Below are 576,716 nucleotides of genomic sequence, written 5' to 3'. Positions count from 1 at the left end.
ACTAGCACCTGTTTGTGTATAGTGCTTACCTATGTCCTAATCGCACATACATTACCTGAAGTCAAGGCAATAAAGATGCTACCTACAGCAATGCATAAATGTTGACGTGGTGGCGTCATTACTTACATCAAAAATATTTGTGCGTGATCTCAGCACGTCTTTGTCTGCCCTCTGCTGCACTGCTTCGCTTCTGTCTGCTGGCTGAAGGGGTGGCAAGGGGTTGTCATCCTCAACTGAGTCAGGCTCTGTGGGTTCTACTGGTATGCCCCTCGTTGTTGCGATGTTGTGCAACATAGCACATGTAGCCACGATTTTGCATGTGTTTTCGGGGCTGTATTTCAGTGCACCACCACTCTTGTGCAGGCATCTGAAACGGCTCTTCAGCAGGCTGAAGGTCCTCTCTACAACATTGCGTGTCGTCCTGGATGCTGCATTATACCTCCTTTTGCTGGGCGAGGCAGGGTTCAGATAGGGTGTAAGTATGAACGAGCGCACTGCATATGCACTGTCTTCTAGAAAGACAGGAAAGTAAAATGAGTAATTGTTATCCGTGACATCACATATACATCAAGGCAACATTGTCAACTATTAGATTACCAAGTAAGAATTTGTCGCCAAACTCCCCAGCAAGTAGTCTTGTGTGTATTCCACTGTGCCTGAAGAGGTAGGAGTCATGTGTACTACCTTGGTATCTGGCCACAAGAACCGTAATAATGTTGGAGGCATTGCTTATGACTTGTATGTTCATGGAATGTGTACTCTTTCTGTTCCAATAAACATACTCTGTGGCCGATGGTGGACAGATAGCTACATGTGTCCCATCGATGCAGCTAATGGCATGTGGGAATTGGGCAACCTGGTAGAAGTTGTATTTGGTTTGTAGCAATTGCTGTGGGGTGTTGGGGAATCTTATGTGCTGATGGATTTTGTTCAGCATGGCATTGAGGAATGCGCTGAAGAAGCATGAAAGCGCACCCTGTGAGACACCTCCAACTGCTGCTATGATCCTTGATAGCTCCCTGAGGCTAATAGGTGCAGGGAGCCTAATACCTGCACATGGGTGGGTATGCTATTGGTCGTGTGTGTGTTTCGCTGCAGTAAGGGTTGCAGATCACCTATCAGGTCAAGTATAATGGTTGTGTTTAACCTGTAATTATCATAAATCTCCTCCTTTGTCTGGTCACTCTAAAATGCGCTCCTGTCTCCTCCTCCCTCTCCTCAAGCCTGCCAGGATCCGCATCCTCCTTACCATGACATAGAGTACAGCCAATGTGGAAAATAGGCTGAGTCATTCTGGGCCTCTTTATATAGGTTGCACCTGTTTAACACCTGATTTCAATTTGTGGTAAATTGCACGTGCAAAAAAACATTCTGCAAATATTTGCGATTTGTTGATGCATTGCATTGCGATACGGAATCTGCGATTCGCATTCTGCGATTCTCATATTCACGTCGCTATTTGCGAATCACAGAATGCAAATCGCAAATTCATGTCGCTATTTGCAAATCGCAGGATGCGAACCGCAAATTCACGTTGCAGTTGCAAGGAATCGCAATTTTTGCGATTCCCTTAAATTTTACCTGCGAATGCCTTTCATACATCGTGAAAGGCGATTTTGCATTCGCAAATGGTGGACTTCACCGATTCGCACCGTTTGCGAATGCAAAATCCTTTGATAGATCTGGCCCACTGTCCCTTCCATTCAGAATCTCAGTCATATCTCATTCTTATCAAAATCTCCTGGACAGGTCCAACACCGAAAAATCAAAAACATACAATCTTAAGCTAAAACAGCAGAGCTCAACATTGCACAGGCGTGCACATCCCTGCTACAGCTCGGGTTACAGTGACTTGTCAAAGGTTCAACCAGTCAAACAGTCAATGGTGGCAGATAACAATAGTGATCAGCACTGAAATAGTCACTTTAAGTACATACATTTTTGCTAATGCAATAATTTTGTCAACCAATATCAGCTTTTCAGTTCAGGAAAATGCACACTTTTAGCTACCAAACATAAGCTTTCAATTTTGTAAAAAATAAACTAATTTTCCCAAACTAATGGTTTCCCCTTTTTCATGAAAAACGAAAATTTGTCCTGCAATATAGATGTTTCATTTTTAGTAAGCGTATTTGTTAAACTAAATATCAATTTGCACTAATACAATCTGCCTTACACGCCCTTGTATTACAGTCTGATGCCATGAATGACCCCAATATGCCATGATGTCAAGGTAGGCAGGTTACCAGGAGTGGGCATTATCGTGCCGTTGATGTCCACAATATGCCGAGGTGCCTCTTATTTAAAGGCCTGTTCAATACTAGGGATGGGCACCATCATGCCATGGATGACTAAAACAATCCACAAATGACCAACTTTGTGCCAAAGCGAGCTATATATCCGGGAAAGGAATCCTGTGCCACAGATGCAAACAATATACCAACAATTGTCGCCAATATTCTAGGACCGGCTCTATTCCAGAGCTAGCTGCTTTTTCTGTGAGATGTAGATGTTCCAGCAAAAAGGTGTTTTAGAAAAGATTGCAAAGTCTCAAATTAAGTAGAAAACACTGTTTTTTTGATTTCATGAACAGCAGCATTATTCATTTCATCCAAATAAACCAGTTGAATTTTCAGTTCACATACCTGCTACCTAAGGCACTGTCTTCCACTCTCTGCCCTAGTCACATCTGATGCACTCCCAGCTCGCTGTGATCATGTTGTGAATGCCACTGGTTATCCTGCCTTTCAATACTCTTACAAAATATTATTTTGTACTTAATTAGAATTTTCTAATTTTTCGTCACTAGCACATGCAGAAAGTACCTTGAGAGCCTGGGCTCGTGGTCCTTGGGTTTTGTAAGGAAATGATAAACAATCAACAGGAAACTTAGACAAGACCATATTTTTGATGAAATAGGTGGGCCTTCAACTGCTTGCAAAATCTTCTCTAGTTTGTCTTAAGGTGAAGAGGTAGGAAGAGTGACTTCCAAAGGGAAGAGGTTTAAGAGAATGAGGACCTTCCCCCAAACCGTTGGTGGTTGGGTGGGACTAGTGAAAGGTGCTTCCTGGAGGAAGCCATATGCAACTTGTAGGCCTAGCTGGACTAAGGAACCAAAGGAAGCCGTGGCAAAATGTAGTAAAGGCATTATGCATGGTAAAGTCATGCGTTGTAATGTTAACAACTTGGTACATGGTCTCAGGAGCAGCAATGTTCAGGAGCCTAATGGAAAAATGAAGAGATCCTAATTTGACTCTTTGTTAACTAGCACAAAGTGAAGCATCATGAGTATATAAAGAAAACATAGGACAACGGCGGACACGTCAAACAGCACTTCCCACACAGCTCCGAAAGTAAGCTTTTGGTGCACTCCTTCCTCAGCACCAGATGTTGAATGAAACGCATTGGCTGGGGCTGTTGTTGTATGTTTTTATGGAGTAAAGGAATTAATCATATAAAGTACAAGCCCAATACACTCGGGATCCTGGCCTTATTAATAAATGAAGCAGTATGAGTGCATATGTCAATCAATCAATCATTTGTTAAGTGTGCTACTCACTCGATAGGGTCTCAAGGCGCTGGGGGGTGGGGGGATGGTGTGCTACTGCTCGAATAGCCAGGTCTTGAGACATTTCCTGAAGGTCAGTAGGTCCTGGGTCAGACGTAGGTTGACGGGGAGGAAGTTCCAGGTTTTGGCGGCGAGGTGGGAGAAGGATCTGCCGCCGGTTGTGGTACGGTGGATGCGGGGGACGGTGGCGAGGGCGAGGTTGGCGGAGCAGAGCTGGCAGGTGGGAACGTGGAAGCTGAGACACTCGTTGAGGTAGGTAGGGCCTGCATTGTGGAAAGCCTTGTGAACGTGGATCAGGAGTTTGAAGATGATCCTCTTGTTGATGGGGAGCCAGTGAAGCTTTCTGAGGTGGGCTGAGATGTGTTCGTGGTGAGGGAGGTTAAGGATGAGGTGTGTGGAGGCGTTCTGAATGCGCTGACGTTTCCTCTGGAGCTTGGCCGTTGTTCCCACGTAGAGTGCATTGCCGTAGTCTAGTCTACTGCTAACGAGGGCGGGGGCGACCGTTCTTCTGGATTTGATGGGGATCCATCTGAAGGTCTTGCGAAGCATGCAGAGGGTGTTGAAACATGAGGATGAGATGGCGTTGACTTGCTGGGTCATGGTGAGAGATGAGTCCAGTATGAATCCAAGGTTGCGTGCGTGGTTGGTGGGAGTTGGAGTGGTTCCTAGTGTGGCAGGCCAGCAGGAGTCATCCCATGCTGATCTGTTGGAGCTGAGGATGAGGATCTCAGTCTTATCCAAGTTCAATTTGAGGCGGTTTACCTCCATCCAATTGGCGATGGCATGAAGTCCGTTGTGGAGATTGGTCTTGGCGGTGGCGGTGTCCATCGTGAGTGAGAGGATCAGTTGTGTGTCGTCCGCGTAGGAGACAATGTTAAGGCCATGGGATTGGACGATGTTGGCGAGCGGTGCCATGTGGACGTTGAAAAGGGTGGGACTGAGAGAGGATCCTTGGGTTACTTCGCAGATGGTCTTGGTGGCTTTCGACAGGAACGGAGGGAGGCGGACTCTCTGAGTTCTGCCAGAGAGGAAGGATGTGATCCCGTCCAGGGCCTTGTGGCGGATTCTGGCGTCGTGGAGGCGTGTGCAAAGTGTGTGGTGACAGACGGTATCGAAGGCTGCTGAGAGGTCCAGGAGGATGAGGGCCACGGTTTCACCTTTGTCGAGCATGATCCTGATGTCGTCAGTAGCGGCGATGAGAGCGGTCTCGGTGCTGTGGTTCTTGCGGAAGCCAGATTGGGAGATGTCGAGCAGGTTGTTGTCCTCCAGGAAGCGTGATAGTTGGCTGTTGGTGACCTTCGCTGGGAAGGGGAGGAGGGAGATGGGCCGGTAATTCTTAAGGTCTTCGGGGTCAGCCTTGGGTTTTTTGAGCAGGGCGTGCACTTCGGTGTGTTTCCAACTCTTCGGGAATGTGGTGGTCTCGAAGGAGCTGTTGATGATGGTACAGAGTTGGGGAGCGATGATTTGCCTGCCGTTATTGAAGACATGCTAAGGGCAGGGGTCGGTGGGTGATCCGGAGTGGATGGTGCTCATGGTCTTGGTGGTGTCCTCGTCGTTGGTGTGGGTCCAGGCGCTCAGGAGTTTGGTGTGGTTTGGTGCATTGGGGTTGGTGTTGGCAGCGGTGGTCGTGGGGATCTGGGAGGCAAAACTGCCGTGGATGTCCGTGATCTTGCGGTGAAAAAAGGTGGCAAGGGAGTCGCAGAGGTCTTGCGAGCGGGGGGGTCGACGGAGCAGGACTTGGGGTTGGCGAGTTATTTGATGATGCAGAAGAGCTCTTTTCTGTTGTGTGCATTGTTGTCGATTCGCTCTTTGTAGAATGATCTTTTGGTGGTCCGGATGAGCTGGTGATACTTGCGGATGGCAGTCTTGAGGGCGGCGTGGTTGCTCTCTGTTTGTTCTTCGTGCCATATCTTCTTGGTTTTCCGGCACTCCTGCTTGGAGGCCTGAAGGTCGGCGGTGAACCAGGTTGCTTTCTTGCTGGTGCAGGTGTTGGTTAATAACTAAGTGGAGCTAGGGTGTTGGCGCAGTCATCTAGCCATTGTTTGAGGTTGAGGGCGGCGGTGTTGGGGTCGCTGGTGGTGGGTGGTGGGGCGAGGGTGGAGATCAGTTGGTCCTTCGAGATCTTGTTCCAGCCAAGGCGAGGGGTCCGTTGGTGCTGGTGGTGAGTGGTGGGTTTCTGGAAAGAGAAGTGGACACAGCTGTGGTCGGTCCAGTGGAGTTCGGTGGTATGGGTGAAGGTGATGTGGCTGCTGGTGGAGAAGATGGGGTCGAGTGTGTGGCTGGCTGAGTGGGTGGGCGTTAAGACAAGTTGTTTGAGACCGAGGTTGGCGAGGTTGTCTATCAAGGCTGAGGAGTTGCTGTCGTTGGTGTTCTCTAGGTGAAAATTCAGGTTGCGGAGGAACATGTAGTCCGTAGAGGCGAGGGCGTGGGTGCTGATTGTGTCAGCAATGGCGTTGCAGAACTGAGTTTGGGGGCCTGGGGGTCTGTAGACAAGGGTTCCTCTGAGGGTGGTGTTGGCGTTGACGTGATTCTGGAAGTGTAGGTGTTCGGCGGCTTCGATGGTGTGGAGGGTGTTGGTTGAGATCCTGATGGTGCTCCTGTGGACTATGGCGATTCCTCCTCCCAGTTTGTTGGTGTGGTCTCTGCGGATAATCTTATAGCCTTCCGGGATGGCTATGGCGATGTCGGGATCCGAGGAGGGGGTCATCCATGTTTCGGTGAGGAAGGCGATGTCTGGGGAGGTTGAGGTGAGAAAGTCCCAAAGTTCGACGGCGTGCTTGTGGACGGAGCGGGTGTTGAGGAGGATGTAGCTGATGTGGTTGTCGTGGGTGGAGCTGTTGCAGTGCTTGGTGGCTTGAGTAGAGGTGAAGTTGCACATCTGGCTGGAGAAGGGTCCATGGGTGTGCTTTAGGGTGGCTAGGACTCAGGCGGTGGAGCGGCCAGGGTTGAGGGCGTGGAGTTCGTGGGCCGTGTAGCAGCATCTGGAGATGCCGGGGCACAAGGGGCAGGGGAAATGGCACTGGATGCGGTCCAGGTGAGGACGGGTGCAGACGGGCTTGCCTCTGGAGCGCCACAGGCGCCAGTGGCACGTGGCCACTGCGCGGCCGTGCAGCGGCCGCCATTCAGAAGGGGAGGTGGGAGGGAGGAGCAGCTGGGAGGCGGGAGGTGAGGGCGAATGGGGGCACAAGGGGGCGGGGCCACAGGGACGCAGTGGCGGGAAACGGACGGCTCAGAGGAGCTGAAAACGGGCAGGAGGGGGAGCGCAAAGCAGCACGGCGGAAAGAAGGCTAAAAGCACACAAAATTTGGAACAAGCACAGAAATGGCAATAAAACAAAAAGAATACGAACGGTAACAAGAACACACTCACATTACATACGGACCCCACTAGACACCAGGGATGAGGCGCAGGCAGGTGCCTGCGGGTGGTGGAGGGCCTCGAACTTACGTCAGCAGCGAGGGCAGGGTGGGAGGCACAGGCACAAACTGGAGGAGCTGCGGGGTGTGAAGGGTGAGCCCAGACCTTAAAAGCAGGTCAGGGGGTCACATGCAGAACATGAAAATAAATTTACTCCTGGAACCCTTAGATTAGGAATATGGGCATGGAAGCAGAAAGAGAGTGGTGTCATGAAGGCCAGTGTCATCAGGGGAGGAGTCCAGGAAAGTCAACCTGTGGTTTATTTTCTGCAAACAGAGCACCAAAGAAATTAGTAAGAAAGAAAAACGGAATAATGAAGAGATTCTGAATTACTTAATTGGTCATAAAGAGTCTGTATTTTAAGATTATGGCGGGGGCTAAGGCACCTGTTGCAAAGACCTATTGCTTGTGTATCAAGAAGGCTTCAGGGTCTAATATTGGTAGAATAAATCTGGTGGCTAATGCATTTATTGGAGATATCAGTGCACACACTCTGTTCACAGATTTGAGTCACCATATAATAATAAAGCAGGTTAATGTCCCTCATGCAGAGTTTAATGTGTAGGGGTAGTGTACAGAAACATAGGGGCATATTTATACTCTGTTTGCGCCGGATTTGCGTCGTTTTTTTTACGCAAATCCGACGCAAAACGAACTCCATATTTATACTTTGGCGTTAGACCCGTCTAGCGCCAAAGATCTTGGAGTTTGTGTCATTTTTTAGCGTGGACACCTTCCTTGCGTTAATGATATGCAAGGTAGGCGTTCCCTTCTAAAAAATGACTCCGAGGCATGTGCGCCGTATTTATACTCCTGGGCAAAAATGACGCCCGGGAGTGGGCGGGTCAAAAAAAATGACGTCCAGCCGCTTTTGCGTCATTTCTTAACGCCTGGTCAGGCGTTAAGGGACCTGTGGGCTCGGAAGGAGCCCCGAGGTGCCCTCCCATGCCCCCAGGGACACCCCCTGCCACCCTTGCCCACCCCAGGAGGACGCCCAAGGATGGAGGGACCCATCCCAGGGATCTTAAGGTAAGTTCAGGTAAGTATTTTTTTTTTTTTTTTGTGGCATAGGGGGGCCTGATTTGTGCCCCCCCTACATGCCACTATGCCCAATGACCATGCCCAGGGGACAGAAGTCCCCTGGGCATGGCCATTGGGCAAGGGGGCATGACTCCTGTCTTTGCTAAGACAGGAGTCATGTCAATGGAGGGTGGGTGGGAGTAAAAAAAAATGGCGCTAATCGGGTTGAGGCAGATTTTTTGCCTCAGACCGACTTGCCCTATTCTTTGACGCCCAAGCTCCATTTTCCCCTACGCCGGCGCTGCCTGGTGTGGGTCATTTTCTTTGACGAACACCAGTCAGCTCCGCCGGCTAACGTCATTCCATAAATAAGGCGCCCGCATGGCGCTTTGGAATGGCATTAGCCGGCGTTACATTTTTTGACGCACAACTGCGTTGGCACAGTTGTGCGCCAAAAAGTATAAATACGGCCCATAGTTTATACAATATAGAAGGTCAGTGGGTCATGTTTTATGTTTTTTGCAAATACGCTCTTAAATCTCCCTTTATCTCTTGATGGCTTGAGAAGTGGCAGGCCCACCTGGTGTACCTGTCTCTCCTGTGATCTCTGAAGGGCTGCCGCATGCGCCAGTGAGTTGTGACTGCAATTCCAGGTACGCTCCTTCATGACCACCAAGTGCTCTTGCAACTTCAACACTGGGACTTAAAAGGAATTAGACTGCACAGAAAGTGAGCCTGCAAGCAGCCCACTGGAAAGGAAACTAACAGCTCTCTGCAATTCGCTGCTGCAAAGCAGCACACTGAGGCCCATATTTATACTTTTTATAGCGCCGCATTTGCGTCGTTTTTTGACGCAAATCGGTGCAAACTTACAAAATACAATTGTATTTTGTAAGTTTGCACCGATTTGCATCAAAAAACAACTGCGCAGCTGGGGTTGGCTGCAGGGTCTCGCCTGCAGCCAACCCTCTATAACCTTTGACTCTGCATGACTGGTGTTGGCCGCAGAGCCTGTGTCTCTGGGTGTGAGAGTATGTGTGAGAGGTTGTCTCTGGGTGTGAGAGTGGGTGTGAGTGTTTGCCTGGGTTTGAGAGTGGGTCTGAGAGAGTCTACATGGGTGTGAGAGTGCCTGTCTGGGTGTGAGGATAGGTGTGAAAAGGGATTCTTTGGGTGTGACCTTGGGTGTGACAGTGTCTCTGTGAGCGCCTATGTGACTGTCTGAGTGGGTCTGTGAGTGGATGCATGAGTGTCTGATTGGGTCTGTGAGTGGATGCATGAGTCTCTGAGTGGGTCTGTAAGTGGGTGTGTGGGTCTGTGAGTGGGTTCGTGAGTCTCTAAGTAGGTCTGTGAGTGTGTGTCTGGGTGGGTCTGTGAATGGGTGCATAAGTGTCTGAATAGGTCTATGAGTGGGTACATGAGTCTCTGAGTGAATCTGTGAGTGAGTGCATGCGTTTCTGAGTGGGTCTGTGAGTGTATGCATGAGTCTCTGAGTGGATCTGTGAGTAAGTGCATAAGTCTCTGAGTGGGTCTGTGAGCGGGAGCGGGCCTGAGTGAGTCTGTGGGTGTATGTGTGGGTGTGTCAGTAGCTGCTTGACGTGCTCGTTTATCAAACCAGAGTCCACAGCTTTGCACAAAATGTCTACCCAACTGAAGTACTTTCTACTGAGTAGTTAGTAAGTGCTACCTTGTTGGGTAAACGTCCAGTGTGTATTCTACAGCTGCATAATGGACCATGAGGACATTTCTCCAGGCGACCTTGTGTGCATTTAGCAATGCGATTGTTCCTTGTGCGTCTTTCTCCAGAATTCTGTAATAATATGAATCCCGCTATAGAGAGGCCAAGAAGACTACAAAGGTATAAATCTCCACCAAAGCAGGGTCCTTCTTCACAACTATTTGCCGTAAGCGCTTCTTTGTTTTGTGGAAAAGTTCTCATATTCCTCAGCGTCAAGAACGCACCACCAAATTTGGAGGAAATGCACTGGGGGGCATCTTGGTAAGCTGTACATAATCCTGGTAAAAGGCAGGAAGACCTTAGGATACTACTAATGTGGACAGTGCAGGGCCAAGCAGGTGGAGCTTTCAGGTGATTTACACATTTGCATACTTGTAGCAATTTGAAGGGGGCCCATTGACTCTAGGGGAGGGGAGACCACTTTTGGCCCCAGGGACACCATCCCCCTGTGCCTGGTCTGCATTTAATAGGGAAGGGTACTCACTCCGCCAATTTTTCCCCTTGGGACCCCATCCCTCAGGGTCCAGCCATAAAGAAATGGTTGAAGGGGGCCCTACTGCACCCTCCCCAGGCCAAACCCAGGGACCCCATCCCCATCCCCCTCTCTTCTCTTCCTCCATGGACGATTTTGGCTCTGGGACCCGATCCCCTTAGGCCCAGTCATGTCTCCTGGGTGCCCCCAAGACACCCAGTGTGCACTGGGAATACAGGGGAAGCCTGTAGGCTTTGATCTTGACATAAAATTACAATCAAGCTTTCTTAAATTGTTTCCACAAGATAGAAAAAAATTAATCAACTCAAAGAAAAAAAATCTTTACAATAAAGACTCCATAGAGAAAATACTGTATTAAGGTAATATACCCATTAACAACTTAAAGTACATAAACCATAGACATCAGAGTCATATAGCAGTTTGTCTCTTAAAAGCTCTTATTCTGTCAGCTGTCTGTTTGTAAAAACATTTGGTGCAAACTACGTATGTGTAATGTTTATTTTTGTGTGATAAAATTGGTTTATGAAAATTGCAGGTTGATAAAATTAAAAACGTATTAGGAGATAATTTGCGAGGGCGGCACTGAAATTTTAACTGCCTAGGTGCCTCCACAGGGTTTAATCCGGCACTGCATTCGAGCTGTAGTCGTGTTCAAAATGAATGGAGAAAATGTGTTTTGGGGCCTCCCTTTTTCTCAGCTCCCACTTGATGGATCACCCCGAAATTTTTAAGACAGCAGCTGAACCCACTGAAGTATAAGTTTTGAAAATGTCATGAAGATTCAGAAAGAGGTGACAAAGTTATTAGGTTCTTACTATACCTTCTGGTGATCACCATTAGGCACGGATCCATCTATAAAAATATATACTTCAATTTATTGCATAGTCCTCAATAACGCGTTTCGGCCTCAAACATGCCTTCGATCACAAACAAACTTAAAGTGCCCTTCACTATAATCCCTTATCATAGACATGGAAAGCAGTGAACACACTCTAATTTATAATGATTTGAAAAAAATTACATGCTAAAACAGTAATTCTATACTTTCTTTAAATATATTAAACAATTCATTCAATCTATATATAGCCTCATTTCACTCTGTTATTTCAAAAATTATATAAGTTCATTTTTATTGATTAATTGGTGAAAATCTTCTGAGCCACTGTTCTGTCACACTTTTATTATATTTAGTTCATTTTTTTAAATACTGTCATATTATACGCCGAGTAGGTCTTATTTTATATAACCACATCTCATTTTTGCTACTAATAATTCCCAAGTGGGTAGGTAACTTGACCCCATAGGACACATGGAGGTGTCCCTTAGGGACCCCTCATGAGCAACAAATTGCCCAATTTTGTTTGGCTGATCTGCAGGTTCACCGCATGCTCAGCATGGCCCCCAGTGTAAACCCTTGAAGGATCCTCGGATCCATAAAAAATGGAAAAAAATTCACCCACTGCATCCAACCCTGTGCTTTGCACGGCCGAAAGCTGTGCGCAGCATGTGTTTGGATGCATGCTGGATGGTTGGCCACAGGCCCTGGTTGTGGGCCAGGCACTGGGGCAAACCCCCACCAACCACTGCCGAAGTCCGTGCGTGGTGGTGGTTGTAATAATGCGTGCATTTAAAAAAAAACATAGTACTTCACTAAAAATACAAAGGTTACAGTAACGTTATAGTCAGGTTGACGTTTTACCCGTACAAAACTGTAGAAATTCAGCAGTTATAGTTAAACTTATAGTTATACTTATCTCAAGAAACTATAACTTGTACCACAAAGTGACTTCAGGCAGCAAGTTATAGTTTCTTAAAATAAGTATAACTATAACTTCTGAACTTCTGTGGTTTATGGGTGAACCGTTAACCAAACTACAACATCCTTGTAACCTTTGGTTTTTACAGTGAATACATATATATGTGTTTGTGAGTGTGTGTGTATATATATATATATATACATATATATATATATATATACACATTATATGTACACAAATACACACACACACAGGCATATATATTATATATATTTTCACTGAATAAAAACACAGTTAAAGTTTAGTTGTACTTCAGCAAACACAATCCTCAAAATGCACTGAAATTCACCAGTGATTCTCACAATACACGCAATAACTAATACCACCGGCCACGTTTTGCCGGTTATTTTTCTTGTGCCAATAAAAGTGGTGCATTGAGCTTCTTGGGTGGTGTGAGTTATGGCATGCATTCTGTGTTGTATACCATCATTGGTGAATTCCAGTGCTTTTTTTTAGATTGTGCTTGCCGAACCAAAACTAACCTTACTGTGAATTTCAGTGGGTTTTATGATATATTGTCTTTACCTGGCATGCTTCCATTGTGTGCAGTGCATAGAATTTGGATGTGGGGAAGAGTTGACCCCAACTCACCGGCAATGTCCAACACCCAATGTGAAAAGCTTTTGCAGGTAACAGTTATTGGCCTTTTGCCAGGCCTTCCACCCAACCCACCATGGAAAACTAATTCCCACTGCATATCCTTTCGCTTTCTGTAGCAATGTTTGAACGCAAGGACTAAACTTTGGGAACAGCTGGAGCATGTGCCTGGGGCTTCTCTTGAAATTTTAATGCAAAACACACTTTTGTTTAAAAATGGGGCTTTTTAAAAAACAAAATACGAAATTGCAGCTGTGTCATCTTCATTTAAATGGGTTAACTTTTTTTAATATCTTGACCAGTCTTGTGATGGTTCTCACGCACGTCGGTGGTCTGTCTATGGACCAAATTGAAAAAAATAGGGGCATCTTTTTAGAGTTTTTTTTTTCCAGTTATCTTTTTTGAGAAGCATGGATCTAAAATCTAATCTGCAGATGCGAACACTGTGATTGGCTAACGTCGTGAGAAAATGTTCTCATGTACGCACCATTTCAGGATTGGCGTGGTCCCCATAGCTTTAAAATGTTTCAAAGGCCACATAAAAGTACAGGGTGACCACACCTTGACCTCCACATCTACCTTGGAGTACCTGAAAGTGCCAGGGACCGCAACAGTCTCAGACACACTACCTCCAAGGTCCATAGCAAGTGGCCTTTGCACTGAGGCCATGGACTATGGTCCTCATATTGAAAGTTCAGAGTCTGCTGTCTACGTTAGGCGGTCACAGGCAAAACATACCAAAAATAGTACATGTAATTTGTTGCCTATTTGTTGCCATCAGGAACTTTGAGCACCATCTTGGAAGTCTTGGAAGTACCAACCGATGTTCTAGTTGTTGAGGCCATGGACTATGGGTGCCATCTTTGATGTATCGAGTCCATGGCCAGTTGTTGAGGCCACAGACGATCGAGCCATTTTGGATATATGGATTATAAATGGAGTCTGTTGACCTTAAATATTAGATTGCAGACTTCTGACACATTTGGGAGCTATCTAAAGATAAAAAAATACTTTTTCTACATAAAAATGTTCACCTGAGTGTGCCAAAGTATCAATTTTTAGGGGCCTGTTAATAATAAACACAACTTTTTTTTTTTATAATTCAGACAGTGTAAGCCCATACAATCCCTGGAACTAACCAGTTATACTAGGCAACACACAAAATACACACCATAACCTACATTGTCTGCTATGCTCAAAACACCCATTTCAAACAGCACAGAAAAAAGGAAGTAAAGCCTGGGAGGTGATGTATTTTATGGTGTGTATTTTGTACATTGCTTAACATAATAGGAAAAGTTGGTTGTAAGGTCTTGCATTCACTGAACAATAACTAACCTTTAACTGTGTTTTTTCTCTCCATAATATATATATATATATATATATATATATATATATATATATATATATATATATATATATATATATATATATATATATATATATATATAAAAACCTTAAAACTACTGCCAGTCTCTAGTAGGTAGTTATATTTGGGACCTAGTTTCCATTAAAAAAAATTTTTTTGACTTGCTGATATCTTTGGCGCCATCTGACGAATCTTCACAAAATTTTCCAAAAAAGTGGGCTCAAGAATCTTGTTGTGCATAGAACGTTTCGGGGTGATCCGTCAAGCGGGGGCCAAGAAAAGAGGGGGTAAAAAAAAATGTGTGTTTCCCATGTTACTTCCCATAGGCTCTTTCGGCACGCCTGCAGCCTGAACCGCAGAACAAAATTACACTAAATTTGGCAGAGAGGTAGCTCTTGGTCCAAGGATGATCCTTTGTTTATTTGGTGAAAATGTGTTCAGTAGTTTAGGAGAAATTAAAGGCAATCCAAATTTGTATATAAAGGGTTGCCACGAATTTGCAAATACTGCAGAGATCTGATTGGCTGCTGACACTTCAACTAGGAAATTTTGGCAGCCATTTGAGACTCGCCTTCAGTCGAGTCTCAAAAATAAACATAAAAAATAGAAAAGGGGCAGGGTATCTCTACCAAATATTTTTACATATAAATTATGTGGGAGCTGCACACGCCCTCCGGGCCACAGAGACCACCACCTACCCTGGGCAAAGTTATAAATAAATAGAAGGGGGAGTCCTACGAACCCCTCCAGGGACACCACATCCTGGGGCAAGAAATAGATAATGAATGGGGGGCACAGACCCCCCCAGGACCAAGGGACACCGCCTCCCAGGGGCAACAATTGTTTTCAGACTGGGAGGCTCCCCCACATCCCCGGGGATCACCACCTCCCTGGAAATAAACATAATGTATAGGGGGGCCTCACCCCCCCCCCCTGCATCCCCAGAGACAGCCACCTCTCCGGGGCTCAAACACATTAATTTAGTGGATCCGTCACAGACCCCTGGCCCCAGGGACCACCACCTCCCGGGGCTATATGAAATGATGGAGGGGGGGCTGTGCGACCCCCTCATGGAGCCCTAGATGGCCCTGGGGACCACCAAACCCAAGGGCCGGCACCTGCTCCCTCCTGAGGTGCCCACCCTCAGGCGGTAGCTTTTTGCTTTTGCTTGGTAGGATCGATCTTCGCTTTCAGCAACCAGGAGCTGTCAAACAGCTTGTGTCTGATGAAGCCGAGTCTCTTTCCCTCCACATAAATATGCGTGCAGAGAAAGAGATGAAGATATTGCTCCCACAAGCAGGGAGCTGCTATTTAAAGCACCTCCCTGCTTGCAGGAGCATTGTCAGCTCCCGCAGGATACAGGAGCCGGCTGGCACTGTGGGGACAATGAGGCTCCTCCGCCGTCCCCCAAAATTAAAAAAAAGTTATAGTTAGTATTATCTCAAGTAATTATAACTCATGCCCTAAGGTAACTATAACGCACGCCCTCGCCATTCTCTGTTAATTACCCCATAAAGTATTGCACTCATGACATCTTTGATAACATCAATGATAATATCAATGTAATATTTGCAGTAACATTTTGGATGAAAAAAACATGCATGGCAGGGGTACAAGTTATAGTTACCTTAGGGCATGAGTTATAGTTACATGAGATAACTCTAACCATAACAGATACATTCCTATGGTTTTGTACGTTTAAAATGTGAGCCTAACTATAACATATCTGTAACTTTAGTTTTTTTAAGTGAACATATATATGTATATATTACCTAGTGGTGGTCATTACTAAGTAGTGATAGTTAGCCTGGCTTCTACATAGAAAGCATTTCTTTACTTGGCTTTATCTGTGGTGCGGCTTGACGAATCTTTATGAAACTTAAAAAAAAGAAATTGGCTGCTGCCTGGAAAGTTTCAGGGTGATCAGTCCAGGGGGGGGTTGGAGAAAAAGGGGGTGGTCCCAAAACACATTTTCTCCATTCATTTTTCCATAGGGATTTTGAACAGCGATAGCACCAAAACTACAGGACGGAATTACACCAAATTTGGCTGAAAGGTAAGGCCTGTCCCAGAAGGAAATCCTTTTTTGTTTTGGTGTAAATCAATTCAGTAGTTTTAGAGAAATTAAGGGGAAAACAAATTTGTATATCTAGGGAAGCAAAGGATTTGCAATCCCTCCCAATATTGTGCTGAAGTGTTGTCAGTCATGTTTGGATTCGGCTTCAGCCAAGTCCCAGAAAAAAGGTACAAAATAAAGAAAAGGGACTAGGGTACGAACACCCTGACCCCTTAGCTCTGGTGGTGTGGTCACAAAGGGACCCCTGCAGGGCTAAAAAGCATTTTTTTTATTTCATAGCTGGAGCCAGGCTGGACCTACGGATCCATTGTAAAATAAAAAAGAAAAATGAAGCTGCCCCTCCTGCCTGCCCCCTGTGATCAGCTTGCTGCCCCTGCCCCTCTGCCTGCCCTCCGTTGCCTGTGTGCTGCACCTGCCTTTCCCTATGTCATGACCACACAAACTTGCCAAATCAAATCAAAGAAATGCTTGAGAAAAGCAAAGAGATATCCTCAGTGGAGACAGCAAAGCCCAAACTGGAAGAAGGTTTGCAGAGTAATCTTGCGCTTATTTCAAAGGAAGAATCAAGAAGAGAAGATTCAAGATGGCCGTCGTGAGTCCTGAAGGTTAGTTACAATTCTAGTCTTGCAATCGGTTGGTTGCTAGGTTACGAGCTCCCCAGCTGGAAGCTTGGCACTTCAACTGAGGTCTGACAGGAATCAGCTGTGTGGAGAGAGAGCGCGCTTCAGAGCAGAAACTCCTGTGAGGTAAAATTACATTTGAAGACTATTTTACAGAAAAGTGATAAATATTGTCAAGGTTTATTTGAGGAGTTTGATAGTAGACCATTCCAGTGGAGGTTTGGCAAGGCTACAGAGTTTAATGTATGAATAAACCTTATGTTTACAAGGTTCCTGTTTAAGATACCAAAGTCAAAAGAAAAACGAACTTTAACAAGCAAGTATTTACAAATACCAAGGTTATAAACGAAGGCCGAGTTTAACAGAGAAATGAATGTTAACAAGTAAGCATTTACAAATGCAACGGTAATAAACCAAAGTAGAGTTTAAAAGAGAAACGAACTTTAATAAACAAGCATTTACAAATACAAGTCATTGACAGATGTCGAAGTAAGAAAGAAGAAACTAACTTTATTAAACAAGCATTTACAAATACAAGTTATCAACACATGTCGAAGTAAGAAAGAAGAAGCGAACTTTAATAAACAAGCATTTACAAATACAAGTATTGACAGAAGTCAAAATAAGACAGGAGAAACAAACTTTCACAAGCAAGAATTACCAATGCAATAAACGTAATTGAACTCTCTAATGTAAAGTAGAAACCAACTAACATCAGCTGATTTGGAGAACGCCTTATCACCAACTATATATATATATATATATATAGCAACATAAAACCAATCTCTAACAAAGGTTAAGAAGTTCTTCCCGAATCAGTAATAAGCATTTTTAAGAAGAGCATATCATTCATAGAGTGAAGAAAGGCTACAGAGAACTCAGGGTGAGTGAAGAAATAATAGAATTAAAGAGAATTAAGGGCCAGATGTAGCAAAGGTTTTTACCCATTCTGTGTCTATGGGAAAAAGTGTTTGTACATATGGCCCTAAGTGTTAAGAGTAGAAAGTGTAAAACTGATGTTGTATGTCCCTAGTAATTGCGACTGTGACTCTTGCAGGTGCTGCATCCAATCTTAGACGTGAAGAGGTAGACTGAGTACTGACATTCATCATCTCTGTGGCAGTCTCTCTACAATCCCATTCCCCTTTCCCCCTCCGGGGTACTCAGCACGAAGGATTAAAATTTGTTGTGAGTAGCTCGGGTCGGGACTGAGGAGTTATCTTCTGCTTCTGAGGAAATCGAATTGAAGTATCCTGACAGATTGAAGTGCCATCACCCTAATTTTAGGAAAAAAACAGATTTCCTCCTGAGCAGAATGGCAGAAGGAATTGATATAAACGCATTAGCCACCGTTTTGGAAGGGTTACAGAAACAATTAAATAACACCATAGAAGAAACAGTCCAAATAAAACAGCGAATAAATGAGTTAGGGAACACCGCTAAATCAAATGAATCTGTGTTTTTACAAATCCCTAGCCCTTCACAGTCTGCAGGTATATCCACTCAAGTAATTCATGCGGTTTCCCCTATTATTCCTTTGGCTCAACCCGAGCGCTTCGGTGGGGATCCAAATAAGGCGCAGATTTTTCTGACCCAATGCTCATTGCATTTTTTATGAAGACCGGTCATTTTTTCTGAAGACCAGTCCAAAGTGGCATTTATATTGTCTTATCTGACAGGTGATGCGGCCGCATGGTCCATGCCAATAATTTCCAGAAATGATCCTGTTTTATATAATTTCCAAAATTTCAAGGAAGAGTTCTTAAGAATATTTGATCGGCAAACTGCAGCTCAAGCCACTGACAATGAACTATTGGAAATCAGGCAAGGTAATAAAGATATAGTAGCCTATCTGGCTCATTTCAATAAACTCATTGTAGAGACTGCCTGGCCGGAGTCAAAAAGAGCTGCCATATTTTATTGTGGACTTAGAGATGAATTGAAAGATGCCTTACCACAAGTTCCAAATAGACCCACCAAAATTTTGGAGTTAATTGATCTTGTGTTACAGATTGACCACCGGTTAACCAAACGAAGAGCAGAAAAGAGAAGAGAATATCGACCATTTCCCCTGAGAATTGATCGTGTAAGAAATGATCATACGAGAGCCGGAGAAGGGATAACGATAGAAGAACCAATGCAAATTGGTTCCATCCGAGGTCCTTTATCTAAGGAAGAAAAAGAGAAAAGAAGAGTGAATCAACTATGTTTATATTGTGGTGCATCTGGGCATTTTGTTAAAAACTGTCCCAAGAAACCCAAAGCTCTTCAGTCGGGAAAAGGCCAGCTTCATCCGTAGAGGGAGTTGCCCTGATGAAAGCAGAACCCAAGACAACTCCTTTAGATCAACGAGTGGCAAATACCTTACAAACGGCAGCGCCACATTTGGTACAAACAGTATCAGTTAAGACCCTTGAGAAGGAAATTCAAGGGATCTCAGTTATGATAGACTCTGGAGCTACGGGCAACTTCTGTGAAATCAAATACGCTTGTAAAATGGGTATTCGATTTATCAAGAAATCTACTTTGGAAGTAGTAAGAGCTGTGGATGGAACCAATCTTTCTTCAGGACCCATTTCCCATGAGACCGAACCAATTCAGATGCAAGGTTTTGGTGGGCATCAGGAGCAGATAATCTTTAATTTGATAGATGCTCCACAATTTAAACTCATTTTGGGTCTGCCCTGGCTTACAGAACATAATCCACAAATTGATTGGAGCAAGAGAACGATCAAGATGAATTCCTCTTACTGCAAAGAGAATTGCTTTCATGATGGAGTGGAAGTGTCCACCAAGTCCCAAGCGGCCTGTTATCATCACACTCTTCAATGATCTGTGCACTAAAAACAACAGAAATCCCAAAAGAATATGAGGATTTAGTCGGCGTTTTTGATGAAAAGGAGGCTGAGAAATTACCGCCACATCGACCCTACGACTGCAAAATTGAACTGGAGCCAGGTGCGATATTGCCATGTAGCAGAATATACGCATTGACCGAAGCAGAGAACCAACATTTAAAGGAGTATTTGGATCAATATCTTGCTAATGGTTTTATTCGTCCTTCTGAATCCCCAGTGTCATCCCCACTATTTTTCATACCAAAGAAGGATGGGGGTCTTTGAACTTGCATTGATTATCGAGCCCTCAATCAGGTTACCATCAAGAATCGATACCCACTGCCTTTAGTGTCAGTTTTATTAGATCAAGTAAAGAACGCTCGAATCTACACCAAATTGGACCTGCGAGGAGCATATCATTTGATACGAGTGGCTTCAGGGGATGAATGGAAAACCGCTTTTCGGACTCGATACGGATTATTTGAATATCAAGTGATGCCTTATGGGTTATGCAATGCTCCCGCTGCTTTCCAGCATTTCGTTAATTATATATTACGAGAATTCCTCGACCGGATTGCCGTGGTTTATATACATGACATTTTAATCTTTTCCGACAACCTACAGGAGCACATTTCCCATGTTCGATCCATCCTCACAAGGTTGCAAGAAAACCGTCTCTATATAAAATTGGAGAAGTGTGCATTTCATGTGGAACGAATTGAGTTCTTAGGATTCATTTTGTCACCAGAAGGAGTTAGTATGGATCCTACCAAGATAAAGACAGTGCCACATTGGCCTTCTCCTCGCAATGTCAAAGAGATCCAGAGTTTCTTGGGGTTCCCTAATTTTTATCGAAGATTCATATCCAATTGTTCTCAAAGAGTTACACCCATTACTCGATTGTTGAAGAAAGGAGTGAAGTTTGAGTGGACAAAAGAAGCTGAAAATGCTTTTAATTTTTTGAAGAATTCCTTCGTCTCCGCTCCAATCTTGATCCACCCCAATCCGAATGAGCCATATTATGTGGAGGCAGATGCTTCAGATGTTGCCATAGGAGGTATCCTTTCCCAGCATCATAAAGATACAGGTCAATTACATCCAGTGGCCTATTTCTCTCGAAAATTAACACCACCAGAGATAAATTATTCAATTGCGGATAAGGAGCTATTGGCAGTCAAAGAATCTTTTTGTGAGTGGAGGCATTACATTTTGGGAGCTAAGCATAAAGTGACCATTTACACGGACCACCGAAATTTACAGTTTTAAAAATCAGCTCAAACTCTAACAGCTAGGCAACTGCGTTGGTCCCTATATTTTGCAGACTTTGATTATGTTATCACTTTCAGACCAGGAAAAGTAAATGGGAAGGCAGATGCTCTATCTCGAATTGATACCGGTGCAGTTAAAGAGCCTCCAGAAAAAGAATTGATTATTCCACAAGAGACGTTCATATCTGCCATATTGTATGAAGATTTAACCAAAGAAATTCAAGAAAACTTAACATTCGAAGGAATGCTGAAGTGGTCCAAAGAAGGCCAAGGAAGAGAAATCAAAAATGGTTTGCCATACTTTAAAGGTGCACTGTATGTTCCGACTGTGGAGTTGCAAGAAACAATTCTTCGGGCTTATCATGATGATCAATTGGCTGGACACAAAGGAATTTTAAAAACTCAAAATCTGATACAATGAGAATTTTGGTGGCCAAAAATGAAAACTCAGATAAGACAATATGTGTCAACTTGTGACAAATGTCAAAGAGGGAAATCAAATAGAACAGCTTCACAAGGTCTGTTAAGACCTTTGCCCACTGCACCCCATGCTTGGCATACTGTTACTATGGATCTTATAGTGGACCTCCCTAGTAGCCAAGGTTTTAACACTATCCTAGTTTTTGTAGACACTTTCACTAAAATGGCGCATTTCATTCCTTTGAAAGAAATCCCTCGAGCCCCACAGGTTGCACAGTTGTTTACACAACACATAGTACGTGCCCATGGTATCCCAAAAATTCTAGTTTCAGACAGAGAGTCCCAATTTGTTTCTCGCTTTTGGAAGGCCTTTAGTAAAAGATTAGGAATTGATTCTCGTTACTCTACCAGTTACCATCCTGAAACCGATGGGCAAACAGAGAGAGTGAATCAAGAGTTAGAACAGTATTTAAGACTCAATTTATTTGATCAAGAGAAGGAATGGCCCGAGTTGATGTGGGCAGCTAAATTTGCTTACAATAATGTTGTTCATTCCACCACTGGATTCACCCCCTTTTATCTGAACCATGGTAGACATCCTAATGTAATGTTGGGTAAAGAAGATGATTCAGTGCCTGCAGTAGAAGAGATGGTGAGGGATTTGCAGACCACGCTAGTTAGGGCTAGAAAAAACATAATTCAAGCAAAAGATTCATATAAGACTCAGGCTGATAGAAAAAGAAGAGAGAGACCCATTTATTTGAAAGGAGACAAAGTTTGGTTATCCACTCGTCATTTACGTCTCAAAGGAAATCGCAAATTTCAGCCACGATTTATAGGCCCATTTAAAGTTGACAAGATGATCAATCCAGTGGCAGTTAAATTGCAGTTGCCAGCTCATCTAAAGATACATCCTGTTTTCCATGTCTCCTTGTTAAAGAACAGTCCTCCAAATTTACGTCAAAACTCCCCTCCAAGTCCTATCCAGATTAGCTCTGCAGAAGAGTATGAGGTCAATCAAATCTTAGATTCCAAAATCCGTAATGGCAAGCTTTATTATCTAATTGAATGGAAAGGTTATGGTCCAGAGGAACGATCCTGGGAGCCACACAAGTATGTACATGCTTCAAGATTGGTGAGAAACTTTCATAGAACCTACCCAAGCAAACCTAAATTGGAGAACTGTTCCTTGAGGGGGAGTACTGTCATGACCACACAAACTTGCCAAATCAAATCAAAGAAATGCTTGAGAAAAGCAAAGAGATATCCTCAGTGGAGACAGCAAAGCCCAAACTGGAAGAAGGTTTGAAGTGTTATCTTGCGCTTATTTCAAAGGAAGAATCAAGAAGAGAAGATTCAAGATGGCCGTTGTGAGTCCTGAAGGTTAGTTACAGTTCTAGTCTTGCAATCGGTTGATTGCTAGGTTACGAGCTCACCAGCTGGAAGCTTGGCACTTCAACTGAGGTCTGACAGGAATCAGCTGTGTGGAGAGAGAGCGCGCTTCAGAGCAGAAACTCCTGTGAGGTAAAATTACATTTGAAGGCTATTTTACAGAAAAAGTGATAAATATTGTCAAGGTTTATTTGAGGAGTTTGATAGTAGACCGTTCCAGTGGAGGTTTGGCAAGGCTACAGAGTTTAATGTATGAATAAACCTTATGTTTACAAGGTTCCTGTTTAAGATACCAAAGTCAAAAGAAAAACAAACTTTAACAAGCAAGTATTTACAAATCCCAAGGTTATAAACGAAGGCCGAGTTTGACGGAGAAATGAATGTTAACAAGTAAGCATTTACAAATGCAACGGTAATAAACCAAAGTAGAGTTTAAAAGAGAAACGAACTTTAATAAACAAGCATTTACAAATACAAGTTATCGACAGATGTCGAAGTAAGAAAGGAGAAACTAACTTTAATAAACAAGCATTTACAAATACAAGTTATCAACACATGTCGAAGTAAGAAAGAAGAAGCAAACTTTAATAAACAAGCATTTACAAATACAAGTATAGACAGAAGTCAAAATAAGACAGGAGAAACAAACTTTCACAAGCAAGAATTACCAAAGCAATAAACGTAATTGAACTCTATAATGTAAAGTAGAAACCAACTAACATCAGCTGATTTGGAGAACACATTATCACCAACCATATATATATATAGCAACATAAAACCAATCTCTAACAAAGGTTGAGAAGTTCTTCCAGAATCAGTAATAAGCATTTTTAAGAAGAGCTTATCATTCATAGAGAGAAGCAAGGCTACAGAGAACTCAGGGTGAGTGAAGAAATAATAGAATTAAAGAGAATTAAGTGTTAAGAGTAGAAAGTGTAAAACTGATGTTGTATGTCCCTAGTAATTGCGACTGTGACTCTTGCAGGTGCTGCATCCAATCTTAGACGTGAAGAGGCAGACTGAGTACTGACGTTCATCATCTCTGTGGCAGTCTCTCTACAATCCCATTACCCTTTCCCCCTCCGGGGTACTCAGCACGAAGGATTAAAATTTGTTGTGAGTAGCTCGGGTCGGGACTGAGGAGTTATCTTCTGCTTCTGAGGAAATCGAATTGAAGTATCCTGACACCCTTCACCCTGTTTCTAGTGTGCTGCCTCCTGCCTGTCCCCTATGGTCAGCTTGCTGCCCCTCCTGCATGCCCTCAGTTGTCCATGTGTTGCCTCTACCACCTGTCCTCCATTGTCAGTGTGCTGCCCTTGCCCCTCCCGCTTGCCCTCTGTGGTCTATATGATGCTCCTGTCCCAAATGGCTGTCCTCTGTTATCAGCCAGCCACACTGCCTCTCAACATGACCTCTATAATGAGATAGCTGCCCTTGCCCCTTCTACCTCCCTCCATTATCCTTATACTGCCCCTGTCCTTCCTGCCCGTCCTCCGTGGTCAGCTTGCTGCCCCTGCCACTTTTGCGGCTCGTCTTTGGTCGACTTGCTGTGCCAGTCCCTCCTGTCTGCCATCCATTGTCTGTGTGTTCCCCCAGCCCCTGCATTCTGTGTCAGCTTGCTGCCCTGTCTCTTCCTGCCTCCCTTCCATGGTTTTTTTGCTTCTTCTGCACCCCCTGCTTGCCCCCAATGGCCTGTGTGCTGCCTCTGATCCTCTTGCTTGCATTCTGTTTTAGGCTTTCTGCCACTATTCCTTCCACCTGCCTTTAGTTACACAAGTGCTGGCCCTGCCCCTTCCCCTCCTGCCTGCCATCTTTTGTTTGTGTGCTTCTATCGCCCCTCTCCCCATATGTGGTCAGCTGTCTGCCTCTGCCTTCTAGCCTGCCCTGCATTGTCCGTGTGCTGGTACTGCCCCTCTCGCCTTCCCTCAATGTGCAGACCTTGTCCCTCTGCCTGCCCTTGCCCCTCTCACCCACCCTCCATGTGCAGACCTTGTCCCTCTGCCTGCCTTCTTGGTCAGCTTGCAGCCCCTGCCACTCCTGACTGCCATCCTTTGTTTGTGTGCTTCTATTGCCCCTCTCCCCCTATGTAGTCAGCTTTCTGCCTGCCCCCTAGCCTGCCCTGCATTGTCCATGTGCTGTCCCCTCATGCCTGCCCTTCATTGTCAGGTTGTTTCCTCAGCCCCTCATTCCTATCCTTTATTGTCCGAGTGCTGCCCCCCCCCCAGGTCTGTGTGCTACCCCGCCTTCCCACCTGCTTTCTGTTGTTCATGTGCTACCCATGCCCCTCCTGCCTGCCCTCCGTTGTCAACTTGCTACCTCTGCCCTCCTGCCTGCCTTCCATTGTCAATGTGCTAACCCTGCCCCTCCTGCCTCTCCTCCGTTGTCAATGTGCTGCCCCTGCATCTCGAGCATAACCTTTGTGGTCAGTTTTCTACCCCTGCTCTTCCCATCTTCATTCCAGTGTCTGTGTACTGCCCCTTTCTCCTACCCTCTATTGCCCATGTGCTGCCCCAGACTCCGTCGTTCTGTGCTCCCCTAGCGACACTCTCCCACCCCCCATTGAGTGGTTTCCGCAGGACCAGGTAAGTTTATTTTAAAAAAAAAATGTTGGTACAGCCCCAGTTCCACAGTAACACGTGTGGTCACTTTAGGTACTGCAGTAACAGCTGTTCGGGAAATAGCTGTCTAAAATATTATGGCCCATATTTACACTTTTTTAGCACCGCGTTGACATCATTTTTTTTACGCAAAAGCAGCGCAAACTTACAAAATACAACTGTATTTTGTAAGTTTGCGCCGCTTTTGTATCAAAAAGCGGTGCAAATGTGGCGCTAAAAAAGTATAAATATGGGCCTATGTTTTTGAGAGAATTGGACTCCCCACATAGCCATGTGTATCAGGGTATACCCACCTGCCCTCGCCGGACTTTTGAAAAAAAATTCAGGCGTCAGGGACCCAGTCCCAAGTCCTATAATGGCAGCCACAGTGTTTTGTTTGTTGTTATGGCCAGCCAATCAGATTACTGGATACCGGGGGACTCGTCCTGGCCCACCGGTACTGAAAATGCACATTGGAGGAAAAACTCCCTGGTCCAATTACAAGGCAACGTTTTTTAAAATCACACTCCCCTGGACTCCCACACGACCATCCGTCCATGTATATACTGATATTTTTTATCCTTTCATGCCCACCAGAAGCACCTTTTTAAAAGCAGTTTTCTTGAAAATGGCCACACAGCAGTCAAATCACAGAAAGTAAGCTTCTGAGTAAAAGTCTAGCTTTTTGCCAAATTTGGGACCAGGCACCCTTTTTCTTGCCCCTGTGTGACGTATCCACCTTAAAGTTTCAGGAACGAGCTAAAGTGAATGGCTTTGTTTTGGAAAGTTTTGTGAAAAGGCACCAAAGTTATTAACAGGAAAATATGCTCTTCCTGTTGAAACTGTTGCCTCTGTTTAATATATATATAAATATGCTTGAAATCGGTCGGAGTTTGTGTTTTACTTAAGTAAGTGCAGCCCTAGCCCAAACGACTACATTATATTTACATCAACGATTAACATGTTTTTATCCACTAATTATCCTTCACTTTCTGCCTGCATTTTGCTGGTAGAAACTATTTGAAATAATTCTGTGAGCCACTCGTAAAGCCTGTCTCAAATCTGTGAAAATGGCAGAAATGTACAGAAATGCAATTAACACGCGTTTGTCCCTCTTTCTAACCGCTCTAAATGAGTATGCAACTGTTACGCTTCAAATAAAACCTGAATATTTAAAAAGGATGCGCTCCTCCAGAGCCAGTACTATCAAGATTCATAGATTACTCTTTACGTACTTGCGCCGGTGCCAGGTGCAGGGTGCTCCTCTCATATCATCCCTGAGCACCTTGCTACCACAATGTCTCTCTCTGTCCTCCAGTTCCTCTCTCTAAGTGTCTCTCCTCCTGCGCCTCTTCCTCGCAGTACTTGTCCAGTGTCTATGGACACCACAACCACTGACTTTCTCGCCCAGTCTCACTCCGCACACATACCAGGTTGGCTCTCACAAGGTAGCTCTCCCCTTGCCTTAATTGTCTTTCTCCTACAAAATCCCCCTTATGCTCCAGGGACCTTTTCGCCATAATTTCCCTCTTCAGTTTCTTGCCCTTTATCCCTCAACGGGTCCAGGGCCGGTCTGGGGAAACAAAAGGAGACCTGAGCACAAATACTCAAATCAAGCTCCACTCTCTTCCTCCCTTGGTGCAGTCCCTTTTTCCATCCATTCATTCTCTCTTCTTCCTTCTCTCTCATCTCCATCTCTGATCACTTTCTCTCTACCTTCCCCGTCCCTCTCCTTCGTTCTCTCTTTTAGCCCCCTGTGCCCACTACAGCTAAACTCAGGGACCTGTGAAAGAGACAGAGGCACCAGGAGCGGCCTTGGGCTTTGAATACTGGCCTCCAGGGGGCACCAGCCCACTGGGGATAGGCTGGAGGAGTAAAAAAGGCCTGTCCGGCCCTGAGCTCCGCCCGTGTCTTTCTCTCCCTAGTTACTCCCTCCTACAGTGACCCTCTCCGATGCCTAGAGCTTTTCTTCTTCAGGAACTTTGTCCTGGAGTACCCTCTTCCCCCAGTGAATCTCCACATTGCCTTTCCACACTTCCTTTGGCCTTTGCTCCAGTATGTTTCGTGTCCAGTGACTTTCCTTCACATTACCTTACTCTGGCTCGCCCCTGTTTCGTTCTCAATAAACTCTCCTCACCTTACCCAGTCACTATCCATCTATCCTCCATTGACTCGGCCTGGGAGCTCTCCCTCCAGCCTCATCTGAAACAGCTCTGGCGCTCAACTTCCGTCCTCCATGGTCTTCAGTGGTGTCTCTAGAAGTGAATTTTATAGGGTGTGGGGGTGGCAAACACTGGGCCACTGATAAAACTGATGGAGGCACCTACTAACAGGAATTGTAAGGTGTGTGGATTAATACAGATATCTACTGACAAAATCAAATTTAAATATTTGAAGCAAAGGTAAGATCATGCACTGCCTCAAACAATCGACGCTTCACAGTGAAGAGTAATTGGACAAATTAATGAGAAGACAAACTGCACTTCTTGTTTTTTGCTCCATCGCCTCCCATCACGTTCAACGGCTGAGCCAAGGATAGCCAAGAGAAAAGGAGCTGAGGCACGGGCCCCATCTGTCCCCATAGAGATGCCAGTGATTGACTCATCCTCGTGCTCACCGCCCACCACTCACTGTGCCTGGCGTCTAAGTCTCCATCCACCAGTGACTCTACCCCTGCGCTCATCCTCCATCCTCCTGTGACTCTGCCTCTGGGTTCACCTCCCATTTGTCAGTGAATGTGCCTCCGGCTCACCCTACATCCTCCAGTGACTGCCTCTGGGTTCACCTCCCATTCTTTAATGAATGTGCCCCCGGCTCACCCTCTATCCCAAAGTGACTCTGCCTCAGGCTCACCCTCTATCCTCCTGTGACTCTGCCTCGGGGCTCACCGTACAACCTCCAGTGACTCTGCCTCACCCTCTACCCTCCAGTGACTCTGCCTCGGGGCTCACCGTACAACCTCCAGTGACTCTGCCTCTACGTTCACCTCCCATTCTTTAGTGAATGTGCCTCAGGCTCACCCTCTATCCCACAGTGACTCTGCCTCAGGCTCACCCTCTATCCCCCAGTGACTCTGCCTCAGGCTCACCTTCTATCGCCCAGTGACTGCCTCAGGCTCACCCTCCATCCCACAGTGACTCTGCCTCAGGCTAACCCTCTAACCTCCAGTGACTCTGCCTCAGGCTCACCCTCTAACCTCCAGTGACTCTGCCTCAGGCTCACCCTCCATCCCACAGTGACTCTGCCTCAGGCTAACCCTCTAACCCCCAGTAACTCTGCTTCAAGCTCACCCTCCATCCCACAGTGACTCTGCCTCAGGCTAACCCTCCATCCTGCAGTGACTCTGCCTCTGGGTTCACCTCCCATTTGTCAGTGAATGTGCCTCCGGCTCACCCTATATCCTACAGTGTCTCTGCCTTGGGGGGCTCATTGTACATCCTCCAGTGACTCTGCCTCTGGGTTCACCTCCCATTCTTTAGTGAATGTGCCTCAGGCTCACCCTCTATCCTCCAGTGACTCTGCCTCAGGCTCACCCTCTAACCTCCAGTGACTCTGCCACATGCTCACCCTCCATCCTCCAGTGACTCTGCCTCTGGGTTCACCTCCCATTCTTTAGTGATTGTGCCTCAGGCTCACCCTCTATCCTCCAGTGACTCTGCTCAGGCTCACCCTCTAACCTCCAGTGACTCTGCCACAGGCTCACCCTCCATCCTCCTGTGACTCTGCCTCAGGCTCACCCTCAATCCTCGAGTGACTCTACCTCGGGTCTTACCCTACATTCTCGAGTGACTCTGCCCGGGGGTTCGCCCTTAATTCTCCAGTGTCTTTGCTTTGGGGCTCACTCTCCATCCCCCATTTAATTCTCCTGCTATTCTCCAGTGATCGTCCCAATGATTTTGTACCACAGTAAATTCTCCCATAGTACCTCTCCGCTATCCTCGAGCGCCTTTATCCCCGGTGACATCCCTTAGAGCCTCTTCCCATTTCTCCAGTGCCTCCCTACAATGCCCTTCCTTCGAGTGGCTTTCTATCTCCGCTCGCACTATTTTTCTTTCCTATTCTCTTCCCTACCTGTGCCATACCCTTTTGTGAGTCTCCCCAGTGAAATTCTTCCACAGTATATCCTGTATGTTCCAGTTCACTTCTTGCACGGTGACATCTTCTACAGTACCTCTCCCCCATCCTGCAGTGACTCTCCTCGGTCCCTTTCTTCTGAGAACGTATTCTTCAGAGTCTCTCCCAGACTTTTTCTACCATAGGCATCGAGTCACTCTCCTCCCTGCTCCCCTGGTTCTCCATCTCACCCACCGGCCTCTTAGTTTTCCTTTGACAAGCTCAGCTCTTGAATCCGCCCTCTCCATCCTCATGGTGTTCAAAAGAAAGTTAATGTCATATTGATTCGATCGAACGGTGACAGTATACATCCAAAGTAAATAATGAGAATCTGCAGAAAGAGAAAAAGGGTCACTGATTCTGTCTTTCTCAGGATAGGTGTCACAGTAAATGACACAAATATTGTGTGACATTAATATTGTGTCAAAACTATTGTGAGTGCAAAAATATCCTGTAGTAGAATGCTGTATGCAAGTATATGGTTTATTTGCATATAATATCCCATATATATTTCTATTTAATATTGTTTACTTTAATACAGTGATTATATATATTTATATATATATACATATATATATAAATATATATATATATATTGATTCTCATATATCTAAAGGTGCCACCAACACCCTTGTATGTGGCACATCCCACTCAAGCTCTCAGGAGGAGTTTAAATCCCAGATGTCACTCGCCTCCAACACAGCTGATACTCTTATAGTGCCCAGATTCTCATATGATAGGAACAGGATGTAATAACTGGACCGTGTTAGCGGTTTCTGTCCCACATAACCAATTCTCAAAGGTTTCCCATACCTCATGAGACTGACTCTTACAGCCTTTTCGAAGGGAGCCAGGGCAGGGCAATTCGAGAAAATATGCATATCTTTGGCTTCCTGCAGTCCATAACTTTTATACCTCGGTATTCCTGCATCTTCAATGGGGTCCTGTAACATCTATATAGAGTAAAGAAGTGGTTCTTTTTAAGAGTAGCAGATTTAACTGTGGTATATAGTAAGTTTAAGGACAATTGCCATAATTTCTCAATCTATATAACTTTGATATTGGTCTATAAGACTTGCACATATAAGGGGGTTTATTTGGTTTCAGGATTAAGGCAATAATAGCTTCCTTCAATGAGGCTGGAATTTGGGAGGCACCTACCAAACTTTTATTGAACAGCACCATCAACACTGGGGTATTTATTTCCAGCAGTTTAACATAAAGCTCTATAGGAATTCCATCCGGCCTCAGAGATTTCTCTTTCTTTATCTTTTTTTATTACCTTCACAATCTCAATTCACTTATTTCATAACTGAGTGGCCCTTGTCGCTCCAGACCTAATGTATTTAAATGGTTTATACCTCACAAAGGTTTTAATTTAGCAACATTCAGGGTCAATTCATCCCTATAAAAATTCTCCAAAAACCTATGAAAGGCTTATCCTATCTCCTGAGTGTGGTTAAAGTGAGTATTTATACTATCTATTACTTCCTTTATATGGTTTCTTTTCCACTCAGTTCTCACTTTCCAAGCAGCAACCTTACGAGCCTCCCATTTTATCTTAATCTGACCATCCTCATGGTTTTTAAAGGCCTCTTGACCTATATGGACATCCTGCAGAAATTGTGATCTTTCCTTTTCAACCAAATGGACTGCATTCAAATTATTTTGTATAGTTATGATTTCTCTTTCCATTCTCCGAACATCCTCCTTCCTCTATTTGTTGAGATTGGAGACTGCCCCCATGACCTGTCCTCTTAAAAAAGCTTTCTAAGCATCCCATACTGTATGGATGCACTCAGTTTCTAGATTTAAACTCAATAAATACCCAATATCCTTCCTTAATTTTTGAAATACATCTTCCAAGAAGACCCTTCTATCTACGGTCCATCACGAACCACCCCTTGCTCTTGTTCACTATTGAGGGCCTAATTACAACCTTGGCAGAGGGGATTACTCCATCCCAAATGTGACGGATATCCCGCCTGCCGTGTTACAAGTTCCATAGGATATAATGGAACTTGTAATATTGTGGGTGGGATATCCATCACGCTTGGGACAGAGTAATCCCCTCCGCCAAGGTCGTAATCACGCCCTCAGTTCCATATAAACCACAGCATGATGTGGTATATGTATTGGGTGATATTCAATTCGAGTCACATCACCTAGTTCATTGTTATCTATCAAATACTAGTCTAAATGGGAGCAATTGGCCGTAATTTGCAGAGTAAAAGGTGTACTCTTACTGTCCCAGCTTTTGACATCCATCTATCAGTAAGTCCCAATTCTTTTCTAAAAAAGGACAGATATGCAGATGTTTTGGGGTGCCACACTTGTCTCTACCCAGAGGATCCATCCTTTCTGTTGTCTACCAGAATGTTAAAAGTAACCCCCCACCCCAATTACTTGGAAGTTTAGAGTCCAGAAGACCCACAAAATTACCTTCAGAGGGCCGGAATCACATATGTTAAGGCCATTCTATGCAACACAAATAAAAACCTTGGAATGTGCCATAATTTTCACTATAACCCACCTCCCCGTCATCAGCTCTTGACTCCAAAACTTCCAAACTCTACTTATACCTTACCAATACTGCCACCCCCCTTGTGCAACATGACTTCCTTGTGCAAACTAGTTCCATAAGCCACCTCAGATTATTGAAAAGTGCTATACACTCAGATGCTGAAAGATGAGTTTCCTGCAAAATCATTACCAAAGCATTCTGGTCTTTTAAACACTGGGTAACCTAACATTGCTTCCTAATCTTTCTGAGACCATTCAAATTCCATGATAAAACTGATAAGGACAGAGCCCCCCCCTCCCACCCTTTTAATACAATAACCTCCCACTTGCCATTCACAAATGTAGTTCAAATTTGATAAATCCCAAAGTGCTAAAACAAAATAAAACCTGAGGACCTATTTTTTCCCCCAGATGCTCTCCATCTCATGCGCCCCATCCCTAGGGAACCCTCCCCACTACTTTGTTTGACATTCTCTAAATGTCATGTTTTGAGGTTGTCTGCAGAGACTCAGCCACATGCCTGCTAGTGCAGGTGTTTTAATAAGAGTTATTAATGAGTGTTTATGTATTTTGAATAATGAGTTTATGCAGAAAATGAAATAACGTAGCAAAATAATGCACGCATTTGAAAATGTGACCTCGAAGAATGGCCACCAATGTTAACGAAATGTACTAAATGATGATTAATACTTATGAAATATTAAATATGTGTTAGACTAATGCAGTAATATGTCTTAGAAAGGGTTATGAAGTATGCTTTAGCTTATTAATTGTAGGCCCTAACCTAGCGAGTGTCTTGGCCTATTTTGCCAGGCCTCATGTAAATGCTGTATTTCTTAGTGTTTAATAAAAATGCTGACTGAGTGAATTAAACTGTGAAATGTCTATTGTACTGTTAAATGTGCTTAACAGAAGCTTTTCGTGAGAAACGACTGCTAGGAGATGATGTTACTGCTAATGTAACATTTTATGTGTAATATGTGTGAGACGGACTTTCTCAGGACAAGAACAATGAAGATACAGTCTAGAGTGGCAGCTGCAACAATATTGTGACCTGACAAGCCGGATGATGAGAACATCGTAAGACGGACCAATCAACTGTATGTGAATGGTGAAATATTAGAATTCATAGATTTGACATAGAAATATTATTGGACAAAGAGTGAACATACGATTAACTGACCAATAGGGAATTAGGGGATAGTTTTGGTGACTTTAATATAACAACGCTCATTCTGGGAGGGCAGCAGTCTTTTGCTCCTATTGTCTCTGACCGAAAGGTTGTTATCTTCTTATGCGTCTTTACTAGAGACATGCTTATCTTTAATGCTAAATGATTTTGCCTATACTTTCCTGACGCAGAGCTGATACTTTGCTTATCGACAGATGACCTGAGGACGAAGACTGATTCTGCTTGCTGACCCATACCGAGGATAGGTATAAATGACCAACTGTGACTGTTATGCATATTTGCTTTTTTTCTAGGTACCAACTGCGCTGTTTTGTCTGTGACTCTACCAGAGTTAGATGTTTTCCAATTGATGTTAGTAAATTGTTTTGCATGAAGCCCAACATGCTGATGCTAATCTGGTGTTAGTTGAGGGTTCCGACGTATGACGAAAGAGACTAATGACTGATGGATTTCTCTGCTTAACTACATGTATATCATTTCATTAACACAGCTGACTCTGCTATTGATTTGCACTGTACCTCTAGAATGTGTCATGGTCCAACCTCTGATTAGATTGCGTTTCTTCTACCGCTTTGGACAACCAGTGTTGTTTTTGTATGTGTTTCATTTGATTTTGAGATTAATCTACATGACCTTAACATTGTTAATACAGAGAAATAAACATTCTAAATTTTACTAAAGGTGTGGGTATTCATGACTGAAAGGTCATGGTGCATGGTAATTACTCACTCCATTGATTATTGATTTTATTGATAACTAATGATTATTGATTATTGTGCATTGATTATTGATTATGTACTGGAGCTATAGTAAGAACTTCTTAATTGCGAGTCAAAAGGTTCATCAACCTATTTGCGTCTCCTTGTAAGTCTACTTATTAAGGTCTGATGCGCTAACAGTTATGGTAGCAGAGGATGGTTAGTCTCCTTAAGAGCTTTCCACAGACTTCGAAGGGAATTCGGTACAGTGACAGGTGTTCCCAGAGATGGTAGCAGTTTGATGAGTTGGTCTTTTGAGAATTCGTTATTATTGAGATTCGGATTTTGTTTTTCAATGATGATAATTGGAGAGAAAATGATGTTCCATTAAGCCCAGAAATGACTTTCCCAGATCCTGGATCCTGCCAATGGTTGTTTGGTGATGTTCTAAAAATTATAGTGATAGAGTGAGTGAGATAGGTCACGCTTGCACAGCTTATGTAAATCGCAGGTGAATTATGAGGTTTGTGAGTATTAAGGGAGTTTGTGTACTCTAAATCAAGTGGTAGTAGGAGTGTGCGTACTCCGCAGTGTGGGAGTAGGGAAGTCATCGAACTTCATATGTGTGTGGCGCTTTGTGCTCAACAATTGTTCTCGTGGTTGTTGATGTACGGACCCTGCGTAGTCTAAGACTCCGGAGTATATTGAAAAGTGTATGAGACACTTGGTTATATGTTATAATTTGGCCGGTTTGGTAGGTTGATCAGGTGTGGTCAACAAGTCAGTGTGTGAGTTAAAGTGGGCGAGAGGAAATTTCGACTAAGATTTGGCGAGTCCTATGTGCACCAGGGCAGACCCATTGATCAGTTGAGACAAAAATTTGAGGGTCAAATTCTGCTTGTGAATATGGGAGACCGAGAAAGAGGAATAGCTGTAAGTGCGGAAAGAGCCATCAGTGAAAATCTGTAAGGTTTCTGAAGCGATTGTGTTACCTTTCCTGTAGTAAACCAGCAGATTTGTTTTAGATTTTTGGGTTTTGATTAGTGCTCCCAATATTTTGTCAGCCGCAGTAAGTGTGAGTGTGACGTCATTGGAGCCGCGCTGGGATAGGCTGGTTAGTGAGAAGGGTCGCGCACTGATTGGCAGCCATCAGTGAGAGGCAATTGGTTGAGAACACAGGGGAAAGGAATCTTGGGATTAAAAATCATTTCCTGGTTTGATTTTGAATAAACAAAAAGTGGAAAAGATTACGTTTTTCAAAGTGTTGAGAAGTGCCTTTAGGGGAGATACATATATTACAGCGAGCGTAGGTGAGGCTACACTGCCGGAAGGTATACCGGCTTACATTGCAATGGAAGAGAGAGGTGTTGCGCCATGCCTGTGGTTAAAGCAATGGTGCAAATTGACAGAAAAAGATAGGAGCTTAGCGTTCCCTACAAATGGGACATTCAATTTGAGGGTTTTGGAGCATTTACGGATGGCACTATATGAATCAAAGCCCCTTCCGAGACCAGCACAGTTTGAGGCCTTAGCGATTTGGGAGCTGGTAGCCAGACAGCAACAGCACTTGAAATTTGAGAGAAGAATGAGAAAGGCAGAAAAGACTCTAGCAGAGGCAAGATGAGATTGTGTTCAGAAGGTATGGAGAACAGAGACTTTGTACCAAATTAAGTTGTTTCCGGCAATTACACAGGAAAATGAGAAGGAAGGAAAGAAAGCGACTAGGAAGTCGGATAAAAGTCCATCCGAAAGTAAGGGAGCTAGAAAGTCTTCAATAGTAGAGGAGGAATCGGACAATGATGAGTTCCTTACACAATTATAGAGAGATCGACCACCACCATATAAGGTACATGAGAGTTGTCCGAGTACTAGTGCTGATCTGACAGCCCCGACACAGGTTAATAGGACAGCGAGTCCAGTGCAGGTTAATGCTAACCTGACACAGAATGCAGTGCAAAGTGGTCTTAATGTGCCAACTACTCCTGTAGCGCAGACTCAGATGCAGCCGCCACAGGTGCAGAGAATTTATCCTGATGTGCCCATTATGGAAACGACAAAGAATTTAGTGGTGCCCACGGAACAGGTGATTCCGAGGCCAATACTGGTTCAGACTGAGCCGACTCCGATTTTGTTGCCCCAAGTGCAGCCGCAGGTAATGCAGAAATGTATGCCAGTGACAGGGACACAGTCAGAATTGACTCTGGTGATGAATCAGAATATGGGAGATACTCTCCCACAGAGTGTAGGTGCCAGAGCAGCCTCGGATGCTATATCGCTACCTATTACTGTTGGTCCAGCTGTACCATTATTTGCACAAAAGAAAATGACTGTAAGTGAACAGGGAGCAATGACCCAGAGTTTAATGAGGGGGGATCTAATGAACAGGTTCAGGTAGTCTCTTCTGTGGGACAGACTTTTGGTGGATCAAGATCATTATTAGACCTTAGTCCACTTGTAACACTTCCAGACACAGTGACAGGACAAAATGTTAGCCAGAGTTTGAAATTGTTAACACCGCAGACTCCAATTACAGTTGCACAGCAGGTGCCTCTGGTCCAAGCAAGTAACATTATGTTAACAGGGACTGACAGCTCAACAATTGACTGAATGGTTAGAAAAACTGAATACCCCGCAGAGTGCCCCTAAAGGAGAGGAGTATTTGAATTCTGCTAGGCTAAGAATGGAAGCAGGTGAGCTCATTGAAGGAGCGATGGGGGTTAATAGGTTAGAATCCTACACAGAGGCAGAGTTGAGATATTTGTGCCCAAAGATTATGAGAGAAGTGGGCAAGGTGCATCAGAGATTAGCAGACCTGGCAGAGAAGTCTGGCATAAAAATTGAGAAAACAAAGCATTTGAAGAGGTATTACAGATTAGATTTCGAGGTGAAAGATTTTGAACACGTGAGGTCGGCCGGAATGAAAGCACACCTTAAAGAATTACTGCAGGGTGCTCAGACCTGGAGAGCATTAGACAAAGGGGAAGGCAGATGGGTAAAGAAAAGAGACAAGAGAAAAGGGGATTCTTTGGAGTTGACGGAGAATGTACAGCAGGATAAAGATCCGGTAAAGATTTTACCAATGAGGGAGATTCCAGGGGAAAATTTTGTTCACGTCCCTTGGAGCAGAAGTGACATTTTATCATTTACAAATGATTATCGTAAATTGAGAGAAAAGCCAGTAGAGTGGTATCAGCAGACAGACAGGTTTGTGAAACTTGTGAAGTGTTTGTAGGAAGACTTTAACATATTACTAGAGATAGTGGTTCCAGCTGATCTGTGGCTCGCGTGTAAGAGGAGTGTAGACTGGCCAACAAGTGGACCGGAGAGAGATAAGAATACAGGTGCACTGTCTCCTGAAGTGATGAAATATTACTATAAGGTGATTGAGTTCCTGAAATCGAGATTTTCACCTAAGAATATTGATTGGCAGAGGATTAACAGGACAGCTCAGGAAGCAAAGGAGTCGATACATGCGTACTATGAGAGATTGTTGCAGGCATTCAAGCATTACAGTGGTACAGAAACAATTGAGGCGAAAGACATGCTACATTTTGTGTTCAGATTTGTGGAAGGATTGAGACCTGAAATTAGCCAGATGATTAAGAGTCCTTTGATTTGCTGGCAAGCGATGCCGATTGATGAAGTGTTGCAGTATGCGAAGTACTGTAGTGATGAGACTGAGTTAAAGCAGAAAAAGTTGAAAGAGAAAGCGATGGTGATGCAGATTAAAGCAGCTCAAACAGGAGTGCAAGGGAATTTTTCACAGCAGTTGCCACAGCAGCAGCATTGAAATATGATGTTTCAGTCCCAGATGAGAGGAAGTGGAGGTGGAGGTAATATGAATTGTGGTCCAGACTTGAATTCTGTAGTGGTTCAGAATGATGTGCAGGGAATGAAAAAGCTATTGCTGTGTCACATATTTTCAGAGCCATGGGAAATTGGAAACAGGAGTGTCCGATGATGGTGCAGGAAGGTGTTGTTCAGCAGAGTAATGACATCAATTCATTTCAGAATGTGAGAGGACTGAGACTAAGGAGTCCTAATCCAAATATTCAGAATAATGTGAATCAAGTGCAAACTTTTCAGCCTATGCAGCAGGTGCAAATGCCCCATGCACAAGTGTCACAGTTGCAGCCGATGCATCAGAAGGTTCCCATGGTCCCTAGACAACAAATGCAAATACCTCAAGCCCTGATGAAGCAGCAACGGATGATGCTTTCTCAACAGGTCACAGGACATAGGCAAAATAGAAGTAACAACACAGTGCACCAATTCCCGTTACACAATAAGGATGGAATAAATGGTGAATGGACGAGTGATAGTTCAGATGAGGAGCCATGTGTGCTTGCTACTTCCTTAGAAGTAGATCAGAGAGACCCTATGTGAAGGGAAAGGTTATGGGTCACAGAGTTTCATTCTTGGTTGACACAGGAGATACGTGCTCTACAGTGAGAAGTGCAGAAGTTCCGAATTTGGCCCTTCCAAGTAGAACAGTTTAGGTGGTGGGGGTAGCAAACCAGTATTTGACAAACCCGATTACAGATCCAGTTCAAGTTAGATTGGCCATTTCCAGGGATTGCATAAATTTATGGTCTGCGATTCAAGTCCGGTATCCCTATTGGGAAGAGACTTGCTGTGTAAGACGAAATGTTCAATTACTTGCTCAAATGATGGAATTGAGATGCAGATGAATAGTGATAATGAAGAAGATCAAGCCCCAGAGATAGAGTGTGAAACCACAAATGAGGAGTACCCTTTGATTTAGTTTTTCCCCATGGTTACCGTGAAAGAGCTCCATCCTGATTTACAGGGAACGGTACAAGAGAAGGTGTGGGATTTGACAGGAAAAGAAGTAGGTTTGATTAAGGGAGTGGAGCCAGTCAAAGGTACCATAAAACTGAATGCAGCGTTTCCCCAATTTCTGCAGTACCACATGCCACAAGATGTTCTGATGAAAGTGGCTCAGATAATTGCAGATTTTGTAAAGCAAGGGGTTCTGAAGGAAGTGTTGAGCAGTCCATGTAACTCACCGATAATGGGTTTGAAGAAGCCCTATGGAAAGGTTCGGATTGCTCAGGATTTGAGAAAAATAAATTAGATTGTAGTTAAATGTTGTCCCGTGGTACCCAATCCAGCTGTGATAATGTTCCAGATTCCATGTGATGCCGAATGGTTCACTGTTATCGATTTGTCACAAGCATTCTTTTTTGTGCCTCTTCATGAGGATAGCCAATTTCTCTTTTGTTTCAAGTTCCTGGATCGAGTTTTATTGATGGTGCAGTATTCCTCAAGGGTATTCCGAGTCACCTTCCATATTCAATCAGATCTTGAAAAAGAATTTGGAGTCGTTAGAATTGCCTTTCCAATCGACTTTGGTGCAGTACATAGAAGACTAACTGATTGCGTCCAAGACAAGGGACGAGTGCAAATATGATACGATTGCCCTGTTGAACCATTTGGGAAAGAATGGCCATAAAGTGTATCCACTGAAGTCGCAGTACTGTCAGAAAGTAGTGAAATATTTGGGCCACCAGATTGAGAAAGGTTCGAGAAAGCTATCCAGAGAAAGGATTACAACGATATTGAAGATAAGTCCCCCAACCACACAGAGAGATGTAAGGATGTTTTTGGGAATGGTGGGCTATTGTCGCCAATGGATCCCTAATTTTTCAGTTATTTCAAGACCATTGCAGAAGCTGACTCATAAGGAAGTCACTGATCCCAAAGTGTTAGACCAGGATGAGATGAAAGCATTCACTGAGTTGAGAGAGAGTTTGTGCAGGGCTCCAGCGTTGGGTATGCCTGACTACACAAAGCCTTTCACATTGTTTTGCAGTTGGTCAAAGTCTTTCACAGTGTGAAGGCATGGTGTTGGGATATACCCTGACTATAATGGTCCCTCACCCTATTGAGATTTTACTGACAAGGACAAAAACCCAATACTTTACTGGCGCGAGGTTGACTAGATATGAAATGAGTATTTTGAGGTCGCCAAATGTGACATTGAAAAGGTGTACAGTGTTGAACCTGGCAACCTTACTTCCAAGTGAAAATGCTGAAATTGAAAAAGAGGAAGTTGTTGAACATGACTGTCTCGAAGTAACTGATTTGTGCACAAAACCGAGACCTGACATTAGAGCTACCCGATTGGAAGAAAATGACCAAAGATGGTTCTTGTCTGAGAGACAATACAGGAACACTGAGGGCAGGGTATGCTGTGTGCACAATTACAGGTACCTTGGAAGCTTCCTGGCTTCGAAGAGTGTATTCTGCCCAAGTAGCGGAACTGGTAGCCCTTACCAGAGCGTGCCAAGTTTCTGCTCAACTGAGAGTTACAATCTATACAGATAGCCAGTATGGATTTGGAATAGTTCATGATTTTGGTCAATTGTGGTCACAGAGAGGTTTCCTGACCTCTTCTGGTTCACCAGTGAGAAATGGCGAGAGAATCAAAGAATTGTTACATGCTATTTAAATGCCTGAAAAGATTGCCGTGGTGAAATGCAGTGCACAACTGAAGTCCCAGGACTACGTGTCATTGGGAAATGGATATGCAGATCAAGTCACAAGGTTTTGCGCATTGAACTGTACATCGTTCGAAGACAAGTGGGAACTGTTACCTGAAGAAGAAAAAACTTGTACAAGTTATGCGTTGAAAATAATTGACACTTTGGATGAATTCAAATCTTTTCAGAATAATGTTGACAGGGAGGAAAAACGTTCATGGAGCAAACTGAAATGTGTACAAAGACAAGATGAATTGTGGGTTTCTGAGGAGGGTCAATTGGTTTTGCCAAATACCCTGTTGTCTCAAATGGCAAGGTATTATCATGGTCAAGCAAATATTGAGAGAGATGCCATGGTTCGTCTGTTCAAAAATGATTGGTTCAACCCAAAGTGTAGACAAGTTGCTGAAGCAGTTTGCCATCGTTGTGTCATTTGCCAACAATTAAACGCAGGGAAAGGGACAGTGGTTAATTTGAGCCACATTGGGAGAGCAGGAGGTCCATTCATCAGAATACAAATGGATTTTATTGAGATGCTTATGTGTGGAGGTTTTAGATATGTGTTGGTGATTGTATGCATCTTTAGTCATTGGATTGAAGCGTACCCTACACGAAGAAATGATAGTCTCACAGTAGCAAAATTACTGCTTAGGTTACTGATACCGCGTTTTCGGTTTCCAATCTCTTTAGAATCAGATAGGGGAAGTCACTTTAATAACAAAGTAAATAAATTACTGTGTGCAGCACTGAACATTGAGCAGAAGTTGCATTGTAGTTACCACCCTGAAGCATCAGGACAAGTGGAACAGATGAATGGTACCTTGAAGTCAAGAATTGCAAAGATGTGTGCAGCTGCGAATTTAAAGTGGCCTGACCCATTGCCTTTAGTGTTGATGTCAATGAGAAACACATCTGACAGGAAGACAGGATTGTCGCCCCATGAGATCCTCATGGGTAGAGCAATGAGGTTTCCAGCAGTGCCAGCAAATGCACTTGTCAACATTACTAATGATATGGTGTTGGATTACTGCAAGGGTCTGGCTGATGCAGTCCGCTCTTTTTCTCAGCAGGTGGAGGCCACCACACTGCAACCGATCTATCACCCAGGCACAACCTGAGAGCTGGGGACTGGGTTGTCATCCGAAAGCACGTGAGAAAGACGTATTTGGAGCCTCGTTGGAAGGGACCATACCAAGTGGTCCTGAAAACTACTACAGCTGTGAAGTGTGCTAGAATTCCACTGGATCATGAAGAAGCGTTGTTTAGAGTACCAACAACAGAGAGACAAATCTCAGGGCCGGAAGGAAAACAACGAGGAACTGAGACCAGATATGAGCTAGTTGAGGGCGGTTCAGTCACTCCTGTGAGGGACGAGGGACGAGACCTCCAGGAGGGTGACGGAGAGCCTACCTCAACTGAAGCAGGAGAGCCCAGTCAGAGGAGGGCTTTCCCAGGAGCAGATGATCTTGAGAGACAAACAGAGCAATTGCCATACCCAGAAGAGGAAGGAGTTGAGGTGGATCAAAGTCAAAGTGATCTGACTACTCCTGAACCAGTTGCAGATCCATAAAGAGAAAACACCACAGAACAAGGAAAAAGTTCAGGTTCAATCTTGAAGAGAATACTGACAAAAGGTCCACTGAAAGGAGATAAGTGGCCAGAATCGCAAGTGGAGGAAGGGAAAGAGGTGGTTGTCGAACCAACCATAGATTAAGAAATAGATACCACAAGGAAGAAGATCTAAGTGAAGGAGAGCTGAATGGTGATTGAACATTGAAGAGAAAGAGAATAGTAAGTCGAAGATACGCAGGTCCTAAATGGGCGTATGCAACTACCAACGAATGGCAGCAAGAGTTTTTGTCTTTTTGTTTTGATAGAGAAGTTCCGGGTCAGTATTTTGAGGTGACGTGAAGGAAGCTAATAAGCTGAACCGTTGAAACAATATGAGAGACATTTTTTTTTTGAGAAAAGAGTCTGTTGAAAGTAACTGGAAGAAACATTGATAACCCGATTTGACTTTTTGAAACCTGATTTTGACAAAGCTGCTGATCGATCTTGACAAGGGTTCCTGGAAGTGAAACTGAACTGCTGAAAGAAGAGTTGTATATTTTTGATTTCTGCTGCAAGTTTTCCTAAATCTTCTTCTGCTTTCTGATTCTTTACAGATCATGAGTAACATTAGTCAACAAGGCAGCGGTGCTAGGCACTGTAAATATATGAGCATTGGTTTGGCTATTATGTGTGGGATATTGTTTGTGGTGGTGATTGTGGGTATGTCTCTTCTTGATACGAAAGGAGCCAACCATACTTCTGCTTTTGGGATGACTACTGTGCTAACGGCATTGGAGAAGTTTAAGTTAGATAAGAAATATTTGCATGTCTATACTTATGCGCAGGGAGAGCTCTCTTCTAACATTTTCTATCGTTTATTGAGCGAGTATGTTGAGACAATGGATGCGAAGAATTGTTTTGTGTGTACGCAGATTCCTTCATCAGTCGAGGAAGGAGTCACATATCACAGCTTACCTTTAACATAGGGATAGATTGTAGTCTGTTACTAACAAGGTTTTATAACCAGGAGTACATTCAGTATTTCAATCATGATGTTGTGTTTTCGTTTGTTCCTATAATTAGGTATTTGAGTAAAGTAGCTAAGGATAATGACATAGTATTAGTTAGAGGGTGCTTTGAACCTACGTTGACGTTTGGCACAGCTTATGCGTATCACAACAATCTGACATGCTTGCTTACACCTTTAGAGAAGAGCTTTTTAGATCACACAGATGATAGGAGAAAAGTGTTAAAAGGAGAAATTAGAAAAAGGCTTAGAGAAAAGGACTTACAAGAATGATTATGCTCATAGTGCAATTAAAACGCAAGGGAAATTAGCTTTAGATGCACAACACGTAGGGAAGCTTTGTATATACAGGCCTAAATTGTGCACTGACACTTTATTTGTGGGTACGAGTGAATGTAGACATGTGTTTTTGTTTCAGAGTAAATGGACTTTTAAATTGAATGGGCAGGACCCTGCAATTCCAGGGATTTACTATATTTGTGGACTTAATGCTTATTACCGTCATCCAAGAGGATGGTATAGGACATGGTATTTGGGGATAGTTTAACCAAAGATTTATCAAATGGAGGATTTGAAAAAGTTTCCGAAAGTGACTGAATTACATCATGAGAGACAGAGGAGGGAGTCCTCTTCTGCTATAGTGGGAGATATATTTGGAGCGGTGATTCCTTCAGTGGGAGTCATTCTGAATTCGATTAAGATTAGAAAGTTGTCCACTATTGTGGATAACATGCTGACAAATTTTTCAGGGGCCATACTCCTGATAGATACGGAATTAGCTGCTGATAGAGCTATGACTCTTCAAAATCGTCTTGCTTTAGACATTCTTTTAGCGCAGGATGGTGGAGTCTGTAGAATGATTAATTCTAGGCGTTGTTGTTCGTAGATTCCAGATAACAGTAAAGAGATAAGAGACTTAGGGCCAGATGTATCAAAGGGTTTTATCCATTCTGTATCTATGGGAAAATGTGTTCGTACATATGGCCCTTACTTACTAATCTGACTAATGCAAGTGCTGATTTGAAAAAATGAAAGAACCAGGTGTTTGAGCAAAAATTGGCAAAGGTTTGCTTCAGTGGGAAATTGGCTCAGCAATATTTGGAATGGGGTTTTATTAAAAATATTACAAGGGACATTAATTGTTGTGGTTTGTCTGTTGGGAATATGGGGATTATGCAAATTATGTAAAAAGATCAAATTGAAAAAGTCAAAGAATAATCAGAGGAGGGAAGAAAAGAAAAGGGAAACAATTTACAGAGAAAATTTTGAGGGGAAAACGAAATTATGAAGAAATTTCATTGTAAAGGTTTTAGCTAATGCAGAATTTTGTGGGTAATAGTTAGTGTGATGACACATTTAGTCAACAGAGGAGGGATTGCTAGCACAGGTGTTTTAATAAGTGTTATTAATGAGTGTTTATGTATTTTGAATAATGAGTTTATGTAGAAAATGAAATAACGTAGAAAAATAGTGCACACATTTGAAAATGTGACCGTGAAGAATGGCCTCAATGTTAATGAAATGTACTAATTGATGATTAATACTTGTGAAGTATTAAATATGTGTTAGACTAATACAGTAATATGTCATATAAAGGGTTATGAAATATGCTTTAGCTTATTAATTGTAGGCCGTAACTTGCGAGTGTCTTGGCCTATTTTGCCAGGCCTCATGTAAAAGCTGTATTTCTTAGCGTTCAATTAAAATGCTGACCGAGTGAATTAAACTGTGAAATGTCTATTGCATTGTTAAATGTGCTTAACAGAAGCTTTTCGTGAGAACCGACAGCTAGGAGATGATGTTCCTGCTAATGTAACATTTTTTGTGTAATATGTGTGAGACTGACTTTCCCAGGACAAGAACAATGAAGATACTGACTAGAATGGAAGCTGCAACAATATATATATATATATATTTTTTTGTCCTCATTCACTTGTCCAACCTCTCGATGAGGGAGATCAGTTCAAATAACAAACAATCTCCCCCTAGAGACTCCTGTCCAGGACAGCCCGCATCTCTGATTAGCAAAGCCTTACCGGCCCGCCTTCAAAGCTGCCGGAAACCCGCCTTGGTGTAATCACAGGACAAAGTCTCATTCTTGCGATTCCAACCATCTTTTCAATGGGTCCCAAAATTTTTACTTTTTATTTGCTTCTTTATCCCTTACATCTAAAGTTAAATAATATATAAGTGAATCCTTCCACTCTAGCGCCGTCGGGGGAGAAGCACTTATCCATTTCTTACACATCTCCCGCCTTGCTAACAGCATCATATAGAAAAGCAATTTGGCATTATCTTTTGTTAAATTCCTGGAATCCAATTGACAACCAAAAATAACTAAGGAGGGGCTTACCTGGTACTTTAAGGGTATAATTCTGTTCACTATCTCACCAAGCTCTTTCCAAAACAAACTGAGCTGGGGACACTCCCAAAACATGTGAATGTCGCCTGCTAGATCCATGCCACACTTTGTACAGCTAACCGAGGTGCCTTTCATCAATTTAGACAGTTTCCCTGGGGACCAGAAGGCCCTGTGAATGGAAAACAAATGATTTCGTCTTAGACAAGCAGGTTTGACTGTAGAATACAATAATGTAATAGATACTTGCCATAGTTCTCTTATCTGTACTCCCGGCAAGCTTTCTCCCCAGATTTCTTCAGGCAAGCGAAATTCTCCATCCACCGTTTCAATCAATGACCAATACCATCTTGCAAGCTGCAACAATATTGTTACCTGACAAGCCGGATGATGAGAACATCGTAAGACGGACCAATCAACTGTATGTGAATGGTGAAATATTAGAATTCATAGATTTGACATAGAAATATTATTGGACAAAGTGTGAACATACGATTAACTGACCAATAGGGAATTAGGGGATAGTTTCGGTGACTTTAATATAACAACGCTCATTCTGGGAGGGCAGCAGTCGTTTGCCCCTATTCTCTCTGACCGAAAGGTTGTTATCTTCTTATGCGTCTTTACTAGAGACATGCTTATCTTTAATGTTAAATAATTTTGCCTGTACTTTCCTGTTCGAGAGCTGATGCTTTGCTGATCGACAGATGACCTGAAGACGAAGACTGATTCTGCTTGCTGACCCATACCGAGGATAGGTATAAATGACCAACTGTGACTGTTATGCATATTTGCTTTTCTTTCTAGGTACCAACTGCACTGTTTTGTCTGTGACTCTACCAGAGTTAGATGTTTTCCGATTGATGTTAGTAAATTGTTTAGCATGAAGCCCAACATGCTGATGCTAATCTGGTGTTAGTTGAGGGTTCCAACGCATGACGAAAGAGACTGACTGATGGATTTCTCTGCTTAACTACATGTATATAATTTCTTTAACGCAGTTGACTCTGCTATTGATTTGCACTGTAACTCTAGAATGTGTCATGGTCCAAGCGCTGATTAGATTGCGTTTCTTCTACCGCTTTGGACAACCAGTGTTGCTTTTGTATGGGTTTCATTTGATTTTGAGATTAATCTACATGACCCTAGCATTGTTAATATAGGGAAATAAGCATTCTAAACTTTACTAAAGTTGTGGTTATTCATGACTGAAAGGTCATGGTGCATGATAATTACTGACTCCATTGATTATTGAAAACTAATGATTATCGATTATTGTGCATTGATTATTGATTATGTACTGGAACTATGGTAAGAACTTCTTAGTTGCGAGTCAAAAGGTTCATCGACCCATTCGCGTCCCCTTGTAAGTATACTTATTAAGGTCTGATGCTCTAACATGCCCACCAAGATAATGGCTATTCTGTTCCATGTCACTTCTTTTCCCTTGCTCCGAGTTGCTGGATGAACTGGTCTACATCCTTTAGGTCCCTGAAATTTTGCATCTCATTATTATACATAACTTTAAGCACAGCAGGAAGTTTTACTTCAGCTTTAGCCCCCACCTCATTCAGCTCATCTACACCCTTACCTAACTGCCATTGCATATCTATGGTTGTCCTCTATAGACCAGACCATATAGAATAGGAAATTCTACACTCTGCACTCTGCTTTAAAGCAGCCCCTAGGGTCTTCTCTTTTACCACAAATGATAGAAAATGTATGAGAATCTTCCTGGGCTTGTTTTGTCCCGGGCAATCTTAAATGGGTCTTGATGAATTCTTGGAATTATTTCCTGATTCAGATTCACCGTTGATAACACTGTCTCTATTAGGGGACACACTACCCTTAAGGTCATTACCTTCTGCACTTTCCGTAACTTTCAAAACTCATACCTTATTCTTTCTTGCATTGTTCTCTATCCTTTCCATCTTATAGAAGGCTTCTTTACTCTTTTGCTTCAGCAGCTGTATTTCCACCTTATCGGCTGCTGCCTCCATGCTCAGTTTCTCAACCTTCTTTTCTAGCATTTCGTGACATGCAGCTAAACTATCAATTTTTTTTTCTCAAAACCTGCACGTGTACTCTAAATTTCTTTCTGATTTATTTCTAAGATCTCAAAGCCCCCTTTCGATTCTTCTGAAAGACTTGAAAGCACTATCCAAATATTCTCTTCTTCACTGGACCCCACATTCCCCCAAGACCTCAAAGTCTCCATGATTCTGCAGGGCACCATTTCTGCTATCTGGAGGTATGATTCTGCCTCTCTACATGACACACTTCCCTCCGAATTCCAGAGTGTGTATCTGTTATCGATTTTAACACCCATGCTCCACATCTCGCACCCTCCTAAACTGAGTATACCTGGGGCTACCTCCGTAGGTTTTAAATTCAGGTTTTCCACAGCCTGACCCTTCACAATATCTTTCTCCATCATATGCCTAGTTTTTGCTTTAAAGACGACCGAAGTGAGGGGGTTACCTTAAGGGTGGACTTCTCCCTTTGCACCTGTCTACCCCCCAGACCAGTACTGACCTTTTTATGTGCTTTAGATTTTATATTGGCTTTATTCCTGAGCTCAGGTCTTTTCCTGTTACCCCCTCCGGCTCTCCACACTGGCTGCACCCTGAAAGATTAACGCAGTTTTCATCCTTTCTCAGCACCAACCCTCCCTAATTCACGGCCTTTCCCAGACCTCAAACTGTACCTCTTAAGCTAGCCAGCCCCGGTCCCAGTATAGATTCTCTCTCTTCACTAGCAGAACAGCATCTCTTTCCTGGGATTATACGTTCAAAAGTCGCTTGATCCTTCTCAAGCTTCAGTACGAAACCACTGCAGTGCATCTGGCAACATTTGGAGAGATACATGAGAGATATTCAGTAGAATTGATATTTTCTCTACATCCTTTCCTCATGCTTTAAATTAAGTTAAATCTCTGTTTTTCACTGCTGTATTACTGCTTACACAATTTGTTTCTCGCTCTGTAGACACGCTCCCGCCCTTGCTAACTCAGTCAGACACCATGGCCCGTATTTATACTTTTTTTGTGCCGTATTTGCGTCATTTTTTGATGCAAAAGTGGCGCCAACTTACAAAATATAATTGTATTTTGTAAGTTTGTATCTCTTTTGCTTCAAAAAATGACACAAATGTGGCGCTAAAAAAGTATAAATATGGGCCCATGTTCCCCCAATACAGTGGTAATGAATTATATTTTGGGTAATTAGTTTTGTTAATGTAATTTAAATATAATTTTAGTTCCCTAATAATTATGTAAATGCATTAATTTATTAATTGTTATGCTAATAATTTGAGAATAAATTGTGATTTTAAATGTGTATTTGATAATTTAGATTTTAGTAGCAGGTTGTTAGGCTTGTAGTGGAATAGGATGTGAAGTTATTTAATTTAGGATTTTAATTAAAGTTTAAATTCATAAAATATTAAAATGATCATTAATTATACTGGTTTTGAATTATTTTTATGGTTATTGCTTTTTAAATTAAATTAATAATTGATTGATATGTGTATTTAATAAGTATTTTTCTAAAATGTATTTAATGTTTACTATTGTGTTAAGTTGTATTTGTTTTATTTATATAGTGCTTTATGTTGTTATTGCTTTATTTATATGTCATTTTTATGTTACATTTTATTACGATATTTTTGATTATTAGGGAAGGATGTTAATTGTATTTAATCCATTCGCTGCCAGGCCTTTTCCCCCTCAGGTGCAAGGCCTTTTTTTGGTTATTTGGGGCAGTTTGCGCTTAGACCCTCATAACTTTTTGTCCATATAAACTACCTACGCCAAATTTGCGTCCTTTTTTTCCAACATCCTCGGTATTCTAGAGGTACTGAGAGTTTGTGGGTTCCCCTGGAGGAGACCAAGAAATTAGGCAAAATACAGTTACAATTTTTTTTATTTTTTTTAAATGGGAAAAAAGGGCTGCAGAAGAAGGCTTGTGGTTTTAGCCATGAAAATGACATCAACAAAAATCACCATCTTCCCAGCTCTCAGGAACAGGCAGACTTGAATCAGAAAAACACATTTTTCAACAGAATCTTGGCATTTTACTGGGACATACCTCATTTTTACAATGTTTGTGCTTTTAGCTTCCTTCCAGTTAGTGACAGAAATGGGTGTGAAACCAATGCTAGATCCAGTAAAGCTAAACATTTCTGAAAAGTAGACAGCATTTTGAATTCAGCAAGGGGTCATTTGTGTAGATCCTACAAGGTTTATCTACAGAAAATAACACCTAAAATATAAAAAATGAAATTGAGGTGAAAAAAACCGCCATTTCTCTCCACATTTTACCCTGTAACTTTTTCCTGCGATGTCAGATGTTTTAAAGCTATATACTGTTAGGTCTGCTGGACTCTTCTGGTTGAGGGGATATATAGGGCTTGTGGGTTTATCAAGAACCCTAGGTACCCAGAGCCAATAAACGAGCTGCACCTCGCAATGGGTTTTCATTCTACTCCGGGTAAACAGCAATTCATTTGCTGAAATATAAAGAGTGAAAAATAGGTATCAAGGAAACCTTTGTATTTTCAAAATGGGCACAAGATAAGGTGTTGAGTAGCAGTGGTTATTTGCACATCTCTGAATTCTGGGGTCTCCATACTAGCATGTGAATTACAGTTCATTTCTCAAATAGACATCTTTTTTACACACTAACATTTGGAAGGTAAAAATGTAGAGAAACAAAAGGGGTAATAACACTTATTCTTTTATTCTGTGTTCACCCAAGTGTCCCGATAAAAATGGTACCTCACTTGCATGGGTAGGCCTAATGCCGCGTCAGGAAACGCAACATCAACACATCACAATTTTAAATTGAAATCTGACATGTTTTTTGCAAAGTGCCTAGCTGTGGATTCTGGCCTCTAGCTCAGCCGGCACTTAGAGAAACCTACCAAACCTCTGCATTTTTTTTAACTAGACACCTGGGGGATTCTAGGATGGGGTGACTTTTGGGGCTCTCACCAGGTTCTGTTACCCAGAATCCTTTGCAAACCTCATAATTTGGCCCAAAAAACTATTTTTCCTCACATTCCGGTGACAGAAAGTTCTGGAATCTCAGAGGAGCCACAATTTTCCTTCTACCCAGCGTTCTCCCAAGTCTCCCGATAAAAATAGTACCTCACTTGTGTGGGTAGCCCTAGTGCCCGCGACAGGAAATACCCCAAAACACAAATTGGACACATCACATTTTCCCAAACAAAACAGAGCTGTTTTGTGCAAAGTTCCTATCTGACGATTTTGGCCTCTAGCTTAGCCGGCACCTAGGGAAACCTACCAATCCTGTGCATTTTTGAAAACTAGACACCTAGGGGAATCCAGGATGGGGTGACTTGTAGGGTTTTCACCAGGCTCTGTTACCCAGAATCCTTTGCAAACCTCATAATTTGGCCCAAAAAACTATTTTTCCTCACATTCCGGTGACAGAAAGTTCTGGAATCTGGGAGGAGCCACACATTTCCTTCCATCCAGCATTCCCCCAAGTCTCCCAATAAAAATGGTACCTCAGTTGTGTGGGTAGGCATAGTGCCTGTGACAGGAAGTGTCCCAAAACACAATGTGGACACTTCACATTTTCCCACAGAAAACAGAGCTGTTTCTTGCAAAGTGCCTAGCTGTGGATTTTGGCCACTAGCTCAGCCAGCACCTAGGGAAACCTACCAAACCTGTGCATTTTTTAAAACTAGACACCTAGTGGAATCCAGGATAGGGTGACTTGCGGGGCTCTCACCAGGTCTGTTACTCAGAATCCTTTGCAAATCTCAAAATGTGGCCAAAAAACACTTTTCACTCACATTTTGATGACAGAAAGTTCTGGAATTTGAGGGGAGCCACAAATTTCCTTCCACCTAGCATTCCCCCAAGTCTTCTGATACAAATGGTACCTCACATGTGAGGGTAGGTCTAGCCCCCGCAAAAGGAAATGCCCCAAAACACTATGTGGACACATCAAAATCATCAAATACCAAACTACCTGTTTTGTGGGGGAGGCACCTGTGTTTTTGGTCCTGGGCTCAGCAGCCATATAGGGAAACCTAACAAACTCAAACATTTCTGAAACTAGACACCTGAGGGAGTCCAGGGAGGTGTGACTTGCATGGATCCCCCGGTGTTTTCTTACCCAGAATCCTCAGCAAACCTCAAATTTAGCTACAAAAATCTCATTTTTCCCACATTTCTGTGTGGGATCACCGCACCAGGACAAATTTCCTACCACCCAATGTTCCCCTCAGGCTCCCGGGAAAAATTACACCTCACTTGTTTAGGTGGGCCAAGTGCCTGTGACAGGGAAGAGCCAAAAACATGTCGAAATTGAGGGGGAACCAAAGCGCTTTCAAAAGGGCAGTTTGAAAAAAATAAAATGTTGGTGCAAGTGGTGCAGAGTTTTTATCGGTATAGATGAGACAATGCTGAGCGGTAGAAATTTTGTGGATTCCTGCAGATTCCGGAAAGTTCCATCACAAAAATGTGGGAAAAATGTGTGATTTCCAGCAAAGTTGGAGTTAGATTTCTTTGCGCCATTATTTCGGCCCCCCTAGCACCGAAACACTCCCCTTGCATACATTATGCCTGGCATAATGTGGCACAAAGGGTTACAAAGTGGCGCAATGCAAGCATTGCTCCACTTTGTAGATATGGCGTGGCATTTTTGTCCTTCCAATGTCACATTAACGTAAAAAATTGTGCTAATGTGGTGCTGGAATGGTGCTAGGCCTTCTTAAATCTGGGCATTCACCAGGCTTATGCAAGGTACACCATCTGAAAACTATACGGTCAGTGTTCTTCCCAGCACTCTACAGCACCACAAGAAGCAAAGCTAGTGAAGGATTCACTGATGTAGCAGTTTTACAAACTTCCAGCTGGTGAAAAAGATGGGCAAAAGGTTATGGGCACTTTGTGCCAGTAAGTGCGATATAGAGAGAAGGAAGAGTGGAAACTATTCAATAGGACGCACTGGAAGGTGGAAGTACCTGTAGGCTATGCACCCAGACAACATAGTGTATGCAGAGATGCTGAAGAAGCGAGCAGTACACAGAGAACCAGCTGCTCCAGAACAAGTGCCAGGACAAGAAAAGAAAGTAAATTAATAAAACATGCAACATTTCAGTATATCTTGCAGATATTGCCATAAAGTCATGGCCTGTGACGAAGTGAATAAAATAATCTATAAAAGAGACGTGGAAAAGTGTCTGCAAACAGAATAGAAAGATGTGTAAAAAATAATAGCTGTAATAAATATGTAAAAGAAAATTTAAATAATAGCAAAACAATTTCCAAAAGTGGTTGAAAACTGCAAAAGGGTGAAAAATAACACAAATAACACACACAAAAAATAGTATTTACTCTCTTCTGCACTTGGGATTGGGTGTCTCTGGAGCGTTGGATACAGGGCCTCTGTCCAGGCCCCACTATCAACAATCCCCTGATAATGTGTTTTCTCATCCTTCACAGGAATCAAACACTTTACCGAGGTCGACGGACCTTTAGACCCAGTAAAGAGTGTGGTCAACCATACACAATCATTTCAAACTTACCTCAACAAATTTAAACACAATAACCAATGTGGCCACAGAAGGAAAACTCCAATCAGTAAATTTTTTGAGGCTTTATTTCACATCCACAAAGCTAAAGTTATGTAGATTGTGCGCAGAATCAAATTGAAAAAATAAGTCACTACCATTGGTTGCCCAAAACGGCGAAACACATTTAATCTACTTAACATTAATACCATTAAGCATTCAAGAAGAATAATACATATCACTAAAGTTATAATTTGTGCAATAGAAACATAGCTCAAATCAGACTGTGTTGACATTTGACAAATCAAATTAAACAGAGGTGTAATAATCAAGGTTGGACATTAGATATCCCTACAACTAGCTAAATTTGGACATGCATGTGTGGGTACAACTAACACATGTGGACAAAATACAAAAGAAGACAAAAATAGTTTGGAAAATAATCTATCTCGGGCTAAAAGAAACTAACTGGAAAAATAAAATAATCAGGTGATGGCGTTCTAACTTCTATTAGAAAAAGGGCATGTCAAGAAAAATAGCATTAACAGGGAGATATACCTCTCCTATGGTCAGAGTTCAAGATATATCTTCGTCAGCAAAGCATATGGATCATCAGCAAAGTCCATTAGAAGCACCATCAGGATAAGTTCAGAACATGAGCTGCAAAGGGAACAGTTCTCAGGGACAGCCAGAAAACAACCAAAGGACAACCTGGGAACAACTAACTGAAATTTGCAAAGTCCATCCCTATAGCAAAGTAAACAAACATCTCTGATTCAACAGTTTAGTTGCTCCACATCACACAAAAGGGGCAATATCCACTCGGAATCTAAACACAAATCAAATTTGCAACATTGCTAAGTTTTCTCAGGTTTGGTCTGAAGTCATCTCCTACCGTGTGAATCCAACAGTCAATTATAATTTTTTCTATCAAGTTTGCAACATGATGAATTCTTCCCAGGGTATATAATAGACTCGTCTTCTTCCCATGTGAAAGTATATGTCCAAAGGAACATTAGTCCACATGCCTAAATTTTCCGGAACCCAGGTCATTTAGAAACAGTCTTGCAAAATTAAACAAAGAGACCCTTTGCTAGTCATAAAAACAACCTAATGGAAACATTCATGTTAAAGAAAAGAATGATTCATTACTTTTACATGATTACAAATACAAAGTCTGCAGGCCTAGGTATGCTAACACAAGAAATATAATGCATTAATATTGTAGTTAATAAAATACATAGGTCCTCATTACGAGTCTGGCGGTCCTGGAACCGCCAGACTCGCAGTGAAGGTCGGACCGCCACCAAAGCAGCAGTCCGGCCTCCATATTACAACTGTAACAGAGGCGCCACTGTCCGACAGCTGGCACCGCCAGGTTGCCACCAGTTGACAGCCTGGCAGTGCCGTCGGTCCTAATCTGCCAGGGAAGTGCTGGGATTTCGAGTCCCCTCTCTGCTGTCTTTTGCATGGCGGTCCCACTGCTATGGAAAGGCTGGCAAAGACAGGGTGCAGGGGGCCCCATGGGGGCCCCTGCACTGCCCATGCACTTGGCTTGGGTAGTGCAGTGGCCCCCATGGACAGCCCCGTCACGTTTTTCACTGGCCGAATTACGGGCAGTGAAAAGAGCAATGGGTGCGGCTGTGCCCAATGCACCACAACATTGCCGCCGGCTCGTAATGTTGTGGTGAGTATTCCGCCGGCCCAGAGGAAAACTCATAATTGGGCCGGTGGATGGAAAACCAGAGAGGTGGTTTTCTGTCCAAAATAGTTTGGCTCGAAATGAGGCCCATAATATGCAAACTTATAATTTCAGCATTAATAATATATATCTTGAGAAAGAATAAAACATTTCATTACGAATTGCAATCTGTGTTAAAGCATCACATTAGGTTCAACAGAGAAGTGCATTTATTTTTATGCAAACATAACTTTATACTTATAGCCCACTCATTCAACTTTGTTTGACTACTAGCAGTTACTCTAATGTTCAAAATATACCCCATCATTATTTAAATCTTGTTAGCACATTGTCAATCGTGGTACCCACAATAGTGTCCATCACAAAATAAAACATCTAGGTCTGGGTCACTAAAAAGCATTACTAAAATTTTACACTCCATCAGTCCCTCCTCTGACGGCAATCTATGACATCACAAAAAGGACACTCTCATTTCAATGAGACAACTCAAAGCCCTGTACGGTGATAACGTTTTGGTCTAATGTAACTCTCAAGTCTATCCAAGTTTTTGTAACAAACTCTCCTCATCGTCTCCATTTCAATCTCTTTCCTCCTTTTGCTCTTAGCTGTTTTCTCTTTTCATATTTTGCATAGCTTGTAAAATCCAAGTGCAATCAGGGCACACAAGCCACAGTCGACACAGGTTTTAAGATTATTCCTACTACTCCCTTTCCAAAGTTTACAGGGCACTTTCCAATAGTTGAAAAACCATTACCTATTGCTTCCCATACACCCGTGCCTGTCAGTCCTTTCAGATCATTTGTCAAATGTGTGATATTAGAGATGAACTTCCTTATCTCCTTACTACTGTCAGGTATGTATGTGTAGCAATTTATACATGCAAAACTTTACAGACTCTGCCCTCTTTTGCTAATAATGGGGCATATTTATACTCCGTTTGCGCCGAAATTGCGTCGTTTTTTTTGACGCAATTTCAACGCAAATCTAACTCCATATTTATACTTTGGCGTTAGACGCGTCTAGCGCCAAAGTCCATGGAGTTAGCGTCATTTTTTTGCGTGGACACCTACTTTGCGTTAATTATATGCAAGGTAGGCGTTCCCGTCTAAAAAATCGACTCCGAGGCATGTGCGTGGGATTTATACTCCCGGGCAAAAATCACGCCCGGGAGTGGGCGGGTCAAAAAAAATTACGTACGGCCGATTTTGCGCAGTTTTTTAGCACCTGCAAAAGGCAGGCGTTAAGGGACCTGTGGGCTCTGAAGGAGCCCAGAGGTGCCCCCCATGCCCCCAGGGACACCCCCTGTCACCCATGCCCACCCCAGGAGGACACCCAAGGCTGGAGGGACCCATCCCAGGGACATTAAGGTAAGTTCAGGTAAGTGTTTTTTTAATATTTTTTTTGTGGCATAGGGGGGCCTGATTTGTGCCCTCCTACATGCCACTATGCCCAATGACCATGGGCATGGCCATTGGGCAAGGGGGCATGACTCCTGTCTTTGCTAAGACAGGAGTCATTTCTATGGGGGTTGGGAGTGAAAAAAAATGGGGCAAATCGTGTTGAGGCGAAAAAATTGCCTCAACCTGACTTGCCCCATTTCTTGACGCCCAAGCTCCATATCCCCCTACGCCGGCGCTGCCTGGTGTATGTCGTTTTTTTTAACACACACCAGACGGCGCCGGCGGCTAACGCCGGCTAACGTCATTCAATAAATACGGCGCCCGCATGGCGCTTCAGAATGGCGTTAGCCGGCGCTAATTTTTTTGACGCAAAACTGCGTTGGCGCAGTTTTGCACGAAAAGTATAAATATGGGCCTGTATGTCTAACGCAAGACGATTTTCCTAAAACATTGATCTCACAGAAACCATCTCCATATCCATTAACAGTATTGCTCCAGCATAATCAGTAGACATTTTATCTACCATGGTTGACAACTTTGTTATCTTGATATCATTCAAGATCACACCAACTGATGAAATGATGGCACCAAATGTATCACCAGTAATCTCTGTCTCATTAGTTCCTCTCTTAACTCTGGAATTCAGTTTCTCTTTCCAGACCGGATTGTCCATATATAGATTTTTGGAAAAACTACCCCTAGATAACATGTACTATACCACCCTTTTGGAAGCTTGTAATAGGCATTCTTTCCACAAATAAAATAAACACCAGGGATTGCAGGGTCCGGTCCATTCAGCATAAATGTCCAAACACTTTTAAACAAATACATGTCTACATTCACTAGTACCTACAAAATGTGTGCCCATCTTTGACTGAGGTCTATATATACATCATTTCCCAATGTGTTGCCAGTCTAAAGCTAGGTGTTGTTGTGTATCACTGCCTGAAGCATGTACTGAGTCTTTTTGCCAGTCTTGCAAAACAACTCCTTTTTCTATCTTTGCTTTCATTGCTTTCCTCCTGTCATCTACTTAACCAATGAACTCCTTCTCTACTGGTGTGAGAATACATTAAAAAATGTTCTTGTTTGCAAATGCAGTTCCCAAAGTCAGGGTTGGTTCAAAGAAACCTTCCACAATGTCAAGTTTCTCACTTAAGTAATACTACTCAGATGCTGATTTATAGGCACAAAAGAAAACACTTAATCAAAGCTCGAATAGAAATATTGTATATACTCTTGGTTATACAATTGAGTAAGTAACAGACTGCAAGATATTCCATGTTAGTGGCAAGCTGTGATATGTGTTTCCTTCCTGTACTGATGAAGGGATCTGTGTGCAAACATAACAATCTTTCACCTCCATAGTCTCAATGTGTTCATTCAGTAACCTGAAGTATACATTTGAAGACAAATCTCTCTTTGAGTCATCAAGGTCAAATAATCTCTCATCCTTATACATACAGGGGATCTTGTTCTATATGTGATCCTCCCAGCACTGGTGTAATTGTGCTCTCAACCTTGTCTTTGACAGGCAGGCTCAATCCAACTATCAATACAATACTCACAATCACACACACTTCTGCTAATCCTACACACACATACTTATATTTTCTCAATTTACCTTGATCTGAACTCACGGCATGTCTAGAATAAGACCAAGATGTCAAATTCAAAAATAAAAATTGAAAATTCAAATTCAGAGATGTAAAGCGGCTTTCAATTATTCACTGTGTCTTTTTCTTTTCTTTAAGTGAGCAAGGCAGAACAAAATCAAAAATATCTTCTCAAAGTCTTTTTGCACTTATTACTAAGTTCTTGATCTTCTAAAAAGTTAATCAAGATTTTTCTCTACTTGTAAATGTTCAAAATGTCTCTAGTAATAAACCATCTGGTCATCACTGATTAGCACTTTCAGCAAATAATGTCTCTGTTCATCAAGCGGCAATGAGATTTTAAAGTTCAGATCCAAAGCAATTTCAAGTTATCAAATATTCAGTTGAATCCGTATTGTCAGCACAAAAGGATCTCCCATTCATTAACTCTGTAATAAGTCCATTCAAGAGTTGGATCTTTTTGACTTGGCACTCTTTTTCGTTTTGACATCCTTGTAGCCGATCTTCACTGTCACTTTGATCAGACTCTCCAGTCACTTCAGCTATAGTTGGTGGCACATTTACTTCTGGGTCTGGACTTTTTGTGGACCACTGGTCTCCAATCACAATTCTCGCTTCAGGCACAACTGGAGTTTAAACGTTCACTGAGCTAGCAGGAGTCTGCTGACTCTGGCTTGACCCTCCTGTGCCTTCTACTGCTTTTGAGATGCTCAGATTTTCACCAGTCTGTGCATGGTCTGCGACAGCTGCTAGTCCAGTCCTCACAGTTTGGCTAACCTGGACCCCTTCCCTCACCATATCCAACCCTAGAGGAACAGGGACTGTAACTTTAAGAGGACTTGCTTCTCCACCAGAACCCAGTTTCCTGGACTCAAGTCGGGGCACTGTTGAGCAGTTGCTTCTTCAACCTGGGAAGACGAAGAGTGAACCACATCAGCTATTCCTTTGCAATAATCCAGCACCAAGTAATCTGTAATGTTCACAAGTGCATTTGCAGGCACAGCTGGCAACCTCGTAGCTCGCCCCATAATGATTTCATAAGGGGACAGTTCTGTCTTTCTGTCTGGTGTGCTGTGCATGCTCATCAGAACAAGAAGCAATGCATCTAGTCATTTCAACGTTGTGGATGCACACTGTAGTATTGGGTTTATTTCTAGAACTATATTGTAGGTAGTATTTTGTTGTAGTATTTTTATGTTTTAGGGGTATCTGTATTGTGTGTGATTTATTTGGTATATTCCAGCTTCACCTGTGGCATTTAGTATCTCCCTCAGCTGCTGAGCATTCCGTGCTGGACAGTTGAGGGTGCTGGAGGTTTTATGGAAGGCTGGAGTTCCTGTTATCTTACTTGAGAAACTTGTACTGAATAAAAGGCCGTTATCAACATCATCTGTGTGGACCTGTTCCCATCACTACACCAACTACCACATTTTGGGGACGAGTTGACGAACCTCAGTTCTGAAACAGGAACTCTGGTCTATTTTGGCTCTGGTATTGTAGATCACCTTATTTTACTTTATATGCTATTCTCTATTTTATTTCTCTATTGCCTTTTAATTTCCATTCCCGTTTATCTTTTAATTGCTTTCCTCTTAATTTTGTTTACTTTTATCCACGCTGCTCGACCGCCGTTTACGCGGTTACCGGGCAACGAGGAAAGCGTTGTTCTCTCTCTGCTTTTATTACGTGCGCGCGGCTCTCAGTCAGCGAGGAAAGCCTTTTTCTTTCGCGTGCTGAGAGAAAACCTCTTGTTGTTTGGCCGCGCGTGCGGTTACCGGGCAACGAGGAACGCTTACATTTAATTTTAGTTTGCGGCTTGTTTTGCCGCTAGAGTTACTATTTATATGCGCATACTAGAGTTACTATATAAACGCGCAGACTTTCTTTCTCGCGTTTTGTGTGTATACACCTGTTTTCTAGTTGTGTGCGCATCGTTGCCTATGTTGTCAGTGTTTCATTTGTAGTACTCATCTTTTGGCACATTGGTATTCTTCCTCCTGCACTTTTGTTTCTATTGTTTTGCAAATTGTATATTTTGCATATTAACATACAAGCATTACCATAATATTAACATATTAGCATACAATTAACCTGCTTACATCGGTTATTTCTCCTGTTCTCTGCTTTCTTTTCTTTGAATTTCTCTCTTTCTTCAGTTTTGTTATTCCTACTCTTACTTTCTTTCATCTTTATTCTTCTGATTTTGTATAATGCAGAACAGTTCTCCTCCTCCTTTTTTCTTATCTTCTCCTGGTGATCTGACAATTCCTTGGCCAAAATGGAAAAAAGTTTTTTTAACATACCTAAAGGTTTGTGGAACCAGTCTATCTATTGAAAAGAAGACATCTCTTCTACAACATTGCTTAGGTGCGGAAGAGCAAGAAATATTAGATACTTTACCTGCAGTGTCAAATTTGGACGGAGCAGTTGGTGATGCTCCTTTAAATGATTTCGATGAAACTCTTCTCCTCCTTGACAGACATTTTTTGCCTAAAGTATCGATTCTCCTACAAAGGTTTTATTTTGGCAAAAGTAAACAGATGGGTGAAGAATCTATAGAAGACTATATAACGAAACTTCGTAAACTAGCTTCTCTTTGCAATTTTGGTACTACTATTGAAGAACGCATTAGAGATCAATTTATGTTAGAATGCAAGTGTGATAAAATTAGAGAAGCTCTATGGTCCAAGAGTGATCCTTCTCTTGATGAGGTGTTGAAAGTTGCCAAACAAATTGAACATTCTCAAGCGTGTATTGAAACATTAAAGAATTCCAAAGCTTCTTCTTCTTTAAACAAAATTGATGTAAAGCCTAAAAACTCCATTAACTTAAAGAACAAAACTAAAACATGTTGCTTTAGATGTGGGTCACCTTCTCATCTAGCGAACTTCAAAGACTGTCCAGCTATTCATGTTGTCTGCAACAAATGTAACAAAAAAGGTCATTTCGCTAAGTGCTGTAAATCCTCTAATAAAGTCAACGTAAAAATCAATGAAGTATCAGATGACAATGATAATCAACCTTTCATCTTACAAATAGTTAACGATGTTAACTGCATTTCCACTGTTCGTTGTGAGTATCCAAAGGACCTTGCTATGATAAATGAAATTCCTATCACAATGATGATGGATTCTGGTGCCAAACTATCTCTGATGTCAGTGGAAGATTATAAGACATCCTTTGAAGGTAAAGTTGATCTGCTGTTGCCTGATGTTTTGCCCTTTTCGTATGGTGGCAAACCTACTGAATTGAAAGGGTACTTTAATGCAAAGATTAATTTCAAAGGAAATGAAATAACAGGGAAAACTTACGTTCCTATGGTTGGAGATACCATTTTAAATTGGCCTCAGAAGGAATTGGGAATTGTTTTGAACCCTAATGCAGTGCCACAGGTTACGGTGCAACAGTTGTCGGATCTTGAACGGCAATTATGGAATGAATATCCTGATGTATTTAGTGCCAAAGTAGGTTGCATAAAGGGCTACAAACATAGGATTGTTTTGAGGAAAGATGCACAACCCATAGTTTCAAAGGTACGGAACATTCCTATAAGTTTAAAAGGAAAGGTGAAGGAGGAACTTGAAAGGCTTAAAGACAGTGGAATTATCCAGGAAGTGGAAGCAGCACAATGGATAGCTCCCATAGTGGTTGCGACCAAACATTCTGGAGACATTAGACTGTGTATTGATCTTCGCAACCTGAACAAGCAAGTGGTTGAAGACAGATTTCCATTACCGAACATCAATGAAATGATAAGTTCATTAGGAGATGCAAAAGTTTTTTCTACCCTTGACCTAACTTCTGAGTATCACCAAGTGCAACTGACTGAAGATTCTAAACTTCTCACTTCTTTTATTACTCCCTTTGGTGTTTTCAAATTTAATCGTATGCCATTTGGTTTATGTTCAGCAGCAGCTGTGTTTCAGAGACTAATGCAAGATGTTTTAGGTGGGTTGGGGGGTGTGTGTTTTTTCAAGGACGATGTTCTTGTGTTCACCAACACTCATGAAGAACATATCAAGAAATTGAGAAGTGTTCTTTCGCTGTTCAGAGCCAAGGGTATCACACTGAAAAAAGAAAAGTGTAAATTTGGTCAGTCTCAAATAACGTATTTAGGTCATGTTATTTCAGGTGATGGTGTTAAGCCGAAAGATGATTTAGTACGTACTATTGCAGATTTGTCTACTCCGAGTTGTAAGAAAGATATTCAGATCTTTTTAGGCACAGCAGAATTCTATGCTAGGTACATTCCCAATTTTGCTAAAAGATCAAACTCCATTAGATTTTTACTCAAGAAGGGGAGTGAATTTGTTTGGTCAAAGGATTGTGAGATGGAGTTTCAGGATCTTAAAGAAGCACTCTCTTCTGCCCAATCTCTCAGTAGCTTCCAACCTGGTCTTCCATGTCACCTTATCACTGATGCATCTGATAAGGAGTTGGGGTGTGTATTGAAGCAACTGAGAGAGGGATTTGAAACCACGGTTGCGTTTGCTTCTCGCACTTTACGTGGTGCAGAATTTAATTATTCTACTATAGAGAAAGAAGCTCTCGCAATTTATTGGGCCGTTAACAAATTTAAACAGTTTCTTTGGGGAATTTCTTTTGAAGTACTATCCGATCATAAACCATTGCAACAAATATTTGGTAAGAAGGGTTTGGATAATGTTTCTTCTCGCATTTGTAAGTGGATAGTTGGGCTCCAAGATTATAATTTTACAGTGAAATATGTTCCAGGATGTGACAACAAGACGGCGGATTGCTTGTCTAGGTTAGTGTCTGATGATGTTATTGATGAGTGTGATAGCATGTCATGGTGGACGGATGAAAAGGTACGAGTTTGTACTATAACAGATGGATGTGTTTTAGAAGGTGAATGGCGTGAAGAATTAAGTAAAGATGAAGATCTTTCTAATGTGATAAATCTACTGGAGACAGGGAAACTGAAGGATTATCGTGGCACCTCGATTTTACCATACAAGAAAGTGTGGAATGAGTTGTGGTTACATGAAGGTTTGTTGCTAAGGGGTAACAAACTTGTTCCTCCGTTATCTTTACGTGACCGCCTTCTTGCCCTGTCACATTCTGGTCATCCCGACATAAGCAAAACTAAGGAAAGAATGAGAACATCATATTGGTGGCCAGGAATGGATATTGCTTTAGAAAGGAAAGTACGTGATTGCGTTGAATGCTGTTTGGCAGACAAGACACTTAAGGTGAGAACTCAACCATTAGTACTTAAAGAAAATCCAAATGAGGTGTGGGACGAAGTTGCTATTGACATTATGGGACCTGTGTCTTCTAGGTCTTGTTCGAAGTATATAATTGTATTAATGGATATGCTTTCTCGTTGGCCAGAAGTGTGCATTGTTTCTGAGATCACTTCAAAGGTTGTTGTGGATTTCCTTTCCAGAGTTTTCAGCAGGGAGGGGAATCCTGGTGCGATTCTGTCAGATAATGGTGTTCAATTCACCTCGAAATTTATGAGAGATTTCCTGGTATCTAGGGGTATTGTTCACAGAAAATGTGCACTTTATCATCCTGAAACCAATGGTATGGTGGAGCGTTTCAATAGAACTTTGAAAGAAACCATCCAATTAGCTAAAATAAATGGAGTTGGTTGGGAGAGTTGGGTGGAGAATAAAGTGGAAGAGTACAGGTTCACTCCACATTCCAGCACTGCTCAGACTCCTTTCTTATTGTTTAAGAAGCGTGTGCCACATACAAAAATCAATCCTCCCTGGCTTAGGAAACATCTCTCTTGTGGTGTGGAAAAAGAATCTATTGTAAGCAGTGCTAAAGAAAAAGATGAATATCAACGATTAAGAAGAAAGGAAATCTATGATGTTCGTAAATCTGTGAAAAAAAATGTTGTATGTATTGGTGACAAAGTTAAGGTTAAATTACCAAGAACGGACAGTTCTAGTTCATCTAAGTTCAGTCCTGTAGTCGGGCGATCCCGGCTACAAGCGAGCCGAATGACGTATCGGCCGAGGCCGATACGTCATTTCCGCGTCTTCCCGTTGCCGGGGAGATGCGGTCCGAGAGCGGCAGGCGGGACGGCGTTGCCCGGGAAACGACGTCAGTTTCCCGGGCTGGGCTGCCTAAGGAGGGAGACGCGCTGGGAAGGGGAGACAGAGGAGGAGCGGAGAGGACCACGGAGACAGCGAGGCACGAAAAGACCGAGGAAGAACAGAAGACCAGGAGAGAAGCTGATGAGGAGCTGGAGGAGAGAGGGAGAGAAGAAGAGCCCCAGAGCCTGGAACCAGGAGACCAGCAGGAGGAACACTACCAATCCAGCCACGACCCTGGAGGGTCGTGGCTAAACAAGGTACGGTCCATTTGGACTAAAAGAAGGGAAATTGGAGGGAAAGGGACTGGGGAGGGGTCATAGAGGAGGGTTGGAAAGGGAGGTAGAGGGAAGGGCACTATAAATAGCTCACCAGTGTCACTTATTCCTACACTAGAAAAATAGTTGTGGTCACACTATTTCCCTAAAACACTCCTCACCAGCACCAACCCCCTCCTTTCGTGTGTACCACCTCCCAGTCAGAGATAAGAGAAAAGGGAAGAGTCCCAAGTAAAAATCCATACTTACCTTAGCATTTTCCCTTCTATTTTCGGCATCCACCCGGACTCCGACGAGCGAGCGAGGCAGACTGGTCACCCGTAAAACAAGAAGCAAGAACATATAATCACAAACCTGGGAAAAGATATGGAAGAAGAACAAAGCGACTAAGAAAGACTATAATACTTGTGGTTTGGTTGCACATACCCTACTTTCCGCCTAACTAAAACCAAAAATAATAAACCACTTACCCCTAACTAAACAACGCTTCAGTGGTCTTTATACTGTTCGACCTGCGACAGTGGTGTCAGAAGTGGGATCTAGACCTGTGTGGCCTCCCCGCAGTAATCGAACAGTATAACAATGAGTGACCAACCCTCGTTGGAGGATATGATAAAGCAATTGGCCGAGGGCCAACGTCATCTCCAGCTGGTGTGGGAGGCTCACCAGCGAGAAGCCAAAGAGGACAGGGAAGCGTTACAGTCCGCTTTGAAAAGTCAGGCGACCATCCTTGCGAATAATCAACTGGTCCATGAGACGGCTATGAAAAAATTGACTGAGACTATTGCTAGTAGTAAAGTACACCCCAATGTTCCAAGTTCCGTGTTACAGAAATATCAAGACGGAGAAGACCCCGAAGCCTTTTTCACTAATTTTGAGAGAGTGGCATCATCCGCTCAATGGCCTGAGGATAGATGGGGTCAGTACGTCGCCCCCTTACTTACAGGGCTATTACAAGCAGCATATCAAGCAGCAAACCCGGGGTGAACCACACCATACCAAGAGATAAAGACTAGTATCTTAGAACGCGTGGGACATGACACGGAATACTATAGGGTAAAATTTAGAAAAATCAAATGGGGACCGAATGAAGATCCCCGAACCTTTTATTATCGGGTAAAGGATTTGGCCTTAAAATGGTTGGGTTCTTCCGGAAATAGTAGGGAGGAAGTGATCCAAACAATTGTCCTTGAACAATATCTAGAGTCCTTGCCTACCACCACTAAGCACTGGATCCGTCAGCATCCAAAAGTGACTACTGAGATGGCAATTGATCTAGCGTGTGCTTATCATCGCTCCACTGATGTAAGAAATATATCCCCCCGACCCAGCCTAAAGCCAGGAACTTCCTCTCCTAAAATTACGCCACGGACCTTTTCAGAGGAGCCAGTACCTCACCGATTTCCTAACCCTCCACTGGTAGCAGGACCCCAATGTTACAACTGTGGGGAATGGGGCCACATTGCCCGAATGTGCCCCAGAAAACAGGATAGTAGTGAGCCAATGGAAATCGGAGTTACTAGGCGACGGGTACTGTGTACCGGAAAAGGTAACCAGAAGTTTAAACAGCTTCTGAAAGTCAACGGAAAAACAATATGGGCCCTTATTGACTCAGGGTGTAGCCAGTCTGTGGTGAGAAAAGACATAATTCCCATCGTTGATAAAGGAACCGAGCAATGGGTGAATATATGTTGCATACACGGAGATAAGGAACAATACCCTTTATGTAACGTCACAGTAGAATGGGGAAAACACCGGGATGTCTTACCGATGGGTCTAATGTCCAATCTGATTGAAGAGTGTATTATTGGAACTGATTATGAACATTTCCAAGAAATACTAGATTATGTTCGACAACCCAAACTGACACAGGATTGGTGGAAAGACGCTCCTTTTTCTGATAGCAGTATAGAAAGCCCCACAATCAGGAGGAAGTTATCCCGTAGAGAGAAACGAATAGAGAAATTGAATTACTTGGAAAAAGAGAGATCAGGATCGAACACCGGCATTATTGCAGAAACCCATGAAGTCCCTGTTAGTTTTCCCCAACAGCAAAGAATAGATCCTTCTCTCGCCCATGCCTGGAAGTCGGCCAGAGAAGAAGAAACCGAAGAGGTGGGTCCCTATTTCCTCATTAAGAAAAACCTCTTATATCGGATAACCACTACTGGTACCGGAGAACGTAAACAACAATTAGTGGTACCCGATCATTATAGAAATCAGGTCCTAACGATGGCCCATTGTCAACCCGGGGGAGGTCATTATGGGAGGGAAAAAACAGAAGAATATCTTCTGAGACGGTTCTATTGGCCGGGAGTGTTTGCTCACATACGTAAATATTGTTCCCAGTGTCCCAGATGCCAACTTACTGAACCCGGCAGACCTAGGAGGGCACCGTTGATGCCCCTACCCATAATAGACATCCCCTTCAGTAGGATAGAATGGACCTGATTGGACCTGTAGTACCATCCACAAAGGGACACACATATATCCTAGTCATGGTTGACTATGCCACCCGATACCCCGAGGCCGTTCCTTTAAAAAGTATGACAACTAAGACAGTGGCCCAGGCAATGATAAATCTTTTTTCCCGAGTTGGGTTCCCGCATGAAATACTTACCGACCAGGGGACTCCTTTTATGTCCACTCTTATGAAGCAAGTATGTAAGACCTTGGGTATTTCTCAAATCCGTACCTCGGTATATCATCCACAGACGGATGGACTAGTGGAACGATATAACCGAACAATAAAAACCTTACTAAAAAAATTGATGGAAGAGTCAGGGAGAGACTGGGATCAAAAATTACCCTTAGTATTATACGCCATCCGAACACATGAACAGTCCTCTACAGGCCATAGCCCATTTGAGCTGGTGTTCGGAAGACAGCCGAGATCTATTCTTGACATGGCCATCGAAACTTGGGAGGAAGAGGCAGAAGAAGGGGGAAGGCCCCTTCTAGAATATGCTCACAATTTGAGATCACAGTTACAAAGTCTATGGGACTCAGTCAAAGTAAATATGGAACAAGCTCAAACCATTCAAAAACAATATTATGACCGAGGGAGCAAGTTACGGGTGTTACAACCAGGAGATCAGGTTTTGATAATGCGTCCAACCTCAGAACAAAAACTAATCGCCAAATGGCAGGGCCCCTATAAGATAACAAGAGCAGTATCTCCGGTTACCTACCTGGTTGAATTATCGCACACTCCCCAAAAATCACAGATTTATCACATAAATCTCCTTAAAAAATGGGAAGAACCAGACCCTTCAAAGACTACCAGCGTATTGGCAGGATTCCTATGTCCCAATAACAAGTCAAGTATTGAGTTCTGTCCCACCGAACACAGTAACGGGGAAGAACTACCCACAGTAAATGAAACCTTAACAAAAGCCGAAAAAGAACAGGTATACAGCTTACTAGAACACTTCCGAGATCTTTTTTCAGCATTACCAGGCAAAACCACCTTGATAACCCATAAAATAAGAACCATACCAGGGAAAATTGTGCGGTTACGGGCGTATCGTATACCTGAGGCAAGAAAGCAGATTATGGAGGCTGAAATACAGAAAATGTTAGAACAAGGGGTGATTGAACCGTCCACTAGTCCCTGGTGCTCCCCGATTGTTTTGGTACCAAAACCCGATGGCACTGTTAGATTCTGTATTGATTTCAGGAAGCTTAACGAAAACTCCATGTTTGACACATATCCGATACCCAGAGTTGATGACGTTTTAGAGAAATTAGGAAAAGCCAAATATATGACTACCTTAGATTTGACAAAAGGGTATTGGCAGATTCCCTTAGCCACTGAAGATAAAGAGAAAACAGCGTTTGCCACCCAGTCTGGTCTTTATCAGTTTACGGTGCTTCCCTTTGGTCTCCATGGAGCACCAGCTACATTCCAGAGGTTAATGGATAAACTCTTAAATCCCTTCCAGTCTTTTGCAGCAGCCTACCTAGACGATGTAGTGATTTTTAGTGAAACCTGGAATGATCATCTAAAACATTTATACCAGATTTTCCACACACTTATCACCGCTGGATTAACTGCCAATCCTAAAAAGTGCATCATAGGAACACCCGACTTATCATACTTGGGCTACAAAATTAGTCAAGGGAATCTAAATCCTCAAACAAAAAAAGTAGAGGCCATACTTCATGCACCTAAACCGACAACAAAGAAAGAGTTACGATCCTTCCTAGGGTTAGTAGGCTACTATAGAAGATTCATACCGGATTATTCTACACTAGCCGCCCCTCTCACGGACCTACTGTCTAAGTCACATCCTAATAGGCTAGCGCCCTTTTCGGATCAACAGAACACCAGTTTTAAACAACTAAAATCCTTCCTAACCAAAGATCCCATTCTCCGATGCCCGGATTTTTCAAAACCTTTCCATCTCTATACTGATGCCTCAGATGTGGGTTTAGGGGGAGTGTTGGCCCAACCCGATGGGGACGGTAGGGATCATCCGGTAGTATACGTCAGTAGGAAATTGTTTCCCCGGGAACAACACTATCCGACCATTGAAAAAGAATGTCTGGCCATAAAATGGGCCGTGGATACATTACAATATTACCTTCTAGGACGTCCCTTCATACTTTTTACCGATCATGCTCCCCTCACGTGGTTATCTGCCCATAAGGATACCAATTCCCGGATTTTAAGATGGTTCCTTGAACTGCAACCATATTCCTTTCAGGTCCGTCACATCCCAGGTCACCAACAGGCCCCAGCTGACTATTTATCTCGTTATCCAGACACTACTACGGTCCTCGAGCAGGACCTTTCATGGGGAGAGGTATGTAGTCGGGCGATCCCGGCTACAAGCGAGCCGAATGACGTATCGGCCGAGGCCGATACGTCATTTCCGCGTCTTCCCGTTGCCGGGTAGACGCGGTCCGAGAGCGGCAGGCGGGACGGCGTTGCCTGGGAAACGACGTCAGTTTCCCGGGCTGGGCTGCCTAAAGAGGAAGACGCGCTGGGAAGGAGAGACAGAGGAGGAGCGGAGAGGACCACGGAGACAGCGAGGCACGAAAAGCCCGAGGAAGAACAGAAGACCAGGAGAGAAGCTGATGAGGAGCTGGAGGAGAGAGGGAGAGAAGAAGAGCCCCAGAGCCTGGAACCAGGAGACCAGCAGGAGGAACACTACCAATCCAGCCACGACCCTGGAGGGTCGTGGCTAAACAAGGTACGGTCCATTTGGACTAAAAGAAGGGAAATTGGAGGGAAAGGGACTGGGGAGGGGTCATAGAGGAGGGTTGGAAAGGGAGGTAGAGGGAAGGGCACTATAAATAGCTCACCAGTGTCACTTATTCCTACACTAGAAAAATAGTTGTGGTCACACTATTTCCCTAAAACACTCCTCACCAGCACCAACCCCCTCCTTTCGTGTGTACCACCTCCCAGTCCAGAGATAAGAGAAAAGGGAAGAGTCCCAAGTAAAAATCCATACTTACCTTAGCATTTTCCCTTCTATTTTCGGCATCCACCCGGACTCCGACGAGCGAGCGAGGCAGACTGGTCACCCGTAAAACAAGAAGCAAGAACATATAATCACAAACCTGGGAAAAGATATGGAAGAAGAACAAAGCGACTAAGAAAGACTATAATACTTGTGGTTTGGTTGCACATACCCTACTTTCCGCCTAACTAAAACCAAAAATAATAAACCACTTACCCCTAACTAAACAACGCTTCAGTGGTCTTTATACTGTTCGACCTCCGACAAGTCCTATACATGAGGTTGTTAAAGTGTTTAAAGGGGCTGTCAAACTTGATGATGGACGGATCTGGAATTTAAATAGAATTGTTGTGATTTAATTCATTTGGGGAGGGGGTGGTGTAGTATTGGGTTTATTTCTAGAACTATATTGTAGGTAGTATTTTGTTGTAGTATTTTTATGTTTTAGGGGTATCTGTATTGTGTGTGATTTATTTGGTATATTCCAGCTTCACCTGTGGCATTTAGTATCTCCCTCAGCTGCCGAGCATTCCGTGCTGGACAGTTGAGGGTGCTGGAGGTTTTATGGAAGGCTGGAGTTCCTGTTATCTTACTTGAGAAACTTGTACTGAATAAAAGGCTGTTATCAACATCATCTGTGTGGACCTGTTCCCATCACTACACCAACTACCACACACACACTTTAGCCAGTCAAGGCTTTAAAGTTCCATTCATTTGCTCGACTAATCCAGAGGCTTCTGGTCTGTAACTGCAGTGCAATATTGCAATTTGTAATACCACACATAATCATTTTATGATCTCATTATTGAAATGAGATCCTCAGTCTGATTCCAAAGAAGTCCAAAACCTTAACCAAGGAACCAACTCGCTCAAAAGCAGCTTTCAACTCTAAGGCTATCTTTTCTGCAAGTTGGGTAAGCCTCAACCCTATATGAGAATATACACACCACCACTCAATCCATTTCACACAGGTACTTCAATGAAATCAAGTTGCATTCTGTTGAAAGGACCTCCTAATCTGCCTATGTGGCTCTGATTAACCGCAGTTTGTTTCCCTATATTCAAGTTACACATCTGTGACACACAGCATCTGCAACCAATCCAAATCTGGGTTTGTATCATATTTGTCTGAAAGTTCTAATCTTGGCATCTCCGCCAATGAGTGCCTGTCCATGGTAATACCTAGCCATTAAAGGTAACAAACTATTTGGCAACAGTGCTTTTCTTTCACTGGAACCCCAAATATTGTTCTCACCTCTTTGACCACAATCTACTCTACTCCAACCTCTATGTTCCTCTTCTGTCACTTCTTCTTACAATCCCAACTTCTTCCCAAGTATCAAGTGCTGTCATAAAGAAACTTTGGTTTGTCTCATTGGTGCTACTTCCATTGCTCCATTCCTCATTAAAATATGTCCCCTGGAGTGCACAGTATCAGGTCACTTGGCCAGCATAGGCATTACCTAACGGGATGTAATCATATGACTTTTGATGCACTGCAAATTAAACAACTGCAATTTTCACCCGTAACTTTTATGCTTTCAATAGTTGATAAACTCTGTCACCATTTCGGATAGGTGATCCAGAAGAGGTCATAAGCCTCTCTGGGACCATAACTGTCCGAAGTCATGAACAACACCAAAACCATACTGATTATCACTGAAACCAGTCACTTTAAGCTGATCAGAAGCACAGCATGCTCTAGTAAGAGCAACTAATTTGGCTACTTGGGCAGAAAAGACTCCTTGAAGCCATGAAGCTTCTATCACTCCTGAGACTGCATAATCAGTTCTCAGAGTTTCATCAGTATCTCTTAAACAGGAGTGACCAACAAACATGACATAGTAATTTTTGTCTAGTGGGGTATCTTGAATATTAGGTCTTGGTTTGGTGCGCAGTTTAGTCACATCAAGACAGTCATGCTCCACTTCATTTTCACAATCATTTACATTTTCAACAGTAATGGGTAACAGCAGTGTTTGGCACCGCCTTATATTCACGTTTGGAGATCCCAAAATGGCTTGTTCATAATGGGTCAAACGAGCATTAGCTAAATACTGGGTCTTGGTTCGGGTCAAAAGGACTTCAACAGAATGGGGCACAAAAATGTTCAGTGGATGGCCCATGATAATACTTCTGCATTGGCCAATACTGACACCTGTGGTGACAACAGATTTTAAACAGCTGAGCAATGCAGCAGCTACAGGATCAAGTGTGGCAGAATAATATGCCACAGGTATGCTGAGAGTTCCATGTAACTGCATCAAAACAGAAAGTGCACAATCATCTCTTTCACAACGTTACAAAGAAAAACATTTGTTGTAATCAGGCATTGCCAGAGCTGTAGCTCGGCATAGGCTTCCTTTCACCTCAGAGAGGCCTTTCATGCATGTTTCATCACATGGTAATAGATCAGAAACCTCCTTGTGGGTCACTTTCAATAATGGCTTGGACAAAAGTGAAAAATTCAGACTCCACTGGTGGCAGTAGCCAACCATTCCCAAAAACATCCTGGCATCCCTCTGTGTCACTGGTAGGTTCATTTGCATGATTACTAAAATTCTCACTTTGCACACCTTCCTTGCACCTTCTCTATGTGGTGACCTACATTTTTCACCTCTTTTTGAAAATACAGCAGTTTTGCGGGGTAAGCTTAATGACCATTTTCGCCTAAGTGGTTTAACAGGGCAATTGTATCTCTTCTACAGGCTTCACTTGTGTTTGATGAAACCATCAAAGCATTGATGTACTGCACCAAAACTGAATGAAAAGGCATTTTAAGGGACTCCAAATTCCGATTAAAAATGGATGGTGATTCGGTATACCATTGAAGCATAGGACACCATGAAAAAACATGGCTTCCAAATTTAACTGCAAACAAAAATTGGCTTTCTTCATGGAGATGAATAAAGAAAAATGCCTGACAAGAGCCAATGACAGAAAACGACTTCACCTCATAGGAATCTGGAACAAAATCACTGCAGGATTCGGTACCACTGGACAACATGGAACAACAATCTTGTTCACTTTTCTCAAGTCCTAAACTATGTGGTGTTTTCCATTAGGCTTCCGCAGCCCAAAAATAGGGGAATTGCGTGGACTTCCGAAGATCTCTTTCAGAACACCCTGTTCAGTGAAATTTTCAGTTACAGAATGTTATTCCAGCATTTACTTCTGAAGTCATGTTATAGGGTGGTGACCTTGGATACACTGCATTTGGTTTCACTGTGATTTTAACTGGCTCAACTCTTCTTAAGAGTCCAAAATATTTTCCTGAAAAAACCCAAACCTTTACCATAACTGCCACTTGCAACTCCTCAGGTTAATCATTAACTGTCATCAGTGGGAACAATGAAATGAGAGGGTACATTTCTTCACTTTAAAGGCATTTCATTGTCACTATTCCCTTGTGGGTGCAGCTAATGCAACAATTTAGCTTACACAATAGGTCACATCCTAAGAAGTTCACAGGATTTGAAACCACAAATTGGTGCCGGTCCTCAAATGACCCTATTTTGGCTGGGATATGTTTTGTAATTGGGTTAGTTAACTGCTGATTTTCTACACCTATCACCTGAATTATTTTTCCTGACAAGTGCACATTTGGCAATTCTGCGGTTCTGACATTGGAACGCGATGCTCCAGTGTCAACCAGGAATGAAACATCATGTCCCATAACATTGGCATTTACATAGGTACCACGTTGATCTACCTCTAAGGATGCAACTAACATGCATTCCTCATGATCAAAACTGTCACTGTTATATGTTTCTGAAAACTCTTCATCACTCAAATCAATTAAGGGAAATTGTATTACCAACTGCCACTTCCAGTGTCTGAAGTTGCCGTATGCATGACATGGCTGCATTTTCTTCCTTGACTGCACATCAATCACATTACCACTCTGATCTATCCGAACACTGTGTACTCTACCTCTAAACTGAGGCACACTGTTAACCTGCTGTTTCACACCTTGCATTCCACTAGTTTTTACCATCATCTGCGGGCTGTGAATTCCTGTCTGAGCAGCTTTCAATTGCATCACTATCGATTTCTCCCTCAACTTTTTCTGTTTCAATTCAATCTCATAACTACAGTACCTTGCATACTACAAAACTTCATCATTCTGTTTATTCTGTCAACAAATCAAATGCTGCTGAATCATTTTGCTAATCTAAGGTTTCAAACTTTGCACAAATCTAAACACAAAGGGGGCCATTATGACCCCGGCGGACGGCGTTAATATGGAGGAAAGTACTGCCAACAGACTGGCGGTACTTTTCTCCATATGAAGACATTGGCGATTTGGCTAAGGCCAAACTGCCAATGTACCTCACAGACCGCCATGACGGTAATGACCGGCGGCCGGCGGCCGGCACTTGCCCATCTGCAGAATTATGACCCCGCCTACTGCCATGGATTTTCGTGGCAACCTTGTCGCCACGAAAACCATGGCAGAAGGCACTATCAATGACAGGGAATGCCTTCCCTGTCACTTATAAGGGTCTTCCCCGCCCCTCCCCCTCCTCAGATTCCCTCCCCACCCTCTCTCCTCTCCAGACCCCCCACTACATACACACACCTTCATTCACACACAAATACACACATGCACACACTCATTCCCACATTCATCCATGCATGCATACATCCATTCACAAATACATCCACACACACTGACATACATACAAGCACACATGCATTCACACAACACAACATACACGCAGTGACACATCCATACATGCACACACATACAACACGCAACACACACCCGCATACACGCATGCACAGACATACACACACACCTAACATTCCCCCACCCCCTCCCCTGTCAGAGCACCCGACTTACCTGTTGTCAGGGGGTCCTCCGCAGGAGACGGGACGAGGCGCTGCTGCCAGCAACAGCATCCACCAGCAGAACACCGCCAGGCCATTTCATGGGTCATGGGTCATGGGTCATGCGCCACCTTACCGCCATCCGCTGGCATGGCCACAGCTGGATTTCCGCCATCCTTCTGGCGGAAATCCGGCTGTAGTCATAATAGGGCGGACGGCTGGTAGCCGCGGCGACCGGTAGGCGGTTTTTACCGCCGGGGTCGTAATGTGCCCCAAAATGACAGCTCAATAGTTTCTGAACCACAATATGTTTTAAAGCTTAAAGCAATCTTCCATAATAGGCGTGAATCCACTCCTTTGTTTCCTTTGCTGTCCTGTCAAACTTTTGCCAATCAATATCTTTTGATGAAACTTTGGTCTTCAGAAATTCAATAACTTTATAACACCCTTTCACCACCTCTTCAGACGGCACACCTGTAACTGGCAGTTCATAAGTTGGCCAATCCACACTCTGCTTGCACTCACCCCATAAATAGGCTGGAACCACATTGTCAAATAAAGTGTTCAAATCTTCCCACAGGCATCTTGAAAGTTTCACAAATCTCTCTGTTTGAAGAAGATACTTACCTTTGAAATGATACTTCTATCTACCTGTAGACTCCATACCTTTTGGTTATCCCTCCAAGTGTAAACCGGTCGAGAAAAACCGCTTCCCATAGCTCTCTGATGAAGGTAGGGGGTACTTGCTTTGTAACAGTCTATTATGGATTGTCCTTGGTTTAGTCTGGTACAAGATGGAGCTTGGTAGGCAATATAAATTATAACACGCCTACCAAATGAAATTGGAAGACAGAGAGTTTTTTTAAAAGAATAGTTCAAATGTGAAATTGAAGCATATTTCCATGCAACATGAAGAATTATAGGGAGCATCCAGAAATTCCCACACAAAAACTGATGCTCATTCTTGCCTTCATTTTTTCACATTTTCATATCTAGCTGTTAATGAGTCCAATATCCTGTATGATCCAAACAGTCAGCCCTGTCTTTTTAGCCTAAAGCACTTTGCATACTGGCATTTTGTACATGTACAATATGAAAAACAAAACTACAAGTCCCAAAATGCAACATGCTATTGGCTATAATGCCACAACTGGCTCATGATGTTTCACAACACACAGGGCTACTTGGCAACAACAAACATAATGAACATTTCTTACATTCCAGTTAGAAATCCCAGTTATTCCTTTTAAAAACACACTGAAATACATGATTGCCAAAAGACTATTTCCAAACCAGTCATCCTAAAAATGACCATTTATCAGAATCACACTCGAATTATTTGGACACCCAGTTTGGCACCTACACCTCGCCCGGATATGACAGACTAAAGACATTACTGATGGCCCATTACAGACTAGCTCACAGTCACTCTGTTTTAATTCACTAGGGGCCAGATGTAACTAGAAAGGATTTTGCGAATCAGAAATTGCGAGTCGGTGCGACTCGCAATTTCCGATTCGCAACTTCTGCGAATCGTAAGGGGGTCGGAAAGACCCACCTCATTAATATTAATGAGGTGGGTCGCAATTTGCGACCCCCTTGCGATTCCCTGCACTCACAGGTATGGTGGCCTGCTGGAGACAGAAGACCTCCATGTCTGTGACTGCTTTTTCAATAAAGCAGTTTTTTTTTTTGTATTGCAGCCCGTTTTCTTTAAAGGAAAACGAGTTGCAATACAAAAAATAAATGAAACCATTTGGTTTTGTTTTTTCAGAGTAGGCAGCCTGCTCTGAAAAAAACATTTTTTGCGACATTCCATTTTGCGAATGAGTTAGCACCCACTTCACATGGGTGCTAACTGCGAATTGCTTTGCGACCGCTTTCGCGGTCACAAAGCAATTCTGCATTGCAGTGCGAGTCGCAAATAGGAAGGGAACACCCCTTCCTATTTACGAGTCGCATTCCCATTTTAAAATGGGAATGTGCATCGCGATGCCCGTTTTGCATGGCGCAAACTGCAAAAATCGCAGTTTGCGCCATGCAAAATGGTTTGTACATCTGGCCCTAAGTCACAACAGCGTTTTTCAGAGTGAAATTTGTCTTGGGAGGTTTTTTTTTCCCCAGGGACAGGCTCCTCTTGGCCAGAGCCTTGCAATTGACATCCCTTCAAGCCCCCCTTCCCCAGGACAGAAGGTCACCCTATAGTTTGAAGGGCCACTGTTCTTTTATATACAGACTGTGCTAATGTCTGACCTATTTTCAGTTGTTCTCAGATTCTGCTCTTTGACCTACCTCCACAGGAGGTCCTCCCTGTCTCACTAAGGATCCTCATGATGAATGGCAAAATTTCACCCAGAGAGGGACAAACCAGGTGAAATTCGACCACCTATATACTCCAAGGCCCATATTTATGGGCTTTTGGTGCAGGGCAGCACAGTAAGTAATCTTGCTGCGTTGTCCTGCATCAAAAGGGAAGGGCAAAAATGCACCATATCTATAGCATATGGTGCATTCCTGTCCTTTCCTGCTGTGCTGGTGCACAATGGGCTGCCTAGCGCCGACACAGGCACCCTTGCACCATGGTGTAAGGGTGTCTACGTTGCATGCAAGATTGTTTTTGGGCAGGAAGATGCATCTTCCAGCACAGAAACAATCCTGGGAGTTTTTTTCCCTCTTTCTATGTGTGCATCAGAATGCAACACACATAGAAAGAGGGGAAAAAAGAGGAGAAATAAAGATATTCCTCCTTGTTACGCCTCCCTTGGGGCGGCCTAAGGTTTTGGCGCATCCCCAGGTCCTTGTCAATTTGGGGATGTGTCAAAATCCATGGGTGTTGCGTGGGAACACCCACCACAACACCCATGGAACGCCTCCTTTCTGCAGAGTAAGGCAACTCAGCAATTTGTGCTGCCTTCCCTTACTCCATATCTAGGAGGCGATTCAAAACCATGCAAAGTGGCTTTGGATATGCCACCATTGCTTCACAAAAAAGAATGCAACGGTGGCACAAGGGTCTCATAACTATGCCCCCAAGTGCCTCCGGACGCAGAATTATCAGGTCCACAAACTCTGAACTCGAAATTCCCAGGTCAAGGAACAGGGCCGGCTTTTGGGTGGTGCAAGCGGTGCGGCCACACCAGGTGCTGACCTGGATTGGGGGGTGTTGACCTCAGGGGGGCACTGTGTTTCGCAATAACTTAGAAACTCACCATTTAAAAGCATCAGCTGAAAATTTCATTGTGCCTCCAGCCTCCAGGAAGCAAATAAAATGTCAAGATACCTCTAGTGATTAATGTTCCTCCTAGGGAGAGAGATGGGAGTTTTGTCCAGCAGCAGCTTTGACTTGCCATAAAGTAGGGTAGAGGGTTAATATATACCTGCTGCAAAGAACATAACTATATTTTACGTGGATAGCTGAGTGGATTAGTAAAGCCAGCCTCTACAAGCACTTTAAAACAAATGAATATATGTGAAAGGGGGCTATGGAGAGATGAGGGGCACATTTGCCGGGTGGTAGTGAGGGAATCCGAGGAGGTGGTCATGGGGTGGGGGGTGCCAAAAATGACTGTTGCACAGGGCGCTACCAGCGCTAAAGCCGGACCTGTCAAGGAGGATCGACTCTTTTCCAGGCTGCTGGGGCTGAAGGAAGCAGTACAGTCTCACTCGGTTTGACTCGTGGTGCACTATGGGGAGCCGACAATGATTGCCCTGGACAGGATGGAGCCTGCCCTGGCCCCCAGCATCCCCACCATAGCCATTGCACCCACCGTTAGCCCTTGTCCTGACATTTTCCATCTACACAGAGCGGGCGGCAAATGTCTGCAGGTTTGTCACCATAACTTGAGAAAGCCACACATGCAATATCTTCAGATCCATGTGGTTAGTCCCCATTCATGGCAGAACATTTTTGATCCGTGGATAAGACTGCCATATGGAATCTGGAAATCTGGCCCTTGGGCATCCCCGCACCGAAGGCCTAAGTGACTGTAGAACGAAACGAGAGAGCCCCCCAGTGGACGTAAGAGTGTAGCGCACACGAGACCCGAGTTCATGGGAGACGGAAAGAATGGCGCAGTGTCCTCCGTGTTTCAGCATATATATGAGAAGTCTGCTTTGTCGACACCACTTTAAGACTGACTCAGGTCAAGATGGTAGTAGCTCTGTGGGGCAAGGTCCTGTCAGGGTTGTGTGCACGTACTTCTAAAGTGACTCTAATTCACTGTCGGATGCGCGCATGTGTGCGCACAGCAGTGACTGAGTGATGGGTGTCTGCCTAGTGCTGCTGGATCGGCTCTTTCCTCTGTTGCACGAGTACTGTAAGACTTAAAAATACTGGAGCCTTTAGAAAAGTGAATGGTTTCTTTTAAAAGCATTAACAACATGTCTATAGGATGACGTCCTATGTATGTAAGAAATCAGTTTGATAAAGTGAGTTAATGGTTGTGTTTACTAGTAGGGTGACCACCCGTCCATAATTTTCACGGCTCCCCTCCCGTCCATTGTCCGTGATGAAAGGCTTAAGGGACAACATTTGTCGGTAATTTTAGTTTTCATATAAAGGACAAAATGTAATTAGGACAGATGAGTTTCCCCAGCTGGAGTGTAAGTAAGGGAGGGAGTCTCCTGTGCTTTGAGGGAGGGAGGGGCAGACAGATAAGAAAAGGCCTTCTTGCCAGAGTGTCTCCTTCCCTAAAGAAATGCAAATGTGGGCAAGTGGTAAATCTGCAAATGTAAAAGGGCTTGGAAACCTGCATTGACTTTAATCAAATGAGTCACTTGAAGTTTTCTGATTAAAACACATTTTCTTTTAGATAGGTACTAAAAGGGTGTTCCAAGGTGAGCTGTGGAGTGTGTGGTTTTATTGAACTGTTATAAAAAATGTTAATACTAGATATAAACTGTATATTATTCAAATCTAGATTTTAGAAGGACTTTTTTTCATTTAACCAAAATGTATTTCCACATTTTGTAGCAGCCTATATTATGATGTGTGTAATGCATGTTTAAAATAAGGACTTACACATTCACATTTCTTTCAGGGACCTTAGTACCTCATAGTACTAACAAACATTGGCAAAGCCAATAGGTCTCGTCAACGCAACAGTTATTGGCTTTGCCAATGTGTTTTACCATGTTATAAACCAGAGTGGCTGCTGTTCAACATGGCTAAACGTTAGTGGCATAGTGGTGTAGAGTGGAGTAGAGTGGCATAGGAGCAGTGGCATAGAGCACAGTGGTGAAGAGTAGAATGGAGCTGGGGTACAGTGCAGTTGTTTAGTGTGCATTGGTGTAGAGTGCCGTGGTTTAGAGTGTAGTAGCATGGAGTGGGATGGGGCAGAGTAGAGTGGCATGGACTGAGGTGCAGTAGAGTGACATACAATAGAGTGCAGTAGTGTAGAGTGGTGCAGTGCCATTGAGTTCAGAGTAGGCTCGCATGCCATAGAGTGCAGTGGTGTAGAGCGGTGCAGAATAGTGTAGAGTGGTGCAGGGTAGAGTATAGTGCTGTAGAGTGCAGTGGCGTGGAGTGATGCAGAGTGCAGTGGCATAGAGTGCGGTGTCATAGAGTGCAGTGGCATAGAATGCAGTAGTACATACTAGAGTGGTGTAGAGTACAGTGACGGAGAGTGCAGTGTTGCAGAGTAGAGTGAAGGGCATTGGGGCACAGTGCAGTTTAGAGTGCATTGACATAGAGTACAGTGACATAGAGTGGCAGGGGGCAGATTAGAGTGGCTTAGAGTACAGTGGAGTAGAGTGGCATACAATAGAGTGACAGAGAATGCAGTAGTACAGAGTAGAGTGGTGCAGAGTACAGCGGCAGAGAGTGCAATGTTGCAGAGAGGAGTGTCAGTGCAGTGATGTAAAGTGGCATAGAGTGGTACAGAGACAAGTGGCATAGAGTACAGTGGATGCAGAGCAACGGGCAGTGGCGTACTGTGCAGTTGTTTAGAGTGCATTAGCATAGAGTGCAGTGGCATAGAGTGGCATGGGGCGGAGTAGAGTGGCATAGAGTGCAATGGAGTAGAGTGGCATACAATAGAGTGGCAGAGAGTGCTGTAGTGTAGAGTGGTGCAGTAGCATAGAGTTCAGAGTAGACTCAAGTGGCATAGAGTGCAGTGCCATAGAGTGGTGCAGAGTGGAGTAGTTTAGCGTGGTGCAGTGCAGAGCAGAGTATAGTGCTGTAATTTGCAGTGACAGAGAGTGGAGTTATGGGCGGTAGAGTGGTATAGAGTGCAGTGGAACAGAGTTTATTGGTCCAGAATGCAGTAATACAGAGTAGAGTGGTATAGAGTATAGTGGCAGCAAGTGCAGTGTTGCAGAGTAGAGTGTCAGTGTGCAGTGGCATATAGTGCAGTTGTATACAGTGTCTTGGTGTAGAGTGAATTGAAGTACAGTGCAGTGGTTTAGAGTCTGGTGGGGCAGCATTGTGTGGAGTGCAGTGGCATAGAATAGATTGTTTCAGAGTAGAGTGCAGTGGCATAGAGTGGAGAGGTGTAGGGTGGAATGCAGTGGCATAGAATGCAATGGTGTAGAGTGCAGTGGTGTAAAGTAGATTGTTTCACAGTAGAGTGAAGTGGCGTAGAGTGGAGAGGTACAGGGCAAAGTGGAGTTGCATAGAGTGGCATAGAGTGTAATGGCATAGAATAAAGTGGTGTAGAGTGCCATGGCATAGAGTAGATTAGAGTGACATCCAGTGTATTGATGTAGAGTGTAGGGGCACAGAGTTGAGTAAAGTGGCGTAGAGTGGAGAGGTGCAGAGTAAAGTGCACTAGCATAGAGTGTATTAGCATAGAGTGCAGTGGCGTACAGTGCAGTATTGGAGAGTGACATAGAGTGGAGCTGTGCGGACTAAGGGGCATATTTATAATGCCCTAGCGCCACCTTGCACCACATTAACAGCATTATTTTTTACGTTAATGTGGCCCAACAAGGCCGAAATCCCCTCGCCTTATTTACAGGGTGGCGCAGTGCATGCATTGTGCCACTCTGTAACCCTTTGCACTACATTATGCCTGCGCCAGGCATAATGTATGCAAAGGGGGCGTTACCCCCATTAGGGGAGCCAGAACAATGGCGTAAGGAAATCTATGAGATTTCCTAGCTCCATTTTTCACGGCACTTTTAACGCCAGCTTAAGAGCAGGCGTCAAAATAGGGCTTTCATTCTTTAGAATGGGGCCCTAGGTACTCTGCAGGAGTAACGCCAATATTTTTGCGCTACTCCTGCAGACTACATCAATAGTGTCATCAGAAATGATGCTTTTGCCCCTACCCTGCACCATGGTGTGCTGTACTCTAAATACGGCGCGTACATTGTGGTAGAAGGGGGCCGCTAAGGGTCGCAGGGAAAGTGGTGGTGCACTGAGAGCAGCGCCACTTTCCATAAATCTGTCCCTAAATTGGTGCTGCCTAGACTGGAGTGGTAATGCACGCAGAGAGCAGTGTTGTAGAGAGATGTAAAGTGCATTGGCATAGAGTAGAGTGGTACAGAGTAGAGTGGAGAGGCGTAGTGTTAAGTAGCATAGAGTGGAGTGGTTCAGAGTGGAGAAGAGTGCAGTGTCCCACAGTGCAGTGGCATGGAGTGGTGTAAAGTGGAGTGATGCAGAATATGGTGCAGTGGTGTGAAGTGGTGCAGAGCAGAGTGGAGTATGCATGGTGTGGTAGCACACTGTAATTACAGACAACACGTTTTTGGTTGAAATGACCATTACATTGCACAGACATACAGTTTTTCAAATAAAACGATACAGTGCACAGACGATGATGTGTGGAAATTGCATCACCTAATGCAATGATTTGTTTTAATCCTATAAAGGTATTTGTTTCCAGCACAGTTCAGAATTAACAAAAATGTGCTTCATTTGTACTCCTAATTCTGATATGTTGTGAAGCTTATTTAAATGTTGTCATGTGATAGAAAAAACATTTCCTAACCCTAGTATCCAGCAAGTTTGTCGCACAAATCCACTGAATTTGAAGTCAGAGAAAAAAAAACCCACTAAGGCCCTCATTACAACCCTGGCAGTAAATCCCGCTTTCTGCCGTGCTGAAGGCCGCCAACATACCGTTGCGGCAGCGGAATTCCGCTACAGGTATTACGACCCACATCTCGGAATCTGCCACAATACAGACACCCACACAAGTCCGCCACACCAAAGGCCAGTGATAAACTGACGATACCAAAACCTACACCGTCACGCCAACAAGAATACACCCACACTATCACGACCCAAGACTCAACGTGGCAGTCTTACAACCGCGGTAATCCATTGGCGGTACACACCGCCGCGCGCAAAATACACACACATTTACAAAACACAACCACATTGGACAATTCCAAATACACACACCTGATACACATCCACACACCACACCCACACACTCACAACACTATAAAACACACGCCCACATTACCCACAAACCCTTACAACCACATTTCTTTTTAAAAGCTGAGAGAGAGAATAGCAAACACAACACTAGCATCCATAGGCACACAACACCATCACTCACACAACATCCACTCACCTCAAACAACACACACCAACACATCACACAGCACAATAAACAGCACCTCACACATCACCCACACAACATCATGGCACCTCAAAGACACCCCAGGTTTTCAGAGGAGGAGCTCAGGGTCATGGTGGAGGAAATCATCCAGGGAGAGCCACAGCTTTTCGGATCACAGGTGCAGCACACCTCCATTGCTAGAAAGATGGAGCTATGGCGGAGAATCGTCGACAGGGTCAACGCAGTGGGACAGCATCCAAGAACACGGGATGACATCAGGAAGAGGTGGAACGACCTGCGGGGGAAGGTGCGTTCAGTGGTATCCAGACACCAGATTGCTGTACAGAGGACTGGCGGTGGACCCCCACCTCCTCCCCCACAACTAACAACATGGGAGGAGCAAGTCTTGGCAATACTGCATCCTGAGGGCCTCGCAGGAGGAGCAGGAGGACTGGACTCTGGTAAGTCATATCTTATTTACCAAATCCCCCCACCCCACCTTCATGCCATCACATACCCCCACCCTCACCCTCACCCCATCACTCCAAAACCTCACATATGCCCCACTATCACAACCCACACATCCCAATGCCAAGGCCCTGCATGCAACACCTATGCATGGACCCCCATCACCAAAGCATGTCCAGTACAGATACCCACACAGACCCCAAACCAACTATCACAAAAGGGCAAACACAATAATGCAAGCACAGGAGTAGAGGGCACCTCACCCAATGCACAAGATGACACACACAGATATTAAAACTATGCATTTGCACCCCAACAGGACCCATACTCATCGACACCGGACAGGAGGTGCCAGACATATCCAGTCCCCCCACAGAAGAGGCCCACAGTGATGACACCAGCTCTGCACGCCTGGATCAAGATGACCAGCCCGGCCCATCAGGGACCTCTGGACAGTCAATTCCCCTGCCACTGTCACAAGCCACGGACCCTCCCCCCCACAGGAAACATCACCACAGCACCCACCCAGCGGGCCCATGCACCTGTCCCCAGGACACGTCAATCAGCAGTGCGTCCACCACTACAGGGACCCCAGCCAACCCCACTAACCCAAGACAATCAGGGACCTGGGGTCAGTGGGCACACAGTTCAGGGGACAGAGGCACAGGATACCAGGGAAGCTGGGAGGACTGCTGTGCGACAGGGGGAGGACAGGCCCAGGGAACCGACACTCTACGAGGCACTCTCCAACATCATGGGAGCCTACCACCATTCCCAGGAGATCATGGGCACGGTACTGGCCACGTTTCAGGAGACTCAACAGCTGCAGGAGGAACACTACCTTGGGATCAGGGAGGACTTGAAGTCCATTAACACCACCCTGGTCACCATTGCAGGGGTGCTAGCAGACCTTGTCAACACTATGAGGGACACAGTGGCACACAAACGGGCCCCTGACACTAGCCTGGACGATGAACAGACCTCCCCCTCCGCCGGCGCTAGTGGACAGGAGGCACTGCCACAGGAACAACAGGCCACCAGCACCCCACCCCCTGCAGAAGGAGAACCACCCCACAAACGGTCCCTGAGATCCAGGAACAAGACATAGAACATTGCCAAGATCCCCACCAGGAAATAAGACCCTCCTGAATGTCACCCTTCTGTCCCACTTTGTCATCCTGTCCACCTTAAACTGCCATTGCTCCCCTTCCTATGCCCCATTGGACAATGCACCTGTGAGACCAAGAGACTGGACTCTACCATGGACATTCCTCCACCATCTCCCAAGCCCATTTCACACACCCCTCCACTTATTAGCACAGAAATAAACACCCTTGAATCACAAATCAATCTGGAGTCAGTCTGTGCTTTCACAAATGTGTAATTGCAACCTCTCTGAAATATAGCAATGTCAATGTACTTGTTCACATACCAATGTTACACAATTGCTGGCCAGCAGTAAACATAGCAGAGGGCCCAAAGTGGGACCCAGATCTGTGAAATGGAAAGCCAAAGTGACAAGTCAGGGTCCATACACAGAGGTAAAAAGGCAGATTAATGCTAGGTCCTACAATAGTATGAGATGTGGGAAGCAGTGCCATCCTCTTACCTGTGTCTACATTGTATGATGATGTTGTTACAGTTGTCTAAATCTTCTTCTTCTGCCTCCTCTTCTTCACTGTCCACAGGCTCCACAGCTGCCACAAGACCAACATCAGGCCCATTCTCCTGCAGAAAAGGCACCTGGCGTCGCAAAGCCAGGTTGTGCAATATACAGCAGGCCACGATGATCTGGCACACCTTCTTCGGTGCGTAGTATAGGGATCCACCTGTCAGATGGAGGCACCAGAATCTGGCCTTCAGGAGGCCGAAGGTGCGCTCTATTATCTTCCTAGTTCGCCCATGTGCCTCATTGTAGCGTTCCTCTGCCCTTGTCCTGAGATTCCTCACTGGGGTCAGTAGCCATGACAGGTTGGGGTAACCAGAGTCACCTGCAAATATCGAGGGACAACTATTACACATCCTCCAAACATTAGGGAATCTCCCATACCCAGACAGAAAATTAATCAGTGTGGGGACCTTGGGCTCACCTATTAGCCACACACGGTGCCTCTGGAGTTGCCTCATCACATAAGGGATGCTGCTATTCCTCAAAATGTAAGCGTCATGCACAGAGCCTGGATACTTGGCATTCACATGGGAGATGTACTGGTCTGACAAACACACCATCTGCACATTCATTGAATGGTAGCTTTTCCAGTTTCAGTACACCTGTTCATTCCTGTGGGGGGGAACAAATGCCACATGTGTACTATCAATGGCACCAATAATGTTGGGGATATGTCCCAGGGCATAAAAGTCACCTTTCACTGTGGGCAGATCCTCCACCTGAGGGAAAACGATGCAGCTGCGCATGTTTTTTCAGCAGAGCAGATAACACTCTGGACAACACATCAGAGAACACTGGCTGTGACATCCCTGATGCCATGGCTACTGTTGTCTGAAAAGACCCACTTGCCAGGAAATGGAGCACTGACAGGACCTGCACTAGAGGGGGGATTCCTGTGGGATGGCGGATATCTGACATCAGGTCTGGCTCCAACTGGGCACACAGTTCCTGGACTGTTGCACATTCAAGTCTGTAAGTGAGAATGATGTGCCTGTCTTCCATTGTCGACAGGTCCACCAGGGGTCTGTACACCGGAGGATGCCGCCATCTCATCACCTGCCCCAGCAGACGTGCCCTATGGAGGAGAACAGTGAGCAGAGGGTCATACACCACATAGCTTTCACAAGGCTGTTTAGCACAATTGTTAAATTTTCTCTATGTGCCTTTGTCTGTCCGTGTTCTTGGCCTAAATAGGTGTGATGCAGTTAGTTGGCCTGCCATATGGCCCCTTGAAATGGCAGCTGCCTGACCTGTAAGGTGGGACAATGGAAAATGAGGTCACTGCGCTGGCGTTGTGCAGCGTCGCGGTAGGCGGTTGAAGACCGCTTCGCAATTCAGCATTGGATATCATTGGGCCCTTTGGGTTCCAGGAGCCAATGACGATGTACGCCGGCGGTGACGGTATGCACCGCCGCAGATGTGACCACCATTTTCTATCTGTTCCCTCACTTGATACCTGACCTTCAACAGGAGAGGACCTACACTGCAAGTGCTGCTGTGACCTGCATCTGGAAGCGACAATGGCTACAGTGTCTGGGGAAAGGGCCCCTGCCTTCACTGCGGAGGAGTTGGAGAAACTGGTGGATGGGGTCCTCCACCAGTACACGCAACTCTACGGTCCTCCAGACAAGCAGGTGAGTAAACTGTGTGCATGATGGATGGCACATGATTGCATGGAGTGTCATGAATGGAAGAGATGGGGGAGGGACAGGCCAGCATGTGAGGATGGTGTGTGTATGTTTCTCTGGGCCAGGGTGGGAGGTTTGTGGCCAATGTGTGAGAAGAAATGTACGGGGGAGTAACATACATTTTCACCTCACTATTCCTCTAGATCAGCGCCCACCAGAAGTAGGCTATTTAGCGTGCCATCGCCAAGGAAGTGCGGACCCTGGGGGTCTACCATAGACAGAGCACCCACTGCCGGAAAAGATGTGAGGACCTGCGCCGCTGGAGCAAGAAGACGGCGGAGGCCCAGCTGGGGATGGCCTCCCAACGTGGAAGGGGTGCCCGTCGCACCATACCCCCCCTGATGTACCGGATCCTGGCGGTGGCATATCCTGAGTTGGATGGGCGCTTGAGGGTATCACAGCAGCCACAAGGGGGTGAGTACACTCTCATTCAGCTTACTCTGCGCGCTTGACGAGTTGTCTGGGTGGGGGAGGTGGGCTGTGGGTTCCCCTAGGCCGGGGCAGACGCGCAAAGGTAGATCCATTGATTTGCAGCCTCATTCCCAGTCCAACCCCAAAAGTGGTATTTTCCCTCTACATCTAGTCAGGCTCCTATGGGTTCCAGCTGTGCATGAAATGGGTCTAGACAGAGTCCCCCATGGGCATGTGCTTTTCCCCAGCCCTGTTAGTGCATGGCTTAGTGCATAGTGCTGCTCCCTTTGTGTTGTGTCCGCCAACGGTAGTGGTGTTGCAGGGATTGACCATGTGTCTCCTCTGTCTTTCCATCACTTTTTGTTTTGTCACCCTGTCCTTATGTGCATTAGCATCCTCTGGCGGAGGAGCAGTGGCACCAGAGCAGGAGGGAGCTGCATCCCACATGACCCTTGAGGGTGAAGTAACGGAGTCCGAAGGCACCAGTGGGACGGAGGGACAGGAGGAGCTCCACGACGGGGACAGGAGGAGACACCAGCGACAGCGACTCCTCCTCTGGTGGGAGCTCCCTTGCGGTGGCGGGCACCTCTGTGCCCACTGCATCAACAGGTACAGCTGCCACCCCCCTACCAGCACCGCCATCCCAGCAGCCCCTCAACAAGTTTCCTGTGCTTGCTCACCCAGGAGGGTGGGCATCTCCTTCGCCCCAGGCACCTCAGACCCAGCCCAGGTCAGCCCTGCTGCCTTCAGTAAGGAGGCAATTGACCTCCTGAGATCCCTCACTGTTGGGCAATCAACCATTTTGAATGCCATCCAGGGTGTTGAGAGGCATTTGCAGCAAACAAATGCATACCTGGAGGGCATTGATTCTGGCGTGGCGGCCCAACAGAGAGCATTTCAGGCTCTGGTCTCGGCATTGATGGCAGCCATTGTCCCTGTGTCCAGCCTCCCCCCTCCAATTTCCTCTAACCAGACCCAATCCCCCGTACCTCAGCCTATCCCAAGCACACCATCAGACCAGCATGCACACTCATCAACACACAAGAGTGGACATGGCAAACATAAGCACCACACATCCCACAGGCACTCACACAAGCACCATACCCATGCAGACACACCAACATCCACTGCCTCCACTTTGTCCCCCTCCTCTACGTCCTCCACCTCCCTCCCTGTCTAGTCTCCACTCACACCTGCATGCACTACATCCTCAGCCACCTCCATCACCAGCACGCCCATCACCACACACCACTCACGTGCACTCACCACCCCCACTACCATGCACACATCCCCTGTGTCCTCTCCCAGTGTGTCCGTGAGCCCTCCTCCCAAAGTACACAAACTCAGGCACACACCCACCCAACAGCCATCCACCTCACAACAGCCTCGGGCCCATGCACCTTTACCCAAATTCATCAGATGTACACCTCCTACAACCACTACTTCTTCCTCCACTTCCAAACCCCCTCTATCTTCCCATCCCAGTGTGTCTAAGAATCTCTTCCTGGCTAACATTGACCTCTTCCCTACACCTCCCCCCCGCCTTGCCCATAGGGCCAGGATGTCCAGGTCCCAGCCCAGAACCTCAGCCTCCAAATCATCCAGCACAGTGGTCTCAGCAAGTCCAGTCACATCGCGGCTGGCACCCATCAGGGCTGACAGTGTGCCACCTATCGAGGCCAAGGAGCAGCCCATTCCGCCACCTGCCAAGGTGAAGAAGGTGCCCACATGCCGGAGGGAGAAGCCGCACAAACCACCAAGCAAGGGCTCCTCCAAGCCAAAAGGGGACAGTGCCAAGGGACCAGCAGCGACATCAAAGGTGGGGAAGGGACACAAGGCGAAGAGCAGGTCAGGACAGGGCACGGAGGCTCCGGCTGAGGGACCAGAGTCACCCCTTCTAGCAACCAGAACATCAACCTGTACAGGGGTGGACACCGCCACCTGCACCGCCACCTGCACGTCTGCTGCCTCACCACCAGTCCCCATCATCAGCCCCAGTGGGCAGCCATCCTAGGCTGCAGGAGACATCCTGCTGTGTCGCTCCACAGGTGCAGACACATGCACCACCGCCAGCACCTTTGCCACAGACACCGCCGCAACCACTGCCACCAGCCCCGCGACGTGCTCAGACAGTGCCACCACAGCTGACGTGGCTCCCCAGTGGGCAGCCGTCTGATGCTGCAGGAGACGTCATGGACCCTGCACAGCTTACATGAGGCACGACACCCAGCATTGTTTGTACCTGCATGTGGCAGGCGAAGTCGCAGCAGGGTGGAGTGTGTCTCTGCCTCCATGGAGTATCATGCTACCTGTTCTCATGCAATCTCGTGGCACACACACACACCCAGGTGAGGGAATGGGACCTGCCACACTGCATGTGAAGCGCTCTAGGCACAATGCCCCCTCCAGAACCAGTGGGGAATCACATCCACTACCTCAGTCCTTGGCAGGATGAAGCACTGGGGCACAATGCCCCCTCCAGAACCAGTGGAGAATCACATCCACTTGAGAGACTGTGGCTTTGCACTCCCCAGGATAAAGCAGTGGGCAAACCACCCACTGGAGAGACTTGAGAGACTGTGGCTTTGCACTCCCCAGGATAAAGCAGTGGGCAACCCACCCACTTGAGAGACTTGAGAGACTGTGGCTTTGCTTCCCCAGGACCAATCAGTGGGCATGGAGCCCCCTCATGGAGCAGTGGCGTCGTCCATTCATCTGGCTGAGGTGCCCCCTCTCCCGCTGAGGTGCCTGTATATTTTCCATCTGATGCCCCTGCAGTGTTCTCTCCATTTTGAGTCAGGTATCTTGTGTGGGCTTCGCCCATGCATTTTGGGACACTGATCCACGGACAATGATTTCATTCATATCCGGACTTGTGTAGTTGGTGTACATATTTGTATATACTGATATTTTAATTTGGCCTATCTGATTTTTAGATGATTACACTCGTTACAATCATTTCCTTTTGTCCTTGCGTTCTTCCAGGGGGTGACGGGGTGTACAGTATATGTAATGTTGCTGCATGTATTTGTGTGTATGTTGTTGTGGGTGAGGGTGGGGGTGGGGGTGTTGCGTGTTGGGTGTGTGTGTGTCACTCTCTTTTCCCTCCCCCCTCCCCTGTGTGCTAGGTGCAGTACGTGGTCGTCGCCGGCATCTTTGCTGCTCCTGATACAAGAGGAGGTAAAGCAACATGGGCAGGACCTGCAACTCGGGCTCCATGGAGTCCTGGTTCTTCCTTGAGTGTTGAGAGGTGAGTCATTTCTCTTCAGAACACTGTTTCTGCCGTGCTTTTGATGTCATTGGTACCGCCCCGGAAAAGGTGGCGGATAGGCCTGTTGTAATACAGTGGGCGGGACCTTGTCTTCCGCCTGTCTGTTGGCGGTTACCGCTGCGGTGTTTGTTTCTACCGCCGTGGCGGTTGGAGTGTTAAAGTGGCTGTCTATGTTGGCGGTTTCTGCCTAGGTCGTGATTCAATTTTTTTACCACCGGCCTGTTGGCGGTATTACCGCCGCTTTAACACCGACAGCCAGGGTTGTAATGAGGGCCTTAGTTCCCACTGAAGACAGAGCCTGACATTTGACCTTGTTCTTTGAATGCACAGCAAATGTGACGAGATAAGAACGAGATTTACAGGCCTGTTTACAGAAAGGGAGCACTTGAAAGGATACTGTAAGTAAGGTTTGGGCAAGGAAAGGGGTGAACTCAGGCTGCATAGCCTAAAACAAATAAACCAGCAAATTGAAAGCAAAGAAATGTGAGTGACAAACCACAAAGCCAATGGCAAGCAATGGGCAGAATGCATTCCCAAAGAAGCTCTATGAATGTACTTAAAGTGACAGCCGTGGGATACTTTGTGGGGAAAGTACAATATTTTAGTACAGTCTGCATCTTGCAGAAGTTTGGCCACATCAATCGTCCAGGTAGTATGACGAGAAGACCTGGAGTGGTCGTAATGTTTCAGGAGAGGCCAGTACATCCATTCTATTAGTTTGCCACCAGTTCCTTTGGTGTAAAGCTTCTGGCACACCACATGTAGGGTTAGTGCTAGGTGGCAGACATGAAATGGGGCATTTAATGATTGTTTAAGGTGGTTGTAAGTAATCAGTTGACCAGAGTGAAGATGGTAGTCTGCCACAAGGGTTTGGAAATTTAGTAGCTCGTCATCCAGAAACAAATACCCCAATTTTAAGACACCTGCAGCATGCCACTGATGGAGCTGCTCTGAGCACAGCTGTCCTGTGTGAGTGGGAAGTCTTAGCAAAGGTAGTTCAGGAGCACAGGGTTTCTTAATGTCAGTGAGCTTACAGGTTCTAGCAAGGCAAGAGAAAGCTGTGCATGATAACCCTGGATGGTGATCCGAAGAATGGTCAGTAGGAAACGATGAGCAGTGCAGTAAGCCCTCCTTCAAATTCTTTACAGATAAAGCCATCTCATGCAGGGGAGCGGGCAGAAAGCCAGCGAGCCACCCATTGGATCTGTGCAGCTGAATAATAGTGTTCTAAGTCCAGAAGACCTAATCGACCCACAGTCACTGGTAGCTTTAGAGTGGAAAATGCTACCCGACAGTGTCCCCGCGACCAAATCAGATGTGTGGCATGTCTGAAAAAGGAAAGAAGGACGAGCAGGAGAAGGTTTGCAAAATAATACTATCATCAGGGTAGCACACCATCTTCACTAGTGCCACGTGGCCCACTACAGAAAGCAGAAGAGAAGACCAAAAAGCAAACTGGGCTCAAAGGGACCGTGACGCTCTGCCAAGATTTCCATCCTGCAAATCAGTAGGAGAATGGTAGATATTAATCACTAGGTATCGAAAGGTAACTGGTTCCCAGTTCAATCTGAGGTCTAATTGTATATAAAGTGGAAAACAGTGCCATATGTTAAAGAAACACTAATTACATTTTAAAATGTTGAAATTTTTTTGTGCAATAAACCCCAAATATTTTGAAGATTGTATGTGTACTTGATAGTTAGGGATAACCCAGATCACTAGTTTTGCTTTTGCTCAATTTCAAAACCATTTTGAGACATGGACAGAGTGGGCAATTGCCTTCCACAACCTTGCATGGGGTCTGGCCCCTGCTCACCTATCACAACAACGAACAGCAGACCATTGCACCAGAAGAGTTTGCCAAGGTGGGTGGGTGCTGCTTGTTCAACCACTTGAAAGTGCCTCTTCTGTTTCTCTCCTGTCTGCAGAGACAAGTCCCAGGTACCCAATACCTTCTGATAGTCCTTGTGGACCCATCTTGTCTGATTTTAGGAATCGTCCCACCTTGTTCTTCTCTTCCTTATTTGTCCGGTTCTTAGCAACAACCTCCCATTTGCTCTCAATTTCATCCTGATATTTTATTATTTTTGATTGGTAGTCCGGGCTCCCAGTTCTGAGATAAATGTAGAATCCCAGATATACCCGCTAGTGCTGTGAGACTACAGACAAGTTGTGGGTACCTCACATCCTGACATTAGGTGTGAGACTGTCGCCCACACCATCTGCCTCATTAACTTTTTTTAGGTTGAAAGTCCATGGGCGGTTCGAGTGAGCCAGATGTTCTTGTTCAATTTGTTTAAACTAGCATAAGGTTAATTACCTTAGGGGGTCATTCTGAGACCGCCGGGGCCAGGGTCGGCGGGAGCACCGCCGACAGACCGGCGGTGCCCCGCAGGGCATTCTGACCGCGGCGGTTCGGCCGCGGTCAGATGCGGGAAACCGGCGGTCTCCCGCCGGTTTCCCGCTGCCCTGCAGAATCCCCCATGGCAGCGGAGCGCGCTCCGCCGCCATGGGGATTCTGACACCCCCTACCGCCATCCTGTTCCTGGCGGGTCTCCCGCCAGGAACAGGATGGCGGTAGGGGGTGCCGCGGGGCCCCTGGGGGCCCCTGCAGTGCCCATGCCAATGGCATGGGCACTGCAGGGGCCCCCGTAAGAGGGCCCCAAAAAGAATTTCAGTGTCTGCCTAGCAGACACTGAAATTCGCGACGGGTGCTACTGCACCCGTCGCACTCCAGCAACTCCGGAGTCGGAGTTCATCGTTGCTGGGTCTTTCCCGCTGTGCTGGCGGGCGGCCTTTTGGCGGTCGCCCGCCAGCACAGCGGGAAAGCCAGAATGGCCGCCGTGGTCTTGTGACCGCGGTGCGGTCATTTGGCGGTAACCGCATGGCGGGCGGTGACTGCCGCCCGCCGCGGTTATAATCAGGCCCTTAATGTTTCCCAAACTGTTTGCCAGGGGTTTTAAAATGTTCAGAAACATAATCAAAATCTTGTTGTTACTTTCTCTTTAAGAAAGATTGGGTCGATTTGGGTAGGGGTGATGGCCTTGACACAGTGCTGAAGGACATTAATTTACTACTGAACAAGGACGTAATGTGACATCTGAATGTAGCATACCAGAAAGCAATTACAAAAAGACCACAGTGAATAAATAGTGCTATGTTAAAAAAAGAGTAAATAAATGCACTGATAACATAGTGATGCATGGTCTCTCTTGGGTCTGTCTGTAAAACTGACATTTGTTCTTGAATTTTTGTCCTGAATTTTGACCCCTCATCCTGAATTTTTGTCCTGAGTTTTAACCCTTTGTCCTGAATTTTTTACAGTCATGTCCAGAATTTGCCTCAATGCCATTTACTAGTGACATACTGTGTCAAACTGGGACAGAAGATGAGTCCAGGCACCAAAACAAAACACTGCATAATTGTTTTAAATGTATGGGAGATTGCATGCATTTGTGCTTGCTGGAGGCAGTGTTTGTGGTAATGTCATGGAAATGAACAGCAAAATCCAGACCAGCGGGCCCTAATACAAGCCCACAAACAAGCAAAAACTGGCCCAGGCATTGATCAGTGAGACCAGACCCTTCGACACTGCCAGATTGCTCTATAGGCCAGTCTGACTCTGGAGACTAACTGTGGGTGGTGAGAGGGTTGAGATGTCTTTTGATTTAGTGGCAGTTCTTTATTCTACATGGTAACTGCCTGGCTTGTGGGTGGTGTACGTGGATCTATGGGATGATGCTGTAAAGAATGGGTACTCGCATTTTCCCAGTGGCCAGGTCTGTGGTGTGCCAGAGAGCTGCACTGATGCCAGCAGGGTGGGAGTGGGGCTTTGAAAGGGGTGTGAATTGAACGTAGGTGAAGCGAAGCTTGTACATGGTGGGACCATGGAGTTATGAAGTTATCTTGAGAGTTTTAATCCGTACTGCCTTCTAAAATAAGACCCTGCTCTCTAGAAGAGTAATAGATTTGATGATACCTCGTTATGCTGTAACTGAATCACCATACTTCACTTTGGGGTACGCCTTCACTGCTTGCTATTACTAAGTGGCCTCCTTTTTAGACTTGACTCTCCCAAGGTAGCAATAACAAGCAGAGAATACTGAATTGGAATGAAACAGAATTTCACAATGTGAAAGCAGAAGACCTGGGATCAATACCCACTTGACCAAATTGTGTGAACCTAGTCAATCGGTTTCTTTCATTTAGCTCCTCTTTATTCATTATCACATTTCAGAGCACCGTCAATACATTAATTCAGGATGTGCACTGTTCTAAGCCTTCTCTATATGATTTAATAATTTATAATGTTGTTCATAAATAACTGCCCAGGTCACCCAGAGGGTTCAGTCTGACAAGTGACTTGCCTCTTAGTACACTACTGAGATTGTTGTCAGGATGGGAGGAGAAATTAACGTTTCTAGTTCATTTTTTAAAATCTATAATTTTTAAAAGAAATGCTTCTCAATGTCCTGATATCATCTGACGTTCCAGAGTAAAACACTTTTGCATGTTAATGAAATACACTTTTTAAATTTTTGAAGATACTTTATCATATTTGTACATGTTTGCTGTAGGATGTTTGTTCGAATTTGGGTTACTGGTTGAAGGGATTACACCCTACACAAGCAGCACCCAATTTTTGTTAGGGTGAAGTCACAAACAAGCCTCATATTAACCTATGCTTAAACTATTGTTAGCTTGGCACAAGCATGCCAGGTTTAACTTAAAGGCAATGTGTATTTACACAGCACTTCAAAGAGAAATGAAGTAAAAACACATTATTAAAAAAAAATCCACAACAACTTAGAAAAATAGAGTCAAATGTAATACATTATTTGAGACCAAACCAACAAAACTCCAATCAGTAGAAACAAAGATTTAAGTAAAAATAGTGCCTAACAGCACAATGTGCCAACTGTGGTTATCTGCTCATGCCAGACTGGGACAACGTCACAGGTTCAGGCTGACTGCAATTTAGCACGGCTGGATTCAGGGACCAAGTTACACCCACTGAACAAAGTACCTTAATTCCTGGTTTGCAGAGCTTTGCAGCATCCTGCATAGAGGAGCTTCAGGGCTCTGATGCGAAAACTTGCATCGAGAAGCATTAAGCAGTGGCAGTTCTGGCGAGCTGAGGGCTGCAATGCAAAGACTTGCGTTGAGAAGCATCACGCAGTGGCAGTTCCGAGGCGCTGCAAAGGGCCTGCATCACGGGTGCATTGTGCAGAGGTTCCGATGAGGGCCTGCGAGGCGTTGTGTCATGGTGCATCAGTTCTGCTCGGACTACTGCAGGGCTGGTAAAGCACATTCAGGCTCACTCCTCAGGGTCCACAACTTGGGTGGCACCTCAGTGGGGGCAAGACTCAGCAGACAGAGTCCAGGTGCAGAGTTCAAGGTGTGTAGAGCCTTTTCTGTCCCTGGGGCTCTGATCAGAAGGCCATCCAACTAGCACTTTGAATTACTCTGTTGGTCATGGAATCAAGATGCAGGTCCAGTCCTTTTCACTCAGGCAGCAGAGCAGGAGGACAGAAGGGCAGAAGGGCAACATAATAGAAGTCTTTCTTGAGGAGCAACACAGCAGTCCCTTCTGAGTCTTCCACATGTCTGGATATGTACAGAAGAGTTGGCTCTGAGGGTCCAATATTTATACCTGGTGCCCACTTTGAAGTAGGAGAGGGTTCTGAAAGTTTCCACCCCCATATGTGCTTGAAATGTCCTGCGTCCCTGTGATCCAACTTGTCTGGACCACAAAAAACTAGTTTCAAGACCCTTTGTGAGTGTACTGAGCAGAGCCTTTGTGATGTGCAAGTGCTGTAGGTTCAACTCCCCCCTCCCCTTATCAAGTCAGAGATGGCCCATCCTGCCATCACCTATTCCTTTCTTCGCTCACTGTCTGGGAGCAATACACTTAGACCAACTGCCAGCTACATCTGGTAATGTGACCCGGGAACAGGCAGCAGGCACCAAATGGTTAGGACAAGAAAATGCCAACTTCTAAAAGTGGCATTTTCAGAACTGTGACTTACACTCCAACTTTATCTTTAAAGAAAGTTTTAAATTACAATTCTTTAGACACCAAACTCAACATTTATACTTGCGTCTATTTGAAAGTTATAATTTATTAAATGTAACAAGGAAACCCAGTGTTATCCTATGGGAGAGGTAGGCTTTGCCGTAGTGAAAATATGAATTTAAGAATCTTTCACTACCAGGGCATGTAAAACTTAAAAGTACATGTCTAGATTTTTAATACACTGGGCTGTTCAGGGCCTTCCCTAAGGGGGGCTTATATGTATTAAACGGAAGGTTTAGGCCTGGCAGAAGATTTATGTGGCCAGGTCGAAATGATAGTTTAAAACTGTACAGGCATGCCTCAATGACAGGTGTGGAACATGTTTAAAAAGCTACTTAAGTGGATAGCAGGCCCACTAGTAGCATTTAATTTACAGGCACCAGGGTTGTACCACTTTACTAGAGACTTGCAAGTAAATTAAATGTCCCAGTTGGGTGTAAGCCAATGCTGCCATGATTAAAGGAGAGAGAGCAAGCACTTTACCACTGGTTAGTGGTGCTAAAGCATGTTGAGTCCTAAAGCTATCAAAAAATAAATCAGCAAACACAGAAAGATGGACGGCAAATGTTGAGGGAAAACCACAACTAGGATGCCAGGCCCAACACTGTCTTTAAAAATGAATGTGTTTCTAGAGTTAACTAGTGCAGGACACCTTATATGATTTTCTTCTTTACTTCAGTTAGTATGTAACTAAGGGCTAGATGTAGCAACGGTTTTACGCGTCGCATGGCGTTGTGTCATGGTGCATCAGTTCTGCTCGGACTACTGCAGGGCTGGTAGAGCACATTCAGGCTCACTCCCCAGGGTCCACAACTTGGGTGGCACCTCATTGGGGGCAAGACTCAGCAGACAGAGTCCAGGTGCGGAGTTCAAGGTGGGTAAAGCCTTTTCTGTCCCTGGGGCTCTGATCAGAAGGCCATCCAACTAGCACTTTGAATTACTCTGTTGGTCATGGAGTCAAGATGCAGGTTCAGTCCTTTTCACTCAGGCAGCAGAGCAGGAGGACAGAAGGGCAGAAGGGCAACAGAATAGAAGTCTTTCCTGAGGAGCAGCACAGCAGTCCTTTCTGAGTCTTCCACATGTCTGGAAATGTACAGAAGAGTTGGCTCTGAGGGTCCAATATTTATACCTGGTGCCGACTTTGAAGTAGGAGAGGGTTCTGAAAGTTTCCACCCCCATATGTGCTTGAGATGTCCTGCGTCCCTGTGACCCAACTTGTCTGGACCACAAAAAACTAGTTTCAAGACCCTTTGTGAGTGTACTGAGCAGAGCCTTTGTGATGTGCGATTTTCGCTGTTTGCGACGCGCAAAACCCACATCGCGATGCCCTATTCCCATTTTGCGAGTCGGTAACTTGGTTACGGACTCGCAAAACGGGACTGCGAGTCGCAAATAGGAAGGGGTGTTCCCCTTCCTATTTGCGAGTCGCAGTGCGATGCAGGATTGCTTTGTGACCGCGAACGCGGTCGCAAAGCAATCGCAGTTACCACCAGTGTCACACTGGTGGTAACCCATTTGCAAAAGGGAAGGGGTCCCCATGGGACCCCTTCCCCTTTGTGAATGCCCTGGAAAACATTTTTTCAGAGCAGGCAGTGGTCCTATGGACCACTGCCTGCTCTGAAAAAATGAAACTGACACGTTTCATTTTTTCATTTTGAAATGCATCTCGTTTTCCTTTAAGAAAAAAAAAACTGCTTTATTTAAAAGCAGTCACAGACATGGTGGTCTGCTGTCTCCAGCAGGCCACCATCCCTGTGAGTGCTGCGAGTCGCAAGGAGGTCGCAAATTGCGACCCACCTCATTAATATTAATGAGGTGGGCCTTTGCGACCCCCTTGCGTGTCGCAGATGGTGTCAGGGACACCATCCTGCATCCTGAATTGCAACTCGCAAATTGCGAGTCGCTCAGACTCGCAATTTGCGAGTCGCAATTCAGGACTTTCCTACATCTGGCCCTCAATGCTTATCCCTGTATTTAAAACCTTTCTGAATGTTAGCGCCCTGTCAAGTAAACAGCAGCCTAGTGCTGCTGCTCACCAAGGGGAAATGTATAACGGTTATGAGGGCTGCAATTGGCCGAGGGCTGCAGTTTGAGGATCACTGTTCTAAAGTGTGTGTTCTTGGTTCTGTAAGTTGAGTCCCTGGCTCTGTGGGTGGTGTTCTTGGTTCTGTGGGTGGACACTTTGTAGGTTGTGTTCTTGGTTCTGTAGAGTGAATCCCTGGCTTCGCAGGTTTAGTCCCTGTCTAGTGTTTGAATCTCTGGCTCTGTACTTTGTGTTCTTGGTTCCGTAAAGTGAGTTCCTAGCTCTGTGGGTAGTGTTTATGGTTTTCTAGGTGGAAGCTCTGGAAGGTGTGTTCTTGGTTCTTTAGATTGAATCCCTGGCTCTACAAGTTTAGTCTCTGGTCTGTAAGTTGACTCCCTGGCTCTATACTGTGTATTCTTGGTCCTAGAAGGTGAGACCCTGGCTCTGTGGGTGGTGTTCATGGTTCTTTGGTTGGACGTTCTGTAGGGTGTATTCTTGGTTCTGTACAATGAATCTCTCCCTGGCTCTGCAACTTTAGCCCCTGGTCAGTAAGGTGAATCTCTGGCTCTATACTGTGTGTTCTTGGTTCAGGAAGGTGATTACCTGGCTCTGTGGACGATGTTTGCGGTTTTCTTGGTGAGCACTCTGTAGGGTGTGTTGTTGGTTGTGTAATATTAGTTCCTGGCTCTGCAAATTTAGGGCCAGATGTAGCAAAGCTTTAGCGACTCGCAAACGGCGAAAATCGCTGTTTGCGAGTCGCTAAAGCCACTTTCAGATGTAGAAATGCATTTTGCGAGTCGGAACCGACTCGCAAAATGCATTTCCGAGTCGCAAATAGGAAGGGGTGTTCCCTTCCTATTTGCGAGTCGCACTGGTATGCATTTTCATTTGCGACCGCGATTGCGGTCGCAAATGAAAGCGCAGTTACCATCCACTTGAAGTGGATGGTAACCCAGGCGCAAACTGGAAGGGGTCCCCAAGGGACCCCTTCCCCTTTGTGTCTGGCACAAAAATTAATTTTTCAGAGCAGGCAGTGGTCCAATGGACCACTACCTGCCCTGAAAAATACCGAAACAAAAGGTTTCGGCTTTTTTTTCAAAGTGCAGCTCGTTTTCCTTTAAGGAAAACGGGTTGCACTTAGAAAAAAAAAAACTGCTTTATTTAAAAGCAGTCACGGACATGGTGGTCTGCTGTTCCCAGCAGGCCACCATCCCTGTGAGTGCCCTGAATCGCTATGGGGTCGCAAATTGCGACCCACCTCATTAATATTAATGAGGTGGGTCTTTGCGACCCCATAGCGACTCGCAGAAGGTGTCTGAGACACCTTTCTGCATCCCAAATTGCGAGTTGCAATTTGCGAGTCGCTGGGACTCGCAAATTGCAAATCGCAGTTTTGGACTTTGCTACATCTGGCCCTTAGTCCCTGATCTGTACTTTGAATCCCTGGCTCTATACTGTGTGTTCTTGGTTCTGTAAAGTGAATCCCTGTCTCTGTGGTTGGTGTTCGTGGTTTTCTGGGTGGATCTCTGTTGGGTGTGTTCCTGATTTGCTAGGGTGAGTGTCAGGCTCTGCAAGTTTTGTCCCTGTTGTGTACTTTGAATCCCTGTCTCTATACTGTGTGTTCTTGGTTCTGGAAGGTGAGTCCCTAGCTCTGTGGGTGGTGTTTGTGGTTCTCTGAGTGGACGCTCTGTAGGATGTGTTCTTGGTGGTGTAGAGTGAATCCCTGGCTCAGCATGTTCAGTCCCTGGTATGTAATCCTTGGCTCCATAGGGTGTGTTCTTGACTCTGTAAGGTTATTCACTTGCTCTGTAGGGCTCTATGGGTGGGTTCTTGGGTCTCTTGGATAACACTCTCTAGGGTGTGTTCTTGGTTCTGTAGGGTGAATCTCTTGTGTTGTATGGTGGGGTTTGATTCTTATGGATGAGACTTTGGCTGTGTAGGGCAGGTGTTTGGCTCTCTGTGATAATCCTGGGGCTTTGTAGAGTGAGTTATTGGTTTTATATGAAGAGCCCTGGTGCTGTACAGTGCGTTCTTGCTTCTTGACGTGAGTCACAGGATTTGCAGATTTAGGCCACAGCTCTGTAATGTGAATTCTTGTCTACCTCTTTTGTGACAGTTCCTGCATATGTGGGTTCTTGGTTCTCTTAAGTAAAGCTGGATCTCTGTACGGTGTGTGCTTGGTTTTGCAGGCAGAGTTCCAAGTGTGGTGGGCTGTGTTCTTCATTTTGTATACTGAGCCCCTCACTATGTGATGTGTGTCCTGACTGTCTCTCTATGGTGGGTTCTTGCATCTCTCATCTGAAACTGTGGCTCTGTAGGTTCAGTTATTCGTTCTGTGGGGTGAGTTGCTGGATTCAAAACTAAATAATGTGTTTTTAGAAGTTGAATCATTCACAGTGTAGGGCAAATTATTGGTTCTGCGGGGAGAGTTCCTGGTTCACAGGGGTGAGTTCTTGGTCCTGTAGATAGAATCCCTGATTCTGTTGGAAGAATTGTTGACTCTGACGGACAAGGTCCTGGCTCACAAGGGCGAGTTCTTTGTCCTGTTGATGGACTCCCTGGTTCTGTAGGGAGAAGTACTGACTCTAAATGCAAGTTCCTGGCTCATAAGGGCGATCTCTTGGTCCTGTAGTCATAGGGCCTGCCTCTGCTGCGAGGTGTTCTTTATTGAAAAGGAACAGTCCTTAGCTTTACTGGCACAGAATAGTAAGGCCAGGTCTGCACTATATCTTCTCATGTCGAGTGAGCTCTGGGCTTTGCAGGGTGACATTCTGGCTCTGCAGAGAAAGTTCCAGGTTCTGTAAAGCGTGCCTTGCTCTGAAGGGTCACTTCCTAGCTCTGCTGAATGTGTTCTTAGCGCTGTATGGTTAATTGCTGATATTGTAGGGTAATTACCAAGCATCTAAGGACGTGATCCTTGCCCTTTGGATGAGCTCATGGCTCACTCTGGTAAACTGCTAGTTATTTAGGTGTTGTCCCAGGCTTCATGGTCTCTGCTTTGTTGGGTCAGCTTATGCTAAAGGGTCTCATCTGTACTGTGAGATCCTTGCTCTCTAGGGGGCTGCAATGCAGGTTATTGGTTATGTGGAGTTAGTTGCTGCCTCTTCGGGGTGTGTATGTGGCTCTGAATGACGGCTTCTTGAATTATGTGGGGATTCTTTGTACTGCAAGGTGAGTAATTCTGTATGGTGAGTTTTTAGTATTCTGTGTGTGTTCCTGGCTCTGTGGGGTGAATCTTTCTTTCTGCAAAAGCGGGTTCTTTGTTACAAAGGTGGAGTTTTTTATGGTGTGGGACCAGTCCTTGGCTTTGTGGTCTAACCTCTGAATCGTCCGTCCACGTAGCATAGATTTTCATCTTTGTAGAGAGGCACTGGAGGGTTATTTTTGGCTGTGAATGGTACGTTCTGGATTCCTTAGAGTGCCTAGCTTTGTGGGGTTAGTTCATTACTCTGTACGGTGAGTTCGAGAATCTGTATGGTATTTGGCACGTAGAATGAGTTGCTGACTCTGAAAGATGAGTCCCTAGCTTTATATTCTGAGTTCTAGGTTCTGTAGGGTTGGTTTTAAACCCCGTACTGGGAGATCCTGGCTTCAACTGCAGTTCTTGACTGAGCTGTGTGAGTTCTTGGATCTGTAGTTTGTTTTTATTGAGGGTCAGCCCTGGGTTAATGTCTCCAGACCGAGTTTTGTCTTAGCCTTTGCTTTGTGATCTCGCCTTTGCAGGTTGACTCCACAGTTTGTGAGTTCTCGTTTTCCTAGAGTTGCTGCCCTTGACATGTGTTATTGGTTCTGAAGGGTTAGTTCTAGATTTACTACATGAGGACTAATGCTCTGTAGTCTGAGGTCCAGGCTGTGAAGGGCAAGTTTATGGCTCTGTAAATTAAGTCACGGCTCAGTAAAAGGTCTGTTTGGGTCAGACGGGTTAGTTTTAGATTCCGTAGGGTAAGTTGTTGGAGGTGTAGCAAAAGTTATTGGCTCTACTGAATGGATTCCTGGATCTGTAGGATGAGCTGTAAGTTATGTTGGATAAGTGTTAGGCTCTCTAGTGTGAGGGCCTCCCTCTGCAGGAAAAGTTCTCAGTTGAGTAGTGTGAGTTCTCGATTCTGCAGTTTGTTTTCTATTGTGAAGGCACAGTCTTCGGTTAGTGTCTCCAGATTGGGCTTTGTTTTAACACACATGCTTTACGGTCTAACCTCTGTAGGGGGCAGTTCCTAGAGCACAAATTCTTGTCTTTGTAGGGTGTAGGGTTTTGAAGAGTTCTTAGCTCTCAATGGTGGGTTCTTGGTCCTGTAGGGTGAATTCTTGGTTACATAGTGTGAGTTCCTGCTCTGCAAGAGGTGTTCTTGTTTCTGTGGTGAGTTCTTGGTTCTAAACTGTGAGTGCTATGTTGTGTATGGTGTTTGGTTATGTAGTAAGAGGTCTAGGCTATGAAGGGCAAGTTTATGGTTCTGTAAATTAAGGACCTTAATTAGAGTTTGGCGGAGGGGGTTACTCTGTCTCAAATGTGATGGATATCCCATTCACTGTATTAGGATCCCATAATAGCCTATGGAGACCGTAATACCGCCAAAGGGACATCTGTCACGTTTATGATGGAGTAACCCATCCGCCAAACTCTTAATCAGTCCCTAAGTCTTTAGTGTGAGCTCCTGGCTCTATAAAATGTTTGTTTGGGCCGGAAGGGTGAGTTTTAGATTTTGTAGGGTAAGTTGTTGGGTGTGTAGCAAATGTTCTTGGCTCTACTGAAGGGATTCTTGAGTCTATAGGATGAGCTGTAATTGATGTTGGGTAAGTGTGTGGCTCCGTAGTGTGAGGTTCTTGCTCAGCACTAAAGTTCTCAGTTGAGTAGTGTGAGTTCTTGACGTGGTGGGGTCCTGGCTCTGCTGGAGTTTTTGAGTTGGTACTGTATGTTCTTGGTTCAGTAGTGTACATTCTTGGTTCAGTGGGGTAGGTTTTCGGCTTACTGTGAGTTCTTGGTACAGCTTTGTAAGTTTTTGGTTCTGTATGTAAGTTCTTGGTTGAGTACTGTGAGTTCATAGCTCACATACGAGAGTTCTTCTTATGTTGTGTGAGTTCATGGTTATGTGGTAAGTATTTGTAATGTACTGTGGTGTCCTGGCTCTGCTGGAGTTCTTGACTTGGTAGTGTGAGCTCTTGGCTCAGTAGTGTAAGTTTTTAGTTCAGTAGTGTGAGTTCTTGGTTCAGTAGTGTAGGTCCTTGGTTCAGTATTTTGAGTTGTCTGTTCAGTGTTGTGGGTTCTTGGTTCAGTACTGTAAATTCTTGGTTCAATGGTGTAAGTTCTTGGTTCAGTAGTTTAAGTTATTGGTTCAGTAGTGTAAGTTCTTAGTTTCTTATTGTATGTTCTTGGTTCAGTTGTGTGAGTTCTTCATTCAGAAGCGTGAGTTCCTAGTTCAGTAAGGGGTGCTGTTGTTTTGTTGTGTGAGTTCATGGATCTGTGGTAAGTCTGTTATTGTGGTGGGTGTCCTGGCTCCGCAGGAGTTCGTGACTAGGATGATTGACTTTTTAGTTGAGTATTATGAGTTCTTGGTTCAGGAATGTAAGTTCTTAGTTCAGAAGTGTGATTTCCTGATTCAGTATGGTAATTTGTAAGTTCAGTAGTGTGAGTTATTGGCTCTTGATTCAGTAGTGTGAGTTCCAAGCTCAGGTACAAGAGTTCTTCTTTTGTTGTGTGAGTTCATGAGTCTGTGGTATGTCATTGTTATTTTAGTGTTATGTCCATGCTTTGTGGGAGCTCCTGACTTGGTAGTGTGAGCTTTTGGTTCAGTACTGTAAGTTCTTGTTTCAGTAGCCTGAGGTCTTGTTCAGTAGTATAGGTTCTTGTTTCAGTATTGTAAGTTCTTGTTTCAGTGTTGCGAGTTCTTGGTTCAGTATTATGAGTTCTTGGTTCAGTAGTGTGAGTTCTTGGTTCAGAGGTGTGAGTTCCTGGTTCAGTAGGGTAAGTTCTTAGTTCAGTAGTGTATGTTCTTGGCTCTTGTTTCAGTAGTGTGAGGTCTTGTTCAGTGGTATAGGTTCTTATTACAATATTGTGAGTTCTTGGTTCAGTAGTGTGAGTTCTTGGTTCAGTGGTGTGAGTTCCTACCTTGGTTACTAGTGTTATTGTTTTGTTGTGTGGATTCATATTTCTGTGGTAAGTCTTTGTTATTGTAGTGTGGTGTTCTGGCTCTGTGGGATTTCTTGACTTGGTGATGTGAGTTATTGGTTCAGCATTGTAAGTTATTGGTGTAATAGTTTGTGGTTGAGTGGTGTGAGTTCTTAGTTCAGTAGTGTAAGTTCTTGGTTCAGTAGAATAAGTTCTTGGCTCAGTAGTGTGAGTTATTGGTTCAGTGGTGTAAGTTATTTGTTTAGTCGTGTAAGTTCTTCATTCAGTAATGTGCATTCCTAGCTCGCTTCCGAGCATTGTTGTTTTGTTCTGTGAGTTCATGGTTCTGTGGTAAGTCTTTGTTATTGTAGTGTGGTGTCCTGAATATACTGGAGTTCTTGACTTGGCAGTGTGAGTTCTTGGTTCTGTAGTGTAAGTTCTTGGGTCAGTGGTGTAAGTTCTTGGTTCAGTGGTGTAAGTTCTTTATTCAGTAGTGTAAGTTCTTTGTTCAGTCGTGTAAATTCCTCATTCAGTAATGTGACTTCCTAGCTCGCTTGCGAGCGTTGTCGTTTTGTTCTGTGAGTTCATGGTTCTGCGGTAAGTCTTTGTTAGTGTAGTGTGGTGTCCTGAATCTGACGGAGTTTTCGAATTTGCATCATGAGTTCCTGGTTCAGTAGGGTAAGTTCTTGGTTCAGTATTGTGAGTTCTGTGTTCAATAGTGTAAGGTCTTCGTTTAATAATTTAAGTTCTTAGTTCAGTAATGTGACTTCCTAGCTCAGGTAGGAGCGTTGTTTTGTTGTGTGGGTTCATAGTTCTGTGGTAAGTCTCTGTTCTGTTAGTGTGGTGTTTTGACTTTGCGGGAGTTTTTGACTTGGTAGTGCGAGTTCTTGGTTCTGTAGTTTGTTTGGTTAATGTCTCCTCACGTGAGTTACAGCCTCAGCTCCTTATGGTCGCTGGCGGGGTTTCTCCAGGGTCCCTGGTTGGTGTATGGTTGTGCTTATGTGGTGTTGGGGAACTCGGAGAAGGAAGTGATTTCGTGGCGTCTTCGCGCCATTCCCAGGAACGCTCCGTGTTTGGAAGAATCTTCCGCTGTGCGCCCTAGCGCTATCAGCGAACGGAATCACGGGGATAGCGGGAGCTGGGGGGCGGGCTCGTGACACATTCCTTACCGGTGCCTCACGGAGGGGGACAGGAGCTCCACTTATCTCAGCCCGGGACAGGAATGTGTGCAGATAACACGCGGATAAACCTGGGAGCGCACCCGACAGGGTATAAAAGACCAAAGCCGGAGGGAGACGACACAGAAGAGGGAGACCGAAGAAAGGTCGGAGGACCAGAGCTAGAGATCAGGGGAGAGAAAAAGAACCGTAGAGAACCAGGGAGAACAGAGCATAAATACAGAAGGCACCTGGAGACGAGTGCTAGAGATATTGGGAGACACAAGACAGATCAGGAGACTGAACAGAGAGCAGAGTCCCAAGAGCTCCAGAGGCCGAAGCGCGAGACCAGCCAGGCACAAGGAATCCACAGGACCAGAGCACCCTCACTCCAGCCTCCGGCATGGACCCCAGGGCGCCACTCCTCTCCGGGCTCTTCCTGCTCCTCCTGCTGCAGCTGCAGGGTGCCTGGACAAGTCCCATTTATGACCTGAGCCCGGCCCGAGAGCTGGACAGCCTGAAGGTGAGACACCCGGGGCAGGGAAGAGCTCAAGAGATATAAGATCGTATAAGAACAGAGGGGTGATGTGGAGAGGGGTGGAGCAGGGAGGGTGGGTCCTAGGAAGATACCTACTGAAGAGATGGGCCCTGGAAGAAAAGTAGAGAGGGTGGGACGGGGGTTCTTTGGAAAGAGAGGTGTCCTATTGGAAACGAGAGCAAGGAAATGTGATCCTATCAAAAAGGGATGCTGCAGGGAGAGGAACTTATTGGACTAATCGTGTTAGGAAGAGGAATCCTTTAGGAAGAGAAGTTCCCTTAGGAAGTGGAGTGTTAAAGGGAGAGGGGTGATGCAGGGAGATAGAGTCAGACGAAAAAGGATGCCGCAGGGTGATGGGTTCATAAGGAGAGAGATGCTCAGGGTGGGGAGATGGCATCTCAGGAACAGGGATGCTTCAGGCAGAGAAGGTCCTATATGAAGTGGAGTGTTTGCAGGGAGTGGATTGATGCAGGGAGATGGAGTCATAAGGAGAGAGGTGCTGCAGGGTGATGGGATCCTAGGAAGAGCAAAGGGATGTTGCAGGGGATGGGATCATAGGTAGAGGGATTCTGCAGGGGGATGGGATCATAGGGAGATGGATGCAGTAGGGAGACGGGGTCTTAGGGGGAGGGAGGATGCAGGGTGGTGAGATAGTAGGGAAAGAAGTTGCTGGGTGATCGGATCCTAGAAAGAAGGGCGCCCCAGAGAGATGGTACTTTAGGAAGTGGGCTGCTGCGGGGAGCTAGGACTATAGGAAGAGGGTTTCTGCAAGGGAGTGGGTTCCCAGAAAGAAGGGTGATCCGGGGATATGGGATACTTGGAAGCGGAATGCTGCAGGAAGATGGGTCACCAGGAAGAGGGATGCTTCAAGGCAATGGGACCGTCAGACCGGGGATGTTGCAGCGAGATAGGATACTAGGAAAAGTGATACTACACGAAGATGAGACAATGAGAAGAGGAATGCTTCAAGGAGAAAGGACGCTCGGATCAGGGGTGCAACAGGGAGAAGGGATCCTGGGAGTAGGGGTCCTGTAGGGAAATGGGTCCCTAGGGCGAGAGATGCTGCAGTGAGAGATGGGGTCAATAAAAGGAATTCTGCATGTAAATGGAACCCCAGAAAGCAAGATATTGCAGGAAGATGGGACTTCAGGAAGAGAGGCGCTGCAGGGGGTTGGGACCCCAGGGAAAGCGATGCTGCAAGAAGATGTGGCAGTACGAAAAGGTATAGTTCAAGGACACGGGATCCACGGACCAGGGCTGCTGCACCTCGATGGGGCCCTTTGATGAGGGGTGATGCAGGGAGCCTGGGCACTAGGAAGAGGGACTTTTCAATGAGATGGGGCCCTCGGACCAAGGCTGTTTCAGGGAGATGGAAAAGGCTGATAGTATCCTAGGTAGAGAGGTCCTGCAAGGAGTTAGCGTCTATGATGAGGGCTGCTGCATGGAGATGTGGCCACAGAAAGAGGGATGCTGCAGGGATGGGGGACTTCAGGGAGATGGTGCTGCAGGGAGATCGAACCATCAGACCAGGGCTGCTGCAGGGAGACGGTATCCTAGAAGAGGGGTGCTGCAGGCATAGAGTACTCTAGGAGGAGAGTGGGAGAGGATATGGCCAGAGCTGCCAACTGGAGAATTAGGTTCGAGTCTCGGCGTCGGCTCAACAGTCTGTGATTCTGGACAAATCAGTTAATCTCCCCGCAGCTAAAAAAAACTGAATGTCTCCTTGTGTAATGCAACTGGTGCTGGTGTAACGCTGTAAAATTCCTTCGGGTCTAGTTCGCGTTAATAGAAGCTTCATAAAAAAAAGTGAGAGAAGTCCTGCTGGAAGATGGGGCGCTATGAAAAGGGTTTGTGCGGTGAGATGGAACCTTCGGACAAGGGGTGCTCATGGAGATGCGGTCCTAGGAAGAGAGATGTTTTAGGCAGATAGTAGTCTAGGAAGAGGAGTGCTACAGGGATATGACGAGGGATGCTGCGGGGACAGAGGATCCTAAGAAGAGGGATAGTGTAGGGACACGGCACCCCAGGAAGACGGATGCTGCAGAGATATGGGACCTTCTGACAAGGGGTGCTCATGGAGATGGGGTCCTAGGAAGAGGGATGCTGCAGGCAGGTTGTACTCTAGGAAGAGGAGTCCTGCAGGGAGATGATGAGGGACACTGGAGGGAGGGGGGTCCTAAGAAGAGGGATAAAGCAGGGACATGGGACTCCAGGAAGACGGATGCTACACGGAGATGGTACCCTCGGATGGATCCTAGGAAGAGAGGCGCTGCAGGGTGATGTGGCTCTAGCAACAAGGGTGCTGCAGGGAGAAGGGATCCTAGAGCGAGAGATGCTACAGGAGAGAGGGCTCTAGGAGGAGGGGTGTTTCAGGGCGACGGGTTCTTAAAGGAAAGCAAGTTTGGTGCTGCAGGAAGAGAGTGTGCCGGAAGGAGAGCGGTATGGTCCTGCGGAGAGAAGGGTCCTGGGAAGAAAGATTTTTTTTTTCTTGGGTGGGGGGGCGGGGGGCGTTCCGAGCTGCCACGAAAAGAAAGGACTTCGGCAGGAAGATTCAGGGCAGTGATCCCACGAGAGAAGGGATGGTCTCCCTGCGGGTACAAGGGGTCCCCCTTACCACTCAGGGCTTGGGAAGATCAGAAGCGGGATAACAGTTAATGTATTGGACGCTGCAGGGGTCTGTGCTTGGGATGAGTGCGTGGGTCCCAAACTTCACTCACCTATTCCACGGAGGGGGAATTGATCGGACCGACCTAGAGGGAGACCAGTAGTAAATGCGGGAGTGTTCAAGAGCGGGGGCAGGAACGAGAAAAATGTTTTAAACGTGTAAGGGACCACTTAACTGTTCCTAAGGGTTCTTTGTAGAAATTACTCGTACTAGACAATTAGAATCTATAAAGTTTAACGGCCATACGTTTAGATCACAGCCCTCTAGCCTTTTAAACAGAAATATTATTATCCAGAATATAGGTGGGAGGATGTGCCGTTAGGCGGCCAAATTTACCGATTTAGGAAACGGGAAACTAGATTCGAGTCTCGGCGTCGGCTCAAAATCGTGTGATTCTGGACAAATCATTTAATTTCCGTGCATAAAAAATATGAACGTGACCTTGTGCATTGTAACTAGTGCCCTTGCAAAGCGCCCCGAAAGATTTGGGTCAAGTTGCAACATATAAAACTGCAAAATATATATACATTTTTATATACCAGTGAAAGGGTTGGTGCCTTTAAGCAGCTGTCCAGACCGGCGCAGAAGGTGGCATTACAGGTTTAACTTAACAGGAAGGAAGCACAAAAATCTGTACTATTCAAATAATTTGTCCAGTAACAATATATAATAGGGTTAAATGTGGAGACGCCGAGATGCTGGTTTGAATCAAACATGCCTGTAAGGATCTATCCGAAGACGTGGGGACTTATTTAGAGTTTAGCACACAGAGGCCCATATTTATACTTTTTTTTGTGCCCCATGTGCGTCATTTTTTGATACAAAAGTGGCGCAAACTTTGAAAAGATAATTGTATTTTCTACGTTTGCGTCAGAAAATGACGCAAATGCGGCGCAAATTAAGTATAAATAGGGACCAGGGTACTTCCTCGCAAATAGGATGGAGTACCCTGTCCACCAAACTCTTGGCCAGCCTGCCTCATTTAGAGAAGGGGGACTGTAAGCTTTCCGTAGATGCAGCTCCCTCGCTCCGTCGATGGGACGCTTACCCCAGTATCCTGAGAGCGTAGGGGGCATCAGAGTAAAGCCACCATCATAGCTCCAACTCAGTTTGGAGCAAACAGTCTGCTTGTTTTCTGTCTGTCACCACCAGGAAAATCCTGGCAGCGGGGGACAGAAAAATGTCAAAATGTGACAACTGATTATTGTTTCAGAATATGATCGCAGGAAAGAAAGTGAAAGGCAATTTTATCCTTAAGTAATAATAATATTCATAATATTCACAATGCTCCTACCACTAGTACTAATAATCGTATAAAGAGTAACATAAATAGCAGCAATAATGCTGACCCAGACTGTGATGTCATGGTGTGATAAATTATGTAGCGCTCACTACCCCTCATGGGGTAATTGAGCTCTTGGCCAAGGGGTAGCATGCTCTTGTTCTAGACCCCTGTGTTAATTGGTTATTCATGCATATCAGTTATAGTTTACCATTCTTTTTTTCAGTCAGTACCATATATTTGCAGTATTCATTTTGTGCATTTTCTTGTGGAATTCTCAGAACATTGCCAATTATTCTGATAAATATGTCTGTCTCAATCTATTGTAAAGAGCTCATTGAACAGCCAACTTTTTGAAAGTAAGGAGAAAATACTGAACCATGTAGTTATTACGTTTATATTTCCTGAGAAAATGCAAGATAATGATACCAATGGTAATGTTATTCCTATTTTGTCAAAATAATAATGCCTTTAGTAAACTGGGGGATCTTGAGCTAAAACAGGAGCGGCAATGGCACACCACTCACTACGGCTCACACGTCTCTTTCAGACCATCCTAGAGAGGTTGGAGGAGAAGTTCTCTCTCATGGAGACCCTGGAGTCTAACCAAGATCTGCAGGAGCCAGAGGTTCAAGGTGGGCTTCAAGTAGACCCCTCTGAAGATACTGAGAGTCAGCAGCCCGAGCCAAGGGTGGCCACCGCAGGGGCTTACTCTCTCAAGGACTCCTTGCTGAAGGGGCTCCGTGCTATCCAGAACCCAAGGATGATGCGCGATTCAGGGTGCTTCGGAAGGCGCATCGACAGGATTGGGTCCATGAGTGGCATGGGCTGCAATGGTGAGTCTAGGCTTAACCACTTGAAACTGGATTTAGGGTCCAAACACTATGGAAGGTTGAGTGAACAACTGAAAACAAGTTGAGCAGAGTTTTGAGTAGATGTGATAGAATTGGGACAGGCGGCACACAACTGGGAGAAGACTGCTCACAATCAGTAAAAAGTAGAACAGCACTATCAATAGGTGATACACAACTGGGAGCAAGTATGGCACATGGGGAAGAGGTAATGCACAACTAGAAACATGCATGTTTCATGGAGAAGAAAGGGACATCCAACTGAGAACAGGTCTGATGCATGTCGGGGAGTGCATGTGCACCTGAGGCGACTTACACTTGTGAACAGGTATGACACATACAGGGAAAGGTCATATACAACTGGGTACAGGTATGATGAAGGAGGTGGGAGGAGATAAATGGGAACAGGTATGATGCATGTGGAGGGAGGTTATATCCAACTTGGACGAATTATTACACATGTGGGGGAGAAGAGATACACAAATGTGAATAGCTTTCACATTTGGGTTAGAGGTGATGCACAACTAGGAACATGCATGTTTCATGGAGAAGAGAGGGACATCCAACTGAGAACAGGTCTGATGCATGTCGGGGAGTGCATGTACACCTGAGGCGACTTACACTTGTGAACAGGTATGACACATACAGGGAAAGGTCATATACAACTGGGAACAGGCATGAGGTGGGAGGAGATAATTGGGAACAGGTATGATGCATGTGGAGGGAGGTTATATCCAACTTGGACGAATTATTACACATGTGGGGGAGAAGAGATATACAAATGTGAATAGCTTTAACATTTGGGTTAGAGGTGATGCACAATTAGGAACATGTTATGGCACATGTGCGTGAGAGGTGATGTGCAACTAGAAACAATTATGACATATGAGAGTGATGTGGTAACCTAATTGGGAACAAGTATGCTGCAAGTGGGGGCGAGGAGCTATTTAACACAGATGGCATAGAGGAGAGGTGAAGTAATATTGGAAGTAGGTGGAATGCATCTTGGGAAACATATACATATTTAAAGAAGTAAGTAGGACAACATACAGCACAACTAGATAAACAGAGGGGTAATATGCGGAAGAAACGTGGGACAAAACTGGATTATTGTGTAAGCCAGAAAAGTGACAATGGGGTACATTAGAGAACATTTGGGAGCAAAAATAATATGTTCACGGAAAGGTTACAGTTTCAATAGTAATGATCTTCGACTTGGAGGATTTGCTGCAATGTTTCAAGTTAAGTTAGTACAGCCGTAGTTCATACAAACTGTGAAGTAGTTTTTAATGCCATGCCACGTTATGTTAATTAATTGTAGGAGTGCATGTTCACTATAAGGTTTCTTGCTGCTAGTGTCGGAGATTAGCTTCCTAAACCATTATTCGGTCTCCATTTGTGAGCACCGTGGGCCAGACTTACAAGAAAGTGGCACATCGGTCCCGATGCACCACTTTTCTTGCAACACCCTTGTCCCACCAAAAAACACCATGCTTGCACTGTATTTACAATACGGTGCACAATGGCAGTCGTTTCCACAATAGCATCATAATTCATAATGCTATTGTGGTGCTTTGCTTCATTAACGCCATAAATTCTGGCGTTAGTGCAGCAAAGCACCTGGGAGGACCATAAGTTACTATGGGCCCCTTACTTTAATGCCTGCTCTGAGCAGGCATTAAAAATGATGGAAAACATGTCGCTGTGAAAACTTGTAGATTTCACTGTGCCATTTTTGGAACCTCACTGCGTGGGAACGCCCCCTTGCATACATTATGCCTGGCACAGGCCTAACGTGGCACAAGGGGTTACAAAGTGGTATGACATGGGGAAATTGCCTCCTTAACATCACATTCGTGTAAAAAACGCTAGTCTGGCGCAAGGAGGAGCAGAGGCCTTGTAAATCTGGACCTAAATTCCCAGCATCTAGAGATGACTCACCTGTGTGTGCACTATGTAAAACATGTACTCTGCAGCTCTGTGTAGTGAACAATGAAGGACACCACTAGTTAGAGGTAGACCTGTAAGAAAACAAGTATAAACAATGAAGAGGTAAAGCATCCAACATACACAGGCCTTTTAGTATGAAAGAGTAACTTCTCCCTTCCTGTGGCAGACACTAAGATAATGCAGTCTGGCTATGGTTGGAGGGCAATTGAAAGAAAACAGAAGAGACAGAAATTGGACTGGCTGCTAAAGAAGACAAATACATAAAAACATGTTTGTAACATCAATATTATTTGAAATAACAGTACATTTGGACCAGAACTGCTGCATGATAGTTAACAGCAAACAGTATATAAACACACAGGACACACACATTGAGCTGGTGGTGGAGAAAGGAGACTGGAAGAGGGGAATAAAACAGACTCAAACAAACAAAATTGCATGCATATCTATGAACCAGAACCAAGAGTTTGGTTAGATAAGGCTGTTGGTATGTTCCCCACAACACCCATAGAGCTACTGGCACGAACTTGTGGAGGCATTTCTGGGGCTAGAAACTGAACCCTAAGAACCTTTTGTAAATGTTACCTGAGAAAGAAGTTTGCCCAGCCCAAAAGGATAGCATTCAAATGTAGTGGGTCAGTGGGGTGGAAAATATTGCCTATAAAGGCATGTCGGCAGCTCCAAGTGCCTGGTAACAGAGAGAACAATGTGAGCTGGATGCTAAACGCTAAAGTTGCTCATCAGGTAATGACCATCAACTGTCATTAAGACCAGTTTAAGGAATTTAAAAAGGACCTTATTTGACGTGGACAGCAGGCTGTCAGAACAGCATGCACTTGGTGGAATAGAGATACTTACCCAGAGTACATGCTGGGGAAGATCAAGGAGGTAATTGTTGCATTGGTCCAGTCTGTCTAGGACAAGGGAGTTGATGAGGGTTTTTGGCTCATCGGACGAAATTGTGCTGCCAGAGACTTCACTTGTTGAGATGTTGAAGCAGGTGGTGGTCGCCGTAGAGATAATGAAGATTGACAGTATCTATGGGAGCCAAACTGCATAACAAGTTTTCTGACTGCAGGGGATAATGTAGGAAGGGCGAGGATATTAAGATAGGGAAATGCAATAATAAATACAATTTGAATCAGAAAAAATCAAAACTTGCAATGAGTATTTTCTGCTTGATTCATAAAGAGTGATACGTGTAAATCAGGTGTCTCCAACGATTAGCTCATGAGCTACTCATAAGTAGCTCTCCTGTGTGCAGCCCAGCCTGCAAAAACTGAAAAGTGTTTTCACTTAAAACAAACATGTAAACTTGTTTGATGTGGTCATTATTAAATTCTAATAATATTCGTTACTCTGAATGATTTTCATTGAACATAAGTAGCTTTTACTACAGAAAAGGTTGGAGACCCCTGGGAAATGCATGTAATGTTCAAGCTAATTGTAATCTCAGGTTTCCACTCCACTGGTGGTTGTTCCCTGAGGTGTGCCAGGGAATAGTCATGGAAAACCCATACAAATGTGGCAAACACTCACTCATTCTGAACTTAGTAATCAATCACAAAAATGTGTAAGGAAGTTTTCCACACTTTTTCAGAATATGCCAGTTCCAAAAAATCCCATGTGAAAAAGCTTCTGAAAGGGGAACAGTTAGCCCACTTTTCAAAAGGGTGCATAAAGGCGAGAGTTTGGGGAAAAAATGCTAAAAGACATTTAAAAAATCCCTAAATCTAGACATGAATTATTTACTCACATAGGTTACAAGAGATAGGTGTAAACCAGCCTTTTCATGAATACCATTATCATCTGTTCTTATACAGTTGTAAATATGGAGATAAGTCAGAAAATTATGGGAATTCAAAGTAAATTAAAACCATGATTAGGTGTATTTATTCCTATTGCGATTTTGGTTTCATGAAGTGGCCCCAGGATATTTAAGCTTAAATTGCAGATTTTCTCTATCACCTGAGCAGTTTTATTCCGGATGATTTGTGGGCAGAGGGTACATTTTGAGTTGTGTTTGGTCTTGATCAGGTTTATTAAATTAGTTGTTTGTTTCTTTACACATTCTATAACCCCTTATGTTGGTTTCCCTCAGGGCCTAGGAAGAACTGAGGTACACCAAGACCTGGCTGCAGGAATGAGACTCGGCACCGCATGGCTGCAGGAGTGAAGCTTGTGACCACCCGGCTGCAGAGAGATCCTGCTCAGCACTATCTCCAACACTCTATACAGTTCCCAGGATGCTTCCAGTCTACTTTTTAACCGTTTTGTGGAAGGCTGTCCATATTTATTTATTTATTTATTTTTTATTTATTCGAGTTTTGTTTTGTAAAAAGACATTTCTTACTTCATAGCACTGCAAATATAAAATTTCAAATAAAAGAGGCACATTACGCTTGCGGGATGTCTCCTTGCTTCTGAGCCATTAACTGCCTGCTGCCACAAAGTTCAATTTGTATTTTTGGGCACATTAAATAAAATAATACTACCACATTCATTTAACGTTGTGGTATAGTAAATAACGATGGCTGCAACCTAACCTAATTGCACTAACTTTGATCAGATTATGAAGACTGGCAAGTGGAGCGGGGTATGTCCTGCTAAAGTTAAAACCGGTGACGCAAAGGTTATATACAGATTGTATCAGCAGGTGGATCAACTCATTGAGCTACCCTGTCTGTTAGAAAAACGTACAAATACAAAATGCAACCAATATATTGAAATCAGTGCAATAAAATCAGCCTGACACGAGTTTAGACTTCGATAGGCTTCAGAAATTAATTTCAGTACCATTTTGATGCTGTTTTTCCAATTAACAAATTAGACAGAACAATGCACATACATCCAGCACTTCTCAGAGTCACTATAAAGTTGGACATCACCAAGGTAGGAATACTCTAGAAAACCAATAACACAACACCCAGCCACCCTGGCACTGTTAGTCCTGTTTAAAGAATGAAATAACTAACTGCCAATGACCTCAGACACATATTTCAAGCTGTGAAATACACATACAACCCTCCCAGATGGCACATTCAAGATATGGTAAAGATCCCTGGATACACACATGAGACACCATTAACCACTTCAACATACATGACCAAGCTGAGGATAGCACCATATAAATCACTCCTACTCTATTGATGATCAAACTCAAGCAATCAAAAATGAATCTTCCACTCCTGCTCTATTGATGATCAAACTCAAGCAATCAGAAATTAATCTTTCACTCCTGCTCTATTGATGATCAAACTCAAGCAATCAGAAATTAATCTTCAGGCTTGAAGTTATCTCCTAGGCAGGGCTGGAATGTACTCCTACTCCAATAGCTCTGCGAACCCATCCTAATGGCAATGCAGCGCTACACCAATGTCCGCACTAAAAAAAACACCTTTAAAGCAGTGTATTTACAGCAATGTAAGAAGAGGTATTTTTGAACGGGGTTTGGTGGGGAGCATAACAGGGGGAATGTGTAACACTGGGATAAGTCATCAATACTGAAATAACCTACAAGCAGCCACAAAGGTCCTGCAACTGCATCATTATTGACACTGGGGCTGGTGAGAAACATATAATTTTCCTCTAACCTGACTTTTTGGTCCAAGCATTAGGTCAGGCTATATAAACAGGGAAGGGGACAATAACCAATGTAATCAACCGGATTCAATGTCCCTAAAACCAATAGAACTTGAAAGTGCCAGCACCGTCATCCCCTTCCATAGCCTGTCAGTGGCTGGTGTAACAGAGTTTCATACGAGGTTTACTAAAGGATTAACCGACCCAATTCCTGTTGACCTAACTGGCTATGTTCTTTCAATATTCCAACAACTGTTTCTTAAACTATCAAATTCCCAGAAAATGTGAGCGTCTCTCCAATTGCTTTTACGAGAGGGAAATACCTGCCCTCCCGTGCATGCAGCATACCTAAATTACACACAATTCTACCATCTGTACTTCTATAGAGGTTTTCTCCAAAGCACTTTAATACAGCTTTATTGCCTGCTGGCTTTTTTGAAGTTGACACATATCTCTAATTGTTGGCCCTCACACTGACTATGCTCTTAACCCCTCATCTATCAACGAAGGAGCATAAGGGAGGCAAAAGCCAAGAACGAGCGTTCTTCACTAGGTGCAAGGTCGACACTGATGTTAGCACATGGTCAACGCATTTTGTCAGTTCTCCATGTTCAATGGAAGTGCTGTGAAAGAGCTTTATATCATGAGGAAGAATTCCTGGACCGGAAGTTAAGGGCTGTATTCTGTGATTCAGATTGGCTTTTTCCAGTCTTAAGCTCTAGATGTAAGCCACGCATTTAAAAAGACTTATTATCACCCAGTTACAATTGGTCTTTATTCAATGTACGTCAATATCAACGAAAATGACCACCATCAAATGGACCTTAAGCAAACATAAAATATCCAACCTTTGTACACAGCCAAAAAACTGTAATAAAGCAGACGATTTTTAAGCTAAACCTGCCATGGGCGCCTCCCTCGTTCCCATAGAAGGATTTAAAAAAAAATCAGGATTTTCCATACCCTTCGGCCAAAAGATTATGATTCACACCTTGCCATGCCTCATGAAATAACTGTCATCTGTCTAGAATTTAACCTACATGCACAAATAGTAAGAGTAAGAATCCACGAAAATACAATTTCAACTTTCACGCATAGTGAACTCCCTGCGCATGACCAAATTCCTCTCTTTGGCTCATTCATTGCCCCCTGTTCTCAGAGGATTTCACCAAATTGATAGTGGCAAGTAAAAGCTCAGCCTTGGATGAGATTTTGCCCCTGCATGTCACTGAAGAGCTCGCTGTCCAGCCTGAAGGGCTCAACATCTGTGCTAAATCAACAGCCAATCCCTGGTGACTAGCCTGGTAAACCCTGTATTTAAACACACCTTGATCTAACTCCAACCAAAGAAGCCCCTCCCTGGCTCAGATACAACTTGCAAAATTTAGGCCCATCTCAAGCCTTCTGTACAAAGCTCAAGTTTGGAGCTAGTGATCATTTTGACTTGGGGAGAACAACACTACCCTAGACTAACATCTGGCAAGACTATGACCCAGTAGGGGTGAAACACCAATAATATTAAAAGTTAGTTTGGAGGATAACGAGGCTGTAATTTCTTCTCTTGTATGATGCAATCTTGTTAGCAGAGTGCGATATTGGCTACCTGCTGTCCTCAAATGCTCAATAAAAAAATTGGTATCCATATCTGAATAAATATTCCGGGTTTATTAACAATATGTTTTCTTATTTGGGCCAGTCGAGAAAATATATTAATTGATTACATTTAGAAACTCAATGAGGTCCACGTTATAATGTATTTTACAGAAACCAATAATATGGAATAACCTCTTGTGTATAAAGATTCGTTGGTGCTGCTGGGCACCACCATAAATAAAAAGTGCTGAAAAAAATTGTGTAATGCAACTGGACATTTAAGAGTTTTCCCATGATCTGACTCGTAACGAAAGTGGATGCAGATTCGACAATGTGGTAGAATCGGAAAGAGGCTTCTTTTTTAGATATTTGACAATGGCCAGCTTCCATTCTGCTGGCAAATTGGTAGTGGCTAAAGAAGTATTCATAATCTTGTTCAACAGGGGGTTGACACGGTCTACCACCTTATGAAGGACCCGACGTAGACAAGGATCAATGGACGATCCAGACCTACAGCTCAGAAACGCCTGGCAGGATTGGGCTAAAGAAATGTCTTGAAATACCTGTAATGCTTCAGTTTCACTAATAGAGCATTCTTCATTTTTTTAAACTGTCGGTAATGGAGTGTGGGGGTTAAAAGTATGTTGAATAAACTTAATCTTCTCCTCAAAAAAGAGGAGATTTGATTACAGAGCACTTGGGAAGGAGGGATCTGGCCCTGGCCTGAGGTTTTAGAAAATATTTGGCGATCTTGAAGATCAGTTTTTTATCCTCATGGGAATCAGCTACTTGGGTGGAAATTACAGTTTTTTTGCCATTTTGATTTGCTTGTGGTAAGTATTAAGGGCAGTTTTAAAATGATACAAATCGTCAGGATTATAGGCTTTGCACCATTTCTTTTTTTATTTGACTACAAAGTAAATGTAGATGTACTAAATCCTGAGTGAACCAGGGAGAAGAGGGTGAGGATTTGGGGGGCTCCCTTTGGGATCTCCCTAAATCTACTGACTTAACCGAATGCAAAATCCACTTATTAAAAGTTTCCACATCCTTAGCAGTGTGTCATTGCAGGGTAAAGGTGGACTTGGATAGAATTCTGGGAGTCTGGGATCCTTTAGGAGCTTACCCCATAAAGGTGGAGGAGAGGAGTTTGAAATTGCGCTCCGACAAGAAGGACAACAAGGCCCCAAAGAGATTTTGAAAGGTAATAGCATGTGATCCGACCAACTAAGTGGTATAGGAGCCTCTGATAGTAAATTGGGGTTATCGGTACAAATACATTCCAATGTGTGGCCTTCTGTGTGGGTAGGTCCTGTAACTAGTCGCTGCAGACCTATAATGCTTAAGCGCTCAGTAAGTTTGCAAATTTCAGTATCCTCAAAGCTTTCAAGGTAAAAATTAAAGTCTTCCATGATTGTAAAATTGGGATAACTGAGCCCCAAATCGACAGAACTTCCCCCAAAGATGCCAGAAAATTACCTCCATAGTCAGGCAGTCGATAAAATAGCTGAGAAGGGCCAAATTAAAAATAGAAACCTAGGCTTTCAGCTCCCTCCTGAGGCCCAAGATCAAATGTATCACACTGGAGTTATTTCCTAAAGATGATCCCTAGACCTCCGCTCCTTTGGCCATGGCGATATTCAATGGCGTCCGGCAGTTTTAGGAGGGATGGGGGCGGGCTGGAAGCACGCTCACACTTATTCTTTCACACACACATGCACACACGCACATCCATTAACACCACTCATCAACATTCAAATATGCATGCACGCACCAAACATTCATTTAAAAAGATCACACACTCTCTCTCTCTTTCTCTCTCAGCCTCGGAGGTCCCAGGAGGGTTGGGACTGCTGCCTTCCCTCATTGGCTGACCTGAGGTCAGCCAATGAGTGAAGGTATCAGTCCCAACTTCGTCACAGAGTGGGATGGGGTCAGTGAGACTGCTGACCCCACCCCACTCTGTGACGAGTTGTCATTGATTGACACTCACCCAGGGTGCTTCAGGGCTTAAACCTGAAGCACCCGGGTCGAAGTCAATGGGTGACGCTTCCCTCATCACCCGGGGAGGGCCTCGAGGCACCTTTGCTGAGCCGAGGAGGTCACGCCCATTGGAGCTGTGACCTCTTCAGCCCAGCAAAGTTCAGCTCAGACAGCCAGGAGTCTTCACAAATCGCGCATGGCTCACCCCTGGCTGCCTGACCTGAACATAAAGAGTGTCTGTCAAGCTGACCTTTGTTCAGCCTGACCGGCACTCTTCATGAGGCGCAAAAGGTGGGGAGGCGTGGCCCCTCTGCCCTAAAGGACGGGCCGCACCTGGCGATATTTCCTCTTAATTAAAAAGCCTGAGGTTTTTAATAAGCTGCAATATCAGGGTTGCTTCAATCTTTTAGCCATGATTCAGTGATAAACAAGATGTCCAACTAGTGATCTGATAGCAGCTCATGGACTTGTTGAGCATGTTTACTAAGTGAGCGCACAGTGATCAAGCCACCCCGAATGGCCTTGTCTTTGAGACCCAACCTCCCCTTCAGGGCGGCATGATCAGTGTCCCCAAAACGTATTTTGCATTTAATACAAGAAAAAGGCCCGCTATATTTTGGGGAAGATACTTAATATCACGTTGCTGTACCTTTGTAGCAAGTTTTTTAAAATTCCAAAGACATGGTTTTACCTGGTGTCAGAAAGGCAGAGTCTTCTTCCTGTCTAGCTTTTCTATGACTGACACTGCCACTAGTGAAGAGAACTAGACTAAAAGATCAGGGTTGGAGAGTACCAGGAAAATAAACAATAGCATGTAACTTCTGGCGCAAGGGGAATAGAAAGTTGTATAATACAAACATAGGGCCATATCTATCATTATTTCAAATAGCTATTACCTAACTGCGATTCTCTGTGTATCGCAATTCGCTAATTGCTATTTGAATGTATGAAACTCCATGAGTTTCATTTAGCATTTCCTAATGGGTCGCAAATTGATATTTCCTTAGTGGAAAATGGGATGCATGTAAAAAAAAAAAATGAAAAGTTTTCTTTTCATTTTTTAAAGAGTAGGCAGTGGTCCCTGGGACCACTGCCTGGTCTTAAAAAACGTTTTGGCATGCATTCCCTTGGGGACCTCTTCCCCCTTGACAATGGGTTACAAGCTACTTGAAGTAGGTGGTAAAATGCGAATGTTTTGCAACGTCATTTCGGTCACAAAACATTCTTACATACCACTGCAATTCGGTATTGGGAAGGGATGCCCTGAACATGCCCCTTTCTAATACCGATTCGATATGTATTTGCAGCTCCAAGTTGCCGTTCGGTAACATGTTGCTGAATCACAATTTGGTATTCATACATAACAAAATACATTTTTGCGGTAGCAAACAGACCAATTCTCTTAATCGGATTGTTTGCAACTGCATAAATGCTTGATATATCTGGTCCAATAAGCCTTAAATAATCTTCTTTTGGTTACACGATCTTGGATCTTTGAATTAATTGTCTATTCAGCCCCAGTATCAGAGAAGGCACAGCATATTGGACCATCTGTAGCCTTTGAAGCGAGTACTGGGGCAGGCCCAAAAGCACAAAATTACAGTAGTCCCGTCTGACTGTTATTAGGGCTGGTACTATGCATTTCCTGGAAAAGGGTGGAAAAAAGCCAGGATCTTTCTGATTATACCCAAGAAATGAAAGCAGATAGAGGGCAAAGAGTGTATATGCTTTTGAAAGGAGAGCTGAAGGTCAAACATGACCCCCAGATTTCCTGCACATTGGGGGTTAAAAGAGGCGCAAGAGTGGCAGGCAGCTAATTAGTCCAGTCCAGATAGAAGGTTGCCAAAAATAAGAGAAGAGAGACTTCTACATTTTTATTGTATCTGAAAGCCTCAGTGTTGGACTCCTGGGTTCTCAAAGTAGTAATGTCCAGTTACCAGATCCCATTCCAGGACACTTCAGAGGATAGGATTTTTTTCTGCCAACTACTGCTTTACAGTGTCACCTTTGGCATCAAGGTGTTTAACAAGCTACCCAAAACCTGATCTACAAGGCAACAGTGACTCCAGTTACTGAAGAAGAGAGGGAGCTGGGATGTTACGCAAAAATGTTTCTTGTCCAGAAGCCTTCAGGGGAAGATTTAACCAATCTTCGACATAAAGAGACTGTCTTTTTGCCTCATAAACCCTTCAAAATAGTTACCCTTAAGTTTATTCTGTTGGTCATTTCTTCAGTGCATTTCTTAGCCTCTTTAGATCTGTTGCACACTTAGTTGCATATTGTGGTCAATCCAAACTCCTACAGGTATTTAAATGCATGATGGGATTACACTTCCAACCCTGACATTTTATGCTGTTCTGCTCCGAGGATGTTCAACAAGATGCGAGCTCAATGGAAGGGAATTTTCACGCTAAGAGGTTACTGATATTGCCATATCCTTATGACTGGTTAATGTGTGCATCTTTTTTAAAGAGTGTAGAAGCTGTTGGTCAGGTGTGCAAAGTTTTGAATAAAGCCAAATCACATCTGGTCCCTGTTTCGAATCTACAGTACAGGGGTGCACTGTTCAGAACGAGTCTATGAAGGGTGTTTCTTCCTCCTCAGTGACACTCCTAGTTCATCGTGTATCTGGCTGCATTGATGCTGCTTCCTGAGGCTTCCGCAAGGCATTGGCTGACGGTTTAGAGGGCATGGCAGCTGCATTGTTTTTGGATCATTAGTCTCACTTGCACCTTCATCCCTTAGTAATACACTTTGCAACTCTTTGGGACACATGATTAGAAACTGCAATTTGATTGTTCCAGTCACTCCTTTAATTTTTCAGGATCCTTATTGTTTGCTAGTTCCATCTCATCCGTCAAAGGGGTTGCCCTACCCTCTTTACAACCTGCAGTTACAACAATGGGTTCCAGCAGCATAGGGTGGAAAGCCGCTCTAGGAGATCAGGCTGCTCAGGGCCTTTGGACAAAGAAAGAATCAAGGACACCTTTGAATTGAAAGGTGTAGGCAGCAGTCTACAAAGGTCCAAAATCATTTGCTCCTCAGGTTCATGGTGAGACAGGTCAGGCCAGAGTGACAATCAGGCGACTCATGCTTACTTCAATGACTTGGGGGTGGCGATCAAATGTTACAAGACATGTGGTAGGCATTGCAGGCTCTTGGGCCAAGTCCAATTTTATGTAGATGTCTCAAAGTTATGTTTTTCGGATGGAGAATGGTTGTGCAGACTGGCTGAGCTAGATTTTCCTCTTACTAGTCAGTCTTTGCTTATGAACGTGCCTGTTTCAGGCCGTTCAGGACAGGTTTGGATCCCTAAGTTTACATCTGTTTGCGTCCGTGGAACTATGTCCTTCTCAGTTTTTGCTCCCCTCTTCCTTCTTTGTAATTCTGGCGACTGAATGCAATGACGGTTCAGTGAACCAAAGGTCTTTTACATGCATTTTCCCCTTTTCCCTCAGAAGATCAAAGATATTCAATAGTAAATTCATTGATTGCCTCTGCTTAGAGTCAGAGACCCAGCTTCTTCTCTTCCAGCAACTAGCAGTTCGGCGTCCATAGATTTTTGTGGCCGCCTATTCCGTCTCAACGTGCCTCTGAAGTCGAACACATTGGTTTGGCATCCTGGCTTGCATATTGAAAATTGAAAGCTTAATGAAAATGTCAGAGGCAGCTCTTTCCATCCAGCAATCTAGAAGGCAAAATACTCTCAAAGTCTATGTCAGACCTCAGAACGATTTTCATTCTTGGTCTTTAGCCACAGGAACTTAGGTTCCCTTGTGAGGAAACTAAACATTCTTTATTTTCTGAGGTTTGTTATTATCATTATTAAAGATATTATTAGGTTTCTTGAAATATACACTAAAGATAGCCCAACAAATGTGTATAGTTTACTTAAGGCACAAAGAGCAGTACAGCTGGCTCATTGCATATTTCATACTTCATATTTCATTATGTCAAATGTAAGTTTTCAGGTTTTAAAGTGACCAAAAATAAATAATTTGGAAATAAAATTTTAGTCACTTGTATAAAATTCTCATAACATCTCGAGAATTTGTCAAACTTATTTAAAACACTAATACGCTTCGCATAGATTCTTCCCAGGTCAGACACTTTTCTATTTTTGCACCCTTACTTAAAAATACAGAGGTTCTTTAGGTTTCCAATGTGTAGTTATCACTGTTCTTTTGATTACTACTACTAAAAACCCACAAAGATGTGCAACTTTTGGTGAAATACCCAGATGTCCAGGGCAGCTCAATAGTACAGAAATAGCATCTGTTATTATTTTTTTTTCCAGAAATCTTATAGCAAAGGGCAAAACCAACCATATGTAATCAGTTGCCATGGTCTTGACATCTGGTGCAGTATTCCTTTATGTTCTGTTTACTTTTGTAGAGATATGCAGGTGTGTTATAGACCATTCACTGCACCCTTACTGAATTCTTGTGAAACATGCTTCCTTTCAGATAGAAAATGTAATCGTCAATCCTGTCTCTTTTTCCACTTCTTTTTTTACCAGCTCAACAGACAGGTTTAAAGCATTTTTAACTTTCTGAAATATTGGACCCCATGACCAACCCCAAATTGAATAGTAAGCTTTTTAAGCAGCTAGGCAATGACAGGTCTAGAATTTTCAGTATCTTGGAGTGTCCATTTCAGGATCATATTATGATTTTGACAATAAGAACATTGAAATTGCCTCATGTCTGAGTTTATTCGGTTTCTTACATACCCCATGTAAAGATTGTCTCATTAATGGGTCTGTCCCCGATTTTGCAGAGGCTACATATCTCCAGGCATTGTATCTGAATTAGAGCAAGCTCCATGCAATCACCCTTAACAATGCTGAAGCATGTACATTTGAAATTTGTCAAAATCAAAATAGCTGTTGTTGTCTTATGTTAAATAAATTAACAGTGTGATATTGTACTAGCTTAAGGTTTTGGCATAGATAGATAGATAGATAGATAGATAGATAGATAGATAGATAGATAGATAGATAGATAGATAGATAGATACTTTCCACCTTAAAACATCTTTTCTGCGTAATTTATGCAGCACTCTAAGCCTGAAAGGGCATTGTTTTGACTTATACTGGTTGCTACCTTGTGTCTGGACAAAGTAATACCTCTCTGACACATTATAATAAGAGTGAATAATGTGCCAGTGTTTGCTTTATTCATTCCAGGTTGGGATGAATGGCATTTTATCAATCCAACTCTGTAATACTGTACCAAGAATGATAAAAGGCTTTTGTAATTTTTCAGGTCAGCCGGGATAGCACTTGCTAATCCAATGCTTAAAGATTTTGCTGTAAAAATAGTGAAATGCTTTGTCACTTTCTAGCTGGTGAGTATGGCATTGTGCTAATCCTATGCTTAAAAACTCTGCTAGAAAAACAGATGTTTGAGGTGAAGAGATCTGGTGTGTTGTAGTGTTGTAGATTGTTCCATATAAAGGAGCTTCTGTCCGCCTATAATTTGGATAATTTATGCAGCACTATAAACCTGAAAGAACATTGTTATATATATAAAAAGTGTGTTTCCCATTTTAATTCCCATAGGGATTTTGAACGTGGCTACAGCCCGAACAATTGGACGGAATTACACCCAAATTGGCAGAAAGGTAGCTCTTGGTCCTAAAGGCATGCCTTCTGTTTTTTTGTGTAAATCATTTCAGTCGTTTTTGAGATATTTAAGTGAAAATATAGATGTCTAGAGCTGCGGATCCCAGAGATCTTGTGCTGAGATCTGATTGGCTACCAATACTTTAACCAGGAAGGGTTGGCAGCCATTTTGGGACTAAGCTTCAGGCAAGCAGGAGGCACACACGCAATAGGACTGAGAGCACGCTGAAAGCAGTGAGAAGGAGGGACAGGCAGGTAACAAGCATGCACACAAAGGGGCTGAGAGCCTGCAGATAGAAGTGAGAAAGAGAGACAGGCAGGCAGTAGGCACGCAATCAATGGGGATGAGAGCCCGTGGAAAGCAATAAGAAGGAGGGGCAGGCATGCACACAATGGGGCTTAGGGCCAGGGGAAAGCAGTGAGAAGGAGGGACAGGCAGGCAGCAGGCACACACAATGGGGCTGAGAGCCTGTGAAAAACAGTGAGAAAGAAGGAGAGGTAGGTAGCAGGCATGCACATAACAGGGCTTAGAGCCCACAGAAAGCAGTGAGAAGGAGGGACAAGCAGGCACCCACACTATGGGGCTGAGAGGTCAGAGAAAGCAGTGAGAAGGAGGGACAGGCAGTCAACAGTTATGCACACAATGGGGCTTATAGCCTGGGGAAAACAGTGAGAAGGAGGGCCAGGCAGGCAGACAGCAAAGTCGAGGAGTAGGCATGCACAAAATCAGGGTGGGGGAAGCAAGGAGAAAGCAATGAAAACGAGAGAAAGGCGAGCAACAGGCAGCACAAAACAGGGCTGAGAGCAAGGAAAAAGCATTGAGAAGGAGGGAACGTCAAGGAGCAGGAACACACAAAACAGGGCTGAAAACAAGGAGAAAACACTGAGATGAGGGAAAGGCATGCAGCAGGCATGCACAAAACGGGACTGAGAGCCAATGGAAAGCAGTGAGAGCAAGGAAAAGGCAAGCAGCAGGGAAGCGCGAAATGGGTCTGAAAGCAAGGAGAAAGCAATGAGAATGAAGGGAAGGCAAGCACAAAATGGGGCTGAGAGAAAGAGAAACCAGTGAGAACAAGGGAAAAGCAAGAAGCAGGCATGCACACAATGGGACTGAGGGCCTGCGGAAAGCACTATGAAGGAGGGACAGGCAGGCAGTAGGCCACAAAAAGCAGTGAGAAGGGGGAACAGACAGGCAGCAGGGAGACACACAATGTGGCAGAGAGTCTAGGGAAAGCATCGAGTAGGAGGGACAGGCAGGCAGCAGACATGCACACAACAGGGCAGTGAGCCTGTGGAAAGCAGTGAGAAGGAAGTATGGCCAGCTGCAGGCATGTACATAACAGAGCTGAAAGCACACAGAAAGCAGTGAGGAGGAGGGACAGGCAGACAGTAGGCATGCACACAATGGGGCAGACTGCCCAGGGAAAACAGTGAGAAGGAGGGACAGGTAGGTAGCAAAGTCAAGGAGCAGGCACACAAAAAAACAAGTAGAGGAGGCAAGGGGACAGCAGTGAGAATGGGAGAAAGGCAAGTAACAGGCGGCACAAAATGGGGCTGAAATCAAGAGGAAAGCAGTGAGAAGGAGGGTAAGTCAAGAAGCAGGCACACACAAAATGGGGCTGAGAGCAAGGAGAAAGCAGTGGAAATGAGGGGAAAGCAAGCAGCAGGCACAACCAAAACCAGGCTGAGAGCAAGGAGAAAGCAGTTAGAACAAGGGAAAGGCAAGCAGAAGGCACACATAAAACGGAACTGAGAGCAAGAAGAAAGCAGTGATAATGAGGAAAAGGTGAGCGCAGGCACGCATAAAACAGGCTGAGAGCAAGTAGAAAACAGTGAGAATGAGGGAAAGGCAAGAAGCAGGCACACATAAAATGGGGCTGAGAGAAAGAGAAAGCAGTGCGAAGGAGGGAAAAAGCAAGCCACAGGCATGCACAAAACGGGGCTGAGAGCAAGGAGTCTGTGCCTGGAGTGTGGTTGGATGCATGCACAGGTGTTGGATGCACGCGGTAGGATGGTCAAAGGCCAGGCTCTGCTCTCAACCCCCTCAGTTCATTAAAAAAACATAAAAATTCACTGAAAAAAAACAAAGTTACAGAGGGGCTCATAATTAGAGAATAGAATTTAAAAAATACTTAGAAATTCACTAAAAAAACAAAGGGTACAGGGAGGTTATAGTTAGGAAATACAGTTAGGAAATAAATTAAAAAGATCTTAGAAATTTAATGAAAAAACAAACGTTACAGGGACATTAAAGTTAGAAATAGAATGAAAAAACCTTAGAAATTCACTAAAAAGCCAAAAGTTATAAGGAAGTTGTAGTTAGGAAATAACATTTAAAAAAACTAGAAATTCATTAAAAAAAAAAAGGTTACAGGGACGTTAGAGTTCAGAAATAGAATAAAGAAAACCTTAGAAATTCACTAAAAAAACAAAGGTTACAAGAACGTTACAGTTAGGAAATAGAATTTAAAAAATCCTCAAAAGTTCACTGATAAAAAACAAAGGTTACAGGGACATTATAGTTAGGTGCTGAATTTACTCGCGAAAAACCATAGAAATTCAGCAGTTATAGTTACCAGCCGTAACTATAACTTATACTACTGCAATGCACTGCTTATCACCTCACATATTACATAACTCATGACATGGTCAGTGACACCACTGATGACATCACTGATGACATCTCAAGTGACATCACTGATGACATCATCCACCTAAAGACTCTCACACCCCACTCACTAACACCCTCACACAACTACTCATATACCCATTCACACATCCATATAACTACACATAAACACACTCACTCATCATAAAATGCACTCACACATTCATATACTCATATAGCCAGTCACACAACCACTCACTTTTCTATGCAATTATTCACACACCAACTTACATACCCATAAAGCCATTCACACAGCCACACAGTCACCTACACAGCTAATAAAATATTCCCTTATTCTTGTATGCAGCCACTGACTGAGCCACTCATCCACTCATACACCCACCTACTCAGCAATACAGCCACACAGACTCCCAGTCATACAAACATACAGTCATGCATACGAGTCACTCACCCATACAACTACTTGTACACCCACTCACTCACCCATCAATAAAATAACACACCCACTCACTTAGTCATATAAATACTAATACACCATGGGCCATATTTATACTTTTTGACGCACAACTGCGCCAACGCAGTTGTGCGTCAAAAATTTTAACGCCATTCCAAAGCGCCATGCGGGCGCCTTATTTATTGAATGACGTTAGCCGGCGCAGCTGACTGGTGTGCGTCAAAAAAAATGACTCACACCAGGCAGTGCCGGCGTAGGGGAAAATGGAGCTTGGGCGTCAAAAAATGGGGCAAGTCAGGTCTGAGGCAAAATATTGGCCTTAACCCGATTTGCGCCATTTTTTTTTACTCCCAACCCCCATTGAAATGACTCCTGTCTTAGCACAGACAGGAGTCATGCCCCCTTGCCCAATGGCCATGCCCAGGGGACTTATGTCCCCTGGGCATGGTCATTGGGCATAGTGGCATGTAGGGGGGCACAAATCAGGCCCCCCATGCCACAAAAATAAAAATAAAAAATACTTACCTGAACTTACCTTAAGTTCCCTGGGATGGGTCCCTCCATCCTTGGGCGTCCTCCTGGGGTGGGCAAGGGTGGCATGGGGTGTCCCTGGGGGCAGGGGAGGGCACCTCTGGGCTCCTTCCGAGCCCACAGGTCCCTTAACGCCTGCCCTGACCAGGCGTTAAAAAATGACGCAAAAGCGGCTGGACGTCATTTTTTAAGGCCCGCCCACTCCCGTGCGTCAGTTTTGCACAGGAGATTAAATAAGGCGCACATGCCTTAGAGTCATTTTTTAGAAGGGAACGCCTACCTTGCATATCATTAACGCAAGGTAGGTGTCCACGCTAAAAAGTGACGCAAACTCCAAGATCTTTGGCGCTAGACGGGTCTAACGCCAAAGTATAAATATGGAGTTAGCTTTGCGTCGGATTTGCGTCAAAAAAACGACGCAAATCCGGCGCAAACAGAGTATAAATATGCCCCCATGTTTTCATAGGAAAAGGTTTTTTTGGCTTGCTTATAACTTCGGTGTTGTTTGACAAATCTTCAGAAAACTTTCCAAAAAAAGTCTCAACCGCCTCAGCTCCTTCCTGGAAAGTTTGAGAGTGATCCGACAAGCTGGGGTCGAGAAAATCAGGGGGCCCAAAACTCATTTTCACCATTCATTTGTCCTTGGGAAAAGTAGACACAGCTACAGCAAAAATGGCTGAACAATATTAAACCAAAGTTGGCAGAAAGTAAGATATAGGCCCAGAAATATTTGTATGTCTGGAAGGTTAGCCTAGGGGACATTTTTTCCCTTGGGCTTGCAGGAGTGAACGCTTAGGTCGGCTGGCTGCAATATGAGAAAAAAAGTTGTAAGCAGCCATTACAGGGCTTCGTCCCATTAGACTTGGCCAAAGTAAAAAAACTGCTTTTTTTATGCTGTGATTCTGTGGGAGTCCTGCAGGACTTCCCCAAGATCACGGCATTGAAAAAAAAAGAAAAACACCAGCCAGCATTCATTCTACATTACATTATTAGATCCACTCCCCTCCCTCCCATGGTGGGCCAGGAGGTCATGTCGTAAAATATTTGGGGAGGGGTATGTGACTGGGCTCCCCTCCCAGAGCCTCTCTTTGGCCCCAGGGGACTGCATCCACCAAGCAAAATGCTAAACACGGGGAGGGGGTGCATGACCCTAGTACTGAATCTATTAAGGCCCCTGGGACTCTATGCTCCAGGCCAATATATGAAAAAGGAGGAGGGGCATGCAGCCTCCCTCCCCATACTTGTTAAAGCCCCGGGGACCAACCCCCTGGGAAAAATATTTGAATAAAAGGACAGGGTGGCCGGCCCGCTCTCTGAGTCATTTCAGCCCCAGGGACCCCATACCCAAGGGCAAGGAAAATTATTTAAAGAGGAGGGGTGACATGCGCCCCCCCCTTGCTTAGCCTGTTAAGGCCCCAGGAACCTCATCTCCTGGGGCTGGTTCAATGACTGTGTTTAGGAAGCCCACCTCAGGACAAAGTAGATTCCCTGCTCACAGAAGCATGGGAGGGAAGGCATGTCTGCTGCCAACTGACGAACCTTAAAAATGCTTTCACCGGGTGGGAGCAGACATGTATTTCCCATCTCAGATTGCTCCTACCCAACAGCAAGCAAAAACAGCTGCTCCTGATAGACGGGGGCAATGTCAGCTCCAGCTGCACCCTGAATGGGAGCATTTATGGAGCCGGCGGAGTCGCAGAGGCCCTGGCACTGCCCCCAATGGTGTGTGCTGTGTGTGCCCCAGTTTGGCACGGGGACACCCACATAAGGCCTGAGGGATGGGATCCGCAAAGCAGGAAAGGCTCGGGAAGGGGGCCATATGCCCCCTCCCCTTATAAAAAAAGGCCACGGGGATGGGGTCGCTGACACACCAAGAGGCTTGGGGAGAATAGATGTGTGACACCCTGCCCTTAAAAAAATCAGAAAGACCCCAGGGGATGATGTCCCTGGGGTCATAAAGGCTTGGATTGTGGGGGGCACACGGCCCCTCCCAATAATAAAAAACAGAAAGGCCCCACAGAATGGGGTCCCTGAGGTCAGAAAGGCCTGGGCAGAGGGACTACACACACTTTCTCTAATTAATATTAAAAGAAACTCTCTTCTTGTTTCTACAGCCAATCCTTCTGTTGCTTTTAATTAACGCAGCAGAGAAAGGTGCAGACAAGAGGACTATTTTTCACTCTACATCAGTGTGGATTAGGCTTGTCTCTATGTCACCAGGACACCCAATGGCATAGCAGTCATTACACAAGAGCTCTACCAGCTCACTTCTCGTGTCCACAGTGAGTGTCACCTGGGGTAGGACTGACCTATAGGGCAATCAGGCAGGGCGCGAAGGGCTGTCCAGTATGTGGACCAGCCTTTTGCCTGCTTAAGGGCCTGTTTTATGGTCTGCTCGGCCGATTTTTACTGTTGCTTTCCCTGATATTAAAATAAGCATTGCCCACAGCAGGCGCAAATCCATGCAGGCTTCTGTAGCCTGCAAAGCACTTCGGTGCCAGGGTCTATTTTCTGTCCCAGTTTGATCAGTGCGAATTGGAATCAGTTTTCAGTACTGTGGGCCTACAAAGCGGATGCTTGGGGTTAGATTTCCATTCTGAGACAGTTTCACAAGAGTTCCACAGTAATGCGGGTATTTGAATACTATGTCCAAGATTGCCGGTTCTTTGCCCGTAAACTACATGCATGTTCTCACTGTGGAATGCATCCTCCTCTCCCGGACCACAGCTCTCCAGCTCAGTCCCACCTCGGATCCTCCATCGCCCCACCGGGTCCTTGAGCAGCCCATGTCGGTGTCACGAGGCAGTCTCTGGGCCAGGGAGAGTATCCAAGGAGGTGCCCACCCTGGTGCTGCCCTCAGGTTCCAGAGATATTTGTTGATGCTGAAATGCTGCAGGTAGTATGTGAAACATGCGGCATATCCTCTGCCTTCCAATTCCACCTTCAGCCAAAAAGAAGCCTGCATTGTCACCTTGTGAGCCAAAGAAGGGGCGTAGCTTGGTCAGTAAGATTGTGGTATGTAGGGGAGTGAGCTTCAGATTTCCCAACAATCACTCTGGGACATCATTTAAAAATACTCTATACGACAAGCAAGGCTCATAAGAAGGGCTGAAGGGCAGATTTACAAGAAAGTGGTGCATCTGTCCAATACGCCACTCTTCTTTTGGCCATCTACCGCCACCTAACAACACCATGGTTGCACTGTATTTATAATACGCACATCATGGCGGTCGTTAGCACAATAGCGTCAACATTTTTGATGCTATTGCTGTGCTTTGCTGGATTAGCATCAGAAATGTTGACGCTAGTGCAGCAAAGCACAGGGAGACCCAGAGGTTACTATGGGTTCATTTTAATGCTTGCTCTGGGCAGGCGTTAAAAATGATGGAAAAAATGGTGCAGTGAAATGTTATACATTTCACTGCGCAATTTGTTTGGGCCTCCTTGCACTGAACGCCCCCTTGCATACATTATGCCAGATACAGGCATAATGTGGCGCAAGGGTTTACAAAGTGGCGCAATGCATGCATTGCGTCACTTTGTAAATATGGCGCAGGAGAAAGGTCTCCTTAACGCCTCCTTAGCGTGAAAAGATGATGCTAGGACGGTGCTAGGTGGCGCACGGGTCTTGTGAATATGCCCCTAAGTGAGGGTAAACACAGGGCCATATTTATACTTTTTGACGCAAAACTGCGCTAACGCAGTTTTGCGTCAAAAAAATTCGCGCCGGCTAACGCCATTCTGAAGCGCCATGCGGGCGCCGTATTTAATCAATGACGTTAGCCGGCGTTAGCCGCCGGCGCTGCCTGGTGTGCGTGAAAAAAAACGACGTACACCAGGCAGCGCCGGCGTAGGGGGATATGGAGCTTGGGTGCCAAAAAATGGGGCAAGTCAGGCTGAGTCAAATTTTTCGCCTCAACCCGATTTGCGCCATTTTTTTCGACTCCCAACCCCCATAGAAATTACTCCTGTCTTAGCAAAGACAGGAGTCATGCCCCCTTGCCCAATGGCCATGCCCAGGGGACTTCTGTCCCCTGGGCATGGTCATTGGGCATAGTGGCATGTAGGGGGGCACAAATCAGGCCCCCCTATGCCACAAAAAAATAAATAAATAATACTTACCGGAACTTACCTTAATGTCCCTGGGATGGGTCCCTCCAGCCTTGGGTGTCCTCCTGGGGTGGGCAAGGGTGACAGGGGGTGTCCCTGGGGGCATGGGAGGGCACCTCTGGGCTCCTTCCGAGCCTACAGGTCCCTTAACGCCTGCCTTGTCCAGGCGCTAAAAAACAGCGCAAAAGCGGCCGTACGTCATTTTTTTTGACCCGCCCACTCCCGGGCGTGAATTTTGCCCGGGAGTGTAAATACGGCGCACATGCCTCGGAGTCAATTTTTTAGACGGGAACGCCTACCTTGCATATCATTAACGCAAAGTAGGTGTCCACGCTAAAAAATGACGCAAACTCCATGGACTTTGGCGCTAGACGCGTCTAATGCCAAAGTATAAATATGGAGTTAGTTTTGCGTCGGAATTGCGTAAAAAAAAAGACGCAATTCCGGCGCAAACAGAGTATAAATATGCCCCACAGTATTTTGTGAACTTACCAGCATTTTTGAAGACTTTCATAACAGAGAAAAGGAGAAAGTGGGTGCGTCTTTTTCTGTTTTGGTTGCTGAAAGAGGACAGACACCTCACCATACCTCACTGAAAACACCTGTTTCCAACTATTTACCAGAAAATAAATTTATTAGAGGGGGTGTAACAACCCAAATACCCCCCAAAGCTATGCCTCTGTCTTTAAGTCCTATAAACTACCAAACAGCAACACATTGCAATGACTCAAAACAGCTAAAGCATTTGAAACAACGCACAGCCGCTGTCTTGCAGCTCACACACTTCTTGTCTAAAATCTTTGAGCTGGTAAGAGATTTAAGTGAAGGAACCAAAATGCTCGGATTACTAAGAAGTAATCTTCATTACTCCAAGTCTTAATTTTCCTTGTTGTGGTCCTTCCTTCGTGAGCCTCATCTCGTTCCTGTACAGATTTCACCCGATCTATCAAACTAATACAAATATATTCTGCAAGAACTTGAAGTTACTACAAAAAAAGGACTTTGCTCCCACCCCAACCATTCTTGGTTTCCAAGCTGTACAGAAAGCTTAGAGGTCAAATTTTACTTTTCTTTTCTAAGCCTTAAAGACTCCCCCAGGTGGCAGAGTAGGGAAATGAGGACTGTGGTGAGAAAGACTAGAACACAGAGTAATGAAGATTGCCGGTAAGTAATCCACCCAGAGGTTATGCCCAAGCCAATGAGAAAGTTGAAAGACAAAAAAATACTCCAATAACAATAAAATGACATGGACACCAATATGTAGCAATCCGTGTACTGTTTATTACACATTTAATATAATCATTGCACAGCACCTAAAAGAGCCACATGATGTTGAAACCACATCTCCCATGTATAATCTGTAGCGTGAAATAAAGTTAAGAAGCAGTGCTTGATTTCTAAAATAAACGCCAGGCCCAAGGTTTTTCTGAGGAGGTCACTGCTGCTTGTGGCACTTCAAGTCCCTGCCAGCAATGCCGTACTACCAACACAGACTTTATATCACAGACCTACAAATGCTACAATTCGGATCATAGTAAGTGACACAAAACTGTAAGAATAGACTAAGCAGCTTGGCATTATTATGTGCAGTCATATATTTGTTAAGCACTACTCATACGCTTTATCTTCAAGAAAAATAGTCTGAAAGCGCCACCTTATGGTATACTGTATTAAATATGTCCCCGTGTTACGAAACAAGTGCAGGGCACCTGGAAAACATCAGCACAAAATAAGCACTTCTGTGAAGAGAAACCCAAGTGACTGGTCCACACATGCCCTTGATGCACCTTTAAAAGCTGTCGAAGAAGAATAAATGCTTCTAGTAGATGGTCCAGGATAATATTGATGATGGGGGAGCAACTACCTTCTGATAAAGCAAAGATATATCCCATTTAGCGCACAGGCTGAGGGTCATTGCGACTGACTGATAGCTATTGAAGACCAAACCAAATGTCACAAAAAGGCTATCCACCTTGCGCAAACTAGATGTTCTGTCTAGATAAATAGATAACTCCCTGAAAAGATCCGAATTTTGCCAAAATGCTTCATCCTGAGAAAAAGAAGAGGGGAAAATCGAAGACAAGATCTGTGGAAAGATGGGAAGAAAAAAAGAACTAAATTACAAAACGAACAGTCCGTTTTGGAGATCCTTTACCTTGGATAAATCTAATGAGGAGATCACAATAGAATGAAGCCCTGATACCCCCAGTCTGCACCTGGAAGGATTGGCCAACAGCAAGAAAACTTGGTAATGGGGATGCTCTACTGGGCGCCTTGGATAGAAACTCCTCAATACATGAGAGGCTAAAAGAGACTAAAGCATCAAAGGGAATAGGAATAGAAACTCTGGTAACCCTTTATGCATCCCACTGAATGCGTAAAGCAGGAACAGCCAATGCCAAAACGAAATCATCACTCAGAAAATTAAGCCCAGTGCAAAAAACCCTATAAAGAGTTTGGGTGTCTGTCTTGACTACACCCTCTCTGTGGAATGCCAAGCTACGAATCTTGCAGCGACCTGTTTTGACATTGTCAGAATGCCGAGGAAAGTGTTTAATGTTCTACCCTTTCCTGCAAGAAGAATTATTGTCCTGTCTTTGGTAATTTCGTGCTTGTACTATGGGAACCCTTATATCTTGGCTTTCGTCGTTGTGTAATGAAAAGATTGCAAGCCATCCAAAATGCAGTAGCAATTTTCTTATGAACATTCCTAGGCACCAATAGGCTACAAATGCCTTGGGGGATCTTCACTGACTTCTGGTGGTGCAATGGGTGCAATTTAAAGCTTTATGTATTGCACACAGAACATTTCATAAGAAGGCCCCCCAACTTTTGCAATATTTGGTTACACCTAACACTCCTGGCAGGGTTCTAAAGTCAGCCATCGCCCAAACTTTTCAGGGCAAGATGGTGAGGCCAGTCATTCGATCATTTGGCCCTCAAGTATTGGAATTCCCTGCCGAACAGGGTGTGTCAAATTAAACTTAGAATCCACCTTTAGAAAGGCACTGGAAACCTGCCTGTTTGTAGTCTAGCCCGTTCCCTGGCTGGAGTCAGCTTTAATGGTAGAAGGTTGGTTATAGCGCTGGGAAGCCTATGGATATCCATGAGCTTTATATAACCGACAGAATCGAACACAGTGCTTAACTTGAGCTGGTGGTTGCCTGTGCGGGGCACTGGCACTCATTTTTGAGGGCCGGCACTTAGTTTTGTGCATCCGGCATTTACTGCGAGTAAAAGACCCATATGGGAAAGGTGAGGAAGAGAAAAACGAAAAAGTGTCACAAAGGGAAAAAGCATAAAGCTGCAAGAGTGAGCTGAAGGGGCAGGATGTGGCTCTAAATGGATTAAAGAGGCCCAAGATTGCTCGCACATTAAAATACAGCAGCTCTCGTGTTTCAAAAAAAGCTTTGGAAAAGGGAACTTTTTTATTTACAAAGTAAGCAATGACAGAATATGAGAACTGCTTTGGACTAGCGACACGTGCAGACATGGCCACGTCACACTTGTATCATGGCCGCCTGAGGCGCCAGAGAACTCACGGACGTACTTGATGCCAGAACTTTGGATCATCGCGTCATGTAGCAGTGCAAACCTTTGAAAACCAAAAAGGACTTTATGATTCAAACAAAAATAAACATATTGAAAGATTGAATTAAGGATCAATTTAGAAGCAGTTATTTGACTGGCTGAGACTTCATATCCTGCAAGGCCCCCCTTGGGATCAGCCATCCGGGTTCAACACATCATTCCTCTGTTCTCAATCATTGCCTTTACTTTTAAAGTTCTCAACCCCTGCAGTGAGGATTTTAAATACATAACTTCTAACATGAGGCCCTTTCATAGTTCTAAGTGAAATCATTGTTGTAAATAGGGCAGCAGGAGATTTGACAACAGCAAAAAAAGACCACTGGAGGTGAGACATTGTCACTTACTTAGCACATAATATGAGAAACGCCCGTTTGAGAAAAGGCTGCTACTTCAATAAATCGAAAGGGCTTAAAAATACACATTATACGTTTCTTTCAAGGTGAATTAAAGAAAAGCGTATTACTGACCATAGCAAAATATTTGTCTCAAAAGAAAGAGTAATCTTCATTTCCAACAATGCAAACAATGCAACAAGCATAACTCACATTTTACCCTAACAAAAGATAGGATCGGTGCATTGTTTTACCGCATTTAATATGCTGCCCTGATGCTGCTTCAAATAATTTAAAATGACTGCTTGAAAAATCAGTGGGCCTGATCGGAAAAAGAAAGTCTTCCATTTGAGGAAACGCGTTTAAAAAAACAAACACTGCATCAATTTTTGGTAGGAACACATAGAGAGCGCAGTTCCATTGTGAATGCATTGCAGGAGTATCCTTTACTAACAGGATAACCTTTCATTTCCATGATTCCACACAAAAAGATTACCCTAAATAGTCCTGCCAGTATCACACTGACTGCAGCAGCCACTTTACAGTTTCAAAGAGGATATCCATTATTTGGTAAGATTATCGCTTGTGTGTCTTTCTGACAAAATCTAATTTACTGTCAATCAATCAATCAATCATGGCTTATAGAGCGCGGCTACTCACCCATAAAGGTCTCAAGATGCTGGGGGAGGAGAGGCTTGCGTAGCTTCCATCAGTGAGGTGGTTCCCCAAAAAGCCAAGTCTTCAACTCCTTCATGAAGTTGAGGAGGGGGGTAGTCTGTCAGAGGTGTAGCGGGAGGGTGTCCCAGGCCGTGGCTGCGATGTGGGAGAAGGAGCGTCCACCTGTTCTTGTTTTCCTGATGCGAGGTACTTCGGCGAGAGAGAGCTGGGCAGATCGAAGGGTCCTGTAAGTTACATAGAAGTTTAGGCGACTGTTCAGGTAGGCTGGTCCGGTGTCATGGAGGGCTTTGTGTGAGTGAATGAAGATCTTGAAGGTGATTCTTTTTTCTATTGGAAGCCAGTGAAGTGTTTGCAGGTGCTGAGAGATGTGGCAGTGTCAGGGCACGTTGAGGACCAGTCTGGCAGTGGCATTTTGGATGTTCTGTAGTCTGCGGTGAGTTTTTTGTTGATCCCGACGTAGAGAGCGTTGCCGTAGTCTGTTTTAACAATATGTTAACTTATAGACTGCATATTTTATATAAGCAAAGACTTTGAAGTTGTAAACATTTTTAATCTCTGTTTGTTTTGGTGAAATTTGGTAATGAAATTGGGATTGAATTTGCTAAGTATTGACAAAGTCAAGAGGACTGAGCTCTAAAAGGCTGATGTTTTGGGGGTTTTCAATGCTTGTATCATAGGTTAGCTGAGTTATAGGTGTGGGAGTGAGTTCTGGTTGAGAGAGGGCATTCATAATGGGGCACAACTGGGAGCTTTGGAGCTGAGGTTGAAGACACTGTGAGTCAGTGGGCCGTACCAGTGTCCAGATTACATGTTCATCCAATCCGTGATCTCTCTGCAGTGCGCACAAAGTAATGGTCACATATGTACCATTTGTAATTACCAATTCTAATTATAGTTCATATATTTTAAGCCACACCCTTCTTTACTTAGGCCCCTTTAAGAGACCCCCACACCCTTTTCATCTCATTTAATGCATTGTGGTCCATGATAGGCTTTTGAGAAAAGACAACTAAAAGCTATCTGGTATGCAAAACCGAAAAATTGCGATGTTGTAAAACTGTGAAGTCCCTGGAGTCAACTTTAAAACTTGTGGGGCAAAAAAAGGATAAACCGCTTTGCTCCTCTGCAGCACTCACTCTGCAGAATCTCTCGTAGGGTAGGAGCCCATCTGATGTCATGCATCAGCAAAGGGAGTTCTGCACTTCAGTGAAAGCAAGCTGAGGGCCTGACCTTCACTGTAACACCCTAGGCTGTGATTGTAGGTCCGGGGTCCTTGGTGCTACGGTGTCCTTTTATAAGTGGAGCTGCAATATTTGTTCCCTAGTGAAACTGATTCAAAAGACCTGAATGTCATTTGCTCCCTGGCAAAGCAGATCCAAAGACCCTCAGTTTCTCTGTGAGTCAAGAGCAAAGGGAGCAACATAGGTTAGAAACGAATCATGGAGGATGGGGGATGCAGCGGGAGGGTAGGAGATGTAACACAGGGTGCGAGTTGGGGAAGAAACACGGAGGGTGTAGGGAGGAAAGCGAGCAAACAGGAAGAGAGAGAAAAACAGAGGGGTAAGAGAACAGGTGAGAGAGCAATTGGAGTGGGTTGTACAGAAGCACATGATAAAAAGAGCACAACACAGAGTACAGAGAAGAGGAAAGAAGCACAGTAGGGAGACAACTGGACATCATGCAATCTCATGGCATGCTTAAACAAAAAGAAAAAAGGACCTCCTAAAAACTGAGCAGTGGAAGGGCACAAGTAATGTGTCCCTACTCCAGAGGAGGGACAAACACAAGATGAGGAAAGAAAGTCAACATAAACTGATGAATAACAAACAAGCAAATGAGTGACAATGGAGCCAACCAAGGGTAAGGAATGGGCGGACTCTAAGCCCTCTGAAAGCTAAGAATACATCTTGCAACAGACAGTGCATGTATTGCTTAGTCGGCAAGACCTAACATGGCTGGTCACAATGCATTTCTGTAGCCTCAACTACACACATCCTCATCCTTCTCCTGAAGACTTTGTGGCACATTGGTGCTTTAGTGCCTCCTTATCACAGGTTCACTTTCTTCTCTTCATGGACCTGTTCCCTCTCAATTTTTGCATTCTAACATTCAGCCAGAATGGGATCCAAACTCACTTCAGTCCAGCTCAGGTAACTCCTGCACACCATAAATAAGCCTTTTACTAACCCGTTCATTCAGGGGTCTCAAAGCAGACTTTTCCCTTGCATCCTGTTAGAATTCATTTTGTAGGGTACAGGGTAAACCCCCAGCCCTCCTCTATATGCACTCCTTTTGTCTTGCTTAATATTCTCTTCCTCAATATGAACTCTCATCACAGAGCAGTGTATCGAGCGAACTAGAACTACTGTACAGGTTGCCCCATAGCATTTGTTGGGCACTTACGTGGCTCCAGAATGGGTTCAACGTCCAACTCTGGTCGCTCATGAGGTCTGATTGACAAGTCACGTCACTGGTTGTAGTCACTATAGCTTGTCACAGTTCTCTGCACATTCTCTGGTACACTTACTTCTCCACAGTAGCCATGTTTCACTACCAGTTAATGGATGCTTCTATAAAGCAACCTATCACTAAATGACCTTGGAGGATTTCCACAGAACTTTGAGGCAAACCATTTAAGAACTTCTGAAACTGAATGTTATGCTTCTATACTGAGAAACATTGCCTTCTAAGCAAATTCTCCTCTTTGACCCACCATTGAATGTGCTGGGAAACACTCTTACAAACTTTGAACTGTGCTTCCAAGCTGCATTGATGTTTGACGGATTGCACACTGAACATTCACTCTAATGACCCTATCCCGAGACTACTTATGGCTCTAGATGAATGGCAAAATGGCCTCGAACCCCCCAATCAAGAACAACTCTACTTGTATGCATCCATCTGGCAATAGCTGGGTAACCACTTTTGCTCTATGAGGATAGGAGGGCAATATGTAAGTAGTGAGTGGTAAATAAAAAAGTGGCCAAAATTTGCACCATAGATAAAACCCTTAATTATATTCAATGAAGACATGTTCCAGTCACCCACTTGCATTAAAGAGAGAAAAGGCATTTCCTCCCCGAAGTGGATCCATGGGCAGCACCGTCTAGCAGTGGTAGAGTTCCCACTACTAAGACCATATGCCCTTTTTTACTTCAGATATTGATGCCAAGCCTCAGAAAGCAGCAAGTGAGAGGTGGTGCTGCCCTTCACTGAACCAAAATTAACACCTTTGGAGTTTACTGAAAAACTTCAAAGAAGGAGCCATCTTATTTAACTTTTTGTATTTCTCTAAATCATGTTGACAATATTTTCGAAAATGTTATCGCCTTTAAAAGATGCAGAAAAAGTTTAAGTCAAACACAATAACGTGTCATTTGCCATCATATGTGACATAGCCATGTTTTCCCATCCTAACCATAATACATATATACCAACAGACCCGATTCAGGTGGGACACTCATAATTTTTGAAGACCAAAATGGCTTTATTTTACCCGTCTCCCACCTGAAATCACCTCTGTTTCAATCGAAGTCAATGAAGAATATACATTCTCCTGACCTTTTTTTGAAAAAAACCTCCCACTTTCCTGAAATGTTGGCATGAATGGTAATACCCAAATTGAAAGGAATTATACAGATTTGAGAGTTTCATATCCGTCAAAAACCATATGTGTCAAGGCATCTGCCCTATCGTCAGCCTTATGCGACATCGTTTTCACTGCCCTGTTCTGCAAGGGATACTGGTACCCAGCAAGATTAGTGGATACAGTCAGTGCTTTCAGTTCAATGCCTTCAATGCTAAAGAGCTAGGCGAAATATGTGTTTTCCCTCATTTCCATCCATTTGCGTTTCGTATGGTGTGAGAATGAGCAGGAAAAACATTCAGCCGGCATACATTGATTGAACCTCAAGGGAGCCCTTGGAAGAAACTGGAGACTGAAACTGAAGAAACTTTTGTGATGGAATAACCCGTACGCCAAAATCTAAATCAAGCCCGAGTCTTTCAAGCCCTGAACATGTGAAGAAAACTTTTTATCAAATGTTTTCTAAACATATATTAACAGTAACTACTTGCCAGATGAAAATGTATTTTCTGCTCATTTTCACATTTAAACTGATTTTAGTTAATGTAGGCTTGCAATTTTAAAAAGGACTGATGTTAATGCATTACTGTGCATGTAAAACGTGAAATTTGTTTTTTCAAAAAGCTGAAGCAACATTGCAAATTGAAGTGTTGATTTATCTCCTTCTCATGCAAAAAAGTTTTTTTTTTTTAGATTGCGTTGGAATTTCTTAATTGAACAGCGGCCTATCAGCTGCACCCGCAAGTGTGATCAACCTGTATGTTTTATCTGCTAGTTGAAGGTCACAGTTGGAGCCTGCTCGTGAGAAGGTTGAATATTTTAATAAGAAATAGTACCTTTTTGGGTTTCACTTGATTGGTTGGCCCTTCTGAAAGTTTATGTGTTAGTAATAATGCTAGAAGCCTGTTGTTTTAAGAATGTGTTCACAGTGTTTCGGATTTGTGGGTTCCTTTTTAGCTTCTTTTAGGAAAGATGCTTAAAAAAGTTTCCTTTAGGTTGGGTTTCATTTTAATTTTCTTTAGATGGTATTTTCCTTTTAGCTTCCTTTAGAGAGAGATGCTTTTCCAGATTAGAGCCAATGTAAAGGTCCAGGTTAGAGCAGATGCCTTCCCCGCTTTCTAGATAAAGCCTGATTTGATGTATATGTCCTGCCTTTCGGAGGCATTCAATGCTGACACCTTCTACCTGACTTCTCCTTAAACTTTATAACTTTTACCCAGCTTAGATAACAGGGTTTCCCTTCAAGGGAAATTAATCTGCTTGGATTTATTCTGAGAGAACCTTATAGTAGTTTATCTTTGTATTTCTGATTTTGAATTTCTGTACATAATATTCATCAATGCATACAGACATTGCCTATTGGCTTACAAGTAATTTGATGAGTTGAATTTTTAACTTTGCTAATCTTTTAATAAAACCAATACTCTCTGCAGTGGCGGCTGCCACTGAACGGTGGTGGTGGCTTGGGGGGAATAATAAAAAAAACGAAAAAAAAAACTCTTACCTCTTTCCTACGGAGATGGGTTTGTCTACTCTGTCCTCTTCTCAGAAGCACACAGGCTAACAGACTCCCTCCCAATCACGACACTGCTGTCACCAGCATGACAGAAGTACGGTGATAGGTGTGAGCACCCTGCTTTGGCGCTCACAGACGTAGTGGCACCCTGTGCACTTTCTCCTCCCGGCTCTTCAATACAGGTGGGTGGAGAAATGCAAAGTGCGCATGTCCGTTTGGTCCACACATGCGCACTTATGGTGCACCAACCACTCCTCCCTCCAGCCCCGCCCGCCTTAAACTGCCTTTAATTTTTTTTATTTTTGTGACCACCTCGGTCTGGGAGTAGCAGTCCCTTGGAGTGTGCTGCTTGAATTTGAATTTGCACCAGAAATTTGCGTGGTACAAAGTGCTGCAACATATATATAGTATAAAAGTGGATTCTTTAGAGGCCTTCATATTTGTGCCCTCAGTGCTTAATTTGTAAATAAAAATGTGCCAGTGCCCAAAGCTCTCCTCTGAAACACGCGGCTGCTGCATTTAGATGTGCGAGCACAGAATACTGAGGCAGCGTAATCCTGAAGCCATCTCCGGCCTCTTCAATCCATTTTAAGCCACTCCCTGCCCCTTCAGCTCAATTTTGCAGCTTTCTGCTTTCTACCTTTGTGACGCTTTTTCGTTTTTCTATTCCTCCTTCTTTCCCATATGTGTCTTTTGCTCTCAGCAAATGCTTGAGACAGAAGAATAAGCGCTGGCCCTCAAAAATAAGTGCCAGTGCTCAGCACCGGAAACAACAAGCACAAACTAAGCACTGTGTGCCCTTATCATAAAAGAATATGTTTTGCAACAGGAGCGAGTGTAAATGCTCATTTGGACTCAATCCAGTTTCAGGTGGCATGCCTAACTAGGGTGACCAGATTTTAAGAAGAAAAAGAACCCTGAAAGAAAATGATAAATAGCTTAAGTTGTTTCAGATTTCAGAGGTGCCTGTGGAAACAAGATCATATATTTCAATCCTGCCTTGCAGAATAACTACCTTTGTCACAACAACCAGCCCATCTATTTAAAATAGAGGAAAGCATTGGGACAGTCCTCTAAAAAACGGGTTTGTCTGGGAAAATCCAGGATGACTGGTAACCTTTTCCTATCAAATTGTGTCTTTCAAGTCTTCTATTGGCCATGCTTGTCCTCACCTGGATGTGGCTCAGCTGTAAATGTATCTCTGTTCTCCGTGCAATGGGCTCGCCAGGCTCTGATTTCATATATGCAGCACAGAGCTGCCAGGTTTCTTGGTCTATGAAGTGAGTAGTTGGGTCAGTCCTGTTTTTTCCTTAGAATTCTGCAACTTGTAGTCTTATTTAACTCAGTAGAAAACCAGGCCTACAAGTCTCAGGATTCGAAGGAAAAAACAGAACTGAACTAAGTAGTCACCCTGGACATTGGAATCGTGACTATGCAAAGCTCAATATGTAGCCCATGTCATCTTTGTCATTACTGATAAATGATGCAGTTAGAAAGGAAATTCTCCCCTGGAGCTTTGCAGCAGATCACACTCGAAGCAATTAAGACGAATGTTTTCCTTTACAATTAAGTTCGAGGGACAACATTTCTTGAGAGCTGTTAAAAGCAGCAGGTGGTCAATAAATGAGTCCCCGGCAGAATTCACGACAAGGTTTCATGCCTCATTTCTGCAGAACGTTTCCCAGCCTAAAGGCAAATTAAGCGACCCAGCATGAGTAGAAATACCGAGACAGTGAGGGGCTAATATGGAGTTTCCTTCTGCTCTCTACCCAGCTCCAGCTACTTTATTCTCCTTTCATACTGTATCTACAGACCGAGGCTCTCCCCTTCTTTTCCATATCCTGCTGCAACTATGGGACATCCACAGTGAAGACTCTCCTCTCTCCATTGCTCGAGTTTGTTTACTGTAACTTTTCCATTTCTTTTTTTTTTACTGCTAATCACTTCTCTGCCTCAACTCTTGTCTACCCAATATCCAAAGCTGACCAGAGCCAATCCACGCTAGTCCAAGTACCTTTCTCGATGGCTACCCCGTCATCAGAGGTAGAACGGAATGTGGCTGGCAAAACTGTCAAAAGTTATTAATTTCAGGGAGCCCAGGTTGTACCATCTCCGTTATACATTATGGGCCTGACTTAGAGTTTGGTGGACAGGTTATTCCATCACAAATGTGATGGATATCCCATCCGCCCTATTACAATCTCCATAGGCTATTGTCGGATCGTAATACCGTGGATAGGATGTCCGGCATGTTTGTGACAGAGTAACCCCCTCAGCCAGGCTCTAAATCAGACCCTAAGCGTTATTTCAGATTTCAGAGTTGTCAATATACACCCTGCCACAGGCAGCGGTGCTGTGCTCAACACTTAAGACAGGTGGAGTTTGAGAAGTTTGAGCAGTCACTTTAGACTTTATTCCTTGATTGCATGGACATAGCCAACCCAACCTCGTCTGTCTAAATGCTTCAAAATTCTACTTTAAAACTGCAGCTAGAAATGCCATTAAAAACATCAGAGTCCCTGGTGTAATGAGCCATCCTGTCCCTACATGTGGGGCACCACCGAAGCGTATAAACGAAAGGGAACCAGTCCACTCAAGGTCCACTTCCAGACAATGATGAGTGTGTCTGGGTCTCTGTTGAGCCAGCTGCCTTGGGTAGGCCCCACTCTTACAATGACAACAAAGGATGGGCCCTGACATCAGCAACCCACCCACCTCCCAGAAACACACCTGTGAACTGAGGCCGACTGGCACAGACTAAGCAGCCTTAAGACTGAGTAGACAGCAGGCCCATAGAAAGGGATATTGTTTTGGGGGCATGGTCCTCGATTATGATATGAAGGGAATGGGATGGTCCGTAATCACAGGGTAGTGATGGTATTGTATTATATCATCATGGCCCAGGTATAATTTGTCAATAATATATTGCAAAAATGGTGTTAACAAGCATTGGAAAAGCCAAAAGGCCTGGTATTGGCTGCCAGCCCTTTGGCTTTGTCAATACCTGTTTTGTTTTGTCAAAGTGTTTGTAAAATGTTATTACTGAAGAAGCTGCCAGACCCTTGCTAATATAAAAAAATTGGCTAAAAGCAAATCAATTTTTTTGAAACAGATATTGTCATAGCAGTCCCTGCAATGTAAAGGACTTCTTTATGTTTATGTGCTTGCTGTGAAAGAGCGGAATGTTGTCACTCACAATGAAGTCAGACAATGAGGACTGGGCTGCCCTCTTGCCCCATGCTCCATGTTATAGTGGGCGAAAGAAAATAGTGAATGAAACACCAACAGAGCAATGGATGGAGAGGGCTAATTCCAGACCTAAAAATTGAACCTCTACTGGCAAAAGTGCATCATTTTGTACAAACTATTTAGGCCACTACATTTACAACAGAGAATATTTTTTATCAACATTCTGACATGCAGCTGTGGTGATATTTATCCCCTTACAATGTTTAATGCAATTCTGCAGTATCATTAAGTGTTAAAAGCACTCAATACATTTCCATTACATTGTTAGAACATTGAACGAAAACACATCATATCTGTAAATACATCAGTGCAAGTTTTCTGCTGGGTCCACAAACATGATCTCTACTAACCTGCACGGCTCCACATAAACCATTCACTTACAGTTATCATGTATCCCATATAATGGCAATAGCCCTTGGAAGACAACTGAACATATATTACAGGTCTTATATACTAATGCATCTAAGGACCTTTTCTACTTACTTAAAAAATGATGTATTGTGACCTCCCCTCCATTGCCCTCTGAAATCAAATGCTCTTTTGCTATTCAAAGAAGGTGAATCTTCACTTGTAAACAATGTAATATCCTCCGGCAGGCGTCCGGCAGGTATTCTAAAATGGTAATACCCTGTAAGGATTTTGTACACCCGCAAACATTTGTGTAAGTCATTCACAACCTATAAATGCAATGAGAGTTAATCCTGTCAAGTGCAGAATCAATCTGTTTCCAGGGTAGGAATTAATATGGTAGGGGATGCAAAGGAAATACGTTTCTCAATGGGGGAGAATGTTGTTCCTGTAGAAATAAAAACTAAAATCTCAAATCATGCATATCACTTTTTCTCCCATTCACTGCTGTACACTATGTACACATGTAGGAGAAAATGCAGAAAAGGTTTCCTGCAGTATTCCAAGACACCTTTGTGAATCCCAGAAATATGAACCTCTTCAATCAAACATAGGTTTGAACCCAACAGTACATTTCAGAAACTTTGAGAATCAAGCCCTCAGTGATTAGTGGATGTGGAAGGTAGGGAAACATCCCGAACCACGACTCTGGTAGAACAAAGTCGTGAACAACGAAAGCAGAACAACGCTTTTGTTAACCACAACTTCGTTCTTCTGTGCCTTAACCACACATGTGCTGAACAACGCACATGTGTGGTTAAGGCCCAGAAGGAAGTCGGCATCTGAGGAGGACGCGGTCAGGTAAGTGGGGTTGGGGCCGTTTTAGGGGCGGGGTGGGGGATCGAGGTATTTTTAGTTTTTAGGAGTGGGGGTCGGGGTAGTTTAGGTCTTTGGGGTATGGGGGGGTCGCAGTAGTTTTAAGGTGGGGTGGGGGGTCGGGGTACTTTTAGTTTTAGGGGCGGGGTGTGGGATCGGGGTAGGTTAGGTTTTAGGGGGGTGCGGGTCTGCGGTAGTTTTAGGGGCGGGGTGGGGAGTTGGGGTATTTTTAGTTTTTTGGGATTGTTTTAGGGGCGGGGTGGGGGATCGGGGTAGTTTAGGTTTTAGGGGGGTAGGGGTCACAGTAGTTTTAGGGGCGGGTGGTGGTTTGGTGTATTTTTTGTTTTTAGGGGTAGTTTCAGGGGTGGGGGGTTGGGGTAGTTTAGGTTTTAGGGGGGTGAGTGGTCACAGTTGTTTTAGGGTTGGGGGTATTTTTAGGGGTGGGGTGGGGGGTCAGGTAGTTTATGTTTTAGGGGGGTCACAGTCGTTTTAGGGCCAGCGTAGTTTAAGTTTTAGGGGTGGCTGTCAAGGTAGTGTGGTAGGGGTAGAATTGTTTTTAGGGGTGGAGGGTGGGGATACGATTGTTTTAGGGATGAGAGGTCAGGGTTGGGGGGGTCGCATGCTGGAACTCGTTGTTAAGGCACTCGGTTAAAGGCAATCGTGATAACAACGCGGTCATTGTTCCGACTGTGTTGTTTAAGCATGCGTGGTTCCAGCCTTCGTGGTTCCGACTTATATTCGAGAGGGGAAACATCCTGAACCACGACTCTGGAAGAACGAAGTCATGAGCAATGAAAGCGGAACAACGAATTTGTTAACCATGACTTTGTTCTTCTGTGCCTTAACCACGCATGTGCTGAACAACGCACATGCGTGGTTAAGGCACAGAAGAATGAAGTCGGTTTCTGAGGAAGACGCGGTCAGGTAAGTGTGGCTGGGGCCGTTTTAGGGGTGGGGGCCAGGTTATGTTTAGTTTTTAGGGTCGGGGTGGGGGGTTGGGGTATTTTTTTTTGTTAGGGGCGGGGTGGCGAGTCAGGATAGTTTAGGTTTTAGGTGGGTGGGGAGTTGTAGTTTTAGGGATGGTGGGCGGCGGTATTTTTAGTTTTTAGCGGCATGGTGGGGGGGTCAGGGTAGTTTAGGTTTTAGGGAGGTGGAGGGTCACAGTAGTTTTAGGGGCAGGTTGGGGGGTCGGGCAGTTTAGGTTTTAGGGGGCGGGGGGTTCACTGTAGTTTTGGGGAGGGGTATTTTTCATTTTTAGGGGTGGGGTAATTTAGGTTTTAGGGGGCAGGGGTCACTGTAGTTTTAGTGGTGGGGGTCAGGGTATTTTTCGTTTTTAGGGGTAGTTTTAGGGAGGGACGGAGAGTCGGGTAGTTTAGGTTTTAGGTGGAGTGGGGGGCCGCGGTAGTTTTAGGGGCAGGGTGGTGGGTCATGGTATTTTTAGTTTTTAGGGGTAGTTTTAGGGGCAGGGGTGGGGGTAGTTTAGGATTTAGGGGTGGCCGGTGGTGGTAGTTTTAGGGGTGGGGGGTCAGGGTATTTTTAGGTTTTAGGGGTGGGGGTCAGAGTAGTATAGGTTTTAGGGGGGATAGGGGTTGTGGTATTATTTAGGTGCAGGGGTTGGGGCCGGGTTATTTTTAGTTTTTAGGTGGTGGAGGGTCGCAGCCGTTTTAGGGGTGGGGGTAGGTTAAGTTGTAGGGGTGGGGGTCGGGGTAGTGTTAGAATTTTTTTTAGGGGTGGGGGCTTGGCGTATGATTATTTAGGGGTGGAGGGGTCAGTGGGGGGGTCGTATGCTGGAACCACACTTGCCATTACGTGGTTCCAGCATTCGTGGTTCTGACTTATATTCGTGGAAGGTCTGGCAAACATTGTATGCCATATGTTACTATAAAAATGAATTCATTGAATTGCAGTACTATATAAAAAAGACCATAGCGAAGAGGTGAAGTGTGAAATAGGAGGGGCATGGCTTGACGCCAGCAAAAATGGCTGCCTGCTAGCGCGGCTCTGCAGCAACTCAGAAGAGGTTTTCGTCTCCCGATGGACAACGCTTTCCTCACCCTGTAATTATGGGCATTTCAGATGTGGCAAACCCCCCTGACTTCGGCAATATTCCTGACTTCTTAAAGTAAGAGGTAAAAGACCGCGCATTTCAATAACCTGAGGCAGGTACTCTACCTGACTGTGCTTCTGTGTTCATTTTAAATGGAGATTTTTCCCAGCCCACATCTCTGTAGATATATCTACAAACTGGGCCACGTGTTTTCTTCACTATTGACTACTGCTGGAATATACTTATTTACTTCACTTTGGGATATGTATATCATATAGACAGTGATGAATAACCTTCATATTTGAGAGTGTACCTATCTCTTCACATATCTCTATCTCTTGGAGTTTTACTTTAAGTTACAGTGGACCCCTTGCATTATCTTGCTTGGTATAACAGCTATCTATACCTCTGAATCCTCACTTTCTAGTACCTTGTTAATACTACAAGACTCTCCTTTGAGTTTTATGGGGAAAATACAGACTAAAACATAATTCTACTTGTCCAATACCACAACCTGCAGCTCCTGTTTTTCTGTGTTGTGACCCCTTTTCTATATTACTGGCTAAAATGGAAGAAATGAGTGGTACTCTGTCACTTTCATCAAACAAGAGGGTTAAAAAAGATCCTCCTTCACCTATTAAGTCTCCACCATCTATGGCTAATGGCTAATATGGAAGAAATGAGTGGTACTCCATCACTTTCATCAAACAAGAGGATTAAAAAACATCTTCCTCTGACCTCTCTTCTCATATTGTCTGGGATTCATTTAAAGCTTCTGTCGGAGACTTTTTCATCTCCTATGTTTCCAAGCAGTAGAAATTAAACGCACAAAAAGCACTTGAAATCTTGAATCACATTAAGCACCTGTAAAATATTTAAACCACCAGTAATTCCAATGTAGTCATTTAAAAAATCTAATTGCAGAAAAGTTCCAGTACAACAAAATCTCTAAACAAAATGCTGCCTCCTACTTTCTTAAGGGAAATGCCAACTAATATGGAGGTCAAAATAAAATGGGGAAATTATTAGCTACTGACTTTAAAATTAAAAAAGAACCTACTAAAATTGATTCTTTCCTGAAAGCAGATTCCTCTCCTGTTTTTCCAGATACAGATATCTTGAATGAATTCAAAACATATTATAATACACTTTATAGCCCTGAATTGCCCCAAAATCCAGGTGCCATACAACAATACTTATCCTCTATTCATAAAGTCTTTTACACTAACATAGATGTCTCCCCATTAGAAACAGATATCTTCTCTAGAGATATCGCTAAGGCAATGAAATCAATTAAAACAGGCAAAGCCCCAGGGCCACACGGTTTTTCTTTTGAACTTTATTTGCATTTTTCTAAACATCTGATCTTGCATTTTATGTCTTCAAAATCTTCTAGCAGCGCCTTTCAAGAAGCACTAATTTGCCTCATTCCTAAAGATGGGCACAAACCATACTTACGTAAAAATTATAGACCAATCTCTCTAGTGAATTCTGCTTACAAAATCTTTGCCAAAATGTTTGCCCTCTGTTTGGGCTCCCTTTTATCACTACTTATAGGTAAGGAACAATAAGGTTTCATCAGGGCTGACACATTTCAGATAACACTACAGAGTTCTTTAATGTTCTAAGCATATCCAATAGATATACACATTCATTAGTCACTATTCCTCTTTATGCTGAAAGAGCTTTTGACTCCATGGGTTGGACCTTTATTTTTCATTGTGGTTTGGTTTCAGTCTCAAATGTATTTCCTACATATTCCTTTTATATGCTGCACTGGAAGCCTCAATTTTTCCAAAAGGTCTCATTTCTTCCTCTTTTTTCTTAGATAGAGGTGTGCAGCAAGGTTACCTTCTTTCCCCACTTCTTCTTATTCTTGCATTGGAATCTTTTCCTACAAAAATATGAGAAAACCCTAATGTGTTTGGTTTCCAAAATAGAGATAATCATAAAATGTGTGTCTATGCTGATGACATCCTTCTGTTCTTATTCAAACCTGACCCTTCGCTTCCATCTTTCCTTGCAGAAGCTAATTCTTTTGAAGCTCTTTGTGGTTATATTGAATCCAGATAAATCTCAGATTTTTCCCCCTGATATCTTATGCTTTAAAAAAGATGTTCCTCAGTCCAAATATTCTTGGAATCCTCATAAATTAAGTATCCGGACTTTAGTTTACATCTTTTATTAAACACACAACATCTTTAAACCTAACTACAGTTGTAACCAACTTAACTAATTTAACCAGTAGATGGCACCGTCTATATCTGTCTTCGTGTGGTAGACTTGATACTGTCAAGATGATGCTTCTACCCATCATTCTCTATAGCATATCTGCCATTCCCGTTCCTATTACTGATCACTTTTTAAAAACATTTACTCTGTAATTTACTCCTTTCTATGGACTAATAAAAAACCTTGTATGTATCGTAAACGTAAAGATAGTAAAGGTCATGGTGGTGTGAATTTCCCAGACTTCCAATCTTATCACACTGCTTTTCTACCTAAACAAACTTCCAAATGTTAATCGGACTCGTCTATGGATTTCTCTCCTCTTTGGAAGGATATTGAACAATCTTTTCTATCCCCTTTTTTAGGGCCGAGCGTGCAACCTCTCTGGCCTGTTGTAATCTCTCTGTGGGCTTTTAACCACGCCCACTCTTGGAATTCATTCTTTGTTGTGCTTGTTTTAAATGCTTCATTTTTATTGGTGCATTTTATGAAAATGTCCCTCCTTTGTGTGCTGAGTGTAGGAAGCTGGCCTGGTGTGTGGTAAGCACCTAGGGTATTATCACCTTACACCAGGTCCAGGTATCTCCTATTAGTGAGGTGTAGTCAGAGTCTAGGAAGCCAGGCTCTCTAGAGGTAGCTGTGGATGACCAGCCAAGACTTATCAAGGAGACATGCAAAGCTTATGCAATACCACTTTTAGTCACACAGCACTTACACACATGAAAGAACCACACAGTGTTACAAAAATTAAGGTCCTTTATTATAGTAACACAAATACTAAAATACTGTATAGGCAATACTATACTAGCAAGTTAGTAAACACACTATTATATACACCTTAGTAATCAGGAATGGGCATAGAAAGCAGTAGAAAACAATGAAATGACAGTAAACAATAGAGACCCTCGGGGGAAAACAAACCATATACTAAAATAATGGAATGCGAGAGGCAGACACCCACACAGGTAAGTGGAATCTGTAGAGGGGAGCTGGAGGAACTAGGAACACCAAAAGGTAAGCACCAGAGCACCCCCCCAGCGCCCAGGAGAGAAGAGGTAAGTACCTGGTTTATCCCAAACCCACAGATAAACTTTGAAAAAGGACTGTGCAAGACTGAAGCAAGAATGGAAGAAACAGAAAATGGATCCTGACAGAAGAGGACCTGAAAAGAAGGGGACCAAGTCCAGTTCCAGTTGGAGAGTCCGGTTGGGGTAGGAGCCACTACCTACCCTTCTGGAGATGCAGGACCAGGTCAACGGTGAAGACCATGAGCACAGGAGCAGAGGAGGAGTTCCAGAAGTGATGCAGTCAATGTCCCATGTCAAAAGAAGAGTTGCAGTTCATCAGTGGTGTGGAAAAATCACAAACAAGCCTTGGCAAAGACAAGAGTTGCAGACGAAGAGTTGCAGAGCTGCTGAGGACCAGGAAGGTCTGAGGGGCCTCAACTCAAAGAGGGTAGTCCCAGGCAACCCACAGCAGTGAGGAGAGCCAGAAGTCGAGGAAGCAGCCCCCACAGACAACTCACAAGCAGCAGGCGCAGGAGTCACAGTGAGATCCACTCAGCACACCTGGAAAGAAGTCCCACGTAGCAGGCAGGAGACTATGCATTGAAGAGAAGAGTGCTGGAGACCGGGGCTACACGGAGCCTGAAGATCCCTTGGAAGAAGAGCCAACAAGTCTTGGTAGCTGTAAAGAGTCGCTGTGCACAGGGGTAATGTTCTGCAAGGGGAGGCAAAGACTCACCACCTTCCAAGTTGGAAAGCTGGTAGAGGAGACCAAGGGGACGACTCCAGATTACCAACTGTGTTGCAGGATCCATGCAGAGTTGCAGGAGAGAGGATCCACGCGGCCAGTGATCGATGAGGTTGGTGCATGCGGATGCAGGGGAGTGGCTCCTTCACTCCAAGGGAGATTCCTTCTTGCTTCTTGGTGCAGACTGAAGACTTGCCACCTTCAGAGGATGCACAGCTGGGGAAATGTTGCATTTGCTGGAAGGAGAAGAGAAACAATGTCTCAGACCGAAGTCGTCGCTGGAGCTGCAGATTGTAGGTTCCTGTGAAGTCCTGTTGCGGTTCCAGTGGCCAGAAGTCGAAGTAAATATGGTAGAGGAGTCCTGCTGGAATCTTGCACATCGAATCTGAGGACCCACCCAAGAAGGAGACCCTATCTAGCCCTAAAAGTGGGATAGGTCATCTAACAGGGTGACCACCTATCAGGAGGGGGCTGTGATGTCACCTTCCTGACCTGGCCACTCATATGCTCCTAGGGGCCTCTGCCCACCTTGGATTCAAGATGGCAAAATCAAGTGGCCACCTGGAGGAGCTCTCGGCACCACTCCTGGGATGGTGATGGATAGGGGAGTGGTAACTCCCCCTCCCATTGTCCAGTTTTGTGCCAGAGCAGGGACCCGGGATCCCTGGGTTGGTGCAAACCGGTTTATGCAAAGAGGGCACCAAATGTGCCATTTAAAGCATACCAGTGGCTCGGAGAGGCTACCCCTCCCAAGCCATGTAACACCTATTTCCAAAGGGAGAGGGTGTTTCCTCCCTCTACTAAAGGAAATCCTTTGTTCTGCTTTCCTGGGCTTGAGCTGTTCAAGCAGCAGGAGGGAAGAAACCTGTCTGTAGGATGGCAGCAGTGCGGGCTGCCCGGGAAAACCCTGAAAACTGGTAGGAGCAAAGCTGGGGGTCCTCTAAGGAGCACCCAGAGTGCCTGAAATCAAACAACCAATACTGGCAACAGTATTGGGGTATGATTCCGACATGTTTGATACCAAACATGCCCAGGTTTGGAGATACCATTGTGTAGCTGCACATAGGTAGTTACCTATGTCCAGTACCTGGGGAAAATGGCTTCCCCTCATTCACGAAGTCCAGGAAAATGCAGCTGGAGTTAGTGGGGGCACCTATGCTCATGCAGGGGTGCCCTCACACATAGGTACTTGCACCCTGCCCTTTGGGATAGAACAGCCTGCCATAGGGGTGACTTACAGAGACCAGGTACAGTGACCTGTAGTGAAAAGGTGCATGCACCTTTTCAGGCAGGCTGCAATTGCAGTCCTGCAGACACATTTTGCATGAGCTCCCATGGGTGGCATAATACATGCTGCAGCCCATAGGGAACCCCTGGTGCCCCAATGCCCTGGGTACCGAGGTACTATATACTAGGAACTTACATGGGGGTACCAGTATGCCAATTGTGATGTGCAGAAAGTCAGGGACAACCAAATTTAGAGGGAGAGAGCACAGTCACTGGGGTCCTGGTTAACAGGATCCCAGTGAACAAATTCAAAAACAAACTCACAGCAGGCAAAAGTGTGGGTAACCATGCTAAAAAGAAAATACATTCCTTCACTGAGTTCCTCTCCCAGGCGTTTTCACTAAGTGAACATTTTTGTTGGCCATCACACTATGTCACGCGTCCTCCTATTACAGAATGTGAAGGCCCCTCCTCCGGTTTTAGTTTGCCTCTTATCCCAGCCGCGAGCCTTTCTAAACATTCATGCAGGGAGCCAATAACTCTTGTGCTCATGGCAGCCGTGGTGCTTTGAATTGACTTGCTTATGTTAACTGTTTTACTTTTCAAGTTATGTGGCAAGAAAATTCCAGTTAGGAATTTACAACTCTAATAGCTCTAACTCGAGCAAAGGTGAGACCGATTGCATTACAAATGCTTGTTCTTTTAAGGAATTCCTCTCCTTTACCCAAAAGACACATTTTATGTCATCCCCTATTCACAAAACTACTCATAAACTACTCAGGCCATTACTCTTCTCCATCTCCAAGATAAAGAGCAATTTCTTCATTCCTTTATTTGGCTTAGCAAGCTCCTAAGAATTACAAATAGACCTATTTTGGAGGTCCTGGAGAGACACAGCTTTGCTTTGGAGTCACCAACTTCTTCTGTCAAATGGCTCTTTTATCACATTTCCTCAAGTGCAACTACTTTACAATCTTCCCAAAACATATTGCAACAAATGTAATACATTAATACAAGCTATCACCCATACTTTAACTTCACTGACACCACATACTTCTACCCCAATTTATGGTACTCAGCTCACCCCCTACTTTCCAAGTATCCCACTGCTTCATCCATCTACAAACTACTTATTATAATTCCAGTTTTCTTGATTACCCCCTCTAGGATGTGGGGGTGTCTGACTAATGTCCATATATTTAATCACAGGAATTTCTGATGTTGTATGTTCTTTGTTCATATATCTAACGACAGGCGATGAAGGGTCATTATTCCTTAAAGATCGCATATGTTCCTGGACCCTCTCTTTCAGGGACCTAATGGTACTCCCTACGTAGATCTACCACAATCACATAACAGTATATACACAACATATTTGGTGTTACAATTTATAAAGGATTGAATCTTGTAGGATTGGCTGTCATTAAACTTAAAGACAAATGTTTTGTGTAGTGCTATGTGACACATATTACAATTACTGCATTTATAGAAACCAATTGGTTTCACCGGCAGCCATGTGTTCAAATTGCCCTTCGTTGTAGGTAGAAAGCTTTTGCAGACCAGATCCCTGATAGTTGTACCACTCTTATGATCATTTTGGGTTAGTTGGTAAAATTTGTTTTAGAGTACCATCACTATATAAAATATTCCAATGTTTAAGTAAAATTTTGTATATATCCTGACTATTTTGACTAAACGCTGTGCAAAACCGTATCGAGTTTTGAAATGGTAAATTTTGTAAGTTTTTTCAAAAGCAAGGATCTCGGTACCCTATTGATCTTATCTCTGGCTTTTTTTATGATCTGCCTGGAATAACCTCTTTTGATAAATCTCTTCTCCAAACATTCCAATTCACTCTCACATAAATCTGGTCTACTGCAGCAAGAATATAGCACTTTGGAAAAGAGTGAGTAATAACAGCTTTTGGGGACAGCCATTTTTTCAAAAGGTCGCTTTGTTTAGGATTATACAAGGTATATATGAAACATTTATTCTTGTAGGTTAGTAGATTAATCTTTGGCGTTTTTCCGTTTGATTAGTTGCTGGGTTATATTTCACATATACCTATTTTGGTGGTTATGTGTTCGTTTTGTTTACATCTATTAGGGATTACCCGTATGTTACTCTAAAATGAGAAGTGGCTATACCCTAGACGGAAATTCCCAGGGAAAATGATGGCTTTGGATCAAGCTTGCTGAAAAATTGGATTACACCTGCTGTCATAGAAGAAAATGGATCACATTTCATGTTAAGAGGTATATTTAAAATAAAGAATTATACTTGTAATTACAGGAGACAATATCTATTTATAAACTACTTGCTGGTTGCACACTTTGGATTAATTCATCACGTGGTTATAATTGGGGTCTATTGTTTTTTGCGGCGGCCTGTTTTATTTTATTCTTTCTATTCTCACCTCATCCTAAATCTTTTTGGTGATTGGTGTAGGTTCTAAGTAGATTGAATTAATCACTTGGGGGGTCATTACAACCCTGGCGGTTGACGGAGAAGTGGCGGTTTTACCGCCAACAGGCTGGCGGTAAAAAATTTGGAATTATGACCATGGCGGTTACCGCCATGGTCATCCGCCACTTCTCCGATCAGACCACCATGGCCGAGACGACCGCTGGGCTGGAGAATTGGGTCTCCAGCCCGGCGGCCGTCACAAGACCGCCGGCGGTATCATGACCCGGCTTACCGCCATGGATTTCATGGGGTTTGGAACCGCCATGAAATCCATGGAGGTAAGCACTATCAGTGCCAGGGAATTCCTTCCCTGGCACTGATAGGGGTCTCCGCAACCCCCAACCCCCTCCCCCGCGTCCGCCCCAACACCCCCCACCCCCCTGCCATCCCCCAAAGGTGGCAGGACCCCCCTCCCCACCCCTACCCCCGACATCACATCACAGACACACACCCGACACGCATGCAGGCACCACCAACACACATTCCCGCACACACACAAACAAACATGCCAACAGACACACACACAGTCATACACGCACACCCTCATTCGGGCATACACGCACACATCCATACAGACATACATACTGACAGACACGCACACATTTCCATTCACACTACACCCCCCGCATGCATACACGCACTCACACAACCCCTCTACATATTCACACGCACACCCCCATGCACCCACACATCACACAACCTGCCCTCCCCTAACGGACGATCTACTTACCTTGTCCGCTGATCTTCCGGGAGGGGACGGGATCCATGGGGGCTGCTCTGCCACCACCACACCGTCAACAGAACACTGCCACGCCGAATCACAGAAAGTGATTCGGTGGACGGTGTTCTGTTGACGTAGCGGTGGAGGTGGAGCAACCTCCACTTCCCCGCCGCCCGCCAGTATGGCTGCTGGCGGCTCTCTGTCCGGAAAAGGACAGAGGGCTGCCAGCAGTCATAATACGCCGAGCGGAAAACTGCCACCACTGGCGGTCTCCAGCATGGCGGTCCCTCGTCGGTCTTGTCAAAAGACCGCCGAGGTCGAAATTACCCCCTTGGTGTCCTTTAGGGGTATGTCGTCTTGTATAGATTAGTATATATGTTGGATTATTTTTAATATTTGTATATACATTTTTTCATGTTAAGAGCCTTGAAAAAGTCCTATAACAGGACGAAAAACATGTCGGCTGAATCCTGTTAACTTCAACTACTGGCTGAATCCTGTTAACATCTGTGAAGACTGCTTTTAGTTGGACCTCTTATGATTTGGTCACAGAATGTGATTCATTATTTGAATCTGGTTAAAATTCATGTAATTTTATATTATACCTTTAGGTTTGTAAGATAACATGTATTTAATATGGATTTATTCTTGTGCTTAATAAATTGTTCATTTGATTTAATTTGCCACATACCCATTTCTATTTTTGTGTAAAAATATTCTATAATTATATAACATGTCTACATTGATATATAATTGAATATTGACCTTGCTGAAATTTAGGTATTTTCATATACGTGTGCTCCGCTACCTGTTTTTTGGAGCAGTCAATATTCCAACCTGCAAAAAGACCATGACATTGAGTACCATCAGGATGGAAAGCATGGTGCCACACAAAGCACATATGCAGGTCATAGATGCCGTGCCCACTATAGTATACCTCCTACGCAGGGGCTCTCAGATGTAACCTATACATCACCCATCATAGAATATTCACACAAATCACTTTGTCAACCAACTCTCATGTACAAAACATATTCCTGTAATCATGTATTAGTTATTTAATGGCAGCCCCATTGTTAACCTATGAGAGAAACAGGCCTTGTAACAGTGAAAAACGAATTTGGCAGTATTTCACTGTTAGGACATGTAAAACACATCAGTACATGTTCCACCTTTAACAACCTGCAGCCTGCCCATGGGGCTACCTAGGGCCTACCTTAGCGGTGCCTTACATGTACAAAAAGGGATAGTTTGGGCCTTAACTAAACACCATGGAACACAGCTACTTTATATGTCAAATGGGTACACTTGCCAGGTCGAATTGGCAGTTTAAAACTGCACACACAGACACTGCAGTGGCAGGTCTGAGCCATATTTACTGAGCTACTCATGTGGGTGGCACAACCAGTGCTGTAGGCCTACTAGTAGCATTTGATTTACAGGCCCTGGGCACCTCTAGTGCACTTTACTAGGGACTTACCAGCAGTCACCAATACAATTTTCACAGAGAGCATATGCACTTTAGCACTGGTTAGCATTGGTAAAGTTCCCAGAGTCCTAAAGTCAACAGAAACTGGCCAGAACAAATAGGAGAAAGGCGGCAAAAATTTGGGGATGACCCTGCAAAAGGGGCCAGGTCCAACACAACCCCCACCAGCCTAAAGCCACGGGAGACCAATCAATACCTTGATGGACGTCTCTGATTGGGGCGATAAAAATGGGCCCTGGCCGGCAACAGCAGGGGTCTGTTCCAGTTCTACTCCTTCCTGACTCCAGTTGGATCCCTCTGGGCATACTCTCAGGGCCCACTAAGCTAACCTACGGCAGACCTGTTTCCCTACCTACGGATACCATCTGTGCAGCTCCTAACCTTACTTTGCTCACAGATGTATCCTAGTGAGCAGACACTACCACCAGGGCCAACACAGTGGCGTGGCCCACTCCACCCCAGGGGTGTGACTCCTGTCCCCCACCCAGGGGCAATTATGTCCACCAGGACAGAAAGCCATGGTGGCCACTGCCAGATGTCAGGGATTACAGCCAGTCCCCAGGCCCTTCAGGGCTCTCTAACCACTGTGACTTTGGAGAGTGGGGGGCAGTAGCCCAAGGTACCTGGCGTCCTTTGTCCACTCTCCCTTCCACCAGGTCAGGGATGGCAACCTGACACTGGCCCTACCTTCTGGGGCTCTGTAACCTCCCCCTAGCAGCGGTACCCCCACACTCCAGAATTGTCAGGGCGCTTGTAGAAGCAGTCCTGCACAATTCTCCCACCAGTGCAGGGATGTTAACCTGCAACTGATCTTCGAAACTGGGGTCTGTACCCTCAGATTGGACCGGGGTAAGGGGCAAGGCTTCCCTTCCCTTACACCTCATTCTGGACTCCTGCACCCCCCCAGTAGAAGTGCCCTCCCTGAATCCAGAATTGTCAGGGTACTTGTGGAAGAAGTCCTGCACAATTCTCCTACCAGTGCAGGGATGTTAACCTGTCACTGGTTCCCCTGCCCAGGATCTGCACCCTTATGCTGAGTAGGAGTCAGGGGCAAGGCAGCACCCCCCACCCCTCTTTCTGGGGCATTGCACCCTCCCGCCTGCAGCAGTACCCCTAAAAGACAACATGGTAGGGGCACTGTTGGTAGCTGCCCCTACCTTCAGGTCGGGGGGCAACCTGAACCTGGCCCTTCAACCCAGGGTCTGTACCCTTGGATTGAACCAAAGTCAGAGATGAGTCTCTCCCTCTCCTGCCCCTGATCCTAGGGTTCTGCACCCACCCACCATGGAGAGTACCCCTAGAAGTCACAAAAGGTGATTGGGCACCCCCCCCCCATCAGGTCAGAGTTTACCCACTGCACCTGATCCTCCAGCCTAGGGTCTGTACCCTCAGACTGGACCACTGCCTGGCAATCCAGGACATCCTGGTGAGCACACCTCCCCCCCACAAGGGAAACACCTTACCTAACGGCTGCACTAGAGTCTGGCTGTCGCCAGTCTCCTGACCTCTTCCCATCTACCAGAGCCTGGAAACCCCCAGCCCAGAAATGGGACGACCAAGGTCATTCCTGTGGGGCTCTGACCTCAGAGCTAACCCCTGATCCTCCAGGTTCTACACTGTGGGGCGCAACCCCCTCTCAACCCTCTGTTTAGACTTCTGCACCCCCTCACCAGGAGTGGTACTGCCAGACACCAGAACTGGTGGGACGCTGGCGACAGCCGCCCCACTGTCCTCCTGACACGAAGGGGTCCCTCTCAGTGGATGGCCCTATGGTACAGACTAGGCTCCCCGCCTGGCGTTCACTCATGGAACCCTCCAGGCTCTGGGACGGGATCTCGGGCATCCTGGGACTCAGCCCACCCCCATTCCCTCTCCTCTGAGACTGAACATGGGATCCCTCACCCATCCCACTGCACTGGGACCTACCTGGGACACTGCAAGCCTTGCCCACCTCACCTGGTTGGGAAGTACTTAAACCACTCCCTTCAGGAGCACCCCCAAATGCCTCTTCATACCAGTGACGGCTGGTGACATCTGAAAGTGGTGGGGCGTAAACATTTGTGATGCATGCCTAGTGGCAAGCGTATCAGACAAGCCTGACTGTCATAAGGGAGGTTTGGGGGGAAATGGTGCATTTTCAAGCATATTTGAGAAAGAAAGAAGGTTAGTAAAACAATTGTGAAATTGTAGTTATGAAATCAATAAAGAGATTTCATATGATAATGACGTAGGTGGTTGCTTATTCGGTATAACCACAGACCCACTGACACAGGCAGTGTGAGAAATTCTCATTGTCTTCAGCCTTTGGTCAAGAGTTCTCAATGGAGGCACTTCAAGTGATCTACGCATCTTATAAAAACATAAATATTGCCACAGTTTTTCCTCAAAGGCTTTTTTACAAAAGGAAATACAAAATTAAGCAGTAGATTCTCCTGTGCCCTCCTGTGACATTTGACAGCGAAGATTTTTGCTCTACTCCGCAACTCTCATATGCAAGCTTCAATGTTTGGCTCACAACAAATCAAGTCTGATTTCTCCTTTGCTTCTGATTAGTATGTTTATTATCACTGCCAAAGAGTATCTGAATCAAGTACCAAGAGCTCGCACTGGTAGCAATGTGAGGAGGCCATGGAGGGAGGCGCTCACAGTAAGACAAACAGCGTAAGCTCCTGGTGGTGTCTATACAACACCTTTTCAAATAGAAAATAAACATTTTAATTCTCTCAAGTGCCAACATGTGATATAGTTCGCAGCATGTACTATAAATTAAATGAGGCGTACATTGCACCTTCTATCTGTGCATGAGAAGAAACATAGGCGCCTTTTGTGCACTGTGACACTATGCCAGTACACGTCAACTGCACCTGGGGGCAGAGGAGGCACAGGCCCAGTACGTTGACACCGCACAATAAGATTTTTTATGTGCACAGGGGAGACGGAGGAGCTGTGTGTCAGATATGCCTCAGGCCTCAAACTTTGACAAGTTATAGAAGAATTAAATGGCAACATTCTCACAAGAAAAGGCAGGACAAATTATTTGCTCCTGTTCCCGTGTGCCACCCAAGAGGGAGACACTGTCAAGCTTTTTCTGAACCGGTGCGATGTGCCTGCGCATTGCCCTTTACCCAGGTCCAGAGGAAACAGAGAGCTGAATTTTAATGGGCCCCTGTAGTGGCTTTGGCAATTAATTGTTGCAAACACTGAGAAATTCGTCTCACAGTCCCTCCGCTCCTAGAAGCTGATCCTAAGAAAGCCAGCGTGTAACCCCGAAATTATTAATTTTGATCTTTTAAAACAAAAAATCCCTGGCACAGTAAAAATTTCCTACAAAAGGTGTCTGTTGTAGCTGGCGAAGACAGGCTCATGCCTAACGTCTTCAAGTGCATGATACCAGCTGAGTCGGCATTCTATGGCCAGTGGGGCAATGGCTTGCTATAGCGCACACTGCAGCAGGGATTCTCAACAGCCAAGGCTTAGTTTTGCAGAGACTGCCCCCGAAGGGGGCATCAGGGGCCGGCACCTTAACAGCCACGGGGGACCCAGAAATTACTAGTTCAAGCCGCCTCAGTGGCAAAACAACAAAGGGATGGGCATCCCTCAACCCCCTCAGGGGAATTAAAAGAGCGCCAAGGTGGGCACGAAGTCATCAGGCCAATGAGGTCCCGGCAAGAACAAGGATTCCTTTAAATGCCCCTATGGGGGACAACACCGCACCCTCAGCTAGGGAACGGGGGGTTAACAGGACGTCGCTGCCCCTGCAGAAGGTACATTGTGGGGCAGGGGCAGCGCCCAAGAAATTCGAGACCTACCCACCCACACCAGTACAGCAGCATTGTCACAGGGCTGAGAGGGCATGTGACCAGCAGTAAAAAGGGTACGTTGGTTGGTAAAGGAGGCACATCAGAGGGCGGTGTGCCAGGGGAAAGCCACTTACCTTGGGATGCCTTACGGCAGGGTAAGTAGATCAATGGGGGAGTCAGCAGAGCATGGCACTCGCAGCCCAGACCTGCTGGTTGGCAGGGCACAAAATGGACAGACAAGGTAGCGAGTTGAGCCTAACAGTAGTAAGTTGGTACCCCCCTCACAATCAGAGAAAGAGCTAACAAAAGGCCAACACAACTGGATGACCCCCAACAAGCGGCATGGAGGATGGCCTCAACAACAAAAGGTGTCAAAATTATGACAAGCAGATGACAAGGACTTGATTGATTCATAGCAGAGATGATTTAGGTCACGTAAACCATTTTGGCAAAATGATTTATGTATGACGGAGAGGATGTATGACCTGTCAACTGTGATTTATGACCTGTTTCCTAATTATGATGTATGATCACGCCAGGAACAATATGTGGCACTCAGAATGAATTATGACATCGTGATGATGATTAATGGCCTTGTCATCTTGATTTATGACTGACCGCTGTGATTGACGAGGTCAATGATGTATTGCAACAGTCCATGCATGTAATAAAACTGCGGCCAAGTATTCCCACAGCAAAATGCAGACACACGTTGATGTGTGTTTATTCATAAATGTATATGGGAGATTGCACTAATTGGAGTGGGCCAAGTACGGTGGTTGAAGAGTTAACTTCTCACTTTGTTCTCAGCTCTCCTAATAAACAAGGATCGCTTTACAGCCGGGTAGTAGATGGGGGTGATTGAAATTGAAGGATATTTTCCCCCTTGGACTGAATTTTATCTTTGTCCCAGAAAAGAAAATTGTTTTTATTTTTCTAAATGAGACGCTTCGTGTGTTTAGTTTACATCAGGCACACCAGTGCAGCCTGGGCACTCCTTACATGCCGCGGCTGTCGCCTCGCTGAGCAGGCAGACTGGCTCACGTGTGTTGGCCCACACAGACAGTGGCATAATGTTGTGCAGCAGGAGACCAAAAAACAGAGCAAGGTAGAAGGCTCATCAAAATCTTTAAATCCAATCCTAAATCCGTTTATCACACATCTGTCTGCCCATGAAATATAAAGTTTACATACACTTACAGGCATCCTGTGTTTCGCGCTCAGCACCGACTCCGAGCAGCATTTATCTTTGCCTCCGGGCAGCTCAGACAGACTCACTCCACTCCAATTAAGTCGTGTAGTGTGACTTGTGATTGATTGAATGCTGCAAATTGGATGACCTCACTTCACATCCTCCCTCAGGTCTGGTCCCATTCCCCTGACTCCAGCAGCATGGGGATTGACTGGGTCAGAGGCAGCCAATGCTCAATTGGAGACTTGTGGGCTGTGGCAGCAACCCCCTCCGGGCTCCTACATTGCAGAGCCTGGCTAGGGTTCAAGTGCACATGTTGGGCTGGTCGGAGCAAGGCGACCATCCAAACCAACATGCACACTTCACCCTAAGGAGATCCAGCACCTGCCAATCAAAGCAGGCTCGGAGCAGAGGCTAACCATGCCGCCCCCCCACCCCCCAATGTAACGTCTTTGCCTGGGCATGCCGTGCAAAAAAAGGAAGGAATCAATAACATTAACTATAATTTTTTTCACGTGGCAAATTAGCAAGGGGCGACACTATGAAAGCTGACTTTTTACTAATAAATATTAATGTATTTTGAGTTAAGAGTTTGCATAGAATTTGCCTAACATAGAAAATAATGGGCGATTTGGAAAATGTGCCCACTTGAGTAGCCTTCATCAATCATGAAGTGCCATTATAAAAATGCATTTTAATGTTAATTGAAGTGCTCGTATTAAGAAAAACATAGTAATATGTTATATTAATGATTATATGTTATGTATTTGCTTTATTAATTGTAGGCCTTAAGTTAGCGAGGTTTGGGCCTAGTTGGCACAGCCTTGTGTTAAACTGCACTGTTTACTAAAATTGTGGGAATGTATGTCTGAAGAAATTAATACATGTATTGTTTGCACTGAGTTGACCAAATGTTAGCAGATGTCTTTAACTTTCTCATGAGAACTGCTTGCGAGAAAATCTTGTGCTAATAGTTGATACAATGTAGAGTTTGAAGCGTGAGACAGTGATGTTCCCAGGAGCTGACAATGGATGCACTGACTGGAGTACGAATGGATACAAAAAATGTTACCCGATGAGCCTGACGATGGGAACAGGAGAAAAGGAGCCAATCATTGCCATGTGAACGACAGTTTAGTTATATCTTAGATTTGAAGTTGCATCTTTATTTGACTAATTGTAAATGTATGTTTCTTTGACCAATGAAAACATGAGAAGTCTTTTAGACGATTCTAACTTAGTCCGACTGCACCGAGAGTAGAGAGGATAGTCCCACTTTGATTTCCTCCTGAGAGGTGTTCTTATTCTATTCTGTCTGAGGAGCTGAACAAGTTACTGATGATTATTTATTTCTTTAACTTTATTGCTTAACTTTAGAGCTAGATGGTGAAGATAGCTTAGCGTCCCCGATTCTGAACAATTCCCCTTTCACTGGCCATTGCTGATGTAGACCGAGCTGATGTCCAACTGACGAAGAGAATCACAGCTTCCTGATCCATACTGAGGAGAGGTATAACAAAATGCTATTGTATATGTTGTAGGTTATGTTATTTGTTTCTAGGTATGAACTGCTGTTTTGATAGAGCCATAGTTAGATGTTTTCCCAAATTTACTTTGACTTAAATTGTTTTTGCATGAAGCCCAACATGCTATTCTAATCAGAAGGCTAGCTAGGGAGACACAGAGAATGCTCGCTAATTATTAATAACCATTGATTTTGTTTCTTTGCTGAATCTAAATGTATGTTATTTCTGTTTGCTAATTTATTCTTGCTCTTAATTTGTACTGTGACTATAGAATGTTTAGTAATCAATGCTTTAGCTAAATTGAGATTTTTGGAAACATTTGGTCAACTGGTGTTGTTCTTATATGTTTATCAGTTGGTTTTGAGACTAATTTATGTGACAGTAGCATTGTTAATATAGGGAAATAAATATTCAAACTTTTACATAAAGGTGTGGTTCTTCGTGACCAAATGGGTCATGGTTTGTGAAGATTACTGACTCCAAAGATATTTGATGTTGTTTATTGAAGTTATTGATGAAATTGTGTTGAATTTGGAGTTCATGGTGGTAGCCACTCTAAGTGCAGTCAAAAGGTCCATTTCACCTCTAACATGTTCCCTTATAAATTAAAGATAAGAAACCAAATAAGATCTGACGCGCTTACAGAAATGGTAGCAGAGTAGGATGGTTAGTCTCCTTAGGAGCCCATTGTTAGACCCCCTAGATGGTTTGTCTCCTTAAGAGACCATCAGAAGACCCCCTACATAGTTAGCCTTCTTAAGAGAACACTATAAAGTTTACAGAGGAATGGAAATAGAGTATTGATGGTTTGTCTCCTTAAGAGACCACCATAAAGTCGACAAAGCGTAGAAGAGTAAATTGGTTACCTCCCATTATAGAATGCTTCCTCAGAAGTGGTAAAAGAGTTGGATGGGTAGTCTCCTTAAGAGATCAAAGTATAGCTCACAGATTTGGTAAGATTAATTGATAAAGGTTTAGAACTTCAGGTTCGATGATACAAAGTGGGGAGAAAATGTCTCCCTAGGAACCTGCTATGACGTTCCCAAAACCTTGCAGCTTGCCAATGCTTGTTTGAGGATGTTCCCAGCATTCTAGTGACAGTGTTAATGAAATAGGTTTGCGCTTGCGCAGCTTAAGCAAATCACTGGTGAATTATGATGTTTGTGAGGGGTTTAGGGAGTCTTCATACTTCAGATGAAGTTGTTTAGGGAGGTTGTGTACTCCAAAGTGTGAGAGTAGGGAAGTTGTTAAACTTCACATGTGTGTGGCGCTTTGTGCTAAAAAAGTGTCCACGGAGTTGTTGGTATACGGACCCTGTGAGGTCTAACACTCCAGAGTATTGAATAAGTGTATGAGGCACTTGTTTTTTTAGTAATTTGTCTGTTTAATAGGTCAATCAGGAGTGGTTGACAAACTCGAGAGTGTGTGTTTAAGTGAGTGAAAGGTTTTCGACTGAAATCTGGTGAGTCATATGTGCACCAGGACAGACCCCATGATCAGTTGAGAGTAAAATTTGCGGGTAGCATTTTGCTTGCAAGTAAGGGAAACTGAGATAGAAAAAGTAGCTGTTAGAGCGAAAGGACACAGTGAAAAATCAGTAAGGGTTCTGAAGTGACTGTGTTACCCTACCTGTAGTAAACAGACAAACTGGGTTTTGATTTTGTTTAGTGCTCACAATATTGGCATTTAGTTTTGTGTGAATCTGAGTTGAGGAGGGCAAGCCAAAAGACTTTACCAGCCGCTGTACATGTGAGTGTGCCGTCACTGGAGCCGCGCTGGGATTGCTTGGTTAGTGAGAAGGGTCGCAAACGTATTGGCAGACAACCGTGATGTGCAATTGGCTGAGAAGGTTGGCAAAAAGTATTTTGGGATTGGAAGTCACTCCCTGATTTGATTGAAAGTAGCATAAATTACCGAAGATTACATTTTGCAAAGCTTTAAAGAGTGCCCTAAGGGGAGATATGTTTATTCCAACTAGAATAGGGGAGATTACACCACCAGGGGGTACACCCACCTATATTGGATTTGAGGATCAAGGTGCTGTGCCATGTCTTTGGCTGATTCAATGGTGGTAAGAGACAGAGAAAGATGTAAGTTTAGCATTTCCTGCCCATAGAATATTTAATTTTAGAGTTTTAGAGAATTTGAGGAGAGTACTGTATGATATGAAACCTACTCTGAGACCTGCACAATTTGAGGCATTAGCGATTTGAGAATTAGTAGCCAGACAACAACAGCAGCTAAAATTTGAGAGACGAATGAGAAAAGTTGAGAAGACACTAGCAGAGGCTAGATGGGATAATGAGCAGAGAATGTGGAGAACTGAGACTTTACAGGCTGTTTCCTGCAATTACACAAGAGAATGGAGAGGAGACTGAGAGGAGTACCAGAAAGAGGGATTCTTACCCTTCAGACGAGAGAGAGCAGAAATCCACAGAGTTTAGGAAATCTTTAACTTGTGATGAAGAGTCAGATGATGATGAGTTTATTTTACAGTTATTGAGAAATCATCGGCCACTATATGCAGCACATGAGGGAGGTTTAAGCACCAGTATAAATCCTACAGCTCCGATACCGATTGAATCTACACAGAGTCAGATTCATGTTAGTCATAATATTCAGCTACTTCAGGGTTTCAAAGGCCTATGCAGCAGATGGATATTCCCAGAATTTACCCAGATATACCTACTATAGATACCGCAACAAACCTAATAGTGCAGACAGGACAGGTTTACCAGTAGCCGACATTGTTTCAGATAGAGTCTACCCCGAATTTGATGTCCTGTTACAGACGTCCCGAGATACACCCCCATTATAGGATCACAAACAGAGATGTCTCCACTGATAAGTCAGAATACAAGAGTAATGCACCCAGGAGACCAAAGTACTTGACCAAATCCAGATGCAGTGTCAGTACCAGTTACTACAGGTCCAGTTATACCATTGTTCACACAGGGAAACAATAAGAATTGTGAGCAGAAAGTCCTGAACAAGAGCATAGCGAGGGAAAGACTCAAAGAAGATTCGAGAATGATATCTCCCATGAGACATTTGATGGAACAGGTCCATTAATTGATTAAGTACTTTTAGGACTCCTCCAAATCATGAGGTGACATCATAGATAGGCCCTAACCCAAGCATGGTGACACCAGAGACCCCAAACCCAACATTGCAACAAGTGCCAGGTGTGAGCAATAACAATCTTTCATTACAACGTTTGAGAGCTCAGCAGTTAGCTGAATGGTTAGAAAAACTGAGTAGCACCCAAGGAGATTCCAGTAGAGGAAGTGCCCTGAATTTGACCAGATGTAGACTAGAGACAGAAGATCTAATTGAGGGAATGATGGGGTTGGACATGATTGACACCTACCAAGAAGAGAAATTATGTTACTTGTGCAAAATTATTACTAACAAAGCAGGAATAGTACACCAGAAACTAGCAGGCTTAGCAGAGAAATATGACATAGAGATTGAGAAGACGAAGCACTTGAAAAAGAGTTACAGATTTGACACTAACGATTTTGAAAACACCAGAGTCCCGGAGATGAAAATTTGCATTAGAGATTTAATTCAGAGCATTCAGACATGGGGAGCATTAGAAAAATAGGAAGGCAGATGGGTAAAGAAAAGAGATAAGAGAAAAGGGGATACTGTGAATCTTAATGCAGGTGTGCAGCAGGCTGAGGACCCAGTAAAACTTCTACTGATGAGAGAGATTCCCAGAGGGAATTTTGTACATGTCCCTTTGGAGCAGAAGTGACATTCTGTCATTTACAAATGAGTACCCCAGGTTGAGGGAGAAGCCAGTAGAGTGGTACCGGCAAACAGATAGGTTTGTGAAACTGGCAAAATGCCTATGGGAGGATTTGAACACCCTGTAAGAAATAGTGGTTCCAGCAGACGTATGGGTTCAGTGCAGGAGGTGCATAGATTGGCCGATAAAAGAACCTCAGAGAGATCCAGTAACAGGTGCACCGTCTCCAGACGTGATGAAATATTACTATAAGGTGATTGAATTTTTGAAAACGAGAATTTCGCCCAAGAACATTGACTGGCAGAGAATAGACAGGACAGCCCAGAAAGCAAAGGAGTTGATACATGCATACTATGAGAGATTGTTGCAGGGGTTCAGTTATTACAGTGGAACAGAAACAATTGAGCCGAAAAACATGATTCATTTTGTGTTCAGATTTGTTGAAGAATTGAGACCTGAGATTAGCCAGATGATTAAGAGCCCTTTGATTGGTTGGCAAGCTAGGCCGATCGATGAGGTATTGCAGTATGCAAAGTACTGTAGTGATGAGATTGAGCTGAAGCAGTGAAAGTTGAAAGAAAAAGCAATGGTAATGTAGATTAAGGTGGCACAAACAGGAATGCAGGGAAGATTTCCACCGTAGCAGCAGGGAAATGTGTTTTTTTCAGAATCAAGCAAGAGGTAGAGGATATGGCGGAATTGGAAACAGGAACAGTAGTCCTGATTTGAATACGGAGGTTGTCGAGAATGATGTGCAAGGAATGAAAAGATTGTTGCCATGTCACGCTTGTGAAGGCCTCGGACATTGGAAATGGGAGTGTCCGATGCTGTGTTAGGAAGTTGTCGTTAAGCAAACAAATAAAATCAATTCTTTCCCAAATACAAGAGGAAGGAGAATGAGAGGTCGAAATCAAAATTTTCTAAGTAATGTGAATCAGGTGCAAGGTTACCAGCCCATGCAACAAATGCAAATGTCCCGTTTGCAGATGCCTCAGTCCCAGCCAATGCAACTGCATGTTCAAATGGTACCTAGACAGCAAATTCAAATACCTCAAACCCCAATGGAGCAGCAGCAGATGATGCTTCCTCAGCAGGTCACAGGTCAAAGGTTTAACCAGAGTAATAACACAGTACATCAATTCCCATTACACAGTGAGGATGAAATGAATGATGACTGGGTGAGCGAGAGTTCGGATGAAGAACAATGCGTGTTAGCAGCTTCCTTAGAGGTAGATCAGAAAGTTTCATATGTTAAGGGAAAGGCAATGGGTCACAAAGTCTCATTTTTAGTTGACAGAGGAGCTACAAGCTCTACAGTGAGAACTGAAAAAGTTCCAAACCTGCCCCTTTCAGGGAAAACACTGTAGATTGCATAAGTCGCAAATCAGTATTTGACAAACCTGATTATAGAACCAGTTCAGGTTAATATTGGCAATTTTAAAGGATTACACAAATTTGTAGTATGTGACTTGAGTATGGTATCCTTACTGGGAAGGGACTTGTTATGAAAAACGAGATGTTCAAGTACATGCTCAAATGATGGAATTGCTATTCAGACAAACAGCGATGATGAAGATGACTTGCCTGCAGAAAAAAACAGTGACGCAGTAAATGAGGCGTACCCTCTGATTAGTTTCTTTCTAGTTTTCACAGTAAGAGATCTTCCTTCTGACTTACAGGAAACGGTTAAAATGAAGGTGTGGGAATTTACAGGAAAAGACAATGGCTAAATAAAAGGAGTTGAGTCAGTAAAGGTCCCAGTCTAGCCAAACGCAATTTTTCCCCGGATTCCTCAGTATCACGTCGCAAGAGACGATTGAAGGGATTGCACCCATAATTGCAAAGTTTGTAAACCAAGGTGTTTTGAAAGCGGTGCTGAGCAGTCCATGTAATTCACTGATAATGGGATTGTGAAAGCCATGTGGGAAAATTCAAATGGTTCAGGATTTGAGGAAAGTAAATGATAGTGTGATTAAATGTTATCCCATAGTGCCCAATCCAGCAGTGATTTTGTTCCAGATCCCATGTGATGCTGAATAGTTCACAGTAGTAGATCTGTCACAGGCATTCTTTTCTGTACCTCTTCATGAGGATAGTCAATTTATCTTCTGTTTCGAATTTTTGGATCAAGTCTACTATTGGTGTAGAATTCCTCAAGGGTTTTCAGAGTCACCGTCCATTTTCAATCAGATCCTGAAAAAGAACCCGGAGTAATTGTAAATGTCTTTCCAGTCGACATTGGTAGAGTACATTGATGATTTATTAATTGCATCAAAGACCAGAGAAGCATGCAAGTATGATACTATTGCATTGCTGAATCACTTAGGGAAGAATGGGCATAAAGTGTCCCCAGCGAAAGTACAGTAGTGTCAGAAAGAAGTGAAATATTTGTGTCACCTAATTGAGAAGGGAACTAAGAAGATTTCCAGAGAAAGGGTCACAGCCATATTGCAGATGAATCCCCCAGCTACACAGAGAGATGTCAGGATGTTTTTGGGAATGGTGAGCTATTGTTGTCAGTGGATTCCCAACTTTACAGTCATTTCAAACCTATTGCAGAAACTGACTCACAAAGAAGTCACTGATCTCCTAGTGTTAGATGAAGCCTGCAGGAAAGCCTTTACTGGGTTGAGATGGAGTCTGTACAAAGGACCGGCTTTGGAAATGCCTGACTGTACAATACCCTTCATGTTGTTTTGTCATGAGTGTGATGCATGTTCTTTGTCTGTTCGTGGTGGGGTAAACTGCCCTGTAGCTTATTTTTCAGCTACTTTGGACCCAGCTGCAGCAGCTTTACCAAGCTGTTTATAGACCGTTGCAGTGGCTGTACTGAGCCCCACTCAGAGTTAGAGAATTGTGATGGGACATCCTTTAACTATCATGGTTCCTCACTTCATTAAAGTTTTACTCACCAGATCCAAGACACAGCACTTAACTAATGCCACATTGACTCGTTATGAGACTGTCATCCTGGGTTCCCCAAATGTAATGTTGAAAAGTTGTACAGTGCTTAACCCAGCAACTTAGCTTCCAAAAGAGAATATTGAACTTGACAAATTGAATGAAGTTGAACATGACTGTCTGGAAGTAACTGATTTGTGCACAAAACCAAGACCTGATATTAGAGATACTCGATTGGAAGAAAATGACCAGATTATTTTTGTTGTTAGTTCCTACTGAAAAGATAACATGGGAACATTGAGAGCAGGATATGCTGTGTGCACAATTTCTGGTATACTCAAAGCATCTTGGCTCCGAGGAGTGTATTCCGCACAAGTAGTGTAGATGTTAGCCCTTACTACAGCATGCCATGTTTCCCCACAGCTTAACGTTACCATCTATACAGCCAGTATGGACTTGGAATAGTCCACGATTTTGGCCAGCTATGGTCACAGAGCGGTTTCCTGACCTCTTCTGGTTCACCAGTTAGGAATGGTGAAAGGATTCATGAGCTGTTGAAAGCTAATCAACTGCCTGAAAAGATTGCTGTGGTAAAATGTAGTGCGCACCTGAAATCAAAAGATTTTGGTGGTCATTCTGACCTCGGCGGTAAAAGGCACTTACCGCCGGTCAGAAGACCGCCATAACACCGCCGCGGCCACGGTAAACCGCCACGGTCATTCTGACCCGCAACTGGCAAACTGCCAAAAACCCGACATCTACAAATGTCCGCCACACCAACGGCCAGCGGGAAACTGGCGATGACCAAACCTCCACCGTCACGCCAACAGAAATACGCCCATGCCATTCCGACCCACGAATCCAAGTGGCGGTCTTTCAACCGCGGTATTCCATTGGCGGTACATACCGCCGCGGTCAAAATACACACACAGCTCCAAAACACTGCCACATTGGACAATTCGAAATACACACACCTGATATACATACACACACCACACCCACACACCCAATTCAATATAAAACACACACCCACATCACCCACAAACCCTTACGACCAAAAAAAACGACAGAAAGCCAGAGACAGACAGCACTGCTTAGATAACACCATCACACAGAGGCAAACCACACCATCACCCACACAATATCCACGCACAAAACACCACACATCACCACACTCTACAACACATACACCACCCCACACCTCATCCACACCACCCTATGGCACCCCAAAGACACCCCCGGTTTTCAGACGCCGAACTCCGGGTCATGGTGGAGGAAATAGTTCGGGTAGAGCCCCAGCTCTTCGGGACACAGGTGCAGCACACCATCATTGCCAGGAAGATGGAGCTATGGCAAAGGATAGTCGACAGGGTCAACGCTGTGGGACAGCATCCACGAAATCGGGATGACATCAGGAAGCGGTGGACCGACCTACGGGGGAAGGTGCGTTCCATGGTATCAAGGCACAACATCGCGGTGCAGAAGACTGGCGGCGGACCCCCACCTACTCCCCCAGAATTTACAGCATGGGAGGAGGAAGTCTTGCACATCCTGAAGGCCTCGCAGGAGTATATGGAGGAATGGACTCTGGTAAGGCAAATCTTAACTACTTCATCCCCCCCACCCCACCTGCATCCCAAATCATACCCCCACCCCCATCACACCTACTCCCTGCAAATGTTTCACCATCACAACTCACCCATCCCAACACCTAGCCCTGCATGCGTCCACAAAGCATGGACACCCATCACCAAAGCATGCCCACTGCACATACACATCTCCCCCACAAGCCACCCTCACAAAAGCCCCCACACAGGAATGCCAGCCCTGGGGTACACGGGCACCCACCCATTGACCGATATGGCACACACTGAAGCAATAACCATACCTCTATACCCCTGCAGGACCCGAACGCCACCACACCGCCCAGGAGGGTCCAGAAATGTCCATCCCACCCCCAGAAGAGGCCACCAGTGATGACAGCAGCTCTGTTGACCTGGACCCAGATGACCAGCCCGGCCCATCGGGGACCTCGGGACAGTCGGTTCCCTTAACACAGCCACTGGCCACAGCAGACCCAACCCCCTCTGGGAGCACCAGCACAGCTCCCACCCAGCGGGCCCATGCCTCTGTCTCCAGGACACGTCAATCAGCGGTGTGTCCACCACTACAGGGCACCCAGGTTAACCCACCACCCCAACAACAACAGGGACCTGGGGGCAGTGGTAGTGGGCACACGGTCCAGGGGACAGAGGCCCAGGGAAACAGGGGAACTGGGAGGGCTGCTGTGCGACAGGGGGGGGGACAGGCCCAGGGAACCCACTCTCCACGAGGCCCTCTCCTCCATCATGGGAGCATACCACCACTCCCTGGAGACGATGGCGACGGTACTGGCCAGGTTCCAGGAGATCCAGGTCATGCAGGAGCAACAGTACATGGGGTTCAGGGAAGAACTTCGAAGCATCAGTTCCGCAATGGGCACCATCGTCGGGGCACTCAACCAGATTGTCACCACATTGCGGGACCATGTGGCACCACAAAGGGCCCCTGTCACTAGCATGGACCAAGAACAGGCAACCACCTGGACAGGAGGCCCCCACACAACAACAGGCCACCAGAACCCCACCTACTGCAGAAGAAGAACCACCCCGCAAGCGGGCCTGAGATCTCGTAAGAAGACAGAGTAGGATGCCAAGACCCCCGCCAGCAAAGGATACCCCCTGATGTCATCCCACTGTCCCACATTGTCACCCTGTCCAACCTTTAACTGCCCCTGCTCCACCTTCCACAGGCATATGGACAATGCACCTTTGAGACTGAAAAGCTGGACTCTGCCATGGACATTCCTCCACCATCACCCATCACTGATTTGCAACCATGTCCCTATTTCCTGCACTTTAATAAAAACACTTATTGCACAAAAATCATCTGGAGTCTGCCTGTATTGTGAACAAATGTATTAGACATAACGCTGCCAAAATGTCCAGTTACACAGTGATGAGAACATACCACTGTCACACAGCTGTAGTCCATGGGTAAACAAAGCAGAGGTCAAGCAGTGGGGGCCACATCTCTGAAATTTAAAGGGAAAGTCACAAATCAGTTAACATACACTGGGGGAATAGGCCAAACAGTGGAGAGGCAGGAGACTGTAAGTAATCGTAAAATGCTGGTGTTGAATCTTACCTGTGTGTTATTGAAAATACTGTTGTATCACTCTGTCCCTGTTGTCTGTGTTGTCCCCGTCGTTTTCCTCCACTTCACTCTCCACAGGTTCCACCGCTGCCACAACACCACCATCTGGACCATCCTCCTGCAGGAAAGGCACCTGGCGTCGCAAAGCCAGGTTGTGAAGCATACAGCAGGCCACGATGATATGACACACCTTCTTTGGTGAGTACATTAGGGATCCACCTGTCATATGCAGGCACCTAAACCTGGCCTTCAGGAGGCCGAAGGTCCGCTCGATCACCCTCCTAGTACGCCCATGGGCCTCATTGTACCGTTCCTCTGCCCTGGTCCTGGGATTCCTTACTGGGGTCAGTAGCCAGGACAGGTTGGGGTAACCAGAGTCACCTATTAGCCACATACGGTGTCTCTGTAGCTGTTCCATCACATAAGGGATGCTGCTATTTCGCATGATGTACGCGTCATGCACTGACCCAGGCAACTTGGCATTTACATGGGAGATATACTGGTCTGCCAAACAGACCACCTGGACATTCATCGAATGATAACTTTTTCTGTTCCTGTACACCTGTTCACTTCCCCTGGGGGGAACCAAAGCCACATGGGTCCCATCAATGGCACCAATGATGTTGGGAATATGTCCAAGGGAATAGAAATCACCCTTCACTGTAGCCAAATCGCCCACCTCAGGGAAAACAATGTAGCTCCGCATTTATTTCATCAGGGCAGACAACACTCTGGACAACACCTTTGAAAACATAGGCTGGGACATCCCTGATGAAATGGCCACTGTAGATTGAAATGACCCACTTGCCAAAAAATGGAGCACTGACAAAAACTGCACTAGAGGGGGGATCCCTGTGGGTTGGCAGATGGGTGACATCAGGTCTGGCTCCAGCTGGCCACACAGTTCCTGTATAGTGGCACGGTCAAGTCTGTATGTGAGTATGACATGTCTTTCTTCCATTGTCGACAGGTCCACCAGCGGTCTGTACACTGGAGGATTCCTCCATCTCCTCGCAAGTCCCAGCGGATGGTGCCTAGGAAGGACAACATGGAGCACAGAGTCAAGCAAACCACAGGTACGTTCACACAGCTTGCACAGTACACGATTCTCTATGTATTGAATGGCTTGTATGAGTGGCAATGCAAGGCCTATGCCTGTGTATCGCAGTAGAAATTAAGCCATGTGGGCTCTTGAAATGGCAGCTGCCTGACCTGTGAAGTGTGACAATGTGATGTGAGGTCAGTGCGCTGGCGTGGCACACCGTGGCGGTAGGCGGTCGAAGACCGCAGTGCAAAGCCGCATTGGTTAACATTGAACCCTATGGGTTTCAGGAGCCAATAAGGATGTGTGCCGGCGGTCGCGGTACGCACCGCCACGGTACGCACCGCCGCGGCCGTGACCGCCATTTTCTTTCTGCTTAATCACTCAAGACCTGATAATCCACAGGAGAGGACCTATACTGCAAGTGCTGCTGTGACCTCGGTCTGGAAGAGACAATGGCTGCTGCGACTGGGGAAAGGGCCCCTGCCTTCACTTCAGAAGAATTGGAGAAACTCGTCGATGGGGTCCTCCCCCAGTATGCACTACTCTACGGTCATCCAGACCAACAGGTATGTACACTGGGACCATGTTTTGTGGCCAATGCCTGGGTTGAGTGGGGTGAATAAAAGATGGTGGGGAGGGGAGCGAATGAGGCATGCATCGCACAACAGATGAGAGCATGTGCCATATGGCAAGGTTGGGGAGGGGGGGCCACTCACATCGACCATGCAGAAAATGATGATATTATTTTCCCACCCTGTACATGTCACATAGGTCAGCGCCCATCAGAAGATTGACATTTGGCGTGCCATCGTCAAGGACGTCCGGACCCTGGGGGTCCACAACAGACGGGGTACCCACTGCCAAAAGAGGTGGGAGGACATCCGCCGCGGGAGCAGAAAGACCGCGGAGGCTCTGCTGGGGATGGCCTCCCAACCTAGGAGGGGTGCCACACGGCAATTGACCCCTCTGATGTCCCGGATCCTGGCGGTGGCCTACCCCGATTTGGATGGGCGCGTGAGGACATCACAGCAGACACAAGGGGGTGAGTACCAGCAAATTCTGCTATATTAGCGCACAGTGGAGGTGTCTGGGTGGGGCCCTGGGTCACCTATGTGTGCATTTGTCGTCCATAGGCTTGTAGGCCAAGTCACAATAATTGAGTAGTGTACACCGAGTGCGCAGCGTAGTGCAGGGGGCTTCTGTGTCTGTCCTCTCCGCCAACGGTGTCGCCAATGCATGCACTCAACACGTCTTTGTTTCTCCCCCCCCCTTTTGTTGTGGTCTTCCTGTTCATGTGTGCATTAGCATCATCAGGCGGAGGAGAAGTGGCATCGGAGCACGAGGGAGCTGCATCTCACATGGCCCCGGAGGGCCATGCAACCGACTCCGAGTTCACCAGTGAGACGGAGGGCGAGGGGAGCTCCACAACGGGGACCCGTGGATACGTCAGCGACACAGACACGTCCTCGGAAGGGAGCTCCCTTGTGGTGGCGGCAACATCCGTGCCCACCGCTACAACAGCGCACCAGCTCTGCCCTCCAAGCAGCCCCTCAGCGCTCGCCCATGCCCGTTCGGCCAGGAAGGCGGGCATCTCCTTCGCCCCAGGCACCTCAGGCCCTGCCCCAGTTACCCCGGCTGCCCTCAGTGAGGAGATCATTGACCTCCTCCAGACACTCATTGTTGGGCAGTCTACCTTTTTGAATGCCATCCAGGGTGTAGAAAGGGAGGTGCACCGGAGTAATGCATACCTGGAGGGCATTCATTCGGGTCAGGCTGCCCATCAGCGATCGTTCAACGCTCTGGCCTCAGCACTGACGGCAGCCATTGTCCCTGTCTCCAGCCTCCCTCCTCCAACTCCCTCCACCCAGTCCCACTCCCCTGTTCCTCTGCCTATCCCAGACACACCTACAGACCAGCCTGCACACACATCAACACCCAAGGGCAACTCATCCAGACATAAGCACCACAGATCACACAAGCATTCACACATGCAACATCCACATGCAGACATGCCAACAGCCACTGCCTCCTCTGTGCCCCCCTCCTCCTCGTCTCCCTCCTCCCTCCCTGTGACGTCTCCACTCACACCTGCATGCACACCACCATTAGCCAGTACGTCCATCACCAGCACACCCACCAGAACACTCCGCACACGTGCAGACACCACCCCCACTGCCATTTACACGTCCCCTGTGTCCTCTCCCAGTGTGTCTGTCACCCCCTCTTCCAAATCACACAAACGCAGGCAGCCACCCACCCAACAGCCATCCACCTCACGACAGCCTCCGTCACAAGCACCTGCACCCAAAGACAGCACACTTGGCTCTCCTACAACCACATCCTCTTCCTCCACTCCCATACCCACTGCACCTACCCTTCCCACTGCTCCTAAAAAGTTTTTCCTCTCCAAAATTAACCTCTTTGCATCACCTGACCCACCCCCTCCATCTCGTAAGAGTCCAAACAGCACCTCAGCCACCACAAGCCCTGCACCTACAAGGACCATAGTCCAGGGCTATTGGAGTCCACCAGCTTCTAGGGCAGCAACATCGGCCCACCCCCTGGGAAAAAAACTAAAAAAGGGAAGGGTCGGCACGAGAGGCCAGAGACGGCAGCCCCCAAAGACACTACCCAGGCACCACAAAGGGAGGCAAGGGCCCCAGAGAATCGGCGAAGGAGGGCAAGGGCAGCAGGGCGGCCCCACCAACCCCATTTCGGGTGTGAAGGAGGACACCCACAGGCCCAGGACTTCAGCACAGGAGGGCCCCGCAAGCGAAAGGTCGGATGGCGAATGAGCGGAAAATATTGGCCTGATCTGGTTCCCTGGGAACACATGTCAAGCACCTCTGAACAGGGCCCCGCCGTGACAAGCACCGCTGAACTGGGCCCTTCAAGACAAGCACCGCTGAACAGGGCCCTTCAAGACAAGCACCGCTGAACAGGGCCCGCCGTGACAAGCACTGCTGAACAGGGCCCCGCCGTGACAAGCACCGCTGAACAGGGCCCCGCCGTGACAAGCACCGCTGAACTGGGCCCTTCAAGACAATCACCGCTGAACTGGGCCCTTCAAGACAAGCACCGCTGAACAGGGCCCCGCCGTGACAAGCACCGCTGAACAGGGCCCCGCCGTGACAAGCACCGCTGAACAGGGCCCCGCCGTGACAAGCACCGCTGAACTGGGCCCTTCAAGACAAGCACTGCTGAACTGGGCCCTTCAAGACAAGCACCGCTGAACAGGGCCCTTCAAGACAAGCACCGCTGAACAGGGCCCCGCCGTGACAAGCACCGCTGAACAGGGCCCTGCCATGACTAGCACCGCTGAACAGGGCCCCGCCGTGACAAGCACCGCTGAACAGGGCCCCGCCGTGACAAGCACCGCTGAACTGGGCCCTTCAAGACAAGCACCGCTGAACAGGGCCCTTCAAGACAAGCAACGCTGAACAGGGCCCCGCCGTGACAAGCACCGCGGAACAGGGCCCCGCCGTGACAAGCACCGCTGAACTGGGCCCTTCAAGACAAGCACCGCTGAACTGGGCCCTTCAAGACAAGCACCGCTGAACTGGGCCCTTCAAGACAAGCACCGCTGAACAGGGCCCCGCCTTGACAAGCACCTCTGAACAGGGCCCCGCCGTGACAAGCACCGCTGAACAGGGCCCCGCCGTGACAAGCAGCGCTAAACAGGGCCCCGCCGTGACAAGCACCGCTGAACTGGGCCCTTCAAGACAAGCACCGCTGAACTGGGCCCTTCAAGACAAGCACCGCTGAACAGGGCCCTTCAAGACAAGCACCGCTGAACAGGGCCCGCCGTGACAAGCACCGCTGAACAGGGCCCCGGCGTGACAAGCACCACTGAACAGGGCCCCGCCGTGACAAGCACCGCTGAACAGGGCCCCGCCGTGACAAGCACCGCTGAACTGGGCCCTTCCAGACAAGCACCGCTGAACTGGGCCCTTCAAGACAAGCACCGCTGAACAGGGCCCTTCAAGACAAGCACCGCTGAACAGGGCCCCGCCGTGACAAGCACCCCTGAACAGGGCCCGCCGTGACAAGCACCGCTGAACTGGGCCCTTCAAGACAAGCACCGCTGAACTGGGCCCTTCAAGACAAGCACCGCTGAACAGGGCCCTTCAAGACAAGCACCGCTGAACAGGGCCCCGCCGTGACAAGCACCGCTGAACAGGGCCCCGCCGTGACAAGCACCGCTGAACAGGGCCCTTCAAGACAAGCACCGCTGAACTGGGCCCTTCAACACAAGCACCGCTCCACTGGGCACCGCCATCTCTGAACCGCTCCGCTGGGCCCTTCCTGTCAAGCACCGCTCCGCTAGGCCCTTCCTGTCAAGCACCGCTCCGCTGGGCCCTTCATCTCAAGCACCGCTCCGCTGGGCCCTTCCTGTCAAGCACCGCTCCGCTGGGCACCACCGTCTCTGAACCGCTCCGCTGGGCCCTTCCTGTCAAGCACCGCTCCGCTGGGCACCGCCGTCTCTGAACCGCTCCCCTGGGCCCTTCATCTCAAGCACCGCTCAGCTGGGCCCTTCCTGTCAAGCACCGCTCCGCTGGGCCCTTCATCTCAAGCACCGCTCCGCTGGGCACCGCCGTCTCTGAACCGATCAGCTGGGCCCTTCATCTCAAGCACCGCTCCGCTGGGCCCTTCCTGTCAAGCACCGCTCCGCTGGGCCCTTCATCTCAAGCACCGCTCCGCTGGGCCCTTCCTGTCAAGCACCGCTCCGCTGGGCCATTCCTGTCAAGCACCGCTCTGCTGGGCCCTTCCTGTCAAGCACCGCTCCGCTGGGCCCTTCATCTCAAGCACCGCTCCGCTGGGCCCTTCCTGTCAAGCACCGCTCCGCTGGGCCCTTCATCTCAAGCACCGCTCCGCTGGGCACCGCCGTCTCTGAACCGCTCCGCTGGGCCCTTCATCTCAGGCACCGCTGCGCTGGGCACCGCCGTCTCTGAACCGCTCCGCTGGGCCCTTCATCTTAAGCACTGCTCCGCTGGGCCCTTCCTGTCAAGCACCGCTCCGCTGGGCACCGCCGTCTCTGAACCGCTCCGCTGGGCCCTTCCTGTCAAGCACCGCTCCGCTGGGAACCGCCGTCTCTGAACCGCTCCGCTGGGCCCTTCATCTCAAGCACCGCTCCGCTGGGCCCTTCCTGTCAAGCACTGCTCCGCTGGGCACCGCCGTCTCTGAACCGCTCCACTGGGCCCTTCCTGTCAAGCACCGCTGGCCCATTGGCAGGGCCGGATCTGTGTCGGCCAGGGCTTCACGAAGCACTCTGGGCACCATGCCTCCTCCAGAACCAGTGGAGTCTGTAATCCACTTGATTGACTGTGGCTTTGCACTCCCCAGGATGGATCAGTGGGCAACCCACCCACTGTATAGACTTGTGAGACTGTGGCTTTGCACTCCCCAGGATGGTCCAGTGGGCAACCCACCCACTGTAGAGACTTGTGAGACTGTGGCTTTGCACTCCCCAGGATGGTCCAGTGGGCAACCCACCCACTGTAGAGACTTGTGAGACTGTGGCTTTGCACTCCCCAGGATGGTAGAGTGGGCATGGAGGCCCCTCGTGGATCTTGCGTCGTGGACTCAACTGGCTGAGGTGCCCCCCCTTCCCTTCCCCCTGAGGTGCCTGTAGTTTTACTATCTGATGCCCCTGCAGTGTTCTCTCCAATGGAATCGGGTCTCGTGTGTGGGCTTTGCCCATGTGTTTAGGCCCATTGGCCCACGAACAATGGATGATAGCCAATATGGGCCGGACTTTTGACCTATGTATATATTGTTCATGATGTAATATATTTTATTGATATATTTCATATTTCACTTAACTTCAAATATGCTATAATATACTTCAATTTTAATGATCATTTTATTTTGTCTTTGCATTCTTCCAGGGGGTTCGGGGGGTGTCACTCTGAGTTGCTACTCTGCATTGATGTGTGTGTTGTAGTGGGTGAGGGTGGGGGTGGGTGTGTGGCGTATGTGTGTCCCCGTAATTTTTTGCCTCCCCCCTCCCCTGTGTCGTAGGTGCAGTACTCACCGTTGTCGTCTGCGCCTGCGTTCGTGCTCCTGGTAGAGGAGCAGGAAGACAATGGCTGGGAGGATGTGTAGTTCCGGTTCCATGCTGTCCAGATTCCTCGTGGAGTGTGTAGAGGTGAGCATTTTCCATTAGAAAAGTCTGTTTCCGCCGTGCTTTTATCGGCGGGGCAACCGCCCCGGAAAAGGTGGCGGATTGGTGGGTCGTGATAGTGTGGGCGGTACATTGTCTCCTGCCTGTCTGTTGGCGGTGACCGCCAAGCTGTTTGTTTGTACCGCTGTGGCAGTCGGAGTGTTAAAGTGGCGGGCTGTGTTGGCGGTTCCCGCCAGGGTCGGAGCCAGCCTGTTGGCGGGTTGGCCGCCGCTTTAACACCGACCGCCAGGGTTGGAATGACCCCCTTTGTGTCAATGGAAAATGGCTATGTGGATCAAGTGGCAAGGTTTTGCGCATTGGACTCTATATCGTTCAAAGATAAATGGGAATTGTTACCTGATGAAGAAGAAATGTGCCCTAATTATGCGTTGCATGTTGTAGATAGCATGGAAAAATTGAAAGCGTTACAGGACAATGTTACTAAAAGCTTGAAGATGATGAATGGGTTTCAGAAAAGGGACGAGTGGTCCTGCCAAATAGTGTGTTGACTCAAAATGGCTAGATATTATCATGCTCAAGCACATGTTGGGAGGGATGCTATGGTTTGTACCTTTAAGCAATTCTGGTTCAATCCAGAGTTTAGACAGGTTGCCTAAGGCAGTGGTTCCCAACCTGTGGGCCGGGGACCCCTGGGGGTCCGCAAAGCCTCCTCAGGGAGTCCACGGCTGCTTAAAACATTTAATAATATTAGGCCCCAGCTATCAGTAATGACTCCCCGGGGGTCCCCGTGCTCCAATAATGATTCAGTGGGGGTCCCCGGGCAGCGTGAATTGATAAAATGGGGGTCCACAGAAGTGAAAAGGTTGGGAACCACTGGCCTAAGGAGTTTGCCATAGATGCTTTATCGATCAGCAAATGAACGTAAAGAGACTGTAGTAAACATGAGCCACATAGGAAGAACGGGAGGTCCATTGAGCAGAATGCAGATGGATTTCCTTGAGATGCCTGTGTGTGAAGCACTGAAATATGTGTTGGTGATTGTTTGTATCTTTAGCCACTGGATTGAAGCTTACCCTACATGAAGAAATGACATCCTTACAGGAGCGGAGTTACTGAATAGGGAACTGATACCTTGTTTTGGGTTTGCAGTCTCTTTAGAATCAGATAGAAGAAATCACTTCAACAATGAAGTCATTCAATTACTGTGTTCTGCTTTAAACATTGAGCAGAGGTTGCATTGTAGTTACCGCCCTAAAGCCTCAGGAGTTGTGGAGCAGATGAATGGTACCTTGAAATCGAGAATGGCAAAAATGTGTGCACCCACGAATCTGAATTGGCCTGACGCACTACTTTTAGTTCTGATGACTATGAGAAACACACCCGACAGGAAAACAGGCCTGTTGCTGCATGAAATCCTCATGGGTAGAGCAATAAGATTGCCAGCAGTTCCTGCCAATGCTCTTCTGAACATGACAGATGATATGGTGTTGGACTACTGCAAAGGTCTGGCTGATGTGGTTCACTCTTGTGCTCATCAGGTGGAACCCACCACATTGCAAGCGTCTCAAGACCAAGGCCACAACCTAAGAGCAGGAGATTGGGTTGTGATCAGAAAAAACGTGAGGAAGACTTGTTTGGAGCCTCGGTGGAAAGGCCCTTACCAAGTAATACTGACTACTACCACAGCTGTGAAGTGCGTTGGAGTTTCGAACTAGATCCATGCCAGCCACACTCGTAAAGTACTGAATCCTCTGGATGAGGAAGAAGGGTTGTTGGGAGTACCAACAACGTCCAGAACAACTCCAGAATTGGAGGAGAGAGAAGGAGAATCAGAGACTGAATCTAAGCAGACTGCATTCAGTGCAAACACTTCTGTGAGAGACGAAGTGGAGGAGATACAGGGGAGTGATAGTGAACCAACCTCAACTGAGGTAGCAGGAGAGTCTAATCAGAGGAGGGCTCTCCCAGAAGCAGACGGTCTTGAAGGACAAACAGAGCAAACTACAGACCTCGAAGGGGAAGGATTTGAGGTGGATCAAAGCCAAAACAATCTGATTCCTCCTGATTCAGTTGCAGGTACATCAAGCGAAAATCCTACAGAACAAGGAGAAGTTGCAAGTCCAGCACTGAAAAGAACAGTGACAAGAGGTCCCCTGAAAAGAGATAAATGGCCGAAATCACAAGCAAAGAGGAAAGAAGCAATGACAGTGACAACAATTGATGAGGAAGTTGACAGAAGAAGAAGACATTTGAGTGATAAAGAGTTAAGTGGAAATCGAAGATTGAAAAGAAAAAGAATTGCAAAACAAAGGTACGCAGGTCGTATGCAATGAGAAGTGAGTGGCAGAGTTTATTTTTGTCTTTTTGTTTTGTTTGAGACATTCCAGGTCAATATTTTGGCACATGAAGAAGACCAATGAATTGAGCTTTGAAAGCTGTAAATCTGAGCAAAGTGCCAAAGAGAGACAATAGAAAGTAACCGGGAAAAGACTTTTGAAATAACTTGATTTGACAAGCTGCTAAACCAATTTTGACAAAGCTACCTATTTTTGACAAAAACGGTCCTGGAAGAAAGACTGAAAGCTGTAAATAACTGCTAAGCGAAGACTGAAGATTTTTGTTTTTGATTTTTGCTGCATAGTGATAAATTTTTATTCTACTTTCCAATTCTTTACAGATCATGAGTAACCTTAGCCAACAGGGTAGGAAGAATAGGTACTGTAAATACATGGGTATTGGTTTGGCAATTGTGTGTATGATATTGTGTCTGGTGTTGATTGTGAGTATGACTAATCTTGGCAAGATTGAGGCCAACCATACCTCAGCTTTAGAGTCAACTACTGCACTCACAGAAGTAGATAGGTTTGGGATAGATGAGAAATATTTCCACGTAGACAGTACACAAGGTGAGCTTTCTTCTAAAGTTTTCTATTGCTTATTCAGTGAGTATGTGGAGACGATGGATGTGAGAGATTGTTATGTCTGCACACAGATTCCTTCATCAGTGGAAGAAGGAGTTACTTACCATAGTTTGCCCCTTACTTACGGCATAAGTTGTAGTCTGTTCTGTAATCAGGAGTACATTCAATATTTCTATTCGAATCATGATGTGGTGTTTTTGTTTGTCCCTATAATTAGTTACCTGAGTAGATTAGCTAAGGAATATAATATAGAATTAGTGAGAGGGTACTTTGAACCTACATTGACATTTGGCACAGCTTATGCGCACAGAAATAATTTGACATGCTTGCTTACACCTATGGAAAAGAGTTTTCTAGATCAAACTGATGACAGGAGAAAAGCACTAAAAGATAAATTAGAAAAGGGCTTAGAGAAAAGGACATTTAGAAATGATTATGCATTTAGTGACATCAAGACACAAGGGAGGTTAGCTTTAGATGCACAACACATAGGAAAGCTGTGTATATATAGACCTAAATCTAAAACTGATACATTGTTTGTGGGAACGAGTGAATGTAGGAATGTGTTTTTGTTTCGGAGCAAATGAACGCTTATATTGAATTGACAAGACCCAGCAATTCCAGGAGTTTATTACATCTGTGGACCAAATGCAGATTTCCGTCTTCCTAGGGGATGGTGTGGCACATGTTACTTGGGCATAGTTTTCCCAAAGATTTATCAACTTGAGAACTTGATTAAGATACCTAAATTACCTGAATTACATCATGTTAGACAGAAGCGAGAATCATATTCTGGCATAGTTGGAGAGTTATTTGAAGCAGTAATTCCTTCAGTAGAAGTTATTCAAAATTGTTTAAAAATTCCAAAGTTGTTTACTATTGTGGATGACATGCTGACACATTTTTCAGGAGCCATGATCCTGATGGATACAGAAATGGCTGCAGTAAGATCTATGATGCTTCAGAACCGTCTTGCATTATGCATCATTTTAGCAAAGGAGGGCAGAGTTTGTAAAATGCTGAATCCACAACATTGTTGCTCATATATACCTAACAATAGTGAAGAGATTAGGAGCCTTATTAACAATCTGATGAATTATAGCACTGATTCAAAAGAGCTGAAGGAACCTGGAGTTTGGGAAAATGTTGGCAAAGGTTTTACTTCTGTGGGAAATTGGCTTGGCAAACCAAGGAAAAGGATAATATTGAAAATAATACAGGTGATATTGATTATTGTGATTTGTATAATTGGAGCATGGGGAATATGTAAATTGTATCATGTTATTAAAATGAAGAAACTAAAAAATGATCAGATGAGGGAAGAAATTAAAATGGAATGATTATTCAGGGAAAATACAAAAAGGGAAAGAAGAATAAAAGTTTTAGGAAGGACAAATTTCAGGTGAACAAAACTGTGGGTGATGTTAAGTGTGATGACATATTTAGTCATCAGACGAGGAATTGTGAAAGCTGAGTTTTTACTAATAAATATTAATGTATTTTGAGGTAAGAGTTTGCATAGAGTTTGCCTAGCACAGAAAATAATGTGTGATTTGGAAAATGTGCCCATGTGAGTGGCCATCATTATTCACAAAGTGTCATTATTAAAATGCATATGAATGTTAATTGAAGTGCTCGTATAAAAAAAAACATAGTAATATGTTATACTAATGATTATATGTTATGTATTTGCTTTATTAATTGTAGGACTTAAATTAGCGAGGTTTGGGCCTAGTTTGCACAGACTCATGTTAAGCTGCACAGTTTAATAAAATTGTGAGAATGTATGTCTGAAGAAATTAATACATATATTATTTGCACTGAGTTGACTAAATGTTAGCAGATGTCTTTAACTGCTTGCTAGAAAATCTTGTACTATTAGTTGACACAATGTATAGTTTGAAGCGTGAGACAGCAATGTTCCCAGGAGCTGACAATGGATGCACTGACCGGATTACGGATGGATACAAAAAATGTTACCTGATGAGCCTGACGATGGGAACAGGAGAAGAGGAGCCAGTCATTGACATGTGCACAACAGTTTAGTTATATCTTAGATTTGAAGTTCTGTCTTTATTGGACTAATTGTAATGTATGTTTCTTTGACCAATGAAAACGTGAGAAGTCTTTTAGACGATTCTAACTTATTCCAACTGCACCAAGAGACGAGAGGCTATTCCCACTTTGATTTCCTCCTGAGAGGTGTTCTTATTCCATTCTGTCTGAGGAGCTGAACAAGTTCCTGATGATTATTTCTTTCTTTAAGTTTATTGTTAACTTTAATGCTAGATAGTTTGGATAGCATAGCGTCCCCGATTCTGAACCATTTCCCTTTCACTGCCCATTGCTGATGTTGACCGCGCTGATGTCCAACTGACGAAGAGAAACGCAGCTTGCTGATACATACCAAGGAGAGCTATTACAAAATGCTATTGTATATGTTGTAGATTATGTTCTTTGTTTCTAGGTACGAGCCGCTGTTTGGATAAAGCCATAGTTAGATGTTTTTCCAAATTAACTTTGACTAAAATTGTTTTTGCATGAAGCCCAAACATGCTATTCTAATCAGAAGGTTAGTTAGGGAGACACAGAGAATGTTTGCTAATTATTAATAACCATTGATGTTGTTTCTTTGCTGAATCTAAATGTATGTTATTTCTGTTGCTCAGTTATCCTTGCTCTTAATTTGTACTGTGACTATCGAATGTTTAGTAATCAATGCTTTAGCTAAATTGAGATTCTTTAGAAGATTTGGTCAAATGGTGTTGTTTGTATACGTTTATCAGTTGGTTTTGAGACTAATTTATGTGACATTAGCATTGTTAATATAGGTAAATGAATATTCTAACTTTTACATAAAGGTGTGCTTATTTGTGACCAAATGGGTCATGGTAATTGAAGATTACTGACTCCAAAGATATTTGATGTTGTTTATTGAAGATATTGGTGAAATTGTGTTGAATTTGGGGTTCATGGTGGGAACCACTCTAAGCGCAATCAAAAGGTCCATTGAACCTCTGACACATCCCCCCCATAAATTAAAGATAAGAATCCAAATAAGGTCCGACACGCTAACAACGCCTCTGCACCCACATAAAGAAACCTCCCCTGCTTCAGACCCTCGGGTACTCACCCAGAGGTCTGTCTCCAGTGCACGTTCTCTGGGGTCAGAGAACTCACACTCCACCTGGTGTTGGCGTAGCTCTGGAAAACAAGGACTGGACACATGCTCTCCAGCAATCACATCACACAACCCCTCACACAGCCCAACACATGGATTAACCAAACTACCCTTCACCCAACCATCCAGAGCCTTAGTATTGACAAAGTACCACACATCACCCTCCTGAGACTGGTGAGGCAGTATCTGACTGTCCCTGACACTCAACCCACAATCTTCTGAGGTATCTCCACACTCCACAACCAGGACCTCTACCTGGAGGGAACCCCTCTCCCTGTCAATGTCACCTAGAGCCAGTAGAGTGTCCCGCCCACCACTAGGAATATGACTACCCATGCCAGTTTCCCAATCCACCTCAGGGACCCTGCACACTACTGGAGCTACCTCATACCCCTGAACCTCCTGGTGTATGTTAACCCCCTCCTTCAAGTTGGGTACCAAGTCTCTGGGCAGGTGCACTTTTTCCGCACTGGACATAAGAGTTTTATTGCCATCATCTGAACTGGACTCAGCCCTCATGGCTTCCAGCCTTCTCAACTTTAGCTGAAAAGGCAAGAGTATCATTTTCTCCTCTAAGGCCAGCCTTCTCTAATCCATCTTTATCCTAAGCTTCTCTAGCTCAAACTGGTGCACCCTCACTGCCTGTCTGTCCTGCAACTCCTCAGGAGTCAGACTCTTAGATGATACATTGCTACCTGCCCTGGAGACCCTCCCCTCAGGCAGAACAAGTACATCCACTACACCACCTGGATTACTCTCCACCTCCTCACCCTCACTCTCCTGCTCTTTGTGTCCCCAGCATCCTTGGCTGCCACCCAGGCCCTCAATGCCTTTGCAGCTTCTCCTTCTTGGCAGAGCTCTTCATTGGGCAGGCAAGATCCTTACAAAACTGCTTCAGTTGAGCCACTCTGGACTCCTCTAGTTTCTCCAACTCAAAAACAGCCTTTGTAACCATAGCTGGTGCATCCCCAGATTGAGACATATTGGTGAGTACTAAAAAAAAGCAAAGTTCTAAATGTAGTTCAAATGCAGGTGATGAGTCGCAATCAGTCGCAAGATGGGTGCTGCATCATTTTTACAGCCACGTTGCAGGTGGTGCCTCAAACGATTCCCTGCACGGCTCCCTGTGTGTAGATTTCAGTCGTTGTTCTACCAGCTTCATCTTTCAAGGGGCCCAGGGACTAGATAGGGCACCACTTGGCAGAGCAGGAGTCTCAGCAGAGAGTCCAAGTGCTGGCAGAGGAAGACTTTGATGGCCCTGAGACTTCAAAACAGGAGGCAAGCTCAGTCCAAGTCCTTGGAGATTCTTCACAAGCAGGAATATACCACACCACAAAGTCCAGTCTTTGTCCTCCTTCAGGCAGAAGCAGCAACTGCAGGCCAACCCTGCAAAAGCAGTCACAGGCAAAGGGGCAGTATTCCTCCTCTAGCTCTTCTCCTTGGCATGGGTTCGTCTTGAATCCAGAAGTAATCTGAAAATATGGGGGTTTGGATCCACTACTTATATCCCTTTCTGCCTTTGAAGTAGGCAAACTTCAAAGGAAAGTCTCTATTGTGTACAAAACCCTGCCTTTCCCAGTCCTGGCTCCAGACTCACACTGGGGGGTTGGAGACTGCATTGTGTGAGGGCAAGCACATCCCTTTCAGGTGTAAGTGACCACTCCTCCCTCCACTCTAGCCCAGATGGCCAATCAGGATATGCAGACTACGCCCCAGCTCCCTTTGTGTCACTGTCTAGTGGAGATTTAAAAACAGCCCAACTGTCAGGCTGAGCCAGACAGGAAATACACAAGTAGACAGAGTCACAGAATAGTTTAAACAAGAAAATGCCCACTTTCTAAAAGTGGCATTTTCAAACTGACAATTTAAAAACCAGCTTTACCAAAAGATGTGTTCTTAAATTGTGAGGTCAAAGGCCCGAAACTCCATACCGCAATATGCTCCAAAATGGTAACTGCACTTAAAAGTTATTTACAGGCAGCCCCCATGTGAACCCATGAGATAGATAGGCCTTGCAAGAATGAAAAAATAATTTTGCAGTATTTCACTGCTAGGACATGTAAAAACCCACCTGTAGATGTCCTGCCTTTAACATACACTGCACCCTGCCCATGGGGCATCCTAGGGCCTACCTTAGGGGTGCCCTAAATGTACAAAAAGGGAAGGTTTGGACCTGGCAAGTGGGTATACTTGCCAGGTCGAATTGGCAGTTTAAAACTGTACGCACAGACTCTGCAGTGCAGTCTGAGCTCTGTTTACAGGGCTACTCATGTGGGTGGCACAACCAGTGCTGCAGGCCCACTAGTAGCATTTGATTTACAGGGCCTGGGCATGTCTAGTAGTAAACCATATATGCCAATCAGAGATAAACCAATCAACCAATCACTAGTACAATTTATACAGAGAGCATATGCACGTTACCATGGGTTAGCAGCTGTAAAGTGCCCAGAGTCCTAAAGCCAACAAAAACTGATCAGAAAAAATAGGAGAAAGGAGGCGAAAAGTTTGGGAATGACCCTGCAAAAAGGGCCAGTTCCAACACATACCTTTTGGGGTGAGTAGAGATGGGCACCTCCAGATAGGTCCAGGCACCTGGATCTGGCGTTCAGGATGCCAAATGTTCCCTCAGTTACATGCCTCACCCTCCCGCTGGCCTAACTGAAACAGAGTTCCCCTTCCGTGGCAGGGTACCTCACTGGTATCAACAGCCAAGGAAGGTTAAGATAGCAAGAGTCCCCTGTGTGCACAAATGTATTACCAGTGAAATAACAGGTACAACGACTTGGCAGAATCTGATGACAGTTGCCATATGTAGGAAAATGCCACTGTTGGCATGGTTGCCTCCCACCTTTTTCCTAGTGTTTATGCAAACTTTGACTGAAAGTGTGCTGGGGTCCTGCTAACCAGGCCCCAGCACCAGTATTTTTTTCCCTAAAACTGTACCTTTGTTTCCACAATTGGCACAGCCCTGGCACACATTTAAGTCCCTTGTAAAGGGTACCCATGGTACCAAGAGTCAGGCGGCCAGGCAAGGCCCCCAAGGGCTGCAGCATTTATTATGCCACCCTGGGGATCCCTCACTCAGCCCATGCACACTGCCTTGCAGCTTGTGTGTGCTAGTGGGGAGAAAAAGGCATCCCTCTCATGGGTGCCATCCCCCCAAAATCACTGCCTGTGGCAGAGGTAAGTCACCCCTCTAGCAGGACTTACAGCCCTTAGGCAGGGTGCACTATACCACAGGTGAGGGCATAGCTGCATGAGCAATATGCCCCTACAGTGTCTAAGTCAAATCATAGACATTGTAAGTGCAGGGTAGCCATACTGAGTATATGGTCTGGGAGTTTGTCATTACGAACTCCCCAGCACCATAATGGCTACAATGAATACCAGGACGTTTGGTATCAAACTTCTCAGCACAATAAACCCACACGGATGCCAGTGTGGGATGTATTGAAAAATCTTAGTGATTCCCCCTGTATGTTAGCCAACCTGGTAGTGTAGGACTGTGCCAGCCTGCCACTTCCGGACAAGTTTCTGACCACACGGGGTGAGTGCTTTGTGCACTCTGTTGTCAGAAACAAAGCCTGCCCTGGGTGGAGGTGCTTCACACCTCCCCCCTTCAGGAACTGTAACACCTGGTGGTGAGCCACAAAGGCTCAAGCCTCCAGTTACAGTGCCCAGTGCACTCCAGCTAGTGGAGATGCCAGCCCCCTGGACAAGCCCCCATTTTTGGTGCAAGTTCCATAATTAGGATAAACAAGGAGGAGTCACCACCTCAGCCAGGATCACCCCTAAGGTATCCAAAGCTGAAGTAACCCCATCCTTGCAGATTCCTCCATCTTGGTTTGGAGGACAGGGACCAACAGGTTTAGGAATGTGCCCCCTCTTCAAAGGGAGTGGGCACCGGAAGGGTGTAGACACCATCAGGGACAGTAGCTATTGGCTACTGCCCTCTGACCCCTAAAAACACCCCTAAAACTTGTATTTAAGGGCTCCCTGAACCAAGATAGTCAGATTCCTGATTACCTCAAGAAAAGAAGGACTGCTGAGCTGAAAACCCAGCAGAGAAGAAAAGGAGACAACAACTGACTCGGCCCCAGCCCTACCGGCCCGTCTCCTGCTTCAAAGACCCTGCACAAGAAAAACAATATGTTCTACAGGACCAGCTACCCCTGAAAAGCCTCCAGGGGACTGTTTGCATAACCGAGGACCAAGAAGCTCCCGTGGACAGCGGACCTGTCCAACAAGAAGAAAAGGAAACTACTTCCAAGGGACTCCCACCTCACTCCAGAAGAGTGAGTCTAAAACCACTCTGCACCCGACGCCCACGGCCGGTGTTCAGGTGGCCCACTATCCAGAAAGGATCCCCAGGCAATTCCGCTGAGTGTCACCCTGGGCTGACCTCTCCATCCCTCCACGACAATACCTACAGAGGGGATCCTGAGGACCCCCCTTGACGAAGATTTCCGACGCCTGAAGAAGCACTGTAACTGCAGCCCCCAGACTCAAGAGAAACCGACCACCGGTGCAGCAGGCGGCCCTCCTCCCTATCCAGTCAGTGGCTTGCCCGAGAAGCCCCCGTGCCTTGCGGGCAGCGTCTAAGTGACCCCCGGGATCCCCCCATAGACTTCCATTGGGAACCCGGCGCCCTGTTTGCACCCTGCACCCGGACGCCCAATGCCGTTAGGGGTGCGTGGTTGGTGCCTACTTGGGGCCCCCCAGTGCTCCCCTAAACAGCCCTGGTCTGCCCTCCAACAACGCGGGTACTTACCTGCAAGCAGACCGGAACCAGACTACCCCCTGTCTCCATGGGGGCCCATGTTATTTTGGCTCCTGTTTGACCTCTGCACCTAACCGGCCCTCTGTGGCTGGTGCTAGGTGTTTGGGGTTATCTTGAACTGCCAACGGTGGGCTACCTATGCCCTGGAGACTGAATCTGTAAGTCAGTTACTTACCTCCAAAACTGTACTGTACTTTCTTCCCCCAGGAACAGTTGAAAATTGCAGTGTCCACTTTTAAAATAGCTTTTTGCCATTTTAGGAAAACTGTGTACATTGTTTATTCCATTCCAAGTCCTGATTATACCTATGTAAAGTACCTTTCATTTAAAGTACTTACCTGCAAATTGAATCTTGTGGTTCTAGAAATAAATTAAGAAAACATATTTTTCTAAATAAAAATCCTATTGGTCTGGAGTTAAGTCATTGAGTGTGTATTTCTCTTATTGTCTGTGTGTGTACAACAAATGCTTAACACTACCTTCTGATAAGCCTAACTGCTCGACCACACTACCACAAATAGATCATTTGTATTGTCTATTATTGCCTCTGTCAAGCCTCCGGGGAACCCCTGGACTCTGTGCACACTACATCTCATTTTGATATAGTATATACAGAGCCAGCTTCCTACACCATAAAAGTGAAACACCTTAATATGCATACTTACCAAGGAGCCAGGCCCTCTCTGTGTGTAGTTGTGCCATCACGTGTGGGACATTGCTGTTCCTTAAAATGTAGGAGTCATGCACAGATCCTGGAAACTTGGCTGTGACTTGTGAGATGTACTGGTCTGCCAGACATACCACCTGAACATTTATAGAGTGGTAGTTCTTCCTGTTCCTATACAGCTGTTCATTGGCATTGGGAGGGACCAGGACTACATTGGTGCCATCAATGGCCCCTACCACATGAGGAATGTGTCCGATATCATAAAAGTCAGCCTTCATATAGGCCAAGTCTGCACGTTGGCGGAACCTAATGTAGAGTAAAGCAGTAGCCACATGTAAGCAGCATATTTTAAAATAGTTGCCCAGGGGATGCATTGCACTGCTGACATAACCAGTAACGACCATGCTGATGGGCATTGGACACTCTCATTGATGCACATTGGCATACATGGAAGTCGTATAGGACATATGTTGCATGTGTAATTGAACTTATGTGGCTGACGGAGCTGTCCTGCATTGATCAAACAATACATATTGGAAACTATCACTATAGAGCCCTTGCCTATGTGCCTTCAAGTATCTTAACATGGCTATCAACAATTATACAGCTACATCACGTCATTGTGTCAAGAATGCCTCAAATTGAAGCACTACCATAGTGGCACAACATAGGCTCACACCGCCATTTGGGAAAATACGTGTATGGCGCACTTATATTGGCAAATCTATTGTTCATATGTGCACAAAATGGCAGTCGCCTGTCCTGCTGTAGGGGACAGTTGGAAGTGACCTAAGTACGCCGGCGAATGACGTCATGGCGGTAGGCAGTCACTACCGCTGTGCAACTTGTCATTGGTTAACATTGCTGCCTGTGGCGGACTGGGAGCAATGGCAATGACCGCCGATGGTGACGGTCCTGTATGTGGTGGCTATGACCACCATTTTATGCAGCCTTGCTCACTTGACTCCTGACACTGTTGCTAGCAAGACCTCCATGACCTGAGCTGCTGTGTACTGCCTCTTAGAGCCATCATGCTACATCCTGCAGGTGATAGGGCCCCTGCCTTCACGCTGGAAGAGCTGGAAAAGCTGGAGGAGGAGGTCCTACCCCTGTATGAACAGCTATATGGGCACCAGAGAAGCAGGTCAGTCCAATGACATAGACATGTGTGATAGGGGGTGCGCGCGATGTTGATTTGGGGCAAGTGAGGGAGTTTATGCATGTAGAGTGCATAAAGTGAAGGCGTGTGAGCAGAGAGGATGGGTATGTGTGGGCACTTGCTGTGACATATGTATAGTCCACTCCTGTTGGTATGGTGCCAGTGTACATGACTTTCTCCTTTTGTCTGTGTCATCCATGCATGTGAATGACCATCAGAAAAAGGGATCTGGTGTGCCATCATCAAGCAAGTGTGGACCCTGGGGGGACCACAGCTGGCAGAGCACCAGTGTCACAAGCGGTGAGAGGATCTGAGATGCTGGGCCCGGAAGACTGAAGAGGCCCAGCTGGGTATGTCTTCCCAATAAGGGAGGGGTGCCCGTCGGACCCTGACCCCCTAATTGGCTGCATTTTGTTGGTGGCCTACTGTGAGGTAGATGGGCATTTGAGGGCAGCACAGCAGCCACAAGGGGGTGAGTACTGACTGTATTGTGGTACTTGGCTCTAGTTGTATGGTGTTTGCTGCCTCACTGTAGCTTCTGTGACAATGTAGTTAGTGCAACATGAATGTAGACTAGTGGACATGGGTAGTTCCCACCCAGCCTGAGTATTAGTTGTAGATTTGGCTTCATGGCTTGCTATCAGTAGATTAACATCTCCTGTATCAAGTCATCTCTGTGTCTGCATTTGGAGATGGTCCAATGAAATTGCCACATGTGTGACTCCTTCCTGCCATTTCTATGGATGTGAGCTTCTGTATCACCCTGCCCATTGTGTATTACCTGGTCCATCCATCGGCATTTGAGCATTAGTGGCTCTAAGGTGTCTGTCCACTCCCATCTGTATTGATCACCTGTATTTGTAACAGGCAGACTCTAATGTTTGGTACAGGGACTATAGACCTCTAGGACTGGTACAATTATAGACTGCAGGTCAGGCAGCCATCTCCTTTACACCACAGATATGGCCTGTGTAGGACTGAACCTATGGCTTGATAGTTGTATCCCCATTGTCTGTTCATCTTCTATTTATGGAGTATATGCAGGTAGCAACAGTAGGACAATTTGATTTGGGTGTCTGATTTGGTTAAATTGGACTCATCATGCATTTAAATGTGTTTTACTTGTGCTTATATTACCTTGAACCCAAAGGGATTGTACTAGAGGTGATTAGTGCCTAAGCAGAGCTCTCTTTTGACAAAATGCAATGTAAATGCCATGTATGCCAGTGCCCTACCAATTACAGTACAACATTGCTTAGTTGCAGCCTACATCATGTCTTTTCTTGGGGTCACATCTGATGGAGTGGGACAATAACTGCTACCCTTGGTTTAGCTGATGTGGGTGATTTGGCCAGGATAATGTGTTGTATGACTTAGGAGATGGTGATGTGAACTTTTAGTTGTTTCATCATTCCAGAAGCTGCCCTGTGTAGTAGTGGGATCTGTTGTCTGTGCAATGGCAGTCACGTAGGTCCATTTGTGCAGTATGCGTACGTGTCATTTCCATCTGACGTGTGTTGGCTGACCTTAGGTACAGGTTATCCAGTGCTTAATTTGTAAATAAAAAGGTGCTGGTGCCCAAAGCCCTCCTCTTAAACATGCGGCTGCTACAATTAAATATGCGAACACGGAATACTGAGGCAGAGTAATCCTGAAGTCATCTCAGGCCTCTTCAATCCATTTAAAGCCCCTCCCTGCCCCTTCAGCTCACTCTTGCAGCTTTCATCTTTCTCACATTGTGACGCTTTTCATTTTTCTCTTCCTCCGTCTTTCCCAAATGTCTTTCCTCCGTCTTTCCAAAATGTCTTTCCCTCCGTCTTTTGCTCGCAGTAAATGCTTGAGGCAGAAAAATAAGTGCTGGCCATCAAAAATAAGTCCCGCACCGGAAACAACAAGCACAAATTATGCACTGAGGTTATCACATGTCAGGAATGGTGTGAGTGATGGTGGTTTTATCATGTTTTGAAGTCCAACTACTGTAACTGCATGTCACTTGGAATGGGATACGGTGTGTGTTCCTGAAGTTCATCAGTTGTGACACTGCACTCAGTGATTGACTATGGATGTGTAATGTGTGCTGTTTAGGGCATTGTAGATGCACTTAGTTGAATGAATAGTTGTGGGGTATATGTCTTTGATGTCTGCAGATCTTCCTCTGTGATTGGGGCTGATTAATCACATGCCTGTACCCCAGACTTGTATTCTACACATCAGATGTCACCTTTATGGGTGTCTAACTTGTAGTGGCTACATCCGTTATAAGACCAATATTGGCATTTCTGTACAGAGTGTTAAGTCAGCAATGTTATGTGATAGGCAGGTGTTGTGTGGTCTGTGAGTGGAGTAATATTCACTATTAAGGGATATCAGGTGTGGTTACTGTACAGACCTGATATGTTTTGGTAAGTCACCTACACTTCCAATAGGTGATAGGAGTATGGAGAGGTATGATCAGTATTCAGGTAGTCATTTGTACTTCAGCCAGTGCATGATGTGCATGTGCACGCAAACATGGTTTTGCTGGTGATAATATGGATGACTCCAGTCATGCTAACTTACTTGTATATAGATGTGGATGTGAGGGTTGGCATAGAGGGGTGACTTGTAGTGATATTTTATGACATGGTGTAGGATATGTGTATTAGCACCAGAGATAGCCTAGACAGGAGATGTATACCTACAGATGTGCATGTTTACATGTATGTAGGTGAAGAATGTGTTAACCCTCTCCCTCCTTCTCACTCTCTCTCCCTCTCTCTCTATTTGTGTGCATCATCATCGGCAGGCAAAGGAGATATGGCACAGGAGAGTGGGGATGCTGCAGGCCACGGGACCCGGAGTGCTGCGACCAGTGACAGCGGGGGACCCAGTGGCATGGAGGGCGAGGAGAATGCCACGGGGGAGACTTGATCTCTCTGTAGCTCCCCACCCCGTTGTCCGTGCCAAGAGGGTGGACGCCTTCTTCGCCACATGCACCTCTGCCCCTGCCCCTGTCAGCCCTGCTGCATCACTGAGGAGGCTACTGCCCTTCTGAGGCTGATCTCTATGGGTCAGTTGACCATTGTGAATGCCACCCAGGGACTTGCAACTCAAGTCCAACAGAGTAATGCATTCCTGGAGGGCATTCACAGAGCACTGGCTGACCTACAGAGATCCTTTCAGGCTCTGGCCTCCACACTGACGGCAGCCAGTCACCCTTTTGTCTTCCGTCCCCCCTCCACCTACCTCTTCCCAATCTCAGAGCCTTGTTCCCCGTCCCAGCCAAAACACACAGACAGACAAACATGCACCTACCTCAACATCCAAGGCTACAGCTGACAGACACAAGCACCACAGGACCCACCACCGGCATGCACACAAACAACACTCACCTGCAGACACACCGACATCCATTACCTATACAGTCTCCACCACAACCCCCAGCTTCACAGACACTACATCAGACAGACCTACAGACACCACACCAACATTCACCGAACCAGCCGCTACACCTATCTTACCCAGAGTTAGAACAATTGCATACCCGCAGACATTCACGCCAGTCACCACATCCACAGACACCACAACCACTGAAACACCCACATGCAGCACATCGTCCATACCTGCAGACACAACTGCAACAGACAGTCACCCATCCAGCATGACATCTCCCTGCGCCCCCCTCGTAAGACACATAAACGCCCACACTCACCCACCCAACAGACACCCAGCACCCACAAGCACTCCTCGAACAAACATGCACCCAAGACATCTACCAAGTCACCTCCTACAACCACTCGCTCTACCTCCATTCCCAAACCCTTTTGTCGTGACCACCCCCATGTGTCTAAAAAGGTGTTCCACTTGGAGTTTTCCCTCTTCCCTACTCCTCTTCCACCCCATGATACCCAGTAATGGTCTGTGTCCCTCCCCAAGTCCAGCCGTCCTCGCCATGCCCCCTGCTAGAACACATGTCCCACCCCCGCCAAGAAGTCAACCCCTCCCAAGTGTTAACAGCCCTCCCCTAAACCTCGCCCTAAGCCCCCCTCCCAAGCCCAAGCCCAAAGACCCACCTGCCACATAAAGTGTGAAGGACTTTTGTGTGTGTGCTGGTTGTGCTAGCAGTTGTCTCTGTGCAGCATGTGTAGGATGTGGCCCTGACATTTGTCCCGCTGTAACGGCTGTGTAGAGGACATGTTTGTGTTTGGAACATGTATGTATGTTGATATTGTTTGTATTGTTTGTGTTCACATGTGTTCTTGGCAGTGTGTTTGTAGTGTGTGCATGCATGTGTGGGGTGATTGCTATATCAGAACCATTGTGTGGTGTGTTTGCGTGGCATGACGTATGCTTCATTGTATGGCTGTGTGATTGTGTGTATTGGCTGTCAGGTGTTGTCACTGTTGGTGTTTGTATGTAGTGACAGGTGGAGGTGTGTATTGTGTTTGCTTGCCAAAGCTTTTGCATTGTTACAGTTGTGGTGTAGTTGTGTTATTCAGTGGTGTTGTGCATTGGTGTTTTCGACTGTGCTGGTGCTGTGTGTCTGTGGGTTGGTGTGTGTATTGTACATGTGTGTTAGCCGTGGTGTGTATAGTATGTGTGTGCATGTGTGTATGCGGCTGTGTGTGAATGTGTCTATGACTGTGAGGTGACGTATGTATGTTGCCATCGCCACCCGTCCCAGATGTGTATGTTGGGTGTGCGTAGGTACTTTGCCTTTTCCCTGCAGTGTCAGGTAGGGGTGTGTGTGCGTGTAGTTATGGTTCTTGTTGTTGACGTTGGTTCCGCAGTCGTTGTGCAAGCAGGAGCAGTGGGAGGATGTGCAGTTCAGGTTCCACGGCAGCTCCAGAAAGATATGTGTTCCAGAAGGTGGGTGTCTCCTTTTATAGAGTTGGTTTCTGACAGGGTTTCCGTGGTGGTGTGACTGTGGTGGAAGCCGTGGCAGTGTGCAGCCTCGTAATGTGTCCAGCGGGAACATGGTGTTCACCGGCCTGAAGGTGGCGAGCTGACCGCACTTGCAGTGCTGGTAGCGGACTGACTGTTCTGTGGTCTTCTCCGTCGGCCTGTTGGCGATACAACCACCATCATGGTGGTCCTGAGATCGCCAAACTCGTAATGACCCCCATAATGTTGTTTAGCAACTACTGCTGGCTTCCACATTGGTAAAGGTCATGTGATTCATTGGGCCCTTCCTCACTCAAACACTGTTATTCCCTTCATTCCATTCTCGTGCCTAATCTAGCACTTGTAAATATCCCTTCCACAGCTTAGAGTGCAATTTAAGCAATGAACATAACACATCATGTGGTCTGTGTGTGTGAGTGATTTCTTTGCTAGGTGGTTTATGTTTATGGGTGCCTGTATGTCTGAATGCATGGAGGCATGTTTATCTGCTGATCTATTACCATATTGGTATTTTCCTATCTCTGTATATGTTCATGCATGTATTATCTATGTTAAAGAATGTGTGGATTGTTTTTGTGAGCATGCACTACCTATAGGGCCAAATGTACAAAGCCATTTGCATTTCTTAATGGTCCGAATTGCTATTTTGGGTGTCTAAGAAATGCTAAATGGGCTTGTCAAAGGTACAAAGCCCTTTAGGGAATCGCAAATGGCGATTTCTACCCAGTAGAAAACACAATTGCTAACCTCTAAATAGGAAATCAAAAATAGGAATTACCTAGTTGTGATTCCTAATCAGATGTACAAAGCATTTCCTAAATGCGAATTGGGCATTTAGAAAATGTAATTATCATTGACTTCAAGTCAATTGTAACCATGTGCATTTTTTTTTAAAAAGCACCCAAAGGTGCTTTTTTTAAAGTGCAAAGGAGCACACAGATGCCCCAAGGGCATCTGTGTGCTCTGCTTATGTACCACTAATGTTGGTGTGCATAACGGGGGGCCTTTTGCCCATACCCATCCTTAGCTTTGCATTACCAAAATTTCCTAATAGGAAATTGCTATTTTGGAAATGCAGAATGGTCCTATGTCAAAAACTGCATGGGATTTTTTAATTACGATTTCCGAATGGCGGTTCCTACTTTGTAATTTGAAGCGTATCATTTTGCATTTCCTAAATAACGATCTCTATGGAGTCGCTATGTAACTGAACTATCTAAGAGAGTACTTTAGGCCTTAAGGCTATGGAAAGTGCTATCTATATAAATAACCAATACGATTCCTCAGTGTCAAAGGAATGCCACGAACTAACCATAGGCATTTCTGTGCACCCAATAATAATGTTACTAAAAGTAATGTACTACCATCTTTTATATAGTATTAATTTAGGGCTGGGTTGAGTCAGGAATACGGGTAAGTGTCAGCAAGAATGCAAATTAATAGGAACCGCTGAGCCAGAGCCAAACCAAGGTCGTTTACCTAAGTACTAAATTACTAGCTGCGCTATCAAAATAGTGGGTATATCATTTACACATCAAACATGTAAACATATAATGAAGTCCTAAAGCCTTGAAGTCTAAAACGGGTTTTTTCTTTAAACTTTAAAAGGATTTTAATGCAGCAACTAGATGAAAACATTGCATTTAGTGACATTTATTAAAAGACAAGTTTCTAAATATGAACTTAGAAGCATTTATGAAGTCCTCTGACCACCGCCCGCACCACTGTACCATGAGGCCATGAGGAAGCTGAGAGACAAATCAGTTGTTAATTGCTCTCCTATATGTTGCCTCTGCTGTTATTATTAATTTAAGTCACAATATACTGATTAAACCATACACAAGAGAATGTTGTATAAGTCACACCCCAAACTAAAGTATGTGTGACGATCAAGGAAATTGAGAAACAGTGAAGTAAGGTGGTTTGCATAGATCAAGGAATTCCTAGAGGAACGCTCTCCCCAGATGAGGTCTTCCTAACAGACGGCGGAACGTGAGTTTCTCCCCGGATATCCTGGAAGCTATTCAGGCTTCGCCGTTGTGAGGCAGGATAGCTAATCTCAGAGATGGGGAGAATCACTTTTATTTTCAAACAATATTTGCAATGCTCCTTCTCGAGGCGCTCTATCGAGGGTTGTGAGGCAGCACTGTTCTCCCTTGCTCTTACGAATAATTGTACTGTCAAGGCAGTGCTTAATTTGTGCCTGTTGTTTCCGGTGCTGAGCACCGCCACTTATTTGTGAGGGCCGGGGCTTATTCTTATGTCTCAAGCATTTGTTACGAGCAAAAGACACATATGTGAAAGACGGAGGAAAGGAAAAACTAAAAAGCGTCATAAAGGGAGAAAGCAGAAAGTTGCAGCATGAGCTGAAGGGGCAGGGGTGGCCGTAAATAGATTGAAGAGGCTAAAGATGGCTTCAGGATTACGCTGCCTCAGTATTCAGTGCTGGCAGATTTAATTACAGCAGCCTCGTGTTTAAGGGAAGCGCTTTGAGCACCGGCACCTCTTAATTTACAAATTAAGCACTGTGTCAAGGACTCTGCTCTACCACCCGTCTGTGCTGGTAGCCAATTTTGCACCTCCTTACAGATGCTGTGCCCTCTTTGGTTATCGTTACATCAGTTTTATGGTCGTAGGGGATTTTAATATGCATTTTAATGATACAGGGTGCACAGCACCTGCAGCCCCGCTAGCAGATTTAGGGAGTTTACAGTTCGCCCAGTTTGTCTCTGCTCCTACTTATATACTGGGGCATATCCGCATCTTTGCAAATCTGGCCCGGTTAGTGCCCGGCCCTCTGATTCCACTTCTTTGGACGAAACCACCGCACCATTCCTTTTTTGGTCCCATACTCGAAAACAACTGCAAAGCACCCTCTTGCCAAGACAGCGCAAGTGTATCAATGGTCTAAAGTGACTGATTACACTTTCACCAAAGTATTGAACGATAGCTGAACAAGATTGGCCAGATGTGAGGAAGGGGATAGTTTCCTACTGAAAACTTGGATCTCAGGTGGCGTTGACCAAATAGCTCCATTGACCTACCCATCTTTTAAAAGACAGGAACCATCTGCAGAATGGAAAAGAATTGTAAGCACTTCAAACGTCCCTGGCATAGGGCTTCTGATCCTGTCACCAAAATAAATAGGGTGGCTGTGCTCAAACAGTATCATGGATGCATCAGGTTTGTTCACTGGGATTAATATTCTAATAAAATCCTTGCAGTGCAGAATTCCGCAAGTGAAGTGTTTGCTATTATTATTAGGTCTATTACCTCTTTCTCCAAGTTACAGCATCCACTGTGCCCTCAGAGGGGGATTGTAATTCCCTCGCTCAGTTTTTTTCAGACAAGGTGCAGCAATATTTATGGCTCTTTTTCAGTGGAAGCTAGAGTCCATGTACCTGAATTCATGGTTTGAATCCATGGAAGATAGCGCAGTGCTGCAGCATTTAAAACCTAGTGAGTGGGAGGGGATGTCTGCCTTGTTGAGATCTGTCAAGTCGGGTTCGCCACTTGAACTAGTGCTGCCCTTTATTTTAGATCGAAGGGGAAGCTGTGCTGCCTCTGGTTCATAAGTTATTGAATAGTTCTCTGGAGGCAGGCCAGGTGCCAATGAAGTGGAAGCAAGCAGTGGTAGTTCCTCTGCTCAAAAAGCCCCTGCTGGAGCCTACCAACACAGAAAAATCCGACCTGTATCATTGCTACCGTTGCGGGCCAAAGGCATGGAGAAATATGTAATCCATCAAATGCCTCAGTTTATTAAGAGCAGTGGTCCTCGTATGATACAATCGGGGTTCTGTCCATCCTATAATACACAGCCAGCCCTGCTGTTAGCCTTGGAATCTATGTGTCAAATATTGGATGCAAGAGGCATTGCCACTCTTCTGATGCTAGATATTAGTGCAGTGTTTGACACCGTATCGCAGAAGCTGTTGATTGAACATCTGTGGAGATGCAGGGTTTAGTCATTTGGCGTTAGAGTGGGTCACTTTCTTTTTACAGGGATGCGCCTTCCAGGTGTGCCAAAATCCATACTACTACAAAGTGTTCAAGCTACAGCAGGGCATACCTCACGGCTCCTCCCTGAGTCCAATCTTATTTCACATTTATATGCTCTCAGTGGCTAAGATTATTGAACATCATGGTTTTACAGCAATTGCCTATGGGGATGATACTCCGCTAATCTTCTCCCTCTCCCAGGAGGCTGCAAGTACAGCCATTGCAATAAGATCATGTCTAGAGGTAGTTACCAGATGGATGGAGCACAATTGCTTAAAATTGAACACAGGAAAGACAGGAGTATTAATTCTGGGCAAACAACCTAACATCTGGTTGACTTCTTGGTGGTCAGAAACATTTGGCCCTTTACCCAGCCCCAAGGCCAAAAACCTGGGCATCTGGTTTGATCAGAAGTTGTCCATTGACAGCCAGATCACAGCATTGGCTGTGAAGTGTTTTGGAATCCTGAAGACCCTGAAAACGATCCTAACTTGTTCCAAGATACTGCGAGCAAAACAGTGGTCCAGGCCCTCTCAAGCTGCAACATGTTATATCTAGGAGTGTCCTAGGCACGTGTGATGTATATTCAACGAGTGCAGAATGCAACAGCTCGTTTGGTACTCTATCTCCATAAATGCGTCTCTATGGGAACTTCACTAGCTAAGTTACACTGGCCCCCACGGAGCTCCTTTTTAGGAGAATATTTAAAACATGGCTGTTCAGACAAACTGATCTGATATTTTCAGCAAGAATGTAGCACATGAGATTTTGGTCTGCAGTGCTGGGATACTTTGTTTGGAGTAGCTATGCGCTCTATAAGTTTAATTATTATTATTACTGTTATTATTATTAGTAATAATATTATTATTGTTGTGGTTGTTATTATTATTATCATTATTATTATTATTATTATTATAAGATCACACATCCTGATCGAAGCGAGAACTGGAGATGTGGACTCAGGTTTTCTTGGTTTGCAATTTAGTTACTGGTTTAGTATCTTCTCTTCTAGTTTAACACCAAAGGACAGAGTTTCTGCTTAAGTCTACCAAAAGCTAAATAGTGCAGTGTGTTAAATGAAAACACTGATAACATGGTAAATTGATCAAATGTAAGGCGTCTTTTTTTTTTAAAAAAAGGAAAAGGTGAAGAGACATCACGAGTCAATACCATCTCATTGCGTAGTCTCAGCAGTTACCTGGGGCTTATAATGGGACGGGGTGTAAGGTATATGCATTTCTGCTGGTGCAAGCTAGGGTGGCAGGCAGCTGCACATGCTGCAAGTGCACCCTGAGCACCAGATTTACTGTTCTGTGACCCAAGGCAACGCTGCCCCAAAGTTGCTGCTCTGCCTTGTGTCAAAGGGAGAGAATAAAAAAGTGCCCTATCTACTACGGTTTGGTGTAATTGCTCTCTCACCCAGCCCTGGCGCACTATGACATCCATGCACTAACACACACAACCTTGAGCCATAACGCAAGGGTGTGTGCTTTCTTTGAAGCACAGTACAAAAAGAGTACTTTAAGGCTTTACCTACTTTGAATAGGTGTTGTACAATGCAGCACATATGCAAAGTTGGAACAATGAGGAGAAATTAACACACTTCTCCCTATAACGCCTGCTTCAAGGAAGAGTAACATTTTGGGCAAACCCTTAACTTCCAATGTTTGTAGATAGGGATTCACCTCAAAGCGCATACATGGATGGTGGGAATAACCATGCCTTACCCATGAAGCGCCCCATTGACTCAAAGTAATGCAAAGCAAAACAACTTTGCCTTAGTTTGGAACACTAACCAATGGAAATCCTGATTTTTGTTGGATAGTAAATCCAACATTAACACGTTGAACACAAACCTGGCACAAAGCATCAGAAAATCTGGGCGCCAGTAAAATGGAAACAGCACCGACCTGCATGGTGACATTGCCAGTGTGGTCACTAATTTGTAATTTGACTAAGGTTACACTTTTTGGTCAAGGCTGGAAGCTGGATTTGAACCTCAGTTTTCCTACTTACATATTATGCAACTTAGCCACTGAATTGCTTCTGCATTTCACATTTTATATTTAAAACCAAAGGACCATACTTCTCATGTTGTTATTCCCGGAGCTAAACAGTACACTATGTTAAACAAATAATATAATCATGTGGTAAATTAATCCTATAAAACACAGATTTCTTTAAAACAATATCAAAGTAAAAGAAGGAAATTCAAGAAACTTTTGCAGTCTCATTCCCCTTACCTGTTGATGCTGGCAGCCTGGCACAGGTTGAAGGAAGCTTGAAGGTAGGCAATTGCATCTCTCAAGGCATCATTTGGGGTCCTGCTTGTTTGAAGCAGCACACCCGCATAACCACCTTGCGTGGTGACACTGCTGAGTCCAAGTAGAAACTGAAGTCATTGCCCTGCACAGCAGCAATACTGCAGTGACTGTGCAGGCTCCATGCTCCATGTGCATTAGAGGCAGCAACAGCTTGTCTGATGATTTAGGCAAAAGCAAAGACAGCAGAGAACAGGCGCACAAATGGCCCCCAACTTCACCTTCACTTTCAATTTCTATTTCCAAGCTGAATTGAGCTTGGAAATGTATGTCCTTTCAGCCCCTCCCCACCAAAGCACTTGACCAATGCATAATATGTCTTGGCAGGCCTGATTATTTTATATCAAAAGACTCAAAAGTTTTGGAGGGGGGAGCAAACAAAAATACAGGCTGACCGGCCTCTGCGGTCCCTCCATGGCTGTAGCCCTGGTGGACAGGCGGCAGCATGACCAGCAGACAAGGAACCCCGCCAGGCAGTTGATATACATTGAGCACTCCATCCCACCTCTGAGCCTATCTCTACTGGAGGGCTGTGGCAAGGCCCCTAGACTCTTCATACATGGCCCCTCAGGAAGCCTGATACTTCTTCATAAGCGGGAAGTGCACCCCTACATCCATCCCCACATGGGGCCACTGCACGACATCACACCTGCCAATATAATATGAGCCAAAATAAGATTTACAGGTATGTGCTGAGTTGGGGTTGCTCCTCAGTGCCACACACACTCCCACAAAAGGCACATCACTTTTACACCGACCTTTGCTATGAAATGATTCCTAGATGTACAATCAGCTCTACAACAGCCCTATATACCCACCACAAAACCAATCTCAGTAGTGTGCACGTAGATGATTTGAAGTACCCATCACGGCCAATGACCAGCTAGAGGCACAAGCTCAAGTCCCACTGTCACTTCCACCTGACGGAAAGGGGATGAATGCCTCCATGGCTGTGCAGGCCCATTCAGCAAGCTGGTCGATCCTGCCACAGCAATTCCCCTGGTGGAAAACATGGCTGGGCCTCCTCAAACACTACGTCTGTGCTACACGTTGCGGACAAGGAGGTGTGCAACTTATTAGAACCCTCCTCACCCCCGGCAGCTGCCACAGCATGACTATGACACTAAAATAACAGCCATTTAGCATACATTTTGATCCATAGCTCATCTAGACCATGAACATTTCAAATTGCAGCACGTTTGGCAAAAAGAAGGCTAGATGATTAATGGACTTTATGCTTGCCTGATGGGATGGCTAGTATTTGCACCTGTGATGACCAGCAGAAAGACGTCAGGGCTTAAGCTATTCAGGGATGTCAATGTTCATTACTGAGATATTTAACCTTATGTCAACTGGGGATATCACTGTGGTAAAGCATTTCATGTATGCTCTAAACGAGGTCAACCGATCCTTTCCCCCAGCATGAGAAGCAGAGAAAAATCAATATCCTGACAATCGAATCAAGATTTAAAATGTAACCGTGTGACCAATGTGGCCACACAAGGAAAATCCATGTCGGAAATAAAGTTAAAGGTTTTTATTACAAACTCAGACTGAAGTTAATGTAGACAATTCTCAAAAAAAGCAATAAAGATTAAAAAAAAATATCAGCTGTGTAAGTCTTGGGAACAACCAAAGCTTATCTTATACCCAACTGACTAAAGGGCATATTTATACTCTGTTTGCGCCGAATGTGCATCAAAAATGTTGACGCACATTCGGTGCAAACCTTGCCCCATATTTAAAATCTGACGCCCAACCCCGTGTGCGTCATTTTTTGGAGGCGGGAAACTGCCTTGCATTAATGATATGCAAGGTAGGCGTTCCCGCCCCAAAAATGACTTCAAGGCCTGTGCGCCTTATTTATACTCCAGCGTCATTTTGACGCACAGGAGGGGGTGGGCCTTAATAAACGGCGCAGAGCCTGATGTGCACTTTTTTTAACGCCTGGGTCAGGGCAGGCGTTAAGGGACCTGTGGGCTCGGAAGGAGTCCAGAGGTGCCCTTCCCTGCCCCCAGGGACACCCCCTACCACCCTCGCCCACCCCTGGAGGACACTCATGAATGGGGGGACCCATCCCAGGTCAGTACAGGTAAGTTGAGGTAAGTATTTTTGTAATTTTTTTAAAGTGATATAGGGGGGCCTAATTTGGGCCCCCCTACATGCCACTGTGCCCAATGACCATGCCCAGGGGACAGAAGTCCCCTGGGCATGGCCGTTGGGCAAGGGGGCATGACTCCTGTCTTTGCTAAGACAGGAGTCATTTCAATGGGGGTTGTGCGTCAAAAAATGGTGCAAGTCCGGTTTGAGACATGATTTTTGCCTCAGACCTGACTTGCACCATTTTTTGACGCACAACCCCCATTTTCCCACTACGCCGGCGCTGCCTGGTTTGAGTCATTTGTTTTTACTCAGACCAGTCTGCAGCGCCGGCTAACGTCATTCCTTAAATAAGGCACCCGCATGGTGCGTAGGAATGGCATTAGCCGGCGGTAAAAATTTTGACGCAAACCAGCGCCGGCGCTGGTTTGCGTCAAAAAGTATAAATATGGGCCTAAGAGTTCTATCAATGCAATACAAAACATAAGCATCAGAACCTTATGTTCTGAGAATAAAGGTTGACCAGTTCTTGAAAACATTTGCATAAATCTCAATTATCCAATCAAATAAACGGGGATCCCTTAAAGATACAAGTTTCTAAATTCACCTACTGCTGAGCTACAAGACATGGGGCAAAAAGCAAAAAGTAAATAAAGGGCAAAATGAATTTGGAAAACCGACATCTGGGATGGGATAAAGCTTACTAGAAATAAGCAAAAAGGGAAGGTGTCAGCATTTCAGCAGTTCGGTCAAATGCCTTCCCATGGGTCAGTAAAAAATTCAATGTCTTCTCATCTCAGCTGGTATTAGGAAGATGAGGGGTAAGGGCAACTAGGTTTGTAACTCTTAAAGTCCAATTGAGATGTCCCCCAATCCACTTAGGTAACAGTAAATTAAAGTCCAAACTGAAGTGTGATTTGTCCATAGATCACACCACATGAATCAGTAAGTTTAATTGTCGATTTACAATCCATCATATGACAGTCATCCGCAACATCAGGGAAGATTACCATTAGCAACATGGGAAAGGCATCCATTTTTCCCTCCTGTATGATTTGAAACAATTGTTTATCACACATATCCAGAGTTTCTCAATGTTCTAATCTAAGGTTACTTTCTCAGGATATGTGTAAAACAATAGAGCACCTATTTCCATGCTAACAATCTATGGGAACGAAGTCTGAAAGAAATGACACGTTAGCTAGAAGAAATAAACATTTTTCTACACAGTTTAGGCAACAGGACTTAACAGGTCCTGCATAGGATAACTATAGCAGAAAAGAATTAAGATGGCATGCATCATTCTTGTCAAATAGAACACATGTAAATGTTGAAGTCAGGGGCGTGGCTTGGTCTGTAAGACTGGGGAGGGGGGTGAGCTTCAGATTTCCCAACAATCATGCTGGCACATAATGTTGAGATACATTATACGACAAGCTGGCATACAAAAGGGGCTTAGGGGCAGCGGATAGTGAGAGAAAGCACATTGTTTTTTGTGAAATAACCAACATCTTTGAACTATTCCCAAACAGACTGAGGGAAGGAACGTTTTTGTTTGTGTGTGTAGAATTTTTGGTGAAATCCAACATGACAACTCACCATACCCAACTAAACGTCGTTGTAGCTAACTATTTATCACAAGATAAATGTCTTAGGGGGGGTGTAAACCCTCCCCCCCAAAGTTAAGCCCCTGGTTATAGCCATAAATTCATCATCGATAGTTCTTGCTCTAATTCATGTTACAGTAAATGGAAAAGGAAAGCAACTTGTTAATACATTTCAGTAAGTATAACAGAGAACTACATTTCAAAATTAACATATGACATTTAAAAAAAAAAAAATCTAAAAATTCATTATCGTTTTAGTGATAACTGTTCATAAATATCATTGGGATAAACATGGAATCAAAATGAATGATTACACTTAGATTAACATAGCTCTACCGCACAGATCACTATTCCACAGTGAATGAACTTTAATATAAGCTTTTAGTGCACCACTTTACAGTTAACTTGTTAGAACTTCAAATGACAAAATTAAAACTCTATCAAGAATAACTGAGCAATATGACGACAAATGTAGCCATAATATTTCAGCTACATCAACTGGAATACATAACGATCCTTGCAAGATATACCAAATGGAAGTAACCTTTGCCAGTACCCCACCTCACTCAACTTATGCTGGGACAGTGAAAATCAAGGAAGATGTGATGAATGCAATAAAGAGCAGACACTGATGTCCTCATTACGAGTGTGACGACCATGCCATAGTGGTGGTCCGACTGCCACATTATGACTGTGGCTGAGCTGCCACGGTCTGACTGCCGGAACCGCCAGGTTGCCACCAGTCGACAGCCTGGCCGTCTCGGTGGTCATAATCCACCAGGTCAGTGCTGCAAGCAGCACTGCCCTCTGGATTACGAGACCCCTTTCTGCCAGCCTCTGCATGGCAGTCAGAACGCCATGCAAAGGCTTCCAGAAAGGGGTGTCGGGGGCCCGGTGGGGGCCCATGCACTTGGCATGGGTAGTGCAGGGCCCCCCCTGGACAGCCCCATTGCGCTTTTCAGTACCCCAATTACGGGCAGTGAAAAGTGTGATGGGTGCTGTCGCACCCAATGCACTGCAAAATTGCCACTGGCTCGATTATGAGTCGGCATCAATGTGGTGGTGAGTTTCCTGCTAGGCCGGCAGGTGGAAACGCTGTTTCCTGCTAGGCCGGCAGGTGGAAACGCTGTTTCTGCCCGCTGGCCCAGCAGGAAACTCATAATGGGGCCCGCGGAGGGACAGCAGCATAGGTGGTCATCCCGACACTGGAATTTGGCGGGCGGCCTCCACCAAAGTCGTATTGAGTCCCTCAGTCCAACAACCCATGGTGATGCTAAGAGTCACAGAAGTACACTGCAGAAACTGTAGCCAAGAGGTGCACAAACATGCCAAGTACTTCACACAAGGCAAGACAGGCTCAATACGTGGCAAGGCAAACCATTTCAATACAGTATGGAGAAGTGGAGAGGGAAGGAAAAGAACCTCAGGAAAACACCACACCAGCTTGATGCTGTGTCACCTCACACTGGACAAAGAATACTAGTCAACACCAACTCAGATCACTACTCCTGTCCTGCAGACCAATTATGATGATGAAGACATTTTTCTAGTGACCTTCCTAAAGCAAGGCAGTGACAAACGGAAGTCGCAACTGGTCTGTGAGCTAACCATCAGGAGCACCAACAGCAAGGCACTTGTTGACACAGGCACATCATTAAATGTCATGAACATCAACCAATATCAGACACTGAAACCACTATTAACCCTGACAGGCACTCGGACCTACATCTATGGAGGGCAATAGTCCCTAATACAAGCAGAAGTCATGGAAGCAGTAGTGCAAAATGGAAGCCTTAAGACTCAAACAAAATGTTATGCTACTTCAAAAAGTGAAGGAACTTTGGTGAGCTGCCATATGGAGAAAGACCTATGCATGGTCTTGTTCACCTGATGGGTACACAAATGACAGGCTCATGATATCGTTGCAGACTTTCCTGATCTATTTCATGGGCTAGGATGCCTCAAAGGCACCCCAATCAAGCTTTATATTGATGCATCTGTGAAACCTATAGCCCTCAGGTACAGGGGTATACTGTTTTACCTTTGCCATCTGAAAGAAATGAAACTTCAGCAACTTGAAAAAATGCATGTCATTGAAAATGCTTGTGGCCTCACATCAAGGGTGTCTTCCATGGTTGTCACCTCAAAATCGAAACAACCTTGGTTTGCTCAATTGTGCATTGATATGCAACTCCCTAACAAGTCTATTAAATGTGAGAGACAAATTACGCCCACCATGGATGATATCATCGCAGACCTCAATGAGGCAAAATGGTGTCAGAAGCTTTACCTTAAAGCTGGTTATTACAAGTTGCTCTTAGACCCAGCAGGTGCATAACAACATTTTCTATGGAGATATAAACATATCAGTTTTGGAATATCTTTAACTGCCAAAGTGTTTCAGAATGCCATTAGAATGCCATTAGGAGAACACTATAGGGCCTAGAGGATGTCATCAACATCAGTGACATTCTGATGTATTCCACAACCCTAAATGAACATCATCACCAAGCAATGGTGACGCTTCAAGGGCTGAAATAACACAGGCCCGATCCTTCATAAGGTAAAATGCTCATTTTTTTAAACACTAGTAGAATTTTCTAGTTTCATATTTTCAGTAGATGGCCTGAAGGTGGAAGCCCACAAGTCAGAGGCTATACAAAATGCTCCAGATCGAAGAATGCAACAGAAGTAAGAAACTTTCTAGGAATGGTTGACAAGTTTACAAGATTTGTGTCCAACCTACCTACATTATGAAAACCTATGTGAACGTTGACGAAAAATATGCACTAGATGGACATGGAGGAGCACAGAAAGATGTAGCAATTGCCAACTCTGAGCCACAACATCATGATGCTGTATTTTCTAAAGGAAACCCAATTAGTGGTTTATTCTAGCTTTATAGTCTGGTCAAAGGCTGGCAACTCCTGCAGTCAGACACCAATTAGTGGTTTACCTGTCACCTCCTGAAATGCTGTGCAGCATTTTGGATGACGATCTAATTAATGTTCACTGGGCAATTTTCTTAACGAATGTGTGACTACAGGATTTGTCAAGCTCCCGCCAGACTGTGAAATTGGAATAACCCCCTAATTGGTACATGACTAGAGGAGTTGCCAAGCTCCAGCCAGTCATATGACCCTCATAGAGTTGTCTGTAGAATTTATGTGAAGGGAAGAACATTTTCACACCACATAAGAATGATTAGATGTAGATCGACTAAGGGATCCTCTATAAGCCCTGTCAAATGCACCTGACCATATTTGAGGCACTGGCATGTGTAGAAACTTTTTGACATTATATGGGATGTAATGGACATTGTATCCTATAACATCTAAACCATTATTTTTGTCATACCATTGGTTAAATTAAAGTACCTTGGGGTATCACCTTTAAGTTTACCCCAAGGTATTTTTAAATAATCTGGATCCTAGCTGTTATCCATTTAAGCTTTATCAAAAACTCTCTCTTAGTGAGGTGAAGCCTGCCCTGGTAGTATCATCACACTGGGGTGGGATGAGGTAGCCCACAATGAAGCATGCCATGGAAAATGAATGAGGCTTCCTCATCCAATAAGGATGGCCTGTTTGGCACACCCTAGGTTTAGGTAGTATCATCAATAAGATCACTTCCTTCTGTTTACCATATCTTATATGTTTTCACACCATGAACACTTCAACAGAGTGTTGTGGAGTTAGCACACCAAGTTCACCAGGGAACTGTAAATGCTAAATCCTGACTAGGAGAAAAGATGTGGTTCACAGGGATGGATGAAGTGGTAGGAGACAGAATTAAAACAAGCCAGGCAACTGATGGGATGAACAATCCCCCTGGCTCCAGTCATGACGGAGGAACAAGTGCAGAACACCATCAACTAAAGTAGCAATGAAGTTGGCAGTTTCCCAGCTGGGAGACTGACAATGGTAATAGTGGATGGTCTCTCACAGTTCCTCTTGGTGGAACTCACAGTATTGGTGGCCACCCATAAAATGTGCCCCCTCTTATGGAAAACATTTGCTACATTAAGACTACCTGCTGATGTCAGGACAGAGAATGGGTTCCCGTTCCATGGGGCCCAGCTCAGTGTATACCTAAGCCAGTTGGGAATCAGATATTGAAAGATTACCCCCCAATGACCCCAAGCCAACTGAGATGTCAAACGAATTATCTCTACTCTTAATAAGGCACTACAGATTGCAGTGGATCAAGCGAGGATCAGAAGTAGAGCCTCCATTACTTCCTATAGATGTACCTTAACAAGACACATAGTACCACTACTGCTTTCTTATGGAACTGATGTTCAGGAGACCCTCATGAAACACTATATTGGCTGGACCAGTATGGTGCTCAGAGAGTCTGTACATTTCCAGGACTCAAAAACGGCGTAGTCAAGTGAACAATGAAGTAAGCAGGAAGGTCAAAAACTCCCTGCTACCACCCGGGGACAGAGTGCTCATCTGGGACAGACATGCAGGGTAGAAGTTCTGAAACCTTTAGAGAAAGGTCTATGGATAGAGGAAGAGGTTAAGAGCACAATGGTGCTAGCATGCCAAGATGAAGAACAGGGAGTCCACAATGTATTGTGATTCAAAAAAATACCCTCAGAGGAGAATACCAAAGACCTGAGAAAAGGTATGACAGATGCAGCAGATGATTCCTCCCTCAACAAAGCAGTACAGGATACCACGCCTTCAGCAGGAAGAAAACAAACATCTCAAGAAGACGTGGTCCAAGAACAAAGACCGAGTCGAGAAGGCACAGGACCTGATATGGACAAGAAACCAATCTGTGTAGACTCCCAGATGAGGTCTTGGAGTCACAAATATAATCTAAATCAAAATAATTCTCCAAGCCAGGTATTACGAGATTATGTGTGTGGGAATTTACAGAGTTATTGGTCATGTGCAGTTGTACCCAGGGCATAACCAAAATGGGAAAGGGATGTAATGAGCTATCCAGCTCCTATGTAAGGGGAGAACATGCACATGTTCCCTGGAGACTAGACACAGCCAAAGGCTATAAATAAAATGTGTAGGAGTAATTACACAAACAATGATTTAAGTAACTAATTTATTTTTTTGGTTTAAACCTTTTACAGGGCTTCTTGTCCCAATATAAACATCCAGCATTCTTTACATCAAGTACAAGTCTGTAAATGAATGTACTGTAAATGTTACAGTAACAATAAGAGTTATAAGGTGTAGGAGTTTAATATTGTTGATATGTGTAAATATTATACATTAGGAGTGCATGGTTGGGAGAAGCAGAAACTCATTATTCAAAAAATGTAATGCAATGGTTCGGGTTGTCTCTACTAAAGATACTTTATTACTCTCTAACTATTTTAGCAACCTTAGATTAATAATGGGCTGAGAGAAAAACAATAAAGACCTAAACCAAGCCTTGCAGTTTGCATGCAACTCCTTGACACTGGTTCATAACTCACGGTGGTACATTAGAAGGATTGCAACTTATGAATTGCAAGTAACAAAATGATTTCTGTTTAAAAAGCAATAACCCAGTCTGTGATCTGCATTTTATATACAGCAGGCACATCAACCATCTATGCTACTTTATGAGTCAGAACTGTGACTGAACAAAACACAGATAACTCCAGGAAGTGCAGTAACAATCAGAGTTATCTTACGGGTATTTTTATCCCCTGAAAATTGCTGGCCACTCAGAAGTCTCTGCTGCAGGTGTCCTAACCCTGTGAGATATTTTAAAGTTCAGCCTCCATGTGAACAATTAAGTAATCGAGAACAGATTTACTGTCACATATGTCCTTGTTGCCAATTTCATTGCAGAAGAGCTTTTTTTTTTTAAAAACAGAGGGGTAGATTTATCATTCTTTCACGCAGTGCAATGCAGTAAGCCACCTTGCTGCGCTGTGTGAAAGGGAAAGGGAAGAATATGTCGTATTTACCATTATATGGCGCATTCCTGTCCTTTCCTAGTGCTGGTGCACTTTTGGCTACCTGGCACCAATGCAGGCACCGTTTCATCATGTTGCAAGGGTGCCTGTTTGTAGGCAGGGTTGTTTTTGTGCATTAAAAGACACCTTCCTGCACAAAAACATCCTGACATGCATTTCCCTCTCTCTAAACGTGCTGCAAAGAGGAAAAAGGAGGAGAAATAAAGATATTTCTCCTTGTTACACTTCACCTGGGAGGCATAGCACATTGATGCATTCCCAGGTCTGCCACTAACGGTAAATCTGGGAATGTGCCAAAAATCCATGGGTGGATGCATGGGAACACCCACGCTCACCAATAGAGCCACCCTGCTGAAGAGTAACCCAGGGCAGCGATTTGTGCTGCCTTGCATTACTCTCTGTTTATCAAGACATGCAGGGCCACACAAGGTAGCTTTGCGTGGCTTGATAAATCTCACTCAGGTTAAGTGTCACCCTTGCACCCCTATGCATGGCGCAAGGTCAATGAAAAACCTTGATAAATATGGACCTAAATGTATAAGTTGAATGTCAAGCTTTGTTTTTCATGACTTTGTCATTGTGGCTCCATTCCTTTCCACTGCCACACCGTGACCCCAAATTTTTGGGTTCCTGGGGTAAATCTTTTTAAATTCCAAAACCGAATTGGATGAACCCTCCAAACCTCATTCTAAATGCTTCCAACATAAGACACTGTATTTGTATTGACACCCTTTATCAACCAGGAAGAACAAATGGATTATCCTCTTATTCTTCCACCCAGAAGCACTTCTGGACTTTCAGGGGTAGGAGCTGCTGTACTGATGCAACAAAGCAATACAATACAATAAACACTATACCATAGACCTCAAAACAAGACAACGATGTACTTTGTTGCAAACGACTATCCAGTTGCCTTTCTTTCCAAATACAATTTGTGGGGGCGGGAGATTTACACACATGCCGTACATGCTTCACACACACACAGTTCCAATCACAAAAATATCATAGCCAGAAGGGATATGCAACATCTCTGTGACTTGAAATTATATCATATCACCAAGGTAGCCTAAAACGTGATAGATAAAATGATTGAGTCAATGTGACAATCACTTTATCTCGTCTGGGCTCATTCAATTTCATTTTATTTCAGCTTGTGAAGGGGACCGACCACAAACAAGTCAGTCTCACCTCTGCCCCAACAGGGACTGCCCACCCCAGCCGCTAGTTCAAGGTAACAAATAATATACTCGAGTTTCCCTGGTCACACAACGTGTTCCATGAAATAGATGTAAATGAGAGGCAACATGTCACAGTTTTCCTGACACCTCCAAATGCCCACGAGCTCTCCACGAGCTGTCACATGCTAACGAGTTCTTTCCCGAACACCCACACATTATTAAGACATTATTCATCATCTTCTTGTGCCAGATCTAGTCTTCTTAAAATGGTTTCTAGGGACACTTAGAAATATGGCCTTTTAATCCTTGGAAGAATGCGTAAAGGGTTGATGACTTGCAAATGTGTAAAGGGGCAACTCGGAGCATTACCAAGTCTGACTGTGACCGTGAGCTCTTGGTATGACCTCTGCCCCAGCATTGGCTGGGGGTACATGCTCTGTATAGCTCACCCTCTGCCAACATTGTACACTTGGGCAACCCTCTCCAAATTATACATCCTGTCAATAAGGGCACGTTTTAATGTCAGTCATCTAGTACAAAGCGCTTACTTCTGAGGGGATACACACTGCCCTCGCTGCACATGACCGGAAATAACTGCAGAAATGATAGAAAAGACATAACATCAGGCTTTCAGTTGTCAGGATGGCCAGAGACTAGAATGAGGCACCTGTTTGCCCTCTTGCATCTGCCCTTGAGTGGCATCGCTAATTACCAGATTATCCCTGCTAGTCTAATTTTTAAAAATTCTGTTTTACTGGTTTCCATTAACAATTGCATTTGTTAATTTGCGAATTCCAGTTAGGAATTTGCAACTTAGGTAATGCAAATCCATGGGCGCTGGGGGCCTAAGGCTCCCTTTGAAGCACCTCCCAAAAAACATTGTGCACATGTAAAGGGCACACATGCCCTAGGGGCACGTGAGCATTACATGGCACTTTTAAAAATGCATTTCTAATGCATTTTTAAAAATTGCACATGGTTATCACCAACTTGGATTTGGTGGTAATTGCATTTCCTAAATGTCCACTTCATATTTATGAAATGCATAATACATGTGCATAGGGAATCGCAAACAGGTATTCCATATTTGCGATTTCCTATTTAGAGAATTGCAATTTGCGATTCGCAAAATTGAATCGCAATTTTAGGGAATCGCTATTTTAGAGATTCCTTAAACTTGCACTGTGAATGCCTTTCATAAATCATGAAACTAGGCATTGCAGGTAGAGCAAGAGAGTCCAGGAGCACCTGCAGGTCAGTGCCCATTCCTGCCAGCCCAGTGCCCACACAAATAACTGCCACCCCCCTGCCACCCAAGATGTCAGTCCAGTCAGAGTCCAAATTCTTGGTATTCACCTCTATTTTGCTTCCTTGGGCCCCGCCAAACAAGGGATGGGTGGGTGGGTGACGATTGGCCAGTCCTATCTGTCCAGGTCACCTGGGAAGGCTTGAAAAGGTCTAGTCCAGGGGAGCGCCGGTTAAAATGCCCCCTGAGGCTTTCCCCGCACCTTCTGGTAACGTTGAAGGCCGCCAGCCCAACATTTCACTTCCTACTCTTCCTGTGATTGGGGGGGCTCCTGCCCTTGGCGCAACTAATGGCTCCTCCTCCTTGATATGCGGGTGGTGCCCACGCAATGACTTTATCAGCAATCTAACAAATAGCAGAGGGGCATGTTCTTCAAAGACATGCAAAGGATATTTTCCTGCCAAGTTATTTGCATTTTTTTGACTTATGCACATGTATGGTCTCATAAAACTATGTGTTTTTTTTTACCGAAATATATTGTTTGTAAACATTTTATTGTGGGGTGTATGTTTTAGAAGCCTGCATAAGTATTCTGATGTATTTTTTAAGTCACCAAAACCATGTTGCTGTTTTACTGGTGTATGTTATTTGGTGTTCGAGAACAGTGGAACATATATGATATGAAACCCATAGTACAGGTTGTCTGTGTGGAAGATGTGACATTTGTGCCCATCACTGCTTTGACCACATCATCTTCTTTGATGTGCCTTGTTGTTCAAGACGAATGGAATATGATTGTTTTTTGTGTCTCCTCCATAACGTAGGCATGTGTGTGTATTTGATGTGACAGTTTTTTCTCAGCAGGACATAGGTGAAACCCACACAACCTTTCTTCATGTAGTACATTCATGTTCGTGAACATGGGAATACCTTTAAGTTTTGAACCCAATACAAATTGTGGTGTGGTTGTACATGGTAGGTGTGAAAGATTCTTCTTCACATGATTTCAACTTCTGACTTGCTCAGTGGGCTCCAAGACTCGGTCTCACCTATCTTAGACTCCAGAAATAAAGTGCTAGCAAGCCTCGTGCAATCTACATTTGTGCACATCAAGGCAGGGCTGAATGCTGTAACTTGGTTCATGGTTTGGTAGGGCTGGAGATTCCACAAGGTGAATTAAAGTGACTAAGAGCAGCAGTTTGAGGGCACTCCCTAGAAGTGGTGGCAAATTATTTTTTTTAAGTCCAGAAAAATAGCTGTTGTTTAGTGTATGGACAGAGCTCCAGGAGGCAAAAAAACGTGCAGCATAATTCCCACCATTTCACCCCATTTTCCAAATTTCACACTAATTCCATCTTTGTGGGCAATACATTTGAATATAGTACGCTATACTTTCACTGCTATTCATTTAAAGACCTTCAGCTTCTGACTCAAAATCTGATTATTTCTCGTGATTGACTATCAACAAATAGAAGGACATGGCTTGGAGTGGAAACGCCCAGGGCCCTTTTCACAAAAAGCCTGTTGGGCATAAATTTATCTTAACAGCCTATAAACCTTTCATTTACACCTATCAGGAAATCACAAAAGGATTCCTGACCGGTACAAATAATTTCACTGCCACAGATTTATCCAACACCAGTGTGCAGAAATCCAAAGTAGTAAGTCTATCCATCACAAGGGGTGGGATGTCGGAGGGACAACGTACGGTTTGCCTTTTAAGAAGCTGAATGTCTACAAACGTATATTTTTAGGCAGTCACAAACGGAAACCTGGACCCTTCCAATCCTGGTAAATGCTGGAGATTTATTCTAGCCAGGGGCTGAAGTAACTCCCTTCTAGGATTTGGTTGGGATGGAGAGGAAGGGCTTCTCCATGGGGAAAAGTCAATAAAAATGTGTTCCTGTACATGAGACTTGCCTTTTCCACATACAGAATTTTACATTAAGCACAGCTCTACCCAGGAATGAAAAATAAGAAGCTTAATAAAAGTCACATGACAGGTGCAACAATATTTCTGGGAATATGCTCTTGGATTGGCTTCCCAAACATAATATTACACCTGGTTTGTGAACTATAAAAAAAATGTGTAAAAGAAAGTTTAGACGAGTCATAAAGCTCTGCTGTTACTTTTCCACTTTTCCTTATGGAGAGGACCACCAGTTTTTTTTTTTTTAAAAGCAATGAATTATTCCAACACCAAACAGTCTACACAGATCTGGAACACTTTACCTATGAACTTATACCTGGGGCAACACTGCTCTCTGTTCTCGAGGCCTGAAAGCCTTACTGTTAGCCACTGCTTTTAGTTTCTTTTGTGTTTATTTCCTTCATTAGTTAGTTCATGATTCTGTCTAGGTTAGGTTTTATTTTTGTGGCTTGTGTTATCTTTTTGCTTATGGTGCTGATTTCTTTGAGTCCTCGCTTAAATACCTTAAGACTTTTTCTTTGCTTTATAAAACTTACCCCAATTCCATTCTCCACAGTCCACATTGACTCTATCCCGATCGGTATTATGTCTCAGTAAAATTTTAAAAAAACTAATATTCAATTGCCTCTACATATGGGGGACAAGACAAACTTTTTGCAGATTTGCCAAACGGTTTCAGTCTGTTTATGGAGGGCGTGTCTTACTGCCTTGATGGCAAGAACACTCCATGCAAGATTACCTGAGACCTTTTAAACTTATTTCATTTATCTGTGCAGAAAGGTCACTGGGTTGGGTTGAGAAGCTGAGACCCTGCAAGTGAAAGACTTGCACGCTAAGGCTAATTCATGGGGTGTCCCCACAGATCCCACCAAGAGAAAATCTTAGTAGAATCTTCAAACCTTCCCTTTAGGCCCTCTGTAGTGTTCGCTCTGAATATACTGGTGAGAGGCGGGCAGGAGGATAACTCTCAGTGAGGACACATTTCCTTGATGTTGCTGTACTGCAGTTGGCAAAGCCTACCCTGCTTGCTCAACACCTATTTGGGTCCTTTTTGGTGACGTCCATACGCATTTTGCTAGTAGACTGTGGTTGTTAGTGAGTCAGAGTGGAGATGCGTCCATCATGTCTCTGAACTGATGTGATTAGACATGGTGCCATCAGCACTTCCTGTTGCACATCAAGGTGTGGAAAATTAAGAGAGACGCGGCCCTCTGATTGGCTCCCCACCTATCTGTGATAAGCAAGCTGTTGTCCCATTATCTCCGACACCTTCCATGTGACCAACTCTCGAAGCATCCACCAGGAATGTGAAACTTCCTGGAATGACCATTCGCTGTCATTTCCACAGAAGTGACTGAGACCACCTCCCGCCTGAAAGCTTAGATAATAACTCTAAAAGGGAATCTTCTGCTGTCCGGGGGCGCACCTTTTATCACTCCAAAGTGACAGAATGTCGAAAGCGTCATTCCTTGGACATTTGTGTCGTTTCTCTGGATATAAAAAGGGGCCCTGGGCTGTACTGTTGCAGGACAGCTCTGGGAGACAGGAAAGATCGGCCAAGTTGGCTCAGAGGCTCCAGAGAAGAGAGTAGGAAGCCGGCACTCTTTCTTCCACCCAGTACACGATGGTGACGCTCTGCCTTAACCTGCTTCTTTCGCTTGTCCTGGGCCTGCAGCTCGGCGCCGCCGGAAACCCCCTTTACGGCGCCATCTCGCGCTCTGACCTCGCGGACTTAGAGGTAAGAGCGACCATGAAAGGCGCCATTATGCAAAATGCACGACCCTCGATCGAGCATAGCGGTTTTGCTATGGGTGGGACGGGAACCAGCAGATATGCTTTTCGAAGCGCAGTTCGCCACACACCGAGTAATTTACATTTAACGACGTAACAGTTAATGGGGAGCGCACCTGAAGCATTCAAACCTGTTTTTTAAACTGACCTGCCAGGAGGTTTGTTTACATTGTGTTTTCCCTGTGTTGTCGGTGCAGTTTAATAATCTCTTAGTAGCTCCGCACAGGTATCAGGATCTCAGACTATGAGAATGTACACAGGCCAGCTCGGGGGTGCATTAACCCCAGGACCTATACCACCAGTTTTAATTGCGGAGTGATAACACATACCAATAGGTAAACTTCACAAAGTAACCAGGGCCGTAGCTGCTCCCTGGTACAGCGCTGCGTTGGGCATAAAGCCGCGCTTAGCCAAAGCTCAGGATTTGCAGCTGGGTGTTGTCTCAGGAGCTCTGCTTGATAATAGCTCATTATTATCCCAGTTCTTTATGACTTCTTGAATGTAATTGCCTCATGGTGATCTCTTTATTAAGAATTAGTGTAAACACTCATAATTAAAAGTCTCTTTAAAATGGTAAACTTGATGGAGCTGGCGGGTGAAGGAACTCACCCTAAGGGCTGCCAGCGCAGTGGTAGAACATGTGTTTTTTATGTGAATGAGGCAGCATCCTCAGGACTGTATAGACGTCGGTGCACGTCTTCATTCGTCCACTGTACTCAGCCGTAGGGGTCTCCAGCCTTGACTAGAAACATTGAAGTTATAAGATAGTAAACCAGCAACTGGTTCCACTTCCGGAAAGGCCTACTGAAGGGGGCCTTAATAAAGGTTTTGCAACACGAAAGGTAACTTCAGTATTCTTACCTTTTGTTAAAGGCCCACGTGTGGAGCCGTACAGTGACCGCACTAAGATTAGTAGATGATGGCAGAGGTGTGCTTTGCCATCGCAAAATTATCATTGCTGCTCTCACATTAAGGAAGCCATTGAGCCAAGAACTCAGTGTAAGACTTGAGATTTGTTGGTAGGGAACTATCATTGTTTAACACGAAACATTTCTTATCATATCCATGAATAGTTTTAAAAATTATCTTGACAAAGTTTCAATGCATTTTGGCAAAAGACGCCTGTTATATTACTAGCCCCTACCCTTCCCCCTTTTTGTACATGTGTCAGCCTGTGTGGGATCTATAGCATTGCTCTTGCATCTTGCAAAATAACAGTGCTTTAACAGGTTTAAATAGGCCAGTGCTGCCACATAGATTCTATAACGTTTACTGCATTGCTCAGAACGTTTAATAGAAAGGCTCCAAAGTATGGGAATGGCTCATATTGCTTGTGCCATTTGTAGATCACAAGAAATACAAGAAGTATATTTTGACATTTCCATCCATCGTCCTTCAATCATAATAAGGTTGGTCAACCCTAAATGTATTTACAGTCACGTTTTAGTTAGAGCTTATTTGTATACCTCACTTTTTTATGTCCATAAGTAATACCCACCCTTAGATAATCTGAATAAAAGTGTAAGTTAGGCTTATAAAATTTATACTCACTAAAACATATATTTTCTGTTTTTGCTTTGGATACGTGTTTCCAAAGCAAAGTTGATGTTCCTGAAATCAAATGATTGCACACAGCCCAGTAGTTCAGAGCATCTAATTTTAGTATTTTTTGTGGAACCTTTGAGCCAAAAAGTATGAATTTAATGCTGTTTAGTTTGAATCTTCAATTCTTCAGTCAATGTAAGCTGCCTGGATGCAAAAGACCTATTGTGAGCTCGCAGAGGGCTTACAGGGCAGTCATTGCTAACCAGTGGTTGGTTTTATTGTCACTTTCATTTGCTTACTTCTTATTTAATGGCTTATCTTCCTTTTCTTGTGTTTGTTCCTCCCCTGGAGCAGAGCCTTGTTTTGACTGGTTGTCATGTATCCTATCAATGCTCACATTTAGGGGACTACTTTTTTATTTTCATTCAGCACTCCACAAGAGTGCATGTTTTTTAGCCCTCTCCCAGGTGTGTCGCGTCTCCTCCCAAATACATGCCCCTCAATCCTACTGCACTGTGTAGCTCCTCACTCCCACATCTTATCTGCAAAACCACAGCAACATGGATATTTTTCCTGACATATAACTGAAGAGCAGACTTTAAGGCATGTTTTTTGTTTTATCTCCCACGTTCCAAATATTGGAAAAAAGCACAAGTTTTGGCACACAATTGTTTTTATGGTGCTGAGGAAGGGCCATCTACTGCTAACTGGCATCTGAGGCAGAAGGTGTGCATGTCAGTTCCCAGAGGCCCATAAATCTACTGTTTTGGCCACTGGAGATGAGCAAATGGCTGAATCCTGTAGAAAGTAAATTAGGCTTGGCAAATGTTCCCTTTACACTGTGATACTTCCTTGTTCTTTTGAAATTCGCTCTGGAGTTTCCCGAGAGAAAAATATGTGAAAAAACGAAACGTGCCATAAATGAGGAATTAAAACATTTATTTCAATGTACGGCTTTGAGATACTATAAGATGTGTTTTCTTTTCCTTCAGTATTCAAAATGTTTTTTTTCATTTTATGTTTTTTTAAACAATACTTTACAGACAAACAGTGGTAATTCCAACATCTTGGCACTTGCATTATAGAGGCAAGACCAATTCGCTTTACCAGTGATTGTTTTATAGCTATTACAACTTAAACCCACATAATGTAATTCACTGACTATAACATACATTTACTTTTTTCGAAGAATACTTTTCAAACAAACACTACCAAAGCCAACAGCATGCCACTCAAATTACAGAGGTAAGACCTATTGGCTTTGCCATGGCTTGTTTTAGCAACTGCAACAACAGACATTTATAGAACATAATACACTGACCATATTATACAGTGGCTAAACTTTATGGCCCAATGAGTCTAAGAGTGCAAAGACACATTTCCCCAAAAATGTACTTTGCAAGTCATTCATCAGAATGTCCATTAATACGTATCAAAGAAGGATGAATATAAGAAACCGATGTCTCTCGAATTCTTGTAATAAATGGACAAATTATTTTTGGAAGTTGAAGTCTTGCATTAATTCAATAGAACTAACTGGACTAAGCACAAAGATTTGTAAAGGAAAACCAAGATTGGAAGCATGGCTTGCATGTCACCCTACATAACTGTAATGTGAAGGATGTTGTGCTCTTCCTTCGTGCCACCAGTAATGAAGCCCATGGTTTATGTTTGCAGACCCTGATGGAACGCTTAGAAGACAGACTTCCCAATGAAGATGGACTAGGGCCCTCCCAAGGAGCTGTGGGACAGAGCTATGAGACTGGTGAAGTCTCAAATCCTCGGTCCTCGCTGGATGGAGATGTCACCAGACCCCAGCTAGAAGACACCCTCACACAAGGAGGCTCCTGGGAGCTCCCAGACAAGACGTCTCCAATTAGAAACCGCCTGCGTGAGCTCCTCAACTCCCCGAGGAGCTTCAGACGCTCTTCCAACTGTTTTGGGGGAAAAATTGACAAAATCGGAGCCCAGAGTGGGATGGGCTGCAACAACCATTGGGTAAGAAATGTGGTCAAATGAACAGCTGTACAAGTCATAAAAATCAGGCCAAAGGACAACGTATCCTGATGAGGAGACTATGGAGTATGATAGTCAGGTCAACACTCTGAAGGGGGAGAACCACACTTCCCAGGGAGAGCAAAACACCCATAAGGGGAAAGCAAATCAATCACAGAGAGGAACACTCTCTCAAGGGGAACCAAGCACATTCATTAGGTTCTGAAGGGGAAGACATCACACTCTCGGGAGAGGGTGGTGGGACTGGAACTGCATACTCAAAAGGATGGAAAAAAATCCTTGAGGGAAGGCAATACGTCATCAAGTGGGAGGATGATGTAGTGTCAGTACTAGAACACCAAGTTTTTGACTGCTAGGCTGGTAAAACCTTGGGAGCGAATGGTCTGTGTGTGTGACTGGATGGAGAATAAGGCACACTGCTTTTTGTTCACTTCCTAGGCCTAGTGTCAGGCCCCATATGGATGAACTGTTGACTAGAAATTAAAAAAAGAATTGATTGTCAGATTTGTTCATGCACTGACCTTTTTCTATTTAAAATAAAATAAGAAGTAAATGGATGGGTAGAATATTGATACATGTGGGTGAAGGGGTTTGTGGTTAACTAAAAACTACAGACACTAGAATTGTGTCACTGGGTTGTAGAGAGTCTGGGACAGGAGATCATATCTGTGGTTGTGCAGAGAGGATCCAAGAATAGTTGGAGGTTATCCCAACAGGGGAGGATCAGGGCAAAGATCAACATTCCCAAATAGGTGGCACTCACAGGCAGAAGGCACTCGCAGCTCCAGCAAGGAGCTCTCCCAATAGAAACAAGCCAATCACATAAACAACTGGGGTACTTAAAAAAATTGGGCGGGCTCAGAACCGACAGAAAAGACAGCCCAATCAAAGAGGGCTGGGAAGCTGAAAATCGTAGAAGGGACACACAGGCCAGTGAATTTAGACACGCTTGTCAGGAGATGCTCTTACTGCATGGGAAATATGGGCTAATGTAGTGTTAGAAAAGCTAGGCGATCACAGGACCATTTAGAAAAGCGCACCTCGCTTTTTATCCAGAGAAAATTGAAAGCTCCTAAAACTTAGAGAAAGAAACATCTTCAATTGTTAAATCCCAGATGGATCCCTCTGAAAGGCTCCCACCCACTCTGCCTATCTCGGAGGATGGTTGCAATGAGTTGGCACATTTCTTTTATAAGAAAATTGCAGATATTTATGCCACTTTTCCTGTGGAGTAGTCCCCCCCGTGGATACATCTACTACGAGGCGCATCAGCAATCCCAATAAGGAGTCATTTTTATCTGCTTTTTTGCCTAGTGATACTGCTAACTTTGAGAAGTTCTTTTATTCTATTCAATCTGTGTCCCCATTAGACTCCACGCCTCCCTGAATACTTAAAATGGTTGCCCTGTTTTATTTGCCACTCCGATTGGTCTTCTTAATTTATCAATCACGTCTGCCACTGTCCAACTAGCATGGAAACAGGCAACAATTATACTGCTGCTAAAAAAAGAACTACTTTGGACGCATTGAGTGCATTGAAGTTGGAAAATTACCGTCCCATATCACTCTTGCAGATGCAGGCTGAAATTTTGGAAAAGCATGTCAATAGACAACTTTCAGAGCATCTTGAGTCCTGTAACCGTTTGCAGTATTCTTAATCATGCTTTTGCCCCTGTAACAGTACTGAGTCTGCCCTCCTTGAGGTCATGGAAGAACTTAGACACCCTGGACTGTGGGAGACTGCAGGATTCATCCTCCTTGACTTGAGCGCCCCTGTCAACACTGTATCCCACCCAGTGCTCCTCAGGAGACTTGGCGAATGTGGATTCGTCTGTAAGGCCTTTCAATGGCTCAATTCTTTTCTTTTCTAAGAGGTGCTTCTTTCAGGTTGCCTCTAAACCCTTTGCTTCTACCATACAGCCTATCACTTTTGGGGTTCCTTATGGCTCCTCATTGAACTGTACACTCTTTAATATCTATGTCTGCGCCCTTGCCTTGCTGTTTTGGTCTCTTAAAATGTTTGAGGAAAATCATAGGGCAATCAGCACAGATGGGGTACACACTAAACAGAGGGTACTGAACGCAGGTGGGGCACAGTACAGGCAGAGGACACTCAGCAAGAGTGGGGTATACTTTGTAGACAGATGCCATTCAGTGCAGGAGGGGAGCATACAATGCAGATTGAGGGCAAGTATCACAGCTGTAGTATTCACAATGCACAGGGCACTCAGTATAGGTGCGGTTTACACAATGCACAGAGCACTCAGTACAAGTGCGGTATACACAATGCACAGGGTACTCAGTACAGGTGTAGTATACACAATGCAGAGGGCACTCAGTATAGGTGCGGTATACACAATGCACAGGGCACTCAGTACAGGTGTAGTATACACAATGTACAGGGCACTCAGTACAGGTGCGGTATACACAATGCACAGGGTACTCAGTACAGGTGCAGAATACAGAATGCACAGGGCACTCAGTACAGGTGCGGTATACACAATGCACAGGGTACTCAGTATAGGTGCGGTATACACAATGCACAGGGCACTCAGTATAGGTGCGGTATACACAATGCACAGGGTACTCAGTATAGGTGCGGTATACACAATGCACAGGGCACTCAGTACAGGTGTAGTATACACAGTGCACAGGGCACTCAGTACAGGTGTAGTATACACAATGCAGAGGGCACTCAGTATAGGTGCGGTATACACAATGCACAGGGCACTCAGTACAGGTGTAGTATACACAATGCAGAGGGCACTCAGTATAGGTGCGGTATACACAATGCACAGGGCACTCAGTACAGGTGTAGTATACACAATGTACAGGGCACTCAGTACAGGTGCGGTATACACAATGCACAGGGTACTCAGTACAGGTGCAGAATACAGAATGCACAGGGCACTCAGTACAGGTGCGGTATACACAATGCACAGGGTACTCAGTATAGGTGCGGTATACACAATGCACAGGGCACTCAGTATAGGTGCGGTATACACAATGCACAGGGTACTCAGTATAGGTGCGGTATACACAATGCACAGGGCACTCAGTACAGGTGTAGTATACACAGTGCACAGGGCACTCAGTACAGGTGCGGTATACACCATGCACAGGGCACTTACCACCAGATGGGGACATGTAATGCAGAGAGCACTCATCACAGGTTGTGTACTCACAGTGCAGACAGTGGGCACTCAATTAGAGTGGCACACAATGCAGAGTGCACTCAGCACATGAGGGGTACACAATAATGCAGAGGGCTCTCAGCGCTGGTGGGGTATTCACATTACAGAGGGAGGGCCCTCAGTACATATGGGTACACCAAGTGCAAAGGGCACTTAGCACAGGTAGGGTACACACAATGCAGAGGACACTCACCACAGGATGGGTACACACACATTTCAGAGGGCACTCAGCATAGGTGGGGTATACACAATGCAGACAGAGGGCACTCAGTGCAGGTGAAGTAGCCACACTCCAGAAAGCAGGCACTCGGCACAGATGGGTACACACAATGCAGAGGGCACTCAGCACAGGTGGAGTACAGTGCAGACAGAGGGCATTCAGTACAGATGGGTACACACAATGCAGACAGAGGGCACGCAGCACAGGTGGGGTACACACAATACAAACAGAGGCTTCCAGCACAGGTGGGGTACAGTGCAGACAGAGGGCACTCGTCTCATTTTGGGTACACACGACAGAGGACACTCAGTATAGATGGGTACACACAATGCAGACAGAGGCAATCAGCACAGGTGGGATACCGTGCAGACAGAAGGCACTCAGCACAGGTGGGGTACACACAATACAAACAGAGGCTCCCAGCACAGGTGGTATACAGTGCAGACAGAGGGCACGCAGCACACGTGTGGTACACACACTGCAGACAGAAGCACTTAACACAGGTGGGGTACACACACTGCTGACAAAACACACTCCATATATAGGTATTCACACTTCAGACAGAGGGTACTCAGCACAAGGAATATACACACGGTGCAGATAGAGGAGATGCTGTATAGGTAGGATATATGAAGTGTGTATACACCTGTTACAGGACGGGACTGGAAGAGGTATAATAGCTTTTGCTGAAGTCCCTAAAAACAATAATCCAGAGATTTGCAACCACAAATGAGCTCGAAGGACTTCTTCGTGCGTCTTTTAGCTCTCCAAAAGGATTAATTAGGCCATGGCGTTGGGGACAGTTATTAATAGTATTACTATACTAACAAGCTAAAAGAAAATTAATAAAATACTTAGGCAAAACCTATCTTCAAATAGTCCTTTTGCTGCTAAGAACTACTAGAAAATAGTGAGCTGAAAGTATTGAGAGGGACACTGAATATTAGTTTTGGGAGCCCCATATAAGTAATTGGGAAGTACCAGAAACTGACAAAGATTCTTGGGTCTTTCGGAAACACCGGTATCGTGGCAGACCACAAGTGGACACAGACAGCCTCAGGCGAGCAGACGATCTTGAGCCATATGGCTAGGCATGGTGAGCAGGGGCTTCTGGTCACAAGATAATCAAGATGTGCAAGCTTGACAAAGCAGGAGACAAGGGTGGGTTGCACTAGTCTTCACTAGATCGGTGGTGCGCATTTAATAGGGTGTCCCAGAAATTGTGTAGATTTATAAACTCACAATTCTTGGATTTTGGAAATCTGCATCTCTGTTACAAAAAGGACAGTGGCCCGTCCTAACCACGCGAGTATCCAAGTATCCACTGACAGGGGCGTAGCTTCAGGGTGTATCTGGGGTGTTACAGCTCCCTTATAAATGTATTTTCTGATAAATAGTTTAGTACAGGTGCTTTCTGTCAGGTATGGTGAGGGGCCTGTCGGTTTTCCACCAAGAATGTTTGCATACAGACAACAACGCGCACACACACTTTCTCCCTCTCTATTTTGAATGTCTTTAAAAATGTTGGTTATTTTACAAAATATTTTTTTTTTTCACATTCGTCTCCCTTTCCACTGCCCCTTCAGTCCCTCTCATGCGCCCTGTTTGCACTATAGTGTATTTCAGTATAATATGCCAGCGTGATTGATTTTTTCCAAATTTACCGACCAAGCTACGCCCCTGTCCACGGGCTAACGAGCCTCAAACTGGGTTTTCCACCAACAAAATCCTGCTCTGTCTGTCACTCCTCATCCGATTTCCTGGCGCATCAGTTCAAGCACCTTCTTTTAGGTCCTCCCAGGTACTAAGACACAATGTAGGAAGAACAAAGCCCAGGGTCCAATGCTGCAGAGTTCCCTAATTGCCTGTTGAGATTTCTGTGCTGAACAGTAATCACAGTGGAGCTCTTCTCTATTTAAACAAAACAACTCAATGCAGGTACAGTTTTGGAGTGGCTCATCTTAACACTCTGGACCTGAATTCTAAGTTATGCAACAACATCGTTTCACTCATTCTACACGCAGAATTACTGGTACACCATGGGCCGAGAATATTCGTGGAATTACGAGCTTTTCCCGTTGGATTGGGAAATAACCATGGAAATTGTTTTTGAAGCACTGAGTTTTAGAGGTTAATCCTGAATTCCATTGGACGTATGTAGGCAGGTTTTCCCTGGTGAATATGTCCACACACAATGTAATGTGCCCTAATATTGCAGGCAAAGGTACTGCAGGCTTCACTCAAACTGAGCATGCACATTAATTTCAAGGGGCTTCACTCATACAACAAGAGCATGCATCACTGGCAGCAGCTGCACAACCATCCCTCACACATAGGCTCAGCATAGGTAACAACAGTGTAAGGTTCCCTCAGAAATAGAAGAGGGACTGTGAGTAGTTGTGCTCCAAGCTTCCCTGACACCGAGAACAGGTGCTACTGGGTAGTAGCACCCGCTTCACTCAAAATCAGAACAGGCCCAACAAATGCAAGCTTCTTTACAAACACAAGTACAGCCTGGGAGCCAGCAGTGTAAGCTTCCCTCTCCCATTTAAAAAGGGCACAATCAGTAGCACTGAAAGAGACCCTCACAGATGGAGCAAGTGTAGTATGGGCTTTAGCAGTGCAAACTTTACTTGCTGGAGTTTTATAAAGTACGGTCATGTGGTTCCTTATGGGCATAATCGTAGCTCCTTTGTGGACTGAAGCAGTGAGGAGATTGTCAGATGCAAACAAGCCTCCTGAAATTCAGCAGCTCACGTTTAGTGGTGCCATCAATATCAAGACAAGTGAAAAACGTTATGGCCTCATTCATACTCTGGAGGGCGGTGCATTTTGGGGAGCAGTTGTCATTTACTCTACTACCCTGGCAAAGGACCATTCGCATCATTTTTTCGGAGATCCCCGTCTGCTGGCAGGGATTTTTGAGCTGTAAAGGGAGGCACTATCACAGTGTCTCACTTTACAGCATGGAAGTTCTGCCAAGGAGGTGAAATATTTAAAGCACCTGCTCAGCAAACTTTTTTGTTGAGAGAAAGCAGGGGTTTGTTTTCTCTGAACAGCAGATAAATGGCACAGCGAAGAGGAACTGTTCTCCCTGTGCATGGGGGCCATAGTGCATGTTCCAGGAGGCCTAAATCATGACAGAGACCCCCAGGAAATAAGAATAACGGTGGTGCAATGCCCGTCACTGTGACCTGTTAGACCTTAGCAGTTGTGCTACCAGGTCAGGGATTTGCAGCGGCTCTGCCAGTGTAAGCAGAGCGCCCCCTCAGACTTTAAAAAGAGTAGGGGAACTGCACGTTTTGCATGGCAGAAGCACCTTCAGTGTACAGGGGTGCTCAAGCTCTGTCAAGCTCTAAATGAGGCCCAAGGTTTGTGTTACCAAAAATAAGTTATGCAGTGTAATTAGGCTGGTAGTGGTTAATAAGTCTGAAACAAGACTAAAGTAACTGTTAAGACGTTTTACTTGCAATTCTACACCAAATCAGCCATTGCATAGTACATGCATATGTGTGATATTTTGCCCCCCTTTCAAACAACTCACTAGGAAATATGTGTGGTTTTCTATTGTAGTGAGTAGTTTAGATTTAAATTCAAAACAGAACAGTGGATTGCATGTTACCAGTTGCAGACCTGTCAACTCACAGTCACCGTGTGACACATTATATCAGCTCCCATCAGTGGTTTTCAGCTCGTTTTGAAGGCTTTGAACATGCAATGTCCCTTAATGGGTGATGAAACCCTCTAGGACATCAGCTGCAACCCCAGCATGCTTCTTTTTTTTGTTTTGTTTTTTTGGGAGTTGGAGGCTTGGGGGTGGGGTGGGGTGGGCGCAAGAGTGACGCTTAGGCACTTCTTGAGCAAGGCTCTGCTCCCTCCAAGGCCCTGCCTCTCCTCACACGGTGAGATTTCTATTTAAGTTGGCAGGTGTGCAGTTGTAAAGACTGAATTGCAAGTACAGGCATAAATTAAAGTATCACATTACTTGACAATTCACTTACAGGTGGATTCAGAAGCTTCACTTTGTAATACATAAATTAGTACTACAGTAAATACACTCATAGGAGGCTCCAGGGTGGAAACATGTAAGTTTGCATCTGGGTATAAATCTTCAGGCATACATGGTGAATAGCAAAACAATACCTAGGTGTAGGAGTAAGTATACATGTGATAGAATATACAAATGTATATTTACAAAAAAAATGTGGAGGGAGCATATTGGTTGGTATACCAGCAGACATTTCTCACAAGTGCACTGCGGTAAATGCAGAGCATAACAGTCCCTTTAGTTGAACGTCTTTACAATATTTCCCATTGTTGGCAAAGCCAGTGTTGTGTATCTCTGGACACATCTTTTAGCATTGTTGTCCTTCCGCAGAGACCAGTACATGAGTCTTTGTGGCTGCTTGGAAATTCTGCTCAAAGCCTTCTAATGCTGGGTATCGCTGGACACGTGTTTCAGGATTGTTGTCCTTCTTCATCTGAGAGCATCATATGAGTAATATTTTTCTTAATATTCCTAAAAGTACAATCAAGCAAGACATGACCTCTGGTTGAACACAGGGTTTTATATTTATAGAACTGGTAACCTAACAAGAAACCAGCTCCCCTCACCGTCCATGCTCATGGAAGCCCCTAACACATACCACGCAGATCAAACTGTGGGCAACCTCGAGTGGGGCTAGAGGTCTGGACCACCAGCAGTTCTGCTCCCCAAAAACCAGCCTTGTAGCTAGCTGAAACCGTCCTGAGTATGGTTTAGGTACATCAAATGAAGATATTATAGGTCATAAAATTATCTCTTTTGGCAAAATTACTGGTACTATGCTCTGGCAGTTCAGTGTCAAAAACCAAAGTCTGGATAGCCCTATATGGCCACTTCTCCCACAGGAAAGAAAACACAAAGGGGTGCCTGATGGCAAGCACAGGTTTTAGACACTTGCCCTTCCCTTCAAGCACAAGGAAGTTAAAGCCAGAAGTGACACCTCTCGAGGTGACATGTGGAACCGGAACGGGCATCCTAGAGTGGAAAGAGGAGCCAAGCTCCCCCTACTCCATGGTCCCCCTTCACTTCGTGGAGAATGAATAATGGCACCTCATTGTGATTCACAAGGCACCTCACTGTGATTGCCAGGATGCAGCAATCCATGTCCACCAATCACAATTCAAGGCTGCACCCTTACACAATTTGGAATTGAAAGCTTATGGGAATGGTACAACGTTTTCTGAAAGTAGTTTAAATCTGAATGAAGAAGCATCAGTGTGTCCAGGTTTTGAGGTCAGGGTGTGAGGTATGGGTGTGTGGCTGCCTGTTAATGCAGTTAGATCCACTCTCTGGAGATGTTGGTTCAAACCACACATAAGTGTTGTTTTAGTAGGAGGGCTGAGGATTTAACGGAGAGTACAGGTTTTACAGCTGCCAGTGCCTGAATTAGCAATCAACAGCGCAGTTTGTGCGTCCCTCAGACACCAATCAAGAACAGCGCCTCACCACACAACTTAGACACATCACAGACATTGTAATCAGTATGTAGGCCAGACTGTAAGCTGTGTCAGTGTAGGCCAAAATTGTGGGTCCAGTTACCACTGGTGGCCAATATGCAGGCCTAGTCTTTTATTGCACAGTAAACAAGCTTAGCCTCCAGGAGACCCAATCCTGTTGTGTATTGTCAGCCGTGCCCCTTGTTCATCAGCAGCCCAGCCTCTGGACACTAGCTGCACAGCTCTGCACAGTCTACGGCACCCTCAGGGCACTGCCCATAGCAAAGGCTTCTCCCAGGACACCACATTCAGAATGCTTTCATGAGTTCAGCACAGCCACTGGCAAAAGCACTACTCAGCTGTCCATTTCTCTCAACAGAAGTGAAGACACAGAAGAAATATTGATGTTCGGCAAAGAAGTGACCACCTTCAAGTTGCCCACCTCGAAACCCTGGAACCCAATGACGAATGTGCAGTTGTCCCTGAGCACGTCGGATACATTCACCTGAAGACCCTTATTCCAGAGTTTGTGTATTACAAAAGATGTCAATATATTGATCGAGTATGGGAGACCTATCACTGTCTTGCAGTCATTCAAACCACGCTTATTCAATACATAGAGTTGCTAGCTGGCCTTTTTTTAACAGGCATGACCAGTATATTAATGTTGTGGCCAGTACAAAAATTGAGAAAATAACCTAAAGTTTTTTTTTTCCTGATTCATTACATACTTAAAATAGCCAATATAAGAAAAAAACACTTTAAAATGTGTTCTGGGACTGCATTAATAACCCTTGATTGATAATTAAAGTAAACCAAGAAAAGCCACGTTAAAAATGAATATTAATTATTTTATTCAAAGTTTCATGTAAGTACCATGTCTTTGCCTAATCGTAAAACTTGAACAAATGGCCGGTGTTTTACTCTGGGAAAGGTGGAAATCCTAAATCAGTGGTCTCTTTATTTACCAAATTATTAAAATGTCCTCTCTGAAAAGCCTCTCTGTGAACCTTGTCAACTGGTGGCCCTTTCGTCGACTCCACGCCGGGGCCTGTGTCCAAACCATGCTTCCCAACCCCTTATGTCTGTGTCTCCCGAAAGTAATCGTATTTCTGTGTTTCCCCTGAAAAGCAACTGGCTGGCACAAAAAGGCGGCCAAATATTCGACGAAAGGATGATTCCAGCGTTCAAATATTTGTAATTTGTGGTGAACTGCCATAATCTCGGACAACAGGGAGAGTGAAAATATAGCATGCTCCGCACATGCGTGAAATATGTACACCTGCTGAGCAGAGATGGGGGATTATTGAAAGATAAGAAGCTTTGAAAGACAAAATACCGATGCGATATTAACCAGCTTTAAGGCATCGTCAACGGAGGAAGCAATAAAATCAAATAGACTTTTTTCTGTGGCTACAAAACCCCTAGTACCGGAGCTGTCACCGCAGATCGCCATGAGTTCACGATCTAGATGCAAGCCGCTCTAGAAGTGCGTCCACTTCTTGTGCAAGAGATAATTGTCCAATGCAATAAAATGTTCCCAAAAGTTTAAAACCATATTCTTTAGCAAAGGAATCCATTTTTGCAGCAGAGCCTGTGCATTTTAAGTCTCTGTTATCATACAAAAGTTCACTCTATGACACTCACTTTCCATTTCTGTAGAACTAAAACTGTATTTAATGTTCAGGATTTACTGAATAAAAACAATGTGAAAAGAAAATGTGTGAAGATCTTGGGGGTGATAATCTGGAGGCACGTGGAGGTTGTGGTTTGAGATGCTGAGGCACACAGTGTGAAGCCCACGTGCTCTAGTGGCACCATTACAACATTTGTGACATCCTTTAGTTGAACTGTTTTGTAAAATGCTGGTTTGTGGCAGCAGCGATGATGACAAGCGGTGAGGGCAGTTCTTGGGTTAGCCTTTCTGGGTGATGAACCCTTGAGGGCCGGAGTGTGGGTGGGAGTCAAACTGAAATCAAAAGGTATGATGTCACTCGCTGACTGTCCAGTTAATAGAGACTGATAACATACTGTAATGATGTCACAGCAGCACTAACATCCCAACCATGTGCTCAGAAGGGTATTAACATCATACAAGTCCTACCTTGCCATTATAATGTTTTCCCTGCTGACCCTCATAGGAGACTCTGTCCACTCTGGAGTGTGATGACATTTGGGATATTTTTACTACTTTTGATCAACAGTAACAGAGGGGCAAATGATAGAGAATTTCATCGTTGCTTTGAGTGTCCTACTGGCCATGACTGAATGGACAAAACGATTCCAGGACGGTGATAACAGTAACCTCACTCTCTGGATGGTTTTTGGAAAGGAGCTTAGTGCGGCCTGGAAAACAGATTAATAGGAACTGCTGAGTTGAAAAACATGTCTGTAACCACCGAGTGAAGGGTAGGTTGGCGGAAGTGGTGCTATGTTCAGAGCCGGTACATAGATATCAGTGGCACTGAGGAATCTTGTGAGCTCTATGCAGAGCCAGGCTAACAGGGCGATTTTAGCGAGACTTGCACTAGGCCTCTATACTACAGTGACCCAAAAACAGAGAGAATAGGCGAGATGTTTTTCAGGTCGTGTACAGATTTAGTTCTGAGATCCACTGTGGAACCCACCCAAGTAAGTTTTTAAACCAGTGGAAAAAAGGTGCAAATGTAATTTACTTTGAGCATAATTCAAGCGTTTCAAGTCAGTTCTCCGAGTTTTGAGAACTAATGGAATCTGTAGGCATTTTTAGCAACAAATATTGCATGTTTTCTCTGCTACCTGCCACTAGTGCACATCAACTGAATGGCAAGAACCTCTTTTTAGGGTTGAGCGCGCGAGCACTGTGGCCTGTTGTAATCTCTCTGTGTGCTTTTAACCACGCCCACTCTTGCTATTCATTCTTTGTTGTGCTTGTCTTAAATGCTTCATTTTATTAGTGCATTTTGTGAAATGTCCCTCCTTTGTGTGCTGAGTGCCGTCCCTGGTGATTTCACTAGGTGACCATTTTTGTTGGCCATCACACTATGTCACGCTTCCTCCTGTTACAGTGTGTGACGGCCCCTCCTCCGGTTTCAGTTAGCCTTTCACCCAAGTTGCGATCCTTTCCAGACATTCACGCAGGGAGCCAACAAATCTCACTCTTAAGGCGGCCTTGGGGCTTTGAATTGACTTTCTTATGTCAACCCTTTTTACTTTTCATCTCAATTTATGTGACAAGAAAAGTTCAGTTAAGAATTTATAACGCTAATAGCTCTAACTCAAGCAAACGCGAGACCCATTGCATTGCAAATATTTGTTAAGTCTTTGACTCTAAGGTGGAAGCCATTCCAAGAAGTGAAGGCTTACGGTTGTAGGGAGGAGTGGAGTAAAATTTTAAGGTACACTTCACTCTGGATACCTACATTAAAAATTATTATTGGCCAGTTTTTGTCAAAAATAAAAATAAAACAGATCCAACTTTAGTTTTCAATAAATGTTCAACAACATTGTAAAAATGTCTTTCTATAGTCACAAAGCAGGTTACGTTCAGCCCAGTGATGGGGCAATCTGGATCTCCTGAGTATGGAGAGGAACCCTATGCACAGAACAGAACCCACAAATGCAAGGCGAGGCACAACATTGGTGTTGTAAAGGTTCAGTGTCCAACCAGCAGACAAAAGTCAGAAAGCTAAGTTCAAGAGTCTTGCATGACTCTACACTGTTCTGTTGTGAATGTTTTAGTTATTCCAGGAGGGTGCTAGGCATATGCGAACACCATCTACATGGTTGTTTGTGATGCCTTAGGAGATCCAGAGAGAGGTTGTGACAAGGTCACCATTTTGTAGTCAGCCTCAGGTGGGAGCAAGAGGGAGAAGCTTGGGTAAATTGATGCAAAGTCTGATCCTTTCTCAGGCCACTCTAGCTTTTCCTTCACACTTTTGATGGTAGACACAAGGAATCCTCCACAGATGTTGGGGAGGGATGTTCCTGACAACAGTTATCATAGGGTGAAGCTGAGCAGACGTATGAGTCGTTGTCCATGATATCACTTCACACATTGGAACAGCTGGGTCTTGTTACTTTGAATTGGAAAAGTAGGTCTTCAGCAAGCAAAGGAGTTCCTGTTTGCACGAAATCTTTTTTTCCTAGTCCTTCAAGCCTGGTCCTGGCTTGCAGAGTCCCCGCAAACTTGTGGTTGGTGCAATCCTTCTGTAACTCGAAGCAAAGCTTCTAATAGAAATTAAACTAGACACATTTTTCTGACTCAATGGATCAGCCTATAGCCTCAGACAGTGGCGTTGGGGCTTCATCTCCCTATCTGAACTGGGACAGTACTTGAATTTTGGAATCAGGTGCATCATACTTAAACGTCAGACTGGTCTCTTGGGGTCTCATGTTTCATATGTTTCTGACAGTTCTGCTCACCCTGTGACGGCAGACACCCTAGAATAACCCTCCGGGTCCTGTGGCTTTAGAACCCGATCTGGTGCATGTACTGGATTTCAATCCTCATCTACCGTAAGTGACCAAAGGAGGTGGGGATCGGCACTCAGAACATCCCTTTTGTTCAAAAGTTGCAGTGCCATTCCCGCAGCACAGTATATGTAAGGCATGGTGCTTCACTATAGGCCCATCATATATTACCATGGGGCCACCCAGTATCCTGGGTTCACTGTTTACATTAATAACAGCAAGGGTTCTCTTGGGAGAAGCATATACGCTTAGACTTCTAAAGCACAAAGAAAAAATATATCACTTATCTGTAAGAGATTTACCAGCATATTTTAATTGCTGTCAAATCATGTTAGTTGTGACAATCAATATACTCTATTGGTGATCCTGCAAGCGGCGCAGTGAAAGTGATTAGAGACAAAGGTGAAGTAAAAGTGCGCTAGTCATAGTCTATCAGTACTGTTGAGCGAGTAGTATGATATACTGATATACTTTTCCCAAAATAACCATTGCTGTTATTAATATATTCATTATAGGCTGACAACTAGTACCCTTTCTGACAAAGACCCTGAAGAAAAAGCAGAGGGAAAAGCACAGATCAAGATGGAACAAGCATTGGCAAAGCCAATAGGTCGCGTCTATACAAGAGCCATTGGCTTGGCAATGTGTTTTTGCCATGTTCTATACCAGCGTGGTTGCTCTTCAGCATGGCTAATAGTTAGTGGTGTAGAGTGTCATAGAGTGGAGTGGGGGAGTAGTGTTGCTGAGTGGATTTTTCAGAGTAGAGTGGCGTAGGGGGAATTGGAGGAGTACAGTGTTGTAGTTGAGTCAAGAAGAGTATAATTCAGTGGTTTAGTGGCAGAGAGTGACGCAGAGTGCAGTGTTGAAGATTGGTGCAGAGTGCAGTGTTGAAGATTGGTGCAGAGTGAAGTGAAGTGGGGTGGAATAGGGTGGAGTGTGTTGGAGTGGATTGAGATAGTCTGGTGGATTCTTTTGGACTAGAGTGCAGTGGATTGGATGGGGTAGAGTGGGGCTGATTGGGTGGAGTGAGGTGCATTGGAGTGGGCGGACTGGATTGATTGGAGTGGGGTGGATTGAAGTGGGGTGAGGTGGATGGGAACAGGGGGATTATATTGGATTGGGGAGGGTGGATAAATTGGAGTGATAGGGCAGGGGTGGAATGGACTGGATTGGGGTGGGGTGGATTGGTTTGGGGTGGATTAGATTGGAATAGGGTGGTTTGAGTAGGGTGAATTAGATTGGACTGGAGAGGGGTGGATTATACTGAACTGGATTGAGTTGGATTGGATAGGGTGGATTGGACTAGAGTGGTTTGGACTGGACTAGAGTGGGGTGGATTAGAGTGGGGTGGATTAGAGTGGGGTGGATTGGATTGGATTGAAGTGTGGTGGCTGGATGGATTGGTGTTGGGTGGACTGAACTAGGGTGGGGTGGATTGGACTGGGGTAGAGTGAGGTGGATTAAAATAGACTGGAATAGCGTGGAGTGGGTTTGATTGTATTGGCGAGGACTGGATGGAGTGAATTGGAGTGGGATGTAAGGGATGCAATGAAATGGGGTAGGTGGATTGGATTGGTGTGGGGTTGACTGGAGTGTGGTGGATTGGAGTGGAGCGGGGTGTACTGCAGTGGGGTGGGTTGGATTGGGGAAGGTTCAATTTGGGTAGGATGGATTGGAGTGGGGTGCGGTGGCTTGCAATGAGGTGGGGTGGATTGGAATGTGGTGGATTGTATTGGGGTGGAGTGGGGAGGGTGGGGTGAATTGGAGTGAAGTGAATTGGATTTCAGTGGGGTGGGGTGGATTGGATTAGAAAGGGGTGGAATGGATTTGAGTGGGATGGATTGGTGCAAGGTGGATTAGAATGGAGGGTGGATTGGACTGGAGTGGGGTAGTTCAACTGGAGTTGAGTGGATTGGATTAGAGTTGGGTGGATTGTGGTGGAATGGATTGGAGTTGGTCCGATTGGGTGGACTGGATCGGTGTGAGGTGGATTAGACTGGCATGTAGTAGGTTCAATTGGGCTGAATAGGATTGGTGTGGGGTGGATTGGAGTGGGGCAGTTTGTGCTGCATCGGAGTGGGGTGAAATGGGATGGAGTGGGGTGGATTGGATTGAGGTGACGTGGATTGAGCAGGGCGGATTGGTGTAGAGTGGGGCAGATCGTTTTCGATTGGAGTGGGCAGACTGTTTTGGATTTGAGTGGGGCAGACCGGAGTGATGCAGATTGTTTTGGATTGCAGTGGGGCAGATTGGAGTGGGGTAGATTGTTCTGGATTGCAGTGGAGCAGATTGCTTTGGAGTGGGCAGTTTGCAGTGGGCAGACTGTTGTGGATTGGAGTGGGGCAGTTTGGAGAAGGGCATATTGTTTTGGATTGCAGTTGGGCACATTGGAGTGGTGTAGATTGTTTTGGATTGAAGCGGGGAAGATTGGAGAGGTGCAGATTGTTTTGGATTGGAGTGGGGCAGATTGGAGTAGGGCAGATTGTTTTAGATTGGAGTGGGGCAAATTGTTTTGGATTGGAGTGGGGCAGATTGTTTTGAGTTGCAGTGGGGTAGATTGTAGTGGTGCAGAATGTTCTGGATTGGATTGGGGCAGATTGGAGTGGGGTAGATTTTATTAGCCTGGAGTGGGCAGATTATTTTTAGATTGGAGTTGGTCAGATTGGAGTGCCCGAGATTGGTTGGGATTGGAGTGGGGTAGACTGGAATGGGGCACATTTTTTTGGATAGGAGTGGGGCAGATTGGGGTGGGGCAGATTGGTTTAGGTTGGAGTTGGGAAGATTGGAGTAGGCAGATTGGATTGGGGCAGATTGTTTCAGGTTGGAGTGAGGCAGACTGCAGTGGGGCAGATTGTTTTAGGTTGGAGTGGGGCAGATTGTTTTAGAGTGACATGTGGCAGATTCTTTTGGAGTGGCGTGGGGCAAACTGTCTTGAGTTGGAATGGAGCAGATTCTTTAGGAATGGAGTGGGGCAGATTCTTATGGAGTGGTGTGGGGCAGATTGGAGTGGCAGAGACTGTTTTGGATTGAAGTGGAGCTGATTGGTTTGGATTTGAGTGGGGGAATTTGGGGTGGGGCATACAGCTTTAGATTTGAGTGGGGCAGATTGTTTGGGATTGGAATGGGGCAGATTGTTTTGGATTGAGTGGCACAGGTTAGAGTGGGCAGAATGTTTTGGATTGTAGTTGGGTAGATTGGAGTGGGGCAGGTTGTTTTGGATTGGAGAGAGTCCGGTTGGGTTGGAGTGGGGCAAATTGTTTTAAATTGCAGTGGGCCAGATTGTTTTAGATTGCAGTGGGGCACATTGGACTGGGGTAGATTGTTTTGTATTAGAGTGGGGCAGATTGGAGTGGGGCAGATTGTTTTGGATTTAGTGGGACAGATTGGAGTGTGTGGATTGTTTTGGATTGCAGTAGGGGAAACTGGAGTGAGGCGGATTGTTTTGGATTGGAGTGGGGCACATTGTTTTGAACTGGAGTGGGGCAGATTGGAGTGATGCAGATTGTTTTGGATTGGAGTGGAGTAGATTGTGGTTGTTTGGAGTGGGTGGATTGAGGAGGATTAGACTGGATTGGGGTGGACTGGGGTGGAGTGCGCTGAATTGGATTGGAATAGATTGGATTGGGGTAAATTGCGGTTGGGAAGATTGTTTTGGATTGCAGAAGGACTGATTGGAGTGGGGCAGATTGATTTAGAGTGGAGGGGAACAGATTATTTTGGATTCAAATGGGTCAGATTGGAGTGGAGTGGATTGGAGTTGAGCAGATTGTTTTGGATTGGAGTGGGGCAGATTGTAATAGAGCAGATTACTTGCATTGGGGTGGGGGATTTGGGTGGGGCAGATTGGAACGGGACAGATTGTTCTGAATTGGAGTAGGGCAGATTGCTTTGAATTGGAGTGGTGCAGTTTGGAGTGGGGCAGATTGTTTTGGATTGGAATGGGACAGATTGGAGTGAGCAGATTTTTTTAGATTGGAGTGGGGCAGATTGTTTTAGATTGGAGTGGGGCAGATTGTTTTGGAGTGGTGTGGGGCACAGACTGGAGTGTGGCAAAGGTTTTGGGTTGGAGTGGGGCAGATTGTTTTGGAGTGGCCTGGGGCAGATTGGAGTGGGGCAAATTGTTTTGGGTTGGAGTGGGGCAGGCTGCTTTGGATTGGAGTGATGAAGACTGGAGTGTGGCAGATTGGAATGAGGTGGATTGGAGTGGGGCAGATTGTTTGGGATTGGAGTGGGGCAGATTGTTTTGGATTGAATAGGATAGGGGCAGATTGTTTTGGATTGGAGTTGGTCAGATTGGAACGGTACAGACTGGAGTGCGGCAAATTGTTTTGGATTTGAGTGGGGCAGATTGGTTTGGGTTTAGTGAGGCAGATTGTTTCCGAATGGAGTGGGGCAAATAAGAGTGTGGCAGATTTTTTTTAGTTTGAAGTGAGGCAGATTGTTTTGGATTGGCATGGGGCAAATTGAAGTGCAGCAGATAGTTTGGTACTGAAGTAGGGCACACTGTTGTGGACAGGAGTGGGGCAGACTGTAGTGGTACACACTGTTTTGGATTGGAGCAGGAAGATTGTTTTAGATTGTAACAGGGCAGATTGTTTTGGTGTGGTGTGGAGCAGATTGGAGTGGGGCAGATTGTTTTGGATAGGAGTGGGGCAGATTGGAATGGGGCAGTTTGTTTTCGAGTGGGGCAGATTGTTTTAGAGTGACATGGGGCAGATTGTTTTGGGTAGGAGTGGGGCAGATTATTTTGGACTGGAGAGGGGCAGGTTGTTTTAGATTGGAGTGGGGCAGACTGTTTTGGATTGGAGTGGGGTAGATTGGGGTAAAGCAGATTGTTTCGGGTTGGAGTGGGGCAGATTAGAGTGGGGCAGATTGCTTTAGATTGGGGTTGGGGAGTTTGTTTTAGATTGGGCAGATTGTTTTGGTGTGGTGTGGAGCAGATTGTAATGGGGCAGATTGTTTTGGGTTGGAGTGGGGGAGATTGTTTTAGACTGGAGTGGAGCTGGTTGTTTTGGATTTGAGTGGGGCAGATAGTTTTAGTTTAGAGTGAGGCAGATTGTATTGGAGTGGCATGGGCAGACTGGAGTGGGGCAGATTGTTTTGGGTTGGAGTAGGCCAGTTTATTTTGGATTGGAGCAGAGAAGATTGTTTTAGATTGGAGTGGGGCAGATTGGGGAGGGTCAGATTGCTTTAGACTGGTGTGGAGCAGAATCTTTGGATTGGTGTGCGGGAGATTGGAGTGAGGCAGATTGTTTGGAGTGGGACAGATTGGAGTGGAGCAGATTGTTTTGGATTGGAGTGAGGCAGATTGTTTTGGATGGGAGTGGGACACAGTGGAGTGGAGTAGATTGTTTTGGATTGGAGGTGGACAGATTGGTGTGTCTGTTACCGAGTGAAGGGTAGGTTGGCGGAAGTGGTGCTATGTTCAGAGCCAGTACATAGATATCAGTGGCACTGAGGAATCTTGTGAGCTCTATGCAGAGCCAAGCTAACAGGGCGATTTTAGCGAGACTTGCACTAGGCCTGTATAAAACAGTGACCCAAAAATAGAGAGAATAGGCGAGATGTTTTTCAGGTCGTGTACAGATTTAGGGCCAGATGTAGGAAGCCTTTTGCGTGTCGCAAACTGCAAAAAACGCAGTTTGCGGCATGCAAAAGGCCGAACGCGATGTTCGTCCTCAAATTGCAAATCGGTAGCGACTCGCAATTTGAGGATGCGACTCGCAAATAGGAAGGGGTGATCCCTTCCTATTTGCGACCGCATCGCCATGCTGAGTTGCTTTGTGACCGCGAATGCGGTCGCAAACCAACTCGCAGTTACCACCAGTGTCACACTGGTGGTAACTCATTCGCAAAATGGAAGGGGTCCCCATGGAACCCCTTCCCCTTTGTCAATGCTGAAAAAAACGAAACCAAATGGTTTTGGAAGTTTTTTCTTTTTGCAACTCGTTTTCCTTTAAGGAAAATGGGCTGCAAAAAGAAAAAAAAAACAGCTTTATTTAAAAAGCAGTCACAGACATGGAGGTCTGCTGACTACAGCAGGCCACCATCCCTGTGAGTGCAGGGACTCCCTATGGGGTCGCAAACTGCGACCCACCTCATTAATATTAATGAGGTGGGTCTTTGTGACCCCATAGCGAGTCGCAGAAGGTGTCTGAGACACCTTTCTGCATCCCATTTTGCGAGTTGCAATTTGCGAGTCTGTCAGACTCGCAATTTGCAAGTCGCAAAATTTTCCGTTCCTACATCTGGCCCTTAGTTCTGAGACCCACTGTGGAACCCACCCAAGTAAGTTTTTAAACTAGTGGAAAAAAGGTGCAAATGTAATTTACTTTGAGCGTAATTCAAGGGTTTCAAGTCAGTTCTCCGAGTCTCGAGAACTAATGGAGTCTCTAGGCATTTTTAGCAACAAATATTGCATGTTTTCTCTGCTACCTGCCACTAGTGCACATCAACTGAATGGCAAGAGCCTCTTTATAGGGTTGAACACGTGAGCGCTGTGGCCTGTTGTAATCTCTCTGTGTGCTTTTAACCACGCCCACTCTTGCTATTCATTCTTTGTTGTGCTTGTCTTAAATGCTTCATTTTTATTAGTGCATTTTGTGAAATGTCCCTTCTTTGTGTGCTGAGTGTCATCCCGGACGATTTCACTAGGTGACCATTTTTGTTGGCCATCACACTATGTCACGCTTCCTCCTGTTACAGTGTGTGACGGCCCCTCCTCCGGTTTCAGTTAGCCTTTCACCCAAGTTGCGATCCATTCCAGACATTCACGCAGGGAGCCAACAAATCTCACTCTTACGGCGGCCGTGGGGCTTTGAATTGACTTGCTTATGTCAACCCTTTTTACTTTTCATCTCAATTTATGTGACAAGAAAAGTTCAGTTAGGAATTTATAACGCTAATAGCTCTAACTCAAGCAAACGCGAGACCCATTGCATTACAAATATTTGTTAAGGCTTTAACTCTAAGGTGGAAGCCATTCCAAGCAGTGAAGGCTTACGGTTGTAGGGAGGAGTGGAGTCGAATTTTAAGGTACAGTTCACTCTGGATACCGTGCATTAAAAATAATTATTGGCCAGTTTTTGTCAAAAATAAAAATAAAACAGATCAAACTTTAGTTTTCAATAAATGTTCAACAACATTGTAAAAATGTCTTTCTATAGTCGCAAAGCAGGTTATGTTCAGCCCAGTGATGGGGCAATCTGGATCTCCTGAGTATGGAGAGGAACCCTATGCACAGAACAGAACCCACAAATGCAAGGCGAGGCACAACATTGGTGTTGTAAAGGTTCAGTGTCCGACCAGCAGAGAAAAGTCTGAAAGCTAAGTTCAAGAGTCTTGCATGACTCTACACTGTTCTGTTGTGAATGTTTTAGGTATTACAGGAGGGTGCTAGGCATATGCGAACACCATCTACATGTTTGTTTGTGATTCGTTAGGAGATCCAGAGAGAGGTTGTGACAAGGTCACCATTTTTTATTCAGCCTCAGGTGTGGAGTGGCGTGGGGCAAACTGTCTTGAGTTGGAATGGTGCAGATTGTTTTATAATGGAGTGGGCCAGATTCTTGTGGGGTGGTGTGGGGCAGATTGGAGTGGCAGAGACTGTTTTGGATTGAAGTGGAGCTGATTGGTTTGGATTTGAGTGGGGGGTTTGGGGTGGGGCATACTGCTTTAGATTTGAGTGGGGCAGATTGTTTTGGATTGAGTGGCACAGGTTAGAGTGGGCAGAATGTTTTGGATTGTAGTTGGGTAGATTGGAGTGGGGCAGGTTATTTTGGATTGGAGAGAGGCAGATTGGGATGGAATGGGGCAAATTGTTTTAAATTGGAGTGGGCCTGATTGTTTTAGATTGCAGTGGGGCACATTGGACTGGGGTAGATTGTTTTGTATTAGAGTGGGGCAGATTGCTTTGGATTTAGTGGGCCAGATTGGAGTGTGTGGATTGTTTTGGATTGTAGTAGGGGAAACTGGAGTGAGGCGGATTGTTTTGGATTGGAGTGGGGCACATTGTTTTGAACTGGAGTAGGGCAGATTGGAGTGATGCAGATTGTTTTGCATTGGAGTGGAGTAAACTGTGGTTGATTGGAGTGGGGTGGATTGGGGAGGATTAGACTAGATTGGGGTGGACTGGGGTGGAGTGGGGTGAGGTGGGCTGAATTGGATTGGAATAGATTGGATTGGGGTAAATTGCGGTTGGGAAGATTGTTTTGGATTCCAGAAGGGCTGATTGGAGTGGGCAGATTGTTTTAGAGTGGAGGGGTGCAGATTATTTTGGATTCAAATGGGTCAGATTGGAGTGGAGTGGATTGGAGTTGAGCAGATTGTTTTGGATTGGAGTGGGGTCTATTGTAATAGAGCAGATTACTTGCATTGGGGTGGGGGATTTGGGTGGGGCAGATTGGAACGGGACAGATTGTTCTGAATTGGAGTGGGGCAGATTACTTTGAATTGGAGTGGTGCAGTTTGGAGTGGGGCAGAATGTTTTGGATTGGAGTGGGGCAGACTGGAGTGAGCAGATTTTTTTAGATTGGAGTGGGGCAGATTGTTTTAGATTGGAGTGGGGCAGATTGTTTTGGAGTGGTGTGGGGCACAGATTGGAGTGTGGCAAATGTTTTGGGTTGGAGTGGGGCAGATTGTTTTGGAGTGGCCTGGGGCAGATTGGAGTGGGGCAAATTGTTTTGGGTTTGAGTGGGGCAGGCTGTTTTGGATTGGAGTGGGGCAATTTGGAGTGAGGCATAGGGCAGATTATTTGGATTGATGTGGGGCAGACTTGAGTGGGGCAGATTGTTTGGGATTGCAGTGGGGCAGATTGTTTTGGATTGAGTGGGACACAGTGGAGTGGGGCACACTGGAAAGGGGCAGATTGTTTTGGATTAGAATGGGGTAGGTTGGAGTCAGAGAGTTTGGGTTGGTTGGAGTGGTGCACATTAGAGTGGGGCAAATTGTTGTGGGGCAGATTGTTTTAGATTGGAGTGGAGCAGAGTCGAGTTGGGCAGATTAATTTAGACTGGAGTGGGCCAGATTGGAGTGGGGCAGATTGTTTTAGACTGGAGTGGGGCAGATTGGTTTGGATTGCAGTGGGGCAGACTGGAGCGGGGTAGATTGCTTTGTATTGGGGTGGGGAAGATTGGTTTGGATTACAGTGGGGAAAACTGGAGTGGGGCAGATTGTTTTGGACTGAGTGTAGCAGATTGGAATGGTGTTTATTGTTTTGGATTGCAGTAGGGCAAGTTGATGTTGGCGGATTGTTTTGGATTGAAGTGGGGCAGATTGTTTGGACTGGAGTGGGGCAGACTGGAGTGATGCAGATTGTTTTAGATTGGAGTAGAGTGTGGTGGAGTGGTGTGGATTGGGGTGGATTTGACTAGAGTGGTGTGGACTGGTGTGGAATGGAGTGGATTGGACTGGGGTGAGGTGGACTGAATTGGATTGGAGTAGATTGGATTGGGGTGGATTGGAGTGGGCGGATTGCAGTGGTGAAAATTGTTTTGGATTGGAGTGGGGCGGATTGGAGTAAGGCACATTGGAGTGGTGCTGATTGTGGTGGGGCAGATTGTCTTGGATTGAGAGGGACAGATTGTAGTGGGGTAGATTGTTTTAGATTGAAGGGGGCAGATTATTTTGGATTGCAGCTAGTACATTAAGAGTGGGGCAGATTGTTTTGGATTGGAGTGGGGCAGATTGGAGTGAGGCAGATTATTTTGGATTTGAATGAGTCAGATTGGAGTAGAGCGGATTGGAGTTGAGCAGATTGTTTTCGGATTGGAGAGGGGAAGATTATAGTAGAGTAGAATGCTTGGCCTGGAGGGGATTTGAGTGGGGCAGATTGGAGTGGGCAGATTGTTCTGGATTGGAGTGGGGGAGACTGGAGTGGGCGCTTAGGAGTGGGGCAGATTGAAGTGAGGCAGATTGGAGTGAGGCAGATTGTTTTGTATTGCAGTGGTGCAGATTGTTTTGGGGTAGATTGTTTTCGATGTAGCAGGGCAGATTGTTTTGGGTTGGAGTGGGGCAGCCTGAAGTTGTGCAGATTGTTCCAGCTTGAGTGGAGCAGATTAGAGTTGGGCACATTGTTTTGGATTGGAGTGGGCGGATTGTTTTGGGTTGGAGTGGGGCAGATGGGAATTGGGCAGATTGGACTGAAATTGGGCAGGCTGTTTTGGAGTGGAGGGGGCTGAGTGGAGCAGATGTTTTTAGGTTGGAGTGGGGCAGATTGTTTTAGACTGGAAAAGAGCAGAATGGAGTGGGACAGATCATTTTGGACTGGAGTGGGGCAGATTGTATTAGATTGGAGTGAGGCAGACTGTTTTGGAGTGGTGTGGGGCAGATTGGGGTGGGGCAGATTGTAGTGGTGCAGATTTTTTGGATTGAGTGGGACAGATTGGAGTAGGGCAGATTGTTCTGGAATGGAGTTGGGCAGATTGTTTTGGAGTGAAGTGGGGCAGATTGTTTTGGAATGGAGTGGGGCAAATCTTTTTGGATTGGAGTGGGGCAGATGGTAATGGTGCAGATTGGAGGGATACAGATTTGAGTGGGGTGGATTGTGGTGGATTCGACTGGAGTGTGGTGGATTGGATTGGGGTGAGCTGGACTGAATTGGATTGGAGTAGATGGGATTGGGGTGGACTGGAGTGGTGTGGATTACAATAGAGCAGATTGTTTTGAATTGGAGTGGAGTGGCATTGAGTGGGATGAATTGTAGTGAGGCAGACTGGAGTGGGGCTGATTGGAGTGAGGCAAATTGCTTTGGATTGGAGGAGGCAGATTGGATCAGGACATATTGAAGTGGGGTGGATGTTTTGGATTCAAGTGGGTAAAATCGGAGTGGAGTGGGGCAGATTATTTTGGATTGGAGTGGGGCAGATTGTTCTGGATTGGAGTGGTGAAGACTGGAGTGTGGCAGATTGGAGTGAGGTGGATTGGAGAGGGGCATATTGTTTTGGATTAGAGTGGGGCAGATTGCTTTGGATTGGAGTGGGGCAGATTGTTCTGGATTGGAGTGAGGCAGATTGTTTTGAATTGAATAGGATAGGGGCAGATTGTTTTGGATTGGAGTTGGTCAGATTGGAACGGGACAGACTGGAGTGAAATTGTTTTGGATTTGAGTGGGGCAGATTGGTTTGGGTTTAGGGAGGCAGATGGTTTCCGATTGGAGTGGGGCACATAAAAGTGTGGCAGATTTTTTTAGTTTGAAGTGAGGCAGATTGTTTTGGATTGGCATGGGGCAAATTGAAGTGCAGCAGATAGTTTGGGACTGAAGTGGGGCACACTGTTTTGGATAGGAGTGGGGCAGACTGTAGTGGTACACACTGTTTTGGATTGGAGCCGGAAGATTGTTTTAGATTGTAACGGGCAGATTGTTTTGGCGTGGTGTGGAGCAGATTGGAGTGGGGCAGATTGTTTTGGATTGGAGTGGGGCAGATTGGAATGGGGCAGTTTGTTTTCAATTGGGGCAGATTGTTTTGGAGTGGCATGGGGCAGATTGTTTTGGGTAGGAGTGGGGCCGATTATTTTGGACTGGAGAGGGGCAGGTTGTTTTAGATTGGATTGGGACAGACTGTTTTGGATTGGAGTGGGGTAGATTGGGGTAAGGCAGATTGTTTTGGGTTGGAGTGGGGCAGATTAGAGTGGGGCAGATTGCTTTAGATTGGGGTTGGGGAGTTTGTTTTAGATTGGATTGGGCAGATTGTTTTGGTGTGGTGTGGTGTGGAGCAGATTGGAATGGGGCAGATTGTTTTGGGTTGGAGTGGGGAAGATTGTTTCAGACTGGAGTGGAGCTGGTTGTTTTGGATTAGAGTGAGGCAGATTGTATTGGAGTGGCATGGGCAGACTGGAGTGGGGCAGATTGTTTTGGGTTGGAGTAGGCCAGTTTATTTTGGATTGGAGCAGAGAAGATTGTTTTAGATTGGAGTGGGGCAGATTGGGGAGGGTCAGATTGCTTTAGATTGGTGGGGAGCAGAATCTTTGGATTGGTGTGGGGGAGATTGGAGTGAGGCAGATTGTTTGGAGTGGGGCAGATGGGAGAGGAGCAGATTGTTTTGGATTGGAGTGAGGCAGATTGTTTTGGATGGGAGTGGGACACAGTGGAGTGGGGCAGATTGTTTTGGATTGGAGGTGGGCAGACTGGGGTGGTGCAGGTTGGTTTAGGTTGGAGTGGGGTAGATTGGGGTGGGGCAGATTTTTTTGAGTTGGAATGGGGCAGATTGTTTTGGAATGGAGTGGGGCAGATTGGAGTGGGCAGCTTGTTTTAGATTAGAGTGATGCAGATTATTTTAGATTGGAGCGGGTAGTTTGTTTTTGTATAGTGTGGGGCAGAATGGAATGGGGCAGATTGTTTTGGATTGGAATGGTGCAGACTGGAGTGGGGCAGATGGGGCAGACTGGAGTGAGGTGGATTGGAGGGGATTGTGGTGAGTGGTTTGGTTTGGAGTGGTGTGGATTGGAGTGGGGCAGATTGCACTGGAGTGGGGTGGATTGGGGTCTACTGGACGATTATGTGTTAAGGCATAATTTCAGAAATTACACGTAAGCAAGAAACAATGTCGCTTTTGTATATTTAGAACAAGATAACTGTTACCTTTTTAGGACAGCACCCAGGAGCAAAAACAAAACAAAACAAAACATGAGTGCAAAGTGAGAAAAGAAGACTTGGCAAAATTAAAGAAAATCGTTCTCTATAGAAAATAAAACTTTGCAATTTTGTTTGTCCTGCTGGACACATTTTTGCCAGTCACACACCTTTTGTTTGCAGGGCCCCAGAAGTTACAAAGAAGTACTTCAATCACGTTGGGAGCTGCCAATGGGCACTGATTGGGTTGAATCAATCAGTGCTTGGTCCCTGCTCCGAAGACTGGAACAGAAATTATGCTTAGCCTGCAGTGACTAATTACAAGACTTTAAAGAAGAGTACCACACAAGCTAACAAATGGTAAGGAAGGAACGGGCACAAGCCCTTTTTAGTTAACAATAGAGTCTCGTAAGCAAGACGCGTGCGCTAGGGAATGATCTCGCAGGTTAGACCCTGAAAAGGGAGAGATCAAAGAGGGTAGGCTAAAAGTTAAAGAATGATCAGACCTTGCAAGGACATAAAAATCTGTTCAATCACTCGATACCTGATCTTCGACAGGAGAGGACCTACACTGCAAGTGCTGCTGTGACCTCGGTCTGGAAGAGACAATGGCTGCTGCGTCTGGGGAAAGGGCCCCTGCCTTCACTGCTCAGGAGTTGGAGAAGCTAGTCGACGGGGTCCTCTCCCAGTACACGCTACTCTACGGTCCTCCAGACCAACAGGTAAGTACACAGGGAGCACGTTGTTTGCTATGCTGGGTGGAGAGGGCTGGATGTTAGTAGCAAGGGGGCAGAGTTCAGCGACCATGAAGGACTGTGAATGCATGTGCCACATGGCAAGGGTAGGGATGGGGGCCACTCACTTCGACGGTGCAGTTGTTAATGACTTCTCTTCTTCCCCTGTGCATGTCATGTAGGTCAGCGTCCACCAGAAGAAGGACATTTGGTGTGCCATCGCCAAGGACGTCCGGACCCTGGGGGTCCACCAGAGACGGGGCACCCACTGCCGTAAAAGATGGGAGGACATTTGCCGCTGGAGCAAGAAGACGGCGGAGGCTCAGCTGGGGATGCCCACCCAACGTGGGAGGGGTGCCCGTCGCACCATGACCCCCCTGATGTTCCGGATCCTGGCGGTGGCCTACCCTGAGTTGGAAGGGTGCATGAGGGCATCACAGCAGACACAAGGGGGTGAGTACACTCTCATTATGCGGACTTTGCGCGCAGTGGAGGGGTCTGGGTGGGGGAGGAGGGCTGTGGATTTCCCTAGGCCAGGGCGAGTTACGTAGGCTGGGCCCCTCCGGAATGCAGGCCATGTAGCACTCCACCCCACCTCTGTAGAGTGCCAAGTACAGGTATACATGCCCCTGTGTCATCTATGTGTGCAGATGTCCACCATAGCCATGTAGGCCAGATCCCAGGAATTGCATCTGTAGAGGCCAAGAGCACGGCATAGTGCAGGGGGCTGCTGTGTCTGTATTGTCCGCCAATGGTAGTGGTAAGCCATACACTCAACCTGTCTTTCTTCTGTCGTCCCCCCTCCTTTTTGTGCTCTCCCTGTTCTTTTGTGCATCAGCATCATCAGGTGGAGGTACAGTGGCACCGGAGCACGAGGGAGCTGCATCCCACATGGCCATGGAGGGCCACACCACAGACTCTGAATACACCAGTGGGACGGAGGGCGAGGGGAGCTTCACGTCGGTCACCGGATCACCAAACAGCGACACGGACTCGTCCGCCAATGGGAGCTCCCTTGTGGTGGCGGCACCATCTGTGCCCCCCACATCTACAGGTACAGCCGCCACCCCCCCTACCAGCACCGCCCTCCCAGCAGCCCCTCAGCCTTCGCTCCGTGTCTGCTCACCCAGGAGGGTGGGCATCACCTTCGCCCCAGGCACCTCAGGCCCTGCCCCAGGCACCTCAGGCCCTGCCCCAGTCACCCCTGCTGCCCTCAATGAGGAGGCCATTGACCTCCTCAGGTCACTCACTGTTGGGCAGTCTACCATTGCGAATGCCATCCAGGATGTAGAAAGGGAGTTGCAACACGGTAATGCATTCCTGGAGGGCATTCATTCTGGTCAGGCTGCCCTTCATCGAACCCTGCAATCTCTGGCCTCAGCACTGATGGCAGCCATTGTCCCTGTGTCTAGCCTCCCCCCTCCAACTTCCTCCACCCAGACTCAATCCCCTGTACCCCAGCCTATCCCAAGCACACCATCAGACAGGCATGCACACACCCCAACACACAAAAGTAGCTCAGGCAAACATAGGCACCACACATCCCACAGGCACTCACACAAGCATCACCCACATTCAGACACAGCAACATCCACTGCCTCCACTGTGTCCCCCTCCTCGTCGTCTCCCTCCTCCCTCCCAGTCTCATCCACACTCTCACCTGCATGCACTACATCTACAGGCACTAGGACTTGCACCAGAACACCTAGCACCACACCCTGCTTACCTGCACTCACCACGCCCACTACCATTTACACGTCCCCTGTGTCCACTCCCAGTGTGTCTGTGACGCCCCCTCCCAAAGTACACAAACGCGGGCACCCACACACCCAACATCCATCCACCTCACGACAGCCTCCAGTACCTGCACCTGCACCCAAATCACCTTAAGTTACACCTCCTACAACCACCTCCTCTTCCTCCACTCCCAGACCCCCTCCAGCTACTCATCCCAGTGTTCGTCAGAAACTCTTCCTCAGCGACGTTGACCTCTTTCCCACCACCCCCACCCCTCCTATTCATAGGTCCCGTAGTAGCACCTCAGCCAAAAAAAGTCTGGTACCAGTGGTGCGTGTTAAAGGTGTGTGGAGTGCACCGGCCACCAGGGCAGCCAGTGTGTCACGGAGCCAAAGCACTGCCAGTCCACACCCTGTAAAGCACCTTAAGTTGGAAAGTGACCGACGGGAGAGGGTGAAGACTCCTGCTGTCAAAACAGCTCACAAGGGTCCCGGGGGAAGTGCCGTGCCAGCTGTGACTCCTCCCAAGGTGGTGAAGGGCCAGAAGAAGTCTCCAAAGTCTGGGAAGAGCAGCACAGCAGAGAAGGCCGCCATCGTCTCCGCCGGCCGGGACACCACCGCCAGCAGTATCGTCACTGGTCCGGAGACCACCGTCAGAGTCAGTGCCCTGGAGGGCAGCAGTATCGTCACTGGTCAGGAGACCACCGCCAGAGTCAGTGCCCTGGAGTACACCAGTCCGGAGACCACCGCCAGAGTCATTGCCCTGGAGGGCACCAGTATCGTCACTGGTCCGGAGACCACCGTCAGAGTCAGTGCCCTGGAGGGCACCAGTATCGTCACTGGTCAGGAGACCACCGCCAGAGTCAGTGCCCTGGAGGGCAGCAGTATCGTCACTGGTCCGGAGACCACCGCCAGCGTCAGTGACCTGGAGGGCCCAGGCAGCCACAGCCCCACTGGGCACTGAGGGACCTTAATGCCACACACCGCTGCACAGGTCAGAGACAGTAAAGGCAAGCACCGCTGAACAGGGCAAAGCACCGTTGAACAGGGCAAAGACCGCCATGGTGAAGACCGCTGAACAGGGCAAAGACTGCCATGTTGAAGACCGCTGAACAGGGCAAAGACCGCCATGGCAAAGCACCCCTGAACAGGCCAAAGACTGACATGACAAAGCACCGCTGAACAGGCCAAAGACCGCCATGTCAAAGCACCGCTGAACAGGGCAAAGACAGCCATGGTGAAGACCGCTGAACAGGGCAAAGACCGCCATGGTGAAGGCCGCTGAACAGGGCAAAGACCGCCATGGCAAAGCACCGCTGAACAGGCCAAAGACCGCCATGTCAAAGCACCGCTGAACAGGGCAAAGCACCGCCAAATCAAGCATCGTTAGCCCATGTGCAGCTGGGACAGTGACAGAACTGGGACCGTCACTGGGAGCGTGATGCACTCTGGGTACCAGTCCCCCTCCAGAACCAGTGGAGACCTGCATCCACTCTGTCTGTCCTTCACAGGATGAAGCACTCTGGGCACCAGTCCCCCTCCAGAACCAGTGGAGACCTGCATCCACTTGAGAGACTGTGGCTTTGCACTCCCCAGGATGGTACAGTGGGAAAACCACCCACTGTAGAGACTTGAGAGACTGTGGCTTTGCACTCCCCAGGATGGTACAGTGGGCAAACCACCCACTGTAGAGACTTGAGAGACTGTGGCTTTGCACTCCCCAGGATGGTACAGTGGGCAACCCACCCACTGTAGAGACTTGCGAGACTGTGGCTTTGCACTCCCCAGGATGGTAAAGTGGGCAAACCACCCACTGTAGAGACTTGAGAGACTGTGGCTTTGCACTCCCCAGGATACATCAATGGCCATGGAGCCCCGTCGTGGATCTAGCGTGGTGCTGTAATCTGGCTGAGGTGCCCCCCCTTCCCTTCCCCCTGAGTTGCCTGTTGTATTTCTATCTGATGCCCCTGCAGAGTTCTCTCCGTTTGTGGACAGGTATCTACTGTGGGCCTCGCCCATGCATTTTGGGCCCAGTGGTCCACGGACATTGACATGTGCATACCTGCACTACTAATCGTGATGTATATATTTGGAAAGTGTATATATATCTGTATATAGTAGGTTACTGTATTTTGATACATTGCAATGTTTGAACTGATTTCCTTTTGTCTTTGCATTCTTCGGGGGGTTGTGGGTTGTTACTGTGCTGTTTGGAAATGCATTGGTGTGTGTTGTAGTGGGTGAGGGTCGGGTTGGGGGTGGGGGTGTTGCGTGTGTGTCCCCCTGACTTTTGCCTCCCCCCTCTCCTATGTCGTAGGTGCAATACTCACCGTTGTCTTCGGCGCCTACGTTGCTGTGATCGTAGAGGAGTAGGAAGACAAGCCCAGGGAGTATTTGTAGTTCGAGCTCCATGGCTCCTTCCTCGTGGAGTTTGTTAAGGTGAGTGTTTTCCCATTGCAGAAGCTGTTTCCGCCGTGTTTTTATCCACGGTGAATCCACCCCGGAAAAGGTGGCGGATTGGCGGGTTGTGATATTGTGGGCGGTACATTGTCTCCCGCCTGTCTGTTGGCGGTGACCGCCGCGATGCTTGTCTGTACCGCCGTGGCGGTCGGAGTGTTAAAGTGGCTGTCTATGTTGGCGGTTACCGCCACGGTCATAATTCCCTTTTTTTGTCCGCCGGCCTGTTTGCGGTATTACCGCAGCTTTAACACCGTCCGCCAGGGTTGTAATGACCACCAGAATGCCGAATGGTGTAAAGCTAGACAAAATAATAGAGCAAAACGAAAATAATTAATGAGAGCAATCGAAAAAAGAAAATAAAACAAAATCACAAGGGAATAAGAAATGAAAAAGGCGACAGACAAAAAGAATCCATAGTTTGGAAAGAAGGGCATAGAAGGAGAAAAAGAGAAAATCAGGAAAAATACTGGAATAACTAGAAGGAAAATAAATGTACTTTGTGTTGCAGGTTGCAGTATCAGTAATGTACCTTAAAGATACATCTGGAATCTGCATTCCACTCCCTGGCCCTTCTACCACAGATAAATCTCGGCCCCAGGGACCCCAGATCCCAAGGGGGGGGGGGGGTGGACGGCCCCTCTCCCCAGACAGTTTCCTCCACTGGGTACCCCATTCCCCGATGCCCAGCCTAAGTCTTTTATATTTTTTAGGTGAGGGGACCAACAAGGCCCCCCCTCCCAAGGGCCGATCTGGGTCTCTGGGATCCCATCCCCTGGGGCCCGGCCATGTGACCTGGTTGCCCACAAGGGCACCCAGTCACAATATTGGCACCATGAGGGGAGCCAGAAGGCCACCACAGTCCCAGCTGGCTCCCCACCTTCTTTGGGAACCAGCATTGCTTAAGCAGCTCCCTCTCTGTGACAGCAATTGTTTCCTCTGTCTGCCTGCCTGCATCTCCGCAGGCAGGAAGACAGAGAAAACCTCTGCTCGCAGCGAGGGAGAGTTGTTTGACAGCTCTTCCTCGCTGCGAACAGAGCGTTTGCTGTGGCTTGGCAGCAGCTGTCAAAGCTGCAGCCAAGCCACAGCAAACAGCTATGTCCTGTGTGTGAGCACACCGGGACCTAACAGGAGCAAGCCCTGGGGTGTGGCAGTCCCCAGGGCCATCTGTGGCTCCTTGAGGGAGGCCACGCAGCCCCCTCCAAAAAAAAGAGCCCCGGGAGGTGGTGGTCTCTGGTGCTGCAGGGTGTGTGAGCACACCGGGACCTAGCAGGATCCAGCTCTGGGGTGTGGCAGACCCCAGGGCCATCTGTGGCTCCTTGAGATAGGCCACGCAGCCCCCTCCAACAAAAAGAGCCCCGGGAGGTGGTGGTCTCTGGGGCTGAAGGGTGTGTGAGCACACCGGGACCTAGCAGGAGCCAGCCCTGGGGTCTGACAGTCCCCAGGGCCATCTGTGGCTCCTTGAGGGAGGCCACGCAGCCCCCTCCAACAAAAAGAGCCCCGGGAGGTGGTGGTCTCTGTGGCTGCAGGGGTCTGAAATGGACCCCATTTTCTTTTTTAATCTTTGCCCCAGTGAGGTGGTGGTGGTCCCTGGGGCTGCGGGGGGACAGAGGGCTGCACTGCCACTCTGCACACAATTCCCGAAATGCCCCGGGGAGGTGGTGGTCTCCGGGGCCGCATTGGATTTACTGTGTGGCTGAGAGGTGGCCGTCCCTGCATTTTATTGCATTAGAGCCCCAGAGAGGTGGCAGTCCCCGGGGCTGTGGGAGGAACCAGAGGGCCTCCCGCATTGAAATACTAAATGCCCCTGGGACCTGGCCCACCCTGAGGCTTGATAGATAACAAGTGCGTGCTCCTGTGTTTGGTTTTTTTTGCCCTGATTCGCGACCCCGTCGCCAATACGCTGCAATTTTTTTTTAAAGAAAGTGCTTTTTAGCCCTGGGGGTTCCCTTTAGGACTCCACCACCAGAGCTAAGGGATATGGTGTTGGTACCCTGGCCCCTTTTCTTTATTTTTAACCTTTTTTCAGGGATTTGGCTGAAACTGCGTCTCAATATGGTGGCCAACACTTCCTTGTTAAAGTGTTGGCAGTCTTCAGATCCCCGCATGAGATCGGGAGGGGTTCCGAATCCTTTGCGTCCCTATTTATTCAAATTTGGATTTTCTTTAATTTCTCTAAAACTACTGAACAGATTTACACCAAATCACAAAAAGGCAGTACTTAATTTGTATATAAAAAGTTGCTGGTGCCCAAAGCACTCCTCTTAAACATGCAGCTGTTGCAATTAAATGTGCGAACACGGAATACTGAGGAAGCGTAATCATGAAACCATCTCGGGCCTCTTCAATCCATTTACAGACACTACTTGCCCCTTCAGCTCACTCTTGCAGCTTTCTGCTTTCTCCCAATGTGTCACGTTTTTGTGTTTCTCTTCCTCCATCTTTCCCGCATCTGTCTTTTGCATGCAGTAAATGCATGAGGCAGAAAAATAAGCACCGGCCCTCAAAAAGAAGTGCTGGTGCTCAGCACCTGAAACAACAAGCACAAATTAAGCACTGCAAAAAAGTTGCTGTCTGCCAAATTTGGTGTAATTCCACCCAGTGGTTTCTGCACTATCGCTGCTCAAAACCCATATGAAAAAATGAATGGGGAAAAATATTTTAGGAACACCCTTTTTCTTGGCCCCCGCTTGAAGGATCACCTCGAAACTTTCCAGACAGCAGCTGACGTGACTGGCTAATTTTTTGGGGAAATTTATTGAAGATTCATCAACTGCCGCCAAAGATATAAGCAAGTAAAAAAACACTTTTTCTATAGAAACTAGGGGCCATATGTATGAACACATTTTCCCATAGACACAGAATGGGCAAAACTGCTTGCTACATCTGGCCCTAGGTCCTAACTATAACAACCTAGTGGCAACCACCACTAGGTAAAAAAAGAAATATATATATATCTATATATATATATAGAAAACAATGCACCACTGGTCAATCACGTCTCCCCCAAACTTTTCTCTTGTAAGTACGCAGCTCATTTGATGCACTCAGTCTTAATGGAGCACTCAGATTATTCACAATCCATATCGGTCTCTAAGGGAACATTGATGGCCAGCTTCCGCACTCCAAAAATTATATCAGCATCACGGCGCAACAGAAGGATGGCCAATGTGACTGATGCAACCTGGTGGGCTATTAGAAGCTACACTTGTGACGTCACCAGCGTCAGACATAAACCTTGCGGATTTGTCAATGAAGGATTTGGACTCTGGGCCAAAGTTGCCCACGTCGCTGCTGCTAATTTAACAATAGGAGAGCGCAAGACCAGGGTTCGCGTGTGAGTCACAAAACATCACACCGCCTGCTCGTAAATTTCCATTTGAACAGAACACGAACCTGGAGGAAGAAAACCTTTTTAGGTTGCAGTCTTTTCAACAGTAGTGTCCCTGTGGACGAGGAATCAGAATCATCATCTTTGCGTTATATAAAGTTTCTTCTTCTGACCGATCTCTGATAAAAGGAGGGTGATCTTTGGAGCTTTTACGTTTTTGCCGCTACTGATATGTAAATCCCACTCTGAGGGGGAGAAAGAACAGCTTCGAGGTGTCCGTCACATCCGCCCCCACATACTACAAAGAAGGTGGGCGAGAAACGCACGAATGCCTTTCACATTCAACAAACTTACTGTACCCAAAGACGGAAGAAGTGAAAATAATTCATTTATTTTAATGACATTTTTCGAATTCGATTAAAAATGCTGTACAGGGTAAATGAACCACAGCACGCAGGGTCCTAAACACTTTGGGTAGTAGATAGACATACGGGTACGATGAGTAGTTACATTGGATGTTAACAGACTATATTTGTAGGTACTTGCCAATATAGTCTACCAACTACTGAATATGCAGATAGCAACGCAATCACCGGATAAGGACACAGGCTGAAGGTTAGTTAAGGGCACGATGCAGCTTTTCGTAGGTAGGGTTTTAAGGCAGTTTTGACAGTGTAACAGGAAACGGACCATGGATACGCTGGGAGACTATTTCAGAGATAAGGTCCAGGCAGCTGGAAAGAGCAGACTTGTGAAGCAGCACAGGAAGCTCTAGTGGATGCAAGAAGGCTTTGATTCGTCGAGCGAAGGCTAGCTTGGGGCACATATTTATTCAGAATTGCATTGCAACTCTTCATTGGGAGCATTACACTAGTGTTAGCTTTGGTCAGATTTCTCCCTCGTGATCTACGCAGACAACCTTCTCTCTTAAAGCTACAGAGAGCACAATACTACAACACCTCATTGGGTGTTATGGTCCAGGGAAAGAGCGTATATACAATACAGAGGTATTTAAGTAGCATTTGTTAATAGGGGTAGCACAGGTGAGGATGTAAATATCAACACAAGAGACATTCAATAGATTCGTTATGAAGTTGGGAGATTACATTGTTCACAACTTTGTTACCAACAACTAGTTTATTGTATCCCGATTCTATTTGTCAATAGCTACTCAATTTCGTGGTGACATTAGTATGTCTGCAGGTGCCTCGGAAGGTTAGAGAGGGTAATTGTGGCAAAATTTGGAACTTGCCTACGCGTCATAATGAGGAAGGCTGATTAAGTAGCTTTTGCATTAATCTAGTTTGCACAGGATAAGCACAGATTAGAGATTTAGCCATGTGAAAGGTAATATGGGGACAGATTCTACAATGACTGATTACTTGGTATTTTGCTGCAGTGTCTATGCATCTGGTATGCATTCCAGGCTCGTGGTTGGGTTAAATAGTGTGCCAGTTATATGGCAAACGATGTCCTGTTGAATGCAATCAATGACCTACCAGTGAGTTGGGAGGTCACTGAAATCTCATACAAATTCTGTTGAGAAAGGCTAAAAATAAAGAGCAAATGGACCAGAGATTCCTGGATACTGGCTTCTGTGGCATGCTTAAAAAACAACTGTTACAGCATGCGTGGTGCCTTTAATAACTAATTTCAGGGTATGGCATCTGGCATTTCCAGCTGCATTTCCAATAACTAGACTCAAGGGAGGTAAAGTGCTGAGGAAAATCTTAATGGATCCAGTCTGGTACCTGAAGATGTTTTTAAGTGAATTATCTGAAATAATGAGGATCCGTTAGAAATAAGTGGGCAAGAAAAAGACTACAGTTAGATGCCAAATGAATGGTGAAAGTTTGAAAACAAGAATGAGAGCAGATTCATACTCAAAAGCGTGGTGGAAGGGCACTGAAGCAACCAAAGTAATGAATTTAGGAGGGCTTGGCAACTTGAGTGCTAAGCACTGAAATCCAGACCGAGATATACACTGGAAAGGAGTTCTTAATAAATTGCACACTGTCAAAAGAAAATGAGAATAAAAGAAAGGTAAGAGCATTTGAAGCAGTAAGAAACACCAGTGACAGACAGGAAAGAGGAGATACTGTGGCGGAAGTGAGGGTGGAATGGAGAGAAAAGAAGCTAAGTTAAGGTGCTCAAAGAGGTTTCTGTGATCTCAGCATTCAAACAGCATGGGCAAGAAAAGAAGGAAGGACCAGAACAATACCTTGCAGATGTCACAGTAGGATGGGACCAGAGCAACAGACATAGGCCTGCAACGTTTAAGACTTAAAGTTCAGAGATTGGCGTAAACTGAGTAAAGAACTAGTTGAAAGAAGAAAAATAGAAGAAGAAGAAGAGAACTATCATTGCGAATGATAATGTCAGATGTAATTAATAAGGACAAGATCCGAGGGAGCTATTTTTAGTGTCTTGGCCTTCAAAAACTCCTGAGATTGGGTTAAATCAGATCATCTGAGAGGACACAGTCTAGAGAAAAGTTAAGAGAATGAAGGACAGCAGTGTTATCCATATGATTACATCTTTCCTTTTCCTTTAGAACATGTCTCAATCATCAGGTGTTCCATCTGAATCACTGTGTGTCACCTGAGATGTTCTGTGCGTGTCTCTTGTGAGCTAAGTTGACAACCTCCTCTCTTAAACCTGAAGGTAGCACAATCTTAAAACCACTCATGGAGTGTTGTGGTCTGGGGAAACCGTGTCTATTTGATACAAAGGCACTCAAGAAGCACGTGGTTAATAGGTACAGCACAGGTGAGAAGTTAGATAACAGCACCAGAGACATTTGATAGATAGATGTCCTGCAGTGACGTAAGAAAAAAAAGATTGCTACATGCAGGAAGGTGGTATGTTGTACGGTCTTGGGTAGTCAGATTGCCTGTCGATGGAGCTCGTCTCCGTTCTATGATAAATAATGTATACATTCAAGTCAATTTTTTGTCGTTTTTCTTCTCTCTGTGGGTTCACAGAGGGGTCAAAATATATATTAATATTTGAGTAGGAACAAAAGCATAAAGCTATTTTTGCTAGTTATTTTTCACAGCTCGTGACTGGAATACCTAACTTTTAACAAGTCTCCTGAACTGCAAGTGATTCGCAATGTTGCTAATTTTCACAGACCATGAAGTCCATATTTTGGCAGCTGAAATGTAAAAAGTGGTGCCAACAAATTTCTTTTTTTTGTAAGCAGAGTTATCAGATGCAGTGGGAGCCTAAAGTACATCAGTTGGATGTATTCAGTGTTTGTGACTGTAGGGATTTGGGTCACTTACTATGAACCGTCTTGTGGGTAATGCATGATGGCTTGTAAGAACAACACTTTGCAACTGAATATCAGCTGAAAGACTGCAGGACCGCAGAGTAGAGTTTTTATCTTCATATGTGAAAGTAGTCTTTTTGATTTCTATGTAGCCTTCCCATGGTTGCAAGTGGAATTCTGTGGTACAATCTGTTAGAGTATTACAGTTCTGAGAGGATGAGTTTGCAATGAGAGATGTTGTTTGCGCTTCAAGAGTATAGGAAAATATGCCGAAGTGTTTTCATTGCGTGGTACATTGATTAACCCAGTTTCTCCTCCTGACAATTCGAAGATTTTGTACCTCTTTAGCTATTTTTGGAGGCGATCCCAGTTCACCTGGCCAAAAAGATTGTGATGTTTTCATTCGCCGCAGGTCAATGTTTAGTTTTTAATAGAATTTAGTCATAGGTGACCGACTCTATAAAAACAATTGAACTATGGCTATGAGGCTACCAGAGATTTTTGATTTTTCTATGTCAATCGGGTTTTCCAGTTTGAGAATCCATCTTTATATTCTCTGCGTAGTTATAGCAACTAAAACGGGTATATGAATATTTTATGAATGCATGTAGATAAGAAAAAGTCCAAGCACAAACAGTGCTACCAACACCAACTAATTTGAGCCTAAAATTAAGGGATCATAGTATAGTGTGTCTATAGCTACTGTAAGATCTAGTGGTAGTAATCCAGCTGTGCCATTTTTATCTATTGTACTTTTTTAGATTACTCCAAACCGCCATTAGTGCTGATTCAGTGTCTCTTTCGGGACAGAATCCTGTTTGGTCATTTAACAGGAGATGGTTTTCTGCTACAACATGGAGGATCTGAGGAAATTAAATGCTGCTCTTTCCATAAGTTTGCCGGGAAAAATCCAATGGATATTGATTTATAGTTGTGAGGGTCTTGTGGCTCCAAGTTGTTGTTCTTAAGCAATGGGCATAGATATGGTTTCTTTAATTCCTCTGGGTACAGCCATGAGGTTAAATAGGTATTTGGAGTTATTGATTATCTTTGTGACAACAGCTACATATGCGAACTGAAGATTTTGTTTCTCAGTAAGAGGAGGGCCGGGGACCGAGGGCAGCTAGCCTGGTAGCTGGCTTTTACCAGATCCTGACATGCAGTTATTGTAACTTCTTGAAAGTAGGAAGCAGATGGTGATGATTTTCTTGCTGTGATGGGTTTTGGTTCAGTCAATCAATCTGTCAATTTATAGAGTGCAGCTTTTCACCTGAGAGGGTATCCCGGCATTTGCAGGGTCCGAGGAACTCATTTGAATAGCCAGGTCTTGAGAGCTTTTCAGAATTCTTTTAGAGAAGAGGAGGTCCGGAGGGGGCAGAGGAGGCTGTTTGATGTCTTCACTGCTTGATAAGAGGAGTGTCTTCTACTCGCGCTTCTCTTGATGCAGGGAGCGTGGACGAGCGAGAGGGAGGCAGAGTCTAGTTGTCTTGAAGGTTGGTGAAAGTTCAGGCAGTGGTTAATTTAGGTCGGTCAGAGGTTGTGCTGGCCCTTGTATTCATGGCACAGTATCTTGAACTGGCACCTCTTCTCAACTGGGAGCCAATGGAGATCCTGTAGATGGGGTGATGTGGGTCAATCAGGGAGCTAGAGGACGAGTCTGGTAGTGGCATTCTGAATGGTCTGTAGTCACTGGAGGAGGTGTGTGGCAATCCCGGGGTAAAGGGCATTGCTGTAGTCCAGTGTAATGGTAATGAGGGCTTTAGTGATGATGTGTCTCATTGTTTAGGGGGAGCTATTTTATCATCTTTCGTAGCACCTGGAGAATGAAAAAGCAGGCAGAGGACACTGCGTTGATCTGAGACTTCATGGTAAGCTTGCTGTCACCTATGATATCAAGGTTTCTGGTGTGGTTCGATGGGGAGGATGCTGGTCCTAGTTCAGTGGATCACCAGGAAGCATTCCAGAGTGAGTTGTTTTTGTTGAAAATCAGTACTTGCGTTTTGTCAGTATTGAGCTTCAGGCAGCTATATCTCATCCATTTGGGAACAGTTGTCATGCATCCGTGGGAGTTGGTTCTGGTGGTGGTGGGATCCTTAGAGAGGAAGAGGATGTGTTGAGTGTCATCTGCAATTGATATGATGTTGAGACCTCGGGATTCGAGGATGCTGGCCCGGGGTGTCATGTAGGTGTTGAAGAGGGTGGGGCTGAGCCCTAAGGGACACTGCAGATGATATCCTTGGGTTCAGAGGCAAATGGTGGTTGGTGGACTTTGTGTTCTTCCAGTGAGGAATGAGGTGATCCATCTATGAGCGCCCTCGTGGATGCTTTTGTTGTTTAGCCTGGCGATCAGCGTGTGGCGGGATACAGTGTCCAATGCTGCTGAGAGGTAGAGGAGGATCAGGGCCGCCATCTCTCTTTGGTCAAGAAGGGCTTTGATGTTGTCGGTGGCCGTGATCAGTGCAATCTCAGTGCTGTGGTTGCTGTGGAATCTGGACTTGGAGGAGTGGAGAAGGTGGTTCTGCTCTACATGTTTGGTGAGTTGTTTGTTGACAGCTTTGTCCAGGGCCTAGGCTGGAAAAGGGAGTAAGGAGATGGGTTGGTAGTTCTTGAGTTCGCTGGGGGTCAGCTGACAGGTTCTTCATGTGGTCAGTCGTGGTTGGTGCTGAGGAGAAGCTTGTTTTCTTGATCGCTGGAAATTAATCAATGTGTCTGCTTTTGTTATGCAATGTGTCACCAACTCATTGCAAAAATCTTGAAAAAGTGGGTTAGACTTGAACGCTTTCTGGATTGGAAAATTCTGGTAGGATCTTGTATAGTTCCTTGTCATTTTGTTATATCATGTGCATTTGTAAACAACACTATCAACTGGGAGGATATCCTGGTGCTCAGCATGTGTGTGTGCCTAGCCCTGCCTGTGGTAGGTTGGTTAATTTAAAAGCCAGGTGTTCAGCGTCTTGTCGAATTTAAGTAGAGAGGAGAAGACTGTGAAGTGAAGTGAAGTGAAGTGGTATGTCATTCCACGATTTACGAGCATGGAGAATGCTCATCCTCCTGATCTGGTTCTGTGTATGCGTATGATGTGTGCGAGTAGGAGTCCTGTGGAGCAGAGGTATCTGGGTGGTTGCTGGAAGGAAATGCAAATGTTGAGGTAGGTAGGGGTTGAATTGTGTAGTTCTTGAATGCATGTGTGAGAAGTTTGAATTGAGCAACTTTGTGTATATGGAGCCAGTGTAGTTCCCCGAGCAGTGGTGTGATGCGAGTTCTGTATGGAAGATTGAAGATGAGTCTGGTTGCTAAGGTCTGGATGGTTTGTAGTCTTCAAGAGAGTTTCTTGGTGATCCCGGCGTAAAGGGTGTTCCCATACTCCATCTTGCTAGTAACCAGGGCATGTGACAGTTTTTCTAGTGCTGCTTGGGAGCCATTTGAGGATCAGCATCTATAGGGTATACAAGCAGGATGCAGTGATGGATTTGACTTGTGCAATTATGGCCAGTTTGCTTTTGATGAATAATCAAAGTTTCCTGAGGTGGGTTCTTGGTCTGAGTTCAGCAGGCTACCTGTTAGCGTCCTATGATGCGATGTTCTTTCCAAAGATCACTACTTCTGTCTTGTCAATGTTGAGCTTAAGACAGCTGGCTTTCATCCAGTTAGCTACTTTGTTCATGCAGACAGTGAACCTGTTCGTTGTGTTGAGGTCTTGTCCAAGAGGGCGATTATGAGTTGTATGTCGTCTGCGTGGGAGAGGATGTTGGTGTTGTGTACATAGATGACGCCAGTCAGAGGGATCGCGTAAGTGTTAAAGAGGGTGAGGCTGAGTGGTGAACTTTGAAGCACTCCGCAGATGAGATTGCAGGCTTTCAAATAAGGTGCTAGGCATGTTATATCCATAAAAAAGGAGCAGATCCTGTGTAGAGGGGATTCTTGGATGCACATCTCGTGCACATGCCTGATGAGCATGGGATCTGAGTCCATGTCAAACGCTGCAGAGAGATCCAGGAGAATGAGGACTGTTGTGTCTCCTGTCAGGATTATGCAGATGTCTGTGGCAGCGATGAGTGCTGTTTCTGTATTGTGGTTGGGCCTGAATCCGGGTACTCTATGGTGTCAAGGAGCTAGTGGTTGCTGATGTTGTTGGTGAGGTGTTGGATGACTAGTTTCTCTAAGCCCTTTGCCAGGTATGGTAGGAACGAGATGGATTTGTACCTGGAAAGAGTGGCTGGGTCAGCAAATGTTTTCTTGAGCAGGGGCATGATGGTGGCATATTACCAGGTGTCCAGGAACGTGGCTGAGTCAATGGAGGCATTGAGGATGGGTGTTAGTGCTTCACTGATTAGTCGGTATCCTTTGGTGATGGCGTGCTGGGGGCAAGAGTTAGTTGGAGCCCCCAAGTTGATGAGCCTCATAGTAGCAACGATTTCGACGGTGGTGACCGCAGACCATGAAGTAACAGTTCATTCATAAGACATGAGAAGAAGTTGAGTTGCGACGATGCTGGGGTCTGATTGAGAGTTGAAGTTGCTGTATATGGGGGTGATTTTGTTACAGAGGAATTCCGAGAGCTTGATGCAAAGATTTTGTGAGGCGGTGATGTTGCTGGAGAGGGCAGGAGGCTCAGTGAAATCTTTGATGATGACAAAGATTTCCCTGCTGCTGTTAGTGCTGGATTCAATGAGATCTTAAAGAGGTGTGCTCTTGGTGTTCCGTATCTGCTGGTGGTAGCATGCTAGGCCTGATTTGAAGATGTCTTTATCTACGGTGTTTTGACTTGTTGTCCATGTGTGTGCCAGTTGCTTGCCGTGGCATTTCATCAGTTGGAGCTACTCTGTGTACCAGTTGACCTACGGTCGGTCTATCCCCATTGGATTGTGCTTGAGGTGAGCCACAGTGTCAGCTCAAGCAGTGATCCATCTTCTGAAATTTTTATCTTCAGCAAATCACAGGTGTGATCAGGTCGTGCTTGAAGAGGGCAGAAGCCCACTCCTCTTCCGACATTCTTTTCCAGCTATGGCAAGCAGTTCCGTTGATGGTAGGTCCGTGACAGTGTGAGATGGATTGCTGAAACTGAAGAGTGCGTGGTCTGTCAAGGTCATAGTTGCTGGCTAGCCACAGTGATGTTGCAGATTGAGGAGAAAATCTGAATCAATAGGTGTCTGGTGGTGAGTGTGAGTATGGTAACGTGAGGCCAGGGTGTCCAAGGTTTTTATTTTTTATTTTTTAGAAGGGCCGGAGAGTCTGGGTTAGTGCAAGGCGTTAAGGTCTCTGAGGAGAATGAAGGTGCTGAATTGATTATGAGACGTGACAAAGTCTGTGATGTCACTGGTGAAACTGTTGCAGAGTACTAGTGGTCTGAAAGTAAGGCATTTCATGTAGCTGGTAGGGGTGCCTGTGTAGGTGGTGCAACGAATAGTATCTTTGAAAATGATGGCTAATACACCCACGTTTTTTTTTTTACTGCCTTGCCTAATGATATTTTAACTGACAAGGATACCTGTAATGATGTTAGGTCCTGAAGTTGGGTTTAGTCGTGTTTCTGTGAGAAAGAGCAGGTCTGGAGCGTGGTCGTGCAGTGGGTCCCAAATCTCTGTGGAGTGTTTATTGAGCAAACAGAAGTTGACCATGATTCTTTCTCTATTTAGCAAGAGGAGCAATCCATTGAAAAATTTTGCAAGTCTCAAACACCAAGCAGACATTGTGAAGCAAAGGAGCATTCTAGAATGTCTACAGGATGGAGGAAGGGTTCATTGTATGGTTTCTATAAAGTCGCACTCAGCCAAGCACCAGTCAATAGTACAAAAATAGCTTGTCAAATCTAACTTCAGATAAGGTTTTAAGAACATCTGCACATGGAATTTGAATTGGGTCTCGTTACCGTAATGAGTCTAATTAGGGGGATACATTTATTACATTTCAATAAAGAAATGGAAACAGCATGGCAGCGTCTAAGTCTGCTAGAAAAATTATGGTCCATCCATGGCCTCCTAAGTGGGCCAAATGCAACAGGAGATCTGTATGCTTGCTGTGAAATAACATTGGTCATTACTGATATATGTGCATCTCAGTGTGTCGGCCTCGTAGGAGCAAACTGAATCCAGTCAGACCTACACAGGAAAAAGTTAAATTAGAAATGTAGGCAAAACGTGTGTCTGAAGCCTGAACCAAAGGGCAGTTTCAGCCACCACAGCAAACACAGGGAAAGTGCCTGGTGTTTTGCCACCTTTGATCCGCCAGACAGTTGCACCTATCCCTGGCATCGGGAGCCACGCATGGTACGTGATGGCCGTTCCTCGCATGTAGAGTCCTTCACTGGCTACATGGTACCCAACAATGGCATAATGATGGGCATCGTTTGGATCCACTGCCTTCTCTCATCTACATAAATACTGGCATAGAACATCCACCCCCTGAAGGAGTTGCCAAGTTGCAGATCTGAAAAACTGAGTAACAGGGGTGACAAAAAAGACCAGGTTTTACAATCGAGGTAAAAAAAAAAGAAAAAAATAGCTTTCTCCTGAATTTAAGAGGACTGCTTTCAAGTCAAGGGGAACTAGGAGAAGTTTTATATCCTCGTTTCAAAGCCAGTAAAGGTCAGCTCCTACCATTTAAGCCTGGAATGTTTGGGGACTTGGGAAAGTGGTGCATGTGAGGAGCGAAGGGTGCAGGCAGTAGTGCAACAGGCAAAGCGCCTCACTAAGGAAGACCGAGAGAACAGACGAACCCCCTAAACATAAATACACCATTTTTAAAAATAATTATTTTGCTGACCGGTAGCCAATGAAGGACTCTAATTTTGTCAGATATGAGATTGATTTTCCAACGAGGTGTGTTAACCAACTCCATACATATTGAAGCTTTCATATGGATTAAGCTGTTGGCCCAAAATAAACTGAATTACAAAAGTCCAGGCATAAATGGATACTGACATTTATGAGCAAGATTCTGTGAGAGAAAGAGAGGCAAAGGAAGATGAGCTTCACAGATGGAAAAAAATAAGTACTAATAACTATTGAGATCTGGCCTTTTATGATGAGGTGAGAATCAAATATATCTCCCAGGTTCCGTGCTTTCTTTACAGGTAAATTGGACAGACCCATCTGTAGGAAAGTACCATCTTGCCTGGCATGTTACCCCCATATTTCACTGTATATATGTAATTTTAGTCTATGTGTCACTGGGACCCTGCCAGGCAGGACCCCAGTGCTCATAAGTATGTGCCCTGTATGTGTTCCCTGTGTGATGTCTAACTGAGGCTCTGCTAACCAGAACCTCAGTGGTTATGCTCTCTCTGCTTTCCAAATTTGTCACTAACAGGCTAGTGACAAAATTTACCAATTCACATTGGCATACTGGTACACCCATATAATTCCCTAGTATATGGTACTGAGGTACCCAGGGTATTGGGGTTCCAGGAGATCCCTTTGGGCTGCAGCATTTCTTTTGCCACCCATAGGGAGCTCTGACAATTCTTACACAGGACTGCCAGTGCAGCCTGCGTGAAATAACGTCCACGTTATTTCACAGCCATTTACCACTGCACTTAAGTAACTTATAAGTCACCTATATGTCTAACCTTCACCTGGTGAAGGTTGGGTGCAAAGTTATTTAGTGTGTGGGCACCCTGGCACTAGCCAAGGTACCCCCACATCGTTCAGGGCAAATTCCCCAGACTTTGTGAGTGCGGGGACACCATTACACGCGTGCACTGTACATAGGTCACTACCTATGCCATTCTGGCATTGGGGGGAAAATTCCACGATCCCCCGGGTCTCTAGCACAGAACCCAGGTACTGCCAAACTGCCTTTACGGGGTCTCCAACGCAGCTGCTGCCAACCCCTCAGACAGGGTTCTGCCCTCCTGGAGTCCAGGCAGCCCTGGCCCAGGAAGACAGAACAAAGGACTTCCTCTGAGAGAGGGTGTAACACCCTCACCCTTTGGAAATAGGTGTGAGGGCTGGGGAGGAGTAGCCTCTCCCAGCCTCTGGAAATGCTTTGATGGGCACAGATGGTGCCCATCTCTGCATAAGCCAGTCTACACCGGTTCAGGGATCCCCCAGCCCTGCTCTGGCGCAAAACTGGACAAAGGAAAGGGGAGAGACCACACCATCAAAGCAGGTCCCATGTGTGAATCCTGTAAATTAGTAGAATGGCCATGCAAAAACACTTGTAGCTTTGAGGGATGGTGTTTTAAGAGATGGGTATCCTTCCACCATCTGATCAAATCAAAGGGTAGGCATTTTGATATCGACTCCATCACTGAAGAACTACAGTCTTGCTCATGCTGCAGAGGTATGAGATAAAGAGTGAAAAAGATCAGTAATAGAGCTCTGTTGTCTTTTATTAGACTTTGCCGTGCAGGAAAGACGACTGGAGTTGGAAAGCAGTGTTGGGAGAATGCTGGAGTCCGTGCCTAGAAGAAGCCCTTATGGGTGAATGTTTTTGCCTAATGGTTTCTTGCACTTTTAGTTTGTTGCCGCAGTCTAGGATGCTGTTCTTGGTGTTACAATTTCCATTAGGAACTACAGACAAGTGTTTCAAGTATGCTTTGAAACGAATCGTTCATACTGTCTAAAAATTTCAAGATATCTGCTTCATATTTAAATGTTTAAATATTTGTGTCACTATGAGGACGAAAAATATAAGGCACTTACCTTTCTGGTGACTATTATGTCTTCTTGAGGCTCCTGTGCATTATTAACACCCCCGGGCACCAGAATAGATCCAGAAAAGCAAGACTCACCAACCCTAAAGTTCGTACTGCAGCGTGACTTCTTTTAATCCGATTTAAGAAATCCAAAATGCTTCTCTCCATTAAAGGGCATTTCCTCACAGCAGCCTAGATTATTCAGAAAACCACGCATTGCGCATCCAGGCATGCCTTCGCATAGCCAATCCAGTCACCGAAATCTGTGAACTGGCCTACAAATACCCCCAAAAGGGGGTGGTAGCATCCTAAGAGAGCTGTAGAATCAGACGAGCTGATGACAGTGCCTGATGTCTGTCACGTGTTTGTCTAGAACACCAATTGCCCCACTTTCGTTTGGAGGAGGAACTATTGAAGTGGCACCACTAGCAATGTACTTATTTGTCACCAAATCAATAATGAAATAGTCAGATGGTGGATTCACCTCAGGAATGGCAAGTTTGAATCAACAGGCATCTTTGAAACATTTCTCTTTCCATGTGAGTGTAGGAGCAATGTCCCATTGCTGATCCTGAGAATAATATTTAGGATGTTTTTCCCCCCTACAATGTTACTACATCTTTTTAGAAGAAAAGCAGGCTTTTCAGGCTCTCGACTTCTAGTGTGATAACTTCTTAGGAGGTGGAATCTCTCCCTTCTGGGTCACTCTATGAGGAAGAGGATGTGGTGCAGATGACAAGTCAGGAACATAATTCGGATTAGTGTGAGTCAAGCCTACAGAGAGAGATTTTGAGATGCTCAAGCACCTGATAATGAGAGGACAGGGAAAGATTGCCTGAATGGAAGGCGCCAAGGGACCTACCAGTCTTGCTAGCCAGCGAAGAGCCAAAATCTGTTTTGCCAAAGTTCTGCGTATTTCTCTGTGGATTGCTCTGTGTAAATAAATGCTCCTCTTTGCATGTTGCCCTCCATATTTTTGGACTGATACTGCTGCGTTTTCACCTCTAAGAGCACAATGAGGCCTGCTAACCAGACCTCAATACCAGTGTTCTGACCCTATACAAATTGTAACTGGTTACACCCAATTGGCAAGGACTAATTCACTTATAAGTCCCTAGTATATGGTATCCAGTTTACCAAAGGCATGTAAGGCAGAGCATCCACTCGGGGGTGCAGCACGGTTTGTGACAAGGTACAAAATAGCCACAAGCCTGCCACTGCAGACTGGAAGGACAAGGTTTTCACTGCCATTTGACTTTGCCATTCATTCCAATGGCAAAGCCATCCTATCCCTTAACACTTTATGTAAGTCTTCCATAAGGAAGGTCTATAGTGCCCAATAGCAGGGAGCTGTATTTTGTTAAGTGAGATATGATTTTATATATATATATATATATGGAAAATGTCACTTACCCAGTGTACATCTGTTCGTGACATTAGTCGCTGCAGATTCACATGCTGTGCACAGTCCGCCATCTGGTGTTGGGCTCGGAGTGTTACAAGTTGTTTTTCTTCGAAGAAGTCTTTTCGAGTCACGAGACCGAGGGACTCCTCCCATTTCGACTCCATTGCGCATGGGCGTCGACTCCATCTTAGATTGTTTTGCCCGCAGAGGGTGAGGTAGGAGTTGTGTATGCTAGTAATAGTGCCTATGCAATGGAGTGAATGCGTATGTACATAATAAAGTTTTAAGTAATATATTTACAAATGTACAAATGTTTAAGATCTACTTCTAAACGGCTACAGGCTCCCGGGGAGGCGGGTGGGCGCATGTGAATCTGCAGCGACTAATGCCACGAACAGATGTACACTGGGTAAGTGACATTTTCCGTTCGATGGCATGTGTAGCTGCAGATACACATGCTGTGCATAGACTAGTAAGCAGTTATCTCCCCAAAAGCGGTGGTTCAGCCTGTAGGAGTTGAAGTAGTTTGAAATAATGTTCTTAATACAGCTTGACCTACTGTTGCTTGTTGTGCAGTTAGCACATCTACACAGTAGTGCTTGGTAAATGTATGAGGCGTAGACCATGTTGCTGCCTTACATATTTCGTTCATTGGAATATTTCCTAGAAAGGCCATGGTAGCACCTTTCTTTCTGGTTGAGTGTGCCTTTGGTGTAATAGGCAGTTCTCTTTTAGCTTTAAGATAGCAGGTTTGAATGCACTTAACTATCCATCTAGCAATGCCTTGTTTTGAAATTGGATTTCCTGTATAAGGTTTTTGAAAGGCGATAAATAATTGTTTTGTCTTTCGAATTAGTTTTGTTCTGTCAATGTAGTACATTAGTGCTCTTTTGATGTCTAATGTATGTAGTGCTCTTTCGGCTACCGAATCTGGTTGTGGGAAGAACACTGGTAATTCTATCGTTTGATTTAGGTGGAACGGTGAGATTACTTTTGGTAAAAATTTAGGATTGGTCCGTAGAACAACTTTATTTTTGTGTATTTGAATAAATGGTTCTTGAATGGTAAATGCTTGAATCTCACTCACTCTTCTTAGAGATGTGATGGCAATTAAAAATGCAACTTTCCACGTTAAGTATTGCATTTCACAAGAGTGCATGGGCTCAAAAGGTGGACCCATGAGTCGTGTTAGGACAATGTTGAGGTTCCATGAAGGAACTGGTGGTGTTCTTGGTGGTATAATTCTCTTTAGGCCTTCCATAAACGCCTTTATGACTGGTATCCTAAACAAAGAAATTGAGTGCGTAATTTGTAGGTAAGCAGAAATTGCCGTAAGATGTATTTTAATGGAAGAGAAAGCTAGGTTAGATTTTTGCAAATGTAGTAAGTATCCTACTATTTCTTTTGCAGATGCGTGTAAAGGTTGAATTTGATTATTATGGCAGTAATAAACAAATCTTTTCCACTTATTTGCATAGCAGTGTCTAGTGGTAGGTTTTCTAGCTTTTTTTATGACCTCCATACATTCCTGTGTGAGGTCTAAGTGCCCGAATTCTAGGATTTCAGGAGCCAAATTGCTAGATTCAACGATGCTGGATTTGGATGTCGGATCTGTTGTTTGTGTTGTGTTAACAGATCTGGTCTGTTGGGTAGTTTGACATGAGGTACTACTGAAAGGTCTAGTAGTGTTGTGTACCAAGGTTGCCTTGCCCATGTTGGTGCTATTAGTATGAGTTTGAGTTTGTTTTGACTCAATTTGTTTACTAGATATGGAAGGAGAGGGAGAGGGGGAAAAGCGTACGCAAATATCCCTGACCAGTTCATCCATAGAGCATTACCTTGGGATTGATCTTGTGGGTACCTGGATGCGAAGTTTTGGCATTTTGAGTTTTCTTTTGTTGCAAATAGATCTATTTGAGGTGTTCCCCAAATTTGAAAGTAATTGTTTAGTATTTGGGGGTGAATTTCCCATTCGTGGGTTTCTTGGTGATCTCGAGAGAGATTGTCTCCCAACTGGTTCTGAATCCCTGGAATAAATTGTGCTATTAGGCGAATGTGGTTGTGAATCGCCCAATGCCATATTTTTTGTGTTAGGAGGCACAACTGTGTCGAGTGTGTCCCTCCTTGTTTGTTTAGATAATACATTGTTGTCATGTTGTCTGTTTTGACAAGAATGTATTTTTGGGTTATTATGGGTTGAAATGCTTTCAGCGCTAGAAATACTGCTAACAGTTCTAAGTGATTTATGTGAAACTGCCTCTGATGTATGTCCCATTGTCCTTGGATGCTGTGTTGATTGAGGTGTGCTCCCCACCCTGTCATGGAAGCATCCGTCGTTATGACGTATTGTGGCACTGGGTCTTGGAAAGGCCGCCCTCGGTTTAAATTTGTACTGTTCCACCATAGAAGCGAGATGTATGTTTGGCGGTCTATCAACACCAGATCTAGAAGTTGACCCTGTGCTTGTGACCATTGTGATGCTAGGCACTGTTGTAAGGGCCGCATGTGCAATCTTGCGTTTGGGACAATGGCTATGCATGAAGACATCATGCCTAGGAGTTCCATTACCATTTTGACTTGTATCTTTTGTGTTGGATACATGGCCTGTATTACCTTGTGAAATGTTTGAACCCTTTGTGGACTTGGAGTGGCAATCCCTTTTGCTGTGTTGATTGTCGCTCCTAAGTATTGCTGTGTTTGACACGGCAAAAGGTGTGACTTCGCGTAGTTGATCGAGAAACCTAGCCTGTGAAGGGTCTGTATGACGTAGTTTGTGTGCTGTGAACATTGTCTTAGCGTGTTGGTTTTGATTAACCAGTCATCTAAGTACGGGAACACATGTATTTGCTGCCTTCTGATATGTGCAGCTACTACTGCCAGGCATTTTGTAAAAACTCTTGGCGCAGTTGTTATTCCGAATGGCAACACTTTGAATTGGTAATGTATTCCTTGGAATACGAACCTTAGGTATTTCCTGTGTGAAGGATGTATTGGTATATGGAAATACGCATCTTTTAGGTCTAATGTTGTCATGTAATCTTGCTGTTTGAGCAGTGGGATTACGTCTTGTAACGTGACCATGTGAAAGTGGTCTGATTTGATGTAGGTATTTAGTGTTCTGAGATCTAGTATTGGTCTCAGAGTTTTGTCCTTTTTGGGTATTAGAAAGTACAGTGAGTAAACTCCTGTGTTTTTTTGTAGATTTGGCACTAATTCTATTGCGTCCTTTTGTAGCAATGCTTGAACTTCTAGTCCTAGAAGATCTATATGTTGTTTTGACATATTGTGTGTTTTCGGTGGGACGTTTGGAGGGAATTGGTGAAATTCTATGCAATAACCATGCTGGATAATTGCTAAGACCCAGGTGTCTGTTGTTATTTCCTCCCAAAGTTTGTAAAATTGGCTTAGTCTTCCCCCCACAGGTGTTATGTGATGGGGTTGTGTGACTTGTGAGTCACTGTTTATTTTGAGGAGTTTTGGGGCCTTGGAATTTTCCTCGATTTCTTGGGAATTGGCCCCCTCTATATTGTCCCCGAAAACCTCCCCTCTGATATTGACCCTGGTAAGTAGGCCTTGTTTGTGAGGTTGTGGTTTCTGTGGTTTGACCTCAAAACCCTCCCCTAAAAGATGTTTTCCGAAATGTGCCTCTGCTCTGCAGGGAGTAGAGTGCGCCCATGGCTTTGGCTGTATCGGTGTCTTTTTTGAGTTTCTCAATGGCAGTGTCAACCTCCGGCCCAAACAATTGCTGTTCATTAAATGGCATATTGAGCACAGCTTGTTGGATTTCCGGCTTGAACCCTGAAGTGCGCAGCCATGCGTGCCTTCGTATCGTGATTGCAGTGTTTATTGTCCTTGCAGCTGTATCTGCTGCATCCATGGAAGACCGTATCTGATTATTTGAGATACTTTGTCCCTCTTCTACCACCTGTTGCGCTCTTTTTTGGAACTCCTTGGGTAAGTGTTCGATGAAATGTTGCATTTCATCCCAATGAGCTCTGTCGTATCTTGCCAAAAGTGCTTGTGAATTGGCAATACGCCATTGATTTGCTGCTTGTGCTGCAACCCTTTTTCCCGCAGCATCAAATTTGCGGCTCTCTGGAGGTGGTGCGTCTCCTGAGGTATGAGAGTTGGCTCTCTTACGAGCTGCCCCGACAACTACTGAGTCTGGTGTTAGTTGTGTTGTAATATAGATTGGATCTGTTGGCGGTGGCTTGTACTTTTTCTCCACCCTTGGAGTTATGGCTCTGCCTTTAACTGGATCCTGAAATATTTGCTTTGAATGTTTTAGCATTCCTGGGAGCATGGGAAGGCTTTGGTACTGGCTATGGGTGGAGGATAGGGTGTTAAACAGAAAGTCATCCTCAATTGGTTCAGAATGTAAGGTGACGTGAAATTCGGCTGCCCTTGCGACCTCCTGTGTGTAGAATGTACTGTCCTCAGGTGGTGACGGTTTTGTGGGATAGGAGTCTGGGCTGTTGTCAGACACTGGAGCATGCATAAAGGTCCCATGCATCGGGATCATCCTGACTCATTGTAGTATGAGCTGGTGAGTGCATCAGTGGTGGAGTTGTTGCTGGTGATGCATGTGTTGATGGTGGTGGAGACGGTGGCAGGGTTGTTTTCCTTGCCACTTTTGCCTGTGGTTGCTTGTCCTTTTGTTGAAAGGCAAGTTTCCTTTTTATTTTGATTGGGGGAAGAGTGGTTATCTTCCCTGTGTCCTCATGAATATGAAGCCTTCTTTGTGTGTAGTCCGGCTCTACCGCTTGAAGCTCCTCTCCAAATCTATGTAATTGGGAGGTTAATCCTTGTTCCTCTGTATAGGAACTAGTTTTCGGCTCCGAGGCTGGATGTTTCGGAACCAAAACCTTTTCGGAAGTCTTTTTAGGCTCCGAAGAAACCTTCTTTGTTTTCGGCGTGGTGTCTCGGTGCCGAAATTCTTCGGTGCCGCTGTCTCTGTGCCGAAGTTTCTCGGAGCCGCTGTCTCGGCTCCGAGGTTGCTGTGTGGCGGTATCTCGACCGGAGTCGGATGACTTCGACACCAGCATGCCCTTTTTCGGTGCCTTGGATCGGTCACCTAGTTTTCGGGTTAAGCCATGGCCTGCTGGCGGTGGCGTCCCCTGGGCTTTTGTGGACTTCTCGTGAGTCTTGATTTTCGACGTCTTACTCACGGTTTGGTGTGTTTCTTCGGTGTCGAGTTCTTCAGAATCCGACTCGCGGATGGAGAAAGCTTCTTCTTCCTCCTCGAAACGTTCTTGACCTGTCGGCGTGGACGCCATTTGTAGTCTCCTGGCTCTTCGGTCTCTCAGCGTCTTCCTCGACCGAAACGCTCGACAGGCTTCACAAGTATCCTCCTTGTGCTCGGGGGACAAGCACAAGTTACAGACCAGATGCTGATCCGTATATGGATACTTGTTATGGCATTTTGGGCAGAAGCGGAATGGGGTCCGTTCCATTAGCCTTGAAGTCGCACGTGGCCGGGCCGACCAGGCCCCGACGGGGGATCGAAAAAACCCCAAAGGGCCACCGGAGCTCTTCAAAATTCGGTGTTGATTTGTTCTAACTAACCCGATACCGAACGCAAACAATACAGATGATTTTTTCCGAGATTCTAACTAACTTTCCGTCCCGAAACATGGAGCGAAAAGGAACACGTCCGAACCCGATGGCGGAAAAAAAACAATCTAAGATGGAGTCGACGCCCATGCGCAATGGAGTCGAAATGGGAGGAGTCCCTCGGTCTCGTGACTCGAAAAGACTTCTTCGAAGAAAAACAACTTGTAACACTCCGAGCCCAACACCAGATGGCGGACTGTGCACAGCATGTGTATCTGCAGCTACACATGCCATCGAACACATATATATAAGTGTTACTTACCCAGTAGAAATCTCTTCGTGGCATGTACTATTGTGGATTCACATGCTTTGCATAAGTCCGCCATCTAGGGCTGGGCACGGAGTGTTACAAGTTGTTTTTTTTCAAGGAAGGTTTTCGAGTCACAAGATCAAGTGACTCCTCCTCTCTGTGATAGTGTGCATGGGCATCGAGTCCTTTGTTAGAATGTTTTCCTGCAGGAGCATGAAGTAAAGAGTGTATAAGCGTATATGTACATATATATTAAAGAAATGAGATGTCCATGCAATGTATATACAATATATAATACTACAACGGCCACAGGCTTCGGTGGAGGATGGAGGGCGCATGTGAATCTACAGCATTACATGCCACGATTAGATGTCGACTGGGTAAATGACATTTTCCTTTCAATGGCAAGTGTAGCTGCAGATACACATGCTTTACATAGACTGTAAAGCAGTCCCCTCCCCGAAGTAAGCAGTGGCTAGCCTGTAGGAGTTGGAGTAGTTAGAAATAGAGTTCTAAGCACTTCCTGTCCAACATTTGCTTGTTGGCGAGATAATACATCCACACAGTAGTGTTTAGTAAATATGTGTGGTGTAGACCATGTGGCTGCTTTACATATGTCTGCCTTTGGTATATTACCTATGAATGCCATTGAAGCCCCTTTTTTCCTAGTGGAATGAGCTTTAGGAGTTACTGATAACTGGCTTTTAGCTTTAAGATAGTAAGTTTGTATACATTTGATCATCCATCTTGCTAATCTGTTTTTAGAAATGGGATTACCTTTGTGAGGTTGTTGAAAAGCCACAAAAAGTTGCTTGGATTTTGTGAAATCTTTTGCTCTGTCTAAATAGAACATGAGAGATTTTTTAAAGTCAAGGGTGTAAAGAGATCTTTCAGCAACTGAATCTGGTTGTGGAAAGAAGATTAGCAATTCCACTAACTGATTGATATGAAAAGGTGAAACCACATTTGGGATGAATTTTGGGTTTGTCCTAAGAACTATTTTGTTTTTGTGAATTTGAAAGAAACGTTCCTCTAAAGTGAATGCTTGAATTTCACTAACTCTCCTTAAAGTGACTGCTACTGAAAAAAAGCAACCTTCGATGATAAAAACTGAAGAGGGCAATAATGCATGGGTTCAAAATGTGGCCCCATAATTCTGGTGAGTACTATATTAAGATTCCACACAGGAGCTGGTAGAGCTCTAGGTGGAATAACCCTTTTAAGACCCTCCATAAAAGCCTTTATAACAGGGATCCTAAACAGGGAAGTATGTGGTCTGTTTTGGAGGTAAGCAGCTATTGCTGTTAAATGGATTGTAATAGAGGAATATGCGAGGTATGCTTTTTGCAAGTGTAGCAAATAGCAAGCAGCTAACAACATCCTGTACTGTACTGATGCTTTAAGTGGGTCAATGTTTTTAGGCTGACAATAGTAGACAAATTACTTCTACTTAGCTGGATAACATTGTCGAGCGTGCTTCCTTTAGAATATCCATACATTCTGATGGAAGTTGTAAGTATCCAAACTCTATGACTTTAGGATCCAAATTGCCCGGTTGAGTATGCTGTGATTTGGATGTCTGATTTGACCTCTCCTTTGAGTCAACAGGTCTGGTCTGCTTAGTAGTTTGTGATGTGGTACCACAGACAGGCCCAATAGTGTTGTGTACCAATGCTGACGTGCCCACATGGGAGCTATGAGTATCGTGGTGAGTGAGGTCTGTTGCATCTTTTTAATCAGAAATGGAATTAGTAGGAGAGGTGGAAAAGCGTAAGCAAATATCCCTGACCAGTTCATTTATGGAGCATTAGCCTTGTATTGAGCGTGTGGGTACCTTGATGCAAAGCTTTGGCATTTAGCATTTTCTTTTGTGGCAAAAACGTTCTATTTCTGGTGTTCCCCACATTTGGAAGTATTGTTGAATCACCTGTGGGGGAATTTCCCATTTGTGTACTTGTTGTTGCATCCTGCTTAAGAGGTCCGCTAGTTCATTGTGTATCTCTGGGGTAACTTCTGCCACTAATTGAATGCAATTGTGAATTGCCCATTTCCAAATTGTCTGTGCTAGAAGGGACAATTGTGATGAATGTGCCTCCCCCCGCCTTTTTTGCAGATAAGGATAATCTGTCCTTAACACATAGAGACTTTGAGCTGTAGATTCCTTACCTTTGAATTCCCTGGCGTCAGCTTTAAATCCTGAATTTTTCACTGAGCAATACCCTACGGGTGGTGTCGTTTGAATCCACATGCGTAGTTCCGATCTGTGTGGTGTCATCAGTGTCGCTGGAGTCGTCTGTGACATCACGGTTGTCTATAAAGGCACCACCCTGGAGCGCGTACATCAGTTCTTTTCCTTCTGCGCCGATTATGGCAGCCCGGCAGTGGACGTCGGTAGGCGTGACTCCTAGGAGGTCATGGTCCCGCTCAAGGAGGAGATCGCAGGACCACTACAAGAGCTCCATGTCCTCTTCTTCTCATTCGAGGCTCTCTGGGCACTCAGGGATGAGACACAAAACGAAGTCCAATCAGACTTCGCCTCGCCCATCGAGGCGTCACAGGAACGTCGACATTCCAAGCATGGTTTCACAGAGCCGATGCCAGGGCCGACTTCGCAACCTCACCCCTCTCCCCCCCCCCCCCCCCCAATTACAGGAGCCAGAGTGACCCCTGCTCAATTCAAATAATTTTATGAAGCCTCATATTTGAGTGGGCTGGCCCCTCTGGTGAGCCTTCAGGCCCTGCGGGGTCAGCAGGGGCCCCATCGGGTTTGACGCCGGTGGCTTCGGCGCCATTGGAGACCCCAGGATCCGATATCAGATCCGGATCGGTGCCAGTTCCATACAGTCGGCCTCCTCTGGCGTTGGTCCCAACGTCGACGCTCCCCACAGCCCCATCCTCATTCTAGATGATCGGGAGCCGGAACGATGTTGTACGATGCCGATTCAGACTTCGACTACGCCGACAAGGCCCAGGTCAGTGCCGGAGGCTTATTTCGAACAGCCAGGCACAGGTGAGGGATGGGAGGGGTCTGAGGACCCTTTAGAATATGGTTTGGAGCAGGACTGGTATGAGGATCTAGGGGAAGCCAGTGGACTGGATACTTCTCCAGATACTGGCATGCTCTCACCTCCTTCCTTGGCTACAGAGGGAGCGAGCTTCATTTGCTATGGTGGTGCATAGAGCAGCCGAGGTATTGGACCTAGAGTTGCCTACGGTGCCGGTCAGGACTAACATCCTGACAGAGGTGCTTCAGCCAGGGGTTTCTACATCAGAGCCGATGTTACCCTTCAACAAAGCTCTTACTGATGTCCTGCTGGGGACGTGGTCCAAACCCAGCACAAAGGCTCCTGTAAATAGGGCAATTGGCCGCTGCCATCGACCAGCTCCTACTGTCCCTAGTTTCCTCAACCTACACCACACCCTGGAGAGCTTGGTGGTCCAAGCCTCCACTTACCCTGGAGCCTTCCCTTCCGCTCCCCTGTATAGGGAATCCAAGAGGCTGGACCAACTTGGGAAGAAGATGTTTTCTTCCTCCAGTCTGGTATTGAGGTAAGTAAACATCTCATGCCTATTGGGCCGTTTCCCCATACTTTATGGGATACGGTGGCACAGGTGCCGCCCCAGGTCCCGGAGGGCATTCAGGACACTCCCACTCAAGCTGTCAAAGATGGGAGAGAAGCAGCCAAGTTTACATTTCTGTGTGGTTTGGACAGGGGGATTTCATCGACAGTGGCCCTTCGTCGCCACGCCTGGCTTCGTACGAATGGCTTTTCGGGGGTTGTCCAGTCAAATCTGATGGACATGCCCTTTGATGGCTCTTGCTCAGTGCTTGAGCGGTTCAAGAACTCTCAAGCTACGCCCAGATCCTTGGGCCTCTCGGCGCCTGCTCGCCAGCAGTCTGTCTTTCACCCCTTTCGAGGCCTCGGAAGGGGTGTGGTACCACGCCACCCACAGGTCAGCCACCATCCTCTATCATCTCAGAACCCAATGTGAGGATGAGATTGTGGTACCTTCAGACCCAGAGGGTATAGCCAGAGGTCAACTACCACCCAGCCCCCTCTTCCACAGCGCCCAAGTCCTCCTAGTATGATTCTGCAAGACAATGCTCGTCCAGTTGAAGGGAGAATTAACTTTCATCTCCGTCACTGGCGGTCCATAACATCGGACAAATGGGTCTTGCAGATCATACAGATGGGCTATTCCCTCCCCTTCCAGTCTTTCCCTCCCTTTGTCCCTCCATTGAAAGAACATCTGATGGAGGATCATTTAATCTTGCTCCGCGAGGAAGTTACGTCGCTCTTGGCCAAGGGAGCCATGGAAAGGGTCCCGATGTCAGAAGTAGGCAGTGGTTGTTATTCCTGCTACTTTCTGATTCCAAAAAAGAACAAGGGTCTTCCCCCTATCTTGGATTTAAGGGATGTCAATCTCTTCCTCAAAAAGGAGAAACTCAAGATGCTCACTCTTGCTCAGGTCTGCCCTGGACCAAGGAGACTGGATGGTAGCACTGGACTTGCAGGATGCGTATTTTCACATCCCCATCGTGCCCGCCCACAGGCGCTACTTGCGGTTCAAGGTGGGACACGAGCCCTCTCAGTTTACCGTGCTCACCTTCAGTCTCACCAGTGCCCCTCAGGTGTTCACCAAGGTGGAGGTGGAAGCAGCTCATCTGCGCATGTAAGGGATTTGTCTTCCCCTACCTCGACGACTGGCTGTTGAAGGCTCCCACGCCCCAGGTTCTCATCAACCAACTTCAGATGACGGCAAACCTTCTGCATTCGCTGGGGTTCACTATAAACGTGCCAAAGTCACACAAGAGTCCCTCTTAGAAGCTCCCTTTCATCTGAGCCGTTCTGGACACAGTGCAGTTTTGGGCTTATCCTCCTGAGCAGCGAGCCCACGATATGCAGGTTCTGATACCGATGTTTCAGCCTCTATCCTGGATTTCGGTAAGACAGACTGAGGCTGATGGGACTCATGGCCTCCTGCGTCCTGTTAGTCAAGCATGCCACATGGCATATGAAGGCTCTGCAGTGGGACCTGAAATTCCAGTGGTCGCAGCATCAGGGAAATCTTACCGACACGGTTCAGATCTCGGAGGGAACTGCAAAAGACCTGCAGTGGTGGTTAGTGAACTGCGATTGGGTTAGAGGCAGACTCCTCTCCCTTCCCCAGCCAGATCTCACAGTAGTGACAAATGAGTCACTACTGGGATAGGGCAGCCATCTGGGAGAGGTGAAGATCAGACGTCTCTAGTCTCCAGCGGAATCTGGAATCCACATCAACTTTCTGGAGCTCCGGGTGATCCGACTAGCATTGAAAGCATTTCTTCCTGTTGTAAAAGGGAAGTTAGTGCTGGTGTTCATGGACAACACCACCGCAATGTGGTACTGAAACAAGCAGGACGGTGTGCGGTCATGGACCCTTTGTAAAGAGGCTCTGCGTCTCTGGACAATGGCTGGAACAGCAGGGCATAACCCTGGTGGCGCAACACCTGGCAGGTTCTTGGAATGCCAGGGCGGACAAACTCAGCCGTTGGTGCCTAGCAGATCACAAATGGTATCTCCACCCGGATGTGGCGCAAGGACTCTTTCAGCAGTGAAGAGATACTTGGTTAGATCTGCTCGCCTCTGCAGAGAACGTGCAATTTCAGCAGTATTGCGTGTTGGAGTATCCAAGGCGGCAATGGCTCAGTGACACTTTTCGTCGCTAGTGGAGTTCAGGCCTCCTGTATGCCTTTCCGCCCCATACCACTTCTGCCCAGAGTTCTCAAGAAGATCAGGAACAACTGGAAGCAATTAATCCTAGTGGCTTCGGATTGGGTACGGAGAGTGTGGTATTCTGAGCTTCTGAAAATGAGCATCAATCCTCCAATCAGGTTGTCCCTTCGGGAGGCTATTCTATTGCAGCAGCAGGGAAAGGTTCTCCACCCGAACCTGTCAAACCTGGGTCTACATGCGTGGAGATTGAGCGACGACAGTTGATGGCTTTTGACCTTCCTTCCAAGGTCTGTAAAGTTATTTTCGCAGCCAGGCGTCCCCCCACTAAAACGATATACGCCTGCCTTTGGAAACGCTTTGTATATTATTGTACAGAAAGGTCTATTGATCCTCTTTCTGCTTCTCTTTCTGATATCCTTCTCTTTATAATATCTCTTGCCTAGCAGGGTTCTGCCTTGGGTACTCTCAAGGGCTATCTTTCTGCCTTACCGGCATTCCTTCGGCTGCCTGATCAGCCTTCACTTTTCAAATCTCCAATTGTACTTAGATTCCTCAAAGGGCTTGTACATATGTTTACCCCATACCATTTGTTATGCCCCAATGGGACTTAAATCTGGTCCTCACATTTCTTATGTGTGCTCCGTTCAAGCCCTTGCATCACTGTTCTCTTTAGCTACTCACCATCAAGACAGCCTTCTTAGTGGCAATAACATCTGCCAGGAGGGCGAGTGAGATGCAAGCTCTGTCATCAAAGCCACCATATCTCACCATCTATCCAGACAAGGTGTACTCAGAACTCGTTCCTCTTTCCTCCCAACGTAGTGACTTCATTTCATCTGGGCCAGAAAATCACCCTGCCCACCTTTGATCTACCGCATCCCTCTAAAGAAGAGAAGCAAATCCATTGGCTGGACCCAAAAAGAGCGTTGTCGTCGTTGTTCTACCTTGACCGCACTAAAGAGTTCTGAGTGGATGAAAAACTCTTTGTGGGGTAGGTGGGAGCAAAGAAGGGTCAGGCAGTGCAGAAATGAATCATTTCGTGCTGGGTCATTCTCTGCATTAAGATCGGCTATGCATTGGCCGGGAAGCAGCCCCATGAGGGCTTGAGGGCTCATTCTCCCAGGGGAAAAGGTGCTACCACTGCCCTACCTTGGGGCGTTCCAGTCCTGGATATTTGTAAGGCGGCAACGTGGACAATCTTTGCACGTTTGCAAAACATTACTGCCTGGACAATCAGGTACGAAGAGACAGACACTTTGCCCGTTTGGTCCTACAGGACTTTTTAGTGTAGCAGAGGTATCAGCAGCCCACCGCAAGGAGGTTATGGCTTGGGTATCTATTCAAAGGTAAGGACTCTGCAGCTAGAAGTCTCTATCAGATGAACAAGTTACTTATCTTTGGTAACGCGTTATCTGGTAGAGACTATCTAGCTGCAGATTCTTTACACCTACCCATGCCTCCCCGCTCTGCGGATATGTCTAGTAGGGTCAGAGTTTATCCCATTCAGGGCCCTAGTTTTGCACAGACAAATTGTTGGTTCTATCCATGACTGCACTTCTGGCGTGGAAGTTCGTGGGTTAAAGAACTGACGTACGCACGCCAGGGTGGTGCCTTTATAGGCGACCATGACATTACAGAAGGCTCCAATGATGCTGATGACGCTACACGGAGCCGAATGACGCATGCGGATCCAAATGATGCCACCCAACGGCATGCAGGGTATTGCTCAGCAAAAAAGTTCCAGATTCGCAGCTGACGCCAGGGAATTCAAAAGTAAGGAATCTGCAGCTAGATAAGAGTCTCTACCAGATAATGTGTTACTGAACGTAAGTAACTTGTTCATTAATACTATTTTGTGTCTGAAAAGCTTTGAGTGTTAGGAATACTACTAGTAATTCCATGTGGTTTATGTGATGTTTGTTGGAATGTGTCCCATTCCCCCTGTATAGTGAGTTTGTTGAGATGAGCTCCCCAGCCTATCATTGATGCATCTATTGTGATTATGGTCAGAAGCACTGGGCCCTGAAAGGGCCGCCCTTTTGACAGGTTGGTGGAATTCCACCATTGCAGAGTAGTAAGTCTGGAAGTCCAACAACACTAGGTCCTGAATTTGACCCTGTGCCTGAGACCATTGTTGAGAGACATTGATGTAGTGGTCTCATGTGGAGTCTGGCATTGGGTACTAATGCTATGCATGAAGCCATCATCCCCAATAGTTTCATCACTAATTTTACTGTATAAGTCTGGTTGTATTGTAGTTGAGATATGAGATTGTGAAATGTTTGAATACCGACTGGGTTATGGGTATGCCAATGCTGATTGAGTGTTTAGAATTGCTCCTAAATACCGTTGTATCTGTGATGGTTGCAGGTGAGATTTTTGGTAATTGATAGTAAATCCTAGATTGTGTAGGATGTTTAAGGTGTACTGAGTAGGTTGTTGACAAATTTGAAGTGTACTGGCTTTTATAACCCAGTCATCGAGATATGGGAAGACGTGTGTGTTGTCTCCTGAGGAATGCTGCAACCCCCTATAAGCATTTGGTGAACACCCTTGGTGCTGTTGTTACTCCGAATGGTAGCACTTTGACCTGGAAGTGCTTTTCTGCTAGAACAAATCTTAGATACTTTCGATGTGCTGGATGTATGGGAATGTGGAAATAACTATCCTTGAGGTTTAATGCTGTCATGTAATCAGGTTTTTGTAATAGGGGATGGACGTCCTGCAAAGTGACCATATGGAAATGTTCTGACAGTATGTACAGATCTAGGGGTCTGAGATATAAAATTGGTCTGAGAGTACCATCTTTCTTTAGTTATGAGGAAGTATAGGGAGTATACTCCTGATCCTTATTGTAATATAGGTACTGTTTCTATGGCTTCTTTGAGCAGTAGTGACTGTACCTCTTGTTTTAATAGAGTGAGATGCTCCTGAGTAAGTGTGTGAACAAAGAGGAATGTTTGGTGGTGTGGAAATGTGTTCTAGACAGTAACCATGTTGGATAATTGACAGAACCCACTGATCTATAGTGATGTTGTGCCATTATGGATAGAATGTTACCAGTCTTCCTCCCACAGGAGATGTTTGCTCTGTGGGAAAGGTAAGAAAGTCACTTATTTAATTGAGAGGAACCTCTGGAAGTGCACGGTTTACCTCTTCCTCTATTGTTGGATCCTCTCAAGGAGCTTCTAAACAATCCTTTAGTGTAGAATTGTGAGGATTGCTTTTGTTGGTAAGTTGCTGTTTCTGAAGCTGATGGTTTGAAACCCCTTCTAAACTGTGATCTACGAAAAGTATCTCTAATGGGTGTGGTATATAACGCACCCATTGCTTTGGCTGTGTTAGAATCTTTTTTAAGTTTATCTATGGTTGTGTCGACCTCAGGGCCAAATAGATGTTGTTTGTCAAAGGACATATTTAACACTGCCTGTTGTATTTCAGGATTGAACCCTGAACATCTTAACCAGGCATGTCTTCTAATAAGCACACTGGTGTTGATTGATCTAGCTGTTGTATCATCTGCATCTATAGCGGATCTAATAGCGTTATTTGACATTGCTTGCCCTTCAGTTACTATCCATTGTCCCCTCTATTGGGTGTTCTGGAGGGAGGTACTGCTATTGTTCTTCCATTTCATCCCAGTGGGTCCTATCATACCTAGCCAAAAGAGCCTGTGAGGTGGCTATCCTCCAATGATTTGTAGCTTGTGAAGCTTCTCTTATCTGCTGCGTCTATTTTCCTACTCCTTGTCTGGATTAGGGGCATCTCCTGTGGACTGACTGTTGGCCCTTTTTCTTGCTGCGCTAACTACAATTGAGTCAGGTGGTAATTGAGTTTTTATAAACACTGGGTCTGAGAATGCAGGTTTATATTTTTTATCTACTCTAGGAGTGATAATTCTGGCCTTTACGGGTTGCTGGAAAATATCAGAAGCATGTCTGAGCATTCCTAGAAGCATTGGAAGATATTGATATTGTTTACGTGTAGACACTAGTGTGTCATAAAAGAAATCTTGTTCTATCTGATCTGTATGCATCTGCACATTATGATAGGCAGCAGCTCTGGCCGCTACTTGATTGTATGCAGTAGTGTCTTCTGGTGGTGATGGTCTAGCAGGTTATAAGTCTGGATCATTTGGCAGAATGGGATCAGGGTCATATGCATCCCATAGATCTTTGTTCTGTTGGTCATCCCTGTGTGGTGATAATAAGGATGTGTGTGGTGACAACTGTGCTTCATATGTGGGTGATCGTGGTGGATGTGGCGTGGAAGGAAGAGCAGGAGAATGTGGTGGTGAAGGCTGTTTATGTTTTGTAGCCTCTTCTTGCTCTTTATCTTTGGAGACCTTTTTTGAAGGAGGTACATCCTTTAAAGTGCCTTAAAAAATCAATTTCCTCTTAAATGACATCGGAGGGGAAGCAATTATTCTTTCTGTGTCCTTTTGAATGTGTAGTTTTCCCCAAATGGATGCCTGTTTGGCATCCATCACCTCTAAAATAGGTTGTTTGTCTAAAGACTCATGCGTCGAAGTAGTTTGCTTGCTACCCATGTCTTTTGACTCCAAAGGTTTGTGTGTGGAGAGCTTTGCTCAAACCGAAAACATCAGCTCCGAAGGTGTTGTAGTTTTTTTCAGCTCAGATGATGTCCCTTCTGATTTTCGGCTCAATTCTGAGACTGTTGTTGGAGTCTGTTTGTTCAATACCAAATGCACTTTAGTCTTTAATCTCGGTGCTGAACCCAAAGGTTGGTCATCTGGCCTTCTTTTGGGATCCGGCCATGGCCTTAAGGCAGTGAAGGACCAACGACTAGTGCTGGAGACTTTTTTAAATATTTTTGTGTCGTTTGATGGGGCAGTTGTACTCACGTACCTCACTGGGGGTATGTAGTGGCTATCATCATCTGAGTGCTGATCAGAGTCGGAGTTTTGGATGGAAAATTGTTGTTTTGTTGAGGATAAAGTTACTTGCCCTGTTGGCTAACACAGAGTACCCCGTTGGCGTTCCAACTAGGCTAACTCCTGAATGGAACTACCAGACTGAGCCATGTAAGGTATCAAATCATCATGATCTATGCCTTTCTTGGGGTCTTTCACTAACTTCCCCTAAAAGGTGGACAATTTAGAGTCTATATCAGGAGTCAATTATCTGATGCCCAGGTCGAATTTAATACCATTATTAAATGTAAGCAACTTTTAGAAAGTTGCCACTCAGTGCTCCAGCTAGCCCAGCAGCCTCACAAAAGCCCTGGCATACATACAGGTTTCTGACAGCAAGGGGAGATGTGTGAATGACTCACCAGCACAGAAACAAAGGCAGTTGCCGTGAAGAGAGGTGTCACCTCCCCCCAAAGGATGGCCACGCAAGGGTGTTAGCCCAAAAGGTGAGCTTCAAAAGTGAACCTGCATTTGTGAGGGAAGTAGTGTCCACAGCCCTGAGCAGGATGCCTTTAGTTCCTGCAAACAAGGTGGAGATAGAGTCAAGGAGAATATCTCGCCACCAAACCAGTTCTACCATGGGCATATAGCCCTCTGGTAGTCACACCGCTAGAGTGGGTTACCAAGCTCCTGATGATCAAGGAAGGGTTGAGCCATCTTGAAAGGGCAAGAAAATGGCATTCTAAGATAGCCAGATTCCACACATCACAGGTAGGAGGGGACACAGTAGCCCAATGGCAAGTGATGGCGTGCACATCAATAAAGTAAGGACTAAGTTCAAGTCCCACAGAGTCATCAGAAAGGTTTTTGATGGGAACAAATGTTGAAACCTTTCAAAAGATCAAGACTACGGGTGATTTGAATAACGAAGAATGATCCAGCAACTACAAAAAAAGCAGAAAGAGCTGATAAATAGAGATTAACTGTGCCCAATGCATGGCTTTGCCTGGCTAGGAGCAGAACATACAATAAAACTTTGACCAACTTCGGCTGTAATGGGTCAGTTTGACAGGTGCCGCAAGAATCCACAAATTTGTCCCAACAACTGGAGTCTTCTGATTTTGTGGAAGGATGCCTCAATACTGAAATTACATCAACGATCTCAGGGGGAAGGCTGAAAAAGCTCAACTGTTACCGCTCACTCTCCAAGCAAGGATAGGCAAATTGTGCAGGCCGGTGCAGTATCCTGCCCTGCTGCTGTAACAGAAGGTCCTCGTGAAGTGGTAGCTTAATTGGGCAGATGCTCACGCCTAGGATTTCTGAGCAACACACTCTCCTGGCCATATTCATGCAATTAGGATCGCTTGGGCTCATTCGTTCCTGAGAGTCTTGAGAATTTGGGGTAGATAATGCAGTAGTGGAAAGGCATACAGGAGTGTCGACCTTCATTCTTGATGGAAGGCGTCTCCGTGACACAACTCAGAGAGATCCAATGGAAACTATCATGTGCAAAAGTGCTACCATGGAGCATTCTTGGCAGTTTGCCAGAGTGTGTTTGACTGGAGGCCACTGCGGGTCCTTGGGACACAAAGGCACACCAAAGGGAGCTGTAAAGTGCCAAATAGACACAGCATGGCTTGCCTGACAGCCTCACCCTGCTGCAACATCGCCGACAAGCCTAGAAATTCGAAGTGCTTCAGAACAAATCTCTGAATGGACTCAGATGGAGTTCAGGAGAGAGACGAGGAGGCACACTGAATCCCTTAACCCCTCTCTGAAGAGCATGACTGGCAAGCAGGGAATAATTTCCACTTTGATTTCTTGTGCTTTTTCTTCCACTTAATAGAGGACTTCGACTGCAATCACGATTTGCCGCAGAAACAGGACCTTCCTTTGCACCAGACACAACGTTGAGTCTTCTTGTGTTTGGACCTTCGGGTCATCTGGTGGCAGCTGCTGCAGGCCTTTGGGTCATGATCTGATCTCAGGCCCCACAAACAGACTCTGTGAGGGTCCATCACAAACATCTGTTGGTGATAGTCCCTGCATGGTTTTAACAGTGTTGTTTTTAGGGGAGACATGTCCCTTACAAACTGGCAAAATTGTTGGACAAGGATGGTCAAAGACCAGGGAGACAGAATCTCTGGATCTACATCTGAAGGAGCAGAAATAAAGGAACTAATATCACTGTGCATGAGTGGTGCTTGTATGCACAACGCTACCTTCAATGTGCAGGAGAACTGCTCTAAAGGTTTCTGGAACCAGTCTGACAAATGGGTGTTAGACTTTTCATCCTTGGCGTGGTCTCCCTTAACCTTTTGCCTCTGTTTCCCAGGTTGTTGTGTGCTGGACTCTGTTTTTACTGTTTTTGTTACTCTGGGCACTTTACCACTGCTAATCAGTGCTAATGTGCAAGTGCTCCTAAACAAAATGTGTATGTAATTGGCTAATCCATAATTGGCATATTTGATTTACTAGTAAGTCCCTAGTAAAGTGCACTAGAGGTGCCAGGGCCTGTAAATCAAATGCTACTAGTGGGCCTGCAGCACTGGTTCTGCCACCCACGTAAGTAGCTCTGTAATCATTTCTCAGACCTGCCACTGTAGTGTCTGTGTGTGCAGTTTAAATGTAAATTCGACTTGGCAAGTGTACCCACTTGCCAGGCCTAAACCTTCCCTTTTCTTACATGTAAGGCACCCCTAAGGTAGGCCCTAGGTAGCCCCAAGGGCAGGGTGCAGTGTATGGTTAAGGTAGGACATACAGTAATGTGTTTTATATGTCCTGACAGTGAAATATTGCTAAATTAGTTTTTCACTGTTGTAAGGCCTGTCCCTCTTATAGGTTAACATGGGAGCTAACTTTAAATATGATTAAAGTGTAGATTCCCTTTGGGAGCGGATGGACATGTGGCGTTTGGGGTTTCTGAGCTCAAAATTTAGAAATACATCTTTTGGTAAAGTTGATTTTAAGATTGTGTGTTTGAAAATGCCACTTTTAGAAAGTGAGCATTTTCTTGCTTAAAACACTTCTGTGGCCCTGTTGGTTTGTGGATTCCCTGTCTGGGTCAGTTTGACAGTTGGGCTGGTTGCACCTTACACTAGTCAGTGACACAAAGGGAGCTGGGGTGTAGCCTGCATATACCGATGAGCCATCTGTGCTAGGAGGGAAGGGAAGAGTGGTCACTCACACCTGAAAGGGCTGTTCCTGCCCTCACACAATGCAGTCTACAACCCCCTGGTGAGTGTCTGGGGCCTGGCCTGGGCAAGGCAGGATTTCACAATCAGGAGAGACTTTGCTTTGAAGTAGGCCTACTTCAAAGGAGAAAATGGGTATAAGAAGGGCACCCAAAACCACAGACTTTAGAACACTTCTGGAGACCAAGAGGAACCTCTGCCTGGAGAAGAGCTGAATAGCTGAGGAAGAAGAGCTGCCCTGCCTGTGACTGTGCTTAGTGGAGCTATCCTGCAGCTGCTGCTTCTGCCAGAGTAAGAGGGCAAAGACTGGACTTTGTGTGCCTTCCATCTTGTGAAGAACTCTCCAAGGGCTTGATTTAGAGCTTGCCTCCTGTTGTTTGACGCGTCTCCGATCTGCAGCTGAAAAATCAACACGCCTCTGGCTTCGCAGCTGAAAATCGACGCTCGCCTGCAACGTGACCCGAAGATTGACGCCTGGGGCTGGAGAAACGACACACAGCATCGCTGACTGAGGCTGGTGAGATCGCAACCCGCGCTGCGTGGTTTTCGGATCATCGTGCGGCTGGATTTCCGACACAAACACCGCTGGGTGTGTAAAAACTACGCAAGGCCTGCCCGGCCCGAGAGTGCTGACCGGATTGACGCATTGCTCTCCTGCGGAGAGAAGAACCGACGAACGCTGACCCGACAAAAGGAGAAACAACGCAAGGTGTCGCTTGTGAGGGAAATCGATGCATCGCAAGCCCTTTTTGACGCACACTTGCCCGAGCGGGGTTATTTTTGATGCGCCCAAGGTACATTTTCACGCTAACAATGTTAGTGTGTGTTTAAAATGACATGAAGACTCTTTTTGCATTTTTAGTGATAACTTGACTTGTGAATAGTGGATTTTTGTTGTTTTGGTCTTGTTTTGTTTAGATAAATATTTTCTATTTTTCTAAACCTGTGTTGTGTCATTTTGTAGTGTTTGCATTAAGTTACTGTGTGTGTTGTTACAAATACTTTACACCTAGCACTCTGAAGTTAAGTCTGCTGCTCTTGTCAAGCTACCAAGGGGGTGACCGGGGGTTAGCTGAGGGTGATTCTCTTTTGCCCTGACTAGAGTGAGGGTCCTACTTGGACAGGGGGTAACCTGACTGCCAACCTAAGACCCTATTTCTAACAAACGTTTCTGGAACCAGTCTGACAAATGGGGAATATTCACAAGGTCAGGAATCTGTGGTTAGAAGTTTCCACCAGAATGTAGCATTACAGTGACGTGTACAGTGCTAAGCTAATCCCCTTGATCCAGTGGTTCTCTTGCTTCCCCAAATCCTTGTGAGCTTGTTACCCCAAAAAGAAGGATGCTATACCTTTTTTTTTTTGCTGCTATTTTATCGAGTGTCCATTTAAGTCATTAATCATTCTTGTACTGTGCCCTACTTGTAGGATACCCAAGCGGTAAACTAATTCTCAATGTACGGAGCCATGCCAGTCTTATCTGCCCTCGGTAGATCTACCAACTTGCTCTAATGCCATACTTCTTGAAACTCTAAACCTGGTACAGGAGGAAAGGTTCTTGTAATCTTAGCTCTTTTTTTAAACAAGGCTTGCTGGTTCTTAGATTTACAAGACCTACTTATGTTCAATGTACAATGAGCAGCAATAACAGACAGCTAGAGGAGGGGGTATGGGGAAATCAAGGGAGCTGCTGGTGACAATGGAGGGGGTACCAGACCAGAACAGAGGGAGTTACAAGGGGGAGGGAAGAAATTATACCTTAATCACACCAGGAGCAGCAGATGGACACTTATTAAGTTGAAATGATCGGTGCTTGGTCCATGCACCACAGAAAAGAATGGAAGTGAAGCTTGGCTTTCCGTGGCCAATAAGGAGGCTGCAAAGCAGAGTGACACTGAATCCAATCAATGGTACGCAATGGGTGGGCTACAAGCCATTTTATTGTAAATAATAGTGTCCGGCAAGCGAGAGTGCAAGCAGCGCGTGCACTGTAACAGGCTTGACCTAAAAAGGCTTTGTGAATTTTGAATGTGTCTACAAGGGTAATACATAACAGCCACAGTTGCAATGCCCCGGTCATCAAGATAATCAAATCAAGATAATAATATAGCAATAAGTCTCCCAATGCTGCATAGTTAATCAACCAAATTTCAACTTTAAATGTGTTATGGTAATTATAGGTTCTGAAAATACACACATTTTCACCTCTGACACACTAAACAATTCAAAGAAAGTCAAGAAAAACAAAGACCCAAGAAATATGGTGAAGGATATTTTACTCTGACATTTTAGGGATGCAATGATTTTTGCAAGTGCCAAAAAGAATTAAACCACAATAATAAAAAAATATGAGAAATTAAATTAATTTACAAACAATGGAAAAATAATTAGCTTACATCATTGAACAATAAGTGCAAATACAAAATTAAAAATGGAATGGTTTCCATATCACAGGAGCAGCACCTTGGCGAGAGCACCTGCTTGACGTCCTGTGCTTAATACTGAGGTGTAACATTCACAGTTGCGTTGTCGCGGGCAGCACAAAATGCTCAAAAAGTCACTAGTGTTAAAAACAAGTCAAGTGTCAGACACTCGGCAAACAAAAAAATTCCTTCTGGACGTGTTCAAGAGGTAAAGTTCAGTGACGACTCTTTGGAACGCCCATCATAAGTCTAGTTAAGAAAAAAAAAATACTAAAAGGAGACAAATTCTGGAAAATGACAAAACACTAAAGTAACATTTGGTCACCAAACTTCTAGAAAACATATCATCCTCAAGGTGACCCTATAGGATGCACATAACCAAAGAATATTACAAAGGCATCAAACCATTTCATAGTGTTAATTGCTTCAGAGCACTTGGTTAAGAAGCCTCAGCTGACCCTGGGAAGTGATGTGTATTACACGAGTGAAGCACTGAGCTTAACCCTAGGTAGTCAAGTTCTTTATTCCCTCACATGAAAATACCCCCGCAAGCTTAGGTTGATTGTTATCTGGACAAGAGTTTGTTTTAAAGTTATGTCTCTGCAATCAACAATTTAATTTATATTTTATATTAGATGACAAACTACTCATCCATCCAAACAAAGCCTTACGTTTCAAGCAGTCCTCCAAAACACAAACTTGAAACAACTTCAATAAATTCCAAAGCTGGTGCTGCTGTCGTTCTTTACACTCAAAATACTTTTATATTGATGCCAATTTAGGGATGTTGAAAATGTCTTATGCTTGCCAAGTAAGATAAACATTTTCATATTTTCTCAACATATGAAATTTGGTGCTACACCTAGTATGGGAGGTCTCGGAACTATGAATGGCAAGCTAGGGACTGGGCTCCTTTAGTACTTTCCTTAATTGTGGTAAAGATAGACGGTATTAGCACGACTCTGCTCAACTTTATAGAAAAGGTCTTTCTAACAAAGAACATGCTTATCACATAACATCATGCTGTCAATAATCGAATACTCTGTTTATACACTCCGACGTATTCAACTTTAACTACTGCCATTCCTGCCTGTGTAAAATCAGGTCAGTACATCCAAAGGTGAGACTGTACCTTGTCCAGGAAGAACTAATGAACCTGGGAACAAAGCATAATAAGGGGCTGTGTCTCCTCAGAAGAGCATCAATTCCCAATGAAGTTGTGACAACAGTTTACAGCAATGGCAATCTATCAGACAGTCCAGTTAGCTTCTGGAAAACCTTCCTGAAAATAAGCATGCTTTCCTTATTTCAAACCTCTAACCTAAATGGAGGCTAATGCTCCAACATCTTAAAGTTCTACACTGAAGACACTAGCTTTCTATACCTCTAAACACAGCAGGTTGCAAAGCAAATGCCAATAATACCTCATTCACTGTTTTGCTGTTATATTCCACTAAAAATGAAGATCACTGTGATCCATAACCTCCTCCATCTTTCTCCTCTATGGACTGACTCTCAAATGCCCACCCTGTGCATTTTAAGACCCAGGTTTAAGCATCTGCTCTGGTCCAGTTTACTTATCTATTCTTTTCCCAAATCTTCTTCATCAGCCTGCTTTCTTGTACAGAAAACTGCTCTAGTTCATGAAACGATCTGCGTCTAATGGTATGTCAATGTGCTGCACGACGTTTCTAGACCAATCGTTTCAGCAGCAGGACTGTTAGTTAACATTTCTGCTGCCAAAATGGACCTCAACTCTCCTGGGCAAGCGACCCCACCTACAAGCATCTGTTGTCCTTTTGCTTTGTGTGACTGTCAGCTCGGTCCCAACCACCCTGCCTCTTCACCCCAGACGTCTGTGTTTTGTCACTTCACGTTTCCGTCTAATCACATACCCATTCCATGTTTCTTCGCTGTGCGCATTTGCACAATTCCAAAACCTTCAACCTCACCCCCAACCTGCGAACGCTTCCACCTTTATCTTCATTGGCATTCCCTATTGTCTCCTCCCCTTTCGGCATCTGCATGATGACCTATTGCCTTTCCATACCTGGTAACCATGCGGCTTTGTCCTCCCTGCACAGGGACCACATAAAACAATTTCCTGTCACTGCCACCCTCCCAGTTGCAAGCTCCAGGCACAATTTAGCAGAAGGTGGAAGTATGAGAAGCAGCGGTTCCACACGAGCAGGGAATTAACAGTGAAACCACTGGTTTCAGTAAACAAGTGCAAATGCACAATGAAAGAAAGCAGTAATTGTACCTATTTACAGGTGACTCTGGCAATATTAGAGTTACAGTACATGCCAGCAAACAGCAACTGCAGTGGAACTAAAGTCAGCTGAAGGGTATTCTTATGAGCCAACAGCAGGGTCAAATTGCACAGCAAACAAGACTTACTAAATGTGCACAAGTACTGATGCACGGCAAGTGGTGCATCCTTCAGTTCAACCTAGAATTACTCCAACTAACCATCCTCAACATTAGTACACTATACAACAACTACATCTTAAACTGGCCAATTCCTGCAACTCAACTACAGCTCACACCAGCCCAAGATACTACTTAACTGCATGCCAGCCATTGACTAAAAGCGTGGAAACCATTCACGAGCTGACCAAAACAAACACTGCAAAATTACTGCAGATGCATCAGAGAAATTGCGACCAAATAGATAACTAATAAAACAAAAAACTTAACAGTACTGCGGAACCGTTTTTTTTTAAATGCCTTAAGGATCACCTCAAGAAAAGAAGTGAAGCAGTAAAGCTACTTTAAGAACACATATTTTACCTATTTGCTCCCAGGAATATTCTCATTTCATGGAACTTCCACAAGCAAGAGACAACAGCCCAAATGGTATAATGCACAAGTAAATCAAAAAGGTTTTCAAGACAAAAATTGAAAGTATGATGCATGACTTTGGGGGCGAGAGCTTGGGCAGGTGCGTCGGGGCTGTGAATCTACATCCATTTGTATACAAGCAAACATGAATGGGGCATTGTCTATACAAGCAATGTACATACAAGCAGACACTAATAGCATCAACCGTTAGCATGTTGTTGGACGTATGGAGGAAGGTTTCTGTGAAACAGTTGTATTAGTCTCGTTCTAGAGCACAGCTTTAAGAGGGAGGAGCATGGTATGTGTGGGCAAAAAAAATCATGCAGCTATTCTACTGCAATGCAACTAAAATCACATGAAAAAGGAAAAGGTGAAAACCAAAGCAGCATTTTAGTATTTCCTAATGGTGCAGTGAGTGCAATAGGGTGGTAGAAGGCACCGACTGGAGTTTTTACTGGCAATATTCATAAAAATGTCTCTGATATTTAAAATGACGTGTTATCTAAAGTCTAAATGCTCTTTTATTAGGAAAATCAAAAGCAAATTGAGGATTTAGAAACTGTCGACTCTACCAAAAACAGACATATTAAAAAAAAAACACATTCATGCATGTAACATACAACACCATCAACTTTCTTCCAGAACTGCAAGCACACCTTCCTACATTCCAACCCAGTTTCCTATATTACTTCATTACTTCGCTTCTCCCTAAGCTGAAATAATACTATACAATAAACTGTTTTTCGCAACGTATGAAACAGCCACTTGTCGTGAGAAGCAGCTTTTTCACACCCAGATTTTTAGAAAAGTTAGCAAAGGATTCAGGAATCCTCTCTGCAGTGGAATGTTTCCCCTACCTACCCAGGCCACCTACCTCCAAGTCAGCTGGGCAAGCTCTAGCTTGTATTCGGATGTGTGTGAGAAGAACAGTGGAGAGTGAGTGTGGAACCCTTCCTGCAATTCTCTGCCGATTTCCCTTTAAATTGTGCAAAACACTATGTATAAATATCCTGGAAATGATCAACCAGCCATCTGTGAGGACGGTAAAGAGGCAAAATCTGATGGGACAAAGCAGCAAAGGTCTTGCCTGATGGGCAGTACTGAGAGGATGAAAGGACAATGTAGTTCTATTTGCAATGGGACAGTAACATAAAGTCTGCATGTTTGATACATTCTGGCTGTAATCGTGCTGTCCTGCAGCCAGTTCATAATGGTTATTGTTCGCCGTCAGTTTTAGGGGCAGAGAGTTTCAACCTAACCAGTGTGATGAGCGCAAGCTCGGTCCGAAGGCCGCACCCTGAGACGCGGTCCTCAAGTATTGGATTCCCAGAGCCTAGCTCTTGGAGGCCTCAGCATTCCACGGTCCTGCGAGATCACTTGAGTGTCCTCCAAGAAGTCGGGCATGGCTCAAGCTGCCAGGACTGATCAAATGGTTAAGTGAGGCTGCCGCAGTCTGGACATTAGGAATTCGTGAGTCAAATTGTGTCGAGTGATGATTCCCACAATCTGAGGAGGAAACAAAAATCCTTCGTAAACAATGTAAGCAACTGATAACGAGAAACCCTCAGTCACAAAACGACATCCAATATTCTACCCAAGTGAACATTTGTACTATCTAGATGGTGAGACAGTAAAAAAAACAACAAAAAACAAAAAATCACAAAAAAATCTATCGGCCTGTAGAAGGGACAACAAAAAACAACTGTAGGAAAGCTAAACAATCAGAGTTTACATACTAACTTATGAAAGATGATTGATTTATGTATACATTTCCATATGAAACGTAAAAGTATCAACATCCAGTATCAATAAACCCATTGCCTCCGCTATGGACTACGTGGTGCCTTGCCATCTCCTGCCATCTTGTGGACACGACTGTGAAGTGCAGAAGCCCGTACCAAGAAAAAAAGGCATTTCACCCTCGCGGAAACAGCCTTTGCAGCAAAAGAAGCTCATCAAAGGTACACAAAAAAGGTAATAAACTAACTACATCCCTCTAACAAGAGTTCCAGAAAATGCTATAAAAACTTTGGGCATCAACTATACTTTTCCCATAAAGATACGCCACGCATTCTTTAAGGCACTAGAATGAAAACAGATGATACAGCTCAGAGGTGGGCGCTGGCGCGGAGCCCTTACTTTTCCAGGAATCACTGCAAGATGAACAGAGCTATCTTTGGTCCACATGCAGGCCCATTTTCCACAATTCCTGCTTTTCCAGATAAGTGAAACTCACCTCTCCCACTGCATTAACCACGGGCAAGTGCCGGAGACCCATAGTGCGGAAAAGGTTGAAGACCTGTGAAACATGAGTATTGGGGGAAACGGTGTACGGGCAGGGATTCATATAGGGGGTGGCATCCTGGGAAGACAAATAAGAACAACACAAAGAGCCAATGAAGAGACTAGAAATTATGCATGTAACAACACTGTAGATCATACCATAAACGAATCACATTAATTTTAGACCTTTGACACATCATGTGGAAGGTTGCCCATACGCCTAAAGAAACAATAGTGTAGTTCGGTGGTTCCCAACCTTTTGACTCCTGTGGACCCCCTCTTTATCATTACTGGAACCCGGGGACGCCCACTGAATCATTACTGGAATCCACTTCTCCCCTTCCCCCTGCCCCCACACTGAGTCATTACTGAAAGCCGGGGTCCCCGGACTAAACATGGTTTATTATTTGAAGCGCAAAACAATGCACAAAAATACAGAAACAAGCATTTATCAAACATACACAAATGATAACACATTTTATTTAATTTGTAAACAAATATAAATAAAACAAATAGAAAATGTAATTTTAATAGAAAGTTTGGACCATTTCTAAATTCAATTGAAGCCACACATCGTCCATACTATATTCTGTTTGATGCACCTGCACTACTCCCATAAATCAATCTGAAGGCGCTAATTCAATTTTTAGCCTCCAATTTCAAATTCCTTGACATTTACAGTATGTTGTAAAATTCTAATTTGTACATTTATCCACTTCATTGATATACACGTGAATAATCTGTTAATATTATTTAACAGTCTAAGCAGATGCAAACCCCCCTAAAGAGACTTCGCGGACCCCCAGGGTTCCCCGGACCACAGGCTGGGAACCACTGTTCTAGCATGTTTGTCATGCATACTGCTATGGAAGAGGGGTGCCGGAAGAGGGGTGCCTGGACATGGCCATCTCTGCCAGTAAAAGCTGTGGCCGCTCTTGTCTTCTTGATTAAAAAAAAACACTTAGACCTTCTGTTAATGAGGATGTCTTCAATAGGTCGTTATATGCAATACATTTCTGAATGTGATGGTTGGCAGCACTGTGGTGATCCTGATTTTGAGTCCTCAGCCAGTTACTATTACCAGAAGTTAATTTTACATGAATAAAAATCCCTTGCACCGTCACTGTGAGTGGTGCCAAGATGGTAGGAAAAACTCACTGGTGCAACTGAAAAGCAGTACCATAGGAATATTTATAATGATTACCTACAAGGTATGTCTCACTTAGAAAAACAGAAGCGATGGAATGCTTGAATATATATCATCCACAGGTCATTTTTAAGTCACATTCCGAGACCATCATTTTTAAGGATGAAGCCCAAGTAGGCAGAATCTGTCCTGGAGAAGCAACTGTGGCTTGTTGTGTTGCTAACACATCTACACAGTAATGCTTGGTAAAGGTATGAGGTGTGGACCAAGTGGCTGCCTTACAGATCTCTGTCATTGGTATGTTTCCCAGAAAGGCCATTGTTGCTCCTTTCTTTCTAGTGGAGTGTGTCTTAGGTGTAATGAGTAGTTGTCTTTTAGCTTTCAGGTAACAAGTTTGTATACACTTCACTATCCATCTGGCTATGCCTTGTTTGGATATAGGGTTACCAGTATGGGGTTTTTGGAATGCGAACAACTATTTGGTTTTACGGAATGCTTTTGTTCTGTCGATGTAATGCATTAGAGCTCTTTTTATATCTAATGTATGCAGTGCCACTGAGTCTGGCTGTGGGAAGAAGACTGGGAGTTCCACTGTTTGGTTTAAATGAAACGGTGAGATGACTTTTGGTAGAAATTTTGGATTTGTGCATAGTACATCTTTATGTTTGTGTACTTGTATAAATGGTCTTTGAATCGTGAAAGCTTGTATTTCACTAACTCTTCGTAATGAAGTGATTGCCACTAGAAATGCTACTTTCCAAGTTAAGAATTGGATCTGACAAGAGTGCATGGGTTCAAATGGTGGGCCCATAAGGCGTGTAAGTACAATATTAAGATTCCACAAGGGTACTGGTGGAGTTCTTGGAGGTATGATTTGTCTTAGACCTTCCATGAATGCTTTAATGACTGGTATCCTAAATAGGGATTTTGTCTGTCTATTTTGCAAATAGGCAGAAATTGCAGTGAGATGTATTTTGATAGATGAAAAAGCTAGATTTGCTTTTTGTAGGTGGTGTAAATATCCTACAATGTCTTGTATGGATGCATCTAATGGAGTTATGTGTTTTGTTTGGCAATAGAAAACAAATCTTTTCCATTTGTTCGCATAACATTGCCTAGTGGTAGGGTAGGTTTTCTTGCTTGTTTAATGACTTCCATACACTCATTTGGCAGGTTTAGATAGCCAAATTCTAAGATTTCAGGAGCCATATTGCTAAATTGAGCATCGCTGGATTGGGGTGTCTGATCTGCGGTTTGTGTTGTGTTAACAGATCTCGCCTGTTTGGGAGCTTGACGTGAGGTACTATTGAGAGGTCCAACAGTGTGGTGTACCATGGTTGGCGTGCCCACGTTGGTGCTATAAGTATTAGTTTGAGTTTGTTTTGACGCAGTTTGTTGACTAGAAATGAAATGAGCGGGAGAGGGGGAAAAGCGTAAGCAAATATCCCTGACCAGTTGATCCATAGAGCATTGCCCTTGGACTGAGGGTGTGGGTACCTGGACGTAAAGTTTTGGCATTTTGCGTTTTGGTTTGTGGCAAACAGATCTATGTCTGGTGTCCCCTACTGACAAAAGTGTTTGTATAGTACCTGGGGATGTATTTCCCACTCGTGAGTTTGCTAGTGATCTCGACTGAGGTTGTCTGCTAATTGGTTGTGAATCCCTGGAATGTATTGAGCTATTAGGTGAATGTTGTTGTGAATTGCCCAATGCCAAATTTTTTGTGCTAGGAGGCAAAGTTGCGATGAGTGTGTTCCCCTGTTTGTTTAAGTAGTAAATTGTTGTCATATTGTCTGTTCTGACAAGAATGTGTTTGTGAGCCAGAAGAGGTTCAAATGCTCTTAGTGCTAGAAAGACTGTTAGCAGCTCTAAGTGATTTATGTGTAGCTGCTTTTGCTTGCTGTCCCACTGTCCCTGTATACTATGATTGTTGAGGTGTGCTCCCCATCCAATCATTGATGCATCTGTTGTGAGAATGGCGTGAGGCACAGGGTCTTGAAAAGGCCGCCCTTTGAATACATTTGTGGGATTCCACCACTGAAGCGAATAGTGTGTTTGGCGGTCTATCAACACTAGATCTTGGAGATGACCCTGTGCTTGCGACCATTGGTTTGCAAGGCACTGCTGCAAGGGCCGCATGTGTAACCGTGCGTTTGGGACAATTGCGATGCATGATGCCTTCATGCCTAGGAGTTTCATCACAAATCGGACTGTGCAGTGGTGATTTGGCTGTATTTTTGGCAACATGGTGTGGAATGATTGCACCCTTTGTGGGCTTGGACTTGCAAGCGTCCTTTCAGTGTTGAGTGTAGCTCCCAAGTACTGCTGAATTTGGGATGGCTGCAGGTGTGATTTTTGATAATTTATCAAAAACCCTAGTATGTGTAGGGTATCTATTACATAACGTGTGTGATGTTGACACTTTTTTTTGAGTGTTGGCCTTTATTAGCCAATCGTCGGGATATGGGAATACATGCATGTGTTGTCTCCTTATGTATGCTGCTACTACGGCAAGGCATTTTGTAAATACTCAGGCTGTTATCCTGAAGGGTATTACCTTGAATTGGTAATGTTTCCCTTGTATAACAAACCTGAGGTATTTTCTGTGAGCTGGATGGATGGGTATGTGAAAATACGCATCCTTTAAATCCAGTGTTAACATGTATTCTCCCTGTTGCAGTAATGGGACTACATCTTGTAGTGTCACCATGTGGAAGTGTTCTGATTGAATGTAGAGGTTGAGAGTCCTGAGATCTAATATTGGCCTTAGCGTTTTGTTCATTTTGGGAATGAGGAAGTACAGGGAATAAACCCCTGTTCCTTTTTGATGAGGCACTAGTTCTATGGCTTGTTTGGTTAATAGTGCCTGCACCTCTGTTTGTAACATTTCCAGATGTTGCAATGATAGTTTGTGCGCTTTTGGGGGAATTACTGGGGGAAAATGTGTGAATTCTATGCAGTAACCTTGTTGGATAATTGATAGTACCCATGTGTCTGTTGTGATGTTTGACCATTGATTGTGGAACATTTTCAGTCTCCCTCCCACAGGAGATGTGTGTTGGGGGAAGGTGATTGCAAAGTCACTGCTTGTTGTTAGTGGCTTGCTTTGCAGATTGGAATTTTCCCCTGGATTTGGGAAATTGCCCTCTGAAGGACCCTCAAATTCCCCCTCTTTGATATTGTGTTTGGTGTGAGGGCTTTGTTTGTGAGGTGGATGGCTCTGAGAGCTGTGGCCTGAAACTCCCCCCTATACTGAGGCTTCCGAAATGTCCCTCTGTAATGGGATGAATAAATCGCTCCCATCGCTTTGGCTGTGTCTGCATCATTTTTCATTTTTTCTATGGCTGTGTCCACCTGTGTGTCGAATAACTGCTATTGTTTGAAGGGCATGTTGAGGACAGCCTGTTGGATCTCAGGTTTAAAACCTGATGATCTGAGCCATTCATGGCGCCTAATGGTATCTGCCGTATTTATGGTTCTTGCGACTGTATCAGCCTAGTCTAACGCTGACCTTATCTGGTTATTTGTTATTGCCTGTCCCTCCTCTACTACCTGCTGAGCTCTCTTTTGGTGTTCTTTGGGGAGATATTGAATAATGTCCTTCATCTCATCCCAATGAGCCCTGTCGTATCTTGTGAGGAGGGCCTTAGAGTTCGCTATGCGCCACTGATTGGCTGCTTGTGACGCTACCCTCTTTCCTGCCGCCTAAAACTTTTTACTTTCCTTATCTGGAGGGGGTGCATCTCCAGAGGACTGCGAGTTAGCTCTTTTCCTCGCAGCGCTGACCACTACTGAATCTGGGGGCAGCTGTTGCGTGATAAATACTGGGTCAGAAGGTGGTGGTTTGTACTTCTTTTCTACCCTTGGGGTTATGGCTCTTCCTTTAGCCGGCTCCTGGAATATCTGTTAGGCATGTTTGAGCATGGGTAGACTTTGGTATGTTGCGTGTGTGGAGGACAATGTATTAAAAAGAAAGTCGTCCTCGAGTGGTTCAGTGTGCATGCTTACATTGTGGAAAGCTGCCGCCCTAGCCAAAACCTGTGTGTAGGAGGTGCTATCTTCAGGTGGAGGGGGCTTAGATGGATAGCACTCTGGGCTGTTGTCTGACACATGGTCATCATAAAGATCACACGGATCTGTGCCTTGATGTGACTGCATAGTGTGTGTGGGAGACTGTGCAGTAGGTGTAGTATGTAGAGAGACAGTTCATTGAGGAGAATGAGGAGGAGATTGGGCTGGAAAAAACTGGCATGGCGGAGATTGCTCTCTTGGCACTTTAGCCTTTGGCTGCTCAGTGTCCATATGTCCATGAAATGCCAGCTTTCTTTTAAATTTGAAGGGAGGTGCTGTGAGGATCTTGCCAGTATCCTTGTGGATCTGTATCCTGGCTTGTCTGTCATTAAATCCCTCCATTTGTTGAAGCTCTTCCTCAAATCTACGGCTTTCTTTAAGCTGTTTTGAAAGTCCATGTTCCTCAGTATATGATTGTCTTTTTGGCTCCGAAGCCGGTTTTTTCAGTACCAAAATGCCCGGGGTGGTAGTAGGCCTCGGTTCTGAAAGAGACTTTCGGGGTCTCGACTCAACAGGTTGGTGTCTAATTTTTTCAGGGACTGTCTCGACTCGAGTCCGAAGACTTTGATGCAGGTGTGGCCTTTTTCGGTGCCGAAGGTGTTACTTGGTCACCGCTTGATTTTTTCCGGGTGGAGCCATGCCCTTCCGGCAGTAGCGTCCCCGAGGCCTTTTGTTTGGTCTTGGTCTGGGTCGGGGCAAGCATACTCACATGCTGGCCCGCTGTCGGTGGTCGGTCGACGTCGGATTCATCTCAATCAGATCCTTGAACGGAGATGGCCGTGTGGATCATCTCCTCTTCTTCCACGTCGAGGTGTTCGGTGCTCTTGGACGCCATTTGTAGCCTTCTCGCCCTTCGGTCTCTCAAGGTCTTCTTGGAACGGAAGGATCTGCCGGCCTCACAAGTATCCTCTCGGTGATCTGGTGACAAACACAGATTACAGACCCGATGTTGATCTGTGTAGGGATACTTGGCGTGGCACCCAGGGCAGAATCGGAACAGGGTCTGGTCCATGAGGCTTCGACGCTTCTTGCGGTCGGGCCGACCAGGCCCAGGCTGGGCGCGGGTGCCCTGAAGGGCAACCGAAGGTGTGTGTCCGCCGGTGCCGATGCAAGATGGGGCGCGATCGAGAACAATACCGATGAATTTCGGTGAATTATAATTTTTCCAAATCGAACAGCCGGAGTGAAGAGGAACACATCCGAACCCGATGGGGCAAAGAAAACGATCTAAGATGGAGTCGATGCTCATGCGCAATGGAGCCAAAAAGGAGAAGTCACTCGGTCAAACAACTTGTAACACTCCGAGCCCAACAATAGATGGCAGGAACTGTGCATAGCATGTACATCTGCAGCTACACATGCCACCGAATATGTGGGTATATAATATATATATATATATATATATATATATATATATATATATATATATATATATATATATATGGAAAATGTCACTTACCCAGTGTACATCTGTTCGTGGCATTAGTCGCTGCAGATTCACATGCTGTGCACATCCCGCCATCTGGTGCTGGGCTCGGAGTGTTACAAGTTGTTTTTCTTCGAAGAAGTCTTTTCGAGTCACAAGACCGAGGGACTCCTCCCATTTCGGCTCCATTGCGCATGGGCGTCGACTCCATCTTAGATTGTTTTCCCCCGGAGAGGGTGAGGTAGGAGTTGTGTATGCTAGTAATAGTGCCCATGCAATGGAGTAATGTACATAATGTAGTTTAAAGTAATATATTTACAAATATACAGATGTTCAAGATCAACTTCTAAACGGGTACAGGCTCCCGGGGAGGCGGGTGGGTGCATGTGAATCTGAAGCGACTAATGCCACGAACAGATGTACACTGGGTAAGTGACATTTTCCGTTCGATGGCATGTGTAGCTGCAGATACACATGCTGTGCATAGACTAGTAAGCAGTTATCTCCCCAAAAGCGGTGGTTCAGCCTGTAGGAGTTGAAGTTGTTTGAAACAATGTTCGTAGTACTGCTTGGCCTACTGTGGCTTGTTGTGCCGTTAGCACATCTACACAGTAGTGTTTGGTAAATGTATGAGGCGTAGACCATGTAGCTGCCTTACATATTTCGGTCATTGGAATATTTCCTAGAAAGGCCATGGTAGCACCTTTCTTTCTAGTTGAGTGTGCCTTTGGTGTAATAGGCAGATCTCTTTTTGCCTTAAGATAACAGGTTTGAATGCACTTAACTATCCATCTAGCAATGCCTTGTTTAGAAATTGGATTTCCTGTATGAGGTTTTTGGAAAGCAATAAATAATTGTTTTGTTTGTCGAATGAGTTTTGTTCTGTCAATGTAGTACATTAACGCTCTTTTGATGTCTAATGTATGTAGTGCTCTTTCAGCTACAGAGTCTGGCTGTGGGAAGAACACTGGTAATTCTACTGTTTGATTTAAGTGGAACGGTGATATGACTTTTGGTAAAAATTTAGGATTTGTCCGTAGAACTACTTTATGCTTGTGTATTTGAATAAATGGTTCTTGTATGGTAAATGCTTGAATCTCACTTACTCTTCTTAAAGATGTGATGGCAATTAAAAATGCAACTTTCCATGTTAAGTATTGCATTTCACAAGAGTGCATGGGCTCAAAAGGTGGACCCATGAGTCGTGTTAAGACAATGTTGAGGTTCCATGAAGGAACTGGCGGTGTTCTTGGTGGTATAGTTCTCTTTAGACCTTCCATAAATGCTTTTATGACTGGTATCCTCAATAGAGAAGTTGAGTGCGTAATTTGCAGGTAAGCTGAAATTGCTGTAAGATGTATCTTAATGGAAGAAAAAGCTAGCTTTGACTTTTGCAAATGTAGTAAGTATCCTACGATGTCTTTGGCAGATGCGTGTAAGGGTTGAATTTGATTATTATGGCAGTAATAAACAAATCTTTTCCACTTATTTGCATAGCAATGTCTAGTGGTAGGTTTCTTAGCTTGTTTTATGACCTCCATACATTCATGTGTAAGGTCTGAGTGTCCGAACTCTAGGACTTCAGGAGCCAGATTGCTAGATTCAGCGATGCTGGATTTGGGTGTCTGATCTGTTGTTTATGTTGCGTTAACAGATCTGGTATATTTGGTAGTTTGACATGGGGCACTACTGAAAGGTCTAGTAGTGTTGTTTACCAAGGTTGTCTTGCCCATGTTGGTGCTATTAGTATGAGTTTGAGTTTGTTTTGACTCAACTTGTTTACTAGATATGGAAGGAGTGGGAGAGGGGGAAAAGCGTAAGCAAATATCCCTGACCAACTCATCCATAACGCATTGCCCTGAGACTGATCTTGTGGGTAACTGGATGCGAAGTTTTGGCATTTTGCGTTTTCCTTTGTTGCAAATAGATCTATTTGTGGTGTTCCCCAACTCTGGAAGTAAGTATTCAGTATTTGGGGGTGAATCTCCCATTCGTGGATCTGTTGGTGATCCCGAGAGAGATTGTCTGCTAATTGATTCTGAATTCCTGGAATAAATTGTGCTATTAGGAGAATGTGGTTGTTAATCGCCCAATGCCATATTCTTTGTGCCAGGAGACACAACTGTGTTGAGTGTGTCCCTCCCTGTTTGTTTAGGTAATACATCGTTGTCATGTTGTCTGTTTTGACAAGAATGTGTTTGTGGCTTATTATGGGTTGAAATGCTTTCAGCGCTAGAAATACTGCCAATAGTTTTAAGTGATTTATGTGAAACTGTTTTGGGTGAGTGTCCCATTGTCCTTGGATGCTGTATTGATTGAGGTGTGCTCCCCACCCTATCATGGAGGCATCTGTCGTTATTACATATTGTGGCACTGGGTCTTGGAAAGGCCGCCCTTTGTTTAAATTTATACTGTTCCACCATTGAAGCGAGGTGTATGTTTGGCGGTCTACCAACACCAGATCTAGAAGTTGACCCTGTGCCTGTGACCACTGTGATGCTAGGCACTGTTGTAAGGGCCGCATGTGCAACCTTGCGTTTGGGACAATGGCTATGCATGAGGACATCATGCCTAGGAGTTTCATCACCATTTTGACTTGTATTTTTTGTTTTGGATACATGGCCTGTATTACATTGTGAAATGCCTGAATTCTTTGTGGACTTGGAGTGGCAATCCCTTTTGCTGTGATGATTGTCGCCCCTAAGTATTGCTGTGTTTGACACAGTATAAGGTGTGACTTTGTGTAGTTGATTGAGAAACCTAGTTTGTGGAGGGTTTCTATGACATACTTTGTGTGTTGTGAACATTTTTCTAGCGTGTTGGTTTTAATTAACCAATCGTCTAGGTAAGGGAACACATGTATTTGCTGCCTTCTGATATGTGCAGCTACGACTGCCAGGCACTTTGTAAAAACTCTTGGCGCAGTTGTTATTCCGAATGGCAACACTTTGAATTGGTAATGTATCCCTTGGAATACAAACCTTAAGAACTTTCTGTGTGAAGGATGTATCGGTATATGGAAATATGCATCCTTTAGGTCTAGTGTTGTCATGTAGTCTTGTTGTTTGAGTAGTGGAATTACGTCTTGTAATGTCACCATGTGAAAGTGATCTGATTTGATGTAGGTATTTAATGTTCGGAGATCTAATATAGGTCTCAGACTCTTGTCTTTTTTGGGTATGAGAAAGTACAGAGAGTAAACTCCTGTTCCTTTCTGGTGTTTTGGTACTAATTCTATTGCTTCTTTTAGTAGCAATGCCTGAACCTCTAGTCCTAGGAGATCTATATGTTGTTTTGACATATTATGTGTTTTCGGTGGGACGTTAGGAGGGAATTTGAGAAATTCTATGTAATAACCATGCTGGATAATTGCTAGGACCCAAGTGTCTGTTGTTATTTCCTCCCAATGTTTGTAAAATTTGGTTATTCTCCCCCCCACAGATGTTATGTGTTGGGGATGTGTGACTTGGAAGTCACTGTTTGTTTTGAGAAGTTTTGGGACTTTGGAACTTTCCTCTATTCTTTTGGAATTGTCCCCCTCTATATTGTCCCCGAAAACTTCCCCGATGATACTGGCTCTGGTAAGTGGGTCTTGTCTGTGAGGTTGTGGGTTCTGTGCTTTGTCCTCGAAACCCCCCTCTAAACTGTGTTTTTCGAAATGTGCCTCTGCCCTGTGGGGAGTAGAGTGCGCCCATGGCTTTGGCCGTGTCAGTGTCTTTTTTAAGTTTTTCGATCGCAGTGTCCACCTCCGGCCCAAACAACTGCTGTCCGTTGAATGGCATATTCAGCACAGCTTGCTGTATTTCTGGTTTAAATCCTGATGTACGCAGCCATGCATGTCTCCTTATTGTTACTGCTGTGTTGACAGTCCTAGCAGCTGTGTCTGCAGCATCCATTGCTGACCGTATCTGATTGTTGGAGATACTCTGTCCTTCTTCAACTACTTGCTGCGCTTTCTTTTGGAACTCCTTGGGCAAATGTTCTAAAAAGTGTTGCATTTTGTCCCAATGGGCCCTATCATATCTGGCCAACAAAGCCTGTGAATTGGCAATACGCCACTGGTTTGCTGCCTGTGCCGCCACCCTTTTGCCTGCTGCGTCGAATTTTCTACTTTCTTTATCTGGAGGTGGTGCATCTCCTGAAGTATGTGAATTCGCTCTTTTGCGCGCAGCTCCTACTACAACTAAGTCCGGTGTTAGCTGTTGTGTGATGTACACGGGGTCTGTTGGTGGCAGTTTATATTTTTTCTCCACTCTTGGAGTAATGGCCCTTCCTTTTACAGGCTCTTCAAACACTTGTTTGGAGTGTTTTAGCATTCCGGGTAGCATAGGAAGACTTTGATACTGGCTGTGTGTGGACGACAGTGTGTTAAAAAGAAAATCGTCTTCAATGGGCTCAGCATGCAGGCTGACATTATGAAATGCCGCTGCTCTCGACACCACTTGTGCATAGGCTGTACTATCCTCTGGTGGCGACGGTCTAGCTGGATAACATTCAGGACTATTATCTGACACTGGTGCGTCATAAAGGTCCCATGCGTCAGGGTCATCTTGACTCATTCCTGTATGAGTTTGGGATTGCATCATTGGTGGAGTGGCTCCCGGTGATGGTTGCGGAGAGCATTGTGGAGATGGTGGAGGGCTTACTTGTTTAGCCACCTTTGCCTGTGGCTGCTTGTTTTTTTCCTGAAAGGCAAGTTTGCGTTTCATTTTAATCGGAGGGAGAGTACTGATCTTCCCTGTTTCTTTTTGGATATGGAGCCTTCTTTCGGAATAGTCTGGCTCTATTGTTTCCAATTCCTGTCCAAATCTATGTGTCTTCATTTGTGTGGACAGTCCTTGTTCCTCAGTATAGGAACTTGTTTTCGGTTCCGAGGCCGGATGTTTCTGTATCAAAACCTTTTCGGCTGCTTTTTTCGGTTCCGACGAAACCTTCTTTACTTTCGGCGTCGTGGTCTCTCGGTGCCGACCCATTTCGGTGCCGCTATCTCGGTGCCGAACCTGCTCGGAGCCACTATCTCGAGCCCGAGATTGCTGTGTGGCGGTATCTCGACCGGAGTTGGATGACTTCGCCCCCAGCATGCCCTTTTTCGGTGCCGATGATCGGTCACCTATTTTTCGGGTTAAGCCATGGCCTGTTGGCGGTGGCGTCCCCTGGGCTTTAGTGGTTTTTTCGTGAGTTTTGTGTTTCGACGTCTTACTCACGGTTTTCGGCGTTTCTTCGGGATCGATCTCATCCGAGTCCGATTCATGGATGGAGAATGTTTCTTCCTCCTCATCGAAACGCTCTTGTCCTGTCGGCGCCAACGCCATTTGCAGTCTCCTTGCTCTTCGGTCTCTTAGTGTCTTCCTGGACCGAAATGCTCGCCAGGCTTCACAAGTATCTTCCTTGTGTTCCGGCGACAAACACAAGTTACAGACCAGATGCTGATCTGTATATGGATACTTGTTATGGCATTTTGGGCAGAAGCGGAATGGGGTCCGTTCCATCAGCCTTGAAGAGACACGTGGCCGGGCCGACCAGGCCCCGACGGGGGATCGAAAAAACCCCGAAGGGCCACCGAAGCTCTTCAAAAGTCGATGTCGATCTGTTGTAACTAACCCGATACCGAACGCAAACAATACCGACGATTTTTCCGAGATTCTAACTAACTTTCCGACCCGAAACACGGAGCGAAAAGGAACACGTCCGAACCCGATGGCGGAAAAAAAACAATCTAAGATGGAGTCGACGCCCATGCGCAACGGAGCCAAAATGGGAGGAGTCCCTCGGTCTTGTGACTCGAAAAGACTTCTTCGAAGAAAAATAACTTGTAACACTCCAAGCCCAACACCAGATGGCGGGATGTGCACAGCATGTGTATCTGCAGCTACACATGCCATCGAACATATATAAGGAAAATGTCACTTACCCAGTGTACATCTGTTCGTGGCATTAGTCGCTGCAGATTCACATGCTGTGCACATCCCGCCATCTGGTGTTGGGCTCGGAGTGTTACAAGTTGTTTTTCTTCGAAGAAGTCTTTCGAGTCACAAGATCGAGGGACTCCTCCCATTTCGACTCCATTGCGCATGGGCGTCGACTCCATCTTAGATTGTTTTCCCCGCAGAGGGTGAGGTAGGAGTTGTGTATACTAGTAATAGTGCCCATGCAATGGAGTGAATAGGTATGTACCTAATGTAGTTTAAAGTTATGTATTTACAAATTTACAAATTTACAAATGTTCAAGATCAACTTCTGAACGGCTACAGGCTCCCGAGGAGGCGGGTGGGCGCATGTGAATCTGCAGCGACTAATGCCACGAACAGATGTACACTGGGTAAGTGACATTTTCCGTTCGATGGCATGTGTAGCTGCAGATACACATGCTGTGCATAGACTAGTAAGCAGTTATCTCCCCAAAAGCGGTGGTTCGGCCTGTAGGAGTTGAAGTTGTTTGAAACAATGTTCGTAGTACTGCTTGACCTACTGTGGCTTGTTGTGCCGTTAACACATCTACACAGTAGTGTTTGGTAAATGTATGAGGCGTAGACCATGTAGCTGCCTTACATATTTCGGTCATTGGAATATTTCCTAGAAAGGCCATGGTAGCACCTTTCTTTCTGGTTGAGTGTGCCTTTGGTGTAATAGGCAGTTCTCTTTTTGCTTTAAGATAACAGGTTTGAATGCACTTAACTATCCATCTAGCAATGCCTTGTTTAGAAATTGGATTTCCTGTATGAGGTTTTTGAAAGGCAATAAATAATTGTTTTGTTTTTCGAATAAGTTTTGTTCTGTCAATGTAGTACATTAACGCTCTTTTGATGTCTAATGTATGTAGTGCTCTTTCAGCTACAGAATCTGGCTGTGGAAAGAACACTGGTAATTCTACTGTTTGATTTAAGTGGAACGGTGATATGACTTTTGGTAAAAATGTAGGATTTGTTAGTAGAACTACTTTATGCTTGTGTATCTGAATAAATGGTTCTTGTATGGTAAATGCTTGAATCTCACTTACTCTTCTTAGAGAGGTGATGGCAATTAAAAATGCAACTTTCCATGTTAAGTATTGCATTTCACAAGAGTGCATAGGCTCAAAAGGTGGACCCATGAGTCGTGTTAAGACAATGTTGAGGTTCCATAAAGGAACTGGTGGTGTTCTTGGTGGAATAACTCTCTTTAGACCTTCCATAAATGCTTTTATGACTGGTATTCTAAATAGAGAAGTTGAGTGTGTAATTTGCAGGTAAGCTGAAATTGCTGTAAGATGTATTTTAATGGAAGAAAAAGCTAGCTTTCATTTTTGCAAATGTAGTAAGTATCCTACGATGTCTTTGGCAGATGCGTGTAAGGGTTGAATTTGATTATTATGGCAGTAATAAACAAACCTTTTCCACTTATTTGCATAGCAATGTCTTGTGGTAGGTTTTCTAGCTTGTTTTATGACCTCCATACATTCCTGTGTAAGGTCTAAATGTCCGAACTCTAGGACTTCAGGAGCCAGATTGCTAGATTCAGCGATGCTGGATTTGGGTGTCTGATCTGTTGTTTGTGTTGCGTTAACAGATCTGGTATGTTTGGTAGTTTGACATGAGGCACTACTGAGAGGTCTAGTAGTGTTGTGTACCAAGGTTGCCTTGCCCATGTTGGTGCTATTAGTATGAGTTTGAGTTTGTTTTGACTCAGCTTGTTTACTAGATATGGAAGGAGTGGGAGAGGGGGAAAAGCGTAAGCAAATATCTCTGACCAACTCATCCATAACGCATTGCCCTGAGACTGATCTTGTGGGTACCTGGATGCGAAGTTTTGGCATTTTGCGTTTTCCTTTGTTGCAAATAGATCTATTTGTGGTGTTCCCCAACTCTGGAAGTAAATGTTTAGTATTTGGGGGTGAATTTCCCATTCGTGGATCTGTTGGTGATCCCGAGAGAGATTGTCTGCTAACTGATTCTGAATTCCTGGAATAAATTGTGCTATTAGGCGAATGTGGTTGTGAATCGCCCAATGCCATATTTTCTGTGTCAGGAGACACAACTGCGTTGAGTGTGTCCCTCCCTGTTTGTTTAGGTAATACATCGTTGTCATGTTGTCTTTTTTGACAAGAATGTGTTTGTGGCTTATTATGGGTTGAAAAGCTTTGAGCGCTAGAAATACTGCCAATAGTTCTAAGTGATTTATGTGAAACTGTTTTTGCTGAGCGTCCCATTGTCCTTGGATGCTGTGTTGATTGAGGTGTGCTCCCCACCCTATCATGGAGGCATCTGTGGTTATTACATATTGTGGCACTGGGTCTTGGAAAGGCCGCCCTTGGTTTAAATTTATACTGTTCCACCATTGAAGCGAGATGTATGTTTCGCGGTCTACCAACACCAGATCTAGAAGTTGACTCTGTGCCTGTGACCATTGTGATGCTAGGCACTGTTGTAAGGGCCGCATGTGTAACATTGCGTTTGGGACAATGGCTATGCATGAGGACATCATGCCTAGGAGTTTCATCACTGTTTTGACTTGTATTTTTTGTTTTGGATACATGGTCTGTATTAAATAGTGAAATGCCTGAACCCTTTGTGGGCTTGGCGTGGCAATCCCTTTTGCTGTGTTGATTGTTGCCCCTAAGTATTGCTGTGTTTGACACGGCAGAAGGTGTGACTTTGTGTAGTTGATTGAGAAACCTAGTTTGTGGAGGGTTTCTATGACATACTTTGTGTGTTGTGAACACCGTTCTAGCGTGTTTGTTTTGATTAACCAATCGTCTAGGTACGGGAACACATGTATTTGCTGCCTTCTGATATGTGCAGCTACGACTGCTAGGCATTGTAAAAACTCTTGGCGCGGTTGTTACTCCGAACGGCAACACCTTGAATTGGTAGTGTACCCCTTGGAATACAAACCTTAAGTACTTTCTGTGTGAAGGATGTATCGGTATATGGAAATATGCATCCTTTAGGTCTAGTGTTGTCATGTAGTCTTGTTGTTTGAGCAGTGGGATTACGTCTTGTAATGTCACCATGTGAAAGTGATCTGATTTGATGTAGGTATTTAATGTTCTGAGATCTAATATAGGTCTAAGACTCGTCTTTTTTGGGTATGAGAAAGTACAGAGAGTAAACTCCTGTTCCTTTCTGTTGGTTTGGTACTAATTCTATTGCTTCTTTCTGTAGCAACGCCTGAACTTCTAGTCCTAGAAGATCTATATGTTGTTTTGACATATTGTGTGTTTTCGGTGGGACGTTTGGAGGGAATTTGAGAAATTCTGTGCAATAACCATGCTGGATAATTGCTAGTACCCAAGTATCTGTTGTTATTTCCTCCCAATGTTTGTAAAATTTGCTTAGTCTTCCCCCCACAGGTGTTATGTGTTGGGGATGTGTGACTTGTAAGTCACTGCTTATTTTGGGGAGTTTTGAGACTTTGGAACTTTCCTTTATTTTTTTGGAACTGTCCCCCTCTATATTGTCCCCGAAAACTTCCACGCAGATATTGGCTCTGATAAGTGGGCTTTGTTTGTGAGGTCGTGGGTTCTGTGCTTTGCCCTCGAAACCCCCCTTGAAACTGTGTTTTTCGAAATGTGCCTCTGCTCTGTGGGGAGTAGAGTGCGCCCATGGCTTTGGCCGTGTCAGTGTCCTTCTTAAGTTTTTTGATAGCAGTGTCCACCTCCGGCCCAAACAACTGCTGTCCGTTAAATGGCATATTGAGCACAGCTTGCTGTATTTCTGGTTTAAATCCTGATGTACGCAGCCATGCATGTCTCCTTATTGTCACTGCTGTGTTGACAGTTCTAGCAGCTGTGTCTGCAGCATCCATAGCTGACCGTATCTGATTGTTGGAGATACGCTGTCCTTCTTCAACTACTCGCTGTGCTCTTTTGTGGAACTCCTTGGGCAAATGTTCTATAAAATGTTGCATTTCGTCCCAATGAGCCCTATCGTATCTGGCCAACAAAGCCTGTGAATTTGCAATACGTCACTGGTTTGCTGCCTGTGCCGCCACCCTTTTGCCTGCTGCATCGAATTTGCGACTTTCCTTATCTGGAGGTGGTGCATCTCCTGAAGTATGTTAGTTTGCTCTCTTGCGAGCTGCCCCTACTAAAACTGAGTCCGGTGTTAGCTGTTGTGTGATGTACACCGGGTCTGTTGGCAGCGGTTTATATTTTTTCTCCACTCTTGGAGTAATGGCCCTTCCTTTTACAGGCTCCTGAAACACTTGTTTGGAGTGTTTGAGCATCCCAGGTAGCATGGGAAGACTCTGGTACTGGCTGTGTCTTGACGACAGTGTATTAAATAGAAAGTCGTCTTCAATGGGCTCTGCATGTAGGCTGACATTATGAAATGCTGCTGCCCTCGACACCACTTGTGCGTAGGCTGTACTATCTTCTGGTGGCGACGGTCTAGCTGGATAACAGTCAGGACTATTATCTGACACTGGTGCATCATAAAGGTCCCATGCGTCAGGGTCATCTTGACTCATCCCGGTGTGGGTTGGGGATTGCATCATAGGTGGAGTGGCTACCGGTGATGGTTGCGGAAAGCATTGTGGAGATTGTGGCGGGGTTACTTGTTTAGCCACCTTTGCCTGTGGCTGCTTGTCTTTCTCCTGGAAGGCAAGTTTGCGTTTCATCCTAATAGGAGGGAGAGTGCTGATCTTTCCCGTTTCTTTTGGGATGTGGAGCCGTCTTTGGGTGTAGTCTGGCTCCATTGTCTCTAATTCCTGTCCAAATTTATGTATTTTCATTTCTGAGGACAGTCCTTGTTCCTCTGTGTAGGAACTTGATTTCGGTTCCGAAGCCGGATGTTTCTGTATCAAAACCTTTTCGGCTACTTTTTTCGGTTCCGATGAAACCTTTTTTGTTTTCGGCGTCGTGGTCTCTTGGTGGCGACTCATTTCGGTGCCGCTGTCTCGGTGCCGAACCTGCTCGGAGCCACTATCTCGAGCCCGAGATTGCTGTGTGGCGGTATCTCGACCGGAGTCGGATGACTTCGCCACCAGCGTGCCCTTTTTCAGTGCCGATGATCTGTCACCTATTTTTCGGGTTAAGCCATGGCCTGTTGGCGGTGGCGTCCCCTGGGCTTTTGTTGTCTTCTCCGGAGTTTTATGTTTCGACGTCTTACTCACGGTTTTCAGCGTTTCTTTGGGATCGAGCTCGTCCGAGTCCGATTCATGGGTGGAGAAGCTTTCTTCTTCCTCCTGGAAACGCCCTTGTCCTGTCGGCGCAGACGCCATCTGCAGTCTTCTTGCTCTTCTGTCTCTTAACGTCTTCCTCGACCGAAACTCTCGACAGGCTTCACAGGTATCCTCCTTGTGCTCTGGAGACAGACACAAGTTACAGACCAGATGCTGATCTGTATATGGATACTTGTTATGGCATTTTGGGCAGAAGCGGAATGGGGTCCGTTCCATCAGCCTTGAAGAGACACGTGGCCGGGCCGACCAGGCCCCGACGGGGGGATCGAAAAAAATCCAAAGGGCCACCGGAGCTCTTCAAAAGTCGGTGTCGATCTGTTATAACTAACCCGATACCGAACGCAAACAATACAGACGATTTTTCCGAGATTCGAACTAACTTTCCGACCCGAAACACGGAGCGAAAAGGAACACGTCCGAACCCGATGGCGGAAAAAAACCAATCTAAGATGGAGTCGACGCCCATGCGCAATGGAGTCGAAATGGGAGGAGTCCCTCGATCTCGTGACTCGAAAGACTTCTTCGAAGAAAAACAACTTGTAACACTCCGAGCCCAACACCAGATGGCGGGATGTGCACAGCATGTGTATCTGCAGCTACACATGCCATCGTACATATATATATATATATATATGAGACACAAGGAGGCGTACTCTGATTGGAATAAACAAAATATAGTACTTTTAATTCTGAATTATCACTCCATCATTTCATAGGGTCAAGAACAGAAACGCACACCCGCTGCAAACAGTCAGAGAATATTAGGATCACACAGTAAGGGTGAAGGGCAGCTCGGACATGCACTCAAGCAATTAAAGCTCATGAAGCAATCCTTTGATTATTGGTTGTACATCTAATGTGGTCTGCTGTAGAGAGATGGCAACACTGGATATATCACCGATGTTTCGGTTGCTTAAGTCAATTAAGTCATGAGACCATCTTCAAGACTGGGTGTCGAATGTGCATAGAATGACTGACCCTTCCTAAGACCTACTGTGAGAATTATATACAAGTACAGACATGTTGGTACAAAAGAGAAAAACAAACTCAAATACAACGCACATAAGAGAAGTACGCCTCCAGTGATAACTACAACTTGAAACTTAATGTGGACCAGTCACTCACAGTTCGCATACAGGACACCAAAAAATATTCTACCCAAAAAAAGAGGTGAATCAACAACAGAACAAGCTGTGCATGAGAACACCTAGAGTGGCAGTAACTCATGCTGTGGGGCTATACAAAACCAATATCCCAGAAGAAAATATCATTCTAACTCACCGGGTACTCACCAGAAAAATAAAAGACTACAGAGGAACATCCTATAATACAGAACACCATGTAAGTGACCAAAATCATAATTAGTAGAGTAAAGATCAAATATCACTGTTCATATACTTACAAATATCCCAAAAACTTCCTGTCACAACATATGGAAAAAGATGGCCCATTATTGACAAGCTCAGGGTGAAATCAAATTCAGGCACTATCGAGACATCAGACCTAGGGCATGCCTTGGAAAAACACTGTTTTGTAGAACTAATATGCCACGAGTCGCCTATACCATGATCAAATCTAGATTTAGGTACCTGGGAAAGAGAAAAGCCTAAATAGCATGTGTTGCATCCGCATGATGATTAAGGATTAGTCTCAGTACAAAATCAAGTTAATCGAGCCGCCATCTTGAAATATAAGCAATCCAGTGATATCAAGTCTAATATTAAAGGGTTCACCCGCACAAAATAATCAACAGACTCAGTATATGGTGGAAAATGACTGACAACTCACCAGACTGGAAAACTACTCTTCTTAATGCACTGCAAACACACCGGTGAATAGTGCGTACTGCCTATGGAAAAGGCTATGTCTAGAGGTCTGAGTGTTGGGAGTTGCCAACTTGAATTCCAAAACTCCATGAATAAATAAAGGAATGCCCAAGGACACAAAACCTATGCAGAAAAAGCTCTATGTAGTAAAAAAAAAAGCGATCATACTAAATGTAAGGAAATGCCTCCTTGGCATGGTTACCCCCTGAATTTTTGCCTTTGCTGATGCTAAGTTATGATTTGAAAGTGTGCTGGGACCCTGGTAACCAGGCGCTAGCATCAGTGTTCTTTCCCTAAACTGTACCTTTGTCTCCACAATTGCACAACCCTGGCACTCAGGTAAGTCCCTTGTAACTGGTACCAAGGGCCCTGATGCCAGGGAAGGTCTCTAAGGGCTGCAGCATGTCTTATGCCACCCTAGGGACCCCTCACTCAGCACATGCACACTGCTTCACAGCTTGTGTGTGCTGGTGGGGAGAAAATGACTAAGTCGACATGGCACTCCCCTCAGAGTGCCATGCCAACCTCACACTGCCTGTGGCATAGGTAAGTCACTCCTCTATCAGGCCTTACAGCCCTACGGTAGGGTGCACTATACCATAGGTGAGGGCATAGGTGCATGAGCACTATGCCCCTACAGTGTCTAAGCCAAACCTTAGACATTGTAAGTGCAGGGTAGCCATAAGAGTATATGGTCTGGGAGTCTGTCAAACACGAACCCCACAGCACCATAATGGCTACACTGAAAACTGGGAAGTTTGGTATCAAACTTCTCAGCACAATAAATGCACACTGATGCCAGTGTGCAATTTATTGTAAAATACACCCAGAGGGCATCTTAGAGATGCCCCCTGAAAACATACCCGACTTCCAGTGTAGGCTGACTAGTTTTTGCCAGCCTGCCACACACCAGACATGTTGCTGGCCACATGAGGAGAGTGCCTTTGTCACTCTGTGGCCAGGAACAAAGCCTGTACTGGGTGGAGGTGCTTCTCACCTCCCCCTGCAGGAACTGTAACACCTGGCGGAGAGCCTCAAAGGCTCACCCCCTTTGTTACAGCGCAACAGGGCATCCCAGCTCATGGAGATGCCCGCCCCTCCGGCCACTGCCCCCACTTTTGGTGGCAAGGCTGGAGGAGATAATGAGAAAAATAAGGAGTCACCCCCCAGTCAGGACAGCCCCTAAGGTGTCCTGAGCTGAGGTGACTCTTACTTTTAGGAATCCTCCATCTTGTAGGAGGAGGATTCCCCCAATAGGATTAGGGATGTGCCCTCCTCCCCACAGGGAAGAGGCACAAAGAGGGTGTAGCCACCCTCAAGGACAGTAGACATTGGCTACTGCCCTTCCAGACCTAAACACCCCCCTAAATTCTGTATTTAGGGGCCCCCAGAATCTAGGAAACTAGATTCCTGCAACCTAAAGAAGAAGGACTGATGACCTGAAGCCCTGCAGTGAAGATGGAGACGACAACTGATTTGGCCCCAGCCCCACTGGCCTGTCTCCCTACTTTGACGAAAACTGCAACAGCGACGCATCCAACAGGGACCAGCGACCTCTGAAGCCTCGGAGGACTGCCCTGCACCCAAAGGACCAAGAAGCTCCCGTGAACAGCGGCTCTGTTCAACCATCTGCAACTTTCTGCAGCAAAGAAGCAACTGTAAAGACTCCACGTTTCCCGCCGGAAGCGTGAGACTTTCCACTCTGCACCAGACACCCCCGGCGACTGCGAGCCCGTGAGGAGCCAGAGACGACCCTTCTGAGCCTCCACAGCGACGCCTGCAGAGGAAATCCAGAGGCTCCCCCTGACCGCGACTGCCTGTAACAAGGAACCCAACGCCTGGAACCAGCACTGCACCCGCAGCCCCCAGGACCTGAAGGAACCGAACTCCAGTGCAGGAGCAACCCTCTGCCTAACCCAGGTGGTGGCTACCCCGAGGAGCCCCCCCGTGCCTGCATCTTTGAAGAGACCCCCGGGTCTCCCCATTGATTCCAATACAAAACCAGATGCCTGTTTGCACTCTGCACCCGGCCGTCCCTGTGCCGCTGGGGGTGTACTTTCTGTGCCTGCTTGTGTCCCCCCCCCGGTGCCCTACAAAACCCCCCTGGTCTGCCCTCCGAGGACGCGGGTACTTACCTGCTGGCAGACTGGACCCGGGTCACCCCTGTTTCCATTGAAGCCTATGTGTTTTGGGCACCTCTTTGATCTCTGCACCTGACTGGCCCTGAGCTGCTGGTGTGGTAACTTTGGGGTTGCCTTGAACCCCAACGGTGGGCTACCTTGGATCCAACTTTGAACCCTATAAGTGTTTTACTTACCTGTGAACTTAACAATTACTTACCTCCCCCAGGAACTGTTGATTTTTGCATTAAGTGCCCACTTTTAAAATAGCTTATTGCCATTTTTGACAAAACTGTACATGCTATTGTGATTATTCAAAGTTCCTAGAATACCTGAGTGAAATTCCTTTCATTTGAAGAATTACTTGTAAATCTTGAACCTGTGGTTCTTAAAATAAACTAAGAAAATATATTTTTTTATATAAAAACCTATTGGCCTGGAGTAAGTCTTTGAGTGTGTATTCCTCATTTATTGCCTGTGTATGTACAACAAATGCTTAACACTACCCTCTGATAAGCCTACTTCTCGACCACACTACCACAAAATAGAGCATTAGAATTATCTCTTTTTGCCACTATCTTACCTCTAAGGGGAACCCTTGGACTCTGTGCACACTATGTCTTACATTGAAATAGTATATACAGGGCCAACTTCCTACACTAAAGATTTCTCAAAACAGAAATATGAAGGATCAGAGTATAAAGTGGTCATCATCAGTGAGTAAGGCATGATTACTAGACACCCTCACAGAAAGGTAGAGGAAATGTTACCCTGTAAGCATCTGTTTGTGGCATGTAGCACTGTAGATTCAGATGATGTGCAAACGTCCGCCACCTAGTGTTGGACTTGGACATGTACAACTTGTTTTATTTTTTCTTCGAAAGGAGTCTCGAGTCACAGGATCTGGTGACTCCACCTACTAATGATAATGTGCATGGGCATCGGCTCCATTGTTAAATTGTTACAATGCTCCCCCCCCCCTTAGAGAGTGTGCATAAAGATGCAACAAGCAAAGCTATGTAAAGTAGGAAGTAACAGTATGGTAAAATAATAAAAGAAAAGAAAGTGTCTGAAACAATCACAGGGTCCTGGGGTGGAGGGTGGGCGCATGTGAATCTACAGCACTACATGTCACAAACAGATGCTTACAGGGTAAGTAACATTTTCTGTTTGTGGCATGTTTAGCTGTAAATACACATGCTGTGATTATTCTGTAAAGCAGTCCTTCTAAAGCAATGGCTCAGCCTGAGGATGTTGCAGAAGATTGAATTAATGCGTTTAAAACAGCCTGGCCAGCTCTAGCCTGTTGTCTGGCCAGCATATCTACACAGTAATGTTTCGTAAAGGTGTAAGGAGTAGACCAGGTAGCTGCTTCACTTATGGCAGGTAGTGGCATGCTACCCAAGAAAGCCATAGAGGCCCCTTTCTTTCAAGTAGAATGAGGTCTAGGAGGGGCAGGTAGAAACCTTTTAGCTTTAGTGTAAAAAGTATGAATGTACTTGACAAGCCATCATGCAATCCTTGCCTTAGAAATAGATCCGGATGAGCTTTGGAGGACCAATTACAGCTGCCTGACGACTTGGCTGGAGAGGCAACTGGGCGCCTGGATGAAGCTCCCAATTTCTTTGACTGGCAGACTGGCCCTAGCAAAAGTGATTGTCTTACCCCAAATTCCTCAACCTGTTCCTTACCCTTCTGTTCAAGCTGCCACTGTGCTTTAGGTGACACCTCAGAAAACGCTTGGTGGTGCTTGTGTGGGCAGGAAAATCCAGGATACACTCCCCCTCGAGCAGGGTGGCCTTGCACAGCCTGACATGGACTTACATTACTTTACCACGCAGGCGCAGTTTGCACATTAATGGCCATATCCTACACAATTTCAAGCTCATACAGCGCTTGAACAAGACCACGATGCCCGTGCCCTCTCCGGATGGTACTATATCAGACCCTCAGAACCACACTTGACACAACTGGCTGCACGGTGCGAACCTGGAACCAATTGCGGAAAAGAGCCTAGCTGGACAATCTTTTTGGCCCTTCTAACCCATTTATTGGGCATCTTTCTTTGGCTATCACGCTTGACGCTGGTACTCGCAACACATTGCACCGGCTGCAACTCATCAGCATGGGCACTATCTACCCAGACAGCACCTTCATTACACCACAGCAGGCCCTGCAGGGCAGCAACACCACTCTACTTGACACTTTCACCTACTATCAGCTGCAACTGACGGTCTTTACACATCATGGTTCCTTCCCTGAGGCATCCCCCACATTCCATGTCCTCAAAGCCACCCTTGTGAATCCTTCCCCATGCAGGCTCATCATCAGCCTATATGCTGGCATGCAGGAGACACGCAAAAACAACAGATGATGTACGGGATGCGGGACAAATCAAACATTCTTTCCCGGTCACAGATCAGGGTTTAATCCATCAGTTTTTATTGCTTGCCAAGCCATTCCGGACATAGCCATATGCAAATCAGTCCTGAAAAAGCTCCCCATGGGAACAGTCCAGCCCAAACTGCCAGGCCTGGTCCTCACTGCACCAGAAACAAGCACCCTAGGACCGGTTTTGGAGTATCACCCCTCAACAGCCAGGCTAGCTGGAATCTGGTGACACAGTAAACACAGAACCCACGTCTGGGCATACCCTTCCCACTTAGGGCGAAATATGCAAAAACAACAGATGACGGACAATGGATTTAACCCCTAATTGTGACTGAGGGTGAGTGCTTGAAAGGTTTCAGCACTCCGTCCATCATTCTTTTGTGTTGCTAAAGTCACCATAAGTTGGCATGGGTATGCCCAGACTTGGGTCCCTTTCTCACTGTGCTAATGGATTCAAGCTAGCCTGGCTGATGAAGGGTGATACCCTGAAACCGGTCCCAGGAGGCTTGTTTGTGATCCAGGGAGGACCTGGCCTGACAGTTTGGGCTGGCTGTTCCCATGGGGAGCAGGGTCAAGACTGATTTGCATATAGCTGGGTCTAAACTGGGATGGCATGGTGAACAAAAAAACAATGGATTTAACCGAGATCTGTGACTGGGGTGAGTGCTTGAAAAGTTTCAGGCCTCAGCCCATCACCCTTTTGTGTTGGCATTCAGGAGACAGCACCAGTGCAAATCTCTGATGCTAGACAGACATGAGCCAATGCCCTTGCAACTTCCATTTCAAAGGATTAGTGGTGTTTCTGTTGCGCTCAGTCGTTGGCACTCTCACCCAATTATCAGCTTCGCTTGGTCACTAAGTTTCTCCACAAACTCTACTGCACCCCAGAGCACCTACACAAGATGGCCCTTGAGGAAGATGCCTGCTTCAGACGATGCTTAGTACCATGCGCTCATTTCTTACACTTAGCCTGGAATGCCCTGGGGTGGGACTATTCTGGCACACTGTTTTTGTCTTCATTGAAGAGATCACGAGTTACATGTTGCAGCACTCGCCTCAGGTTGCGCTGCTAGGGTATGTCAATGAGGTTATCCCAGAGGTGTGGAAGATAACTGCACGCCTGCTCGCTAAGTGGCGAGTGGCAATGCACTGGGGACACTGCTCAGTGACACGGAAGGTTGAGTGACTACAAGATGCCGCGTACTGTCAGGACTACCTAACTGCCTACTAGGAGTTGATGTCTATGAAGTCCCGTCCTAAAGATATTTGGTCCCCCTCTAGCTGCATTTGAGTGGGGATCTGGGCAACGGGTGGAGGACACAGTTTCTAACATGCTAGGTGCAGATTAGACGTTGCTCCGCTTGGTCTCAGGTGTGGCACCTGCAGAGCAGGTATAAGTTTGCTGCAAGTTGCGCCCAAGTCATGTCTTCATCAGTACTTGAGCCGAGTCATTTCTACATGCTCTCCATCCACTCACGTCCTGCTGGGTGGCCACCTCTTCCCCTTGTCCTACCCTTTCCTTCTCTCTCCTAACTACTTCGGCATGAGGTACAAGAATTGTAAGGCTATTGCTGTAATATATGATCCGATTCCACTTGTAAACCGAAGTGTGCTGTATTTTGACATGGGCTGTACTGCTGTTCTCTATATCTGTCTGATACTTCAATAAACAGAATTAAAAAGAAATTCTATCTCTATAGGGAACTAGACAGTGGAGGCAGAATAACTGAGTCGTTTGTGTGTAGAAGAAAGTTTTCCAGCAGTGATGGAAGGCTCGTGGCTCATTCTTCTTCTGGCAGACTGCTGACTAGATATGCCAGTATCTGTACTGTTTTTAGAAATTACTGTTTTCATGGTCATTGCTTTCTTAATTAGCGTGGGATATTATAGTTGACGTGAGAGCCAAAGACAGCATATCAGAGATATGGAAACATAAAAATCTGCTGTGCCCAAGATGTTAGAGAGGCAAGACAGTCAGGATGTAACCAGGCCATAACAAATACTATGTTGCCGCAGTATCTTTTAACTTGTTAATCGAATGCTGGAAGGGGGTAATCCCTTGAAGCATATCTCTCTAAAATCCTTCCTGGGTCTGTTCTGCTGGGAGTGGGGGAAGCAACTGCAAACTGCTCAGAAAAGTCCCCAAATTCTAGAGTGGAGAAAATTCACGGGGGAGGGGGAGCAGTTTAGATAAAGGAGCAAGCTTAATAAAGAGACAGAAAAGCAGAAGAAATGCTTCCAGATCAAAGGTCCAGTCTCTGGCAGCCCAAGCTAGTGAACAAGCCCAAAAATAGGGCACTTCCCTCCATTGGGTCACATGTCAGCAGTGTCAGTGCCTTGCTGCTGAAGAAAATATGTAGGCAAAGGAGCTGTACTGCAAACAACTCAGTTGTTTTTTAACTGAATGTTTGGAGTCACCACGCTCCTTACCACTTCTGCTTTCCTGATTCCATGACGAAGGAACTTTGAATCCGTTGCCCCATCTGCTGGTGGGTCCCCGGCAGCAGAACTGGCACAACCTTCACCATAACTTAGAGGCTTCCCGCTCCACTGCCAAGCATTAACCTCGAACAGTAGGATCCCCAAGGATCGGGAAGGAATACACTTTAGGGGGAGAAGAGGGGCACCTACGAAACAGTGAGTTCTACTGCACACAGGCCAGGGATGTATCTTGCAATGGAAAGCACAGTGCTGTCCACTATTAATTCCTCCCCATGCTATAACACACATTGTGTCAAGAGACATAGCCTGCGCCCACACGCAGACAGCGTGCCATGCAATTCGACTAAATCAGATTTTATTCACCTCACATGCCTCTGTCCAGCAACTGCCTCCTACTGGGTTCAAGTGCTCTGCCACCTCTCTAAAATGATAGAAATGGACACGGAGATAAACCTCTTGATGGGCCTTCTAGGCTGAATAATAGATATTATTAAAGCGCCTCCCAAGTTCACAGTAACAGCGCTAGTGATGGGCAAGCGGAAGTAGCTCTGAGATGCAGCAGAGGCCCTACCTCGCAAGCCACGGATTGGCTTGAATATCTGATTGACAATACCGAAAATAGTAGACTGTATGCTAAACTGCAGTCTATCACCTCAATACCCTACAGCATATGGGACCCACTGCACAAATTCTGGGCTAATAACGAAAGATCATCCCAGAAACATCACTCACACAAGGCTGTTGATGCTCCACTTGTCTCGGCTGCATGAGAATGTTTTCTGTATCAGTGCTTACTAGGGATATTCTAAAGGTAATAAAATGAGATAAAGTGGATATGAATATATGATTTGATCTTTTTTGTCTCATACATAAAGGAAACTAGTATTTGGGAAAGTTGAAAATAAAGTTAAAATAGCACAGTTACTACAGCAAAGTCTTGTGGGGTGGGGGGGCAGTTGGAAATCACAGTTGATCCAACCACTAGAATAAACTATTTGAATTCTGAACAAAACATGGCCTTCAGAAGTGTAAAGCTACAATGACCTTTAACCATTAACACAGGGACTGGTGACCATTATCACACTGTTCTGGTACACACTATGAATAAAAGTGTGTTCTTTAGAGGATCAGTAAATGGGTTACAACAATTATGGTCTGTGGCTTAACTTATCATAGGGTGGATGTACATAGAACATACAACTTCTAACCAGGTTTGAGCATCAGAGGGAATACTTGTGGAAGCTATAGATCCCTAATGATGAAAAGGTGATGGAATCAAATGTGTGGTTTAGAACCACCAGTCCAAGGGCCCAAAGCTTCTGCACCTACCACAATCATACGTGGATTCAGAAGTGTCAAATCCAGGTCATGGATGTCGGGGTATCGTGGATAATCTTCTGCCATCTCAGCATATGAAAGCCGGGGCTGACTTGAACTCTGCAAAGCAGAAGACCACAAAGACAGAGAAACTGAAAAGCTTGATTCAAGTCCAAGAGGGAAATAAAAAACAAGTCAACCCCAACCACATGGCATACCTTCTTCCCCTATCTCAACATTAGGCACACTTACTGACTGGCTTTCAGTGTAACATACACCTCTGACGAGGAGAGTGACCAGTTGAGATCTCAGGATCAAGCCGTGGAAAGTCAGAGGTCGGAACCTCTCTTCCATAGTCCATTCCTCACTCGGAGATTGGTCGGGGTAGAGATTGGGGTACGGTGTGTATCTGCATCACAAATGCACAACTTAATTGGGAGAAATAAAAAACTGCTAATAAAAATAGACAGGGGTTTGAAAGAAAGGACAAAGGTCAGGAAAATGTTTAGAGATAGTTCTCAGACAGAAAGAGATGTACCGCCGCTCAAGCATTTGTTGCAGCATGTCTTCTTTCTCTGGTGGGTCCTCCACAGCAAGGTGCTCGTCGCACATATTGCGCAGCTCACTGGACGGATATGACTTCATAGACTGACTGCGCTTTCGCTGTTCCCCTGCTCTGGTCAGGATGCTAGACTTCTGCAGAGAGAACAGATGTAAAAATAAATGATCCTTGTAGCATGCAGTGCCACTCACAAACCTGGAGGTACTAAGTTTTATTGAAAGCCCTGAAACATTAAAATAAAGGCATATAAATAGTGCCAGCAAATTACAGATACAATCAGAATTAAAACACTCCATATAGAAACAATACGAAAAAGTTTATGAGCAGATGAGCAACAAATCTGCATGACTTCAATATAATTTGCTACCCTAGTCCACTCTTTGTGTTCACAATTTTCCACAGTACCAGAGGGCAGCCTACAGTGCAGACAAAAGGTGGGAGGGACATGGATAATCCGACTGTCACAATAAGGTTGGAAATGTATGGCAATGGGCTGCATTGCTTGTTTGCATTTTACTCACTTTTAATACCTTTCTTAGGGTCTCAGTAGACATCAAGAAAGATCGTTATTAGTGAAATCAAAGAATGTGCTGACAGTTCCTCCTTTCAGCCTTAAATAGATTACGTAGCACATCTTGGCCACGGTCTTTTTAACAACTGATATAAAGCATTCGTTGAGAGACTAAAAGATCAAAATTAACAATCCACTTACCTTCGGCACTGTTCTATCTGGTGGATACTCTAAGTACAGCTTCCTTCCCCTCCCCCTCAGGCACCAGACTGTATCAGAGAATTCTGTAACAGTGCTGCCACGAGCAGTCTGGTTGCGCCATGCCGCTGCGCACTCATTGCATACTGCCCCACAAGTGGCGGAGTGGAACCACATAGAAGAGCTACTCCTGATCTTGTTTTTTCCCCTTTCAGCACCCTCAAATGTGCATCATGAAAAACTGTTTGTAGAGCATCCTGAATATGAACTTGGGACCTTTGAAGATGATAACAGCCTACATTACAGAACGGGGAGAAGGGAGGAATCTGGTTAGTCAGAGTATCCACTAGAGAGAATGTTACCGGAGGTATGACATTTGTTCTACTGATGGACAATTCTAACCACAGATTCTTTGTATTAAAATAGATACCAAACCAATACCTCCCCTAGGTGCACGGTACGTGGAGTGGAATCAGACCAAAAGGCCTTGTAGAAGCAAGCAAGTTAAGTGCCTATCCTTATGGACCTGGATGACAAGGCAGTACCACATTGTGAACATGAGCACCGATGCTCTCATCACCACCTGGCAGATGTTAACGGCAGGCATCCATCATGCCATCACAGGGCTAGTAGACTTGGCCCTTCTAAAATGGGCTTTCAGATGTTTTGGGACTGTTTTTTTGTCAATGTGTAGCCGATATTAAAGCAGGGGAATATCCACCTTGACAGGGTCCACCTCTGCATAGTCTTGCCTTTTTTTGCTACAGAAACCCCCCACAAAAGTTCACTGCCTACTCGAAGGTCCTTGGTACAGTCAATGTAAAACACTCAAAGCTGATTGACCCTCTCCTATTTTAAGGGGTAAAGGGGAAGCAGAGAACATCGGTTGAGTGATTGAGTGCTAAAAGGAGAAAAGAATGAGAAATTTGGGTAAGAAGAGTACTGTACACCAATTTGCGCAGGAAAAAAGGGGGTGTAAGACTGTTGCACTAAAAGTGTCTGCAGCTCACTCATGCAACGAGCTGATGTAATAGCAATGAGGAAGAGAGTCTTGAAGGTCAGGAGAAATACAATTGGCTATGCATAGGCTTGAAAGGTGTACCTTTGAGAAAAGACTAAGATAAGATCCTACTGTGGCATCACAAAAGTCTTAGGAGGGAAAGGAACCTGCATGTCAAACCTCTAATAAACCTCATTACAACATCTGATTTAAATAAGGACTGTTAGTCCATCAAATATAATTAGGCCAAAAAAGTCAACAAATAACCTTTCACCATGCCTACTGCAAGACCTGCTTGGAAAAAAAAAAAAAAAAAAAAAAAAAAAAAAAAAAAAAAGGACCTCTGACCCCACCACAGGTCAAAGACACCCCATGCTATCTTTGGATGTTGTAGCCACTTGTAATCTGCTAGATGGCATCTGCTCGGTTTGTCTGGTCTGGCATTCAGGGATCCTTCAAGGTGGTTGGCGACCAGGGCAAAGTACTGGTGTTTTAGCCACTTTCAGAGATGTGCAGCCTCTTGGCTCAGGATCCATGTCCCCACACCACCCTGCTTGTTGCAGCAGCACATGGCAGTAGTGTTGTCCGTGAGAACCTGCACTAGTCTCCTCTTGATGGGCAGCAGGAATGTCCATGACGCCAGACAAACCTTTATAGCTCCAAAAGGATGAAATTGATCTGTCCATTGGAAACCAGAGGCTACTGATCTCCATCTCCACCAGGTAACCCCAGTAACCAAGCAGCGATGCACCCGTCACCACTGTTAGTGCAGGGTGAGAATGGAAGAGTGGCCTGCTGCAGGACTAATTGTGATCGGTTGGCCACCACCTGCAGATTGTGGGCCATTTTCCGAGACCTGGTTAGTGTCAGAAAGGCAACCTTGATGCTTGTGTCACTGGGACTTCAAGTCGTAGTCCAGGGCTCACGTGCCACCTGGTATAGTTGAGAAGAACACATAAGGCTAACCCATTAGTGCTATCCTCACCTGCGTGCAGGAGTAAGTCTGAAGCATCCAATCATAAACAGAATGCCCGGTCTTGTGGTGGTGGAGGAAAAGGCTTATACTCCACTGAGTCCATATTCGCTAGAATGAATGGAAGCATCTGTGGTTGAATCAGGTGGGACTTTTGCTTGTTTATGGTAAACCCTACTATGTTCTGAGTTTCACTGTCATACAGAGGTGGCCTACAAATGACTGCGCCTTCAGCAGCCAGTCATCAAGATACAGGAATATAGGAACTCCTGACCACTGCAGATGGGCATCAACGTAACTTTTGTGAACACCCAAGGGTAGCTGATGAGACCAAAGGGGAGAATGGCAGACTGAAAATGCTCCAAGCACACCTTGATTTGCAAGCAATGCCACTGGGACTGCAGGATGAGTCATAAAAATAAGTGTCCTGCAAATTCAAGGACACCATTCAGTCTCCTGAGTACATGGCAGAAATAATCTGCGCCAATGTGAGCATTTAAGTTTGTCTTAGCACAGGAAGGTGTTCAGAGGTCTCAGGTAGAAGAATGGGCTGAGGCCCCTATCCTTTTTTCGCTATGAGGAAGTAGCAGGAATAACTGCCACTACCTTTTCCTGAGTCCAATACCCTCTCTAACACACTTCTGTAGCGCCAGAGGCATAGCTCTTGCTGCAGAATGGACGGATGCTCTTCTGAAATTTGTTGTAGTGTGGCACGGGAGGGTACTGGGTGGCCAGGACAAAAATGAAATGCATTTCCTTTATGCAAGTACTTGCAAGACACATTAATGCAACCTGAAGGATCACTAAACCGTGAAGTGCTGAATCCTGCCTGCCACTGGTTGGTCATGGAAAAGCAGTTTGTTGGAAGAGGAGCTGGAGGACTGGTGCCTCTGCTGGCCTGTGTACTGTCTGCCGGTTTAGCACCTACAGCCCTGAAATGAATGTGATGTGTGCCTCCACTTATGCCACCTGGAATAGCCCTTAAGATTCCAGAACTGATGCCTATACATCACCGGAGATTTGGGAAGACCTCATCCAGTCATGTCTCTGAAGGACAACACTGGTCCCACCTGCCCTTCCAATGCAGCTTGTGGTATTCAAGCCTCTGTGGGTAACATATTTTGCAGTGTCCTACCTATCATGGATCATTTGAGACAAAGAGGCCCTAAGGTCCTCCACGAACACTAGCAAGATCTTGCTAGCCATGTCCAAAAAGGCACTTGTATATCAGCCAAAAAGACAGACTGCATTAACAGATCACAGTGCAAGACTGGCAGAAGAAAAGATACATTTGGTAACGGCATCAACTCATATGATTCACTTTATAAGGGATTGATTGGAAATGATATAGTGCTCTTCTTGCAGGTTAAGGCCTGTACAATAAGACTCTCAGGGGCATGGTGCTTGGTGAGGAAATCCACGGTACCAGGTGCCCAGCGATGTCACTTGACCACCCATCAGCAAACACATAGGCAAGAACATGGTTTCAAAGAAGTAGTCATCAAAGTATCTGTGATAGCATCATTAATTGGGAGCAAGGGCTCAGTCGTAGCATGGCTTGAATCCTGTCATTTCGTTTCGGAGACATTGAAACTGACAAAGAGTGGAGCTGTAAAACCAATTTCCATCTGAAGCCTTGGAAAAAAGTAACTGACAACAGCACACAGTGGTGGAGCTTCTAAGCTGCATGATGTCACCTGTTGATGTGCAGGACAATTGCTACCAAGTTATCTGGGACCATTCTGTACCTGGGGGATATTCTAAGGTGAGGCATCTGCATTCATAATAAATATATTGCACTTCAAGCAATTATACCAATAGCCTGTTTAGGCTTCAGGGCTTCTAGTAAAAGGAGACCCACTATGTTTTTTAAAAATTATTTTTATAAAGTCTTGGTATCACTTCATTCCTGGATCTATTTTCTCTGTTCACAAAGGCAGGGAATTTCATCCAGTTTGGGAAAATTTATGACGAAGTGTTTACTGCAATTATTAAAATCCTAGATTTTTTTCTTTAACATGGGACACTGGTGCTTTTACAATGCTCTAGATTTATTTATTTAGTGAACCACAGAGCTAATGTTGAATGGCATCTGTTTCCGGTCTGAATGTGTAACCTGTAAGCTTTGAGCAGCTTTTAAGCACAAATCTGCTAATAGAAATATATACGCTGAATGTGTAACCAGCTTTTCAGCACAAATCTGTTATACGTAACAAATAACGGTAAGGCCAAATTTTGAGTTTAGGGGTGGGTACATACATACTTACTCTGTAACCATCTCTTTGTAGCATGTAGTGGAGTAGATTCACATGCTCTGCATACTCCTGTCAGCTAGTGATGAGCACGGAAGTTTGCAACTTGTTTTTCTTCTGAGGTTTGAGTCACAAGACCCATTGTAACTGCACCATTGGTCTGCAATTTACCAGCACGCTGTCTCCACCTCAGATTGTTTCATGCTGAGAGGCCAGCACTGTAAGTGAAGAGCAGTGTTGAAGACCGAGTTCGGTGTGCATAGTAAAGGTAGTGAAAAGGACACAAACATCTGATGATGGATGGCTTCTGGGGAGGACTCTACATCACTGCACGGTATGACCAGATAGTTACAGAGTAACATTTTCCCTTCTTAGCATGTGTGGCTGTACATATATAGCCTCTGCATTCACTATAAAGTGGTCTCTCAACAAAGCAGTGAGTAGCAAGCAGATGATGAAAGTATTTGAAAGTATGTTTTTAGGATAGATGCCTACTAAAGGCTGTTGATGTGCTGCAAGGGCTTGGCGAAAGCATGTGGCACTCACCAAGCAGCAGCCTGGCACAAATCCATCTTTGGAGCAAAGGAGTGTGCCTGTGGCCTTTGCATAGCATGTTTGCTGTTTGGCAAAGGTGACAAAAAGTTGATTGGACTACTTAAAAGGATAAGTTCTATCAATATGCTACATGAACAAACTCATAACATCAAGATTGTGAAGAGGTCTTTCCACTACAGACTCTGGTTGTGGGAAGAAGACAGGCAGCTCAATGATCTGGTTCATGCAAAAAGGTAAGACAATGTTGGGCAGAAATTTAGGGTTGGCACGAACAACTACACTATCCCTGTGAAGTTAGATGTAAGGTCTCTGCCTTTTTAGAGGCTGGGGATCTTTAACGCATCTGAGGGATGTGACTGACTATGGCGGATACCTTACAAAACAAGAACTGTAGGTAACACGAATGTAGAGGCTCAAAGGGATGGCCCATGTGTCATGTGCGGAACACATACAGGTTCACCTTGGATGAAGGAGGTGTTGTCAGAGTCACTACATTCTCTCCACTAGACCTTGATAAGAGTTGTAGAATTCTTGCAGCATCCATAGAAACAATGTTGCAGTGGGAGCCTTCCCACCAGAAGCAGACTTGTTCAATTCCAGGCAAAGACCAGCAGCAGTTCCAGAGGCTAGGGGCTGGACAGGTCTTGCAGAGAGTTCATTGTAGAGTCTTGCTTGACGAATCTGAGGACCAAACGTGAGGGAGCCCTAAATAACTCTAAAATGGGGTTGGTCACTCTCTGCAGTGACCCACCTACCAGAAGGGGTCAGTGTCGTCTCCTACCTGGCCTAACCAACCAGATGATCCCAGGGGCCTCTGCACATCTTATTTCCTAGATCACAGAATCAAGTGGCCAACTGGCAGAGCTATGGGCACCTCCCTAGGGGAGGAGCTGGACAGGGGGTTGGTCACCTCCCTACCTGTTGTGTAGTTTCACGCCAGAGCGGGAACCCGGGGGTTAATGGACTGCTGCAAACCGGATTATGCAAGGAAGGCACCAAATGTGCCCTTCAAAGCAGTCTAGTGGTGCTCAGAAGCCACCCCACCCCAACCCTTAGACACCTAATACACAGGGAGAGTTGGTCACACCTCTCCCTGACAGAAAATCCTTTGTTCTGCCCCTCCGGCCCGAGCCTGGCCCATCAGCAGGAGGGTAGAACAGTGTCTGGGGTCAGCAGCAGCACGGCAGGCAGCTGGACCCCGGAAGGCTGCACAGGCAGAAATGGGGAATCCCCTAGGGAACCCCCACTGTACATGGTATTAGGCAACTAACATCGGAATCAGTGTTGTTGCATGATTTGAACATGTTTGATACCAAACATGCCTAGGTTCAGAGTATCCATTATGTAGTTGGACCACCCGTGTTGACCAGTGTCCACTACATACCTTAAGATGGCTTCACGACACTTAGAGTCCAGAAATTGGCCTGGAGTCTGTAGGGGTACCCTACTCAGGTAGGGGGTACCCTCACATTTGGAGACATGCACCCTCCCCTTGGGTTGAAGAGCCTCCCGGAGGGGTGACTCTAAGTACAGTGGTTAAGATTGGCAGTGAAAGGGTGCATGCACCCTTTCACGCAGGCTGCAACGGTAGGCCTGCAATCGCAGTTTGCATGGGCTCCTATGGGTGGTATTATACATGCACCAATGCCCTGGGTACCTCTGTACCATATACTAGGGACTTACAGGGGCGCACCAGTATGCCAATTGTGGATGTGAAAAATAACAAATCTACATTTAGGGGAGAAAGCACAGTCACTGAGGTCCTGCTTAGCAGGATCCCAGTGAACTGAACTACAGTCCAAACACACTGACATCAGGCAAAAAGTGGGTGGTAACTATGCCTGAAAGATGGCTCTTTTCTTCACAGACCCAATAACGCAAGGCTAATGAAACTACCCTTGCGCAGTTGAACCTTCCTCATCTGAGTGGAAATATCTGGAAAGTCCATCTACATTGGGACGGTTACTCCCAGGTCTACGTTCCACTGAAAAGTCCACCCCCGGTAGGGAAATGGACCACCTCAAAAGTTTGGGGTTTTCACCCTTCATCTGTTCTTCTTTAAGGCCCAGACCACAGCAAAGGCCTCCCTCTCAATGGCTGACCAACGATTTTCTCTGGGGGGGTCAACCTCCTGCTGATAAAATCTACAGGTTGATCCTGGCCCTCTTCATTTAGTTGTGAGAATATGGCTCCTATTCCTACTTCAGAAGCATCAGTTTGGACAATTAACTGTTTGGAAAAGTCTGGGCTTTTGCGAATTGGAGCTGAGCACATGGCCATTTTCAGGATATCAAAGGCCTCTTGACAGCCAACTGCCCACTATACCTTTTTAGAGGTAAGATCATTCAAGGGGCTACAATTGAGCCATGCCCTTTCACAACTCTTCTGTAGTACCCAGTCAGGCCCAGAAAAGCTCTGATCTGGGTCTGGGTAGTAGGAGCAAGCCAATCCAAGATGGTTTTAATTTTGTGCTCTGAAGAGGCTGAACTTGGCCTCCACCTACCAGGTGGCCGAAGTAAACCACTTTGCTCTGCCCTATCTGGCATTGTGTTGCCTTGATAGCGAGGTCTGCTTTTTTCAAGGCCTCAAGAACACTCCTGAGATGGACCAGGTGATCCTGCCAGGTGGAGCTTAAGACAGCAATATCATCTAGATATGCTGCACTAAAGTCATCCAGGCGTGCCAAAACTTGATTCACCAACCTCTGGAATATGGCAGGTGCATTTTTCAAACCAAACAGCATCACAGTAAAGTGATCGTGCCCATCAGGAGTGGAAAATGCTGTCTTAGGCTTGGCAGCATCAGTTAACTTGATTTGTCAATAGCCTGCTGTCAGGTTAAATGTGCTGAGATACTTGGCTGAGGCCAGAGCATCAATCAGCTCATCTGCCCTAGAGATTGGATGGGCATCAGTCTTAGTGACTGCATTGAAGCCTCTGTAGTCTACACAAAAGCTATTTTCTTTCCACCCTAGGAATGAGGTTTTGGCATAAGGACTACTGGGTTAGCTCAAGGGCTATCTGATGGCTCGATCACCCCCAAATCCCACATCTTTTTGACTTTTGCCCTGATGCAATCTCTGACATGGTCAGACTGCCTGTACACTTTACTTTTAGATGTCACTCCATCTACTGAACCATCAACAGGGTTATTGGAGAGAAGGTCTGTGAGAGGGTCACCCTCTGCTTCCTGTCCTTCATCAGTGGCCATGAGCAAGCTCATGTCAGCCCTGTCATAAGGTTTTAGGTGGTTTACATGAAGCACCCTGTGGGGGCTTCATGGGGTGCCCAGGTCAACCAAGAAGGTGGCCTCACCTTTCTGTTCTACGATTGTGTGGGCCCCACTCCAATTGTCTTGGAATGCTCTTGGGGCCACAGACTCTTAAGACCCACACTTTCTGTCCTGGCTGGTAAACAGTCAGAACAGCCTTTTGGTCATGCTACAGCTTTTGAAGCTCTTGGCTGGCCTCAAGGTTTTTGGAAGCCTTCTTCGTGTACTATGCCATGCGTGAATGCAGGCCCAGCACATAGTCAACTATGTCTCGATAAGGGGGCTTGAGAGGTTGCTCCCCACCCTCCCTTACAAGAGCATGAGGACCCCTAAGTGTTGTCCAAACAGAGAAGTGGACTGTAGCCGACCCCCTTCTGATGAACCTCTGTGTAGACAAACAAAAGGCATGGTAGAAGGACATCCCATCTTCTCCTTGGTTTTTCTCAGAGTCAAATAATCATACCTTTAAGGGTTTTGTTGAGTCTCTCAACTAACCCATTCCCTTGTGGATGATGAGGAGTGGTGAATTTATAAGTTACACCACATTTCTTACACATTGCTTTGCGGTATCCTGACATGAGGTTTGCACCTCTGTCGGATACAACATCCTTACGGAAAAGATTCCCAGGAGGACCTTGCTCACTGCAGGAGCTATAGCAAACCTAAAGGGAATATCTCTGGGTACCACGTGGCATGGTCCTCCACCACCACCAGAATAAATCTGTTCCCAGATGAAGGTGGAGGGTCAAGGTGGCCAACAAAGTCAACCTCTACCCTTTCAAGAGGAATCCCAACCACTGGTAGAGGAATTAAGGGGGCCTTTATAGTGCCACCTGTTTCGCCACTGGCTTGGCAGGTGACACAGGAGCGACAAAACTCCTTTGTGTCTTCAGACATATGGGGCCAGTGAAAGTGTGTGACAAGTCTGTCCAAAGTCTTGCTTTGCCCAAGAGGCCTTGCAAGAGGAATGTCATGGGTTAAGTTCAAAAGGAACTCCCTAAACGTCTGAGGTATGACCAACCTCCTAGTGGCACAAGGCTTGGGGTCTCTAGCCTCAGAGGAAAGAAGCCTATTTTCCCAATATACCCTTTGGGATCCACTGACATCCCCAGCAACCTGTGTAGCAGCTTTCTGCCTGAGGCCTTCAAGAGAGGGGCAGAACTTCTGCCTCAAGCTCAGTTCTTTCCTGGAGGCCCCCCCCCCCAGCACCCAAGAGCTCTGCTGTGTCAGCAACCAGCCTCTGATGCAGGTTCCTCATAGGGAGACTGAGGAGACTGATCTTTATTGGACTCCTGGGCAGGGTGTACGTTTTTATCCTTCCTACCTCTCTTCTTGGAAGCTGGTTGGTCCTTACTTTCAGGCTCCAGTACTCCTGGATTCTACCTGTTTCCTGGCATGTGCTCTTGTTGTCACAAAGCCATTGGCAGGGATAACCAGTATTGTTGCTTGGGTCTGCAGCTTCACTTCAGCCCACGCTGAGGTCTCTAAATCATTGCCCATCAGACAATCAACAGGAATGGAAGAGGATACTACAACTCTTATAGGGCCAATAACCCCCCTGCTAAAGTTAACAACTACCATGGGGTGACACTTAGTGATGTTGTCTGTGTTGGTGACTTGTTAACTCTGGCCAAGTAGGATTTGCTCAGGGAACACCAGTTTTTCAGTCACAAGAGTTACACTGGCACCTGTGTCCATGTAAGCCTCTGCCTCAATACCATTCATTAATCAGGGGATGCTGCCTGTATTTCCTCATATTAGAAGGTCAGGCAGCCAGTGTGGCAAGGTCAGTGCCACCTTCTGATACCAAGACAACCTCAGTGGTTTCTCTGACCAGGCTAGAGTCCACTACACTCCCCAAGGTGAACTCCGCTACACCCTTGGTTGAAGCACTACCACCAGTCCTATTGCTGGGGGCTCTAGGAGGAGTGGTAGTACTCTTGCTGCCTTTCTTAGGACAGGTGCTGTAACCTGTCCTATAGCCTTTTTCTTTACATAAGAAGCACCAAAGTTTCTTTTTAGAGGAGTAGGAGGATTTAGACCCACCCCAGAAGAATTTTGTGGGCCTGATGGAGACTCTTTCTTTTTGTCATTTTTCTCCCCATCTTTCTCTTAAGACTTGGAAGAAGAACCTTTCTTCTTTTCGTCACCCCCACAGTAAGTTTTCTTACTCAACCTGTTGCGAACTGACTTGTCTGCCACCTTTCACAATTCCTGGGGAGATGCCAGATCTGAGTCCACCAGGTACTGATGCAGTTTCTTAGACACACAGTTATTAAGGATGTGCTCTCTCATGATAAGATTATACAGCCTTGCACATTACTACAATGTACCCAGCCTTCCATAGCCGTAACTGCACAGTCCACAAAATCTACCCAGTCTTGGGAGGACTCCTTCTGAGTTCCCCTGAACCTAATCCTCAATTGTGAGCCCAAATCCATCAATCAGAGCCTCCTTTTCAGACCTACTAGTTATCTGCATCTTCCTCCCTTACAGTCAAATGTTTGTCTCTGCCTTTGTCTGCAAAGGAGAGCCACAAGATAGCTGTGCCCACTTCCTCTGAGGGACCCCCTGTACCTGGCAGGCCCTCTCTAAAGCAGTAATCCACTTGTGGATGTCTTCCCCACCTTCTAAGGGGGACTATCCTGCTGAGGTTCCTGGAATTAAAGGAATCTTCCCTGACCCTGGACTCTCTTAGGCTGCCCCCATGGAGTTCTAACCCCAAATTCTTTCTCTCCCTCTCCATCTTTAAGGGCCTCTCTCTCTGGAGCCAGCTGTGGTTGTTTCACCTTGAGGTTGGCCTGCTCAAGTCTTAGCAATTTGAACCCCCTATCTAGGGATCCCTTATCAGAGCTAGAGTGGATGGAGCCCACAGCAGGAGCTGAGGCAAAGGAAACCGACGATGAGGCAGATACACTCTTCATTGGGACTCTCTTTACCAATCATGGGAGGAGTACAAGTGGGCCTCGTCCTATGACCCTCTTTTGTGCTGCCAAAATAACTCCTTGCAGCATCAAGATTTTCCCCAGCATCCTCACTGGCCTGCCCAGTGTGGTCAGAGGAAGTACCTCGTTCCTTCGTTTCCAACACTGGGGGTTCACCCTCATCATCTAATTCTCTCTCCCCCATCAGGATTCTGTATGCCATTCTGTATAAGGAGGTCCAAGAGAATAGTTGTGTTAGGGTTTTTGCTGGTCTTAAGTTTTCTAGCTGTACAGAGGGCCCCCAATTTCCTTGAACATAAGGCCATCATACCTAGACCCCTGAGGGCAGCTCCCTCAACTGTAGACATGGTGCAAGAATAGTGTGTGTGCTACACTTACCTAGTCTAAGTCTCTAAACTTTTAAAAGGCTTGGGTAAAGGGCTATGCTAGACCCCTGACTACTCAGGCAAACGTTTATGATTTCCTGCAGTTACTAGTGCAGTATATAATCAATAGTTAGTAGTGATCTTTTTTGTTAGTCATTGCTGACCAAATGGTAAAGCAATGCAAGTGTCTTATCTCACTGCTGCACCACAAATGTAGGACACTGGCTCAGTTTATAGTGTACACATATGGTGTGGCACCTATACTGAGTACAGGCAATCCTTAGTGATGGTGAATAAGTGTCCAGATGGCAGAAGCTCTCTAGGGGTAGCTGAGAGCAGCAGCTAAAGCTTATCCAGGAGGAGTGTAAAGCACTTGCAATACCAAAGTAGGCAGACAATGACTTAGTCACAAGAAAGAACCACACAAGTGTTGCAATAATAAATTATTACATCACTACTATTAAACTGACATTAGTATAACTCCCTTTGGAGATATTACATAGAAATATACACATTAAACTAACCATCAGAAAAGCATAGAAATATACAGGGCCCTAGGAGAGGGCCAAACCATATACTAAATAAGTGGAATGTGAAAGTGGTACTCCAGCCAAAGTAAATGTGGTGGTTGGCTAGCGCCAGTTAGGAACACCAGAGGTAAGTACAGAAAGTGACCCCAGCAACCAGGAGTAAGTCAGTTACCCACCCAGTTGTCCCATAGGCTAACACAGATAGTAGTGGTTGGAGTTTGTGGAATTCAGGACCCTTCCCAGGAGACCCCGAGGAAACCAGCAGGCAAGACGATAGATGGAGGGTGCCCCTACCCCAGGTACTCAGAAAACAGGAGTACCGACACCAGGGACCCGGATGCAGAGTGGAGAAGGGACTCTCTGAAGACTGTTGATACCTTGGATTGTCCAGCTGCAGTCACATCCTGTGAACCAGGCCGGTGGAACACAGAGACGGATTCCAGATATGGAGGACCTGCGAAGGAAGAGGACAGAGTCCAGCACCCAAGGAGGTGCCTAAGTGGTGCAGGTGGCAATGCCCACCCTCCTGAAGATGAAGTTCCTGCAAGTCGGTGGAAGAAGTCCAGCTGCAAGGTTCAAGGGGCAGCAGAAGATCCAAGGAGTCGCCTATGAGCTGTACCTCGAAGGTCGCAGGTTTGCAGGAGTGTCAGGGACCAGCCAGGTCACCAACAAGCACTGGCACATACAAATACGAGTTGCAGACGTATTCGCAAAGTTCTGGGGACCAGCAGGTTCCAGGAGACTCTACCCAGGAGGAAGGGAGGGGGTGGGGTGTCAGAGCCGGCCCTCAGCACACAGAAAGGCCAACTGAAGTCAATGGAGCCCCCCCACAAGTGACCCACAGGCGGCAGACACAGGGAGTCACAAAGAGGCCTTCCCAGCAAAACAAAAGTCCCACGTCACAGGAGGTGGATGACAGGAGCTGATCTTCGATTTGCAGAGTGCTGGGGGCCGGGTCTTCTTGGAGCCTGAATACATCCTGGAGGAAGAGTCAACAAGCCTTGGCAAGTGCAAAAGTCGTGGTGCCGGTCCAGTGGTAGGAGCAAAGGCCTACAGTCTCCCAACTTCGATAGAAGACAAGCAGAATCCAGAGGAGGCCACAGACTCACCACCTGTGAAGTAGGATCTTCGGACGTCCAGGGACAGCAGACCCCACCAACTGGTCGACAATGCCTTGAGGTGCCTGCAGTTGCAGGGGAGCGTCTCCTTCACTCCAAGGGAGATTCCTTTGTGCTTCCTGGTGCAAACAGAGTCCTTGTGACCCTGGAAGATGCACATTCTTGGATGTTGCAGAATTCTTGCAGGATCCGGAGAACAAATGTTGCAGTGGGAGCCTTCCCACCAGAAGCAGACTTGTTCGGTTTCAGGCGAAGACCAGCCGCAGTTCCAGAGGCCAGGGGCAGAACATGTCTTGCAGAGGGTTCATTGTAGAGTCTTGCTTGACAAGTCTGAGGACCCACCTGTGAGGGAGCCCTTAAATAATTCTAAAAGGGGGTTGGTCACTATGCAGTATATGCTCCACGGACAGACAGAGGTTGCAGACCACATGCTGGTCTGTCCACAAGTACTTTGAGCTGCACTATGGACATTATTGAAAGTGTGTCTTTTCCATCACGGTTTTATCACTCTCAAGAGTGTGTTCAGACGAAAAAGGACTGAGTGGGTCAGCGACACAGCTGAAGCGGAACAGATGGAGGGACTACGATGCTGAGAAGAATCGTAAGTGCACCGAAGGATTGTTCTTAGGTTACTGGGGACAGAGAACTCAAGAGGGCCTGACAACTACCACCAAACGGCATTGACTCAGAGCCATGGCGAAGCATGTCCGATCCCGACGGTGAAAGAAAATAATCTAATATGGAATTGATGCCCATGCACATTACCAACCAGAGAAGAAGTCATTATATTGAAGAAAAACAAAGAACACATCTGAGCCCAAAACTAGATGGCAGGATTAGCCCAACACTATATAACAGTAGCATGCAGAGCATGTGTATATACAGGCACACATGCCACAAACAAATATGTGTGTATATAAAATGCATAGAGCAACTGAGAGCTAAATTCCTGTTGCAGGAGTACCAAGCAGCATTAGTGCTGAACAGAGAACAGCAATAGCAAACCAACAGAGTCATGAAATATGCAACCTTCATAACTGTATTACCATCTGCAGGGCAAAGTATATTACTATTTTCACAGGTGTAGTCTCTCATCGTTCACATTACTGTGCCTCGTGGCGAAGGAAGCAAATACTCAGTGTCAGGCTGGGTCCAGGGTCCTCATTACTGCTGGATCCTACAGGATACTATGGGTGACCCTTCAGGGCATTAGAGGCCTGCAATTGCCATCTGTCTGCGGGCCAATAAGCAATGAAAACATGCCCTGTCACATTCACTTGTAATTCCAGGACCATTTTTCCACCACCTTTAAGGTCCTGCAATCAGCCTGCTCTAGCAGTTCATTTGGCTGCAGCTTGTGCCTCCTCTCACCCATATCTTGCTTCAGAAGCAGGCAAGAAGTGCACCTTTCTTAGCGGAAGCCACTTGAGCGCTCACTGCAAGATGCACACTTGGGTCTTGGTTGCATGCCTATTAAATAACAATTATACTACTGCTCCCCCTTGAAAGCAAGCAAGCTCAATCTTCTTTGCCTCTCATTACACAAACACATTTACATCCCTCCACTAGAGCCTGAAGCAAACTGTCACACAGCTGTAGTCTACATACATACTAGGTACATAGGTCTAAAGAACTAAATAATTTGCTGGATATGTCATGCATCTGAGATTCCAACTGTATGCCCCTTGGTATAAAGTATCACTGGGAAAGTAACCAACAGCAAAGAAAAGACACTGCAATGTAAATTTGTTCCTCAATTACCATCACCAAGATGTACTCTTCCTGAAAACAACCTGGCACAGTTACTAACCACAGACATTTCTTCCAGAAGTAAAGCCATCCCAACCAATAATCAAAGAATATGGGGTGCTCAAAAGGAACCTGCCTCATTACCACACTCAAGACTTGCTCTTTCTGAAGAGAACCATCCTCTTATTGTCGCACAAAAAAAACAAGCACAGATAACTTATCCCACTATCATTTATCCCCACCACCACGCTCACATTGCATGTGCTGAAGATAATGCCTCCCCAAAATCCAAGCAATGACTCTTTATGAGGATCCCTACGTTAATTGTTTACCTTCAAAAGAGAACTTTGACTCGCCCCCACATGTCAAAAAGATGCACCACCTTGAAAAAGATCCAACCTATATTCTCTACATCCAAATCATGCCCATTTGAAGTGTATTCTTCCCCATCATCCACATCCAAGGTACCACAAGGCCCTCACGATCAAGTAATTTCCCTCATAAAGAGAGACTTCCAAATCACAACCAACATGGTCTCCTCCTAAAGATCAATGCTCCCAGGTCTCCCATATAAGAGACATGCAGTCATCAAGAATACTACTTTACTACATTCTCACCTTATATTTAATGTTGTTGCTAATTAATTGATTGCCCTTCATGAACTCCTTCTCATTGGGCCGGTTCTCTGTCACCACAGGGAAGGCATGATGTGCTGTTGTTCGCAGAATACTGACCAAGGATTGGATGCGTGTGTGGGGGTAGATGTAGGTGAGGTTAGGCTCCATGATATCACTAGCTCTAAGCCTGGAAAACAAAAACAACATGAAAAGGACAATATAAGGGTGAACAATGATGCATAGCGTACAAAAGGAAGAAATGACTGCAGAAATTAATGATGCTGCAGAAATCGCAACTCGAAAGACTAAATATGTGTCAATCTATAAAAGGAGAGAATGATCGCTGTGTACAAGCAGACTCAAAAAACGTATGCATAGGAGAAAATAGAGAAGCAGCAATCATGAGTAGGAAATGGACCAGAAGGATCTAACAAATATGTATGGTGCAAGCATAAATGAGGATAAGCAGGTCAAGTTGGGGGCAGAAATGAACATTTAAGCACAAAAGAAGACTGGCGGAAAGCAATCTAGAAGATGCCAGGGGAACAACCAGCACAGCATGATCGCTCCACCCCTTGCTGACTTGCACATTTTCAACTCCCCTGGACTTTAAGTAAAGTGAAGGTAAGTCACAAGTCTCACTTATCCACTTCAGCCTGGGTTTCCCATTCCAGGAGCGGCACGCCACGTAGGCCAACATAGATATCGTAGATGCCTTTGTTAAATAAATCGCCTGTCCATTTAGCTACCTGTGGGAAAAACAAACAGTCAGTCAAACATAGCTTGCTTGGTAGGGTCCATGCTTCTGAGACAGCTACCTTGCTACCAGAACAGAGAAGGTACAATCCTCCCCTCGATTACACACAGCTTGATCAGAGCCATAAATGTAAATTACTCACCATCAGGGTGAGCATAATGGGCAATCCGTAGGTGATTTCATTTGTAGATTCGATCAGGATGATGGTCAGGCTAATCGTCATGCGGACCACACCTCCAAGAAATGCTGCTGCACCAATCAGTGCAAACGTACCAGAATATATATGATCCAGACCAACATAACTGTGAGAAAGAGAGGGCAAGTCAGAAAAGAACATATAGAGACATCAAAGGACAAGAGATGAGAAAGCCCTGCTGGCCCTGCCAGGTGAAGCACAAAGCAAGCTAAGAACATGAAAAAGGTGTGCCAGGAAGCCATGTGAGGGACAGCCAAGGAGCTAGCACAGTGCAGTCACTGCAAGTAGTTCTAGACTGAGGCCATGAAGGGAACAATTCAGAGAGCAAGCAAGCTCTCACATATCCTGTGGCCTTAGGAGAGTGTATCTGAAAACAATAGAGGACTCAGGAAAACTGAGAAAGCGTATAGCTTGTTCACTCTTGAAGAAGAGGCACACCTACAAACTATGACAAAAACTGATTAGAAATGAGGAATGCAGTAGAATAAGAGGCTGTAACAAGGGGCACAGACAAGACAGTTCCAGAGATATCAGGAGTGTAAAATGCCTGTGGGACATACCTAAATCTTTCGGAACTAATTTACTGAGTTTAAAGGATTGATATGTTGCTAACTTTACCTTTCTCTCCTTCACCCATCTCTGGGTGTGTTGAATGTGCATGTAGAACGGCCTCAGCTCTCCTGGAAAAAACTGAAAGGTGGGGAACAGCTGTTCCCCAATGGAGCACACACGATTTATGGTAATAAGCAAAACCAAAGGACTGCAAGTGTAGGGTTGTTCAGAGATTGTGCTTGATTCTGCTGCTGCTGGGGAAAGTCAGTATAATGTAGTGGCTTGATCTCTGAAATTTGTAGTAGACCAAACCGACACACACACATGGTACATGGACTATGGTAGAGACTTCTATCTACAAGTCTTGTATGAGCACCTGTCACCATTTCCCAAATAAATCAGTTTGGGCCTGATTTACAGGTTAGGTGTTCTCTGCCTAACTGAAGGTCCACACGCCTGATTTACAAGCGGCGGACCTTAAGTAGGTCACTGACCTACTTCTTTCCTGTTACCAAGAGCTCAGAAACTGCTACCATCGCTGAGTTTACACTCTCTAGGTGATCTTTTTCGTGCTAGCAAATTATTAACATTAGAGGAGTTTAAACAGAAGAGAGAGCCCACCGCCTGGATATATTTATATTTTGGGGTAAACGTAAAATATGTCAAAAGTAAATTCAATTTTCCTGATATTCCACCATCCTTTACAGCCATAACCATATGTTACGCTTCTACCTCACACCACACGGTCTCACCAAAAACCTATATAATGCAATCATGGTCGCAGCTAGGGGTGGTGGATTGGCATCAAGGGAGAAATTGTAACATGAACTGAATATAGTTATGTCTGTAAAAATGTAGACTTGTTGGTTACAGTCTCAGACTGAGCAACAGGTACAGTCTACTTAATTTAAAATTCCTCCATCACATACACTACATTCCTGCATTTTTACAAGCTAAGGGTCTCGTAAATGAGGTCACCACTACGCGGCCAACTACTGTTCTATTGCTTGAGCCTGTCAGACCATATCCTCCTATTAGGAAACATTATATAAGGACCTCTGGAAAATGCTATCCTTCCGTAGCCCATGCCCATCTCAGGCCTCACTACGCTATATTAAAACTATCCGCAAACACTCCTGTTGTTTTATGCCATTGGCCCTGTTGATGGAAAAATGCAGAGTTGCCACACGCTGTAGGAGGGTTCCCATACTCAATGTGAAGGATTAGCTTGAGGACCCAACCTACTGCCATGAAACCATAGATATTTATGCAGTTGCACTGCCTCTTGCGTATAGACCCAAAGAGATTTGGCCTCCACTTTCATAGTTCTTATTCATTAGATACATGCTAACATCAACATTCTTAACATTATGAAGAAAGTCTCAATACCTTGAATAGATAGAAAAGCTACTCTGAATCATCAGTGTCTCACTAAATAATACTTTACATTGCTGAGTGTGCGTCTCACTATCATAATATGGGTTTTGTTATTCATAGAACGTTACATGGATTATGTAACAACATTGCATTATGTGCTGCTGGAATGGTATGTTAGTAGTTAAAGAACATTTCTAAATAAAGTTTTTTTTTTAAAGTATGCCAGTGATGGAGCCTACCCCCCCAGCAGCCCATGGCCTGTCACAGTTTTGGCATTCAATTGCTCGCCCAATTTAGAAATGGCAGTCTAATAGCTAGTTTTCACTCTCCCATATTGCCATAAAAATCCTGGTGGTAAGGGACAGAGAAAAATGTAAAATTACCCAGCAAACCATGGCAGACAACTCTCAGGGTGTGAGGCCATTAGTTTTTAATTTTTCAAAAATAAAAATCTTGCTTTGTGACTTTGCTATTTAAAAAAATCAAAAACAGATTACAAGTTTGACAGACGGTACAATCTGTCAACCTTTAAGCTCATTGAAAGCCTTGCGGAGATTTCTAAATGTGAAAGACGGGTGCTCTGTCAATGCAACAGAGTAATTTAATCCATCCCTCTAACTAGAATATTTAAATTCATTTACTTGTAGCCTAAGGGTTTCTAGGAGGGATTTTTAGGGGGCACCCAAGGGGGCAAAAAAAAAAATATATATATATTCACATAGATATATATTTTATCTTAAGTTTACACTGACGTTATAGTTAAGCTCATATTTTAAATGTACAAAACCATAGCAATTCAGCTGTAATAGTTATTTCCAGTAACTATAACTCGTGTCCTAAGGTAACTATAACTCGTGCCCCCGCCACACAGTTTTTTCCTCGAAAAGTTTTACGGCAAGTATAACAATAATATTATCAATATTATCAATGATGTTATCAAAGATGCCATGAGTGCTGTAATATGTGAGGTAATTGGCAGTGCATGGCGAGGGCACGAGTTATAGTTCTCTTTGGGCAACAGCTGAATTTCTCTGGTTTTGTACATTTAAAATGTGAGCCTAACTTTAACGTTCCTGTAACCTTTGTTTTTTTTTTTTTTAAATAAATTTCAATGTTTTTTAACATAAAGTAATTTTAATTACTATACATTAATCCAACCACTGAGGTGGGGGTTGGCCGCAGGGCATGGCCTGCGGTCTACTCCCTATCAATCAATCAGTAATTTCTAGAGCGCACTACTCACCCATAGGGTATTAAGGTGCTAGGTGGGTCCTCAGAGATCAGTTGAAGAGCCAAGTCTTGAGGTCCTTCTTGAACTGAGGCAGCGATGGCAACTTTCAGAGGTGCAGTGGTAAGGTGTTCCAACCTTTAGCTGCCAAGTATGAGAATGATCTTCCTCCAGCAGAGGACTTCTTTATGCGGGGTACATTGGCGAGCGACTGGTGGGACGAGTGGAGAGGTCTGGAAGGAGACTACCAGGTGATGCAGTGGTTGAGGTAGATGGGTCCGCTGTCGTAGAGGGCTCTGTAGGCATGTATGAGGAGTTTGAAGTTGATCCTCTTCTGGATGCTGAGCCAGTGGAGGTTCTTCAGGTGTTCTGTGATGTGTTCTCGGCGGGGGATGTCCAGGACGAGTCTGGCGGCAGCGTTCTGAATTTGTTGCAGCTTGTTCAGGTTCTTCTTGGAAGTTTCAGCAGAGAGGGCGTTGCCATAGTCAAGCAGCTTGTGAATAGGGCGTGTCACGGTTTTCTGGCAGTCGGTTGGTATCCATTTGAAAATCTTTCAGAGTAGTCGGAGGGTGTGGAAGCAGGTGGAGACGAAGGAGTTGACCTGCCTGGTCATGGTGAGCTTTGAGTCAAGGATGACGCTGAGGTTTATTGCGTGGTCTGTGGGGGTGGGTGGCCTGCTGAGTGCAGAGGGCCACCAAGAGTCATCCCAAGCTGACGGGGAGGGAGTTCAGCTTTAGGCAGCTCTCCCTCATCCAGGTGGTGACTGCTTCCATCCAGTATCTTAAATTCTTCATGGCTGTTGTGGGGTTCTCAGTCAGGGAGAGAATCAGCTGGGTGTCATCAGCGTAGAAGAAGATGCTCATGCCATAGTTCCTGACAATGGGGGAGAGTGGGATCATGTAGACGTTGAACAGCATGGGGCTCAGTTATGATCCTTGGGGTACTCCACAGCTGATGTCTGTGGGTTCTGATAGGTGCGGCAGGAGCCTGACTTCCTGTGTTCTGCCTGTCAGGAGGGAGTGTGTCCATCGGGCCTTGACACGTATGGATGCCGCATGGAGTCTGGTGCACAGTGTACGGTGGGACACTGTATCGAAGGCAGCTGAGAGATCCAGTAGGATGAGGGCTACTGTTTCTCCACGGTCGGGGAGGGAGTGGATGTCATTTATGGCAGCAAGCAGGGCGGTTTCGGTACTGTGGTTGGTTCTGAATTCTGGCTGGGATACGTCCAGGATGTTGTTGCCCTATATGTGTGGGTGTAGCTGAGTGTTGATTGCTTACTCTGGGACTTTAGCTGGGAAGGGTAGCAGTGAGATGGGGTGGTAGTTCTTGAGGTCCATCAGGTCGGCTGTGGGATTTTTCTGAAGTGGGTGAATCTCGGGGTACTTCCAGTCTTTGGCATTGGTTGCTGACTCTAGGAAGCAGTTGATGGCCTTGCTGAAGATGTGGTGTGGGCAGGGGTCGGTCGGGGCTCCCAAGTGGATGCTGCTCATGATGGAGTGAGGGGTGTCCAGGCGTGCAGGAGTTGTGGGGGTTCGGCTGGCCCTGGCAGAGATGTTGGTGGGCTCGGAGAAGGTGACCAGTCTGTCGCAGAGATCATGCGATGGAGGGATGTCTGAGGTCTCTGCTTGTGTTTTGGTGAGTTCTTTCGTGTTGTGGCTGGTGGAGTTGATGCGGTCCTGTGGACAGATTTCCTGGAGGGTCTGATGAGGCTGTGGTGGGATCTTGTGGCAGCTTTGAAGGTGGCCAGGTCTTGTGAGGATCTGCTGTTACTCCACTTCTTCTTCAACCTCCTGCACAAACGCTTTGAGTCCTGGAGTGTGGGGGTGAACCAACTTGCTTTCTTGGAGGAGTGTTTCCCTGTAGTCGTCCGGAGTGGGGCTAGGGTGTTGGCGCAGTTGGTGATCCATTTGTGGAGGTTGCGGGCAGAGGTATTGGCACCTGTTGTGTCGGGGTGGGGAGTTGCTGAGGGTGCTGGTGAGTTGCTCCTCTGAGATCTGGTTCCATTTTCTGCAGGTGGGGCGTGTTGAGTGGGTTTGCACTGCGGGCGTTGAGATGGAAACCTGGATGCAGTGGTGGTTGGTCCAGTGTAGCGGGGTCACACAGTTGATGACGACGTTGCTGCTGGTGGAGAAAATGGGTTGAGAGTGTGTCCCGCGGTGTGCGTCGGTGAGGTGACCAGTTGCTCGAGCCAGACTGTGTCCAGGTCCTAGAGTAGTGCTGAGGTGTTGTGGTGACTGAGAGCATTTAAGTGGAAGTTGAGGTCACCAGGGAGAATGTAGTTGCTAGAGGAGAGTGCGTGAGGTGCTCCGAGGTTAACAATGGCATAGCTGAACACTGGGCATGGTCCAGGTGGTCTGTAGATGAGGGTGCAGTGGGTGGTGGTCTTAGGGATGGTGTGAACTTTGAAGTGAAGGTGCTTCATGATGGGGTGAATTCCTGTGTGCTATAACCATCCAACCCCACACCACGTATGGGCTTCGGCTGCACCCCTCAGGGGCTGGCCTCAGTCAACCCCCTATTATCACCTAACCCCATGCCACCCACCAACACATGGGGCTACATAACAAAAAATGTTGGGGGTAGGGGGGGAGGCACACAGACCCCACCAGGAACCACCACCACCTCCCCAGGACTACCTACTAAAACATTTTTTTGGAGGGGGGGCTTGGGGGTGCACACAGACCCTCCCCTCCTCCACCCAGACCCCACCACCTCTTTGGGGCTATATTTAATAAATATATTGGGGGGTGCATGGACACCCCCCCATGCCCCAGGGACCACCACTACCTCAGTGCCATTTGTCCCCTAAAAAAAGGGAGGTGGGCCAAGCGAGCCCCCCCTTTAGGGTGATTTTGGCCCCAGGGACCAGCCACATCGTCTTGGGTGCCCTGGCCCCCATCCAGAGCATCCAACTTTTCTTTGATGGGAACCACAAGGGGAGCGTGAAGGCCACTGCTGTCCCACCCGGCTCGCCGACTCCTGCATGCAGGGAGCTGCTGGAAATGCAGCTCCCTTTGTGACGGAGCAATCTATTAATCTCTTCCCCGAAAGATATGAAAACTCAGCTCCCAACAAGTGGGAGCAGTTTTACGCTCCTGCTTGCTGGGAACAGAGTTTTGATTGCTTTTGCTTGGGGAAAATTGTCTGCTCCCCCCAAGCATAAGCAAATAGCTACCTCCTGAGAGTGGGCACTCGGGAGGTAGCGGGGGTGGCCGTCACCAGGACCATATATGGCTCCAGGACAGATTTCGTTTGGTCTCCCTCCTTTCTTCGGCACAGGGCTTTCCCCAGGGCGGTGGTAGGGATGCCTTTTTTAAAGGTCGATTGCCCCCAGGTAATTGGTGGTCCCCGGGGCATAGAGGGAGTCCGAGCGGCTCCCTTGCATTGTTATTTAACAATAGCCCCTGGGTGGTGGTTATGGTGGTGCTTTTTAAGTGGTGTCGAAGAGCACTACATCAGAAAACCCCCCCAAGAGGAGTAGGACTTGCAGGTAGTGTGAGCGAGTCATTGTCTGTTTCCCTTGGCGGCACCACCCATCCCTCTACATCTGGAGTTGTTATCCCTGTAACACACTCTAGAGTGGCCCCATGAAGAGGTCTACTGGCTTTGCTGCCTCTGAAAAGAGTTAGAGGCTTCCTAGAGCCAGACTTGGTGCTTTCGCAGTAAAAGCATAAAGAGCCACTGTTAGAATATGTCTGGCATGAACCATAGCCTTGGATGTGTCAGTATCCTTCCTGATTTTCTCAAGCATCTGATCAACCTGCATTCCAAAGATGTGCTCCCCATCAAAGGGCAGGGTGAGCAGATACTGTTGAACTTCTTGTTTGAATCCGGAGACGGAAAAATACACTTGTGTCGATTCCATGTGCAGCAGAGTCTCTGGTGTCTAGTGCACACCAAATAGTGGTGTTAGATAAAATGTTCCCATTAGTGACAAGGTCACAACTTTATTTACAATATTGGTCCTGGAGATGTTAAAGGAGTTTCTTCATTTCATCCCAAGTGTCCTGTTCATACCTGAAGAGCAGGCCGATTGAGTTGGCGATACACCAATGGGTGGCTTACTGAGCCATAACACATTTGGCAGCTGCATTAATTTTTCTGTCCAGGGGTAAGGTATCACCGGTGCCCTGAGCACTAGCACACTTATAGGCTGTGTGGACTGCCAGGGTGTGTGCAGCCTGTTTGTGTTGGGATGGTGTTAAAGAAGAGGTGGTGGTATTCACATTCAACATCATCTTCACATGGACTTCAACAACGTGAGGCTCCTCCATTTCAGATCGCATGCTTAGCTCAGGGCTGGAGCAGATGGCCTGCTCTGCCCAGGGTCTGGTTGCTCTTTCTCCTCGATGTTGCAGTCTCCGAAGGCGCCAGGGGTATTGTCCTCTTGTTGCTGCTTAATAGTGCACTAAGCGAAATGCTATACATGTCATACCTCAGGTTCTTTTTAGAGCACAAGGCGAGACAGGCCGCGCAGGAGAGCTCTTCATGCTACAGGGAGAGAAAGCAGTTGCAAACCAGACTGAGGTCTGTCGAGGGATACTTCGCTCTACACGGTGAGCAGTGCTGGAAAGGGGGTCCTTTCCATTAAGATGACCACATTGAGGACTGACAATGGAGGTTGAAAGGCCCTAGGGGTGCAGGCCCTGAAAGTGCATTAAGAATAACATTAAGTTTCTTATCTGTCAGTGAAGCTTTGCAGCTTGAAGAGTTTTCTGGTTTCACATGCTGTGCATTATTCTGCCATCTTTTGGTTGGGTCCAGAATGATGTCCAGAATCTTTTTTGTCCTTTCTTTGTTTTTATGTTGTTGTTGGGCATTGACACTCCTCATATTTGGTGTCCCCTGTGATGTAGTGACACTTCCTGCAGAGGTTCCCACCTTTAGTCGCCATCTTCAGATTTTTTTTTTTTATCATCATCTTGGTGGAGGTGGGTGGGCCGTGTCTGAATCCAGAAAATTCTTCAAGCTACAAAACTACAATGACAGGTAAGAAACTTTACGTTTTGTAGTTTGAATCTTTTCTGGATTCGCATGCTATGCATTGACCCTATAGCAATTTGTTCTTATTGAGGTGTTTGGGTTGAAGATGAACACTGATTATTAAACAGATGTTGTTAAACCTTTTGTCTGACTTGTGCTTCCTCAATCATTTTACATTTATACAGTAGTGTCTAGCAAAAGTGTGAACTGATGACCATGTTGCAGCCATACAAATGTCTTGTAAAGCTATATTTGCCAGAAAGGCAATAGTTGTTCCTTTTTTCCTTGTTTAGTGAGCTCCTGGAGCTGTCTGCAGTGGTTTCCCTGCATTCTTGTGAAATATCTAAATTGTTTGTGCTATACACCTTGCAAATGAATTCTTGGTTACTGGTCTTCCTAGGAAACAAGTGTTTTGTTTTCCTAAAGGGCTTTGTCTTTTCAGTATAAAACATTACTGCCCATCTTGCATCCAGTGTGTGCAATTCTCTTTCTGCCTGAGTCTTTGGATTTTGAAAGAAAGTTGGTATCTATATACTGTGGTTTAGCTCGAATTATGAAATCACTTTAGTTAAAAACGGAGGATAATCCTGTCCTTGTGTATTTGAAAATATTGCTCTGGTAAAGTGAGCGCCTGCAATCCGTTTACTCTGTCCAGGAGTGTTATAGCCACTAGAAAGGCAGTCAGTAGAGCAAGCATTTGTAGATCTGCTTTATTTAAAGCTTGAAAGGATTCTTCATTAAATGTGTGAGAAGCACATTTAAGTTCCAAGCAGGAGCTGGTAGCCTCTTTGGCAGTGCAATCCTCTTTCTCCTTTCCAAAAACCTTTTCACTACCTTTAAAGAAGCATACATTAAACTGCATTTCAGAAGATGTGTTAAGACCTTGTTTATAACACCATAGTGTATTTCTTCCATATAGCCGTATAGCTTTTTCTAGGTGGATGTTTCCTTGCGAAGGACAGCCATTGTTTTTGTCTGGCCGTTTTAGATGTCCATACTCAAGTCCTCAGGAGCCATGCTGCCAGGTTCAAACATTCTGACTCTGGGTACAGAACCCTTCCTTTTTACATTGAGAATAGGCCTCGTCTTATTGGTAGTTTCATTAATTTTCCCTGTGCCAATTCAATCACATCTGAGAACCATGTTTGTCTTGCCCATGGTGGTGCAATTAGAATTAATACAATTTTGCTGATTTTGCATTTTCTGATCACACTGTGTAACAACGATATTGAGGGGGAAGAAGTACGCAAAATTCCCTAACCAGTTAATCAACAGTGCATTACCCAGTGATTGGTGGTATGGCTGCCTAGAGGCAAAGCTTTGGCATTTTGCTTTCAAAGGTGTAGAAAATAAATCTATTTCTAGAGTGCCCCATTACTAAAAGATCCTCTGGTGACCGAGTTCCCATCCGTGAGCGCATGAAGCTTGTCTGCTTAATCTGTCCACCTCAAGGTTGTTCTTCCCCGGTAGATGCAGCACTGCTAATACGTCCATCTTCCTTTGTATTGTCCATCTCCAAATTTCTTGTGCTAATTTGGATAGAGATAGGGGATGAGTTCTTCCCGTTTGTTGATATAGAACATGGTTGTATTGTCTGTTTGGATCAAAATCGTCTTTCCCCAAAGCCCTCTCTAAAATGCTTTTAAGGCTGGGAACACTGTCTTTGTTCCACAAACTTGATGTGTTGAACCGCTTCCTGACCCTTCCATACCAATGGTTTCCCCTGAGTTATCTATGCTCTGCACCACCACTCTATCTCTTCATCCGCCTTCTGCGTGACCACCACTGGATCCTCCCAACTCCATGTTGCCTATGACCATTGATTTTGCAGCTATTCTTGTAATGGTCTCATGTGAAGTCTTGCATTTGGAATCAAAGGGATACAGAAAGCCATAATTCCCAGCAACTTCCTCAGTGTCTGAGCTTGCCCCTTCTGGTAGTGCTGCATTTTGCTCAATAGAGTCTTGAGTCTCTTGTCACTGGTGTACACCTTCCCTTGGACAGAGGTGATTCTTGCTCCTAAAACATCTATTCATGCTATGGTTCTACAGACAGTTTTTCCATATTTATTGAGAAACCCGAGATGAAAAGTGTTTTCGTCACTTGTTGTATTGGTTCTTTGCATTTTGTATAAGAGTTTGCTCTTATTAACCAGTCATTCAGATAAGGGTAGATGTGAATGCCCTGTCTTCTCAGATGAGCTACCCACCGCCACAAGGCACTCTGTGAATACCCTTGGGGCAGAGTTTATTCTAAAAGCTATAACTTTTAATTGGTCATTTTTTGGTCTACCATGATTCTGAGATATTTCCTGTGCTTTGCATTCACTGGGATGTGCTAATCGGTGTCCTTTAAGTCTTTTGTTGCCATAAAATCTTAGATTTGTATTTGTGGTATAACTTCTTGTAATGTCATTTTAAATTTTTGTGTTTTTCTGTATTGGTTTATAAATCTCAGGTCTAGATTAGGTCGTAGAGATCCATCTACTTTTGGAATTAGAAAATAAGTTGAATAGTTTCCTTTGCTGATTGCTAATCTTGAAACCCTCACTATAGCATCTTTCTCCAGCAGCTCCTCTACCTCCTTGAGTAGCCTGACTGTTTTGTCCTTTGAAAGAGCTCTCGTCTTTGGTCTTTTTGGTGGCTATGTTCTTAACAGTTCTATGCAATATCCATATTTTATTAAATTTAGAACCCACTTGTCTGATGTGATCTTTCTCCACTCCTGAAGAAAGTTTTTTATTCTTCCTCCTACTTGTGTTTTGTGTAGGAGAGAATGTTCCTTGTTTTAATTCCTCAGAGATGTTGTTTGAGGGAACACTTAAAGCACCGCAAGTCACTCCTCCCCGTGTTCTGCATTGAAAGTGCTGCCTACCCTGATTGTACAGCCAATCTTGTTGCGGTTGTGTTGATTGGCTGCCTCCTTGAAGTGATTGGTGCGAAGTGCTTGAGTGAGAGCTACCCCTCCCTGACGGTCTCCTTAGAGGAGCTCTACCTCTTCACATGGTCCCTCTGAACTGATGAGCTCACATGGACCTAGCAGTTTCATTATTCTTTTTTAGATGATTTAAAGTTTAATTAACTGTATTTCCAAACAGCTGTTTGCCACTGAATGGGGCATTCAGAATGTTTGCTTGTACCTCCGGTTTGAACCCTGATATTGTAAGCCACGAATGGTGTAGTGCAATGGCCATCATCATTTGTCTACTGGATATGTCTGCATCGTCTAGTGCAGACTTTAGGCAGGTGCTGGCAATGTTCTTACCATCTTCTGAAGAATGTGCTGCTCTCTTCCGCTATTGTTCTGGTAGATGTTTCAGCAACTCTGCAATCTCATCCCAGTTTTGTTATGCAGATTGGTTTAGCAGGGCGTTCAAATGGGCAATGTGCCGTTGATTTGCATAGCTTCTTTCAAATTTTCAGCCCATGGGGTCCATCCGTTTGCTCTCCTTGTCTGGAGGAGGACCAGAAGTTGATGGGATGTTTGCCTTTCCCTGACTGTAGCTGTAATAATAGAATCAGCTGGCATCAAACCCCTTATATATGTAGGATCTTTGGATGAGAACTTGTATTTCTTCTCTTCCCTCAGAGTGATTGCTCTGCATGAAGTTGGCTCTTTGAAGGTCTCTCTTCCTTGGCCTAGCACACCTGGCAGCATTGGCAGAACCTGATTGTTGGGCTGAACCGGTAACAGAGTTTCTAATAAGAAACATGCCTGTGGTTTCTCTTCCTCCAATTGTAAATCCATATTAATCCTCTGCTATCTCTAACACATGGTTGTACATGCTTATGTCATCTAGTGGTGGTTTGTGAGGGCAATTCTCCACTCCTTCCTCTGGTGATTCCGTTTCTAAATCCTGCCAGTGAGCCTGAGTATTCTGAACCCTCAGATCCTTGACACAGACTAGAAAGCTGCTCTTCTTCCTCTTCATTATAGATCTGTTCTTCTTTCTCTGGTTGTGGCTCTGGTGTTAGAGGTGGCTTGATTTCTTCAATGCCTAACTCTCCCTGCTCCTTTGTCATCGAGGATACCGTTGGAATTAGAAACTCCTTCAGAATTTGGTCGAATTCCTTGCGTTTCTGTAAAAGAATCGTAATTTGGGCCTCCTCTTTTTCTTTAACTCAGCCCCCCACTGTTCATTGTCGAGACTGTTGGCCAACATCCTTTCGACATTGGAGAGTGTTTTTTCGATTGACCGCTTGTCAAGCTTCGTTGCACCAGACGTGATCTCTCGTGTTTAGGGCGTCAAGGCCTTTATCCCGTCTGTCTTTCGATGAGTCAATTTTTTCTAGGATTTTCCCACCTACAGTCTCCCGATCATGGGTTCTGAGAGGTCATTTCAGATTGCAGCTGCACCCATAGTTTTCTTAGGTGCCGAGGCTCCCTTTAAGGCACTTGAGTCGGTTTTGCGTGGCTCTCTTACCTCGTGTCTACACGAGTCCTTGACCCCTTGGGCTTCTACGTTGACGATTTACAAGTCTTCCTCCCCAGCTTCTCCCTCTACTCCTTCAGCAACGTTTTCCTCCACGTCACTCTCCAGTCCCAAACCTCAAAGAGAAGGGGGTGCATAGTGAACCTACATGTGTGATGTGCCAGCCTCTGCCTCTCTCTTACTCTTAGAGTCTTCTGTGCGAATGTGGCGCAGGTGTTGCAGTCCTCGCTTACATGGTCAACCAGTAAGCACATCTTACAGACTGGATGACTGTCCTTTTGCGGGTATTTGTTGTGGCAATTCTTACAGGATTGGAAAGGCGCGATCTCCATTAAGCCATCCAGGGAGCCCCTTGCACGAGCATTCTCCGAAAAAAATAAAAAAACGCCTGTGCCTCCTTCTCTGATTTTCTGAGCGAGTTCTTGTAGTTCCATTTATCTGTCTTCAAGTTTTCAGCAATGTTCTCTAAGTTTCATGCTATTTCCTTCCAAGTATTGGAGATCCTTCTGCAAGTACTCAGGCCCAAAGGCGGAAAAAAATAATCTGAAGATGTCAACCAAAGGTGGGAACTTTCGAGGGAATGCAACAACGTCGCAGGGGACACCAAATGGAGGTACCTCGACGCCCAACAACAACAAACACAAAAGCAAAAAAGGGACAAAAATGTTTTTGGAGACAATTCTGGACCTTACCACTAGAAGGCGGAATAATGCACAACATGTGAATCCAGAAAAGAGTCACACTGCAAAACCCTGTCACCAAACCTGATGAAGGTTATCATGTTGTTGAAGGTTGTGCAGATAAAGGCATCAGTTTTTTTCCTGTAGGTATGGACAATTTCAAGGCTGACTGATGACAAAGACCAATAGGCATTGACCCGGAGCTGTGATCAAACACTTTCAAAGGAGCCAATGCCCAGGCTCATTACCAGCAATAGGTAGAGTCTGTAAATCTTGTGACTCAAACTCTTTTTCAAAGAAAAACAAGTTGCAAATGTCCGAGCCAAACACTAGATGGCAGGAATATGCACATCGTTTGTATCTACAGCTACACATGCCATGAACAGTGTTACCAAAGGTAAGTAACTTGGTCTTCTGATGGATACTTCTAACAACAGATTTCTCAACGTAGAAAAGATTCCAAAGCAGTACCTCCCTAAGTGGAAGGTCTGTGGAGTGTATTAAGACCAAAAGGTGCTGCAGGACTAAGTGAGCAACATGCCCTTCGCGCTGGACCTTGCTGTCATGGCAGTAGTGCTTTGTGAATGTATCCACTAATATCAACATCTCAGCCGGGCACATGTCAAGGACAGGCAGTCCTAAAGCAAATGCAGTGGTAGCAGCCTCTGCCGTGCTGAAATGGGAGTCAGACTTTCTGGGAACTGCTTATTGGCCAGGGTGTAGCAGATCTTGACATAAAGGACTTTCCAACTTGACAGGGTCCCCTTCTTGACAGCCTTCCCTTTCTATGCCCCTGGAGAACCCCACAAAAAAGCTGATTGTTCATACTGTGTTCCTAGGTACAATCGATGTAAATGCTCAAAGCTCTTTTGAGGTCCAGCTGATAGTCCCTCTACTTCTCTTTCGAGGTATGAGAAGGAGCAACAAACGTGGGTAGACTGAAATTGTGAAATGTGAAAGTGAGGCATGACTTATGGCAACAATGCCGCTTGAGTCCTCAGTGCAGACTTGTCCAGGAAAATAATGTTGTAGGGCGGATGCACTGAAAGTGCTTGAAGTTCACTCATGTGACAAGCTTACAATCAAAGTGAAAGATGATCATTAAAGTCAGGAGGCTTTAACAAAGGGTGTAACCATGAGAAATGTTAAGACCAAATTAAGGTTCTTTGAGGGAACAAGTGTGTCAAACCTTTAATATGGGGCAGATGGAATAGCACACACTTGGCAGCGCTCCCAGACAATGTCAGCCATCCACACCAACCCTGCTTTCCCCTCAACTCACAGAGCCCCCCAGCTATATAGGTGGGTGCTCCCTGTCCAACTAAACAGAGTGGGACTGGGAATCAGCCCCAGGCTGCAGGCCCTATTGCCCCACCGGCTGGCTGACCGCACAGCCGTCCCGGCACACCAAGATGGTGGCACCCATTGGCTCGCCATCTCGGGCCCCTGTGCTACTGGTCAAATGGTATCTGTGACGTCCTGCTGGTTGGGAGGCCGGAGGAGGGCGCTCCACACTCACCAACTGCTGCATTCTGCTGCCAAAGGGCCTGGCGGAACCCTTGCTGACACCGTGCCCACACCCGTTGCTTAGACGGGGCCTGAACCATTTGAGGAGCTCCTGCTTCCCGGGAGTCTGACCCAGGCTGGAGACTCGCCTCCACCGGCCTGAACTGGTTGCAATCTGGTTAACACTTGCAGTGAGTCAACAGGAGTGAGGTGGGCATGTGCAGAGACGGAGGGAATGTACGCAAGAGGAACTGCAGTGAACACTACAGTTCACCTCCCTGCCCAGGTCCGCATTCTCCTGCCACCTGTGGCCTGCTGCTGACATTGGAGAGCCCAGAGGGCCAGGAGAAGCAATATAAGTATAATTGGCTTCCCAGAGAGAATTAAAGGTAACGCGACGAACATAACTGCCTTCCTGGAGCAAAGGATCTATGACAATGTCGCCTCAGAAGGACTTTCCATCGTGTACCATTTTGCCCCTCCCCGACCTGTGGCCGCTTAGCTTCTGCACTTTAAAGATCAGGATCATATCCTTGCCCAGACAAGACTACATGGGGAAATAAAAGTTGGCAATCACCGTGTCCTGATCTTTCATGACTTTTCCAGTCCAAAAGCAATGAGCCTCATTTGCTGACGCAAAGAAAAAACTGAGAACCCTGAGGCTTACATATGCCATGCTATTCCCTGTCAAACTCAGTGTTAAACACAATGACACTGTGCACTTCTTCCCATCACCACAGCAAATTGGGATTAGATACATGCCACCATCGGATCCACACTCGAGGAACAAAGTGCCATGCAAAAGAGAATCTCAAAGCGCCAGAAACAGACTGTAAGGAGGGCAACGGGAGCAGCCCACTCCTATGTGGAAGTTCGTCAGGAGCGCCGCAGGGTGGTGGAGATGGTGGTGGCCCTCAGCAGAGCAAGCCCATACCCCTCTCAAGAAACTGAGAGGGAAACCAACAAGGACTCCAATTCTGACTGTGCGTTGATGTCCTCTTTCAACTCCACAGATCCACCTCCTGTGCTAATTCATCGGATGTCTGTTGAAATGATCTACCCGGAACGTCTCTCACCAAAGCCAGTTGCCCTAACAGGTGGCGGGGAACCTACCGACACCTACACAAAATTACCTTTCCGACCCCCTCTTTGACACATTCTTCACCGGCCTAGCGACCTCTCAACTACCTCTGCACCACTTCAGTCGTTGGTTAGCCTGGCGAGGCTCAGTACCCAACTGATGGGGAAGATAGACCCTTCCAGGTATCTCAGCTGAGGTCAAAATCTTGCATTGCTAACTGGGATGGTGTGAAGAATCTCCAGGAACCGTCTCTGAATGATGGCTTCCCCCCCCATGCTCTCCAGAAACAGTGCACTACAGAAAGTGCACAAATGTTGATGGTTTGTACTCTGGTTTGGGCGGTGAGGTTCCGATTTCCTGCCCTAGGGGAGGGGAGTTGAGTAATTCAGTTAACTGTCAGAAATTACTTTTAGGAAATGTGTGCTTATTGTCTCTGCTCATCTGATTTACCTCTCATACCACTCCGCCCCCAACCGGGAGTATTATACTCTCACATATCCCTATGCCATACACCATAAACTACAACTTCATCAGTTGGAATGTCAGGGGGTTAAACAACATGTCCAAACGGTACATAGTACACTCCTACATGAGGAGAAGGGGGCAACACGTGGGCATCATCCAGGAAACACACCTCACTTCCCCAGAATTATATGCCATTAGGAAAAGATCGAGAGGGTAGGTGTACTCAACAACATAATTGACATTCGCTAGGGGGTGGGGGGTTAATGATCCGGATTCACCCAGAGGTCCCATTTCAGGCCACTAGGGAACACACTGACCCAGAGGGATGCCATGTCTTGGTGTCTGGCCACCTGGAGGGCAAAGATATTACCATAGTGGGATTATACGCGCCCAACCAAGATAGCGTGCCTTTCTTACTAGGCTTTCAGGAGCCACAGACCCTTTCATGACTCAAGCCATATTCCTTGTTGGAGATTTTAATTGTGTTTCGGACACTTACCTTGACAGATCCCACTCCCCATTAGATAATTCCCCAATACACCGCACTGCCAAACTCTTCAGAAACTGGCAAAATAACTGGGGCCTCACAGACTCTTGGAGACACTTGCATCCCGATCTAAAGGACTACTCTTTTTTCTTGGGACTTTACAAACTCCTTGTCAGGCTTGACTCCTTTCTCACATCTTCTGAGGCCCATAGATCCATCCACACAGCGGAATAACTGTGCCAAACTATCGCAGACCATAACCCCCTACTACTTTCTATGGCCTGGCATAGGTAGTGCGCCCCCCCACATCCCGGACTGGTGGCTGAGGGTGGAGGCACTGGAGGACACAGCCTTTGCCATACCACTGGAGAAACCATCCGATTTTATTCCACAGAAAACACAACCTCCACAAAATCACAAACAGTAGAATGGGAAGCCTCTAAGTCAGTAATTAGAGGAAAATGCATTGCAGAAGTAGTGGGAGTCAGGCACACACTAGTAAGGGACATAAACAACAAAGAGCAGGCCCTGCAGATCTTCGAGTGTGAGAGACCAGAGAACCCTGCAGTGGGTCCGATACTTCTGGAGACCAAGGAAGATGTTGCAGCCTCAACTAAGAAGCTACGGTGCTTTGACCGTAGGGCCTACATGACTCGAGCCTATGCTGGGAGGGATAAAACAGGCTCCTTGTTGGCATGGTAGGCGAACCCGGCCCATAAAGGCTCTCTGATTTTATAAGGAGCAGATGCAGACGGGGAGCAGGTCTTTCACAAAGAAGCAATAACACTAGGTTTTCGGAATAATACAACTCCTTATACGCACCACCAGGCAGCCCCTCACTCACACCCAACTGCACTTCCTATAGGAACTGCACCTCCCATAATTGCAGGAGACAGACGCATCAAATCTGGGTGGCCCCATAACACTTTCAGAGATCCGTGCAGCTATAAAATCGATGGCCAGGGGCAAGGTACCCGGTGCGGACGGACTCGCAGCAGAGATCTATACCAAGTTCATGGACGACCTGGCACCCAGATTAGTCAACCTCTATGCTGAGGAGCTAGATTCGGGTCGCCTCCCCCTACCAACAACGAAGCCATAGTCGTCCCTTCACTGAAACCTGGGCTCCTGGCAGAGAAGGTAAGCTCTTACCATCTCCTATCCATGATGAACTTGGGTTACAAAACTCGAAGTAAAATTATGGGCACTCGCCTCCTTCCACACATGCCCACATTGATCCATGCGGACCAGATGGGCTTTGTCCCCGTAGAAACACATTAATATCAGAAGCAGCTACCGGGCACTGAGGGTGCAGTGCACGTGTCCATTGATATAGAAAAGGCCTTTGACAGCCTGAGATGGGACTACTTCTACCAGGTAATGGAACTGATGGGGCTGGGTCAGGTGTTCATTAATTGGGCCAAGCCTTTGTACACAGCACCAACTCTGCCTGTATCAATACGGGTAGGATCATCTCGGACTCCTATGCAGTAGGGAGGGGAACTAGATAGGGCTGCCCCCACTCCTATTTGCCGTAGCAGTAGAGCCGCTGGCACAGGCGGCCAGAGAGGGAGGCTACTAAAAGGGATTAAGGATACTGGGCCAAACACACAAATTAGCACTATATGCTGATGATATGATCCTCTTCCTCTGCAATGCACGCTTGGAACTGGAGGGTGTGACCTCCTTACTAGAGCCCTTCGGGGTCCTATCAGGCCTCCACATTAGCTAGCAGAAATCCCTCATCTTCCCACTGCGCCGCCACACCTCACTGCCTCGCAATCTGCAGGGGCTTTCATGGGTTGACTCCACCTTTAAATAACTGGGTGTGCAAATTTACCACAAGCCCCGGGACTTGCTGGATGGTAATGGTGGTGCAGCAATTTGAAAGCTCAAGGCAAGTGTGGCTTTCTGGAAATCACTCCCGCTCTCTGTAGGGGGCCGCATTGTGGTCACGAAGATGGTGGCCCTACCTCTGCTGCTCTATTTCTTGATCACCCTACCAATTTCCATACCCAAGTCCTTTTTCAGACAGTTAAATTCCATAATGGTAGACCTCATATGGGGCAGGGGGAAGACGTAGAATAGCCCTGACCAAACTCCAGCACCCAACAGAAAATGAGGGACTTTCAGACCCAGATTTGGAGCTGTAATAACTAGCGGGCCAACTCCAGTGGCTTGCCCAGTGGCTACATGCAAGATCCCAGGGTTACTGGACGATACACCAAAACACTGTACCTTATCACACCCTTCTCCGTGTCCTCATAAAATCCCAAATGAGCACACCCTGGGGACCTAGCAGATTTGCAGGTGATCAGATGCTGCTGGTTCCGCAACTTGCAGCGCACCCAGACCGCCTTACCTTGTGCCCCAGAACTCCCACTGAAATGTTTGGCGGCCCTCCAGAAGGCCGAACTCTTGGAGGAATAGAAAGATGGGTGGCCTACAACATCATGACATTGGGAAATCTATACAGACACGGGGAGTTAGCACCCTTTAAAACCTTAACAGAAGAATACAGGACCAGTATCTACATCACAGAGCACCCTGCCAGGTGGTTCGCGATCAGGGAATGCTATGGCACTCCAACCAACTACAAAAGGTGCAGAGTTTGCTGGCACGGGACCCAGAGCTCCACTCCTTTCTGCTTGTTGCAATTCCACATTGCAGTGGTGCGGTCTATGAAAACTTGCGCCAGACACACCTTGATGGATGTCATTAATGCCTTTAGAGGCAGCCAAATGGACTGCAACTCCTACACACTAATATGTTGCCAGGTTTCCATTGTGGTCAGAGTCCTCTGATCTGCACCGCCCCTGTTGGCCTTCCCAACCCAACAAAGACATGTCCATCCAAACTGTCAGCTCTGGGTGGGGAATGGAGAGGGGCTTGCTACTGGGCCAACTGTGATCGAAGAGCCACTACTGCAGGTCGTGAGCTTCCTTCCCTAACATTTGGATGGCATCTGTTAGATTTCATTGATGCTGGCCACGCTGGAACTTCAGATTCCTTTGCAGAACTTGCATGAGCCAATTTGGAGTAGCTGACAAGGAAGTTACAGACGACTCAGAGGTCAAGAAGCAGCAGAGGAGCTCTCACTAATAAGCAAGATCAAGGCTGTTTAGTGTCAACTGAGGGCAAATCCACAACCTAAGTTGCCCTTCAAACCACTACTGCAAAGGTGGCACACTCTTCCCTTGGTGATTGAAGTAGCAAGTCAAGCCATGTCTCAGGAGAGGTGCAAGTCCCCTGGCCTCTTGCAAAGTGGACATGAGAAGTAGTATATGCAGTATCAAGTATATAACCTCAAATAAAAGGGGACTCTTGAACTTATGCTGCAATTTGTGTGTCTTTAGGAATCAGACCAAAACTAAGCCTCACAGTGGATTAAACCCATATTTGACAGGTATCTCTGAAAAAACATGCTGCCTGTGAATAAGTGTTTATATACCACTGCATTCTGTACAACATAAGCACCTAAACAGGTATTATATTCATCAAATGATAGTGTAAATAAATGTTTCCCAATAGCATGTTCTATAAAACCAGTGCATCAAGTAACACTCGCTTTCACACATGTATTAATACTGCAAAGGATAAATTCCATGTTGTCACCACAGTAAAACGAAACTCTAAAAAAAAAATAAAAAAAAATACTACTTCACGGAATACACAAGAAAACAAACTACTCTAATTGTCATAGGGCTTCTTCCAATAAAGTCCCTTGCTGTACAAATGAAAATCTTTTATCATGATTTTGCTAAAAGTCCTTTATTATAACAGTACACAAAAAGAGCACTAATCAGCTAAAGAAGCAAATGCAACACAGAAGAGATGACAAAAACAAAGACTACAATTAAATGATAGTGAACACTTTGTATATGCAACCTAAAGTTGTCCAAACAGATTCTGTGCTATTGACAAACCTGTGGAAAGAGAGCTACTGAAATAGATAACCAGGGGATATGGAGCATTTTACTTGTTTGAACTGGGCACACCTATCAAAAGGTGCCCTCTGCGCAAATAGGGGAGAATGCGCTGTATTAACATGAATGGGCTGCCCACAGAGTAGCCATGAACTCCCCCTGCCCTGGGGTGGGGGCAGCACATTCAAGTGAAGAATAATTTACCTACCTTTGGTAACGATTTATCTGGTTGAGACATATTCTAGTTGCAGCTTCCTTGCCTTAGAATTGGATCCAGACTGTCGTCTGGGGGAAATTAGAAGGTAAGGAATCTGCAGCTAGAAGTCTCTATAAGATATATGTAGCGGCTTTGAAGCAGCGGCTCCATGTTTCACTGTGCAAGTGGCAACCCGTCTGCACTTTAATGAGAGTGGGAGAGATTCCCGTTGCAGGCCTGTGCAGTGAGTTACTGCACTCGCCTGCAAGGGGATATCTGCGGGGGTTCTTAGGATCCCCTTTCACCTCCTCCAGAGGGCTGCCATCAGGGGGCTGCACCCACAATTCGCTGACTTTGTATGGCGCACTTTCAGTGCGCCTCCTGATAGCTTCTTTGCCTTTACTCCTGCATCTATAATATGGCGCAAAGGGAAAGAGATCTCCCCATTTGCACGGGATATGCCCCCATGCAAATGAGGTAATGCCTTTTGATGACAGCGCTGGTGTTATATGTGCGCCAGCGTTATCTGTATAACAGAAGGGGCCGCACAAACATCTGCAGCCCCTTCTGTAATACCAAAGTGCCCCAGGGCACGCAAAGTGGGAGAAAACACCCATTATTTGTATAATACGGTCCCCGAAGTTAAGGTCAAAACTGCATTTTGTGTGTGAGTTATGGTTTATGGCTGTCATGCAAGTTATGGATTGTGGCGCTAAATGTAACTTGTAAAATTCAATGTTTAATTTCAGTAACCATAACTGTACTTTAACTCTGGATTTTAAATACATTTTTGAAGTTTCAAAGGTGTCTTAATCAAAGATTATTCAAACTTAACTTTCACCTTTTTTCAATATTTTGTTTTGATCATACACTACATTTAACTTCTACAGGAGCACAATCTACCCCACTGCACACAGCTCATGGCCATGTCTTCAACTCACTACGAGTGTCCAACTACTGTGCACTGCCTTTGACCTCTAAGCCAGAGTTGACAGACCCTAGAAGGGGTTCATTATGGGTTCACAAGCCCTTGATAGGTTTGTTGGCGAAGCTGGTGTGCAGTCAGAGAACCCCGTCTCGGGAACCACCACACTTGCTACAAAATGCACTTTTTAAAACCTTTAACTAAGTAGGGGGGCCTCTCTCCTCTTTCACCAAACTGAGCCAGTGGGTCAAAGGATGTTCCCTTGTCCCTCTATGGCTCCTTTGATATTCTTTTTTTTTGGGGGGGGGGGGTGGGGGGGTGCTAGGACAGAGCCATGCATTCTGTAAGAGCAAACACACAGAATATTGTCAACTGCAGCAAGCATGACATGTTTTGGGTCCACGGAAACAGAAAAGCTAGAGTTGAGAATAACATCCTCATCAAATTAGATTTTTTTAATTTAGTTTGCAGACAGTGTGCAAATTAGTGTTTATGGACCATCTGCTGACTACTGCTCCAGATACCTGTAACTTTTAAATCCTTTTGAGCCCGACTATTTAGAGGCTACATTCTTGAAAACTACTGAATGGACTTACACCAACAAACCACAGGCACTTCCATGAGTTAAGGTCAACTTTCATGCTATGGTGTAGTACCGTTCAGCTGTTTCCTTTCTGTAGAGGTGAGCAAAGAATCCTACACAGAACTTCCTCCACAATGCTTTGCCTGATCTACACAAAACCAGCCATTCCGAACCATATCAGACGACCTTGGTTTTTGGGATATTTGTAATAGTAATCAACCAGCGCCAAAGTTATTAACAAAACATTTTTCTGAATAGAAACTCTGACCTAGCCAAACTACAGAGTTACTATCACTGACAAATATATATTCATTTATCTCATACGTATAATCAAATATCGAACCGGACTATCAGTTCGCTTAGCAATCAAATGGATTCCCCCAGAGACCAGGAAGACAGTCACCCATGCACTCATCAGCAGCAGACTTGACTACGGTAACGCCCTCTACGCCGGCACCACACTCAAACGCAAACTCCAGAGAATCCAGAACACAGCTGCACGCCTCGTCCTTGGCCTCCCCCGCCATGAACGAATCTCGCCACACCTCAAATCTCTTCACTGGCTCCCCATAGACAAGAGAATAACATAGGTAACAGACAGAGTTTAACCTTTAATGTTTTGGCTGGCAGGAGACACACATCTCCACAGCAGATCTTTACTTTGCTGGGTCTCTCCTACCTCACTATCTGACTTCACCATCTTATTTAATACTGCAAATTCACCATCTGTGTTAGTTGTTGTAACGAAGTATAATGTCAGGGTTTTTGATGGTCACACAGATCAGTCATTTAATTGGAATGGTTTGGTTTCATTTGTACCACAAATGGCTACATTTGGTTTCAAAACTTAATGACAACCTCACTTAACATAAGTCTAATCAGTGATACAAGCAAATATACAAACAAATAAATATATGCATGTCTATGTGCACAGATTTTCCACGGTCAACTGCTTGTTTACTACTACTTGCCATGTTCCCATGTCATATCTTACTAAAGAAATATAACGAGTGTCTTAGGTTTGAAAGAAATTTAAATTCAAATAGACTGGAGGGATTTTGAATGACAGCTGCTACAGCTTGCACACTTATATTTGAGAGAGTACACATCCAGCTGAACACAAGGAGAAACTACAGAGGCAAGACGTGAACGAAAATTAAGAATCAGGGAAGGATTTTATAGAGGTTACAACAAATAAATGAGAAAAGGAACCAGAAACTGCAGTGAGATAAGAAAACCAAACTATTACATGGAAAGGTCTGTACCAGACACAGAGGAGAGGAGCAGTAGGAAGAGGAGAGGAGCAGTAGGAAGAGGAGAGGAGCAGTAGGAAGAGGAGAGGAGCAGTAGGAAGAGGAGAGGAGCAGTAGGAAGCGGAGAGGGGAAGTGGGCAACAGAGAGTACTAAGAAGTGAAGTGAGTTTTTGATTCAGACATTAAGATGGTCATAAGAGCATGCACAAACTTGAATATCAGGATATAAACAGCTAGAGGTAAAGGTCTGTGCAACATAATAAAAATAGAATGTTACCTTTTAAGAAGATTTGCAAAAAGGCGGCCAAATGCTGCACCACAAAGCAATGATGGCACAAAAAGGCCACTGGGCACGGAGATTCCATAGGTCCAGCAGGAAAGCAGAAAGTACAAACCGAAGAAAAGAGACAATGTGATGGGACTGAAAGTGCCTGAAAAAGAAGAGGTACAAAAACATAACAGAAGGAAAGCTATATATCACAAACCCATAAAGTATCAGGTCACTAAGCAATAAGGATGGACAGATGAAGACACCTTGCAGATTCACCAAATGACTGCTATTACTATACAGTGGGCCTATGTGGGGAAACATACTAACTGTGAGAGTTAATAATACTGAGTCCATGCTACACTGGCAGGAAAAAAGGATGGCAAGGGGTTAGTATAAAACAATGCTGGGGGAGCTGTATCTGCAATGATTTGCCATGCAGAAACTTCCTCTGTCCACTACCAAATAAGCATATAGCTGAAGAGTGAACATAGTTGTAGGGCAATGCCTCCCTTGGCATGGTTACCCCATAACTGTTTGCCTTTTGTTGATGCCAGTTATCATTGAAAGTGTGCTGGGACCCTGCTAACCAGGCCCCAGCACCAGTGTTCTTTCCCTAAACGGTACCTTTGTTCCCACAATTGGCACAGCCCTGTCACACAGATAAGTCCCTTGTAAATGGTACCCCTGGTACCAAGGGCCCTGTGGGCAGGGAAGGTCTCCAAGGGCTGCAGCATGTATTATGCCACCCTGGGCACCCCTCACTGAGGAAAATGACGAATAGGACTTTTCAGATATTATCGGAATAGAAAAAGAAATAGCAATTCAGGAAGCGGACATACTGTGGATGTATTATCTGATGTCAAATTGTTACTATTTTATCTTGATAAAGGTGTTAGACAATTTTACTCTAGTTCAGCATTAGAATACACAGATGATACCCCCAAAATAAAGACATACCTGGGCAAAGGACATTATCTAGAGATCAGAATACAATATAGGAACTATAGGACACCACCTAGACATGTCAAGAACATGACATTTCAAGAGAAAAAATTATTTATTATTCAACTATGATGAGTTAAAGTCTATGTTTATCATTGTTCACCACAGAGCAAACTGTCACCACTTCTTTCTCAAGTTAATCAAGAGCCTCATCAACTTGCTCACTACATACATGAGGTGCAAAACAGTATAGTCTAAACTTAAAGATGAACTTTTAGTCTAAATCCAGCTATCCTTTGTAGCACACTGTGTCTTGGAACCAGTCAAGTCATGATTCTTCTATTAAAGGATTCTGCCTGGTACAGGGAACACTTAATGATTCTCTTTGCAACTTTCCAACTCACTTTAAAAAAATAATCTTTTCTCACATGAGTCTAGCGAAATGTAGTGAACTGGAGTGTCAGGCTGACAGAGAGGCCAAAATCCTGATGTCAGCTGTCAGTGTGCACCACACCAAGTGTAAAAGAATTTGACCCATATACAGTTGATATTCTGCCTCGCCCACTCTAGCTTAGCTCAACCAGCAATATCTTCCTCAGGGGAAATGCACAGGGGGTGTATATGTGAACTATTCAAACATAATAGAGTTAGGAAATAAAGACATCTTCCGTGACCAAAAGATCAATGTGCAGATCAATATGGTCAGAGAGAAGTTGGTGGTTAGTCCAGATGAAGATTTTCACTTTGGAGCTTAGAATCTTTTCTGACAGAAGCAAATCTTCTGTGGGATAAATCTAAATGCGCGATCACTGAAGGACAACTAAGTCGGATTCAGTGATCAGATGACGCCCTCGAACTACACGTCAAAAAAAAAAAAAAGATAATGCATAAAAGTTTTATCTGTCAAGATGGTGGTTTTTAGTGACAGTTAAAAGACTGCTTCCTATCTTCGAGATGAAGTACTGTATAACAGCGGCCAATGTTTTTCCACAACATTCTAATAGCAGTGCAAATTTGAAGAAGGCTTTCCAAAGTTACTGCTCAAACTGCAGTTAACCTTTTTTAAATTTGGGAGATGGTTTATACAACTCAGCTTCCTGGTCCATAAGATATGTGAACTCCCACTGGAATTCCAGTTCCACTGCAATTCTTGCAGGCAGGAAACATCTCTCTGCTTCTATACTTTTCAAGCTAGCTCAGCAGAAAAAGTTTCATAAAGACAAGTAGGCTTCACTAAAACAGTCATTACCTGTTTCAGTCCTATCAGTCAACAATAAATGGACAAGATTAGTTCTAGAGTAAAGTGTTCAAAGACGCCCAGGCATTACGGGAAAATTCTTTCTTCAATGGTCCCCTAGAAGTCACGCACAGCAAGGATTCTTCAATACAGCAGGCAGGTAAGTCTTCTTTACTCATCAGTACCAGGTCGATTCTCTTCTTAGAGTGGGTCAAGCAGGTATTTGAAAGAGAAACCAGCCAATGACATCTTGCTAAGCCTAAACAAATTCCAAGGCTTCTCCACCTAGTTTTGCATACATGTCATGCACTTCCCGTCATATGTGTATACTTTGTGGCAACAAAACCACTCTAGGGCTCCATGCATCGGAATTCTATATTAATGCATCCTTGTCATTGCATTGTTTTCCTTTGTGTCCCAACTCTACCCCTGGGCCTTCCAGCTCAAAACCCCGTGCTTTAAAAGATCTGAATATCCTGAACTTCCCTTATTGAAAGTGGAAAAGTGGTGTAGATTATATTCAGTCACAAAAATTCCAGTTGGCAGGCAGCCGCAAAGTGTTTCTTCACTCCCATACTGGGTACTCTGAGGCAGCTGAAAAACAGGCCCAACATCAGGGGTCAAGTGCAAACTCAGACACAAATGGGTACACCTTTGGGAGGCACTTTGGAGGAGCAAAGGCAAAACAGATTTCACCTTTTGTGTATTATGTAAATTATACATAATGAAGCAGAACCTGGTCTTACCAATTGTACCGAAAGCTTATGCTATCTACATGCTGCAAAATGTGGTTTTGGTAGCCCTTCCAATCAAATGTTACATGTTGCATTACTTAATAAAACATTTTCGTTTCCATTTTTCCATTGTTGATTCCCCAAAAACAAGGCCCAGATCAAGACACTGAGGTCCAGCCTTTAGCAATTACTCAGGCCAAATACCCTCTTAGCTGGTAACTGCAATCACACCAATAGCGGGAGAGAGCAATCTTTAAATGGGGATAACACGCAAGACATTGTGAAGTACTGGTCAGCATGGTACTATGGTTTGGTTAAATATAAAGAACAATTGCACATTTTGGTCCTTTTGTAGATGATGGGAGAGAATTATATTAAGCATTTGGATCTAGAATACCTCTTACTTGAAAATAATTTTAACATTTTCAATTACAAATCGAAGCAAAGTAATTAAGTACACTTTTACACAACGGTTCTCACATAGTAATTACGGATTTATGTATTCATAGTTTCACACACATGGATATTGGGTGTACCTTTAGGTGTACCTTCCAATTCTTGTACACTCCATACTAAAATTAGAGGAGCCTATAATGCACCCGCCTAGCGCAAGCAAAACATATGTAATTAACATTTCTAGACAAAAACACTCTTTCTGGAAAACTTTTGGATGCAATAATCTAGGTAACAATTACAGGTTTACTTTGAAACTATACTTTGTACAGAATTAAAACGTATCACACTGGCGCACACGCACCCTAAATGAACAGTATGCTCTCAATGAATGCAAAAGTGCATATCTTTAATTGCTCTTCTTTCCTTAACAATACGGTGATATAAACATCCAATAAGCTGGATCTTTTCTCTGTGACGCACAAGCAACTTCCACATTTGTATCACAGAACAAGTCAAAATTAGAAGCTAAATTAACCATGATAACCCAAGAGTATTCTAACAATCACCTCATGATAAAGTGGCACTAAAATTCAACAGAAGTAATGTAATGTACCTTTGACAAGTGCAGAAGCACAGATAATTTAATCCACATATGCAAAAGAAAATGTAGAAGCTCATACAGAAATGCTGATAAAGTAATTATTGGACTTTTGATTTGGGGTTAAGAGTTCCCAGTGAACAAAGCAGGGGCAAAGTGTAACTTCAAAACACCTATGCGGATGAGCAACAGGACACCAATATGCACTCCTCTGCAAACAACCACGGAAGCATAACAAAGAGTCTTATGAAACTTAAACAAGATCCTGCAGGATGTCGCTCATGGACAAATACACCAACACCCAAGCACCACTGAACTTATTTATGTTGAACGACAAGTGTCTAGGTCTTTTACCTCTACCAAGGTAAAGACTTTTTACAAGGGTCATTATACACTGAAACTACAGTTCATTGAACATAAAGCCATATGGAATATAGGAAAACCAGAAAGGTTAATTTAGCGGACACATACAAAACCCTGGCAGCAGCTTTGAGCGACTTCATAAAAACACACACTCTTGCATGCTACCTAAAGCTGCAGTCGCAAATTATTCGTCAAAGGAAACATATACAAATTATTTTTTCATATGTGCAGCCACAAAACAGAAGGAGGATATGTTTTGTGACTACATGTCAAATGGGGTGAATACACTTTAAACTCAAATACACAGAAGGTACAATTACATACCAGGCTCTTTAGGTAACACTGATTTTGAAACAGTAATTTGAGGAACTATTAAAAGTACAGCAAAAAAATATTCGAATTCAATGACGGTGGCACTGTGTTCGGAAAAGTCACTACATGTGCACAGAGAATTTAAGTAATCTTTCTTATGGAGTGTGCACCACCCTATTTAACAGTTTTATTTAGTTCACCTGCAACACTACAATTACAGGACCTTATAGAAAGCACTACCAATGTATCATTCTATATAAAAAAAATGTTTTTAAAAATCAAACTTGCAGCAGGTGCTGCCCACAAGAGTAATGAATATTACAACAGAAAAACTAAACAGATCAGAACATGGCTGCCAACTGGAGAGTAGTGCGCTTACTTGAGAAATGTAATGAAAATGTCACTTACCCAGTGTACATCTGTTCGTGGCATCAGTCGCTGAGATTCACATGGTATGCATGAGCTCGCCATCTGGTGTTGGGTCGGAGTGTTACAAGTTGTTTTTCTTCGAAGAAGTGTTTTCGAGTCACGGGACCGAGTGACTCCACCTTCTGTGCTCATTGCGCATGGGCGTCGACTCCATCTTCGATTGTTTTCCCCGCAGAGGGTGAGGTAGGAGTTGTACTATAGTAATAGTGCCCGCGCAATGAAAAATGTAAGTATGTACCTATTAAAGGATTAAGTAATATATACAAATGTACAAAATTGAAGGTAACTTCTGAACTGCTACAGGCTTCCGGGGAGGTGGGTGGGTCCATGTGAATCTCAGCGACTGATGCCACGAACAGATGTACACTGGGTAAGTGACATTTTCAGTTCGATGGCATCTGTCGCTGTAGATACACATGGTATGCATAGACTAGTAAGCAGTTAGTTCCCCATAAGCGGTGGTTTAGCCTGTAGGAGTAGAAGTTGTCTGAAATAGAGTTCTTAATACAGCTTGACCTACTGTAGCTTGTTGTGCGGATAGCACATCTATACAGTAGTGTTTGGTGAATGTGTGAGGCGTAGACCAAGTGGCTGCCTTACATATTTCCTGCATTGGGATGTTTCCTAAAAAGGCCATTGAAGCACCTTTTTTCCTTGTTGAATGTGCCCTGGGAGTAATGGGCAGTTGTCTTTTTGCTTTAAGGTAGCAGATTTGGATGCATTTAACTATCCATCTGGCTATACCTTGTTTTGATATTGGGTTACCTGCATGAGGTTTTTGGAATGCAATAAATAGCTGTTTAGTTTTTCTGATGTTCTTTGTTCTGTCAATGTAGTACATTAATGCTCTTTTGACATCTAATGTATGTAGTGCTCTTTCAGCCACAGAATCTGGCTGTGGGAAAAATACTGGTAGTTCTACCGTTTGATTTAGATGGAATGGTGAAATAACTTTTGGTAAAAATTTTGGATTAGGTCGTAGGACGACCTTATTTTTATGTATTTGTATAAAAGGCTCTTGTGTTGTGAACGCTTGAATTTCACTTACTCTTCTTAGAGATGTAATGGCGATGAGAAAGGCAACTTTCCAGGTTAGGAATTGTATTCCGCAAGAGTGCATGGGTTCGAAAGGTGGGCCCATGAGTCTTGTTAGAACCACGTTTAGGTTCCATGAAGGAACAGGTGGTGTTCTTGGTGGTATAATTCTTTTAAGCCCTTCTATAAATGCTTTGATAACTGGTATCCTATACAAGGAAGTTGAATAGGTAGTTTGCAGGTATGCAGATATTGCTGCAAGGTGTATTTTAATAGAAGAGAAGGCTAGCTTTGCTTTTTGTAAATGGAGCAAGTAATTTACTATATGTTTTGGAGTTGCATCTAGCGGTTGTATCTGATTATGATGGCAGTACCAAACAAATCTTTTCCACTTACTTGCGTAGCAGTGTCTAGTGGATGGCCTTCTGGCCTGCTTTATGACTTCCATACACTCTTGGCTAAGTTGCAAGTGTCCGAATTCTAGGATTTCAGGAGCCAGATTGCTAGATTCAGCGATGCTGGGTCCGGGTGTCTGATCTGTTGGTTGTGTTGCGTTAACAGATCTGGTTTGTTGGGCAGTTTGATGTGTGGTACTACAGACAGATCTAGCAGTGTTGTGTACCAGGGTTGTCTTGCCCAAGTTGGTGCTATTAAGATGAGTTTGAGTTTGTTTTGACTCAATTTGTTTACTAGGTAAGGAAGGAGAGGGAGAGGAGGAAAAGCGTAAGCAAATATTCCTGACCAGTTCATCCATAGGGCATTGCCTTGGGATTGCTTGTGTGGGTATCTGGACGCGAAGTTTTGGCATTTTGCGTTCTCTTTTGTTGCAAATAAGTCTATTTGTGGTGTTCCCCAGAGTGTGAAGTAGGTGTACAGAATCTGTGGGTGGATTTCCCATTCGTGGACTTGCTGGTGATCTCGAGAGAGATTGTCTGCCAGCTGATTCTGGATCCCCGGAATAAACTGTGCTATTAGACCAATCTGATGGTGGATTGCCCACTTCCATATTTTTTGAGCTAACAAGCTTAACTGCGTTGAATGTGTTCCTCCTTGTTTGTTTAGATAATACATCGTTGTCATGTTGTCTGTTTTGACAAGGATGTATTTGTGGGTTATGATTGGTTGGAAAGCTTTTAGTGCTTGAAAAACTGCTAATAATTCTAGATGATTTATATGCAGTTTTGTTTGATGTATGTTCCATTGTCCTCTTATGTTGTGTTGATTGAGATGTGCTCCCCACCCTGTCATGGAAGCATCTGTTGTTATTACGTACTCTGGCACTGGGTCTTGGAAAGGCCGCCCTATGTTTAAATTTATACTGTTCCACCATAGAAGCGAGAGGTAAGTTTGGCGGTCTAGCAACACCAGATCTAGAAGGTGACCCTGTGCTTGAGACCACTGTGAGGCTAGGCACTGTTGTAAGGGCCTCATGTGCAGTCTTGCGTTTGGGACAATGGCTATGCATGAGGACATCATGCCTAGGAGCTGTAGTATTGTTCTTGCTTGTATTGTTTGGTTTGGAGACATGTGTTGAATGACCCTGTTGAAATTGTGGATCCTTTGTGGAGTTGGCGTTGCTACTCCTTTTGTCGTGTCTATTATGGCTCCTAGATATTGCTGTACTTTGCTTGGCAGAATGTTTGATTTTGCAAAGTTGACGGTGAACCCTAGTTTGTAGAGGGTTTGTATGACTTGATTTGTGTGGTTTGAGCATTGTGTGAGCGAACTGGTTTTGATTAGCCAGTCGTCTAGATACGGGAACACATGTATTTGCTGCCTTCTGATGTGTGCAGCGACTACTGCTAGGCATTTTGTGAATACTCTTGGAGCGGTTGTTAAACCAAAAGGCAATACTTTGAATTGGTAATGTATTCCTTTGAATACAAACCTTAGATATTTCCTGTGTGATTGATGTATTGGTATATGGAAATATGCATCCTTGAGGTCTAGGGTTGTCATGTAGTTGTGTTTTTTGAGCAATGGTAACACTTCTTGTAGTGTGACCATGTGAAAGTGGTCTGATTTGATGAATGTGTTTACTACTCTGAGGTCTAGAATTGGTCTCAGTGTTTCGTCCTTTTTTGGTATCAAGAAGTACAGTGAATAAACTCCTGTGTTTATTTGTGTGCTTGGTACTAATTCTATTGCATTTTTTTGCAGTAGTGCTTGAACTTCTATCTCTAGAAGCTGTGAATGGTATTTTGTTAAATTTTGTGATTTTGGTGGTATGTCTGGAGGGAATTGCAGGAATTCTATGCAATAACCATGCTGGATAATTGCTAAGACCCATGTGTCTGTAGTTATTTTGTCCCATGCTTCGTAATATTGACGTATCCTCCCGCCCACTGGTGTTGTGTGGGAGGGGTGTGTGACATGTGAGTCACTGCTTGTTGGTAGTGGTTTTGGGGCTTTGAAATCTTCCCCTATTCCTAGGGAATTGCCCCCCTCTATACTGGCCCCGAAAACCTCCCCTGTACTGTCCCTGGTAGGTGGGCGGTGCGGACTGTGAGGTGCTAGCTTGTGTGGCCTGACCCCGAAACCCTCCTCTAAAAGGTGTTTTGCGGAAGGTGTTATAAGATCCTCTGCCCTGCGGGGAATAGAGTGCGCCCATGGCCTTGGCAGTGTCAGTGTCCTTCTTGAGCTTTTCTATGGCTGTGTCGACCTCCGGTCCGAACAGAAGTTTTTCGTTTACTGGCATGTTAAGCACTGCCTGCTGAATTTCTGGCTTGAATCCAGACGTTCTGAGCCATGCGTGCCTACGGATGGTAACCGACGTATTAATGGTTCTTGCGGCCGTGTCTGCTGCATCCATGGAGGAGCGTATTTGATTGTTGGAAATGTTTTGACCCTCCTCAACAACCTGTTTTGCTCTCTTTTGCAGATCTTTTGGGAGATGTTCAATGAGATGCTGCATCTCATCCCAGTGGGCTCTGTCGTATCGCGCTAACAGCGCTTGTGAATTTGCGATGCGCCACTGGTTTGCTGCTTGGACAGCAACCCTCTTCCCGGCTGCATCGAACTTCCTACTTTCTTTATCTGGGGGAGGTGCATCCCCAGAAGTGTGTGAGTTTGCCCTTTTTCTGGCAGCCCCTACCACCACAGAGTCTGGTGGCAGCTGAGAGGTGATGAATACAGGGTCCGTAGGAGGCGCCTTATACTTCTTGTCCACCCTAGGCGTCACTGCCCTACTTTTTACTGGCTCCTTGAAAATGTCCTTTGCATGGCGTAGCATGCCTGGGAGCATCGGCAGGCTTTGGTAGGAGCTGTGGGTTGAAGAGAGGGTGTTAAATAAAAAATCATCCTCTACTTGTTCCGAGTGTAGTTCCACATTATGGAATAGTGCTGCTCTAGCCACCACTTGTGAGTAGGCTGTGCTGTCTTCCGGTGGTGATGGCCTAGTTGGGTATGTGTCTGGGCTGTTATCAGACACTGGTGCGTCGTACAAGTCCCACGCATCCTGATCTTGGTCATCGTGGCTCATGGCGGTGTGAGCTGGCGAATGTGACGGGGTGTAAGTTGGCGAAGCCGGAGTTACAGGTGGAGGCGAGGGAGGAGGTGTTACCTTTTGTGCTGTTTGTTGCTGAGGAGTAAACTGAAGCGTTCTCTTTCGTTTGACAGGTGGAAGGGTACTGATCTTCCCAGTCCCCTGCTGAATAAAGATACGCTTTTGCGTGTGATCCACGTCAGTGGATTGCAGTTCTTGTTCAAATCTATGTTTCTTCATTTGAGAAGACATAGAATGCTCTTCAGTGTAGGAGCCAGAAACAGGGTCTGATGTCGCTTTTTTCGGCTCCGAAACCCCTGTCGATTGTTTTTTCGGCTCCGAGGTAACCTTCCTTTTTTTCTGTGCCGAAAATTCTTGGCCTCTATGGTCTTCGGCGCCACTGTCTCGGCGTCGATCCGTGTCGACACCGAACTCTCGGTGTCGATGCTTCTGTTTAGCACTCTCTCGGTCTCGAGGAGGCTGCGTGCCGGTGTCTCGACCGGAGTCGGACGATCTCGACACTAAATGGGCCTTTTTCGGTGCCGATTGTTGGTCACCGAGAATTTGGGTGGAGCCATGGCCGGTTGGCAGTGGCGTCCCCTGGGCCTTCTTTCCTTTTTTAAGGTTTGATCTCGACGTCTTACTCACAGTTCTTGTAGAGTGTAGCTCGTCGGAGTCTGAATCCTGGATGGAAAAGGATTCCTCCTGTTCCTCTTCTGTCTCGAACTGTCGACGCTCTTTTGGCGTGGACGCCATCTGGAGTCTTCTCGCTCGACGGTCGCGCAGAGTTTTTCGGGACCGGAACGCCCGACAGGCCTCACAGGATTCTTCGCTGTGCTCGGGTGACAGGCACAGATTACAGACCGAGTGTAGGTCCGTATAAGGATATTTGTTGTGGCATTCGGGGCAGAATCGAAACGGGGTCCGTTCCATCGGCGTTGTCCTCCACGCGGTCGGGCCGACTAGGCCCCGACGGGGTGCCGAAATCTACCCCGAAGGGCACCGAAGCGCTTCGATGTTCAACGCGTCGTTGTATGTGTCTATCTCTAACCGGATCGCAACGATACCGTCGAAAATCTTCCGTCTTCAGCTATCTTTCCGTTCCGAAACTCGGAGCGACAGGAACACGTCCGAACCCGATGGCGGAAAGAAAACAATCGAAGATGGAGTCGACGCCCATGCGCAATGAGCACAGAAGGTGGAGTCACTCGGTCCCGTGACTCGAAAACACTTCTTCGAAGAAAAACAACTTGTAACACTCCGACCCAACACCAGATGGCGAGCTCATGCATACCATGTGTATCTACAGCGACAGATGCCATCGAACACTTATTTCACAACGGACAGGATTTTCAGCCATTTCAGATAAGGTGAAAAGGGTTGTTTTTGCTCCTATGTCCACTAGCAGGGAGTTTCGGGCACTGGCTGAAGCACAGATGCACCTTACCTTTGCACTGATTTCCAAAGTAAAAGGGCTCTGTTCTTTAACAGACTTTCGTTCAACTTCAGTTTGGACTTTTGTCCTCTCATAGATTAAAGTCTTTGTCTCCAGTTGAGACATACTTCCTTCATTTTTCCTAACAGCGTGACTACTGTGAAGGTAAGTCTCATGCAGGCCAGCCTCCGACAACAGTCTGTACCTGGATGCGACAAGAGTAAAGTTACCGAGACTCTATTGGGACAAAACACTGCAGTCTGAATGCTGCTTATGGGTGGCTGAAAGGACCTCGCTATATCAGACTTGAACAATGCAACCTCAAATGTACAAGAAGATAAAACCTTTCAATTAGTATTTCCTCTTTTTTGTTTAAAAAAAAAAACGGACTTGTGAGTGGTGGCAGATCGTATGAGCTTAAAGTTGTGTCACATGTTATCGGTGTGTGGTGCTTTGAAGGTAGTGGAGAGTTTGGGTGTTAGGTTCCTCTTCCTGAATAAGTCAAGGATAGCAATACTGTGTCTGGTTGTTGGCTTACAGATGCTCAGACACTTGAGGACAGTTTAAGTTTGTAAAAACATTTTAAGGCCTGGCTGCACAGCAGGACTAGGTGAGCACAAAAGTCACTCCAGTTCTTCTGCAGCCACCAACTACAAATTCCCTTCATCATGGCAGATTTAAAGGTGACAACTTCACCGAGATGAAAGTTCACAAATATCTGTCAGTTTGCACATTTAGAATGACCTTCCAGGAACAGTAACACATTAAAGTCAAATTGGTATATAATTGTTTTCTTATACAAGACTGAAAACAGAATTTGCTGTTATTCTTGTAACTTAGTTTAATTTAGTATCCTACTGAAAGGGTCTGGATATAGTGCCTTTGACAACAAACTCTGTACAGTGAAAGGGAACATCCTCATTCGTATATTCACTGTATATTTCAGAAATAGGAACATTTGAGCACTGAGTAACGATTTTGATCTCAAACACTCCATCAATGCATCCTTCTAACACAGCAGCAGCTTTCTACACATCTCTGTTTAACGTTTTCCTGAGGCTAAAGCCACAGTTCTGAAATATAATAAACTGTACATCTTCCTAAGGAGCCTAATATTTGGAGCACTGCCTTCACGTTACTACTCAACAGCTCTATCCAGGGTCTGCAATGCTATCACTTAATCTAGAACAGTTTATGCATCCGATCGATGCACTGATAGATCTGCTTTTCCCACTGAGCATAACCAACGCGCACCCTCACATAGCATACATTCGCATCACCCATTGTTCTGGAGGCAGAGTGCATGAAAAGGGAATTGGTTTTAAACTTCCTGTGGGTATGTACTCACCATCCTGGTGAAAAAGCTGCAGGATTGCAGATTCCTGGGGGTTGAAGAACAGTGTAGCCATGTCATTGTATGATCCATTGGCACAGAAGAAGGTTCTGATGGAGGAATTCACTTCTTCAGATGAGGAGACCTGGCATTAAACACATAGAATTAGGTCTTACCACCTTCTGCTAAGTAGAATGTCTATGATCTGAGTAAACAAAAAATAAAACGTAATTGTAAAGGCTGGATCACAAACGCTGGGCACATTTTCCCAAATGATGACAAGAGTAAAAAAATCTCAAATATAAGGCCACAGAGGTCTAAGAATATTCATAGGTTTATGTTTTATGATGGAATTTGTGTGCATACATGTGATGTACTCGGTATACGTCAGGAGCCCCAAGACCTCTGTGGGAGGTTTATGCTCTCCCCAATGGGCAGCTACTGTGAGTTTGCAGTGTACCACTTATGGTTGCCAAGAGCCTCATGCTATCTTTTGAGACACCTTTTGCAATTCCTTTGATGAGAGTCCTTAGTGGGGTTTCTTGCATGAGTAGCATCAGATTCCCCTTGCAATTGGTGTGTGTACCATAACATAAATGTGGGATATGACAGCTCTCAGACCTTCATGTTGGGTGCATGGTGCTGTTGTCAACCTTCCTCTGAATGTGTCACGCCAGCCTCTCGGATGCTCTACCTGTAAGGCCAAGGTATCATTTCCCCCTTGAGAAGATGAAGACATCTTTCTACATTCTCCTAAAAGCATTGAGGCAACAAACACAACAACGGTGGTCACGAGTGAAACGAGGAGACTCTCCAGCACTCTGCAGAAAAGGAAACAAGAAAAAAGCAAAAAATAAGGCAGATGCAACCAGAAGAGATATTTCTCCTCTCCCCAGCTAGATGACAGTCTAACCACTAGCTCAAACTAGCGGTGAAATCAACGCCAACAAGGTAGAGGAGACACAGACCCAAACATTATCCTTGAACAGACGCAAAGAAATCAAAGAGTACTTTGTGGATTTTCTCCTTATTAGAATGCTTGATTGGCACAGTTAGATGTACTTGTGAATAAGAAACTGGCAATACAATAAATGCTTTAGGGAGACAGAAAGGGAAGAGAAAATGTGTGTGTATGTCCACTAATGTGTGTATGTGTGTGTTTGTGCGTGTGCGCATGCACACACATGAACAAGCATTCTACAACTGGAACTGTACAAGCAAAGAGGCTAGAGGTCTACGACATGCAGAGCCGGAGTTGAGACGTCATACAGGAAGAGAAAGGGAAGTGTACCTGACAAGCTTGGGCTTTGGGTGTACATTCCTCATGCGATACTTTGCGAGCCTCCTATTCAGGCAGTTGAATGTGGCTCCGAGGAGGCCCCCAATCACCCCCATAATGACGAAGAAAGCCAAATCCACCACAGACCAAAGATGACATTTTTTATCAGAATCGGAGCACTGAGGGCAGGAGAGACAGAAGGCGGCAGTGAGGAAGAGGTGAAATAGCAGCCAGGATCAAAGTGCACAGAATACATAAGGTAACACCATCTGCAGACAATATCAAGCACATCAACAGTACACAAGAACACTCATAGACAGTCTTCATCTACCCCATCATCTATGAGGGGTGCTCTATGCACGAGGCAGCAGTTACACCCTAAGGTAAAAGTGATGTCCCCATTAAAATCAAAATGGCGCCCCTACCCCCAGATAGAACACCTAATAAAATGGTGTTAATGTCATCATGTAAAACCAGTATTAGCCTGAAGCTTAGGGGAATTTTTTTATTCGGTCAACAGTCACAAATCACTGAAAATGGTGTCTGTATCACCAAGCAACACAATAACAATTTAAAGTAGCTGTCTACCACAGTGTTGTATTTGCGTGCGTACCCTCGCGCACGGCCTCGCGACTAGAACACTGATGGTGAAGGGGTTGCTAGGCGTTTCGACGGCGGCGCGAGGGAAACGCCGGTAGAAGTCGGAAGGAGATGACGGTTGGACGGAGCGGCGGTATTGGAGGCGCTTGGAGACTGTCGAGCTGATTGTATTTTACCCAAGTAAAATAAAGGTGTTTTCCGCTCACCGTCCTCCTCGCATTCTTCACACAGTCAAATGTTAGACACCTTTAATCAACAGGCATGAAGCCACACCCCGAGGTAAAGCCACTATCCAAGGCAAAACAGAGTGTTTTTATGGCAGAGAGGCATACTAAAGCAAGCATTGGCAAGGCAAATAGGTATCACCTTTGGGACCTATTGTCTTAGACAGTACCTTTGGCGATGCTGAACAGCATCAATAAGCAGCCTAGAATTTTGTCAGTGCTGTTTAGTATAATTTCCAAAGGAAAAAAGAAGTACGCTGAAGCAGTTCCATCATTCTGTAGGCCTGCGCTTGCATCATTAGACATAAGCGTATAATCAGAACGACACAGGTGCCGTTTTCTGGTATTTTTTTATGGGCCGACCTAAGATGGTGGGAGTCCCTTAGATTGCTCAATTAAAAAAAACGAGTGCACGAAATCAGATTTGAGCCACCAACAATCTGCTGCCTGTCGCTCCCCCAAGGAAAACATATTAAAAAATATATTTTAAAAAATGAACTTTGGAGAGAGGAAGCAGGATAGGGGAAAGCAACACGAAGTGGGCGGGGGAAACAAAGGAGTGAGCAATATAGGAGACACCTAAAAGAAAGCAACAAAAAAAGGTTTTCTGGGGAGGCACCAAAGGGAGACAGAAAAGCAGGGTGTGGGTGATGCAATAGGAGGATACAGGGGAGGGGTGAGCATGGAGAGATAGAGACACAGTGTGTGCCAACACTGAGCATGTCGTGGGTATTTGGTTAGGGGGAGGGTGTTAGAGAAACAAGAGAGAGAAAGCAGGAAAACACCAAAAGGAAATGAACAGTTCCCTAAAAATATGCAGTGGAAAGGAGAAAGTCAGTCAATCAACAGGATGGTAAAGAGGCTATGAATAAGGGGGGCAGGGGGCAAACCAGGTGGACACAAAAAGCATTAAACACGATGCAAGCAAATGCGACTGACATTAAAGTCATTCAAGGGTAAATTATGAGAGGGCTCTAGCTCCTGTAAGATCTTAACGCGCCTAGAATTGGTCTTTCACAGCAACCAAACAGTGCGACCTAAAATTAAGTGCCGTGACACCATGACAGTCACGGGGAGCAAATGGTGGACAACACTTTCTGTGTAAAGTGTCTGGGGCTGTAAAGCACAAGGGATGAATTTCCGTGGAGTGTGAGACTTACAGTGAAAAGCTTAAAGATGTACAAGGGTTGTTGGGTTATTCATACCATTCATTCTAAAACTCAGCATTCACACAAGCTTCTGGACTCACCTTAAACTCTCCAAAGTTAAGCAGACCCGGCACCTGGAAGGAGCCCCAGCTTCCAAACTGAATTCCAGAACGAAAGAAATTTAAGGTGAATGTGGCTGACATAGAGCAGAAGAGCTAGGGAAGAGAGAGACAGCAAGAATTACATACTGCGTACTAATGTTTCCTATCCACTGAGAACCCTTAAAACTGCACATGAACAGAGCACACTTCCCCAACACCCACCCCCACTCCAGCTGTGTGGGATGCGCACGGGTCAAGCCCAGGCAAAACCTGGGCCAGGCCAGCCCATCTGTGCCCGACAGACCCTGTTAAGGATGCTGGGCTCGTCCATCCCCTTGGGCCCTCCATCGGAGTGACCAACAGATGACTTAATGGGCTATGCTGTGGTCGTCGCGATGGGGAAAAGGAAATCAACTGCCTTGAATGTAAGGCTGGCAACCGAGTTAACTCTAGTCCGATTTTCTATCCAGGGCCACGGAGGCCATAAGGAAGAAATTGCAGTTGTAGAAAAGGTACTGGAATCTACCCAACGTAGCTTCCAGGCGACCCCGGCAATCTTGTTGCAGGGGGGTTCAAAAGGGACAGTTACACGTCTTAAGCAAGGTGTGTGGGGTAATTTAGAGAACCCGTGTGTCAACAGATACTCTAGAAATTCTGTTCAACTAACCTGTGTCTGGGGATGATGCAACGCCTGCTAAAAAGTAAGCTGGTTTATAAATGTTGCATGTGTGCAGCAGACTTGCTGTGAAGGACTTGAACTCCTGCCTGTGTGAAGATTTGGGGGTGGGGTGCATAAGAAAGGTGGGGGCAGGAGCCTTGAGATCAACCATTACAATGTGCTTTCCTTCACGATAGCACCTGAGGAGAGGGTCAATAATTCACTGGATATTGTGCCAGTTAGGCTGAAGGCAACTGAATCTATGTCTCAGTGTGTCTAGGTGTCACTGAAGAGATCAGGGGGTACCTTCTTGTATACCCAATATCTCAATTCATCTGACTCTCAGCATCGGCTGACGACTGGGAGTGACGACCACTGGCAAGGTCAACCCGACATGGTGGATTATGACCAGCGTTTTGCACAGTTAGTTGAGAAGGGGATTGGTAACAGAACTAACAGCAAGGGCACTGCGGTGTTCCCCTTGAAAGGAATCATATTCTTAATGATCGAGCCCTGTATGCGGGATTTACCCCCACACTGTACCACCTACACATTGATATTAGAGAACGTGACTCCCATTACAACCTCAGGAACACGTCTGATTATTGGATTGGGTCTAGGGTGGGAACTAATGGAGAACCGCGCGCCACAATCAGTATGGTTTGTGGTGTCTTTTGGATGGAGAGGGGCAGGAAAACATGTAGGCGGTATTGTGTCATCTCCACATTTAGATCATAATGCTTAGTGCTTAGCAAAGCCCACAGTACTGGCAGACAAGATGTGGTTTGTGACAACCTTCATGTTCTCCCTGCCCCTCAGCCCAAGTTCAGTTCAGAAAATAAGAACTGCATGGAAAGATAAACATGATATGAAAGTAAAGAATCACATCACAACTGAGTCAGCTGAAATGATGATGGTAATTCCAATGAAATGATTGAAGAAAAAAACTCCAAAAAGACACTGTTGCTAATAAACGTTTCCTACCCTTAAATTTGCGAGAGAGGGAAGACCGACTGGTCCGTAACAACCTGAAAAGGCGTTGGTACTGAGAAGTGGTGACAGTAATGGTTTTATGGACGCTGCTGTCGTCATAAGGTCACACATAGTGCTTAAGGGCTTTCCCACAATCTGTGTGATTGGTGATTCCCTCAAAGAAGCAGGCCGGCTCAAAGTTGAGAACGAGAATATAGGTGGGTGAGCTCGTCCATATAACTGGTAATAGCTCCAATCACACATCAGCAGACGCCTCTAGTGCCAACAGAGCCAAAGGGGATTTTATCTATACTTTTTTCTACCTTTCTAAAGTGGTTTACACATTTTTTAGTAGTCCATATTAACGGATACTTGGCATAGACTTTGAGAAAGGTCCTTTAGTTACGATAGCTCATTTTTATAATAAGCTTTTTGATTATGAAAGGAAGTTTGTGACGGAAGCGTTAGATAGTTACCTCTAGCAACTTTATCATAACAGGGCAGAAGACTTATCCTTTGGGGAGGGGATTTTAAAGGCCATCTCTGAACTTTCTCTTCCAAGGAAGTCTTTTGTTACTCTGATGTCGCCAATACCGAGCAATCTTAATTTGATCACAAGACTTTCGGGGACTTTTTAAACAAGCTTTTTTTCAAGAATAACTTAGTTTGCTAACAAGGCCTGCAAGCCCCTAGTTCCTTTTAGCTGCACGTTCAAAGGCAGAAAGCCGGGAAGTAAGATTGACTAGATCCTCGTAACTGACAATTAGAGGCAATATGTTGCAAACTGTAAAGTCCATGAAAACTGCGCAAGTGATCACTTCAAACTCAGTGTGGATATTCATATTGGGAAAAGGTATTACATGAGTGTAGGTACACAGCAGTAATGGTCTAACTGTACGCAAGAATACGGTGAACCCGATTTGTTTTTTTTTAGCAACTTCGTTAGCTCCAGAAGGAGCCATTTGGAGATTTCCCTGAACACGTTTTCGATTGAACTGGAAATTAATAAAGCCTTAAGTAAGATTGTTGCAGGCATCAAAGATGGGTAAATCACGGCATCCAGGTCCAGAAATGTAATAAGGGGGGACTAGTTTGACAGTATTTGCTTCAGAGCCTACAATGACCTGACGCAGGCACTCAGGTCACACGTTAGGTACACAGAGTTAATTAGGGAGTGGAGACAGAAACACAAATTCGTCTTGGAGATTAAGAAGAAAACAATCAAGGAGAGCACAAGGGAGGCTTTGTCAGAAGTTGGGCTGAGGGATAGTGCCACCTTTTGGCGGGTAATTAAAAATCTTTATTTCAGAGATGAGGGGTCTTTAGAAACAGAAGTTGCCATTCCTCCCAATGAAAGAGTAGCATACTTCAGTGTCCATGAGAACCCCAGCAGGACGGATCCGGTAAGGGAGGCAGAAAGGTCTAACACTATCCTTGTAGGGACAAGAGGAGAGTTAATCCCCGGGCCATTAACAAGAGCCAGAGCAGGAAAGCCCCCGACCCGAACGGTATCTCCACTCACCTCAAGGCTAATATGGAACTATGGGCACCACTTCTAAGTAATGTATTGTCTCAGTCTGTGTTTCAGGCAAATTAACTACCTGGTAACACTCTCTGAATGTCCTAATCTTTAAAAGGTGTGACACAAAATGCTATGGACCCATCTCATTGCGGGACTCCTTTCTTAAAGTGACAGGCTGGAGATTACTTTCAGATTAGAAGCATGGGTGGAGGAAAATCAGATCCCAGCAGATATACTTTACGGGTTCTGGAAGGCTGCACACATAATGTTGGGTGTTAGGTCCTTGGAAGACCAGATTCGGATTCACCCACTCGTGCTGTGACACAGGATATGGAAGCAGGCAGAGGCCTCTCTTAACATAGAGGAAATAACTGAAAGCATGGCCCCTGACAAAGCACTGGAGATACCTTAGCGAAGGTACATTAAGACCATGTAAGAATGGTTGGGAAGACCAGATTTTTATGCCATCCCTGAGTTGATGAAATGAATCTCAAAAGAGGGGGCTGAAATCTTTATTTTTGGATAAGTGTGATGCTGAGAGGTCCAATAAGGACAAGTCCAAACCGAGTGTAGTGGCTCATAGTGCTTAACTAACCAAAGTGGGACTCAACCCTTCCTGGAGTTAGTATCCGACACAGAGAACAGATTTTTTCCAACTCATTTGAGAGGCAAATAGAGTCATTATCTTGACTTACTGCCATAGCGGAATGATTAGTTTAGAGTTCTGAAAATCTGCCCACATGACGGGCTCACGGCAAAAAGCACTCTGCACTTTAGGTTTGCCTGTAAGTACCATGCTGGATCTAGATCAAGGTTAATCAAGCCCTTGTTAAAATATAATTTCAGACACTCTAGACCTCTTTGTCCTTTTTACAGCAATTACATGCATTAAATATCTGTTTTACTGTTCCTGTTTTTATCTTGCACGTTATCCAACAATGTAAGAGCATTATTGTGACTTGGTAGCTTCAATAATAAATTAAGGTCTTTTAATAATGGATTGGTATTGTTATACTCTTTTTTTCTGAATTTAAGTTTGTACATAATTGTATGACTCATGATGTTTTAGATGTTATATTGAGCATTTTTAAAATGTTTACTTTTAACAGCTCCATTAAGCAATCAAATACAGTTTTTTTTCTAGTTTAAACTGGGCAATTCATACGGATTGTGGTAGGTTTAGTTACACTGGATTTTGTAAAAGCACACAATACAATGTTTGACACTAAACGGGTAAAGGCAAATCGGTTGGTAAATACACCAACAGGATTTTCTGCTGGTGGACTTTGGGTTTAGCCACATAGGAAAGGATGTCTCCATGCAAATAGTGTCACATCCACCAATGCAACTGTGTTCTAATACCATTCAGCATTACATACCATAGTTATAGGGTAAACAATAATGATAATGACAATTACACCAGCCTTTTGCAGGTCAAAATATGCTTTCAAATGTTCTTGTTGGTCCCCATCCACTCTAGATGGCAGTGGGATATAGTAAATGGGCAGTAAAGAGGCACCCATTCATCAAAGAAGATGCTCAGTAGACAGAACCATCACATCGAGCAAGACATTTCCGCCCGGATGTCCTGTGGAGCAACAGAAGACAATAACCAGTTGAGAAACTCCTCTTCTCAGCCCTGCTGTTTTACAGGGCTACTTGGGGTAGTCCAAAACAGGTTTAATGTCTTTAGGACTTACCTCCTGCCAAAGCCTATTGATAGGAGGATCCATTTCTTGTAAAATCATGACAAATGGCATTTTTAACTTTACCTGTCTTACATCTAGCATGCCCTGAACCAGATCTGCCTTTGCATACTAGACTAGGAGTTCAATCTTTTCTAGGCATTGATCCCAGGATATGCCCTCACATGTGCTATATATCCATAGCATGAAGTGACTATGATACTTAATACTTCAACAAGCTTTATATGTTTACCAGGCTACAACCTCTAGCTGCTCTGCCTGGGGTGTGAATTAATGGAAAAACAAAACCCACAAAACTACACTGGTGAAAACCAAATGTTCAAAAATGAATTACAAGAAAATACCATTTTAAGAAAATACAAACATATTGAATATTAAAAGAAAACATTTTAAAGGCAAGACACTTTTAAGGAAACACAATTACCTTGAAAATTACACTGATTACAGTGATTACAAGGTAATTTCATTGCTCTTAAAAAACAGACAGTTTAGTAAATCTCCAACCAAATATGCATTATCAATGGGAAAGAGAAGACTATCCAATAACAAATGCTAGTTAAAAAACAAAATTTTAGAAATCCAAAACATACTAAATTTTACTACAGATACTAAAAATGAATAGTTTCGCAGTCATGGTTTTCCAATTAAATAATTTTTCGCCACAGTGGATTAGTGCTCTTTCCATTCAAAAGGTGCTTATTACAGTGGTTCCTACTCTGTGGGCCATGTATTGAAAATCAAATATTAGTAGACTAATCGTAAAAGTTACTTACCTTCGGTAACAAAATATCTGGTAGAGGCATTCTAGTTGCAGATTCCTTACCTTAGAATTTTCACCCAGACGTCAGACTGGATCTGGAGATTTTTCTTCGGCAATACCCTTGCGCGTCGGTAGGTGGCGTCTGTCGACTCCGCAGGCATGGTGGTCGCCGTGATGACGTCGGGAGTAGTACACAGACGCCACCCTCACGCAGTGACGTCAGTTTCTTTTAACGACTTTCCACGCCAGAGCGCAGAGCCACTAAGAACACTGAGTTTGGGGTGCCAGAGCTAAGGACCTGAAAGGGGGGAATCCCTGTCCCTAGAAATCAGTTTGCAAGCGGGGAGGATGGGTGGGCGGTAAGGAAGTAACTTGTACATCTGATAGAGACTTCTAATTGCGGATTCCTTACCTTAGAATAGATACCCAAGCAATGCAATCCTCGGTGGTGGGCTGCAAACTAAGATCATACTAGAAAGTCCTGCAGGACCGAACGACCAAAGTAGCCGTCCTGACGGACCTGACTATCCAGGCAGTAATGCTTAGCAAACGTGTGCAGGGACACCCACGTAGCTGCCTGACAGATATCCAGGACAGGAACTCAGCGTGCTAACGCAGTGGATGCACCAGTGGCCCTGGTAGAATGAGCCCACAAGCCATCAGGAGGTGCTGTTTTGCCAAAGCGTAGCACATTTTGATGCAAAGAAGCACCCATCGAGAGATGGTACGCTTCTGCATCGCCTTCCCTTTCTTCGCACCCACATAGCCAACAAAGAGTTGATCGTCCACCTGAAAGTCTTTAGTACGATTGAGATAAAACGCCAACGCTCTTTTTGGGTCCAGGCGGTGGAGTCTTTCCTCCTCATGGGAAGGATGTGGGGGTGGGTAGAAGGCAGGCAAAGTGATGGACTGGCCTACATGAAATAGTGTAACCACCTTAGGAAGGAAGGAAGCCCTAGTGTGTAACACCACTTTGTCGGGGTGCACAGACAAGTATGGAGGCTTTGAAGAAAGGGCCTGAAGCTCACTCACCCTGCAAGCAGAGGTGATGGCGATGAGAAAGACAGTTTTGAATGTGAGGAGCCTTAAAGGACAATTATGCATTGGCTCAAAGGGGGTACACATCAAGTAAGTAAGTACAAGATTAAGATCCCACTGAGGCATGATAAAGGGAGTGGAAGGAAATAAGTGGGTGAGCCCCTTTAAGAACCTACTCACAAGAGGAGATTTAAAGAGTGAGGGCTGATCAGGAAGCCTAAAAAAGGCGGAAATGGCAGACAGATACCCCTTAATGGTGCCCAATGCAGAGCCCCACTGGGCCAAAGAAACAATGAATAGAAGAACCTCTGAAAGAGGGGCAGATAGGGGGTCAAAAGATTTGTTGGTGCACCATGACACAAATTTATTCCAACGACAGGCATGTACAGTTTTAGTCGATGGATGCCTGGCTGCCAAGATAACATTGCAGACTTCGGGTGGAAGGGCAGATGCTGTCAACTGTTGCCGTTCAATCTCCACGCATAAAGGCAGAGGTTGGACAGGTTCGGGTGGAGGACCGTCCCCTGCTGCTGCGACAGAAGATCCGCCCGAAGAGGCAGTCTGAGTGGAGGATGGATGGACATGCTCAATAGCTCTTGATACCACACTCTTCGAGTCCAGTCCGGAGCTACCAAGATAACTTGGGCCCGGTCGTACTTGATTTTCTTGAGAACTCTGGGCAGAAGAGGGATATGCGGGAAGGCGTAAAGGAGGCCGGAGTTCCACTCGAGACGAAAAGCGTCTCTAAGCGAGTGACGCCTTGGAAACTCCAACACGCAAAATAGCTGACATTGCACGTTCTCTGCGGAGGCGAACAGATCTAACCAAGGCTCTCCCCACTTGAGAAAGAGACCTTGTGCCACCTCCAGATGGAGACGGCATTTGTGATCGACAGTGTGTCGGAGGCTGTGTTCGTCTGCTCTGGCGCTGAGAGCCCGCAAGATGTTGAACCATCAGGGTAATGCCCTGATGTTCCAGCTATGTCCAGAGGCGTAGGGCCTCCTGACAAAGGGTCCAGGACCCTACCCTGTTTTGTTTGTTGGAGTACCACATGGCGGTAGTGTTGTCCGTGAACACCTGGGTAGGAATGCTTTTAACGCAAGTCTGATCACTCAGAGCTCCAGCTATTTTATGTGGAGTCCCGACTCGACCAGAGGCCTCTGATCTCCGCCTCTCCCATGTGGCCGCCCCAACCCAGAAGTGACGCATCTGTCACTATAGAGAGATCTGGGTGGGGAAGGAAGAGGGATCTGCCAGTGACCCAATTGGGATTCGAAAGCCACCACTGCAGGTCTTTTGCAGTCCCCTCCAGGATCTGGACCATGTCAGAGAGATTCCCCTGATGCTGCGCCCACTGGAATTTCAAGTCCCACTGCAGAGCTCGCATATGTCACCTGGCATGTGATACTAGCAGGATGCAGGAGGCCAAGAGGCCCAGCAGCCTCAGAGTCTGTCTCACCGAAACCCAAGACCAAGGCTAAAAGATCGTAATCATAGCCTGAACATCTTGGACTCGCTTTTGGTGAGGATAAGCCCGAAACAGCATTGTGTCTAGAACTGCTCCGATCAAAGAGAGCGTCTGAGAGGGAGTCAAGTGTGACTTCGGCACATTGATAGTGAACCCCAGCTGGTGCAGGAGGTCCGTCGTAGTTTGGAGGTGGGAGACCACTGTCAGGGTCGAAGGCGCCTTTAACAGCCAGTCGTATAGGTAGGGGAAGACTGAGACCCCTAACCTGCGCAGATGAGCTGCAACCACCGTCATCACTTTTGTGAACACCCGAAGGGCACTGGTAAGGCGGAAAGGGAGCACGGTAAATTGAAAGTGCTCGAGACAGAATCTGAACAAGGGTGAGCATTTTGAACTTCTCCTTCATGAGGAAGTAGTTCAGGTCCAGAAGGTCTAGGATAGGGCCATTGTCCTTCTTTGGTATCAGAAAGTAGTGGGAATAACAACCACAACCTACTTCTGGCACAGGGACCCTTTCTATAGCTCCTTTGGCCAAGAGAGCCGCGATTTCCTGGCGGAGAAGCACCAAATGATCCTCCGAAAGGTAATGGAAGGATGGTGGCATGTGTTGTGTACTGATTCGAAAGGGAGGGAGAAGCCCTTCCGAATTATTTGCAAAACCCACCCGTCCGTGGTTATATGTTCCCAGTGGGGCAGCTGATGGCGGATTCTGCCACCAACTGGGTGGGAGTGAGGGGATGGACCAGGAAGGTTTGGAGGTTGCTGCGGGGGCAGAGGTGGACTGCACAGACCTCTGGTTCCCTGTCCCACGGCGACGTGGGATTCCGCACTCCCGGCCACGCATAGGCTGTCCAGCGTGCATGGCCCAGTGGCTGGTTTGAGGATGGGACAGGGCACTCCTTCCCTGGCCACGAAAGGGACGAAAAGCGGACTGTAGAGGGCGTGTGGTGGAAGAAAGGCCAAGGGACCAAGCAGTAGCCCGGGAATCCTTGAACCTCTCCAAGGTCGAGTCCGCTTTGTCTCCGAAGAGGCGGGTGCCATCAAAGGGCATGTCCATGAGTGACTGTTGGACATCCCCGAGAAGCCAGAAGTACGTAACCAGGCATGGCACCGTAAGGCCACTGTCGGTGCAACTGATCTGCCCAGAGAGTCGGTCGTATCCAGCCCACAACGGATCGTGAACTTTGACGTATCTCTCCCATCTTTGACTGCTTGGGAGACAATAGCACGGGCCTCCTCTGGTATCTGCGGCAGGACTTGCACAACTGTATCCCACAGTGAGTGGGAATAACGGCCCAAAAGGCACGCGGTGTTCATGGACCGCAGCGCGAGGCTGGAGGAAGAAAACAACTTCTTACCAAATTGTTCCAGCCTTTTGGATTCCCTATCTGGGGGTGTGGAAGGGAACGCGCCGGAAGAAGAGAACGTGCCGGAAGAAGAGAACGCCTGGATGACAAGACTCTCAGGCGCAGGATGTTGGGACAGGAACTTTGGGTCATTCGGCGCAGGCCGATGGCGGCGAGCGATAGTCCTGTTCACAGGAGCCTCTGTGTTGGGTTTGGACCATGTACTCAAAAGGACATCAGTGAGGGCCACATTAAATGGGAGAAGGGGTTCAGACGTAGAAGCCCCAGGCTGAAGCACCTTCGTCAGGAGATTAGACCTGACTTCGACAGTAGGTAGCTCAAGGCCAAGGACCTCAGCCGCCCTACTAACCACCATACTATAGGTAGCTCCCTCCGCCGTAGCCACGGTAGGAGGAGACAGCATGCCAGCATCAGGAGAAGTATCCAGACCACTGGCTTCGCCCAAGTCCTGTGCCCAGTCCATAGTAGGGTCTTCCTGGTATTCATAAGGGTCCAGGGACCCCTCCAATTCCTCCTCGTATTCATACCCAAGGAAAATGGGTCAGAATCCGACCTCAGGCGAATAGGGCCCACCGACGCCACTCCGACTCGTCGGGAATGAGAATCGGGTCGATAGTGGGCACTACCGACGTCGGGAGCATTGCTATACGACCCGGCGCCGGGGAAGGTCTTGATTGTGCGAGCAGTGTCGGTGCGGATCCGTGAACGGACCCGGAGGCGTCCTCGGTGGCCGGGGCCGAAGCCGCCGACGCAGAACCCGAAGGCCCCTCAGCCAAGCCCCTGGGGCCCGAAGGCACCACATCGGGGTTGGCACCCCCAAAGATGAGGCGCATGGCCTCGTAGAACTCTCGAGTTGGGCGGGGGTCGCGCCGGGAAACTCGGGGAAGCGCGAAGTCGACCCAGACATGGGCTCCGAGGACAGAGGCCTAGTACATGGACGCTCGTCCCGCATCGCATCGGCCGAGCGGCGGGGTGAAGTTGGTAAGCGATGGGACTTTTTCGACTTCTTCTTCTTCTTACCTTGACCCGAAGACTTCGAAGAAGACGAGTGGTGATGGCTCTGTGACCGATCGAGACCTTCCTCTCGAACGAGATCGGGATCTACGCGGAGTCGAGTGCCGGGCCGCCATCAGCTTTAGGGACCGCTCCCTCAAAGCCTTCGGATGCATTCCCCGACACTCGGAGCACGACTTCGGGTCATGGTCGCGCTCGAGGCACCACAAACAAACACAATGAGGGTCTGTCACCGACATCATGAGGTGGCAGTCCTCGCACAGCTTGAACCCGGTCTTCGTCGACATCCTCCACGCACCAAGTGTCGCACCAAAAAAAGTTCGACAAAACGGTCGAATTCGGCCAAAAAATAACTGAAGGTAGCTTTCTCTAGGATCAGCGCGTGGCGCAGAAAGAAAAACACTGACGTCACTGTGCGAGGGCGGCGTCTATGTACTACTCCTGATGTCATCACGGCGACCACGACGCCTACGGAGTCGACCGACGCCACCTGCCGACGCGCAAGGGTATTGCTCGAAGAAAAATCTCTGGATCCAGTCTGACTCCTGGGGGAAAATTCTAAGGTAAGGAATCTGCAACTAGAAGTCTCTATCAGGTAAGTGTATAGAGATCAAAACTCAAATATAAACAATGTAAAACACTCTATAAAGATCACAAACTTGAAACTCAAGAATAAAATTTAAGTTGGTCTCCTTAGCTTGATTCATGACAGCAGCACAAGAAATCATGTATGAACGATTGTAGGCAACTGGGCACCTAGCCTGCCAGTTTCTGCTAGTTACTGCCTGATCCAGTTGCTGCTGTTTGAACAAGTTACTGTGCCACTGCCTGGGTTTTCCCACTCACTGGTCTTCCCGCCACCAGAAGTCCTGCCCACCCCATGACCTACTTAGTGCAGGCTGTAGTGCGACCATGCCGACTGCTCGCCAAAGGCAAGCTCATCTGCACCTAGACCGCGTCCAGGACCAGGAACCCTGGCCCCACGACCATCCAATGCCACAACCACAGCTGCCACTAGAGCCAACGAGTGCAGCGACCTCAACAACACACACTAGCAAACACTGCTGCCCATGCATCACCCAGCACCACAGTAGGACCTTTCTCCTGCGTCCATTGAGATTTCACCTGCATCTCCTAAGATACAGACAGCATTACCTCCAAATAACAGATGCATGTCACTGCCACTGCCATCCCACACCACCTGACCGCCATGCTCCTCAAAGTCTGATCCCTCAGGAAACACCTCACCGAAATCTGGGACCACCTCAACAGCAACACACTACCCTTCTATTCCTGACCGAAACATGGCTCAACCCAGCCTCCAACCCAGACATCGTTGCAGCCATCCCACCCACCTAGAGAATCTTACACAGGACCTAACACACAAATTAGGTGGAGGACAGTCAACATCTATGAAAACACAAATGACTGCACCACCGACCCAGACACCAACCTCATAGAACACTTCCACAAAATATAAACGGACTATAATGCCACCCCGAAGGGAGCCTTCGCCTAATGTGGTTACCGGATTCTGATCCGGGTAACCACATCACAGACTTAGTCACACCCCTCTTCATCAGCTCAACCAACTACATCCTCCTCAGGGACCTTAATATCCACCTGGAAGACACTGCGTACTCCAACTCCACAACCTGCCTTGACAGTCTCAGCAACCTCAGACTCAACAAGCTTGTCTAAGGACCAACCCATACACCAGGCCACACCCTCGACCCTATGTTCTCTTCCAACAAGGGGATAACCACCACCCACATGACCCCGTTCAAACGGTCCAACCACTGCATCATACATTTCAAGATACCTGCCCACCAAGCCACCCTACCAGAAACACCCAAAGCACCATCAAGAGACTGGGGCAAAATATCTTAAGAAAACTGGACCAAAACCCTTCAGGACACCCAACCAACCACACCAGGAACCTCGAGATCAACACCAAGCTCTTCAATAAATCTCTCACTGACTGCGCCAACTGCACTGCTCCCACCAGAAAAAAAGACCTCCAAAAACAACAAACAACCCAGCTGTTATATGAACAAACTCAGGGAATAAAATAGCCACTGCAAACAACTTGAGAAAAAAATGGAGACTCAAAAAACACCACCACAAGATCCACAAAGAAAGCCGCCCTCAACCTCTACCACCAGCAACTGTGAGATGGAAAGAAAAACTATCAGACTCAAAGCCGCCCATAACACAAAGAACTCTTCACCATTGTCAAGGAGTTCTCCAACCACACAGCTGCCAACATCATCCCATCCCAAGAACTCTGCTACGACCTCCCAAACTTATTCAAACAGAAGACTGCTGAGTTCTACAACACATTTGAGCCACAGCATACTGATATGAACGCCCAGCAGAACCCTGCCCTCATCAACAAACAGCAGCTAACCAACTGGAAGTCCCTTTCAAATGAAGACACCACCATCGGATGAATGACATCCACTCAGGAGGCCCCCCTCATACTCACGCCCCCAACTCACATACAATATTGGAAGAAACATCTCACTCCTGCACACGGCTATCATCAACACGTCCATAACCACTGCCACCTTCCCATCTTGTTGGAAAATACACAAGTCAATGCCTACTGAAGAATCCAACAACAGACTCCAACACCATCAGTAGCATGTCACGCCTGCCTTTCCAGATGAGAAAGCAATCAATACTCAACTCACAGACCAGCTAGAATGCCATCAACTCCTAGACAGCTCTTGCTCTGGCTTTCGCACGAAACACAGCACAGAAACAGCACTCATTGCAGCCACTGCTGACATGAGAAGCATCCTAGGCAAAGGAGAACTGGCTGCACTCATCATCCTTGATCTCTTTGCAGCTTTTGATACGGTGTCCCACAACTCACTCATCAGAAAACTTCAGCACTTGGGTAGCTGCAGACTGGCCCTCAAGTGGATATCCTCCTTCCTCACAGACAGAACACTGGTTATACTTCCCTCCACAACCTCAGAACCCGTGAAACTCATCTGCGAGTTCCTCAACGATCATCGCTCAGCCCAACACTTTTCAACATCACATGATGGCCCTCACGGACATCATCAGAGCCCAAGGCATCAACATAGTATCCTTTGTCATCAACACACAGCTCAACCTCTCCCTCACCAACTTAACCAGGACCTGACAACTGCCTCAACAGACAAAACCTGAAGTCCTTATTCTGCAACGACCACTCTTTCTGGAACGCCTCTTGGTGGCCCTCTGAACTTGGACCCCCACCCACCTCTACGGACCATGCCAAGAAACCTTGAGATTATCCTAGACCCCAACCTCTCTATGAGCAGAGAGATCAATGCCATCACCTTATCATTCTTACACAAGATTTTCAAGTGGATCTTGAACACCAGAGGAACAGTCACCCAGGCTCTTATGACAAGAAGACTTGACTACGACAATGCCCTGTACTTTAGAATCCCAGCCTATATTCTATGTTAAATCTAACCCACCAAGAATGCTGCCGTCAGACTCATCCTGAACATCCCACGAAATAACCACATCTCTACAAACGTCAACAATATGCAATGACTCCCAGTCCAGGACATATATAAGTTCAAGCTACCCAACCATGCCTAAAAAGCTCTCCACAACCCTGGCCCAGTGCACCTCAACCACCACCTTAACATCTACCAACTCACCTGACTCCTTCGATCTGTGTCCCAGGCAAGAGCACATCTCCATTGCATCAAGTAGGCTAGAAGCAGATGACGCTCCTTCTCATAGCTCGCAGCCAAGACCTGAAATTACCTCCTGCAACACCTCGTAACCTCCCCCTTCCCTCATGGGCTTCCTAAGACATGGCTCTTCGAGACAAAACAGGCATGACTGCCTCCTATCCCCTCAGGCCTGCCCTACTTAGCGCCTGGATAACCTCATGAGTGATTAGCCATGTGCTACATATCTATTTAATTTAACAATTGGTGGCCTTGATTGAAGCACTAGTATGCGCTGACAAAAAGAAAGCATGACGTAGGAACCAAAAAGACAAAGTGATATGCTATACTGTTTCATCTTATTAACAAAACATGTTTCTGAAAAGCTCCAAACTTCCAATTAAAATTTCGATTTTTCAGTACCTCTGTTTTTCTGCATTAAATAGAATATTTCATACTTTTTGCATCTGATTTACATAAACTTGCTTCTGCATTTCTGTACTGTTTTGAGGTTCAATTTTTAAAAATTGGTTAAGCAGGGGCCCCTGGCTTTCAGTAGTAAATCACTGAGGTCCATAGAATTCTAAAAGGTTACGACCTGTAATTTTCAATCCCATGGATGAATTGCCACAAAATTTGTCATTCATTTGGGGTAGTCAGATAAGGTCTGGCATGCCAACTTACACACAGATCCGTGGAGGGTAAAAAGATAAAGGAGGAGGCAACGAAAAATGTGTTCTTCTAAATAAGCTCCCAAATAAATTTTTGTTTGCACCTGCAGCCAAACCTGGTATGGGTTTGCAGTACCCAGGTATGATGCTTGCTATCGATACGAGGTTCTAAACTAGAAACCACAAAGTCCAAAAACAAAACACAAAATAGGACTAGGCTAAAAGCCAAGCTTTAAGGGTCAAGTCTTATTATCTGCGGGAGAACTGTGGGCCACAGGTCATGTGCACAGGTCATGTTACCCAGGCCAGGTTGGCCACAGCGTCTGACTGAAGCCCAGGCACTGCAGCCAACTGCAACTGCCATGGGCAGTGGGGGCTGGCCACCCAGGCTGTTCACATTTGTCTGCAGTATGGGATTGGGGGGCCTGGGGAGGGGCATAACCTGGCCGCAGGGATGACTGTACATTCTGGGTTGGGAGCAGGCACTGCAGTGGACTGCAGATACACAAAGCCGAAGGCCATGCACAGCGGAAGTTAGCCATAGGCAGCCATTTTGGGCATCCTCACTGGCTTGGCCCAAGTTCTGGGGGCAATCCTTGCAGAACAAGACCAAAGGAAGTGGACAGCAAGATTTGTTGCCCGCTGAAGTTTGGGCCACTCTGTGAGTTGTGAGTATTGGTAACAATAACTGGCGAATTTCAGTGGTTTTCTGAGTTTGAGCTAGAACCATAATTCACTCTTGTGATTTTTTTCCGCAGTGAATAATATATACAAGTTTCATGAAAAAAAAAAAAAAGAAGTTGAGGGGACTTTTACCCAAAAGCCAAGAAAATCTAGCTATCCATCTAACCTTCTACCCATATAACCACCCAGACCAGCCATATACCACTCAACCCACACATCCAGACTTCTAAACCCATTTAACCCACCCATCCTACCACCCACACATTCAGGGATAAAGGATCTATGTACAATTTATAGAAAAACCACCAGAGGTTTTAATGAGGTTTTTCAAGATTTAAGGCATTTACACCTTTAAACATAAAAAATCCATTGAGAAAAAAAGGCATTTTAAATATTGGTTTCTAGGAAATTCAACTTGAAAATTTCCATTTAACAGCTTAGGTGGAATGGCTTCTCAATAAGGGTATTATATAAAATCGTGTTTCTAAGAAATGATACACAACTGCTCTGCCACCTGTTTCAGAAGGTAACCTTAATTTGCTCTATCTTCACCTATCCATGAATAAGACAGTGAGACCAACCACCTCTAACTCTCATTCCCCTTGCATGCCAGGCTCTGTAGTCTACAGGCCCTGCTTCTGTGTATCCGTTTCAGAGTACAATTTCGACCTGCTGCATCTTTCTGTCCACACTGTACCTTTGAATCCTGTATTAGACTTAAACTTATCTCAGCTCCATCTCAGCCTTGCCATGCAAGATTGTGTAACTGACCTGCTCAACCTTTGCTTGCTAACCCTCTACTTAATTCACAGTGTCTTTCTCCACATCCTAACCTTTTACAATTATACTGCCCATTTTGGGAGCTACGCTCTATTCTGTTTTGCCCATTATACATATACTTTTTATAAAGAGCGACACTCGCTCCAAGAAGCAATACCTATGTTCCTAACATGTCCTCTGCCAAATTATGCGAGATTATGCCCTCTATGCTAAACTGATCTCCACACCCCACATGCTCACGTTTTGAGAAAACACAGTGGCTACAATGTTAAAAATTTGTAGCACCTTGACCAGCTAAGAATCTATATAGAACTTGTTCTTATACTAAGTTGCTACATTCCAAATCATTCTAATCCTTATCATTTGCAGGCATTGACATTGCCTTTACCATTCACTTCACCCACGCAGCATATTTAAGTAAAACTATGACCTCAGCAGCACTGTCTCCTTGCGAGGCAAGTGGCTGATGCAGATCTTCTAACACTCTCTGACGGGATAAAAGTCAGGTTCTAATTTACAAGAAAACAAAATGCTTTTGAAAAGGACGTTCAAAAAGCAAAAAAATCCTTTGAACAGCAATTCAATGCTTCCATAACTCACCACTTTCCATGTGAGCCCCTGGTTCCAGAAAGAAGACCCCTCTTCAAGACTGAACAGAGTCCCACCTATGGGGGCACCAAAGGCCGCAGCAACCCCTGCAGCAGCTCCAGCTGAAACAAAATCCCTCTTGTCTCTGTAGGGCAAAATATAACACAGGTAGGTTACGAAAACTTCAAGTTCAACCTGTACCACTCCCAAATAACTCCATCTACCAAAGACACCAGGGTCTGACCAAAAAGGGGGAGGGAGGCTATACATACAAAAAAACTTCAAATCCAAGAGGTGAGCAACGTGCTGAGAAATGGAAAGACAGACTAAGTAATGCACAGGAGAGCTGAACAAAAGATGAGGCTAACACAGAAGTAAAAAAGAAGGTAGATTAGTGGGTGGAATAGGCAGTGCATGATGAGCCATTTCTCACACTCCAGATGTCACACAACATCCCCCAGCGCTCAACTCTGTACCTGTCACTGCGGAAATAGGGAAAGTTAAAGCTGATCCTCTGGAACGTAATGCTCTGAAACTGGAGAGAGAGAAGGTAATTAAAGGGCCTGTATCAACTAGCATGCAAGCAAGTTCAACACTCCCCACATTCCTTACCTGGATCACACATCCCTATAGTAACTCAATCCCAGGAATAACGTTTCTTCCACAGAACAGATAATACCGAAAATTAATGAACAGAGTAGGTAAATTGGTAGCCAAAATACCGGGATAAATTGGGGGTTATGGGAGATTAGGAACCACTCTCACCCAGCTCAAAGCAGGATGGCACTTTCGTAACAAACAATATCTTAACAGAAAACCAGCATCAAATCTAACAAACCAGCCACGCAGTAGATCAACCAGAAAGCATTCACTACTAGGCCTGCCACCTGAACTCTTAATTTCATGCTATATCCTGTATCCTGGGGAGATCACCTCTCCTTTCAAAAGCATAATGTCACACAATATAGCTACCACTCCCCATAAATGTAGCATTAAACACACTTCACCAACCTGGTGACATATGCCAAAACCACAGAAAATGTTTTTAACCCAAACATAATTTTCCAACAACAGCTCAGCACTTGAATCCCCTCTGAAAACAAGTTCTACCTCACAAGATTAAGTAACACTTCTTACTCAATCCACAACGTGTCACCCATACTACCTCCCCACTTCCCTCCCAAACTTGCCCCCACAATTTAAGAACCAGTACAGCTGCCAAAATTCAAGATGTCCTTGAGAGTATATTACATTTACAGAATATTACATTTAAAAATTCAACATAATAAAACCCAGAGCTGAATACTTAACTCACGTTCAACAAACTCCCAGGCGAGATCCCACCAGAGGTACCGAGTGGCTGAATTGGATGCCCAGGTCTTCAGCAAATCTAACATCCCTCAGAGCAAGTCAGCCTACTCAATGACATGCAAACCTTGCATTGTAAGAGATGGTCAGACTTCAGGTTCTAACAGTTCCTAGGGCAAGTCCCTGCTATGCCCAAATCCAAAAGGCCCTAGAGAAGGTCGAAAGATGTTCCCCAAATGGTTTCCACTAAATACAGCTTTTTCGATTAGGAGTCCCCTATTCAGAACTACTATGAAGACCGTGAGCTTTAAGCACCCAATATAACCACAATTTCTAAGCAAGGTTTAAGCTCAGTGCCACAGGCTTAACACTTACCTGGGGCAGGCCAGCCCCCACCACTGCACCGCTGTGTATCATGGGACCTTCTTTCCCCACAAAAAGGCCTGCAAGGAAATAGTGACAAATCGCCCTATTACAGACTTGACAGCTAACAGCAAAATAGTGTGCTAAGAGAAGGAAAAGCATGAAACTAAAAACATGCCTCAGTTCGAGTTAAGCAAGCAAACAGTAAAACAAGTACAGATTAAAAAGCTCACGAAATGGCAGTACAAATATAACTGGCCTGGGGAGCAAGTTGATGAGGGGGGCAATGTGGAAATACCTCATAAGGCAGACCCCAGACATAATTCTCCTTCAGGAGGCACATCTCACTGGAATGGAATAAATCTGACACTCGCCACTTGTTATTCACCCCCAGCTTACAGTCCGTGGGGCTAGATAGAATGGGAGCCTGGCTAGCAGAGGTGCCCAAAGCTATCCTCCTGATAGGGGGGCCTTAACTTAATCCATCAAAGCGACATGGACGGGATGACAAGAACAGGGGAGAGGCCCACATGGGACTAATGCTTGGCATCCTTTCGGGACACTTTGGTCCTGGTCAACCTGTAGCAGGAGGAACACCCAGGTAGGTGACAATACACCTACTCCAATCAGCTATGCTTATAATCCAGATTGTATTACTTCTGTTGAGCCCCAGACATCAAATGGGTAGATTTGGGCATACCACCATCCTAGCATGGGGCACCTCAGATCACTCACTAAAGACTACACATGTCAGATATCAGGGCAAAGTCCTGGCAAAGGTTGTTGCCAAATGCTTTCTACAGGTGATTAACATGCTGGTAGCCCCTGAGTAGTGTGTGGTGGGGGAAGGTGGGTGGGGTGGGGGGGGGGGTATGCAGCAGGAGGCCAAGTATCGCCTGAACGTTCCTTACTAGTAAATCACTGGTTGAGAGAATGGCCCTCCTCGACCTATGCTTCTACTACTACAACTACAGACAATAAATGACTGGGCCTTTTCCTCTCAGCGGGAACCCTCCGTGGTAGCAGAGAGATGGGCAAGAGACCCGAAGGATTACACCTGAAGACTTTACGGGGGAAGGGGCTGGCTCCATTGCAGATACCCATAGCAATAGTGGTCGAGATGTGAAACAAAGCCACAAAAGCCCTGGACTGGAAAAATAAATTGATGACGGAGACCCAGCACTGGACCTCAGACAAGCTGAAGGGACTACGGGCAATGGAGGGTCACGGTAAATGGGACCCACTATCCAAGGTGGGTGATATCTGGAAGGGACAGAAGATGATACCGTTCTATAAATCGCAGGCCCACTACGAACTGTGTGGGGGTCTCTACTTACACCATCAACGTTTGCAGTACATTCTGCAGCTGTATGTGGAGGAGTTAGGGGAGGGGCCCAGATGAGTAACCTCTAGAATACAGGGTCCTGGGAGCTCCCCCAACCAGCCATGTATTGTCCCGACTTCACTCGACCCACCTGCATAAGAGCCTGATCCTGTTGGTGCAATTCCGAGAGAAATGGGTGGGTACCTGGGCAGACTGGAAAACGATGAATTGGGAATGGTCTGTAGGCACCCTCAAGAGGCAGCTATACAAGCTGGAATTCAGCTTACCCAGCTGAAGCTTCTTCAGAGGGCATATTGTACATTTATGAATACTGTTCTGTATGTGGAGGGGCGAGACATACCTGCGTTTGAGGGGATGCAGGCAGAAAGGTACCCTATTACATACCATCTGGAGTTGCCCGGTACTAGTGAAATATAGGGAGAGAACTTTAAGCAGTCTTAGATTACACACTGGAGCGGACCCCGCAACTGTAGCCTTGAGTATCTGGGACGAGCAGTTCCGAAACCGCTACTCCCTTTTTTATGTAACACGACACTGATGATACCGAAACAAAACAGTAGGGGCGTGGAGAGACCCCCCATTGCAGTGGTCTGGGAATTCAATGTGCACTGGTGTATGCAATTTAAGAATTTTTTTTTTATCAGGCACCTGGCTGCCACTAGAAGTTTGATTATGTATGGGGGCCTCACATGGAAATTCCGTGAGAATGAGCCCTGTGGAGGAAAGCACTGATGGACACAGGGAAGTGAGAAGTCTGGCATGGGTGTTTGCTGACGGTCAGTTGTATGTGTTTTTCGATTATGTATCTTAGCCAAGCAGGGCCCAGAGAATGTAAAGGCCAGCAGATTCTGATATATTTGTTTGATATGCATCATGGTTTATCTGTTTGCGGACAGATGGCCGCTTTCCACCTGGCTGTATTATAACCAATAAAGAGATTAAAAAAGAAAGCCTAAATAACTGTGTTTGGGAGAAGAACAAGGAAATAAGAGAAGCGAGATCAGCAATAAACCCCTCCAAAAATGTGCCCAACAAACATTCAAATAGAGAGGCGAGCTATCCTATAATTGTATTAATGCGGACAAGCAGCCAAAGAAGGCCATATATAAACAGTATTAATATCAAGTCCGCAATAAAGCAATGAGAAAAGCATGAACTTTGAGTAGTGTAGGTCAGGCAGGCAACAAACAGAATAGTCTAATAACATGAATAAAGTAACATGGCTAACAACAGAACTTGTCCTTATAAAAATAATAACAGAAAACAATATTACAGTGAAATCAGTGAAAGCAGAGACAAAAGCATTTTTGTAATCCTATTTAATGCAGTTGTATAAAATTATTCTAACTAAGATACAGGAGCAACATACAAACACAGCTTTCAGCAGAGCTTAAAGCTCACAGCACACCTGACTTTGACATAAACAACTCAAAGTTTAGTCAGATTTAGCAAACATTCTTCTGTACTTTTAGCTTCAGATTATTTTAACTACCTATAAATATTCAGTTTTACACCAAACAGCCAGCCATTTTCTCAGTTACCCTTATGTCTGTCATATTAAATACTACATCTTCTGTACTTCAGCCTGGTGCCATTGTATCAGGAAAATAATTCAAACTCATTTGATGAGCATTGGAGATGGTGTAGAAATACAATGTAAGTCACTAATTTACTTTAAAACAATGCCTAAAATACCGCAGAGTGAAATACTGAGGAGAAAAAGAATAGATCTAAGGTGGATTCTGAACGGTGATTATACTGATCTAATTTCAACATCAATGATGCACGGTAAAGAGATCAACAGAGAATATTATCAATACAGAGTTGAGCATCAAACCTTTTACTATTCCAGTCCAATGAAATCTACACAGTTGCCATTTAGCTGGAGGAAATAGCACTTTTACCACACAGGCAACCAGGAAGCCTGAAACCACTGTTTGTTGCAACATTGTGAAATATTCTTTCATTACAAGAGAGAAAATTGGTTAAACCTTTGTAAACCAGTGAACAAACTGGGCAGACACTCTTGGTACCCCGAAATGTTAGCACAGACTTCACTTTGGTGAAACGTTTTATGTTTCTTTGTGGATCCAGGGATTTTACAGTTTTTAAACTGGAAGCCTATGAGGCGGGGTTTCAGCCCAACGAGTTACCTAGAGTTCGAACCTGAGCCAAAGAATACTGAAATAAGATTGATACAAGTAGGAAGGAGCAGAAAAAGAAATGGGACACATTGTGGGAGGAGGAAGAGGAATGGAGAGGTGAGAAGTGAAAATGGACAAGGTCGGAAAGTAGATCGGATTATGGATGGTGACATCTGACAAAAAGAAACGAAGGAGATGTGACATGAAGAAGTGGCATGATTGGGATTACAAACAATTAGGGAAAGCAAACATGAAAGTAGACAGGAAAGCCTGACTGGCTATATCAGTGAACTTATTGGTGTTACCCCTCAATCAACAGCAAAATTGTATTAAATAAAACACACAATTTTTTTTTTTTTAATAGACTCTTGTAACAAAAAATTAATGATTTAAATAATCTTTTGCAAATAAAATATTACCATCGGATGATTAAGAAATATACAAACTCTCCAAAGACAACCTGTGTTGTCCAAATGCACTAAGATTCCATAAATCTTTGCATCCTGCTATACATAAAAAACACTTTACCCTATAAATTCACCTCCTTCATCTCTGGTCCGCCTGCCTTGGGATTTTCCTTTCTTCCCTCACTTCTCTCTGGCCCCGCCCCAAATCTCTTGAACAATACATACACACTGCAAGATACCTTTACTGATGAGCTCACCTCCTGCCACACTGAAGAGAACACCCAAGGCTTTACACACTAGTGTCCGCAAACGAACAACTCCTGGAACCTTCACCCCATTTAGGTAGCATTTTATCTCAGGGATTCCTGAGCCGGCTGCCACTGGCTGAAGGGAAGCATTTTAAAAAAGAAAAGTGTAAGTACTTCTGCAAACAATAAATATTTAAATAATTATTTTGCCATGACCCAGACAATGTTCGCATATGGATACTGTACAATTATGGGCTGAATTAGGAAAAAGTGAATAAACATAACTCAAGAGCAAAACAGCAGGGGAAAAATTATCACAATAAAAAAGGAATAAAAGACAAAATGGAAAGCAATAATACAGCAGATATACTTAATCTTGGGTAGAGTTTTTCTTTTCTTTTAAATTTTATTACAGCTTTGTTCAATGTATGAAATACAACAAATGGGCAGTTTTTTTTATTTTCACATACATTTCATATTTTGCGGCAATTCATAAATTCAAATATGATATAAAAGGCCCTCGATTGTTTTCATATTTGTAACTAAATTCATTCTTTGAAATATAGCCCTTCTATAATTCTTATCTTCTTTAGAGAGCCTTTTTTTATTATTTTCTATAATACTTGTTTTACTGGAGCAATTGAAAAATATCAATGACACAACGGAACACTTGATCATGTTAGAATAGCAGTGATAGCAATAAATATTTGACACCACAAATATGACCCCGTTTATTAATGCCACTGTGTCTTGGCCATTGTTTAAACTTACTGGTTTTATTAGTGTAGGATTTCCAATGTGAAACAGAGGAGTCGCTGTGCATTTAGCTGCATCCTCCTAAAACGAGGTCCTCCTAAAGCTATGTGACTGTAGCAAGATACCTCATACCATATTTCCTTGTTTAGCTCGGCATTAAAGTTTACTTTCCACTGGTCCAATATCACTTCTAGCACTGCTTCTTCTGTGCGACTAGTGCAAGAAAGATATGTTACTCCTTGTCAAACCCCTCTGCACTTGGATTTGGGGATCCAAAAGCTTGGACTCCCAGAGCTGTCTCGAGGATGTCTTTGATCCCAGGGCCGAAGAGCCGGTTGAACTTGAAGGGCATGGCTTGGCGGGTAGCTCCGACGCAGGATTGTGTGTGTATGTCGGCTCATGCTCAGTAGTTCGGTGCAGACCATGGCCTTGTGGCAGTGGCAGACTAGAGGCCTCATAACTGGACTGTACACTCAATGCTCAGCTTCCAAGTGGTGTTGAGTAGTAGGAGGTGGGATGCTGGTACTTACTGCCACCGTCATCGGAAGGTGGACGCTGTGTGGGTGGAGGTCCATCTGTCTCTACACCGGTGCCACAGTGCTCCTCTATCTTGAGTACCTAAACTCTGCACCGGAAGGCTCCGGTTGCTGCTCACTCTCGATCTACTTCTACCCGAACAGGTGCTAACTGGTAGTGCACCATCGATGCCTAGACGAAGTAACGATCCCAATGAAATCAGAGAGTTTTCTTGCTCCTGAAGGAAAGGCATGCCAAATAGGAGGCTGCCTGATGGCCCAGGGACAGACAGGGGTTACACATCTGATAGACTATGGCCTATGGTATATTGCTCAGTATCTGAATAGAGACCTTTCCATTATGTGTACATTATCAGGTGCGGAGGAAAAGATGGAGCCTCAAAGGGGCTAAGTTTCATACAGGGCGTTGAAGTTTTTCGACCATGGAACTAAAGCAAAAGCAAACCGATGCTTAGAACCGACACTGCCATTTACTGATTTTCCCTGATGAGTAGCAAAGATCTGAGAGGGCCCAGCGAGAACACCACACGGTGTCAAACTGGAGCTCGTAGGAACATGTCTCTAAACCTGACAGCGGAGAAAAAAAACAATCCAACATTGGAGCCTACGCCCATATAAATTACCAGTAATGGGTGGAGATATCTTCTAACTCGAAAGACTTCTTCAAAGAAAAACAACTTGCACATATCCAAACACAACATCAGGTGGCAGAAGTACGCACAGCACAGTATCTACAGCTGCACATGCCACAAAGCTAAGGTTTCTACAGTACTGCATGACTTCTCCATCTGTGTTCAGAAGGGTCTCTAATATTGTAACAATTTTCATATCTTAAAAAAAATAAAATAATAATAAGTACCAGCCTTTCCCAGATTTAATTTTTATTACCCATTTGATCACACTGAATTTATTTGGTGATGATAAACCAATCAGCTATCTTGCCCATAGTGATTTGATAACATCAAGGTATCTCCTATAGATTACTACAAATGATACCTATTAATATTTTGGCGTGCATAAGTGGAATCTACTCACTAGCGCATTTATTGTGTGCAGGCTTTTCAATATCTGATATTTAACTAGTATAAGGTCAAGGGGCTCCTTTTTGTCGCTATTAAAGTATATATTTGCACCTATGCTCAATGTAGTAAATACGATTTTTTTTCTCAAAGCAACCTGTTTGTGATATTCTTGTTAGATTTATGTTAGTTGCCATGTAGTATTGCCGAAAATCAGGAAGTGCTAGTCCACCCTTTTCAGGGTGTCTTATTTTTCCATATTAAGGAGCTAAGTACGCTTTGTAATGTTTGGAAGAATTTGCTGTATGAGATGCATAGTACAGCGGTAAGGTAGAATAAGCAATGGTGCAGTATGTTCACTTTTATTAGCGATACTCTAGCTATTAAAGTAATTGAAACACATTCCATCTATTCAAGAGTTCTTCAATACATTTTATATAGTGTTCAGTATGCAACAACGGCACATCGCCACAGGTAGTTTCATTTTGGGCGCAGTGGGGTGAATGGACACAAGATTATGATTTTGTATAATTGCGGTGGCCAGTGGTTCATTGAAAATAGCAAAAAGAATAGTTACAATTGGGAAGCCCTGTCTTACCCACGAGCAATGGAGAATTTACTTACCGGGTTGCTATTGATGACTTAGCTTCCCATTTATCCCTTTATTCCTTATAAAGCAGTGCAATAAGCATTGATATTTGGGAAGGGAATCCCATAGCTGTTAATACTTTAAATAGAAAATCCTAAGTAATCAGATCGAAGGCTTTTGTGCATCAACTCAAAGAATAGCAGCTGAGATCTGTATCATTGAGAGGTAGTCACATGCTTCAGTGATATAGTAATCATTTACACAGAGCTGCCTCAGAGATGAAAACATTCAAAGCTTATGAATAAAGGTGAAGCATATGCATTCAGATTCATTGTGTCAGAATTGAGATTTGTTTTTTAATAGTGTAACAGCAGGGTACAAATTCGGTTCTAGGGAATCCTTAAGTCTTTTTAGAAAACAAACCAAGGTACATTTGTGGAAGGAGCTAGAAATGCCCACTAATCCTCCCCACCCCCCAAGGTAAGATGTGGTATAGCAATTGAATGAGTGGTACTATGTGTTAAATATTTTGAAAAGTTCTGCTTGGGTAAGGTCAGTGATGTTCAGCAATTAATAATCTACGATTCACTTCATCCATGTATTTCAAGTTGGATTACAATCACCTGTTAGACTGCTGCTACACAATAGTGGTTCTTTACAGAAAATACAATAGTGGTACAACATTAGGACTGCAGACACAGCAAGCAGACATTTGGTAGACTGGACTATAGCAATATGCTTAATATTACTCAGGAAATCCATCCCTGGGCAGCAGTCAGGTTCTCCTCATCTTATAAAAAACAATCAGCTTGTGTGTCCGCCACAAAAAGCAAGCTTTATCACCTGAATCAGGACAAACAGACTGGCAAAGAAGACAAAGGTTAGGTTGAAGCCCAGCAACTCCAGAAGAGACAGGGCCAGACATCCCTTCGCACTACATTCCTCCACCGCTGCAGGACACAGTTAAAGAAATGAATTTTAAAGTCGGTATTAAAATATTTATGTATCACAGTCCTTGATAGATTATCAAAACTCTGTCTATAATGGCAGCACTGCTCTAAAATCATCTGACCCTCATACCTTCTCCCTCCCCTCAAATATCTTTTCTTGAAACATTCCCGGCTCTTGCTCCAACTTCCCCACTTATTAACACATTTCTCTTCTTCAGGTACAAAGGCTGCTTCCTCCTCTACTTATCCTAGTTTACAAATGAGTATTCTAGCTTACCCTCTTCTCCCACCCCAAATGCATTTCAAGCTCTCATTCCTATTGTGCTGCATCATTTTATAGCTCACCCAATCCACAATCCCTCTGCATTTATCAACAGAGCCTACTCCTCGCCACCATATATTTGAAAAGTGTCTTTCATATGACATCAAAAAGGATACAGCTCTGCACCAACCTAAATTTTAGCCCAGAAAAGAGTCGCACAAAGAAATCCACAAACAACCCAACCTGCAGAAGCAAACAAAAATTGGTTTACATAAAACAGGATTAGTAAAAAAGGATTACAATAAAAAGTAAAACAAATATAAGGGAGTAAACTTCATGTACAGATTCGGTCACAAATGGTGCAACTGGCTGGTCCCACACTTTGCAAACAGGGGACATTATCACTAACAAACTGGAAAGAAGGATGGGAACTTTAGATAATTAAGGACTGTTATAAAATGGCATGAACCCTTTCACTTGTATTCTCTGGCGCAGTTCTCTGCCATCCCACTGTCTCCCAGAACAAAACAAACTACATGCTAATTACATACCAATCCAGTGCACACTCCAATTCCAAAAACCATGAACCACTTGATGGCTTCATACTTCCGGGCTTTCTGTAGGGGAATAACACAAGACCATGGGAAAACATTCAACAAAAGTGTAGTAAAAATAGATTTTATTGTAAAAAGGTAAATGTGAGGAAGTAGCAAATCTGGAGGAAGGCTTATTAATACTTCCTAAAAAGATAAGAGTGAAAGGACAGAACACCCGTAATACCTGGCAGTTCAGGCTGGACTGTTCCCATGGAGGGAAGGGTCACGACTGATTTGCATATGGCTGAATTCAAACTGGGGTGGCGTGGTGGGCAAAAAACAACAAAAACAATGGACTGGGATGCAGCCCGAACGGTTGCCAGTGACTGAGATTAATTCAAGCATTCCAAGCATCACCTTGTTGTTTTTGCATTTGCTGGCTTAAGTGCGGCAGGTACGCCCAGACGTGTGCCCCGGACTCACTGTGCCACTGAATTCAAACTAGCCTGGCTAATGAGGGGTGATACCTCCAAACAGGTCCCAGTCCAGGGAGGACCTGGTATGGCAGTTCAGGCTAGACTGTTCTCATGGGGCTAAAGAATGATTTGCATGTGGCTGGATTCAAACTAAGGTGGCATGATGGGCAAAAAAAAAAAAAAACGATGGAGTGGGATGCAGCCCCAAGCGATTGCCAGAGGCTGAGATTAATTCAGGCATTCCATCCTTCACCTTGTTTTTTCACCCTTGATACCTACAGGCCATGGAAAAATAGCCCCTCTTAATACTGGCTACAGTAATAATACAGCGCAGGCAGTACCTCTTCGTCTGCTGCACTGTGGTCACTGCACTAGAAGGACTGCACCTTCTTTGAAACTGCCTGCAGTTGCAGCAAAAGGACAATCAGCATGTTGTTTGATACTGCCGAGAGTAACACTACTCAAAACAGTAACACATCTCGTCATACTGCCCCATTGACCAACATAAATGAATCACACCTGTCTTAATACTACTTTTAGGGGCAGCACCTCAAAGTACAGTGTCTCTTTTAACATTGCCCAAGAGTGGGAAAAACATGGAATAACACAATTTCACTGAGTAGGTCCATCACTGGCAGCACTGTGAGACCAGCTCCTACTCCATAATACTACCCACAAAGGCAGGATTGGAAGAGAAGCTCCTTGCGTAATACTACCTACATGTTCACAGTGCTGGGTCTAAGAAAGAATGTCTCTTTGTAATAATACCTACAATGACAGCCCTGGAAGAGAGGGTGCGATCTTAATACTACCTGTTTTGACAGAATTCGAAGCTCAGCATTTTGCTGAGATTAAAGACCTAAATGTGTGTAAGTGATAAATATTCTGAGGCAGAGAACTGTAACTGCAGAGCTTTCCTAAGGTAGAAAGACTATGAGAGTTATTACACAGGGTAGAGATAGAACAGGACAATATGAAATGACCACACCAAAGATCCAATAACTTGCTGAAGTTAGCCAATCTATGAACTAGGAATTCCACTGCCAGAAGGCGTGCAAACCTACATCTGTGAAGTGCCACTACTGCCCCACAGTGGTGGTATCAAGCTAATGAAGATGCATTGGCTCTTTGGCGTTGCACACCATCGTTCTGGGATACACTTCTGAGGAACGTGTGTGTAGATGGACGTTAGACCCCCCTGAGCAACTGAGGTGGCTCACGTAAGTAGACAAATCTTCAAGTGAAGCCTGTAATTTACTGGACATGCATGAATCAGACCATCTTCTACAATAAAGGCGCTCCCTTGATGCATTTCTAGCCCCATTTATATTTCGTTGGGTGGTGCCACAGAGAAGCCTCCTTAGTCTAGGTGTGATGGTATTACAAACTGAAATCACTAGCACATACCATTAAAGGGATTGTACTAAAAGTGACACCTATTAGAGGGTTCCATCCAAATGAACTTGCAATGGCAGAATGTGAGGGGAAAAAGTGAATATATGTACAAGTTAAGTTTTCAAGCAGTCAAAGGGTCCAAAGTTGTAAGACTTGTGTTCAAATACTCATTGTGAAAACTCTCATAGGATCATTGCCTCTCATAATCCACGTTAGAGTACCCTACTGTTAAATCCAATGTTTGCAGCAGATTACCAGGCACAACGTTTAAGGTAGTCAAGTAATATTTATGTGGACCAAAGCCCACATTCATGTTGCCTCTACTCCTATTTCTAAATGTTAGAACTAACTGCCTTTCAGAATGTTTCCTTCACCACCTTTGCAGACAACAACTGTAGAAGACAGGTAACACAGAAATAGAATTCTAGTTCTGTATATTACAAAGTATGGAATATTTTACCAGTTGTAAGGAAATCCACCTACCTTCCGGTCCAGACTCTCCAAAATCTCTAGGTATGGGTCATTGATACATCTATCATAATCCAAACTCTGACAAAGAAGAAGAAAACAAGCATAAATTAACAAACAAAAAGGATAACCAAACAGGACATGGGAACATAAAGGAAAACTGATAAAGGAAATTTGATTTCTCAGGAGGGGTGGTGAAGGGATGGAGGTAAATGGCTTCAAGGAACAAATAAAACAAACATGCCAATAAAAACACCAAGAACATGTGCAGAATGAACTAGTGAGCAGGAGTGACAGACAAATAGACCAAATTCACAAAAATACTGTTATGTACAATCACCACCAAAGCCTTTTAGGATCACTCTTACATTTGGAGTACATATTTGACTTCTGGTATAATATCTATACAAGTAAATCAGGCAGATGCGCGTTTGCACAAGAATTCTACAATCATCAAATATTTTCCAGATGAGAAACCTCTTCCACTATACTCTTTTTTATGGTGATCCCTTCTCCTTGGATAAAGGAGCTTAGTCCTATTTTTTGTTTAAAGTATATTAGTATACATTTATAAACTAGTTAATTATTGCGAGAGCTTTCGTTAATTTCATACTTACTTTTGGATGTTGATACTTCCTGAAAAGCCCATTCCACTCCAACTAAATTGTACGGTGGGCTAAAGTACAGTATACTGGCAAATTTTCCGTGATCAAAACTGCATTTTACAATCTTACATTCCAAACCCTGATTTGAAGAATCAGGATTTGTGCAATTTTAAGATATTATATTGTGCATTTCTAAATACCACTTTGGAGCATAAAAAGTGTAGAAAATCAAGCAGGAGACACTTTATCCTTAATTTAAGCAGCAATACAGTGCTATAAAGTCTAAATGGAAAATAGCTTTTATGAACACCACTATGAACCTGAATATATAGGTGACTCTAAAACATCTTTCTCAAAGAATAGTGTTTTTTTCCCAATTCCTCCAATCACACAAAGTAACTCTTTGGTCCTTTCTGAGCTTTCATAAAACAGAAGCTTCAGAGACACATTACTGATTTACCAGTGAAAACAGCTGTTTTTGTGTAACTGTCTGCAATTAATAAGGCAAACACTAGTTTACATTTATTTAATAGACACAAGACACTATAAAGAAAAGGACAAAATATGACTCAGACAGTACACTGAAACATTCTAATCGGAACATAACATATATTACCATAGACTACGGACAGGAAGAAGTATCCTACTCGAGTCTAAAACAGGTGCAACTGCAAAATGCTTTTCTGTTCAGTAAGTATGCTGTGATATGGAATTCAAAATGCCACTGCATGTGGGACACCAAAATGGATCCAATCAGGTATACATTGTATATTTTGTAAACTGTTCTTTGCTTACAACACAGGGTTAATGACAATAAGTAAAAATAGCCTCTGCCATTTCACTTGCCTACTAAGGTCACAGTAAATCAGTAGGAAACGTTCACCCAATGACTTCAAAGCGGCCCATCGTTTCCAAACAAAATAACAGTTCAGCAAAGTCATGGAAAATGTAGTCTGCGTTCAGGTCCCAATGTGTACTGCCTCCTTTAGAGATGCCAAACCTTTCAATAAGTGGCGCTGATACTTCAAGATCACGTCACAGTTTCCATCACTGGAATAAACTCAGTGCATGTGAGTTGGAAGAAGTGCGCTAGCACCAATAACTGAAAGGTAGGCCACAGATCATGACAATATCAAGATGAAAGGACCTATATGCATTTTTGTCACAGCTCTATAGGAAATTGTCAAAGTTATAGATACCAGAGTTAACAACTAGATGGATGAAAAATGACACAAGCTATGTTATAACACGAAGGAAGTCTCTGACCATATATTGTGTATATTTGTATAAGTTAATGATATGAAATACAATTTACAATTAGATAGAACAAGAAAACACTAACATTGGGACACAACTTAAAAAAAGAAAGCGCAAGCTGACATGGTCCATCTAGTTATTTTTACTGTAGGTTTTCTCTAAGAAAAAAATTGAAATGTTATAGATTTGTTCCATATAAGGTATTTAAAGACACCCCGAAGACGAGGTTTTTTACTTTAAAATGTATTTTTGAAAATGTTATGGAACTGAACGGTCAATACATTTTTGAAGATTAACAAAATAAAGATTATCAACAAAAAAAAATTTGAAGAAAAGATGTACTAAAGTAAAATACATAAAGGAAGCTAAACATACCAAGTAACTTTGTAACACTCGTGCATCAGAAAGGCTTGTTAAGTCCTTATTCGAGTAGATACTTTAGTTAAACAAAGTGCTTAAGACCGTTTGTGAATGCATCAGATTTTTTATGAAATTAAAATGTAATATTTAACTGAGAAGTGCAGTGTATGAGCTGGGCTGGAGTTAGTATACACAAATCCTACCAACCAACCTAAATGAAAGTCGTTGATTATGATGCTGCAGCAATCTCAAAGCCAGAAAGCATAAAGTAAGTCCTAACAAATGGCTTTTTTGTGAAAATCGGTTTGGCAAAGCCAAAGGTCGAACATCCAGGGTACTGCATCCATATGACAATTTACTGCTCATTTTATTATTCTGGCAGACACAGTAGGTTTCCTTGTGTAGATCAGTGTCTAGTCCCTAAGGCAAGGGATGTCTTCTTCCAAGACCAGCTCCAGAAACTAACCACAGTTGGTGGCAGGTAATTTTAGTAATGGGGTGCAAGACTTTTGGCTACCCACACTTAGAACCTGTGCTTTATGCTGCTGGTGAAGGAATTCCCATCTACTAAACCTAATGGTCAGAGATGCCATATGAAGGCAGTTCACAAGCCAAGCGTGCCAGCTCTCCTGTGGTTTGATGCCACTGAGCTGTGGTACTTGGGAAAACAACATGCAGTCATGATTGGTTGCCTCCAAAGCTTTGAGGCTAAATCCTTTTGAATGGACAGTCGGATGACTCTGGCCACCTACTCCAGGAATTCCTGGCCCACGGCATTTTAACCAGTTTTATTTTCATTGACTTCAAGAAGCTCTCCACTGCTATGCAAAAGGAGGCGCATAGAGGCAGGATCCTCAGCTGCATCGAAGAACGAAAGCAAATTTTTCTTTCACTCTCTGCAAGAAAATGTTTATTGCATAGAACTTTCTAATCAATCAATCATAAAACTTTATTTGGTCCAATTACTGACCGTAAAAGCACATACAATCAAACATCTTCACAATGTACCATAAAATTAAATCATAAAAAGAATTATACAAACAAAATACAATATTGTAATCTTACACAATGCCAATAAGTATACCTTAAATTAGAACTTAAAAAAAAAGTCATAATAAAACATCCTTAAAGTTCAATTCTGGATATCACAGGACTTCTGTAATTTCAGAGGAGCACTGATATAATTCCAATTTTTAACCCTTATCAACAGGGGAAGCATTCCAACAAAGTCCTCCAAGAAACTTATTCTCAACTGCCTGCTACTCATGTTTGTCTCCAAAGACGTATGGTCTAGAAATTCCAGCTGGAATTGCAACCGGATCATTACTTATTTGCACAGGATGCTTCCCTTTGTAACCTATACAAACAGGCTAAAACAATGGTAAGGAATATGACAAAGAAATTAGCAGTGGTATTATATTTTACTCCTTCACGTTTTGGTGTTTAAGGAAACTATTGTTAAACGTTGAGAAGCAAAGTTGGCTAGCCTGTTGACAGGGTGTAGCTTCCCATTCCCACACTCCCCTGTTTACTGCTCTAATGTGCAGTCTTGCTGACTACAAAATAAAAACTACCTTTCTTTGGAGAAAACGGGTTCCGATACACTGATGCTCATCTTCCTATATGGCCTGGTCAAGAGCCCACGGGTCAGATGTTTTACCAAGTGCGACCACAGCATACTACAAAGACTGCAGTGACAGGGATTTAAGTGATTGGGGGGCGAAAAGGATATCCATTCATAAAGTTGCCTACTTTACACCAGATGAGAAATTCAGGAACAAGAGCAGCCCATTTTTTCTTACTAAACTGATGATTAAAGGTTTGCATCATTTATGGCAAGGAACTATTGAAAAGGCCATATTTTCAATTTGGCTGGAGGTGCAAGGTTTCATGAATGCAACGATGCAAAGGCTTATGAGTTCTTAAAACCAAGAAGCGGTTTAATTAGTGCTACTTTCAAAATTAAAATGAGCAGGGTACAAAATTCCACTAACCTATTTTGTAACTGAATATTAAAGCCTTGTGACAACTCTCTGCTGTGATGAAATCTAGTTGCCTGTTTTGAAAAGATTCGAGAGAACGAAGCCTCACGGTCTTAATGTGTGGGCGCGTGTGGGTTTAGATGGCTAATCCTTTCTTGGCCCTCTGTCAGTGGATCTGAGAGGAAAGGTAACAGTACAGATTCGTTAATATGTAACATGTTTTATCAGCAGTTTTTTGTAGAAGCCGGTGACAAACGGAATAAGAATAATAGGTTATCTTCAAGTTCAGCAGCCCAAAGAATGTTTTTGCAGAAAAACAGTGACAGGCACAAAATCTGCTGGTTAAATATGAATGGTGTCGCAGACTGTTTCATGCAGATTAAACTACAGTTGAATAATGCTATAATTTTCATAACCACATTCCTAGGCATCAGTGAGAGATGTAGACTTCTTCTAAACATATGCGCCTGTTAATCAATCAAGGAAACTTATGGAAAAATAGTTTTTTTAAGCATGTGGGAATCAAAACCCTAACTGGTGTAGACCAAAAATACCACATAACTTTGGATGGAAGAACAAGGGATGTCAGAAAATGATTCATGATCATAACTAGAATGCACAGGTGCAGCCATCCTACAACCAGGCACCGCATCACATGACAAAGCAGTGTCTCAAATTCGCTTAGACACAGCCCAGACACAGCCTGAAACTACGAGGAATGGCTTCACCTGCTCAAGAGTACAGGTAGCAAGCAAACCAAGGGGGTGATAACGTAAACTAAAAGGCACTTGTGGCGTTGTGTTTAACTAAACTAATACAAATGTAACATAGATAATAAGAAAATGAAGAGAACTTGATAAAGGGGTGTCAAAAATTAAAATTAGTAAACATATCATCTGTCATATCAGCAGTAAGCAAATACAATACAGTACTAAAAAGGTAGCAGTGAATCGGATATACCAACTAGAGATCAATGTTGTTCACAGAAACTAACACTACTGGGAAGTGGTCAGTTGACAAAGTGCTTTGAACTACCTCTTTGCTAACTTTCAGATATGTGCCTTGGTGAACCAGTAGTAGTTGAAGCTTTCAAACAACCGTCCTTGTGGATTAGTCCTGGCTGGTCTAAAGTTGTTGTGGAGGGATCTAGTCATTGGTTCTTACAATAATTCTAGTTAAAATGGGAATCCTTCAAAGGCTAGCAGTCTGTTTACTAATTTCGTGTCCAGTAACTCAAAGCACCTAATGGAGTTCCAAGGAGCAAGTTCATCAGAAGATAAAGCAAATTGCCCACAACAACAGACACAATTGTCCTTGAGAGTCTGCTCAGGAAACTACCATCTAGCATTCTACCTTTGTTCCACTTCTTGAGAGGGCAAAGTAGTTGGACAAGCAGCTCAAGCAAGAATGAGAAATAGTTATTTCAATGTTCCTCAGACAACAATGGTATTTTCAGAAAAGTTGCAGAGAAATCGATTGTACTTCTGTCACTAGGTGAGGTGAGTGAGCTGAGGAATTGGGTTTCAAAGTAGTTCCCAAGAATGCCAGTGGGATGACTAGTTGTTAGAAATAAGATTGATATTTGGAGTGATTATAACTCTTGTCAGGGTGAACCTTTAAACTCACTAAATAAATTGAATTGTACTCAACTGGCTGGTAGCTATGGCACAGATCAGACAAACAAATTAGGGCAATGTGTAAAGCAGCTATGCAGTACGAAAAGAGTAATGAATTCAAAATGCAAAAAAAAAAAAAAATGAAATTAGAATTGTAAGAATACAAAATGAACAAAATTACAAAAATCAAAACATATTTCCAAAAAGCACTAGGCACCAATGATTGTCTAAGATCGCAGTATAGCAGGACCAAAAAGCAATTTCACACGGATCGTGATAATGCGTGGGTTAGATACACCAACCAGGTTAATCCCAGTCAGAGATTTTACCTTCTGAAGCCACACTGTTGGTCTGATAGTAAGTCATTATCTGCAAAATGTGCAAATTGAGTAAACATTGCTCTTTCAAATGTTTTTCCTAAGCATTGTTGTCAAATTGATATAGGCCTTTAGTTTGCTTGGTCAAATATTTCAAGGTTCATCTTTTCGAGGAGTGGTCTACTGTAGGAAGATTTCAGCTGAGGTAGCACTGAACTGTGTTGCAGGGCTTGTTGAGAAAGCATTCAGCTACCTCCTCTGCACAGTTTCTGTGAAGGCTATCTTAAAAGATTTTTGAAGATGATCCAGAAGGTCTGTTTGCAATCATAATGTTGACAAAAGTATTTTTCTGAGAGGGTATTGAAAATATGTAGGGATGGAAGATTGTTTGTATCTCTTTCTATTTTCGTGGGGTCATGTTTTGGTGTGCTGTTTTCTGTGTTCTCCTTATGGTAATTTTCTATCTTTTTTAATATTTTAAAATCAATTCCATGAAGATGACAAGGCACTAGAGAGCCAGCCACAAGATGACTGTACTTCAAATCCTAAATCATCCTTTGGCGGGACAAATTATGGAGAATTCAACACTGCTCAAGCTGCATTTAAATACTGGGCACGCTAGGACCGACTATGTGTCGAAACACCAGGTGGAGTTGGCCTGCGTCACCACAGCTTGCTTGGCGTTTAATGTTTGTGCTACATGAGCTGGCAAACACTAAAGATCAGAGACAGGGTGTTGACGCTATCCCGGTGACAACCAAATTGAACAGTTTCTGGACAATTAATTGCAAGTTTGCAGTAACTTCAAGCAGGAGCTGCACAAGCTGCTGCCATGGTGCTGGCATACTTTAAAAGCCATTCAGTGCAGATTGACTGACCGCCATCCTGGGGTCCTATGAGGTGGCTGCCAGCCTACCAGTTGCTGGACAAAGTTGAGAGTAGGCACAGTAAACAAAAATAAAGTATTTTGCAGCAGCTGACAAAGATCAAAACCTGTGAGGCATACATCCAGTAAGTCACTCTACAACTCAGATAAAGAGCATTAGTGAGAAAATGCATCAACATTGCAAAAATGCACCAACTTAGTGAGCTTCAGAATGATGCATCTAGAGTCACCAAAGCTGAGAATAGGGTTGAAACCTGGAGGATGATGTTCATACACTCAAATCCTTGGATGACAAACTACTTCTTACCACTATCTAAGTTAGGTAGATGCCGCTGAAAACCGCTCTAGATAGAAAAATCTGTGCTGCATAGGTTTTCCGGAGGGGGCCAAGGGCAAGATACAACTACCCAGAGACTTTCCTTGAATCATGGCTTAGGCCATGAAGGTCTGTTGACCACCTTTCTCAATGGTTTGTGCTGGAGAGAGCCCACCGATCTCTGGCCCGCAAGCTTTTCCGCGGTGCACCTCTTTGACCGCTCATTGCCCGAATTCTGAATTTCTGAGAAAGAGACAGTATCCTGGGGAAAGGGCGCAAAGCTGGTGATCTTTCTTTCCAGGCCACAAGCAATATCATCTTTCCAGATTAAAACAAGAGCATACAACAGAAGTGCAAACCCCTTCTTGAAGTTAAATAAAAGCTCAGAGCAATGCATCTATAGTATATGCTGATGTTTCCTGCAACCTTGAAAGTAATACATGATTCTTACACCCATTTCTTTGATACCCCAGAGGTGGCCTGGGATTGGGCAGCATAGCACATTATCTGCTCACCCTCCAGGTGCCCAAACCAAGGATCAGTGCATCATGGTGTCCTGCTCACGAGGCTTCCGTGCCCTCAACCGTGAAGCAGAACACAACTGCAGAGGATCAGAGGGAATCAAAGGTGGAAATCTGACTCATCTGAAACTGACAGCTGTCTATTGTCATCGGCCTCACAGCCCGCTCTACATCCTTCCCCACATTCTCCTCCACCCCCAACTGTCAATGCAGAGCGCCCTGGGCAGATGACCTTGAGGGCCTCGGTCCTCAGGAGGTGGCCTAGAGTCAGTCACTTGAACCTCGGTTTCACACCTGGCCTTTATGCTTTGGATTTCATGCAGCAGTCTTCATATGTGGTAATATTCTTCTTTAGTGGCAGTCCCCTCTCTTCGTAGCTCCGACAATCAGTAGTGACTTGTGTTTTGTTCTATGGATGTTTTGGGCAGCAAATGCTTCTGGGAAGACTTGATTAATTCTAATTTATGTTGAAGTTTCTGTTACTGTTTGTAACATACACACATGCACAATGCACTTGGGTTCTCACAATGTACCCTGTGCCACCAGCCACCTCACCAATGCCACCCAAACTAGACAAGTTACATAAACGTGCTCCCCCAGCCACCACCCCCATGCCCCTCTGGCCCACCATGATTAATTTCACAATCATGACATGGAATGTAAATTACCTCCAGGACCGCATTCAACGCACTGCAGTCCTCCAACATGCAAAAAGGCCCTTCCCCTCCATACCTATGTTCCAAGAAACTCACCTTTTAAGCACTAGCTGCCCATTCCTGGGCAGTTACGGCTATGATAGGGTGTTCCACACTGTCTTCTCAGAGGATCCAGAAGGGTGGCTATAATCCTACATAGAAGTTTCCCCTTTGTGATAAGCTATACAAGTCTAGGCGCCCTGGGAAGATATGTGGGGAAGAAGGGCACATAGGAAGGCACACACTATAACCTCCTCGGTATGTAAACCCCACCACAGACACGGCAGATGGCCCCGGAGGCCTGGAAATGGTTCGTTTTGGGTTTTCCCCCAGAAGCCGCCATTACTGAGGATGACTTTAATGCAGTAACCTACCCCCTTTGAGTTTCCACAGCCACCCCAACCGTACACCGCATGGGAACCTTGAAATAATTGACCGCACTGATGTTCTCTTTGGGACTGTTTTGGCATATGGAGTATCTGGCTTCCCCAGGAAAACAGCTTCACGCACATCTCTGCTGCACATAAGAACTTATATCGGATCAATATGTTTTTGCTTTCCGCAACTGATGCCCTTCATACCACAGCAGTAAGTATACTTACATAAGGAATCTATGACCACTCATCTCCCCTCCTTCACTTAGGGATTTCTGCTGCCACCCAACACGCCATTTGGCACCTTAGCGCATGGCACCTCTCTGATCCCCAATACGGTGAGGCTTTAGAGTCTGAAATCAAATCGTACTTCGAGCCTAACCAGGGCCCGCTCTCATCAGCCGGCACACTTTGGGCCACGGGCAAAGCCATGATTAGAGGTGTAACCAAATCATTTCTGCACTGGGCACAAAAACAGAAACAAACTCTGATGGCTAACCCAGAGATTCAGATCCTTCGACTGGAGAAAAAAAAAATGAATTTTTAATCCTCTCCCTACCCTACAAAGGCAGCTCAAACTCAATAAAACTTCCTTAGGCCAACTGGCATTCGAAAAGGCTCGACAGTCGAGGTGAGCCTCAATGCAATGTGTATAAAAACATGGTGACAAATCGAGTAAATTACTGGCTGACCACTAAACACATGACCTCAAGAGTGGTCCCAGAAATTGTAGACCACATGGGTGTGTAGAGGTGTACGGCCTCTGACAGAGCCACAAGCTGTGCTGCCTACTACAGGGATATGTTCGCCCAGGCCCTCAGCTCGGTCTAACCCCATATTGCCCAATATATCTCTCCCATCCGTCACAAAGGGAAGTTCTTGACTCTCGAATTACTCTAGAGATCGGTGAAGCCCTGACAGCATAGAACACAGCCAAGACGACAGGCCCGGATGGCTATCCAACTGAATACTACAGTAAGTTTTGCGAGCTGCTGGTGCCTCGACTGCTGGACCTTTACTTGTAAAACGGCAAATACTGGAGCATTTCCTAAAGGCCTTGAACTGGCAACCAATATCGCAGTACATAAAGCGGAGTGCCCCCCTGTTCACTGCACCTCGTACAAATGTATCTATTTAATTATTACTGAACTCAAAATATTTGCCAAAGCACTAGCCAGCTGGCTCTTGAGAGTTCTTTCAGATCCCATTCATTTGGACCAGTGTGACTTTTTGCCAGGGCGCAGATCCCAACATGGTCACCTCCATCTTGCGTTGGTGCGCAATGACAAACTGCCCAGCACTTGCGCCCTACTTCTCAGAGACTTCAAAAAGGCATTTGAATCCATTTACTGGAACACATGGGCTTCGGACCTAGATTCCAGGATCATGTCCACCTCGTCTATTCAACACAAGAGGTGCAAATTTGCATCAGTAGCACAATACCGGATCTATTCCCGATCAGGCCTTACACTAGACAGGGCTACCCCCAGTTGCACCTTCTCTTTGCCTTGGCATTTGAACTTCTCACCCGCCTTACCAGTTGTGATGCTCAAATGCATGGCTGGAACTGGGGCCCTGGGGTAGAAGATTGTATTTCCCTCTATACAGATGATGTGTTCCAATGCACAAATGAGCCCAAAGCTATAGGGGACTCTACTACTGCTGCTTTTGTAGCTTCTGAAGAGATCACTGGTCTGCACACTAACTGGGTTAAGTCCCTTTTAGCCCAGGTATCAGGAAATTTAGACAGAGAGGCTGGGCAGGAAAGAATTCCAATCCGGTACCTTAGCTTTAAATATCATGGCATATATGCTTCCGGAGCTCTCCTGGGCTCTCAATATAACGCTCCTGAAGTACATCTAAAATGTGATTTCCAAAATTAGAGGGCACTGCCGTTAAACATCCTAGGTAAAGTGGCATAGTTTAGGATGATGGACCTCCTGCGTTTTCTTTATGTCCTTTAGAGCTTCCCCTTGGCAATAGTGACTTAATGGTCCGGCACTCTCATACCTCACATCCAATCCTTCTTATGGGCAAACAAGCCCCCTCGCATTGCTTTTCACAAGTGCTGCCAACAGCCATATGATGATGGTACGGCAGACATGAATCTGATTACTGGCCTCCCAACTCCTAGCAGTCAACGATTGGCTGACAGGAGGCTGGGGTAAGCCAGTGTATCGATTAGAACTGAACAAATTGGGTCCAGATAAGGTCTTCTGTGTCCATAATGGGGGTCCCCACTCTATCAGGGCCTGCCACAACCCACCCGAGTGGTCATCAGACCTGGGGGGGCAGCACTTTGAAGGATGCGCTATTATGGTAAGCTCACTCAACCAACCCCACTGTGGTCTGGAGGAAGGCTTAGCCAGGTCTCTCAACTGGAAGCTTTAACACATGGGACAAAATAGGGATGCCACTTCTGGGTGATGTTTGGTGTGCTCCAATATTAAGCCGTTTCATGATCTATAGGCCCAGTACTCTCTCCCTTCAACCCAATTACATAAGTACTTACAGCTGCAACACACTATTTCATGCTATCCAACGACCTTGGGGGAACTTCTAAAAGTTAACCCACTCGAAGTCAAACACCTCCAAGGCCTGCTGGGGAAGGGTGATAGGGTGGCGCCTCCCAGCTTTATGAAACGCTTATCATTAACTCCCCAACACTCTTGACTTGCTGAGACAGAGATGGGAATCCCGGTTGGGTACCCTAGAAGGAGAAGATTGGAGGGACACTTGTATGCCCCCCAACTCTTGCTTCTCCAACCCACCTGCACTTGATCTAACTCTTCATATCACCTACATCACACCACTTTTGCCTGGATGGCTGGCAAACAAGCCTCACCCAAATGCCTTGCTGCTCACCACCTGACACAGATTTCTTCCACACCGTGTGGTCCTGCCCTGTGATAGGGCCCTTCTGGAACAGCAGTGTGGCAAACAGTGGACCATATCCCACAGGTGGCATTACTGGGTATCCTGGAGGATCTGGATCTTCACAGCCACGATCAGACACTAGGTGGTATTGCCAAACTTTGGGCAAACATGGCATAGCATATTATCGGGCCGCAGCCACTGCAGTGGCGTAAAAAACTACTGACATGGATTGGTGTGCTAAGAATGAAGAACCCATATATAGAGCCAGGGGGTCTCCAAAGAAACAGGACGAGATTTGGGGGAAATGGTCAGTCTATTCAGGTGTTGACAATGTGCACTGAAGAATATAGAAGGAAAAGGGATGGGTGGGAGTGGGGGCTGCTGACGGTGTTGTATCTTTGGCCTGGGTTCCTTATAAATGCATTGGATCATTGTGTTTTGTCATGATGTATCAAAAAACTTAATAAAGTTGGTTAGGAAGAAAAGTAAAATCATTGAAATGCTAGTCCATGTGGAAGGCACATATTATTATACTTCTCAAGCACGGTAAGCCCCCTTAGAAACATTACTCATATAGACCTTTGTCACTGATCAACTGCAATGTTAAAATACTAGTGTAGGAAGTTGTCTCTGTATGTGCTATTTCAAAGTAAGGAATAGCATGCACAGAGTCCAAGGGTTCCCCTTAGAGGTAAAATAGTGGTAAAAATAGATAATACTAATGCTCTATTTTGTGGTAGTGTGGTCGAGCAGTAGGCTTATCCAAGGAGTAGTGTTAAGCATTTGTTGTACATACACATAGACAATAAATGAGGTACACACACTCAGAGACAAATCCAGCCAATAGGTTTTGTTATAGAAAAATATATTTTCTTAGTTTATTTTAAGAACCACAGGTTCAAATTTAACATGTAATATCTTGTTTGAAAGGTATTGCAGGTACGTACATTAGGAACTTTGAATCATTTCAATTGCATGTATACTTTTCAAGTTATTCACAAATAGCTACTTTAAAAGTGGACACTTAGTGCAATTTTCACAGTTCCTGGGGGAGGTAAGTTTTGGTTAGTTTTACCAGGTAAGTAAGACACTTACAGGGTTCAGTTCTTGGTCCAAGGTAGCCCACCGTTGGGGGTTCAGAGCAACCCCAAAGTCACCACACCAGCAGCTCAGGGCCGGTCAGGTGCAGAGTTCCAAGTGGTGCCCAAAACGCATAGGCTAGAATGGAGAGAAGGGGGTGCCCCGGTTCCGGTCTGCTTGCAGGTAAGTACCCGCGTCTTCGGAGGGCAGACCAGGGGGGTTTTGTAGGGCACCGGGGGGGACACAAGCCCACACAGAAATTTCACCCTCAGCAGCGCGGGGGCGGCCGGGTGCAGTGTAGAAACAAGCGTCGGGTTTTCAATGTTAGTCTATGAGAGATCAACGGATCTCTTCAGCGCTGCAGGCAGGCAAGGGGGGGCTTCCTCGGGGAAACCTCCACTTGGGCAAGGGAGAGGGACTCCTGGGGGTCACTTCTCCAGTGAAAGTCCGGTCCTTCAGGTCCTGGGGGCTGCGGGTGTAGGGTCTTTTCCAGGCGTCGAGACTTAGGTTTCAGAGAGTCGCGGTCAGGGGAAGCCTCGGGATTCCCTCTGCAGGCGGCGCTGTGGGGGCTCAGGGGGGACAGGTTTTGGTACTCACAGTCGTAGAGTAGTCCGGGGGTCCTCCCTGAGGTGTTGGTTCTCCACCAGCCGAGTCGGGGTCGCCGGGTGCAGTGTTGCAAGTCTCACGCTTCTTGCGGGGAGTTGCAGGGTTCTTTAAAGCTGCTTCTTGAAACAAAGTTGCAGTCTTTTTGGAGCAGGTCTGCTGTCCTCGGGAGTTTCTTGTCGTCGTCGAAGCAGGGCAGTCCTCAGAGGATTCAGAGGTCGCTGGTCCCTTTGGAAGGCGTCGCTGGAGCAGAGTTCTTTGGAAGGCAGGAGACAGGCCGGTGAGTTTCTGGAGCCAAGGCAGTTGTTGTCTTCTGGTCTTCCTCTGCAGGGGTTTTCAGCTGGGCAGTCCTTCTTCTTGTTGTTGCAGGAATCTAATTTTATAGGGTTCAGGGGAGCCCTTAAATACTAAATTTAAGGGCGTGTTTAGGTCTGGGGGGTTAGTAGCCAATGGCTACTAGCCCTGAGGGTGGGTACACCCTCTTTGTGTCTCCTCCCAAGGGGAGGGGGTCACAAGCCTAACCCTATTGGGGGAATCCTCCATCTGCAAGATGGAGGATTTCTAAAAGTCAGAGTCACCTCAGCTCAGGACACCTTAGGGGCTGTCCTGACTGGCCAGTGACTCCTCCTTGTTTTTCTCATTATCTCTCCTGGACTTGCAGCCAAAAGTGGGGGCTGGGTCCAGGGGGCGGGCATTTCCACTAGCTGGAGTGCCCTGGGGCATTGTAACACGAAGCTTGAGCCTTTGAAGCTCACTGCTAGGTGTTACAGTTCCTGCAGGGGGGAGGTGTGAAGCACCTCCACCCAGAGCAGGCTTTGTTTCTGTCCTCAGAGAGCACAAAGGCTCTCACCGCATGAGGTCAGACACTCGTCTCTCAGCAGCAGGCTGGCACAGACCAGTCAGTCCTGCACTGAACAATTGGGTAAAATACAGGGGGTATCTCTAAGATGCCCTCTGTGTGCATTTTTTAATAAATCCAACACTGGCATCAGTGTGGGTTTATTATTCCGAGAAGTTTGATACTAAACTTCCCAGTATTCAGTGTAGCCATTATGGAGCTGTGGAGTTCGTTTTTGACAGACTCCCAGCCCATATACTCTTATGGCTACCCTGCACTTACAATGTCTAAGGTTTTGCTTAGACACTGTAGGGGCATAGTGCTCATGCACATATGCCCTCACCTGTGGTATAGTGCACCCTGCCTTAGGGCTGTAAGGCCTACTAGAGGGGTGACTTACCTATGCCACAGGCAGTGGGAGGTTGGCATGGCACCCTGAGGGGAGTGCCATGTCGACTTAGTCATTTTCTCCCCATCAGCACACACAAGCTGGCAAGCAGTGTGTCTGTGCTGAGTGGGGGGTCCCTAGGGTGGCATAAGACATGCTGCAGCCCTTAGAGACCCTCCCTGGCATCAGGGCCCTTGGTACCAGGGGTACCAGTTACAAGGGACTTACCTAGGTGCCAGGGTTGTGCCAATTGTGGAAACAATGGTACATTTTAGGTGAAAGAACACTGGTGCTGGGGCCTGGTTAGCAGGGTCCCAGCACACTTCTCAGTCAAGTCAGCATCAGTATCAGGCAAAAAGTGGGGGGTAACTGCAACAGGGAGCCATTTCTTTACACAAGCCCCCCCCAGCCCACAGGCCAGGAGACTCAGCCAAAGCTGGGAGAGTCTTCCTAGTCTGTCAGGCGAGGAGGAGTAGAGGAAATAGGCTGGTTTGTTGCAGGGCCTACTCTGCCTTACATCCTCCTGTTCAGGTCATTCCCTCTGGGGAACTGACCCACTTCCACAGTGATAGGACCTAGTCTGAACTGCCTCTTGTCTGTGCTTTTTATGTCTTCACCCATTCTCTCTATTTTGGGGTTAGAGGTATCCACCTCTGCTAATCTTATCTTAGCCAGGGTCACCCCTAGCTTACCCAAAGAGGTTACCCAGAGCTGGAGTAACCCCACCATGACCAACAGGGTCAGGGGGCCTAACTTGTTATTTGGCATGGGGTCAGACCACCATGCCAAGGATAGTGCAGCCATAAAGGCTAACACCCAGCAGAGGCCACTGACAGCTGTCAGTGCCCAGAACCACACCTTTAGCTCTTCACCTACAAGGGAAGGGGCTAAGTTACAGGCTTCTTTGGGTTCAGGGTGCCTGTCTGCTGTATTAGAGTGGGGGGTTACCACATCTTGTAGTAAACACCCTTCTTCCACTCTTTCTTCTGTTAGCTGAGGAGCCACCCACTCAGGCTTAACAGTTGCCTGACTAGCCAGGACTTCTTGTGGGTCAGGTTGGACTTTATCAGAGCCATTTTTGGAGTTCTCCCCTACTGGAGCAGAATCTCCTTGGCTTGCTGGAACCTTGGCTAAAGGTTGTCCACCCCTCCTACTCTGTTTCCTTTTCTTTTTCTTCTGGGGCCTACTTGCATTTACTGCAGAGGCAGGCACTCCAGAATCCTTGGGAGAGGACTGGCCCTGGACCAGTTCTTCTCTTAGGCTCTGACTAACCTCTGGGTAGTCATTTCCAAGGAGACAATCAAGGGGGAGGTCTGTACTGACTACCACCCTTCTCCAGCTAAAAGTTCCACCCACTTCTATGGGCACAAAAGCCACAGGCCTATTAGTGACCCTGTCTGGGCTAACTCTTACTCTGGCCATCTCACCTGGGATGTACTGGTTTGAGAACACCAGCCTGTCATGCACAATAGTGTGACTGGCACAAGTGTCTCTCAGGGCAGTGGCTGGGATTCCATTCACCTGTAGGTGGTGGAAGTGTCTACTTCCCTCTGGAATCTCCAACTCACCTGTTGGGCCCTTTTTCCAGTTGAAGGCTATGAAGACCTCCTCATCTGAGGAGTCATCCCCAATGGCTACACTGGTCACCCCTGGGATTTTGCTAGGGGGTTTGTTTTTGGGACAAGAAGTGTCCTTGGTGTGGTGCCCTGTCTGTTTACAGTTATGGCACCATGCCTTAGTGGCATCCCAGCTCTTACCCTGGTACCCACCTTTGTTTTGGGTTGTGTCTCTGGGCCCACCCACCTGGTCTGGTTTTTGGGGGCCTACAGGGGACTCTTTTTCTTTGTTTCTAGTGTCACCCACTTTCTCCTGGGGAGGTTTTGTAACCCCTTTCTTTTGGTCACCCCCAGTGGAAGTTTTGGTTACCCTAGTCTTGACCCAGTGGTCTGCCTTCTTTCCCAATTCTTGGGGAGAAATTGGACCTAGGTCTACCAGATACTGATGCAACTTTTCATTGAAGCAGTTACTTAAAATGTGTTCTTTCATAAACAAATTATAAAGCCCAACATAGTCATGCACTTCATTTCCAGTTACCCAACCATCCAGTGTTTTCACTGAGTAGTCTACAAAATCAACCCAGGTCTGGCTCGAGGATTTTTGAGCCCCCCTGAATCTAATTCTATACTCCTCAGTGGAGAATCCAAAGCCCTCAATCAGGGTACCCTTCATGAGGTCATAAGATTCTGCATCTTTTCCAGAGAGTGTGAGGAGTCTATCCCTACACTTTCCTGTGAACATTTCCCAAAGGAGAGCACCCCAGTGAGATTTGTTCACTTTTCTGGTTACACAAGCCCTCTCAAAAGCTGTGAACCATTTGGTGATGTCATCACCATCTTCATATTTAGTTACAATCCCTTTAGGGATTTTCAACATGTCAGGAGAATCTCTGACCCTATTTATGTTGCTGCCACCATTGATGGGTCCTAGGCCCATCTCTTGTCTTTCCCTTTCTATGGCTAGGATCTGTTTTTCCAAAGCCAATCTTTTGGCCATCCTGGCTAACTGGATGTCCTCTTCACTGGAGTTACCTTCAGTGATTTCAGAGTTGTTGGTCCCTCCTGTGAGGGAACCAGCATCTCTGACTATTATTTGTGGAGTCAGGGCTTGAGAGGCCCTGCTCTCCCTAAATAGGACTGGTAGGGGGGAATTTTCCTCCAAGTCACTATCTTCATCCTCTGTGTTGCCATCCTCAGAGGGGTTGGCCTTTGCAAACTCTGCCAACAGCTCCTGGAGCTGTAGTTTGGAAGGTCTGGGGCCCATTGTTATTTTCTTTATTTTACAGAGTGACCTTAGCTCCCTCATCTTAAGATGGAGGTAAGGTGTGGTGTCGAGTTCCACCACATTCACATCTGTACTAGACATTATGCTTCTAAAAGTTGGAATACTTTTTAAGAAACTAAAACTAGTTCTAGAATCTAATTCAAACTTTTAAACTCTAAAAGAAATGCTAAACAGGATCTAACACAAGGCCCTAGCAGGTCTTTTAAGAATTTAGAAAACTTTTCAAATTGCAAAAATCTATTTCTAATGACAATTTTGGAATTTGTCGTGTGATCAGGTATTGGCTGAGTAGTCCAGCAAATGCAAAGTCTTGTACCCCACCGCTGATCCACCAATGTAGGAAGTTGTCTCTGTATGAGCTATTTCAAAGTAAGGAATAGCATGCACAGAGTCCAAGGGTTCCCCTTAGAGGTAAAATAGTGGTAAAAATAGATAATACTAATGCTCTATTTTGTGGTAGTGTGGTCGAGCAGTAGGCTTATCCAAGGAGTAGTGTTAAGCATTTGTTGTACATACACATAGACAATAAATGAGGTACACACACTCAGAGACAAATCCAGCCAATAGGTTTTGTTATAGAAAAATATATTTTCTTAGTTTATTTTAAGAACCACAGGTTCAAATTTAACATGTAATATCTTGTTTGAAAGGTATTGCAGGTACGTACATTAGGAACTTTGAATCATTTCAATTGCATGTATACTTTTCAAGTTATTCACAAATAGCTACTTTAAAAGTGGACACTTAGTGCAATTTTCACAGTTCCTGGGGGAGGTAAGTTTTGGTTAGTTTTACCAGGTAAGTAAGACACTTACAGGGTTCAGTTCTTGGTCCAAGGTAGCCCACCGTTGGGGGTTCAGAGCAACCCCAAAGTCACCACACCAGCAGCTCAGGGCCGGTCAGGTGCAGAGTTCCAAGTGGTGCCCAAAACGCATAGGCTAGAATGGAGAGAAGGGGGTGCCCCGGTTCCGGTCTGCTTGCAGGTAAGTACCCGCGTCTTCGGAGGGCAGACCAGGGGGGTTTTGTAGGGCACCGGGGGGGACACAAGCCCACACAGAAATTTCACCCTCAGCAGCGCGGGGGCGGCCGGGTGCAGTGTAGAAACAAGCGTCGGGTTTTCAATGTTAGTCTATGAGAGATCAACGGATCTCTTCAGCGCTGCAGGCAGGCAAGGGGGGGCTTCCTCGGGGAAACCTCCACTTGGGCAAGGGAGAGGGACTCCTGGGGGTCACTTCTCCAGTGAAAGTCCGGTCCTTCAGGTCCTGGGGGCTGCGGGTGCAGGGTCTTTTCCAGGCGTCGAGACTTAGGTTTCAGAGAGTCGCGGTCAGGGGAAGCCTCGGGATTCCCTCTGCAGGCGGCGCTGTGGGGGCTCAGGGGGGACAGGTTTTGGTACTCACAGTCGTAGAGTAGTCCGGGGGTCCTCCCTGAGGTGTTGGTTCTCCACCAGCCGAGTCGGGGTCGCCGGATGCAGTGTTGCAAGTCTCACGCTTCTTGCGGGGAGTTGCAGGGTTCTTTAAAGCTGCTTCTTGAAACAAAGTTGCAGTCTTTTTGGAGCAGGTCCGCTGTCCTCGGGAGTTTCTTGTCGTCGTCGAAGCAGGGCAGTCCTCAGAGGATTCAGAGGTCGCTGGTCCCTTTGGAAGGCGTCGCTGGAGCAGAGTTCTTTGGAAGGCAGGAGACAGGCCGGTGAGTTTCTGGAGCCAAGGCAGTTGTTGTCTTCTGGTCTTCCTCTGCAGGGGTTTTCAGCTGGGCAGTCCTTCTTCTTGTTGTTGCAGGAATCTAATTTTCTAGGGTTCAGGGTAGCCCTTAAATACTAAATTTAAGGGCGTGTTTAGGTCTGGGGGGTTAGTAGCCAATGGCTACTAGCCCTGAGGGTGGGTACACCCTCTTTGTGTCTCCTCCCAAGGGGAGGGGGTCACAAGCCTAACCCTATTGGGGGAATCCTCCATCTGCAAGATGGAGGATTTCTAAAAGTCAGAGTCACCTCAGCTCAGGACACCTTAGGGGCTGTGCTGACTGGCCAGTGACTCCTCCTTGTTTTTCTCATTATCTCTCCTGGACTTGCCGCCAAAAGTGGGGGCTGGGTCCAGGGGGCGGGCATCTCCACTAGCTGGAGTGCCCTGGGGCATTGTAACACGAAGCTTGAGCCTTTGAAGCTCACTGCTAGGTGTTACAGTTCCTGCAGGGGGGAGGTGTGAAGCACCTCCACCCAGAGCAGGCTTTGTTTCTGTCCTCAGAGAGCACAAAGGCTCTCACCGCATGAGGTCAGACACTCGTCTCTCAGCAGCAGGCTGGCACAGACCAGTCAGTCCTGCACTGAACAATTGGGTAAAATACAGGGGGTATCTCTAAGATGCCCTCTGTGTGCATTTTTTAATAAATCCAACACTGGCATCAGTGTGGGTTTATTATTCCGAGAAGTTTGATACTAAACTTCCCAGTATTCAGTGTAGCCATTATGGAGCTGTGGAGTTCATTTTTGACAGACTCCCAGCCCATATACTCTTATGGCTACCCTGCACTTACAATGTCTAAGGTTTTGCTTTTACACTGTAGGGGCATAGTGCTCATGCACATATGCCCTCACCTGTGGTATAGTGCACCCTGCCTTAGGGCTGTAAGGCCTACTAGAGGGGTGACTTACCTATGCCACAGGCAGTGGGAGGTTGGCATGGCACCCTGAGGGGAGTGCCATGTCGACTTAGTCATTTTCTCCCCATCAGCACACACAAGCTGGCAAGCAGTGTGTCTGTGCTGAGTGGGGGGTCCCTAGGGTGGCATAAGACATGCTGCAGCCCTTAGAGACCTTCCCTGGCATCAGGGCCCTTGGTACCAGGGGTACCAGTTACAAGGGACTTACCTAGGTGCCAGGGTTGTGCCAATTGTGGAAACAATGGTACATTTTAGGTGAAAGAACACTGGTGCTGGGGCCTGGTTAGCAGGGTCCCAGCACACTTCTCAGTCAAGTCAGCATCAGTATCAGGCAAAAAGTGGGGGGTAACTGCAACAGGGAGCCATTTCTTTACAACTAGCCAAGCTCCTTGCAAATAGACCGCTCTCTCTTGTCCCTCTTCTTCCTGAGTTGGCGCTCCCAGTTCAGGACAGTCAGTATGACACCTTGTTAGCCTTGCTCCAACAGACAGACCCAGACACTCCTGCAGGGGCTGTGTTTTAGGTGCCACAGAAAAATTAGATTTGGTGGAGTGGCCCTACCTATTTGACACATTTTGTAGGATGGGGTTTGCTTGTTTGTAATTTGGGTGAAGATACTGCATACTAATCCTGCTGCAGGAGTCGGAATTAACAGAGTGACAAAGACCCTCACAGAAATAAAAAGAGGTACGAGATAGGGTTGCGTCGCTGTCCACCCTCATATTTGTCTTTATACTTGAACCCTCAGCTGCTAAGCTACACTAATACTATTCCAAGCACTCCATTAGATAAATGTCTCATTCTGTACTGATCTCTCTGTACCCGGACAACATCATATATGAGAACCCAAAAACGTTTGAATCCCATATAAAGAGAAATTGTTAGATTCAGCAGATTATCAGTAAGGTTCCTTGTTTTACATTTTTATTGATTTATATAGATAAAAACAGACAGAAAATCATTTATTTTTCTGTCTGTATTTATATTTAGAAGTGGATAAAAACATAAATCATGACCTTTTCCAAACAATTCTAAATACTGTCAGTCATGACTGTCACATCAATTGCTGTGCAGATTGACAGGTAAGTAGGTTAAAAAATAAGGACATTTTAATAATGAAGCTTAAAGAGCAGTGTATATGCAGAAGATTGATAAAGTTTCATATTTTCTTAAAGGTGTATTGATGTATCATCTACTTATCTTGATATAATTTTAAACTGGCAGATATTCAAATAAAAATGTACATTTTTCATTAAACAAATATGGAAATATACTAGTTTTAGCTTAATTGTTTCACAAAATCTAAAATAAATACAGATTAAATTAGCAACAAGCATATCTAGATAAATACAGATGGGAAATGTCAAAAAATAAACCCCATAAAACCAGGAGCCTAACTATCAGGAATTACATTAAATTGGTTATTTTTCCCCTTACATTTAGTAGCTCTAGGAGTGTGTCAGACTATCCATTAGCATGGTACGAGAATCAGGTTAAGTATTTAGGTATACCATTACAAAGATAAAGACATCATTATTAAGGAAAATGACAGCAAAGAAATCAACAAATTGGAAAACAAAATTGACTGCTTCTCTGGTGCTTAAAATGGAATATTATCTCTGAACACAGGTACACATTGCCTACTACTGGCATTACTGCCAGTTATACAAGCTGTACTTTCGTGGTGGAGATTAAAAACACCAAGTATCATACAAGTTTGGCACAAACTAAGAAACAGGGGCAAACAGGAATTTTTCTGCTTGCTGGTTATTCCTCTAGTTGAGCACACAGGACTATAGCTGACTTGTGAACCAAAGGCAATGTCACAACTGCAGACATTGAATATTCAATTCTGGGGTGATCTGTACGTCAAAGGCAATTTTATAGAGATTACTAGAGTAACAGACTCTTCCAAAAAGACAATGCTGGATACCTTTTTGTGTTATAGACTTAAGGACATTTCCAAAGCAAATATACCATGCTTTCTGCACAGAACTATTGTCTTCAACCCATTAAAAAAACTAATAAGTGCTGAAACATCTCAGCAAAACTAGAAATTTCAATATGCATCCCAAGCTCAAACGTAAATGGGAGAGTCTGTTGCGCTCATCACTCACAGTCAATAACCACAATATTGCTGCACTCAGACAGAACTGCTGTCCCGTAGCAGAAGGCTCCGTATAATACATTTTCAGTACATGCATACGTCAAATCAGACCCTGTTGGGTTTCTGTAAGACGATAACATCAAAGTCGCAGTACATGAGATACGATGAAGAGGAGGTAGACATCTTGCAACTAACCTGTTTCTGCCTTCGCATATACTACTTTTGGGAGAGCATTTGCTTTGCACTCTGAGGAAATGACAGGAGAGTCCATGAAACATGGATCTCAAACTAGCACTGCTGGGAGATGTACAAAAACAATATAATATTTATAGCATTAGCACTGTGGAGGGCAAAGAGACAAGTGTCAACGCACTGAATTAAAGACAGTGCATCGACAATCCATGTTGATAGCAGATCTGGTGTACTGTACTGATCAACTAGAAATATATACAGACTCCAAACCCCCCCTCCTCAAGGCAGAAAGCTATTTAGGGTTCATTATGCAAGTGCCTACTTAATATAACTGCAGCAAAGCAGCCAACTTGTGGGAAGAAGAAGAGATTTCACCTTGAGAGACGTATGATCCATGCTGGGGGTTTGATCGAGTCAGTAACAGTTTTATACCCTTGCATGAGTTGAACTGTATTTTGAGTACACTTTGTGTTTCATCTATGCCTTAAAATATCAGGATATTCATGGAGAACAGTACTGAAGGGCTTTATGACGCATATATCAATACCAATGCTTCCAAGTTGCTGGATGTAAACTTTACATGGTCTTTAATGCAATCATGCTAAAGCGGACTGCTTTGTATTCAGATACATTCCCAATAAATAAATAGAAAATACATGTAGAGTTTGCCAAAACATACAAGTGCCACAATCCCAAGACTTCTGTGACACTTATGTTTGCGGAACTCTGCTAGAATTATGTGGAAAACTTTAGAAGGGCAGTAGGCTTCAGTTATGCATGTGGAGTACTTTTTGTGGATCTGATGGTTTATCTGAAGGCTGTTACAGTGGCATGGTGTGTTTTTGTCAGTTTCATTTCTTGATTTTCTCCACTTGGGTTGTAGTATGTGGAGTTGTGTCGTCATTCTTTAGATGTTGTCACTAATTCATTTAGTATTCTTTTTGTGGTAAACCCTGGAGGTGGTCCCTATTGGCATATGTTTGCCAAGTGCAGTGGAGATCCAGTTGTAGAAAGTGTGTACGTCGTTTGGTCACAACCTTATTGGTGTTCTTTCAAGATGGGAGCTGAGTTTGTGGATGTCCATTTTTTCCATTGTCTGTATGAGTGTCTTGCTGTTGTTGGTTTTTGGTTGTCTTTGAAATGTTATTGTTGACATATGTGTTGATCTTGAAGGTGAGGATGTTGTGGCTGCTCGATTGAATGGGGAGTTGTCTAACTGTGACTGGTCTTAATTTGCAAATATGCCATCTAGAGTGGAGTGAGTTGGGCCAGAACAATATGTTGGAGGTTTCTTGTCAAAACTAGTGTTGAAGTCTCCACAGAATGGAGAGGTTTGGGTTGTCCAGTTGGGTCTTGTGACTGCATCTAGTAAGACATCTTTAAGTTTACCATTGCTAGGGGTGGTCTATCTATTAAGAGGACTGAGTTAGAGATAGTTTGAGTCAGTGGCATCTTGCCACCAAGGAATCACAGTCATCCTTGGTGTGGTTTGTTTTCAATTGTGTTCTTTTTTTAGTTTTGTTTTCTTTTAATAGTGACAGTCAGGCCTCCTCCAATTTTACAAATATGATTTCAGATGATGTTGCAAAAATCCAGTCAGATGGCTTGATAGCACATGGATGCAAAGTCTTCGTTGAGCAATGTTTCTGAGAGCAGGTAAAATATGCGGAATCAATTTTTATTCATGGATCTTGCATTGAAGAGTATGCACTATAGTTATTTTGTTCTTTTTTTCTTCGTGTCAAAGTGCTTTGAGGTGATTGTGTGAAGCAGTGTAGGAGGAAGAACAGTCATAGGGAAATTTGGTGTGGGTGGGGTAGGGGTAGTCAGTTTGCAACTTATGGTGACAGTGGGGGGGGAAGTTGTTTGTGGAGGGTAGTGGTTTTGGAACTGTTGTGTCGTGGTTTGAATGGGGTGTGGAGATCTCTAGATTCCCTGATCGTACCTTCCCCATGGAGATCACACATATATTTGCACCTTCATTGACTTTTAGTTTCCTTCTAGCAATATAAATTGTTTGTCAGTATTCTGGTCTTCTGTTTTACAATTGGCGTGTTGTGTTTAATAACGTGTGGTATAGGTGCAGCGGTTTGTTTTGCTATTGAAGACGCTATATGGTTGACTGGGGTGGTTAAGCGGTAGTTATGAGGCTACTCATTGAACATATATGAGGGATGTGCATTTAATATAGGTGGTAAGATCTTTAACTGGCTAGGTTCAAATGGTAAGATCTATTCAAGTGGCTACCCCTACACACGTGACCTCATCAACAGCAGACTGGACTACGGCAATGCCTTCTATTGAGGAATCGCCGCACACATACTTCAGACCAACAGAATGCCGCAGTCAGACTTATACCCGGCCTTCCTGGATGAAATCACACCCCACCTCAGGCAACTCCACTAACTCACTGTACAGAAGAGATGCCAATTCAAGCTGCTGACCCACGCACACAAGGCTTTACACAACCAAGGACCCGCATACATTAATCACCGCCTGAACTTCCACCACCCATCAAGAAGACTATGCCCTGCCTCCCTTTTACTTCCCCATACTCCCTGCATATACTGGAGCAGAAGTAAAGCATGCTCCTTCTCTCACATCGCAGTAAAAACCTGGAAGAGCCTCCACACGCACCTCAGTTCCAGAATTCTGAATGGCCCTCAAGACCTGGCTGTTCGAATAAACCTTCAGGACCTGCAAGCGCCTGGATACCCTATTGGGTGATTAGCCGAGCTTTATAAATCGGGACAGACCACTTGTCCTGCCACCCTTTAACTGGGTGCCATAAGACCTAGCTATAATAGGCCAGGTGATCTGGGCCAATGGGAGCCCTAGCACGCAATAGCAAACCAAGCCCTACGCCCTCAATCAATATGAACACTAGCCCTACGGGCCAATAGGAGGTCAAGCATTAAACCTACAAACAATTGGAACAATTTCTCAATAGATCATGTGACCTTAAAATTAAGGGGCTGAGCAAGGTCGGGGTGAGGGGAAGGGAAAGACCTGCTTGGATGACTCTGGCCCCAGGCCCATTCGCTTAGCCTACAAGTGGTGTGCAGAAGAGGAAGGGAGCTGCGGCTCACCTTACAATCGCTTTAACTGCAGAGTGACCCAAAACACACTTTTAGTTCCTTTTTAGGGCCAATTTAAAGCCACTGTAAATGCAATCACACAATTTAAAATACTTCTCTTACCAGTCCAAAAATGAGTGCTAAACACAATTTAACAAACTCAACATAGATTAAGCAGCCTCTACACACTCATCTAAGTTTTGGGTTAACTAACTTTTTTTGTTTGTTTGTGATTTATTTTTAGTGAGGAGGTGTGGGCTTGGTCTTTTGACACTTTAATACTATTTGGGAAAAGAAAAGGGGGGAAAGGATAGGCATGCACACACAAACAGCAGGTTTAAATGTGAAACTGCAGTGACATGATGAACGAGTTCTGAGGTAGACCCTTAAAGTAGACCCACTGTTGACACTGCTGCCGGTAAACTCAAAATCTGATATATTAATCAGCTGGATGATTCTAACCTTGTCTACTAGAGAGTGAGGTGCTTCTGAAACTGCTTGAGCCTCCCTTGATTTACAAGAGAAAATATTACTAACACTGGAACCCACGAACAATGTGGGCTCTTTTACTCTTATTGCACCCCTCACTGTGTTTTTTTTTTTATTCTATTGTTCATTAGATTACATAACCTAATATGGACAAAAGTAAGAAAAACAACAATTGCATACAACCTGCTACACAAAATTAATTTAAGCCTGATCATAAGTAACCTAAAAACATATAATAAAGGATTTGAAAGAGACATTTAGCCCTTACAACATAAACTAAAGAAAAATTAGTCAACAGCCATGCACGTCATGGGTCTAACACGACACCCTTTCACGGTATGTCATACTCCTTGCAAATATCAAAAATACATACGGTTAACAAACATTCCTCCGCATGCAACAAGAGACTTGCAAGATGGATTCAGTGCATCGAAATATTTGTACTTTTTTTTCTTTTTTTTTTTTTTTGCACACCCAATTTAAATGGAATTCAGGTGTTGGGGGCTGCATCATTTTTCCACGTTTATGAAATGCATCTGCAATCTCTGCTGGTTCTAAGCGCATGTAAAGCTTGTTGAGATTTATAAAGACACTTGTAAGTGTTTTTTTCTTTTTACATGTTTTTTTATTGTATAATCAGTTAAAAAGTGATTTTAACAGTCAAAAACTAGTTTTAAGCCATGAATCCCTAACACACTGTTCACTTATGATAAAATATGATAACTTCGGGTTTGTATGTGTAGGCTTGTGCTGCCACTTGGTATTCAATGCGCAGTGCAGTGTGCATCCATTAAACCGTGACACATACAGAGGATCTGGAACAATTTTCAGAGTGAGAATGCTGCCATCAATGTTACATCATTGATTGTGAAAAATTCAAGCGTCACACAAAAAACAAGCGTAGAACTTGTGAGGCTTCCATTCAGCAGGAGCATGACAGGGGTGTAGTAAGCAGCTGATATGCATTTTGGATCAGTGGGTGCGGTAGTGCAATATCATTTACAGAGAACTCTTTTACTATTGAATGGTCACTAAATTTGCATAAACACACAGTTTTACTGTAAAACTATATAACGCACAAACGATAACATGTGCAAATCCATTTTCAGGAAATATTTATTATTTGTGGATAACCAAATCAAGAGTTTTGACAGGGGTGTGGACTTTAATAAAATATCTACTTGTCCATGGGGCAGGTTGCTTCTTAAATCTACTTGCCCTGTAAATAAAAATCTACTTGTCCCTTAGGTGCCATTTAGTGTGGCGACACATTATGGCAGCAATCTCATTACGTATGAGCTCTGATAATACTCTTTCTGGTTATGCCAAGGCTACTACTATAGTAGGGCTTGAATACTTGCAATTTCAATCCCTACTGTAGCAATTTCCTTATTTTGCCACCTTTCCGCAGATCTACATACCGGGGCTGGAGGAAGCAGTAAGCAATAGTTCCAGGGCTGGAATACCTTTGAGTCTGCAAACCTACTAACTTGCAAGTTTGAAGGATTTTCATCAGCTCTTCTCTAATCTTTTCCCATAATGAGTAATATTAGAAATTCACTACTGACAATGGTAGAAGTTCTTCCAGGGTTGGGGAAGAAAGTGGTTGGAGAGAAAGTGAGCTTGTAAACGCTCAATAGATTTTCACATGAGCAAATCTACACATGCATATTTGCTCGTGCTAAAATACAGTTCACAAATATTTTCTAGGAGTATGATTTCCTGGTCTACTTCCGGAAGTTCTTATGAATTCATGAAAGCCACTAATCCAAAGACATATACCATGGGTGCTCTTTTGTGACTTTCTTTAAGAATTGGTTCCCTAATTAGGTCTGTCGATAAGGACATTTTGTTTTTATTAAACGTCTATTTCTCTCTCTATCTAATGGGTGGCTTTACTGTGAGTGATCACATTCTGCTCTTCCACAAGGAGGATATTGGTACACAAAGTAGTTTTGTTCAGTGCCAGGAACTACTACGGCAATCAGTGGTGTATCAAACCTGGAGCCCTGTCCCACCCTCTAGACTCACTCAGGGCAGGTGTTGTGCTAAGAGGGCAGCCAGGAGGGAGGATGCAGAGCCTTTGTTACACCACTGGTGGCAATGTGTGCTTTTTGAGACAAAAAACGTTTTTTTCTTCATGACCGTGTTTGTTACAATGGTGAGGATCTGGCAGCTCCCACAACAATAAAGTGTTACAAAAGAGATGTCAAAACAAGAGATGCATTGACAAAACAAAAAGACTCGCAAAAATGTTGCCCTTTCAATCCTATTGAAATTGGTTACACCGATTTTCCACTAGGAATAATTTTGGGAAATAGTAACATGCATCAACACATTTTACTAAATGACGCTTCAAAGAAATAGCACCTAAAATTTCATGGTGGCGAAGCGGTTTTTTCCCTACTTGCATTTTTCTCTGAACATTTTATTTTGAAAGCAAAGAATCATCACTGTTGCTTACAAGCTTCTGCAAACATTTGCATCTAATCAGAGAGCATTCTGGAAGCATTATACTTTGCCTCATATTGTTAAACTTTTCAAACATGTGTGTACACTTTTTTTCGTTGTTTTTTTTTTTTTACTGGAACCACTGTCAGTAGTGCAGTGTGACCCTAAAACGTTTATTTACAGCACTCACCCTAATAATGAAGACTTTTCATTCATGAACGATAAATACAAGTTTGAACAACGTTAACCTATGGACACACATATTACCTCAACTGCTGACAGTTCCCTTCTCAGTAAACTGGTAGCCAAAGGGTTTGTGCTGCAGGGGTTGGGCCTTCTTGCCCCCAAGGACAAAATAAACATGAAAACTTGTTGCCCTTGACCTCAAACAATATGCCCTGGCATCGGGCGAAAGGAATTCCACATCCCTGCTTGATGTGTTTTGATCCTATAAACCTTTGTTTCCACTACACTTCAGAATGACAAAAAATTTTTACTTTGTCTGTTCTTTCCTAATTGCTGATATATTTTGAATTAGGATTGGTTGTATTTTTTTAAATGTGTGTATATTTCATTTACAAGTATATGTTGTTGTGTGTTATAAAAATACTGACGACCGACAGCCTTTCCCGACACTTCCTGTACCAAAGTAAGATTGACACCTCAGTCACTTTAACAAAATCCTCTCACTTTGCAATCAGAGAAATAGAAGATAAACACAATATTTAATGGCATTTTTGTTGCTCATTCACCTTCAGAACTCCAGCACTGTTATGTTTGGTGGTACCGCATCACCCGCACCTCTACTTCCAGCACCTCTGGGCAAACAGGAAACTTCTCTCTCCGAAGGCATGCTGTACATCTTAAGTCTCCCTGACACCCTGTAAACCAGACAAGCAAACTCTCTGGGGCTCTATGGCTTCTTTATTTTGTTAATTAATTAACTGTGGTCACTGAATCATTGAGCTTGTCCTAAAATGATTGTTTGTCAAGCCAGGTGTGCCAGCAGAGTAAAGAAGGCAAGAAATGCTATTTTGGTTGTGCGCACAAGCGCTTGCCGACCTGTTGTTATCTATCTGTGGGCTTTTAACCACACCCATGTCAGGTCCATCACTTTCACTTGTTCGTAGACTTGCCTTTCAAAAACCACTTGATGTCATTGGTAAAAGCCTTACGTTTGCCCTGCCATGGGTGGTTTTCTTACCACCTTGCAGGCTGACCCTGTTTCATGGATTACTGCACGATCGCCAATACACTACAGCGTGGGTAATCAATTTTATTCTTTTGTCTCTCCCCTTCGTGCGCTGTGGCAGCCATGCGCAGACAGCACGAACAGTCCTGAAAGAGCGTTGGCCACATTGTTCACACCATTACCTAATCAGAGTAATTTCTTTTGGATCTCCCCTAAGTACGTTCTATCTCCAGAAAGAACACTGATCACCAGAGTTATTCTGACATTTTTACATAATATGCATTTTGTGATCTGCCTAGTGCATGTTCTTTACAGCAGGCACATTAACCCTCTGCTACCGTATGATGAATCCAGGTTTCAACTAGACAAAAGTACCTTCTCTCTCCAGAAAGAACATTAATCACCAACGTTATTTTGAAATGTTTACATTAGATGCACTCTAAACAGAAAAACGTCACAAATGGAAAAAACAGCAGTAACAGTGAGCTGAAGGGGGCCGACGTGGCTGGGCATGCAATATATAGGTGGATGTGGCTTTAAAATTACGTTGCCTCAGTATTTAGTGCTTTAACATTTATATGCAGCAGCTGTGTTACTGCATAGCACTTTAAAGCTATTTTCAGATTTGAAGATGTTTGTTTTTCTGGGCCTCCAGGACTAATGAGATATTTGTTTGATCACAATATTACAACTTTACTCAACTCCTTAATAAATACCTTTTAAATGTGTGCACTGTGGCTGCTTCCAAGCCCTCTGCAGGCAGCCAACCCAACTCATGAGCTGTGGCTGTAGCTGTAGCTGTAGCTGTAGCTGTAGCTGCAGTCTGTGATGAAACAGTCATGTATGGTGCTGATATTCTGGCTTTGCCGTGTTTTTACTGTGACACACTACTATTCAAGAGGGTATTCCAACTGTAATACTGTAAAGTTGGAAGCCAGGTCTTGGAGTAGTATTTTAGGAGCTGTCCAGCTCCCTAGTTCAAAACATGATTTGTTCATTTAGTTTATGTCTCTGCTTTGCATTCTGGGACTTGCAGTTTTATAACGTGATACAAGCTGCAAATACAAAGCAGAAACCGGACTAGATGAACTACACATGTTTGAGACTGTGAAACTTGAGCTGTATGTGCGTGCATTTATAAACTGAACCTGGAGGACAGGTTACAGTTGATTATGCTGTCTAATGGTCAATATTTTATAACTAATATTTCAGTTCAAGACTGACTGAGGATCATTAATATCATGTGAGATGGCTCTCCTTAAGCGTGTGAAAAATCATGAGCATTTTGTTCGACTTCCCAGACTGCAGTAAAGGGACAGTGATCCAGTAACCATGCATTCTTGGAGTAAAATTATTTATGCTTTGCCCTGCGAGCAATGTGGCCTGTACCAACTACCAAGTAAATATGTTTTGCACCTGGGAGTAGTTTGTGCTTTGAGGGCCATGTTCAAAACAATATTCCAGCAGGCTAACTAGCCCTTTAGTTATATGCAGGGCCACTGGAAATATGTGGCAGAAAGGACTAAAATGTGCAGCAGGGTTGACCAATTATTGAGGCAAAAAAGTCCAGTTAAGCAATTATAATTTCTAATAGCTCCAACTCAAGTAAATGTAGGACCTATTGCATTGCAAATGTTTGTTATTCATGTGACTTTGCAAACAGCAAAACCTTGGACCACAGAGACAAGAGAAAATTCACTGTTCATGTTTCAATGATTTTGTGTCAATAAAGCATAGCTGACACCCATCAAGATCATAAAGTCAGGAGATAGAGGTGAAGGAAGCTGATTTTCATTAACTATTTCTGAACATCTTCTTCTAATGGAGACATTATGTAACACTGTAACCCATCTATGAATACCCTCTTGTAGCAGAGATAATATGTACCACTCTAGTGCTACTGCTACTAGGTGATTATGGTACAAATGAATTAGTATCATTTAAAATGGAACAAGATCTAAAAACCCTTGACTAATGCAAGTTCAACACCAATTTACACAGTTGTGGTTCCCATGTGTCTAATATAGTTATGACAAATGTATATTAGATCTCTTTAATATAGGCGATAGGGCAACCATAACAGTCAGCCTTAATCTCCTGCCAAATCAGACCTGAAATATAATTAACATGGGTTTAGTTTTTTCTATACCAACAGTTCGAAGCTTGTTGCCCTTAAAGAAGTCTGAAAGGTGCTCAACCAAGTTCTAACGTTAATAAGGATGTCGGGTGACGGGCGTAAGCACAATATCCGTCTCAGGGTGTTACATTCTAAACCCTTATCACCTCTACCAAGGTATTCCACTGCACAATGGAACTAAGTGGGACAACTATATGTAAAAGCCTTTAATACTGTTAATTAAGTATGACATCAATGACACTGGTCAAAAAAGTTTGGAGGCCATATCATTAAAACATATTTTTGCTATAATGCAGCCCAATTGTTGGGAACAATTAAACGTAGGAAAAAAAAAAGTAATCATGTGACTTAATTTGCTCATTTTTTGTCAACTTTATAAAACTTTAATATCTGGTCTGCCTTCACCTCATTTTTAAGATTCTAGACTTGGTGACAATCATTTTATTGTGTATATTCTAGATATGTATAGTTCTTTAGGAAATATGTATCACTACTATGTCGTAACAATAATTACACCCATACTCTTTAAACCTGTTTAACAAATGTATATTTACTCATGATTAAATAATGTCACTTACCCAGTGTACATCTGTTCGTGGCATGTTCCGCTGCAGATTCACATGCTATGCATATTCTGCCATCTAGTGTTGGGCTCAGAGTGTTACAAGTTGTTTTTCTTCGAAGAAGTGTTTGAGTCACGGGATAGAGTAACTCCTCCTCTTCGGCTCCATTGCGCATGGGCCTCTACTCCATGTTAGATTGTTTTCCCACAGAGGGTAAGGAAGGAGTGATAGAGTATAAAGAAAAGAGATGTCCATGCAAATGGAATATATGGAAAATGTCACTTACCCAGTGTACATCTGTTCGTGGCATTAGTTGCTGCAGATTCACATGCTGTGCACATCCCGCAATCTGGTGTTGGGCTCGGAGTGTTACAAGTTGTTTTTCTTCGAAGAAGTCTTTTCGAGTCACGAGACCGAGGGACTCCTCCCATTTCGACGCCATTGCGCATGGGCGTCGACTCCATCTTAGATTGTTTTCTCCTGCAGAGGGTGAGGTAGGAGTTGTGTATGCTAGTAATAGTGCCCATGCAATGGAGTAATGTACATGATGTAGTTTAAAGTAATATATTTACAAATATACAGATGTTCAAGCTCAACTTCTAAATGGCTACAGGCTCCCGGGGAGGCGGGTGGGCGCATGTGAATCTGCAGCGACTAATGCCACGAACAGATGTACACTGGGTAAGTGACATTTTCCGTTCGATGGCATGTGTAGCTGCAGATACACATGCTGTGCATAGACTAGTAAGCAGTTATCTCCCCAAAAGCGGTGGTTCAGCCTGTAGGAGTTGAAGTTGTTTGAAACAATCTTCGTAGTACCGCTTGGCCTACTGTGGCTTGTCGTGCCGTTAGTACATCTACACAGTAGTGTTTGGTAAATGTATGAGGCGTAGACCATGTAGCTGCCTTACATATTTCGGTCATTGGAATGTTTCCTAGAAAGGCCATGGTAGCACCTTTCTTTCTAGTTGAGTGTGCCTTTGGTGTAATAGGCAGTTCTCTTTTTGCTTTAAGATAACAGGTTTGAATGTACTTCACTATCCATCTAGCAATGCCTTGTTTAGAAATTGGATTTCCTGTATGAGGTTTTGAGAAAGCAATAAATAGTTGCTTTGTTTTTCGAATTAGTTTTGTTCTGTCAATGTAGTACATTAACGCTCTTTTGATGTCTAATTTATGTAGTGCTCTTTCCGCTACGGAGTCTGGCTGTGGGAAGAACACTGGTAATTCTACTAATTGAAAAAGAAACAGGGACCAGGGCACTCAAAAGTCTCTATTATAAGTATATAGTCCAAGACAAGTAGAGTTGCAAAAGTGTTTAATCCAAGATCAGAAAACAGCCAACACGTGTTTCGTCCTAGCTATCTTGTGGCCCGTGTGCGTTATCACGCGCTGCCCGTACACTCCATGCATCGGTGTACATTTCACAAATCGTAAAGTGACGCTTAGAAGTAAGTTTGGGCCCATCGGGACCCCATTTTTACATGAAACTACGGATACACCACATGAATAATATCCACGAACACGGCAAGCTGCTTAGTGTTAAAGACAGGAGTACTTGCCAGAATTTATGGCAAGACCGATTATAAATAGTGGAGCCAATGCTATACTCTAGGGGCCATAACAGCCCTAGTGGGACTAGTCTTCATCCAAGCATAAATTTATGAGCCTTGAAAAAGTCCGCTAGGACGAAACACGTGTTGGCTGTTTTCTGATCTTGGATTAAACACTTTTGCAACTCTACTTGTCTTGGACTATATACTTATTAAATGCAAATGTAGTAAGTATGCTACGATGTCTTTGGCAGATGCGTGTAAGGGTTGAATTTGATTATTATGGCAGTAATAAACAAATCTTTTCCACTTATTTGCATAGCAATGTCTAGTGGTAGGTTTTCTAGCTTGTTTTATGACTTCCATACATTCATGTGTAAGGTTTAAGTGTCCGAACTCTAGGACTTCAGGAGCCAGATTGCTAGATTCAGCGATGCTGGATTTGGGTGTCTGATCTGTTGTTTGTGTTGCGTTAACAGATCTGGTCTGTTTGGTAGTTTGACATGAGGCACTACTGAGAGGTCTAGTAGTGTTGTGTACCAAGGTTGTCTTGCCCATGTTGGCGCTATTAGTATGAGTTTGAGTTTGTTTTGACTCAACTTGTTTACTAGATATGGAAGGAGTGGGAGAGGGGGAAAAGCGTAAGCAAATATCCCTGACCAGCTCATCCATAACGCATTGCCCTGAGACTGATCTTGTGGGTACCTGGAAGCGAAGTTTTGGCATTTTGCGTTTTCTTTTGTTGCAAATAGATCTATTTGTGGTGTTCCCCAACTCTGGAAGTAAGTATTCAGTATTTGGGGGTGAATCTCCCATTCGTGGATCTGTTGGTGATCCCGAGAGAGATTGTCTGCTAACTGATTCTGAATCCCTGGAATAAATTGAGCTATTAGACGAATGTGGTTGTGAATTGCCCAATGCCATATTTTCTGTGCCAGTAGACACAACTGTGTTGAGTGTGTCCCTCCCTGTTTGTTTAGGTAATACATCGTTGTCATGTTGTCTGTTTTGACAAGAATGTGTTTGTGGCTTATTATGGGTTGAAATGCTTTGAGCGCTAGAAATACTGCCAATAGTTCTAAGTGATTTATGTGAAATGGTTTTTGGTGAGTGTCCCATTGTCCTTGGATGCTGGGTTGATTGAGGTGTGCTCCCCACCCTATCATGGAGGCATCTGTTGTTATTACATATTGTGGCACTGGGTCTTGGAAAGGCCGCCCTTGGTTTAAATTTATACTGTTCCGCCATTGAAGCGAGGTGTATGTTTGGCGGTCTACCAACGCCAGATCTTGAAGTTGACCCTGTGCCTGTGACCACTGTGATGCTAGGCACTGTTGTAAGGGCCGCATGTGCAACCTTGCGTTTGGGACAATGGCTATACATGAGGACATCATGCCTAGGAGTTTTAACACAATTTTGACTTGTATTTTTTGTTTTGAACACATGGCCTGTATTACATTGTGAAATGCCTGAATTCTTTGTGGACTTGGAGTGGCAATCCCTTTTGCTGTGTTGATTGTCGCCCCTAAGTATTGCTGTGTTTGACACGGTATAAGGTGTGACTTTGTGTAGTTGATTGAGAAACCTAGTTTGTGGAGGGTTTCTATGACATACTTTGTGTGTTGTGAACATTTTTCTAGCGTGTTGGTTTTGATTAACCAATCGTCTAGGTACGGGAACACATGTATTTGCTGCCTTCTGATATGTGCAGCTACGACTGCCAGGCACTTTGTAAAAACTCTTGGCGCAGTTGTTATTCCGAATGGCAACACCTTGAATTGGTAATGTATCCCCTGGAATACAAACCTTAAGTACTTTCTGTGTGAAGGATGTATCGGTATATGGAAATATGCATCCTTTAGGTCTAGTGTTGTCATGTAGTCTTGTTGTTTGAGTAGTGGAATTACGTCTTGTAATGTCACCATGTGAAAGTGATCTGATTTGATGTAGGTATTTAATGTTCGGAGATCTAATATAGGTCTCAGAGTTTTGTCTTTTTTGGGTATGAGAAAGTACAGAGAGTAAACTCCTGTTCCTTTCTGGTGTTTTGGTACTAATTCTATTGCTTCTTTTAGTAGCAATGCCTGAACCTCTAGTCCTAGAAGATCTATATGTTGTTTTGACATATTGTGTGTTTTCGGTGGGACGTTTGGAGGGAATTTGAGAAATTCTATGCAATAACCATGCTGGATAATTGCTAGGACCCAAGTGTCTGTTGTTATTTCCTCCCAATGTTTGTAAAATTTGGTTAGTCTCCCCCCCAAAGATGTTATGTGTTGGGGATGTGTGACTTGGAAGTCACGGTTTGTTTTGAGGAGTTTTGGAACTTTCCTCTATTCTTTTGGAATTGTCCCCCTCTATATTGTCCCCGAAAACTTCTCAGCTGATAATGGCTCTGGTAAGTGGGTCTTGTCTGTGAGGTTGTGGGTTCTGTGCTTTGTCCTCGAAACCCCCCTCTAAACTGTGTTTTTCGAAATGTGCCTCTGCCCTGTGGGGAGTAGAGTGCGCCCATGGCTTTGGCCGTGTCAGTGTCTTTTTTAAGTTTTTCGATCGCAGTGTCCACCTCCGGCCCAAACAACTGCTGTCCGTTGAATGGCATATTCAGCACAGCTTGCTGTATTTCTGGTTTAAAGCCTGATGTACGCAGCCATGCATGTCTCCTTATTGTTACTGCTGTGTTGACAGTTCTAGCAGCTGTGCCTGCAGCATCCATTGCTGACCGTATCTGATTGTTGGAGATACTCTGTCCTTCTTCTACTACTTGCTGCGCTCTGTTTTGGACCTCCTTGGGCAAATGTTCTATAAAGTGTTGCATTTCGTCCCAATGGGCCCTATCGTATCTGGCCAACAAAGCCTGTGAATTGGCAATACGCCACTGGTTTGCTGCCTGTGCCGCCACCCTTTTGCCTGCTGCGTCGAATTTTCTACTTTCTTTATCTGGAGGTGGTGCATCTCCTGAAGTATGTGAGTTCGCTCTTTTGCGTGCAGCCCCTACTACAAGTCCGGTGTTAGCTGTTGTGTGATGTACACGGGGTCTGTTGGTGGCGGCTTATATTTTTTCTCCACTCTTGGAGTAATGGCCCTTCCTTTTACAGGCTCTTCAAACACTTGTTTGGAGTGTTTGAGCATTCCGGGTAGCATAGGAAGACTTTGATACTGGCTGTGTGTGGACGACAGTGTGTTAAAAAGAAAGTCGTCTTCAATGGGCTCAGCATGCAGGCTGACATTATGAAATGCCGCTGCCCTCGACACCACCTGTGCGTAGGCTGTACTATCCTCTGGTGGCGACGGTCTAGCTGGATAACATTCAGGACTATTATCTGACACTGGTGCGTCATAAAGGTCCCATGCGTCAGGGTCATCTTGACTCATTCCTGTATGAGTTGGGGATTGCATCATTGGTGGAGTGGCTACCGGTGATGGTTGCGGAGAGCATTGTGGAGATGGTGGCGGGGTTACTTGTTTAGCCACCTTTGCCTGTGGCTGCTTGTCTTTTTCCTGAAAGGCAAGTTTGCGTTTCATTTTAATTGGAGGGAGAGTACTGATCTTCCCTGTTTCTTTTTGGATATGTAGCCTTCTTTGTGTATAGTCTGGCTCTATTGTTTCCAAATCCTGTCCAAATCTATGTGTCTTCATTTGTGTGGACAGTCCTTGTTCCTCAGTGTAGGAACTCGTTTTCGGTTCCGAGGCCGGATGTTTCGGTATCGAAACCTTATCGGCTGCTTTTTTCGGTTCCGACGAAACCTTCTTTACTTTCGGCGTCGTGGTTTCTCGGTGCCGACCAATTTTGGTGCCGCTCTCTCGGTGCCGAACCTGCTCGGAGCCACTATCTCGAGCCCAAGATTGCTGTGTGGCGGTATCTCGACCGGAGTCGGATGACTTCGCCCCCAGCATGCCCTTTTTCGGTGCCGATGGTCGGTCACCTATTTTTCGGGTTAAGCCATGGCCTGTTGGCGGTGGCGTCCCCTGGGCTTTAGTGGTTTTTTCGTGAGTTTTGTGTTTCGACATCTTACTCACGGTTTTCGGCGTTTCTTCGGGATCGATCTCCTCCGAGTCCGATTCATGGATGGAGAATGTTTCTTCCTCCTCCTCGAAACGCCCTTGTCCTGTCGGCGCCGACGCCTTTTGTATTCTCCTTGCTCTTCGGTCTCTTAGTGTCTTCCTGGACCGAAACGCTCGACAGGCTTCACAAGTATCTTCCTTGTGTTCCGGCGACAAACACAAGTTACAGACCAGATGCTGATCTGTATAAGGATACTTGTTATGGCATTTTGGGCAGAAGCGGAATGGGGTCCGTTCCATCAGCCTTGAAGAGACACGTGGCCGGGCTGACCAGGCCCCGACGGGGGATCGAAAAAACAAACCCCGAAGGGCCACCGGAGCTCTTCAAAAGTCGGTGTCGATCTGTTGTAACTAACCCGATACCGAACGCAAACAATACCGACGATTTTTCCGAGATTCTAACTAACTTTCTGACCCGAAACACGGAGCGAAAAGGAACACGTCCGAACCCGATGGCAGAAAAAAAACAATCTAAGATGGAGTCGACGCCCATGCGCAATGGAGTCGAAATGGGAGGAGTCCCTTGGTCTTGTGACTCGAAAAGACTTCTTCGAAGAAAAACAACTTGTAACACTCCGAGCCCAACACCAGATGGGGGGTTGTGCACAGCATGTGTATCTGCAGCTACACATGCCATCGAACATATATATATATATATATATATATATATATATATATATACACACATATGTACAAGTGAATGTTGAACTTAAACGGCTACAGGCTCCCAGGGAGGTGAGAGGGTGCATGTGAATCTGCAGTGGAACATGCCACGAACAGATGTACACTGGGTAAGTGACATTTTCCATTCGATGGTATGTGTAGCTGCAGATACACATGCTATGCATAGACTACAAAGTAGATTTACCTCCCATAAGCAGTGGTCAGCCTGTAGGAGTTGAAGTTGTTTGAAATAGTGTTCTTAGTAAAGCCTGTCCTACTGTGGCCTGCTGTGTTGCTAACACATCTACACAGTAATGCTTGGTAAATGTATGTGTGTTGACCAAGTGGCTGCTTTACAAATTTCGGCCATTGGTACGTTACCTAAGAAAGCCATTGTAGCCCCTTTTTTCCGTGTGGAATGTGCTTTAGTTGTAACTAATAGCTGTCTTTTAGATTTTAGGTAACATGTTTGGATACATTTTACTATCCATCTAGGTAACCCTTTTTTTGGAATAGGGTTACCAATATGTGGTTTTTGGAATGCTACAAATAACTGTTTGGTTTTCCTAAAAGATTTTGTCCTGTCAATGTAATACATTAAGGCTCTTTAAGATCTAATGTATGCAGGGCTCTTTCTTCTACAGAGTCTGGCGGTGGGAAGAAGACTGGTAGCTCCACTGTTTGATTAATATGAAACAGTGATATAACTTTTGGGAGAAATTTTGGGTTTGTTCGAAGTACAATTTTATGTTTATGTACTTGTATGAACGGTTCTTGAATTGTGAAGGCTTGGATTTCACTAACTCTTCTTAATGAAGTAATTGCGACCAGGAAGGCAACTTTCCATGTTAAATATTGAATCTGGCATGAGTGCATAGGTTCAAGTGGTGGCCCTATAAGTCGTGTGAGAACTATGTTTAGATTCCACAATGGTATTGGAGGTGTTCTAGGTGGAATAATACGTTTTAATCCTTCCATGAAGGCCTTGATAACAGGGACCCTAAATAAAGAGCTGTGTTATATATTTTGCAAGTACGCAGAGATTGCAGTGAGATGTATTTTAATGGATGAAAATGCTAAATTTGCTTTTTGCAAATGAAGCAAATAACCTACAATGTCTTGTATTGATGCTGAAAGAGGGGTAATTTGTTTAGATTGACAGTAATACACAAATTGTTTCCATTTGTTTGCATAATACTGCCTGGTAGTGGGTTTCCTTGCTTGTTTAATTACTTCCATCCACTCAGCTGGTAGTTGTAGATATCCAAACTCTATGATTTCGCTAGATTGAGTATTTTGGGATCTGGATGCCTGATCATTTGTTTGTTTTGTGTTAACAGATCTGGTGTGTTTGGGAGTTTGATATGTGGTACTACTGACAGATCTAATAGTGTTGTGTACCAGGGGTGACGTGCCCACATTGGTGCTATAAGTACAAGTTTGAGTTTGTTTTGACGCAGTTTGTTAACTGGAAATGGAATGAGCAGGAGAGGGGGAAAAGCGTAAGCAAATATCCCTGACCAATCCATCCAAAGGTCCCTCCTTGTTTGTTTAGGTAATACATTGTTGTCATGTTGTCTGTTTTGACAAGGATGTTCTTGTGAGTGAGAAGAGGCTGAAAAGCTTTGCGTGCTAGGAATACGGCTAGCAATTCTAGGTGATTTATATGAAACTGTTTGTGTTTGGCGTCCCATTGTCCTTGAATGTTGTGATTGTTAAGGTGTGCCCCCCAGGCAATCATTGATGCATCTATTGTAAGTATGGTCAGAGGCACAGGGTCTTGAAAAGGCCGCCCTTTGTTTAGGTTTGTGGAATTCCACCACTGAAGTGATATGCATGTTTGGCGGTCTATCAACACTAGATCGTGAAGTTGACCCTGTGCCTGTGACCATTGCTGTGCAAGGCACTGTTGTAAAGGCCGCATGTTTAGTCTTGCATGTGGGACAATGGCGATACAGGTTGCCATCATGCACAACAGTTTCATGACGAATTTGACAGTGTGCTGTTGGGCTGGCTGTATTTGTGTCAATACATTGCAAAATGCTTGTATTCTTTTTGGACTTGGGCTTGCGAGTGCTGTTTGTGTATTTAGAGTGGCTCCTAAATACTGTTGAATTTGCGCAGGTTGTAGGTGCGATTTCTGGTACTTTATGGAGATCCCTAGGGTGTGTAGGGTTTGTATCATATAATGGGTATGGGTTTGACACTGTGTATGACTGTTGGACTTTATTAGCCAATCGTCGAGATATGGGAAGACATGAATGTGTTGTCTTCTTAGGTAGGCAGCTACTACTGACAGGCATTTTGTGAATACTCTGGGAGCTGTTGTCATTACGAAGGGTAACACTTTGAACTGATAATGTTTTCCCTGAATCACAAACCTGAGGTATTTTCTGTGCGCTGGATGGATGGGTATGTGGAAATACGCATCCTTGAGGTCTAATGTTGTCATGAAATCTTGCTGATGTAGCAGCGGGACCACATCTTGTAGTGTCACCATGTGAAAGTGTTCTGACAGGATGTAAAGATTGAGGGTTCTGAGATCTAATATTGGTCTTAAGGTTTCGTCTTTTTTGGGAATGAGGAAATACAGTGAGTAAACTCCTGTTCCTATTTGATCTTGTGGCACAAGCTCTATTGCTTGTTTGAGTAATAGAGATGTTACTTCTTCTTGCAACATGGTGATATGTTGGGTGGAGAGATTGTGTGGTTTTGGTGGAATATCTGGGGGAATTTGTACCGATTCTATGCAATAGCCATTGCGGATAATGGATAATACCCAGTTGTCTGTTGTAATGGGTAGCCAATTGGTGTGGAACCTTTGCAGTTTTCATCCCACAGGTGAGGTGTGAGTTGGGAAGAGATGGATTAAGTCACTTCTTTGGCTGCTGTGAGGTTTGTTTGGTTGATTGATATTTTCCCTGCCTCTGGGTATTGGCCTCTGTAAACGCCTTTAAACCCACCTCTTTGATATTGAGGTTGGTAGGTTGACTTTGTTTGTGAGGTGAATGCCTCAGGTGTTTGGGTTCTAAATCCACCTCTGTATTGGGGTTTCCGAAAGGACCCCTTGTATTGCGTCGTATACAAAGCACCCGTGGCTTTAGCAGTGTCCGAATCTTTTTTTTCATTCTCTCAATAGCCGTGTCTACTTTGGGGCCAAAAAGCTGGTTTTTATTAAACAGCATATTAAGGACTGCCAGCTGAATTTCAGGCTTGAATCCTGAAGACCTAAGCCATGCGTGTCTTCGTATAATGACAGCAGTGTTGATTGTTCTAGCTGCTGTGTCTGCAGAGTCTAGGGCTGACCTGATTTGGTTGTTTGTAATAGCCTGCCCTTCTTCGACTATTTGTTGTGCCCTTTTTTATTGGTCTTTGGGGGGATGTTGTATTATATCCTTCATCTCATCCCAGTGGGCCCTATCATTTCTAGCCAACAGTGCTTGGGAGTTGGCTATCCTCCATTGGTTGGCTGCCTGTGATGCCACCCTTTTGCCCGCAGCATAAAATGTTCTGCTTTCTTTGTCTGGTGGGGGTGCATCCCCAGATGACTGCGAGTTCGCTCTTTTCCTGGCCGCACTTACGACTACAGAGTCAGGAGGCAATTGTTGTGTAATAAAGGCTGGATCAGAGGGAGGTGGCTTATACTTTTTCTCAACTCTAGGAGTAATTATCCTAGCCTTCACTGGCTCTTGAAATATTTGGTGTGCATGCTTTAACATGCCTGGAAGCATGGGAAGGGACTTATAGATGGTGTGTGTAGAGGATAGAGTGTTAAAAAGGAAGTCATCCTCTAAGGGCACAGTGTGCATGGCGACATTGTGGTAGGATGCCGCCCTAGCTAAAACTTGAGTATATCCGGCACTATCCTCCGGTGGTGATGGCTTGGAGGGATAGCAGTCTGGGTTGTTATTGGGAATGGGATCTGGATCATACAGATCCCATGGATCCACATTGTCTTGCTGTGAATCAAATGAATGTACAGGAGATTGTTCAGGTGTAGGAGTAGTGGGGGGGAGACAAGTAAGTGAGGAGAGTGAGGAGGAGACGGAGGAGGAGGAAATTGAGGAGGTGGTGATTTTTGTTTAGTATTTGGCACTTTAGCCGGTGGCTTAGCAGTGTCCAATTGTTCCTGAAAGGCCAATTTCCTCTTAGGCTTCAGAGGAGGTGCATTTATAATTTTTCCAGTTTCTTTGTGAATATGAATTCTGGCTTGTCTTTCATCTATATCCTCCATTTGTTAACGTGCCTTAGTGATTCTATGGCTTTCTTTAAGTACTTGCGAATAAACTGGCCTTTTTGGCTCCGATGCAGTTTTTTTTGGTATCGAAAGGCTGGGAGTGGATGTTGGCCTCGGCTCCGAAAGCGATTTTTGAGGTTTCAACTCGAATGATCTGTGTCTCGGAGACAGAGCTTCGGCTCGAGTCCGGAGGCTTGGGTGGCGTGGCCTTTTTCAGTGCTGAAGTTGTTGGTTGGTCACAAAGGTCTTTTTACGGGTCGACCCATGGCCTTCCGGCAGTGGCATTTCCAAGGCCTTATGTTTGGGCTTGGCTGGGGCAGGGGCAGGCGTACTCATGTGCTGTCCTGCCGTGCCCGGTCTGTCATCCTCGGACTCCTGTTCGGAGTCAGACCTTCGGACGGAGACTGCCGTGTGCATGATCTCCTCCTCCTCCTCGACGTCGAGACGTTCGGTGCTCTTGGACGCCATCTCGAGTCTTCTTGCTCTTCTGTCTCAGAGAGTTTTCTTCGAACTGAAGGATCTGCAGGCCTCTCAATTTTCTTCCCGATGGTCTAGGGAGAGACAGAGATTACAGACGAGATGTTGTTCTGTGTAGGGAAATTTTGCGTGGCACTGAGGACAAAAGCGGAAAGGGGTCTGGTCCATGAGGCTTCCAGGGGGTCGGCCCGACCAGGCCCAAGTTGGGCGCACGTGCCCCAAGGGCATGTAAAGAGGTTTGACCCGACGGTACCGAAGTGTCGATGGAAGATGGTACGCGATCGAAACAATACCGACAAGAATTCGCGAGTTTTATAACTTTTCCGACTCGAACTATCGGAGCGAAAAGAAACACATCCGAACCCGATGGCGGAAAGAAAACAATCTACACATGGAGTCAATGTCCAAGCGCAATGGAGCCGAAGATGAGGAGTCACTGGATCCCGTGACTTGAAAACACTTCTTCAAAGCAAAACAACTTGTAACACTCCAAGCCCAACAGTAGATGGCAGAATATGCATAGCATATGTATCTGCAGCTACACATGCCATCAAACATATATATATTTGTGTGTGTAAATAAAAATAAAATAAAATCTATAAATAAAATTATAAATAAGTAAATTAAAATTAAAAAATTAATAATGAATACATTAAAGAAAAAGAAAAATGATTAAAAATATATACATATATAAAATTATAAATAAATAAAAGTATAAATGTACTCTTGAAAGCTTTACTTTGTCTACCCATCACCATATGCCGTCTCTGTCAATCTATCCTCCATCCCCACTGACTCATCCCAAACCCATTCTACTACTTTCATCTCCAAAATAACCCTGCCTGAGCTTTTCCATCCGCTTCCACATTTAGCTCACCCAAACCTCATTTTACTACCATGATCTCCCAAACAACCCTACCAAATTCTCCCTCATTTATCTCACCTTTGTCTCATCCAAAACCCCTCCTGCTACTATGATCTCCCTGACCCTTTCCACAGACTCTTCCCTCCTCCATCTCCCCTTTACTCATCCCAAGCCTCATCCTATTACTATAAACTTTCAATTAACACTTCTGGATTATTCCCTCCTCTAGCCCTCCATTACTCTAGTCAATCCAACTAATAAACTCAAATATCCTCTGCTCAAATTAACTCCTAAAAATACTAAAACTGAACTCATATTTCCTTATACTAATCCACCACCAATTCCTCTTGGGTTCCAGAGTAGCGTGCTACTAGCCAAAAAGCGCTTGGACGCCTCATTAGGGGTAGAAAGCACTATATAAATACTATTATCATACAATTAACAATTCTCTTGATTATTTTGTTCCAAGCAATCGAGTAACCTTTGTGAACCCACCAGTGTTAGATCTATTAGTACAAGATTAACAGTGTGCAGTAGAAGAGACAAGGCATGACTAGAAAGATTAGCAAGAAAATTAAACAAATCAGACTGAGTGCACACACTTGTTTGATACTATTTTGCTACTATTTCCTTACTGTTTGCACCAATCCTACCAAGCATAACACTTACCCAGCTGTGCCTATAATTATTTCGTATCCATTTGAACGGAACAAGGTTTATCCCCATCGAATGTAATTTGGGCCACAGACTATGCAAGCTCACACTAAAGAGCAGTGTACATTTTCCCCCAAAAAATGCATTTTCGCCAATACACAATAGTACAAAATACTGTCTTTAGAGCAGGATTTGGTCCTAACCTCAGGAATTCCGTTCCAGTAGAGTGCAAGCTGAAAAGGCCTGGTTTCAGATCTGTGGAATTTGACTAATTCACCCATTCTCTCCTTTGAGTTCATACTGAGAGTGGCTTGGAGGGCGGAAGGGGGACAGGGCTGTTGAAACATCTTTTTGAAGAGCTTGGGTAATCCACGATTAGTATGATAGGGTGGAGCCACAACCCTAGAGTGTGTCAAGCTGTAACTAGTATCCTTTTTGAGTGACTTAGCCGGTGCTTGACCAACCCCAGGACACACTGTGCTTGAATGCATCACTGCTGGAGTAACAGCATCCTTTCACTGAACCATATTGATCCAGTTAGGGGTGCAAAGATCATCCACTACAGCACTAGTCTCGGTTTTTAGTCCAGGTGCTTTCCATTGAGGAGGGGTTAAGCAGTGGGCAAATTCAAAGGAAGTCCCACCTATCCCGCAGTCGAAGGCTCCAAAATTGGTGTTGTAACCCTTACAGTAAGAATCATCATCAACTGCGATTCTATCCAGATACCAAATACCTCTTAATGAGACGTAAAAAGTGGCTATCCTGCAATAAGGTAGACTGTTACTCGAGGGGCCTGACCACTCATGGTCAGGAGTAGTTTCCTTAAGGATGCTGGTTCTATTCTGGCACAACACATTAAACCACCAGATGTAAAGTCAGCAAGCTAAATGTATCATCTATCGGCTACTAACAATCAGATGCCACTACCGAAGCACTGTAGCCAATGCTAGCGGAAGGCGGCAACAAAGTCTTGTGAGGACCCTTACGAGTGAGGGAAAAGAACACTCACCTAAAATATGAAGGATGTAACAGCAAAATGGTCCCACACAAAAAAGGAGAAGAGCGAATAAGAAAAGGTAGAAACAGAAAATGTCTGGCAATTCTTGATGAGGCTAGCAAAAACAGAGTCCCCAGAGAATGTATGAAATTGAGCCTCAATCTAAAACAACTGAAGTTAGCATATTAAAGGAAGAAATTCCTCACCAACCAGAGGTGGCATGATTTATCCCCAAGTCCACCTCAAATTAGTAGGAATCCCCCATCAATGTGGGCTATGAACCTGCAGTCCAGGGCAGCTATTGAGGTTGGAAATTTTTGAGTTTATGGTAATGTACGCCTGGAATTTCTGATGTGGGATAGACCTATTGTGAGATACAGAGGGGAGAGAAGCAAAGACTAACAACTTTTGTTAATGTGTCCAGTGAGTAGAGCTACAAACAAAAGAGGTTTATCCTACCCTTAAGTGAGGTCGATATGCTTCTGTCCATTTAAGTGCCCTAAATAGGTGCCAGGGGTTTTCTTCAGGACCGATCCTCCATAGAGCCAAATCTCAAATTAGTGAAAAGAGATAGATTAATTGAGGTACGGACACAAAGCCAAGATATCCATTAGTGGAATGTTGATTTCCATCTTGATCGTACCCTCGCATGCGTTATTGTGTTGCCTCCACTCGTGTGTCAGAGAAAAGGGGGCCAAGCTGATGTCCCCTTCTTGCTCCCCTTTTGACTGCAGATTTTTGCAAGTAAATTGAAAGAAGAGCATGCCCCAATTACCCTATACGGTCAGTTTGCCACTAGCGATACAATGGTTGATGAGACACAAGAGCCATAAAGGGTCAGACATAAGTAAAAAGGAGCCCTCGACATTTTAGGAACAAAGTAATAACATGTTTTAGAGAGCTTTTTCCGTCAGTGTCTATGTCAAAATGAAATGAGTGAATGCAGGGGGCAAAAGTGCCTTGCCTGAAGTATTTTAGTCAACAAAATTGACATCATTTTTCTGCCCCACTCCTAAAGACAGATGTATATGCCCAATACACCTTTCCATATCATGAAACACCTGCTGATTACCCAGCTCTACAACAAAGTCTCAGGGAGACAATTCTGCATGTAACACCCTCATAAAGGGAAATGTGAATACAGCTGAATTCTATATCAGGACCGGAGGCAAGGATTAGCCTTCATCTTTTCTCACTTCATTAAACAGCAGCCATTGCCCAAGAAAATAAACAAACAAGAAAAACAACATATCCCATGAGTTCCAGGGAAGACATCAACGGTTCCACGAATCCACTTCTCCAGCAGCGCGAGTTAAGATCCTTCGTTTTCATCTTTCTTGCATGTTAGCTAATGATGGCAATCTGGAATTCTGTATTTCTGTCATTGCCTTTTGTAATACACTTACTGTTTATTAGCTTGAGTTGGTGTGTGAACACCCGTTTCTTTCAGATAAAGAGAACGTCTTTCCACTCCTTTGGGCCACTCTTCATGGGCTCCCGGCTCTGAGCGTGGTGTGCTCTTCCGACTGCCGGGGGCCCCGCGCATTCCAAACTTTGCGCTCTGTGTGCTAAACATCTCGGTGTCTCACTTTCTCCGTCTCTGGAAACTGATCAGACGCATCAGGCTTAGTCGCTCGTGCGGGGGCTGTCACATACGAGGTTTTCCCTAAACCGCTTGGTGGGAACTGTGATTCTGTGCTAATCGGAGCCCGACTGGAGTCCAAACAACCGTAAGGGTAAGACTTCGTCCTCAGGGTGATTTGTGGGACGCGACCGAGGCGATCTAACACAGCGCACATTTTTCTAAAAAGGCAGGAGAGTTTTCCTTAGGCATCCCGACAGCTATATTGCTATCACTTGCATACTCAATGCCTTTGGCACTACACTTCCTATTTAGGATTGCAACCTAAGTCCTTGACTGCCCCCATTGTGCTCTGCTTTATCTAACAACACAACGCACCTTTATTACGGTTGACTAGCAGGAATTTGGGGGACCACCCGGGTAAACATATGGAGGAAGAAGAAATGACATATCTCCCCTTAAAGAAAACTTTTGTCACATAATGGACGCCTCCATATTTAAAGTATTGGCGCAATTAGTCACCCCCTGGAGAAGAAAGTGAACCAAATGACATTGCAATGCCAACAACCCCTCGATTTGAAGGAAGACCAACTCGAGCATTCAGGCCCCCACCTCAAGGGCAGCCTCCTCAACCCCAGAGGCGAAACGTGAATGTACAGAGGAGGCTGGCATCAATATTGATTCCTATGAGTGCCTTAAGAAAGCATTAATTGATTCCCAACCCCAACGGACTTCCCCTCCCTGCCTGGGTGCTTGAAGGATCTCTCCCCTCCATACCCTGACCCTTCAGATGGGGAGGACTCTCCGCAAAATTACGAGGGCGATAATTACCATGCCAGATCCTGGCGCGGATGAGGCTTTTCCTCCTACCGGCAGGGTGATTCCAAGACAGACATGACCCTGAATCTGGATTCTGATGAGAGAGCGTAGCTTATATAACCTATATTAACATGAAATGTTTATGAATTAATGTGTGATAATGCCACATAGAAACTGTAGTAATGATTTTTCACTTAAACGTGCACTTGAAATGTGACCACGGGGAGTTGCCGCCAATGTATACATGGACTAATAGAAGTGACTAACGTTATGAATTAATATAAAGAATAAGTTTATACTAATTATTAATGATTGCATTATTGAATTTGAGCTGAAATCCTCATAGGCCTTAAGTTAGCATGAGTCGAAGCTTAGCTGCTTGGCTCTCATATTAAATGTATTTTCCTATCTTGCAGTGTGCTGACTCGCAAAAGGACATGACCCCTTGTTGTTTTCTTCAAACTAGAAGCTGAATGTAACCATAGTAGATCCGTTCCCATGAAAACCCCATTGCTTGTGGAAAATGTTAATCAAAATGCAACAGTGTAGATTAATGTAATGTACAAGGTCGTTCAAACCAGTGAAGACAATGGAGCTACTGACCAAAAGATGTGCAAAGAATTACAGAAGGATGAAATCATACCGGACGTGCTACCTCCGAAGACGTCAATCATGTGGACCAATAAAAAGCTTGTAAAATAATATGGGGTGAAAGATTAATGACATAATCCATTTCCTAATTGGGTAAAGATTGTGGGGTATAACGTTCAACCAATTGAATTTTAGGGGAATGTACAACGAAAAAAGGGATAAAAACCCATGACACAGAGAACCATTAGAGGTGGGTTAGGGAATGCTATTGATTTTATCCAGAAACGTTGTCACTCTGATTGGTGACTTATTGGTTTACTTAAACCATCCTCGTCCTTAGATTGCCCCTTTACACTTTGCCTCCTTATGAGGGAAGTGCCCCTTTTGCCCTGGAGCTGAATTCTGATTGATGGCGATTAGACTGATGTCCTGAAGACGAAGACTGAACCTGAGTGCTGACCTAAACCTTGGAGGGTAACTATGACAATAAAATTGTGATTTGTCTTTTTGTTTTTCCTTTCTAGGTACCAACTGCTTACTTTTGACAGAGACCAGAGCTAGATGTTTTCCAAATCAGTGTTCCAAATTATTTTGCATGAAGCCCAACATGCTAATGCTAATCAGTGGGTAGGATAGGGGTTCACTAAAACTGACGCAAATAGACAAATTACTGAATCTATGCTTTGTTGAACTGATGCGTTAATGACACTCCGCTAAAATCGATCTGTGTTCACGCCGTGTTATGTTTTATTGTTTGTGAATCTCGCCTTAATGAAATCTTATCAGAGTTGCCATATTGTGACTATGCTATTGTGTTTCTTGGTTTTGAGACTAACACACCTACTTTTAGAATTGTAACCAATAGGGAATAACACTCATAAAATTCTACTAAACTGGTGTGGTTATTCATGACTGCAAGGTCATGGTGGTGCCTTGAATCAATTAATGTCTTTGTCTAAAGTGAAATGCATTGTGGTAATAAATATTGATGACATTATTGACGTATTGATCGACATATTGATTAGTTATCTCGTCCTAAAATGTCTCCCAACTGGGTCAAAAGATTCATAAGCCTAAAACGAGTCCTGATGGGTGATAAATTATCATAAAGGGACTCGTTAACAGTTCTGGTAGCAGAGCGACGGTTTGGCCCTTTGGGGCCCTAGGACGGAGAATTATTGTTTAGATTGTTTTCGGAGATAATGCAAATTGGAGATATGACGTGTTTCTAAATTCACCATGACTTTCCTGGGATCTCGGAGCCTGCCTAAGTGAGTTGGGGATGTTCTCGGCGTTTTAGCATGTATGGTGTAGAATTTGCGCTTTCTCAGCTTATGCAGTTTGCAGGTAATTTTGTGAAGTTTGTGTGTATTCAGGCCAGGTAATGTCATTTTAGTAGGAGTGGGCGTACTCCGCATTATGAGACTAGGGAAGTCGGCGTACTTCATATGAGTGTGGCGCTTTGTGCTCAAAATTATCCACGTGGTTGGTTGTTAATGTACGGACCCGTTGCGGTCTAAGACTCCGGAGTACACTGACAAGTGTAGGAGACACTTGGGTTTATGTTGTAATTTGTGCAGTTTAATTAGGTCAATCGGGCGTGTTTGAGTCAATTGTGTGAATGAAACCTTCGATGGAGATTTGGCAAGTTCTAAAGTGCACTAGAGCAAACCATTGACAAGTCGAGAGTAGGATTTGCGGGTCGAATTCTGCTTGCGGGTGTGGGAACTGAGAAAGAGAGAGTAGTGGCTGAGGCTTCAAGTGAAATCTCTGTAAAGTTCTAAAGCGGTTGTGTACCCTTCCTGTAGTAAACCGGCAAATTGCTGTTAAAGATGCTCGCAATATGTCGCATTAGTTTGGTGTGAATCCAGTGAGGGGCGGACAAGCCGCAAGACTTTGTCAGCTGCAGTGTGTGCGAGTGTGACTTCAGTGGTGCCGCACTGAGATAGGTCAGTTGCCGAGAGAGGTCGCATTAAAGTCACTTTCTGATTAAATACAAACAAAAGAAAAGACGCAAAGATGAACTTTATCAAGGCTTTTAGGAGCGCTCTGAAAGGAGACGCATACATTATGGCGAGTGAAGGGGAGCCTACACCGCCTGAGGGTACTCCAGCTTATATAGTCATGGAGGAAAAGGGTGTCACGCCTTGCTTATGGATGAAACAGTGGCGCAAACTGACAGAAAGAGAGGGATGTTTGGTGTTTCTGGAGCACGGAACGTTCAATACGAGAATTTTAGAGAATTTGAGGTGGATGTTAAGCGTACAAAAGCCACCTCCGAGGCCAGCTCAGTACGAGGCATTAGCAGTCTGGGACTTAATTGCTATTAAACAAAGGCAACAGAAATTCAAGAGGAGAATGAAAAGGGCAGAAAAGACTTTAGCTGAGGCTAGATGGGACAATGAGAGCAAAATGTGGAGACGGGGAATAGTTGATGGACTAAAATTGTTTCCAGCAATAGCACAGGGAAACGAGACACAGGGGAAGAAAGCCACCTGTAAGACAGACAAGGACTCTAATAAGCCTAAAGAGACTAAGAGGTCTTGGATAGAGGAAGATGACTCAGACGATGAAGAGTTTCTTAATCAGTTATTGCATGATCGCCCGCCACCTTAGCAGTAGACGACGATGTCCCGAGCACCAGTGCGGGTCCTGGGAACCAGACGCAGGAGAAGGGAGTTACCGACACAGTACAGACTAGTGATACGGGTTTGATACAGATTGGTGTCAGTGTACCCACTGCACCAGACATGCAGATACAGTTGCAACCTCCACCGCAGATACAGAGAATCTATCCAGACGTCCCAGTACTAGAGACTACTACAAATCTGATAGTGCCACCTGACCCGATATATACAAAATCAAGGTTAGTGCAGATTGAGCCAACTCCACAATTACTGCCCCAGCAACAGCTGATACCAGGGTATAGTCCAGCAGCAGGACCTCCATTAGTACCTGCCCCAGCGAGTCAAGCTTTGGGAGTTACTGCTCCGCGGGGTTTGGGACCAGGTCAGACACCAGCTGCCATATCATTACCAATTACTGTCGGTCCACCGGTGCCATTGTATGCGCAGGGTAAGCCTGGTATGTGTGATCAGGGAGTAATGACCCAAGATGCAATAAGAGGAGGGTCCATAGGAACGCCTCAGTTAATGGCCCCGGGAGAACAATCAGTTGAAAGCCCAAGGTCTTTGTTAGACCTTAGTCCGGTTGGAACACCTTTTGAGGCAATGAGACAGGCAGGGCTAGGTGCGCTAACCCCACAGACTGAGTACGAATGCTTCACAGTCGCCAATGATGCACGCAGGGAATATTTCGCTACAAGGTTTTACGGTGCAGCAATTGAATGAGTGGTTAGAAAAAACTTACGCTTCACAAAAGACTGCAGTAACTGCAGAGAAGCCAGAAAGGTCAGAAAAACATGAGTACCTGAAATTTGTGAGACTGGGTGTGGAAGCTGCTGAACTAGTGGAAGGGACAATAGGGGTAAACAGATTAGAATCGTACACAGAAGCAGAGTTAAGGTATCTATGCCCAAAAATCACTAAAGAAGTGGGCAAGGTGCATCAGAGGTTGGCGAACCTGGCAGACTAATACAATATTGACATTGACAATACTAAACATCTGAAAAGAAGTTACAGACTAGACTTCGACTCCAAAGATTTTGATCACATGAGGTCGGCTGGAATAAGGGTGCATCTTAAAGTAATACTGCAACGTGCTCAGATCTGGGGGGCCTTAGAAAAGTGGGAAGGCAGATGGGCAAAGAAAAGAGATAAGGAAAAAAGCGACAGCCCGGGATCTAGTCCGACTAAAGCCTCACCAGACACTGGGACAGTAAAGATACTACCAATGAGAGAAACAGCTGGAGGGGTTCTAGTCCATGTACCGTGGACTAGAGGAGACATTTTGTCATTCACAAACGATTATCCCAGGTTGAGGGAGAAGCCGATAGAATGGTATCAGCAAATGGATAGGTTTGTAAAGCTTGAGAAGTGTCTCTGGGAAGACTTGAATACCTTGTTTGAGATTATTGTCCCACTCGACTTATGGCTTGAGTGCAAGAGAGGTGTAGACAGGTCGACACAGGAGCCGGCAAGGGAGAAGGCGATCGGAGCACCATCTGAGGAGGTGATGAAGTACTATCATAAAGTGATTGAGTTTTTGAAGCAGAAAGTGTTCCCGAAAGTGACAGATTGGCAGAAAATTGGACGGACCTCACAGGAGGTTAAAGAGTCAATCCATGCTTACTTTGAGAGATTATTGAAAGCGTTCAAACATTACAGTGGCACTGAGACTATTGAGCAGAAAGACATGAACCATCTTGTGTTTGGATTCATCGAAGGACTGAGACCGGAGGTTAGCCAGATGATTAAGAATCATTTGATCTGTTGCCAACCGAAGCCGATTGATGAGGTGTTGCAGTATGCGAAATACTGTAGTGATGAGATTGAGCTGAAGCAGAGAAAGTTGAAGGAGAAAGTGATGGTGATGCAGATAAGGGCAGCGCAGGCGGGTATGCAAGGGAATGGAATTCAGCAGATGGTACAGCAACAACCGCAAGGGAATGGCGTGTTACAGGCGCAACCTAGAGGCCGAGGTCGAGGCTTTGTGAATCACGGTCCAGATTTGAATAGTGTGGTGGTCCGAAATGATGTACAAAGGATGAAAAAGATGTCACCATGTCACGTGTGCAGGGGCGTGGGGCACTGGAAGCAGGAATGCCCAAACACGGTGCATGATGGTGTTGTTCAACAAAGCACTGATGTCGGTACATTTAAAAAATGTGAGAGGTCCAAAATTGAGAGGTCAAAATCAGAATTTCCAAAATAACATGGTCCAGATGCAGGGGTTACAGCCCATGCAGCAAATGCAAATGCCGCGTGTTCAACCAGCACAAATGCAGCAGGTACAATAGCAGGTTCCCATGGTACCTAGACAGCAAATGCAATTACCCTTAGCTCCAATGGGACAGCAACAGGTGATGCTTCCTCAGCAGGTCACAGGTCAAGTAGTAAGTCAAAATACAGTACAGCAGTTCCCATTATGTGGTGAAGATGGAATGAATGATGAATAGTCGGATGAGACCAGTGAAGAGTGCAGGCTTGCAGCGTCCCTAGAAGTAGTCCAGAGGGGACCCTATGTAGAGGGAAAGGTGATGGGTCACAAGGTTTCATTCTTGGTTGACACCGGAGCTACATGCTCTACAGTCAGAAGTGCAGAGGTTCCGAAATTGCCACTTTCAGGGCGTACCATAAGAGTGTTAGGAGTAGCAAACCAGTACTTGACAAACCCGATCACAGATCCGGTGCAAGTTGAGATTGGCAACTTTCAGGGACTGCATAAGTTTGTAGTCTGCGATTCAAGTCCTGTGTCCCTACTGGGAAGAGACTTACTGTGCAAAACGAAATGTTCAATTACTTGTTCCAACAATGGAATGGAGGTGCAGACAAATAGTGATGATGGTCAGTTCTCAGAGTTAGAGACGGAAACCGCGAATGAGGATTACCCTTTGATAACCTTATTCCCGATGCTTACAGTAACTGACTTACCTGCTGAATTACAGGGAACAGAGACAGAGAAAGTGTGGGATTTGACAGTAAAGGAAGTGGGGCTGATAAAAGGAGTGGAACCAGTTAAAGTACAAGTGAAGCCAAATGCAATGTTTCCCCAGGTGCCACAGTACCACATGGCACAAGATGTCCTTATCCAGGTGTCGCAAATAATTGCGGATTTTGGAAAGCAAGGAGTTTTGAAAGAAATGTTGAGCAGCCAGTGTAATTCACCAATAATGGGTCTGAAAAAGCCTTGTGGGAAGGTTCGAATTGTGCAGGACTTGAGGAAAATAAACGAGAGTGTGGTAAAATGTTGCCCCATAGTACCAAATCCAGCAGTGATTATGTTTCAGGTTCCGTGTGATGCAGAGTGGTTCACCATTGTTGACCTGTCACAAGCATTCTTTTCGGTGCCTCTTCATGAGGACAGCCAATTTTTATTCAGTTTTAAATTCCTGGACAAGGTGAACAGTTGGTGCAGAATTCCTCAAGGGTTTTCCGAGTGACCATCCATCTTCAATCAGATATTGAAGAAGGATTTGGAGTCATTAGAACTGCCTTTCAGTTCGACTCTGGTGCAATACATTGATGACTTACCGATTGCGTCCAGGACAAAAGACGACTGCAGGTATGACACAATTGCCTTACTGAACCATTTGGGAAAGAATGGACATAAAGTGTCTCCAAAGAAACTGCAGTACTGTCAGAAAGATGTAAAATACTTAGGGCACTTGATTGAGAGAGGTTCTAGGAGAATATCAAAGGAAAGTGTGACAGCTATACTACAGATTAACCCACCGACAACAAAGTGAGATGTCAGGATGTTTTGGGAATGGTGGGCTACTGTCGCCAGTGGATACCCAACTTTTCAATTATCTCTAAACCATTGATAAAACTGACAGGCAAGGAAACTAAGGATGACCCCTATACCGTAACTCTGTCCAAGGAAGAGCTTGAGTCATTCATGGAATTGAGGGAGTGCATGTGCAGGGCACCAGCTTTAGGTATGCCTGATTACACGAAGCCTTTTCTACTGTTTTGTCATGAACGTGATGCTTGTTCTTTGTCTTGACACAGGTCCATGGAGGTGCAAACCGTCCTGTAGCGTATTTTTCAGCTACCTTGGACCCAGTCGCAGCAGCCTTACCGGGTTGTTTGCACGCAGTTGCAGAAGTTGGTCAGAGCCTCATGCAGTGTGAAGGCATAGTGATGGGACATCCCTTAACAGTAATGGTTCCACATTCAGTTGAAATTCTGTTGACTCGAACTAAAACCCAGCACATGACAAATGCCCGACTTACCCGATATGAGACAATTATTTTAAGCTCACCAAATGTCTCCTTGAAGCGATGTACTGTATTGAACCCGGCAACTCTACTTCCTGTTGAAAGTACTGAGATTAATAACGAAGAGGAAGTGGAGCATGACTTTCTTGAGGTAACAGAACTATGTACCAAGCCCCGACCTGACATTCAAGATACGCCAATAAAAGAAAATGACTGCATTATGTTTGTTGATGGATCCTGTTTGAGAGACTCACCCGGAATACTGAGAGCTGGTTATGCTGTGTGTACAATCGCTGGTATTATTGAAGCTTCCTGGCTCGAGAGAGTGTATTCCGCACAAGTGGCAGAATGAATTGCCCTTACTAAAGCATGCCACGCCGCTGAGAACCTGAAAGTCACTATTTATACTAACAGCAGATACGGATTTGGCATTGTACATGATTTTGGCCAATTATGGTCACAGAGAGGTTTTATGATGACCTCTTCTGGTTCTCCGGTGAAAAATGGCGAACAGATTAAGGATTTGTTAAATGCGATTCAGTTACCTCTTGAAATTGCCGCGGTGAAATGCAAGGCTCATGTTAAATCACAAGACTTTGTATCAATGGGAAATGGCTATGCAGATCAAGTCGCAAGGTTTTGTGCATTGAACTGTATATCGTTTAAGGATCAGTGGGAATTGTTACTGCAAACTGAAAATGAAACATGTTTGAACTTTGTCTTAAGAGTAGTTGATACCTTAGATGAGTTAAAATCACTGCAGGGCCGTGCAAGCAGGGAGGAGAAACGCTCTTGGCAGAGAATACAATGCGTACAAAGAGCTGACGACTTGTGGGTCTCAGAAGAGGGGAAACTGGATTTGCCAAACAGTTTTTTGTCACAATTTGCAAGGCTTTATCATGGACAGGCACACCTTGGGAGAGATGCAATGATCAGATTATTCAAAATTGACTGGTTTAACCCGAAATTCAGACAAGCCTTAGAGGTTACTTGTCACAGGTGCATCATCTGTCAGCAGATGAATGCAGGAAAAGGGACTGTGGTAACTTTGAGCCACATATGGAGAGCTGGCGGTCCATTTAGCAAGATGCAAATGGATTTCATTGAAATGCCTGTATGTGGAGGATTGAGGTACGTGTTGGTGATTGTGTGTGTTTTCAGTCACTGGATTGAAGCCTATCCCACACGTAGGAACGACAGTCTCACAGTTGCAAAGCTGTTGCTTAGAGAACTAATACCCAGGTTCGGTTTTCCGGTCTCTTTAGAATCAGATAGAGGCAGACACTTCGACAATGAGGTGATTAAGCTCTTGTGTGCTGTGTTAGACATTGAACAGAAGCTGCATTGTAGCTACCGCCCTGAAGCATCAGGTCTAGTAGAACAGATGAATGGTACCTTGAAGTCGAGAATGGCAAAAATGTGCGCAGCTACTAATATGAAATGGCCAGATGCATTGCCCTTAGTGCTGATGTCGATGAGAAACACCCCTGATAAGAAGACAGGACTATCACCCCATGAGATCCTCATGGGCAGAGCTATGAGGCTACCCGCAGTACCCACAAATGCTCTTGTGAATATCACGGATGATATGGTGTTGGACTACTGCAAAGGTTTGGCTGATGTGGTTTGCTCTTTTTCCCACCAGGTGGAAGCCAACACATTGCCACCGATCAGTGATCCAGGTCACACCCTGCAAGCCGGTGACTGGGTGGTTGTCAAGAAGCACGTGAGAAAGTTGTGTTTGGAGCTGCGCTGGAAGGGGCCATACCAAGTAATACGGACAACAACCACTGCTGTGAAATGTGCAGGCGTTTCAAACTGGATACATGCCAGTCACACAAAGAAGGTAACATGTCAGACTGATGAGGAACTTGAAGTTTCCGACTCAGCAATTCCAGAGAAGGAAGTCTAAGGGCCAGAAAACAGCCAAGGGAGAACTGAGACTACAGGAGAGCCCACTGAGAACGGCCTAGTCCCTCAAACAGTAAACAAGTTTGAGAGAGGTGACAGTGAGCCTATCTCAGTAGAGGCAGCAGGAGAACTAAATCAAGGAGAGGTTCTCCCAGAAGTAGACGGGTACAGGTTAGAGCTTGAACCTGTTACAGACCCAGAAGAAGAAGAAGGGGAAATAGTAGAGAAGTCAAAGCATACCGGCATCCCCTCAGCCAGTTGCAGGTCCGTCAAGAGAAAACACCATAGCACAAGAGGAGGGTGCTGTTCAGCGACCTGAAAGGACAAGCATAAAGGTGATAACTGGCCAGAGAAGCAGGCTGCGAAAGAAAAGGTCGTACCAGACGAAACAATAGCAGAAGAAATCGATACAACCCGAATAGAGGATCTAAGTGAAGAAGAATTGCAAAGTGAACGCAGATTGAAAAGAAAAAGAACCGCAAATAGAAGGTACGCAGGTCCTGAATGGGCATATGCAACAACATCTGAATGGCAACAAGAATTCTTAGCGTTCTGTTTTGATTGAGAAGTACCAGGCCAATACTACAGTACTTGAAATCAATCAGAGAAAGAGGCTGTGTTAAAACTGAAATTGAAATTGAAAGCTGAAACGCTGAGAAAGGGACTTATAAACTACCGGATGTGACACTAATAACCTGAATTGACTTTGAAACCCGATTATGACAAGCTGCTAACCTGACTGACAAAAGGGTCCTGGAGTGAGTGAAACGCTGTAAATACACGCAGAGAGAAAGAGAGACTTGCATCAAGAGAAAAAAAGAAAGAAAAAAAAAGAAGAGCTTTTAAAATTATCCTCAAGTTGATTGTTAGCTTTGAGTTGTTCTGCTATCTGATTCTTTACAGACCATGGCTCATAATAGAGGTAATAGCAAGAAAGGTAAAATGTGTGGTTGGTTAAGTGTTGTATTAGGTATTGTATGTGCAATAATAATTGTAGGTGTGATTGTGGGAATGTCGTGGGTGGATAACAAAGCGACTAACAATGCTTCAAAACCTGAGACTACAACACTAACACCATGGGAAAAGTTTGAGCAGGATACAAAACACTTGCATGAGGGAACTAATTCGAAAGGGGAACTCTCCACTAACATCTTCTATCGCTTGCTGAATGAGTATGTTGAAACCATGGATGCGAGAAACTGTTGTGTGCACAAAGATTCCTTCATCCGTACAAGAAGGGGTCACCTATCATAGTCTTCCACTAACATACGGGATAAGTTGTAGCTTGCTACTAACAAGATTTTATGACCAGGAGCATGTGCAATATTTTTACTCAAATTTGGATGTGGTGTTTTCCTTTGTGCCAGTGATTGAGTTTCTGAATAAATTAGCTAAGGAGCATAGTATAAAATTAGTTAGAGGTTTCCTTAAACCGACACTTACATTTGGGACAGCTTATGCACACCGCAACAATCTGACTTGCTTATTAACACCTGTAGAGATAAGCTTCTTAGATCACACTGATGATAGATGCAAAGCACTGAAAGAAAGATTAGAAAGGGGGCTAGAGAAACGCACATATGCAAATGATTATGCTTACTCTCCAATAAAGACGCAAGGCAAATTAGCTATAGATGCATTACATGTAGGGAGGCTTTGTATATACAGGCCAACATCTGATCATGACACTTTATTTGTGGGAACGAGTGAATGCAGGCATGTGTTTTTGTTTCAGAGTAAATGGACATTCATGTTAAATGGACAGGATCCAGCGATCCCTGGGATCTATTATATCTGTGGACTTAATGCTTATTACCGTCTTCCTAAGGGATGGTATGGGACATGTTATTTGGGGATAGTTTTCCCAAAGATTTACCAGATTGATGACTTAAAGCAAATACCTAAAGCGTCTGAATTACAACATGCAAGACAAAAACGAGAGACAGAGGCTGCTGTCGTTGGCGACATATTTGGAGCCATAATTCCTTCAGTAGGGGTTATTCTAAACTCCATAAAGATTCGAAAGTTGTCTACTATGGTAGATAACATGCTGACAAATTTTACAGGGGCTATACTCCTGATGGATACTGAACTTGCTGCGGAAAGAGCTATGACTCTTCAAAATCGGCTTGCTTTAGACATTCTTTTAGTAAAGAGTGGCGGAGTCTGCAAGATGCTCAACAAACGTCATTGTTGCTCATTTATACCAGACAATAGTAAAAAGATTAGAGTTATGCTTACTAACCTAACTAGAGATAGTGCAGATTTGAAGGAAATGAAGGAACCTGGAGTGTGGGAAAAAGTGGGAAAAGGAATTGCCAAAGTAGGGAGCTGGTTTAGCAACATTTGGAATGGGGTTCTTGCAAAAATACTAGGGGGTCTATTAATTGTTCTGGTCTGTTTATTAGGTTTATGGGGAGCATGCTAAATTAATGACAAAATTAAAAGAAATTGGACGAAGAGAAACAAGAGAAATGAGGAAAGTGAAAGGGAGAAAATGTTCAATGAAATTTGGGAAAGTTCACACAAGGGACAAGATGTTGAAATGCGCATTATGCGCAAGGTGAAAAATTAAACATGAAAGGTTGAAAGGGAAAGGTTTGTGTGATGATAACCTATATTAAAATGAAATGTTTATGAATTAATGTGTGATAATGCCGCATAGAAACTGTAGTAATGATTTTTCGCTTAAACGTGCACTTGAAATGTGACCACGGGGAGTGGCCGTCAATGTATACATGGACTAATAAAAGTGACTAACTTTATGAATTAATATAAAGAATAAGTTTATACTAATTATTACATTATTAAATTTGTGCTGAAATCCTTGTAGGCCTTAAGTTAGCATGAGTCGAAGCTTAGCTGCTTGGCTCTCATATTAAACTTATTTTCCTATCTTGCAGTGTGCTGACTCGCAAAAGGACATGACCCCTTGTTGTTTTCTTCAAACTAGAAGCTGAATGTAATCGTAGTAGAGAGGTCTTCAAACTGGGGGGCGGGCCCCCCTAGGGGGGCCTGAAGTGATCCCAGGGGGGGCCCCAGACTCTGGCCAAAATAAATATTATACAGATAACAGGCCTTTGTTTTAAGCAGAAGCATGTTATTGCAGTTTTAAAAAGGTAACAGTACTTAACTGCAATGTTTAAATAGGTTTAGACATATTTAAACATTGCCATGTTTATAAAATTATTGTGAAAAATTCTAAGGGGGGGGCCCAATGATTTTTATTTTTCAACTGGGGGGGCGTGGCATAAAAAAGTTTGGAGACCTCTGCCGTAGTAGATACGTTCCCATGAAATCCCCACTGCTTGTAGAAAATGTTAATCAAAATGCAACAGTGTAGATTTATGTAATGTACAAGGTCGTTCAAACCGCTGAAGACAAATGGAGCTACTGACCAAAAGATGTGCAAAGAATTACAGAAGGATGAAATCATACCGGACGTGCTACCTCCGAAGACGTCAATCATGTGGACCAATAAAAAGCTTGTAAAATAATATGGGGTGAAAGATTAATGACATAATCCATTTCCTAATTGGGTAAAGATAGTGGGGTATAACGTTCAACCAATTGAATTTTAGGGGAATGTACAACGTAAAAGGGATAAAAACCCATCACACAGAGAACCATTAGAGGTGGGTTAGGGAATGCTTTTGATTTTATCCAGAAACTTTGTCACTCTGATTGGGTGACTTATTGGTTTACTTAAAACCATCCTCGTCCTTAGATTGCCCCTTTACACTTTGCCTCCTTATGAGGGAATTGCCCCTTTTGTCCTGGAGCTGAATTCTGATTGATGGTGATTAGACTGATGTCCTGAAGACGAAGACTGAACCTGAGTGCTGACCTAAATTTTGGAGGGTAATTATGACAATACAATTGTGATTTGTCTGTTTGCTTTTCCTTTCTAGGTACCAACTGCTTATTTTTGACAGAGACCATAGCTAGATGTTTTCCAAATCAGTGTTCCAAATTATTTTGCATGAAGCCCAACATGCTAATAATTCTAATCATCGGGTTGGACAGGGGTTCACTAAAACTGACGCAAAGAGACAAACGACTGAATCTATGCTTTGTTGAACTGAAGCGTTAATAACACTCCGCTAAACTCGATCTATGTTCACGCTGTGTTATGTTTTAATGTTTGTGATTCTTGCCATAATGAAATCTTATCAGAGTTGCCATATTGTGACTATGCTAGTGTGTTTCTTGGTTTTGAGACTAACACACCTACTTTTAGAATTGTAACCAATAGGGAATAAAACTCATAAAATTCTACTAAACTGGTGTGGTTATTCATGACTGCAAGGTCATGGTGGTGCCTTGAATCGATTAATGTCTTTGTCTAAAGTGAAAAGCATTGTGGTAATAAATATTGATGACATTATGGACGTATTGATCGACATATTGATTAGTTATCTCGTCCTAAGGTGTCTCTCAACTGGGTCAAAAGATTCATTAGCCTAAAACGAGTCCTAATGGGTGATAAATTATCATAAAGGGACGCGTTAACACTGACATGCTGGACCCAGAGGACCTAATCCATCCACGTTCAGCGTAATGGGTCTCAGTTCCAAAGGTGGCCTCCTATCTTGCGAGGCATTTAAGTAAACCCTTGGATAAGGAGGTATGCACTCCCCTTAAGGTGGAATGCCCGCACCCCTCTCTAGAGGGTAAGGTGTCCCTAACCCCCCCAGACCGATGCCAGGATGGCCACATTCCTATCTAGGTTTGTAAGGGATCCCAAGAATGGGATAGACAGGTCTTGGCGCTCGTGCCAGGCCACTTGTTAGAAGTTATACGCCCCATAGTAAAGATCCTGGACATGGCAAATGACACCAAATCTTCAGACTCCCTAATTTCCCCCGAAGCACTGTCTGGATGGGCTCAACGAGCCTTAATCTTTCTGGGTAACTTCAACTGCCCAATATCCACTGAAAGGCGGTCACTCCTAATAAAAGTTGTCCTGAAATTAGGGGAACTAGCGACCTCTAAGAGGGTTCCGGTGGCTCATGGAGTCCTCTTTAGGGACCCCTTCATCCACGAATTGTTGGAAGTTAGTGAACACGTTCACATCCTTAGACCAATCCCAGGCCTCAATTGCTCCCTAGGTTTTTGCCTGTGAATGATGTGGAAGAGGCTCCCAGTTTGCCGCTTTACACAACCCGCCTCCAGAGATGGGGAGGCTAGACGTGGAGAATGGCAGGGTGTATCCCTCTTGGGAACCTTACACCCCACAAGACGCTACCCACTGCAGCGTGGATCCAGAGCAATCTCAAGGAGCAACAACTCCTCTCAAGGTTAGTGTTCTTCCATTATTGGGGTACAAGCTAGGAGGTAGATTAGCGCAGTTCATTCAAAACTGTGAAAAACTTACTTCAGACACCTGGGTCCTGCAAACAGTCAAAGGGTTTCAAACAGAATTCTATGGTTCTCTATTCCAACCACAGAGACCAAAGCCCTTGGTATTTTTCCTCCCTAAATTAGTTTAATGGATTCGATGTAGGAGGCTGGCCTGGCTTATATTGGGTACCTAATGGTACTTACACCTTGTGCAAGGTCCAGTTATCCCTTATTAGTAGATTAGTAGTGTTCTAACAGATTAGGCTGATAGAGGAGGTAGCTATAGCAGAGCACCTTAGGCTGAACTAGGAGACATGCAAAGCTCCTACTATACCACTTATATCATATAGATACTATATCATAAGAAACACAATACTCAGAGTTACTAAAAAATAAAGGTTCTTTATTTTAGTGACAATGTGCCAAAAATATCTCAGAGAATATACTCCCTTAGGAGGTAAGTAAAATACACAAAATATACACAGAAACCAAAATCAGGTAAGTTAAACAATCAGAAGGTACGGCAAACCCTGTAGAATACAATAGGATGAAATAGGCCTTGGGGCAACACAAACCATATACTAAGAAAGTGGAATGCGAACCACAAATGGACCCCTAAGCTAATTTAGTGTGTAGAAGGTCACTGGGAGTGTAAGAAAACACTAAGGGCATCCAAGATACCCCACCCCAAGACCCTGGAAGGTAGGAGTAAAGTACTACTATTTTGCCAGAAACACACTAAGATTGTGATAGAGGACTTTGCAAAGACCACAACAGACTGCAAAGCACTGAAGACAGACTCCTGGACCCGAGGACCTGGAAAGGAAGGGGGCCGAGTCGTGAAAGTGTCCGGGGGAGCAGGAGCCCACTAAACCCCGGATGAAGGTGCAAAATGGCTGCCTCCAGATGGAAGAAGCTGAAGATTCCACGGAGTGCTGGAGGATGCAGAGTTGTATCTTTGGAGAAAGACCGCAAACAAGCCTTGCTAGCCGCAAGAGTCGCAGTTGAAGAAAAAGGGTGCTGCCCGGGCCCAGGAAGGACCAGGATGTCGCCAGTTGGCAGAGGAGACAGAGGGGGCCCTCAGCAACGTGGAGAGAAGGTAGCACCTGCAGAAGTCCTTGAACACGGGTTCAAGAAGACTGAGCAGAGCGGTCGTCTCAACACTACAAAAGAAGGTCCCACGAAGCCTGAGGTCAACTCAGGGAGTTGAGCAATGCAGGGCGGAGTGCTGGGGACCTGGGCTTGGCTGTGCACGATGGATTCCTTGGAAATGTGCACAGAAGCCCTAGCAGCTGCAGTTCACGCGGTGCACAGGATTACTGTCTGGAGAGGGTACTTACCTCCTCCAAATTTAGACAGTTGGACTACTAGACAGTCTGGGTCACTTGGGTCCACCACCTGTGTTCCAGGGGCCACGCTCGTCAGGATGAGAGGGGTCCCAGAGTACCGGTGACGCTGAAGTTTGGTGCCTGCTGGAGCAGGGGGAAGATTCCGTCAACCCACAGGAGATTTCTTTGTGGCTTCCAGTGCGGGATGAAGGCAGGCATCCCCCAAAGCATGCACCACCAGGAAACAGTCGAGAAAGGCACCAGGATAAGGCGCTACAATGTCGCTGGTAGTCTTCTTGCTACTTTGTTGCAGTTTTGCAGGCGTCCTGGAGCAGTCAGCGGTCGATCCTTGGCAGAAGTCGAAGAGAGAGGTGCAGAGGAACTCTGGTGAATTCTTGCAAGTCGTTATCTGAGGAAAAGCCCACTGAAGAGACCCTAAGTAGCCCTCAGAGGAGGATTGGCCACCTAGTCAGGTAAACACCTATCAGGAGGAGTCTCTGACGTCACCTGCTGGTACTAGCCACTCAGAGGCCTCCAAAGTGCCCTCACACCTCTGGATTCAAGATGGCAGAGGTCTGAGACACACTGGAGGAGCTCTGGGCACCATCCCTGGGGTGGTGATGGACAGGGGAGTGGTCACTCCCCTTTCCTTTGTCCAGTTTCGCGCCAGAGCAGCGACTGGGGGTTCCCTGAACCGGTGTAGACAGGCTTATGCAAGGAGGGCTCCATCTGTGCCCTTCAAAGCATTTCCAGAGGCTGGGGGAGGCTACTCCTCCCCAGCCCTTAACACCTATTTCCAAAGGGAAAGGGTGTAACATCCTCTCAGAGGAAATTCTTTGTTCTGCCTTCCTGGGACTGGGCTGCCCAGAACCCAGGAGGGCAGAACCCTGTCTATGGGTTGGCAGCAGCGGTAGCTGCAGAAAAAACCCCAGAGAGCTGGTTTGGCAGTACCCGGTCCATAGTGGAGCCCCGGGAATGCATGGGATTGGCTCCCCAATACCAGATTTGGCATGGGGGGGGGGAACAATTCCATGATCTTAGACATGTTACATGCTCATATTCGGAGTTATCATTGTGAAGCTACATATAGGTGTTGACCTATATGTAGTGCACGGGTGTAATGGAACCCTCATCCCCTTGTGTTGGCAGGCTCTCTCCGTCTCATGGCCTGGAGGATTACCGGGAACATTGGAAAATCCTGGGTATTTCAGGAGAGGCTACGTTGATACTCTGCAAAGCCTGGTTGGATAGCACTAATAAGCAATATCACTTCACCTGGCTCAGTGGGTGGGTTGGTGTCGCCAACAGCAATTGGATCCCGTGGGGGCAGACATTGTCCACATTTTGAACTTCATTGCATCTTTGGCTTCTGAAGGAATGGCTTATAGATCTGTTAATACATTTTGATCCGTCATATCAGCAGGCCACCTTCCGGCGGATGGTCATCCAGTGGGAGAGCACCCCCTAGTGTGTAGACTTCTGAGAGGTATTGGACTGTCCTTTTTACCTCGACCTAGATATTCCTGTCTTTGGGACATCAACGTTTTGTGCCTTTTTCAGTCTTGGCCCTCAAATGAATATCTTTTCAAGAAGCAGATGTCTGCAAAATGGGCTACCCTGCTATGTCTTGTTTCTTGTCGCAGAGTCTCGGATGTAAGGGTGCTACATGTAACAGGTAGAGTATTCACCCTGGAACGATTTACGTTCCACATTTATAGACGTACAAGGTGCAATTCCAGAACAGTTTCTTACCAGAAGTTTACAGATTCCCCGGAATTATGTGTGGTCAATGCAATTAAGGCATATGAAAGTATAATGGAGAACCTCCGTCCACATGGGGAAGGAGAATTATTCATTGCACATACCAAACCTCATGAAGCTGTGTCTTCACCTTTCATTGCCAGATGGTTCAAGTGGGTCTTGCAAGAAGCTGGTATCTATACTTATATCTTTGGTGCACATTCTGTGAGAGGGGCCACGGCTTCCAAAGCTTCTCTATAGGAGCTAAACTGGAGGACATCTTGATGTGGCTAATTACTCTTCAGACTCCACAATCAAGGTGTTCTATTTCTAGCCAAACCAGAGTATGCCTTCACTAGTAGTAGACAATCTTTAAACTAGCTTAATCCTCGCCTCCGGGCCTGGCATAGAGTGGAAAATGTCCTAGCTATAACTGAAAGTTTCAATTCTATTAAGGACACAGAAGCGAGGATTATCCCACCCAAGAGTCTGCATGCTTTCCCCACCCAACGTAATAGGTGGGTATTGTTATATTTTGAAGTGACCTTTTGTTTGGCTGATGTAGATCACTGATACATAAAGTCTTTCAGTTCCACATTAGATACGTCTATTCCTTGACTTCCCTATTGTACTATGAATAATCTCATATCTAGTTGGCAGACGTGCCCTTTACACACATTGTCTCCCTTTTTTCCTCAGGGACAGATTTGGCGAAACAGGAATACTGGATCTCTCCTGGCTAATGGTCGCAGGAAGAAAGAGGATGGCAAGACATACACAGGATCTTGAGGGGCACATTGCTCGTGGATTGGTGGAACTGTTGAGGTCTTACCTGGAGCTCATGGGAAATGTATTTTTTCTTGTTTGCTTATTTTCTTGTGCAATGGTTGCTGGTAATAAAACAAGGAAAGAAACAGCCTAATACTCATCTCTGTGTCCTTAATAGAACTAAAACTTTCAATTACGATAGATTGGAAATTCTTCATAGGCCCAATAATGTTTGTTTGGGTGGAACATTTCCAGCTTTCTAAATTCGAACACAAAGGTACATTTGGCATTGAAACAATAATCATTGTTAAGCAATTGCCAAATTCTTGCATGAAAACCTATATTTGACAATCACCTCCAGATTTTTTAAACTTGTTATGCAAGAATGAAACAAATACATATATTTAACGTGTTGTATTATCTTGACCAATTACACTACTTCCCGTGCATCCAACAGTACAAAACCACTACCCAATTCCCAACTGAGTTCTTCCATCACTCACCTCATAATCCTTACGTGGCAGAATCTCTTCATCCTCCTCCCTGGTTTCCCCGAGGATTGTCTGAAAACATAAAAAGAAGATGATGTCTCAAAGTTAAAAAGGGATATGTTCACATCTGCCCCCTAACTCCCCCAGGAACACACCAGCAGCATGAATTCTCTTGCAGGGTGTGCACAGCTGTCCCCTGCATTCTCTCAGTTAAAAATGCATCTGTCCACAACATTCTGCCAGCAGCCAAATGGCACATAACTGTTTATGCAACATTGTCAGCAGCTACATGCATGCATCTGCCCTTGCATTCTTCATGCAGCTGTGTTAGGTATGCCCGCAGTGGTCTCCTACAAACTGTTGGTCCATATGTTACCACCATATCCCCAAAAGCTAACATGCACATTTGTCCCTGGTATTTTGCCACGGCTGCACACATCTATTCCATACTCTATCAGCGAAAGAAGTACCCACATTCCATCACTAACCGTGTTCTTACAGCTACGCTGTATAGGCCCAGCTGCTATAAACATCTGACACAGCGTTCACTTAACAGCTGACCTCTGCTGATTTGCTATTCCAGGGCTTTAAGTGTGCCTGGGCCCTATGGGTCTCAGACCCGGTAGTAATTAAAGATGGACAATGAAACAGGTGCCTATCCGGCATGATAGGCACGTCCTTAACTTTACAAGCAAAAACGCTGTTTGGTTTCTGAACAATGATTGTAGAAAATGTTACAATAATTAATTTCCGCAATTTAATTCCTGTTTCTATTTCCTGCCTTTACCATGGGTTATGCAACATGGTGGTGGAAGCATATGGTGTAGGGATCAGGAGTGAACAGGTCCTTTTTACCTGTCACTGGAGGGAGGCCAATTGGCTCACTCTTTTAAAGTTCTGCTTCTGTGTGCTTAATTCACCCTTGGCCTACAACAGTTTGGTGTATAGAGCTGCGCAATGTACATGTTTTGTACATGTGCTGGTTGTATGTGTGCCTGTTAATGGTACAATACAGAGATAATGCAGTATGTGCATGTTATATGCATGCAACAAAAACAAGGTGGGAGCTCAGTGCATTGCCATCCCAGCACCTTGTTCACACAGATGCTGTGGTAAACGAAATGCATGGTGTAGGAAGCTGGCTCTGTATATACTGTATCAAAATGAGATATAGTGTGCACAGAGTCAAGGGGTTCCCCAAGAGGCTTTACAGAGGCAATAATAGATAATACTAATGCTCTATTTGTGGTAGTGTGGTCGAGCAGTTAGGCTTATCAGAGGGTAGTGTCAAGCATTTGTTGTACACACACAATCAATAAGTGAGAGCACACACTCAATGACTTAACTCCAGGCCAATAGGTTTTTATATAGAAAAATATTCTTTTGTTTATTTTTAGAACCACAAGATTCAGTCTGCAGGTAAGTACATTAAATGTAAGGTACTTTGCAAAGTATACTTAGAAGTTTGAACCAAAACAGTGATGTACATAGTTTTTCATAAAATGGCAATAAGCTATTTTCAATTTTCAACAGTTCCTGGGGGAGGTAAGTACAGTTAGGTTAATGCAGTAAGTAGCGCACTTACAAGTTCAGCCTCTGAAGTATAGGTATCCCATTGTTGGGGGTTCAAGTCAACCCCAAACACCCTGCAACACAGGGCCGGTCAGGTGCGGAGGTCAAAGAGGAGCCAAAATAACATGGGCGCCTATGGAGGCAGGGGGTGCTCCAGTTCTAGAATGCTGGCAGGTAAGTTCCTGCGTCTTCAGAGGGCAGACCAGGAGGGTTTGGTAGATCACTGGGGGGCCCCAAGTAGGCACACAAAACACACCCTCTGCGGCACAGGGGCGGCCAGGTGCAGTGGGCTAACAGGGTGTCAGGTTTTCCTAAGGATTCAATGGAGGGACCGGGGGTCACTCAGATGTTGCAGGCAGGGCAGAGGGGGGCTTCTCGGGCCAGCAACCGACTGGGCAAGGGTGAGGTCCGCCTGCTGGGCACTGCTGCATTGGTGGTCGGTTTCTCACGGGCCTGGGGGCTGCACGTGCAGTGCTTCTTCAAGCGCCGGATATCTTCGTCCCAAGGGTGAGGTCCGCCTGCTGGTCACTGCTGCATTGGTGGTCGGTTTCTCAAGGGCCTGGGGGCTGCACGTGCAGTGCTTCTTCAAGCGCCGGATATCTTCGTCCCGGGCAGTCGCGGGCAGGGATGTCCTCTGCAGGCGTCATCAAGGGAGTTCAGGGAGCACAGCCCAGGGTGGGCACATCGCTGGAGTCACCTGGGGATCCTCCCTGAGTCATTGGTTTCTCTGGACATGGGACTGGGGCGTCGGGTGCAGAGTGGTGGCGACTCACGCTTCTGGAGTGAGGTTGGAGTCCCTTTAAAGCTGGTTTCCTCTTTCTTGGTTGGACAGGTCTGCTGTCCACTGGAATTCTTGATCTTTCTTAGGTGCAGGGCAGTCCTCTGAGTCGGCAGAGGTCGCTGGGCCCGCAGGATGCGTCGCTGGTGCAGGTTCTCTGAAGTAGGAGAAAGACCGGTAGGGCTAGGGCCAAAGCAGTTGTCGTCTTCCTTCTTCTCTGCAAGGTTTTTCAACTAAGCAGTCCTTCTTCTTTGTAGGTCGTCAAGAATCTGAAGTCCTGGGTTCAGGGTCGCCCCCAAATACTAAATTTAGGGGTGTGTTAGGGTTAGAGGGCAGTAGCCAATGGCTACCGTACATGAGGGTTGCTACACCCTCCTTGTGCCCACTCCCTCTGGGGAGGGGGGGGCACATCCCTATTGGTCCTAATCCTCCAAAGCAAGATGGAGGACTTCTTAAGGAGGGGGTCACTTCAGCTCTGGACACCTTAGGGGTGGTCCTGGCTGAGGAGGTGACTCCTCCTTGTTTTTCTCATTATTCCTCTGGACTTGCCACCAAAAGTGGGGGCTCATCCAGGGGGCATGCATCTCCACTGGCTGGAGTGCCCTGGGGGCATTGTAACACCAGGCCTGGGCCTTTGAGGCTCACCGCCAGGTGTTACAGTTCCTGCAGGGGGGAGGTGTGAAACACCTCCACCCAGTGCAGGCTTTGTTTCTGGCCCCAGAGAGCACAAAGGCTCTCACCCCAGGGGGTCAGAAACTCATCTCTCAGTGGCAGGCTGGCACAGACCAGGCAGTCCTGCACCGAAGGATAGGGTAAAATACAGGGGGCATCTCTAAGATGCCCTCTGTATGCATTTTTTAATAAATCCAACACTGGCATCAGTGTAGATTTATTATTCTGAGAAGTCTGATAAACTTCCCAGTATGCAGTGTAGCCATTATGGAACTGTGGAGTTTGTTTTGACAAACTCCCAGACCATATACTTAATATGGCTACACTGTACTTACAATGTCTAAGAATGGACTTAGACACTGTAGGGCAGAGGTCATCAAACTGGGGGGCAGGCCCCCCTGGAGAGGGCCTCAAGTGATCCCGGGGAGGGGGAAGGGCGCCAGGCTCTGGCCAAAAGAAGCATTATATAGATAACAGGGCTTTGTTTTAAGCAGAAGCATGTTATTGCATTTTTAAAAAGGTAACAGTACTTAACTGCAATGTTTAAATAGGTCTAGACTTATTTAAACATTGCAATATTTATAAAATAATTGTGAAGAATTCTGAGGGGGGGGGCAAGGACTTTTATTTTTAAACTGAGGGGGCGCGGCATTAAAATGTTTGGAGACCACTGCTGTAGGGGCATATTGCTCATGCAGCTATGCCCTCACCTGTGGTATAGTGCACCCTGCGTTAGGGCTTTAAGGCCTACTAGAGGGGTGACTTACCTATGCCACAGGCAGTGTTTTGTGTGCATGGCACCCTGGGGGGGATGCCATGTCGACTTTGTGTCCCCCCCCCCCCCCAACACAAACAATCTGCAATGGCAATGTGCATGTGTTAGGTGAGAGGTCCCTTAGAGTGAGACAACACATGCTGCAGCCCTTAGGGACCTTCCCTGGTCACAGGGCCCTTGGTACCACTGGTACATTTTACAAGGGACTTATCTGTGTGCCAGGGTGTGCCAATTGTGGAAACAATGGTACATTTTTAGTGAAAGAACACTGGTGCTGAGGCCTGGTTAGTAGGGTCTCAGCACAATCTTAGTCAAGTCAGCATCAATATCAGGCAAAAAGTGAGAGGGGATAACTGCAACAAGGAGCCATTTTCCTACACATGGTAACACTTACTTCCGTTAAACAATGTTTTGTTCTCACCATGGTTAGTACAGATAGTGCCGAGTATCTCTAGACATAAGCGTGTGTGTCCAGTGGTGAGACAGTCACCCCATATGCCAGAGGTGGCCACCAGCACCAAGCAAGAACTGTGACCAGGTCCGGATCGTGACTAGAGAGAGGCTGCTGTGGTGACCCCTACGGGCCTGCTCCGTGACTGATGATCAATGTCAGGTCTTTCTCACTCCACCACACCCTTACCACCACTTTGGAAAGGCACAAAGAACTTACCCAGCCTAGAGAAGCCATGAAGAACCGGCACTCATGTGTGAGGGTCTTGAGGTCCTCCGAGTGCGGCCTGCCTTGGCGGCATGCAAAGAACTTACCAGAAACAGGTACTAGAGCTGCAGCACCTATGGAAGGGGGCGCTCATGGACTCCAGTTGCTCCCACCCTGCAGATGACAGTAAGATGGGACCCCAGGGAACTAGCTTGCTAGATAGCACTTTGGTGCTTTTGACATTTATACAGAGTTGTAGTAGGAATCCTGAGACTCAGAGTAGTGGGGCTTCATCTGAATGTCGCCTACAGTGAATTGTGAGTAACAACAATAGCTATACCTAGGAAGGAGTGGGACTCAGGGACGTGCCTAAGAAACACTAAAGCCCTGACCGCAGGGGACCATGGAAATTGTGAGTCTTATGTTTCCCTTTGTGGTGGTAGCTGTATTTAAAAAATAAAATAAAAAACTTTTTTTTTCATAAAAGGAAGAGTTTGATTCGACAATCATTTAATGCTGCTGATGCGCCTATTTTAAGTTGGGAGTCTGTGCTTATACACCCGTATGTATCCCCGAGAAGACTTAGGCAGCTCGACCCGCGCTACTGAGAGTCACGAGCTGAACAGGTAGTTGGCCCAGATGTTCAGGAGCCATGGTAGTCCAGGAACTGAGACATACGAAGTACGAGTCTTAGCACCCTCGGCTGGGCCCAGTAACTCCTGCTGGTTCCGTGGCCCTCTGAATGGGGTCCTGATATATGCAAGAACAAAAACCTCAGAGAGGCACCAAAACACCGGTCAGGTGGCACACTATGGTAATCAATATTGCCTTTTAGAGCCCTAACACTTTCTTCACCCCACTTTCAGCCTTGGTTATCCCTATTCTCGCAGTGGAGGTACACACATCTGTCTTGTAAATACCATGAGCTTTTGGGTAGCATAAAATGAGTGCTCACCGTTACATCTGCACAGTCTTCTCTACTAGCTTTTGTACAGATTTGACGAATGCACTCTTCCGATAGGCGATACGTACCCGTGCTTCTTCTCAATGACTGATGTTCACACTTCTGATTATGATTTTTTTTTCTAAGCAAAGTATAGACACATCCGCCCGCCACTTCCCCCGGCAGATGATGTAGACACTCATCACCGGCATTAATTTGGCAGGTGGTGAGTGCACGCGTGTACACCTGATTGGATCACACATGTCCTACTTCTCAGCATTTGACTTCCATCTACCCAGGGCCACTGAAAATATGAAGCGGGGAGGGCCAAATTATGTAGCAGAGTTGACTAAATTATGTGGCAAGAAAAGGCAAATTGTGGAACATAATATGGCACATTTTGTGATAATATCACATCATAATGTTGTCATTTTTTAAATATTTAACAATGTGTGGGCATAGGTTGCATTTTACTAGTCCCCGTTTAGCTCTGAAATACAGCTAACAGCAATTTAAAGATGACGGGTCAACCTTTGCACGGGGCCTCGCTCGAGCGGTAGCACGGGTTGCTGCAAATTTAGTAACTCCCTACCTGAGCTAGAAACAATTATTTTTTGTTATGGTTTGCAGATCTTGATGCATATGACAGATTGTGTGGCAAATGTATACCTTTGTGGAAAATGCTGCAGCCGTCCAATCTCATAATTCGTGGGTTTCTGTTTATATATTTCGCATGCATTCTACAAACGGCTGGTGTCCACAAGTATGCCCTTTCTATTTCTCATTCAGTACCCACATCCGTATGCTGCATTTTTGCAAGAGTTGAGGGGCACAAATATGTCAAATACATTCGATTAGAAGCTGGATGCATAGCTCGCAACTACATTTCATCTGCAGCTGATGCGCATCTGTCTGACGCCTTCTTCCACACGATATGGGCACATCTGTCTCTATATTATTCAGATTGCTAGTGGCCACAAACACGTCTCCTTCAGTTCCCCACGGGTAATGTGATGTGCTGTGCATACTCTCAGAAACTGATGGACAAACGTTCGCCCCTTTGAACTAACAGCTAATATGCATTCCTCAGCCATCTAAAGCTTACTTGTAGCTCACGCTGGTATCGATCTCCTCCATTCTACCGGGCTGAAAAGACATTCTTTCAGGAGCTGGCATGCCCATATAAATGCGCAGCAGCTGGTGTGTAATCTCCCAGCAGGAGACGTGCATATCGCCTGATGCTCACACCGTGCACAAACACACCCAGTTTTCAAAGCAGCCGTGGTGATGTCTGCCCCAAGCATTGTGCCGAAAGTTTACGTGCACACTCACAAGCCCTATGCAACAAGCCCTGTGCATTGTACCAGAAACGTAAATGCCACCGCTCCCTTTCATCTTCACAATAGCTTATATTCACGCTTCTTCTCTACATTCTACCAGACGTTTACGTGGAGAGATCTAACCCATGCATCCTTGTATCAACTACACGTGATGTCCAAGTCACACCTATCATTGCAATTACTGGTGTACCTCGACCTTTTATCAGCAGCCCATTCCACCTCTGACCCATCCCAACTGCAGGACATCGTCATCCTCTTCATCTGAATCAAGTCCTCCCATAATTCTAGCCCCTTATTGGACACACCCAATCAGCCTTAGAGCAGATTTCTTCCTCAGTCCCATTCCCTTATCTGTCATCTATTCTGAATCTTCCTCATATTAGCGCTAGATCTCACTGACCAGCTCCTCAGGGGATCGACCCCCACGCTCCCCACAGCACCCACAACCGGATTCTCCGCAGCACGCCATCTCCACCGCTACCAATGAATAGATCACGTGACTACTCACGTGTACACTCTAGTCATGTGACCGACACGGAGCCACCCAGGACCCTCATGAGCATAAACACAGAAGAAGGACCGACGGTTGACATAGGGACTGTGACCACTCTGACAAGGAAGATGAGTGGACGAGGCAGTAATGATGCCATCAAAGCGAAGGCGTTTATTCCCGCAACTACCAATGAACCTAGTCAGCAGACTAAAAAGCAATTATGCCAAAATCATGGAATCATTTTTAACGTTTAGAATTCGAACGAAGAACTTGTGAATGATCCGGAACTTGATAGTTTGTCAAGCATAATTCCACTCGTGTCACGGTATCTACAAACACATCCAAAGCATTTACATCACTTGTAATTTAACAAAATATGTCCCTCGTCACAATGTATACTAAAGCGCCAAACACGGTAACTTTTCAGACGAAAAACGCCCACGCCAAGATGGCCCCCTCATTACCACGCGCATGCTTTGACAATCAAGCAGCATTGTAGCTGACGGCCATCCTAAATTAGGTAGCCGCCCGCATACTTATCATTATGCAAATATCATTCTCTAAGTGTACTTGAACTCACGCCCCCATGAGTTTCACGTGGTGACTGGTGAACTCGTTGCCCCGAACTGCGGATAACACTGTTTGCAAACGTCAGCGGAGTCTAAATGTGAAAGTGGGGCGGGGTGAAGGGAAAGCGTGAGGGCAGGAGGAGGAGCAGAAGCAGGAGAAGCAGGAGAAGTTAGAGGAGTGAGGAGCATAAGTGGCACCAAAGGTGGTACTGGAGTGAGTGCTGGAGCTTGCGAAGGTAAGGAGGGGGTGATTGTGTTTGGGGTGGGTATAATAAACATTAACCCTCCACACAAAACTGAAAGCCCCCCTTTATTGACAGACTCCGGATGTCATGGAACTGGCACAAGCTCGCCGGACAAGCACTGCCTTCATCAGACACTCCATACTTGCAGCACCCCAGATTTAGGTTTCAGCTTCCTATTTTTAAAATTGACCTTTTTTTAAATGTACACGCTCAAGAGAGATTGATAGTTGATGTAGAAATTAAATTCATCGTGTTTCTCCAAATCTTACTTTTCCAAATGTTTGCACGCATTACGCACTGCAATCCCTCAATGGATAGGTCTTCTGTCAAGAGTACCCCAATAATCACACATGCCTTAATGGGTATCATTACCAATATTTCACCCTCGGTGTTTCAATACCCTACGTTGAACAAATAGTCTCAGATGCTGACACACTAGTGCCTGATGCCCAGTATGCCAGACACACTCTAGTCTCACTTTAGACTTCCCAATTTAATCTGCAGAGGTCTCAATTAACAAGGATGATAATCTGTATGTTGTATAGTTTTTCATGTCATAGTTATGCCATTCCTAACTATTGTAAATAAAATATGGTAGCATTGCCCAATTTAATGGTATTCCATTCACTGACCTCAAAATGATGCAATGTGCACTTTGTCTTGCTGGGAATCCAAACATATGACCTCAAAATCACTGTATTTCTCAGCTGTGAGCATTTAACTCACTGAAAAGCACCCATGCCTCTGCAGTTCCCCATAATACAGTTTCTCCTGCCTTTGTCACGTTTCCTCTTTTTTAAACATTTCTCCATGCTGCAGCTCACTCATCAGACGCTGCATTATTTCTGCCAACAGACAACTCATTGGTCCCAATGCAGACCCCACATTCAGACACTATATCATTCTTCCCCCAGCCGACAGAAACATAATCTTCCCCAATCCATAGCAGATGATGCATTCATACCCAACCATGCCGACAGATGATGCTATATACATTCCACTCTGTCAGCACATTCATCCCTCCCCTAGCAGATGTTGCATTCATCTTGTCCTATCTTCCAGCAGTTCCAAAATTCAGTCCCCCTCAGCTGACACCAAATTAATTCCCCCGGCAGGTACCATATTTAAATCTAAGTGGCACATTCAGCTCCCCTCTTTGATCTCTAGCAGCTATCACCCTCCACCACCTTCTTTTGAGAGGCCCACTGCCTCCCCCAATTAGAGGCCCTCTGCCTCTTTCCCCTACTGAGGAGTCACCCTCCGCCTTCCGTTCAAAAGTCATCTGCTGCCTCAGTCCATGTTGAGAGACTTCCTGTAACCGTATTGAGAGGCCCTCTGCCTCGTTCCCATGTTTAGTAGCAACTTTCTGCTTCCACTCCCTGATGAGAGGCACTCCGCTTCCTCTTGCCATTGAGAGGTCTTCCGTCTCTACTGACCCATTGTCTCGTGCAGACACAATGGGTTTCATTCCCTTCTCAGAAACATTCAGAAACCTTCTCTCCTCCTTCCCCCATTTATTCCCTCTTCATCCACAGTCCTCAGTCCATGTCACAGCTTCTTCTTGCAGGATTCAGAGTAGCCATTTACTCTGCCAAAATAACTAATGAGAATAGTTCAACAATTGTTTAGTCGATGTTTATTAGTAGAAGACATTAAAGAGTTGTCTTAATTACGCTACAGAATCTAACAACTCTACAACAGGAGTGCCAGACATAGGTTTATGCCATATTTTCAAGATAAGCATTTTCTGTAATTGAGATGCATCCAATTGCTATCCTAGCATTAACGAAGATCGAGAAGATTGTGTTAAAGTGGAATTATGTTTTTATAACATTCAGTGGTGGGTGGCATAAATCTGCTTATATCTGTTTAGCACATAAGCTAATCTACTGTAAACCCACTCGCTTTTCTGACCAAAACATGGGATCTAGATACAACATTTTAAAGAGCCTCAATGTGTGGATTGGTGTTTACACAACTACATCAGCAAATGCTGCAACCAATGACTTTTTGCTACCAAATGTAGATATTTAGCCCAGGCCTTCCATTCTGTTTCTCATGCCAGTAGGACTGTAATTAATCGATGCCATAACTAATTAATTCTTGCACTGTGCTACCTCTGTTTACACTGGCTTAACTCAGAAATTGGTGTCAGAAATTCCAAAGGCCCAAAACGTGGCCATTGTAACTGCCATAAGATTTAGAAAAAGGGGTCATGTCTCTGAAGCCAGAAAAAATGCACCCTGACTTGCACTGAGTGGTCAATTTACTTGAGTGTCTGATGAGTATCTCGAAATGGTGCTAGGTTCTTCCCTCAGCACTTTGGTTGTTGGATCTTCAAATGCAAACCCATTAGATCTGTGTTTTTTTTATAATCTTCTCTTTTGATAGCCCCTTCTACATGTTTTGCTTCTATTGAAGAATGCTGTTCCCAAATTTCGAGGGTAAAACATGAACTACTTTTCCGGCGGAAGACCCAAGTTCATTAGAATATGATTGATTTGAATATATTTTTTCATCCAATCTGGCTTAACTTTTAAGATTCTGTTATTTTTCGGCACTGGGTTAACTGAGTTAACTCCCACTTAAGCCAGGAAAAAGCATCTAGCGAGAGATTACAAAGGTTGCAAGACAAAAAGTACCTGCATTTCTATTAATGTGATTTGAGACCGTGACTACCTGCAAATCTAGGTAGCTGCGGTCAGCGAGTACCTCCGCTCATTTAGCTGGTGCTGGAAAGTAAGGACCAGCCATTTTGCCTTTTGGCAATGGATATGCTGCCTGGCCTCTTCGCAGGCAAGCAGGGGACTGACTCCACAGGCTGGCTGAAGTGTCTGCTGGCCGAGGCAAAACCCTGCTACATAGCTTCTTAGTGGTATGAGGGGGTCGCATTGTCTGTTCTCCCCTGCATTCCTTCCCGCTTGTGTGCAGGTGGGTTTCACTGTTTGACTGGAGGGGTGAGTCCAGTGCCTGGTGGCCACAAGCAATGTCTTCGAAGCTCGCGGCCTAGCTGCAAGGGGGTCTCCGCTTTGTGGGTGGAGGGTGGGGGATGGGCTTTAGTCAATCGCCTGGCTGGGGGGGATACAAAGCACGTTGCTGTCAAGCCAAAGGGGGAGGGGGCTCTGCCTGGTTGCTGGGTCCGGAACAGGATGCTCTGCTTGTCTAGTGGGACGCTGCCTGGCCACAGAGAGAGCAGGTGCTACGCCGAGAGAAGCCACTTTCTCAACATCTGATCCCTCCTCGCACTTCTTGGCAGCGACTCAACTGGAACAAAGGCCACCCGCAGCCAGCGAGGACTCGACATCGGGCCGACGTTTCTAGCAGCTGCGACGGCTCCTGTTGAAGGGGGAGTCCGTAATACGAGAGGGATGAGAAGGTAGTGTGAGGGGGCTGGTGGCCTGAGGTAACACGGTGCTGTAGGCTGATAGCATGGGAAGGAGCCGCACTCCGGTGCTGAGATGAACGAGCCGGGGGAGTGAGGGGGAGGCGGGGTGGAGAGGAGCTACAACTACGCAGTGAGTGATGCACGGCTTTACGTGGGCCGGGTCCTGCCGGTGCTCAGCACCGTCAGTTCTAAAAAGAAGCTGCTGAGACGGATCCCTATCGGGCTCTCCATTTTTGCCCTTACGGTGAAAAAAATATCTTAACTCAGCAGGAGTATCACCCAGTGCTTAATTTGTAAATAGAAAAGTGCCGGTGCTCAGAGCTCTCCTCTGAAACATGCGGCTGCTGCAGTTAAATGTGCGAGCACGGAATAGGGAGGCAGCGTAAGCCTGAAGCCATCTCGGGCCTCTTTGATTCATTTAAACCACTCCCCAGCGCTTCAGCTCACTCTTGCAGCTTTCTGCTTTCTCCCTTTGTGACGCTTTTTCGTTTTTCCTTTTCTCCGTCTTTCCCATATGTGTCTTTTGCTCGCAGCAAATGCTTGAGGCAGAAGACTAAGCCCCGGCCCTCAAAAATAAGTGCCGGTGCTCAGCACCGGAAACAACAAGCACTGCACCCTCCGCCGCCTTTGATGTAACTCGAGAGAGTTAAGACACTAGTTAAGGTTCTTTCTCCGTCTCATTTCGGAACTGAAGCATTTTAATTTTCAATATTTTTTACAAAGAAACCATTGTTGTTGCTTATTTATTTTATGCAACTAACAAGCATTGACAAAGTTAATAGGCCTGACTTGTAGTTGGAATGTTACTTGTGTAATAGATCTGTACGCAATTGCAAAAGGAAGCAGCAGAATACCATTCGGGGGCCACACTATGCGAAGCACAGATTTTTAGCTTGCGTGTTTTTATGCCTCGTCATTAATTACATCTGCCACTACCCATTGAGAGGCTCTCCAGTTTTTTTTCATCCCACTTCAAGCCCTGGAGGGATGAACGGATGGTGTGAAGGGCCTGAAGAAGTCGATAGTTTCTAAATTTTATATATATATATCTTTATCTGGGCCCGAAGGTTTCACAGCGCTTTACATGAGCAATTACGCAAGGTCACGTTCATTTTTTAGCCATGGGGTGTTTAAATAATTTGCCTAGAATCACAGGATGTTGCGCTAACGCTGAGATTCCAACTGGGCTCCCCACTTTCAAAGTCGGCAATCTGACAGTAGCATCCCGACCCTACCAAGATAATGCGAGGAATTTACATCTTGAGGAATCCAACGTCACCAAGAGTGAGCACATAGGTTGGGGCTGGAATGGGTGTGTCGAGGGGTGGAGGGGGCTGAAGCTAATAGATCACGTTATCTCTAATACTGGGAGGAATGAGATTTGTGTAGAAACTCCGGTGAATGGGAGTACGTAGTGTGAGGTCAGGTACCGGAGCCGAGTGATTACGGGTATTGCAGAATGAGGAGGGGCCCGTGGGCGTCTCAATACCGTGAGATTGAGAAGGGAGCCTCTGGATTCCAATGTTGGGAGAATGAGCATGTACTGTGAGCATCCCGGATGCAGTAGATTGTAATCTGATGAGTAGGATCCGCTGATATTAGGTGTTGTAGCATTTATTATAAGGGGACTGCAAGCAACCACTTTAGCACGCAGATGAACAACAGGTACTGAAAGAAATGGGCACAGAGCAGATCCTGTTGGGACATTTAAGTTTTCTGGAAAAGGGTCTTCAATTTGACCAGAGGTGGCAAAGAGGGATTGTCATTGTGCCTACTTACAAGTGTGGGTATCAATAAACCTTCAAGATCTTCAAGGACCTCCTCCACTATGACCAAAGAAGCTTATAAGTAACACTGTAATAGCATCACGTAGTTGAGGCGTGTGGGCCTTGGTGTCAGAAGAAGGGAAACTTGGTGACCTAGAGAAATTAGGCAAATGAGAGAAAGAAAAATGAAAAGTAAATGTAGAGCGAGTATGCAACAAACAAAATAAAGAAAAAACAAGGAAGGCTGGGGAAGAAAGAAACTGTAAGGAAGAATATGGAACCAAAATAAGAAAGGAGGAAATGGAAAAGATGTAGAAAGGGTAAAAGAGGAAAGGAAGGAACTGAAGTCAGAAAACGATGACGAAACGATGAATGGGAGGGCATCAAAGGTGAAGTCAAGAAATGGGAGTCCGGGGAGGCAGAACGAGGGTAAAGAAGAGGAGCATAAAGGAAACGAGGAAACAAAGAAAGAAAGAAAGCAACGACAAAAGAGGGAGGGAATTGTAGTGGGGGCAGGAAGAAAGGAGGAAACAAGAAGGAGGGGGCAGAAAGGAAGCAAATGTAACAAGAAGGAGAGGAGACAAAAAAGAAAGATGGCCAAAATAAGTGCAAAGAAAGGGAGTAGAAAGAAACGAATGGAGAAGAAAAGGAATATAAAGGGAAGGATAATAGAAACACAAATAAAGCAAGTAAAGGTGGATGCAAGGGGAGGGAATGACAAAAAAAAACAAGGAAGAAGGAAAAGAATAAGGGGGCAGGTAAAAGGTTTTTATGCAAAAGGAGACTAAAATTGTGAAGGATTAACGGACAGAAGAGAAGAAAGAAAGACAGGAAGTTGATGAACAAGCATGAACATTTTTTGCAGTAACAGTAGTGTGGGAAAAAGTAGACTGCAAAAAGCTTGTCAAAAGATAGTTATCTAAAAATATAGCGAACAAGGTGTGGCTACAAAAAGAAATGGATAATGTGCCTTATAAGCCAAAGGTAAATGTACTGGGAGAAGTGACAAGGGGGCATCCTCCTGCTAAAGTAGACAGAAGCATTTACACTCAGGTTTGGGACTAGTAAGGGGCCTGCAGTGTTCACAGGAGGGTAGTAGTAAGGGATTGATAGCATTAATTAGTAGTTAAAGACTTTTAGGTTTAACGGAAGGGTAACGCTAAGGGACAGTAAGTGTTTTTTTTTTTAGGGATCAGGGAAGGATATCATAAAGGGGTAGTTTGGGTTTTGAGGGTTCAGGTAAGGGCAGCGTTAAAGGGTAGTAAGGGATTTTTAGAGTTTGGGGAAGCGTAATATTAAAGAGTAGTAGGGTTTATGTAGGGTTCAAAAAGGGTAGCAATAAAGAGAAGTAAATGTTTTTTTTTTTTTTTAGGTTCAGCAAGGGTAGTGTTAAAGGATAGTGAGTTTTTTTTTATGGTTCAGGGAAGTATAGCATTTAAGGGTAGTTTGGAGTTTTTAGGATTTAGGGATGGGTAGCAATAAGGGAACGTTGGGTATATAGGTTTAGGGGAGAGTAGCTTGACGGAATAGTAATGCATTTTTCAGGTCTGGGAATGGTAACATCAAGGTTAGTGGATTCTTTTGGGTTATGGGGAGGGTAGGGCTAAGGATTTGCTAGAACTCAGTGAAGGTTAGCTTTAAGGGGTATTACGGGTTGGTATGGTTTTGGAATTGGTAGTGTTATCGGATAATGAGGGCCCTTGAAGTTCAGGGAAGAATAGAAATAAGGGGATTTAGGTTCAGTGAAGGTTAGTGTTCTAAGATGGGTATTTTCAGGGTTAAGAAAATGGCATTAAGGGCAATTTGGATTTTTTAGGGTTCAGGGTTGGGTATTGCAAAAAGGGCGGTGAAGGGATTTTTATAGTTCAGAGATAAGCACTGTAAAAAGGTAGTATGAGTTTTAGGGTTCAGGTAATTGTGGTGTTAAGGGGTAGTAAATGGTTTTAGGGTTGATGGAAGTGTAGCAATAAGAGGAAGTAAGGAGTAAATATGATCAGGAAAATGTAATATTAAGGGGTAGGGTTTTTAGGGTTCAGTGAACGGTACCATTAAGTGGTAGTGAGGTTTCAAGGGTTCAGGGAGGTGAAGTGGTGAAAAGATATTGTTGGTTATTAGGGTACAATTAGATAAATTAAAGAATACATTTAATAAAACAACTTTTAAAATTCGAAATGTTTGAAATTGTCATAGGTAATAACCAAACACAAAATTATTACCTCAACACTTTCAACTCGATTTCACACAACAACATTATTATATATGCCCTTAAGAAACAAAGACGGTAGCAGAGGGAAGAAAAAAAGAAGAAACGAATGAGCTAGAAATAGAAAGAAAAAATAGTAGGAAAGACGAAAGAGAGTAAAAGCTGCAGACTGTAGGAAGAACTATACAGATCATCCCTGGTATGATGGTGGTCTTGGGCAAATGGAGGCATTTGTTACTTGATCTAGCCATGCCTTGCAAAATGATGGTCACCTTAGGCACTTTGAGTCCTCCATGGCTTCTATTATGCACCCTGGTATAAAGCATAGACATGATACCTTGAGTAGATACCATTATTATCCTGTAATGTGCTTATGTGTATCAATGCATTGTGTATGTGTACAAGGGTAGATAGATTATTTTCATTTGTGGCAATAGTGCATATGCGATTCAATACCAAGCTTATATTTAGGTGTTACAAATTTCTATAAAATAACCTACAAGCTTTTTGTCTGTGGGAGGGGGTGGATTTTTGTTTTGTTTTAAATGAAATGCATTTGGGAACACAATCATTTGCCTTTTCATGATATACTGAAAGCTGATTTGAGTGATTATTTGTGTTGAGTTGTGGCACTTATTACTGAAGATATTGCTTTGTTACTCTTAGGCTCTTGGTGCTATAGCTGTATGATATCGTCTGCAGTGATAAAGCTTGTATGTTATCTTTTCCACGCACCGCTCCCTTCTGGTATGTTCTGAGCCATAGTGTATGACGAAAAATCTTGTTGGTAGGAAAATATGGGAAATTGAAATTGAGCGGAAGGTAAAATTTAGTAAATGTTTTATGCATCTAGAGCAACGGTACTCAAAGTACGGCCCGCGGGCCGCCAGCGGCCCCACGGACCTAGCTTGGCGGCCCGCGAGACGCACACCAAACGCCACATCATAATGGCAGCAGTATGTAAACATAGAAGAGGGCCGCGGGAGCATGCTCCCGCGGCCCTCCTCTATGTTTACATACTGCGGCCATTGTTTATGGCGTTGCCCTGACGATCCTGGAAGCCAAAGCCCCATAAAAGTCAGCGCTTGCAGCTAACTTTTATGGGGCTTTGGTCGTCTGCTTCCTGTCACCGGCTCCACGTCTGCTGCCCGCCTGTCTGCCTGCTGTTCCACATTTGTGGCATCTTTACAGTGCTTTGAGTCAGGTAAGGCTCTTTGGTTATTTATTTATTTGTTTTTAATGTAGTGTGTGTTACTGGGGTAGGCATGAGAGCAGATTGCGCTGTGTGTGTGCGCTGTGTGTGTGTGTGTGTTACTGGGGTAGGGGTGAGAGCAGATGGCGCTGTGTGTGTTACTGGGGTAGGGGTGAGAGCAGATGGCGCTGTGTGTGTGCGCGCTGTGTGTATTACTGGGGTAGGGGTGAGAGCAGATGGCGCTGTGTGTGTTACTGGGGTAGGGGTGAGAGCAGATGGCGCTGTGTGCAGATGGCGCAGTGTGTGTTACTGGGGTAGGGGTGAGAGCAGATGGCGCTGTGTGTGTTACTGGGGTAGGGGTGAGAGCAGATGGCGCTGTGTGTGTTACTGGGGTAGGGGTGGGAGCAGATGGCGCTGTGTGCAGATGGCGCAGTGTGTGTTACTGGGGTAGGGGTGAGAGCAGATGGCGCTGTGTGCAGATGGCGCAGTGTGTGTTACTGGGGTAGGGGTGAGAGCAGATGGCGCTGTGTGCAGATGGTGCAGTGTGTGTTACTGGGGTAGGGGTGAGAGCAGATGGCGCTGTGTGCAGATGGCGCTGTGTGTGTTACTGGGGTAGGGGTGGGAGCAGATGGCGCTGTGTGCAGATGGCGCAGTGTGTGTTACTGGGGTAGGGGTGAGAGCAGATGGCGCAGTGTGTGTTACTGGGGTAGGGGTGGGAGCAGATGGCGCTGTGTGCAGATGGCGCAGTGTGTGTTACTGGGGTAGGGGTGAGAGCAGATGGCGCTGTGTGTGTTACTGGGGTAGGGGTGAGAGCAGATGGCGCTGGGTGTGCGCGCGCTGTGTGTGTTACTGGGGTAGGGGTGAGAGCAGATGGCGCTGTATGTGTGCGCGCTGTGTGTGTTACTGGGGTAGGGGTGAGAGCAGATGGCGCTGTGTGTGTGTGCGCGCTGTGTGTGTTACTGGGGTAGGGGCATTGTTTTGAAAAAGGGGGTGGGGTGGTTGTTCCCCCTCTAAGCCCCGCCCCCTCTAAGCCCCGCCCCCCGCTGTCACTTCAGTGCGGCCCTCGGCCGCAAACCATACTGCAATTTTGGCCCCCGAGAAAAAGTTTGTGAGTACCCATGATCTAGAGCATGGCAATTAAATGTCCATATTAGTTAGAGTACCTCTAAATCCTGTTGCTCTTTAATCAGTTACATACATATGACTGAAAAATGATCTGTGTGAGTGCAGTTTTAACGTAATGTTCAACGGGAATGAACCCTCAAGGTCCTCGGGGGCAGGAACAACTTGTCAGACGTCATGAAAGTATTGAAATATTTCCTCTTTTCCCCATTCACAGTTGCAGATAAACCCTACAGTATTTTGGCCAATGTATTTACAAACTATGTTGTAAAGTTCACAATTTTGCCGTATTTTTTGAAGATTTTCATTGAGTGGGTTAGGGGGCCATCAGAACAATTTTTCTAGGGAGAATTAGCTCTGCTTCCACTCTGCGCAGTTTATCATGCGGTTCGAAGAGGAGAGGTGGCAGGATTCTTTTCCTGGGTAGAAACCGCTCCACTGGCTCACTGTCACGTAGGTAAACCTGTTAGTAGCTCCTGCCTCTGCATAGTAGTTACGGAATTGCCTAGACAATTTGTCAGACCTTCGTAAATTTAGCAATGAACGAAAACTTTCCAAAATCGCCACTTTTGTGTGTAAAAACGCTCCTTTTCCAAAACCTTCCTTTAAGTTTCCTCCGTGTGCCCCTCTCACCTACTTTTAATTGATCCCAGCGCTGCTGCTGGTCCTAATAAAGAAAAACACACCTTAGGCTCCTCCAGCTCCACCTGTTTCCCATCCATCGCAGCCCAATGTGTGTTTCAGGCCTTTGTTACATTAATTATCTTTTTAAAAGGGCATCTCAGGACGGGCACAGTTTCTAACAAGTATTTGCAATGCAGTGGGTCTCGTATTTGCTCGAATTAGAGCTGTAGACGTAGTACATTTCTAACTGGACTTTTCTTGTCACATAAATTGAAACAGTTGACATGAGCCAGCCGATTCAAAGCGCCACGGCGTGAAGGAAAGAAACAAAAGGAAAAAGAAGTTCGCTCACATTGGAACATATCGGCAATCATGCAATTATCCATGTAACGCGGTCAGTCTGCAGGGCGTTAAGAAAACTGCCCCAAGGATGGACAAACGTAAAACATTTACCATTGATAACAAAGGATTTTTGAAACGCAATCCCACAAAGGAGCGAAAGTGATGGGCATGAGGTGGGCGTGGTTAAAAGCCCACAATACTTACAACAGGTCAAAGCACAGCACTTGCGCGCTCAAACTAAAAACAGACCATAGAGGACAGCCCATGCACGCAGAGTGTACTTTTAAGATTCAAAGCATTGTCCCTGCTTTAATGCCTAGAGCAGAGCATTGGAGCCTCAGCCCCATGTGTCCTGAACTGCACCCTGCTCACTTAGTTATATAAATAATTTCTGCTGCAGCCTTTGACCAGCCCTTTGCGAAGTGTTTGGCTTCTGTTTGCACTGCGCACGTGGTATTAATGATAAGGTGTTTCCAGTGCCTTCTGCCAACGAGCACGATGCAAACAGTGCACTGTGTAAAGTGTGGTCTATACTGCTCGTGGCACGTTTTGAATAATGCAGTGCTTGGCCTATTCTGTCGCCACTATGCACTTGATGTACAGTGGCGGTTGTTAAGTACAGTACTCCTCATGGCTCCCTGCGACTTCAGATCCCTCTTAGATGAGGCAGATGGGATTCAGAGAGTTGGTACTGTTGTCACTTTGAGCAACCCTGATCCGTGATAGAGAGCGGGCCCAAGGCTAATTGGAAGAAGTAGTTGGACCCCCTAACTCTTAAGTAGAGGTAGTCAGGGCTGTGGCCTTGCTGCAGTGTCTGAACTAAGTTCTTTCATATTCCTTCCACCTTTGGCAGTAAGCAGTGCCTCCCTTGTATTCAGGTGGCTGTGTTCTGTCCATTTGTGGGGAGTAAACCGGACTGGAAGTCGCAGGATGTGATTTGAGTGTGAGGAGAGGTGGTGTGCACGCACATTTTAATGTATTTCTGTGAAACTGGAGGCCTGAGATGAACTTGTAGTTCACTATGTTCACTCAATCTGCCAGCAAGCTTGTTTATAAAAGAGATAATCATTACATATTCGGACTCCACAACTCTGGTACTGAGAGAATTGTTGCTGTAGGTTACCGCAGGTGACCAGGTCCAGTATTCCCCGGTTTAGAATCTTTGACCCTCATTGCGAGTTTGTCGCAATACCACATGTGGTAAACACCAATATCACACAGCTGGTAATGCCAGTCCCTGTTTAAACATGTGTTTACACAGGGATCAGAACTTTTCCTTTTACACCATAATCAATTTGCGGGATGGCATGATTATCATGACATCTGACTGGCAGACCAGGGGTAAAGTTCTAATCCATACCTCAGATTTCAGGTTTACTCGCAGGGTTCAATCCGAAACGTCAGAAGCAAAAAGCTTTGGCAAACCCAATTGGTCTACACTCAGGTGCATGCCTAAGGAATGACCTGAGCGCATTGTTTGTTTATTTACCGATTCAAAATGGCGGACAACATTTGTATTGGTTATTAAAAAAAAAAATTAGTAGAGTCGAAGCACTTTTTGTACTGCGGAGCGGGCCGGTAGCTAATGCATACTAGGCCTTGCAAAAAACAATAACAAAATCAATAAAAAAAAAAAAAGACAGAACACAAAGGGTTATCAGAGCAGCAGAGTAGCAAGTTGGGGGAAACAATGAGGTGAGGGCGGTGGGCAAGGGAGTAACAAAGGTGCTTTAGATGCGCATAGAAGAAGCCACACAAAAAAAAATAGAGCCAGGGAGGGATGGGGATAGCAATGACTGAACATGGGATGCTTAAAAGGTCAGAAACAAGCTATGGTAAAGCCAGCAGGTCTTTGCTTTTGGGCCTGTTGACTTTGAACAATACCTCTTGGCAATGCTGTACATCGTAGGTAAAAAGCAAAATGTTTTTTCCCGCAAACAAAAGAAAATATGAGCCTGACGTAACATGCGCATTGCATGTATGCTTCATGACACTACAGGTACAAGCGTCCTTTAGTAAAATGCCTGGTGACGCTTGCACTTGCATACATCTTCACTCTAATGCTCCCTTACAGAATAACCCAGGTGCCATTTTCTTTTTTTTATTTACCAATCTTTGATGGCAGACAACAGTTGGTGCAGTAAAGAAAAAAAAGGAATTTTTTAAGTTGCACTAAAGAGTATTTGTGGAAGCAGAGCTACCCAGTAGCGATGGAAGCTGCTGAGCCCCTTTAAGAAATGTAGGAAATTTTTTTAAAAAATAAATACTAAAAGGACTGCAAGGGTGTAGGTGAGCCATGGAGAAACAAATGGGGCAAAGCAACTGAGCGTAGGGTGCCGGGGGGGATAATAATACTACCAGCAGGAGTGAAAACGGATTGAGATTGAGGGGGAAATGAAGCTCACAATGTAGAGAGCAACACAGATAATGAGATCAGGAGGGAAGCACATGAGAAAGCATCACATGTGGGAGAGAGCATCAAGGGAGCACTGGAGAAGCACACAAGGGAGAAAACGAAAAAAACGTGCATGCTCATGCAGTGTTTAATGAAAAATAAAAGTGTAGTACCCTAAAAGTAAGCAATCGAGGGATACAGCCCAGCCAATAAAAAGCATGAAAAAGAGGTTATGCCCCCCGGGAGGTACCAACACTAGAGGAAAAAGGAAAGCCATTGTATGAGAATCAAGGAATTATGTTTGACAATAAGGCCCACGAATAGTAAGCAGTTAGTGTGCTCTAAGCTACATTTTTAGGGTTGGGCACAAGAAGTCTATCACAGTTACTGGTAGACAGTACCTAAAAAGTAGTTCCCTAGATCCGAGCAGTGGAAAAAGTCAGTCAATCCAAAGACTTAAAATAATTGTAAAGAGACTGCTCAGGGGAAGGACCAAAAGAAGAAGAGTAAGTGGCCATTGAATAATTGTCAAGCAAATGAAAGTGACAATAAAGCCAAACAATGGTAAGCAGTGGGTGGGCTGTAAGCCCACTGTTAGATTTTGGTAATGTCCACACAAGTCTATTACCTACAAACAGCTGGAAGCTCTCTCGTAGCACGTCCTACAAATAACAGCAGAGGACGCAGGCATTAAGGGAGCCTGTATACACATTCACTTTTTATTTGAAAAGTATATCATTAAAAGTTTACACCACAAGTACACCGTTAGTTTACTGTTCTGTGATAGTAATAATTATGTACAGCATCGATCTTCATGCTTGTCGGAGTTGGAGTACTTCATCCCGTTTTGGTGCATGAACATCCAATGAATGTCCTGCTATTTCAGGTAAAAATACATTCAAATAATGTCACCAATTCTCAAGTTGCCTGTTTATCCTGACAGGACCTATTGGGCAATCACAATTTTGGTGATCTTAACTGGAAGTAAGATTTCTTGGCTCCAGCACAACCTATTTGTAGCCCTGGTGGTGTGCCCAGCAGGCTGCTCAAGCATTGGGCGACTGTTCTCCCCCACCTTTCAAATATTGGGCTGTATCATACTTTCATTCACATACAAAAGGTTGCAGATCAGCAGAGAGCTGTGACTTTGGTCCCCAAGATGCCACTAGTGAGTTTACCTGTTGACTTCTCACAGGCGCATTATTCCTGCACCAGTTACCGGCAAAAAAGGTATGTTTCCTACTTCCCCCTCCTTTCCCTGCGGTTATGATGATATATGTGTCAATGTGTAGAAATGAGTGAGACTGCAACAATGCCTGTAAGCCCCTGATTCACAGTGAGCAACGCAAAGGGTTGTGTACCAGTCTGAAACCTTGGGTACATTTCTTCGAACGTTTTCCTAGTATTGTTCCTTTTTTGGAGGCGCGCCTTGTACCATCTGTTGGCTTTTGATTTGACCAATGGATGCTTTTTTGTATTGAGTGTTGCACCAGGTCCAGGATAGTTAATAACAGTGCTTCAGTGACTGCACACTCCTCTCGCTGGCATGTTGTAGTTGGTGTTTTGATTGAAAGGGTTCTAGCAAGCAAGAAAAGGTTTGTTTCTGCAGGTGCGGGGTGAGATTTGTGCAGAATTGATTGTAGTTATGGAACATAATGTGTGTGTGAACTGATAAGGAAGTTTTGAGGTTGAGGATAGTATCTAGTTCACTCTATGACTTTTCATCATGAGTTGGGCAGTTAACAAACTGAGATTGTCCGTGGCGTCTGAATGTCTTTTCCACTTGATTTGAGCAGTTCCTTTATTCTGAGAAGGAGCACTCTTACAAATAAGGTCTGAAGTCGTGTGCAAGGCCAGTAAAGCTTGCTGTTTATGTGCTTTTTCTAGGGAATGTCTAAAAGTGATCGTATGAGTGCCTGTAATGATCAGCGAGTTTTTGGAATACTCTGAAAAGCCAGAATGATGTGTGTTTGAATATGCCTCTAAGTATAAAACTTAACATGAAATAGGTTTCTTTTTAACACAACAGGTATCTTCAGTATGTATGAAATGCTCTAGAAGATCAAAAATTGGAAAACCCTAATCTACCATAGATATTTTACATTTATTTAATTGAACGACATGTAGACTGCTTTCAGCATGTCATTATTCATTGTTTTTATACATTTGTTTGTTAATCTCATCATACAAGCCAAACATTTTTAAATGTAATATAAGGCATACAGAAACATATTGTATTCGAATTGGAAAACATTGCTCTTCTTCACTTTTTCGGAGGGGGGGGGCGTAGAACCCACATAGAACTTAAAAAGGACACATGTAGCAACAGTTGTCTGTACATATAGCACCACATGATTTCTCATGTGTTTGACAGTATGTGAGTCAGTGTATCAAGTGACTCCCTTTTTCAATAGAAAATCCTTATCCTGCCTTGTTTGAAATGTCTCTCGGTAGGGTGCCTTCAGGTGTCCTTAGAATGTCCTATGCATTTCTTTCTTTTATGTGGCACCAAGGCTGTCATGTGTTTAGCCAACGTTTCAATCTCTGTGCTTAACAATGTTTAACAAGATCTTTATTGAATCTGTAAAACTTAATTGGGTGTGCTTAAAAAGAAACCAAATAATTTTGTCTTAGGGACATTTAAACGATACAGTGACTGTGTCTGTCTAAATTAGGTTTGTGCATATACCAGTCATTTTTTAATTATTCAGTGCACTCTGTATGGAAAAAAATAATAATTTAAATGTAAACAAGAGTTTCACCTTTGGCGCTGACCCTAGCCTGTCACTTAACATCCTTTTGGTGTATATATACAAACAATAGTTAGTAGTGGTATCAGTAGATGCACATCCTTGCAATATCCAGTAGTAAATATTTATGACAAGTACATTGAAAATTGCTTAATCAGTATTAACAAAATAACGTGGGGCTGAACAATAATTGATGCTTTACTTCCCAAAAGCATGTAGAGTTGCACCACCAAGGTAGCTAGAGATACCGCAGCACTCGTATGAATACCATTTTGATGCATTTATCCAGATGAGTCTGATTGGAGTGAAATCCTTTTATTGGTGTTTGAAACATCAGTGTAACATATAAAAGTTGAAGATAGTGCCATAGCCAACACGTGTTTCATCACAATAGTGACTTTTTCAAGGCTTTAGCATGTCAAGACTTGCCAACGTTGTGTACATTTTGTAGTGCCCTCTTTTGTTAGTAGAGTCAGGCTGTTTGTTACTTCCCCCACCACACCCTTGTTGTTTTTCCTCCCTAAAGGGGCAGTGGCTTATGGGGTGTCATTTTTGAGGGTAAAGTAAGATTTAAAGTTTCTGGAAGGCAGTTGTGGCAGAATTGTGGTGGGGAGAGTTTGGTCGGGGAGGTTTGTCAGAACAGTCACGATAGGTGATGTGGGCGTAAGCCGATGAGGTTGAGGTAGCCTGTTGCTTTGGTCTTTTCTTAGGTATCTGGGTGCCACATGGTGCAGGGCATCCTCCATCCGTGGCATTTGAGTTCCTCTTCAAATCATTTAAAGCATGTGAACCATTGCTCGAAATAGAGTGAGTTTATTTTATTAATCATTATATAAAATGAAAATCATCCTCAACTTCTAGGTCTCTAGGCACTCAAAGTAGAGGAAGACTGACAACACTACACAAAGATGTAAAAATGCTAAGACGTCATAATACTGAGGGTTGGGGATACGAAAAACAAATGAAAAAAGACCAACAAGCAATCTCAGTTTTTCACAATTGGTCCAAAGCCTATGAATGTTGCAATCACAAGAAAAAATTATCCATAATAAAACAGAAATGTTTTGGTCTTTCCCTAAACAATAGACATTTAGGTAATATGAGAGAGAGACATCCAAAATTCAGGACTCCCGGTGCTCTAGTACTTTAAATAGAATTCTCTGCTTGAGAGGGAGTCAGTAAACATACATCTTTTCTAGCTTCAAAAATACATTCAGACCTCCTGATATGCATACAACACTCACTGCATAGTTCTGTTTAGTTTAGAGTGGCCCTATAATAGTTTCAGGCATTCCAGCATAAAGTATTTTCCAATAATGCAACATAAACCGAACACATGAATTTATAATTCAGATTTACAAAGATTTGGGGAAAAATGAGCATTTTTCAAAATATTTAGCTGTAAAAAACACACAGGGGACAAATAATTAACTTGATGTTTAAGAAGTAGTTGATCATCTATCAAAAAACAGTGATTTTTACAACCTTTGAAGATGGCAGGGGTGCGACTATGTGTGATGGCCCATGGGTAGTGTTCCAGTACTCTTGATGAGTGCCAACTATTGTAAGAAAGTGCCCCTTTTGGCATGGTTACCCACCCACACTCTTTGCCTGATATATGATGCTAACTTTACTAAATGTATGCTGGGGTCCTGCTAACCAGGCCCCAGCACCATTGTTCCCTAAACTGAACCATTTCTTTCACAATTGGCACACCCCTGGCACACATTTAAGTCTCTTGTAAAAGGTACCAGTGGTACCAAGGCCCTTGTGGCCAGGAAGGGTCCATAAGGGCTGCAGCATATAATATGCCATCCTAAGGGACCCTTCACCAAACACATGCACACTGCCCTTGCAGCGTGTGTGTGCTGATGGGGAGAAAAAGGTAAAGTCGACATGGCATCCCTTTCTGGGTGCCATTCCCACAAACCCCTGCCTGTAGCATAGGTAAGTCACCCCTCTAGCAGGCCTTCAGCCCTAAGGCAGGGTGCGCTATACCAGAGGTGATGGCATAGCTACATGAGCAATATGCCCCTACAGTTTCTAAGTTCATTCTTAGACATTGTAAGTGCAGTGTGGCCATATTGAGTACATGGGCTGGGAGTTTGTCCTTACGAACTCAATAGCTCCATGATGGCTTCACTGAAGACTGGGAAGTTTGGTATCAGATTTCTCAGCTCAATAAGACCCACACTGATGCCAGTGAGGGATCTATTGAAAAATGCACTCAGAGGACATCTTAGAGATGCCCCCTGCATTTCATCCAACCCTTTAGTGTAAGGCTGGCCAGTCAGTGCCAGCCTGCCACTAACAGACAAGTTTCTGGCCCCATGGGGTGACAGCCTTTGGGCTCTCTGGGGTCATGAACAAAGCCTGCTCTAGGTGGAGGTACTTCACACCTCTCCCTTGCAGGAACTGCAGCACTTTGCGGTGAGCCTCAAAGGCTGCCTAGTGTATCACTGGCCCAGGGCACTCCAGCTAGTGGAAGATGCCCACCCCCCCGGACCAGGCCCCACTTTTGGCGGCAGGTCTGCCGAGAAAATTAGTAAACACCAGATGGAGTGTCCATGCCAGCTGGGACCATGCCTAGGGTGCCCAGAGCTGAGGTGAACTCCTCTTTCCAGAATCCTCCATCTTGCTTTCAATGGTGTTAGCCAATAGGGTTAGAAATGTGTCCTCCTCCCCAAAGGGAGTGGGCACAGGAAGGGTGTAGCCACCCTCAGGGACAGTAGCCATTGGCTACTGCCCTCTGACTCCTGTAACGCCTCTAATTCTAGTATTTATGGGCACCCCTAAACATTGCTCTTCAGGTTCCTGGCGACCTGAAAAGAAGAAGAAGGTCTGAAGAGCCGCACTAGCAGAGAAGACTCCAGATGACAACTAACTTGGCCCCAGCCCTACCGGCCTGACTGCAGTTTCAAGGACCCTGCTACAAGAAGACGACTTGTCCTGCAGGACCAGCGACCTCTGTTAACCCCCAGAGGACCACCTGCCTTCCCAAGGACCAAGATTTCCCGAGGACAGTGGTCCTGCCCACAAAGAAACCTCCAAGAAGGACTCCAGAGCCGCACAGATCTGTGAGTCCTGCCCACTCTGCACCAAACGTCCCACCCGTGTCTAGGTGGCCCACTGGTCCAGAGAAGGTCCCCATGTGATTCCGACCTCAAGTCCAAACTGGATTGACCCCTCCTGGCCAATAGAATGATGCCAGAAGCCTAAATCCAGAGGACCCCAGACTGTGACCTGCTCAGGTGAAGATTTCCTGATGCCTAAAGGTACCCCTGCGCCTGCACCCCCTAACCTTGGAGAACTCAACCGACACTCCAGCAACGTCCAGGGGGCTCTCTACTTACCTGTCCAGTAGTTGGTTTTCTTTAGTTGACTACCTGGACACGACGCCTGTAGCATCGTTGTGATCCCCGGGGTTCCCCCATTGTAAAGCAGTGGGCACCCGATGCTATGTGTGCACTCTGCACCCCTGTGCCGCTGAGGGTGTGTGTTTGGTGCTAATCTGTGGCCCCTCTTGTGCTGATATAAACCCCCAGGTCTGTACCCTGAAGTTGCAGCTACTTACCTGCAAGCTGTATCTTTCTGCGTGTTTCCCATCTCCACAGGATTCCATTGGATGCCCAGCACCAACTTTGACCTCTGCACCCGTCCGGCCCCGTGTTGCTGGTGGTGCACTCTTGGTGTCTTCCTAAACTTTTCCCTGTGGACACCTTAACCCTCGAAGGCTGGAAATGTAAGTCAAGTACCTATCTGAATATTGGGATGTTACTTTTCCTCTTCTAGGATTGCTTTGCATCCTATGAGGAATAGGACTGTCTACTTTTGAAATTGAAAAGTATTACTTACCTGCAATCTGTTTTTATCTGTGAATTATAAACAAAGTGCATTTGATACTTGAAAGTGATACATTCTAGAAACTGTGTTTACCTGCAACCCAGATCATTTTGGTTCTAAAAATAAAGTAACAAAGTATATTTTTGATACATAAAACGTTGGCCTGGAGATAGTCGTTGAGAGGGTGCCTCATTTCTTGACTGTGGGTTTACAACAAATGCTTAGCGCTACCCTCTGAAAAGCCTAACTGCTCAACCACTGTAACACAAAATAGAGCATTAATATTACCTACTTTAGCCTCTGTAAAGCCTCTGGGGAACACCTGGACTCTGTGCACACTATACCTCACTTGGGTGTAGTATGTACAGAGCCAGCTTCCTACAACTATCATTAGTTCTGTTTTGTTTGCGTTGAGTTGAAGAAAAGTATGCAGCATCAAAGTTTAAATGTCAAGAAGACAGACTGTTAAATTTGATTTGTTCCTATTTTTGACCCTACTGTAGCCTGAAGATAAGTTGTGTGTCATCTGATTCATAAAATGCAGTACATCCATGAACCTTTAATTCTTCCATCAGTAGCTGTATGTAGAAATTAATGTAAAACAAAGGAGAGACCCCTCTCTGACATACAGAAAGTCAGAAAAGATTTCCCTAGAATTAAACTTCAGACGTCACTCTGCATTCACCAAAATTCAACCAAAGTATTATGGAGCCAAAAAAACTGTCATTTAGAAAACTATATGGCTTTAATCCTATTATCTGAAATATCACATTAAAATTGATATAAAATCACACATTTATAGTTTATACACAGTCAGTTTCTCATTACATTACATAAATAAAAGGGAGAGTGACTGAGACTCTACAATTAATCTTCATAGAATAGTATCTCTGCTTGTTGTTTCAACAGGTGTCCATTAGTAAATTATATTCCATATATAGACCCCCTGTGCACTGCAGATCCTGCTTTACTCAACACATTTCGGTAGACATTATGAATATCAACTACCTTATTCAGCACTACCAGTCTCTGTCCTCCCCAACATCTTTTCATTTAATAATCTAAGTAAAGGACAATGATGTAATATTAAAAATGATGCAATGTACATGCATAAAATCTGTACAAAAATAATCTTATTCATTAAGAAAAATCAATCAATACAAATAATCTTCAATTAAAACCACATACATCCCAATGTCTAATGATTTAGGTTTTCATTCTAAGATACCAATACATACTTTTTAAAAATTCTTTTGAATTCTATCCACATTACTCCAGATCAGTCCTTCAAACTTTACAACCCATATTTCAATCATCAAACCATAAATAGCGTACTAGCCATCAGACCATCCAACCAATTTCTCATTCATCAGACAGTATAATTCAGACTGACTCCCCAAATAGTGGTGTTGAATTATTTTTAACTCCGTAATGAACCCTTTTTTGTCTTCTTTCAATAGGGGTTATCTGGAATGTTTCCCTCAGTACTATATTACATAGACTTTGAGACCCCCTAATAATCCACCAAAGAGCGATAAAACACTTAGGGGGTCATTCTGACTTTGGCGGGCGGCGGAGGCCGCCCGCCAAAGTACCGCCGTCAGAATACCGCTGCGTGGTCAAAAGACAGCCGCGGTAATTCTGAGTATCCCGCTGGGCGGGCGGGCGACCGCCAGAAGGCCGCCCGCCCGCCCAGCGGGAAACCCCCTTCCACGAGGATGCCGGTTCCGAATGGAGCCGGCGGAGTGGAAAGGGTGCGACGGGTGCAGTTGCACCCGTCGCGATTTTCAGTGTCTGCTATGCAGACACTGAAAATCATGGTGGGGCCCTGTTAGGGGGCCCCTGCAGTGCCATTGGCATGGGCACTGCAGGGGCCCCCGGGGGCCCCACGACACCCGTTACCGCCATCCAGGTTCTGGCGGTCAAAACCACCAGAACCAGGCTGGCGGTAAGGGGGTCGGAATCCCCATGGCGGCGCTGCCTGCAGTGCCGCCATGGAGGATTCCTCAGGCCAGGGGAAAACCGGCAGGAAACCGCCGGTTTCCCTTTTCTGACCGCGGCTTTACCGCCGCGGTCAGAATTGGCCTGGATGCACCGCCAGCCTGTTGGCGGTGCATCCGCGGTCCCCGGCCCTGGCGGTCCATGACCGCCAGGGTCGTAATGACCCCCTTAATCCTTTCACCACCAGCTAAACGCTGCCCTGGCCGTATTAAGAAGTAATGTCACCTCATCTAATCCAGATATTTTCACTCACACTCTCTCAGCCTCAGTGTTCCAGACTGACCTTCCTGGTTTATAAAGTTGTACTAAAATTTGGAGGACATGTGAGCTCCCACTCCTTAAGTAGTCACTATGATGGGGGGTTGGCCATATCTGAAAAAGAACATAACTCCCACAGTTTTCATTGGGCAAAATCCACAGCATAAACACCCACAAGCATCAGTCGTCTTACCTATGAGGTGATCTCAGTGGCATGTACAGGGTCAAGCTGTCACACTCCTCTTTTGTCCTATTTACTTTGCAATATCTTTGTTATAAAACATGAAGGTAATACAGCCAGGTCTTCCTCCACTTCTTTGGAAAAACATCTCAATATATTTTGTGTCTGATTTTAAAAAACAAATATACAATCCATTTTCTTTTTAAAATTATTTTACACCTTTACCCCACAAGAAAAAAACTCCTTTCTGACTGAGCAAGACCATCTCTTAAGTGTGCTTTGCAATCCTGCCTCACTTACCACACAAAACACTATATCCATCACCACCCATGTTGTCTGCCTGAGTTTGAAGCTCCAGAGCATTCGTATTGCGTCCTTGACTACAAACCATATCTACCCATTATTCTAAATCACCTGCCTCCCAGGTAGACTTAAGAATGCCACCACTTTCCCCATTAGTATCTAAAACCAGTCCAATGAGTCCATTTTGTGCTCTTGGTATCAAATGAAAACAGACAACGGAGTGCACAGTAACCTTCTTAAACACTCTTAGTTCAATGCAACCTCTCTCACGTTGCGTTTATCACGTAACAGATTATGATGTGTATTCATCTGCGTCGGCTCGAGCCAAAAACTGCACCATCCTTAAATTGCTCGCAGATCACCAGTAATTTAGTGCATTTATAATTCATGTAATAGACCAAACATTTGAGATATATCTGCATACACATCAATAATTACACATCAAAGAAACTAATTAGTTGTTACCAGCTCTAAAATGGTCTCATATTTCTCCATCTTCAAAATTGGTGCCATCTTTAAATTGTATGGCGATCACCAGTAAGCATAAAAAAGTCAAATCCTGATTTATATCATATTTCCAGACAAGCCAATATATAACTTTAAACGCCAGTATTCACCCATTGTGAAACCAGTTGGTAATCACGAGTCGAAAGAGCCTCATATTATCTCCAATGTCAGAACCACACTCTAACAAATCCCCCAGTAAACCTTATTAGGAACCTCTTATTATCCATTCCTTGGACCAGAACTACCCCACACCGCAATGATGCGTTCTCTTTCTTCCCTACCATTTAGGTCACACTTGAAGGTGTTAAATTTCAATATAAAAAACTGCTCTCGGATTCTCCTCATTTTTTCCACATTTCTTCCTCTCCTCCAACCTCTGTCTTTCTAATACAAACCAGCAGAGCTCACCCTCCCCCTTTTCCAGGAAATGACCCACCAAGGGGGGCTTCCCCTTCTTTGTTCTAATCGTAGACTTATGCTCATTAATCCTAACTCCTAACAGGTTTCATATGCATAGCCCGAACCATGACAGCAGATAATTAAATATATTGAGCTCTTACTGTGACAAATTGTGAAGGTTCTGGCTATGTAAGTCATGCCCCAACAGGACATGTTACATCTCTGATGCATTGTTGGCCAACATAGGTGAAACCAGTCAGGAGTTGCAAGTTAAGATTAATGTGCATACATTAGCGATGGTTATTTATAGTGTACCCGTTGATGTCTACCTTGATATCATCATATGTGTATGCATCACTGATTGTCCTCTACCATAATATAGAGCACTAATAAACTGTGTTTATAAAAATAAAGTCAGCAATGGTTGTGAGGAATTCACTATGCATATAATTGTATGAGCTATAACTGTGTGATTTGATATCCATTTTAGTGTGTGATATTATTTTAGAAAATAGATTAAAGCCAAATTTATGTTTTTCCAAACTTCTGTAGTTTTTTGGGTTGATAATACTTTGGTGGAATTTGAGTGAAGTCTGAGTATTTGTGTGAAGATTACACCTAGGAGAAACCTTTTGCCTTTCTGTATGTAGAAATTAAATAGTAAGGGGGACAGGTTTGCTCCCTGCAGGACACACATGCATTATCATAGGTTAATGTGAAAGGTGGCGTGAAGACAAACTTTGTGTTGTTGGACAGAAAGGGTCCGAACCATCTCAGTATGGGCACCATTTAGTTGGCAGCTTTCAAGTCTTTCAATTAGAATTTTATGACAGACAGTTTCAAAGGAGGCTGGCAGATACAAGAGTAATACTGCCACTGAGTCTCCCATGTGCATTAAAGCTAGAACTGATTATCTACTTCTAGCAGCGCTAAAGCCCAGTTGCGATGGACTGAAGTAAACAGTTCTCTTTTAAATATTTGGTTAACTAAATTTCCACCACTTTCTCTATAATTTCCCTAAAAATGACAAGTAAGTAATGTAATAGGCCTATAATTAGCAGGGTCATTTTTTTTAGCAAATGCTTTGTCATTCCTGCTTTCCATACTAGTAGAACTTGACCAGCTTGTAAAGAGTTATTACCTAGCTGGTTGACACTATTCAGTATAGCTGGACTATATGCATTAATGGCACTCGGTGGACACAGATCCTCAGGAGATCCTTATTTTGCTAATAAAAACAATCTATTGAAAGAGTCTGTGTCGGACATGGAAAAGTGTTCTTCTACTGCATCAGTTCTGACCATAACCCTTTGTTGTTCATTTTCATTTCTGACTGCCATGTTAGAGAAACTCTCATAGATCTTCTGGATTTTGGTAGTAAAGAAAGCTTCCAAATTTACACAAAAATTCAAATACACTTCTAGGGTAGATACTGAATGATTAGGTGACTGAAATAGCTTCTTGGATTTATTTGAGGCTCAGTGAAGTTTAATTTCAGTAAACGTTATTTTAGCACATCGGATTTCCTGTTTATAGGTTTTTAACAGCTGTTTATAATAGGTGCAGATTTTGTTTTATCTAGGAAAAGATGGCACTTCTTTCTACTTTCCTGAGAGCAGTTTTACGCTCTTTCAAAGCAAGGGTGAACCAATCATTAGTTACATCTGATTATGGTATGTGACTGAAATGTAGAGGCAGCTAGTGGAGTTTGAAAGTGGTGGGGTGCCTCTTGTAAGCTTTCAACATGCATACGTGTTTTGCTTTAGTACATCAGTTTATAACTCTATATTGGGAGTCATTTATTAACAGTTTTTAAAAAATACCTGTCAATATAGAGATAAGCTTATGTACTAATGTGAGACACTGCTGCATGTTAAAAGCATTTTTTATAGTTCATACGTTCTCTGTGGCTCTTCACCTTGTATTGGAATAATTGCTAATGATCGTAAACTCAACAAGTATTAAGTCGTTGTATGCATTTGTGTAGCACACATCACAGACTGCAGTCTGATTCGGTTTCTGTGTATTGTGTAGTGCTTATTTCTTTGTATGTCTTAGTCACAAAGCTGTAACTGTATCATTTTGGTGTTTGGTTGATCAATCAATCAGTCATTGAATTTATAAAGCGCTCTACGTACCCGTGAGGGTTTCAAGGCGCTGGGGGGGAGGGGAGTTGTTACTGATCGAAGAGCCAGGTCTTGATTAGTCTTCTGAAGGTGAGTAGGTCTTGGGTCTGTCGCAGGTTGGTAGGGAGCGTGTTCCAGGTTTTGGCGGCGAGGTATGAGAAGGATCTGCCGCCGGAGGTCTTTCGTTGGATGCGGGGGGCGAGGTTTGTGGAGCGGAGCTGACGGGTGGGGGTGTAGAAGCTCAGTCTGTTGTTCAGGTAGGTTGGTCCGGTGTTGTGGAGCGCTTTGTGAGCATGGGTAAGAAGCTTGAAAGTGATCCTCTTGTCCACGGGGAGCCAGTGAAGGTTTCTCAGGTGGTGGGAGATGTGGCTGCGGCGGGGTACGTCGAGGATCAGCAGGGCGGAGGCTTTTTGGATGTGTTGGAGGCATAGTAGGTCTTTTGCTGGGATACCTGTGTAGAGTGCGTTGCCGTAGTCTAGCCTGCTGCTGACGAGGGCCTGTATCACCGTTCTTCTTGTTTCTGTCGGGATCCACTTGAAGATCCTACGGAGCATGCAGAGTGTGTTGTAGCAGGAGGAGGAGGAGACTGCGTTGGCCCGTTTAGACATGGTGAGGGAGGAGTCGAGGACGAAGCCCAGGTTAGGTGCGTGGTTGGTTGGTGTCGGTGGGGTTCCTAGTGCGGTAGGCCACCAGGCGTCGTCCCAGGCGGAGGGGGTGGGTCCTAGGATGAGGACCTCCGTCTTGTCTGAAATGAGTTTCAGACGGCTGCTTCTCATCCATTCGGCAATGGATTCCATTCCCTCGTGGAGGTTGGCTTTGGCTGTGCGCAAGTCTTTGGTGAGCGAGAGGATGAGCTGGGTGTCGTCGGCGTAGGTGAGAATGTTGAGGTTGTGTTGTTGGCCCACTTGTGAAAGGGGTGCCATGTAGATGTTGAACAGCGTCGGGCTGAGGGATGAGCCTTCGGGGACGCCACAGATGATGTCGGTGGCCTCGGAGCGGAAAGGGGGGAGGCGGACTTTCTGGGTTCTGCTGGAGAGGAATGAGATGATCCAGTCGAGGGCTTTTCCTTGAATTCCGGTTTCGTGGAGGTGTGTTTTCAGGGTGCGGTGGCAGACCGTGTCGAAGGCAGCAGATAGGTCCAGGAGGATGAGGGCTGATGTTTCGCCGTTGTCCATTTGACGTCTGATGTCGTCTGTGGTGGCGAGAAGGGCGGTCTCAGTGCTGTGGTTTTGTCTAAAGCCGGATTGGGAGGGAGCCAGGATGTTGTTGTCTTCGAGGTGGTGGCTGGTTAGTTGCGTGTTGACGATTTTTTCAATCACCTTTGCTGGGAAGGGGAGTAGGGAGATCGGTCGAAAGTTCTTGAGGTCGTTGGGGTCTGCTTTGGGCTTCTTGAGGAGGGTGCAGATTTCGGCGTGCTTCCAACTTTCCGGAAAAGTCGCTGTATCGAAGGAGATGTTGATGATCTTCCGTAGTTGGGGGGGCAATGGTGGAGTCGGCCTTGTTGTATACGTGGTGGGGGCAGGGGTCTGATGGAGATCCTGAGTGGATGGAGTTCATGATCTTGCGTGTCTCTGTGTCGTTGACGACGGTGGTCCAGGAGGTCAGGCGGTTTGCACAGGTGGAGCTTTCGGGGGTGGGATCTGGTGTGGGGGCGGCATTGAAGCTGTCCTGGATGTCGGTGATCTTCCGGTGGAAGAAGGTGGACAGTGCGTTGCAGAGTTCTTGGGATGGAGGGATGTCGTTGGCGCTGGGGTTGGAGAGTTCTTTTACGATGCTGAAGAGCTCTTTGCTGTCGTGTGCGTTGTTGTCCAGGCGGTCTTTGAAGTGGGATCGTTTGGTTTGTCTGATGAGTTGGTGGTGTCTGCGGGTGGCGTCCTTGTGGGCTGTGAGGCTGTCAGGTGTGCGTTTGAGGAGCCATTCATTTTTTAGTTTCCACCAGTCGCGCTTGGAGTTTAGGAGCTCATCTGTGAACCAGGTGGCTTTTCTTCTGGCTTGGTTGTTAGTGGGTTTCTTGAGTGGCGCGAGGGTGTTGGCGTAATCGTTGATCCACAGAGTGAGGTTGTGGGCGGCGGTGTCTGGGTCGGTGGGGTCGGAGGGTGGGTTCTGGGCGAGGGTGTTGGTAAGCTGGTCTTCTGTAACTTTGCTCCAGCATCGGCTGGGTGGTTGTTGGGTGCGATGGTGCTTGGTATGTTTCTTGTAGGTGAAGTGGATGCAGTGGTGGTCGGTCCAGTGGAGTACGGTGGTGTGGTTGAAGGTGACGTGGGCGCTGAGGAGAAGATGGGATCAAGCGTGTGGCCGGCGATGTGGGTTGGTGTGTTTACGAGTTGTCTGAGGCCGTGGTTGGTGAGGTTGTCGATCAGAGTAGTGGAGTTGGTGTCGTTGTTGTTCTCAAGGTGGAAATTTAGGTCCCCGAGGAGGATGTAATCTGTTGAGGTGAGTGCGTGGGTGTTGGTGAGGTCGGCGATGGATTCGCTGAAAGGTGCTCGTGGTCCGGGAGTTCTGTAGATGAGCGTTACTCTGAGAGTTGTGTTGGTCGGTGTGGATGCGGAAGTGTAGGTGTTCGGCGGTCTTGAGGGTGTCATCAGTGTGGGTGAAGACCTTGAGGGTGGATTTGTGGGCGATGGCTATTCCTCCTCCGATTCCGTTGGTGCGTTCCCTACGGATGATCTTGTAGCTGTCCGGGATGGCTATTGCGATGTCGGGCACCGAGGAGTCGTTCCACCAGGTTTCGGTCAGGAAGGCTACGTCTGGGGCGGTGGAGTCGAGCAGGTCCCAGAGCTCGATGGCGTGCTTGCGTGCGGAGCGGGTGTTGAGGAGTATGCAGTGGAGGTGGTTTGTTCCGGTTTTTGTTGGTTTCGTTGTTCTGTCGCAGGTGAATCTGCAGTTGCGGCATGAGAAGGGTCCGTGGGTGTTCCTTGGTGAGGACTGGAAGCATGCTGTGATGCGGCAGGGATTGAGGGCGTTGAGTTGGTCGGGCGTGTAGCGGTGTCTGGAGATGCAGGGGTCTCGCGGACCAGCGGTGCGCCCGCTGCGCGCGGACGTGCAGCGACCACCATTAAGAAGGGAGTGAAGAGGGAGGAGCATCTGGGAGGCGGGAGGGAGTGGCAAATGGGGGTGAGAGGGGGGGCTTGGCCGCAGGGAGGCAGCGGCAGGGAAAGCGGCTCAGAGAGAGCCGACAGGGGGAGCGCCCAAGGGGCAAAAAGCGGCAGTAATAACCGGAAAAAAGGCACAGAAGGAAACTGGGGAATGAACGGCACAGTAGTTCAAAGGCACAGAAAACAAGTCACAAAATACGAAAGACACAATAATCAAAGGCACAGAACACGAGTCACAAAATACGAACGGCACAATAATTAAAGGCACAGAACACGAGTCACAAAATACGAACGGCACAATAATTCAAGGCACAGAAAAAGAGTCACAAAATACGAACGGCACAATAATTCAAGGCACAGAAAAAGAGTCACAAAATATGAACGGCACAATAATTCAAGGCACAGAACACGAGTCACTAAATACGAACGGCACGATAATTCAAGGCACAGAACACGAGTCACGAAAATTCGAACGGCACAAAGCACAAGTCTATTGAAGCTTACCAGAGCCCACTAGACACCAGGGATGAGGCGCAGGCGGATGGATGCCTGTGGGTGGAGGAGGGCCTCGAACGCGCGATTGGCAGCAGGTGCAGAGTCTAGGACTGGAACAGCTTGGTGGTGCTGCGGACATGGGGGAGCGGTCTCCTGACCAAAATCAGGTCAGAGGTCGCTCACCCTCGACGCGCAGTGACCGCCATTAAGAAGGGAGGGGGGAAGGAGGAGCAGCTGGGAGGCGGGAGGGAGCGGCGAATGGGGGCGCGAGGGGGCGGGGTCGCAGGGAGGCAGCGGCGGGGAAAGCGGCTCAGAGAGAGCCGACAGGGGGAGCGCACAAGGGGCAAAAAGCGGCAGTAATAACCGGAAAAAAGGCACAGAAGGAAACTGGGGAATGAACGGCACAGTAAATCAAAGGCACAGAAAACCAGTCACAAAATACGAACGGCACAATAATTCAAGGCACAGAAAAAGAGTCACAAAATACGAACAGCACGATAATTCAAGGCACAGAACAAGAGTCACAAAACTTCGAACGGCACAAAGCACAAGTCTAGTGAAGCTTACCAGAGCCCACTAGACACCAGGGATGAGGCGCAGGCGGATGCCTGCAGGTAGAGGAGGGCCTCGAACGCGAAGATTGGCAGCGCGTGCAGGGTCAAGGACAGGGGAACAGCTTGGTGGTGCTGCGGACGTGGGGGAGCGGTCTCCTGACCAAAATGGCTTTGCCCTATTCCTCACACATCTTCTAAGTCAATGGATGTTCATTGGGTTGTGGTTGAATATTTAGGAATGGTGTTTCTTGGTGCCGATTCCTTTTAGGTCTTGTGAAAGTTTACATTATAGAGTGCCTGGGTTGGGATTGATATTTGTTAAGGAGTTCTAGCAAGTGTGTTCTGTTGGATGTTAGTGATGGTGTTGCTGCTGTTTTGTTCTCAGCAATATCTAGATATATGGCATCTCTGTACTGTGTTGGATGTTTGCAAGCTGGTCTGTCTGATGTGTTCTTTTAGAAGTTGTCACCAGAGATGTAGCATTCATAGGCAGGAGTGTCTTGCGTGCTTGAAGGCATCCTCATAGCACAGTTTCAGCCACAATGGAGGGGGAGCACTGCCTGTTTACACTAAAAAGACCTATTCTTAGTAGGACGAGTAATCTGGACTGTGGCATGTTTGATAGCAATGTAGCGTTATAAAGGCAGTGATATTGGCAGTCGCTATACATTTACACCAGGTGAGCAAAGTAAAAACCGAAACAGCCTTTAAAGTTGATGACGTGGGCACAATCAGTGCAACTTTCAAAGGACACAATTTCACCTACTTCTCCTAGGGTTAGAGACACCCATTCTGAGCAGAGACTTGTTGCCCTTCGGCCATTTTTGTATTCTTCAAAGCACCAAAAGAACCACAATATTCAGGCTAGCGGGATATGTTTAAAAAAAAAATAGAACAAGCTCGACCAGGCCGTATCCCAACACCCCCAACCCCGTGAGTACAAGACTTTAGTATAGATCACAGAAACCCTTATTATTTCATGAGTAAATTAGGTGGTATCCTTAAACTCCTTTAGTCCCAGGCATTCCACTTTCTATTTTAGTACGGAGTGGCATTTCAGGCTGAAACAAAAAGCAAATGGTGTTGTGATGGAGGAGACTTACCATGCTTCAATTGGTGTGGCAAGGAAACCAGCTTGGTACAGATTTGGTGTACGGTTCAATTATTTAATCATAGCCAAGCTTTCCTCGGAAAATTGTAAACTGGAGGGGTGAGAGTGGAACTTTTGGGTAGAATCTTGCACATCCCTTACATAATATTCCTTCACGAGAATTGATGTATTTTTATCTCGTGCATTTTAATTTTACCCTCTCACCCCTCACCTTTCATGAGCACTGCAAAAATTGATAATTGTAGGTATATAGCTGTCGATGACAAATATGAATTTGAATTGTTGTTGTGCAGTGATGTCAAGCCCCTTTGCCAGTGTTGCACATACACGCTTGTCCATCAGTGGCTTGAGCGTGTTTAGGGTTTGCTATTGTGTTCTTATCTTCCCTTGGGCTTGCTGTTACGTGCTCATGGCGGTCTCTGTGCTCTTGTAACTGTCATGTGCTCTAGTGGGCCTTTTAGGGATGCTGAGAATGGGGAAGAGTCATTTTTTAAAATGTTTGCCAACTTCGTTCCAGGTAGTTTAAAAGTGTGAGAACTGCATATCATTCCCTTCCATATATGTTTTGTTAATAAAGTACCTAGTTTTGAAAGAACGTATAATGTATTTGTGTGCTGTAACGATTATAGCTTGCACCAACGTGTGGTCCTGCTAATGCTCCTCTGTTGCGCCCTTCTAGTGCCCCATGTCATATCTCCTTCTCTTGTTTGCAGGAAGCTTATCATGGTGAACGAGCTTCATGGCCCGGACGGGCCTCATGCTTCTAAGCCAGATAGCAGTAGTGCAAGCAGTAGCGATGGCTCTAAGGAAAGCTCCAGATGCTCCACCCCTATATTAGATGCTGAACGCTACGAGCGACTACGGGAAAAAATGCGCCGCCGTATGGAAGCTGGAGACAAATGGTTCTCATTAGAATTCTTCCCACCACGCACTGCAAGCGGAAGTGTCAACTTGATCTCCAGGTCTGTGCTTGTGGGGGCAGCGGATGGGGTTAAATGTGTCATGGAGAAGACCACAATGACAGGTGGATGTTGAGCAATGTCTTATAAATAGGCATCATGTACGTAGGGAAACAGGTTCATTTAATCGTACAAGAGGGATGATGTGTTGTTGCGTGCCTCATACATAGTTACTACGTTTAGAGTGATAGGGGTGTGGTGTAATACCTAATGCATAGGTACAAGGAACATTACAATGGAGAACGTGGCTGAATGATTCCTATATAGCCACTATTCATTCAGTCATGACAATGTTGTCTGGAGAGGAACCTTATATTCGATAGATCTGCTTGTAGAGTCATTTAGTATCTTATCGAAAACTAATTGTATAGAAATGTGTGCTTTAAAGCTTACTTGAGATGCACCTGGTATGGAGGCAGGTAAAGTGTTAGAGAAAACCACATAAAATAAGAAGAGTAGAATTGGTGCATTATATGTATTGCTAGAGAGAGCCCGAGGTACATGAGGTGGGGTGTAGGCTACTGTCTTACGGGGATATTTGAGATATATTAAGGGGATTTGAGGCAACAGTTAGTGCTTCTTAACTAGACACCAGGTGAAAAAGAAATGCATTTATGTCTCATGGAGGATCCAGATGAAAGATTGCAAGTAGGGTTAGATTTGAGGCAGGGAAGGTGCTGGGGAGAAACTAGACGAAGTGAGGAAAAGTGGTCTGTTTCATTGTGTCATAAAGAGATGGATCAGGTAGAATTGTTTTTTGTCGACTTCTCACTTTCTTTGGTCTCTGAGTTATTATACATTTATTGATGATGCTCTTGTAGAGACAGAATGTGTTAGTGCTATGTGCCTTCGGGTACACTGTTGCTTTACAATGACCTAATATAAAATACAGGTGTTTGCCTTCTGTTCTAGGTTTGATAGAATGGGAGCTGGTGGGCCACTTTTCATCGATGTGACATGGCACCCAGCGGGAGACCCTGCTTCTGACAAAGAAACCTCCTCAATGATTATCGCCAATACTGCTGTGAACTTCTGTGGCCTAGAAACCGTTCTGCACATGACGTGTGTCAATCACAGTAAGAGTGAAATCACAAAACATCTGGAGAAGGCGAAGCATCTGGGACTGAAGAACATAATGGCGCTCAGAGGAGGTGAGAAATGCCCGCATGCGTCATGGCTCCTCTAAGTTCCTTTTAAAATTGTGATACATAATTCCTCGTCACCTAGGGAAGAAATGTCTGCCTCTGGATATAGGAAGGGGTTGATCTTCACCTACACAAGGAAGAACCTGCCCCTGCCCACACATAGAGAAATGTAACCTGTATTTTGATATAGGAAAGAATTGTGTCTGCACCTCCACAAGGAGAGTATATTACCTGCAGCTTCACATGTTTCCAAGATCTGCACCGGTATTGGTTTGCAACTAGCAGTACTAGGGTAAGGACAGCATGCACAGTATTACAGACAGTATGAGTTGACAGGCAACATAAGGAGGTGTGCTAGAAAAGCCCAATAGACTGTCATTATCTGAAGGACTAATAATACAGTTTTGGATATAAGAGAGTAAAGTGTTGATAAAAGGTTGCAGTTATTGAATATTATCCTGCAGTTCAGGCATGCGAGATAAATTATCCCAAGCCAGGAACAGGTACAGGCCTCTGTGCGATAATTTTCATATACTGCCCAGACAAAATTCAGAGGAGCACAGCTAGGGTTGTGGAGCACAGCTAGGGTTGTTTAATTACTGTATTACAAAGATGAATCACAGTAATTGAACAATACTTGCATAAGGATGCAAATGTCACCTGCGGTGGGAGTATTCCAGAATACTACTTTGCATATTGTTCATGCTCTGTTGGGCAAACAGAACAGCACACCCACTCTGGTCAGATGGTAGGAGTGGCTGGTGCCAGATAAACCAGATTTCTAGCCTGCTCAATTATAAACGGAATAAAAGAGCTTAACTGAATTAGGGATTCGGGGGCCGATGGGTAGCCACGGAAAAACACTAGCAGGTGCTGTCAAATAAAATACTGGAATGCTAACCTACCGAGAAAAATCTGGGCCTCCAAAACTAAAAAAAAAAAGAGCACATCAGTCATTCCCCATTTAGCACAGGAAACAATCACAAATGAGAAAAGCCTTGCAGGCACAAGTTGTGGCATGAGTGGGTTGAGCCCATTTGCACAGGAAACTTAGCAGAAGCTCGGGGGAAATTGGAGTAAGTACCCCGGATTTACACTGTATTGGTAAATTCAGGACCTCTCTGCTAGAGGAATACAAGGATTCACAGCTGGATACAAGGACGTTTTGGGGACTCTGGGCACAAGACCAGATTTGCAGGGGCGTGTAGCTGTGAGTCAGGCTAAAACAGGTCCTAGAACAAAGTACTCGCCAGAGCATAGGTGTGCTATAATCCGTAAATTAAGGTGCAGTTATAAATCCATTTCCTTTTTTATTCTACCACGAGATGTGGTGGAGGGCTGACGCCACACACCATATGTTAAGTGCAAACCCTTGCAAATATCTGAAGATGTCTCTAAGCTATACTGAAAAATTGATTCACGGTAATTCTGTGCTCCAGTAACTCCAGGCATGGTGTTGCCAGACGACTGAATTATTGATTCTTGGTAATAAGGAAGAAATTAACTGAGACATCACGTAAAAGAGAAATGCCATGCCTCTGCAAACAGGCAATCATTCATCTGCATGAACACGTAGGAAAGAGGTATTGCGCCCCATCACAAATGGAATGAATCACCTGCTGCTCACATAAGGAAAAAATGACCTACATGCACGACGAAAAAATGTCCTTTACCTGCACCTTGCAGAAAAACTAAATGGATGAGCACGTAGCATAGGAATGGCATGTATACAAGTATACCTTGTTCAGGAATGATCGGCACCTTCACAAGGTAAGAAATTACCTGCACCTCAGCCTAGGAAGGAAATTAATTTAATTATCACATTTGTTAGAAAATTATTTGCACCAGAATTTCAGGAAGCATTATAACCTTCGCCATCGTACTGTGATAAAAAGATCAGCACCCTCAGTATGAGAAGGAATGGCATATAACTGTATGCCTTTTAAACTCATATGCTGATAAACTCGTCGCTGAAACATGGTAGCATAAATTTTTTTAAAAACGTAGGAGGTGAGCCGAAATAGAGTTGTGCAAAACTATGCCTTTTTTTTTTTTAGACAGTTGTACTAAATTCACTGGAACATCTGTAGTGCCTGCAATTCAAAGAGCAAAGGCAGAAAATAAACCTTGAGGTATTCCATTAATTCTCACCCCCCCATCGTGTTCGAAAATGTGCATTAAATATAAAGCTGATAAAGTTGAAGTCTCCGTGCTTGGTACCTTGTTGTGGTTTGGTGGTAGGAAATAAGCTCTTATGACAAGATTCACAAATGTTTTTAGTAGGTTTGACTTTCTGTTGACGTATCCGACTTCTGAATTTCGAAACATAAGTCACATATACTCAAGAAGAGACTTGTGAATCAACCCCCTAAAGAATACGTAGCTCTTTTTGAATTCATTTTGGTCTAGGCTTAAAATGGCTCTGGGAAGGAGCATTTTCAACGCAAGTGGTCTATAAGTATTGGCCATTATAGTTTTCTGTTGCACTTTTATGCATAAAGTGATACATATAACACAGGGGACTCTTTTCAGCCTTGTGGATAAGATTCATGCAGGCAACTTGGTCCTCATTGCCAGAATTAAGCTTTTATGCATATTCTATGAGTCACCTTCAGTGGTGGACATAAAGCCAGTGCCTTGTGCCTTTTTTATGATCCCTAGCATGCTCTCCGAGTCATGGTACTTAGTGTTGGGTGTATGTAAAACATCTAATGTAGCCCTGAGACTGTTATGAAGTACTAACAAGGAGAGGAAAGTAGGGATCAAGGGAAGGGAATGAACCGTTCCACATGTACAATCTCAGGAGTCTGGTTGGGCATGCAACCCCTTACTACTTCAGTGAAGAGACAAACATTACTAATCGGATTTTGGCAGTGGGGAGCGATTACTGATGTCTCTGATTCCAGAGCAGTGGAAAAACAAAACTAATTTTTTCACTGCAATGATATCTGAACTTCGAGAAAAAATGCAAATGGCTTTCTTTGGAGGTGGCATAAAACATGACTGTTCTTCTCATGGATTAGCAAAGGTAAAACTGACGGAATGCCACCTGCAGGGTGTATGTCTCCTAGTTTGTGTGTATGCTGTACTAATACTACCACATTTTTTGGTAACTGTCTCAATCTGCAGCTAGGCTCTACCAGTAAAGCAGTAAGTCTCTATTCTCCTCGTGTTCAGAATCTCTTATCAGAAGCTATAGACATTTGCTGATGGGAAGTAGGGCAGAAGTCTGAGTATTTCTATGCTCCCTCCGCTCCAGTCTCTTACTCGGAAATTGTTTGCATTTTGAGGCGAATTTCGAGGTAGTTCATAGCTTTCCGACACAAACCAGAACATTGTTCAGTTCATGAATATGTTTGATTCTTGGAGTCAATACTAATAAATCTTGTTAAAAGACTGCGTATCGCTTAAGGAACTGAACGTTGAATGTATGATGTAAGAGCTGTACCGAGTCACTTACGAGGTTGCCCGGTCACTTATGCCAGTGGACACATACGGGTTTCATGAAACTGTATAGCTATCAGGGCTCTGATGGGTGTGTGGAATGTTCTGTCTCCTGGGAAGCACAGGAACAGCAACAGTGTACGAATTCAAAAGGCTGTTGCTTTACTGATCTAAATCATATTTAAAGAGTGTGCTATTCTGAAGCTGTGGATCGACTAGGGGTAGTCATTAAGTGGTGTGATGTGATTGTTAATATTCTTGAGCTTTCTGTCATTGATAGATCCCATCGGCGAGGAGTGGGAAGAAGAAGAAGGAGGATTCAACTTTGCCGTTGACCTTGTGAAGCACATCCGCTGCGAGTTTGATGACTACTTTGACATCTGTGTTGCTGGTAAGAGAAAAGTTCCAGCGGCGGTGACGCCACAGTGAGTAGCTGCAGCTCCAGCGGTAAAATATTGCCGTAGACTAGGCATGAGCACTCATACATTTAGATTTTATCCACTATTCCTCTAGGTTACCCTAAAGGCCACCCCGAGGCCGGAAGCTACGAAGAGGACCTGCGGCATCTGAAGGAGAAGGTGGACGCAGGAGCCGATTTTGTGATCACTCAGCTCTTCTTTAGGTCAGAAACATTCCTGAAGTTCTTGAATGATTGCCGCGCTATTGGCATCTCCTGCCCCATTCTACCTGGAATCTTCCCCATACAAGTGAGTCCAAGGAACTTAGGGATGTTACAATGGATTGGTGAATAGATAATTAGAAGGGTTGGAGGTTGGGTTGCATGTGAGAATAGAACGTACAAAGTGGGTGTTTTTTCTGGCTCAGTTTCGTAATCTAAAATGAAGATGGACGAAATAGTATAACATTGTCCTGTCATGGAGGAAGATAAATTGTTTTCTCTATAAGGGATCTCTTTGCACAACTCGTTTTTTCCTCTGTCTAACCCTACCCCATTAAAAAGATTTTTGTTGTCCAGATTGGCTTACGCAGCCCCTTTGATCTTGACTTATGTCACTTTCGTTCTGACCCCCAGCAGTCAGTCTTTAATTATATCCTGCTTTATGAGCATGATGTGTTCCGAATCCTTGTCATTGGGCGGAAAAGTAATCTGGTGACTAAGTTTGGAACCAGGAAACCCAGGTTCAAACCTGAGTTTCTTCCCTAGATTCATTGTCTGATCTTCTTCTGTGTACCTCAGTTCTCGCATCTATCAAAACAGAGAGAACTAGGAAACTGGTTAGAAACATATATGAAGTGCATAATTTTCAATTATCTTCTTTGGGTCAGGGATACCACTCTCTGCGACAGTTGGTGAAACTGTCCAAACTTGAAATACCAAACGAGATCATGGAAGTGATTGAGCCAATCAAAGACAATGATGCTGCCATCCGAAACTACGGGATAGACCTAGCTGTGAGTATGTGCCGTGAAATACTGGACAGTGGACTCGTACATGGGCTTCATTTTTACACCCTCAACCGAGAAGTGGCCACAATGGATGTTCTGCGGCGCCTTGGCCTTTGGAAGGAGGATCCAAGGTGAGCAGGAACCTGCAACAGAGTATGGACTGCCGGGTCTATGACCAAGGGGAAAGGATAGAATAAAGTACCCTTTGCTTGAAATAGTCCTTTACTGGAAGACAGTCCATATCTAGTATCACCCCTTAGTTTCCTCTACATTTTTATATAATACCATATCATTTTAAAACACAAAATACACTTATAGTTCCAAACTAACTAGTAACATCCATGTAACAGAACTATCATCTCTATAAGTAATTGGGGAAAAAAAAAACTAGTATGCTTTAATACCAAATAATTGACGATATACAAATTTCACTTCTAATGTTCTTTCTTCCACAGGCGGCCTCTGCCCTGGGCAGTCAGTGCGCACCCAAAGAGGAGGGTTGAAGATGTGCGCCCCATCTTCTGGGCCTCTAGACCAAAAAGTTATATTTACCGCACACAAGAATGGGACGAGTTCCCCAATGGACGATGGTAGGTGTGGCCTTTTTCACGAGCTCCTAATGATGCCTCTATAATGTGTTTATTTATGAAAAGCTAGACAGCCAGTGTTAATCCTTAAATGGGTTATGTGTAATCTGAATGAAAATGCATTGGGTAACAGTTCAAAGACGTAATATTCAGAAAGATGCACGCCTGTCTTGGCAGAGAGCCAAGTCAGATGCAGGTGCCTTCACATGCATCCGTGTCCTGTGCCAGTGATCAGCCTGTTCCCAGATGTGTGTGTCATTTCGAGTAACTTCCTAATGACTGCTTTCCTATTTCGAAACAAACACCAGTGCATATGGCTTTAGGGTAGTAATGCACATTATGTGTTATTTTTTGTAGAACAATGCAGGTAGACCTATACACTTTCCCCACTTTTAATGACCAAGAAAGTCTTAATTTGAAGTGAGGTTTCTGCTGGTTATGCCTTGCTTAACAATTTATGATTTTAACAAGCGTCCTTGTTTGTACTCTAGATTAAGCAGACAAAATGCACTGTTATTTTAGTAATTAGACAGAAAATGTCAAGGTTCAATGATGAGTGATCTGGTAGATAATTATATATAAGTAACATAAGCACCTAGAGTAACCTCTAGTTTTAGGTTGAAGGAGCAATAGTATCACTGTGACACCAAGGAAGAACAATGTTACCTACCCTGTAAGATTTATTTGATGCATTGAGTGCTGTAGATTCACATGCTATGAATGCTTCCGCCACCTAGTGTTGAACTCAGACGTGTACATCTTCTTTTTCTTCTAAGAAGTCTTTTCGAGTCACAGGATCTAGTGACTCCACTTATTAGTGGTAATGTGCAGGGGCAGCAGCTCCATTAGTAGAAATTTTGGAGATGGAGTATAAAGATGACAATGCAAGGCAAAATAATAAAGAATACGAAGAGAAGGAATATATTTGCAACAACCACAGGCGACTGAGGAGGAGGGTGGCTGGCTGCATGTGCATCTACATCGCTACAATGCAACAAACATTTGCTTACAGGGTAAATAACATTTTCTGTTTGTGACATTTGTAGCTATAGATGCACATATTTTACATAGACTGTAAAGCAGTTCTTCCAAAAGTGGTGGCTTAGCCTGAGAATGTTGCAGAATACAAAAGTGCACATAGGACAGCTTGGCCACCCTTTGCTTGCTGTCTGGCCAGGGCATCCACACAGTAGTGTTTGGTAAAGGTGTGTGGGGTGGACCAGGTTGCTTTTTCACAGATGTCGGCTCATGGTACATTACCCAAGAAAGCCATAGAAGCCCCTTTCTTTCTGGTAGAATGGGGTCTGAGAGTTCCTTGAGCTTTAGCGTAATAGATCTGTATGCCCTTGCTCAGCCACAGTGCAACCTCTGCCTTGGTAATGGCACATCCTTTGTGTGGTTTGGAGTGTAACACAAATAGCTGTAGTGTATTACTGAAGGGTTTTGTCCCATCAGTGTAATACATTAGCACTCTCTTAATATCTAAAATATACAGAATGTGTTCCGCAAAGTCTCTGGGGGTGGAAAGAAAACTGGGCATTCAATTGTCTGATTAAATTGAAAACTAGAGACTACCTTAAGGAGGAATTTGGGATTGTTTCTAAGAACCACCCTATCATGATGAACTTGGAAGAAACGTTCCTCCAGGGGAACAATGTGTATCTCACTAATTCGCATGAGGGAAGTAATGTCTACAAGGATGTACTCCGTGATGTATCTCTAACCGCTAGATACTTTTGGCTACAGTCAACAACTGTAGTGAGTGTGTGCGCCCTTCTTTCTGTAGGTAAAACATGGCAGTTGTGTTGTCTGCTCGGACCAAGCCTATTTTGTCCTGAATGAGAGAACGGAAGGCCCTGAGAGTGAGTTGGATGGCCAGCAACTCCACATGATTAATGTGGAGTGAATGTTGTACAGATGGTAAGGTTATTGAGATGCGCGCCCATCTGATGTGAGAGGTGTCCATGGTGATGGTTTCTTGCAGAACCTGATCGCGGAAGGTCTACCCCTGCAAAAGGTTGTTTGTTTTACACCACTGTAGAGGGCAATGTGTGTGACCCAAAACTAATACTTAATCCTCTAGAAGACCCTCCACTTAAGACCACTATGCAATTAGTCACTCTTGCAACGGGTGCATGTGCAGTCTAGCGTGAGGAACTATGGCTATGCAAAATGCCATAATTCCTAGCAATTTAATCACCGTTCTTACTGTTACTTGGCAATCTGGCTGAAAGAAAGGTAGCAGAGTTTGAAACGCTTGCACTCTTGCTGGACTGGGGTAAGCTTTCCCAACTTGTGAGTCTAGGATGGCCCGAGAAGGACTGTACTTGAAGGGTCTGGAGGTGACATTTGATCTGTTTGATTGTAAGGCCTACACTTGGCAAGATCTAAATGATGCTCTGGGTGTACGCTAGGCATAATTGCTGCGTGGCACTCTTGACCAGCCAGTCATCCAGGTAAGGAAACATGTGGATGCTGCTTCTGCTGACATAAGCTGCCACTATGGCCAGACATTTGGTGAAGATTCTTGGGGCTGTGGTAACCCCAAACAGAAGCACTTTGAACTGATAATTTTGTCCACTCACAATAAACCACAGCGTATCTTCAATGTGTTGATCTGTTGAATATGTGAAAATAGGCGTCCTTCAGATTAAGGGCAGTCATGAAGTCATTCGTCTTGCTGATGTAGCAGTATGATGTATCGTAGAGTCACCATATAAAGTGTTCCAAATATATTTTTTGAGAGATCTGAGATTGAGGATGGGTCTGAGGGAGCTGTCCTTTTTGAGGATAAGGACATTTGGGGAATACACTCCCTTTCTGCGGTGTTGTGACAAGATTGGTTTTTTGGTCCCACTGGCAAGGAGGGCCTGTAGCTCTTCCTGAAAGAAGTGCAAATGTTCCGGGGACAGTAGGTGGTGGGGAGGATGTTTGACGGTGAATGAATGCGTTCTACACAATAACACTCCTTTATAATGTCTAGGACCCATAGATCTGAGATTATTTCTATCCAACGGGGCAGAAATACTTGCAGCTTTCCCCTACAGGTATTGAGTGAAGGGGGAAGAAGAAAAGAATCCGTGTTTTAGAGGGGTAGCCCTTTTGGGTTCTGTACCCTTTCCTCTGCCTTTACCATTGTTACCCCTGTATCCACACGTATAGTAGCCTCGTGAAGGTGACTGTTGCATTCTGTCTGACATGAGGGCCAAAGAGATGCTGGCCATCAAACGCTGCATTTAGGAGGTGTTGCTGTACATCTGGCTTAAAGCCAGAGACGTGCAGCCACACGTAGAGGCTCAGAAGAATGCTGGTGTTTATGGTATGAGCATCTGTGTCTGGGTCATCCAATGTGCAGCGGATGTTGGTGTTGGAGATAATCTTGCCCTTCGCCACCAACTCTTCTCCCTTTTTGTGAGACTGTTCTGGGAGAGTTTGGACAAGATCTGCCATCCAATCCCAATGGGCACATTAATACCAGGAGAGTAAACCTATAGAGCTAACGATTTGCTATTGAGTAGCAGACTATGCCATTTACCTTTTACCCTTAGCATCAGTTGCAACTCTGTTCCCTATGGGTTAGCTCACTGTATGAACTAGTGAGTTGCCGTTAATGACCCCGAATATATGGCTGGTCATTGGGAGAAGCCTTGAACCTCTTATCGACCCTCGGTGTAACCACTGTTGCTTTAACTGGCTCCTTGAAGATTTTTATTGGCCGGTCTAAGAGCTGCCATGAGCATAGGGAGTTTCTGTAAAGAGCGTTGCGTGAGAGTTTCCATGAGGAAATCCTCCTCCATGTTTCATGTGCATCACTACGTTGTGAAATGTAGCTGCTCTGTTCAGAACCTCATGATACAAGATTACATAGTCTGGCAGTGAGGACTTTGTGGGATTTAGGTCTGTGTCCGACGGAGGCTCCATGTCATAGTCGCCCCAAGAACCTGGACCCTGTGGGTGATATGTAGGATCATAAGGGTCATATGATAGCCGTCGGCAGTCATCACCCGCAGAGTGAAAGGAACCCTCTAGTGAATGTTGAGGAGAACCCACAGGTAGCAGAGGGGAGGAAGGGGTAGGTGGAAGGAGGAAGGAGATAGTGGCGGAGAAGGATGAGCAGGAGGCATTGTAGATGCAGCCCTTTCATGACTCTTAGTCTTCTTTGTAGTGGGTGCCATAGGAGAATTGAGAGCTTCCTCAAAAGTCAAATTTCTCTTGTGAGGAACTGTCTTTCAACACCTGGGAAGGCTTTGCCAGGATCTTGCGAGTGCCCAGCTGGATATGGATCCTTTGCTGTTTGGACAAGATCCAAATAGATATAGTGCACAGGGTTGGCACCTCCAGCTGACATTTGGTCTGCGTCCATGTTTTCCACTCATAGAGGATTCTACGTATGACGAGAGATCAACACCGATTGAAGTTCAGAGGACACACACTGGTCCTTTATCAGGATCTGCCGGCACTCGCCTTACAAAAGAGGAGACACTTTAGCCCCATTTCTTCCTATTTGCAGAACAAGGGAATGTTCTACTCCTGGGGTCATCACTTTCACCTTGTATTTAGGTGGGAAGGCAAGGCGCATCAACCTCGCTCCTTGACAGAAGCCTACAAGGTACTACAGCTGGAGGAGCCTTTGGGGGAGAGTCATCAGCTACCCCTTCAAGAACGAAGGTCAGGAAGCACTCACAAAGGAGGGCGATTCCCCCCTCCCCCTCACGTACCCTGCAACTAGTTTCACCTTTGGGACTACACCGGGAACTCATGGCTTCTCATTTTTTACAAGGTTCTGTTTAGGGGGGTTTTTGTTTAGTGTTGTTTACTGTTGGGGTGGGGTGCACACAATCTCTGAGAGCGCACGACCAACAAGATACTTTTGGATAGCCTTGCCGACCAAACCTTCACCTGGGATGCTGCAAACATGGCAAGGTGAAATGAACTGCTTTGTCTGGGCAGAGAAGAAACCACTTTTACACCGGGCTTTGGCCCCGCAAAAGGGGTGCCTTGGTATTCCTGACATCCTACTAGATTACCCAGCAGTTCAGATCCCTTATCTATTGGAGTGGTCTAGGGAGGAATCTGACAAACGCTGGTTGTTCATGAACCAATCCATTGCAGGTACCTCCCTCTGGAAGATTCCCTTCCTGCTGCTGCAACACCGACCCTGGGGCTTGTACTTCTCACCCGCACAACTTTGAAAGTGTGGTACCGGGTGGCACAGCATAGGGGCCTTACCACCTTCTCCCCTTTGACTCCTATAGTAGGGAATGCAGACTTTGTGCTGGGCTTGGATCAGGGTGCCTTTCGCCAGTGGCTAAGCATGGATTGTCGCTCCATTGGACACTTGTATGACGAAGAGGGACCGATTCCATTTGAGAGACTGAGTGATGACCATGGTTTCCCAGAGATGGAGAGGATGCACTATCTACAACTCAGACACTGGGTGATGCACCATAAGACTCATGCTGTTGCTCAAAGGCTCCTTACAGAATATGACACTACAGACAAACACCTAATTTCTTGCTTGTATGATCCTCTCCTTTGCCTAGGACACCAAGCCAGGCACGCTGGGAGGTGGAACTAGAGTGGGACTTTAAGGGATTTGTCAATATCCTCCCAAGTCCCTTAGGGAAGGACAGAGCGGATTGGCACTGAGGGCTGCCTTACACAATATCTTAGTGTTTTGCTTTACTTTTGACTGAGCCAAGATATACACACTAAAAGGAGTCGAAAAGATTCTCTGGAATGCACTTTGTAATCTGAAGAAGACATTTATTATAGCTTTTTGCAAGGTTCGTGAAGAAGGTTTGAATAGTAAAAAGTGTACTTTCAAAATGTGCAACAACAACGTGACGAATCTTCAGTCTATCAACAGCAAATATATTCATGCAAGAATACAAACACTTATATTGATAAATATTAATATGCAGTGCAAAGCAAATAATTAATAAAAAATCATCACCGTAGGGCCTGTCAGATGCTTCATCTTTCTCATGCCAGCAAGAAGGTGACCCTATTCAACTGTGAGAAAGAGATCCTCACCCTCACGGGACAAATGTCAGGCATTTGACGTCCAATCCTGACCGAGATCTCGGAGTTCATCGCTACTGAGCAGGGCCACCTTTTTGTAGCTTAAACAACCATGGAAAGAGCCTTATACAAGACCCCCCCCCTCTCAGATGGAAATACTAAAAAATGCTGGCTAGTTTAGGTAAACCTTGAAAGGAATGCATCAGGAGCTGGCCACCTTCCCAAGGCACACCTCCCAAAGTCAAACAGTTCCCTTGCCTATGATAAACGCGAGCTTATCGTACTGACTGCTTACCTCTTACATATCGTGTACCAGTCCTACCTCTTCAGTGAGAAGGAAAACACGTAGAAGCAGAAAAACACATTGCTTAACATGTTTGCTCTGAAAAATACTTTAATGTGGCGGTGAAGTTAAGCTGAACACAAAATGGAGTCTAGGCTGAATACAAAATGGAGTCTATAACCAGTGACCACTAAAGTGACAATAGGCAGCTAATCCAGATGCAAAGCGGTGTGACAAGACATCAGTGGTCAATACCCAAATAACATTAACTTAGCTCACTGAGGTATTGACACACTCCCAACACATCTAGGATAGCTATAAAAATTATGGCATGTACTTGGAATGAAGAAACTCACTTTGGTACTCACTGCTCAAGGAGACTCATTTAAAGAGCTGTGGTGCCCATATCTGTCGCTCCTTACAGGGGAGTTTCAGGAATTGACTTCTCCCAAATATTTGAGATGCCTCAGCCTGTTGGCCCTAGAAAACCCCAGTAGCTCACAAAGGGGGAACGGAATGTAACTGTAGCATCTAGTGCTGGCACTTAAGGGTGTGATTGTTAATTAGTGTACCCGGGAGTAGGAGGCTCCTAGTTTGTTAGTTGGGGGGTGGTGTAATCTGACGAGGGCGCTACGTCGCCCTGAAGTTTGCTTTTTCTCTTTTGACAAATGTGCTACAAATGCTAATAAAGAGATTTGAACTATAAACACATATATTATCACCAGGACCAAATCAGGGGAGTTGCTTTGCATCTGCACTGAAACAGTCAGCCACAGTGACCATATTCTCATCCTGCTCTGCTATTAAGCTCTGTTTATAAAGGAGAAGGCTTTGTGTGGCAGCACTGAATGGAGTTTCGAATAGAACTCAATTGCTCAAAGTGGCCACTGAGCATGTTAAGAGTTAAAAACGTGCTGTGTTCCTCAGCTGGTTTTCAGTCAATTAAAGACGAACATGGGTTCAGTTTCTTGTAAACTTCTAACCTTCCAAGTCCATTTCTACACCATGGCAAATAAAGTGAGATGGGCTTAACATCTTCCTGTTATGTACAGGAGTGTCTGATGCCTTCTGTCTGTGTCGTTTACTGCTTTAACATAGCAGGTAGCTGCAGCAAAATTTTACTAGGGGAGAGATGAGCCCTTGGAAAGCCGATGCAGCTAGACCATCCATCTGTCTTTTTATTATATCAAAGATAAGACGAGTGGCCTGCCAAACCCCCCCAACACCCCCCCACACCCAGTCCCCCATGAAGTAATGCGGCTACCTAACTGCGGCGGTCCTGCAAGAGGGGTGGCTCCATCTGGTGATAGGGTACAGCAGTACTTGACGGGCAGCGGCCCTACAGATGTAAGAATAAAAAGGCTGTGTACATTCTGCAGGCAGTCCGGGCTCTCTGGCAGGCTAGGAAGGTACAATGAGGCTATCATTTCCGATGCAATAGTTGCAGCTTCCCCCAGGATGGCGGCCTCAGGGAGATGAGCTCCTCCTGAGCCGGGGGCCACGCTGCTGCGGTGGAATTGTGACCAGCGTGAGGTTGGTGGGGAGGCCTGGGTAGGCTGAATTCCATCGCCTTTCAGACGAAGCAATGCAACCACCCATTCTAGTGGCGATGATCCTTAAAGGCTGTCGGCACTGGCTGGTGAACTGCTTTTCCTGAGTGCCTGACCTACGAGGAAGGAGAGCAGGCCCTGGCGCCTGGAGAATGTCCCTGTCCCTCTGACCCCCGCATAGCTGAGGGCCGAGGCCGGTGAGGCGGCTGCTTTGTGCTGGGAGAGACAAGCGCAAAGGCCAGGTGCTGAGGATTACTAATGTTGGCACATAGGTGCACTGGGAAGCGCTTGGGCACCCTGCCAATCCAGGCCAGTTAGTGGCCTGGTAGCGAGGATTGGTAGAGAATCCCCAGAGAAGTGGTATTGGTGTGGCCTGACGGATATAAGCGGTGACACTGAGGTAGGGGAAGTACACTCACCCCAGAAGCATTGTACTTTGACTGACTGACGTCCCCCTCTCCTCCCTGTCTTGGCTGGAGCCTGACTCTCACCTCCTATCCCTGCGCTGTGGTGCCTGGATCGGGGAGATGGCTACGGACAAAGACCCTAAAGCGCCTCTCGGGGGAATATGGACTGCTACACCAAGATGGTTTCACTCAAGTGGAGGCGGAGTCACAAATTATGCCAGACAGTGTGGCACTGCTCTTGCCAATCCATTCTTTCTGGGAAGCCCTAGAGGGGAGAATAAGGGAGGTGTACTCAAAGGGTCACGTCTGTGGCAGGACATACGAAACTCGGCAGATAGGCTGATGGCAACAGAAGCTAGGCTCTCCAAACTGGAGGACACTGTCCAAGTGCTCCAGAGAGAGGTGGTCGGCATCCGGACCACTGCCAACGATGTGTTCTGGAAGTTGGAAGATGCAGAAAATTGTGCCTGGCACAACAACTTGCACTTCATGAAGTTCCCTGAGGGGTTGAGGGTAAAAACATGAGGCCATTCCTGGACTGTTGGTTGAAGCTGACTCACCCACCAAACAAGTTCTCATCCTGATTCATCATAAAAGTAGTGCACTGAACACTAGGTGGGAGGTCACCCCCAGGAGTCCCTCTGAGGCCTGTCATTGCGAAATGTCTGAATCTCCAAGACTGGGACATGATCCTACGAGAAGTCAGGCTGAGGGGAATGATCCACCATGACAGTTCAAAAATCCTTGTGTTCCCAGACTATATACGGGAAGTCCAAAACAAACGCGGCACCTTTGACTCTGTAAAAACTAAGTTGCGGGCACTTCATCTGCAGTACATGCTCCTATTTGCTGTTAAGCTTAAGATCCTTTATAAGGGAATATCGATATTTTTTCACTCTCCACACGTGGCCTGGCATGGCTAGAGGAACCCCCGCAGTTGTCATGGCAGGCGGCTTGGCCTATGCTCGCACTGTGTGAAGGGAGCTCGGACAAAGGACATTCAGTTAGTCGAGAGGAGGGGGTCACTCTGCAGCTTTCGGCTGTGAGGAGACTCTGCCGCATGGTCTGCAGACCTTGCGGGGCCAGGAGCCTCCACGGACAAAGACGGGGAGCAGACAGGGGCAATGAAAAAGTCCCAAGGGGCCGACGCATCTTCTCACTGCTTTGGGGAGGATCAGACAACTGGCTCTGCCAAACTGCACCCGATTACAGTAGCGATAGCTACCTTAGAGCAGGAACCAGTGTAACATCCAAGCAACACGGTGGATCAGATCTTGGGGGAAACGCATCTGAGATGGCATCGTATGACGGAGTCAGTGATGCAAGTGCCTTTCCATGCCCTCCAGAACTTACCAGTGGAACTGAGTGTGAACTTCATACTCCACTATGAGAAAACTGTTCCCATGGGGCCAGTGGTTCAGGTTGAAATAATTATTTAAAGGGGTCGAATTTGAAGGGTGATGGTGGGTTACAGACCTCTCATACTCCTCCTGTGAGTAGTTCAATTCAGCATGGTGGTTCTATACTCGTAGGGGAGGGTGCGGATGGGGTGGGAGGTTGTTGGTGGGGGCAGGTTTGTCATTATCAGTTACCACTGTTTTCAGACTGGAGAAGCCAATACAGAAACCCATCTGTCAAATTAGTGGGGGGGAGCATCCATTCGAGCAACATAATATTTCAGGTGCAAACCCTTAGACAATACAGGGTTACAGTTCTGACATGAAATGTTAATGGCTTAGGTAGCAACGTCAAGCAAAGCCTAGTAGCAGAGTACATACGACAACTGCAGCCCGACATGTTCCTCCTCCAAGGGACACACTTCGAGGGCACACATTGCTGTTTCCTGGGAAGTGGGGGCATACACTACACTGGCTGGCTCTATATCAGGATCCAGGGATGTTGCCATACTGATATAAAATCCCTCCAGTCTGGGTGACATGGATAGACCCCAATGGTAGATTAGTGAGGGTACAGGGTCAGTGGGGATGGACAGACATAACCCTACTAAGTGTGTATCGATTACCTAGAGTACAGGCACCCACTCATGATAAACTCACGGACATACTCCTAGAACCTGACTCCTCTTTACACATCTTGGGCGGGGACTTTAACAATGTCATGGCTACAGACCATGACCGAGCTGTGACCTTTGCTGCAACCACTCAGGTCACACCTCTTTCTCAGTTCGCTGCCGTAATGGGTTCATCTGACCTTTGGCAACTCAAACACCTGGAGGACAGACATTATGCATACTTTTCCATAGCCCACATCTTCTTTTCCAGGCTATTCTATGTGTTCGCTCTGGCTAGGGAGGTCTGCACCAGTGAACATGCAGAATACATGGCAAGAGGGCTGTTGGACCATTCCCCCCGTTTAGTTAAGATGGGTCAGCAGAGAGGACGAGGGGGAGCTGGGGTGGAAGCTGAGTACCTAGGACTTACGGGATCAGGAGGTAGCATTGGGACTTAATCGACACAGAGCTATACTTTGCGGAAAATGAGTGATCCGTCACATCAAAGATAGTACTGTAGAAAGCCTACAAGGCAGGCCTCCAAGTTAGGTCACAAAACATTATCATGCAGTAAAAAAAGGGGAGAGGTGGCGAAACTTGAGGGACTTAAGAAACCGCTCCTACACTTGGAGAATAATCCAGGTCGGCCTCAGACCCCCTTGCTGTGAGACAGATTGTGATCTTGGAAACAGAGTATCGTGACCTAACACAAAAGGGGGGGGGTGAAGAAACATGGTGGCCACATTGCATCGCCTATACGCACGGGGATAAAGCAGGTAAAATGTTAGTATGGGTTAGCAATTGGGAAGTGGAGGCCCAGTAGGTGAGGTGCATCATAGAACAGTCAGGGGTGTCCTGAAATATGGACCAGCACATAACAGAGGACTTTTCCCGTTACTACGGGTCGTCCTATGAGGTCCGACCACTACACAGCACAACTTGCAACACACAGTATTTGGGCAACGTTGTCACCTCTGTACCAGACATGGAGGCTGGAGAGGCCCTTGTGGGGGACATGAACTTGAGTGAGGTCCAAGCAGCCATTGCAAAGCTGAGGATGGATAAAAACCCATGGCTCAACTGTATCCTGGCAGACTTTTATAAGCGCTATGCTGGACTCCTGGGGCCCCATTTGTTAAACCTGTTTAGAGAAGCAACAGATAAGGGGGCCCTGCCACCAGACCTCCGGCATGCCACCATCACAGTGTTACCCATGGAAGGTAAACCTAGGGAGCGGTGCGAGTCATATCGCCCAATCTCCTTATTTAACAACAGAGTAAAAAATATTAGCCATGATACTTGTCATGAGGCCTCTGCATGTCATTGAACCTTTGATACTTAGAGACCCATCTGGCTTAGGCTGCAGTAGGCAGGTCAACAGGATTTAACTTGTGACGCAAACACAACTGTCTGGCAGACGTAAAGGACCGGCCAGCCCCTCATGTCTTTCGCTCACTGGATGTGGAAAAGACATTTGACACAGTAGAATGGCCCTTTTTTGAGCGTTAAAGTTTTGGTCCCGCCTTTAAGATAGGAAATGGGTCGCATTGCTGTATCGGGTTCCAACTGCTGCAGTTAGAGTGAATGGGTGAATGGTGTTCCCAATTGAGAGGTGGACCCGACAGGATTGCCCCCGTCCATTCTCTTGTTCGTGCTTACTTAGTATCCTTGGCATGTATTGTGAAAGATCATAACTGGGTTAGGCTGTTCAAAATTTCAGTTGCAAGCGAGAAGAGGGAGAAAAGTTCGCTATACACAGGCAACATCATCCTCTATGTTACTGAACCCGCAATGGCGATCCGGATGTTTTCCTGATTTTCGAGGAATACGGCAAACATTCAGGTTACAAGATAAACTGGGAGAAGCTAGTGCTGTATCAGCCCTATGAGCCGGTGGACCTGATCGCAAAGACTAGTAGTGGCATCAGAGGGTTTTAAATCCCTGGTGATATATATGACTCCACATAGAGAGCTTTGTCTGAATAGGAACCTGGGGATGGTGGTACTGAACTTCCAGGAAGATATTGAGTGATGGAGTGGGCTACCCCTCACCTTCATGGGGCAGGCCACCATCTTAAAAATGATCACGCTTTCCAAGCTGCTGTATGTTTTCCAGAGCACATACTACTGTATCCCACGAGAAGTGTTTACCAAAATAGAGGGGGGATTGAGGTCCCTTCTGTGGAACTAGGGACACCCCAGAATTGCACTAAAGACACTACAGCATAATCTCTATTATGGGGGATCACCCTCCCAGACATCTAGGCATATTACTGGACAACCATTTAATAAATATAAACACCTTTATCTTTGCTAGGGGTGGCCGAATAATTCCACTGTGCCGGTGGATTTCGCAGAGTTATCCCAACTCCACATTCCGCTTGGAGTTCCAGCAAAACTCTGCAACCGCCTGGTGGAGTTTTTACTTGCGTGCAGCTCGTCAACTTAAGAATTTGCGTCCCTTAGCGTGATTTTTGGCACTAGAATGTCTCCCGGTGAGATTTCTCAATGCCAGCGTTCATAGCATGTCGCGAGCGTTCGCAGTGAGAATGAATGCTGCTGCTTGAGTAGAAAATCTACTCAAGCAGCAGAAGGAAACAGCACCCTCTGGCGCGCCACGTGTCACTGTTTGCACTGATTTTACAGCGCGGAAGAAGCTCCTGGTTCTAAAAATTAGCACAAGCAGTGCAACATACCCTAATTCTGCCCGCTTACGGAACTCTGCATAATCTTGCAGAGTTTTTATGTAATTCGGTGTAATCCTGCAGAGTAAAACTTCATGAATTTCGTCCATGCCCAGGACCACTCGACCTTCAGGTTTGAAAGGGCAAAGCTTCAGGCAGGATTGCAGTGCACTATCTCTTTGGTGGGAAAAGGACCCAACAGTTGCTGCCGGCAACCCAAGTGGCATTAGCAGCAAGGGTAAAAGCTGCTAAATGTATTGGCTTAACAGATAAAATCACTAAACACCCTATGGGTGGAGTGTGGCTCAGCGACCTTGGGAAACTGCAGGGGTTTTGGGGAATGGGACACCATTGGAATCACCAAATTGGGTGACCTGTTGGAAAATGGAACCATCATGCCCTTTTCTTCCTTCCAGTGGGAGTACCAACGAAACCCTAATCAATTCCGGTAATATGCTTAATTGTAACACGCTTGGCAGGCAGAGGGGCTGGCAAAGAAGGAGAGCCTCGATCATGCTCCCTTAGAAGGATGGATACTCATGGAAGAACTGGGGAAGGGGGCAATTTCCCTCACATGCAAGACCTTGAACAATAATTTGCCAGACACCTTAGGTAAGCTGAGACAGAGGTGGGAGAGGGACATAGGAGAAATGGAAAACAGAGATTGGGAGGCGACATTGATGCACCCAAGGGAAGTAGCGATAAAGTCTAGACTGAGGTGAATACAGTTCAAGATCCTGCATGGGGTCTACTATGACTGGCACAGGTACATGGTATGGGTGGTATGGAAAGGGCAGCTTCTCCGGTGTGTGTGGTGTGTAGCAGGGTGAGCAGGACCTTCCTGCACACACTGTGGGCTGCCCGCTTATTTAAGCATACTGGGCTGCAGTTGCACAGGAAACTCGGTGGCATTCTGGAGGTCACCATCCCACTTGATCCGCAGTATATTCTCCTGGGACTCCCCAATGATGTGGATGCCCCACAGGCCAAGCTTATATTCAGCGGTCTAGGCTTGGTAGTGGCCAACATGGACACACTCAAACGATGGGGGAGCGCTGGAGAGCCCAACCCTACAAGAATGGAGGTCAGGGATGGACGTGTACATGGCTACGAAGAAAGTCACGTATAAAAGCAAGGGTTTTCCCTATACATTTTACAAGATGTGGGGCAGTGGACTCATTTCTATGCACTGGGGTCAACGGAGTGGGGAGGAAGTTGGATCTCAACTAACTTAGATACTACCTAAAGCCACATAAAACTGGAGAGAAGATGAACATACATATGTTTATAACAGCTCGTTGGTTGTCTCTGTAATGACACTGTGGTTAACTCCCTTTGAGTCTGTAATGTTATGGGTGCGTATTGGGCACTACTGTGAGCTGCTTAGTTCAAAAAATAAAAACACATAAAAAAAAAAAATCAATGACTTGAAGAGTGTGCTTTAGTGAAAACGCCTCTTCGACTTGTATTTAATGCTGCCAGGTTACCTGCAAAATTATTCTTGCCACCTGCTTCCACTCGTTGCACTCATTCTCTTCATTTTGTGTCTACTTATGTTTACATTACCGTAGACTCAGGAAGGCACAAATATAAAGGCTTCGGAAACACTAAAATAAATGCGTCTCGGGTGTCTGTTAACGATTTTAGTGTTAAGTTCCAAAAGGCTGTATTTGACAAATATCAGTCTATAGCCACTACAGTGCTTGTCGACATCTGGCCTGTATTGTTGCTAGCACCAGGGCCATATAAATGGCCCTGGAACTAGTAGGTGGCCTTTGCTTATATCGCAGCTTAGGGAAGTTTAGTGGACAAATTGCACCGTAGTTACAATTTCAAGCAAAACATGACATACCAGGAGCACCATTAAACCGTTCTCACCATTTACTCATATCGATCCAAAAGCCTCTACGTAAACACGTCTAGATTTTCCTCCATCCCATACAGGAGGCATTGTTATTCCATAACCTCCTTTATTTTGTGGGAAATGTCAAAATGTTGATACCCAATCAGAGATAACAATTTACAGGTTTATTAAGGTATCTTAATACCGAGCATTGTGTTAACGCTGCCATATTTTTTGGTCTATCAGGGGTAACTCGTCCTCACCAGCCTTTGGAGAATTGAAAGATTATTACCTGTTCTACCTAAAGAGCAAATCTCCTCGCGAAGAGCTCCTGAAGATGTGGGGTGAAGAGTTGATGAGCGAAGAAAGTGTGTATGAGGTGTTTACAAGCTACATTTCCGGTGAACCAAACCACGGCGGACATAAGGTCAGTCCTAGTGTGTATGCAGGAATTATGTGTATGTCAGAGGGAGGCAGAACTCACAGAGAAATTAAATGTGGTCATCATTCTGAAACAGAGGGAGAGTCTGGAACTCCGCAGGACCGGTGTGGAAGTATAAGAAGGACTTCCTGGGAGCCTTGTCAGTATGAAACAGAGCTTGTCCACAATGGTATCCAGGAATGCAGGCCTGCCCGCATGTAGGAAGTTAGCTGGTGCTGCAGGGTGTGTCCAGTGTGTTCTAGTGGGCCCTCTGCCATGTGGCTGTTTTGTGTTTGTGTGGCCCTGTCCATTTGTTTCCACATTGCTTTGCCCTATTTTCCCCAGGCTGCTTTGCCGTCTTGTTCCATCCTTCCAGAGCGGTCGTGCTTCGTTTTAATGTGTTGGGCCAGCATTTTACCCTGTTGAACCTGCACTCACTGTCCTTCCTCCTCGCACACAAGCAAACCTGCTCACTTGCCCCTTTACATCTAACCATCTGAAAGTTGCACCGCCATGTCTTGTAGCATCGGTTTTTTTTTACAACTAGCTTCCTATCTTTATCTATAACTCTTATGTCCCTTCAGGTAACTTGTCTTCCTTGGAACGATGATCCACTAGCTCCAGAGACAAATCTAATGAAAGAAGAGCTGCAGAAAGTGAACAGAAGGGGAATTCTAACCATCAATTCCCAGCCCAACATGAATGCCAGACCTTCCAGTGACCCTGTGGTGGGCTGGGGGCCTAGTGGCGGCTATGTTTTTCAAAAGGTATTTGAAGATGTCCCACTTTTAATTCATCATGTAGCCTATTATCCCAGTGCTCTTTTATCTGTCTCTCATTCTCATTTTTATACTTTGTAACTGCCTCTTCCTTCATGTCTCCAGACACTTAGGCCCATCTGCGTCCTTCCTACCAGCTCTGTGCTATAGGCGTATATCTCATTCAGTGTTCATCATGGGCCTTTGTTCTTTTCTGTGTCCCAACCCTCTGCTGACATTCATTTCTACACTTGAGTCTTCTTGCACTTTCTAGCACGTGACCATCTTCTACCCGTGACCCCATTTTTGTGCCCCTTCATTCTCTTATCTTCCCGCATTTGTCCGCTTTGTGTCCCGGAAGAAGTGACTTCTTAATATCTTGTTTCTCCCCTCCACTTTCCCCTAGGCGTATCTAGAATTCTTCACATCCAGTGAGAATGTATCAGCCCTGCTCAAAGTGTTGAAGAAGTATGAGCCACGTGTGAATTACCACATTGTCAATGTGCAGGTATGAAGATATGGCAACCTATGCTTTGCATGGCATTGCAGTGTATTGGGAGGGTCCATAAGTTTGGGCCTTCTTTTGACAAAGCTGCACTTTGTGGCACTTTGTATGTACTGCTGCTTCATTGTAAGGTTTGTGTTTGCCACCCATGGCTTGTAATGAACCAGTGAAAGGTTTGCTGCCTCAGCAAACTAGTATGTTTGCTTTGAATTGTGCACCTTCAGTATTTCTTTAATAATGACACTTATCTCACCTTCAGGGAAAGAACATCACCAATGCAGCTGAGCTACAGCCCAATGCCGTAACCTGGGGCATTTTCCCTGGCCGTGAGATCATCCAGCCCACAGTGGTGGATCCTGTCAGCTTCATGTATTGGAAGGTAAGCAGATCATCAAACTGTGCTGCTCCTGAACTCTCAAGACCTGTGATGTAGGAAGATCAAGCAAATGACTACTCTAGTGCTCTCAGGAAGCGTGAGGTGGACGATTTAACAGCTTTAAGAAATCCCATGACTTTTGATGTAAGAAGATCATGCAGCTGGGCCACTTTAGAGCACCCTGAACCTTTCTGGTGGGACACCTAACTTTAGGAACTGTGAGATAGGAAAACCATGCACCTGAGCTACTGTAGAGCTCCCATAGTCTGTAAAGTAGGACACCGAACACTTTTAAGCAATACCAAGACCTTTGTGAAGAAGGATCATGTAGGTTGGCTACTCCAGGTCTCCCAGGCAACTGTGAGGTTAGGAGAACATCAGGCTGCCCAGCTCTTGAAGGGCTCTCTGGGCCTGTGAGTTGGGGAGATCATGTAGCTATGTCTCCTTTATGCTCCTGTCAGTCACCATGGTAAGATTCTCCAGCTGTGCAACTCCTCTGTAAGGAGGTGAGCTGTGTGGTTACATACTCTAGTGGCGCAACACTTCTTGGCCTCCATAAAACCTGTGACCTATCCATCTCTTCTGTCGCTCCAAGGAACTATGGAGTAGGTGACCTTGAAGCTGGGGAGCTCTGCAAACAATCCCAAGACATGTAAGGAATGAAAAGCTATCAGCTGGGCTTCACCCAGAAACCTGTAAGGTAGTGAGATATACAGCACCTTTACAGGAAATCCCAGCCTGGTAGGAGAGGCTTAAACTGTGTAGCTCTTCAAAAGATCTCAGGACTTGAGAGGGAGATAAATCATCCAGTTGAGCGCCTCCATAGTTCTGAATAACCGGTAGGTTGTGAAGGCCTTACAGATTTGCCACTCTCCTTGTGTTCCTGGGAACCCGTGAGTAAGGAGACCATCCAGCTTTTCTTGAGCTCCCACCTCAGGTAAGGGGATGATCCATCCAAGTTGCTCCTCGGCTGCTCATGGGAACCTGTGAGGTAAGGCTCTCCAGAGGTGCTACTCCGTCTCTTCTAGATCTCCCAACACCTACCTTCTAGGAAGTAGATACAGCTGGCCCACACTTGTAAAGCTTCTGAGAACTGTGAGGTAAGCTTCTCCTGCGGTACATCTCTTCTAGACCAGAGCTGCATAGAACCCCATATGTAAGGGAATAATCTAGCTGGCCTATTCAGCTAGAGCTCCTGAGAACCTGCAAGGTAAGATGCTCCAGCTGAGATACTCCTCTAGGACCCTGGGAATCAGAGAAGTAAGGTTCTCCAGTGGGGCGATTCTTCTAGAGTATTACAGGGCTCTCGTGGTAGAGCAGTTGTTCAGCTGTGCATCCGTCTCTGGAGCTTCTGGGACTAAAGGGGCATAGATGCCTCCTGCTCTGCAGTTCTTCTTGCCCTCCTGCGACTGCGAGTGGAGAAGATTCTTTAAGCTACACTGCTCCCATATATATTGTCCAATAGTACCTTGGCTTTTGTGAATTGCAGTGTCAGAAGCTAGTTGAATTGTATCCAGAGTAATGAAAATGGTTAGCCTTTTTGTAACATAAACTTCTACATGTTTTTATGCGTTCTTTCTCTGCCTTCTCAGTTGCTCTCGGCCACATAGGACTCCCAGTGCCTTAAAAATACGCTGGTGCACATTCTGCCTCCATCTCCCTCTTGGGCCCTTATTACAGGCCAAGTGCTAAATTCCAATCTCTGCACAAACAGTATTTTGCCTAGACATCAGAGTTCTGAATTGTGTTATAATTATCACACCGTTTGAGTTTTACCCTGGTAGATTCTAGCAGAACAAACTTTCTCTAAATTATGGGGGTAAAAGGGCCAGAACAAATGCAAACCATGTACAAGTCGGTGCGTTAAAAAACGATTCTGCATGTTATCCCTCATTCTTGTTTGAACATTTGAAATAAGAGGTATTTATCACATTTGATAAACAAAATGGTATTTTCCATGTGAGCTAAATATCCCACCGTGCTCTGCAAAAATTGTTGATGAGGGCCCTGGTCTTTTCTCCCTAGTTCTCATGCTGTTTCTCTGCTGCCTGCAACTAACACTGGACCTGTGCTCCCGTCTCCACCACCTCTCATCCACCCTTTCTTCCTCCGCACTGTCTGCTTGCACATGTCCTACACTCTCATTGCGTCTCCCTCCCTCTCCACCACCTCTCATCCACCCTTTCTTCCTCCGCACTGTCTGCTCGCCCATGTCCTAAACTCCCATCGCTTCTCCCTCTCTACCACCTCTCATCCATCCTTCATCCACCCTTTCTTTCTCTGCACTGTCTGCTCGCACATGTCTTACACTCCCATCGCTTCTCCCTCCCTCTCCACCACCTCTCATCCACCCTTTCTTCCTCCGCACTGTCTGCTCGCACATGTCCTACACTTATCTCTTCTCCCTCCCTCTCCACCTCCTCATCACCCTTTCTTCCTCTGCACTGTCTGCTCACACATGTCCTACACTCATCTCTTCTCCCTCCCTCTCCACCACCTCTCATCCACCCTTTCTTCCTCTGCACTGTCTGCTCACACATGTCCTACACTCCCATCGCTTCTCCCTCCCTCTCCACCACCTCTCATCCACCCTTTCTTCCTCTGCACTGTCTGCTCGCACATGTCCTACACTCTCATCGCGTCTCCCTCCCTCCACAGAACTGTGTATTTTTCATACCTTGCCTGGCATACTTGCATCTTTTTCATCTTCCATATTTCTCCATCTTAGACCCTGCTTCCTCTTTTTCCCTTGGTACTCATTTATGATGTGCCTCTTTGTTACCCTCCTACTTCTTTCCTCATGTTCTGCATCCTCTTCCAACATGCAGTAATTCTCCCTGTTCTTCTGACCCTTCTTCCTGCAGATTGTCACCCTCTCCCAATTTTCTTGTGCCCTCCATAGATTGTTACTGTATCTGGTTTCTTCAGCATGCTTTCTGTGACACTGTCTCCCCTCCTGTACACTGTCCTTCCACACAGTGTCCTTTATGTGCTTTGCACCCTATTCCTGCATGTTGTGGCACCCTCCCTTTTCGCCTGTACCTTCAGTCTCCTGGCTGTTACCTTCCCCCTCTTCTCCTATATCTTTTCTCTGCAGGACGAGACCCTCCTGCTGCTCTCCTGTACCTTCTTCCTGCAAGTAAAACTCTCCCTGCTGTGTGTGACACTCTATTTTTCCCTAAAGCATCTTCTTCAAGATGAGGCACCCTCTCAGGGTTTCTGCACCTTCTCCGTGCTGTTTATGATGTTCTCCCTATTCTCCTGCACCTTCTTCCTGCAGGCACTCTCTGACTGCTAGTTGTGGCTGTCTCTCTCGGTTCTTGCACTCACACCCTGCTTATTGGGACGCACGTCTATTCTCCTGCACCTTCTCTATTGTCTTGACACTCTCACTACTAGCTATGACCTTCTTACTGGGTTGTTGTACCCTCTCCCTGCAAGTTGTGACTCACCCCAGGTCTTCTGTAACTTCCACCCGAAGGTTTTGACCCACTCTATTTACTTGTACACTCTCTCTTTGTTAATGTTGCCCTCTCTCTGGGACCCTGCACGTGTTCCTTGTGGATTGTGACCCTCTTCCTGTTTTGCTGCACCTTCTCCATTATGGCTGTGATCCTCTACCTGTTCATGTTCACCCTCCCACTGCTGTTGGTGATCCTCTCTCGCTGTAGACTTTGACCATTTCTGTTGCCTATCTCCTCCCTCCAGGATGAAGCTTTCGCACTGTGGACGGAGCAGTGGGCGAAGCTGTACGAGGAGGAGTCGCCATCCCGCATGATCATCCAGTACATTCACGACAACTATTACCTGGTCAATCTGGTGGACAATGAGTTCCCGCTTGAGAACTGCCTCTGGCAAGTGATCGAGGACATGTTTGAGGAGCTGAATTCTCCTACTGAGTAGTATGGGTCGGCACCGCCTCACAGAGGCTGCTTCCTCACTCTCTGGACGGAGGCAGACAGCAAGGGCGAGCACAGCTTCTCCGCATCAGGCAATGACTTCAGCGTCATCTTCTCGCCCAGCCCAGGAGGGCATGAATAGACGGTCGTAGCGCGCTGCCTCGGAGGACGTACGGGACGGTGTGCGTGCGTGCGTGCGTGCCCAGGAGCACATGCTGGGGAGGGCACGTCTGTCTGGCTAACTGTGGGCAGAGCTCGTATGCACTGAGCGCTCTCCTAAGCACTGTTGACCACCCCACACTGAGGGACTTGCTTGGCTACTACTTTCACTTTCAGAATATCCACGTGGCCCACCATGACCGCTAGACCGGCCCTGTGTGTTCAGACTCTGTGCGGACTGAGTGGGGCATCTGCATAGGAAAAGTATTATTTTTTTTAAACGGATGAAAGGGAGGGAGGGAAAGCACTTGGGGCCAGGGAGCGTGTGTCTGAACACTGTACAGAGAGCAGCACCAGGAATCCTTGCTGTACTTCACATTTCCCGTTATAAGGAGAGATGTGTGTCCTGGAGCGTACCTCGAAGATTTCTTAGTATGAAACCTTTGTGTACACCAATAGTATTTTTTATGTATAAGCTATTTTTTATTTTATTTTAAATGTAAAGTAAAAGATTAAATGAACTGAACTACACGTATAACTCTCGATGTTTGTTTTTCATTAAACCTCAAATGCTGCACCAGTCTGTACTGTAAGGATCCTGCACTTTATTAATGATGTTCACTGTCCCTCGTTCGACAGCCTTGGAAACCACCCTTTGGATTCTCACATGCAGGCATACACCCACCAAACACTAAAACGAACCTCAGCTGTTCTTTCATTCATGTCTCTCCCAGCAGAAAATTGATTCTCAGCTCGGCCCGGGTCAACACAGGAGACCAATTTAGCAATGGGTGATTGGCGGGAGCCGGTGCCGTGGAGAAGCACGCATACATAACGGTTTGGCTGGAGTATTGGGGCTTCTGGAAGGTACCTCAGTGTGAGTTGCATTCATATTCCACCAGACACGAACCTCATACTTCTTCTTTATCAGCACCTTTACCTGCATCTGGCAACGCAGGCTGGATTTTGACATGTAACGTTCATGTAAGCACTGATTGGCTCCCCACATTCCAGCAGTATCGGTGAGCCAGAGTTGAAGCATCTAGTCTGTGTCAGTGCAGTCATTTCTTCGGGTATGTTTCAGCTACCTGTCCAAAAAAGGTATCCATGAGGTACCTCATCAGCTGGAAAACATTGGAAGGGGATGTTCGCAGATAGACTGCGACAGTTCATCCTGACATGGTCAGATCTACCTTTCTACTCGAAATTCCTTAAAATATCTTAGACATTTGCTATGCTTGTGCTCTGAGGGACCCTTTGGAAAGTTTCTCGCTTACCTCACCCCAACCCCAAAAATATGATTTAATGAACAAAGCAAAAATCTTAGGAATCCCGTCAGTCTGTAAAGCTGCTGCACAAGTATAGTAGAATATAAATCAGTCACAATATTTAGCTTTCTTATGAGCTTTTAAAAAGGTAGACTTTAAAAATGATAAATGGATCATTTGTCTAGCCTGCATTCTGTGGCCTGTATCTGGATTCGTTTCTAAGAACTGTATGTCCCAGGCTAAAGAGCACAGCCCGTCGGGTGTGGTGGTGGTGACGGGGGGGGGGGGGGGGGGGGGGGGGGGGGTGGGAGAGAAGGGTATTTTACTTTCCCTTGTTCAAGAGATGCCTGAGAAGTTCTCTTAGGTTCCAAGTGGTGTGACGTAGGTATACCTTTAGGGATATGCCCCAGCTCTCCTTATGCCAGGGTGTCTGAGTCCTTAACAGATTACTTTAGCTACTCTCCTGCAAGCAAGTCTGAATTCCCAAAACATTAGTTCGGATGCCACCAGACAGGTGAATGTGATTTAAATTTACAAGGGATTGACTCTGTTCCTGCCCGACATGTAGCTTCACCTGCTGCAATTTAAAAGGTGTCTGATTTACACTGATACACAAGATGCCCAATTGCAGGGGGCTGTTTGTGATTATTTCATGGGATGCGTATATAAATGTCTTATGTTTTTTTTCCATAGATCTCATGTGTGCTCTCTGAGGTTGGGTTAATTCCAATGATCAAGTTATCAGATGTTTTCGTCTACAACTGTTGGATGTTTGCCTTGTGAGACCAGATCTAAGGCTCATGCTCCAGCTGCTGGATGTGTGCCTCTGGGACTGTTTAAACTATGGGCCTCACTGGCTGCTGAAACAAGAGTTCTATCTTTCTTGGATCTGGAACATGGTTCTTTGATGCCATTTGATAACACCTGGAAGGGATAGATCAAAGCCTGGATCACTGCATGCTCAATACTGGAGTGCACAACCACACTGAGGGCCAGGTTTACAAGAAACTGACACACGTGTGCTGCAGAATGCTAACCCCACCCCTGTGGTGGTATTAGATTTTGGCGCTGCCTCAGATTTACGAATTCTTGTAAATCTGGGGCAGCGTCAAAAGCAATGGGTGTTGTGGTGGAACACCCACAGCAACACCCATTGCGTGACCCTCTAACAAAGAAAACTGCATTGGAGGGAACCATATTTACAAGGAGGCATAAAACCACAAAAAGTGGCGTTACACCTCCTTGTCAATATGGAGAAGTGGTTAGTGCCACCGCAGCGTCGCAAAAATTCACGCTCCGGTGGCCCTGGGGCCTTGTAAATCTGTCCCTACAGGTCTTGTTATTGCAGAACACACAAAGTTTTTTTTCAGGATGAAAAGCAAGCCAATACAACACTTGCATCAGGAAAAAAGGGGGAACAGGTGATCACACAAGAATAAATTGAGTACTTCCACCTGCAGCATGGTCCACTGTCTTTCATGTCATTCCCCATCTGTGCGGCATGTTAGATGGTCACTGTGCGGTGTTGTTCCAGAGAAAGAGGCCTGCTCAGCCAAACATATGATCCGGATGCGAAAACCCAAATCAATCCTGGCCTTCAAGGAGTTAGAGCACCACCACAATCTGCACCTGAGCAGACTTAGCAGTAATTTAGCAAAAAGCTACTTTGTTTCTGAGAGAGGACAGAATAAAGCCATTCACCTTTTCGCAAATATACCCTCATCATATGACGCATTGCCATTCAGGACATATTCTAGGCCTACTTCCTCCACCTGTCTGAGGGACCACGCCTTCACTCGGGTGACTTTATGCTATTGGAGGTAGAGGCACACAGACAGAAGCTCCATCTTTCTTCTCTCCCCATGCCTCATCTGTTAAAGCTAATAGATCAGACATCTGTGTAAAACCTGTCCCTAACAACTTACCTTTTATGCTAGGCCAAGTCAGTCTTCATTCTCCCAGGTGGATACTATGAGATCAACTAAGTGAGGAAATAACACGTTCCTCTTCTCCTCCCAGTAGTGTTTTGATGAAGTTTAACAAATGTGCTTAGAGCTTCATTCCAAGCCCATCTTCCCTTTTTTCCCCTCTTCTACTGTGCCCCAAAAGCGATATGAAGCAGCCCACCAGCAACAGTAATCACAATTCTAGCATCCTTTATATATTGTCATCATGGAGGCATCCACTTGGGCACCTCAGGGTAAAATATTGAGCATTGGAAGCTTAGTCCAGTCCACAGACTAGCTGAGTGATAGAGACAATCCTTTTACTACTTTGTGGACTGCTTCACCCTGAACCTATGATGTATCTGCCTTTCCTAAGTGCTTGCTTTCTGGGTAAAAAGGAGCCCCATAACACCAGCATTTAGCTTTAGACATTGTGTAGCAGGAGGATGAGACATTTTCCTGCATCCCAGGGACTCTAACCTACCCGATGTTTACCTGAACAGTGTATCAAGATATACTCTCGGGCACTGGTTTTCAGTCACTCGTAGCCCTCCATTCTTTTGCCGCTGCCCTCCTGTTAGCCCTTTTAACCCCATCTGACCCGTACTTGCTGGCCTGACGCCCAAGCCTAACTTTACACAAACATTCTAAGGAGATGCTAGCTTACACTCTCCATCATGGGATCTTCATTGATAGTTATAAATAATGAACTGTGTATTTTTTCTAATAATAGATACACTAAAAGACCAATCTGATAGAGACTTCTAGTGGCAGATTCCTTACCTTACCATAGAATTTCCCCCAGGTGTTAGTCCGGATCTGGAGATTTTTCTTCGAGCAGTACCCTTACATGCCATCAGGTGGTGTTGGTCAACTCACCGTCCGAAGTTAGCATTGTGGTCGCCGGGTATGACAACTGGGATCATACATAAGCGCCATCCCGGCGCTCTGACGTCAATTCTTTTCTTTCCGCATCAACCTACGTGCAGATCCAGGGAAGAGGTACCCTCAGTCGCTTTTTGACTGACTTCAACTTTTTGTCAACGTTTTTTAGACTTTTCTGGTGTGTCGAGGATGTCCAAAAAGACTGGTTTCAAGCACTGCGACTCCTTCCACCTCATGATGTCGGTGGTAGATCTGCACCTGGTCTGTTTGTGGTGCTGGGAGCGCAACCATGACCCAAAGTAATGCTCCTACTGCTGGGCCATGAACCCGAAGGCTTTGAGGGAGTGGTCCCTAAAGCTGCTCCCGGCCCGGCATCCGGCTCTGCCTCGCTCCCAGTCGAGAGGAACGTCCCAAGACTGCTTGCAGAGCCACCACTCCTCTTCATCCCATTCCACATCTTAGTGACATTCAGGTAAGAAGAAAAAGTTGAAGAAGCACAAGCACTCTTCGACTTTATCCTGTCGGTCTGGTGACGCAACACGGGATAAGCATCGTCCTCACTCTAGGCCTCTGTCTTCGGAGCCTACTTCTGGGTTGGCTCTGCATGTCCATGACTTTCCGGGACCTGTAGCCACCCCTGCCCAGCTCAGAGATTTTCGAGACCATGCGCCTCATTTTTGGGCAAGCCAACCTTGTTGGAGGGCCCTTGGGTCCCACTGGATTGGCAGGGGCTTCTTCAGATTCCGTGCCGGCGGCTTCAGCCTCCGCTCCGAGGGGCCCCTAAGGATCCGCTCCTGGATCTGAACCAGCATTAATCATACCTCAACCTTCCCTGACATCGGGTCAGGCATCGACACTCCCGATGTCGCCTGGGCCAGTGGGTGGCATCGACCCTATACTTACCGCCGACATGAAGCCGGAACAATGTCACTCAGTGCTGCTTCAGTCTACGACAGGGCCTTTGATTCCTGGATTGGAATGAGGTATTTATTTGTATGGGTCTGAATTCAGCAAAGGTATGGAGGGGTGGCTGGACCCTTTAGAATACCAGCTGGAAGATCCTATGGACTGGGCTCAGGACCTGGGCAAAGCCAGCAGGTTGAATACCTCACCTGACGCTGGTAGGCTTTCTCCCCCTACCGGGCCAATGGAGGAGGGAGCTTCCTACTCCATGGTGGTGAGAAGAGCAGCCGAGATCTTGGGCCTCAAGCTGCCTTCGGTAGCTGTTGGGACTGACTTCCTGACAGAGGTGCCTCAGCCAGGGCCTCCACATCCGAACCACTTTTGCTCTGCTGAGAACATGGTCGAACACAGGGGCACCTGTTAATGGGCCAATCACCCGCGGCCATAGGCCTGCGCCAAACAACCCAGCTTTCCTGACCCAGCACCCTACCCCCAAGAGCTTGGTCATCCAAGCCCCAACCTCCCATGGCGCATTCCCTTCTGCTCCCCTGAACAGGATATCAAAGAGGCTGGACCATCTTGGTAATACGTTGTTTTCTTCCTCCAGCCCGGTATTGCCGTCCGTGAACACCACATGCCTTTTGGGTTGTTACACCCATACATTATGGGACACGGTTGCGCAAGTGCTGCCACAGGTCCCGGAGGAGTCCTGGGCCATTCTCTCCCAAGCTGTTGCTGATGGGAGAGGCACGCTGAAGTTCACCATCAGATGTGGGCTGGATTTTACCGAGTCTCTAGGCAGATCGGTTGCGTCAACGGTGAATATGAGCTGCCATACCTGGTTACATACATCTGGCTTTTCAGGGGTTGTCCAATCTACTCCGATGGACATGCTCTTTAATGGCATGCATCTCTTCGAGGACAAAGCTGACTCGGCACTCGAGTGCTTTAAGACATCTCTGGCTATTGCTCTGTCCCTTGGCCTCACGGCTGTCCCTTGCCCCCTTCAGTCTGCTTTTGACCCCTTTCGTGGCTACAGAAGGGGCACCCAGCCACATCCGTCCCCTGCCAGCCACCCTGGTGCTCATGTTGCACAGCCTATGCGTGGCCGAGGATGTGGGATCCAGCTTCCACGTGTATGTGTGAGCCAACGATCTAGCCCGTCCACCCGCACTCTCTCTGCTGCAGCCTCCAAGCCTTCCTGATCTAACGCTTCTTTACCAGGGACCAGTCCGCCGCAAGATTCGCCCTCACCTGCCCTGATGGAATACCATCACGTCAAACAGGTAGGTTTTGCAAATAGTTTGAAGGGGCGTTTCCCTCCCCATTGAAACTACCCCTCCATCCTACGATCGCATGACGGAGGATCACTTGGCACTTCTCTATGAGGAGGTTATGGCTCTCTTGGCCGAGTAGGTCGTGGTTTCTATTCCCGCTACTTTCTGGTGCCCAAAAAGGACAAAGGCCTCCCCCCCTATGCTAGACTTCTGGTCCCTCAATCTCTTCCTCAGGAAGAAGTTCAAAACACTCACTCTGGCTCCAGTCCTATCTACTCTGGAGACTGGATGGTAGCGTTGGACTTGGAGGACGCTTATATTCCTGTCCTGCCTGCCCACAGACATTATTTGCGGTTCATGGTAGTTCATAAGCATTTTCAATTTACTGTGCTCCCCTTTGGCCTTACCAGCGCCCCTCGGGTATTCATCAGTGATGGCAGTGGTTGTAGGTCAAGTACACAGGTTAGGGGTTTCAGTCTTAGCCTACCTTGACTACTGGCTGTTTAAGGTGGGTTCGCCCCAGGTTGTCGTCTCCCACCTCCAGACCACAGCGGGCCTCCTGCATTCGTTGAAGGTCACTATAAAGGTGCCAAAGTAACACCTCACTCTCTCTCACGCGCCCACTTTAATCAGAGCTGTTCTGCACAGAGTGCAGAATCGGGCCTCCCCTCCCGATCAGCGGGACCAGGATATTCAGACTATGATACAGGTGTTTCAGCCTCCAGCCTGGATTTCGGTGAGAATGACTCTGAGGCTGCTGGGTTTCATGGCCTCCTGCATCCTGCTAGTGACTCACGCCAGATGGCAAATGCGAGCTCTGCAGTGGGACCTGAAGTTTCAGTGGCCGCAGCATCAGGGGAATCTCTCTGACATGATCCAGATCTCGGAGGGGATTGCACAAGATCTGCAGTGGTGGCTTTCGAACCGCGATTAGGTCTGAGGCAGATCCCTCTCCCTTCCCTAACCAGATCTGACAGTAGAGACAGATGCGTCACTCCTGGGCTGGGGCGGCCTCATGGGAGAGGTGAAGATCAGAGGCACCTGTTCTCCATCGGCGTACGAGGTCCACATCAACATTTGATCGCTCAGGGCGATCAGACTGACATTGAAAGCATTTCTCTCAAAGGGAAAGTTGTGCAGGTGTTCATGGACAACACCACCACCATGTGGTACTGCAACAAGCAGGGAGGTGTGGGGTCGGGGACCCTTTGTCAGGTGGCTCTGCGCCTCTGATCATGGCTGGAACATCAGAGCATATCCCTGGTGGTTCAACATCTGTAAGGCTCTCTGAACGATAGAGCGGACGAACTCAGCCGTCCATGCCTGGTCGATCATGAATGGAGTCTCCATCCGGAAGTGGTGCAAGGTCTCTTTCAGCAGTGGGGAGAGCCTTGGTCAGATCTGCTCTCTTCTGCAGAGAACGTGCAGTTTCAGCTGTTTTGCATGTTGGAGTGTCCAAGGTGGCACACGCTTGGCAGCGCTTTTCGTCTCAAGTGGAATCAAGCCTCCTTTATGCCTTTCTGCCACTACCACTTCTGCCCAGAGTTCTCAAGAAGATCAAGAACGACTGTGCCCAAGTCATTCTTGTGGCTCTGGATTGAGCATGAAGAGTATGGTATTGTAGGAAGTTGGCTATGTATATACTATTTCATAGTAAGAAATAGTGTGCACAGAGTCCAAGGATTCCCCTTAGAGGTAAGATAGTGGCAAAATTAGATAATTCCAATGCTCAATTTTGTGGTAGTGTGGTCGAGCTTTAGACTCATCAGAGGGTAGTGTTAAGCATTTGTTGTACACACACAGGCAATAAATGAGGAACACACACTCAAAGACTTACTCCACACCAATAGGTTTTTATGTTAGAAAATATATTTTCTTAGTTTATTTTAAGAACCACAGGTTCAAGATTTACAGTAAACACTTTAAATGTAAGGTACTTCACTTAGATACTTTAGGAACTTTGAATAAAAGCAATATCATATAAAGTCTTTGTAAAAATGGCAATCAGCTATTTTCAAAGTGGACACAGTGCAAAAATCAACAGTTCCTGGGGGAGGTAAGTAAAGGTTAGATTAGGAGGTAAGTAAAACACTTACAAGTCTCAGTTCTGGGGCATAGGCAGCCCACCGTTGGGGGTTCAAGGCAACCCCAAAGTTACCACACCAGCAGCTCAGGGCCGGTCAGGTGCAGAGGTCAAAGAGGTACCCAAAACACATAGGCGCCTATGGAGAACAGGGGTGCTCCGGTTCCAGCCTGCCAGCAGGTAAGTACCTGCGTCCTCGGGGGTGCAGACCAGGGGGGTTTTGTAGAGCACTGGGGGGGACACAAGTAGGTACACAAAACATACCCTCAGCGGCACAGGGGCGGCCTGGTGCAGTGTGCAAAGCAGGTGTCGGGTTTCAGGTAGAAAACAATGGAGGGACCCGAGGGTCACTCTAGCAGTGCAGGCAGGCACAGGGGGGGGGGGCTTCTCAGGACAGCCACCACCTGGGCAAGGCAGAGGGTCGCCTGGGGGTCACTTCTGCGCTGAGGTTCAGTTCCTTCAGGACCTGGGGGATGCGGGTGCAGTGCTGGTTCCAGGCGTCAGGTCCCTTGTTACAGGTAGTCGCGGTCAGGGGCAGCCTCTGGATTCTCTCTGCAGGCATCGCAGTGGGGGCTCAGGGGGGTCGTCTCTGGTTACTCACGGGCTCGCAGTCACCGGGGAGTCCTCCTTGAGGTGTTTGTTCTCTGGATCTCGAGCTTCCGGCGGGAAACGTGCAGTCTTTGAAAGTTGCTTCTTTGTTGCAAAGAAGTAGCTGGTTTTGAACAGGGCTGCTGTTCACTGGAGTTTCTTGGTCCTTTAGTCCAGGGCAGTCCTCTGAGGCTTTAGAGGTCGCTGGTCCCTGTCGGATGCGTCGCTGGAGCAGGTTTTCGAAGATGGAGACAGGCCGGTAGGGCTGGGGCCAAAGCAGTTGTCTTCCTCCTTCTCTGTAGGCTTGTAGGTCAGCAGTCCTTGTTTCTTCCGGTTGCAGGAATCTGATTTCCTGGGATCTGGGGAGCCCCTAAATACTGAATTTAGGGGTGCGTTTAGGTCTGGGAGGGCATTAGCCAATGGTTACTGTCCTTGAGGGTGGCTACACCCTCTTTGTGCCTCCTCCCTGTGGGGAGGGGGGCACATCCCTAATCCTATTGGGAGAAGCCTCCAAACTCAAGATGGAGGATTTCTCAAACTAGGGGTCACCTCAGCTCAGGACACCTTAGGGGCTGTCCTGACTGGTGGCCGACTCCTCCTTGTTTTTCTCCAGCCTTGCTGCCAAAAGTGGGGGCAGTGGCCGGAGGGGCGGGCATCTCCACTAGCTGGGATGCCCTGGGTGCTGTAACAAAAGGAGTGAGCCTTTGAGGCTCACTGCCAGGTGTTACAGTTCCTGCAGGGGGAGGCGAGAAGCACCTCCACCCAGTACAGGCTCCTGGCCACAGAGTGACAAAGGCACTCTCCCCATGTGGCCAACAACATGTGTGGCGTGTGGCAGGCTGGCAGAAACTGGTCAGCCTACACTAGAAGTCAAATTGGTATTCAGGGGGCATCTCTAAGATGCCCTCTGGGTGTATGTTACAATAAATTGCACACTGGCATCAGTGTGCATTTATTGTGCTGAGATGTTTGATACCATACTTCCCAGTTTTCAGTGTAGCCATTATGGAACTGTGGAGTTCGTGTTTAACAAACACCCAGACCATATACACTTATGGCTACCCTGCACTTACAATGTCTAAGGTTTTGCTTAGACACTGTAGGGGCATAGTGCTAATGCACATATGCCCTCACCTGTGGTATAGTGCACCCTGCCTTAGGGCTGTAAGGCCTGCTAGAGGGGTGACTTACCTATGCCACAGGCAGTGTGCGGTTGGCATGGCACTCCGAGGATAGTGCCATGTCGACTTAGTCATTTTCTACCCACCAGCACACACAAGCTGTTAGGCAGTGTGCATGTGCTGAGTGAGGGGTCTCCAGGGTGGCATAAGACATGTTGCAGACCTTAGAGACCTTCCCTGGCATCAGGGCCCTTGGTACCAGGGGTACCAGTTACAAGGGACTTACCTGAGTGCCAGGGTTGTGCCAATTGTGGAGACAAAGGTACAGTTTAGGGAAAGAACACTAGTGCTGGGGCCTGGTTAGCAGGGTCCCAGCACGCTTTCAAATCATAACTTGGCATCAGCGAAGGCAAAAAGTTAGGGGGTAACTATGCCAAGGAGGCATTTCCTTACAGGTATCATGAGCTCTTGAGCATGTCCATCGATCCTCCCATCAGACTGCCTGTTCGGAGGATCTTCTGTTGCAGCTGCAGCGGGTGGTTCTTCTCTCAAACCTGTCCGGTTTCCGCCTTCTTGCGGGGAAATTGAGTGGCAGGAGTTGACAGCTTTTGACATTCCGCCTGAAGTCTGTGATGGTATCTTGTCAGCCAGTCATCCCTCCACCAAAATGTTAGATGAAACAAATTTGTGGCATGGTGTGCCAACAAGTCTGTTGAACCCTTCCTGGCCCCTCTTTCTGGGGTTCTTTTATTTGTTCTTTCTTTGGCCCAGCAGGGATCTGCTCTGGGCACCCGAACGGGTTATTTGTATGCCATCTCTGCTTTCCTCCACTTGCCTGACCAACTCTCCTTATTTAAATCTCCCATTGTTGGATGATTTCTTAAGGGTCTTACACATCTCTTTCCTCCTTCCCCATTCATTATGCCCTGTGCACTTTGAACTTGGTACTCACTTATTTGATGTACGCTCCTTTTGAGCCACTTTACAATTGTTACCTTCGCCTGCTTACCCTAAAGAAAGCCTTCTTTGTGGCTATCACCTCTGCCCGCAGTGCATGAGTTGCAGGCTCCTTCTTCTAAGCCATCTTCCGTCTCCATCCACTCTGACAAGGTGGTGCTTCGTACTAGGGCTTCTTTTCTTCCCTTTCATGTAGGCCAATCCATCACTTTGCCTACTTTTTACATGCCCCAACATGCTTCAAAAGAAGAGGGATTCCACAGCCTGGACCCTAAAAGAGCGTTTGCATTTTACCTCAATCGTACTCCAGAGTTTCGGGTGGATGATCAAGTCTTTGTGGGCTTTGTGGACACAAAAAAAAGTTCAAGCAGGGCAGAAACAAACCATCTCCAGATGGGCTGTTCTCTGCATTAAAATGTGTTATGCACTGGCTAAAAAGCACCCCCCTGAGGGCTTGCACGCTACTAGAGCAACAGCTGCAACCAATGCAATAGCACGCAGAGTTCCAGTCCTGAATATTGCTTGGCAGCAACATTCACTAAACACTACTGTCTGGACAGTCCATTCCGCAGGGATGGCTACTTTGGCTGTTCGGTCCAACAGGAATTGCTAATATAGTGCCTCATTGTGACCCTGGCGGCCGGCGGTAAGCTGGCGCTAACACCGCCAACAGGATGGCGGTGTTCCACCAGCTATTATGACCATGGCGCTATGGCCACGGCCATACCGCCTGCCTCTCCACAATCCCCGACCGGCAGCCTAGCCACGGCGGTAAACACCGCCATGGAAAGGCTGGCGGTAAGGGGGACTTGGGGTGCTCCTGGGGTCCCCTGCACTGCCCATGCACTTGGCATGGGCAGTGCAGGGGCCCCCAGGCATAGCTCCATTGCGCATTTCACTGCCCGAATTTCGGACAGTGAAATGTGCGACGGGTACTACTGCACCCGCTGCACATCAGCATTGCTGCCGGCTCTATTACGAGCCAGCAGCAATGAGGATGTGACTTTTCCGCTGGGCCAGTGGACGGTAACACTGTTACCGTCCGCTGGCCCAGCGGAAAAGTCATAGTAGGGAGACAGAAATACCGCCGGCACTGGCCGTATTCTGGCTTTCGCAGCCTCGGCGGTCTTTTGAAAAGACCGCCGAGGTTGTAATGACGGCCATAATCTTGGTTCTCAGATCCACCTCCGGGGGTGGTATTGCTTGGGTATCTATTCTAAGGCAACTGTAAGTCTCTATCAGATGAACAAGTTACTTACCTTCGGTAACAATTTATCTGGTAGAGAGATATTCTAGTTGCAAATTTCTTACCTACCCACCCAACCTCTCCTCTCTACGAACTGATTTCTAGGGACAGGAACTTCCCTTTCAGGGTCCTAGTTCTGGTGCATCAGTATCAGTGTTCTTCATGGTTCTGCGCTTCTGGTGTGGGAAGCTGTGAAAAGAAACTGACGTCACCCCACCAGACTGGCGCTTATGTACCATAGCGAGATCATATCCGGTGACCACAACACCAAAGATGGACGTGGAGTCGACCGACGTCACCTGACGGCGTGCAACGGTACTGCTCAAAGAAAAATCGCTAGATTCAGACTAATGCCTACGGGAGATTTTATGGTAAGGTAAAGAATCTGTGACTAGAATATGTCTCTACCAAACAAATTGTAACCAAATGTAAGTAACTTGTTCATTAGCCTGTTGAGAAAAAACAGCCCTGGTGTTAATGTACATCACTCTCTTATTAAACAAAATAGGAGTTGGATGCAGGGGGTGGTTCTGGAAACGGGTCCTGCTAGGCAGATTCCTGAAAACTCTCAAAATGAAAGCTGCTCTAGTGAGGTACCCAGCACTTCTACTGCTCCAGAATACACTGCAGAGGCTGAAGGCAATTCCAAATTTGGCTCTTCCTCTCATCCCTTAAATGTAATGACAAATCTCAAAAATTCAGTTTCTTTCTTCCACCCAATGTCCTTGAGGGTGCACCAGCATTTTTGTTTAGATTTTCTGACAAAAAGACTGTTTCTTACATTTACATCCAGCTTATTTTCCCTTATCAGACACAGGGGGTCATTCTGACTCCCGCCGGCCGCGGTAACCGCAGGGCCGGCGGGAGCCGCCAGAATACCGCCGCGCGGTCAGAAGACCGCCGCGGTTATTCTGAGTTTCCCGCTGGGCGGGCGGGCGACTGCCAGAAGGCCGCCCGCCCGCCTAGCGGGAAACCCCCTTCCACGAGGATGCCGGCTCCGAATGGAGCCGGTGGAGTGGAAAGGGTGCGACGGGTGCAGTTGCACCCGTCGCGATTTTCAGTGTCTGCATGGCAGACACTGAAAATCTTGGTGGGGCCCTGTTACGGGGGCCCCACGACACCCCTTACCGCCATCCTGTTCCTGGCGGCCAAAACCGCCAGGAATAGGATGGCGGTAAGGGGGTCGGAATCCCCATGGCGGCGCAGCAAGCTGCGCCGCCGTGGAGGATTCCCCAGGGCAGCGGGAAACCGGCGGTACACCGCCGGTTTCCCGTATCTGACCGCGGCTGTACCGCCGCGGTCAGAATGCCCATGGGAGCACCGCCAGCCTGTTGGCAGTGCTCCTGCGGTCGTTGGCCCTGGCGGTTGTCTACCGCCAGGGTCAGAATGACCCCCACAATGCCTTTATGGTGTGTCATATCCCTATCCTGCTTAGGAAGAAAAAAAAAAAAGACCCATATGGTTTGTGAGTCATATAGATACTGGACGCCCACAAACCAAAGATAAGTTGGAGCCTATTCTAGAGTGCTAGTATACACACAACACCAGCCTTTCCATCATGTACTGCAATAACTGACCCAGTTCTTTTAAGGACACAGGCGTTGCACCCTAGAAACTGTTCAAACCTCTAGGAGCCTGAAATTCTTCCTCTGCCCTGGCTAATCCGTTTCTTGTTTCTCTCCCTTTGACACATCCCTGGCTGTTGTCAAAAGGTGCTGTGTACAGAACTTAGACATTACTTCCCATTCAAAATGGGCCAGTAACATTTTCAATTTACCCTGCACACTTCACAAAAGTGATGGTGGTTGTTGCTTCCCATATTCAGGAGTGTTTATATTCTCGTGCCAGGAAGCCTGGTTGTAAAAATGGCTTGCTGCAGTCAGTTGTAGAACACATTCAGACAGCAACTGAACTCCTGACATAACTGAGTTTCACAATCAACAGACCAAAGTCCCACTGAGCCCCACACTGAGAATTCCATTCATTAAGGCAATTCTGGACATGGCAGTGTTAAAAGTATTTTCTCTGCCATAGTAAGCCCTGGATATTGAGGATATGATTTTTTGTTCAGGCATCAGTCCTGGGTTTGGGAGACAATGGCTCTGGGGCTTTATGGTCTCCTGGCCTTGTGTATCCTCCTCATCCCAGGTGAAACAAACAGGCTCTGCAGTGGGCCCTCAGACCCCAGTGGGCCCAGAATGGGGCCACCTCTCAATTCAGATTAAAAAAGAGAAGGTGCAGGATCTGCAATGGTGGCTGACATACGCTAACTTGACCTTTGGCAAGTTACTCTCCCTCCTCCACCTAGAGTTCACAGATTTTACAAACGCACCACTGCTGGGATGGGCGGGCCATCTTGGAGAGGTGGAGAGCAGAGTCTTCTGGCCTCGAGCGGGGTCCCAGCTCCTTATCCATCTTCTGGAGCTTTGGTCAATCTGTCTGGTCCTAAAAGCCTTCTTGCATCCATGAAAAGGTGCAGGTCCTCACAAGCAACACATACCACATGTGGGAGAGCAGCAAGAAGATGGAAATTTGGTCCTGGATCTTGTGCCAGGAGCCACTATGCCACTGGACATGGCTGGACCAGCAGAACATCTTCCTGGTAGCCAATTACTTAGTGGTATCTCTGAATGCCAGAGTGGATAAACTGAGCAGGTGTTGTTTGGTGAATCACAAGTGGCATCTCCACTCTGAGGTGGCACAGATAGTTTTTGATAAGTGGGGTATATCATAGCTAGATCTATTTGCCACCAACACAGTGACAAGAATTCTGCATGTTGGAGTTTCCCCTAAGGCACGAGGTGGGAAATGCAATCCATATGGAATGGAAGGATGGAATCCAGTATGAATATCTGCAACTACCCCTCCTGCCTCAGGTTCTGAGGAAGACAGAACAGAAAAAGGCCAAGTCATTCTCCTCACTCATGACTGGGTCAGGAGAGTGTGGTACCCAGACGTCCTAAGCCTGAGTATTGAGAGCACATAGGAAGCAAGTCATAGGATATGGGCGCTCACAGTGAGTCAATATAATAGCATTAACATTCCAATTTTAACATGGTGCTCCTGGCAAGAGGATCTTCCTAACTCCTCTAATGTTTCCGGGGAAACTCACAATGACAAAAACACAGCTGTCAGGGCACCCATGAATATGTAATTCCAAGTGAGTAATATATCAATATGTAATGTATAATGGCATTAATACCATGGAGAGTTTCAAGCTCAATTTATTCTTCAACAGAAAAGTTCATCATAGTAACCACAGAATTGTCCTGTGACATCCATGTTCATGTAGTAAACACAGTATTGAAGTCAGTATCCATGTAGCACATACAGCCACAGCCAACACGTGTTTCGTCCTATGAGAACAGTACTCTCACGGACTTCATCAGGGCTTAACTCAAATTATATCTACGTGTATAACCAGTATCATTAAGAACCGTCCAGAGTCTGAGTAAAATATATATAATATCCAACATTAGGATGCAAATGAAGTATTCAAGAACCGTTTCCCATCCTTTCTTTCTCGACCTGCCAAACTCATCCATTACGGCTGCGGCGCCCATGAGCCCTCGACGCAGGGATCGTCGTCGTCTTCTCCTGCCTCCTCTCCACCAGGGTCGGCGCATGTACTGTTAAGGGCCCCGATGTCAAGCCCTCCCTCTAGTTCAGGGCCATGTTGTTGGCCCTGAACTAGAGGGAGGGCTTGACATCATGGGCGCCGCAGCCGTAATGGATGAGTTTGGCAGGTCGAGAAAGAAAGGATGGGAAACGGTTCTTGAATACTTCATTTGCATCCTAATGTTGGATATTATATATATTTTACTCAGACTCTGGACGGTTCTTAATGATACTGGTTATACACGTAGATATAATTTGAGTTAAGCCCTGATGAAGTCCGTGAGAGTACTGTTCTCATAGGACGAAACACGTGTTGGCTGTGGCTGTATGTGCTACATGGATACTGACTTCAATACAGTGTTTACTACATGAACATGGATGTCACAGGACAATTCTGTGGTTACTATGATGAACTTTTCTGTTGAATAATAAATTGAGCTTGAAACTCTCCATGGTATTAATGCCATTATACATTACATATTGATATATTACTCACTTGGAATTACATATTCATGGGTGCCCTGACAGCTGTGTTTTTGTCCTAAGCCTGAGTAGTTGTCATCCGATTGGGCTTCCACTTCGGGAGGACCTCCTGTGTCAGTAACAGGGCAGGGTCCTGCATTCGAATCTCCACAGTCTAGACCTCCATGTGTGGACACTGAACGGCAGCAACTGAATGTGTTTGACTTGTCAACTAAGGTGGTGTTATTCTTGGGACTGTACGCCCTTCCATTAAGCAGTTTTTCACTGGCCGTTGGATCAAATTTGTTGGCTGAAGTGGTGCTCGGGACACTGACCACACACAAGCCACACTTTCTGATGTTAATTTGTGTGTTCCTTTGTTAGCATAGCAAGGCCTTGCAATGGGTTTGGTGAAAGGGTATTTGTCAGCCCTTTTGACTTTTCTGTGTGTACCTGACCAACTGTCTTTAATTCATCAGTTGCGATACCGTGTATAAAATGCTTGATGCACATATTCGCTGAATGCCCTCCATAAGCATAGGTTAAGCCTCCGTGGCACCTGATCTTGGTCCTAAAAAAAACATGTTCCTCACTGCAATTGCATTTGCACTCCACATAACTGCACTACAGGTGCTTTCATTCCAACATCGTTACACCATCTTTACAGACAAATTGTCACCTCTTTTTAGGTCAAGCCTAGGCAGCACATGCACTGTCTCTGCAAGCCATGTTGTGTTCAGTATAGGGGCTGAAGCCATGCCCACGTTTGCCATTCTTTGCTGTGCTTGTCTTAAATGCTTCACTTTTATTGGTGCATTGTGCTAAATGTCCCTCCTTTGCACGCTAAGTTCTCGCCCAGGGAGCATTTACTAAGAGAACATTTTTGTTGTCCATCACACTACGTCACGCTTCATCCAGCGTGCAATGGCCCCGTCTCCCTCCTCCCATCTGGTTTCACTTTTCCCTTTAATCTGAGCTGCGATCCTTTCTCCTTGCGCCTCGGCACCATTCTTCATGTTCGGTAGGATGTTTTTATTGACAGTTAAGACTTGTTGCAGCATTCCATTTCTCCCACCTCCTCCCATGTCGCTGACATTTATTTTGGCTTTATTCCAGGGCGGTCCTCGTTTGCCACTGGCTCCTAAAATAAGCTTATTTTACACACAAAAAACACCCAGTCATTTATCTCACTGCTCACGAAAGCCCCAATATGCACTTTCTGATAGAATGTAGCTATAGACCTAGAAGCAATGAAGTGAAACTTGCTTAGCAGCCTATCGCATCTGGAGTCTTTCTCTCCAGTGCCCCTACCTGCCAGCACTCACGACATTGCACACAGGGCATTGCTTATCTCCCTTAAACAGTCACTACTTAAATAGTGTACGCTTTGTGTTGGGGTCGGTTGTGGGATTTCACCCTGGCGTCTCTCATTGGGCCGAACGAACACATTATATTCATTGGTCATGTGTCCTTTGGGCAAGTGATACATACATGCCTGTTTTTTAGGCGGTCATTACAACATTGGCGGTAAAAGCCGCGTACCGCCATGCAGAAGACCGCCAACACACCGCCGCGGCCGCAGAAAACCGCCACAGCTATTATGACCCACAGCACGGAATCCGCCAAAATTCAGACAGCCATACAAGTCCGCCACACCAAAGGTCAGTGATAAACTGGCGATAACAAAACCTCCACTGTCACGCCAACAGAAATACGCCCACACTATCACGACACACGAATACACGCGGCGGCCTTTCAACCGCGGTATTCCATTGGTGGTACACAACGCCGTGCTCAAAATACACACACATATACAAAACACAGCCACATTGGACAATTCGAAATACACACACCTGATACACATACACACACCACTCCCACACACCCAATACTATTTAAAACACACACCCACATCACCCACAAACCCTTACAACAACAAATCACGATCGAAGGCCAGAGAGAGACACCACCATCAACAATACAAGCATCCACAGGCACACAACACCAACACCATCACCCATATAACTTCCACGCACCGCACACTACACACCACTACATATCAGCACACTTATCACCCCCACACACCACCCCACACATCACTTACACCACCCCATGGCACGGCAACGACACCCCAGGTTCTCAGAGGAGGAGCTCAGGGTCATGGTGGAGGAAATAGTCCAGGTAGAGCCAAAGCTATTCGGATCACAGGTGCAGCACACCTCAATTGCAAGGAAGATGGAGCTATGGCGAAGAATAGTGGACAGGGTCAACGCAGTGGGACAGCACCCAAGAAATCGGGAGGACATCCGGAAGAGTTGGAACGACCTACGGGGGAAGGTGCGTTCCGTGGTCTCAAGACACCACCTGGCAGTTCTGCGGACTGGCGGCGATCCCCACCTCCTCCCCCACAACTAACAACATGGGAGGAGCAGGTCTTGGCGATTCTGCATCCTACAGGGCCTCGCAGGTGTAGGTGGAGGAATGGACTCTTGTAAGTCAAATCTTAACTATTACATCCCCCACCCTACCTGCATGCTATCACATACACCCACCCTCACCCCCACCCCAATCACTCCAACTCCTCACAAATGTCCCAACATCACAAACCACACATCCTAACCCCAAGCCCTGCATGCAACAACAAAGCATGGACACCCATCACTAAAGCATGCCCACTGCACATATCAATACACCCCCCTAAACCATCATCACACAAGGTCCCACACAGGAATGCAAGCACTGGGGTACACGGTCACCCACCCATTGCACACCATGCCACACACAGATGTAATAAACATCTTTTTATACCCCTGCAGGACCCCTATCCAACGTCACCGGACAGGAGGGTCCACACATGTCCACACCACCAACAGAAGAGGCCCACAGTGATGACAGCACCTCTGTCCAACTTGATCTAGATGACCAGCCCGGCCCATCGGGGACCTCGGGACAGTCGGTTCCCCACACCCAGTCACAGGCCACCACAGAGCTTCCCCCACCACCTCCGCCGGCGCTAGTGGACAGGAGGCACCGCCACAGGACCACCACACCAGCACCCCACCCCCTGCAGAGGGAGAACCACCTCGCAAACGGTCCCTGAGATCCAGGAACTAGACAGAGAATGATGCCAAGACCCCCACCAAGAAATGAGACCACCCTGATTGTCATCCTACTGTCCCACTTTGTCACCCTGTCCATCCTTAAACTGCCCCAGCTCCACTTCCTATGCCCATATAGGCAATGCACCTGTGAGACTAATAGACTGGACTCTGCCATGGACATTCCTCCGCCATCATTCCTCACCATTTTGCTACCCCCTCCAAATTTGAGCACTAAAATAAACACCCTTAAAGCACAAAACAATCTAGAGTCAGTCTGTGATTTCGGAATACTGTATTAGCAATAACTGTGGCAAAATGCTCTTTCATTTGTAATGTCAACATACCTATGTCACACAGCTCTAGTCCATGAGGAATCAAAGCAGATGTCACACTGTGGGACCCAGATCTTTGAAATCGTAAGGGAAAGTGACAACTCAGTGACAATACACTGGGTGAAAACTACAGACAGTAGAGAGGCAGTAGTGTTTAAGTACATGTAGTAGGCAGGTTTGTATTCTTACCTGTGTTTCACTGGAAATATTGCTGGATCACTGAGTCCCTATTGTCCATTTCTTCTTCCGCTGCTTCCTCGTCTTCACTGTCCACAGGCTCCACAGCTGCAACAACACCACCATCTGGACCATCCTCCTGCAGAAAAGGCACCTGTCGTCGCAAAGCCAAGTTGCGAAGCATACAGCAGGCCACGATGATCTGGCACACCTTCTTTGGTGAGTAGTATAGGGATCCACCTGTCATACGGAGGCACCTGAACCTGGCCTTCAGGAGGCCGAAGGTCCGCTCGATCACCCTCCTAGTTCGCCCATGGGCATCATTGTAGCGTTCCTCTGCCCTTGTCCTGGGATTCCTCACTGGGGTAAGTAGCCATGACAGGTTGGGGTCACCAGAGTCACCTGCAAATGGCGAGGGACAACTGTTAGACACACACTAACCTGTAGGGATATCCCCAGACAACCATTCCCACTGACTTGCCTCTGGAGTTGACCCATCACATAAGGAATGCTGCTACTCCGCAGGATGTAGGCGTCATGCACTGAGCCAGGGAACATGGCATTCACATGGGAGATGTACTGGTCTGCTGCCAAACATACCATCTGTACATTCATGGAATGATAACTCTTCTGGTTTCTGTACACCTGTTCACTCCTGTGGGGGGGGGGGTACCAAAGCCACATGTGTCCCATCAATGGCACCTATGATGTTAGGGATATGTCCCAGGGCATAGAAGTCACCTTTCACTGTAGGCAAATCCTCCACCTGAGGGAAAACGATGTAGGTCCGCATGTGTTTCAGCAGGGCAGACAACACCCTGGACAACACGTTGGAAAACATAGGCTGGGACATCCCTGATGCGATGGCCACTGTAGTTTGAAATGACCCACTTGCAAGGAAATGGAGCAATGACAGCACCTGCACTTGAGGGGGGATTCCTGTGGGATGGCGGATAGATGACATCAGGTCTGGCTCCAACTGGGTACACAGTTCCTGGATTGTGGCACGGTCAAGCCTGTATGTGATTATCACATGTCTTTCCTCCATTGTCGACAGGTCCACCAACGGTCGGTACACCGGAGGATGCCGCCATCTCCTCACATATCCCAGCGGACGGTGCCTATGAAGGACAACTGTGAGCACAGAGTCAAACAACTCAGAGGTACGTACCCACAGCTTATACAGAACACCATTCATAATCTCAAAAGTGGCCTGTATGTGTGTTGAGTCTAGGCCTAGGTATGTGTGACGCAGTTGAAAATGAAGCCATGTGGGTCCCTGAAATGACGGCTGCCTGACCTGTAAAGTGGGACAATGGGATGTGAGGTAACTGCGCTGGCATTGTACACCGTCGCGGTAGGCGGCCGAAGACCGCGGCACAATGCTGCATTGGTTAACATTGGACCCTATGGGTCCCAGGAGCGAATGACGATGTACGCCGGCGGTGACGGTACGCACCGCCGCAGATGTGACCGCCATTTTCTATCTGTTCAATCACTCGATACCTGATCTTCAACAGGAGAGGACCTACACTGCAAGTGCTGCTGTGACCTCGGTCTGGAAGAGACTATGGCTCGAGTGTCTGGGGAAAGGGCCCCTGCCTTCACATCTGAGGAGTTGGAGAAACTCGTGGTTGGGGTCCTCCCCCAGTACAAGCTACTCTACGCTCCTCCAGACAAACAGGTAAGAACACTGGGAGCATGCTGTATGGGATATGCCTGTGTGGAGAGGGGTGGATGTAAGAAGGAAGGGGGGAGAGTGCGGCGTGCATGAAACGACGGTGAGTGCATGTGCCACATGGCAAGGGTAGGGATGGGGGCCAATCACTTTGACGGTGCAGTTGGTAATAACTTTCTCTTCCCCCTGTACAATTCATGTAGGTCAGCGCCCACCAGAAAAAATATATTTGGCGTGCCATCGCCAAGGACGTCCAGACCATGGGGGTCTACCACAGACGGAGCACCCACTGCCGGAAAAGATGGGAGGACATTCGCCGCTGGAGCAAGAAGACGGCAGAGGCTCAGCTGGGGATGGCCTCCCAACGTGGGAGGGGTGCCCGTCGCACCATGACCCCCCTGATGTTCAGGATCCTGGCGGTGGCGTACCCGGAGTTGGATGGGCGCTTGAGGGCATCACAGCAGACACAATGGGGTGAGTACACTCTCATTCTGCTGATTTTGCGCGCAGTGGAGGTGTCTGAGTGGGGGAGGTGGGCTGTGGGTTTCCCTAGGCCACGGCGAGTTCCGTAGGCAAGGTCCCTCCGTAAGGCAGGCCATGTGGCACCCCACCGCACCTCTGTAGAGTGCCAAGTACACCTAGTCATGCCCCTGTGTCATCCATGTGTGCAGATGTCGTCCATAGCCTAGTAGGCCATGTCCCAGGAATTGAACAGTGGAGCTCAAGAGCGCGGCGTAGTGCAGGGGGCTTCTGTGTCTGTCGTGTCCACCAACGGTAGCGGTAATGCATGCACTCAACATGTCTTTCTTCTGTCGTCCCCCCCCCCCTTTTTGTGGTCTCCCTGTTCTTGTGTGCATTAGCATCATCAGGCGTAGGACCAGTGGCACCGGAGCACGAGGGGGCTGCATCCCACATGGCCATGGAGGGCCACACTACGGAATCGGACTTCACCAGTGGGACGGAGGGCGAGGGGAGCTCCATGGCAGGGACAGGAGCTGAGACCAGTGACACAGACTCGTCCTCTAATGGGAGCTCCCTTGTGGTGGCGGCAACATCTGTGCCCCCCCCCTATCTACAGGTACAGCCGTCACCCCCCCTTCCAGCACCGCCCTCCCAGCCGGCCCTCAGCCTTTGCCCCGTGCCCGCTCACCCGGGAGGGTGGGCATCACCTTCGCCCCAGGCACCTCAGGCCATGCCCCAGTCACCCCTGCTGCCCTCAGTGAGGAGGCCATTGACCTCCTCAGGTCCCTTACTGTTGGGCAGTCTACCATTTTGAATGCCATCCAGGGTGTAGAAAGGCAGTTGCAACAAACTAATGCATTCTTGGAGGGCATTCATTCTGGTCAGGCGGCCCTTCAGCTAGCTTTTCAGACTCTGGCCTCAGCACCGATGGCAGCCATTGTCCCTGTCTCTAGCCTCCCCCTTCCAACTTCCTCCACCCAGACCCAATCCCCTGTACCCCAGCCTATCACAAGCACACCTACAGACCAGCATGCACACACGTCATCACGCAAGGGAAGCTCAGGCAAACATAAGCACCACACATCCCACAGGCACTCACGCAAGCATCACACACATGCAGACACACCAACATCCACTGCCTCCACTGTGTCCCCCTCCTCCTGGTCTCCCTCCTCCCCCCCAGTCTTGTCTACACTCACACCTGCATGCACTACCTCTACAGCCACTACTACCATCACCAGCACACCCACCACCACACCCCTCACGTGCAGTCACCACCCCCACTACAATTCACACGTCCCCTGTGTCCTCTCCCAGTGTGTCTGTGACGCCCCCTCCCAAGATACACAAATGCAGGCACACACCAACCCAACAGCCATCCACCTCACGACATCCTCCAGCCCATGCACCTTCACCCAAAGTCAGCAAACGAACACCTCCTACAACCACAACCTCTTCCTCCACTCCCAAACCTCCTCCAGCTACCCGTCCCAGTGCCTCCAAAAAACTTTTCCTGTCCAACCTTGACCTCTTTCCCACACCTCCCCACCCCGTCCGTCTCCTAGGTCCCGAACTAGCACCTCAGCCACAACATCTCCGGGACCAGTGGTGCCTGTAGTCACCGGAATCTGGAGTGCACCAGCCAACAGGGCAGCCAGTGTGGCAGGGAGCCACAGCACAGACAGTCCCCCACCAGTGAAGCATCAGAAGTTGGCCAGTGCCCGGTGGGAGAGGGGGAAGACTCCAGCCACCAAAGCGGCTCCCAGGGGTACAGGTGGGAGTGTGGAGTCAGCTGCGACACCTTCCAAGGTGGGGAAGGGGCACAAGAAACTCAGCAAGTCTGGGAAGAGCAGCACGGCGGAGAAGACCGCCATCATCCCCGCTGCCCAGGAGGCCACCGCCACCAGCCGGCTGCCCAGGAGCCCACTGCCACCAGCCCTGCTGCCCAGGAGCCCACCGCCAGCACCAGCCCAGCACCAGCCCAGCTGCCCAGGAGGCCACCGCCACCAGCCCTGCTGCCCAGGAGGCCACCGCCAGACCCAGCCCCGCTGGGACAGAGAGGTCCGCCAGCACAAGCCCCGCTGGGCCATGAAGGACCGCCAGCAAAAGCCCCGCTGGGACAGAGAGGACCGCCAGCACAAGCCCCGCTGGGCCATGAAGGACCGCCAGCAAAAGGCCCGCTGGGACAGAGAGGACCGCCAGCACAAGCCCCGCTGGGCCATGAAGGACTACCAGCAAAAGCCCCGCTGGGATAGAGAGGACCGCCAGCACAAGCCCCGCTGGGCCATGAAGGACCGCCAGCAGCTAAGTCACTGCAAAGGAGACCGCCGCTCCAAGCACCGCTGAACAGGGCACCACCGTCTCAAGCACCGCTGAACAGGGCACCGCCGCTCCAAGCACCGCTGAACAGGGCACCGCCGCTCCAAGCACCGCTGAACAGGGCACCGCCGCTCCAAGCACCGCTGAACAGGGCTCCGCCGTCTCAAGCACCGTTGAACAGGGCACCGCCGTCTCAAGCACCGCTGAACAGGGCCCCGCCGTCTCAAGCAACGCTGGCCCATGAGCGCCAAGGGCACTGACGCTACTGAGTCCGTCACGGGCAGAATGAAGCACTCTGGGCACCATGCCCCCTCCAGAACCAGTGGAGAGATCCATCCACTACCTCTGTCCTTAGCAGGATGAAGCACTCTGGGCACCATGCCCCCTCCAGAACCAGTGGAGACTGTCACCCCCTACCTCTGTCCTTAGCAAGATGAAGCACTCTGGGCCCCATGCCCCGTCCAGAACCAGTGGAGACTGTTATCCACTTGAGAGACTGTGGCTTTGCACTCCCCAGGATGGAACAGTGGGCAACCCACCCACTTGTTAGACTTGAGAGACTGTGGCTTTGCACTCCCCAGGATGGAACACTTGTTAGACTTGAGAGACTGTGGCTTTGTACTCCCCATGATGGCACAGTGGGCAACCCACCCACTGTAGAGACCTGAGAGACTGTGGCTTTGCACTCCCCAGGATGGAACAGTGGGCAACCCACTCACTTGTTAGACTTGAGAGACTGTGGCTTTTCACTCCCCAGGAAGAAACAGTGGGCAACCCACCCACTGTAGAGACTTGAGAGACTGGCTTTGCACTCCCGAGGATGGAACAGTGGGCAACCCACCCATTTGTTAGACTTGAGAGACTGTGGCTTTGCACTCCCCAGGATAGAACAGTGGGCAACCCACCCACTGTAGAGACTTGAGAGACTGTGGCTTTGCACTCCCCAGGATGGAACAGTGGGCAACCCACCCACTGTAGAGACTTCAGAGACTGTGGCTTTGCACTCCCCAGGATGGAACAGTGGGCAACCCACCCACTTGTTAGACTTGAGAGACTGTGGCTTTGCACTCTCCAGGATTGAACAGTGGGCAAACCACCCACTGTAGAGACTTGAGAGACTGTGGCTTTGCACTCCCCAGGATGAACCAGTGGGCATGTGGCCCTCTCGTGGATTTGGCGTCGTGCACTCAACCAGCTGAGGTGCCCCCCCTTTCTCTCCCCCTGAGGTGCCTGTTTTGTTGCTCTCTGATGCCCCTGCAGTGTTCTTTCCGTCATGGTCGGGGATCTTGTGTGAGCCTCGCCCATACTGTGTGGGCCCAGTGTTCCACGGCCTTAATTGGAGCACTACCTGGACTACTATGCTTGGTATATATTTTGTACATGGTGTATATATATATATATTTATGCCTACTTGATTTTAATATATTACAATGGTTACACTCATTTTCTATTGTCTTTGCATTCTTCCGGGGGGTTGGGTGTGTAACTGTGATGTATCAATATGTATTGGTGTGTGTGTTGTAGTGGGTGAGGGTGGGGGTGGGGGTGTTGTGTGTGTGTGTCACTGCTTTTTCCCTCCCCCCTCCCCTGTGTCGTAGGTGCAGTACTCACCGTGGTCTTCGCCGCCGGCGTTCGTGCTCCTGGTAGAGGAGCAGGAAGACAACTGCAGGGAGAATTTGGAGTTCCGGGTCCATGGTGTCCTAGTTCCTCGTGGGGTGTGTAGAGGTGAGCTTTTTCCCTTCGAAATCCTGTTCCCGCCGTGTTTTTATCCACGGTGAATCCGCCCCGGAAAAGGTGGCGGATTGGCCCGTTGTGATACTGTGGGTGGTACTTTGTCCTCCACCTGTCTGTTGGCGGTGACCGCTGCGCTGTTTGTTTGTACCGCCGTGGCGGTCAGAGTGTTAAGTGACTTTGTTGGCAGTTTCCGCCACGGTCATAATTGCAAAAAAAATTCCACCGGCCTGTTGGTGGTCTTACCGCCGCTTTAACACAGTCCGCCAGGACTGTAATGACCACCATAATGTTTATTGTTGGGCGTGATGTCGTCATGCTTGTTCTATAATGTTTTTTGTTGGGTGTGGTGCCGTCCGTGGGATCGGCGCGCTCGTTCTGCTAACGCGC

General features: G+C 45.3%; 4 protein-coding genes across 5 annotated transcripts; 3 read left to right on the top strand and 1 right to left on the bottom strand.

Moving 5' to 3' along the window:
• The first annotated feature begins 105,617 nt into the window (after positions 1-105,617).
• Positions 105,618-115,528, top strand: LOC138301123 (natriuretic peptides A-like). The gene is made up of 3 exons (XM_069241256.1): positions 105,618-106,008; positions 110,521-110,806; positions 114,873-115,528. Exons 1-3 carry the CDS (start codon positions 105,889-105,891, stop codon positions 114,887-114,889), a joined length of 423 nt encoding a protein of 140 aa, XP_069097357.1. The 5' UTR covers positions 105,618-105,888; the 3' UTR covers positions 114,890-115,528.
• A 106,833-nt stretch (positions 115,529-222,361) lies between these two features.
• Positions 222,362-236,538, top strand: NPPA (natriuretic peptide A). Its single transcript, XM_069242519.1, has 3 exons — positions 222,362-222,569; positions 225,845-226,165; positions 235,458-236,538. The coding sequence occupies exons 1-3, from the start codon at positions 222,456-222,458 to the stop codon at positions 235,461-235,463; spliced, it is 441 nt and encodes a 146-aa protein (XP_069098620.1). The 5' UTR covers positions 222,362-222,455; the 3' UTR covers positions 235,464-236,538.
• A 59,042-nt stretch (positions 236,539-295,580) lies between these two features.
• On the bottom strand, positions 295,581-490,240 carry CLCN6 (chloride voltage-gated channel 6). Its single transcript, XM_069241255.1, has 23 exons — positions 490,153-490,240; positions 483,027-483,086; positions 415,695-415,760; positions 413,356-413,421; positions 412,981-413,047; positions 412,436-412,542; positions 408,702-408,828; positions 404,561-404,628; positions 403,354-403,412; positions 402,890-403,022; positions 385,967-386,080; positions 383,906-384,072; positions 383,309-383,435; positions 382,630-382,759; positions 370,323-370,476; positions 346,315-346,474; positions 346,058-346,164; positions 345,416-345,602; positions 329,309-329,466; positions 329,023-329,179; positions 328,783-328,890; positions 300,824-300,949; positions 295,581-300,093 (listed from the first exon to the last, which is right to left on the bottom strand). Exons 1-23 carry the CDS (start codon positions 490,219-490,221, stop codon positions 300,013-300,015), a joined length of 2,598 nt encoding a protein of 865 aa, XP_069097356.1. The 5' UTR covers positions 490,222-490,240; the 3' UTR covers positions 295,581-300,012.
• A 551-nt stretch (positions 490,241-490,791) lies between these two features.
• On the top strand, positions 490,792-550,703 carry MTHFR (methylenetetrahydrofolate reductase). 2 transcript variants are annotated; one of them, XM_069241254.1, is made up of 12 exons: positions 490,792-491,050; positions 522,425-522,673; positions 523,583-523,821; positions 527,540-527,650; positions 527,773-527,966; positions 528,547-528,797; positions 529,122-529,256; positions 544,301-544,481; positions 545,060-545,242; positions 545,640-545,741; positions 545,998-546,117; positions 549,823-550,703. In XM_069241254.1, the coding sequence occupies exons 2-12, from the start codon at positions 522,435-522,437 to the stop codon at positions 550,015-550,017; spliced, it is 1,950 nt and encodes a 649-aa protein (XP_069097355.1). In that variant the 5' UTR covers positions 490,792-491,050; positions 522,425-522,434; the 3' UTR covers positions 550,018-550,703. The 2 variants fall into 2 exon arrangements, with proteins under 2 accessions (XP_069097355.1, XP_069097353.1); XM_069241252.1 differs by lacking the exon at positions 490,792-491,050 and adding an exon at positions 493,948-494,435.
• Positions 550,704-576,716: the final 26,013 nt, after the last annotated feature.

Source organism: Pleurodeles waltl, chromosome 6 (genome assembly GCF_031143425.1).
Source record: "Pleurodeles waltl isolate 20211129_DDA chromosome 6, aPleWal1.hap1.20221129, whole genome shotgun sequence".
Classification (NCBI taxonomy): domain Eukaryota; kingdom Metazoa; phylum Chordata; class Amphibia; order Caudata; family Salamandridae; genus Pleurodeles; species Pleurodeles waltl.
Note: the sequence above shows the minus strand (reverse complement) of the source record. Positions and strands in the feature narration are given on the sequence as shown.

Coding starts and splice junctions, on each gene's coding strand:
- MTHFR (XM_069241252.1), top strand. Junction 545,742..545,997: donor ACCACATTGTCAATGTGCAG/GTATGAAGATAT, acceptor TCTCACCTTCAG/GGAAAGAACATCACCAATGC. Junction 546,118..549,822: donor TCAGCTTCATGTATTGGAAG/GTAAGCAGATCA, acceptor TCCTCCCTCCAG/GATGAAGCTTTCGCACTGTG.
- LOC138301123 (XM_069241256.1), top strand. CDS start 105,889: ATGGACCCCAGGGCGCCACTCCTCTCCGGGCTCTTCCTGCTCCTCCTG. Junction 106,009..110,520: donor GAGAGCTGGACAGCCTGAAG/GTGAGACACCCG, acceptor CGTCTCTTTCAG/ACCATCCTAGAGAGGTTGGA.
- CLCN6 (XM_069241255.1), bottom strand. CDS start 490,221: ATGGCGTGCTGCGGAGAATCCGGTTGTGGGTGCTGTGGGGAGCGTGGG. Junction 413,422..415,694: donor TGGAGAGTCTGGACCGGAAG/GTAGGTGGATTT, acceptor ATTCCCCTACAG/AAAGCCCGGAAGTATGAAGC. Junction 300,094..300,823: donor TGGTTAATGCAGTGGGAGAG/GTGAGTTTCACT, acceptor TTTCCTCCTCAG/ATTGTGGGAATCATCACTCG.
- NPPA (XM_069242519.1), top strand. CDS start 222,456: ATGGTGACGCTCTGCCTTAACCTGCTTCTTTCGCTTGTCCTGGGCCTG. Junction 222,570..225,844: donor CTGACCTCGCGGACTTAGAG/GTAAGAGCGACC, acceptor TTATGTTTGCAG/ACCCTGATGGAACGCTTAGA.